This window comes from Schistocerca cancellata, chromosome 1, assembly GCF_023864275.1.
Source record: "Schistocerca cancellata isolate TAMUIC-IGC-003103 chromosome 1, iqSchCanc2.1, whole genome shotgun sequence".
NCBI classification, from domain to species: Eukaryota; Metazoa; Arthropoda; class Insecta; order Orthoptera; family Acrididae; genus Schistocerca; species Schistocerca cancellata.
Window position 1 is genome coordinate 546,951,006 of NC_064626.1, and position 576,716 is coordinate 547,527,721.

Below are 576,716 nucleotides of genomic sequence, written 5' to 3' on the forward strand. Positions count from 1 at the left end.
TTCTGAACTGTAGCCCCTTCCCTAAACCTCTTTAGTCCTTTTACTTCACCCCACTTCCTTGGCCTTAAACTCTTCTGCCAGAAGAAAGAGCCACTGGCTCCAAAAGCTTGTTAAAAGTTAAACACCTTTGTGTCAGTGTTACATGCCAACCGCCAATACATCTAAAAATCAACTTCTGATGTAAGACACTGCCCCACCAGCTGAAAGGCCTGTTAACAACTAAATGGTGATACTTTACAAAAAGAGAGACAAATTGTAAGCCACGTTTTACATAAATTTTACAAATAGCCCTACATTTTAATCAATGAGGTAAAATAAAAGGATGTATCTGTGAGATGTACAGTAGGCAGATTAACAGTTAAGACAACAATGAAAGACATCAGTGAATGCCAGAATCTGAATATAATATAATATAATTTACATCACTGTATTCCATTGCCACCCTAATTTTGTAAGCAGACAGAATTGTAAACATGTGTAGCAGAATTGCCATTGGGGCAATTCTGATCATTTGTCCATACTTTTTTGTTATGATCACAGGCCCCCACCTCCCCCCCCCCTTTTTTTAACGTTTATCACTTAAAATCCAGAAAATTTCTTGGCACAGGAAAGAAAAGAGGCGTTTGGGTTAACATTGTTCAAAATTCATGTCAGTTTTTGATCATTTCAACTAACGAATCCTTAAAAAATTATGAACTCTTGGGTAGATGTGGAAAGCTTGTCAGTTTCCCACCCAGAGGTTATTTAGAAGCTTTAAGTGCACTTTTAACACCACTTATCCCATCCAGGAATTCAGTACCCGTAACCATTCCACCTCCTTTTTTCAGTCTGTAAGAACTATGGTAGTAAGCACTGAAATGGACAGACAACGAAGATAGGTTTCAGAAGTGCCCAGCAAAAAGTTTTTTTTTCTTTAACTGAAACAATGGGACCTTCATGATATAAGATATGGGAGATTACATTTGATAACTAACCCTATATGAGAAATTGACTTGGCACGAAATGGAGCTCTAAGTAACAATTAACATCTTCATCATACCAACCACATCAAGAATCAAGGTAATTCATGAAAATTCTAGGGTGAATGGCTTCTGGAGCAGGTCTTAAAAAGCATGCAAGTATTGAAAATTTTGAAGTATCATTTCTTTTCACAAACACTTATTTTCCATTTCTTGTTTTAATTTATATAATCATCGTCATAATAATTGTCATCACTTAGACTTCTAAAATCTGAAGACTTAAAAAGGTGGCATTTTAATAAATTATCTTGACAAATGACATGAGTACTTGTACCAATTTGCGCTTAGAACTAGTCCTATTGTAAGTGTGTTTAAATTAGCATAACAACAAAATGGTCATTATGAAAACACTTTTAGTTTATTTCAAATTTAATTTTGCACATAATTCACTTCCAATTTTAATACCTCAAAACATCAAACTGTTGTATAATCATCAGATAGGATTCTGTTTATTGTACTTCCATCAGCACAAATGTAAATAAATGGTAAAATATGCAGTTACCATTGTGTGTAGTTGGATTAGATCAACTATATCTTAATGCATGCCTACATTCAACATACATTTATTAAACACACTGGAGTGCTTTGCCATTTTCAAATACTGAATTATTTCTTCATTTTTACATATAAATAACGCAATGGTAAAAGTTATTTTCTGTTTGGCAGAAGTGTTTAAATTAGAACATGCTGAAAATGAAAATATTCCGCACATGTATGTCCTTGTTGCACAGAGAAACAGAACATCCTAATTTCAATGCAGTAGTTTTAAGTAGCAAAGCATACATTAAAAGTGTCCTAATAATTCAGTATGACTTGCTTGTCAGAAATTCAATGACAACACAGTTTTGCTCTTCTGCATGTGGATGGCACAATATTTTGCCTCTCTCATTCATTTACATTAAGCATGGAGAAAAAATAGCTAAACATAACATTTACAGACATAACAGATGCATTAATTACAATTTACAGCTTCCATTGAGATACAATCTTTCACTTATCTGATTGATGCAACAGTATTAAAACTTCTGTTTTGCCTTTGAAAGAGATAGATACAAAATTGTTAATTTCAATGCTTTCTTTAAACACCTAAAGGAAAATATTTTTATATTACAAACCTGTAAAATGTTTGCTACGAGCCAAGAAAAAAATGACTGAAATTGGCATGTAGTTGTAAGACACCATTTTCTCTCAGATAGAACTGGGCAAGAAAGCTGGCACTTTGAAGTTGTCATGTGCCCACTTAAAAACATTAACAACAACCAGAGAAAAAATAGTTTATTTGATTATTGGAATTTTAAGGTGAAACCAGATAAATTAATACAAATAATATATTTAGATTTGTTATTTGTTTTAAGAAAGGGTACAAGATCTTTCTTGTTACAAAATTGTACTGTTTCACATACATATATATATATTGCACTTTACACAAATGCATTAGTCACGAGCTGTACAAGAAAGAAAATTTACAATTTTCTTTGCGCAATTCCTTCCATCAAATAGTTATTGGTAGGGTATATTCTCCAGGCCACATAACAGATCTTTAAACACATTTTCACTGTTATGTACACGAGTCACATTAATTTGATTCAGGCCCACAATGTCATAAAATTTACATTAACACTTTTTCACCTAAAACTATCAAGTAATTAGCACAGTATACAGAACATCTTTTGGTGGTTGCATATTTTCCCCCGATTTCTCATTTTCTGTATCCGTTAACATTACCAGGTGATGTTTTCCGTGGCCCATTGCGAAGAGCTTCTGCATACGACATGTCCAGTTGCTTCAGTTTAACAACACCTTCATACGCTGGGCTTGGAAACTGTTGCTGTGGTTCCCATGACTTATCATATGCTGCGTATCGACTGCTGTTATTGCTGTGATTTCTGGGGCTATCACTGCGATACCACGTACGTGTCTGCTGCTGCTGCCTGTTCCTACCAGAGTTTGACGCTCGGCCACTGTAGTTCAGACCACTAGCCCCAACTGGTGAAGTCTCCACTGCAACATTCATGCGTTTCATTGGTGAATTTTTTCTCTTTCCCTTCTTTTTCACTGCAATACCTACTGATAAGTATTCTATTTGTTCTGACTTTGGTGGAAGCGGTCTCAGAACAAGTCCACTGTTAGAACTTTCAGCACTTGTGCCAGGATTCTCTGAAGAGCTAGCTTTCTCTGGTTCACTTGGTTGAGATTCCATCCTCTTATTGTTAGGCTGTCTCTGTCTGGGCATAGTTTTAGTTTCTTTCTTACACTCCTCTTTGGTGGCAAACTCTAGAGGTGCTTCTTCCTTAGCTGGAGTTGCAGGTGGCACTTTGGGAAGAGCCTCGCGAGTTGGTGTTGCATCGTCCAGACGTGGCAGCTGTTCACCTTCTCCTTTTTCTTCAGCTGCACGCTTTAACACTGCAAATATTTCTCTGAACAGTTGGCGATATTCTGGAGTTTTCCTAAAGCGACTCTCAACAGGACTAGCGTCGTCATAAATACTAAATCGACAGTCTTCGCCATCAGCAATTGAACACAAATAAGAACCTGCTGGTAACCCAGAAAGTTCTGTTTGTGTTGACTTATTGCTAGTTTCATCAGAAAATCCAGATGATGAAGTTTCAGCTTCTGAAAAGTCTGTAGGTGTTGCAGATGATGTCTTCCCTGCTCTCCGACGATTGGGCTGCTGTTTCTCTCCAGACACTTGGTTGCCATTCTGCTGCGGTACTTCTGGCAATGCCTCTTGGTCACTTTCTGTATCTTTTATGTGGTGGAAGCTGTTGAAATCTCCTGACATCTGCAATTCCTCTTGTAGCGATAACTGGTTGCTCGGAGGTGATGGTGGTGCATGACGACGAGGCTGGCGTTGCATTTCCAGAAGAGCTGCATACCTTGCTTCCAACTCCTTGTACGGGTTGTCATCCTGTAATAATATTTCCAGAATAAGTGGAAGTCCTGCCAACTGAAGGAGTTTTGAGTCACATTCAACTTGAAATATAATTTGAAGACTTGCATCATAACTCATTTCTAATACAATAAAAAAACTGAAAGGGATTTAAAATTAATGTCAATGGAAGATGTAAGTACATTACTGATTTCACTCTAAAAATTGTGTCAGGCAGTTACTAAAAAATCACACAAATGAAGCAGGCCACATACAGTTGCACGAACACTTTTTAAATTTTTAGTGGCTTATGTGTTAGTCACTTTTAGTAAAACAAAATTCTTACAGAAATTACACAACTTAAGTCAACATGGCTAGCAATCATTAACAAGCAACTACTGAACATGCAGTCTTCTGTTAGCTGTTTAATAATACATACCAGTACAGTGTACTCCTAAAATTGATGAATCTTAAAATAACAGAAGGAGTTTGTTTCTTTCTGACTGGTTTAACCAAAGCAGGAGAAAAAGTTTCAATAAATAATTCTAAGTTGATCACATAGGTAGTGAGCAGGAGATGTTTCTAACATCCAGCCCTTACTAAGGAAGTAGTTAAAAATAGGTAATGTGGAGACCAAGCACAAATTTGAACTGTGAAAGACATGATGAGCCAAACAACTGCAGTCACTATTTGACTGCATAGATAATTAATGAGCTAGTAAATTTGGTAGGCAAATTTGCTCCATAAACTAATTTTTCCCACTGTTTGTAACCAAGCAATTTTTTGGCAAGAAAATGACTGCAGGATGAGAAAGTCCATATAATTTTCAGATTTCTGCAGATCAGTTTAGTGAAATAGTTCCAAGATAGTGAGTTCGCTCAAAAGGAAGTCCATGATCATTAAATTCAAAACTTCTCTGCTGCCACGCACCCACACAAAGACACAAAGACACCTTTTTCCTATGGGGTTGCTTGTCTGCCACCATCACAAAACGACAGCGTCAGCATCTGCCACTCTACACAAAAAGTCACAGTAGAGTCACTGTTGTCTGGTCAAATTGGCTTCAAGAAACTACTTTTTACCAGTAGAGTCTCTCTGCAATATGTCCATCAAGAAAATAAAACCTAGGAACACATGCTGCAGAGCCCACTCTGAAGCAGTAGCTAGTCACAGGCAGTCAGTTTTTGGTACTTCATGAAGTCTGACATAAATCTACCACCACCTTAGTTGAAACTTGAGCTAGAATTCATTGTCCTCAAAAGTAGTCAGACATGCACAGAAACCTCATGATAGGAATTTGGTTGCATCTCTAGAAGATAGATGATATGTCAGCACTCAACTGTAACCGACTTTGTTTATGTTTGATACTGCAAGCAGAGAACTGCCAGCTCATCAATTCTTTTGTGGTAAACAGTGTGCTCATGCAGCTATGCCCTGATTCTGCTCGCTGTTACTCTCATGGTTCAACAACTGCTTGCTTATTTCCTTTAGATTGGTTCTCTTGACAACTAGTAATTTTCTCTAAGGGCTGGGACAGCATTCACCATTATTTTCTTATGTGGCTCATACATTCTTTTCCTGGTGGCTAGCTTTTTTGTGCCAATGGTAGTTACATATTGTGAAGGCTTCCTCATGCTTTTTCATGTGGTTATTGTCAAAGCACGGATTTTAAATTCAATTTTAACACTTCTTATTCTTCTTTAGCCTTTCTATCTATCTCTAAGAAACCCAGACAAGCCATCATTGCAATACCTTCTGTAAGTTGTGAGCTCTGATCTGAAGCAGGCAATTTTTTGAGGTAAGCCATAATTTTTCTATAAAATTTTGATCATAGATAGGAGTTAACTTTCATTTTTCCATTTTAATTAAATTTATCCTACACAGTAACAGTAACTCCTTTTGCATATTAACTTTGTCAAGAGTGGTGAAGAATAAACACAATGTACATCTCTGGGGCTTTACGGGCCAGGTACGTATAATAGTTCAAGGTGTTTATACAAAAGCATATTTAACCAAGCATTTAAATCTATTGACTTCAAAAAGATTCAATAATAAATCACCTACATTGAGCCAATACATTTATGACTGAGGCACACTTTAAGGAGAAAAAGATGATCTCATCCATTACTGATCACAAATACACTTACTGAGGACACAAAATACTCGTGGATGGATTTCTTTCTTTAAAAATATTACAGGGATTAATTTTGACAAATACGAGTTATTTTAGCACATTATTTGCAATTAAGTACAAACTGATCATGTTAACTAACAAATTTCCAGATATCCAAATCATGTTGTGCGGTGCCAGAACTGCCCACACCACCTTCCCTGGATACCTGGAAATGTATATATCACACTGAGTAAAACACAAAATGTCAATGTGTATCACCAGGATACTTAAATTTGTTACCATTACTTTTAGCCCACTACCGTCAGCATGAAACCAAACCACACACATCCAAACACTTCAAGCTAAAGCTACTGCTGAACGTACCTACAACTGATGTAACTTTGTGGACAATTTACAATGTAGTAATGGAAATAGATAATGGTTCTTGAAATAGTACCAGAGCCCAAGTAAGGCAGAGAACAGTGTTTGATCAGACCACATGCAAGCCAAGAGACGCCACAGTAGTGCGGGTAACTTACACCCTTCCTGAGAACACAAGATACCAGTTTGCAGTAGTCTAAGTTCTAAGAACTAAATACAGCATGAAACTTTAAACAATTATTGATTACTTTATAATGCTTTTTTAAGTCCCTTGTTTCACAGGAAGTTTAATACTCACATCTGACATGTCACAATGGGTCATATGAATAAACATGAGAACATTCTCCAGAGTAGATACGCAGAGCAAAAGTACATTCTCAGATAAAGTTCTCAGTTTCCTATGTATAAAAACTATGAAGCATAATATCTGACCCGGGAGTATTTTCTCACTACCTCCCCTTCTTATTGAGTAAGTTCTCAGCAAAGACATTAAAATCTGACATCTTTGGGTCTCAGTTTTTTTTTTTTTGTGTGTGTGTGTGTGTGTGTGTGTGTGTGTGTGTGTGTGTGTGTGTGTGTGTTTTGTACCAAAAGTTTTTCTTATGTTATTTCTGTGCCGAAATGGAAGATTCCGAATTAGCCTTCATGATTATTATAGAAGATTATCCAGCTATCATCAGCAAATCACCAAATCTCAGGCTGCAAGAAGGGAGAAGGCAGATAGTATCAAGGAAATACAACACCATTACTGGGTTAGTTTTGGAAAAGAAATTTCAAACAGGCAGATTATGAAAAACTGCATAATATGAAGTCACGCATCGAGTCCAAGATGGATGTAAATAAGATGGGCAACATTAAGATTGGGAACAGATATTTTTGCAGTTTCTAGACAGAGATGACTGCAACCCAACTATCCATCAGAATTTGTGGTAAGTCCCATACTTACTTTCTTCTTCTTTTTTTTTGTATGTGCTTAATGTTTCCAAATTGTGAATCAGAAAAATACATATTTTTAACATACAAAAATGAAGCAATGTTTAGTCAAATTCATCTGATATTTGACCACTTCTCTGCAAATTGCACAAACCCCTCCCATTTCTGCATAAACCTGCTTGCTATGTATACTAACTTTTTTAACTGAATCATGACACACATTACTATTACTTCTTGTTTTTTTTAATTTTTTTAAAAATTTTTATTAGGAGCTTGTGCAATAGGTGCTGTCACCTCTGCTGTCATCTCCTTTCCAGGGAGTAGTTTGGAGGTAGTTGATACCGATTACACATTCTTCGAACCACAATCAGTTTTGCAGCAATCGCAAATTGTCAAAGCAGACGATACAGATCTAATGGCTCAACCAGTTGTTATACCCGCTCAATCGCATGTTTTGGAGCATGAGAGGGGGTCAAAACGGCGGAGTTTGAGCATGGAAACTGATGAGACAATGAATTTGTCCAACTGAGAGCTGCAAAGGCTGGTGTTATTATACTAACTAGATATCCTGAAGAGAAAGTAGCAGGAATTGATGCATCAAGAACAAGATTAACAATAGACTGAATTGTGTAATGCCATAGTACAGCAGTGATTTTTATTAATAAAAACAGGTTTTTTGAAGTGAATCTTTGTTTACATTTCTCATTTACCAATTTACCAAATTCCATATGCTCTTAAAGAAATAATTCAGTAAAATTTCTTTTCAATGAAACAATAAGAGTAACATAAACCAATTTGAAACATAATTTAAAAAAAATGTATGCACTTATTTACTGTTGTGTCATGCTAATAGGTTCACCACATCCTTGAAACAATTTTTGGTCAAGTGGAACAAAAGGAATAACTTGTTCCTATTTTAAATTTTGCAGGTTAGACAGTTTGTACAGTTATTTACTGTAGTATCTGAAAATTCTGTTCCAGTTAGAATTGTTACATTTTGAATAATTTTTGTTGAAAGTAAAATTAATGATAGAGAATGAAGAAAAACACTAAACTGCATTTTATTATGTAATACCAGAGCACTGATTATTTTCATCAGGAAAAAATTATTGCAATTAAAAAAGTACACAAATTAGGTTTAATTGTGCATTGTTTTGACAGACTCCCATACACTACAGTTGACGTATTACATTAAAAATTTCCCATCTCCTATTTGTTCCACGTACACATAGGTTTGCTGCTTCCTCTTCTCCCAATACTGGAAGATTATTATAATCACTAGGTGCTTCAAAATCCTCATCCCCTATCTGTTTTGCTACATTGTGCAAAAAAACAAAACAGGCTATTATTGTACTTGGGATTTTTGTTTGGGCAGGCCTTATTTTATTTTGCAGAATCGGGAAGAGTCTTTTTACCTGTCCAAAGCACCATTCAATCATCACCTTTTCCCTCGAGTGAAGTCCATTGTACACCCTCTCATTAGGTGCTTCAGGATTTTGAAATGATGTCATTAACCACAGTGCAATGCCATATCCTTCATCTCCTAAAATTAAGGCATTGCAGTGGTTCTCTCACAATATATGGCACACATCTAAGTTTCTGCATATCCTAGCATCATGTATAGACCCAGGCCATGAACCATCAACACTCAAACATTTCACTGTAATCTCACGTTGCCTGCACATTTATTGATGGAAAGCCCTTTCAATTAACGTATTCGTCTCCATGTGCAGGTTTCCATTTCAGGTATGTGCGTGCAGTCTAGGGCCCCTACCACACATGGAAACTTATATCTAGATTGCCATTTAACTTTAGCTGTTTCTAGTCTGTTAATGTTTCTTGGAAATCTGATCCACAACAGTGCTTTTCTGTTAACCTGTTAGTGATACTGTTGTCTGGTGTTTCCCAAGTCTTCTACACCAATCTGAAAGCTTGGATCTGCTAATAGCACAAAAATGTTTTCATTTTGCATTCATTGGAAAGGGCACCACCTCTTCTTTCATGATTTTCAGGAAGTAAGTGATTCGCCAGCCAAATAATGTTTCCACTGTTAAATCTATATGAACTTCTGTAGTTCCTTTGTACTATGTATATCTTTTTTTGCCTTTTGAGAAACATAAATTCGACCATTTTCAATAAAACACTTGGTAACGCTTAACCACTACACAATTCACTCAGCTGTAAGTATGCTGTGGAGCTCACTCACAAAAACAGAGAATGCTCTCTGCTTGTGAGAAACTTCTCTGGTTTTATTCATATGAAATCAGAGAATATTCTTTGTTTGAGCAACTTCCCCCACCCTTCAACCCACACTGAGAACATACTCGGGTGAAGTATGTTCTCAGACACTCTCTATTGATGCCAACCAAAGAACTTTCTCTGAACTTGTGAGTAAAAAGTGTATTCTCCATTTTATTCACACGACCCATTGCCTCTCAGAAAGCATTTAATGGATCTCTATGTAAATTCATCTTCCATATTTTCTTCTCCAGCACACATCCCAAAGGCAGAATTTCATAATATGAGAATCTGCATGTTTTTACATTAGGTCATAATTTTTAATAGTAGCACTGATGTACCCTTCACTGGCAGGTACTAGTGTTATTAAGTGCTTCCTGATGATTAAGTTTCTACAACAGCCTGCTCAAGAGAAATATTATTTCAAAGTCTTAATATTATCTTATATATTAATCCCTGCAGTTATTTTGAGCACTGCACATGATTAGGCCTTGGATGTGTTCATCTTAGGTTAAAATTAAACTTTTGATGTGTAGCTTGCACTACTTTAGAGAAAGCTACCATTTCTGGGTAGGTTTTATATTACCCCCAAGTAAAAATTCAAAGTTTAAAACTCTTCTATAATTTGGCTTACATTTAACTAGTATGTGGCAATTTTAACTAACTTACTATTAATATTGACAAACAATATTTATAAATTTACGTTACTCTATCAATCATACCTCAGTGTGAGGGAGAGCAGGAGAAAGAAAGAGAGAGAAAGAGAGAGAGAGAGAGAGAGAGAGAGAGAGAGAGAGAGGAGAGACCACCTGTGTTGAAATTAGATTTTTACCACTACAAACTGTAAGATACATTACCTGTTATCAAAGACACATTTTCAGTTACCAGTCTTAAAATTAAGCGAGGATCTTTGAACAACAATATAAATATTTGGAAATGAATAAATTACTTGCCTCTATGTGTAACATGACTGTGCTGCAGTAGGTTTCACTGGTTACAGAATTGCTGACACTTGTCACATCATCTTCCTCATTGTCCATGACTAGAGACAATTCATCCTGCCCACGTGTGTCAGTAAGACGAAGACACCTTCTGCAGAGCTGTCCCTGTCTGCTTGAAAAATATTGAAACATATATTTGTGGAATTAATAGTAGAATTACAGCATCACAGCATCATTGATAAGTTTAGAATCCTTGAAATCACTGTGCTTTATGAGGTTCCAGGTACCAAAAAACTTCTTGTCCATTTTTTATGATTTAGATGTTATTTGGAAGTGTACATTAAACAAGGCAGGATTTGGAATGCCAACTCTTGGCGGATATTTGTCACCAAATAATAATGGACTTTCTATATTCAAGACAATTTGTTTAACTAACAAAGGTTTCATAGAGTGTATATATATCATATTACTGAATAATATTAATAACTAAATCAGAAATAAAGTAGTCATTAACTGATGATAAAAATAAAATGAGAAAATAACTACAAAAGATGAACAGCTGAGTTCAATATTACAATCAGAGTGTATTGTATTTACAGAATACAAGAACTTGTGGCTTTATTATTTAAATCTTCAGTTCATCTCCTATTTCAAGAACATCTTCCCCAGTCTAAGAGGATCCGCAAGTGGCATTGTTCCTTTCACAAATTATTCTTTTTAATTAGTGCTCAGTGGGTAAATAGTGAACACATATTACACTGAAGAACCAAACAAACTGGTATATTGCTTGAGAGAATTGACACTGTAAATCCTGCAGGGATGTCCTTAAATCCATAAAAGTATGAGGGGGTGGAAATGTCTTCTGAACATAACATTGCAAGGTATCCCAGATATGCTCAATAATGTTTGTGTCTGGGGAGTTAGGTGGCCAGCAGAAGTGTTTTAAACTCTTAAAGTTATTCCTGGAGCCACTCTGTTGCAATTCTATATGTGTAGCATGTCACATTGTCCTGCTGGAATTGCCGAAGTCTGTTGGAATGCACCAATGGACATGAATGGATGTAGATGATCAAACCGGATGCTTATGTATGTGTCACCTGTCGGAGTCCTATCTAGATGTATCAGGGGTCCCATATCACTCCACGTGCACACCCTCCATTTCATTAGAGCCTCCACCAATTTTACATGTAGGGTCCATGGGTTGATGATGTTGTCTCCACACCCATACACATCCATCTGCCTGCTCAATACAATTTGAAACAGGACTTGTCCAACCAGGCAACACACTTGCAGTCATCAACAGCCCACTTTCTATGTTGATGGGCCCAGGCGAGGTGTAAAGTTTTGTGTAGTGCAGTCATCAAGGGCCTTCGGCTCCGAAAGGCCATGCCAATGATGTTTTGTTGAAAGGTTCACATGCTCACACTTTTTGATGGCCAAGCATTGAAATCTGTAGCAGCTTGTGGAAGGGTTGCACTTCTGTCATGTTGAATGATTCTCTTCAGTTGTCATTGGTCCTGTTCATGCAAAATCTTTTTCCAGCCACAGTGATGTCCGAGATTTCACGTTTTACCGGATTCCTGATATTCACAGCACACTCATGAAATGGTTGTATGGGAAAAGTCCCCACTTCATTGTTACCTTTGAGATGCTGTGTCCCATTGCTTGTGCGCTAACTGTAACATTATGTCCAAACTCACTTTTATCTTCATAACCTGTCATTGTAGCTGCAGTTAATTGGCCTAACAACTGTTTCAGACACTTCTTGTCTTATATATTGATGTTGCCGACTGCAGCACCGTATTCTGCCTGTTTATGTATTTCTGTAATTGAATACACATGCCTATAACGGTTTCTTTGTCACTTCAGTGTATAATGTTTAGATAATATTTGTTTGACATCCTGAAAATTTTCTGGTTCAACAGGTAGTCCACACAGCAATTCATCTGCCATGCAAGAATCCTTTTCCTTTTTTGATAGTTGATTGATACACTGAAATGTCAGGTACGTACAATACTACTACTCTTACTACAGCAGATGACCTGCTTTTTTTGATATGGTTACAATTTAATTTTCACTGCTTGTGTAAGCCCCCATGAGAAACTAGTAATTGTGGGAAAATGAAACTTTGTGGAAATATTTGCTGATGGCATGCCATGTTTACATTCCACGTTACAAATGTTACTCAATGTGGCAATCATCTGCTCCCACGACAGCCTGGAACCTCACTATAGGTACCATTTCATAATTTATCACAGCACTTTTCAAATGTGCACCACGGAATGCCCTGCTTTTATGGCAGCTCGTGCACTGCTTGAAGATTGCACATGGAAATTAACATTCTCAGCCATGACAACACTGACTTCAATAACTTGTAGCACAATTGGCCATGAGCCTCTTGCAGGAGCAATTTCCAAATTCCCAGTTAATCTGAGCTTCAAAATATTTCTATCCAGCTCTGGTGCAATAGGACGACTTATCTGGATCATCTTAATGCACCGATACACTCAAAAAACAGCAGCATTATTGCTGCTGTTTTGATAAAAAGCTTTACAAGCAAAGCCAGTTCATTTTATCCAGAAAATGTTGACTGACTGTAACTGTAATGCAAACTGATGCTTTAGTTTCAACCCTATGTCGCCATACCAGTACTAGTGCCTGAAGGCAAGTCATGACACCAACACAACTAGTAATGCAAATCCTGCACCACACCGTCTGGTCATCATCATTGGTATGATGTTTGGTACCCATACAGTAAATAGTTTTATAATTACATTGGCTCAAGTAGTGAAAGTTTAATTGTAACAACTGTTTAGATACGTTTGCACTCAAGATTTTAAAGTGCCAAAATTGATGGAGATTTCACTGTTGCATTAGCAAACCTTTTCTGGTCTCTTATTTTACACACATCACTTCCTAACTTGTTGGCAGCACCTTCATGTGAATTAAGTTTAAAGTACTCTTCTGGACAAACAATGACTTCTTTGTTGTGTACAGCTCCTACATACATCCCAACACGTAAGTTCACTGGAGCTTCATTGCACAACCAAAACCAAAGCATTCGAAGTAGTGCAGATTTTTCATTTTGTCTTTAACAATCAATGTAATTGATGATATTTTCAAATTTAAAAGTGATCAGACAATGTGCGTTGCAGATGAAATTTTGTTTGATCTTTTTTGGTGACCTGTTGAAAGCCAAATAAAGACTGTCATAGTTTCCTTGTTCTGAGGGGCCTTCGAGTCACCATTACATCCTGTAAAATTGTAAGCATAGAATTGGCTACTGTAATATGCCGCTTGTTCAGAAAGTTTTCTTAGTCTGACAGGATGATTTCTGAGAATTAGGATCCTCCTCATAAAGTACATATTCCACAATTCTTTGAGTATGGCAAATATTCACAAACTTTCAAACAGCACAAATTCTTATCATGAACTTGATGCTGATGGATAATGAGAATTACAGAACCATCATCTTTCAAATCAAATAAGGTTGTATGGTGATGATGCAATTTTTGGAAATAACATTGACGTGTAGGTTTTAGAACTGATAGGCTAGTGGATAGAATGTTGTTTGTAACAGTCAGATATTTCACACTTAAAATGAAGGAGAGAGATGACAGTCTGGGAATAGAGTAGCTGGTTAGGACTGTTTTTGGAACTTGGCACTTCATAAGCACTTTTCTGTATCTCTGAAAATTATTCTACATAAATCATACCATAGTGTGTGAAAGTAAAGGATGAAAGTAATGATCATGTTCCTAGGTGCATTCCATGATCCACCTCTAGCCATATGACAGCACATCCAGAATTGTTGAATATGACCATATTGGTGGTCCAGTTGTTAGAGCATGGAGACACACAAAGCTGCATGGATGCATGGACCACCGTACACTCACCAGTCAACGCTGTTGTGATACTATACTCCCCACCCACGTCCATCCCTTCAGAGGTGCATTGAGCCTCAACTTCATTGTTATGTATGACAATGCATGACATCTAAGAGCTAGGATGTGAAGATATTTTGTGAATGGACTGGCTTGCCCATTTTTTCCCCAACTTAAATCCCATTGAGTATGTGCAAGTTGCGTTGGGAAGATGTGTTGCAGTACACCACAGGCACCAAGGACCATCCAGCTGTTTTCAACTGTGCTGGTGGAGGAATGGAAAGCCCTACCGCAAATGTTACCTAACTTGTGGCCATTGTGTGTGCACATTGCAGAGCATGCATTACTATCTGGGTCGGTCACACACCTTATTAAAAATCCTGTGGTCTGGCTACAATTCCCTGCCAGGTCGGAGATTTTCTCTGGTTGGGGAGAGGTAGCTGTATATGCACTTCCTGAAAACCAATTAAACAGATAATGTCCTACCTCCGGTAACGTCCGGGGACCATTAAAAATCATGGGGATTACAGTGTAATTATTGTCTTAATGGAAGTGTCATTTTTGTTCATTTCATTGCATATTTCTTTCAGGCACCTTCTATTTATATTGTAGCAATTCTGTCTACGTATGAGCCAAGTTTCATCGAACTATGTTACTTTGTACTGGCACATTATGCGAAAGTTACTTTTGTCCTTAAGTTTTGCACACCAGTGTATGAACAACCTTATGAGCTTAGCACTACATATAGAATGTACAATTGAACTTTTGACAACTATGACTTTACCATTGCCATGAGTTTCCAATTCCCAATGTGTGAGACCACCATATTTACATATCACTGGCTGTGCTCATCCAGTGGAGCATACTTTGTTAAGAGCTTACTGAACTGAATGAACAGTAAGATCACAATGAAGTATTTTAGGAGAATGTGCTTACATTCTAGTACAGAGCACTATCATAACCTGTATTAACACACAACTTTGCATTAAGTGACTTCACACAAAAACATTTATAAAATTTCCTCATTTACGTAACTTATGTATTTATGTCAGCTTTTAAATCTTTCAAAAGATTAAAATAATATGTTCATATCAACAAGCAGGTCTGCTAGGATAAATGTTCTTGAGACACTAATCATTCACCTCAGAAACATTTTGTACCAAGCAGTTATCAAACACCCAACAAATATCTTAGCTTGCTAAGTAAGTTGCACTTCAGTGTAAGGTTGCCGAGACGCTCAGTTAGCAATAGTGTAACATCTGCAAATGCGTACAAGCATGGTCCTACAATTTAGAATGGTGGTCTAAGGAAGTGATTATTGGGGTGTATGAAAGACAGATGTGTAAAGAGTGAAATCATAGACGGCTCTCTAAGTGAAGTGAGTAAGGCTTTATGTACAATAGGCACACTGGATGGAGTATGTATATCATTTACGAATCATGAAGGTGATAAGAGTGGAAAAAAAAGAAAGAGAGAGAGAGAGAGAGAGAGAGAGAGAGAGAGAGAGAGGGGGGGGGGGGGGGCAAGGTGGAACATGCGCACCAGGTACAAGTAATTCTACATTAGACACTTCATTAGGATGTGAAAAATCTTATTTAGAAGGTCACAGGCAGAAATGAATAAGTAATGATTGAACTATGTGTGGTGCAGTGTATATTTTAATATAACAGCAAATTTTGAAGTTCAAACACAAAGCTTTGTAATAAATACAAACCTAACTTCCTCCAGAGTTGAAATTTCTTCTTGTATGGATTTCAAGTCCTTTTCTTTCATCTGTAAGGTTTCTAGCTGTTCTTGGAGCTGGACATTTTCCTATAAAAGTATCACAAACTGTACTTACACTGACCTAATAAACACACATCAAACTTTAAAAAATTTGAAACAGTTATTTTACCAATGTTTCATTATAAACAAGTTTTTTCAACATCAGATGCATTGATCAATATTTATTTCCAGGTTCAGATATACCTGTAGCACAACAGCCAGCTGTTCTTCAAGTTCCTTTGCTCTGACCTGCTCCTTCACCTTCGCAGTCCTCAAATCTTGTAGCTGACTCAACAGCTGAACTACCTCTTCGGTTGATGCATCTTTTGTTTTGGTTTCTCCTCCTGGTGAATGCTGTTTGGGAACATATGACAGTACTCTCATGATCCTGCTACTTAAGCACAACCGTTAACAAAAATCAAACATTTTCTAAAACATGAATACTATTTTAGTGAATTATTATAAAGATGCAAAGTAATGATTAAAGCAAACATGCACCTGCTAATTATGTGTAAAATGAATTTTGCTATTTATAACACTTACTGTTTCTGTTCTAACACTTCTAAAAAGAAATCCATCACAAACATGAAGTGCAATGATATTCTTGTATATTAAATGATGTGAACTGCATTTTAAGCCTACTAGGTTAGGGTATAAATATATATATGCATACACTTTTTCCGGGATGAAAATACATTCTCCTTGCAAAGACAATATACGTCCCCCCAGAACAATAAAACTTATCAATCCCCTGAACAGTAAGTGCTTTACACATTAGCGTAAAACTTCCTGGCAATTTAGAAAACCAAATACATTAAAAAAAAACAATGCATTTTGGAAAGAACTTTGTTGCACACAATGTATACATTGAAAGTTTTTGTATTAAGAAAGTATAAATATAAATTCCACCAAGCACAGCACAGCAACGTCCAGTGCACTGAAATCAAGATTGACAGACAGAAGTGCATCAAACAGGGCAATCATAGCTCATGTCACGTGATCTTGCCAGCCAATGATGGCTGATATTTAGAGCAAACGATATGTGATATAGTCAGTCAACAGCAACATCACTGTTAAATATCTGTAACACATGTAGGAAATGTTGGTGAGTTAATCCGCATACAGCAGAGCTACAAGGAAAGCTTGGCTTTCACATATAATATTAGTCTTTTTTAGCACATGTTACCCTTCAAGATGTATTAAATACAAATGTGCCAGAAATGTGGCATAAATGGCTGGTCTTCTGTGCCCAAAATTTTTCTAAGCAGCTTGTCCCCAAAGTGTTAAGTTTTGAAGGAGAGTAAAATGCTTCATGATGTAAGAAATTCATTGCACTTTCTCACATATAACATAATTCATTTTGCGTAACAGTAAATTTTCTTTGAAATTAGTGCTTCTAAAACTACCGTTCGCAAAAGTTTCCCGCCACCTGTTAATAAATTTACACAGTTCCGATGTCACGTTCATTGACAGTAATTTGTGCTATAAATTATTTTATTTGTCATAAAGCCTTTGATCCATTTTGCTGTCAGCTGCCACTTGTGTATACACTGTGTGTTTGTTGTTTACAATGGTGCATTTTCTTTGCAACTAAAGTCTTATTTTTGTGTTCTACAAATGTGGGGGTTTTTTCCAGCTGAAAAAATTCCTATGTTTTACCCAGATTTCCCAAGGCATGCACACCATGTAGCCAATTCATTAAGTGTTTTGTATGGCCACCCAGAATTTTAATATTTTAGTTACTACATATATCTGAAGTGACTCCACATACACAAACTCAGAAGACAAATAGTAAACATTTATCCGCGAACCTTGGAAGTAGGTGATTTACTATTAGCCACATCTGTGGGCTTGACTGCCGTGCAACCACTAGCAAGTGTTTCAATTGGTTTCTCATTCTGCTGTAGCAGCTGTTCTTGCCTCTTCCTCTGTGCTGTTACCTCATCCAGGGTCCGCTGAAGCTCCTCACATTTTGCATCTAGTGCTTCAATTTGGGCACAGAGGCTGAAATAACGAACATTCAAATTAAGTAATGGCAGTTTTTGGCTTAATATCAAATAATACAGTCCAAGTATTACTTATGAAGTTGCAACCTTAAAAAGGGAACACACACAGCAATCATGTGAGTCATCCAGTTGCACAACTCATTTTGTCCAAATAAGTAAAATTTTCAGAAATCATAAAAACTGTCCTTTACAGTGGAGAGACATGGAGATGCATTTCTTTGAAGAAGATAGTGAACTATATTCTCTATCTTGTCACAAAATTATTTGTAATTACAATAATTTTTCAACAGTTTTGTTATTGAAACTAGTTCATGCAACTAATTTTCAACAGTTTAACATACATAGAAAATTTTACAAAGTATCTGTCTATTAAGATAGAAACCAAGTTTAATGCTGTATTTCTATTCAGACATGCAATATTGAACAATATTTAGTACATTTCAAATGGAAGAATGTGAAAACCGCATGGTTATTTTGCTCTGAAACTAGGTTTCCTTTGTAAGCTTCCTCTTATTTTAACAATTCAAACTGAAGATTCTAATTATTTGCAACACTGCAAACTGTATTTTATTCACCACCATTATATGATTAGGTCAAAATCTCATCAAAATATACCAAATGAAACACTTAGTCAATAGGATATCTTGCTAAACATTTTCATTGGAGTTTTAATGGCATGAAGACTATTTCATCCAGTCTTTCTCGAGATGTTTGATGATAAACCATTTTTTGGAGTCTTCAAGTTTCAAAGTTATTCCCTCCCACATAGGTGCTGGTGAAATTATTGTAGCTAAGTGTTCATCGTTTTGAGTATGCTTTTACCTTCCATATACTCACAGTTTTAATTAACTTTGCTTCTCAACGTACATTCACAGGGTGTAATTTTTGCATAGCAGACACTTGAACCAAATGTATTATTTACCTTAAATTAGCTTACAGTAAACAAGTAAAGAATTGCTTGCATTATGATTCAGTTAATCTCATATTCATCTTTGAGCTCTTTGAAGAGCAGGCACTTTTGCCGTGAGTGGTGCTGTTGGTGGTGTCGTCTTCAGTCCAAAATTATTTTGAAGCAGCCCTCTTAGCTACTGTATTCTGTGAAAGTCTGTTCTATGGAACTATTATTTGATAGGTCGCGATTGCTAGAAGAAAGAGTTTGAATCTTTTACTAGCAAACAAATCATTTACAATTTTCACACACATTTACAGCAACTGATGGCTAAACACATTACTACATGACTTTTGAAATGATCTTGATGAACTAAATGTTTATCTTCTGTGTATTTACTATCATAAGAAACTTACTATGGAGAAAGGGAAGGGGAGGGGAGGGGGGAAAGAGAGAGAGAGAGAGAGAGAGAGAGAGAGAGAGAGAGAGAGAGAGAGAGAGAGAGAGAGGGAGGGAAAGAGAGAGGGAGGGAAAGAGAGAGGGGGGGAAGGGGGGGGGGAGAGAGAATCAACAAAAATTTCACTTATGGCTCAAATTGCAGAGGGTCTTAGTTATGTAATTTTTGAGAAGAGTATATCTCCATCCCTCAAATAGTTAAATATTTCTCGAAGTTGAAGGACATACTGTCTACAAGAAAATTCTCAACTTCTAGGACTGACTGGCCCTGTGCACTTTCATAGCAGCATATAATTTAATCCATTGTTATGAGTTGAAATAATGGGCAAGAGGTAAATGGTCCTACATACTCATAGTGAAGGTGTTCAATAGGTGTCAATGCCTCGAGTAACTAATCACAATATTTCTACTTTCATGACCACACAATGTTTCAATAATTCCAGAAAGAATCAATTTTCTGGATGTTTGTCACCTCTCAATTACATTGGCTACTATTTCCAAACCTGCTACAGGCCTCTTTATTAAGAAGGATACCATATTACACACAGATACATGATGTACACAGTTTACTAGGTTTTACTGCTGATTAAAACTGCCACACTGTTAAACACCTCATCTTAAATCATGATACTTTTTTAGTAAAGAGTGAGGAACAAGCAAGTAAAGGTGCATACTTTCCTTACTAATGAGACATTATTCAAATAACATCTTGAGGCATAAAATTATCCAGATACTGTCAGCTTCTCTAAAGAAGCTAACTGGAGAGATCAAAGTTAGAGCTATATAAAATCTTTCCCCACAACAACCATGTTCCATGTTACAGTGCAGCTAAAACTATTCTTTCATGAGAGGCCCAGAAATCAAAACTTTCTTTGTCCACCAGATACAGCCATCATACAATTACTTTCTTCTAGAAAAGACATTACTATGAGTCTCTGAAAATGATTTTATCTGCTCGTGAAACTTCCCAAAAGAACAATATCATAACAACTTTAGTTACTAACTGGAACTGAGGACCCCTACCATTTTAAACAAAAATTGGTAATTTCACATTTATCATTCTTCCCACAAATTATGAGATAGCCCAGATTCAAAAACTGAATTTTTTTTTAACTACATGGCAAGATTGGATGGTCATTGTAAAGCTTAGCAAGTAGTAGTGTATAGTAATCAGGTGTATATTAATACAGATACATTCTAATTCACTTGCTTAAATTAAGATGGCAGAAGCATGATTAATGTTGAGCAGTTTAGTAATGATAATAAATAGTAAACATTTCCTCATGTTCTGCAAATTTATATCTATTTGGTCACACACTGGCTTTTGGCTTCTTAAAATAAAACTTTTAAACTTAAGTTCAGCATCAAAAATTTGTAACTTACTAATAAAACTAAAGATAGATAAATCCCATCCAGTCATATACCAGTGTTGTCTGATGTTGCTAGCTTCTTTATAAAGGTTCCTACTGATAAGTATGTGAACATATTAGCAGATATTTTGCAAAAACCACAGGTAAATCTTTTGCAATTACATGACAATCATTGCTGCACAAACATGTGTAAAACAGAATAATTTCTCATTTCAGAATACTTATTATAAGTAGTCATTGGTCTAACTACAGGGGCTCCTCTTAGTGCTATACTGCTCGAGACATTCATGGACAATTTTGAATAAAATTTCTTACAGAAATAACTATTGAATTGCAAAATAAAGTATTGGTTCATATATGTGGACTAAGTGCTGTGTGTATTGACTGATACCACTATGCAATTAGAGTCATTACTACAACATTCCAACTCCCACATACAGAAATTCAGTTCACAATGGAGCTGGAAGGCTCTTCTATAAATTTCTTGTATCTTAATATAAGTATTAGCATAAAGAGACACTTATTTAGCATTAACAGAAAAATCACAGCTACAGGTAAAGAAATACTATAGCTATCGATACAGAAATCCCTGCAAGTTCCTTGCTGCCCCACAGGCACAAACATGCAGCTTTCCATTTGATGGAGCGTATATATTCTGCTATCTGACTGCCTACACTACAGAACTACAGACCTTCAAACATATCACTTCCAGTAATGTCTACAGCTCTGCACTGACTTTTAGTATCCTACTAAAAAAAGAAGATGCATAAAATTACTCCACTTCCGTATGCTGGCCAAAAGGAACCAGACAGTAATTACAGAAACTGGTGCCTCATCCCACATACTGGAAAAATTTCAGATAATCCCACAAAAAATTTACAGCCTTACACTGCATAACTGCATTTTGTAATACCAACAGTATGTCAGATCATTTTATTAAATAATAAAGATGAACTGCGAATCCTGGCACTAAATTGTGTGTATAAAATAACACACAACCTATGTGAAAAAGTAAATACTGTTCAGTCTCAGAGATTTGCATATTATGTTACTTGAATATGAGAGAAGCTGGAGATCAAGAAGGAAAAAGATCCAACCTCTGCTGATCGCTGTTCAACAGAAAACCACTCATATGATGTAGAATGCTAAGTTTTACATTCTGTAGAGAAAATAAAAACGTTGAATCTACAGGAAATCGACACACACAGAATGCCAGCTTCGTATTTAATGACCTCACACTTCTCTCTCCCCCCCCCCCCCTCTCCCCTCCCCTACCCCCATTAAAATTAAGTTTTAATTACACATGCTAGATCAAAATTTTAAATTCAGCTTTATATTTCACCAGCTGTCAAATTTATCTCCATGAATTTAAAAAAAGTGATATTTTTAGTGTGACTATTTCTGCTTGACAAAAACTAATACTTTCCTTTGTACACAAAATCATTTTTATATCACTTATATCTTCTGTTTAAACAATGTCTTTGTAAGATACACATTTGGTGTGTGTTTGTGACATTCAGTAGTCATGTAAAGGTGGTCTAAGAAGCCAAAAGAGGGTTTGTGACCACAAATAATATTTCTGACCATTTTTAATTGTTTCACCACCACCACCACCACCACCACCACCACCACCACCACGTTCTGCCATGCACTGAAAAATTCACTTAACACTATAGCAATAGTTTACTGTGAATACAGTACAAAATATGTATTGTTTTATTATCTGCTTGCCTTTTGCTGATGTATACTTCACCTAATTTCACAACCCTGAGGGATTGTCTTTAAGAGATCAATGGAACATGATTGAATTTTAACTAATTAATTCTTTAAGTTGAGATACACCACCAATACACAGAATTCTAATATAAAATTGTGGCACTAAGTTTTTGGAAATAAAGTCATACATTTCTTGAAAAGCTCTAGACTCAAGACACAACCACATGAACAATTCAGCAAAAATCACTAAATTTTCTTCTGTGTCAGTATGTGAGTATTTTGTTAGTAGTTTTCCCCTTGCTCACCTTCAATTTCTATTAAATTTAACATCTTTCAGCAACATTCTGTATGCTACCAATTTTTGTCACTGCTAATGTAAATTATTACACTCTTGAAAGTGAACTTCTTACCTCTTTATGTGCCTCTTGTCGTTGGTGTTATCTGCAGCAAGCTTTTGATTTGTCCGTTCTAAGTCTTGTATGCTAACTTCCAACTGCTCATAGATCCGTAAGCGAGAGTCGTTGACTTCTCTTAGGGCAGCTGTCTGTTTAGTGAGGTACTGAAAAATTGCAAATTGTATGCTTAGGAGGTGTGTCAATTTGACCATATAAAAACTGATATAAGCTCCATACTTCACCACATCACAAAACCATCATAAAAATTTTACCACCACCACCACCACCACCACAAGTAGTAGTAACTTAACTAGCTCAGAGTCAGTGCTATGTGCTTACATTGTCACTGTCGACGTTTGAAGAATTTTAATACTATGTGTCACATTAAAGTTATTATTTCTTCAGTAACCATGGCGTAAAAAAAGGAACTGTTGGTGTGAAACCCTGATCTGACGTAAGAGGGGGCCTGATGGCACACATCAGATCAGGTTAAATAAATAAATAAATAAATGAGAAATATACCTCTTCCCCTGTATGTAAGTGCAGGAAAGGGACACATACACAGAAGGGATGCTACAAAGCTACCACAATGATATGGCCAATAGCAAGTTCATGTTATTAATGAAGAGACTTAAAAAAATGATATGCAATGGAATAATAATGCAACTTCATTTGCAATAAAAAGCTATGTGCTAGATTGTTGTGCAAATACACATATTTGTCCTGTGTTGATTGTAACAGTAAGGTAAGTCTTTCCGAAGTATGATGGTATGGAAACACACATCTTGTGAAATTGCATGTGTGTCTGCCTTCCCCAAATGTAAACAGTCATTTGTTATTTTAATTTAATCCACTTTGGGTTCTTGGTGAAACATTGTAAATTTTCGAAACAAACAGTTTTTGGCCTTGTTTCAAAATTTTATTATTAATGTTACTGTACAACCTAGGTTTCCGGTTTTAACCCCACTTTAAAATACATTACTGATTACCAAAGATGATAATGCACAGATAAATGTGATGTCAAGGCAAAGATATCATCTCAATTTCTAATGTATCAATCCACAGTGTAATGTACAATTATGTCAATGAGCATTTTTTAACAAATTACATACATTATTACACATTCAGCAATTACTCTAAAATGACTGGACTAAGGTTATGCCTCAGCCAAGGGATTTTTAACTACCATGGACAGGTGCCTAAAGTTTTGATTCTATCCTGGGGTTGTGATCTCATTTAAAAAATGTGAGTAATTGAATTAGGTTTGCTCATTTAATAATAGGTGTGCAGATATTCACATATGTCTTAATTTGTAAAATTTCTCATAGGTTGAGTTTGGCTCCCTTTTCCTCTGTGTTTCAGGCATAGTTCTGCAAAGGCTGAATCAGGCTGCTTCAATCTCCAGCTTTTATGGCAGTATTCTTTAAGCCTGGTACAGATTGACCACCTCGTCTGTCCTCTGTCCCATGTAACAAGACTGACATTCCCAATGTGCGATTTTATAAACCCTACTTTTTGTAATAGCTGGTTGTTTGTCTTTTGCATTGAAGAAGAAACTACCTACTGTCTGAGGGAAATAGGAAACACAGAAACCCTTTGCCTTCAAGATGTTACTTATGCTATTTGATGTTTTCCCTATAAAAGGTAATCTGCACCATTTCTTTTCCAGTTCATCTGAGTTTTTCATTCAGGACAATAGGAACCTGGCTTGCTTCTGCATCTCTTTACCTAAAATTTTATCAATGGTGTCTTTTTTTTTGGGTCAAATTCATTATTTATGGCTATTGGTTTTATTGTGCTAGTTCCTGGTTAAAGTTTAAGTGCAGTTAACTTTTCTTAACAGTAACTGACCCATCAGGGAAGACAAACAAGTCGTGTTATACAACATGGTAGAAAAATCTATGACAACAGAATAAAAAAGGTCTTTGCAGAAATTGTTAAGATGGTTGAGAGTTTACTAAGTACTTCACAACACAGATACTTTTAAACAGCCATTTTGATTGGTTACCATAAATGAATGCTTCCTTGCAAAGGCAGATAGTTTTTGATCTCTTGGGTGAAACTGATATGATCAAGGAATGTACACTTTAGAAACTAAGCTAAATCTGTTCCACACATCCTTCTTAGCAATGTCACATATTACTAGAACAACTTGTTTATGGTTATGCCAGTTTTCTTCATCTCTAATTTAGCCTGACTGTTAAACTGCTCAAAATAATCTGTTTTGGAAATAACCAACTTTTGGTTTTTTATTGCTATTATTTTCAGTAATAAAAAGACTGAACAAATACTGAAACATTTTGAGACTCCCTCCAGTTTTCACATTCCACATTTCAAGACACATAGACACAAAGTATCAAATAAATTAGGTACATAACAGAATTAGTCAGTGCTAAAGGGTGGAAACTGAAGTTGGACAAATCTATAGTTTTCATATTAAGTTCTCCATTTCCAAGGGCTACAAGCAGCTGAAAGCATATTATAGAGACAGAAGTGGGAGCTCAGCTACGTTCTCTTTTCATAATAAACTATGAATGAATTGGAAAGTTTTTTTATTTTTACTGTTGCTGTAACTTTTTCACATACTATTATTATTTCACAGAAATAGCAGACAAATAAGCATTTGGGTAAAATCTGTAGCATTCTTTTCCTATAATTATTTCAAATTTTGTACTGAAATATGTTAATGCACTTTTAATCAGGTGTGGGCTCAGCCTTGCGAACTGCACGTGCACATGCGCTGTCTATTAGGCCATACTACATGGCAACAGGCACATTGTTATGCCAGTAATGCTGTACCGATTGTTATGTCTTGTTTGTTGCTAGTTTCTAGCTGTCTGTGTTGTTACTCAAATAGCACTGATCATGTTCCCCATTTACTGTAACACAATATTTCAAAACAACGAAAATTTTACAAATGTCACTCACTTTTTGAAAAACGTTTCATGTGCTAAAACTTCCAGATCTTACTTCTCCAATGGCAAATAGACTCTTACCCGTTAATACAAAAAATAAAAACCTGTTATAACAAAGACCAAACAAATACCAAACAAATACCGAAAAATGTCAATCTTTGGAACTAAAATACCAGTTCTGTTTAAACTAGTTGAATTTTCTCTGTTCCTATCTTGGATACCTGGATTCTTACCACTGTAACAGAATGCTTGCTTACCATGGACATCATCACAACAGTAAAACTGAACTAAGTGCGGGAATGTTCTTAAAAGACCCCATGCAAACAGTTCAGCAATGACAAATATACCAATGAGCACCCTCACATCAGTTCTCTGACACAGCCAAGTTAATCACTGAAGTGGCTTTTAACTGGATCACAGCAAACCATGTTCTTTTAAAATTAAGAATTATGTCACTTTTTACTACCCAAAGTACATTACTGGTTTCTGTAACTATCAGATTATTAATCACATGTTGTTGTCCATCTTCATTCTTAGATTGGATGCTGTTTGCTTTTATTACATTGCCAAAACATGTGGCATCCACTGTCAAAGAATTTTTCTTACTGGCAAACAACAGTAGTGAAAGATGGGTCTTTGATTTAGATCAGAAAAAGAAGAATTGTATTATTGCCAAGGCTGGGCATAATGTAAATTTTGATTCCATTCTGTTTTGCTTATGTAACAACATAATTTGTGTATACCCATCACAAATCAAAATTTTGTTACTCTTATGAATATAATAGAGGGAAACATTCCACGTGGGAAAAATATATTTAAAAAGAAAGATGATGAGACTTACCCAACAAAAGCGCTGGCAGGTCGATAGACACACAAATAAACACAAACATACACACAAAACTCTAGCTTTCGCAACCAACGGTTGCCTCGTCAGGAAAGAGGGAAGGAGAAGGAAAGACAAAAGGATATGGGTTTTAAGGGAGAGGGTAAGGAGTCATTCCAATCCCGGGAGCGGAAAGACTTACCTTAGGGGGAAAAAAGGATAGGTATACACTCGCACACACACACATATCCATCCATACACACAAGACACAAGCAGACATGTCTGCTTGTGTCTTGTGTGTATGGATGGATATGTGTGTGTGTGCGCGAGTGTATACCTATCCTTTTTTCCCCCTAAGGTAAGTCTTTCCGCTCCCGGGATTGGAATGACTCCTTACCCTCTCCCTTAAAACCCATATCCTTTTGTCTTTCCTTCTCCTTCCCTCTTTCCTGACGAGGCAACCGTTGGTTGCGAAAGCTAGAGTTTTGTGTGTATGTTTGTGTTTATTTGTGTGTCTATCGACCTGCCAGCGCTTTTGTTGGGTAAGTCTCATCATCTTTCTTTTTAAATATATTTTGTTACTCTTATATAGACTCATTTCCAAAGGATCAGCAAGAGACTGAAGTGTGCACAACATACCTCTATCTCCTGTGCCTGATCCTCTATAACTCCCTGGTGCTGTTTGAGGCTTGTCTCCAACTCCTTGTTCCTCTCTAGTAAAGTCTTTCCTAACTCTGCTGCCAACTGCAGATCTGAAACACAAAATTTCCTATCACTACAATTCCAATGATGCTGTAGTTCTACACTAAAGTAACCTGTGATGTGAGTGACAAAATAGAAGTTGATCACAGTGTGATCCAAGGTAGTTTTCTTTAGTGATGAATTGCTAGATATTTGCAAGAGAATTAAAGTAAGTTTTGAATCACATGCAATCTTCAGAACTCAAGCACATATAACTTTCAGTCATCCTTCTGCTTATCTGCCTATAATATGTGTAACTTGTGTGCAATCCTCCCTCAGTTTAACACAGGAAAGCCTTACGTAAACATCTGAAATATAAAGTTTCCTTAGATACATTATGTGTATATTTTAGTAAAACTCATTGATAATCTTTCAGCCCATAAATATTATGAGGAATAAAACTTTCAGGCAACCAGTTTGAAGTATTTCAAATGTAGCTACACTTCAGAATGCTAAGAGTCTACTACGTTCATTATAATTAAATACTTTAGTAGGTTTGCAAGGAAGACAACATATTTGAAGTGTGGCATTCAAATTAACTCAGGAGCATTGAGCTTAATATACTCTTAATTACCTTGCAAATACACAGTGAAGAACGAACACTAGAAAGTAATGTCATTCAAAGCCTGAAGGTTGATTCAACATTTACCATAATTTTATCTGCACAGTCCAGTTTTGTACATCCTAGTCTTCCCCTGAACCGTAAACTGAGTTAGCCATTACAGAAGTATCTACAGTTTTATGTGACTCAACCACAGTGCTTTTTTCTCACACTTATCGACAAGTGACACTAAAAGAATTAGGAAGGCCTAAATCTGAATTCCAATCATTTGGATTTCTGTTCAGAGTTGAGATGTAAGTGCTCCATTTTGTTGCAGATTGAGACAGGTTCATGTGCCCACTGTAAACACTACTTCAGACATCTTAGTACAATGTGAGACTGTTATAAAACAACATCAAAAGAGGATGTCACCTGGCCAGCTAAATACCATACCAAAGATTTTTTTTCTATTGCTAGCACTTAGGGGTATACAAATCTAGAGCAATCACTGAAGTGTGTACTTACAGCTGTTCTACAGAGGCAGGTGGTTGTACCAATAAGGCTGATGAATCGACTATTCCACAAAATGCTGAAGAACAATCTTCCTATAACATTATAGAAGAAGGACTTAACGAGCCTGCAGGTACATGATGCATTCACAGATGTGAGTGTTCTGGGAAAATTTTAAGTCGCCCACTTGTGTAGTTTAGTAGGCTGTGATGCTGAAGAAGGCAAGCAGTTAGCAATAAATGTACTCAAAACATTTAAAAACAGGAGATTACGACAATTCCCAAAACCACTTAGTCATGGAAATAATTGGCTTGGTAGTTTAGTAATGAACTGACCAACTTCCAAAGATGAAGGAAGGAAAGAAGGAAGATTAGCATTTAACATCCTGCTGATAACAAACAGTGAGGTCATTAGCTACCAGGCACGAGACCTGGTAAAAATGCAGTTAGGATGTACCTGTCTCTTCTGTTGTGCACTGCAGCTGGTAACTGGGCAGTGAATGATGGAAAGTGGACACAATGAATGGTGAGAGGAATTGGTTGGTTGGTCGATATGGGGGAGGGGATCAAACAGCAAGGTCAACGATCCCATCTGATTAGATAAGGAAGTTGGCTATACCCTTCAAAGGAACCATCTTGGCATTTGCCTCAAGCGATTTAGGAAAATCATGGAAAATATAAATCAGGATGGCCCAATGTGGATTTGAACCGTCATCCTCCTGAATGCAAGTTCAGTATATTAACTGCCTCACTGAATGAGAGGAATTGCCACATTCCAACATAATCTCAGCACCAGGCCTCGTGACAGGTCTTTATCACCATGTCTAGTTCTCTTCCCATTCTCAACAATAAAGAACAAATCATTGACTTCCCATCACTCATCACACTGGAACTTCCTGGCAGATTAAGACTGTGTGCTGGACCGAGACTAACTCTGACCTTGCATTTCGCGGGCAAGTGCTCTACCAACTGATCTACCCAAGCACGACTCATGACCCCTCCTCGCAACTGTACTTCCACCAGTACCTCGTCTCCTACCTTGTAAACTTCACAGAAGTTCTCCTGGGAAACTTGCAGGACTAGCACTACTGGAAGAAAGGATATTGCAGAGACATGGCTTAGCCACAGCCTGGGGGATGTTTCCAGAATGTTCACAGGAGACTTTCCGTGAAATTTGGAAGGTAGGAGACGAGGTACTAGAGGAAGTAAAGTTGCGGGGAGGGGTCGTGAGTCGTGCTTGGGTAGCTCAGTTGGTAGAGCAATTGCCTGCAAAAGGCGAAGGTCCAGAGTTCGAGTCTCGGTCCGGCACACAGTTTTAATCTGCCAGAAAGTTTTAAAATCGGCGCACACTCCACTGCAAAGTGAAAATTTCATTCTGGACTCATCACAATGTTACCTACTGCAGCAACCAAAGAGCTGCACACACCATAACTGCACTTAGCCCAAGATGGGACTGGGGAAGGATCAAAAAGAAAATCCATCAAAGAAACAAAACCTACAGCTGGACCATTGCACATTTATTTTAACTGTCGTCCTCCAGCATTCGGGTCCATAGTGTTAATCACTGCGCCCTCTCACTCTCAGTTTCAAGGTGACGCTCGTGAATTCGATATGTCACAGTAAATTTATATCCTATGATTCTGCATCAATGCAGTCTCAAATTACCCACAGGCAGGCAGCTGCTACGCCATCTCATGGAGTCTATATCCCACTGGTCACTGCCAGTCACCAATAGTGGTTTCTTCGTAACACACTGCAAGGGTTGATTTATTATGCGCTGTACTGATATCTTATCAAACCTTACATACTTGTTAGTAGATTTTAAACAGGATCTTAAGATGATTCTAATTTTAACATTAAGTTCACCTAATGAAGAGAGTAGGAATACGTATGCCACTCAGTCAACAAATTCATTATGAATGCAGTTTAAACCAAAACACACATCGAAACAATTCCTTAAAATATTCCACAAGTTGTCGATATTAACTTTATTAATACGGTATACCATGCAAATTATGCACTTCCTACATTTGGTAATTTTTGACTGACATTCCATTCAGTAAATGTAAATTGAGGCGCCTAGAAGCAAAGTCATCAATATCCGATTTTTATTGAAATTTATCTAATGACAAAAATGGATTTTGTTTGGTTTGTTTTAGGGCGCATAATCAACTAGGGTCATAAGTGTCCATGCAAAAGTACAGAACATGAAGACAGAAGTTAAAAAACAACTAAACGTCAATCCCAAGTGACATAAGAGAAGACAGCTAAAAACAGGGATGTGGAAAAAGGGCTATAAAATACACCATAAAAAAACGGATGTCGAGAACTAAAATTTAAATGGCCTTCGCCATATTGCTATGCCAGATAAAAAGTAAAAAGCGAAGGACAGCTCGCACGTCGTTTGCTAAAACGGCCTATTACTCAGACAACGGCCAACGACCTTGATGCAGTGGTAACATCGGTTCCCTTCAGATCACTGAAGTTAAGCGCTGTGGGGCAGAGTGGTGGGGGGGCATTAATGACGATGTCTAATAAGGCTGCGCCCAATACGCAATGTAGTTAAAATGACTACCTCGCGGCCATTCTCCTTGGTGCTTTCTAGTAACATCCACTGCTTTAAAGAAGCAAAAGCAGCTGTAAATGGGTTTTTTTCTCTATTGAAAACGGGTTAAAAGCGAATGCTTCAATATCCGTCACCATCTGTTCGAGTCTGAGAAGCAAAGCGTGCAATAACCTCATTGGCCAATCAACCGCCGCGTTTTCACCACAGGATTGCCGGCCTTCTACTTTCATTTATTAAACTAGACAAGATCTTACATTCTGGAAATTCGCTTCTAGTTGCCACCCAAGTTTTCCAATTACGCAATCGATTTTCGCTCCCATGTAAATGCATAACCGTTTTGAAACGTGCTTCGGTTGTCAGGTTACGTCTTGTTCTCAAATTATTATTCTAATATGGAAGGAGTGACTTACTGTGATGTGCAGGAGAAGCACAGGTATTAGACTGAGCATGGAGCTGTCTACCTGAAACAATTAAGTGAAGAGAGAGAACGATTGTGCTGACAAAATAGGAAACTGGGACAGCTGTTTTCCAGACGCCATGTTTAACTGGGCTACCAAATCCGCTTCAGCATAGGGCTGGTGGTAAAACACCGTCGTCGTCGTCTTCTTCTTCTTCTTCTGTCCCGAGAGAGGTTTGATGCTACTCTAGCCTGTGCAAGCTTCTCCATCTCCCCGTACCTACTGCAACCTACATCATCCTGAATCTGCTAAGTGTATTCATCTCTTGTTCTCCCTCTACGATTTTTGTCTTTCACGCTGCCCTGCAATACTAAATTGGTGGTCCCTTGATGCCTCAGAATATGTCCTACCAACCCATCTCTTCTTCTAGTCAAGTTGTCCCACAAATTTCTCTTCTCCCAATTATTTAATACCACCTCCTCATGTGATCTACCCATCTAATCATCAGCATTCTTCTGTAGCACCATATTTCGAAAGCTCCTATTCTCTTTTTGTCCAAATATTTATCGTCCACATTTCACTTCCATACGAGGCTACACTCGATATGAGTACTTTCAGAAACGTCTTCCTGATACTTTAATCTATATTCGATGTCAACAAATTTTTGCTTCTTCAGAAACGCTTTCCTTGCCATTGCCACTCTACATTTTATATCCTCTCTACTTTGACCATCATCAGTTATTTTGCTCCCCAAATAGCAAAACTCATCTACTACTTTAAGTGTCCCATTTCCTAATCTAATTCCCTCAGCATCACCCAATTTAATTCGACTACATTCCATTATCCTCGTTTCGCTTTTGTTGATGTACATCTTATGTCCTCCTTTCAAGACACTTTCCATTCCGTTTAACTGCTCTTTCAGGTCCTTTGCTGTCTCTGACAATTACAATGTCATCGGCGAACCTCAAAATGTTTTTATTTCTAATCCATGGATTTTAATTCTTCTCCAAATTTTTCTTTTGTTTGCTTTACTGCTTGCTCAATATGCAGACTGAATAACATCGGGGAGAGGCTACAACACTGTCTCACTCCCTTCCCAACCACTGCTTCTCTTTCATGTCCCTCGACTCTTATAACTGTACAAATTGTAAATAGCCCTTCGCTCCCTGTATTTTAACTCTGCCACCTTCAGAATTTGAAACGGAGTATTCCAGTCAACATTTTCAAAAGCTTTCTCGAAGTCTACAAATGCCAGAAACGTAGGTTTGCCTTTTCTTAATCTAGCTTCTAAGATAAGTCATTGGGTCAGTATTGCCCCACGTGTTCCAACATTTCTACGGAACCCAAACTGATCTTCCGAGGTTGGCTTCTACCAGTTTTTCCATTCGTCTGTAAAGAATTCGTGTTAGTATTTTGCAGCTGTGACTTATTAAACTGATAGTTTGGTAATTTTCACATGTCAACACCTGCTTTCTTTGGGATTGGAATTATTATATTCGTTTTGAAGTCAAGGGTATTTCTCCTGTCTCATACATCTTGCTCAACAGATGGTAGAGTTTTGTCAGGGCTGGCTCTCCCAAGGCTGTCAGTAATTCTAATGGAATGTTGTCTACTCCCGGGGCCCTGTTTCGAATTAAGTCTTTTACTGTTCTGTCAAACTCTTCACGCAGTATCATATCTCCCCTTTGATCATCTAAACCCTCTTCCATTTCCATAATATTGTCCTCAAGAACATCGCCCTTGTATAGACCCTCTATACACTCCTTCCACCTTTCTGCTTAGAACTGGTTTTCCGCCTGAGCTCATGATATTCATACAAGCGGACCTCTTTTCTCCAAAGGTCTCTTTAATTTTCCCGTAGGCAGTATATCTTACCTCTAGTGAGATATGTCTCTACATCCTTAGGTTTGTCCTCTAGCCATCCCTGGTTAGCCATTTTGCACTTCCTGTCTATCTCATTTGAGACGTTTGTGTTCCTTTTGCCTGCTTCATTTACTGCATTTTTATATTTTCTCCTTTCAACAATTAAATTCAATATCTCTTCTATTGCCCAAAGATTTCTACTAGACCTAATCTTTTTACCTACTTAATCCTCTGCTTCCTTCACTGTTTCATCTCTCAAAGCTAAATCTGTGCCTTACCATTATATAATCTATCTGAAATCTGTCAGTATCTCCAGGCCTCTTCCATGTGTACTACCTTCTTTGATGATTCTTGAACCAAGTGTTAAGTTATGATTAAGTTATGCTCTGTGCAAAATTCTACCAGGGGGGCTTCCTCTTTCATTTCTTACCCCTATGCCATATTCACCTACTACGTTTCCTTCTCTTCCTTATCCTGCTATCGAATTCCAGTCATCGATGACTATTAAATTTTCGTCTCCCTTCACTAACTGAATAATTTCTTTTATCATGCATTTCATGAATCTCTTCGTCAGCTGCGGAGCTAGTTGGCATATAAACTTTTGCTACTGTGGTAGGCGTGGGCTTCGTGTCTATCTTGGCCACAATAATGCGTTCACTATACTACACTCCTGGAAATGGAAAAAAGAACACATTGACACCGGTGTGTCAGACCCACCATACTTGCTCCGGACACTGCGAGAGGGCTGTACAAGCAATGATCACACGCACGGCACAGCGGACACACCAGGAACCGCGGTGTTGGCCGTCGAATGGCGCTAGCTGCGCAGCATTTGTGCACCGCCGCCGTCAGTGTCAGCCAGTTTGCCGTGGCATACGGAGCTCCATCGCAGTCTTTAACACTGGTAGCATGCCGCGACAGCGTGGACGTGAACCGTATGTGCAGTTGACGGACTTTGAGCGAGGGCGTATAGTGGGCATGCGGGAGGCCGGGTGGACGTACCGCCGAATTGCTCAACATGTGGGGCGTGAGGTCTCCACAGTACATCGATGTTGTCGACAGTGGTCGGCGGAAGGTGCACGTGCCCGTCTACCTGGGACCGGACCGCAGCGACGCACGGATGCACGCCAAGACCGTAGGATCCTACGCAGTGCCGTAGGGGACCGCACCGCCACTTCCCAATAAATTAGGGACACTGTTGCTCCTGGGGTATCGGCGAGGACCATTCGCAACCGTCTCCATGAAGCTGGGCTACGGTCCCGCACACCGTTAGGCCGTCTTCCGCTCACGCCCCAACATCGTGCAGCCCGCCTCCAGTGGTGTCGCGACAGGCGTGAATGGAGGGACGAATGGAGACGTGTCGTCTTCAGCGATGAGAGTCGCTTCTGCCTTGGTGCCAATGATGGTCGTATGCGTGTTTGGCGCCGTGCAGGTGAGCGCCACAATCAGGACTGCATACGACCGAGGCACACAGGGCCAACACCCGGCATCATGGTGTGGGGAGCGATCTCCTACACTGGCCGTACACCACTGGTGATCGTCGAGGGGACACTGAATAGTGCACGGTACATCCAAACCGTCATCGAACCCATCGTTCTACCATTCCTAGACCGGCAAGGGAACTTGCTGTTCCAACAGGACAATGCACGTCCGCATGTATCCCGTGCCACCCAACGTGCTCTAGAAGGTGTAAGTCAACTACCCTGGCCAGCAAGATCTCCGGATCTGTCCCCCATTGAGCATGTTTGGGACTAGATGAAGCGTCGTCTCACGCGGTCTGCACGTCCAGCACGAACGCTGGTCCAACTGAGGCGCCAGGTGGAAATGGCATGGCAAGCCGTTCCACATGACTACATCCAGCATCTCTACGATCGTCTCCATGAGAGAATAGCAGCCTGAATTGCTGCGAAAGGTGGATATACACTGTACTAGTGCCGACATTGTGCATGCTCTGTTGCCTGTGTCTATGTGCCTGTGGTTCTTTCAGTGTGATCATGTGATGTATCTGACCCCAGGAATGTGTCAATAAAGTTTCCCCTTCCTGGGACAATGAATTCACGGTGTTCTTATTTCAATTTCCAGGAGTGTATTTGTAGTAGCGTTGCAGCCGAAAACTGGAAACCGTGACTGCGCCTTGTGGATAGCTCTCTGTAGGCGCCGCTCAGCAACACCAGCTCTGGTAGAGCAGTACAGAATGCAGAAGTCGTCTGCATACTGAGAAGGTGAGACGGACGGCCCTACAGCTGCTGCTAGACCATTAATGGCCACTAAAAATGGACGGACAGTGAATACAGAGCCCTGCAGGACCCCATTCTCCTGAATGTCGGGAGAGGGAGGGAGGGAGGAGGGGGGGGGGGGACTATGGGAGGCACCATCTTTGACACAGGAAGTACGAAGTGACAGGAAATTTTGGATAAATATCTGGAGCGGGCCTCTGAGACCCCACTCGTATAATGTGGCAAGGATATGATGCCGCCAGGTCGTTGCATATGGTTTTCATAAATCAAAAATAATTGCAACCAGGTGTTGGCGTTTGGAAAAGGTTGTTCGGATGGCACACTCGAGGGATACAAGATTATCAGTGGTAGAGCGACCCTGGCGGAAGCTACCCTGACATGGAGCCAATGACTCCACAGCCGGCACACCATACATTCCAGCAGCCTACAAAAAACGTTGGTGAGGCTGATAGGCCGATAGCTATCCACATCACGTGGGTTTTTACCGGGATTGAGCACCGGAATGATGGTGCTCTCCCGCCACTGCGATGGAAAGACGCAATCACACCAGATCCAGTTGAAGATGACAAGGAGATGTCCTTGTAGTCAGACGAGAGATGTGTCATCATATGACTGTGGATCCGATCTGGCCCAGGAGCTGTGTCGGGGCAATGTGCAAGGGCACTGAGCAGCTCCCACTCTGTAAATGGGGCGTTACAGGATTCAGTGTGGCGTGTAGTGAACGAGGTGACCACCTCTCAGCAGCCGTTTAAGAGTGCGAAAGGCTTTTTGAGGGGGGGGGGGGTAATTCTCCGACGCAGCGGCTCGAGCATAGTGCTCAGCAAAGTGCTCGGCAATTGCGTTTGCGTCGATAGATAACACGCCATTAATGTTGACACCGGAAACGCCTGTTGAGATGTGGTACCCGGAAACACGTTTTATCTTTGCCCAGACTTGGGAAGGTGATGTATGGCATCCAATGGTCGAGACATATCTCTCCCGTGGTACTGCCTTTCGCCGGTGGCAAGCTGAAGTGCGATGGATCATGTTTTGTGTCACAGAAACGATTGTTGTAGACATCTGCTCAACCATCACATCGATGTTACTGTGTGGGGAAGATTCAACGGTGACAGCAGAGGTGAAAGTTTCCCAGTCCTTGTTTAAAGCCCATCCGGGCATGCGTCCATGGGCCTGATCTGATGCCGGGGAAGTGACAGGAAGATGGGGAAGTGGTCACTACCACACAGGTTGTGATGTGCTCTCAAGTGGATTGATGGGGGAAGTTCTGGGCTGCAAACTGATAAATCAATGGCGGAGTAACTACTATGAGCCACACTGAAATGCGTATTGCCCCAGTATTTAAGGGGCAGGGGTCGAGTTAGGACGGTGAAGTTTCGACATTTCTGCCTCGGCCAGTAAGCACGGTGCCACCTCACAAATGGTTATGGGCGTTAAAATCTCTCTAAAGTAGGAAAGGTTTAAGGAGTTGATCAATCAGTGCAGTTAATACATACAGGGATACTGCACCATCTGAGGGAAGATATACATTGCAGACAGTTATTTCCCGTGACGTCCTTATTCTGACAGCCACAGCTTCAAGAAACTGAGTTTAGTACATAAACGTAAACTCCACCCCACACTCTATTTTAGTCGCTGCGGTTCCTGTAATATCCCTTATAGCCGCGGAGGGCAGGGGCCCATATTTCTGGGAACCAGGTTTCCTGGAGGACAATACAGAAAGCAAGTCTAAAGCTTAACAGTTGCCGTAGATCAGCCAGGCGGTGGAAAAAACCGCCGCAATTCCACAGGAGGATGACATCGTGAGACTCTGAAGCCATGGAATATTCAATGAGGCTGTTTACGCCTCAGGGACACCTGCTGCCACCGACTTTGTCTGAGCAGTCCATATCCATGGAGTCTGAGGGTCTGGCGAGACCGATGTCCTCAGCGGACGCCAGAATGTCCGTATCATCCGCAGATGCAGAGCTTGTAGGTAGCGGCTGTGTGGGTACCACCACAATTCTCTTGGTCTTGAGGACCTCCTCTGTGGATTTCTCTCGCAGCAGCTCCTTGGGTTTCCCTGGCTGGGAGGACTTCACTGATTCAGTCTCTGGGGCTGAAGATGAGCGTGAAGCCCTACGACCAGCTGCTTTGGAGCCGAAGAGGACTTACGCTTCTCTGGCTCAAAAGTGGGGACTAATATCCCTGATGGTTGTGGAGGGGGGGGGGGGGGTTGATCCTGAAGTAGGTGGTGCGCGAGCAACAGGGAGGGAAGTGGCCCCCACCATCAATGGGGGCAGGTGTAGTCTCCTGGTTCTGAGAGGCGATAGGAATGCGAGGAACTGATGGGGCGACAACTGTTCTCGTAGTGGCGGCCTAAGAGGTGATCACAGCCATAGGACATAGGCGCTCAAATTTTCTCTTAGCCTCAGTGTAGGTCAGTCGGTCCAGGGTCTTGTATCCCATGGTTTTTCTCTCTTTCTGTAAAATCCCGCAATCTGGCGAGCAAGGTGAATGATGCTCTCCGCAGTTGACACAGATAGGAGGTAGGGCACATGGAGTATTGGGATGTGATGGACGTCCACAATCTCGAGATGATGTGGCTTCCTTTGATGAACTCGGCTCTTGCAAGTTAATACGTTTTGAATGGACAGAGAATGTTCATAAAAAAACAGTAATGGAATTGCTTTTTGTCTAATCCAGTTTCTGAAGAAACTAAACCTGGTGGGTAATAATAATAAACGTTGATTTGCTGATGGACCTGATGGCCAGAATAGGATTAAATCTCTGTTTCCCATCTTCAGAACTATCGACTCATCCTGCAAATTCAGAAACAAGTAACAGTCTATATCCACTTCTCGTTTGTAGCATACTGATTGAAACTGAATATTGTCATACGTTTATCATCATGCACATTCCGTTTGTTCTACCAGATCTGAAGTGCTGTTACCGAGCTTAACATTGTCCTTACGATGCATTGCTCCCCGTAAGGCGTCTGCACGTTTTAAGTTTGTCAAGATGTGGGACAAGCTGTGAAATTTTCTATGATACCGTGGTGTTTAGACATTTCATTTTTCACATTTCTTACGAAACGGCTGCAGCTACAAGAGAAAACGTCGCCTGATCGTTTCTATGGCAATGAGCCAGCCGAATTCAAGGCGTATAACGGCGAAGTCACATGTCAAGAATGCCAATAGCTCGCGCCGTCGACTGGAATTCTGTACTTGCGGTGGGACATCTTTGACCTGCAACGCTCGGAATCGCGCGAATCCTTGGTTAAACGAACACTGTATCATACAGAACAACAACGGACTGTGTCATTTACATGGCAAACTCCGCATTTGTCTGCTAGCACCAACAGACGGTGGCATGTTGTAGCTGCAGCAACAGGTGCTCGGATTGTGTGAATGGTATAGCTGCAGTACGAACGTGTGTGTGTGTGTGTGTGTGTGTGTGTGTGTGTGTGTGTGTGTGTGTGTGTGTGTGTGTGTGTGTGTGTTTTTCTTTTTTTTTTTTTGTGGTTTTAGGGCGCACAACTTCAATGGTCATTAGCGCCCTGACTACTCTAAAAATGCACCGCGAGCCACAAGTTGACAACAACAACTAAAAGGAAAAACAATAAAAGACAGACTGACAGGCATAGGATTAAAAAACTTCATCAAATGTCCTTAGCGAGGTGTGTCAAATTGATAAAACAAAGAACACGAGCAGCTGCTCGTGGGTCATCCGCTAAAATGTCATCGAAAGTATTAGGCAGGTTAAGATCGAGGCGCAGTTGGTTAAGATCGGGACAGGACATTAAAATGTGTCTAACCGTCAGCAAGTGCCCACATGGGCAGAACGGCGCCGGCGCAGCCGTCAGCAGATGGCGATGGCTGAACCGGCAGTGTCCAATCCTTAACCTTGCTAAAACGACCTCCTCCCGCCGAGAAGGGCGTGAGGAGGACGTCCAAGCCACGGGAAGAGGTTTTAAGGCCCGAAGCTTGTTGTCGGTAAGTGCAGCCCAATCGGCATGCCACAGCGACACAACGCGCCGACAAATGACCCTGCTAAAATCGGACGAAGGGACACAACAAGAAGCTGTCCGAGGCTGGAGGACCGCAGCCTTGGCCGCGACATCTGCAGCTTCGTTCCCAGGGATACCGACATGGCCAGGAACCCACATAAAGCTAACCGGCGGACCGACGTCCACCAGCCGCTGAAGAGAGCATTGGATCCGGTGTACGAAAGGGTGAACCGGGTACGGATCACTGAGGCTCTGGATGGCGCTCAGGGAATCTGAGCAGATGACATAAGCAGAATGTCGGTGGCGGCAGATGTAAAGAACAGCCTGGTAGAGGGCAAAGAGCTCAGCTGTGAAGACCGAACAATGGTCATGGAGCCGGTATTGGAAACTTTGTGCCCCGTCTATAAAGGAACACCCGACCCCGTCATTGGTCTTAGAGCCATCTGTATAAATGAAAGTCATGGTGATGAACTTCGAACGAAGTTCCAAAAAACGGGAGTGGTAGACCGAACTGGGGGTGACCTCTTTTGGGAGCGAGCTGAGGTCAAGGTGAACGCGGACCTGAGCCTGGAGCCAAGGTGGCGTGTGGCTCACGCCCACTCGAAAGGTTGCAGGGAGTGAAAAATTAAGGTGTTGAAGGAGGCGACGAAAGCGAACTCCAGGGGGTAGCAGGGCAGAGACATACAACCTATATTGACGGTCAAGAGAGTCGTCAAAAAAGAAACGATAAGACGGATGGTCGGGCATTGACAGTAGCCGACAGGCATACCGACAAAGCAGTATATCGCGCCGGTAAGTGAGTGGCAATTCGCCAGCGTCAGCATGAAGACTCTCTACGGGACTGGTATAAAATGCTCCGATCGCAAGTCGTAAACCCCGATGTTGTATGGAGTTGAGGCGGCGTAAGATGGATGGCCGTGCAGAGGAGTATACGAAGCTCCCATAATCCAGCTTGGAGCGGACGATCGACCGATATAGACGAAGTAGGACGGTTCGATCCGCTCCCCACGACATACCACTGAGAACACGGAGGACATTTAAAGAACGGGTACAACGGGCGGCCAAATATGACATGTGGAGACCAGCTAAGTTTCCTGTCAAAGGTAAGGCCTAAAAATTTGGTTGTCTCCACGATTGGGAGAGCAACGGGACCAAGTCGTAAGGACGGTGGGAGAAACTCTTTGTAGCGCCAGAAGTTAATACAGACCGTCTTCTCGGCAGAAAAACGGAAGCCATTGGCGACACTCCAGGAGTAAAGACGGTCAAGAGAACGCTGAAGACAGCGCTCCAGGACACGTGTACGCTGCGCGCTGCAATAGATGGTAAAATCGTCCACAAAAAGAGAGCCTGATACATCAGCTGGGAGGCAATCCATTATTGGATTGATCGCGATGGCGAACAGAGCGACGCTCAAAACTGAGCCCTGTGGCACCCCATTCTCCTGGCGAAAGGTGTCGGACAGGACAGAACCCACACGTACCCTGAACTGTCGATCCATTAAAAAGGAACGAATAAAAAGAGGGAGGCGACCGCGAAGGCCCCATGTATGCATGGTGCGGAGAATGCCCGCCCTCCAACAGGTGTCGTAAGCCTTCTCTAAATCAAAGAACACAGCCGCGGTCGGGCGCTTCCGCAAGAAGTTATTCATAATGAAGGTCGACAAGGTAACCAGATGGTCAACAGCAGAGCGGCGCCTACGAAATCCACATTGGACATTGGTAAGTAGGCGTCGAGACTCAAGCAGCCAAACCAATCGAGAGTTAACCATTCGCTCCATCACTTTACAGACACAGCTGGTAAGTGAGATAGGTCGATAACTGGAAGGCAAGTGCTTGTCCTTCCCCGGCTTAGGAATCGGGACAACAATAGACTCGCGCCAGCATGCGGGAACATGTCCCTCAATCCAGATGCGATTGTATGTACGAAGAAGAAAACCTTTACCCGCAGGAGAAAGGTTCTTCAGCATCTGAATATGAATAGAATCAGGCCCTGGAGCAGAGGACCGTGATCGGCCAAGTGCGGTTTCGAGTTCCCGCATGGTGAATGGGGCATTATAACTTTCACAATTCGAGGAGCAAAAGTCAGGTGGCCTAGCCTCCTCTGCCTGTTTGCGGGGGAGGAAGGCAGGGTGGTAATGAGCGGAGCTCGAAACCTCGGCGAAAAAGCGGCCGAAGGCATTGGAGACAGCCTCAGGGGCCACAAGGACTTCATTCGCGACCTTCAAACCAGAAACTGGGGAGTGGACCTTAGTGCCAGATAGCCGGCGCAGGCTACCCCAGACAACAGAAGAAGGAGTAAAACTGTTGAAGGTGCTTGTGAAAGCAGCCCAGCTGGCTTTCTTGCTTTCGTTAATAATACGACGACACTGAGCACGTAATCGTTTATAATTAATACAATTCGCCACTGTAGGGTGGCGTTTAAAGGTGCGTAAAGCACGTCGACGAGCACGTAAAGCGTCTCTACATGCTGCGGTCCACCAGGGGACCGGTACGCGACGTGGAGAAGAAGTAGGGTGAGGGATGGAATATTCAGCAGCAGCGAGAATGACTTCCGTGAGGTGTGCGACCTGACGATCGCAGCTTGTGAAGGTTTGATCCTGAAAGGTCGCCCTGGAAGAAAAGTGCCCCCAGTCTGCCTTGGAGATGGTCCAACTAGAGGAGCACGGAGAGGGAGTATGCTGCAGGAGATGGATAACACACGGGAAGTGGTCGCTCGAATAAGTATCAGCAAGTGCATACCACTCAAACCGGCGTGCAAGTTGGGGAGTACATATAGAGAGGTCTAAATGGGAATAGGTATGAGATGTGTCCGAAAGAAAAGTAGGGGCGCCAGTATTAAGGCAGACAAGATTGAGCTGGTTGAAAAGGTCTGCTAACAAGGAGCCCCTCGGGCAGGAGGCTGGAGAACCCCAAAGGGGATGGTGGGCATTGAAGTCTCCAGTTAACAAAAACGGTGCAGGTAGCTGAGCAATAAGTTGCATCATGTCTGCCCTGGTAACGGCAGATGACGAGGGAGCGTAAACGGTACAAAAGGAAAACGTAAAAGTGGGGAGAGTAATGCGGATGGCGACTGCCTGCAGGCCGGTGTGCAGTGTGTGTGTGTGTGTGTGTGTGTGTGTGTGTGTGTGTGTGTTCGCATGTGGGTTACTGTATAAACTACGTAAAGCGTTGTCGTGAAGATAATTAATCCTAAGAATGTGGTCCAAATATTAGGGACAAAGTTGCGACGTGCTGAATGTGGAAATGAAATCAGGGTGGAGGATAGAATGTTCGCGGATACATAACATAATAATTCAGAACCATAATGGGTATGACACAGAAATACATGACGTTACGCTGGATCGATATACTAATTTTGGACAGGAAGAACCTCAACCAGAAGATAGGCTGACGACATCCATCTTCTGAGTAATAAGAACAGTCCACTCGAAGTGAATACGAACTATCTCCCCCAAACAGTCGAGTGCCAGGCCAGTGTATTAGAAAATATGGATGACAGTGTATCAAAGAACATTTATGGAGGCTGTAACAACCGCGCCTTGAATTCTTATAGCAAACTAATGAGGAGCTACAAGTGTATGAACAGTAAATCAAATGGCAGATCAATTTTAAGTTATGCATCTAGAAAAAGGCGAGCAGGAGCTCGTTTCATAGGAAACAAACTGTCGCAATTACAATACTAACTATAAAAGAACATGTAATATCCCAATTTGAAAGAGCCACATTATGTGGATCTACAGTTCACTATTGGCATTTGCAAATCTGGGCACTAGAAGCGTCTAAAATAGTTAGCTCTTAGAATTGCAGAGTTTCCATTTCTCTTATCGACAATCTTGAAGCTGAATACCGGATGTCATCTAGGCATGTTACTATATTTGTCACATCTAAGGACACAGAAGACGATAATAGTATACGTCAGAAGGCAAAACAATTTTTGGAAGAAGTGAACATGTTTATGGCAGAACAGGGTGTGAAGAAAGTAAATGTTTTGAACAATGACCAGAGTCAACTCTAGTATGAAATGTCTTTACCAACGTTGTGTCAGAGGAAAGAAAACCACAGCTAGAGTGTTGCAGTCCGTACACAGCCATATCAATTACAGGCAGAATAGTAAACAAATTGTATATTCGTCCTCATGAGGCACGAGGCACTTTCGACCCAAATATTTCGACGAGTCTTGCAACGATCTGCCCACGAAACATTCATTCATGTGGAGGCAAGCAAGGGCGGAAAAGTTAGTAAATACAAGAAACATTTTCTAACTTCAGTCCTTGGAGAGCACACAAGTCAAAAGAGCCTATTGCTGTGTGATTTCTGGTCAGGCTACTCAGACCGTACCCTGATGGATGCAAGTTTTCCGTAAAAAGATGTTATGATAAATATACTGCCGCCAGAAACAAAATACTGCCAGCTCTTTTATGTTTACTTCTTTCGGCAATATAAGTTCTGTATTAGAAGGATTGTTGATTTTGTAAGACTACAATGTTCCAAACCGCAAATGAAGATACATGAATGTTATTTCATCGTCAGACTCCACTCCATGACTTACAATCACCGAGGTATACGCCTATGTTGGAATATGCCTGGAGAAAGTCAGTCTGTGACATCGACATACCCAGATAACCATTTGAAACAGTATTTAGTATGGCTTTTGATATATAACAGCTTGAATGCTCAAGCGAGTTTGAATGTAAAAACGTGGCTTTAGTGAGGTGCGCGCTTTATTCTCTTCTACTTTGTTGTAACCACTTCATCGCTGGTTGGTTGGCTGACTGATTCCTCCCCGTCCCCCCTCTCCTCCTCCAAACAGCCAGATCATCGGTCCCATTACCTAAGATGGCAGAAATCGAGGGAGGAACAACACAGAAAGCACAGCCCAGTCAAGGGGAAGGGGTAACTGGCAAGCAAAGAGAAAAATGGGACGTCATGGCAGCAGAAAGGGGATGGAAGGGGAAGGAAGGGGAACGAAGAGAAGGGGGAGATGGAAACGTGGAGAGCAGGGGTGCCCCAGAATTGCTACGCGCGGTTGGGCACCAGCACCGCCACTGACCCGTCCCGACACCCGTACCGTACCGTGCCATAATCACGATACAACGAAGACAACACCAGGGGGAAGAAGACACAGGGAAAACTGCACAACAGACCAGACAAAATGTACGGAAAAGGCGGGGAAAACCAGGCCGGTGTTGTGGCATAGCCAACGCCTACACTGAGAAACTCAAATTTCAGACCAAAATTCAAGGACTTAAACCTGAATAAAGCACTTTCACGAAGAAAACCGAGGACAGGCGTAACCATGCGAGGGTAGTACGTTAACACCCGAGACAAAGAAGGTGGTGGTGGGGATATTTAATGCAAAGTGGCAAAAGGTGGGGCAGTCTAGCGAAGTATCTATCACCGTGAGCGGAGCCCCGCAGTTACAAAAGGAGGGGGCGGCTCACTGCGGCGCAAAAAAAAAAAAAAAGAAAAAGAAAAACCCATGGGTCAACCTAGTATGGCCAATACGATGAAGGTAGAGGAAAGAACGCCAAATGGTGAAAAAGTTTCCTTGAATGCGCGTAGTTTATTAGACAGTGGGGTAATCTTCTTGATATCTTCTTGCTTTATTTCTATCCTTAAAATGTCACTTGTGGTAGAATGCAGCGTTTTGCATGGAAATGACACAGATCATTGCTTTTCTTTTTATGACAGAGTGTTATTCTAAGCATTGTGTCGGGCACCTTTGACCGCGAACAATCGAAACCGCACTTGTTACTACGGCCTCTATCCGTTCTGAGAGCGAGCAAGCGGAGCGTCAAAAACCGGTTTAATTTATTTTAATTGGGAAAAGCGTTATTAAATGTTTGTCACATTTTTCCGTTACTATTCTGTAACTTTACAGAGGAAATGCATTAACCTGTCTTGTTTACATGATACGCTATTGGAGTCCACATTTCAAGAGGAACCTTCAAGATCTTTACAACAACAATCTGTTGCTAACGCAGTGATTTTCGTCTGAATAGCTACTTTAACCTTTCATTGAACTTTCTAGATGTAATTAGGGGGAGGGGGGTAGAAACACGCTGATACAGTTTTGAGTCCTCAGTCTTCTGAGTGGTTTGGTACGGCCCGTCACGAATTATTCTCCTGTGCCAACCTTCTCATATCTGATCTGGAAACTATGTCCTCAGTTATTTGCTGAGTGTATTCCAATCTCTTTCTTGTTCTACAATTTTTACCCTCTAGAGCTTCCTTTAATACCATGGAAGTTGTTCCCTGATGTCCTGTCATCCTGCCCCCGCCCTCTTTGTCAGTGTTTCCATGTATTCCTTCCCTTGCCGATTCTGCGCAGAACCACCTCATTTCTTACCTTATCAGTCCATCCAATTTTCAACATTCGTCCATAGCTTAGATTCTCTTCTGTTCCGGTTTTCCCGCAGTCCGTGTCTCACTACCCCACAATGCTGTGCTTCAATCGCACTACCTCAGAAATTTCTTCCTGAAATTGAACTCCATGTTTGATTCTAGCAGACATCTCTTTGCCAGGAATGACCTTTTTGCCAGTGCTACTCTGCATTTTATGTCCTCCTCGCTCCGTCCGTCAAGGATTCTTTTGCTGCCTTGGTAGCAGAATTCTGTAACTTCATCTATTTCGTGATCCACAATTACGGTAAATTTCTCGCTTTTCTCATTTATGTTACTTTCCATTACTTTCGTCTTTCTTCGATTTACTCTTAGCCCGTATTCTGTGCTCGTTAGACTGTACCATTTAGCAGATTCTATAATAATTCTTCACTCTCGCTGACGATAGCAATGTAATCAGCGAATTTGAACAGTTCTCGGGTATCCGATCGGGTAGCGTCGTAATTTCTCCACAATATTTCGGCAGACGTGCACGTTGCCATCTTTAGGTGAACCACCTGAAGATGGCAGCGTGTACGTCTGCCGAAATATTGTGGAGAAATTACGACGCTACCCGATCGGATACCCGAGAACTGTTCAAATTGGAAATACGCCAGGGAAACTTCAGATCGTAGTCAGCGAATCTTATCATTGATATCCTTTCATCCCCAATTTTAATCTCACTCCTGAACCTTCCTTTTATTTCCCTCATTGCTTCTTCGATGTATAGATTGAACAGTAGGCCCTGTATTAGGCCCTTTTTAATCCGAGCACTTCGTTTTTGGCTTTGGACTCTTCTTTTTCCCTCTTGATTCTTGGCACATATTGTGTATTACCCGTCTCTTCCTATAGCTTACCCCTATTTTTCTCAGAATTTCGAACATCTTTGACCATTTTACATCGTCGAAAGCTTTTTTTACAGTTCGACAAAGCCAATGAACGTGTCTCAATTTTTTTTGAGTCTTGCTTCCATTATCAATCACAGCATCAAAACTCTGGTAGGTCTGACCACTTCCTTGTATCGTGAGTCAGCTCGGAGGCAGCATCAGTGAAAAAGGAGTCCCGCTAAGGAGCGCTGCTCTCCCGAGCTCCGCGCCAGACGAAGCGGGAACTTCTTGTCGACTGGACGCTACCGGGAACTAGGTGAAAGCCTGGCTTGCTACGTCACGCTCACCTCGCTGCAGACGTAACAGCTGCACCCAGGGGGCGGAGGGCAGGCCAACTCCGGCGAGGCACAGGTTTGTTAGCAGTGGCTGGATCTTCCGCGTGTTAGATCAGCCGTGGTCTGACGATGGACGGTGTAGATACGACAAATTTATCTGTAGAGGGGTTCCTAAATATGTCTAGACACCCTAATGAAGTAGCTTCCACAGTTGAGAATCTATGTGATTACCGAGTGGCTTGATCAGCGTTCACTACGGTTGAAGACAAACCATGTTATATCGTGAAACAATTCTTTGTTAATTTTTGGGGGAAGTGAACATGTTTATGACAGAACAGGGTGTGAAAGAAGTAAATGTTTTGAACAATGACCAGAGTCAGCTCTAGTATGAAATGTCTTTATCAACATTGTGTCAGAGGAAAGAAAACTACAGCAAGAGTGTTGCAGTCCGTACACAGCCATATCAATGACATGCAGAATAGTAAACAAATTGTAGAGGCGCGCACTTTATTATTCTCTTCTACTTTGTTGTAACCACTTCATCGCTGGCTGGTTCAACTGACTCATTTTCGGCTGTGTTCCTGGGACAGGGAATGTGAAGGCAAGTGAGTATTGTGAAGTTGCAGAAGGTGAAAGGGGAGGATGGGCAAGGCGAAATTATTCCACACAAACTCAACGTTAAGGTATAACGAAATGTATACATACCACCACTAAGCCCAAAATTTTTTGAAATTTGTAATTCGTTAGGACGAAAATGAGAAGAGCGTTCATTGTTTTGATGGACGAGTTTGTACCGTTATCTGAAGGATGTTAAGGCTCAAATGGCTCTGAGCACTATGGGACTTAACTTCTGAGGTCATCAGTCCCCTAGAACTTAGAACTACTTAAACCTAACGAACCTAAGGAACCTAAGGACATCACACACATCCACGCCCGAGGCAGGATTCGAACCTGCGACCGTAGCGGCCACGCGGTTCCAAACTGAAGCGCTTAGAACCGCACGGCCACACCGGCCGGCGGATGTTAAGGGCACTGGTTCGTAAACACGAGGGGAAATTCTGAGAAAATGTTAATTTTCTGAACAGCGTAGCTCAAAGAATGCGAGTTGCAAGCCCATGTAACGCTTACCACATTTTAGCAGATCTTTTAGGAATGTCTTTATGTATGAACCACAGCTTCTGGTGTCTTACTTTTTTCTGAATTGTATTTTGCGCCTGAAGTGAAATAAAGCACCTTAATTATGTACAGCATAGGTACACATACCTCCCAAAAAAACCGCATAAGCTTGATTTTTCCTGGAAGTTCTTTACACCATTTTCTTTAAAACAGACTCTTAAAAAGTTGTTGCTGCCGTAAATTAGCGATCAAAAAGTTTTGCTAGTAATGACTGTCAAAAATTTCAGTAATTAACTCAGTTTTTCTTTAATAAGTTTTTAATTTTCAAATTTAAGTCATAAGAAGTTACTTTTCAGTTAAGTATGTTGTAAGGCAGTATACAAAATTTTGCCCTCTATCTTTAGAACGGAAAGTGAATTAGGTAATTCGGGTTAGAATTAAAACTCACTCTACATACCCTGCATAATACTAACGCATCCCACATCCGTATTCATCTTGTTTCTGCTGTTTTTCACACTTTTTTTCTTTTTTTCTTTTTTTACGGACTAATACTTCCTCTTGCTTCTAAGGTGGCTCCCTACACTTATTTCTCTGCTTCGAAGAGTCTCCTGCGGCCAGTGGCAATTGAAGTTCTTTTCATATTTGGTCCAGCAGGCGCACTCATTTCCGTAACGGTAAACTTTGACAGTTAACGGTAAACTGTGACAGTGTATTATCACTGAACCATAGGAGATCATCCAGCACATTTTCGAAGTTTTCATTACTACCAGAACAGTTTTTGCCATCAGTTTCCATATACAGTTGTTAAGACTCTCATTTAGATTGTGATTCCTACGTACTATTTCTTCAATAATCTTAGTTCATTAAGACAGGTTAAAAAGTCATAAAAAAGCGAGGACAAAACTCTTAACTGTCCGTGACATGGTGGCATCATATGTGCGGAGACTTTTAAAGTCTTCTATTTTTGGGGCTTTCTTAGGTACAATTTCATCGGAGTACAATTTTTCTTGTTCAGAAAATTTGAGAGTTTAGAAGATAAAAATTAAAAATCCATTTTTTGGCACTAGTCCCCTTAACTCGCATGATGATTCCAGAAATTCACATTTACTACTGCGAGGCTTCCTAACTAATATGTAAAATAAAGCACCATTAAATTGCCTTCACACTGTACTATCCACACTGCGTACTATCCACCCTTCATCATACGTCCTGTGCTACGCCTGGCTATTCTGCACACCGTGAATGTTTGCCAATTATCACCAAACGACTTGAGGAATCTAAAATTTTGCTGTTGACACATTACCAATATTGACAAGTAGCAATGGTATTCGTGACAAGAAGTAAACTTGGGTTGCATGACATTTAGTAAAACCTCCGAAAGAGCTCCTCATATTACGAAATACCTGAAACGGTCTCCCAGACGAATTCTCGAGGTATAACAAAAATTTAACTTTCTGTATTTCATACAATTACTCACTGAATTTAAAATTCTAAAATGCTGTTGTAATATACTTACTGAGAGTTATAATTTTACCTTAAAAACTTAACACTATAATGGAACTACTGAATTTAGAGAGTTTACATGCGTCTTGAAGCGTTTTAACTCGCAGCGCGCAAATTACGCCTACTATACTCACCCGGTATGTAATAATCGGAGTACTTAGAGACTTCCAAGAAACTTTGCACAAAATTTTAAACCTTTCGGAAACTTATCTCGCTGACACTCCGCACAAAATAATGAAAGGAACGACGTTTATATCTTACATTTTCGCTGTTTATGCTGCAAAATTTCAGCAGCTACGCTGCGACGATTTGGCTGAGAAACATTACAACATCTTCCGTACAGCTTGGATCTTTCACCGTGCGATTTTCACGTCTTTGGCGACCTGAAGAAGCATATGAGTGGGCTTAGTTCTCAGTCCGACGAGGAAATGCAAGAGCTGGCGTGGTTGTGGATCCGTCAGCGGCCGGCCGCGTTCTACAAAACAGGAGTTGACCGCCTCTTCTCCCAGGGGAATAAATGTCTTAGCGCGTGTGGTAATTACTTTTGAATGGAACAATTCCTTGGTCGCTTTTTGGCGGGTGTTGGGTTTTCATTTCGCTGCCCTTTATACCAGGTGTTTAGGAAGCACGTTTTCGGTGGCTAATTGTAGCGTCGGGTCAGCAAACGCAAAGTAGAAGAATCCTACAATTTCCCTTCCTAAAAAAAAATTTAAAAAAAGACACTAAATTTAGCAAGACGAATCTGTGACACTGAAAATTTACCACAAATTTCTGTTTTAACTTACGCATAATACCAACAAGCTTTTACTCAGTTTAAAAATAACAATCCTATTTTAGAACATCGGATCATTTACATGCACGGGTATACCACTTTCAAGTACTTTTTACACTTACGACCAGGGTCGAAGTATTTATTTACCTTTCACTAATGTTGAATGTGCCCTGCATCGGGCGCACGACAAGCTTCCAGACGGTAGTCAGCTCCTCCCTATGGGCTCGGGATGTAACGTCGCAGTTCACCGAAAGTGGAGGTACACATTCGGAGACTTCGACAAATCCTCACGTATCGTGATGTATGGACCTTCGACGCCAAACGCGCACGCAACTTACGCTGTAGGAGATTCAGGGCTGTATTATTGACCAAAATCACACCACGCAGGTCAAACACAACTGCACCTGTTCAAACGGAGAACGCACCGTCTTTTGTTGCTACGTTGTGGCACATTGGCTTATGGGCAAACGGCGAGGCAGCTACACCAGAGAGACTCCCTACTGTCAACTTGTAAGTGGCACCGAGGTTAACTTTCAGCTTTGATGCTTAAGTTAAAATTCACCCCATGTTTCTATCTTCTACCTAAGTGGAAGATAGAATCTTGTTAAATTTAGCGAATCTCTTTGGAGACTGTTGCTATGGGTAACACGGTTCAATCAACTGTCTGAAATTTTGTTGTTTGTGTGTGGATACAAAATGTTATTTTAGGTGCAGTTATGCAACTGAAATTGATAACATGCTGTACATACGAACAGCAAAAACAAACACCTGACTGGTTCTATATGGAATTGAACTAGCATATAAGGGTTGTGGAAGAGAAGGCGAATGGAGGACTTCGGTTTGGGAAAGTGCGGCACATCTGTAAAGGAGACCGCATGTAGGACTCTAGTGCGACATGTTTTCGTGTACTTCTCGAGTGTTTGGGACCCGCACCAGGTTGGATTAAATGAACACATCGAAGACGTTCAGAGCCGGGCTGCTGTATTTGTTATACGTAGGTTCAAAGACAAGTGTTACGGAGATGCTTCAGGAACTGGAATGAGAATTCCTAGAGGGAAGACGACGTTCTTTTCGTGTAACACTATTGAGGAAATTTAGAGAACCGGCATTTGAAACTGAGTACAAAACCACTGTACTGTCCCCAACTTACATTTCGTCTAAGGTCCACGAAAATGTGAAAAAGTAAGGCTCATACAGAGGCGTATTGGCAGTTTTTTCCCTAGCTCTAGGAGCGAGTGTAACAGGAAAGGAAATAATCATCATCATCATCATCATCATCATCATCATCATCATCATCATCATCATCATTAGTAGTAGTAGTACATCAACGGAATACCACCCGCCTCACTTCTGGAGTACGTATGTAGCTTTAAAATGTGTCCTACATTTAACACCCAACATTTCCATTTGGCAAATGAAGAGAGAGCCTTTTAAGTAGCAGCCATCACGAACAAATAAAGCAGCTACAAAAATTCTGCGTGTGACTCTCTTCGCACCTGAGCAAAGGTTAAAATACCAGGCGATGGCACTTTACGTACATTTGAGGACAACTGACGAACGTAGCTTCCCGGCTTCCATTCTTAGGCCGTCGTTGGCCGTGCACAGGGACAGACGAGGCCAGGCGACCTCGCTGCCGCCACACTCCAGCGGCTGCCGAGTTCGTTATCCCCTGAAGGCAGCCGTAAGCAGACACCGTCGGCCACGGCGGTTCGGCACAGACTAACCAGGGGGCAAGGCCGAGTCCGTAAACAACTACACGCACTCTCCGACAACTCTACGTACACTACCGGCCATTAAAATTGCTACACCAAGAAGAAATGCAGATGATGAACGGGTATTCATTGGACAAATATATTATACTAGAACTGACACGTGATTACATTTTCACGCAATTTGGGTGAATAGATCATGAGAAATCAGTACCCAGAAGAACCACCTCTGGCCGTAATAACGACCTTAATAAGCCTGAGCATTGAGGCTAACAGAGCTAGGATGGCGTGTACACGTACAGCTCCCCAAGGAGCTTCAGCACGATACTGCAGTTCATCGAGAGTAGTGACTGGCGTATTGTGACGAGCCAGTTGCTCGGCCACCATTGACCAGACGTTTTCAATTGATGAGTGATCTGGAGAATGTGCTGGCCAGGGCAGCAGTCTAACATTTTCTGTATCCAGAAAGGCCCGTACAGGACCTGCAACATGCGGTCGTGCATTACCCTGCTGAAATGTTGGGTTTCGCAGGGATCGAATGAAGGGTAGAGCCACGGGTCGTAACACATCTGAATGTAACGTCCACTGTTCAAAGTGCCGTCAATGCGAACAAAAAGTGACTGAGACGTGTAACCAATGGCACCCCGTACCATCACGCCGGGTGATACGCCAGTATGGTGACGACGAATACACGCTTCCAATGTGCATTCACCGCGATGTCGGCATACACGGATGCGACCATCATGATGCTGTAAACAGAACCTGGATTCATCCGAAAAAATGACGTTTTGCCACTCGCGCACCCAGGTTCGTCGTTGAGTACACCATCGCAGGCGCTCCTGTCTGACGCAGCGTTAAGGGTAACCGCAGCCATGGTCTCCTAGCTGATAGTCCATGCTGCTGCAAAGTGCAAACAACGTCGAACTGTTCGTGCAGATGGTTGTTGTCTTACAAACGTCCCCATCTGTTAACTCAGGGATCGAGACGTGGCTGCACGATCCGTTACAGACACGCGGGTAAGATGCCTGTCATTTCGACTGCTAGTGATAAGAGGCCGTCGGCATCGAGCACGGCGTTCCGTATCACCCTCCTGAAGCCACCGATTCCATATTCTGCTGACAGTCATTGAATGTCGACCAACGCGAGCACCAATGTCGCGATAAACCGCAGTCGCGATAGGCTACAATCCGACTTTATCAAAGTCGGAAACGTCATTGTACGCATTTCTCCGCCTTACACGAGGCATCACAACAGCGTTTCACCAGGCAACGCCGGTCAACTGCTGTTTGTGTATGAGAAATCGGTTGGAAACTTTCCTCATGTCAGCACGTTTTGGATGTCGCCACCGGCGCCAACCTTGTGTGAATGCTCTGAAAAGCTAATCCTTTGCATATCACAGCATCATCTTGCTGTCGGTTAAATTTCGCGTCTGTAGCACGTCATCTTCGTGGTGTAGCAATTTTAATGGCCAGTAGTGTATTTACTTGTTAAGAGACATAATTGAAAAACCTAACATGAATGCTTTTCCAAGTAAAAGACTAGAATTCCGATGTCTGTAACGTTGACCGACAGTGTAGAAATGCGCAAACGTTTTGAGAATCTGCTGAGCAAGCTACATTCCTCATTAATCACTTCCGTTTTGTGTATCTGACGGATTAATTCCGGCCCGTTTATCCGAAGTGGAACGTGGGACATTTATAACGTGTTATTTTGTTGATTCTAGCGTCTGGAAACGGACTGTCATCATATTCTACACGTACAAGCTTCGCCTGCAGTTCGTCATACACAGCCAACTTCGGTATTTCAAATTTCTAAACACATTGATACACTAACGAGGCATGGGAGGCTTTCCTGATAGTTTTTGTCGAGTAGTCTTCCTACTGCTTTGATGCAGCCCGCTACCAGCAGCACTCCTACCAACTGGCAACCTCAGTATCTCAGAGTGTAACTTACACCCTACAGGGGTGGACGAAAATATAGAAACACGGCGAGAAATGCATGCTTGAAGATAAACGCAGATGCTGGCAACGCCTAAACGTTATGTTGCTGTATTAGACCTCTAACAGCACCTGTGCAATGACTTCGATACGTTTCAAATGTCAGTCGCGGTCTGAACAGGCTTCTGAACAGCTGTGACTACATTACGTCGGAGCTAAGTGAATTACAACGTGGCCAAATTGCTGGAGCTGAAGCTGGTTTGGTGGATGCTTCCGTAACCAAGATACCCGAAGTGTTAAATGTTTCAAGAGATACCGCATCGAACATTTATACCGCATACAGGGGAAGCCGAAAAATAATATCCGCTAAGTCACAACGCGGACGAAAGAGTGTGTTGAGTGATCGCGACGGAAGGCCACTGAGAAGGATTAAGATGAAAAGTAAGACGACTACAGCTGCAAATGTCACCTCGGAACTGAATGACGGGCTCGCGAATCTTGTGAGCACGAACACAACACGAAGGGAGCTCCATAAGCAGGGAATTACAGGGCGAGCTCTAATTCCGAAACTAATCTTAAGTGATGCAAATGCTTTGAAAGGAAAATGTGGTATCTATAACAAAAACCGGGGAACTGGAACAAAAGGAGAAAATCATATGTCAGAGACTCTCATTGCTTAATGTTCCAAATCATGGCCAAGATACGTCCCAAATGTGGAAATGATGGTGTTTCGGTGGTGATTTGGGCAGCTTTATCGTGGTATTTCTTGGGATCCATAGATAACATGTAGGATCAGATTACTGCCAATGCGTGTGTGACCATTTTGGCTGATCAGACCCATCCCATGGTCAAATGTATGTTAACAAATGGTGATGCTGTGTTCCACAAGAGGGCCCCTGTCCACACAGCACACACCATCTAGGACCGGTTTCGTGTGCAGGAAGATAAATCGAACGGATCTCCCAGGGTCACCGCCGTCAACAGATCTCATCAATGTTACTGAGCCTTTGTGGTGTACTTTGTGGAGAAAGGTGTGTAACCGTAATCCACCATCATCGTTACCTAAGCGTGCCACTATTTTGCAGGAACAATGGTTTAAGGTTCCCTTGAAACCACACAGGATCTGTATCTATTCAGAGACGACATGAAGTTGTTTCGAATGCTATAGGTTTTCCTCGACCGTACTAGGCATGGAAATGGTTTGCGTTTTGGTTTTTCCGTATCTATGCCCTCCTCCTGTATGTCTTCAGTTAAATGTTGGACATACACCTAGTTCTGTATTCCCCTACAGTTTATACCCTCTACAGCTCTCTGAAGTATCATGGAAGCTCTTACTTGATGTCTTAACCCGTTCTCGTACTCTCCCTTCCTCCATGTTTTCCACATGTTTCTGTCCTGGCCGCCGTATTTCTCCATTTTTAGTATTCTTCCGTAAAACCACGTCTCGAAGTCTTCGATTCTGTTCTTTTTCAGTTTTCTCACAGTCCACGATTTGCTATCATACAATGCTGCGCTCCAACGAAGTCTCTCGCAAATTTCTTCCTTGAATTAAGGCCGATGTTTGATACTAGTAGAATTCTTTTGGCAAGGAATGCCCCTCTGATTGTGCTGGTTTTCTATTACGTCCTTGCTTCGTCCTTCCTTCGAAGGTAGTGGAGTTCCTCACCTTCGCCTCACGTCTGCTGGACTTCATTAGCAGAGTCTTTCTTCGGTTTGCTCTCAATCAATGTTCTGTACTCATTAGTCTTCATTCCAGTCAAAACGTCCTGTAACGCTTCACTTTCACCGAAGACAGCAGGTTTGTCAGTGCATGACGTCACCGACAGCCTTTCACACTTAATTTTCGCCCAAATCTTGACGCTTTTTATTCTCATCACTGCTTCTTCGATGAACAAACCAAATAGAAAGAAGCTAAACAGTACATGATCTCGTTTGTCCATTCCAAACTCTTTGCATTTATTTTTCCTTTCTTGGTTTTTGTACATACTACGTATTACCAATCTTTCCCTACAGCGAAAGCTACTTAGGCCTTCCCCAGATTGTCTAACGTCTTTAACCATTTAACGTTATCAAACGCTTTTTCTAGATCGAAAAATACTATTAACGCCTCTTGCTTCCGTTATTAACTGCAACGTCAGAACATCCTCTCGTGTTCTCTCTTTTCTAAAGCCATTCTGATTGTTATCTAATAGCTCCTCGTTGTCTTTTCTGGTCTTCCGTTTATTATTCTTTTTACTAGTATTCCTTTTACCTTTATGCGGTAGCCGCCTGTTGTTACTTTATTGCACCTAGCATAATCTTCGTTATGGAGGAAGGAAAATCGCAGGCTGGAGGGGAGAGTGGAGGGGCGGGGGAGGGGTTTGCAGCCTGGTTTTCTCAACACAGTACTGAACTGGTCTTGGTCGTGTTGAAGATGGTATGTCATCCACCTTCTCCTGGACTGACTTACGCAGCCAGTTATAGGCGGACCACAGTTCATCGTTGACTCACCACAATACAATTCTGCATTTTTCGACATTTGGAGATCATTGTAACAGAAGAGATAACCGAAACAAAAATCCACAGGGTTGACGGAGAACCGAGTCTTTGAACTTTTAGTCTGACTTATCCACCAAGCAACTGCAATCTTCATTCACACGTGAACAAATGTGTCTTCAGAGCCGCGTGTAACTGCGTCTATTCCTCGCCCATGGCTTCTACAAGGCCGCCGCCAGGTGGTGGTGGTGGTGGTCGTCGTCGTCGTCGTCGTCGTCGTCGTCGTCGTGGTCAGTTGTAGGCCGCCAGGGGGGCGCCTGTGGGACAACGGCTTGGCGCTCGCTACCCGTTCCGCTTTCTTCCCCCGCCACCGCCGGACAGCAGTGACAACTGACGGCGCAGCACGGCGGTAACAGAGCAGCGAGCTGCTACCGACAACTCTGGCTCGCCACCCAAGACGAGGCAATCAGTACGCCATCTGCGATGTGTTTTTGCGCGTGTATATTTCTGTACTAGTCTGAATTAACTTGACTAAACCCTACAAACAGCGAATCATCCTTGTTAAGGAAATTCCTCTAGTGTACTGATCCAGTGTTCTTACAGGGTCGCAATTATTGAACTACTATATACGGAAAAAAGGTTACAAACTACGGCATGCACACACTTTATTCAAAATGTATAACGTCACTACAGATACACGTATTTAGGTTATGACATGTACGGCTATCTGCCATCATTGTCGACGATGTGGCGCAGACAAATAGTGAAATTCTGCATGACCCGCTGAAGTTTAGGAACATCGATGCTGTCGATGACCTCCTGAATGGCTGTCTTCAGCTCAGCAATGGTTTTGGGGTTATTGCTGTACACCTTATGTTTAATAAAACCTCACTGAAAGAAGTCGCATGTGTTCAGATCCGGAGTAAATGGCAGCCTATCGAGGCCCATGCTGGTGGTCTCTGGGTACCCCGGAGCCAGAATGATCCTCCAGGAAATCTAACACACTCCTGCTTCGATGGGGTCAAACTCTGTCTTTCATGAACCCAATCTTGTCGAAATATGGGTAACTTTTGATGATGGGGATGAAATCATCTCCCAAAACCTTCACATACCGTTCATGCCATCAACGAATATCGCACCGAGTATTCCGTAATTTGACATTGCACACCGCACACTCACTCGTTGAGGGTGAAGAGACTTCTCGATGGCGAAATGTGGATTCTCAGTCCCCAAAATGTGCCGATTTTACTTATTGACGAACCCATCCACATGAAAGTGGGCTTCGTCACTAAACGAAACCCTACAGCGCATACAAATTCCATCATGCCCCTGCGGCCAACGTCCTTACGCAACCGTTCCGAATTTATGACTCTTTTATTTGATGTAGTTCAGTAACTGTCACCCTGTACCAACATGGCACATCGGAAGGTGGTAATCAACGTTGGCTCTATCCATCTGAAACTCCTAAGCACCCCGTTGCAATAACTTTCAGATTAACCGAATTATTCTAGCATATTTTTGTTTCGAGAGTACAGTTTTTCATTTCAGATTGTCTCTCTTTGAACATATTTACTTCCCCCTCAGTAAGTTTGTCTACAAGTTTTTACCGCTTGGAAGTGCAAAGCCGGCCGGAATGGCCGTGCGGTTATAGGCGCTACAGTCTGGAACCGCGTGACCGCTACGGTCGCAGGTTCGAATCCTGCCTCGGGCATGGATGTGTGTGATGTCCTTAGGTTGGTTAGGTTTAAGTAGTTCTAAGTTCTAGGGGACTGATGACCACAGATGTTAAGTCCCATAGTGCTCAGAGCCATTTGAACCATTTTTTCTAAGTGCAAGGGACACTTTCCATTCATACCTAGTACTTATTTATTATTTTCGAATCTGACGCACAATGCAATTGAATTGAGTAACACTTATGAAACTTGCGTCACTGCTTGGTCTGAAACTTGCGTCACTGCTTGGTCATAGTTATCAGTTAGCACTAGTTATAAAAAAATCCATCTTCCGCCGTTTCCTCAGCTTATGACATCTGTATGTATGGCACTTTTTTTGACAGGGGGTTTTAATCAGTTTATGCTGCTCCCAGTGTTTGTACATTTGGCGCCAACCATTAAAATTACAAGCTCCTCCACTCTTCCTGCTGGTTCCTTCCTCGAAGGAGTGAGTTATCCTGCTGTTTTTGTTGCCTTTGGCTGAATATTAATGAAACAATACGCCACATACCGTTTTGTACACACTGCTATAATTCCACGAACATTATATCAACGTCAAGAGAAGGTTAGGACCCACCACATAATTTATTCATGTGCATTCTGCAAACACTAGTCCATTTTTAGCGCACTCATATTCCAAGAGTAATCGCTCAAATTACCTACGTTGCGCTGCTTAACACAGTAAATGAGGACTTTCATGCGGAAGAACAGTAATTGGTATTTACAAGATATGAAAAGAGCTAAACATCGTAACAACTTCGTAAATGAATGATTTAAATACAAAAAAAAAAAATCAGCGTTATCAGTAACGAACGGTGCCGTGTCCCCACCTTTCACATTGGCAGCGGCTCAATGACAACAGGTGCTGAGGCTGCTTGCAGAACGGATTAATCTCGTTGCGCGTGCTGTGTAAGGCGAGGCAGTCCGTTAGGTTCGCCACTGTCACAGTTCATACCACGACATCGATGAAATGACCGCTTTCATAACTAAGCATTCAGTATTGCTGGGCAGTGGTAATTTCAAGCATTCTATGACTAATGAGTTGCTTTCAATACGCAGTCTGGTTATACATACTGTGCTTGTAAACGGTCACAGAAAAACCTGATGGAATAACGCACTTGACATTTCACCACCATCTGATGTGTCAGTCCATGTTAAGCAGTTATGGTAATTGATGTCGATCCACTTTCCTATTAATGGTATTTCACCTGCGAAGAGAGTATCGTACACCATTACAAGGTCTTTGAAATAACTAATGTCTGAGTACAACGTGAAACATAGGCGAGAAGGAAATATATAGTGGAATAGCTAGAAGTAACTGAAGTTTTATTGTTTCATATTAACAGAATCTTCCGTTGGTTCTTGGTAGAACAACATTATAATAAATGAAAAGCACCAGTTTGCTTTTGTCCTACAATATATTGTAGAACAAAAAGCAAACTGATGCTTTTCACTTATTTTATTGTTTCTTTCAATTAATAAGTTCATCTTCTCATTATCTTTGTTTTACTTGGCAAATATAAACTAATGTCATTTTCCAGTTCCAAGCATTTACGTTAAAAACCGAGTTGAACTTTGACGCACTGTATACAAAAATATTGATACGATGGGTAGGCAAAGTTTTAATCATCAACCCCAAAACCCAAAATTGCGTAATAAATTTCTCCTACCATGAACAAATGAACTTGTCGAGATGGGGCTGCTCCTGTGCCTCAACGATACCGACAGCCGTACTTTAGCTGCAGCCACAACGGAGGGTTATGTGTGGAGAGACCAGACTTACTCGTGGTTCCTGAGTATGGGCTGCTGCCTTTGCAGTAACTGCAAGATGCAGGATTCTGGATGATTTATCTGGCCTTGGGACGTTAGCCAACATGGCCTTGCTGTGCTGTACTGCTAGCAGCTGAAAAGAAGGGGTAACTACAGCCGTTTTTAATTTTTTAGATCATACAGCTCTGCTTTATGAGAATGGTGGTATTCTCTTTGGTAAAATATTCCGAAGGTAAATAGTCTCTTCCTCCTATCTCCCCCCCCCCCCCCCCCAACTTTGTCTCAGGGCAGAGACTATTCAGGATGATTTATCACCGTCAGGAAAAACATAACTGCCATTCCACTGATCGGAACGCAGAATATTAGATTACTTAATCCGACAGGTAGATTAGAAAATTTAAGGGAAATGAAAAGATTGAAGTTATGGTGTGGATTAGTGAAGTTTGATGGGAGCAGAACACGGCTTGCTGTCAGATCAGAACAGAATTATTAACGCAAATCAGACAGGGTAATGCAAGAGTAGGTTTAACAATTAATAAGAAAATAGGAATGTAGTGAGCTACTGTGAACAGTACAGTGAACGTATTATCGTTGCTACGAGACAATACCAAGACCCACGACAGCATTACAAGCTTACATGCCGACTAGCTCAACAGATGAAGAAATCGGAAGAACGTATGACGATGTATAAGAACTCCAGTTAGTCAAGAGCTTAGAATATTTAATTAGAAGAAGGGACTCAGATTAGGTAGTAGGAAACTAAAGAGGTCAAAATGTTAGAACAACGAACTGGGGGGAAGGAATGAAAGTGGAAGTTGCCTGGTAAAATTTTGTACATAGCGTAATTTAATAATTACAGACCAATTGCATGAGAATCAGGTACCTTGTTGCCGACAAGTGCGTTTACTATTTGAGGGCTGTTTCGCAGCATTACTTTTATGATGTGTGGAAGGTAGGGGGGTACTGACGGAAGTTAAGCTGTGAGTCGTGCCTGAGTAGTTCAGAGGGTAGAGCACTTGCCTGCGAAAGGCAAAGGTCGAGAGTTCGGTCCGACAGTTTTTAATGTGCCAGGATGTTTCATGTTTCAGACTGAGTATAGAATAGCAAGACAGATTTCGGAATCACGTTTTACTGAAACTGTGACATTTCCACAGGTAGATATTGTCTAAGTTATTGCTTGCGAATTGTAGAGTAAAACTTAGGAAATTGCAAAAATGTTGGCACATTAAGAAGATGAGACTGGGATAAACTGAAAGAGTCATAGATTGTTGGGAATTTCGGAGGGAGCATTAGGCAACGATAACAACAGAAGACAAATGGGTAGCTTTGAGAGATTAAATACAAAAGGAAGCAGGGGATCGCGCAGGTAAAAAGGCAAGGCCTATCAGGAATCGCTAGGTAACCGAGGATATACTGAATTTAATTTATGAATGCCGCTTATAGGAAAATTAAGTATAAAATTTGAGACAAGAGCACCAGCTGTATATTAAGAGCATAGATGGTAAGTCAGTACAAAGGAAAGAAGGGCAAGTACAAAGTCTGTATGAAGGCAACACAAAGAAAATGAACAAAGGCAATATTACAGAGAGGGAAGAGGAAGTGAATGAACGTGATATGGAAGATATGACTCTGCGAGAAGAATTCGACAGTGCGCTGAAAGACCTGAGTGGGAACAATGCCCTTTGAGAAGACAATATTCCCTTATAATTATTGATATCCTTGGGAGAGCCAAGCATTTCAAAATCATTCCATTTGTTGTGCAAGATGTGTGTGTGTCAGGTGAAATACTCTCACTCATCAGAACGAATGTACTAATTCCAATTCTGAAGAGTGCTGGGGGCCGACAGGTGTGAATACCAACGAACCATCGGTTTGATTAACCATGCTTCTGTAACATTGACGCGAATTTTTTATGTAATAAAGTAAAGAGTGCTAGAGGCCGGCCTCGGGTAAAATCAGTTTGCGTTCAAGGGAAATGTAATAACGCGAGGCAATACTGATCCTACCACTTGTCTTAGAACATTTATTGTCAACTTGGTAAAGGAGAGGAATGTGAGGGGTACAAACAGCAGAGGCAGACCAAGGCTCGCATACAGTAAAATGACTCAAATGGTCGTCGTTTGCGGTAGTTGCGGAGAGGTGAAGACGATGCCCAGATAGAGTAGCATGGAGAGCTGCATCAAAGCGTTCTTGGGACTGAGGACCACTACAACAAAAAACAATTTGTTTATTTGGAAATAGATACTTGCAGACCTGTCACACACTGAAAAAGGGACGATTGCAGGGATTGATTTGGGAAAGGGTGGCAGAAGTGGGTCATCTATCCCCCATTCCTCCACGTAATGCAAATTGTCGTGCGCCACTTTTCTTGTGCCACAGATACCCACAATTTTAGAAATAACCTATACAGAATGATTATTTTAATATGATGATGATGACCACCACCACCACCACCACCACCACCACCACCACCTAGTGTATCGCTTTAGAATAAATTGCAATAAACTGATGGAAAAAAATCGATCACAAGCGAAGCGATACTAGAGAAAGTGAACATCAGTAATAGATCGGTTTTCAACTTCTTGCAAGACTTTTGAAAGGCATAGGTTTCGAGACACTGCTAGTTAACAACCGCTGAAGATGTCCGTCGAACGTGGGAGCAGCGAAAATGTTACAACTGCGTCAGGCAAGCACAGATGACAATTTCTGCCTCTAGTCACCATGGAAGTATGCTAGGATGATCACTTCGACCCGGAAAAAGAAGTGGGTATCAACCATGTCGATTCACCACTGCCAAAAATGGCTAATGCCATACCTTCATCGGGGATGTGAGGATGAGTTTCTGGACTGCCAAATTGTGCTAAGAGACTGTGCTTGTAACTTGCAAACAGTTACAGGTACTGTACTATCGGAATCTCCCGCCTGGATTACGGAAGGCTGTCAAGACGAAGTGTCACAGAAAGCTGTCCCAGGGGAGCGTTTTTGCTCCACAACATACCAGCTTATTCTGTGCTCGACAGTCATCAGTTCTGCTTCCCTCTTCATTCAGAATTTGCCTCAGTCCTTGGTATTCTCCTGAAATGGCGCCCGGTGCTACTTCCTAGCTGGGGTCATCAGTCCCTTAGACCTTAGAACTACTTAAACCTAACTAACCTAAGGATGTCACACACATCCATGCCCGAGGCAGGATTCGAACCTGAAGCAGCGGCGGTGTTCCAGACTGAAGCGCCTAGAACCGCTCGGACACTTCGGCCGGCCACAACCAAGATCTCCGGCAAGGTATCCATCTGGAAAAGCGCGTCGCATTGAAGTGTAGGTACAGGAAGGGTAATACCATCGCTACGTTACGAGCTCGAAGCTCATCATTTTTCGAGAGGGTGATAAAAACTTTTGACTTCCCGCCGTATACTGTAGCCAATTGAAAACTGACTGCTCTAAATCTGTAATGGCAATAATACATAAAAATTAATTATTTGATAAATTCAGTGGCCGGTAATTTATCTTGGTGTACAGTCAGTGAATCGCTCAACGTGGCTTACGTCACGGAGAGAAACTGCCTACCTTCGTGATGCTCGGGGCAGAGGGGCCAGTTGCAGGTGGCGATGCCGCACCTAGCGCTGTGTGAGGCGCATTACGCAAGCTGGCGCTTGCGCAACTCGGTGCGGTCCTTGCCACTGCCACCTTACAGCCGGGAAGGTTGGCCGCCTCACGGCTTACTGCTTACGCTTTCTGCGCCTGGCGAAACTGCAGCCGGCCTGCCAGCCAAGTGGCGAGGCGTTGCGAAGACGACTGCTAACTAAGCGGGCCTCCTGCCTCTCGCACCTCTGAGTTGTGTCGCGCCAATCCACACGTCACATTCACAGAGCTCAGACATCGAGCCTATCGACGATAAATGTCAACACCACACTACAGTTTTCCAGAACATTCCGTTTATGGCCACGATCTGACTGAAAATTATTCAAGGCCTCATGCGTGGTCCTCAATCCGGATGCACGAGTTGTTATTAAATTTTCCATTTAAGTTTCTCTGCCATCTCTTGCGGTCAGAGAATAATAATCGCCGTTTCCGCAACATTCACCGGCGCTACCATTAAACCAGCGTGGTTCTTCGGCGTCGTTGAACACTTTTCTTGGAACATACTTATCCAGACCGCTGTTTATAATGTTCCACAAAATTTCGGGCGTGCAGTCGCATAAATTTTACTTTTAATATTTGGACTGTATATCGTCCAGCCATCTTCAGAGTAATCCGAGGTGACTAACGCTCCAGCACTTGCTTCGTCCTTTTAAGCCCGCGGACAACACTACTGCGCGCAGACTGCCACTGATACACAAGGCGCCAGAGACAATCAGCGGCATTGAGGTTTAACATATGCGTGGAATTAGATCTATGACTGCGAGGTCGATCCACACGCTATCTACACTCCTGGAAATTGAAATAAGAACACCGTGAATTCATTGTCCCAGGAAGGGGAAACTTTATTGACACATTCCTGGGGTCAGATACATCACATGATCACACTGACAGAACCACAGGCACGTAGACACAGGCAACAGAGCATGCACAATGTCGGCACTAGTACAGTGTATATCCACCTTTCGCAGCAATGCAGGCTGCTATTCTCCTATGGAGACGATCGTAGAGATGCTGGATGTAGTCCTGTGGAACGGCTTGTCATGCCATTTCCACCTGGCGCCTCAGTTGGACCAGCGTTCGTGCTGGACGTGCAGACCGCGTGAGACGACGCTTCATCCAGTCCCAAACATGCTCAATGGGGGACAGATCCGGAGATCTTGCTGGCCAGGGTAGTTGACTTACACCTTCTAGAGCACGTTGGGTGGCACGGGATACATGCGGACGTGCATTGTCCTGTTGGAACAGCAAGTTCCCTTGCCGGTCTAGGAATGGTAGAACGATGGGTTCGATGACGGTTTGGATGTACCGTGCACTATTCAGTGTCCCCTCGACGATCACCAGTGGTGTACGGCCAGTGTAGGAGATCGCTCCCCACACCATGATGCCGGGTGTTGGCCCTGTGTGCCTCGGTCGTATGCAGTCCTGATTGTGGCGCTCACCTGCACGGCGCCAAACACGCATACGACCATCATTGGCACCAAGGCAGAAGCGACTCTCATCGCTGAAGACGACACGTCTCCATTCGTCCCTCCATTCACGCCTGTCGCGACACCACTGGAGGCGGGCTGCACGATGTTGGGGCGTGAGCGGAAGACGGCCTAACGGTGTGCGGGACCGTAGCCCAGCTTCATGGAGACGGTTGCGAATGGTCCTCGCCGATACCCCAGGAGCAACAGTGTCCCTAATTTGCTGGGAAGTGGCGGTGCGGTCCCCTACGGCACTGCGTAGGATCCTACGGTCTTGGCGTGCATCCGTGCGTCGCTGCGGTCCGGTCCCAGGTCGACGGGCACGTGCACCTTCCGCCGACCACTGGCGACAACATCGATGTACTGTGGAGACCTCACGCCCCACGTGTTGAGCAATTCGGCGGTACGTCCACCCGGCCTCCCGCATGCCCACTATACGCCCTCGCTCAAAGTCCGTCAACTGCACATACGGTTCACGTCCACGCTGTCGCGGCATGCTACCAGTGTTAAAGACTGCGATGGAGCTCCGTATGCCACGGCAAACTGGCTGACACTGACGGCGGCGGTGCACAAATGCTGCGCAGCTAGCGCCATTCGACGGCCAACACCGCGGTTCCTGGTGTGTCCGCTGTGCCGTGCGTGTGATCATTGCTTGTACAGCCCTCTCGCAGTGTCCGGAGCAAGTTTGGTGGGTCTGACACACCGGTATCAACGTGTTCTTTTTTCCATTTCCAGGAGTGTATGTATTACTGCGAGCTGCTCGTCGCAAGGTTTATTGCAGAAAGTGCCGAATTCCATGATCCGTCCAAGCTGAAGGCGCTATCTCAAATTCGTCGCCAACCGAATTTCAAATGCTTCTTTCACTACTGAGTCCCAGAAAGATGAAGTTGAGGCTAAAATTTCGACGTTATCGTACACCATGAAGTACCCCGTGACAATACAGTGCTCTGCTACCGCCGACTTATTAGGTTGTAAGAGCCGGGTGCACCTATGACGCTCTGCGCATCTCCTCATGGAGTGTATCTGTCGTCTGTCCGATGCATGAGCGGCCACACTCTCGGGGGATCTTGTAAACCTCAGTCTTCCGATGCACTAAATCGTCTTTAACGGAACCCAGTAGTGCTGCTGTCTTTGGTGGAGGGCGAGAAATAGCTGACACTTTTTGTTTGTTGAGGATTCGTCCAATTTTTGGCGATAGGTTTCCCACGTACGGCAGAAAAGCCATGGATTTAAAACTTTCCGTGACTTCTCCTTTCCTTATGCCCACTGTTGGTTTAATTTGCAGTCCCGTAAATATCTGCTGTAGAGAGTACACGTTGGATTCAAAAACTCTTCAAGCTTAGAAGCTCGTCCTCCAAACTGTCCTCGTCGGCAGTTACGTGTTCTGAGTACACTCCTCGTCTGCGAAGGATGGTGGCAGCTATTTGCACGTCAATATAAATCCGTATGGGTCGGTTTTCGATGTACTGCATGTCCCAAAGTGACATCTTTACGTCGTACCAAAACTTCCAAGAATGGAGGGCACCCATCTCTTTCAATTTCCATCGAACTGAATTTGACTCTGGATGTAATTCAGATTATTTAAAAATTCTTTTCATTTATCTTCACCATCACAAGCGTGTCATCAACATACCTCCAAAACACTGTGGGCTTCAAGGTTGCAGATTCCAGCGCTTTCTCCTCGAAGTCCTCCATAAGTCCTGGAAAATCAGTCACCTCGGCTCCCTCTGAAGATGGCTGGACGGTATGCAGCAGAAATATGAGAAGTGAAATTTATGCGTCTGCACTCCCGAAATTTTATGGAACAATCATTGCGCCGCGAAAATATGAAGATGCACGCTGTTTATAATGTCTTCATGACATGGATTTTCTGCGTTTGCCACATCACAACTAAATGTTCTCATTTCGTCCTTTAAATAAATTAGTGGCTTTCTGTTCGCCCAGACAAATATTCACCTAGCTTCTTTGGTGACCACCCTGCCTGTGGTGATAGCATCGTAGTCTAAAAATGTAAATATTTACTCACAATCCCTTCCCTTACGGAAGGCCATTGGCTTGATAGGGGAAACAGACAACTTCAGTACTCGAGTCACTGCCCTCAACGTTGCAGATTACAACCCGGCGGTACTTTCACTGCTATGCTTTGTTAACACAGCGTGGACATGACAAAGTGCTAATGAAGTGAAAGGAGATGACCCTACGCAGATCTCACGAGCTGATCTGTCAAGGACGGGTTGAACATGCATTGTGCGGAGCGGTGGCATAAGACACCCTATTATGAAATGGAATGTTTTACATCCTTATCCATATAATCCTCTATTTTCGCGATACTGCATCATAACAGCTAACTATGGTGACTTCATTAAACCGCATGTGCGGAATGTTATCGCTAAGTTTCTGTATCCAAGTTCATAGCGACAGGAATATCCTGTCCGTTGACAAACATAAAAAATGATCACCTCTGCTGCTAAGCTAAAAGACTTACGTAATGCCAAATATTGACCAAATTCGAGAAACGAATTTGAACATTATCTGACTGATTTGTTACGAGTCACTTCTTTCAAGCTGTATTATTTTTCTTTGTGGTTTGTGTATGGACTAAAGGGCATAATACGCTACAATGCACGTATGTGTTAGACACTAATGATCACTGTTAATCAAATACTACAGAGAAATTTGTGTTCATTCGTGCTAAAGAAAATGACACCACTTTTGTCATCTGCAAAATAAAACGTCTACGATTCTCTATATCGTTGAACTGCCCAAGTGACGCAGAATTATTTACGAAATCCATCATGGTTATTAGTACCATACTCTTTTGTGAAAGCCTGGGGTCCTGGTTCACGATCTCCGGAGCTTTAAGTAGCAAATTATTACGATCTACAAGGCGACATAATAACCTATATAAAAACAAAATATGGTTATTTACTCTTATCTGAACGAAACGGAAGGCAGTACGAGAACCAACTAGTACAATGTTATTTCATATCCAGCTATTTTATCGTTGCAGGGGCTTCAAAACGCAGAATGTTTCCGCGTCACATTCTGCTTCGTCCCTCCCCGCGCGTTCTGAATTATCACGAAGAAGTGGAGCAATTCAGAGGGCAATGACTAGTGCAGTTCTATAAAAAGCTTTAAACTTCCTTAAACACTCAAGAACTTTTGCGAGTGGGTCTATGAAAACACTGCCCATGCATATCTCTCCAGTGAGGTCCGCTAAGATAAATGTCACCTAGATACACCCATCCATCCCTCCCTGGTTTTCTTCCGTAAACTGAGCGCAATGAACCGTAGCTGATGCAATAGAACGTAACTAGGAGAAAACAGAAAAAATTAAGAACGTATCACGTACTTTTTTCTAAAAAAGATTAAACTAGAGAACCGGAACGATTAACTCCAAGAGTAACAACAAAAAACAAACTAGAAGATCCATATAAACGTAGCAACAAAACCGCACAACTGACAACTACCTTCGAAAACTTTAGAAAATGTCAGAAGACTTTAATCGGTTCCTCATTATGGTATTTACTATGGTAGGGTTATTTTTAAATACCATCTACTTTTAAAGTTTTCGTCTGTTGGCAATATCACGACAAAATTAACCAAGACGACATTGAGTACCTTAACTTTAAACTGAGAACTCAATGTACAATGAATGTTAATTTTACAAAGCTGGTAGCAGACCCAAAGCTACGGACAGTCAATGGTATCTTTAATTTAATAACAAGATTAAAATGTCGCTCCGATGTTCTAGCATCTGCTGACCGTCAGACGGCCACGTATTCTGAGTGGGGAACTCTCCACCCACTGGTAAATGACTAAAACAAATATACGTTGGGAAAGTACGCAAAAGCCGCCCTGGTAGTTTTGTAGAAGTAAAACACACCCAGTTAACAATGGTAACCCCACTTTTTTTCTTCAGCTATCACGTCGCAAAAACTGAGGCATACAGCTTACATAAAACAGTCACATTCCCCGTTCTCCGCAGGCAGTACTCAGACCAAGATAAGAAACATGCACCTACGAACAAAGAACATTATATAATCTACTGCAGTTTAATCACACAGGGGCAGCACATAAATTACGATAGCGTAACAGCTACACAGTTTATTCCACGGGAAAGCAGCTTAATATTTTCCTGGAAGCTACGTCCTCTTTTCGTGGTTAATTCCCAGCATGCTACATCAATAACATTCTACAGCCTCTTACTGAACCGTTCCATCCTCTAATAGCTCGAGAAAAATTAACATCTAATTTTTTTGCCGAGCTCTGATTTCCCTTATTACCCGCACTTTTGGCAATTTCTCCCTATGTAGGTGGGAGTCAAAAGTACATTGCATTAGGAGGAGAAAATTGATTAAAATTTTGTAAAAATATTTAGTCGAACAGAAAAATGCCTTTGATTTAACGATTACCACACAATTCGCTTATATTCCTGACAGTCTTCCCTATTTCGCGATAATACAAAGAGAGCTGCCTTTTTTTTAACTTTTTCGAAGTCTTTCTTCAATAGGATTCCATACCGCGCAGCATTAGTCTACTCTAGAAGGTGGAGAAGCTTTTGCTGTGCAGTATATTTAGTAGATTTGCAGCACCTGTGTGTTTTGTCAATAAAAAGCACTTTGGTTCGCTTTCTTTACATTATTTTCTATGTGGCGGCTCGTTTTGTAAGTTTAGTGTCATTCTAATCCCTGAGTATTTGGTTGAATCGACAACCTGAAATTTATCTGACTTATCGCGTAACCGGAATTTAACGGAATTTTTTAGTACTCCTGTGGAGGACCTCACTTCTTACTGTTTAGGATTAATTACCACTTTTCGCACCGTAGGATATCTAGTTAATTCCTCGTGCAATACGTTTTGATCTTTAGTGACTGGTACTCGACAGCATCATCTGCCAACAATCTAAGAGGGCTGCTCAAATCTGTATTTCTAAACTGAAACGGACACCCGATCCCAGTTGTAAAGTTTAACACGATACAAGTATTAAAGTCAGAAACGTTGTTAGGCATTGTAGCAGTGTAACTCACGCCGCGGCAAATTACGTGGAATATATTCATCATCAGCATTCAAGCATGGGAGCACTTAGCTATTTCCAAAAAACTTTACACAATTTCAAACCTTTTCGAAAATCACTCTCGGTGACATCCCTCACGAAATACTGAAAGGAAAGAAGTTCATAGCTTACTGCATTTCCGCTGTTCTGGCAGTAGAACTTCAGGGCGTGAAGTTTTAATTTATACATTATTTACAATTAACTATTCGCAACACATATCGTAAGCAGTATCTACATATGCCACTGTATGATTCCCGCCTTCAGCTGTAAATGTTTTTCGTGCTTAACGTCAAATATGTAACACATCAACCGAATAACGATGTAATATGTTTCAACTTGTTTTATACATGGGAGTTCGATTCTTTGGAGTATCGTCGTTACCACTCGTCTCCTGAAATGGATATATCGCTTCTGTTTTGCTCGATGACTTTCCGTCAATTACTGCGAACTGTAACCTTCCCGACCGGAGATCACGAATCCAGTGGCACAACTGAGACAACAGTTCACAGGGCACGCAATTCCATTGAGAGTCGCTTGTGAGCAACAGTGTCAAAATCGCGCCGGAAATCTAGGGATATAACTTCAGCTTCCTGTCGATAGCATTCATTTCTGTGTGTGAATAAGGAGCACAGTATAAGGCACCGTTATCTGGAAAACGGTAACACGAATATCGATTTCTTGACAAGATTACACGGTAGTGAAAAGCTTAGCAAGTGATCATTCGGAAGAGGTAAGAGTTGTGTCCACTGCCTACAGGATAAATTATTTAACTAAAGTTAGTAATGTCATAAGAATTTCTGAAAGTGAAGATGCGAGAGAGTATAAAACAAGGAAACTGCGATGGTATACAAACAAGACCAGCTGGAACAGCCAAATACGAGCATTGGAACTTTAATAGTGGCAACTGTATTTACAGCTCGTACGAAGTAGATACTTATTTCAAAGTTTTCCTGACCTTCAAAGTAGTCACCAGAACTGTGTATAACCCTTTGCCAGCGATGTGGAAGTCGTAGGATCCTCTTAGCAGTGCCGGTTGTATTGACGGTTCGAGCGGCGCGCTCTATTTGCCCGACGAATTTGTAGCAGTTCTGAAGCGAATGCCGTGAAGTGTTTCCTTCAGTTCAGAAATCGCGTTTAACTCACGAGTACTTGAGTCACGGGGGTGCAGTAGGTGGTATAGCACTTAGAAGCCCCATCAGTCAAACAAATCAGTAACAGCTTGCACTGTACGTGGTTGAGCATTGTCCTGCAAAATGGTCAGGTCCTGCAGAAAGTGTCTTCAGTTCTGTCTCTGAGCTGTTTATTTTTGGAACACAAACTACGGCCAGCTGAGAGAGATATGTGATGACGCTTTCTGCAGGACCTGACCACCATTTTGAACGACAGTGCTCAAGCACGTACCATGCAAGCTGTTTCCGATTTGTTTGACTGACGGGGCTGCTAAGTCCTATACCACCTACTGCACTCCCCTGACTTAAGCCCTCTTGAGTTCAACTCGATTTCTAAACTGAAGGGAACACTGCACGGCATTCGCTTCAGAACTGCTATAAATTCGTCGGGCAATAGACCGCGCCGCTCGAACTGTCAACGCAACTGGCACTGTTAAGAGAATCCTACGACTTCCACATCGCTGGTAACGGGTTATACACAATGCTGATGACTACTTTGAAGGTCAGTAAAACTTTGAAACACGTATCTATTTTGTGCGAGCTGTAAATAAACAGTTGCCACTATTAAAGTTCCAACACTCGTATTTGGTTTACCAGAGCGTCTCAGACGTGTTTCAATATCGGAACTGTTACGCTTTACGAAGTCGTGTAAGATCTCCAGAAGAACTACCAACTCATTGACCATTTCTTCTTCCATGTTCATTGAAGGTATAGGAAAATTATCTGCCTGTGGTAGGTAAAAATAGTGATTTGTCTTTCAATTGCAATGTAGGTAGATTGCATGAAATTTTTACGTCAGGAAGTGCAGCTTAAAGAAGTGCTTTATTTTAGTTGGAAGAAAAGTGTTTCAAGAAATCTTCCTAGATTCTTTTGCCTTCTCACCCCAAGTTAGGAAGCTTTGGCCAGTCGAACCCGATCTCTGGCAGGAGCAGATACGTCCTCACAGTGCTCCGTCTGTGATGGAGTGGGAAACACCTTCAAAAACAACGGTACGAGAAGAATTTTGCACCAATAAATTGACTTATTCTGCTTGAAAATGACGTACATTATTAACACCGATATGGTAATAGTCGACCTTAAGGTTTTTGACCCTAAGTTTCTGTTTGATCTGTTGTTCACCATGTTTGTGCAGAATCCTCATATATATTCTCAGTTCGAATATAATAACTTTTGTTGTGTACGAATCAGCATGGTTTTAGGAAGAATCGCTCGTGGAAACTAAATCTGCAATTTTCTCAAATGATGTACTAGGAACTATGGATGAATGACAACACGCAGATTCCATACTTCTTGACTTCCGGAAAGCGTTTGACATGGTGCCCCATTGCACGCTGTTGAATGTACGAGTCTATATGGAACAGGTTCACAGATATGTGAGTGGCTTGAAGAGTAATAGTACCCAGTATGTTGTCCTCAATGGCGAGTGTTCATCAGAGACTCTCATCAGGAATTTTTCTGGGAAGTGTGATAGGACGACTGTTGTTCTTTATACACAAAATGATCTGGCGGACAAGATGGGCAGCAATCTCTTGTCGTCTGCTGATGGTGCTGTGGTGTACGGTAAGTTGTCCAAGTTGAGTGACTGTAGCAGAATACAAGACGACTTCGACAAAATTTCTAGTTGGTTGTGATGAATGGCAGCTAGCTCTAGATGTAGAAAAATTTGAGACTATGAGGATGAGTAGGAAATAACAAACCCAAAATGATATGAAATGGAACGAGCTTGTGAGGACTGTAAGAGGAAAGGCGAATAGTCGACTTCGGTTTATTGGAAGAATTCTACGAAAGAGTGTTCACCTGCTGCGACCAACTGTTGAGTACTGCTCGAATGTTTGTTGTCTGTACCAGGTCGGATTAAAGGAAGACATCGAAGCAATTCACAGGCGGACTGCTAGATTTGTTACCGGTAGGTAACACGCAAGTGTCACGAAGATGCTTCTGGAATTCAATTGGAAATCGCTGGATGGAAGGCGTCATTCTTTTCGGGGTAGAGAACCGGCATTTGAAGCTGACTACAGAACGTGTCTGTTGTCTTCGTAAGGAGCACGAAGTTAACGTACCTCATACTGAGGCATATAGGCAGCCGTTTTTCCTCTTTCTAAATGCGAGTGGAACAGGAAAGGAAATGACTAGTTTTCGTACGAGATGCCCTCCACTGTGCGCCGTAAGGTGGATTGTAGACTATCTATGTAAATGTAGTGTGAACATACGATGCTACTATGAAGAACCCTATTGGTGTCTAGGTGGTGATTTATTTCAAACCAGACGTCTTCCAGAATTTGTCCTGTTAACGTACTTCATGTTTCATCCACATTTTATAATATTTTAAACGCAATTAGTATGTGAATATGTAAGTACAGTGCTTCAAATTACTTCTTTGAAGGCAAATATGTAATTACCATTTGGAAACTACCTCTACTGAACTCCAGCATTTAATGTGTAAAGACGAAACAACGTAATCAGCTGGAGAAGAGCGCAAGCCCGAAACCGGTGGGGTTTTTAAAAAACCTCTTCACACGTGACTGGTAGTGGATTTTCTTGAAGAGTATTCTTTAGTGTGAGACGTTTCCTATTTGTTGAATATGCCTATGTTAGGAATTTTGCAATTCGTAGCGCGCGCTCCAGTCAAAATATTGAGTAATTATTTGACGACCTTCTGACTGGGACAGTATAACTCGTTTTTAGAGGGCTGGTGACCGTATTATTAATTACACAGTTTCTGATGAACGAAACAGAGCGTCGGCACCGGAAAGAATTTCTGTCCTAACATGATTCGCATAAGTAACATTAACCAGGGGAACCGTACGAAGCTTTCGCACTTTCATGGTTTCAAATAATTACTATATTTGCAATAAGTGTAGTTGTTGATATAAGGTTAGTTGTGGGAACGCCACCTTTTTCTGTGAGGTGGTGGTTGCGTTTCAGCCACCCGGTTCGAGGGACGCTTCTTGGTGGCAACTAACGTTTTCCTTGGCATCGGAAACACTTCATTTATTGTTTATGACCGTAGTATTTACACTGTGAAAGTGAATAATTAATGAGCAAATACAAACACAAAATAAAAGTAAAGAAATGTAATTTATGTAAATTGAAGGGGGATTACTGCTTTCAGCTGTAGCGTGACATTAAGAGAAATCAGCGGCGACGAGCAAAAATATATACCGGACCGGGATTCGAACCCGGCATCTTCTGCTTATCAGGTACGCGCGGTAACCACTGCGCCATCCGGGACAGCTTTATCACAACTGCACGAACTATCTTGTAACGCCTCACGGCCGATCCACACTCCTATAGATCGCCAGCTACCCGCAGCCCCTGTTCATCATACTCCCTCCCGTTCGCTACTTAATGTCCCGCTGCAGCTGCTAGTGATCCCCCTTGAATTTACATATAGTGTCTCGCAACTGTTGCATCTGCACGGAGCCTGTTGTTTTGAAGGAATAGACACTGCGCAGTAAAATAAATGTAATTTACTCCTCATGACAGTCATACTGTCACCAATGGCTTGTAAATTTCAACTTTCGGCCGTAATATTTACATTTGAAGAGAAGTTTAATGACAAATACGAATATCAAACACAAAGAAGTAAATAGAAGCGAAATGTATGGGTTAGAATGTATTGTTTGCTTCTTACCCAATGTATTACTAAGGCCACAATAATCTGTGAACTGTATTTTGAGATTTTAATAGTACGTCGTGTTTTATGTAAGCACATTAGGCCGTAGCAGCAACAGGTCACTCACAATTCAAGCCGACACTGACAAATATTTGTCGTTTCGGGAAGTATATTCGTTTAGGAAAGTCAAATTGTACGACGGACAGAGAGAATAGTCTACCGCAGTTACTACCGCATACAAACCACCCACTTAAGTACTTTAAAAGATACCAAATGGTATTTGTAACAAGGTAATATAAAAAAGGAGTCTTACTAGTGATTAATAATTTAGCTATGTATAATGTAGGTTAGAAGCCGGGCATCCATGATGTTTTGCCTATGATATGTCTCTGGTGTTAAATTTTTCACAGATAGTTTTAGCGCAAAATCGATATGTAATGTCAGAAGCTGGTTAAAAATCTTCCTAACGATACTCCACATTCATGCATGTACGACTGGTACGTGTTGAGAAAAAATGGTGTTAACTTGAGAAATTACATATAGAATTATTAAAATTGCAATGAACGTTTGAGAGATGGAGGAACGTTTACGGTAATTTACAACAGTAAGCAGTTGAAGTTCCCCATTTCCATTCTGCCTGTTTCGAAAACTATGCCGTCTTTCCGACCCTTTCAGGCGCCCTATTAAGACGGTCTCTTCATTAACCGATATGAGCTAAAAAGAGGGCGCGTTACGAATTGTGTAACAGATTTTACTTCCTGCGAAATATACTGGATATCCCAGGAGAAAAGGTCAATATTCAGGGATATGACAGGGACGATCATTCGAAGCGGAAAGGTCTTGTAACCATGGTCTCTGAAATGCATACCTTAAGAGCTATGAGCACTTGTTCGCCTTCGCTGCAGTGAAGCATCTCTTCTTCTCAAGAAGTGCTCATAGCACTTAAGGCACGCATTTTACAACTAAAGTTTACATTTTTGCTTCGAATGATCGTTTCTGACATATTCCTGAATGTTGACCATTCTTCCTGGGGCTGTATATATAATCTCACGGAACGCAAGAGGTTCGTCAATGATTCGCGAGCGAGAACAGTGCACCAGCGGGTTGTCATGGACACGCAGCGGGCGTTCCCTGAACTGCCCTGCAAGCGCGGGCGTGCCGGGCTTCCCACAGGAAGCGCCGTGCACACCAACCTGCTGCCTCAGCTTGGGAGCCGTGGGAAACGGACGCGCCCGACCAAGTAAGCGGGTGCGGCGCTAACTGTACCGCCAAACCTAGGCCGTGGCCTGGCACGCCAGACTCACGACTTTCGCGACTGCACAGTGCTTTCCTGTGGCAACCGCATCAATGAGTCTGCTAAACCACTAAAAATCTAGCATCATTTGAGACTGAGCTAGTCATGCTTGTAACCTTCCCATTCCACTCGTCACAAAGACATTCCTGCAATCCGCTTGAAATAATGTAGAGTAGAGCAAAGGAAACTTAGTAAAGGGTTCCACACACACGACCGTCGGATAGCAGCGATCGAAGTGATATCGCTGTAATCGGTCGATCGCCTCCACCCGCAAACGGCACAGGGTGATTTGCCAAGCAATTTCAACAAGTACTACATTACTAATGCCACGGTGTCGAGAAATTCTGCCATAGAACATGAACTAGGTTTAACAGCAGTGACAATTTATCTCTGTACTTCCAGTTACACTCAGAAAAATAAAAGAACGGCAATTTTAATATTTTGTATCAAATTTGTTTTGAAACTTTCTTGGGAACTATACGTTGGTTTAGGAATTTTACATTGAAGAGCGAAAGGAACTGGTACACCTGTCTAATATCGAGTAAATCCGCCGTGAGGACGCAGAACTGCCGTAACACGACGTGGCATGGACTCTACTAATGCATGAAGTACTTCTGGAGGGAACTGACACCGTGAACCCTGCAGGACTGTCCATAAATCCGTAAGAGTACGAGGGGGTGGAGATCTCTTCCGAACAGCACATGGCAAGGCATACCAGATACGCTCAATGATTTTCATGTCTAGAGAGATTGGTGGCCAGCGGAAGTGTTTAAACTCTGAAGAGTATTCCTGGAGTCACTCTGTACCAATTCTGGACGTGTGGGGTGTAGCATTGTCCTGCTGAAATTGCCCAAGTTCCTCGGAATGCGCAATGGACATGAATGGATGAAGGTGATCTGACAGGATGCTTACGTACGTGTTACCTGTCAGTCGTATCTAGACGTATCAGGGGTCCAGAATTACTCCAACTGCAGACGCCCCACACCATTTTAGAGCCTCTACCAGCTTGAATAGTCCGCTGCTGGCATGCAGGATCCATGGATTCATGAGGTCTCCATACTCGTATACGTCCATCCGCTCGATACAATTTGAAACGATACCTGTCTAACCAGGCAACATGTTTCCAGTCATCAACAGTACAATGTCGGTGTTGATGGGCCCAGGCGAGGCGTAAAGCTTGTCTTGCAGTCATCAAGGGTACACTAGTGGGTCGTCGGCTTCAAAAGCCCATATAGATGGTGTTTGGTTGAATGGTTCGCATGCTGACACTTGTTGATGGCCCAGCATTGAAATCTGCAGCAGTTTCCGGAATCGTTGCACTTCTGTCACGCTCAATGATTCTCTTCAGTTGACGTTGGTCTCTTTCTTGCATGATCGTTTTCCGGCCGATATTTGATGTTTTACCGGTTTCCTGGCATTCACAGTATACTGGTGAAATGATTGTACGGGAAAATTCCCACTTCATCGCTACCTCGGAAATGCTGTGTCCCACCCCTCGTGCTCAGAGTGTAACACCACGTTCAAACTCACTTAAATCTTCATAACCTGCAATTTTAGCGCCAGTAACCGATCTAACAACTGCGACAGGCACTTTGTCATATAGGCGTTGCCGACTTCAGCGCCGTATACGGCCTGTTTACATATCTGTGTATGAATACACATGCCCATACCAGTTTCTTTGGCATTTCAGTGTATTTTTCCACTGATAGCCAGTAGGTTGCTCCAATGAAAATGTGCCCCTCAGTATTACGGTACATCATTTTCTTTAGAATTATAAACTTTAATAATGGATGTAACTTTTTGATAACTCAAATCTGATTGAGACAAGTGCGTCTTCACTATTACTACGACCTTCCCAGCAGTTCTACTTCTGTAGCACAAGATTCAGAATGCTGATCAGTGCAACGTTGACATTTTCCAATGTTTTTAATATGTGCATTGCTTCTTAATACAACAGCAACTAGCTTTGACTTCACTTCTCAGATTGGTTCGTGGTCCCTGAATAACAATAAATTCTACCGTGAAGTTCTGGCGCAGCGTGGGGGAATCTAAATGAAACAAAATAAACAAAATACTTGACAACTACGTATACGAGTTGCAGTCATGTTGCCACCCTGCCACACGTCGCATGTGATTCGTTAGATTGCACGAGGATTCCAAGCAATCAGCGATCGATTTCTGCGATTTGCTTTCACACGTATGATATCTCGACAGAACGCACGACCTTCGTAAGATCGCTGCGATCCGTTGTCTATGTGGCCGCCAGGGCGGTTGCTGTTCGGTGTAAACCGCGTCACTCAACTGACTACCAGAGACAAGACCAGTACCGTGCCATGGTGCTTTATTCCTACATCGAAACTAGTCTGTTTCAAGTGGTCATTTTCGTTTACAAGTCAGCGCCAAAATTGCGTGTTTTGTGAGAACTGTTTGTCCTGCAGTCTGGCATCTGAACGGTGTAGGTGAGTTTATGAGGGACTATCTTTTTTACGAAAAATCAAAATATAGCACAATTTACTGCCAACATTTCTAAGTACATGACTAATTCATAATATATAGGTGACTAATTTATTATTTTCTCTCCGGAGTTCGCGCCAAATGTAATAGCCTAGCTTCAAGGTACTTGATAATGAGTGCACATGAACAGTAGTGTGAGTGACACCACATTGGACAGGAAGTGTTTAGAGCAAATCAATAAAATGTTCACGATAAATGTAAATATATGTTATTCATAAATCTAAATTATATATGTCCCTCCCCCCAGTCACATTTAGCTCCAGGTGGTCGTAAAAACATTGAACAGACACAGTGGCTACAGACAGGCGTACAGTTAGGAACTTTTTGCAATTGTAGAACGTGCGATCGACAGATACGAAACCACCTCAGATAGGTAGTCTGATTTCGTAAGTAGAGCAGAGGTCTGAATCAGAATGATCAGGTGGGAATCGAGTCCAGGTAGTCCTCCACACGATGTCTGCCTCGTAAGCGCTGTACTAACTCAGCCAACTTTAGACGGTCGACGCTTTCTGACAAAATTCTACAATGAATGTACGACTGTAGGGCCTGATCATCTGTTCTTCATATAAAACTTTAAATTTCCTATACAATTATTTGTTGATTTCTCTCTCTTAATGGCTCCGCATACTTCGCGTTCGAGAGACTCCTCGAAGCAAAAGTTGTAAACTTTTTCACATAATGCCGCACTTTATTACCTTGCATCTGCTAGTAGTAACTACTGCTCGGAATTTTTTATTCAGCGACTCTTACTTCTTTAATTCTTATATTCGTTAACCTACAGACATTGATTGTACACAGATTCAAAGTTACACATATAAATGACCTTGATGGGTGTTAGGACAAGTCTCCTCATGTTACGATCATTTTTATTCGATTTAAAAATTACATGGCATCCTCGCGTCACTGATTCGATGGTGGTCTACCGTGCTGCTTTCTGCTCAGATTGCACACGTTAAAATCTTTGTCCCATCACTGAAGAAATCATCCTAAACAATACAGGCAACAACTGTTTTAATAAGTTATTAGTTCGTCCAGCTGAAATGAAGAAAAATACATACCCTATGCTCAAGAAATGCTCCCAGGTGATCACTGTACTAACCTGTTTTCACATCTAACGATGGCTGCGCTGTAGATGGAGATATTGTAATGACAATATTTTTACTTCGCAAATTTGTGTCCACAGTACAACTGCTTTGACACACAATCGACAGAAGGTACAAAGCACGGTTTTCTAGTCAGCGGCAGGTGAAACAAGGCTTTGTCTTTAGAAGAGGCGTCGACATAATACTACGAAGTGTTCCCGCACAAGATCACTGTCTTCGGGGGAATGTCTGCCGCCTTCGATTCATCAGAATGTAAATAATTAAAGGGAAAGCCTAGGAGAAAATAGTGCGTAGTAGCAGGTTTTCCATGTTGACTCCCTTTACGTTGTTTCAAGTAATTTCTTCTTAAATCTGTATATTCATTCTTTTTGCGGGAGACGACTGAAGTAGAAATTAAGTTTATAAAGGCTGGAGCATCCAAAGTGAAATCGATTGTTCACACTCAAAGCTTAACATAGCATTCCAGGAACATGGGTTTCAGGGAGGAAAAGTAAACTGAAGTATAATGGCTGTGCTCCTTAACGGGCTCCGAAAAGGCTCAAAAATCATGAAAAGTTCAATTTTTACTTTTTTGCGTTTTCTGGATCTGCAGACTATTGCCTTTTAATAGATATATAATTTATTCAATTCCGAAGACTACAACTATTTTTAATTTTTTTTTTAAAATGTGTTCTACATGGGCGTGACCCACTGTGGCGCTGTTAAACTGCTGTCAAATGGTATTATTAACGTCCGTGTTCATCAGGTACATTTTAGTGATGTGAGATAAAGTATGTGTTGTGGCTACCCTGTGATGGTTCAATATATATCGCTGGTGTGATTGTCGATTGTTTCATGTTTATTTACTCTGTCGTTATCTCGAAAATATTCGTAATTAATTCTGTTTCTTGAGTCTCTGTTTTGTTGAAGTATAATAATGAGTAAAAGTAAAATCCTCTGAAGGCTTTTAAGAAAAGGAGAAATGTTGGAAAGCCAAAGGTATGTGTCATTACTGTAAACAATAAAGACGATAACCAAGTGAGTGAACCTAACCTCTCAAGTACACCTGCCCATAGCAGTCAAAGTGGGAAAGAAAATACTTCACAGAAGAAGCTTGGTTCAATGAGTGAAAACTATGAATGTTTTATGGGCGAATCGGATGTGAATGAAATATTTGATATGTCGGTTCTCAAAGGAATTTTTTCAAACTGTGTAAGATATATTCATTGTAGTGAAGTTGGTCTGGAACTCTCCATAATCCCCAAGACTGTATTTGTTGGAATAGAAACACTTCACTTTGGTGTGTATGATGCTGTTGCGACTTTCAATGATGGCAACATTGTAAGGTGCAAGGTATTTAGAAATATGGGAATGAAGATAGGTTCTAACATGGTGCGAGCGATGCTTGCTTTAGACAAGGAGCGCCTTCGGGCTGCAGACAGGGCTGTAAAGAGTCTAGAAATACAAGCAAGAGTAAACAGGAGGAGGAACAAGAGGAAGCTGGAGGAGGAGTTTGCAGAGGATGAAGATAATCCATCCTATGGACCTGGAATGCACTAAAAAGTTAATCCAATCTTTGTCGCTCGATTCCCAAAACTTTTATTTTCTCATACTAATTACATGTTTTCTAAGGATCTTCCAAACATATTTGTTTCAAACTTTCAGTAAATGTTACACAGTACCTTCTGCATAATTTAACACAGCCTTTTTCCAAAAAAACTGTATATTTTTGAATATATAAATAAATTGCAAAAAAATGTTGTGAATTTTCATTACAATTGAAAAAAATCATCTTTTATAACTGAACTAAAATTTTGTAAAATCCCTGTGTTAAGTTTTAGCCCATATTCCAATAAATAATCTGTAAAAAATTCAACTTCCTACCTCAAATACTTTGTGAGGAAAGATGTAATTTATAAGCGTTATTTTAACATTGCAAGTATAGGGCGTTCCGGAGCCCCTTAAGTGCCTTCAATGACATTTCCGTGTCCAGTTTTACATTCCAGATTTTAGTTCAATGAGTACCAAACTGAATGCTGGGCTTAATTTTACAATTCCGAGATAATTAATGTCTTTGGAATCCAGGGAGGCACTAAATTCAGAAAATCTGTGTAAAAATATAGTTACACAAACTACGACTTTTAGTAACATGTTTTTTTTTTTCTTCGTGAACTTTTTTATCTGAAGATCGAAATGGTTCCAAAATAAAGTACGGTGGGAAAATCAAAGGTCCTCTTTCATTACTAAATCGGCCTAAAGCAGATGCTTTAGGTCTGTTTTCAATTATAGCCTTAAATCTATTTTATTAGAATTTAGAAGCCAAACTTTGTTTCCGTCTTTATGTATAGCCTTTTAACTTCAGCAAAATTTATGAAAAGCAGACATTTTCTGGAGGTCCTAGGAAAATTACTTTAAGATAGGTGTTGTGATCGTCGTGGACGGAATTCATTATACTTCTGTACATTTCGAAGTTTCTAAACTTAGAGAAACTAAATTTAAGTGTATATGTGTGTATTAGTTTTGCCGGTGGTGAACCAGGACAGTTTCCGTAAATCTTCAGGAGCTCATTTCTTGAGAAAAGTAGCAATTTTTTTTATAGCTGGGTTTTACGTAGCTTCGTAGTAGTATAGTTCCATAATTACAAATGAAAAGCACAGTGTTGTTTTCTATTTATAATTTTTTATTACGATACTTCTGCTACACTACACTACCGTAACACAAAGCAGGCTCCTCGCGTTGCCGAAGAACTATTTGTTTTCTTTTAGTGTGATATTTTAGTTCGTCCTCGAAATGGATACCTACGATGTAACACGCTTGATCAGAATCAATTCTGGCAGTACGTAAGTTTTCTTTCGCTCCAGTATAAAATGTGTAGGAAGGGTGTCACTCGACAGAAACCTTCATGCTGCGCATTTATGTATTTCCAAACATGTACAGGTGGCTAAACTGACTGACAGATGGAAACTGTGTACAGGACCGAGATTCGAGTCCAGAACTTGCTCTCTGTGAACAGTCTTTACAAAAAAATTTACAGGTACGACTTACAACCCGTTCTCAAAGCTACGGTTCTGTATATTTCACCTACATTCCCTTTTTGCAAGAGTTCCAGTCTAGCAACGTTTGCTCGGGGTTTGGGAAGTAGGAGAGATGCACTTACCATATTAAGGCTCCTTGTCGCGTTAAGAACTACTTCCGGTGATTGTCTATGAAGTAACTCAATAAACAGCACTGATGACGCAGTTAAGTTTGAAGCACTGCGTAGTTCATGAAGTATTTTGAATGCTACTTAATATATCCCGTAGAGTGCCACGAAATCTTAGCGGTTTAGACAAGGATGAACATTATATCCTAATGGCGTTATGAGAAATCGCTTGACAGCCACATACCAGGTGCATTCAAGTTCTAAGGCCTCCGATTTTTTTTCTAATTAACTACTCACCCGAAATCGATGAAACTGGCGTTACTTCTCGACGTAATCGCCCTGCAGACGTACACATTTTTCACAACGCTGACGCCATGATTACATGGCAGCGGCGAAGGCTTCTTTAGGAGTCTGTTTTGCCCACTGGTAAATCGCCGAGGCAATAGCAGCACGGCTGGTGAATGTGCGGCCACGGAGAGTGTCTTTCATTGTTGGAAAAAGCCAAAAGTCACTAGGAACCAGGCCAGGTGAGTAGGGAGCATGAGGAATAACTTCAAAGTTGTTATCACGAAGAAACTGTTGCGTAACATTAGCTCGATGTGCGGGTGCGTTGTCTTGGTGAAACAGCACACGTGCAGCCCTTCCCGGACGTTTTTGTTGGAGTGCAGGAAGGAATTTGTTCTTCAAAACATTTTCGTAGGATGCACCTGTTACCGTAGTGCCCTTTGGAACACAATGGGTAAGGATTACGCCCTCGCTGTCCCAGAACATGGACACCATTTTTTCAGCACTGGCGGTTACCCGAAATTTTTTTGGTGGCGGTGAATCTGTGTGCTTCCATTGAGCTGACTGGCGCTTTGTTTCTGGATTGAAAAATGGCATCCACGTCTCATCCATTGTCACAACCGACAAAAAGAAAGTCCCATTCATGCTGTCGTTGCGCGTCAACATTGCTTGGCAACATGCCACATGGGCAGCCATGTGGTCGTCCGTCAGCATTTGTGGCACCCACCTGGATGACACTTTTCGCATTTTCAGGTCGTCATGCACGATTGTGTGCACAGAACCCACAGAAATGCCAACTCTGGAGGCGATCTGTTCAACAGTCATTCAGCGATCCCCAAAACAATTCTCTCCACTTTCTCGATCATGTCGTCAGACCGGCTTGTGTGAGCCCGAGGTTGTTTCGGTTTGTTGTCACACGATGTTCTGCCTTCATTAAACTGTCGCACCCATGAACGCACTTTCGACACATCCATAACTCCATCACCACATGTCTCCAACTGTCGATGAATTTCAATAGGCTGCACACCGCGCAAATTTAGAAAACGAATAATTGCACGCTGTTCAAGTAAGGAAAACGTCGCCATTTTAAGTATTTAAAACAGTTCTCATTCTCGCCGCTGGCGGTAAAATTCCATCTGCCGTACGGTGCTGCCATCTCTGGGACGTATTGACAATGAACGCGGCCTCATTTTAAAACAATTCGCATGTTTTTTTTAGGCCTTAGAACTTGAATGCACCTCATATATCGCTGTCTGCATACCTTCCCATAGTTATTTACATTGCAGTGAAGTTACAGATGTAATTGCTGTAGTGATTAGAAAGATACCGTATTTTAGGAGCCTATGCGAACTCCATAGTCAAGAGTATGTTTTTTTACGTTTGACAATACGTCAGTTGTTGGGGGCGACCTGAGAATTTCATTATTCTTGTAGACTCAAGAATGCCAAGATCGCTAGCAATTCCTTTTATTATTATTATGGCCGGTTTCGACAGATTTACGCTATTATCCGATATTGTAACAGTATCAAATGCAGGTGCTTGTCACTACGTGACTCATTAGTGTAACAAGCATGTGCATCTAATATTGTTGCATGATCCAATGATGACAGCATAGATCTGTCGAAACCCGTCATAGTAATGAAAAAATTTCTAGCGACCTTGGAGAACTTGGTTCTTCAAGAATAATGTGACAGTATGTACGGCTTAGAACTTTACCGAGTCAAGTATCACGCCTCGCTGACAGCGTAATCTATCCAGGAGATACACCGGTGTAGGGGGCAATGTACAGTATTAACGCATTCGTACACATGTCGTGCCTCTTACTTCCACGGCTGGTATCACGTCCTCGCAACCCTGTGCTTGGATAACGAATACTGGCCTGAAAGGAAAACGACTCCTTAGGGACAAGCAGGCTATTATACCACACATTTGCCATCTGCCTGGCACTTTATTTATTGTTGTACAGTACTTCTTTCGCAGCTCTGAGAATAATCAACGGAATTTCTCAAATCTCATCAATATTCTTTATTATTGTTGAAGCTGATTAGTTAAGATTTCGACGTACAGCGATTTTCATTTCCGTCTATGAGCACTTCGGACACGCTATCTTCGATCTCCAAGAGTGGCTAAGTAGGTGGCGACACCGCTAAGATAAGAACAGACTGCCGGTGACGAACACACATTTATCTCCAACCACTTCGTTTATCGACCGCTACATAGCCGAAAGCCAAATCAGTATCTACTAAAAAACAATTGATAAAAGTGAGAGATCATTATCAGTTGATCGATATTAAGTGCGGAGAATAAAGCGCCACTTTTATCCTTTGAATGAATCAAACTGATATTTGGTTCGCATACGTCACAGTAGAAACTCCCAGAAAACTATCTTGCTGTGGTCTCTCTTCCTCTGTAAGAGAATGGCGCCAGTATAGTAAATTAAGTGCGGAAGGTGAGGTAAAGGACTTCTTAAAACAAAATTAGAAATAGTGAACTTTAGATACGCATCGTCGGGACACAGGACTGAAATTTCAGTTACTGTAATCCATTCTTGATGAACGGATGTTCCACCTGAAGTAGTAGAATTTACATAGGTTGTTCTGACAGTACTTTCTTCTTACTGGCTTCATTTCTGTTTCTACTCTCAAATATATCTCTACCATGTTAGATACACTACTGGTTTAGTTTTCCTTTCTTTTGTATACTGATGAGGCTTTAAGTATATCGCAGTAAATACGACTTTTCGTAGAAGACACAGACCCTGTAACAAATTGTATCGTTTTGTAAGAAAGAGTAAGATAGTAAACAGACTTTGCGAAGGAGGTCGTTAGCGATGCAGCGCCATCCGTGAGGAATCTGTAGTAGTGTCGTCGGAGACGAAGTTCGTCGATGACGTTCAGGAAAAAACTGGCATTGTTACCGTAATAAGGATTTAAGAAACGCTTTTCGAAAGTAACAACCTTAATCGCTGTGCCTCTTTGCTCAGTGGCTGAAATAGGATTGCAAAACCTATTTTAATGAAATCCTGAACTACTGGAAGTCCACTGCAGCAGTCAAAATTTTATGTTACTGCACCAACGGTTCTGAATCTTAATTAGAACACTACAAAAGACATCACAAATTTACTGTGAGTATGGTATGAGTATGGTATCTACCACATATTGTATGTAAAAGACGACGGAAGTACTTTCGAAATCCTGTGGAACACTCCCTTGAGGGTCACGATATTTTCCCAACATTTCCGCGTGGGAAATGCAGTAAGGCGCCAGTTAATGGCAACCTAGAGAATTGCGATAATTCAATATTTATTAGTTTTTATGTGTCTGCTGCTGTGAATGTTATAGCTTGCTGCAGTCTACACACTAATATTTGCTGGTGCAATGTATTATGAACACCAAAGTTCATAAACACACCTCTTGCAGTGGAGAGCGAGAATTCTGTTCGAGATCACAGACCTACCTTGTGTTAACACTTTTTGGATCGAAGTTTAACAAAAATATTGTCCTAAGCAGTTGGTTTTCCGTTTTAGTTAGTCCAACAACCCATTCACAACGAGGAAAAAAAATGTTCTGTTTACATTTAGCAAACATGACAGCACATGCTTACTACTTACAAGCTACTTGTTTACGAAATTACAATTCATTATGACTTTGCCTGCGTTGATCAAAACGATCTTCCACATGAAATGAAAACTAAGGAAACATCAGAGGAACGATAAAAGAGAACTTGGATTCTCTGAAATCATGATATCTAAGAAGGATCAACTCAGAGAGAGAGAGAGAGAGAGAGAGAGAGAGAGAGAGAGAGAGAGAGAGAGAGAGAGAGATCCCACAACACTTGCAGACTGCTACAGAAGGATAGTCAATCGCCGCGTGACGTATCAAAAGTACACACATTTATGAAAAGCTACAGTGCTTGTGACAACAATTGCCTCTTTATGTGACAATTATAGTCGTACGGCATTACGTGAAATCGACCGTACACCAGCCACATGAAAGTATATTAAAGAAACAGAGATCGGAAAAGGGCTGAAGAAAATAGCGTCCTGATAACCTCGCTTCAGCAGTGTCAAATCAATTCTCGCTTGTATTCAGCTCAAGGTAAACAAGGGCGGTGCGGTACTTCGGTACGGCGCTTCTTACCCCGTGGAGGTCGTGGGAAGGCATTCTTCTCATTCATACTTAGTGCTCAGAGACTCCGCTATTTTATCTGTTCCGTTAGACTGAAATTTTATCGATACTGATGTTTAACTGTGCACAATTCCGCGAACATCCGACTGAAACAATTATGATTGCAGATAATTTAAATTTCTAAACAGTCTAAAATGTTAAGTAAGGACATTGAAACAAGTAATTCACTTCCTGTGGCGGTACGAGCCGCGACCTTTGTAATATCACTGAATCCTGCAGATAAATTCAGACTCCGAAAGCTCCTGCAAACATGGGGCCGTTTGTCAGACGAGTCATAGCTGTCTGAATATTATGTACAGCAAATTATTTCCATCGATAACACTATCGTCTCACCTTGGAAGAAGGGCAGGTAAATGACTCCGTGTGCTTTTGTGACGTTACAATTTATAAGAAAGTTGCAGAGTCTTATCTTTATGTCACTAGTCTCAGCTTTCCATTCATCCTGTAGTCAAAACAGTTTAAATAAAACGTGGCGATCTTAATGGCCTATCAAGCTGAAGCATGCGGCTGATACATGGTTCCGGGAGTTTTACCTTAACCCTTTCAGACCGGAATTCTTTTCTGGAGGAAAGAAATTTTTGTATTTACGTGGCAATGCACTTAGGTGATTTTTTAAAAATGATATTAGAGGCAAGATTTATACAAAAATATGTACCCGTTTTCAAAACATACTTTGTTCACTTGCCTTCATTTTGCCGACTAAAATGACCAATTACTAAATCTTCTCTATTGTAACAAATAGTAAAATGGACAATAATAACCATGCAAAAAAACAATATTCAGTTATACACTGGACTATAGCGAACCAACCAAATCACTGTATTCTGGCGATCACTAGCTGCTGCGCAGTGCTACATTGACTTTCTGATGTACCCAACAGCACTTGCGCGTGATGAAAAGGCTGCACATTCAGAAATGTGTACTTCAAGGTTTCCATTGGGAAGAAGTAACTTCTGTTGCAGCTAAGACACGGTAAAAGTTAATGTATACAATTGTAGCTAGAGAGTCAAATTATTAATGTTTTGTATTACCTGACGCATTGAGAGCTGAAGAGCACAACCAGGCTTATAGCAGAAGAATTATTTTTCAATAACTTTGACACCGGTAATCATTGTCCTGTAATTTCATTCATGAAGTTGGCAGCCCTAGTTAATCATTTTAAGGTAACACCGCACCACATATTTACAGAACGGACTATATTCCAGAAATATAACTTTTGTGTTACGGCTCAATCAGTGGTGGTGGTGGTGGTGGTGGTGACGAGGATACAGACAATGTTAAAGTAATGATCGCCGTATTTATGTTTACAGAATAGTAATACCTGCTTCAGTTCTTATACCTGTCCTATTTTCCAACAGGAATTGTAGACTCAGAAAGACCAGACGGCAGTTATAAGAGTCGTGCGGCATGAAACGGAAGCAGTGGCTGAGAAGGGAGTGCGACAGCATTGTAGCCTATCCTCTATGTTATTCATACTGTACTCTGAGCAAGCAGTAAAGGAAACCAAAGAAAAATTTGGAGTACGATTGAAGTCCGAAATCTGCGACTTGCGATGACATGTCACAAACAGCAAAGCACAGGGAAGGGCAATAGAAGCAGAACAAGGTAATGGAATGTAGTCCAGTTAAATCATGTGATGCTAAGGGAAGTATATTATTAAACTGCACTTAAAGTGGATAAGTTTTGCTATTTGGGCAGCAAAATAACTGATGTGGCCGAAGTAGAGGGGATATGAAATGTTGACGCAATGGCACGAAAAGCGTTTCTGAAGACTGTTTGTTAACATGGAACATAGATTTAAGATTTTCTGAAAGTATTTGCCTTGTGCTGAAGTGAGACGTGGACGATGAACAACTTAGGCAAGGCGAGAATGTAAACTTTTTAATGTTGTGCTGCAGAACAATGCTGAAGTTTAGATAGGTAGATCATATAACCAATGTGGAGGTACTTACTACAACTGGGAAGACATGAAATCTGTGGCACTAAGTCATCATGGGAACACACATTTAACTCTGGAAGGAAGTGTGGGGGGGTAAAAATTTCAGACGGAGACTAAGAGATTAATGCGAAGGGAGATTCAGGAGGATGTAAGTTGCACTAGTTATTGATTGAAAAGAGCAGCAGCAGCAGCAGCAGCAGCAGCAGCAGCGACGACGACGACGACGACGACGACGACGACGACGACGACGACGTTCCAATAACTGAAAACTTAAATTCTCTTCATCTATACTTTAATTCTGTGGTCAGAAAATGTGTTCTGGAAACTGGAACAATCTCCTGAATCGTTGAAAACACAAGAAATTACACTATTTTATCGCGTGATTAGGAGATACTAATTTGTTAACAAGCTGCTGCGGTATTTGTATCACAGAAGCCGTGTACAAATACTAAGAACTTCTAACACACAGCCAGTTAATTACTAGGCATCAGGTACTCTGCCCTAGCTACTAGTTAAAGTGGCGCAGCGTTACCGTATAACGCACGAGACAACTGCCCAATACAGTAGAGGTAGCCCCGTGTCCTCAACTACAGAATCTGTATGGATTTGTTTCTATGAAATACGCACTACCCCAGTAAACCCATCTTAGAAGCTTAGTTTTTAAAAGGTTTTCATTTTAAATGGTCCTCTTGATATATCAAATCATCTCTTGAATGATTAAATATGAAATTCCTTAGCAAACCCCATCTCGCGACTTCTTATGGACACAATTCCTCAACCGATGGCGCACGTTCATGTAGTATACGTAGCGCCTGTTACGAACCGGACATTCGACTTTAACCGCTTCGCCGAAGATTATGTAGACAGAATCTTGAAATTACAACTAAGGGACAAACTATTTCATGGACCATTAATAAAGAGAAACAATGGTGCTTTTATTGTAAGCAATGGAGCCGCGCACGAGTTATATGGCTTTTCTGCGGACAACATGTGTAGTCATTCGAGACGTTCGGGCTCGACTGCTGCAGCGGACCAAGTACCTGTCTGTTCGAAAACCTCTCCGGCGTGACTCATCGCAACTGGAACGCTGCAGGCGCCACTGTTCCGTGAAGCTACCAACGGCCCACTCCCCACCAGGATACGACCGGATCAAAGCACCGTGAAGCAGAACCACAGCTCTAGCACTCGAGAAAACCAAATTTCAAACAAAAATTTCTTGCACAGCATCTCGCAAATTAAAATACTTTCTTTAGCTTTCATTATATTTTACTATTAATAAGTTCGGAAGTACCAAATCAAAAATTTATGCGAGACTAGCTTTTTCTCGCAGCGAGGACTACACTTTATGCGGGAAGAGGAGGGGTTGCTTCGATTGCTTAGTGGAAAGGTTCCCGCCCGCGGAAAACGCGAAATTTACGTTTCAGACGTGTCCAGGTACAAATTTTCAGCGTCGATTCAGACATTCACAGTTTGAACTATGTCGAATTTCGAAAGCTACTTAAGATACCTTCTTCCTGTTACAGTAGATGGTAAGTTCTATACGAAACACACACACACACACACACACACACACACACACACACACACACACACACACACACACAACACACACACACACACTTGTGAACCGATATTGCAAAGTTGACTAACAATACGTAAACTTATCTCGTGATGCCACGAATTATTGAGATATTTGACTTCAATGTAAGATACTTTCGTTTTTGGGGCTAAAAGGAGTCATACAGCAAGTAAAAAGCAACCTGTGCAATGGTTTGTCTTTACATTAATTACAAAGTCACTTAGGTCAATCTGTAACGTACTGTTGGCGAGGAAGACAAGGTAAAATGAAGGTTTGAGTAGTTGCGAATTTAGTACTTGGTGCCCGTAGTACCGCTGGAGTACTTACGGAGGGAAAATACGAAGGGGAAGTAGCTTATGATATCAGGGATTTTACTCTGCGGTAATGGGACGACGACGTCTTGGAACTAGGGCAACCTACAGTAGCTAAGTCATAGGTGACTATTAGAGGCAAGAAGTGCTTTAATATAGTTTAGCTGTCTTGTGGAAAGAAGGACGACATGAAATTGGGAAAATAAAAGTTTGACTTCCAATTCTCTCTCTAAGAGCAGCCAGTTTCTTCCTACCTTTAAGGCTTTCATCTGCAAGACACTGCACCTCCAGGCTATAGTCCCAGGCCTCCAAGGAGCACAGGCTTTCAGGACTGCTGAAGTCCTCGTTGTCCATCATTGCGCACAGTCTGCCGCACTTCCTGTCTCAACTACGTAACGATGCCGTCCATGACTCGACACACAGTCCCGGCAAACTCTTCTACAGTTGCTGAGCGAGTGCGACAACGCAAGTCGAGCAACTACCATCCATCCGTCCACGGCGACATAATTCCACGCATCCCACGGCCGAGGAACACTCTAGTTCCTCGACACTGCGCCTCTACATGAGTGCGAAGCTCACGCTCAGCGGAACTACGAAACACGGTGAGCACACTCGGGCATACCTGTTGCGGGCACGGCAGCTACTGGTGAACGGCTGGCTTTCGTTAACCGTCCAAAGGTCCTCCAGCCCGGCCGCCTCGCAGCTCGCTTCCCCCACCCACTCCACAGCTCCCCTCCCACTACTCCTACTCCGTCGGTGCCACCTGGCGCCGGCGAGGCCTGCGGCAGATACGAGCAGAGCAGAGCAGAGCATTCCATCTAGCCCGCCAGGTATTTTACGCACGAGGCAAAGGCGGACAGTTGGCTCTTACAGATTGTTTACGTATCACTTTGTACAGTTCTGGTTTCATAAATACCGATTACATTAGATTAGTACTTGTTCCATAGATCATGAATACGACACTTCGTAATGATGTGGAACGTGTCAGGTTAATAAAAGGTGTGTCTACAAGATATTACATTACACAAAATATTACATGACTTTTTAATTTTTTTGTGAGGGTTGGGGAAATGACCCACTTACCATATCCAAAAATTTATCTAGTGAGTAGGAGGAGTTGCCATTAAGAAATTCTTTTAATTTCCTTTTAAATGCTATATGGCTATCTGTCAGACTTTTGATGCTACTAGGTAGGTGACCAAACACTTTTGTGGCAGCATAATTTACCCCCTTCTGAGCCAAAGTTAGATTTAACCTTGAGTAGTGAAGATCATCGTTTATCATAGTGTTGTAGCCATGTACACTGCTATTACTTTTGAATTCGTTCGGATTGTTAGTAACAAAGATATCTAGCTCTAAATAAGTGTCTGCAGGATGATCTTGGATGAGCTCCAGCAATTATTCTGATTACACACTTTTGTGCAATGAACACTCTTTTACTCAATGATGAGTTACCCCAGAATATGATGCCATACAAAAGCAGAGAAAGAAAATAGGTGTGGCAAGCTAATTTACTCAGATGTATATCGCCAAAATTTGCATTGGCCCTAATAGCATAAGTAGCTGAACTCAAACGTTTCAGCAGATCCTCAGTGTGTTTTTTCCAGTTCGACCCCTCATCAATGCATACACCTAGAAATTTTGAGTATCATACCTTAGCTACCGATTTCTGATCAAAGTCTACATTTATTAATGGTGTCATTCCATTTACTGCGTGGAACTGTATATACTGTGTTTTGTCAAAGTTTAATGAGAGCCCATTTGCAGAGAACCACTTAATGATTTTCTGAAAAACATCGTTTACAATTTCACCAGTTAATTCTTGTCTGTTGGGTGCAATAGCTATACTTGTATCATCGGCAAAGAGTACCAGCTTTGCATCTTCCTGAATATAGAATGGCAAGTCATTAATACATATTAAGAACAGCAGAGGACCCAAGACCGAACCTTGCGTCACCCCATTCTTGATTGTTCCTCAGTTTGAGAAATCACCAGTTTTTTGTATATTATGTGAACTGCTTATTTCAACTTGTGAGCGGCATTTGGTGTGTCTTATATTGGAATGCAAAGCTGAATACAAATTGAAAAAAATTCTGTAGGTTCTTAAAAATTGATATTATCCAGTTAGGTAACCTTGTGTTGTGCTACATTTTGTAACTTCCCCACTATGTATTTCTGTATGACATGTAGCCCGAAATTATCTCCTGCTCTATAAACGGCTACATATTACCAAAACTACGTATCCACAAACTGTCATCCGACTTAAACTCTTTTGCTAACCTTTGACTAAACAGAACCTAATTTGTATTAAGCTTTAACTGGTCTCAATACAACTCTTTTTTTATCAAATGCGCACCAGAAGTATATTACTTGGCGCTAATCAAGATTTACACTTACTTCCCGTCTTAACAACATCGTTGCTAATTTCTGGAAAGCACAAGAGCAAGCAGGCAGCGACTAAGCCAGATTATTATTATTATTATTGACTTTTTTTTTCTCAGACTTAAGTCTGGTTAAAAATGGAACGTGACGCGGACCTCGGTCAAGTGTGACTTCCTTGTAACTGTATGGTATATGTTATATTGCATTTAGGAACTTTCGGGTAATTGAACATGTATCAATAATTACAGACTTTTGTAGTTGTATATATATATGTTTGGATGTAGCTGTATTGCATTGATGTACTGGTGAATATTGTGAGGTATGACTCCTGTAGTTGATAGTATAATTGGGATAATGTCGACTTTATCCTGATGCCACATGTCCTTGACTTCCTCAGCCAGTTGGATGTATTTTTCAATTTTTTCTCCTGTTTTCTTCTGTATATTTGTTGTGTTGGGTATGGATATTTCAATTAGTTGCGTTAATTTCTTCTTTTTATTGGTGAGTATGATGTCAGGTTTGTTATGTGGTGTTGTTTTATCTGTTATAATCGTTCTGTTCCAGTATAATTTGTATTCATCATTCTCCAGTACATTTTGTGGTGTGTACTTGTATGTGGGAACGTGTTGTTTTATTAGTTTATGTTTTATGGCAAGTTGTTGATGTATTATTTTTGCTACATTGTCATGTCTTCTGGGGTATTCTGTATTTGCTAGTATTGTACATCCGCTTGTGATGTGATCTACTGTTTCTATTTGTTGTTTGCAAAGTCTGCATTTATCTGTTGTGGTGTTGGGATCTTTAATAATATGCTTGCTGTAATATCTGGTGTTTATTGTTTGATCCTGTATTGCAATCATGAATCCTTCCGTCTCACTGTATATATTGCCTTTTCTTAGCCATGTGTTGGATGCGTCTTGATCTATGTGTGGCTGTGTTAGATGATACGGGTGCTTGCCGTGTAGTGTTTTCTTTTTCCAATTTACTTTCTTTGTATCTGTTGATGTTATGTGATCTAAAGGGTTGTAGAAGTGGTTATGAAATTGCAATGGTGTAGCTGATGTATTTATATGAGTGATTGCTTTGTGTATTTTGCTAGTTTCTGCTCGTTCTAGAAAGAATTTTCTTAAATTGTCTACCTGTCCATAATGTAGGTTTTTTATATCTATAAATCCCCTTCCACCTTCCTTTCTGCTTAATGTGAATCTTTCTGTTGCTGAATGTATGTGATGTATTCTATATTTGTGGCATTGTGATCGTGTAAGTGTATTGAGTGCTTCTAGGTCTGTGTCACTCCATTTCACTACTCCAAATGAGTAGGTCAATACTGGTATAGCATAAGTATTTATAGCTTTTGTCTTGTTTCTTGCTGTCAGTTCTGTTTTCAGTATTTTTGTTAGTCTTTGTCTATATTTTTCTTTTAGTTCTTCTTTAATATTTGTATTATCTATTCCTATTTTTTGTCTGTATCCTAGGTATTTATAGGCATCTGTTTTTTCCATCGCTTCTATGCAGTCGCTGTGGTTATCCAATATGTAATCTTCTTGTTTAGTGTGTTTGCCCTTGACTATGCTATTTTTCTTACATTTGTCTGTTCCAAAAGCCATATTTATATCATTGCTGAATACTTCTGTTATCTTTAGTAATTGGTTGAGTTGTTGATTTGTTGCTGCCAGTAGTTTTAGATCATCCATGTATAGCAAATGTGTGATTTTGTGTGGGTATGTTCCAGTAATATTGTATCCATAATTTGTATTATTTAGCATGTTGGATAGTGGGTTCAGAGCAAGACAGAACCAGAAAGGACTTAATGAGTCTCCTTGGTATATTCCACGCTTAATCTGTATTGGCTGTGATGTGATGTTATCTGAATTTGTTTGGATATTAAGTGTGGTTTTCCAGTTTTTCATTACTGTGTTTAGAAACTGTATCAATTTAGGATCTACTTTGTATATTTCCAAAATCTGTAGTAACCATGAGTGGGGTACACTATCAAAGGCTTTTTGGTAATCAATGTATGCGTAGTGTAGGGACCTTTGTTTAGTTTTCGCTTGATATGTCACCTCTGTATCTATTATCAGTTGCTCTTTACATCCTCGTGCTCCTTTGCAGCAGCCTTTTTGTTCTTCATTTATAATTTTGTTCTGTGTTGTATGTGTCATTAATTTCTGTGTGATGACTGAAGTTAATATTTTGTATATTGTTGGTAGGCATGTTATGGGGCGATATTTAGCTGGGTTTGCTGTGTCTGCTTGATCTTTAGGTTTCAGATATTATTATATTATATTATATTATATTATATTATATTATATTATATTATATTATATTATATTATATTATATTATATTATATTATATTATATTATATTATATTATATTATATTATATTATATTATATTATATTATATTATATTATATTATATTATATTATATTATATTATATTATATTATATTATATTATTATTATTATATTATATTATTATTATTATTATTATTATTATTATTATGAAATAAAGTTTCCAGACAGTATTCAAACTGCTGCATACCATATGGTGATAATGTGTAATGTGTAATGACAATCCACCTTTGAACAGTAGGATGGGGAGAGGAACTATTCTATGTAATGATATTGCAAGACAAAGATTTTTGAATCAAATACGTATTTAAAAAGATAGTAAAACTATGCATGCCCCCCTCTCTCTCTCCCCCCCTCTCTCACCCTCCCCCCCTCCCACTCCCCACCCGCGCACAGACGCGCGCGCCTGAAAAATACTATGCTTATCTAAGTTAACAATGATTTAACAAGGGCATACTGTTAACATAGAACCATACAAACCAATCAGCTTAATCAGTTGATGTGTTAATGCATGACTCAAGGAAGTCGTGTTGTCTTTCTATCAGCTCTGACCAAGTTCACAAAGTTAACTAGCTGACAATCATTCCGACAAACTAGTTGAGCAGTGCTGCAAACTCGCCTCGGACCAATTCTCTTTAAAAATTGTTCAAAATTTATGTTCTTCTCGCCTTTCAGTGTATGTATATGCTCATCCTTGCTGTTCTTTCCAATAAATATTTCTTCCTGTAACAGATACAACAGTAAGTCAACAGAGTAAAACTGAATACGTCTCTCTCTCGCGCGCACATCGATAACTTACGAAAATCAAAATGGCATGCCCACCTTACAATTTCAATTAGTTTAACGCCCATATTCGGCTATGGCATATTTCGCGATAACTTATCTCTAAAAAAAAGTTCACGTTGTACAATGAGTGTGAAGTGAGAATGTTATGCAATATTCACCCACAAGCACCTTTAAGAGGTGATTGAAGAGTTAAAATGCTTCCCCGCACGATCAGAACAAATTCTCTCATAAAATCTGATGTAATTACGAGTATCTGTAACCCGCCTCCTAACACAGGTCGCTAACGCACGCGTATGCGGTGGCACTCGGCCCGGAGGTAAACCGATTCGAATCATGGTGGATGAAATTTTCACTGCCAGTATTTGGCCGACCAGGGAAGGGAGAGGTACCGGGTACAGTTTGTGATCACCAGTCTTTGCGCCGATGTCTTTGATCAAACTCCAAGACCTCTCCGCAGTGTCTCATGAGGAGAGGGCATGTGGCACTGCTAATGGTGATCCGTCGGTTCAGCTCTGCGGCCCCCTTCGCGTTTTTCGAGAGAAATAGGTTAGATGCCGGCACCAGGTTTCATCTTCTCCCTTCCCTTCACCCATAACACGAATCCAAACGTAAAAGCACCCCTCCTAGTCTTTCACACGACACACCCACTTCATAAGAGGTTTAAATCACCTCCACTAGGACCTTGCCAGGATTTCTGCGTCTGCTGTCCCTACGCTCACCTCTTGAGTATGGTTCTGTTCTGATCACGAGTTTCGTATTCCTTTAGACTGTAATTGTTCATTTACAGAATTACAAGAAGAAACAGTGTTCTATTACAGTTTCCGAGCAGAGAAAGGAGTGAATAATATCGCCAGATCTCATCTCTTTTCTTCCGACAATCGGAAAACTAGATAAAACGTTTATAAACATTTCCAGAAATTACTGCAACCAACCGCCTTTAGTGGGGGTGAAGTTTTTATTTTCGCATTACCACTTTGAAGTCACCTATCGGCTTATCAGACGGTACGGTTGTTATGTATTCGATGGCATTCCATGCGATGAGGCATTTTGCGAGAATGTAAATTTATTTGTTCGTATGTGATGATGTGGCTGGAATGCAACCTGGAAACCACCCAGGCATAGCTGTACCATCGGATGAGTTTCTACGTAACTTTTAACTGGTAATGGGGGAAATAAAGTGTACTATCACAAAGATAACTGACTGCAGTCACTTCTGAGAACTTTTGCCCATCACAGTCACAGGATTCCATATCCTACCGAGATAAAAGCTTTAAAAGCCTTTATTCTGGGCAAATCTTTTTCCACCGGTAAATTATTTACAGGCTTGTAGCATTTAAACTTTTTTGTATTTGGTAGTGAATTACATGTTATCCACTGGTTACATGAACAATTTTATATGGTTAGCACGCAGCTATAATCAAGTACAGTATGTGCTATGTTGAATAGCCTGTAAATTGACTCAGCACGTCGTTGTCACTGTAATGACCTATGGAATGTGAAACTAACTGAAATTCATGTTCCTAACTGTTTCTTATTTAAAGTGTAACCATGATTTACGTTGCTCGTGACTGATTGTGTATTATAATTCGCAACCAGCTATACACTCCACATAATACTTTTACGTTGTAGCTCATTAATGCTAAAAGAAAAGCCGAAAGGGAGGAAAGCTTTGACACTGCCGTCCCCTCTTCGAGTTCATTAACGATAGCCCCCAGGAAATCGACTGTTGTCCCGTCGAAATACGGTGCTAGAATTCGTTAGGACGTCAGGAAATAATGTGAAACTCCGGACGGGATTTCCAACATCTCATTTCAAGTGCTAGTCTTGTCAGCTTGTATTTCATAAATTTGTCCCACTGTGTTCCTAGTTTTACAGCAGTCCTTCATTACGAAAACTGTAGCATACTGACAACGTAGAAAAGACTTAATTCACTTAAGAGAAGCATTCTTGTAGACGTAGCTGTTAACTCTCCGCTTTTACAGAGATCTTCCGGCTAGAATACTGGTTAATAACGGTACGGATAAACGAAATGCAGTAAGAAACCACCTCGCAGACACTAAATGGTATTTGGGAGGACGATGCAACGCTGTAACATGTCTCCCGAGTGTTGGTGTAACACGCAGGATGGAATTTTAAGGGCCATACGGGAAGTAGGACGGTATGACGCAACATGGGCCAGCTGTTGGGAACTCGTTGGTCGGCGCCTCGGGCGTAGCGCTTCTTCTCAAGACCTGTCTGTGGAGGCAGCCGTGTTGTGAGGCGTCCTTGCTGCCGCTGGACAACCTTCCAGCTGAGGCCAGCGTCTGTCCAGCAAGTCAGCAGGAATGTCGGCAACAGCCTCACGCGCATTCCTGCCTCTATAGTTCCGGGTGACCTTCCGCCACAAGCAGTGGCAGTACAGTAGATTCAGTAACTGCTATTTTATTTGCAAAACAGTAATACCTGCTTTACTTTTTTACTTTATGTTCCAATAAGCGAACACTTACTTTCATCCGCCTATACTTTAATTCCGTCAGAACGCCCTTTTTGTTTTGTTTGTCGATGTCGTCGTCGGTTTAGTCCTAAGACTTGTTTGTTGCAGCTTTCCATGTTAACCTAATCTGTTCAAGTCTCTTCATCTGAGTAACTACTGCAAGCTACATTAATTCGAAACTGCTTACCATATTTATCCCTGGGTATCCCTCTAGAATTTTTAGCCTTCAGATGTCACTCCAATACTAAATAGATGATTTTTTATGTCTCAGCATGTGTGTTATCAACAGAGACCACCTATTAGTCACGTTGTGCCACAAATTTATTTTATCCCCACTTTTATTCAATTTTTTCCATTAGTTATTCTTTTATACCATCACATCAAAAACTTCTCTTTTTCTCTTGTCCTCATTGCTTACCGTCTCGATTCATTTCTATAGAAGGCTACTCTCCAGACACGTATCTTCTGAAATGACTTCATAACCTTAAATCTATATTCGATGTTACAAAATTCTCTCCAGAAACGCTGTCTGCATTTTATCAGTTATTTTGCTGCCTACATTGCTCAACTCTTCTACCTTTAAGGTCTCATTTCATGATTAATTTCGTCAGCATCGCCTGATTTAATCCGACTACGTTTCATTACCCTTGTTTTGCTTTTATTATTGATGTTCACCTCATATCCTCTTTTCAAGACATCGTCCATTCTGCTTATCTGCTATTCGAGCCCTTTCTTGTTTCTGACAGATTTACAGTATCAGAGGCAAACCTCGAAGTTACTGTTATTTTTCCCAACACTGACTCTTTTTTCCAAATTTCTCCTTATATCTTCACTGCTTGCTCGGTGTACACATCGGGAAACATCGGAGATAGGCTATATCTCTGTCCCACTCCCTTCTCAGTTATTGCTTCCTTACATTCGTCCAGTTCTTGGAATTTCAGAATCGCTTCTGAACAAGCTGTAAGTAACGTTTCGCTCTCTGGATTTTTCCCCTTGCTACCTTCAAAATTTCGAATAGCATTTCCTAGTCAACACTGTCAAAGGCATTCTCTAAGTCTATAAATGCTGTAATCGAAGGCTTGCCTTGTAACTTGGGCATTTAGGATATAGTCAGGTGCTTCTGCAAAATAGCCAGAATTGTTAAATATTTCATTAAATTTAACACAAGTAACATTTTATGTAATGCTCGAACTAGCGTAGAAGTACCTGCAAAACAATGCCTTTAACTCAAAAATATGCGGCCATCATAGAAAAAAATCGAGGTATTCTAGGCCATTGTGAAGGAAGCTTGGGTGTCATTTATGAAATACACACACACACACACACACACACACACAACAATAATACGGGAACACACACAACCATTTCATGTGGCTCAACGGCCTGGTGCAAGTTTTCTATTGGACGCCACATCGGCAACTTTCGTGCCCCTAATCTACCCCACTTATCCAACCAGTTAAAGAGGAGCTATAGTTGAACGTGGAATTCGAACCACCTACCGTTTCTGGTGACTCCTCACACCGTTGAGAGGAGAAGGCTAGGTTAGAAAGCGAACTAAAAATTCTGTCGTCTAAACGGGTTTCGATACCGCGACCTGTCCGTTTCCAGCCCAGAACTTGACTGTTAGACCACCAGGCGCGACACGGGTATACTCTTTGTTGGTAGTTAATGAATAAGTTGGAAGTCCTTCATTATCGTAATCTGATTACAGCTCACTGATAAAGTAGGGAACAACACTGCACCAATCCACCCCGAATTGGTGGAAGTGCTTGGCCACAATGCCCCATCATATGAGACAGTTGCCGTGTGACGCAGACGCTCCCAGTATCATAAAAAAAGGCTGCACTGCCGAAAATGAAGTGGCAGACCAACACACCGAGAAGAGCCGCGAATCCCAAGACGAATAGGGACCGGCGCGCAGTGACCGGCACATCACGATCTAGGCTGCAGTGGAGTCACAGCTCAGGTTCAACATCTTTGACTACATTTTGACCATGACAAAGCGCGCCGTCCGCTGGAATCCATGTCTGCTCAATCCACGCGAAGTTCGCCGCACCGAGGCGGTAGCGTAAATGTTACAACCGGGTCAGGCAAATGCAGAGGACTTCCTCAGTCCGTTTATCACCGTGGACCAGTGCTGATGACGTCACGCTTTGTTGTGATCTCCTCCTCATACAAGTCACACATACGACTAAGATTTTAATTATAATAATGATGACGAAAATCACACACACACATATATATATATGTGTGTGTGTGTGTTTTTTAGTATTAATTTGTTTGCGTCAGTGCTTAATACATCACTTCAGCATATCTTCAATAAACCGCGACGGAAATCATGTTGGCAGCGAGTACCTATAGTCAACTTGCCAACAGGAGCCTTTCGCTAGCTGTAACATTTTCTGCAACTGATCAGGCCGCAAACCCAAACCCAACCAAGCGGGCTAGCTCCTGGGAAGCCACTTAAAAACTTTCCTGTATTAAATGACATCTTTGATCTTTAAGACCTGATTTAACCTGTCAAGTGTGTTTTCTCAAATACTTTGGCACGTACTTGTGATTTCGTTTTTGCAGTGTGTATGTGGAGTCAGCCCACACAAATACAGATCGTCACGTCTTTCATGCGAAGCCTAGTGGAAATTTAATTCCTTTGTCCTTCCCGTTACAACAAAAAAAAAAGTTTAAAGCAGGATTTTACGTGCTTAATCGATAGATCGGTCTGAATTACAGGAGTCGATATTAGTTTTAATAATATGTATTAACAAGGGCTGTAAAACAAGTGCTCCAGCATCAACAGAACCGCCCTCGCCCGATTGACTGCACCGCCATGCAGCAGCGCTTATGATTCGCTGCTGGAGTATTGGTTATTCGTGATTCTCTGTCGCTGGTAACACATATCGACTAAACTAACATTGTAATGGACTAATTTGTGACCGCTCTACCAAATGAGCAAATAAAATTCCGCTTTAAAATATTTTGTTTGTAGCGGGAATCGAACCGACTTCTTTCGTTTACACTGGGCGTCGCATGAAACATGTGATATGCTGTATTTGTTTAGGCCCACTCCATGTACGCACTGAAAACACTGCTACTCTTAATTCCTTGTGATTAATAGCAGGTTTCATTTTATTCACCTTTTACGAACGGTACGATTTTATGGATGTTTAGCGCAATTTTGCGCTACATTTGCAGTAAATGTCATCTAATGGTAGAGTTTAATCCGGCTTGAAAGCTAACTGTACAAGCGCTTCACGAAAAGGTAATGGAATTATTCGTGTTCCTCATAAAATTATCATTAATATTTCAGTTATTCTTACGCTCAAGTACGTGACTCATGGCTGTAAGCAAGCAATGCGTTTGACTGCAATATCAGATCTATTACCTTCATTGCCTGATACATACCAGAAATTATTTACAGTTCACAATGGCTGTCTCCATCTATCAGGCAATATTTTTCCTTGCGTTAATTGCCTTACCAAAAAAGTTACGGAGGTTAATAAGAACGTATCTAATGAGGCATACAGATTTCAGCGACCGAAGATGTAACGGTTACCGAGAGACTACACGGTACAACCATTTTGCACAATTAGCAGATCTATCAATTTATGCAGTGTATTGTTGCACAACCTTCAAATATTTTTCCTAGACGGTCAGTAATATAGCACAATATTATCGGCAGCCTTGCGGCTGCTTCACATATGACAAGTTAACATAATAAATACTAGGGAAGTGCAGGAAGTAAGTTGCGAATGTCACCCCACAACAGGACTGGCGCACTGTCGGAAGAGTACTGTACCAAAGAAGACTAAGTAAATATTCCCAAATTCCAATCAAGAACTACTGCCAATATGAGATAGATAGAAGTAGGTATCCTCGGTGTAGCAAAGCAGTTTAAATCTCTTAATACAGGCAAGGCCTCCGGTCCAGATGTATACCAGTCAGGTTCCTCTCCGAGTATGCTGATACAATAGCTACATATCTAACAACTATATACAACCACTCGCCCACAGAAAGTTCCGTACCTTAAGACAGGAAAACCGCTCAAGTCACACCAATACACAAAACGGTAAATAGGAGTAATCCGCTGAATTACAGGCCCATATCACTAACGTCGATTTACAGTAGGGTTTTGGAACATGTACTGTATTCGAATATTATGAATTACCGCGAAGAAAACGATTTATTGACACATAGTCATCACGGATTCAGAAAATATCGCTCTTGTGAAACAACTAGCTCTTTACACTCGAAGTAAAGAGTGCTGTCGACAGGGGATGTCAAATTTATTCCATATTTTTAAATTTCCAGAAGGTTTTCGACACAGTTCCACATAAGCGTCTTCCAACCAATCTGAGTGCCTATGGAATATCGCCTCAGTTGTGCGACTGGATTCGTGATATCGTGTCATAAAGGTCACAGTTCGTAATAATAGACGGAAAGTCATCGAGTGAAACAGAGGTAATATCCGGCGTTCCCAAGGAAGTGTTATAGGCCCTCTATTGTTCCCGATCTATATTAACGACATAGGAGCAAATCTCAGCAGCAGTCTTAGATTGTTCGCAGATGATGCTGTCATTTACGTCTTGTAAAGTCATCAGATGACAAACGATTTGCAAAATGATTTAGATAAACTATCTGTATGGTGCGAAAAGTGGCAATTGATCGTGAATAAAGAAAACTGTGAAGTTATTCACATGAGTATTAAAAGAAATCCGCTAAATTTCGATTACGCGATAAGACACACAAATGTGAAGGCTGTAAATTCAACTAATTACTCAGGGATTACAATTACAAATAACCTAAACTGGAACGATCACACAATGTTGTGGGTAAAGCAAACCAAAGACCCAGATTTATTGGCAGAACACTTAGAAGGTGAACAGGTCTACTAAGGAGACTGCTCACACCACGCTTGTCCGCCCTATTCTGTAGTAATGCTGTGCAGTGTGGGATGCGCATCAGGTGGAACTGACAGATGACATCGAAAAAGTTCCAAGAAGGGCAGCTCGTTCTGTATTACAGCGAAATAGGGGAGATAGTGCCACAGACATGATACGTGAACTGGAGTGGCAATCATTAAAACAAAGGCGTTTTTCGTTGCGACGGAAATTCTCGTGAAATTTCAATCACGTTTTCTCCTCCTATTGCGAGAACATTCTGCTGGCACCCACCTACATAGGGAGAAATGATCATCACGATAAAATAAGAGAAATCAGGGCTGGCACAGAAAATTTTAAGTGCTCGTTCTTCCCGCGCGCCGTCTGGTTGCAGCCATCACCTGATAACCAGGGGCAAGATCTCGAAAAATTGAGTCTGAATCTTGTGATTACGAAAGTTGTGTTCCAGCTGACACGTAGAACTGGCGTGTGCGTGTGCTGGGCAGTGGCTCGCCCGCGACAGGAACACCGGAAGCGACCTTCAGCCGCTGACAGAGAGAACTGGAGACGGCTGCCACGCAAGCCGCGCCGACGACTTCCAACTGAAATCCGAACCGCGCGGAGGCGCCTCAGCACAGCGCCGTCAACAACTCTAGGCGAACTGCGGGCGCTGCAGTCAGTTTTCCAGCAGGAAAAAATCGCAAATGCTGCTCTTACAGAGCTGCGTTCCTGCGACAACTAGCCTTTGAAAGCAGGAGGGGTGGGCGAAGCGGGAAGGTTGGTGGGGGGGGGGGGGGGGAAGTAAAAACTTGTCCCTTAAGCCAGTCTTTCCAGCACCGTGCTCCTTAGGCTTCAAGTGGTGGAAGCTGTTGGTCAAGTGCCAGAATCGAGCTACCACCATGCATGTTATCTAAATAGGAGCTTTATTAATACGTTCTTGCTTAATTCACCATTACTTTTAGTGAAAGAAATCTAGTATAAGAAAGTACAGCTTAAGATCCTAGTATACAAATCATTTTGCCTGCTTGGCTGGGTGGTAACGTGTTTGCCTACCATGCAGCGGGCACTAGTTTGATTCCCGGCTGTGTTGGAGGTATACTCCGCTCGCCGACTGGGTGTTGTGTTTTGTCATCCTTTCATCGTCACCGACACGCAAGTCGCCCAATGTGGCGTCACCTGAAATAATACTTGCAAACCGACAGCCGAACTTCCCCGGAGGCGCCTCCCGGCCAACAAAACCACACGATCATTTTCATTTCGGGAGTCACTGCGGAACGTTCATAAGAACGCTTAACTGCGGCCAAAATTTCTTGCTACTACACGAGTCGAAACTATTGTCATCATAAATCATTTTACCTCTTTTTTGTTCCTGCAGTAATTTGAGGAGGAACACACAGCATCATGCTATTCTAAATATACTAACATTGCACTTCTTCCCCAATCTTTAGACGTTTTTTATGTAACCCTTACTACATGAAGTCATGGTAACGGCCGTCGTCCCACGGTGAATGAGATGGATGTAAGAAGGTTCAGAGTTTTGGGCGACAGGGTAAATGTGCTTGGGGCTACATTTTTACTGACCACACAGAGCGAATTCACATGTTGGCTAGGAGTTTGTACTTCCATTCAGCAGTAACTGTACACTCTCAAGGTATTCTGGTGTGGAGCTGTGACATCTGGCAGGTAGGGAAGAAGTACTTGCACGGAGATAAGCTGCGAGGGCAGCTCGTGAATCGTGCTCTGTACTGCACTTCTCCGCGAACGGCATACGCCCCATGCTGAGAGTACCGGTCCGGCGCAAAGTTTTGGTACGTCGGAATGTTTAAAGATGACTGCTGTTCTAACATCCGTTCGGCAATCTTTGTGTTTCGTATTTTCCGTAGTTTCCCCTATACCATCGCAAGCAAACGGCGGGAAGGTTTCTTTCATATCCATAATTTTTACGGTTCCGTACCTCGGTCGGTAAATACGAAATCCTTGTAGCACCACTTTGGCGTCCGTCCATCAAGACCATTTTTTCCTAAAGAACGGGTAGAGGAGGGAAGTTGAAATTTGTGTCACACACTAAGATCTACAGTCCCTTGGCGGCGTGAAGAATTTGCTAAGTCAATACAGTCAAAAAGATACGGACACTCATGTCAAATGTCAAAACCTATGGGGTACTTCTCATTGACCTAGAATTATGAAATATGACCTTGTCAAGGTTTCACAATGCATGTGAAGGAAAAGTATCCGAAAACTGTTAGATAATAGGCCTAATAACATCACAATTTTTTTTCCATTTGTTGTCCTTCGGCCTGCCTGTATATTTGTTAAAACTCCGTTTTATCAGGAACGGTTGGCGATATGAAAGTGAAATTTACGTTTTGCACTAAGGTCTACAGTCCATGGGGGCGAAAATTGAAAGTTCTATGGTAGTGAAGGCAGCAGAGGAACAAGTAGGTAAAAAGACGAGGGCTGGTAGAAATCCTTGGGTAACAGAAAAAATATTGAATTTAATTGATGAAAGGAGAAAATATAAAAATGCAGTAAATGAAGCAGGCAAAAAGGAATACAAACGTCTCAAAAATGAGATCGACAGGAAGTGCAAAATGGCTAAGGAGGCATGGCAAGAGGACAAATGTAAGGATGTAGAGGCTTATCTCACTAGGGCTAAGATAGATACTACCTACAGGAAAATTAAAGAGACCTTTGGAGAAAAGAGAACCACTTGTATGAATATCAAGAGCTCAGATGGAAACCCAGTTCTAAGCAAAGAGGGGAAAGCAGAAAGGTGGAAGGAGTATATAGAAGGTCTATACAAGGGCGATGTACATGAGGACAATATTATGGAAATGGAAGAGGATGTAGATGAAATGGGAGATAGGTCTTTCAGTGCTCTGTCAAACACTTCACGCATAAGTCGAAACAAGGCTCCGGGAGTAGACAACATTCCATTAGAACTACTGACAGCCTTGGGAGAGCCAGTCCTGACAAAACTACCATCTGGTGAGCAAGATGTACGAGACAAGCTAAATACCGTCAGACTTCAAGAACAATATAATAATTCCAATCCCAAAGAAAGCAGGTGTTGACAGATGTGAAAATTACCGAACTATCAGTTTAATAAGTCACAGCTACAAAATACTAACGCGAATTATTTACAGACGAATGGAAAAATTGGTAGAAGCAGACCTCAGGTAAGATCAGTTTGGATTCCGTAGAAATGTTGGAACACGTGAGGCAATACTGACCCTACGACTTATCTTAGAAGCTAGATTAGGAAATGGTAAACCTACGTTTCTAGCATATGTAGACTTAGAGAAAGCTTTTGACAATGTTGACTGGAATACTCTTTTTCAAATTCTGAAGGTGGCAGGGGTAAAATACACTGAGCGAAAGGCTATTTACAATTTGTACAGAAAGCAGATGGCAATTATTAGAGTCGAGGGGGCACGAAAGGGAAGCAGCGGTTGTGATGAGAGAGAGGTTTGTAGCCTATCCCCGATGCTATTCAGTCTGTATATTGAGCAAGCAATAAAGGAAACGAAAGAAAAGTTCGGAGTAGGTATTAAAATCCATGGAGAATAAATAAAAACTTTGAGGTTCGCCGATGACATTGTATTTCTGTCAGAGACAGCAAAGGACTTTTGAAGAGCAGTTGAACGGAATGGAAAGTATCTTGAAAGGAGGATATAAGATGAACAACTACAAACGCAAAACGAGGATAATGGAATGTAGTCGAGTTAACTCGGGTGATGCTGAGGGTATTAGATTAGGAAATGAGGCACTTAAAGTAGTAAAGGAGTTTTGCTATTTGGGGAGCAAAATAGCTGATAATGGTCGAAGTAGAGAGCATATAAAATGTAGACTGGCAATGGCAAGGAAAGCGTTTCTGAAGAGGAGAAATTTGTTAACATTGAGTATAGATTTAAGTGTCAGGAAATCGTTTCGGAAAGTATTTGTATGGAGCGTAGCCATGTATGGAAGTGAGACATGGACGGTAACTAGTTTGGACAGGAAGAGAATAGAAGCTTTCGAAATGTGGTGCTACAGAAGAATACTGAAGATTATATGGGTAGATCATATAACTAATGAGGAGGTATTGAATAGGATTGGGGAGAATAGAAGTTTGTGGCCCAACTTGACTAGAAGAAGCAATCGGTTGGTAGGACATGTTCTGAGGCATCAAGGGATCACCAATTTAGTATTGGAGGGCAGCGTGGAGGGTAAAAATCGTAGAGGGAGACCAAGAGATGAATACACTAAGCAGCTTCAGAAGGATGTAGGCTGCAGTAGGTACTGGGAGATGAAGAAGCTTGCACAGGATAGAGTAGCATGGAGAGGAGCATCAAACCAGTCTCAGGACAACAAGTTAGTGCAAGCGAAAGATGCGGCGAGATATGTCACATACTTTTGATACTCGCAAACTTACTCACCAAAACCTACAGAACAACCATCTACATACACTCCTGGAAATGGAAAAAAGAACACATTGACACCGGTGTGTCAGACCCACCATACTTGCTCCGGACACTGCGAGAGGGCTGTACAAGCAATGATCACACGCACGGCACAGCGGACACACCAGGAACCGCGGTGTTGGCCGTCGAATGGCGCTAGCTGTGCAGCATTTGTGCACTGCCGCCGTCAGTGTCAGCCAGTTTGCCGTGGCATACGGAGCTCCATCGCAGTCTTTAACACTGGTAGCATGCCGCGACAGCGTGGACGTGAACCGTATGTGCAGTTGACGGACTTTGAGCGAGGGCGTATAGTGTGCATGCGGGAGGCCGGGTGGACGTACCGCCGAATTGCTCAACACGTGGGGCGTGAGGTCTCCACAGTACATCGATGTTGTCGCCAGTGGTCGGCGGAAGGTGCACGTGCCCGTCGACCTGGGACCGGACCGCAGCGACGCACGGATGCACGCCAAGACCGTAGGATCCTACGCAGTGCCGTAGGGGACCGCACCGCCACTTCCCAGCAAATTAGGGACACTGTTGCTCCTGGGGTATCGGCGAGGACCATTCGCAACCGTCTCCATGAAGCTGGGCTACGGTCCCGCACACCGTTAGGCCGTCTTCCGCTCACGCCCCAACATCGTGCAGCCCGCCTCCAGTGGTGTCGCGACAGGCGTGAATGGAGGGACGAATGGAGACGTGTCGTCTTCAGCGATGAGAGTCGCTTCTGCCTTGGTGCCAATGATGGTCGTATGCGTGTTTGGCGCCGTGCAGGTGAGCCGTGCAAGACTGCATACGACCGAGGCACACAGGGCTAACACCCGGCATCATGGTGTGGGGAGCGATCTCCTACACTGGCCGTACACCACTGGTGATCGTCGAGGGGACACTGAATAGTGCACGGTACATCCAAACCGTCATCGAACCCATCGTTCTACCATTCCTAGACCGGCGAGGGAACTTGCTGTTCCAACAGGACAATGCACGTCCGCATGTATCCCGTGCCACCCAACGTGCTCTAGAAGGTGTAAGTCAACTACCCTGGCCAGCAAGATCTCCGGATCTGTCCCCCATTGAGCATGTTTGGGACTGGATGAAGCGTCGTCTCACGCGGTCTGCACGTCCAGCACGAACGCTGGTCCAGCTGAGGCGCCAGGTGGAAATGGCATGGCAAGCCGTTCCACAGGACTACATCCAGCATCTCTACGATCGTCTCCATGGGAGAATAGCAGCCTGCATTGCTGCGAAAGGTGGATATACACTGTACTAGTGCCGACATTGTGCATGCTCTGTTGCTTGTGTCTATGTGCCTGGGGTTCTGTCAGTGTGATCATGAGATGTATCTGACCCCAGGAATGTGTCAAAGTTTCCCCTTCCTGGGACAATGAATTCACGGTGTTCTTATTTCAATTTCCAGGAGTGTATATGTCGCACCTTGGTGGTCTAGCGGCAAAGCACGTGCCTGGAATCAGACAGGTAGCGGTATCTGATCTCTGTCGGACCACGGGTTCTTCAGTCTCAGTTTTAACCTAGCCTTCACGTCTCAGCGACGTGAGGAATAGACAGAAACAAGATGTGGTTAGTATTCCACGTTAAGCTGCAGGTTCCCTTTCCTCGGTTGGATACCGGGTGTAGGTTAGGCTCAAATCAAGCGCCGAAGTGGCGTCTAAAAGACTTACACCAGGCCATTGATCCACGCATAATTAAGTTTGGCCGAAATTTTCCCTTCATAGCCTTTCTTCTTTTCCTCCTCCTCCTCATCCTCATCATCATCATGCAACGTCATTTCGTCGACCAGAAACCGTTTTTTAACCACACCAAGGGATCGACCATATTAACGTTTCAGTTAGCCTTTAAAGACTGTCTTATTTCTTCAAGTAAGGTTTTTTGTATTAATATTTTCCTCCCTTCTCGTCGCTCCATCTGTCGCACACAAACGGAAACACGATTCACATACAAGAAAGGACGACAAGGAAGACGAAAAGATACCCGCGAGTATACTACCAGACATGTAAAAACAATGTGTACTTTTATTTACTATGAGAAACTCTTACAGAAAAGAAAAATTGCAGTACCGGGAATATCAACTTAGAGTAGAAAACTTTAATTTTATCCATCATGCTGCAGAATGGAGCATACTCATTAATATCTTGTACGTGCGCAGTATTAACGCAATTTCTTCATCGTTTACGTCCTGTGTCTACTCGGTGAAAGCTATTTCTTTTGAATGAGAGTATTCTGTTGCGGACAAATCCCACGGGTGAGTGTACGTAGGAATGACTAAATTCCAAGATTGCAGAGCCCTGGTCCGAACGAAGTTCGCCATCTAATGATGCTAGTTTTCCTGATGGTCTTTTTCAGAGTAAAACAGCTCTTGTGAACGTACAACCAACCTCAAATGGCGGTATTCTGTAACAAGAGTGTGAAAGCGAACAAGGTTTCGCGTTTCATTGTAACTGGAAAGTCATTTTTATGATGAAGTAATAGGTACTGAGGACGGACTATGACAAGGTTTGCTGACAGTAACAATCTGAGAATTTTGTTGATACGAAGAACTTTAAACTTTCTGCTGCCGTGTTCTCTCGTAATTGAAAAATTACGAATGTTCTGTTCAGAACTGTGTGTACATTTGTACGCAGTTACACCACACCTTATAGTAGCTATTGTCTTATTAAGCTGTTCGTTCCATTGACGTATTGGCCATAAATTTATTTTGTTTGCAGTAATGACTAACTTTTGTACTAACATGCGTTCCATGGCCATGCCGATCTAACAGGAGGAATACAATCAGGGCGGGATCCTCACATTTCTGTGTGTTGCTTTATTTTTTACAATGAGTTGTGCAAACAGCACCTACTTCGTTCTCTCCGGTGTTCATGCAAAGTTTATCGTTAAAAAGATTTCTGCTCTTATTATTTTCGCTTTTCTTCGGTTTCCTCTCAATTCATACTGTGTGCGCTCATCTAACAGTTCATTCTATTCAACGGTCCCGCAAAACTTCTCACACTGAAGATAGAAATGTCATCAGCGAGTGTTATCGCATATATTCTTTTTCACCACGAATTTTTATTCTACTCCTGAACCCCTCTTATTTCCATCTTTACCTATTGCCTACACCTGTTTTCCTGAGCATTTCGAACAAATTTAAACATTTACAGTGTGTAACGCTATACCTAGGTCGAGAAATTCTACGAACATATCTTCATTTTTTTTTTTTATAGCCTTGTTTCCATTATCATTCGCAATGTGAAATCTGCCCTCTGGTGCTCTCCTCTCCTAAATTCAAATTGATCATCATCTAACAGATCCTTACTATACACCTGCCATATCGTTGCTAATTATGTCGCGCCTCCATTTTCGCGACATTTCGTAACTGTGACGGCACCCTGATAAGGAGGAATGCTGCGTTCTTTAGGAAAGACGACCATTTGTGCGCCGATCTCATTCTTTTACCTATCAGCCTCGGAAGGCTATCAATGTTCATGTTAATTCATATCGTCTCTATCTTCACCCGTTGATTTTTTATGTAGATACACCTCTAGCCACTTCGCCTTAAGCGCCGTGTGCCTTGTGACAAAGTCGATATGGCATGGCGGATGGTGTGGGAGGAGGAACCACGGAAGGGCGTGGGTGTCTGCACATGGAACGCGCCGCAATGCAGGCTGGGAGGTAACGGGCAGGGCAGGGCAGGGCGCGAGATGCCGAGCACGTTCCGCGCCGGTATTTCGCAACTGTTCGCTCTCCAGCCTGCCGCCGGGCGAATCCGCGCTCACCGTAATCCCGCCGCAGCGCTGGCTACATCGCGTACCCCCACTGGTAAGACATTTCACTTCACCCATCGAGTCTCCAGTTCTTCCCATCTGACGAATAAGGTTTGTCAAACTTCTTAAAATACTAGCCCCGCTGAATTTTCGATACGACCATTTCGTATTTCGATGAAATTCTGTTTTCCATGAAACTGCAATTTTCAACTTACGAAATACGAACACAGCATTTCGTGATAAATTACGAACGAGCACATACCGTCCAACGTTGTTCGTTTCCATCCGCAAAGAATTTACTGACGCTGTTAGGTCTTGAGAGAAAAGACAGGAAACAAGCTTCCGACCACCCAGCTTGCGGATTATCCGTGCGTAGTTCGGCGAATTTTGAGGAAGTAAAAGAGACTAACGCTGGTGAGTTTTGTTGTAATTAGAACGAATATTTTCGTATTGAAGAGGTGTGTGACGGAAATATCTGAGTTGTTTAATAGCGATGACTATGAAGCGGCATTTGAGTAGCTAAGTGACGCAGACAAAGAGAACATCTACAGAATCTGATCAGAAGTATCCGGACAGCTCTATGCAATGCGGAACTGATCACTAGATGTCACGCCAGTCTAAGAGGAGGCAGGGAGGATTGTTGTATCACTAGGAAACAGTAACTGGAGAATGGGTCACCCAAGAAAGCTCTGCAACTTCGAAAGTGGGATAATCGTTGGATGTCACCTCAGTAACAAACGCGTCAGGGATATTTCAGCCCTTCTAAAGCTGCCGAAGTCCACAGCTGCTTACGTTATCGCGAGGTGGAAACCCGAAGGAACAGTGACGGCTAAACCAGCTAGACCACGCAGACCTCATCTACCGACGGACAGGAACAACTGAGCATTGCTGAAGGTGGTTGTAAAAATCATACCACATGTAATCGGCGGAGGGTATCATTCTTTAGTTCGGAACTGCTAGAAGCAGCCCACATAGCGCAATGACCGTGCGCAAGGAGTTAGAATGGGCTACAGCCGTCCAGCAGCTGCTCCTGAGCCACAAATTTCCGTAATCAGCGCTAAGCGATGCTTGAGGTTGTGTGAAGAGACACGCCTCTGATCTGTGAGTGACTAGGAACTAGTGATTTGGAGTGATCAATCACGCTATACCCCGTGGCAATCCGATGGAAGGGTTTGGATTTGGCGAATGCTTGGAGATAGTTACCTGCCATCACGTGAAATTTCGCTGAAATACGAAGATGGTGGGCTGTATTGGACTATTTTTTGTGCTTAGTGTGTGGTCCCCTTGTTGTGCTTAAGAGAGTGGTAAATACAAACGTGTACGAAAGCATTTGCAGCGTTGTGCACCGAGCACAGTAGAGAAGGACTTCGGATACGAAGATTTATCAACATGAAAATGTGCCAGTCAGAGCAGCATCTGTGAGGCTATGGTTCGTGGACAATGAGGATTCTGAAAGGGAACAGAATGGTATGGCATGTACGTAGTCCCGACCCAAACCTACTGGAAAGTATTAGGGTGAATTAGAACGTCGACTTCGCTTCAAACCCCAGTGTCTGACCTTAGTACACAAACGCACAAAGTATCCGGGTAGTTTTGATCAGATAGCACGAGGACCGAGGACGGCCGACCTCACCTTTGCTCAGTCCATACTCGCCACTTTCAGGAATGATGATGATGAAGACAACACAAACTACAACGAGTCACTGAAATGTTTTGATCTGTCGAGTACGAAGGACAAAATTCCACAGCCTATACAAACGCTCTTACTGTAAGAAAAATTAGAACCGTTGCCAGGGAGAAAAGCGAATGAAAAATAAAAACGGAAAAAATCTGGGCAATTTTTCCCCGAAAGTGGTACGTAATACGTGCTTCTGTGTAACTTTCTAAATAAGTTGGTTTCCGGCGAGTAGTACGTAGACCTTGCAGTGAGCTTTAATATGTGATTTGTATCATGTTTGTACGTACAATGAATAGCAGCTTCAGGTTATCCGTGCTGTCTCAGGGCCGGACGCTCGCTGTACAAGCCAAGCTGTCGCCTACACAGTCCTAAGTAAGGCTCTGAGCACTATGGGACTTAACATCTATGGTCATCAGTCCCCTAGAACTTAGAACTACTTAAACCTAACTAACCTAAGGAGAGCACACAACACCCAGCCATCACGAGGCAGAGAAAATCCCTGACCCCGCCGGGAATCGAACCCGGGAACCCGGGCGTTGGAAGCGAGAACGCTACCGCACGACCACGAGATACGGGCCCTAAGTAAGGGCGCGTCGTGTAACCAGTACCACCCTTTTTATTTCGTGAAGTGTTCAGAATATGTAAGAGATGTTTCCGGCAAATAATAGTACTACGCATAGACACACCTAATTCTGTTTATTTCTCTTAACTATTAACAACCGAGATACTGAAGCAAGCGGGTTTCTTTTTACGGAACGCTTATACGTTTGACGGCATTCGTACGCTCTTGTGACGAGTACAATGACAAAGCTTCTCGACATTTGTGTTTAACCTTTTTCTCAAAAAATATCTTATAAATGTGCTAAGATTTAAAGGCAAGGCGACCAGAATCTGCTTATTCGGTGTCAACGCTGTTGGCTCCGCTGCAGCATTAAACCTTTCGACTGTCCACATGGACCTGAGGACGTACACACATTTGATCTAGTTTTCCTAAGCCCCAACCTTGAAGTTAGAAATTAGCATATAATTCCATTTACAACTATCTTACCGGCTCTTATTTACGTCGTTGAAAATAGGGCCAAGAGGAAGTACATTTTATCTTCGTAACGTAGCCTTATCTTCTTCCTGCTTGTAACGTCGGAGCCTAATTTAAGTGCCAGGCTCGGTGGCGTTTACACCGCATTAAGCGACTCCAGCAGGCCTTCACTTTTTTGTTTAGAATGTGTGCGATTTTTTCCGACGATCTTAAACGCCGACAATAACAAGCATCATGTCTCTGTACTCCAGTTTTCAAGGGCGTTTCGAACATTGCGAAAATTTATGTTCCATTTCAAAAATAACCGTGTAAGTAACTTTATTCTTACAGGGGTTCTGAGAGTATTAACCATAAAACAAAATTACATGCCTTCTCGGTGTACTATCGTTTGCTGGTAACCTCATTCCCCTGTCTTGAACCGTTCACGAAGGAGTCGTGTCTTACACAATTCACGTATTATATAAGTATCTGTATTAAAGCAACTGTCTCACGCTCCAGGCATTCGACTGGTTTGAGTGCGTCCCGCCAGCCATTCCGAAATGCGCCAAAGACGAGCGACGGATCGCTGCCACCATCGATATCGCTTGCAATCGGTCGGTCACTCCAACTCTTCTGCCCACGAGCCAGTTGCCAGGCGGATTCAGGCAAAATTACAGGGCACCACTGTGTCGACAAGTTTTGCCGTAAAAAATAATACTATTTTTACCAGTAGTGGCAGTTGGTGTCTGTATCTCCACGAATATTTGCAAGAATAAACTAATACTGCAATTTATTTTTTTGAAACGCTTTTCTTTGGAATTTTAGTTTACTTTGCAGAGTAACGCCAAGTGGGTTGTGTACATCCTTCTAGGGCGCCGATACAATTCCTTGCTCACTTGTTAGTACTGAATTCCTTCTTCGTTTATTACTTATAGTTTTATCTACAAGAATGTGCACAGTTTCGTTTGAAGTCTCCATACTTCGCCATCTCTTGTCACAAACTAGAGCAGGGACAGTTGGGGTACGTGAAAGGGCAAGGGACATTGGTATAAATGCATACATTTGACCTAAACATATAAATGAAACGTCCCCTCAATATTACGGTACATCATTCTGGTTGGAAGTTAGGAACTGTAATAATGTGTATAGTTATTTCACAAGTAACACATGGGGCCCAGTGTATCTTAACTACTGCTATGAATTTCCCATCAATTCTATTTCTACAGTACAAACTTCAAAATGTTTTACTGCAAAATAGGAGGCTGTCTATACTTTTATTACAGACACTTCTGAACATAAGTGTCAATCCCGGTCTCAGCTTCTTAGATTCGTGGTCCACAAGCAACTAAATTCTAACGTATAGTTCTTACTCAACGTGGGCAAAACGAAACGAAATTTTCCTACACAACCACGCTTAATACCCAGAAAACTGAGTCGCAGCCATTCTGTCAAATGTCAGACCCGATTCATCAGACTACATGAGAAATACGAGCAATCTGCGATCGATCGCTGGCACCTGCCTACATACGTGCAGTCAGACCTGGGCCACCAGCAAGGGGCTGGCCGGTATGACCGCACTGCGAAACAGTTATGTATACGAAGCTGAGAACAACGTTAGATAGCGGATGAGATCGTATTCCGTTTATTGCGGCTCAAATTTTAGCAGTTTCAGTGGGATTTTGGATACGCGGACTGTTGTCCGTCAATGACTGAAAATTAGCACAATACGATTGATGATACAGCTATGGTAGCTGAAAATGAACATGAACTGCGTATTGTGCTAAACGTAATGGAACATGTGCTAGCTGTAGTTTACGATATGAACAAAAATAAGAGAGCGTCACAGGTCGATAGCTGGAGGCCTGACAGTCAGGGAACTGAATACTTGTGTTATGAATAAATTTGGATACCTGCGAAGCAGAATAGATTAACATGGCACGTACACACAAAGCATAACAGGAAGAACAATGCCGAAAGGGCGTTTGTAAGCAGCAGCGGCCAGTCTCTAAAAACGTAAATGTTGTGCGTTGTTTCGAACGTATTAAAATGAGACTGAAATCCCCAGTGAAACTCATGAAGAGAACTACAGTCGGCGCAAATCACCAGAAAATACGTTCCAAACATGCGGATGTATTAATTATAAGTTCCTTTTGAACTTAAAGTTCGAATAAAACAAGAAGTTAACCGATAACACCTCATATTACAATATATCTTGAATCGTATATACACTCCCGGAAATTGAAATAAGAACACCGTGAATTCATTGTCCCAGGAAGGGGAAACTTTATTGACACATTCCTGGGGTCAGATACATCACATGATCACACTGACAGAACCACAGGCACATAGACACAGGCAACAGAGCATGCACAATGTCGGCACTAGTGCAGTGTATATCCACCTTTCGCAGCAATGCAGGCTGCTATTCTCCCATGGAGACGATCGTAGAGATGCTGGATGTAGTCCTGTGGAATGGCTTGCCATGCCATTTCCACCTGGCGCCTCAGTTGGACCAGCGTTCGTGCTGGACGTGCAGACCGCGTGAGACGACGCTTCATCCAGTCCCAAACATGCTCAATGGGGGACAGATCCGGAGATCTTGCTGGCCAGGGTAGTTGACTTACACCTTCTAGAGCACGTTAGGTGGCACGGGATACATGCGGACGTGCATTGTCCTGTTGGAACAGCAAGTTCCCTTGCCGGTCTAGGAATGGTAGAACGATGGGTTCGATGACGGTTTGGATGTACGGTGCACTATTCAGTGTCCCCTCGACGATCACCAGTGGTGTACGGCCAGTGTAGGAGATCGCTCCCCACACCATGATGCCGGGTGTTGGCCCTGTGTTCCTCGGTCGTATGCAGTCCTGATTGTGGCGCTCACCTGCACGGCGCCAAACACGCATACGACCATCATTGGCACCAAGGCAGAAGCGACTCTCATCGCTGAAGACGACACGTCTCCATTCGTCCCTCCATTCACGCCTGTCGCGACACCACTGGAGGCGGGCTGCACGATGTTGGGGCGTGAGCGGAAGACGGCCTAACGGTGTGCGGGACCGTAGCCCAGCTTCATGGAGACGGTTGCGAATGGTCCTCGCCGATACCCCAGGAGCAACAGTGTCCCTAATTTGCTGGGAAGTGGCGGTGCGGTCCCCTACGGCACTGCGTAGGATCCTACGGTCTTGGCGTGCATCCGTGCGTCGCTGCGGTCCGGTCCCAGGTCGACGGGCACGTGCACCTTCCGCCGACCACTGGCGACAACATCGATGTACTGTGGGGACCTCACGCCCCACGTGTTGAGCAATTCGGCGGTACGTCCACCCGGCCTCCCGCATGCCCGCTATACGCCCTCGCTCAAAGTCCGTCAACTGCACATACGGTTCACGTCCACGCTGTCGCGGCATGCTACCAGTGTTAAAGACTGCGATGGAGCTCCGTATGCCACGGCAAACTGGCTGACACTGACGGCGGCGGTGCACAAATGCTGCGCAGCTAGCGCCATTCGACGGCCAACACCGCGGTTCCTGGTGTGTCCGCTGTGCCGTGCGTGTGATCATTGCTTGTACAGCCCTCTCGCAGTGTCCGGAGCAAGTATGGTGGGTCTGACACACCGGTGTCAATGTGTTCTTTTTTCCATTTCCAGGAGTGTATTACACTGCACTAAGGTTGTTATTATTATATGTTGACATTAACAGGAGAGGAAATCTTACTTTAATTACATTTTCTAATTCGTATTAGAAAATTCTTTGCCACGGTTGGTGACTGGTGAATGGGGAAGTAACAACATTTAAAATTGGACGCTCTCATTTTGTACCACGCCACTCTTCTGTTAGTACATACTAGCCGCTTGGAACGCTAACGTAACTTGAGCTATCAAACGGTTGCATATTCTTTTGCTTTATAGAATTTTGTGACTGTGTCGTAGACTAGGAGGGGGGGGGGCTTAGTTATTTCCCGAGCCCCACGTGTCCGCCGTGTTTTCTAAAAAAAAAAACGTTCAAATGTGTGTGAAATCTTATGGGACGTAACTTCTGAGGTCATCAGTCCCTAAGCTTACACACGACTTAACCTAAATTATCCTAATGACAAACACATACACCCATGCCCGAGGGAGGACTCTAACCTCCGCCGGGATCAGCCGCACAGTCCATGACTGCAGCACCTAGGCCGCACGGCTAATCCCGCGCGGCCGTGTTTTCTATTCTGTAGGGATCGGCAGAGCCTTGTTAAGCGTGGCTGGCTGCACACTGACCGTCGCCACTGCAATCTGTCAATGACGAAGTTATTTGTTCGAGCTACAATGCCTGGAGTCCGCACACAGATCAGTCTCTTCGCAGACTTATGAACACAGAAGCTCATATCTGCGCTCGTAGCAGAGATCGCGGCGGCGAACACAAAGGGAGCGATTAAAAATACCCTCCAGGTGAGAAGCCGATGCTATCAGCGGCTGTCACGTGGCGGCCCGCTATCGCGCTTTTACTACAGCGGCCTGCCAGTCGTAGCCCGAGATTACGGCCGAGCACCGGTTTCATATTTAGAGCGCCAGGGGTCGCACAGTGAAAGCCACGCCATTCAAGTGGTTCTGTTTAGCAGAACCGTGCCGCCGTTAACGTCGTCAATCGAAATAACTTTCTAATCATCTTCATTAGCTTACTAGCTGCTGCCATGTCTTCACACCACCCCACCCGCATACTCACCATTTCAGTACCACTTCCCAGCATAAAGAAAACATTTTGAGCCTTGGAACGGAAAAGCGGGTAGCGGTGGCTAACTGAAAATAGTTTGTGTTATTTCTGCAAGCTGAACGGATGAAGTGTACGACTTAAGACGTACCGCTATGTTATTTTTTAAAACTGACTGCGGAATTTAAAATCATTTCCAAACATGCTTCCTACACTGGTTTGTTACTGAATTTAAAGTTCGGGACCTTTATGACCAGTCCGATTAGTGTTTCAAATACACTGGCGGCAAAAATAAATAAATAAATCGCAACACCAAGAAGGCGTTATGCGACAAACGAAACTTGGTAGGCGCGTTTCTACTTCTGAAAGGTAACGTCTATTCAAATTTCGCGCCACTCTAAAGAGTGCCAATAGTAGCGTCACTACGAGGATGCAAATCAGATCTCTAAATACACGCTCTAACAGTCTAACATAATCTTTGAGATTGGACGTGATGAGTTGATGTTGCTCAACAATGCCGTTACCGCGACGAAAGACGCCATTATCAACAGCTGAATCAGTGAATGAGCTCGTGTGACGGGGCCACGAGAAGCAAGACGTTTTCTGCGACATTTTTCTTTGACATTTGCTTGTATAAATTATATTGTCGTCAGCTAGGCACAAACAAATTGTGTAGAACCATTTTAACAACTGCTAAGCACTCAATTCGCTGTAACCTTAGAGAAATTTTTGTATTATGTTCTTTATATTATAAAAAAAGCATTAACAACTGTATCCCAATAACATGATAGCAGGGGTAAAATACAGGGAGCGAAAGGCTATTAACAATTTGTACAGAAACCAGATGGCAGTTATAAGAGTCGAGGGGCATGAAAGGGAAGCAGCGGTTGGGAAGGGAGTGAGACAGGGTTGTAGCCTATCCTCGATGTTATTCAATCTGTAAATTGAGCAATCAGTAAAGGAAACAAAAGAAAAGTTTGGAGTAGGTATTAAAATCCATGGAGAAGAAATAAAAACTTTGAGGTTCGCCGATGATATTGTAATTCTGTCAGAGACAGCACAGGACTTGGAAGAGCAGTTGAATGGAATGGACAGTGTCTTGAAAGGAGGATATAAGATGAAGATCAACAAAAGCAAAACAAGGATAATGAAATGTAGCCGAATTAAGTCGGGTGATGCTGAGGGAATTAGATTAGGAAATGAGACACAAAGTAGTAAAGGAATTTTGCTATTTGGGGAGCAAAATAACTGATGATGGTCGAAGTAGAGAGGATATAAAATGTAAACTGGCAATGGCAAGGAAAGCGTTTCTGAAGAAGAGAAATTTGTTAACATCGAGTATAGATTTAAGTGTCAGGAAGTCGTTTCTGAAAGTATTTGTATGGAGCGTAGCCATGTATGGAAGTGAAACATGGACGATAAATAGTTTGGACAAGAAGAGATGATGATGATGATGATGTTTGGTTTGTGGGGGCTCAACTGCGTGGTTATCAGCGCCCGTACAATTTCCCAACCTTTGCTCAGTCCAATTTCGCCACTTTCCTGGATGATGATGAAATGATGCGGACAACACAAACACCCAGTCATCTCGAGGCAGGTGAAAATCCCTGACCCCGCCGGGAATCGAACCCGGGACCCCGTGCTCGGGAAGCGAGAACGCTGCCGCGAGACCACGAGCGGCGGACGAAACAAGAAGAGAATAGAAGCTTTTGAAATGTGGTGCTACAGAAGGATGCTGAAGATTAGATGGGTAGATCACATAACTAATGAGGTGGTTTTGAATAGGATTGGGGAGAAGAGGAGTTTGTGGCACAACATGACTAGAAGAGGGGATCGGTTGGTAGGACATGTTCTGAGGCATCAAGGGATCACAAATTTAGCATTGGAGGACAGCGTGGAGGGTAAAAGTCGTAGAGGGAGACCAAGAGATGAATACACTAAGCAGATTGAGAAGGATGTAGGCTGCAGTAGGTCTGGGAGATGAAGAAGCTTGCACAGGATAGTGTAGCATGGAGAGCTGCATCAAACCAGTCTCAGGACTGACGACGACGACGACGACGACGACGACGACAACCAATAACATTGTAATACTGAGAAATGTTTGCTGCTGGATTCAGAAGCATCCGACCCACCTTACATTTCAAGGCGGTGGGTTACTCTGTACTGTTAATGAAAAAAAAATGCGGAAATATTACGCAGGAATGTAGGCACTGTACATGATCGCTGGCAACAGTGATGACGAGAACGTACGATCGCAAGACGACCGGGTGACGTGGCACTACCCAGAGGGAAAACCATCGTGTTCGGCCTGTGGCTCTGGCGCATCGTACTGCACCTACAGTAGCAATTTGAGCAGCAGTTGGCACCACAGTGACAACAACCGTTTACAAACCTGTTACTTCAAGGACAGCTCCGAGCCAGGCGCCCAGTAGTGGGAAATCCATTGATCGAACTACCGTCACTTGCGACTTTCGTGGTGTCAGGCGAAGAGTTCATTGGAGGGCTGGATGGAGATCTGTTGTGTTTTATGATGAAACCTGGTTCTGCCTCAGTACCAGTGACGGTCATGTCTTGGTTAGGAGGAGGCCAATTGAGGGCTCAGAGCTACCCTATGTGTGTCCTAGACCCACTCAACCTACACCTGCAGCTACTGTCTGTGGTGTGATTTAATACGACAGCAGGAGCACTCTCATGGTTATTCCACGCACCCTGATTGCAAACTGGTACGTTTGTCTGGTAATGCGACCTGCTGTGCTACCATTCATAAACAGCATTCCAAGGGGGTGTTTTCTAACAGTATAACGCTCGCCCACATACCGCTGTTGTAACCCAACTTGCTCTACGGAGCGTCGACCATGTTACCTTGGCCTGCTCGATCATCAGATCTGTCTCCAATCGAGCACATATGGGACATCGTCGGACGGAAACTAAAACGTCATCCACAAACAGCATTAACTGTCCCCGTATTGACGAACAGCAACAAGCACGGAACTCCATCCCACGACCTGACATCCGGCACCTGGACAACACAATCCGTTCACGTTTTCTTGCTTCCATTTAACATTCTGGGGCTTACAGTGATTACTGATGTACCAGCGTTTCACATTTGCAATGGCCTATCTCGCTCGTACATCAGCCTGTGACTTTGCAGTATTAATTGCTTGCACATGCTACGTAGACAAATGTATTCCCGAAATTTCATTACTCTACTTTTTTAGCTGAATTTTTTTCCATCGGTGTAGTTCGTAATATAATTTTGAAGGTGTGTTACGTCAGTTTAACACAACACATGAAAACAGTACTCAGCGATCCGACGCGAACAGCCGAACCACAAATAGAAATAACCAACTCCTGCAACGTTGCTCTGTGAAAGCTTTGTCGGAGCATCAGACTGTGTGTCCGCGTGTGGTGGCCTGCTCACCCAACTCGAGTAAAACATATTGTACATCACTTTAGACTTATTACACACGGTAGTGCTTTATATTATTAGTTCATTTTGGATCTCCCTCCAGGCCTGTATCTCTGGAGAATATGTAGTTCTTTGACGTAATATTTCCTTCAATTAACGTCAGGTTACTATACACGCTTCACAATTTGCTCTTACTTCTGTTCTTATCGAATGACAACGCCATGCAGTAAATGTTTTTGCTGCACATTGCACTAGTTTCAGTGTATCTACATTGTCAGGCTGACCATGGTCATTCTTTGTAACACGAGTGAGTGCCGGCCGCTGTGGCCGAGCGGTTCTAGGCGCTTCAGTCTGGAACGGCGCGACCGCTACGGTCGCAGGTTCGAATCCTGCCTCGGGCATGGATGTGTGTGATGTCCTTAGGTTACTTAGGTTTAAATAGTTCTAAGTTCTAGGGGACTGATGACCTCAGATGTTGAGTCCCATAGTGCTCAGAGCCGCTTGAATCACTTTGAACACCAGTGACTCAGCAGAAGATTCCATCCAGCAACGGTTTTCTCTCTTCGAGCGTCGACAGTTTTCAGGCATTGCTTCCTACCATTTCTGTAGATGAATTTTAGTTTCCTCTCAGTAAATTATAGTCTCGTTAGATTTAGGATAACTGGCGACATTGTAAGAGGTCCGAGCAGATGTAATTTCGATGTATTGCTCATGCGCTGCCTGCGATATGCAAGGTATAAGAGAATCGCTGACCAGAGAGCAGTGTTGACTGAGTAGGAACTGTGTAGCTGTAGCAGTAAGTTGTTGCTAGTGGCTAGTCTGCAGTCTGCTCTGGTATAGTGTATCGTGTTGGCTGGGCCGGTCGCGGTGCAGCGATGCCGGAGCCTGAGTATTATTGTATAAGGTAAAAAGCAGCCTCGCGCATATCTAGTAATGTTATCTGAACTCCCATGTAAATGTTTTAAAAATGTCCTAAGAATAATCTTTCTCATATAAAGTAATTTTTAACAAGAATTTTTTTCAATTTAAAGAATTTACTAATTTCTCCAATCCATGATCATTCCGATTGTTACAAAAGAAAAATCAGTTGCTTCCTTTCATAAATGACAAATCTATCGGCCAGCATTGCACAGGGCTGTGCTAAAAAAAGAAAAAAAAATATTGTAAGAGCAGATATACATGCGTTATCCGGCGACAGAATCATCTTTCAGGGCCATGACGCAGCACTGCTGACGTCCAAAATTTACCAGGTTAAATTCACAGTCAAATTGTTGAATTGTTATAAGTGAGCGACAATTTAATTGAGAGGTTTAGGAATTTTTCTGTTTTGAGGTTACACTAAAATGGTAACGAAATTTTGTAGGGATGTTACAAATGTGAAAGAAAGAATGAATTTTGTGGGGAGGTTACAACATGGCAACAAAATCCTTTAGAAGACACTTAAGCGTCGTCAGCAAACGAACCTATTTTAAACAAATTCTCAGCCGTTAAGTTTCATTACTATTTTCAACCCTCAAAATACTTGCAATTATATTTCTTTAGCGACACCACTTACACTTTTGCGAAGCACCTGATCATAGCGGTCTGCGTACACGGTATTTCGATATCCTGGTAACACTGTCAACGTACACTTATGAGCCAAAACATTATGACTTCCTGCTTAATGCCTTGTTTGTGCGCCTGCGGAAGCAAGTAATTCTGCGTAGTAGCGAACCGGTAATTTGTTGGTAGGTTTGTGGAGTTATGTGCCGTTAGATGTCTACGCACAGGCCATGTAATTCGCATAAATAATGGGCCAATGTCTTCTGTCTCTCTGAGATGTTCATTTTTGGAACGACCTACGACCAGCTAAGACGTCGTGGCAGGAGAAGAGGACGTCCTTATATAATGAATTCCTCAGACAGTGAAGACGTAGATGCTGTAGAAAATGTGAGTAAAAAGTCAAGAGAAGCTGTGTTGCAACCAATATCAGAAGTTAGGTTTTACTATGTTGGCTAACTAACAAGATTTGTTGAGGCAAGGAGTTCCTCAAAACGCTGGAAAACTGGCTGCAATTCCAAAATTAGAGGCGTGCGACAAATGTGGAATGTATCTGGATACATCTACTGTGAAAAAAAATTAAGCTGATCATAAAACGTATCTTAAAGATTTATTTAATGTCAGTGGCAAATTATTTCTTCCCAGAAGTAATTATACGATTATTATTTTCTTCCATTTTTGTAGTCTTACGGCATCCACAAAAACCTGTATTGTAAACCGTATTTCAAAAACGTTAACATAAAGAATCATTTTCTGTGTGGCTTAACATATACAGTTTATTGTTTCAAATAATTTGATATTGAAGTCAGGGAAAAAATTGTAAGAGAAGCCCGATTTCAGAAATTCTTCAACATGGTACCACGGCAACAGTCAACCAACCGCTACCATGTGAAAAAGTTTCAGCTTTATTAATACTGAAATTTAGTACTTTTCCTACGAAAAACACACTGTCCATCCACAGCAGTAAATGATCCAACACCTTTCAACTATATTCTTCTGAAGCATAGTTCCTGTGGCAAGTGTAACATTATCAATAGCTTTATATACAGCAGCTGTCAGTGCGGATTGGGCTGCTGCAGAGGCAACTGCTTTGAACGATTCACGAGATGCTTCGTTATGGGAGGAGCCGACGCTCACGCACTACTATACATAAAGCTTTTGATAATGTTACATTCGCAACAGGAAGTATGCTTACAAAGAACAAAGTTAATGTGAAAGGTATTGGGTCATTATTGCTGTGGATGGACCGTGTGTTTTCGTACAAGCAGTATCGAATTTTAGTATTAATAAAGCCGAGGATTTTCCTAACGGTAGTGGGTAGTTGACTGTTGCCATATTATACTATCTATTTCTGAAATAGGCTTTGAAGCTGATGACCGTATATTTTCATAAATGAAACGTCACTTTGAGAAAAAGTACACATTGATCTTGTCAAAAGCAAAAGAGCGATTCTTGGTGTTTTAGCTCTCAGGGACACTCTGGAATGCTGTGTGTGAGGCACCCCAGTGCATCTCTGAGCCGCACCTCGATTACAGTCATGCAACTCGGAGGTGTATTGTGTGGCGGGCGTCACTGCGGGTTGCCTATGTAGGAGGGTGCCCTTGAGATCCATGTGTGTATCTCCATTCAAACCTTACTGAATGATCAAAACCAAATATTTAATCTGCATTTGGTCATGCTTGTTTATTAGTTTTCTGGAAAGTATGACAAGAAATTTCTTAAGACTTTATATATCAGGAGTGAAGAGATGATCTGTTCCTGTTGTGTTTGAATCGATGTGTTTGAGGAACTGGGAGGAATGGAATAAGAACAGCATAGCCTCTGTCCCGCTGTATGCTATAGACACAGAGACGAGTAACGCCGGCTACCACGCGTGTGGCGCCGTCCCCCGCTGATTCATTTCGAGGGCCTGCCAATTAGCGTGCGTGCGTGCGTGTGTGTGTGTGTGTGTGTGTGTGTGTGTGTGTGTGTACGTCACGAGGCCACGCGCTGAAGAGCGGGGCGCGGGCGCCGGCGCCAGCCCGTCGCCAGCGGCGCTGGTCTTTCCTCGCAGTGGAGCAGCCAGCAGCTCGTAACGGCTGCATACCTTCATGCTTGCGCGTCCGGTTACCTGCCTGCCGCCTTTCCTTTCCGCCTAGTTGGCGAGTGCGCTTTTCCGCACCTACAATCGCGAATGGCACGCACAGCGCTAGCTTCGTACGAAACAATGCCGGTCACTATGGTGCTTCAAATCGAATTGGAGGGCGGGGGGGATTTAGGAGGTGAAGCTTGCCATAAGCACCAGGTACTTTACGTAAAAATCCACGTGTCTAGACAATTCATTAATTGTGCTTTTATTGTTTAAAGTATTCAACTTGTGACTACACCCCTCCAGTTAATTACCTTCAAGGAGACAATAGTCCTAAGTCTACAATTCATTGTCCAAAAGCGAACATTATTTACGGAATGCGTCAAACCTTTGGGGTCAAATTTAAACTGGTGATGGAGGAGCCACAAGCGATTATATTGGGACAGGGAACAATGGACAGAAATGCATCTTTATTATGTTATGGACACAGGAGCGTACACTGCATAACAGTAACGCAGCTCATATTAACTGTTCATAGTTACGACATCCCGTTAGCCTGTTACACCAGGAAACAGGCAGCTTGCACCCTAGCAAGTAGGGGTTTATTACGTGAACGTTTCGACTTCAGACGATAATCTCCAAAGCTGAGAGATCCGGCGGATCGCGCTGCCCATGGGACAGGACCTTCCTTTCCAACCCCTCGATGAGGGTACCTGCTGTTCACGTGCTCGCAGACGTCGTGTTCACAGCATATGCTGTCGCGGATAACAAGGGGCACCGTCTCCAAGAACTGTGGCGCACCTCTCTGGAACATGGACCAGTCAAACGGGGACAGAGCAAAGAAGGTCCTTTTAGGAGAGTTTGGCAATGCCCAACCATACTTTGACGGAGAATCGCTGCTGGTGGCCACCAGTGTGAGTGGCGTGGTTGTCCTCATTCCACTCATGGCTTTTGTGGCTGTTAGGAACATCACGGGTGAATGAGGCCTCACCCATGAGAAATACAAACTGTATGTCGTTCGACATTACACCACAGCGACTCATAATACATTGAAAAATGTGACTAAGACCCAAAATCTGCTCGTAGCAATGCTTCCACACACATTCTATATGATATGTGTGTAACACTACTTCTACGAGTACTTTTCACACTGTTTCCTTCAAAATGTGCGTTTCACTGGCAAGGTGATGGGTGTTTATTTCTGGGTGGTTCGCCACGCGATCGAACACCATTTCCTCAATATCTAGCGTTCAGACATGTCTTTGGAGGAAACCTTGGGTGGTCTCTGTGGCGTGAACGTCCCAGGTCTTCTAAGGTAGTACCCACGGATATAAACCCAATTAGGATGTCGCCTGCTGGAAAAGCGTGCTCTCTACATTCGTGCTGCTTTACGAGCACACTACATGCTGCCGCACAGTACATTAAATCTGTCTGCTAATAGTCGTAACGAGTAACGTTTCATCTTTTTTTATTTTGTAACTGTAACTGTGTACACGCACACAGTAAAACAACTCACCATTGACACATCAGAAGCTGTCCGATGCAATGGACAATTGACGAGGGATACGGCGCCGGTGCGATGCATGTCTCACAGGACACACGTGCTATATGAGCTAAGTTGTGTACAGCATGTCTGGTGGTCAGCGGTGTTGGCTGTGTATCACCGGCTGCCTGTTCCAGTGTACAGCAGACACCCGGAATCTCTGCAAGGGTGCGTGCGCATGCGCCGTTGCAATACATGTATTGAGACTAGCGGTCGTCACTTTCAATAATTACTATGAGCTATGTTGTTACGCGGTGTATGATGTGTATGTCCACATAATATGTATTTGCGATCATTGGTTCCCCTTCTCAATGTATTCTGTTATAGACCCATTACCATGTTTCAATTTGACCCATAATGTTTGGATTCCCTGTGTAAAAGAAAGTGGGGGATGAAGGTTTAAAACATACGGAAGATGACTGTCGCAGACTCGGACTGATGAAACATAGGGATGGAAATAATCCATGTCCTTTTCATGGGAGCCATCCCGACGTTTGTTTTAAGTCATTTCGAAAAATCACATAACCCAACTACAGCTAGTCTCTGGGTAGAAGTAAATTTTCAGAAGGCGGCATACTTATCTTTTACAAATTACGATATTATGAGTTGGCATCGGGGTTTGAGGCACCGTGTCACGGATTGTGCAGGCCCTCCCGCCGGAGATTCTAGCGTCCGTGCGCATGCGCGTTCTTAGCGTAAGTTATAGTAGTGTGTAAGTCTACGGACCGATGACCTCAGCATTTGGTCCCTTAGGAATTCAAACGCATTTGAACATTTGATATTACGAGATGCTTTCTCTGTATTGCGAACGACCTATGGTACTACATAATTATATTATGTTTATCAGAGAAACTGCATGTGAAATGTGTGTTTGTGCGAATACTGCCTTACACCCAAACTCAATCTTGGCCAAATACATTACCCGCTAGTGGAAACACACCTCGTCCCCCACCCCTCAGCTATAATCCTAAATGTAATCTTAGGCCCATTTCACACTAGTCAGCCACCAGTCTTTGTGGTCCAAATGGCACAACGCAGCCCTGGAGCTTCCGAGCACTCACAAAGCAGTGGACGACGACGTGTGGGGTTGTGGCGGCTCTGTAAACTGTGGCGCCTTCACGTCTTTCAGGCACGGGACAGCAGTTTTCGTGACAACAACATCCTGTTTATCTGATCACCCTACTGTTATTTGCCTTTCTGTTTTACTAACTTCTCGTAGCAGACAAGAGAACAGAGAGGAACTTAACATCGTCTACTTCATGATCCGAGTTCTAATGTTATGTTCTGCTACCTAGGCAGCCAAATAACCAATGATGGACGACATAAAAAGCAGACGAGCACTGACAAAAAAGGCATTCCTGGCCAAAAGAAGTCTGCTAGTATCTTAATTTGAGAAAGAAGTTTCTAAGAATGTATGTACGTATGTATGTACGTATGTACGTATGTATGTATGTATGTATGTATGTACGTATGTACGTATGTATGTATGGAGTACAGTATTGTATGATAGTGAGACATGTGCCGTAGGAAAACCGGAACAGGAGAGAATCGAGGCCTTTGAGATGAGGAAAATTAGACGAACTGATAAGGTAAGTAATGAGGTGGTTCTCCGCAGAATCGGCAAGGAAAGAAACATTTTAAGAACACTGACAAGAAGAGGGGACATGATGGCAGGACTTCTGGTTTTTGTTAAGTCTTCAGGGAATAACTTAGATGGTACTAGAGGGAGCTGTAGGGGGTTAAAACTATAAAAGACAGAGACTGGATTACATTTAGCAAATAAATGACGACGTAAGTTGCAGGTGCCACTCTTGAGATGAAAAGGCTGGCACAGGGGAGAAACTCGTGGCGGGCCGCATCAAACTAGTCAGAAGACTGATGACAAACAATAATAAGAAAGGAACTTCTCGTAGGCCTACACGTCTTGTGACACACACTCCTGGAAATGGAAAAAAGAACACATTGACACCGGTGTCAGACCCACCATACTTGCTCCGGACACTGCGAGGGGGCTGTACAAGCAATGATCACACGCACGGCACAGCGGACACACCAGGAACCGCGGTGTTGGCCGTCGAATGGCGCTAGCTGCGCAGCATTTGTGCACCGCCGCCGTCAGTGTCAGCCAGTTTGCCGTGGCATACGGAGCTCCATCGCAGTCTTTAACACTGGTAGCATGCCGCGACAGCGTGGACGTGAACCGTATGTGCAGTTGACGGACTTTGAGCGAGGGCGTATAGTGGGCATGCGGGAGGCCGGGTGGACGTACCGCCGAATTGCTCAACACGTGGGGCGTGAGGTCTCCACAGTACATCGATGTTGTCGCCAGTGGTCGGCGGAAGGTGCACGTGCCCGTCGACCTGGGACCGGACCGCAGCGACGCACGGATGCACGCCAAGACCGTAGGATCCTACGTAGTGCCGTAGGGGACCGCACCGCCACTTCCCAGCAAATTAGGGACACTGTTGCTCCTGGGGTATCGGCGAGGACCATTCGCAACCGTCTCCATGAAGCTGGGCTACGGTCCCGCACACCGTTAGGCCGTCTTCCGCTCACGCCCCAACATCGTGCAGCCCGCCTCCAGTGGTGTCGCGACAGGCGTGAATGGAGGGACGAATGGAGACGTGTCGTCTTCAGCGATGAGAGTCGCTTCTGCCTTGGTGCCAATGATGGTCGTATGCGTGTTTGGCGCCGTGCAGGTGAGCGCCACAATCAGGACTGCATACGACCGAGGCACACAGGGCCAACACCCGGCATCATGGTGTGGGGAGCGATCTCCTACACTGGCCGTACACCACTGGTGATCGTCGAGGGGACACTGAATAGTGCACGGTACATCCAAACCGTCATCGAACCCATCGTTCTACCATTCCTAGACCGGCAAGGGAACTTGCTGTTCCAACAGGACAATGCACGTCCGCATGTATCCCGTGCCACCCAACGTGCTCTAGAAGGTGTAAGTCAACTACCCTGGCCAGCAAGATCTCCGGATCTGTCCCCCATTGAGCATGTTTGGGACTGGATGAAGCGTCGTCTCACGCGGTCTGCACGTCCAGCACGAACGCTGGTCCAACTGAGGCGCCAGGTGGAAATGGCATGGCAAGCCGTTCCACAGGACTACATCCAGCATCTCTACGATCGTCTCCATGGGAGAATAGCAGCCTGCATTGCTGCGAAAGGTGGATATACACTGTACTAGTGCCGACATTGTGCATGCTCTGTTTCCTGTGTCTATGTGCCTGTGGTTCTGTCAGTGTGATCATGTGATGTATCTGACCCCAAGAATGTGTCAATAAAGTTTCCCCTTCCTGGGCAATGAATTCACGGTGTTCTTATTTCAATTTCCAGGAGTGTAGATAATGTGCAGTTAATTTCGTTAGTTGAGGAAAGTCCAATTTTGTGGAACAAAATGCAAAATTACGAGGATACATTAATACAAAAACGCGTGGATCTGTGTGTTCAAGGAATCCTCTGTTCCTGCAATAGTTATCCAGTGAATTATGATGAGCCGAGTATAAATTGTTAATACCTTGACATAGTTTGCAACGACCTTTATAGTTCCTTTAACTGACGGCAACTGGTAACATTTTTATGGGCTGAGGAAGATTTCCTTCAGAACATACTCTTGCGCCGTAACAAATGCTTTATTTGCCCATGTAGTTCCTAGACTTTTGCTACTCATTCGAAATACTGGGAGAATTTTTCAGTCTCACTAAGCAGTTCTTAAAACAAGACGTGATACGCCTCACAATTATTCCTTTTTGAATTCATTCGATTAATTAGTTGTGTTTTGTTTTTCCTCTTTAAACGACGGTAAAACGTAACCCTTACTAGCATTCCTCATTTTCCATTTCGCTGAAAAGAAACGAAGCGAAAGGAGCTGCCGCGTCGTGCACTACGGAAGCCGGATAAATGTTTGACCGCCGTGGCTGCATGTCGGCTACACGGCTGCCGGCTACGTCCGAAATTGGCCGTAGTACGTCGTCAGCTGTCACGGATAATACCATGTTGTGAGATTTATCAACTGGAAATCGGCAAAATAAGAGCTAATGCTGCAGTTACTAGCCAGCATTTACTTTATGTCTTCTGATCCGCCCTACCAATTATTGGATAAGCATTTTCTTTTTCCATTTTCTATCAATTGCATTAAAAGCAACTAATAGTATGCGTGCGCAGTCCTTTTCCTTCAAACTTTAAAAACTAATTGCTACAGATTTCAACATTACATCGCAGCGTGAAGAAAGTCAATATTTTAAACCACACTTAATGAACAAGTGGTTTACAAACTTCGTGCAAATAATGAACTGTTGATATTCTGTCAGGTCTGAGAATCAGTAGAGACTCATCCACCGACACTTTCGTTCCACTTGTACCCGCTCACAGAAGACATCGTTGTTACTTTAGAAAGCAACAAGGGCACTTTTACATTGCCTGACCAAAAAAATGATGCATACGGAAGGGGAGGAGGAAACCAAACATTACGGGCTGGACTGTACGTGATGATTCAGCGATTACAATATCGAATCAAATGTACAAAGAACTTGGCAGTATGTGCCCACTGGTCAATACGACGTTCCATCTTCTGTGGCCTGGATGCATGCTGTGATTGAATTGGAAAGGGTGACGATGCCGTTGCGTTCTTTCTTCAGGTAATCTAACCGAAAAACGTTTTAACTGGTCCTCGATATCTTGGATAATGGCACTGGGACGTAGTTTACTTCCGAGCTGGTCCGACACATGCTTTATTGGTGACAATTCTGTGGTCTTGCTGGCCAACGACGGACTCTCTCTCTCCCCCCCCCCCCCCCACACACACACACACACACACACACACACACACACACACACACACACACACACACACACACACACACACACACACACCATTCCACAATCTGATCCCGATTTAACTCATTAATTCACGGCCTTTACAGTTGTGCAATGAAGTATCCAACAGGTTTCTCTGTATTCTGGAAAAACTCCCAAGCCGACTGTAAGGAATGTCAAGACTAGTTGTTGCAGTGCATACTTCCCAGATATTACGCAAGCTCGCTCTATTGAGCCTTAAGTAGTAAGAAAAAAGTAAATGAATAACGTTATAGCCAGGCAAATTCTCAGTTAATACAGAACAGTCAATGAGGCAGAGTAGGGTGAGACAGATTACAGTTTATAAGGCGGATCGTAGACGTAGGAAATAGTACGGAATGAGGAAAATTTAGAGAAGAAAGAAGTGATTGAAATCAACAAACATGTAGGTTTCGTCAAAATTTAATTCAACTGCGCTTCCACATAATATGTGGTAGTAATTTAAGACACTATGAGAGTTATGGACTACGTGAACATTATTGTGGACCACCTGCATCCCTTCAATGCTTGATGGCCTCCCGCGTCACCATCACACCTTTCTGCAGGGCAACGGTCGTTTCAGGAGCAGAACCATACCACCGTGGATTGACAAGCACGGTATTGAGATTATGATTAAGTGTTGAGCACTAAATTAACCTAATCTGAATCCTGCAGTGAACTTCTACGCCTAATTATTTTTTTGCGAGACTTGCGCGGACACACCTGGTGTCACACACCTCTGCCAACCATCCAAGTAGTTCTGGACTCGTAGCCACGGAGTACTGCGTTTTGAAGGTGGGCGAAGACGTTATTAAGCATATGTGATACTGCGAAGAAACTGCTGGCAACTTAGTGTGATGGAAGGAAAGATTGCGGGAGAGAGCGGCAGAAGACTTGGAATGTCGGATGACCAGCAGATTACGCTGTAGAGGCACAGGATGCGGAAAACTGGAGTGCGTCTAGCCGCTACTGACTTTCGGGGGTGAAGGGGGGGGGGAGGGCGGGGGGAGAAGACAGAGGCTCGCGAGTGGCCGGTAGCTTACCAGTGCCGTAACGAGTTTGTTTTGTTTACGGACAGCTGCTTTGTGTTTTGAGGCGAGCAGCCAGGTGCTATTTCTGGTGGCGGTGTGCGCCCTCCAGCCTCCGCAACACGGGAGAACCTAGCCGGCCGGCCAGACCTGAGGACAAAGAGAAACCCGAGCGCCGGAAACTGCACCGCACACACCTGGCTCCCAACAAGTGCCAGCGGTCTGACTTTCCCACACGCTACTGCTCCGTCTCCCAAGGCCTTGGAATTGTCTGACACTTGTCACCTACCCCTATTTACACTCTCTCTCTCTCTCTCTCTCTCTCTCACACACACACACACACACACACACACACACACACACACACACACACACACAATAAATGTGTACTACGTACTCCAATGTGTGTGTACATCTAATCTTACAAGTTCATTTTAGCCTGCATGTGGTTCACAGTGCCTATTACAGGCTTCGTTATAGAGGGGGCTTGGTCCTCCTCAAATTTTCATCTATTATGTCCGGAATGGTGTCGTTTGGATGTAAAAAACTTTGAAATCAAATAACTTTTGTATCTCCCGCTTCACGTTTGCGAGACAACAACCATCTGCACCAACAGTACGACGACGTTTGCAGCAGCATGGACTATCAGCTCTGAGACATGGCTGCGGTTATCCTTGACGCTGCATCACGGACAGGAGCGCCTGCGATGGTGTACTCAACGACGAACCTGGGTGCACGAATGGCAAAACGTCAATTTTCGGATGAATCCAGGTTCTGTTTACAGCATCATGATGGTCGCATCCGTGTTTGGCGACATCGCTGTGAACGCACATTGGAAGCGTGTATTCGTCATCGCCATACTGGCGTATCACCCGGCGTGAACGTATGGGGTGCCATTGGTTACACGTCTGTCACCTCTTGTTCGCAGTGACGGCACTTTGACCAGTGGACGTTACATTTCAGATGTGTTACGTCCCGTGGCTCTACTCTTCATTCGATCCCTGCGAAACCCTACATTTCAGCAAGATAATGCACGACCGCATGTTGCAGGTCATGTACGGGCCTTTCTGGATACTGAAAATGTTCGACTGCTGCCCTGGCCAGCTCATTCTCCAGATCTCACACCAATTGAAAATGTCTGGTCAATGTTGGCCGAGCAATTGGCTCGTCACAATACGTCAGTCACTACTCTTGAACTGTGGTATCGTGTTGAAGCTGTATGGGCAGCTTTACCTCTACGCGCCATCCAAGCTCTGTTTGACTCAATGCCCAGGCGTATCAGGGCCGTTATTACGGCCAGAGGTGGTTGTTCTGGGTACTGATTTCTCAGGATCTATGCACCCAAATTGCGTGAAAACGTCATCACAGGTCAGTTCTAGTATAATATATTTGTCCAATGAATACTCATTTATCATCTGCATTTCTTCTTGGTGTAGCAGTTTTAATGGCCAGTAGTGTAACTTTTACATCTCCCGCTTCACGGCAGCGGAGAACATGAGCTCTGCATGAGCCCATGGCATGGGCAGCGTTCTGAATACTCTTCTTCGGTTTCTCTTCTACGTGATGGAGGACGACCTTTTCGAAGTGGATAGTGCGACATGTCCATGGAGTACCACATTCAACCCTCTTACTTGTGAACATACCAACCGTCCTAGTCCTAACGAAAGTAGTCTGTCATGTAACTAGAACAGGGACTAACGACGGCTCCCATTTCATGGTTTGTTTGCCAACCGTAAAGCGGGAGATTTGAAAATGAGTTTCCTGACCTTCGAACTTATTTCATATCCACCTCATCAAAACTTAGTAGATGAGGTTCCCTTTACAACCTCGGGAGCCTGTAATAGGAATTGTGAAATATCCAGAATAATTTGCTCTTTGCCGTTCTGTCAAGTAACGAGGCTGGAGAATCGTGGCTGTTTCGTGATACAGAATGTTTATAGAAACAGCAGGAACCGGCCGCAATCTAACTTTGGTTTACTGATAAAGGACTGGTGATAGCTTCGAATTTACGGGATGGTGTCCCATAGACTGACAAGCAAAGAGGGCGTTCCTGGACAAAAGAACTCGACTGGTATTAAACATCGGCCTTAATTTGAGAAAGAAATTTGTGACTTAGAATGATTATTTGGAGCGTAACACTATGTGGAAAATCAATCAAAATATTCGAAGTTCTACTTTCGCAGCGACGTTTTGTACGAACGACCCTGGAATGTTGCCATTGAAGACCAAGCAACGATTTAACTCCTGACCCCATGGTGTAGCGCGCGCCCCTCCCCCACAAACGTTTGGCGGAGTGAAATTTTATCCACATTGTGAAGTTCCTATCATGCAAGTGTTTTCTGCGAAAGCTGGAAATAACGATTGGCTTTCCCCGTTACCCTTATCTCTTAGCGCTTCACATCCTCGAAAGGCCTAGTTCCCGTCTCTTTTTTTTTAGCGCACGAGTTCAGTGCCAACGTGGACAAACATTATACTAGCACTGGAGTGTCATCTATTTACTGTGTAACGAACTCTGAAACGGATGTTTGTTGACAAATTAACAGACGGCATTCCGCTTTGATGGAAGCGCCGTAATGATCTGTTGTAATTGTCTGAACAACAGTCAAGATCAGTTTTATTTATTTTCGATAAACGGCTGCATCTTTAAGACTAAAACCTCGTCGCAGTAACAGTTGCGCGTCGTCGTTGACCTGAAAACTATGTTGGCTGAAACCTGTTATCGAGAATATAATAAACTGATTTAGGCAATGGTATTGAGACAGTAGGTCCATATTTAAATTTAGATCATTAGTCCGCGCTTCTCCGCGCGAAGTGTTTTCCCGCCTGAGGCAGCTTGTTATGCCTAATGAAATGGCACGCCCTGTGGAAAGTGACTCATCCACTGCCACCCGACCGCAGAAGACAGCTGCCACCGCTAGGAGCGAACGCTGCTCTGCGGTTGGCAGTGTCTCATTCCTCTCGCGTTTTTGTTCATCTGCCCCGGCCTGTGGAGGCCTAGGTTAGGGTACGCACGGCTACGGAGAAGACATCACCGCGTCGGTGATCTTTATACGGGTTTTTCTTGTTCGATGGAATTATGCTTTGTTTCATTCCTAATAACGCATTTTTTATGTTAAAGTATTCAAGGAAATCAAAATCTACAACGATTCGTCGTCGAATCTCATTTCCCAAGAAAAATTACTACTTCCAACTACTTACGTGACAGTGGATCGACAGTGAAATGCACGAGTCAGTCAACGAAGGAAACTTAGGGGGACAACTGATATAGTCAAATTTTTGTATAGTGGTAACGGAGAACGTCATGAACAACGCACTAAAAAATCAAACGATGAGGAGTGAGCGTTTGGGTTGGGTGGTGTTCGAGTGTCACTTTTTTACGTTTTCTTGATAACTTCAAAAACGGCTGCTTCCCGTGAAAATGTTTCCCGGTACATAATTAAGCTACATTACATTTCCTATAAAAATGTCCTATTGATTTTTCTCTAAGAATAATAGTGATCACTTTGCAAGGGACGGAAAAATCGCTATTATTAAAAATATTTTTTCTGTTCAAATTAAGTGGGATAAAAAATATTTAATATGTATACCACGCCCAACAATAAGCGCAGCACATCCACATTAAGAGAGAAACTGTGTTCTGGAGGTGTAACATGGTGGAGGGAGTGGTAATACGTAGGGTAGAAGCGCGAGAAGACAATAGATAACAGGATTCTTGTCATGCACTTCCCCCTTATGAGGTCTGGAAACTGTAGGATAAGCAGGTGATGCCCCACTGTGTACCCCAGTAAGTCATAAGGAGGGACTACAGCGTGTTCACAAAGCTACACCGACCCTTCCCCAGCGCGCCTAATGAATCACTTGCGATGCTGTGCGCAGACATGTCTAGGGGCGTGTTTGTTCTCCATGAAGTGCCTTAGCACTACGTGCAATACAGATATGAGCTGATAATACTAAAGCAAGAACCGCATATGCACTGAATCTCTGCACATCGTTCTAGGTTGCTAGAGGAGAAATTTAGTCATTCTGTACGGCTGTCTTCCGAAAAACCGACTTCCTTCACGAGCGCTCCTTTATTTTCAGTTTACATACTGTTCCATCATTTCCTGTCCAGTTCTCGTACGTGGAGAGAGAGAGAATAACTGAGAACATGCTTATATAGTGGAGTTCTTTTCATTTTATTAAACGAGTACTAATTTGCTTTTAGTGAGATTTTATCTGAAGTACATTCCTGTAGACAATGGGTGAGAAGCGTTTCATTTCTGTTATGTTGTCTGTGGCCAATATAGTGTTGGTGGGAAAGGTATTAGAATGGTAAATGTGGCACCTTGCTGTTGCCTATCGTTGGCAGCGTAAGGTAAAATCGTGTAATTATGTTGTGAATTGGTGGTAAATTAATGAATAACCAGGAAGTTACTGCACTTCTCTCACTGTTAATAATTACTTGTAGACAGCGTAAATGTCCTCAATTCAGGAATTGCTGGCACTTTTAGAGTGGGCTGCACTGAGTGGAGCCACTTACCACATATCCACAGTGTATCTTCCAAGGTGGGTGTGAATGTCTGATGAAATGGGACTGATCGTGTTGAGGCCTAGAGCATTAACCTGCTGTTATGCATTGCTGCATTAATGTTGAAATACCTGATGTTCTATAACGCCTATGTGACCACCTCCTGTTCTTCGGGCATCTTCAGATGTTGGGAGAGCTGAGACTGGGGTGATACATTTGACATCCCCCATGACGGAAAGTATTTAAGCTATCGTTACTGTAGATATGAAATCGGTGTTGGCTAATAAATATTGACAGCATATTGCACTTGGGACAGGCACTTTAGTATGGTAGGCAGTTGATGGCTCAGTTGTTGAGCTTTTTTTTTTAGTAGGATGGAACTTAAATAGTGGCAACACTGCTGTGGACACACTATTCAATGGGATCTACTACTGTCGCTGATAGCAGACGTTGTTGACATACCTACCTTACCTCCGAGCAAATAGACTCGCCCGTCCACGTCACTGGCGTGCGCACATTCGAGGGAGACATTTCGAAATAGGAACAACGGAGTTGGATCAAGATTGAATGTGCCAAAGGTAGTGTCATCAAGGTCTTTAAAGAGGCGTGCGGGGAATCGACATTGCCGTATAGAACAGTGGCACGTTAGGTAAAAGCCTTCAACGAAGGTCGGCAAACTGTGGCAGACATGCATCGGGCAGATCGTCCTAGCGTCTCTGAAGTAGTAGTGCATGCTGTTGCCGCGTTATTGGACCGTGATTGAATTGACACCATACGATTCGTGAGCTCGCCAACGAAACCGGCTTAGCACATACGACTGCTTCGCATCCTAAAGGAACGCCTGGGCATGCGAAAAATTGCATCACAACGGGTTCCGCATGACTTTACGGAAATGCAGAAATCGATGCGTTACGACGCTGCTCAGACGCACTTGGAGCGCTATGAGTGCGAAGGAGAGGCTTTCTTACGCCGTATCTGAACACTGGATGAGACATGGGCACATCGGACGAGCCAAAACTGAAACGCCATTGCAACGAATGGCGCCATTATGGGTCGCCGCGAAAGTCTAAAGTGCGTCAGAGCCCCAGTATGGTGAAAGTTATGGTGATTCTTGTGTACGACTGTGATGGTGTTATCCTAACGCATTACGTTCCACCATGGCAGACCGTCAATGCACAGTATTACTGTTCGTTTCTGGAGCATCACCTGCGACCAGCTTTGCGAAAGAAGCTGCGGCACTTTCTGCGCAAGCCACCCATCATTTTGCACGACAATGCGCGGGTGCATACAGCGCAAGCTGTGGCTACTCCCTTCGGTCGATGGGACTGGGAAGTACTGTACCATCCACCATACTCCCCGGAATCAAGTCCTTGTGCCTTTGATTTGATTCCGAAGAGGAAGGAACCACTTCGTGGCATTCGCTTCAGAACTGTTCCAGAGATTCGACAGGCAGTAGACCGCTCCATTCGCACCATCAAAAGAACCGGCTCCGCTAACGGTATACTACGCCTTCCACATCGCTAGCAAAGGGTTCTACACAACGCTGGTGACTACTTCGAAGGACAGTAACACGTGCAAATATGCAACTCTTTTGTATCTGTTGCGAGTAAATAGTTGCTACTAAGTTCCAATCTTCGTACAGAAGAGCTCACCTAATTTTAAATATGCACTAGATAAATTGAAAGTAACTTCACTATATAAACACGATCTCAGTGAAATTTTGTCTATTTACGTGAGAGAACTGGACAGGACATGCCGGTAGGTATAATCAGTCTGTAAACTGAAAAGCAAGCAGAGCTATTGGTGAGGGAGGTTGCCTTTCCCTGCCGTACAGAATAAGGATCAGTTTTCCTTCTAGCAGTATAGAACAGCATACAGAGATTTACATAGGGTCTGTCCACATGCGTTTCTTGCGTTGATGTTATTTGTAATTTTTATCTGCCGTCCCTATTGTATTAACGCACTTTATCGAAAATAAATTACACAATTTAGTGTATTAGATTGGGAAGCTACTACCTAGCCGCACCGAATGGAGATAGGAAGTGCATTCTGTAACTTCCGTTTTACATCCAGTATTTTACCTTATGTAGGAGCTCAATTCTCAGCACCTTCTCTAAAACGCTTCCAAGTTTACAAAAGACTACAATAACGCACATTTTCCACGGAACGCTGAAAGTGAAGAGAGTTTCGTTTTTTCCACACAGATAAGCAGGCACAGAGTAAGCCTAGAGTAATTGAGTAGTTACCTCGCTTTCACCAAGGTTAATTCCGTAACACATTAGCCGCAGAGTTAATCGTTTTAGTAACTGCGGTTCTGCCTGGAGCTACTCACTTCGGTGGAACTAATTTACGGGCTCTATGAAACGTCAGCGGTACTTGGTGTAAAAAGCTTTCTTCTCTACAGGGAATGATACTTGAAACTAAATCTGCAGATGGAAGTGCACGTTATTTTACATTCACCTCATCGAAAACTTATGCGCCCGTTGCCATATTTTTCGAGAGCATTTACGACCGTTATGAACATTATCTGTCTATACAGAAGTAGTTTAATTCCCTGTGTGTTTTACGTTATACAGCCACACTCTTGACTAAACGTGTTTCAGTATGTGACAATTAATTGCCTTCCGAAATGTGATTCACACTACAGCCTTTGTATCTTACTATCGAGAACAACGTTTTGTATTTAGCGATGTGCCACTATCGCGCGACACAAAAAAAAAAAAATTTCAGACCCAAGTGAGTTTCACATAAGCAACAAAAGGGTAAGACTATCTTAACTAATATAGACTTGAAATAAACGAAATGAGCTCTTTATGACACAGGCGTTGCCACTGTTAGATCTGAAAAACCAGTGGAGATAACGCGCTTCGTGCTTTCTTATTAAGACATTACGACTCAAATTACATAGTCATAGGATTTGCAGACCAAGAAAAGGCGTTTGACGATGTAAAATGGTACAAGGTGTTTGAATTTCTCAGGAAAATACGTGTAAGCCATAAGGAAAGACGCGTAATGTACAGTAAGTTCACGAAAAAAGAGAATAAAAATAAGAATGTACGATAAAGAACGAAGTCCTCTAATTAGAAAGGTGTACGACGGGGCTGTAGTCTTCAGCCCCTACTGTTCAATTTATACACGGAATAAGCAGTGATAAAAACAATATAAAGGTTTAGGAATGAGATTAAAATTCAAGGTGAAAGGATACCAATGGTAAGATTCGCTGTTGACATTGTCATCCTCAGTGAAAGTGAAAAATTACAGGGTCTATAGAACTGAATCAACAGTAATGAGTGCAGAATATGGACAGAGTAAATCTAATGCATCTAAAGTAGTAAGCAGCAGCAGCAGCAATGAGGCTAGCGATAAACTTTGAGTACGAAGTAAAGGAATTCTGCTACCTTGGACGCAAAATAACCCATAACGGACGAAGCAAGGATATAAAAAGCAGACTAGCACGGCAAAAAGAGCATTCCTGGCCGAGAGAAGTCTGCTGGTATCAAACATTGACCTCAAGTTGAGGAAGAAATTTCTGAGGAAAGTACTTTGGAGCACAGCTTTCATTGTACAATAGCGAATCACAGACAGAGTGAAAACCTGAAAAGAAGAGAAATCGTTTGAGAGGTTGTGCTACAGGAGAATGGTGAATCTGTTAAGATTGGGAATGAGGTCGTTCTTTGTATAATTCTTGAAAAGGAACTGTATGATTGGCTGTGTACTGTGTCGTTGAGGAATAATTTACACGGCTGTTGAAGCTATGGAGGGAAAAATTGTGGGGAATAAAGAGATCGGAATGTATCCAATAAATATTTGATCAAGTTGGGTGGAAGTGCTACTCTGATATGAAGAGATTGTCATAGGAGAGGAATTTGTGATGGGTCGCACCAAACCAGTCAATAGAATGACGATCCAAATAAAAGAAAAATAAATCAAGCTATAGGTTTCCCTACACTTTTCAATGTGAAGTATTAGACACGTATTTCATATTTAGTAGGAATTTTACTTGATTATTTCAGTATAGAGCGTTATTAATTCTGAGGATTTACAGTAAGTGCAGTCGTCGACCCCATCTGCTTTTTGGTAAGACCGACGAGAACGTGCGAAGCAAGTTTACAGCAGCTTGATGTGTATCACCACTGCTTTCCGCATGAACATGTCTGCACGAAAGGGCAGTGATCGGAGTATCTTCCCCACAGTGTACAGGAAATCCAGTAGATAACTTTTTAATAGAAAAGCCGTCGGAAGATTTGCATTGTATAGCAAGGGGAGAGAGGCCTGTTACAGGCCCCTCACCTCATGTGAAGTGCCGTATCGGGAAAGCAATCACTTGCGCTGTCGTGCTGCGGACACGACAAACCCGGCGTGCTCTGGAAAAGCTCCGGCCGTACATGGAACTCGAAAGCCGGCCGGCACACGCCCAGACCGGTCTGCATCGCTACCTGAGAAAGTCCAGCTCCCTGTCATGGAATCACAATTTAAACGGCCACCCGCACCGGAAACTGGTCTGTATTATTACACTATATAGCCATCGGTGACGGAGAGATTAAACTACTCAAACTAGTTACACTGTTTTGTAAAGTAAAATGCGAGACTGCCGACAAGGGGGGGGGGAGGGGGGGTGGAAGGGGGGGAAGGAGGGGAAGGGGGGAGGAAGGGGGGAAGGGGGGGGGCACCCGGAATCTGCTTTGTTTTCTCCAACACTCCTTGCAGTTAACTTCAATAGCCCACATAGAAGGCAAGTAAACCGAAACTTAGTTTCACTGCTCTTTTGTTAAGAAGAAAGTTAATAATTTGACACCCCACCGACGACGTGGTCTTATGTTAAAATATTGCGTAAAAGTTTGATTTTAGGTTTGTTTCTAGAAACTTCGCTGCGCCAGTGGACTAGCAAAATGCAGGAACACTTTCGGACGATTGACTATTGGTCCGTGGATTGGCAGTTGATCCTTAATATAAATGTAAGGTGTTGCGCAAGTAGAGGCGAATTTATCCATTACTAGACTAGATTTCGCGATCGATTGCTGTCCTTTCCTCCACTGTCTATTTTCCACAATCGCTGCGCACTACGTGATCCTAGAGCGCAGCGATTCTTGAATATAGACAGTGGAGGAAAGGACAGCAATCGATCGCGAAATCTATCGTTTTACTACAGCATATTTGGATTTCAACTATTACACAATCATCTTCAGAGCATATAGAAACAGATGAAGTTAGTCCGAAATGTAACGTGGCAAACAATTTTGGTTTACATAGACCATACAGGGGTCCAACATCAGACTAATGTATGTTCTGCATCAACCAATGTTGATAACTACCTGAATCTTTGGACAAATGTCACCTTTTATACGGACCGAAGATGACTGTGTCATAGTTGAAATCCAGATCTGCTGTATTAAAAGAACTGATGTCGCGATCGATTGCCGTCCATTTCTCCACAGTCTGCACCCATCACTGTTCGAATACATTTGGCGGCGAACTACTGGGAACAGTAAATACAATAAAACACCTAGGTGTGAATGTCCAGAGCCATCTTATGTAGCGTAACCACATAGACGAAGTAGTAGCAAAAGCAGATCACACAGACGAGAGCATTGTGAAGATGCTTAACGAGCTCTACCGGCAGACATTACAAGAGGGGCGTCGTTCATCGCGGAGGGTTTACTGTTAAATTTCCAGAGCGTACGTCCCAAGAAGAGTCGAGCAATGTATTACTTCATAACGTTCGTACCGCAAACTGATCAACACGCCAAATCATAAGTCAGATGTCATACCGCGCTTTATCGGCAATCCTCCTTTACGTGTGCCATTTGTAAATGGACTGGAACATACACTACTGGCCATTAAAATTGCTACAACACGAAGATGACGTGCTACAGACGCGAAATTTAACCGACAGGAAGATGATGCTGTGATATGCAAATGATTAGCTTTTCGGAGCATTCACACAAGGTTGGCGCCGGTGCCGACACCTACAACGTGATGACACGAGGAAAGTTTCCAACCGATTTCTCATACACAAACAGCAGTTGAGCGGCGTTGCCTGGCGAAACGTTGTTCCTCGTGTAAGGAGGAGAAATGCGTACCATCACGTTTTCGACTTCGATAAAGGTCGGATTCTAGCCTATCGCGATTGCGGTTTACCGTATCGCGACATTGCTGCTCGCGTTGGTCGAGATCCAGTGACTGTTAGCAGAATATGGAACCGGTGGGTTCAGGAGGGTAATACGGAACGCCGTGCTGGATCCCAACGGCCTCGTATCACTAGCAGTCGAGATGACAGGCATCTTATCCGCATGGACTATCACGGCGGAGACCATGGCTGCGGTTACCCTTCACGCTGGATCACAGACAGGAGCGCCTGCGATAATGTACTGAACAACGAACCTGGGTGCACGAATGGCAAAACTTAATTTTTTCTGATGAATTCAGGTTCTGTTTACACTATCATGATGGTCGCATCCGTGTTTGGCGACATCGCGGTGAACGCACATTGGAAGCGTGTATTCGTCATCGCCATACTGGCTTATCACCCGGCGAGATGGTATGCGGAACCATTGGTTACACGTCTCTGTCATCTCTTGTTCGCATTGACGGCGCTTTGAACAGTGGACGTTACATTTCAGACCTGTTACGACCCGTGGCTCTACCCTTCATTCGAACCCTGCGAAACCCTACATTTCAGCAGGATAACGCACGACCGCACGTTGCAGGTCCTGTACGGGCCTTTCTCGATACAGAAAATGTTTGACTGCTGCCCTGGCCAGCACATTCTCCAGATCTCTCACCAAATGAAAACGTCTGGTCAATGGTGGCCGAATAACTGGCTCGTCGCAATACGCCAGTCACTACTCTTGATGAACTGTGGTATCGTGTTGAAGCTGTATGGGCAGCTGTACCTGCACACGCCATCCAAGCTGTGACTCAATGCCCAGGCGTATCAAGGCCGTTATTACGGCCAGAGGTGGTTGTTCTGGGTACTGAGTTCTCGTGATCTATCAAAATTGCGTGAAAATGTAATCACATGTCAGTTCTAGTATAATATATTTGTCCAATGAATACCCGTGTATCATCTGCGTTTCTTCTTTGTGTAGCAATTTTAATGACCAGTAGTGTATATGTAGAATTTCACCTTTACTAAACAATGTATGTGATGCTTCTTACAGAAGAAGATATATTACCACTGGTCTTTTCCGTGAGTGCTCCGGAGATTGTCACTAACTGTTATTGCCACACACAATTACGATGCAACTGTGCAAACTGTGGTAACAGTTCACAGGAAGAAACTTTGATATAAACCTGAATGTATTACCACCATTTAATGAAATTAGACGAAGACCGTTGAATTAACTTACAACGAGCACGAAACTTCCTAAACCATCCCTAAAATATAGGCTTCTAGCACAGCTGCAGTTCCTAAGTGTTACATTCAAGTGGTCTTAATTTAAAGTAAGACAATCAGAAGACAATGTACACTTAACACAACTGGCGTAGCAATTTGCAAAGTTGTGTCCATATTGTTCATAATTTTTCTGAAATATGAGTTTTAGTTTTACATAATTACGTAGTGCAAATCATTCTTGTTCGTTCTATTTTCGAAACTGATCTGACACAACATGCCACAATTTTATTGTTTACAGTCCCCCTTTGGAGACAATCTCAAAATATTTTGCCAGAACGGCATATGGAATGAAAAGTATACATATTAGCGTTTGTCATTTATTTGTTACACTCTGCCTTACACGTTCCGATGATTCATTGAAATGATTGAATGCTCATGCAAATGCCATTTCATCGTAACGCAGTATTACACATACTGCAGAAACCTGGGTAAGTGTTTAGTCGACAGCTCTTACCTGGTGCCGGATGTATTTAGTACATACGAACGTATGAGGGGCCAACGGCAGGAAGTATTCTCACCTGTAAAATAGAAACTTACGTGAGCACGCTGTTAGGTACCGTTTTCAGTACAATTGACAAAATAAAAATTAACAGTCAGACTTGAGTACTGCAACAGTCTAATTGTCTGTAAAACCATTACACTGAAAAGAACAACAAAACAAATCCGCACCTGCGAACCCAGGATTTCAGGAATCATTTCATTCTAGTATTCTTTATTCAATTCTTGGTCTATTTGAAAGCAAACAATATAGTCGTAGATGTACTTCGATATTTGATATGCTCAGCGAGTTCAATATCACGAATGTGTCCTCAATGGAGTAAGAACGTATGCTAAATGTCTACGTTCATAGCACCGATATTGTGGCTCCATTGTCAAGTTGTGTGTCTGAACGTCGGATTTCAAAAGCAATTTATTTAGACTGGAGATACCTTCGCAGAGGTCTGAAGGTTTGAACCACCAACCCCGCGGGTGACTTTCCAAAGTGAAAATGTACAATAAAGCAGAGAAGATAACTAGTTTTGTATCAATTTGCTGCGCTGGATGTAGTCATCTTGATTAAAATTTATTCTTCACTTCTACGATCTTCAGACTGTACAGCGTAGCATTTTCAAAGGGTAGGTAAATTGCAACAGAGTGGATGGACATTAAAATAAGCATAATGACTAGTAACGTTTGTTCAGCAGCTGAGACATAACATACCGACTTGTCAGTTTAAGAGCGTACTTAGCCGAGTTCGCTACGTTACGTCACTCGACATTACGAACATATTTTGTGGAACTCCATTACTATTGTGATTGATGTCAATGTGATTACTTAAGAAACTGAGCATGATATACACTATCTAATCAAAATCACCCCGACAACTATTAGTGGACATGAACATGGGGTATGTCAACCTTTTGTCTTTCTGGCGGCTTTAACTCTGCTGGGAGCTAGATGCAATGAGGTGCCTGAAAGTCTGGAGCAGCCATTTGTTCCTCAAGAGCCGAAACCAGAGAAGATCGTGATGCTGGACGCTGGGTGCTGGAGCCAACTATCTACAACTCATCCCAAAGAGCTCAGATTGGGACACTGTGCAGGCCAGTCCATTACGGGAATAATGCTGTTCACAAATCATTGCATCACAGATACTGCTTCATGACGGAGTGCGTTGTCATCGTCTCCGAACCGTACTTCTGCAAGCAGTACACAATACAGTTTAGTGTGTTCATATACTCGCAATTCCGCAATTAGAGTTTTGTTCAGCGCAATAACGGGACGACACAACCACGGAAACAGCCGCCCCCCCCCCCCCCCCCCCCACCATACAGTAATACTATCTCCTTCGTATTTCACTGTTGGTGCTACACATGACAGGTAAGGTCTTCCATGTATTTTCCACACCCACGCCCACACCCTTCCGTCTGTTCGTCACATAGTATAGCGTGATTGTTCACGCTAATTCACTCATTCCCAGTCGCTCGCTGACCAATGGTGTCGCTCTCTACACTACCTGAAACATAGCTTTGCATTCACTATCAAAATATGTGGCTTAGGAGCACATGCTCGACTATTTTACTCCATTCTTTTCAACTCCATACGCACAGCCGTCATCACGTTGGAGCTCTCGAATGATTCCTTCTGCTTACTTCACCCAATTCGTCCGCCCTCCACAATGCTCGACGTTCCCCTTCTGTCAGTGTACGAGGTCCTCCTGGTCTTTCGTTTAGTTGCTGGTGTTCCTTTGCCACTTCAGAGCCACATCAACAGTCAACTTGGGCAGCTGTAGAAGGGTTGAATGTTTCTCCAATGACTAGCCCACGTTCTTCGTCACTGAGCTCTCCTGAGCGACCAATTCTCCTATTAATGCTTCTCTACTGACAACACAACACCCCCGCCCCCCCTTTTCCTTTTTATACTGGCGGGTCCGCCTCTCTTGATATCTAGTCCACATACTTTTCATCACATACTGTATTTCAGCTGCAGTGTTCAACATCTAAACTTATAACTTATTGATCGCTCCGATTACAACCACTGTTAGGGGGGGGGGGGGGGTGTCCTAACACACAAATGATGGGAATGTATCCAAATGCTGGCATCACAATTCAGCATTTACAGAGCAAAACTGAACTGTTTCATACAATGATAAAAAGAAACACTGTAACCTTGATTTTTATGTACTACGTTTTTGTTGACGCGAACTTTAAGACGTAAAATACTTAAACGATCTCTGTGAACTGAAGAGATTAACAGACTGACATGAACTGCAGGTTAGCTGGTAACTCCAAGCTTTGTTCTAACTGTGACGGGTTTTGTCCGCTTTTTTATTGTGTTGTATTCCTTTCTTCTGATGGCAAATTTTTCTTGGGTAGCCACACAGCTAAGTTTGGTTAGGGGAGTTCTGTGCAGTATAGGCATGTATTTGTCAATGGTTTGTTCGTATGGTTTGTTCGTATGGTTGTCGAAACTCTACTTGTTGGTTTCTGTATATTTTATTATTTTTGTCAATGAAAAATACATTTTGGGTTTTGAAAATAGGAGTTCTACTGCTGCACTTCGTTAATGAAGATTTAATGTCTGCGCTTAGTTTAGCGGTCGCAAACCCTGCCACAAGCGCTCATTCATGTATCCAGCCAGGCTGCTGAGCCGGAATCACTTTGGCAGAGCGAAACAGACACCTGCTAGCGGCGTCTGCAGTGACGTCAGAGCTACGTGTAGCCCGCTAAAAGGTAACGCAGGATGTTACGAGTAGGTTCAGTACGTACAGATCATACCGCACGCCAATCGTTGCGCTTGGAAAACTGAACTGCAGCTTTCGGCCAGTTGCTGGGGCAGTCACGTTAGAAGGTTTGCTGCCAAATTACGTTTCACACGTTTCTTTGTAAATAGTGCTTATTAGTGTGTGTGTGTGTGTGTGTGTGTGTGTGTGTGTGTGTGTGTGATTTATCAGCGTTACTCAACTACTAAGCAGATGTCATTCAGAATAGGGGGGAGGAAAAATAAATAACACTGCCAAGCCTTTTTATCGAACACCCATACGAACATTTCAACGGCTGTCCAATGTTCTAACAGCTGAAGCTGCAGACCAGCGAAAGCCTCTTTATTTCACCCTTGACAGGCTTGAACAGTGATCCACAGAAATCACAAACTGAGGCTGTAATCGTCCTGGTACCATTTCAATCAGAAACCACCACCACATCTGACAACGCACATGCTGGGCTTCAAGCATTAGCTCATGATCTAGGGGGTAACGATGCACCAACGGTGCCTTGCAGTATATACATTACTTCCCAAGCTCAAATATAACCGGCGCTGCTATTTTATTGAACCTTTCTGCTTGTCTCACTTGCGGAATATTTTCTGATGGTTGGACACACTTCTGATTGTTCTAACGATGTTTTTGCCGCTTGCATTCCAGTGTAGAAAAGAATTCTGAAAAACTAGTTACATTCTGGCCGCCCTGTATATCACTCACACATCAAAAAAATTCTTTTATTGTCATAGTACAAATCGTCCAAGATATCTGCAGAAGTTTCCGCAAGAATGTATTTCCAGGGCACAAAAGAAAATTCCACCACCACTTACAGGTATTACACGTTACAACGTACAGTGTCTGTCTGTATCGAAATCTGTGCCTAATGGGGCTCTCAGATGCTCAATATTTATTGCCAAACAATATTGTGTCAAAATATTGCGCCGAAGTGCGAAACCAAGATGGGCACAATATTATTGCACAATATTTGTACCTGGTTAGCCTCAGAGCTCTGCTTTCTTTGGAAACGTGTCGGCCCTCGATGTGGTACACTAAATATTGCGAGTTAGTTGCTAGCCTTGTGAAACATGACCAGAAATTACGGAGAGCAGATGGAACAAGTTTGAGAAGTTGGCAGCATAGCATCGTAAACCATAACGGCAATTGATTACAAATTAAGTAAATAAACCCTGCGTAATTTGTGCTGTCCATGTACTGTTTTCTATGTATTTGTGTGCTGTAACAACAAATATTGCAAACGAAATGAAGTGATTGCTTACTCAGACTGGAGTTCCTCCCGGCGTATACAATGTTCAAGTAACATACGAGAATGCAGCCTGGCGACGTCGTCGACAACCGCCGATATTTCGACTGGAACACATCGTGTCATTTTCAAGGCGTAACTGTCTTGCATTGAAAATGAGACTGTGTGCTCCAGTCGAAATATCGGCGGTTGTCGACGTCGTGACCTGGCTGCATTCCTGTCAGTCAATTAAATGTTATTGATCACCGATTGAAAGCTGACGTAACTGCATGCCTGCGCTATGACAACTGTTGCAGGGGGAGGGGGGGAGGGAGGAAAGCATTTTAAAGCATTTATGCTGACTGGACAGCTGGCCTGACCTTATATGCTAATTCTAAAAATCGCTACAAATAAAAATTTGTGCTCGCTATCACGATACCAGGATTTTAAGAGTCTTCTGCTATTGCGGGTAACGAGGTATTTGGTGAGCCTCAGTTCCCGATCATACTGTTTAAATCTTATTTTAAAGCACAGAGTTTGTGATTCTGAAGAATCACATCTTGAGTAAAAAAGCGAAATGAAGATAATGTTGCCCACAGCTGTACCATATCTCGGCTAGCTGTTACCTTTAACAAAAGAAAAAGATAAGATGAGTTGACAATTTACGTTCTGCTTAGGTCGTTGAGCAGAAATTATTTATTTCATTAGTGCAATTTCGGCCTTTGGGCCACTTGCAAGTCATACTGCACAACATATTTCTTCAGCACATGTCAGAATGAAATCCTCCTACGTGTATATAGTAACGTGTGTGAAGTAACTTGAGACGAATGCGTGCGTCGTGAAATGTTTTAAATTACGTCGAATGTTCCTAGCGTTACTATCATTCACGTAAATCGGTACAGATCGATGTTGTAGCATGGTGTTTACATGTGAACTAAGGCCGTTGGCGTGAAAATACAGAATTTCTCGCCAACGGCCTTTAGTTTACGTGTGAGCAGCCTGCTAGAACATCGATCTGGACCGATTTACGTGAATGGTGTCAACATTAGGAACATTTCACGTAATTTATATAATTTCACGACGTACAGAGCTTCGCACTCTGCTAGTGTTACCGTATTTCTACAACGAAAAGACCTGATTCTGTCTATGACAGGAGTTTAAAGTCTGACATGCGCTGAAGAAAGATCTTTTGCAGTACGACTTGAAAATGTCGTAAAGGCCGAAATTGCAGTACTGAAATAAATGATTTCTCCAGTCAGTAACGAATATGATGTCCTTTAAAAATTGTAAATGACAATGCCGACCACGAGAAGTTTTTCAAATTTAACTTCGACTTTTCATCTTTTGTAGTTTGATAATGCAACAAACGCCTGTCACTGTTCTCTAAATCTTAATTACAGGGCTTATGATGGGCGTAGCTGAAACGACGTTATAAATAAATGTTTTAAACGAGCTATATTGTTTTATTCACGAAGTTTCCACACTGACCGCATTTCATACACTGAATTTATTTCCATCTTTAGTATGTAGTGGTGGATTTGGCGATTACAGAGGTGGCGACTGCAACTTTTCATTGGACATGGGACAACATTTTAGTTTAAAAAAAAATTGTATCTACGAACCATATTGAAGTAATTGATGTGTGTGTTTTTGTTTGTACAGGAAATTACATCCTGTAAAGTGTGTGTTATTTAAACCGTAGTACCACCTCTGCCATCAAGTAAAGCCGTCAACCCGGACGTCTGGACGAAATAAAACCCACGAATGTGCCGTATTTACGAGGGGGGGGGGATGTGTATTTTGGTATGGGGTCTCAAAATCCAGAAAACTGACTTCAGAGTCAGGCAGAAATTGGCACGAAGCATCGAGATGGCTGCGGCTTGTAAAACCGAGCTCCTGCACTGGTGATTGGACGCTGCGGCGTCCCAAATTGGGCGCGTCGCAGGGAAAGGCCTCTGAATGAAGGGAGAGGCCTGCCACGATGCCGACGAAAGCCGCGGTGGCTCACTTTCCGCGATCCCCGGCATCGATCAGCAGCCGTGCAAACTGCCGCCGCAGCAGGCCGGCAGGTGCCGCGCGGCGAAAGCGCCAGCGCCACCACCGGCACCAGCACCGACACACGACGGTCAAGCCGCAAGACACTGACACTTCGCTGCGTCCGCCCCTTCACCGCCAATCTCCCATCAAATGACGTCGGCTGGCGTCCATCTGCTGGACCAATATATTTAGGGATGCAGTCTTAGAGCGTTTCACTGTCTTTGTGATATCCAGTCGAAGATAGCAGCTCATAGTTACTGAAGAGAAGTCAGCCAGTGAAGCCAAAGTGGTACCTGCGACCCCCCAAGAAAGTGCTATACGCCCTCTGCTGTACATCTGTATCCAGGGTTGACGACACAATCTCAGCAGCCTCCTGAGACTGACTGCAGACGAGGCTGCCGTCCAGTAAAATTATCATGAGATTAACTTCGATAGTCCTGTGTGATGAAAAAGTGGCAACTGACCTTAAACTATGCTAAGTTAGAGGCATCCACGTAAGTACTAAAAGAAGAGTCTTAAATTTCGGTTAAACAAGACATCATACAAATAATTTAAAGGTTGTCGATTCAACTAACCACCTAGGAATTAAAATTCTGAAGTACTACTATCATACAGAAGATGTGGGGAAGGCGAACCAAAGACTGTTTTAGTGGCACAACACATGCAAAAAATGCAACAAATCTACTGAAGAGACTGCCTACACTACGCTTGTCCGTCCGCATCTGGAGTACTGCTACGCGGCATGGGATCTTTACCAGATAAGTTTGATGAAGGGTGTAGGAAAAATTTCATAAGGGCTGCTCGTTTCGTATTACCACGAAATAGATGATGGAGTTCCACCGATGTTTTAAGTCATTTGGGGTGGAAAGCAGTACTAGAGAAGGCTTTCTCCTTTCCAGCGAGATATTGCCACTAACTTTTACTTCGAATACACTGCCGTTGTTGACTCCCACCTACACAGGAAAATATAACCATCGTGATAAAATGAGAAACTTGACCTCGCACTGAAATATTTCGGCGTTCGCTTTGGCCAGGTGCTATTCAACATCGTCGGTTCTCTTAAAATTCTACCGAACATTGAAGTGTGAAATATTTTGTGCAGACGATGGACAGTCTTGACGACTTGTTTAACAAACGAAAGATTTCGGTCATGAATCTGACAGACGTCGGGTTGCAAAATACATCGATGCGAAGTCCGATTCCTTAATCGTCTTTATTCATCAAGTACAGCGGCGCATTACACGACGGAAACCTTAACACTGACGTGTCCGAGAGCAGTCGAGTAAATATCGTTTCCACAGATTCACCGGTCATGAAGCAACGTGTGGTGAAACAAGCGCGGTATCGTTGAGAGAGATACGGAGGAGAACGAATGTACCGGGACTTAACCCAGTTCACTGCTACCAGTCCCACGTTGTCTTAACGCGCCTGTGCGTAGGGTAGGAAGTATTGTGCCATAATGTAAGAGTGAAATTAAAAATGCTTGTAGTTTTTCCAAACTTTCTCAATATATGCTTCTGTATATTAATGTTAAAATTGTTAAACCTCAAATGATCAGATGAATGTTTGTCTAAGTACATCTTTTTTTGGAAAAAATGAGTGGCGCTAAATAATGAAGCTAAATGTTAAAAAGATAAAAATTGTTGAGAATGTATAAACGCATGTCACAAACAAAAGTTACAAGTCTCGAACTGATCTGTGCAATATTTTGGTCAAAACTTTTTGTGAAAATTTCAAGGCGCTAAATATTAGAAAGATTAAAATTGCGTATGTTCACTCAGTTTGATATAAAAACATTAACAATGTGACTCCGTTAAGCAACCTCTAATAGTTTTCAAATAATTTACTGCAAACTAAATTTGGAACAAAATCGTCCCTATTCCTAATAGATTAACTATCATTTGTAATTGTTATAGACAGTTCTCATTACAGCACTGTTACATTAAGGAAATAATACATCTGCACCAAGTTTCAAAGCTAGTGTAAATAATCAATACAAGGACTCTTAAAGAGATAGTTCAGAAGTTATGTTCTACTGTCAGTTCGGCTCTAAAACTTCTAGCCAGCAAAGTTTAAATGCATTCGAGCTAAAACCTCTTTCAGTAACTAAATCTAACTGAACTTTAATTATATAAAAAATATGAAGACTGTAAATTGTCACACAACAGAGTTATTAAATAATACGTGTCCGAGAAAGCGGCCATTTAGATGCTGCTACCTTTGCCTACAGCCGTTGATACCAGATGTTCCGTTGGGCGGTCCGCTGCGCCCATATATAAATATGGCCTAAGAGGAAGTAAGAAGAGAGACTTCGCACCGAGCTATCAATCTGCCCGCGTCACTGAAACGCCGGAATACGCTCTGCCTCGGATGACTCCAAAACGGCACTTACCAAACGCACATTTTCGGTACACCGCCCCGCATCACTTAGATTTCACGAAAGTAACTTGCGTGTCGCCCGTTCTCTCGAAAAACCTAGTGGCAATTGACTTTGATGATTAGAAGTCAGGACGATAGACCGTTTTACATGGAACTTACAGTAGATGTCGCCTCAAATGCTAATAGCGCTGTTTACGATAGGATTATTATTATTATTATATTTGTGCGTGCCAACTTTTACTCATTACTCATTATATTAATCAGTAAGAACTCAAAACTTTTCCTTTATGTCAGCACAAGAAGAATTAGGAGTTGCAGATTGGAAATTATGGCCAGGATGTTCTCAATCGCTTTGTGGCTGAATGCAGAAGTCGTTTTCAGGTTCTTTGTAAGAACGGCGAAGGTAGCCGAAATCCACAAGCCGCCCCACAAACAGTACACGGTCGAAGCATTATACTGGAATGATTTACAGGAACTGAAGTATCATCGACTGCGACCAAGGAGGCGTAACAGGACATCTGATGTTCTGACTATACGTAAATACTTTATCGTACGGTATCGGTAGCACTGCAAGGTTGTTTACTGTGAAGCAGTTTCAGCGGGGTAGTACCTACTCTGACGACTCTGAGGAAATGGGAAGGACCTGAAAAATTCACGTTGAGTAAACAAATTTGCGTAAATGCACGAAAGTACCATTACGAAGAAAAAGAGCACGACGAAATTCAGTTTTAAGACTACTGGTGGACATCTTGAGCACATTAGACATGTGGCGGTGACACTATCAAGCAACGCGAAAAACACTGAAGCGAGAAAGAAACTTGTATAGATATGCGTATTCAAATACACAGAGATGTAAACAAGCACAATACGGGGCTGCGGTTGGCAACGCCTATATAAACCAAGTGTTTGGCACACTTGTTACATCTGTTACTGTTGCTACAATAGCAAGTTACCAAGATTTAAGCTAATTTGAATGTGGAATTACAGTCGGCTCACGAGCTGATGTGGGGATTATCCCGTATGACCATTTCAGGAGAGCAACGTGAATATCAGGAATCCGCTAACAACATCAAATCTCCGTCGTCGCTGCGGCCGGACGAAGATCCTGCAAGAACGGGACCAACGACGACTGAAGAGAATCGTTCAACGTCACAGAAGCGCAACCCTTGCGCAATTCGCTGCAGGTTTCAGTGCTGGGTCACCAACAAGTTTCAGCGTGAGAACCATTCACCGAAACATCATCGTTATGGGCTTTCGGAGCCGAAGGCCCACTCATGTGCCCTTGATGACTGCACGACACAAAGCTTTACGCCTCGCCTGGGCCCGTCAACATCGACACTGGACTGTTGATAACTGGAAACATGTTACCTGGTCGGACGAGTCTCGTTTCACACCGCATCGAGCGGATGTATGTGTACAGGTATGGAGACTACCTCATGAATCCATGGACCCTGCATGTCAGCAGGGGACTGTCATGCTAATGGAGGCTCTAATGGAATACGGCGTGTGCAGTTGGAGTGATATGGGACTCCTGATACGTCTACATACGACTCTGTATAGGTGACACATACGTAAGCATCCTTGCTCTCGGGGGGCCCTACATGATATTAGGCAGGTGTATCCTTTTCTTTGGTTCTTCAGTATAGAAAGAGCACGTAAAATTAGTGCTGACGAAAGTGAATTACAAGTTTTCAGCAGGTGATGGGCTATTTTTCATATCTCTCACACAAACAAAACCCGAGCGAGTTTTCCAGCTCCTTGGATTTACAGGCGCGATAAAACTGTAACGACGTCTGTAAGTGCGTACCATTACTCCTAGCATTTTAGTAGTTAATACCTTCAAACATTTGTTTTAGTATTTTTTGTGTTTTACACGTCACATCTTTATAGTTTTATGCTAAGTCAAAATAACTTACCGAATCAATGTTTTACGCTATTGATAACGTGCTAAGAAACGCAACCAGTCTTAGCTTTCGGACGCCACTTGTTTAACTCAACCGTCACCAAACTTTTTCGTTCGAGAGAAAATACTAACAATGTGTCGCGGCACCTACGGCCGCACATGTATCGATATTATGATGAATTTGTTAACTATATAAATTAGTATGCTATGAGCCTTCTTTAGACTAGATATACTAATGCCGCAGTACGTTTGCCATCGGGCTCTAAGTACCGATCGATAAAAGTCGTTCCCATTCGGAATACTTATTGTTAGTGTGGACAGTTCTGTTTCAGATCGCTGCCGTTGTCAGCGTCTCCGTTGTTGTGACACTTAATTGCCTGACGAAGAGGTGTGGTACTGCCTGTGTGAGCAGAGGATTGATTGATAAATAACAGCAATTATATTTAACCGCATTATGCAATTTGACAGACGATCATACATGTTTACCAAGTCTTTTGAATGTCATTTTTCTGCTGCTCATTGCGTTGTATTCCAACAGGCTTAATTTCATATTTCTTGCTACCAATACGTGCCGCGTTTGAAGATGAGCGTTTGTATTACGTGCGGTCACGAATCCGTTTTACTTTCAGCGAAATTTGGACTATACCAGCTGATGCACGGAAGCCCGTGAGTTGACAATGGAAAAAGGACACGAAAGCATTCGCCCTATCAAGTTCCCTTACCCTGCTTCGCCTCCGAGGTGACCGGCTAACTTTCCGCATGCTTGCCACAATTTCTGCAGAATATTTTTGATCCGACTAAGGGGTCAAGTACAGCCAACGCTTGCAAATCTTGAAGATTTATTCTTTACTGGTTCATAAGTTACCGTTTTTCAGAAGCTATTAAACATCAGAACGTGTTACAAATGGAAATGTATATTCGTTACCAGTAAAGAGTACGTACGTTTCATATCAGCGCAACTCCGCTGCAGAGTGTAAATCTCATTCTGGAAACATCCCCCAGGCTGTGGCTAAGCCATGTCTCCGCTATATCCTTTCTTTCAGGAGTGCTAGTTCTGCAAGTTTCGCAGGAGAGCTTCTGTAAAGTTTGGAAGGTAGGAGACGAGATACTGGCAGAAGCAAAGCTGTGAGTACCGGGCGTGAGTCGTGCTTCGGTAGCTCAGATGGTAGAGCACTTGCCCGCGAAAGGCAAAGGTCCCGAGTTCGAGTCTCGGTCGGGCACACAGTTTTAATCTGCCAGGAAGTTTCATATAAGCGCACACTCCGCTGCAGAGTGAAAATCTCATTCTGGAGTACGTACATACTTACCATCCGCAGCTATTGCCTGCACCTGCTCACAGTGATAAGCCGTGTGTATATTAAAATCCTTCAATGTAGGGAACAATCTTAAATTGCTGTGTGCCGGTTTGACAGCAACTGGCTTTCGCGGGGTGAAGTGACAGGAGTCGAGTGTTGATCCTTAGTAAATTGAAGGGGGTTGGGGAAGAAAGAAAACTCACTAATACGAGGGCTATCCACAAAGTACATTACGTTTTGGAATTAAAAATAAATAAAGTATTGGAATTTTTTTTATTATATACAGATGAAAGCCACACTTAAATAATACTTTTCTACATAGTTGCCATTTAAATTGAGGCACTTATCGCAGCGATGGACGAGCTTGGAAATTCCTTCGTCGTAAAATTCGGCCGCCTGCGCCTTCAACCACGTGGTTACCTCTTGTTGAAGCTGTGCGTCGTCATCAAAACGCTGCATAGCCAACCACTTCTTCATTGCTGGGAATAAGTGGAAATCGCTCGGTGCCAGGTCGGGACTGTACGGCGGATGAGGAAACAACTCCCACTTAAAAGATTCAAGAACTTCACGATTGGCATTTGCCGTGTGGGCCCGGCCGTTGTCGTGAATCAGCAAGATCTTAGAGTCCAACTTTCCCCTGCGCTTGTTTTGTATTGCTCTTCTGAGGTTGTGCAGAGTTTGGCAATACCTTTGAGAGTTTATTGTAGTGCCTCTTTCCAGGAAATCCACAAAAATCACACCTTTTCTGTCCCAAAAGACAGTCGCCATCACCTTCCTTGCCGACATTGTCTGTATGCATTTCTTGGATTTTTGGGGGGAATGTGTGTGCCTCCACTGCATTGACTACAATTTTGTCTCGCAGTTCACATGCTTAACCCATTTTCGTCACCAGTAACGATGCGATCAAGTAATGAGTCGCCATCTTTCTCGTAAGCGTCCAAAAACGTTAACGCTGCAGCCATTCGCCGATTTTTGTGAATCTCTCAAGATTTTTGGTATCCATCATGCACAAAACTTGTGGTAACCAAGCTTTCCGGTAATGATTTCGTGCAACAAACTTCGTGAAATTTGTGGAAACTCGGAGTTCTGTTATTGTGAAATTACGGTTTTCACGGACCGCGGCATCGACTTTTTCGACAAGTTCGGCAGTCACTATGCTGGGTCTTCCACTTCGCTCTTCGTCGTGAACGTTAGTTCGGCCATTTTTAAATTTTATGGCCCATTGACGCACTCCACCTTCAGTGATTATGTTGTCCCCATACACTTCACACACTGCCGATAGATTTCTATCGGTGTACAGTTTTTTGCGGTCAGAAACCTTATTACAGCACGCACTTCACACATAGCGGCATTTTCAATTAACGCTGACATTTCAAACTGTCACAGTGACTCAACGGAGTACAACACGAACCTCTCACTAGCACGGCAGGATGCAGACTGAGCGGCGGAATGCCATGACATCAAGATGGCCGCGCTAGCCCCGCCCCTAACGGACACAAACGAAAACGTAATGTACTTTGTGGATAGCCCTCGTATCAGCTGAATCGGGACTTTCAAATGGTTCAAATGGCTCTTAGCACTATGGGACTTACCTGCTGAGGTCATCAGTCCCCTAGAACTTAGAACTACTTAAACCTTACTAACGTAAGGACATCACACACATCCATGCCTGAGGCAGGATTCGAACCTGCGACCGTAGCGGTCGCGCTGTTCCAGGCTGAAGCGCCTAGAACCACTCGGCCACACCGGCCGGCATCGGGACTTTATGCGAGTCAGCGGCGACGATCGAAAATATGTGCCGGGCTGGGACTCGAACCAGAGTTGCTTACTAGGCAGTTGCGGTAACCACTGCACCAGCCGGAACAGTGTTTGTCGCAAATGCGCGGACCATGTCTGCACGCCCCACGGCCGACCCACACTCGCACCCAGCGGCACCTATCCACAATCTCCTTCCATGCCCTCCACTCTCGCTAGTTTGAGATTCCCACAGCAGGTCGAACGTTAATGTTGATCCGCACCGAAGGTTGTGGATTCATTGCTCATCGAGGCGAATCAATTATATGAATGCGTGGGGTGTGTTATTTCGGACGTGTCCGAAAGAATAGTCGCCACGCATCCATGCAATACATCGTCAGTGACGAGCAGATTCTAAACGTTATCAGAAGTGAATAAAATTTTATTACTATCGCCTTATGCATTTTTGTTCATTACTGGGAAAGAAAATAGATGAAGATGCTTTTAACGTTGGTTGACTTTAGGATTCGGCTGTTGGTAGCTAGATTCATATTGAACACAGATGAGAACAGCGGGCCGCAGGAATACTTCATACGGGCCGCAGTTTGACGTCCACTGGCTTAATCTGTTGGCCGCTTCATGCAGTCTACCACAAACGGCAACGCATTACAGTCAACCGTGAGTTGCAAGATCTCTCGCGGGTTCCCTGTCTCAGCGGGCAGCGGCAGCGGCGGCTAGGTCTCGTCTAGACAATGAGCGCCTAATGGAGGCGTGCGAACGCCCCGACATTTGCGAGGTCGGCGTGTAGCCGTGCCTTGCTGTGGCGCGGCCAGTGAAAGCCGATCAGACAGCGAAAGCACGGCGCAGCAGAGTTCGGGCGAACCGGACCGCCGTGCCACGCCACGCCACCGCCAGCATCTGCGGACGCACGCGCAGATTTCTCCCCCGATTATCTGTGCACCTTATCTGCACCGCACGGCTCCACGTCCGACACTTGTTCGACGACCTGCGTTACCTGCGCTTACCGCTCCGTGTTCCACAAGCAAACCTCACAACTGCGTCGGCCTGCACACAGACACAATGAAAGAGGTTGTGGCGTTTATGCCACATCGCGGTCCACGGTATATTATGTCGTATGTAACTGCATATACTGGTGTAGCTATGCGAGCTGGTAGTAAAGATAGGTTACAAGTGACAGATGGTCGTAATATGTTGACCGAGAGTATGGGAAAGCGATGATAATAGGCTGAGTTGTTCTTCGGCGACGACAGATGGCAGGGAATATCACATTTGGAGCCAATATGCGTAACTTCTGACATTATTATTTAAACTAAACAAAAAAAAAAACACCACCACGAAAGGGTTATGCAAATTGCTCACATATTTATATTCACTCAGGTATCGATGAAAATTGGGAAATTTTAAGTTTTTGCAGCCCTTGCATGAATGTGCAATGCTGCAGCGCTATTGTACCACGCAGCTGGAAAGCATAGAGGATAGAGGACAGGTCGATATCAGGGCATAACATTTTCGCCAATTTCATTACGTGTACTCAGTTGGACAGAAACTCTGCCTCTTAGAGAAGTGCGTGAACAATGTACGTAAATGTCAGCATTTGAGGGAGGACGGCTAGTTTGATTCCAAAGAAACCGATTGTAATAATCGTCGAATCGGTCGACATTTGGGCAGGAGCGATGCTACTATTAGACGATGTTTGCAGGAATTGGTAAACCGTGGCCAAACACTTGGTCAAGGAGGAAGCGGCGGACCTAGAGAAACGACAGAACGAAAGGACAGAGCAATCATCGGAGAGGCACTCAGAGCCAGGCAATCATCATCATCTATCCGAAAATGCAACTGGTGGTTCAGTGACCACAAGGACCATGAACAGGCGGCTCACAAAAAGGGACTGAGCTCACAGCGCCCCATCCGCCGACAACCGTTGACCGCTGTGCAGCAACAAGCCCGTTTGCAGTATTGTATAGCACAGTCGTCCAGGAATCTCATTGAATGGATAGTACTGTCTTCAGTGATGAGTCCCACTGTGAGCTGAGCACCTCTAACCATGAAGGCCATACAGTGTGACAAGCAGGTGTAATGGCCTGCGGTGTAATTTCATTATCCCTTTGGTTGTAATCCGCGGCACACTTTTAGTGCAGTGGTGTGCCGACGATATTCTACGTTCCAGTTTCTTGCCCTCCATGGCAAGCCACCCTGGCCTTACTTTTCAGCAAGATAATGCCCTCCCGCACACAGCGAGAGGGTCTTCTGCTTGCCTCCAACCTTGCCGAACCCTACCTTGACCAGCGATGTCGCAGGATCTCTCCTCAATTGAGAAATTTTGTAGCATTAAGGGCAGGACTTTTCAACTAGCTCAGGATTGACGATCTTACGCGCCAGTTGGACAGAATTCGGCACGCTATCCCTCTGAGAACATCCAGCAATTACCAGCCAATGCCAAGCCGAATAACGGCGGTTGACCGACACACATTGACAGACACACATTATTGACTTGCTCGATTTGTAAAGCTCTCTCTACTGAATAAATCTATTCTTTCTGAAATTTTAATCATTTGTTTACCTATACATGTAGATCACATCTATCGATTTCCGTCCCATTCGGACAATTCCTTCGTGGAGGATCTTTCTTACCGCAGTGTATTTAAGAACCCTATCTGGCAATGCTCAAGACTATCCTCTCTGGTTCCTATATAATCAATTTCTGTTATTAAAATTGTATCTTAAAAATTCACAATATTTTTAATGTAATGTTACAGGTGATTAGTCGACGTAAACGACCAATCGGGAAAGTACGCTGTGTGCGGGTACGCGGGGAACAGGATGTCTAATACTGTGTCAAATTAGCCTTCGTGCAAGCAACGTGAGTCCATTATAGTGGTTATTTTGTTTCATTACAAATTAGTTTAGCTTTTGCTCAGGAAACGTTTGTACGAAGTCTAGGGCTACCATCCAGGTTGTGAACACGACTACTACATTTTACTCAAGAAAGTACCCCAAATTTTTTTGAATGGTGCGATGATTTGAACTGAAGATACATGGGGACAGACACACAGCACATAACTTCGTGAATATTATGCTGCTCGAAAGGCTTTAATCTAATAGTGCAGTCGTTACAACAAGTAATGAGTTCAGACTTGCTCCAATATCAGATTGACTGCGAAGATGTATTTTATTCATTTTGGTTTGAATTAGTACATAAGGTAGTATCCTATGTATCGAGGCTCTATCGTAGCATCGTCGTAGAACTCCCTAGATGCACTCAAAAATCAAGTGTCCGTAAATCGCATGTTGGGAGCCGCGGCCTAAGGAAAAGAAACTCTGTAGAGACACTGAAGCAGCTTTAGAAGAGATGAGGTAAGCTAGCTTGCCACCTGGTTATCTAGGAAAGGATGTATTGCAATATAAAACTTACTTTTTCGGGTCATTCAACTTAGCCCTCCACGCGCAACCTTACGTAAATTACTACTTGCGCAATTAGAGTATTAGAGTGCCTGTCGTACTGAAGTGTCTCTCCAGGAATTTGTTTCTTTTTGAGTGGAAACGCTCCTGTAATACTACCTATTCACCCACAAGGGCAATGACCTCAGTAAGAAATGGTTGGAGGCTGTATCCTCACATGGTGTGAGCCTGCCACTAGGTTAGGCAGGGTGGTGCCATCTGACGACGGGAGTCTATGGTTCAAATGGCTTTTAGCACTTATGGGACTTTACATCTGAGGTCATCAGTCCCCTAGAACTTAGAACGACTTAAACCTGACTAACCTAACGACATGACACACATCCATGCCCGAGGCAGGATTCGAACCTGCGACCGTAGCGGTCGCGCGGTTCCAGACTGAAGCGCCTAGAACCGCTCGGCCACACCGGCCGGCCTGGAGTCTATGTATCACATTTAAATGCGAAGTACCTTGCCCATATTAGTGATACATTCCCCAAGTTACAACTTCACGTGGTAATTAACGGAACAGATGTGTACAATTTTCTGTACAACTTATCCGCCATTGGAAGTCGCGTTGCCGTTTGTCACAAGCCCTATCTAGGAACAACCCATAGACGATTGCAAAAGGAATCTTGAAACTTACTTTCGGCGCCATAATAAAACCAAAAAATTCAGCTTTAACTGTTCGAGTTCTTAACTCTTTCAGAACCTCTGGTCACAATATTGTACAGTAACATTTGCTGTGTATTAGCTGCAGCAGGTATGTTTCCTCAATGGAATCCTTATGTCCACATTTGTTGATGTGGAACCCGTCCACAATGCCCAAGCGCTGCCACCTATTGGGCATAACTATAAAAATATCAACAAGTGAACGTAGCAGAACGCAGCAGCGTGTGCCCATTAGAATACATGGAAGTGGATGGTTGGTTATATTCAATGTTAAACTGAACTTTGTTATTTTGCATGTTTATCATTGAATGGTCAGTTTATTTATTACACCAGTGAATGTTTCAAAATTAGTTATCTTAGTCCATATAAAGGAGCCAAGTGTCCAAAGTTTATTTTGAACACAGGTACATGTGTATCAATCTTGCATCTAAAAATCACGGAAAAATTTAAGGGCATTAGACCATAAAGAAAAATTATTTCTTCTTCCAGAAAAATAATTCAGTTCTGCAAGGGTTAAAACAATACAAAGAGTCGTTCAACGTTTTGGTACAAAAACCGCAGTAAGCACTGAAGCCAGTAACATACAATTTTTCGAGATACATGTGTACCTTCCGTATCAAGAATATAGAAATCCGTGACTGCAGTTATCAAGCAATGTACCGCGATGTGTGTGAGGAGGAAACAAGAGACGACGACCGACTCGTGTTGCACACCACCATTGCAGACGGGAGTGTGACCGCCTGCTGCTGGATTATTCAACAGTTGGGACTGGGAGCCGCAAAGGCCAGTGAGCCAGGTGGAGCACATACCACCCGGAACCAACAACATGGTCTGCATTGGGAAAAGCTGGCCACCTCACCCGTCCCTTCAGTATGTGGCTGTGAGCACGGTGGTGGCCTGTAAGCTGTACTCTTGCTTTCTAAAACACTCGCCATCTTCATACGCTGTAAGTGGCTGAATGAATGTCATCGAAAACTAATTTCAACTCTAGTGACTCTTTTTACTTTTAGCTACCAAATGGCAGTAGATAAGGTGTTGGTGGTAATATCCCTGCACAAGAATGTTATATGGACTGCACATCAGAGATAAGGAGAATTATTGAACATTGCTGCTCATTTTGGTATTTAACCATTTGGTAAGAGTCTAGGTGTTAAAAGTTGATGGTAATAACGATGGATTAGCTGCTTAAGTCTATGCTCACTCTCAGATAAGTATGTGAGAAAGAGGCAAGAACGCAGCTGGCCAATAAAATTGTTTATTTGGAACGCTAGGCGGAAAAAACTTTGGCCGAACTAATGCAAGCGAAATGCCCACGTGACTGTGCAGCATCCGAACATCATACGCATCTGGTTCCAAAAAAATATATTCCAGTGAATGAAACTCTTCAATATCTGCTCAAAATGTAACTGAAAGTATGTAATTTGTTTAGGTGAACATCAATGTAGCGTGTGTATTGCATTTCAATCATGTCACAATTTTTTCTGAATTTCCCGATTTTCCATTATTCGGATGACCTCCTACAGTCGTCTTTAGGGCACATGAATGGAAAATAAACGGTCTAATGTGATCTGATCGTGCCACAGAGCGCTTAAGCAATTATCTTGTGACAGTCCGCAGATTTTGTTACACCAGTTGTACCACCACCTCACAATAGTCTGACGTTAGTGGTACTTATATAACTTAATAAATCGCGACGTAATCGACAGGAAAGTGGAGAGTTGGTTAACTATTATAAAATCCTATTTCAATTTAACACATTCTTGCTACAGACGGCTCTAACAAATTGCGTGCTCAGTATTACCGTACCTTTTTGTTGTTTCTCACTTCGAACTCTGAGTTCATCATCTGGTTACTTTTAAAAATGAAACTACTTTCCTTTTTTCACCAACTTTTGAACCACAACGAATTTTGAACGATGTATGTTGCGTGTAAATACATGAAACAAAGGAAAGAGCCTTGCATACTTGAGCGTATAAACTGCACTAAGAAATGCTCGTCTACAGTCTATAAACTACGAAGCTTTATTTCGGTTCCATCATTTAGCGAAACTCTGACAACTATTTTTTCTTATGGTTAACACTATGTATTTGTTACATTATACTTTTTAATCAACAGCAATCAGTTGATAAGTAGCGTGACTAACCCTATCATAGCAGCGTTGTGTATCAGCTAGTGTAACCTTTCACTAACCTTTTACAGTTCCACGTTTTGCATATTTGTAGTTTACTCTAAAGGCTGCTTTCGTGTAAATGAAGAGAGCAAGTTTCTCGCAGGTTTTCTTTGTGCTGTTTGACCAGTTTGTTCGGTATGAATAAGCTTGTGTGTTTCTCTCGTCTGCACGAATCCAATTATTCCGCGAAGATATCATTGTGCTACAAAAAAGTAAAGCCGTTTCCCATCATACGAAAGTAATTAAAATTTTTAAGTTGGTGTTCACACTGCTTGAAATACCAAAAGCTAAAATACTCTTGTGTGACATTGCGTCAGTCGTTGCGGGCCATCTAAAGTTTTTATTGTTCTTTAAGAGTCAAGTCTGCTAAGACCGCCAGCAATTTTTTATCACTATTACCGGCTTTGACAGATCAGATGATGACAGCGTAAATCTGTCTAAACAGGCCATAGTAATAATAAGATTTGCTAGCGATCTTGGTAGGATTGATTCTTCAAGAATATCTCTCAGATTGGCTGCAGAGTCTAGTATTGTAATGCAGTGGTTCTAAACACACGAGAAAACAATGTGAAACAAGTAATTCGGCACTTAGCATAAACTTCGATTTAGATCAAATTGCATCGTGAGCTAAGACTCCCTGATCATTTGGTGCTGATACAAAGACCTGTGTTACGAAGCCATTGTTGGAGGGTTTTTACTAAAATGTGAACCTTAACGCTGTATAACATCTGACGAACTCTTACAAAGAAAATTCTGATCTAGAAGTTAACTGTATGGTTTAATCCGGAAATATTACTCGAAACTCACTTTGCTCTGAGTTTCACTATTCCACGGAAGGTAGAAAGGAATAGCTACTGTTAAATGCTGGTTACGAAGAACATACGAGGCAGTGGATTCCTGAGGCAGCTACTGCGTCACTGGGAAGGGAGGCACATTTGTCTTACACATGACACGAAATCGTTTGACATCTACATTAAAAAGTAAAATTGTTTACATACTGTTTTCGTAAAAGGCACCTCATGAAGGAAGAACGCTCCTAATGCGATATGCGACATTTTTAATTCGCAAGCTTACTATGATTTTCTGGTATTTGGTACTACGCAGTGCTTAGGCATTAAGAAATCTTTTGGAGTATATCTGCGTGTCCTTTAGAAGCGCGTAGGTAGGTGTGTGTGTGTGTGTGTGTGTGTGTGTGTGTGTGTGTGTGTGTTTTCACGGACACACGGACACGACAGTCCAGGTTTGACGATGACGCCAGGTTTGACGGTGACGCAATGTAAGGTGCAGTAGACCAGAGAGAGAGAGAGAGAGAGAGAGAGAGAGAGAGAGAGAGAGAGAGAGAGAATGTTCGCGGAGAGTTGCGAATTGTTCGCGCCCAACTCAGCCCAGACGCAGCCTCACGTCATCAACTTTTGTACTGCTTCGCTCTGCGTTCAGGATTATCAACACTCGCCACAATCACTTTCTGTGAAGCACAGCGCTGGAAAATTTAGGGTAAGTTATTTCTATAACGTGATTTTTTCCTCTTTATTTTCTGTTTACAGTACAGTACCAGTATTTCACAATTCTTAGGAACATACGTGTTGTTCCCCTTGTCTCGTATATCCTATTATCGCTTCATTGGCAGAAATCGGGGAATCGCTATTTAACTAGTCGACACTGTTCTCCCTGTTACGAGTGATTAATTTGCAAAAGAACAACGTTTCAATGGTGACTTATCATTCACGCTAACAATACGGGAAGAATAATCATAAATTCATTAACATTTGAAAGAAAACTTTCGCTACAGTATACTAAGATTATTCCTCCGTAGGGAAAACAGAATTACCTGTAACATTGAGAAACTGGGACCAATTGGACTACTTCGTACTTATCTACAAGGTGGGACATCTAGTTCAACAAAGTGACTATGACTTCAGTTAATGAAGTTGAATTGTATCCAGCGCATATTATTTCGATAATTTTCAGTATGACTTTGGAATTGCACACTGATATCAAAGTTTCGTCCTAACTTTCTATGCATTTCTACAAAAATTTAGTTCATGTTTTTCCTGATAATGGCTTAAAGCTGAAATGTAAGGAATATAAAATGACGTTTGCACAGTCTAATGGTGATAATATTCAATTAGTAGGAAGTTCGATATTTCGCCTGAGTGACGGGACAACATTTTAACGCAAACTTAGTCCCGTCTATCTAGCCTGCAAGCTGTTCCAGTCTTCTTTTTTTTTTTGTGGTTTTAGGGCGCACAACTTCAATGGTCATTAGCGCCCTGACTACGCTAAGAGTGCACCGCGAGGCACAAGTTGACAACAACAACTAAAAGGGAAAACACGATAAAAGTCAGACTGACAGGCATAGGATTAAAAAACAGCATCATCAAATGTCCTTAGAGAGGTTTGTCAAATTGATAAAACGAAGAACACGAGCAGCTGCTCGTGGGTCATCCGCTAAAATGGCATCGAAAGTACTTGGCAGGTTAAGATCTAGACGCAGTGTGTTAAAATCTGGACAGGACAGGACAGTAAAATGTGTCGAACCGTCAGCAAGTGCCCACATGGGCAGAACACAGCCGCGGTCGGGCGCTTCCGCAAGAAGTTATTCATAATGAAGGTCGACAAGGTAACCAGATGGTCAACAGCAGAGCGGCGCCTACGAAATCCACATTGTACATTGGTAAGTAGGCGTCGAGACTCGAGCAGCCAAACCAATCGAGAGTTAACCATTCGCTCCATCACTTTACAGACACAGCTGGTAAGCGAGATAGGTCGATAACTGGAAGGCAAGTGCTTGTCCTTCCCCGGCTTAGGAATCGGGACAACAATAGACTCGCGCCAGCATGCGGGAACATGTCCCTCAATCCAGATGCGATTGTATGTACGAAGAAGAAAACCTTTACCCGCAGGAGAAAGGTTCTTCAGCATCTGAATATGAATAGAATCAGGCCCTGGAGCGGAGGACCGTGATCGGCCAAGTGCGGTTTCGAGTTCCCGCATGGTGAATGGGGCATTATAACTTTCACAATTCGAGGAGCAAAAGTCAGGTGGCCTAGCCTCCTCTGCCTGTTTGCGGGGGAGGAAGGCAGGGCGGTAATGAGCGGAGCTCGAAACCTCTGCGAAAAAGCGGCCGAAGGCATTGGAGACAGCCTCAGGGGCCACAAGGACGTCATTCGCGACCTTCAAGCCAGAAACTGGTGAGTGGACCTTAGTGCCAGATAGCCGGCGCAGGCTACCCCAGGCAACAGAAGGAGGAGTAAAACTGTTGAAGGTGCTTGTGAAAGCAGCCCAGCTGGCTTTCTTGCTTTCTTTGATAATACGACGACACTGAGCACGTAATCGTTTATAATTGATACAATTCGCCACTGTAGGGTGGCGTTTAAATGTGCGTAAAGCACGTCGACGAGCACGTAAAGCGTCTCTACATGCTGCAGTCCACCAGGGGACCGGTACGCGACGTGGAGAAGAAGTAGGGTGAGGGATGGAATATTCAGCAGCAGCGAGAATGACTTCCATGAGGTGTGCGACCTGACGATCGCAGCTTGTGAAGGTTTGATCCTGAAAGGTCGCCCTGGAAGAGAAGAGCCCCCAGTCTGCCTTGGAGATGGTCCAACTAGAGGAGCACGGAGAGGGGGTATGCTGCAGGAGATGGATAACACACGGGAAGTGGTCGCTCGAATATGTATCAGAAAGTGCATCCCACTCAAACCGGCGTGCAAGTTGGGGAGTACATATAGAGAGGTCTAAATGGGAATAGGTGTGAGATGTGTCCGAAAGAAAAGTAGGGGCGCCAGTATTGAGGCAGACAAGATTGAGCTGGTTGAAAAGGTCTGCTAACAAGGAGCCCCTCGGGCAGGATGCTGGAGAGCCCCAAAGGGGATGGTGGGCATTGAAGTCTCCAGTTAACAAAAATGGTGCAGGTAGCTGAGCAATAAGTTGCATCATGTCTGCCCTGGTAACGGCAGATGACGATGGAGTGTAAACGGTACAAAAGGAAAACGTAAAAGTGGGGAGAGTAATGCGGATGGCAACTGCCTGCAGGCCGGTGTGCAACGTGATGGGATCGTAGTAAACATCATCCCGGACCAGCAACATAACCCCTCCATGAGCTGGGATACCTACCACAGGGGGTAGGTCAAAACACACAGAGGTGTAGTGTGCCAAGGCAATTTGATCGCATGGGCGTAGCTTCGTTTCCTGGAGGGCTACGACGAGCGGACGATGCAAGCGGAGCAGCAACTTCAAGTCCTATCGGTTGGAGCGAATGCTGCGAATATTCCAGTGAATAAGTGCCATCGTAAGAAAAGGAAGATGAGACAAGGGGTCACCTCGAAGGCCGCTTAGGGCCTGGCTTCGAGCGAGCACTGCCGCCGCTATCAGTAGGCGGACAGTCATCGTCCATGGGGTATATAGGGTCATCGGCCATCTCGGGAGGATGGCCGGGAGGGGGAGCTTCCTCCGCCGGTGAACGGCCAGATGTACGGCTACCAGCGGTGCGGCCAGGCGAAACGGATGACGGCCTGGGGCGGCAACCGCTGGGTGGCGCAGGAGAAGAAATGCGCCGTGGCGGAGAAGGAGAACTGTGCTTCCTATGTGCCTTTTTGGAAGGACGTTTGGTGGAAGTACCGGTCGAAGGCTGGGAGGTCGAGGGACGGAGGAAGTCTGCACGGGATGGTTCCTTCTTGAAGGCCCGTGCATCTGACTTCGGGGTCTTCGACTTAGCAGAAGCTGAGGAAGGGGCTGGTGTCTGTGGGGTGATGGGAGGAAGAGGAGACGTCGACCGCGCGATCTTAGCACTGGCCGAACGGACGACCGTGGTGCTGAAGGTCAGATCGCATGTCTGGGTTGCTACCTCCCGGGTAGTCCGAGGAGAGGCGAGGACAGTACTGCATTTCCCCGCTGGGAACAGCGTGGGCTTCCTACTAGCCAATAGCTTGCGAGCAGCCGAGGTGGACACCTTCTCTTTGACCCGAATTTCTTGGATACAGCGTTCTTCCTTATAGACAGGACAGTCGCGGGAGGATGCGGCATGGTCACCCTGACAGTTCACACAACGAGGAGACGGAGGTGGACAGTCACCCTCATGGGCATCCCTGCCAGAAGTGACACATTTAGCCGCATTGGAACAAGACTGTCGAGTGTGATTGAAACGCTGACACTGGTAGCAGCGCGTAGGTGTCGGGACATAGGGGCGAACAGAAATAACCTCGTAGCCCGCCTTGATGCGCGATGGCAGCTTAACACTATCGAAGGTCAAGAAAAGTGTCCGGGTCGGTACAAGGTCATTGTTGACCTTTTTCATGACCCGATGGACAGCCGTCACGCCCTGCTCAGCGAGGAAAGATTGAAGCTCCTCGTCAGTCAATCCGTCGAGGGAGCTAGTATAGACTACACCACGAGACGAATTCAAAGTTCGGTGGGCCTCCACCCGGACAGGGAACGTGTACAGGAGGGTGGCCCGAAGCAGTTTTTGAGCCTGAAAGGCACTTTCAGTTTCTAGTAATAAGGTGCCGTTACGCAACCTGGTACAAGATTTGACAGATCCGGCTATGGCATCTACGCCCTTCTGAATAACGAAAGGGTTGACAGAGGAAAAATCCTTTCCGTCCTCAGATCGAGAAACTACGAGGAACTGTGGGGCAGGCGGTAGTACTTTTGTCACTGTTGGCTGGTCACGTTTCCGTTTTTGGGTCGAAGTCGAGAGAGATGGAGTAGAATCCATGGCGGAGGAATCCCCCATGATTGCCAGCGTCTCCGATGGCGCGCTCCTTCCTTGTGGGGACCCTCTCAGAGGGCACTCCCGCCTTAGGTGAATGTTTACACCTCAGGTCACACCTCCCGAGAAACAGACGGAGGGACCAATTGGCATGGTCAGAAGGTATCAGCTCAGGCAATCACCCCTCCCCGGGCCTGGCCTTTACCAGGGGGTACGCGCGTGCCTTACATGTCTACCCAGGGCGGGGACTTACGCGTTACCCCGTCACCGGCTACGCGTGCGAACGCGTGGGTCGGCCTTCAGGCACGCACAGGGAGGAAGGAAGAAGAGGAAAAAGAAGAGAGAGGGAGAAAGAGGACAGACTGTCTGAAACGCCAAGGCGGAGACCAGAGAAGGCAAGGAGAAGAAGGCAATGAGAAGGCAAGGAGAAGAAGGCAATGAGAAGGCAAGGAGAAGAAGGCAATGAGAAGGCAAGGAGAAAAGGGCAATGAGAAGGCAAGGAGAAGTCAAGGGAAAGAGTAAGGAAGACAGTGAGGTGGAGAAGAGCAAAGAAAGGAACCAACAAAAGGAAGGAAGAAACGAGAAGTGAAAAACCAAAAAGACCACGATTATAGGTCGTGGAACCGTCCGTCTCCGGACGCAGGCGCTAACTACCCCCGTGAGGGGGATGGACTCCTTTTAGTCGCCTCTTACGACAGGCAGGAATACCTCGGGCCTATTCTAATCCCCGGACCCGCAGGGGGGTGTTCCAGTCTGTTTCATGTTGCAGTATTACGTTCGTTACCAGCGGGTCTCCTCTCACAGGCAACTGCAAACTAGAACACTTCAGTCTTGATCTCACCGAGTCTGATGTCAATGTGAACTCTAAATGAGTAATACACATTTGTATACTGAAGACTTGACCGGTCAACAGTTTTAACGACGCAGGTGGAGTCAGAAATAGTTAGCGTAGTAGCCGCTTGAGTAGTCTTACGTCACAACTACAGTCACAGATAACGTCTTTAGTCATTTATATTTTTAACATGAAGATATCGGGAGGCTTCACAATGGTTTGTTTCGAGAGGCCTTCCGCTAATTGTGTAATTTATCACGCTGTGGTCAATATTCTGTCCCTGGAAACTGCACAACTAAGGTAATTGTTGATGATGTGCGTTTAACCTTACGGGGTATTTGCCGAATTCGATTCTAGGGATTTGAATCTGTGTCCGGACACGAATTTGCTATCGCAGCGCAATGCCATTCTAAAAAACCAAAAACTGCCTTGACGAGAAGAAGATTTCCGAGCGCTTGTAAATATAAAACATTTTCAGTTACATGTTTATTGGAAGATGAATGCACAGCGCAATAGCATTAAAGATCAAGATTGTTAATTCGAAGGCCTATTCTGACCCCGGACCAGCAGTGGGAGAAAGGAAAACGTGTAGAATTTTAAAAACAAGGGAATGGATGACAGAACTGCCTTAGGACACATGTCCACATAACATTTTCTTTCTTTGTGTGTGAGGAATGTTTCCTGAAAGTTTGGCCGTACCTTTTTGTAACACCCTGTATATTCAAGGAATGTATTTTTGTTTCTTTGATAAAACCTGTAGACTAGAATAAAGAAGAAATTAGAAGTACAGTACACTGAGGGCAGAATCAACTTCAAAAATTTACTTTTGCATTCAAGTAGTGTGAGTGGTACTTAAATTTACTCTTATTCATTATATTAATATATTATATACAATATCTGATCATTTAAATACTTTAAAACGGAGCAAAGTTTTTCCTTTAAGTAACTATTAAGCAATAACTTTATTTTTTTTTCAAAACTCTTATTGTGACTTAATTCCATTGTCCGCTGAACGCCTCGTATTGGTGAGGACGCTTGTTGCCAGTGTTACTCTGGTATGAAGTGCGTCGCATAGGAGATGGATACGTGGTGGCCTGCAGCAAATTAGTGTGAAGACTGATCCTCAAAATAAACAAAACAAGCGATATACTTTATTTTAAAATGAATTCCTTTTGCAGTAAATAAAAGGAATCGTCTGATGATCGTTTAACAGCTTTGAAACAAAAGTATTTTCCCCCAGGCAGCGTCTTGCAAGGAAAAGCCAAGGTTGTCCCTTTTAAGTGTGTACTGACCGTGACGTGTGTACAGTGTGGTCGGAATGACTGGTGTTTTGTACCGAATGTTCGTAGTCGAAATGACTGAGCACTATGGGACTTAACATCTGAGATAATCAGTTCCCTAGAACTTAGAACTACTTAAACTTAATTAACCTAAGGACATCGCACACATCCATGCCCGAGGCAGGATTCGAACCTGCGACCGTATCAGCAGCGTGGTTCAACACTGAAGCGCCTAGAACCGCTCGGCCACAGCAGCCGACTGTTCGTAGTCTGACACGTGTTTTCTCCGCTGCGCAGTGCCAGTCAGCCTCCAGCAGTGATTGCCGAGGCAGCGGCTGATTCCGCAGTCTAAGGCCACAGTCTACTGCAGTGCAGTCCAGTCCACCTGTTGCCCAGCCCAGGCAGCTCGCCCCCGAGGACACCTGGCCGCGGCGCTACCAGCTTTCCTCCTGTTTGGAGGACGCAGCACACCGCTGGCCCAGATACACCACCGATGCAGACTACATCACAGTGCTACACCATTATTCCATCCCTTCTTCCTGTCGCGAATGGTGCGCGGGAAGAACGACTCTTTATTTAGTTCCGTGTGAGGTCTAATTCCTTTTAGTACATGGCCTTTTTCTCAAAAATCTTATGACGATGCTTTACGTTAGTTGACTGTTGTATGAACGTGAATTTAACCCTAAAACGGAGCTGTCACTTCTTTGCATCATAAATGGTGTTGAGGGGCCCGAAAGGATATCCTTTTGTTTTAGCAACGGAAAGTAATTTTCCTTTTATTACTTTTATTTACTCATACTGTATTAGAATACAAAATATCAGTTTAAAACAAATAATTCAAAATAAATCACAGAAGGTGAGTTTTTACGTTTCGTTTCACTTCACTGTTATTCGGGGTCATGTAAACTTTAACTAATATATTGTATCAGAAATAACTTTGAAACAGTAATCAATTGCTGTAAGGAGAACATACTAGGTGTAAAAAAATTAGCATGTAATGAATTTTACATATTGATATACAAGTTCTCACAAATGTTCAATATTCTCTTAAGTTCTCTAGCCCCCTCTACACCTCACAGAATGTCAGGTATGACAAACTGGACGAGTTCAGATACACAATACTCTTTGGCCTTTTTCTCATTGGCATGGGAAGAACTTTAATGTTCATTTTTGTGAGAAGGGTCGCTTTCATCTTTAAGTTCATCTGCATCACTACATTCGTCTTCTAGCATTTTTCTCCCAATGTCCGGAAAATCTGGATCAAGCACTGAAATGTGTGAATGAGAATGCAAAGCATAGTGACCTGAAAATAAATGAAAACACTAAGCTTTTTAGTAAAATATTTAATTGATAAGTAAATTTTGATCACATAGGGAACGAACACTGTGTCTGGCGGTCAATAATGGCACCACCCAAACTGCCCGGCAGCGCATTGAGAAAGTGGACGACTCGACAAGGCTCCTAGTTTGTCTGGAGGTCGGTTACCGGCTGGTGGAAAAGTGGAACCGCCAGCAACAGAATGACCCAGAGAGGAAATTGCAGGCATGTACTGTTTCACTCGTATCAAAAAGGACGCCACAACTGCATTTGAGGGTTAACGGTAAACCACGCAGAACGACTCATAGCGTCAGCCACTGCAGTTTGGTTTGTACTCCGTGACAGTTTCGCGCTTACTGAATTAACCTGCGACGAATTGCACGGCTCTTTCCACTTTCTCTACCTGCACTCTATTCCACACTTCCTGAGGATTCGTCCAGTGGATGTTTGGTATCTCCCTTTGCTGCGATAAATTTTGCGTGGTTGTTCCATTCTGAAACGCTGCCGTACGCACTACGCCAGAAATTACGGGTGTAATTTCAATGTTATGGTGACTATTGCGAATAATACTGACTTCGCATCTGCCTCACTTTTACCATAATCTCTCCGTCTGCTACCACAGCCTGCAGCGCCAGACGGGGGATCAACGTTTTCGTAAACAGTTTGTGGAAGAACTATGCTACGAAGTTCACCTGAGACGTAAAACGTATTTGCTCTGCGTAATTTCATGAATACATACACAAATGAATGAGAAGATCCCCGTTGTCTGAGGTTCCCTTGAACTCGGTCGAAAGTAAAGGACTGCATTACGCATGTGTGAGGGAAGCTGCTGCCCGTGGCGGCTAACGACTGGGTTCTTTATGCAGCTCAGTGCGTCAATGAGCCGCCAAGAAAACCAACGTGACGGCTGTCTCCGGTCACTGGCCCCAGTCCCAGTCTGTGTCGCTGCCTTCGCGGCTCTACTCTAAGGCGTCTCCCTTAGCATTAGACGAAAGCCTTCTAGTCCACAGCGTATTTCAGATTGTCCCCAATCCCATATCCACCTAAAGGAGCTTCGCTTCCTCTTATGTTCTTCACGAAGGACCATAACTTTATTTGGCATCGCCACGATTGTCTTAGTTCATGACCTCTGGCCCGCCATTACACCGAGAGCGTCTCTCCCTCTACGTTCTCATTTCCCTTATTAATTTTCCCTATGGTCTGTGTCAGCGTAAGTGCCGTAGGAGAACATCTTCCGTACGCTTCAAAGACAGCATTTCTTCCCACCGTTTCCAGTCGCCGGCGTAACGAATTCTGCAGGCGCCAGTTAGTCACAAGCTGTATGTCGCACAATGGCATTTACTTGTAACTGCGAGTGACAGAGGAACGTAGCACCCTATGACGCGACAGATAGAAAGTAGCTGAGCTTTTGGTTTGAGTCCACGGCCAAGTGTCCGTTGTCACACTAACGATTCACACGGGCGGGTGGAGGGGGTGAGGGAGCTCATGGCCATAGCCGCAGAACCACTCACTGCCTCACGTGCTTCTGTCAGATTCGCCCACGTCCGGACGTGACGTCACGGGTGTCTAAGTCGTTAACAGTTCACACACAGTCATCGTAACAAACATTTACGTACATCGAGTGTTAACCAATAAATGTGCAGCGAAGCCCATGAGTCAAATTAAGAAGCTTAACGAGTTGCTTATTTTGTTCTACACTGACTATGGAAGAGAACTGTAACTGAGGAGTTGGAAAGGGATCTACTTCTTGCAGAAGCTGTAACATTCACGTTAATTAAGCCACCTTGCAAATGGAATCAGTCTTCGAGACGAATCTGATGACAAGTTCACATGTTTATTCATGCTATTAATTAGCGGTTTATAAGCATCTGAACTGATTATAATCGGCGTACGTAATTATAGAAACGCACACGAATAGCGTTACACTAATAGCATTGCAGCATTTGTTGGAAAACAACCATATACAATTATAAGCATTATTTAGACTTTCTTCAGTGTTGAATTCCCGTTTCTCTCAGATTTTTGCTTGCTTTTGCCCTTATTTTAAATTCCATCAGAGCTACGTATATAAATTTGGGTGACAACGGCAAGATGAGAAACTCATTTCCACTGTCCTTGTGCCACTGGTGTATGCAATGAATATTCACGTTAGAGTTCACTACAATTAAGAGTGAGAAAATTGCTTTCACTTTAATTACGATTAAGGGCGAACAATCCATCCCAAAATTTAGGACATTTTAATCTGCGTCTCCGCTTGCAGCTCCTTGTGTTGAGGTTTAAATAGCACATACGAGTAAAAAGTTTTGATTCGGACAGGTGAACAACAATATGAGTTGCTTGTCGCAAGTAATGGGAAACCAAGGTGTCATTCACAAAGGGTGGCAGCCGTATTGAGCTTATGGTAGTGTGCTAGAAGCGTCTGAAAAGACAAGATGTGTGTTACTCTGGACGGTGACTCAGGCACTTGGGGTTTCGGACTGAGTTTTCCGTGTCTGTGGGCAATTCAGATTAGTCGTGAATGCTGCGAGTCGTGAGTAACTCTGGAAGGACAGTGCGTACCACGTAGTCGGTTGCACTTTTCCTTTTTCGCATGGGTCAGCAGAACTTTGAATTCTAAACCCTGATACAAATCGTGGGTTTGTGCGTATATTCGTAGCGTTTTTCCTCGAGTGTAGTAAACAGAGATACATAACAGTGTTTAGCCAACAATAATATATTCTCTTCCACCATTTATAACCGCCTCCAACGCTGGGGCTACTTTACGTTTCCGTGACTGTAGAAATCCCATGCTTTTGAGGCGAAGAACTCGTCGAGCCATGTTCGGAGCGCACTTTTACCAGAAAGGAATTTCCTCGACGGAGAGCGGGATATGTCAAAATCTGTTGGTGCATTATCAGATGAATTCAGTAGGTGCGGAATGAATTCTTAACCCAACCCATGTCTACTTTATGACTGTCTAGGAGAAGGCGGGCGGGCGTTATTGTGTATCATTTCATGCACTCATCCTGGTCATTGTTCTTTGACTGCGCCTGCGAGACATCTCAGCTGCTGACAAACGATAGCAGTGATAGTAACATCTCGGGGAAGCAATTTGTAGTACACTATACAGTTGCTGTTCCACCAGGTGCATAACATCTTTTGCGGATGCGCGCATGCCTTTGTATGGGAAGTTGCTGCTTTGCTTGGGCTCGACCATTCCTTTCTTTTCCTTGTGTTAGGGTAAGGACACCATTTTTCGTCGGCGGTAAAGAGACAGGATGGAAGTGGTCGGTGTTGTTCTCGAGCCAAACGACGACGAGCAAGCGGAGATGTGCAATGGCCACCCGCTGATTTTTTGAGATTTTGGCTTAGTGCATGCGGTACCCCTATCCCCGCTGTTTGAATCTTCCTCACAGCTTATAAATGTCGCCCGATTTTGGGATCATAACAGTTATCACATTTGCCAGTTCTCGAGTAAACTAAGTGCATGCGTTTCAACGATCGTCATCAAACCCCTAAGGTCTACCTGGACGAGAGAGTCGCTAGTGATCCTCCTCAAAACGAGAAAACCATTTTCTTCGCGTGCTCTGTCCAATGGCGCATTCCCCAACACAGGACAAGTGTTTCTGGCTGCCTCCGCTGCTGTCACCCCTCTACTGAACTCAAACAGAAGAATATTCGGTAATGTTCCGATTTCTCCACTTGGCAGTCCATTTTCTACTATCCACAGTTCTACAAACTACCTCCAAATGGCAAAACGACGTTATGTAAACTCAAACAGCGATAGTAGGCTACAAATAAATTGGAGTCGATAAATAAACCCGCAGCAATTGAAATAACAACATGCTAAACAAACACGCTACGAACTTCTGCGCCAACCTAAATTGTTTTATTTAAATTTATAGCTGTCTTGGAACGCCATAAGCACGCTCAAATTATCTTTAGGTCGGAAATACGACAGAAATGATGTCACTCTTCACCCGTCAGCTCTTAAATGTGTGGAATTTAACAGTGGTAATTTTAATTGCTAATCGCGTTGCTGGGTGACTATACGCTATATATCCATTTCGGAAAACTTTCCTGATTACGCATCTGGGAGATTTAATTTTTATTGAGAGGGACTGCAACCACGATTCCTATGACGTGTGCGAACCAGATACTTTAGTCAGTGGTGCATTTAAAGTAACCCGCCGGCAGGAGTATCACTTAGAATTTATTACCACCGCTTCGTAATCCGTCTCTAAATGTGTGACACTGTACGCTGCTATTGGAAATTTATGGTAAGTTCTATGGGACCAAACAGCTCAGGTCATCGGTCCCTAGGCTTACGCACTACTTAAAACTTACACAAGGACAACACACACACACACACACACACACACACACACACACACACACACACACACACACACGCTAGTAGAGTAGCGTAACGAGTTTAGTCCCGTCACCTTCATAGGGGACACTTGTGAGTGCAGATGCAGATGCCGATGCCGATGCCGCTGAATAGGGCCACCGAAACAGAATAAAAGTTTTACCTTCCAGGACTATAATAATACGTACGGGTTGATAAGCGAGTATCACTTCAGGGCACTTACCCTGCTCCTTGTATTCAATCACCAGAAAATAGTTCTGAAGAACTATTTTTTCTGTCACATCGCCTGAATCTCATTTTTAATCAATAGTTCAGCTAATTGACCACACTCGTGCGGTATAAACGTTTTGTATCACGGAAGCATTGCCGAAGCGCTTTTCCGACCTGTGATCTCACTATATTCCGAGTGATTTACGCAGGGGTTTACAGGTACTACCAACTCTTTAGACATAATTTCAGTCAGTGCGAACAGTTTAGAACATACACCTTGTTCGATATTACACGGTTCAAATACCGATTAGTTAAGGGAAGTACTCTAAGACAGTCGACAACACGGGTAACGCACTTATATCTTGACCCTATTTCAGATTCTATGTTAACTTGCTGGTTTTTGCATATATTTTGTGAATTCTAAGCTTACTTGGTGGTGTAGGTTATTAGGTATCTTCCCCCGACAGCTATTCATATTGTCCCCAGTTCAATATCTTTTCGAAAAAATAGCCTCTTAGGCGCTACTGACGTGGAATGGTTTCGCGCAATAAAGGAAAACTTAACGCAAGAACCCCTGTCTCTCTCGACCAAGTATTGGTTGGTTCGTTGGGTGGGGGTAAGGAACCCAACAGTGAGGTCATCAGTCCCTCCATCGAAGAAAGGTGTAGCCGGAAGTACACACATCCTGAACAGCAAAAGAGAGAAGGTGAAAAATGTAGTGGGCATCTTTTGTACTGGCAATAATAGAAGCTAGATGGGGATAGGGAAGTCAGCGGGTGGGCTCTGCATGCGACCGGAAACGACCCACCCACAGAGCTGCCCCGGCCCTGGTGCATTGGTCAAGAGAGCCCACCATTCAACGAAGTGCGACACTCAGAACAGAAAACTGGGCGCGGCAAAAATGAGGCAAACCGAATATGAAAGCGATTAAAACAGAGTGAAAGAGGGGGCAGAGCCGATCCAGTATCAACTGGATCTCTCTCCCCGTCCCTCCCTCCCCCCGCCCCCCACTTATGTTTTTATTGCTTATGATGAAGTGATGAATGAAAATTGATTGAAGGTTGAATAACAAGTGCACTCTTTTGGTCGTACTGATTTGTGTTTATTTCAGGCTAGTTTTCGGCTTATTAGGCCATCTTAGAAAGCAACTGACTAGCGTGTGGAAGGAACACTATTTATTAGTTAACAAAGTATTGCAGGCAAAGATACAATCACTTGGATAGAATGTTGTTCATCAAACTTGTTTCTTACCGTTGAAATTATACTTCACACAATAGACCATGTTAAGCACAATATCTATTATGCAAGTGATTATTTCTTTCCTATAAGGTTTGGTTACTGAAGATCAAGTGTTCTTTCCAGACGCTAGTCAATCGGTTCCTGAAGATGACCTAATAAGCCGAAAACTAGTTTGAAATAAAAATCAATAGAACAGAAACAGTGTACTTGTTCAACGTTAAATATGGAACTGTTCTACGAAGTAGTAAGGGAAGAATTCAAAAATAAGATAACTTCATTCTAAAGCCTATTACCACTAGCTCCAAACCTGTAGTATAACTATAGTTACCGCGAACACGCACTGATTGCCTTCCGAATATGGTACATAGTCGGACATTCAGTGAAATAATGATAACCAGGTATCTCCCAAGCATGGCGCAATCTAGAACTACATTACTCAGTCACATTAGGCAGGACACTCCGAAGCTGTGGAGCGCCCGCGCTGTGACCAGCGGAAGTGGGAAGGCGTACGTCCACTGCTTTTGACGGCAAACTAAGACGGGGCAGTGGCTGTTGGCCCCAATACGGACTTTCGCGCCGCACGCTTACGGCGCTCAAGGCTAGATTTCGTAAGCGCCCACTCCCACGGCGAGCCGCCATTGACAATCACACTGCACCATCAATACTACCTGCTTCCTAGTACGAACTACCCAGTGTGCCGCATACAGTCTGCGTAGCTTCAACATTTGCAGACCATGAAGAACGTCTGTTTGTAACGAATAACAGTCAGTATAAATACTGCCATAGAATACAAGAAGCGAGCGGTCCGCCCCGATAGCCGAGTGGTCACCGCGACGGACTGCCTTCCAAGGAGCCCGGGTTCGATTCCCGGTTGGGTCGGATACTTTGTCCTTCCAGGGACTGGGTGTTGTGTTGTCCTAATCATCATCCCCATCGACACGCCAGTCGCCGAAGTGGCGTCAACTCAAAAGACTTGCACAAGGCGACCGGCCTACCCGACGGTAGCCCCTACCCCCACGATATTTCATTTCATTGCAAGAAGCCAGGTACAAAATCAAAATACTGCCCCTCCTCCCTCGTGCCGAGCTGCCTTGTCCAGATTCCCCCTCCCTGCCCTCCCCACCGAAGCCGTGAGCTGGCCGAGATGTGAGCGCGAGGCAGACAGGTGAACAGCCTGCTAGAGACATATCTTTTCAGGAGACATTCCAAAGGTGAACATATTAGACATTTATTTTTCTCAAAAAACCTTTCTTGTTGTTTCGCATTTTATATCCTCTCTACTAACGCACCCTGTCTACTAATTGCAGTATCATTTCTCTATCTGCTTCCTTTAGCAACCACTGATTGTTTTCGACTTTATGTGTAATGTTGTCCGTTTTCTGGTTTACATTTATTCATGTTCGTCTTATAACTATTTTTCCATACGCTATCCTTTCGGTTAAACTGATTTTTCAAGTCCTTTGTCGTTCCTAACCATTACAACGTCATTAGAGCCGGCCGTGGTGGCCGAGCGGTTCTAGGCGCTACAGTTTGGCACCGCGCGACCGTTACGGTCGCAGGTTCGAATCCCGCCTCGGGCATGGATGTGTGTGATGACCTTAGGTTAGTTAGGTTTAAGTAGTTCTAAGTTATAGGGGACTGATGATCTCAGAAGTGAAGTCCCACAGTGCTCAGAGCCATTTGAACGTCATTAGAAAACAGATTTTATTACTTCTCACTGAACTTTAACTAACATCCCCTAAACTTTTATTAGTTCCGCAATCAACAGCTTTAATAAAGGAGGTAGGCTTCAACCCTGCTTCACGCTTTACTCAGTTGCTGTTTCTATTGCAGCCACTCAACTCTTGATACTTGCAATCTAGATTTTGAGACAAGATATAGATACCTTTTCAATTTCCAGCATTGTCTACAGCTTTTTTCTGAATTTAATAATGCTATGAACGTTGGTTTTGCTGCCTTCAGTCTAAGGTAAATCGCGGAGTCAGTATCACCTTGAACATTACACATTTGTAGCATGTAACCTGACCTTGCCCAGGTCGGCTTCTACTATTTATTCCATTCTTACGTAGATAAATTCTTTTAATATTTTGATATTGTGACTTATGACAGTCTATGTACGAAGGATGTTCCATAAGCTATCAAACATTTTTTCTTGTCCTCTTTCGGCTGAAAAATGCAGAATTTGCTGTGGGACATAATATTCCTGCTTCAGCTTCTATAGTTCCACGAAATTCAATAGGTGGCGGCATTATACATATCCTTCACAATGGCGTCTGTAACGGAGGTGTGTTCCGAGCAGAGAGCTGTCATTGAGTTTCTTTCGAAGAAAAACCTGAGCATCGCAGATATTCGTAGGCACTTTCAGAATGTCTACGGAGAACTGGCAATGAACAGACGTACAGTGAGTCGTCAGCCGATCTGTCATCAAAACAAGGTCGCGCAAACCTGTCCCATCTCACGCGTGCCGGCCAGCAGCACAAAATTGTGACTCCTGCAATGTTGAAACGAGAGCACATATTCGAAGTGATGGACCATCACAATCAAACATCTAGCTGCACAGCTGGATAATGGGGAAGTTACTGATGCAGCAAGACGTTAGCATCTACTTCCACCAGTAGAATGGTACCATGCGAACTTGGCCCTCCCAATAAAATGGCAGAAGGCGGTCGCATTTCACGACGATTATGTCGAAACATAGGGTTTTGTAGCCAAAAGAGTGGGTAATATGTTTACTGGAATCTCTAATAAAACCAATTTGCTTTCAGAAAAGAATGTGTTGCATTACTAATTGACTGCCCCCTCGTATTATCCGCATAAGGCAATTCATCGTTATCCAACAGGAAAGTTAATATTTGAGAATTGTCAGTTACACTAGTTTTCGAGTAAAATGATCCGTACGGCATTTTATTAATTTTCTCTCCTAACATTCAGCACAACTACTACTCAGACCACTAGCGTTGCTCATCTATTAGTGACGACAGTTCGCCGTTATTCTTTAGCTCGCAAATACCCGTGAACGCTTTAACTACCGTACCAGATGCTATAATGGCAGGAAAGCCATTACGGCCCACGAGAACAGTATCCTGTTCACAACATCTCTTAGTTTTAGTGTACTTCTCTCCAATGCTGCCACACATTTTCAGGTTTTATACGGCCTTCGCTACACCAGACGGCGTTTAACACATTACCTGCAGTCAAGGGCGACACCGCTCCCGGTAAACTTGCAGTGCTCAGCAATTCATTTACTGTTCATACAAATACTGCTTTTAGCAAGAGTAATTGAATGAAATTTACACAATGTCACGTTTCAGTCTCTCTCTCTCTCGTTCGGAAAGTTTTCTCTTAAAACTTTCTGGAATTAATTGATTTAGATCCAAACATTATGTTACCTGTCACAAATTACATAATTTATGTATGAGTGATTTAAGAGCATTTTTATAAAAGTTGGCTTCAATATGAGTGGTTCTATAACTTTTCTGTCGTATGAGCAGGTGCACAATCGTTCACAATGAACTTTTGAAGCTAAAATGGACACATCTAAGATTAATTCGGCTACAGGCTGCTGCCTATTTTTTTATCAATCACCACACTAATTACACTTAGTATCCACAAAATTAATTTTAGGATATCCATTACAACACTTCCTTAATCGTTGTGATGAAACGTGTACACTAATCTGCATTTTGCTTTGCTTTTCAAAATTAAACACAGAACTTAACACTAGTGAAACTTCACATTTAGAAGTCAAAGACTAGAATCATCCCTGTGGCAAGCCCCCGTAATTCTGTATCTTCCTTTAAGTTTTATTAGGAAACCTTGTGTTTTTTCCATTCGTAATTTGTTATTCTGATAGTTTAATTCACTGAGTAAGCATTAACCAGTACACCACAAGAGAAATCAATCTTTTGGAAAATTAATGTCTGCTTGTTTTTTAGGTGGAGACTGCTTAGTGACCAGTTTGACGTTGAAGTTCACTTTTGATAGTGATAACTGAACTGTGATAGAAATGTAAATAATACCCACAAACGTGTTTTGTGAGGCATCTGCTTAACTGAGTACCGATGGAAAGCCAAGATCGTTTTCACTGATGGCGCAATAATCGAAGTATCCACTAAAGACGCTACCACAGTGAACTAAATAGAAGTAGGTTTTACGTTTATTATAGAAACTTTATACTTTCATTTCTTTGCATTATCTTTACTGGAGGAACGTAACTTCTTTTGCATCTTAATATCACTGACTTAAGTGCCTTTCAACATGGCTCTCCTGAAGCTGCTAAATGGTAGGGAAGCTTTGGCGTTAGTCGCTAACTGCCGCATCCTTTCACCCATTTTATACACTATGGGTCTCGAACCACCTGCAGTTTTCGTGGTTGCGTGTAGTGACTGTCCTTCAGTTTCGTAACTGAGTTACGGTAGCTTCACGGCAGTTAATTCCTACTTCCTACCTTCACTACTTATTAGAGCGGCGGCTATGAAATCGCAACTTACACCGGCGTCAGTAACTAGTATGAAAGTGGCCGAAGAGAAAGGCCCATTGTAAGACATTTAAAGTTGTTGATTTCGTTCTCCGGTTATTGTGTAGTCTAGCATACTGCGCAATCTGGGGTCCTCAAATATTCAACTGAAATTGAAATATTGGGGCTGATGTGTGAACTGTCGCAGTTTTAATACACAGTCTACAGTAGTTTAGGAACAATGCATCTTGTTCGTTGGGTACGTTAAAGGCACTGAAAACAAAAATTGGACTCATTTTCTCATTTAGTTAATTTCACTTCTCTTGCACTGGAAGACGTACGAATTCAAGAATAACTGGTTTCTCTCTCTGCTAACCTCATATGTGCTACCAGGGATTCTATCTAAACTGAAATACTGAAAACGGACTTTGGATAGCTGTCTGTCTCAGTGCACTCTTAGCATCCACAGACTTCCCTTGCTCACTGCGTGTAATGTCAGACGAATAGGCCTAATATGAATAATTTTTTTTATTATTGTTTACAGCGTGTATTCTGGATGGTCGTGGAAATGTAAAGCATGTAGACGATGGAATGTCATACTGGTAATAAGAACTACTGCTTGCTGAACAACTGCCGCGTTCGGCCCAATCCAAGGATTTGGTCAGAAACTGGACAACAAGAAGACATCTGGTACCAACAACTGGATATCTCACCACTTCAGTTATTCATTCTTTCCGCTACTGAACTACTTTATCAGCGTTTAGTATTGGAATCGCTTACCCATTAGTTAACTAATTTCAATTTAATAATTGCCGATGTCAGAATTATTGTTAGTCATTGACCAGGCACGTACGTCAGAGTGAAAATTATTATTTAACACGTTTATTCCTGAACACAGTGACTTACTTTGTTAATGGGACAAGAGTTTCCATTCTGAACTAACTACCGGCTAAAATCGCTCCACGTGAGAACGGTAAATTTAGGAAACCATCCATATTTCACATAAAATATGAAATTTGGATTTCTTAATTTTATCTCAGATACCTTGTCTTAGTAAATAATTCTATTAGAGCTATCTTCCCTTTAAGTGTCTCCCAGTGCGCACTACTTCTGGATCTACTGTTTTAGTTTTAACTCTGTATTCACATTCCAGGCGAATCATGAATTTCGAAAATGTTTCACTCCGCCTTCCACGCTTCTCATACAGCGGATTATATTTTTCACAGGATCCTCACAATCTGTTTAATGCGCCTTGAATAACAAGGCGATCATTGAGTCACATGAGGCGGCAGTCGATAAAATTCAACCGTTCGTTACGAAAATGTTTAAAAGGGATTTTCATGTTATGGTATTTTAACACCAATGTCGAGACGGAGAACAAGTTTTAAGTTATCAGGTTTGAAGACTGTCCCAATATTCGCCAACATCGATTTAGGACAGTCGCGGAGAACTCTCTAGTCAATTAAACTAAGTGGTTACCCCCTTTGGTTCAAATGGCTCTGAGCACTATGGGACTTAACTACTGTGGACATCAGTCCCCTAGAACTTAGAACTACTTAAACCTAACTGACCTAGGACATCACACACATCCACGCCCGAGGCAGGATTCGAACCTGCGACCGTAGCGGTCGCGCGATTCCAGACTGTAGCGCCTAGAACCGCTCGGCCACTCCGGCCGGCGGTTACCCTTTTCTAACTATTTTTTTTAAATGCGAGGCATCTGAATTAATTTTATCGCCAGCGTCTTAAAAAAATATGTATATTCACCTGTAACAGCCCTCTAAAGGGAGCCCACGGCAATTTATCTTATTTCAGCTCTCACTGAAGGTAAAATATTCCTCTTCAAACAACTACTTTTCACTCTTCTGTTGGTATCTTCCTAACGAATCTTCTGGTATCCCAGGGACGTGTGAGTACTGTGGGAGATTCCCGCAAGGATATCGGAGCGCCGAGTTTTGAAGCTTCAGTAGACATCTGACGCGGCCTAATACACTAAAAGATATTGTCTCCTCGGGAACGTATTTTGCATTAAACGTAGAAATTTTAGCTTACAAATAACACAGTAGAACTAATCCCAGCACCGACAAAAACAAAGTAAATTAATTTCTGTGGCTAAGTGTCCAACTAAAAACTTGAAATTCTAGGGACCAATTCTCTAGATGTTTTAGGATCTTGCCACAGCTTCGTTCCTCCTCTGGCAATGATATCTGAACGTAAGAAAATGCCATGTTGCATCACTGTAAGTTCCCTTTTAACTGGTTAGGTAAGTTTTCAGAGGTCTGATGTAAACCAATAATAGGAGCATGCCTAGTGAAACAGACCTTCGTGTTAATGAAAGTTTTATTATTGTCGATATCGATGTGATGTTTGCTCCAAATTGAGTTCAACAATTCTAAGTCGGTATGTTTAAGCGAAGTGATCCCCATATCGTAAAAGGAAGTTATTCACTAAAATAAAATTATTTGGAGGACTGTACTGAACTATTTATTTACTCCCGCTGTATTGGAAATATTTTATGTCTTTCCTCTTGGTCTGTGATGCACCGACAGACATACGGATTTCATATGCGTTTCGTCTATCAGGGCAATAAACAAAAATATTTCAGTGTTGCGCTAAGACTGTATTCTAGAGGCCAAATGTTTGCTTTCAGTGCAACGATTGTAAGCTATATTAAGTCTGCAACGACAGAATAGTAGCGAGCATCTGAAAATAATTTTCAGGTCCCTGAGCTATGCTTTAACAAGAAATATAGCTGAATGTAACTGCTACTTGCGCCAAGTCCTGGTGGGATAACTGTTCCTTTTATTCCTTCATGCTGCGAGCTTTCCTTGTATCGCGGCCAAGCCCAATTGGCGGCAGCGTTCACACGGGGCAAGGACGCGAAATCCGATCTCAATACAGCGCCGTCACACACGGGGCGAGCTGGCTAACGTGATTTGCGTTCTCAACGCTCTCCAGCGGCCGTTGTCGGCTTTATTTGGCTCGCAAACCACACATTTTGTTTACGAAGGTTCACGCGGGGAAATTAGCTGCGTTAACTCAGCGACTGTCGGAGACCGGAGACAGTCGGGAAGAAGATTCTGAATTCATCGATAGCTTGAACAGCGAATTGCTGGCAGAGGAACACTGCATAATGATGTCCGACGATCGGAGATACGCACTAACATATTTTATTCGTTACCTCAGCCGAATTTTATTTCCACTTTCGGTTTTAAATTGAATGTGGTTGAAGTATGGAGTCTCGTGTCAGTCTGCGCATGGATAATACACACATTCCCGATGTTGCACTGACTGCAAACACACTCAAATAACTTCATTAAATAGATTTCAAGATTGAGATTCGATTCGCATTTTTATTCGAATGGAAGGGGAGATCTTTTCGAAGCTGCTCACCATCATTGAAAAAGCTATTTACCGGCAAGATACAAACATAATCCTAACCATTATCCTAGGGAGAGGTGTGTACATTATACAGAAAGTTTCGTAACAGCAAAAACCACAGCGTGTAAGTTGCTTTTACTTTCTGACACATGACACACTGGCAGTCACGATGTTTCTGGTCACTGCAGAAGCATTCCATTCGTTGGCATTTGCAACGAGAACTGCAGCAGATACATGATTTAAATAAAGACCAGATTTCTGAGCTAGTACTTCTATACACGAATAAAAAAAGACCCATATTTTGGAAACAAACGGTGAAAAAACATTTTGGAAAGATGTGGACGCTAACCTGTTATCTGTATCTTCACAGTTCACAGCGCTATCAACTGCGCTACCGTTTCGACGTAACTGCCAGGTCTCCGTATATGACAAACTTTCTACAGATTGTATCTACAAATACGTTGATATTTAATACGCAAATTCCGCGTAAAGGGACACTTTTGGCAGACATAATCTGTGGCATAGGAGTCGAACACTGCACTTTCATAACACAGAAATAATAACACTAAGAAGATCAACAACAGGAAGCCGTTACCTAGCGATATGTAGTTTCCTCTGTTTTATTATATTAAATCATAGCTAAAACGACGCGTTTGAGAGATCCTAAATTTGCTGATGTTTTGAAACAGCTGATGTTCGTATGATGTGCTCTATGAAACGGAGAACACACCGAATACGACGTTTAACGTCATATAATATGGCGGCTTGTGTGTGCTCCTTGTGACGCAAAACGTTGACCACGTTCCCCTCCACGCGGCAAAAATCTAGCACGCCAGATTACTTCACGCTCAGCGGTGTATTGGGCCGTGGAATTCCACGCTGTGACGTCACCAGGCCTCGTCCACGTGCGTATTCACGTCCCGTGAGAGGACGGCTTAAGGATCTGACCATGCGATGAATTGCTCCTCAGATTTACCAAAACACGGTAAGTGGCGGACCCCGATTACTTCTCTGCACTGTTACACTATCAAAATCAGTTAATTAACCGCGGAACAATTTTAAACTTGTGACTATTCCAAAACCAGTAACTGATGCTGTCTATGTTACGGCTTTCAGGAAGCCTCCTGCTACTACTAGACTGAATAAAACCGCAGTAACTGTACCACCCGCTAGTTTCCAGTAGCCGTCGCCGATGAACTTCTGCAGAACAAAACTTGACTATATTTCGAAACGAAACCCGAAATATATGTGTGTGTGTGTGTGTGTGTGTGTGTGTGTGTGTGTGTGTGTGTGTGTGTGTTTCAAATTCCTACATAAACGGAATTTAATGTCTTTAATTGAACTTCGCCAAACCCGTCTCGTTTATTAAACTCTACCTTCTCGCTAGCTGGTTGCTACATGTTTACCTAAGCGATCTCAAGATGCTATGCAAATGCGTGTACACTAAAATACAACAGGCTGCAATACCGGCACGTAAGCATAATTATATGCCAATGCACGAAAACACAGTTGCGGACTCTTTCCAGGCTTTCTGTCCTGGCGAAATAACTCTTCTCATCACCGGGTGTCCCTCAGAAAAGGATTCAACCACTCACCGCTATTATCTTCTCCGCCCCCGTAGGATTTACCATTAGTTTCCTGCACCCGTGCGGCAGCCGGTCGATTCCTTAGTTTCTCAATGTACCAACGGCTCCACCAAATAGTTTTAACATGCCTTCCCATCAGCCAACCAACATGAAGAGCAGTATGTGGGCATTTTCATTAGCTATCTCCTGCTACTAGCACTAATCTACGAAGTGCTGCTTCCTGTCTGCAATTTTGGAAAAAATATTTCCAACAAGCACAAGAAAACTTTTGTGAGGAACTCAACACTCCTACATCTAAATACTTCTCTGGAAACCACTGAACTACGTAGCGCAGGGTACTTAAAAGTTTCCACATGTTCAAATCTCGTGTTGAGTGCATGAAGAATGACGGTTTCAATTTGACTGTTCGTGCTGCAGTTAGTCTAATGATGTCGTCTTTGTTCCCACAAGAGTGATGGTTTGCGGGCTGAAATCGATTTCTAGATTATCCACGACACACCTGATGATGGCAACGAGGTCGATTGCCCAAATAGTGTATCCTTTGTACACTCACACCAGGTTGTTCAGCCGAGATTTATTTCATCACGACTTTTACTGGGTTTCCCTATGACGTAGGTTCTTGTCTGTCTCACTCGTACACTACAGCGCTTAGGCCTCAATAGACAATAGACGCCTGTGAGTTTCCCCATCTCCTGGTGAATCTGCGCTCTTTGTGGCACGCGGTTCTGGACGACAGGGTTCGTTTCACAATTCCTCAGGGCTAACTCTTTCAGCCATATACTTAAATGAGAGCGAAATGCTCGTTAACTCCCAGATTTCATGGTCGAGCGGCTGGTCGTAAGCCACACATCACGCCGGTAAATGCCAAACTACGCCTAGCTTGGTGTAATAATCGTAAACATTGGACGATTGAACAGTGGAGAAATGTTGTGTGAAGTGACTAATCACGGTACCCAATTTGGCGATCCGATGATGGGGTGCGGGTATGGCGAATGCCTGGTGAACGTCATCTGCCAGCGTATGTAGTGCCGACAGTAAAATTCTGAGGCGGTTGTGTTATGGTGTCGTCGTGTTTTTCATGGAGGGGGCTTGCACCCCTTGTTTTGCGTGGCACTATCACGGCACAGGCCTACATTGAGGTTTTAAGTACCTTCTTGCTTCCCACTGTTGAAGAGCGATTCGGGGATGGCGATTGCATCTTTCAACACGATCGAGCACCTGCTCATAATGCAAGGCCTGTGGCGGAGTGGTTACACGACAATAACATCCCTGTAATGGACTGGCCTGCACAGAGACCTGACCTGAATCCTATAGAACACCTTTGGCATGTTTTAGAATGCAGACTTCGTGCCAGGTGTCACCGACCGACATCAATACATCTCATCAGTGCAGCACTCCGTGAAGAATGGGCTGCCATTCCCCAAGGAACCTTCAAGCACCTGATTGAACGTACGCCTGCGAGACTGGAAGCTATCACCAAGGCTAAGTGTGGTCCAACACCATGTTGAATTCCAGCATTAACGAGCTTTTAAGTCCTTTTTAGCCAGGTGTCCGGTTACTTTTGATCGCATAGTGTATGAAATCAATTTGATATCCCCTGCCGATAGCACTCGCTCATTACTTCATGAGTAATAAGAGTTAGTTGTGTTCCACAAGAACGGTATTTTCTGAATCCGTACTAACTTTTTTTCCGAGGTACTTCATAGCGTTCGAATATAGTATATGTTCCAAAACCCTGCTGCAAATCGACGTTAGTGATGCAGGCCTGCAACTCAACGGATTACTCCCACTTCCTTTTTGGGTATTGGTGTGACACGAGCAATTTTCCAGTCTTTAGGTACGGATCTTTCGGGGAGCAAGCGGTTGTACGTAATTGCTAAATATGGAGCTATTGTATCGGCATGCTCTGAAAGGAACCTCACCGGTATACAATCTGGACCAGACGCCTTGTATTTATAATGTGATTACTTTGGTTCTTCATTATATCTATGACGCGCTCCCGTGAATCAAACAAACCTTTGACCATTCGTGCCTGTGTTCTTTGTGTATGTTCAGTATCGCCTGTTCTATCTGGTATTGGTCCCACAAAAATAAGCAGTATTCTAAGACAGCTCGCAGAAGTAAGTTCAGAATATGCTGCCAATTAAAGAAAGTTTGCCACTGGCCTTAGACGTGGCCGAGTGTCCCTACGGAACCACCACCCAGGTACTTTTAAGTATTAGAAGCGTTAAGCTAGCAAATTAGAGCCCGGCTACAGTCAACTTAGTATTATCTTAAGCCCGACGGACCACCTCCAGGCTGGACAAAGCCCCCCTTTGCCTAGGATACCAGAAACTGGGTTTGGTGTCCATAATAAAAGCTGCGGTTGAGTCCACGAGCGCGATTTAGAATGATACGTAGCATCAACCAGCACTAAAGCCATCTCCCCCCTCCCCCCGCCGCCCAACACGAGCGACGGATCGCAGCGACCCGTCCCATGCGATATCGCTGCAATCGGTCGCTCGCATCGACACCGCCACGTGCGAGGGATTTGCTAAGCAATTTGAACCAGTATTACCAAGGCCACTGTTTCAAATTCTGCTACGGGAAATTAACTATATGTAGCAGCAGTCGCTGTTTATCTCAATATCCACACGAATACTTGCAAGAAACGAGAATTTTAAGTTATTAAGCTTTATTTGAAGGACATTTCTTGGTAACAGAATATATTACAGTTTTCACTGACGCAAAGTGGATTATGTAAGCCTACAGATTAAAACTGTGTACCGGACCGACACTGGAACTCGAGACCTTTGCCTTTCGCGGCCAAGAGCTCGACCATCCGTGCTACCCAAGCACGACACACGACTCGTCCTCACAGCTTCAATTCTGCCAGTACCTCGTCTCCTACCTTCCGAACTTCACAGAAGCTCATCTGCGAACCTTGCAGAACTAGCACTCCTGGAAGAAAGGAGATGGCCTAGCCACAGTCTGGAGGATGTTTCCAGAAAGAGATTTTCACTCTGCAGCGGAGTGTGCGCTGATACGAAACTTCCTGGCAGATTAAAACTGTGTGCTAATTGTATCTGTTTCTTCCTCCCTGACGGATTTCGTCAGTTTGTATTTGTTCTTTTACTAAGAAGGGATTGACATGAAAAGAGCCCAATGATTTTTATCCGACGATCCCGTGGTAGGTTTAGTAGTTGGGTATTACAATTCGGAATTAGTGATTGTAATAAAAATTTAGCTCAAATGGGACAATCAGATAAAGAAGCACCTTACTTACGCAAAGGCGTGAGTACGTGTGACTGGTTGGAAGACGTGCAATATTATTAGAAAGTATTAGCAGTTGCGCCATTGCCTCTTTAACAAAGGTTGCCGTGACCGTGTTATTTGAAACTGAAATAATGATTGAGTAATTTGAAGGTATGTTGCATTGAAGTCCCCGAACTAAACGTTCGAGGAGACTATGTTCTTTGATACTTTGACCACGCAATTTGCACGAACAGCATTTACAATATCTGCTGGTCGAATGCATATTTTTGTTATCGGCATATGGTGACAGTCCCACAGACAATCCAAAGCTGTTCTAATAATTAACACTCATCATCACTATATTGAATAACTATCCATCTTTCTCAATACAACTGAATTAAATATATTTTACTTACTTAAAATGTTACACATACAAAATGTGTTACCGCACCTATAATGGAGAAAGGTGTCTCCTGGTGACTAGACGTAAATATCATTCATTTATTTATTCAAACAAAATGTATGAAAGAGAGTACTTTAAAGTTCTTAAACGTAGTTCATCGCTGCTTTATCGAAATGGAAGTGTTACATAACACTAAGTTTTTCGTGTATTAGCTCTGGATTCCTCTGTCATTCATTAACATTTAACAACAAATATTTACACAGTTGTGTTGCACTCTTGATATGTGCATAAAATTATTATGCACCCGACTGCAAATTGTTGCTCATGTCGGCACCAATGACTCCTGCCGTCTGGGTTCAGAGGTCATCCTCAGTTCGTACAGGCGGTTGGCGGAATTGGTGAAGGCGGAAAGCCTCGCTCGCGGAGTGAAATCAGAGCTAACTATTTGTAGTATCGTTCCCAGAACCGATCGCGGTCCTCTGGTTTGGAGCCGAGTGGAAGGCTTAAACCAGAGGCTCAGACGATTCTGCGGAGATCTGGGTTGCAAATTTCTCGACCTCCGCTATCGGGTGGAGAAATGTAGGGGCCCCCTGAATAGGTCAGGCGTGCACTACACGCCGGAAGCGGCTGCAAGGGTAGCGGAGTACGTGTGGAGTGCACATGTTTTTTTAGGTTAGATAATCCCCTCCCTAGGCCCGACAAGACGCCTCCTGAGACGCGGCAAGGTAGGAGCAGGCAAAATGCAACAGGGAATAACAATATTAATGTGCTAATAGTAAACTGCAGGAGTGTCTACAGAAAGGTCCCAGAACTGCTCTCATTAATAAACGGTCACAACGCCCGTATAGTACTAGGGACGGAAAGTTGGCTGAAACCAGACGTAAACAGTAATGAAATCCTAAACTCAGATTGGAACGTATACCGCAGAGACAGGCTGGACAGTGAAGGGGGAGGCGTGTTTATAGCGATAAGAAGTGCAGTAGTATCGAAGGAAATTGACGGAGATCCGAAATGTGAAATGATTTGGGTGAAGGTCACGGTTAAAGCAGGCTCAGACATGGTAATTGGATGTCTCTATAGGCCGCCTGGCTCAGCAGCTGTTGTGGCAGTGCACCTGAAGGAAAATTTGGAAAATATTTCGAGTAGATTTCCCGACCATGGGTGGAGATTTTAATTTGCCGGATATAGACTGGGAGACTCAAACGTTCATAACGGGTGGCAGGGACAAAGAATCCAGTGAAATTTTTTAAAGTGCTTTATCTGAAAACTACCTTGAGCAGTTAAACAGAGAACCGACCCGTGGCGATAACATATTAGACCTTCTGGTGACAAACAGACCCGAACTATTTGAAACAGTTGACGCAGAACAGGGAATCAGCGATCATAAAGCGGTTACGGCATCGATGATTTCAGCCGTAAATAGGAATATTAAAAAGGCTAGGAAGATTTTTCTGTTTAGCAAAAGTGACAAAAAGCAGATTTCAGAGTACCTGTTGGCTCAACACAAAAGTTTTGTCTTAAGTACAGATAGTGTTGAGGATCAGTGGACAAAGTTCAAAACCGTCGTACATAATGCGTTAGATGAGTATGTGCCAAGCAAGATCGTAAGAGATAGAAAAGAGCCACCGTGGTACAACAACGGAGTTAGGAAACTGCTGCGGAAGCAAAGGGAACTTCACAGCAAACATAAACATAGCCAAAGCCTTGCAGACAAACAAAAATTACGCGAAGCGAAATGTAGTGTGAGGAGGGCTATGCGAGAGGCGTTCAATGAATTCGAAAGTAAAGTTCTATGTACTGACTTTGCAGAAAACCCTAAGAAATTTTGGTCTTATGTCAAAGCGGTAGGTGGATCAAAACAAAATGTCCAGACACTCTGTGACCAAAATGGTACTGAAACAGAGGATGACAGACTAAAGGCCGAAATACTAAATGTCTTTTTCCAAAGTTGTTTCACAGAGGAAGATTGCACTGTAGTTCCTTCTCTACATTGTCGCACAGATGACAAAATGGTAGATACCGAAATAGACGACTGAGGGATAGAGAAATAATTAAAATCGCTCAAACGAGGAAAGGCCTTTGGACCTGATGGGATACAAGTTCAATTTTACACAGAGTACGCGAAGGAACTTGCCCCCCTTCTTGCAGCGGTGTACCGTGGGTCTCTAGAGGAGTGTAGCGTTCCAGAGGATTAGAAAAGGGCACAGGTCATCCCCGTTTTCAAGAAGGGACGTCGAACAGATGTGCAGAACTATAGACCTATATCTCTAACGTCGATCAGTTGTAGAATTTTGGAACACGTATTGTGTTCGAGTATAATGACTTTTCTGGAGACTAGAAATCTACTCTGTAGGAATCAGCATGGGTTTCGAAAAAGACGGTCATGTGAAACCCAGCTCGCGCTATTCGTCCACGAGACTCAGAGGGCCATAGACACAGGTTCACAGGTAGATGCCGTGTTTCTTGACTTCCGCAAGGCGTTCGATACAGTTCCCCACAGTCGTTTGATGAACAAAGCAAGAGCATATGGACTATCAGACCAATTGTGTGATTGGATTGAGGAGTTCCTAGATAACAGGACGCAGCATGTCATTCTCAATGGAGAGAAGTCCTCCGAAGTAAGAGTGATTTCAGGTGAGCCGCAGGGGAGTGTCATAGGACCGTTGCTATTCGCAGTATACATAAATGACCTGGTGGATGACATCGGAAGTTCACTGAGGCTTTTTGCAGATGATGCTGTGGTGTATCGAGAGGTTGTAACCAAGGAAAATTGTACTGAAATGCAGGAGGATCTGCAGCGAATTGACGCATGGTGCAGGGAATGGCAATTGAATCTCAATGTAGACAAGTGTAATGTGCTGCGAATACACAGAAAGATAGATCCTTTATCATTTAGCTACAAAATAGCAGGTCAGCAACTGGAAGCAGTTAATACCATAAATTATCTGGGAGTACGCATTAGGAGTGATTTAAAATGGAATGATCATATAATGTTGATCGTCGGTACAGCAGATGCCAGACTGAGATTCATTGGAAGAATCCTAAGGAAATGCAATCCGAAAACAAAGGAAGTAGGTTACAGTACGCTTGTTCGCCCACTGCTTGAATACTGCTCAGCAGTGTGGGATCCGTACCAGATAGGGTTGATAGAAGATATAGAGAACGGAGAGCAGCGCGCTTCGTTACAGGATCATTTAGTCATCGCGAAAGCGTTACGGAGATGATAGATAAACTCCAGTGGAAGACTGTAGGAGAGACGCTCAGTAGCTCGGTACGGGCTTTTGTCAAAGTTTCGAGAACATACCTTCACCGAAGAGTCAAGCAGTATATTGCTCCCTCCTACGTATATCTCGCGAAGAGACCATGAGGATAAAATCAGAGAGATTAGAGCCCACACAGAGGCATACCGACAATCCTCCTTTCCACGAACAATACGAGACTGGAATAGAAGGGAGAACCGATAGAGGTACTCAAGGTACCCTCCGCCACACACCGTCGGGTGGCTTGCGGAGTATGGATGTAGATGTAGATTACAGTAACTTCCCTAAGGGGGGTAGTACGTCAAACTAGCCGACTTTGAGCAGTAGAGGCACCACAGGACATTTTAATTTCCACTATCTATACTTTTACAAGTAAATTCATAAAACTGTCAGCATGACCAGGAAGGATTCAGGGTTCACACCCGTAGCAGCGGAAGTTCAAAAACAAATTTTTTTATATGTGAAATTTCATCATTTTTTCACGTACTATTGGCTGCATTTGTTGCTATAGGTACATTTTTCTTCGTAAGTAAGAGAGATTGTTCGATGAATTTTGCACAGCATACAAACCATACTTACAGGTGTCTGAAACTCTAGAATCTATTTAATTTATGAAAAAAATGAATGAGCTGTTACGTTTTAATCTATGTTTAGAAAAAAATCTAATTTTGTAGTTAATTATCTCTATTTTTATCAGTTTTTAATAGATTTGGAAAATTCTAGAGTTTCATACACCTGTAAGTATGGTTTGTATGCTGTGCAAAATTCGTCAAAGAAACTTGTGAAGAAAAATGTACCTATAGCAACAAATGCAGCCAACAGTAAGTGAAAAAATGATGAAATTTGATATCTGAACTAAATTTATTTTGTTTTGTTTTTGCACTTCCATTGCCGTGAGTGTGAATCCTGAATCCTCCCTGGTCATGCTGACAAAGTTTTATGAATTTATTCGTAAAAGTATGGACAGTGGGAACTACAATGGCCTGTGGTGCCTCTCCTGCTCCAAGTCGGCCCGTTTGACTTCCTACCCCCCCCCCTTTAATATAAAATGACCCGTGACTGACTATGAAGTCTAACGTAAAGTTGTTACTCTACTGTAAATTTCTTACTAAAAGTGAGCAAAGCGAAACGAACGGAACTACAGAACCACGCTTTGTAACTAGACGGACGAGTCGCAGACACTTTGAGACACATCGCTGTTAACCAGCCAGGCAGTCGTATTACACGTACGAACCGCATGTTCGAGCTATCAGATGGCCTCTGATTTCCATGCGATCAATAACCGCTATTTGCCAACTAACATGCAACGTACGAATCGCTGCGATGCGTCGTTATTAAAAAACATCATCGGCAGCCAGAGCTCTGTGTGTGCTTGTTCGGGACTGCAGTGTTGGCAACAGTGGTGGAGCACTTGTCGGCGCGGTGCAGCGTGCGGGTGCGCGGCCTCCGCGGATAGCGTCCGGTAGCCGCTGCCAACTGCGGCTGGAGACCCGGGCTGTCCGGTCCGGGCGCCGAGTATTTACGTACGGCACGGCTACACAGCTGGCGGCGTGCCTCTAGCCACGGTGTCGCCTTACTTCGCCAGCCTGGGTTTCGCGGCGCTCAGGCACGCAAGGCGACGTAACGGACGCTTCACCTCACAACCGCAGTGTAACTTCCGTCTAACGAATGGGAGATGTACCAGCCACGGTTGTTAAAAACGTAAGCACACCGGAAGAAAAATTTGTCTTTCCCAGGAGACTGTCACGCTAATATCGCGTAACAAGGTGTCTAACCTTCATAACGGCCCCAAATCGACGACAAGGGCGTGTCGTTCCGCTTATTAATGGCTCCATTTATTTGGCATATTTTAATGCCACGTGTAAGATGTGTAAGTTACTATCGTGAACGGTAATACAGAGGGCTACTATAAGGCACCATTAGGCAATTCCCGTGATTGGTGGGTAGAACCCTAGTGTGGTACACTGGTGGTGTGAGGAACCCAACGGGTAGTGGTAGTATCTATCGTAGCAATCTTACACGCTCGGGATCACACTATACACGAGGAGGAGGAGGAGGAGGAGGAGGTTGTGACGAACCGAACGAGGCATGAGAGTATCAGTCGCAGACATCGAGGAGAGCCCGGTACATTTTTATATCGTTTTATATATAAATTCAAACAACTCGACCGAACGCTCGTAAGCACTCTATTAATCCCGCTACTGAAATCTGAGTGTTTTCGTTTCTTTTTAGAATCCACTTAACATAAATACTAGGGGCAGTCTAAGTAATTGAAGTTAGATTTAATAAGAAATGTTGATGAATACGTTACCAACCAAGTTCTGATCCTTCCGCTATCTTACGAAGTTTGCTAGTGGTTCTTGTTGGGCGCGAAGTCAATATACGTTAGGATGTAATTCTACTCTCGTGGTCTAAACCATGTCAGCCGTGCAATGCTTTCAGCAGTCTCTAAAATTAATTTTATCAGACTGAGTAATGTGTAGTATTTTACACTATTTACCACTGAACTTACTGTAAGGGTGTCCCCAGCTATTATTTGAAGTAGATTGTTTACCCTCAAATTCAGTCACGGTCAACGATCAGAATTTTGCAGCTGAGAAAATTTCCAGTGCGCTACAATATCTGCTGCGAGGAACGACATCAATTAGACTGTCGTAGAGAGCAAGTAGCAGGAAGTCTTACACGTCGATTCGCGAAGGTAATCTAAGAAATATCTTTTCATTGCAGTTTCGCGTGGAAAGGCAGGTTCAGTGTATTTGTACAGGTGCCAGGTGCAGAGGCAGCGTGAACATACAATTCTGTTTCTATTAATGTGAGCGTCTAACCCTTCAAAAGAAAAGATGTAACAGCACCAAGTTCGTGGTTTCTCCATTTTCAAATCGCAGTATACACACTAACCGATGTAAGTAGCTGTCAGTAATGAAACGTTCGCCAGTTACGGTTTTCAATATTTCCATGGCGCTCTGCTGTACAACTTAACCAACCTGGCTGCTCTTCTTTCTATATGATCAACATCCTTTGTCAGTCATACTTCGTATGGTTCCCACACCCCTTGACGTTCTGAGAAACGACACACAGGTGGTATTGCAAACCATCTTTGTAAACTGACTCCATTTTCCTATTATCTTACCGATTAATTACGTGTGCCACCTACCTTACTCACAACAGCCTATCCATTTCATATCCCTTCACATTGTTACACTCAGCTATCTGTACGATGATACTATTGTGTGGTTTTTGAAGTGCACAATTTTCGATTTATGAACCTTTAAAACCAGTTGTGAAACGTACTAATTTGAAATCTGATCAAGATCTGAATGAATTTTCATGCACCTTTTCCCAGACTGTACTTAATTTCGGTAACTGGATCATCTGCGGTGAGTGAGTTTATTACTTCTGCTTGCCAAGCCATTGAAAGAAAGCAAGGACCCCTACACTTTCGTGGGACACCCTTTAGTTAACTTCTACTTCAAAGGTAACATGGTACGTCCTCCCTGCCAAGGAATCAGCAATCCAGTAAAATTTTATTTCATACCCCATAGAACACTACTATCGTTAATCAACCTTTGTTTGATACAGAATCATTCTATGGCGTTATGATCGGCTGATTAAGTGGGATAATCGAATTGAAGTGGGGTGCCAGAGTGTTGGTGAAACCGAGAATGTAAGGGTGTTGCTCTGAACGGGAGTGTCTACACCTTATTGGAAATCAGTGTAAAGGGAAAGGCAACGCTCAGTAACAACGTTTAAACAGCATCCAGTCCGTATGCTACACAGTTTCTGTGTTTAAACAACAAATCGGCAACCTCATTCACTGTGTGGTCGTTGGCATGTGCAAATACAGCAACTTTTATCACTATCCCGTCTCCACGTCGATCCACCTTTCCGCGCTAATTCCATACAACAGACTGACACGCACACGCGCACTACACTTCATTACCACGACTTACGTCATTCTTAGAGTGTCACTTGTCCGTGTAACACCAGCTAGGCGGAGTGCATTCAATAACTAATATTCACGCAAACAAATCTGACACTCGGCACGGTGGCAGATGGGAGTTACTGTAAACGGGAAATGCCTTTACGGTCGCTCCCATCGGCTACCGTGCCAAGTGTCAAATTTCTTCGCGCGTATAGTAACGCAACATTACTTTGTTCGAATAACTAGGTTTTATTCACGAGTCCATTGCACCATATTATTATCCATTCTTTTGGCTACAAAACTATTTTTCAACATTAACTCCGTTCACTATGACGGCCTTACGCCACCTTACTGAGAGGGCCTGTATGCCCGCATGGTACCAGTGTTGTGGGCATCTTCACTGGGCCAAACTGATGAAGGACGGGAAGTGTGAGACCAGGGCTGTCGGGTGGATGAAGAACAGTTCGATGAAGCTTTGTGATCTGCTCTCATGTGCGCAGGTTTGTGAGGCCTTGCGTTGACATGGAGAAATAATTCGTTTGCCTGACACTCTACGGTCTTCTGTTACGCGGCGAGGAACGCAGCGGGCACACATCTCTGAGTACACCAACTGCTGAACAAGTGTTGTCCGCACTACCAGCAGCTATGTCCAGCTGAGCAGCAAGGTGATTGTGACATGTCGATCACGTCGAATGGGAGTGTCCATATGTTCCAATGTTGCAGGAGTCACAGCTGTCCGTGGTCGGCCAGCACCCGGGGGATCCCCGGACAGCTATGCGCGACCTTGTTGCGATAATGACAGACTGCTCGCCCAACAACTCAACTTGCTTTTTTTTCACTGCCTCGTCTCTATAGACATTCCTGCAAGTGCCTATGAATATCTGCTACTGTCCGGTTTTTAGCCATAAGAAACACTCTGCTTTGAACTCACTTTCGTTACAGACGGCATTTTGGTGTCTACATATAGCAGCGCGGCCTATCGGAACTTCACGAAATTATAAGGGCTGAAACGGGAATATTATACGATGTCCCGTAACAAATTTTGCATTTTTTGAACGCAAACTGGTGCAGGAAAGAATGTGTTGGATAACGTATTGCGCGCCTCTCGTACAACATCTAGAATGTGCGAAACGTACTGTAAGATATTGGTCAATATTTTTATCCGTTGACAGTACGCTCCCTAGCAGTTTATCAAAGAAATCAGGCGTTTAAGAATAAACCTTACAGCCTTACCGTTTTAGTGTTATCGTCTGCTGAAACCGAGGGCACATCAACAGGTAAACTTATTTCATTCTTCTTGATAAATGTGTTAAAATGTGCCTTACCGAAATGTGTACGCCATCAGCTCTCTTCATTGATGAGTCATTTCGCCGAAACAGAACATTGGACCATGTCCCATTCGTAGGCGTTCTACAAACATTTCGTTTTGCGTGGGAGAACGTACAATACGTGTTACAGGTGAAAGCTAAATGCACATGAAAGAATTAATAATCCAAAATTTTAAGGCCAATGAGTACGAAAAGCATGAGTCAGGTTCTCTACTACGCGTAGCTTAGCTGCAGAGGTTCCTTGTTGCGCAGCACAGCAGTAAGAATTTTTTCGATTTTATGTCTCAACATGATGGTACAAATACAGTGATGTTGTCAGAACACTTTCTGAACCAAAGTCATTAACGCTTCGTTGCTTTTGATTGTTGGTCGCTTCCCAAAATGTACTGCTTTCAGCAGAGACAGACCAGAATGAACTACACGCACGAATTAACTAAGCAGCTGTTTCTTACAGAATTTAGCACAAATTTCTGTATTGCCTCACGCTGGCTGCATTTTCCATGGTGAAGTTCCGTTCCTCTCATGTTAATTTCACAACAATGTTAACTGTCGCACTAATCAGAATAATAAACGCTGGGAGATCGTAAAAACGACTAATTTGTTCAAATGGCTCTGAGCAGTATGGAACTTAACATCTGAGGTAATCAGCCCCCTAGAACTTAGAACTAATTAAACCTAACTAACCTAAGGATATCACACACATCCATGCACGAGGCATGATTCGAACCTGCGACCGTAGCGGTCGCGCTGTTCCAGGCTGTAGCGCCTAGAACCGCTCGGCCACTGCGGCCGATGACTAATCTGTAAACATTCTTACCTATTTTACTTGTTATTACCATAAATCTTCCACTGAACTGTACTATCACAAACTGATCTTTCAAAATTTACTGTGAGATGATTAATAGTGGAACAATCCCGTATCACGGAAAGTGTTATGCTCTGAAACTGACATTAACGCTTATTTATGCGACTGCCCTCTACTTTATAATTTTTATGAAGAAATAATTTAATGGTCTCTCTTCCGAAACACGTCACGGGTATGACCATTCATAATCGTCAACCTCCCAGTAGATGATCAACTCACGAAATGCGTTTTACCCACTCCGTGTAAATAAGTTTGGGGAATATTTTAGCTTAACCGTACTCCCAGTTAATGAAAATATTGTACCAGGCTTTTCTTAAGTAGTTCTTGCAAGTGATGGATACAATAATCAGTCGAACCATCATTTGTCAAAGGACTTCAGTGCGATCTGGATTTTAATCAATGTCCACGCGCAATATACCTTTCGATCCATCACAGATTTTACCTGATAATCGAGAATCTCTAGGGTTTTAGCTTATTTTCGATATAGATACTGGCAAGATACTGGTCAAGGGAATTCCAAGACGGTATCAATATTTCTGCAGTAAGTAGTTCCTCTGACTAGCCCAGACATACGAAAAGAAACGAGCAGGGAACTGCATTTTTTGGATGTAGATACAGGCGATTTAATAAAATATTTTTGTTTACTTGCATGACTACAACATAAATTTTATGTTTGCGTCTGTAATGTTCACCTGTTATGCTTTTGACGGATGATGACTGCAGTGTATGTTCTAATGGCTTATGAGATACAATTACAATTTAACAGTTTTCAGATTTTTCACTATACATGTAGTGTGAAACCTTGCTTTAGTGTAGTGACTGCAAGCTTAGAAGTTTTGCACTGCCAAGGGATCATAGTGTGTGACGTCTGAACTTGATAGACCTACACGCCCCAGAGAAAAGTTCTTAACAGACAGACAGACAGGGAGGGAGGGAGGGAGGGACCTTCAAAGCGTTCAGTTTTTACAAATTGAGCCACGGAACGTGAAAAAGGAAGGAAGACTAGAATTTAACTACCTGTCGACAGTGCTGTCAATAGATACGGTTGGAGAAAGCGAAAAGCTGGTTCGTCACGTGAAATGGATAGTAACGAAGCTTTCCTCTTAATTAGCGGTTACTGTCCAATAGCCGCTTTTTGTTTCAAAAGAAACAATTTGTCTAAAGAAGATCCTGTAGACCCATTAATTTCTCAGTATATGGGGCCTTCGGAGTGGGTTCTCCAGAATTTACTTCTCCACCTGGAACTGGCACCATGTAAAAAGACATCTCTGCCGCTTCTAACAGCATAACATTGGCTCGTGTTTAACACACACTTTCGAGTTGACACAGATTATGGTACGTATTTGTACGTTCTATAAGAGAAGGCAGGACGACAGTGAGATTTATGTGGAGTCAGTTAGGGCGAAAACTGAACGGAAAGTATGATGGCAGATTAAGTCGATGTCTCTTGTTATGAACTTTATATTTTTGTAGGACCTGCAACCGCAATCGTGTCCACGATTTGTTTCAGTAACGACACTGAACGGCAGATTAGCACGTGGAAACATTTTTTGATTCTCTGCTGGCCGATCGCTATCTTAAGGGAACGCCTGGTGCCGCAGTCCCGAAAGGAGTCCACCATTGTAGAAAGGGACCACCCTGGTTGGGTACACAAAAACTGCATGTTGACTATAGCCCATTTCAAAGCGTCGCCGTTGGCAGTGAACGCCACATTCGTCGCGTTTCGGTCTGCGCGGGAGAAAAGCGAACATTGTGCTGGCGTGGACAGCGTGGCGTCGGCAGGGGGCGCATTGTGGAGAGCTGTCACTGCGTGCAGACCACCTGACGAGAGCGAACCAGAAAAAGGGAACGGTCGCCGTACTACTGCGCCCTAGTGACGGGCGTTCGTAGCAGGTTTGACAGCTTTTCCTCCTGCGGTCTTTAAATGCGAATTGAGTATATGTGGGGAGTATCTAAAATCCGAAGTTCATTTGCATTTATCCTCTGGAATACGACAGTGTATTTTGAGAGTTCTATTAAGATAATTCCACCCTCTCTCCCACCCCCAAACAATTCAAAAACGAAGCGTGGGACCAACTTTTGGGATGCAAGTCCATAAGCTCGAATTCATCCAAGTTGACGTTTTATTTGTGAGACAACCCCGCGACGAGTCATCTTTTCGTTAATCTACCTTTGCTAGCGTCTAAAAGTGACGTGTAATGTAATACGCAAGTGGCAGTCTAACTAGAGTTACACATCTTTAATAGATTTCCGAAGAAAACCTATGCATCGTTTATCTTCCCGAACTAGAGTTACGTAGTCCAACCATTGCACTCTGCACCGATTAATGATTTCGTTGATTAATCGATGATAATGCGATCGACGCATAGTTTTGGGTATTTAATTGCATTTGGGATTATTCGAGCAATGTTTTATCTGTGTTGCAAAAATATTCTCCATTTATTTATTTAAACTTTGTTTAGATTCCCAAATTGCAATTCATCAAGTTTCCTCCTCTGTGTAGAAGGTAAGGTCTTTTGACGTACTCTGAATGTAAATCTAGTGGGTAAAGTGTCAGCCGTGAGGTTTAATCGATGATGCCGTCATACAGGAAAGAACTACTGACCACGAATAATTGGAGGGACTGAGTTTATCCCAACAAATATTACGGATTATGCGCACGAAAACGTAAATAGTATGTTTTCAGGCATTTGTGTAAAATGAGCTACGGAAACCACATGATATCAAAGCAGTGGATGAGATCTGAAGTGCTCTCCGCCGAACAACGAATCCAGGGTCGAACCTATTTATATTTTTAATATTTTTGGCATTGTGCAATGTAATACATCATGAAGTATGATTCTGTATATAGTCTGTCACATACTGTACTATAGTCAGATTAAAATTACGTGATAGTTGGGTTGCCATATCCGCTGCCGGCTACCGGCAGACGACTGGTATTGCAGCGCTGAATTTAAACTCAGATCCTAACCTAACCACTACTTCGTCATGAGCAATATATCCGGGAAAACGGCGATCAACAATTTATTCATGGCAGTTTAAAGCTAACCTTTCCCAACATACTCAAGACAGAAAAAAAATTGGTATGTTCCGCAGAAAAATTTCAGTTTTTGCGGTAAAAGCAACTGTAACCTCTTGCCGTCATTGGATACCTGACATTATCCTCACACTGGTCACAGGGATTGCACGTTACCAACCGAGGAGCAGTCCTTGCAAATTACACACACACACACACACACACACACACACACACACACACACACACACACACACACACACAAACACGTGATCTCTGGGCAGTTTCCTCTACCGCAACTTCCCACTTGCTATCCTGAAAAACTGGGTGAACATCCCTCTTCCCTCTATGATGAGTGACATGTTGAGCTCAGAAAGAGGTAGAGGCGTTAGTATTGTGCTATGCATGGCTTGGGGATAAGTATTTCTAAAAAAAAAAGGAAAAAACAATGAAGATGTTATCTGGAATGCTGGATTTTATAATCATTATTTCTATAAGACTTTTTATAAACCCTTACTCTGTTTTATCTCAGTAATCCTTCAATGTATAAAACGTATTGCATAACATTTAATTCTTAGCTGCCTTTTTAAATAAGTGTATTTTTACGGTTTCTTATTTTTACGGTTTCTTTAATCTCTTTTGGTAATTTATTGTAAAGCTTTATTCCTTGGTAAGAAATACTGTTTTGAGTTTCATGTTTATTTTGTCTTGGTAAATATAAGTTGAGTCTAACTCTTGTTGCAATGTCATGGACAGAGCTGTTTTTGCAGTAATTACAAATGTTATTTTTAATTTGTACAACTGACTGGTATATGTATTCACATGGAGCAGTTAAAATTCCCAGTGTTTTGAACAGTTCTTTACAATGAGCTCGACTAGTATTTTTGGTTATTCTTATGGCTCTTTTCTGGGGTTTGAAAACTGTCTTCATATTTTGTGCATTTGTTCCCCAAAAAGGAATGCCACAGCTAAGAACTGAGTGTACACACGAATAGTATGTAACTAAAAGACACTGCATGTTCTAAGGGCATAACATGCTTATGACAGTTTGCAAGTGCCTTTCTGTGTTCACACCACTTCAACTGAGAATCAATATTCATTCCTAGAAATTTTGCATTTGTTACACAGTCTATAGAGGTGCCATCTACATTTGATTTAACATTGTCCTTTTCCCTCTTCAAACTGAAATTCATGGCTTTAAGTTTTCTTTATGTTCAATTTCACTTTATTGCTTATTGACCAATCATGAACTTCCTTGAGAGTTCAATTTACTTTCTCTGCAAGTAGTTCTCTTGTTTTCTCAGTGACTATAATATTGCTGTCATCAGTAAAGAGAATTTTTTCACCATTAGTAACACTACTGGGAAAGTCATTGTGCATATCATGAATAGTACGGGTCCTAATATGCTACCTTGCGGAACCTCTATATTAATGTATTTTGGTTCTGATAACTGTTTTACTGAATGTTTGGATCTATTTGAAGTATGTGTTATCTCTATTCTTTGTACCCTATCTGTTAGGTATGATCGAAACCAGTCATTAGCTAGCCCACTTATTCCTACTGCTTCTCATTTATTTAATAGAATCTTGTGATCGACTGTATCAAAGGCCTTACAAAGATTGAAAAATACGCCTGTGACACACTCATCTTTGTCAAGAGCATCAAGTACAACTTTTGTGAATTCTACTATGGCGCACTCCGTATTTTTGCCACTTTGGAAACAAAACTGTGATTCGCTTCAAAGATTGCATTTATTCAGGTAATTGATTAATCTGTCTCTCATAATGGCTTCTATTATTTTTGAGAATGGTGACAGCAGGGAAATGGACCAGTAATTTTCGGTGTGTTCTGCATTACCTTTCTTCAGCAAAGGTACAACTCTTGCCTGTTTTAACTGCTCTGGAATGTCCCTGACGTGAAGGACTCATTGATTGTATTTGTTAAGGGGCCTTGTATAATCTCTATACATTGTTTCAATACCCACACTGGCACTTCATCTAAGCCTAATGACTTTTTTATCTTTTAGTTCTGAACAGTTTCATTGACTTCATTCTCTATTGTTGGAAGTAATATAGGGACATGCCGAACCATTGAAGGATATTTTTGAGGAAGAATAATAAGAGCAAATAAAGTCCCAACAATGATGAAAATGACGTGGCAAAGAATTAGAAGTAATATAATTACATTTAAACCGAAGAAGTGATTAAAAATAAAATCATACTTTTTCGATTAAACTTAGAAAAAAATTGCTTCGTTTGACGAGATTTGAACCTTCGATCTTCTGCAAGTGAAATTTGTACGTTAACTGCTACGCTAGGGCGTTACATTCTAAGACACTCTAAACGCTCTTGTATTTATGGCTCTGGTGTCCTAATCACAGCGATTAATTGGCAGCCTTCAAAAATTCGGCTTTACATAATGTCTTGCGAAGCTTATCTAATGTAAGCCAACCTCTGGTTATAATAGCTGTATAAATGACGCCGAATCGCATCTTGTGCGGAAAGATCCAGCAATACTTGGTTAGTGTGTATTTCGTCAGCATCGTGTGTGCGTGTGTCTTTTATAAGATTAGGGACCAAACCACATGGTCATCAATCCCTTTTTCCTGAGGCAAGCAAGGCTCAAGGTACAAAGCATCCCAAGTACATCTGAGAAAGTAAAAGGGGGAAAAGGAATGGCAACCACACCTACAAAGAAAACGAATAAACAACGGAGAAACATACATCAAGGAAAAGTAGAAGAAAGTATTAAAACCATAGAGCGGATGATCTGGGCTGACTAATCACAATAATAAAAAGATGAGCCAGCCACTCTGCACAACACATTAAAATGTCCACCCCGACAAGACAAGGCGAGATGAACACATGCAGGGGAAAGACGTCAACCAAGACAAACAAATGCAAAGAAAGTGCGACAGTGTTAAAATGGTGGGAGGGTGGCGGCGTCGGAGAGAAGGCTAATTGCCCACCCTTAGATGGTACGATAAAGTCCGCCGCAGAGGAACTAAACGTGGGCAGTCCAGCAAGATGTGGACGACAGTCATATGTAAGCCACAGGGACACCGAGGTGGGTCTTCGAGACGCAGGAGGTAGCCATGTGTTAGCCACGTATAGCCAACGCGCAGCCGGCAGAGAACCACAGAATCCGTGCGAGAGGCCCGCACGGACGTCTTCCACAGATTCATAGTCTCCTTAATGGCGCGCAGTTTGTTGTGCGTACTGAGATTGTGCCATTCTGTCTCCCAAATCTGAAAAACCTTGTGGCGTAATAATAATCGTAGGTCAGTTACGGGAATGCCGATCTCCAGAAACGTTTTCCGTGCAGCCTGTCGGCAAGTTCATTTCCTGCGATTCTGACGTGGCCTGGGGCCAGACAAACACCATGGAACGACTGGATCGTTCCACGGCATAGATGGACTCCTAGATGGTTGCTACCAAATGATAGCGGGGCTAGCACTGGTCAATAGTTTGTAGGCTGCTCAAGGAGTCAGTAAAGAGAAGAAAAGACTTACCAGAGCATGAGCAGATGTGCTCAAGAGCACGAGAAATGGCCGCCAGCTCTGCAGAGAAAACACTGTAGCCATCCGGCAAGGAGTGCTGTTCAATATGTCCTCCAAGAACATACGTGACCATCAGCCATCGAGCCGTCAGTGTAAGCCACTTCATGGTCCCAGTAAATGTCAAGAATCTAGAGGAAGTGACAGTGGAGAGCTGCAGGGTTAACTGAGTCCTTAGGACCATGTGAAAGGTCCAGTCGAAGCTTCGGCGTAGGTGTACACCATGGAGGTGTATGTGAATGTACCTCTAATATAGGTGGTAAAGGCAAGGACTCCAGACAATACATCGGACGCAAACCACAATCTTAGGCGCTGACCTGAGCCTCCAATACGGGAGATGAACCGCCATGGGTGGGAAAAGGAGACGGTAATTCGGATGTCCAGGAGAACTATGCATGTGTGCATCGTAACTGGTGAGCAATTGTGCACACCTAACGTTCAGTGGAGGCACTCCAGCCTCCATCAGTATGCTGGTCACCGGACTCATACTAAAAGCTTCTGTCACTAGTCTAACGCCGCAGTGGTGCACGGGGTCGAGTAAATGCAACGCTGAGGACGCTGCCGAACCATAAACCAGACACTCATAGTCAAGGCGGGATTGAACAAGGGCTCTGTAGAGCTGCAGCAGCATAGAGCTATCTGCACCCCAGTCGGTGCTGCTCAGGCAGCCGAGGGCATTGAGGTGCTGCCAGCACTTCCGCTTCAGCCGACGAAGGTGAGGAAGTCACGTCAATAGGGCATCGAAAACCAGTCCTAAGAATCAATGTGTCTCCACTAGAGTGAGTGGATCGTCATTAAGGTAAAGTTCTGGTTCCGGATGAACGGTATGACGCCGACAGGTGTGTATGACACACGACTTTGCGGCTGAAAAATGGAAGTTGTGGGCCAGAGCCCATGACTGCGCCTTGTGGATGGCTCCCTTAGGTGCCACTCAACATAATCGGTACTGGACGAGCAGTACGAAGTATAGAAGTTGTCTGCATATAGAGAAGGTGAGATGGACGGCCCGACAGCTGCTGCTAGACCTTTAATGGCCACTAAAGAGAGAGAAACTCAATACAGGACCCCATTCTCCTGGATATTGGGTGGGGGGAGGGGGAGGAGCTATGGGAGGCACCAACTTGGACACGGAAAGCACGGAGAGATAGGAAATTTCGGATGAAAGTCAGGAATGGGCCCCAGAGACCCCACACATACACTGTGCCAAGGACATGATGTCACCAGGTCTTTGGCATCTGGAAAAGGCTGTTAGGATGGCAGACTCAAGGGAAACTACATTATTAGTGGTAGAGTGACCCTGGCGGAAACCTGCCCTGGCATGGAGCCAGTAGGCCACGTGGCTCCAGGACCCAACGCAACCGCCGACTTACCGTATGTTCCAAACAGCTTACAAAGAACGTTGGTGAGGCTGATGGGCCGATAGTTACCCACATCAAGCGGGTATTTACCGGGTTTGAGCACTGGAATGATGGTACTCTCTCGTCATTGCAATGGAAAGATGCCATCGCACTAGTTCTGGCTGAAGATGACGAGGAGATAGCGCTTATAGTCGGACGAGAGGTGTTTGATCATCTGAGTGTGGATCCGATCTGGCCCAGGAGCTGTGTCAGGGCAATGTACAAGGACGCTGAGGAGCTCCCACTCCATAAATGGGGCGTTATAGGATTCACTGTGACACTCAGTGAACTAGAGGGCCAGTGACACCTGTCGGGATCTGTTACCCACAAACACGTCTGATCTTCGTCCAGACTTCGGGAGGTGACGTGTGGCACCCAATGGTTGAAACGTACCTCTCCCATCATCCTTGTTTCCGTCTTTTTATAAGCTAGTGAACGCGGGTACAGAGCCGCTTAAAAGTTATTAGATGCTCTAGGGAAGTGTGCAGCTTATGTCGCTGTATAGCTCGCCTACGCTCTTTAATAGCCTCAGCGATTTCTGGCTACCGTAAGGTACTGACTTTCGCCGGGGGCACCCTAAAGAAACAGGAATCGTGTTTTCCGCCGCAGACACTTTCGTTCTAGTTACCTGCTCAACTACCACAGCGATGGTATCATGTGGGGGAGATTCAATGGTGACAGAAGAGGTGAAAGCTACCCAGTCTGCCTTGTTTAATGCCCATCTTGGTAGACGTCCGGAGGAATGGCGCTGGGGGAGTTACAGGAAGATGGAAAAGTGGTCACTACAACACAAGTCATCGTTGGCTCTCCAGTGGACTGGTGGGAGGAGTCCTTGGCTGCAGAGGGATAAATCAATGGCTGAATAAGTGCCATGAGCCACACTGAAATGTGTGAGGGTCCCAGTTTTTAAGGGACAGAGGTCGAGTTGAGACATGAAAGTTTCGACACCTCTACCTTGGCCAGTAAGCACAGTGCCACCCCACAAGGTGTTAAGGGCATTAAAATGTCCAGAAAGGCTTAGGGACTTGATTAAGTGCAGCCAATCCGTTCAGGGGTACTGCACCATATGGAGGAAGATATACGTTGCAGAGAGTTCTTTCCGAAGTCGTCGTTCCGACAGCCACAGCTTCAAGAGGGGTCTGAAGGGGCACAGGTTGACTGCACACCGAGTTCAGGACAGACACAAACTCCACCCGACACTATTATAGTCGCTACGGTTCTTTTATATACCCTATAGCCGTGAAGAGCAGGGGTCCGCATTGCTGGAAAGCACGTTTCCTGGAGGACAATGCAGAAAGCAGATGTAAAGCTTAACAGTTTCCGAGGCTCAGCAAGATGGTGGAAAAAACCGCAGCAATTCCACTGGAGGATGTTATCGTGAGACTGGGAAGGCATAAAGCACGGAAGGCGGCAGGTTACACCTCAAGGTCACCTGCTGCCACCAATTGAGTATTTGTATAAATTCCTATTGTGGATGACATCAGTGAGATCCAAGTCCTCAGTGGACGCTGTGATCTCCACCTCATCCAGAAGTGCAGAATTGGTCTTTAGTGGTGGTGTTGGGCCACCAGAGGCCCGTTTTCTTAGCAAACTACTTTGTTTGCTTCTCCTCTCGCTTCTCTTTATGGGCTTTCTGTGAGGACTTCTCCAAAGTAGCTATAGGAAAGGAGGAAGACCGTGAAACTCTTTGTCCAGCAGCTTTTGGCTCCTTTAGCCACTGGCGAGTGCCCACTGTGGCATTAGTGGAGACCTTGGGAAAGAGAGTCCCAAGGAATCCCTTCCGCACTAGGAGCTGGAGGAGACCGTTGCTCCTCTGGCTTGGGAAGGGTACCAAGGTCCCCTGCGTTTGTGGGGGCCTTGCTCCTGAAGTAGGTACTTTTGGAGCAACAGAAGATTTTCCCTCCACCACCTATGGGGCGGATGTATTCTGGAGGCCTGTAGGGCCCGCTGTTCGTGGCACAGAGTGAGGCACTTGAGACGACGATGGTAATGTACAGCCTATGTCGATGTCAACCGAATAGGGTGTAATCGTTCATATTTTGGTAAGTCAACCGATCCAGAGTCTTGTACTCCTTTTGGAGTACTGTGCAGTCTGGCGAGCAGGGGGACTGTTGCTCTCCACAGTTGATACAAGTGGGAGGATGCGCACATTGAGTATCTGGATGCAGTGGACGTCTGCAGTCTCTAAATGTGGCGCTGGAAGTGAGCGGAAAGACATGTGCCCGAATTTCCAGCACTTAAAGCACCGCCTAGGTGCAGGGATTTATGGTTTAACGCCACAGCCATAAACCATCACCTTGACCTTTTCAGGCAATGACTCACCCTCAAAGGCCAATATGAAGGCACCAGTAGCAACCCTGCTGTCTTTGGGTCCCCTGTAAACGCGCAGGATGAAATTAACACCCCGTCGTTCTTGATTGGCACGGAGCTCGTCGTCTGACTGCAAGAGGTGGTCGGGATGGAAAATAATCCCCTGGACCATGGGGAGGCTTTTATGGGGAGTGACGGAAACAGGATTATCATCCAGCCCGTCACAAGCTAGTAAGCTCAGGATTGGGCTGGAGATGTCTGAAGACTGCACTGCTTTTCATCTTGGACAGCGCTATGATTTCCCCAAACTTACGCTCAAGATGTTCGACAAAAAATTGAGGCTTCGTAGGTGGAAAGGAGTCCCCGTTCATTTTGCTACAGACCAAATACAGAGGCGAATATGGCTCTTTTCTTTCCGTAGTCCTAAGTTCTTCCCATGGTGTAGCGATGGAGGGAAACGATTTAGGGTCATATCTGTCAACATTGTACTCAATCTTTCCCTTCTTAGAGACTGCTGGCGCCATACAGTCACCAACAAGAGACGACAGTCCACTTCATTGCGGATCATCCACCCTGATGCCAGCCACTCCGATCAGGGGTTCTCCCCACAGTCGCTACCCAACCATAAAAAAGGCCACCTGGCATGATGGCCGTTGCCAGAAGCCCTGATGCCCCAAGAAGATGGGCGTGTGCTCCTTGGTTCCTGGGGAGTTTACAGCCCAGGCATCAGCAGTGTGATCCCTGTGTTGTCAGGGTGCTACCACGAAATGGGTACATGACGGCCCCCACTACAACGGACTGGCAACGGTGAATAGTTCGGGCGTGACGTTGAACGCTCTAAGCGTGAAGCGTCTATTAAATTATTTTAATCGAACTTGAAGTGTCGTGTTGTATGTATTGATTTAATAATATCGTTTTATCTTCTTGGTATAATGTTTATAACTAAATTGCACCTATGTATGAAAATTTAAGAAGCAATTTTGTTAGTATTCTCTAAGGGAGAGCTTAATATTGAACAGATAAGTAGCAGTGTGAATAGCTAACAGTTTGAATACGGAAGTAGATACACGTTGGAGTAAGTGACAGCGCAAATTAAGTCTCTTTCTAAAAAAGAAAACCGGTACGACTACATCAGTCTCTGGCACCTGTCACGCGGTGCCAAACAATTCCACAGCCGTCGCCAGTTGATTACGAGCCTAAAAAGATGAGCGCGCCGTCAAGGCACTTAGCCGCGTAGCTGACCGAGAAACAGCAGACGTCAGCGGCGTCCGCTCAGGCGGTATACGGATGAGAAAAACCGACCGGTTAAAACAGATACCGGTATTTCAGCTACGAACAACCGGCATTTTTCGGTATTTGTCTCTTCTCGGCCATAACAGATTTGATTTTTTTACTAATAACCAGGTAAAAAACTGACATCTATTAGCAGCAGCAGTGCTAAAATTTTTGCGTTTTTAAATAAAACTTTAAACCCGACTAATGTTCGTCCGTAAAATTTCCATTGCTTTTAAATATTGGGTTCTTATAGAAATTGGGAAAACCAATCAGCACTGCAGAGAGAATGTACTTGTTGCTATGTGGTGTGGTCTATTTGACGGTATACGCATACGCGCGGTGTGCAAGACTAATCTAGTAATTTCTTGTTGTCATCCTCCGACGTCAGTTGTATTGCAGAATGATACCATCCCTGGATTGGAAGTGTTTCAGAAAGTGTGGTAGCAGTGAAGTACAATGCTCTATTTGCTTTAAGGTTTGGAAACGGGAAGAAGTAAAATTTGCGGTAACACGTAAGGAGAAAACAACCACAATGTTCCTTGGAAGAGAAGCTAGATTTTGTTGATGTATCTGTTATCTAATTGACGTGCTATAAATATGGGATGAAAACTAATTTTGTGGTTACTTCAGGGTGAAAAATTGATACCACCCGTAAGTGACGATGTGGGGAATCATCAGATTGTGAACTTTCGCTGGCTCACGTTGCCATGCCGGACTCCTTCAAATTCACTACCTTTGCTGGAGACAATGAGATCGACTTCTGGCACAACCTAAACCCCACGTCGATAATCGTCTCTTACTACTCCACCTTTATCAGAATTTTTCAGTCTGTTTGAAATCTACGTTTATTACTGGAAGTAATAGTAATAAAAACCTGAATTTTATTTCAGAAACGGTTATATTGAGAAGTTTTAACAGGTTAGACTGGAGGCGAAAAGAACCGTTGTAACAGAAAACCGGTTGTTCCAGTGGTACCTGCCGTTCCTACGACAGTGTTGAAGGGACGCTAAGCCAAGCAGGCCAGAGAAACACCACTCGTGTCGTGTCTCCTGCAGCAGTAATAAATATTCCTGGGCACGTACACGTTCAATTTGTCCTTACATAATGTGGACACTTGGCTCTTATCTCTATTGACAATCTATCATTCCGAATCACACCGTTTTATTTTTATGTTTTTGAATGGTGCGTATTCAGTACATTACTTGACGTTACTGCGTGTACTGATGTCTTATTCCGTTGCACTAATGGCCGCTTAACGGTACAGTGAAAGTATATCAGACGACGACGTCTTCGTTTATAGTTTGAAAACTACCATGCATATCACTGATAGCCGTTTCCCGTAGAAACATGAGCTCAAATTTAATGAGGTATCCTTAACAGAATGACGACCCCTACGCTAGTCATCACGGATTCTGAAAATACTGGTCATGTGAAACCAAACACTCACTTTCTTCACTTGGCATACTTTAAAAAAATGGCTCTGAGCACTATGGGACTCAACATCTGAGGTCATAGTCCCCTAGAACTTAGAACTACTTAAACCTAACTAACCTAAGGACATCACACACATCCATGCCCGGGGCAGGATTCGAACCTGCGACTGTAGCAATCGCGCGGCTCCGGACTGAGCGCCTAGAACCGCTAGACCACCACGGCCGGCTGGCATACTGAAACCCGTGGATCAAGGCAGTCGGGTAAATGCAGTATTTCGATTCCTGAGTAGTATTTAACTCAGTATTACACCTATGCTTGTTATAAGTAGTATGATCGTAAGGGTATCAAAAGAAATGCTATTACGTTGGATGCAGAGTCGTCCACAGATGCAGAAGTAACTCAAGTACCTTCAGGTATACCGCAGAAAATGTGTTGAGACTCTTGCTGTTTATGTTCTATGTTAACAACCGTGCAGAGTGTAATATCAACCACAAACTTTTCGCAAATGATAAAGCTGCACGGATATTCACTGAGGTCTTGACGAAATTTCGTAGCGGTACAGAGCCGGACAACTTGCTTCAAACGTTCAAAAACTTAGTATCCTCTGACTACAATAAGTCACATTTGGATTTTTTTTTTGTGGTTTTAGGGCGCACAACTTCAATGGTCATTAGCGCCCTGACTACTCTAAGAATGCACCGCGAGGCACAAGTTTAAAACAACAACTAAAAGGGAAAACACGATGAAAGACAGACTGACAGGCATAGGATTAAAAAACAGCATCATCAAATGTCCTTAGAGAGGTTTGTCAAATTGATAAAACGAAGAACACGAGCAACTGCTCGTGGGTCATCCGCTAAAATGGCATCGAAAGTACTTGGCAGGTTAAGATCTAGACGCAGTGTGTTAAAATCTGGACAGGACATTAAAATGTGTCGAACCGTCAGCAAGTGCCCACATGGGCAGAACGGCGCCGGCGCAGCCGTCAGCAGATGGCGATGGCTGAACCGGCAGTGTCCAATTCTTAACCGGGCCAAAACTACCTCCTCCCGCCGAGAAGGGCGTGAGGAGGACGTCCAAGTCACGGGAAGAGGTTTTAAGGCCCGAAGCTTGTTGTCTGTAAGTGCAGCCCAATCGGCATGCCACAGTGATAAAATGCGCCGACAAATGACCCTGCTAAAATCGGACGAAGGGACACAACAAGAAGCTGTCCGAGGCTGGAGGACCGCAGCCTTGGCCGTGGCATCTGCAGCTTCGTTCCCAGGGATACCGACATGGCCAGGAACCCACATAAAGCTAACCGGAGAACCGACGTCCACCAGCTGCTGAAGAGAGCGTTGGATCCGGTGTACGAAAGGGTGAACCGGGTACGGATCACTGAGGCTCTGGATGGCGCTCAAGGAGTCGGAGCAGATGACATAAGCAGAATGTCGGTGGCGGCAGATGTAAAGAACAGCCTGGTAGAGGGCAAAGAGCTCAGCTGTGAAGACCGAACAATGGCCATGGAGCCGGTATTTGAAACTTTGTGCCCCGACAATAAAGGAACACCCGACCCCGTCATTGGTCTTAGAGCCATCTGTATATATGAAAGTCATATTGACGAACTTCGAACGAAGTTCCAAAAAAACGGGAGTGGTAGACCGAACCGGGGGTAACCTCTTTTGGGAGCGAGCTGAGGTCAAGGTGAACGCGGACCTGAGCCTGGAGCCAAGGTGGCGTGTGGCTCTCGCCCACTCGAAAGGTTGCAGGGAGTGAAAAATTAAGGTGTTGAAGGAGGCGACGAAAGCGAACTCCAGGGGGTAGCAGGGCAGAGACATACAACCCGTATTGACGGTCGAGAGAGTCATCCAAAAAGGAACGATAAGACGGATGGTCGGGCATTGACAGTAGCCGACAGGCATACCGACAAAGCAGTATATCGCGCCGGTAGGTGAGTGGCAATTCGCCAGCGTCAGCATGAAGACTCTCTACGGGACTAGTATAAAATGCTCCGATCGCAAGTCGTAAACCCCGATGTTGTATGGAGTTGAGGCGGCGTAAGATGGATGGCCGTGCAGAGTATACGAAGCTCCCATAATCCAGCTTGGAGCGGACGATCGACCGATATAGACGAAGTAGGACGGTTCGATCCGCTCCCCACGACATACCACTGAGAACACGGAGGACATTTAAAGAACGGGTACAACGGGCGGCCAAATATGACACATGTGGAGACCAGCTAAGTTTCCTGTCAAATGTAAGGCCTAAAAATTTGGTTGTCTCCACGATTGGGAGAGCAACGGGACCGAGTCGTAAGGACGCTGGGAGAAACTCTTTGTAGCGCCAGAAGTTAATACAGATCGTCTTCTCGGCAGAAAAACGGAAGCCATTGGCGACACTCCAGGAGTAAAGACGGTCAAGAGAACGCTGAAGACAGCGCTCCAGGACACGTGTACACTGCGCGCTGCAATAGATGGTAAAATCGTCCACGAAAAGGGAGCCTGATACATCAGCTGGGAGGCAATCCATTACTGGATTGATCGCGATGGCGAAGAGAGCGACGCTCAAAACTGAGCCCTGTGGCACCCCATTCTCCTGGCGAAAGGTGTCGGACAGGACAGAACCCACACGTACCCTGAACTGTCGATCCATTAAAAAGGAACGAATAAAAAGAGGGAGGCGACTGCGAAGGCCCCATGTATGCATGGTGCGGAGAATGCCCGACCTCCAACAGGTGTCGTAAGCCTTCTCCAAATCAAAGAACACAGCCGCGGTCGGGCGCTTCCGCAAGACGTTATTCATAATGAAGGTCGACAAGGTAACCAGATGGTCAACAGCAGAGCGGCGCCTACGAAATATACATTGTACATTGGTAAGTAGGCGTCGAGACTCGAGCAGCCAAACCAATCGAGAGTTAACCATTCGCTCCATCACTTTACAGACACAGCTGGTAAGCGAGATAGGTCGATAACTGGAAGGCAAGTGCTTGTCCTTCCCCGGCTTAGGAATCGGGACAACAATAGACTCGCGCCAGCATGCGGGAACATGTCCCTCAATCCAGATGCGATTGTATGTACGAAGAAGAAAACCTTTACCCGCAGGAGAAAGGTTCTTCAGCATCTGAATATGAATAGAATCAGGCCCTGGAGCGGAGGACCGTGATCGGCCAAGTGCGTTTTCGAGTTCCCGCATGGTGAATGGGGCATTATAACTTTCACAATTCGAGGAGCGGAAGTTAGGTGGCCTAGCCTCCTCTGCCTGTTTGCCGGGGAGGAAGGCAGGGTGGTAATGAGCGGAGCTCGAAACCTCTGCGAAAAAGCGGCCGAAAGCATTGGAGACAGCCTCAGGGGCCACAAGGTCGTCATTCGCGAACTTCAAGTCAGAAACTGGTGAGTGGACCTTAGTGCCAGATAGCCGGCGCAGGCTACCCCAGACAACAGAAGGAGTAAAACTGTTGAAGGTGCTTGTGAAAGCAGCCCAGCTGGCTTTCTTGCTTTCTTTAATAATACGACGACACTGAGCACGCAATCGTTTATAATTGATACAATTCGCCACTGTAGGGTGGCGTTTAAATGTGCGTAAATCACGTCGACGAGCTCGTAGAGCGTCTCTACATGCTGCGGTCCACCAGGGGACCGGTACGCGACGTGGAGAAGAAGTAGGGTGAGGGATGGAATATTCAGCAGCAGCGAGAATGACTTCCGTGAGGTGTGCGACCTGACGATCGCAGCTTGTGAAGGTTTGATCCTGAAAGGTCGCCCTGGAAGAGAAGAGCCCCCAGTCTGCCTTGGAGATGGTCCAACTAGAGGAGCACGGAGAGGGGGTATGCTTCAGGAGATGGATAACACACGGGAAGTGGTCGCTGGAATATGTATCAGAAAGTGCATACCACTCAAACCGGCGTGCAAGTTGGGGAGTACATATAGAGAGGTCTAAATGGGAATAGGTGTGAGATGTGTCCGAAAGAAAAGTAGGGGCGCCAGTATTGAGGCAGACAAGATTGAGCTGGTTGAAAAGGTCTGCTAACAAGGAGCCCCTCGGGCAGGATGCTGGAGAGCCCCAAAGGGGATGGTGGGCATTGAAGTCTCCAGTTAACAAAAATGGTGCAGGTAGCTGAGCAATAAGTTGCATCATGTCTGCCCTGGTAACGGCAGATGACGATGGAGTGTAAACGGTACAAAAGGAAAGCGTAAAAGTGGGGAGAGTAATGCGGATGGCAACTGCCTGCAGGCCGGTGTGCAACGTGATGGGATCGTAGTAAATATCATCCCGGACCAGCAACATAACCCCTCCATGAGCTGGGATACCTACCACAGGGGGTAGGTCAAAACGCACAGAGGTGTAGTGTGCCAAGGCAATTTGATCGCATGGGCGTAGCTTCTTTTCCTGGAGGGCTACGACGAGCGGACGGTGCAAGCTGAGCAGCAACTTCAAGTCCTCTCGGTTGGAGCGAATGCTGCGAATATTCCAGTGAATAAGTGCCATCGTAAGAAAAGGAACATGAAAGAAGGGGTCACCTCGAAGGCCGCTGAGGGCCTGGCTATCAGTAGGACAGTCATCGTCCATTGGGTCTATAGGTTCATCGGCCATCTCGGGAGGATGGCCGGGAGGGGGAGCTTCCTCCGCCGGTGAACGGCCAGATGTACGGCTACCAGCGGTGCGGCCAGGCGAAACGGATGACGGCCTGGGGCGGCAACCGCTGGGTGGCGCAGGAGAAGAAATGCGCCGTGGCGGAGAAGGAGAACTGTGCTTCCTATGAGCCTTTTTGGAAGGACGTTTGGTGGAAGTACCGGTCGAAGGCTGGGAGGTCGAGGTACGTAGGAAGTCTGCACGGGATGGTTCCTTCTTGAAGGCCCGTGCATCTGACTTCGGGGTCTTCGTCTTAGCAGAAGCTGATGAAGGGGCTGGTGTCTGCGGGGTGATTGGAGGAAGAGGAGACGTCGACCGCGCGATCTTAGCACTGGCCGAACGGACGACCGTGGTGCTGAAGGTCAGATCGCATGTCTGGGTTGCTACCTCCCTGGTAGTCCGAGGAGAGGCGAGGACAGTACTGTATTTCCCCGCTGGGAGCAGCGCGGGCTTCCTACTAGTCAATAGCTTGCGAGCAGCCGAGGTGGACACTTTCTCTTTGACCCGAATTTCTTGGATACAGCGTTCTTCCTTATAGACAAGACAGTCGCGGGAGGATGCGGCATGGTCACCCTGACAGTTCACACAACGAGGAGACGGAGGTGGACAGTCACCCTCATGGGCATCCCTGCCACAAGTGACACATTAAGCCGCATTGGAACAAGACTGTCGAGTGTGATTGAAACGCCGACACTGGTAGCAGCGCGTAGGTGTCGGGACATAGGGGCGAACAGAAATAACCTCGTAGCCCGCCTTGATGCGCGATGGCAGCTTAACACTATCGAAGGTCAAGAAAAGTGTCCGGGTCGGTACAAGGTCATCGTTGACCTTTTTCATGACCCTATGGACAGCCGTCACGCCCTGCTCAGCGAGGAAAGATTGAATCTCCCCGTCAGTCAATCCGTCGAGGGAGCTAGTATAGACTACACCACGAGACGAATTCAAAGTTCGGTGGGCCTCCACCCGGACAGGGAACGTGTACAGGAGTGTGGCCCGAAGCAGTTTTGTGCCTGAAAGGCACTCTCAGTTTCTAGTAATAAGGTACCGTTACGCAACCTGGTACAAGATTTGACAGATCCGGCTATGGCATCTACGCCCTTCTGGATAACGAAAGGGTTGATTGAGGAAAAATCCTTTCCGTCCTCAGATCGAGAAACGACGAGGAATTGTGGGGCAGGCGGTAGTACTTTTGTCACTGGTGGCTGGTCACGTTTCCGTTTTTGGGCAGAAGTCGAGAGAGATGGAGTAGAATCCATTGCGGAGGAATCCCCCATGATTGCCAGCGTCTCCGATGGCGCGCTCCTTCCTTGTGGGGACCCTCTCAGAGGGCACTCCCGCCTTAGGTGAATGTTTACACCTCAGGTCACACCTCCCGAGAAACAGACGGAGGGACCAATCGGCATGGTCAGAAGGTATCAGCTCAGGCTATCACCCCTCCCCGGGCCTGGCCTTTACCAGGGGGTACGCGCGTGCCTTACATGTCTACCCAGGGCGGGGAATTACGCGTTACCCCGTCACCGGCTACGCATGCGAACGCGTGGGTCGGCCTTCAGGCACGCACAGGGAGGAAGGAAGAAGAGGAAAAAGAAGAGAGAGGGAGAAAGAGGACAGACTGTCTCAAACGCCGACGCGGAGACCAGAGAAGGCAAGGAGAAGGAGGCAATGAGAAGGCAAGGAGAAGAAGGCAATGAGAAGGCAAGGAGAAGTCAAGGGAAAGAGTAAGGAAGACAGTGAGGTGGGGAAGAGCAAAGAAAGGAACCAACAAAAGGAAGGAAGAAACGAGAAGTGAAAAACCAAAAAGACCACAATTATAGGTCGTGGAACCGTTCGTCTCCGGACGCAGGCGCTAACTACCCCCGTGAGGGGGATCGACTCCTTTTAGTCGCCTCTTACGACAGGCAGGAATACCTCGGGCCTATTCTAATCCCCGGACCCGCAGGGGGTGTCACATTTGGATGTTTCAATCACACGAAGACCTGAGTGTACAATTGGGATTAAAAATGGATCGGTCACAACGTGTCAGTCTTAGACAGAGCACTTAGCAGACTGCAGTTCATTGGTATAAACACTACGAAAGCGCACTCAGTTCACAAAGGAGATTACTTAACGAGTCACTCCTGTGACCTATCTTAGAATATTGTGCAAGACCCATACCAAACGGGACTAACGGGAGGTGGATATAAAGAAGAACAACACGAATTGTCTTAGGTATGTTTGACTCATGGGAGAAGATTTGCGGAGTGTGACTAAATTCAGATGTAGATGCAACTCTCCACAAATGTTCTTCAGGGCTCTTCAACCCCGGGTAGATAGTGCAACGTACATCCATTCGAAGCTGTTCCACTGCTATCAAACCTTTGTCTCCCTAATTTTCACACTTCCTCCATTACCAATTTCACAATTTGATCATTTCATAGGCGATAATTTCATGACATGCAAACATTATGTATACGATGGTGTATCAGCTGAAACGTTTGTTATATGCATCTTACTGAATACGATGTCTTGGTTGCATTATGTACTGTGATATGAGTCAGCTGTAGCTGCTATGTTTATTACTAGTATTCACACTATAAAACTAAACTATACACTTCGGGAGGTCATTGATTCTCCATAGAAAAAATTCCAATGTGAACCTGTGAGGAGTCTCCCTAAAACTTACACCACCCATATTTCGGGAGTGGGAAGTACTATTAATGTGCGGTTTTCAATGAGTTGATTGGTAGTCAGGGGCTCTTATTGCTTGCCAGTAAACAGACTGCAGCAATACTTTGCGTATTTCTTGCGCAAACTCGCACTTTTTAAATGGAACAATGCCTATTTACATTAAGAAACTGAAAGTAGGGTCAATTAAAGTGTCAGTGGTGTTTGCTGCCGCATTCTGGTGAGAGTCGTTTACGAGACATCGTATTTTGATAATTTCCCCACACCTACACTTTTACAGTACCCGGTGGTGGTACACACTGAACAACAACCCAATGGCATACGCTAATTATGTGGATTCCGATCAGTAGCTAGACAACTGACCATGTTTGGTCGCGTTCAGACTGACCACCGGCAGCGGAAATACACGCTTACAGTCTGGTGTGGAACGACTGCTGCACACGTGTTAGCATTTCAGCGGAGATGTCCGAGCAGGCCGGGGTAATATCCTCGGGTGTAGTTGGTTTGTCATTTTAGACAGCGTCCTTCAGCTTTCCCCACAGAAAGAAGTCTACAGGCGTAATGTCCGGGGAACAAGCCGGCCAAGGTACAGGTCCTCTGCGTTCAGTTCAACGATTTGGAAACAATTCGTGAAGACATGCTGTAGTACTTCATGCACTATGGGATGGACAGCCATCATCTTGGTACCACAGGTTCCTCCTAGTCTGCGGATAAACACATTCTAGCATCCGTGGGAGGTGGTCTGTTAGGAGGCTGCGATACTTGTGCGCGTTCAGTGTTCCGTCTATGAAAAACGGGCCTGTGAGCTGATTGTTCACTCTGCCACACCACACTATTACACTCAATGGACGTTCCACTAGACAAAGCCAACGAGGATTGTCAACAGACGAATAGTGCATGTTTCGGCGGTTTACTTGGCCATAATTGCTAGATGTGTATCACCGAACTAGATACATGATAACGGAATAGTCTGTCTTAATCCTCGTACAGAACACGATTCACGTAATCTTTCTCACACCCCAAGAGTGTGAGTGAGTGAGTGAGTGAGTGAGTGAGTGAGTGAGTGAGTGAGTGAGTGAGTGAGTGAGTGAGTGAGTGAGTGAGTGAGTGAGTGAGTGAGTGAGTGAGTGAGTGAGTGAGTGAGTGAGTGAGTGAGTGAGTGAGTGAGTGAGTGAGTGAGTGAGTGAGTGAGTGAGTGAGTGAGTGAGTGAGTGAGTGAGTGAGTGAGTGAGTGAGTGAGTGAGTGAGTGAGTGAGTGAGTGAGTGAGTGAGTGAGTGAGTGAGTGAGTGAGTGAGTGAGTGAGTGAGTGAGTGAGTTAGTTTTAGATGAATCACCCTGTCTATATGGTAGCATCCTTCACCCGACAATGTAACGTACATTGATAGTTTTAGGGTCAGTATTTTCAACTAGATCATCGAAAAGAAATATATAGAGAGTTTAAAATTATAGTTTGCAAATAAATGGGCCACAATAATGCACCAAATGGAAATTACCTTTGCTACGCGGTACCCCGCCTCCCTACCGTGTCAATTAATAGACGCGTTGAAGTTTGCCGTACCTTCATCGTCGCTGGGACGTACTGATTAAGCTCGTTATTACTCAGGTTGTGAGTAGCATGTCACTTTCCCGTCCTGAAGAACTGAACGAAGTTCTCCGAGTGGCTGGAATCCCTCTCAAATCCTAACATGCACAATTAGTCTTTCCCTAGGATAAGGACACGAGTTTCGTTCAACGTATGGGGTACGATCGCCAGCGAGATACGCCACTTTTGCACGTAATTAGAGTTTCATACACTGTATCTTCACTGGACATAAGATTAGTCACCTCCACGAGACCTGATGCTAGTACCGTGCAACACAGCATCTAGCCTTTAAACTGACTAAGTCCGCCGAAGAACAGAGCACGTACGTCTCTTCCGGTACGCAGTAGAGTCCGAGATATTTATATAGGATTAATATTGCTTGATTTAGCTCAATAGGGCTGCGATAGGGCGCCCGGCTGATCGCCAAGTCAGGAGCGTATGCTTTCTTCTCTGAATACGAATGCCACTTTGAAGACTGAAGTGTCCACAGTAAAGAATATACTTCACCACCGCACAATGTCTGAGTAGACTGGTCCGTGTTCGTGGTAACTTTAAAAAATAGGCCAAGACCATGCACGATAGACATCCCGAAACAACACAGGCCCACCTCCAGCCTCAACTGCACCCTCAACACACTGGAGGTTTTAACGCCCCATTGGGCCACTTGTGCACCCGACTGCTTTCATTATTTGACAGACAGAAATAACAACTCGTCTGAAGACACTGCACCTCCAGTGTTTTACACTTTCTGCGTTGTTCGTCCCCACTGAATAGGTGCTGGTTTAAGTGCCACTGTGAGCAGTGGCATTTTCCAAGTTATCCGAATACAGTTGTCCATTATCCGCAATTTTCTTCGCTAAGTTCTGTGGCAAATTGCTCGAGATGGACCTGCACTCACTAAGAACAGCATTTCCTGACCGTTTTGAAACCGGAGGTCTGTGCCAAAGTGCGACACTCTTCTCCGGTCCCCGCCTGTTATGTTTTTACGGCCACTGTTCTTACGCCTTGTTACTTAGCTGCGGGTGGTACGCCATTCTTTGTGGGCACGTTGAGAAGTCCACGTTCATATAAAAACCGCACAGCTTCATCCAGTGTGTTATCATGGGTACACGATAAATCAGTCTAATCTAAAAGCCGTGAATTCAACTAAATACCTAGGTATTACAATTACGAACAACTTAAATTGGAAGGAACACACAGAAAATGTTGTGAAGAAGGCAAACCAAAGACTGCGTTTTATTGGCAGGACACTTAGAAAATGCAACAGACCTACTAAGGAGACTGCCTACACTACGCTTGTCCGACCACTTTTAGAATACTGTTGCGCGGTGTGAGATCCTTACAAGATAGGACTGACTGAGTACATCGAAAAAGTTCAAAGAAAGGCAGCACGTTTTGTATTATCGCGAAACATGCGAGAGAGTGTCACAGAAATGATACAGGATTTGGGATGGACATCATTAAAAGAAAGGCGTTTTTCGTTGCGACAGAATCTTCTCACGAAATTCCAATCGCCAACTTTCTCCTCCGAATTCGAAAATATTTTGTTGACACCGACTTACATAGGGACGATCGATCACCAAGATAAAATAAGTCAGAGCTCTCTATAGTTACATACCGGTATAAAAAACATGGTCTTTATGTCATGGCTTTGTAATATAACACACTTTATAGTCCGCGTTAACAATCTGAACGATATTGAAGAGAGACTATTGACAGCAGAATTACTACTGAATGTATTAAACGTCTGGCGTGTGTTTCTTTACGATAAATGTACTCTTAAAAGTTAAATTGTTTTCAGTGGGAAAAAATGCTTTGTCAGATGTAGTGACATTTGAGACAGACTTGTTTTCTAATCGCTTCTGCTGGTTTATCTACTTGCATGTGACTGCACTGCTGTGAAGATAAAATGATAGAAATAACGTAAAAAGATTAACAATGAATCGATGCCGACGGTATTGGAAACGTTAGATTCCAGTACTAGTCGATTGCTAGAGAATCGGTGAGTCTTGGACGCATGGAATCTGAATCGGTGCGTGACTTATCGCTAATTACAATCATCATGTATAAACATATTTACTTCAAAATTTTTGCAGTAGTGCAGTAGAAGTAAAAATATTGCATACAGGCTACCTACTTAATATTAACTATATTTTATCAAGAATTAATTTTGAGTCGTTTTTTATGTACTACCTAAAGCCGTGACCTCAGTAAAAATGTATAGTTACATTTATAGTAAAATTTATTTCCCCAAATAATTCTTTCCTAACTCTCAAGCAGCTTTTTCAACTTGGTTATCCAACCACTACACAAGCAGTGTTACAAAACACTTTTCCCATACAAAATATTTGTTCAGTTTTTGTATAAGTGTTGCTTATCAATTAATCCCTGAAATGCATAAATGCCCAGACATTTTACATCACCACAAACACCTAATGTCTAACATTAATTGACTGGACAAAATGTTAATCACTTACCTTAAGAGGTGTGTGTGGTGTGTGTGTGTGTGTGTGTGTGTGTGTGTGTGTGTGTGTGTGTGTGTTTATACCGGTATGTAACTATAGAGCTGCAGGTGTCAACAAAACAACCTTTCTTGATATAGCAAATTGAATAAAAGCGGTGAACAACATGCGCGTGTTAAAATGTAAACATTTACTAACTTTTAATATCGCTGGTTTCGTCCATTCCCTTATTTTAATTGATAAATTGTACGTTAGTTCTTGCAGTAAAACTTTAAAAATACTTTTCTTTTATAATGAGAATTCCCGGAAAAATGTTTATTTATAATGTCCTGTCCACTGGGGATTTGCTCGGCCCACCTCTCTACACCTGGCCCTTTGCCTTTCCACTTTACATCAACAGTCGACGTGTGCAGCTTTAGAAGCATTGTACGTCCCTGACTGATTTGTTAGTCAGGTGACATCAAATGAGTGGTCCACGTTCGACATCACTGAGCTCTCTTGACCGACCCATACTGCGGTCACTGCTTCTCTACCACCAACACAGTACTCGCCGCCCCCTTTTATACCAGCGGGTGCGCCTATTATGAGATCTGGCGGTCATTTCCGCACTTCAACGGGTTTGTCAGGGTAATATTGACCAGATGGAGTGTATTTGCCGGTACGTGTTAACGGAAGAGGTAGTGATTATCTCAAGCAAAAGACTACGAGTCGTCAAGGGTTTCATTAGTCTGAGCGAGAGTGATGCCGAACTATCGAACGGTCTGCAGTGGGACAAATTACAACAACGATGTTACTAGAATTTCTTTCATTTCCGTCGTCGCAAAATTTTTTGGTTCTTAGACTACCGGTTTCAGTCAGCAAAGGCCATCTTCAGTTCTGTCAGTTTGCCCTGAAATGTTAAAATACAATACAACTTTTGCAATGCAATACAGTATTCCCAGAAACTTTACTCTCGGAATGCTGATACGGGAAATAATCGAGCTCGAGCGGCTAAAACCAAATAAAAATTGTTTTAAAATAATGAGGTGTCTGCTCTGTCGCCCGGCACAGTCCGTTACGTTTAAAACTCTGCATTTCTGTGCAATGTATGTATGTATGGAGGCTACAGAAGCCTAAGTCGCTGAAGAAGCAGCACTGTGCAACACGCGTAACGGCTAGCAGCTTTGCAAGGGCCATGAACGGGATATTTGCTTGAAACATACGTTAACACAAGTTTAAGACATTCAGTATTACTTTTGTCATCAGTAACCATTTTTTAGTAATATTCGGAGATTTGACATCGATTATTAAGTGTGTTACACTTCCTTGGTACATCAACTTGGAAGGCTAGTAAAACAAAGAGACATGCTTCTCTCCTTTCCTCTGGTTGTTAGTAGTAAATGTAATGAATGACATAGGTATGTTTACATTTAAACATTAACTTCTAATATCGAGAGTATCGTTCCACCCCTTATTTAAATTCGTGAATCATATATTCTAGCAGAAGCAGTGCTTCTTTTGATAAATGCCCAGGTTTTTGCCATTTAAAACTGCTTTGGGCGAAGTGTCGGGCAAATACCCATTTATAGATGTCCTGCCCACTTCACTTCACTAGGTGTTCGTATCTTGAATCTTCTTGTTGAGGTGATTTTTCGACAGATGTCTCTACAATAGCTGCTAACAACACTTCGTTAACGCCGTTGTTACCGGAGACTACAGCTGTTAGGTTACCAGCTGAAAATTTGCCCTGCAGTCTTATCCGCCCAGTAGGTAGTTTGATTAAAGGTTGGAAGTTTCGAAACATGGTATCTACGGGTCGTAACCCAGGGGTCCACGAAGCCGAGAGAGAAAGTCCCCGCGATGAAGGGCGGCACCAGAGGAACTGGAGCCTCAGACGGGGCTGACGCACCCTGCTGCACTTTCGCCGCCATCGCTGCCCGACATGCACAGCACAGCACGGAGCGGAGCGGAGCGGTAACCTGCTGGCGCCGCGCCCTCGCGGAAGTCGTGCAATGTGACTGGGTAACAGCTTCCGGGGCGTTCACCACGTCCACCCATGTGTCCTCCCAGAACCCGCCGCTCGCTCCGCTGTGCGTCTGTTGTTCCGCTCACTCGAAAACACACGAGTCTGATTCGATTGCCATCTGACCGTGAGTGTCCGCGGAAAATTATCCTATACGAGGCAAAATTCTAAAACTGCATTTTATGATACAGACGGTTTGATGAGAAGACGTATCGTGCCCAAAAAACAAAATTTTACAGGGGTTACACAAAACTTACTGTGCCTCAAACGCGTGACACTTTTTGTAGACATTTTTAGAAGATACGCACATTTAAATTATTTTGAGGCGGCGATGATTTACAGCTTCTAGAAATTATTACGAACTCACTCCTTGCATACAGCTGTATTGGCACTTCATTAAGCACTTTCGGTCAGAAAGTGATCATCCGCAGATATGAAATGATATCATTAATCAAATCCGCTACAAATCCTAACTAGCGTGGCAGATGGAAGAAGTAAATTTCATTATTTCTAAAATAGTCGCCATAACTTAATACATTTACCCCACTGTCAGACATGTCAACACAGGACCACCTCCAGCCTCAACTGCACCCTCAACACACTGGAGGTTTTAACGCCCCATTGGGCCACTTGTGCACCCGACAGCTTTCATTATTTAATAGAAATAACAACTCGTCTGAAGACACTGCACCTCCAGTGTTTTACACTTTCTGCGTTGTTCGTCCCCACTGAATAGGTGCTGGTTTAAGTGCCACTGTGAGCAGTGGCATTTTCCAAGTTATCCGAATACAGTTGTCCATTATCCGCAATTTTCTTCGCTAAGTTCTGTGGCAAATTGCTCGAGATGGACCTGCACTCACTAAGAACAGCATTTCCTGACCGTTTTGAAACTGGAGGTCTGTGCCGAAGTGTGACACTCTTCTCCGGTCCCCGCCTGTTATGTTTTTACGGCCACTGTTCTTACGCCTTGTTACTTAGCTGTGGGTGGTACGCCATTTTTTGTGGGCACACTACGCTTGTCCGACCACTCACCTTCGAGGTGAAACGTTTGCGATTGCCTACGGAACCATGATTGCACCCTCACGTGCTACTCTTCGCCCGAAGCAAATAGACGGCCACGAGTGTCTATTCAGGGCTAAAAAAAATTAAAATCGCGTGGAACGATTTGGACTGCATGAATAGTATGTAACAACGTAACAGCGAAGCTTCTGCAGAATGGTCCAAACAACCTTTGCTACATGTCGGCTCGCCCACGTAACCACCATGCCATAAACAAACATGTTAAGTCCAACTTTAATACTAGAGTACATACAGCACATCATATACAGTATAATGCGGTGGAGCAGATGGAAAAATTGAAGTGGCATTATGTTTGTTGAAAGATACGATTGTCACGCATCTCAATTTCAGTCAGATCTTTCAATGTGGTGCGAACATTGTCAATTTGCTCTAAATAATCATAAATATAAAATTTTGCACTTCACAAAACGAAAAAACTTTGTATGATTGACAGGTTCCAAATGTGAATTAATGATGTTGTTGTCATACGATACGAACACCTGGGTTTAACAGTTTAAAAGGATATGAAACGGAATGATCGCATGGATTCAGTCGTGGGTAAAGCAGGTGGTAGACTTCGGTTTCTTGGTAGAAAACTGGGCAAGTGCAATCAGTCTACAGAAGAGATTGTTTTCAAATCACTCGTGTGATCCATCCTAGAATATTACTGAAGAGTGTGGGACTCTACCAGATAGGACTAACAGTGGATATTGAATGTATACAGAGAAAGGCAGCGCCAATGGTCACAGGTTTGTTTAATCCGTGGGAGTGTCACAGAGATACTGAAGGAACTAAACTGAGAGACTCGAAGACGACGTAAACTATCTCGAGAAAGTCTACTTACAAAGTTTCAAGAACCGTCTCTAAATGATAACTCCTAGGATATACTACATCCCTACATATCGCTCACATAGGGATCGTGAGGGTAAGGTTGTAGTAATTACTGCACACGCAGAGGCATTCAAATAATCATTCTTCCCGCGCTCCAGACGTGAATAAAACAGGAAGAAACCCTAGTAACTGGTACAATAGGACGTACCCTCTGCCATGCACCTCACGGTGGTTTACAGAGTAAGAATGTAGATGTATAATTGAAGTCACATTATGCTTGAGGATAGTCCGTTTGTGACAGAAACTGGTTGCTTAATGCAGTGACAGTACATTAGTGTGCAAAACACGATTTCACAAAAAAGAATTAGCTAAGCATGTTTCATTAGGATAAGCTGGACTCATCTTTCAATAAAAAGCATGTTTCATGAGGATAAGACAGTCATATTTTTATAAATATTATGATTTTTCTCAGTAAATGATCCTAAATTACCTATCTATATTTCATAACAACCTTATCCGTTGTCACATCTGTATACGATTAAATCGAACGTACCTAGCTAGCTAGGAAATGAAGCTGTAAAGAATGGAGACTTTTCTGCAAATATTCGCCTTATTATTTACTGCAGAGCAGCTCCAGAAACTTCGCTGCACAGTGCAAGCTATATATTTTCTGCTATCAACCAATGAACTTTAGTTGTGAAGCGACTGATATATCCACAGCATACGTCTTTCAGCTGGGCACATCAAATTTGTGTCTTTTTAGAGTCACCGACAATTTCGAGAAATGCGTTTGAATGCTAAAATTAATGAAAGTCTGTAGCCCAGATTGATGAAGAGTGTGAAACCTGATGCCACTATTTTGTTACTATGGTCCAAATGTCGAGTAATCAATACAGAAGGAAAGTTCGCTGTATGGACTAAAAAGCAAACGTTATAATCCGAGGCAAAAGTAACATTTTAGTACATGGCCATGGGTTGTGTCAGTGGAGGACTTCGCAGACGGAGCGTAGCTGTGTCTTTCGCTAGCAGAACAACGTTTGTTTCGGGTTTTACATATTTGTACAAGAATTCGTTAGTAGTTTACCAACACAAAGTACTTACGACGGTCTGGTACGATACTTCGTGAACTTTTTATCATCGAAGAAAATTTTACACTTATTGTGACACTTTGTGCATTCAGACAGCGAAATACAGGCTTAATCTCGCTGTGGCGTTTAGGGAAAACTTTATTTGTAATTGTAATTCTGCATCGCCTGTATTGGAAAGTAGAAGAGACACGAGCATTATAAAATTGGCTGAACCGATACAGAAGTAAAATGCTTAAGTTTTGATTTCAGATTCATTTGACAGGAATGCAGAAATGCATTTATCAGAGTTTTTCTTAGAATGCAGCAATGGGTACTCTACAGGAATTGAGATCATTTAACAGGAAGTTATTGATGCCGCAGTGCTGTGGCCCACTTGCCCCTACATTCTTTCGTCTCGGCCGAACGACTATCTGGTCTGTAGAGCGGGTGTGCCTAAACGCAAGGCTTCTACAGTCACGAATGTTACGTACACAGCTGGGCGCTCCGCTACGTGTCGTGTAGCGGTAACCGACCTGCCGTGCGTGCTGGGCCACTTCGGAAGTGATGACTAAGGCGTTTGGACGTCTGTTTGCGGAGGGGAGATCGAGGGGCGATGACGGAGGGCTGAGCTTACGTCATCACGCTGACCAGAGGACGCAGACGGGCTTTCGTTATAAAACACGCTGTGTTTCCATCGTGTCCTATGTGGCTGCTTATTTAAATAAGCAACAATAGAAGTGAACTTTCATTGTGTGAGAAATACGAGAGAAGTTGCGGTATGTAATCTTCGCAGGAACAACGTAAAATATATAGTTTTCTATTAGTAACTGTCGTTTCTTTCACTACTATCGCCAACAGGAATACATAGTGTGTCACGTAATTTAGACTAAACACCCCTTACACTTCACAAACTTGCTATAGCGACAGAAGCTAACTGATGAATGTCCGCGCAGATGCACTGATTTCGCTGATTGCCATCTCTGTAATACTACATTATGCCGAACCAGCTTTCATTTGTCAGGAGCTATTCGTCGTGGCGTATTACTTTGCAAATGTTTCAAGTTACACGAGAGTTATGGGTTTTCAACAGACAAATGATTTCAAGGTCAGTGTCCAGACAACACTTTCCTATTGCAGTATTTACGAAATATTTTGGGGAAAAAAATAATCGCCTTTGAAGATTAGATTTCCGGGCACTGTGAAGTGCAAACCACGTCCATCCTAGTGATGTATTCGTCAGTAACAGTCCCTAGTAGCGAAATATGTAATTGAAAGTGTCTAATTCTAAGGTCATCAGTAAGAACTCTCACTTCTACTCGTATTTAAGCTAGTATCGCCTGTGGTCGAAATTCGACCAATTCTGCTCATATCATAAAAATGTAACTTCAAATAACGAACGACGGTGCGTAATAGTCATTGGACCTGATCTATGATACGAACTGTGTATCAAACTGACACACTGCACGTAAAACTGGGACTGAAATTTTAGCCTCAAAACTGACCACAGCGAATGCTGCGTTGTAGCTACGAATATTACTGAAATAATTCTTCGAGTTCTATTTAATTGATCGATCATTTGAAGATTACTATTGATGCAATGCGTTAAAAACTAAATTTTGTAGTAACGGCAGCAGGTAAGCTTTTCCCTTATGACAACACAATGTGAATGCTGTTGCATCGCGTAAATTAACCGCAGACGCAAGTGTTTTGCATTGCGAACTCTGCACTGTAAATTCATCAAACAGCAATTATGAATCAAATTTGGGATTGCGTTCACTGAACATTTAAATGTATCAAAACAATAACATTTATCGTTGTAAGCGTTCATATTATTCTATTACTTTGTCTGTGTGGAAGCTGTATCTTCCTAATTTTAGTCTCAGTACTAACCGATACCGTTTTTCTTCGAGGTATAGCCTAAAACAAATATAATTCCCGTATAATAAGGAAGTCGTGGCTATGCGAAATGAAGAAACTGAAAATTACGAAATTACTGCAGATTTTGTGGTGACTGCGGTAAACGAACACAATGACAGTTCCTCTTACACAAAAGTAACAGAAAGAAGGACGTAAAAAAACAATGTTATGTACAATCTATGTAGCCCCCGAAGCATATGCCCCGAAGGCTTCATTACGATGTTTTGTTTTCCACTGCTCAGAACAATAACCTAGTAGCTGTCGGACTGTAATTGTTCGGTATGTGTATGTCACTGCACATTAACTGTCTACAGTATTTAAACTTGAACGTTCCTAGAATGCCACTACAGGACATTACTTTTGCGTCATTTCTACGGCAGCACCTGATTGGTGCGCGTAGTGGAAGTTGGTAGAAGTGCGAGACACAGAAAAACTTCATGTGTGGGTGTGTGCTTCCTTTTATCTCTTAATGATTACGTACACACGATTTATTTTTGTTTGTGCACTTCAATAACAAAGAACCTTTCGAAATATGTAAGTTTTATTTGCCTCCTAGTACAATTGATGTTAAAAATCGAGACGTCAAATTTCGATGTACACGTATTAATATTACTGTTCTATATTTACTTGAGAATGGAAATATTCAACATTGAATCAATTTGTTAGTAGAAATAACGTTATTATGTTTAATTTCTGGCCTATGAAAATAAAACTCGATACAGGCATGCGAAATGCCTTTTGCTTAATGAGTAGTCCTCTGAAAATCAAGTTACCAGGAGATTTCTGAAGGAAAGTACGTCGCGACCAGTGTGACGCACGCATTTTCAACGACAGCCGAATAGGGATTATGGATTTATGAATGTACTTTAGCTTGAGGTCTGACTAGCCTGTTACAACACGTGCACGAAAGCGAACATAAAGCGTATCGAGCGAGCAGAGAAGCTAGTGACAGAAGCTGCCATCGTGGACCACAAGATCGCCATGGCCACGAGAAAGTGGAGGAGGACATCCTTTTGGCTCTGGAGGGATCGCTGTGCGGTCCAGGGATCGCTGTGCGGTCCAGGGATCGCTGTGCGGTCCAGGGATCGCTGTGCGGTCCAGGGATCGCTGTGCGGTCCAGGGATCGCTGTGCGGTCCAGGGATCGCTGTGCGGTCCAGGGATCGCTGTGCGGTCCAGGGATCGCTGTGCGGTCCAGGGATCGCTGTGCGGTCCAGGGATCGCTGTGCGGTCCAGGGATCGCTGTGCGGTCCAGGGATCGCTGTGCGGTCCAGGGATCGCTGTGCGGTCCAGGGATCGCTGTGCGGTCCAGGGATCGCTGTGCGGTCCAGGGATCGCTGTGCGGTCCAGGGATCGCTGTGCGGTCCAGGGATCGCTGTGCGGTCCAGGGATCGCTGTGCGGTCCAGGGATCGCTGTGCGGTCCAGGGATCGCTGTGCGGTCCAGGGATCGCTGTGCGGTCCAGGGATCGCTGTGCGGTCCAGGGATCGCTGTGCGGTCCAGGGATCGCTGTGCGGTCCAGGGATCGCTGTGCGGTCCAGGGATCGCTGTGCGGTCCAGGGATCGCTGACTGGAGTTAAACACGAGAAGTGTAACCCAAACTTTAATCGCATTTTTCAAATTAGCAGGCAACAACTCGCGAATGGTGCTTACGATTTTGATTGGAATTTGATGCCGAAATTCTAAACTGAATTCTCTATTAACGTAAGTAGTTGTTTTGCAATATCGTCAGAAGTATATTTTCGGGGCACGACTGCCTATTCTCGGGTTAAAAACATGACGTTTGTTTTCGTTAGAATTTTCTTTTTCAGTTATCGTGTATATACAAATGAATACCTTCGATGCTGAGGTGCTAGTCCAGAACATGTCGGAGAGCCTCGGCAATTCCGTTTGTTTGTAAGGGGGAACTTAGAGTAGACTGGGACAGCAGTGAGAATTTGGATCGAGGGGGGCGGCATGTCAGGATCTCCGTGCAGCTGCGTGAACCGCTGTGCTAAGGTGGCTTGAAACGTCCCCTTAGAAAAATTATTGAATTACTGTGCTGATAAATCTCTTACATTATTTGATTTTCAAACAGCTGAGCAAAACTGAACGTACTCAGACATTATTCTCTTTTCTTATTCTGATCAACACTAAACTGACACACACTATTTTTTTAGCGCAACGCAATCTGACTTTCAATAATCCCTACAAAAGAATGGCCTGACTAACATTAACCTATACCTTTCACAAATCATTTACCTCACAAAAATCTTCGTTACTCGAACTACTGCAATACAGCGAGCGCCACTACTGCCAGCTAAATAAAAGATTCAAACTACTGAAGGCACTAACTACCGATGGGCATAATTAGCAAATGAAAGATTTTGATAGAGAACAAACAATGTATTTACCTTAATAGTGTTCAAAAGTCGTAATATATATAGCAGTTCATGACATCCATTCTTACAAATGTACTGTTTCTGATGGACACACGACCAGATCATCCGCTCTCAAAAATCCGCTATCTCTCTTCCCCACATCCACCACTGCTGGCGGCTCGTCTCCAACTGCGCAACGCTACGCGCTGTTAACAGCCAACTGCCCAACACTACAGTAGCGACTATTGCAACAATGCCGACCAGCCTCAGACTGCACACAGCACAGTCAGTGATTTTCATATAGAGCGCTACGTGGCGTTACCAATAAGAAAACCTAAACAGCCTACTTACAGCCTTAGGGGCTCAGGCACCTGCCTCATAAGCAGGGCCTTCGTACAAACTGACTCGTCGTTTCAGTATACATAATATCCCGTACAGGACGATAAAAAATATACTGAAAGTGAATTTTACAGAATTAGTTGCAAACAGATCCATCTGCAGGGGTTGGGGGATTTCTCCGCCGATGACCTATGAGCCGACTGCAAGGGGTCCTTTCACCTTGTGCAAAGGTTACAGTGAACGTCCGTCTTAAAGACGGAAGTGTAAGGAATGAAACTGCATGAGATTTAGCATAACTTTTTACTTTACCTGAAGAAAATCACAAAAATCACCTATTTTTCATGCGCTCAACGAGGGCTCGCCCCTTAATGAAAAGAATTACGTACTGCAATAAAATTCCTCAATCGCTAGAAACAGAAATTATTTAATTTTCTACTAGTTTTCCGTTTTTGTACCAAATTTTAATTTATTGCGAGAACTCAGTTGTTCAGAAAACGAGCAATTAAAAATATTGTTAAAAATAATTGTTCAATATTTATTAAGTGACATTTCTATTTGATAGTAAACATGGAATTCACATAAAAAATCGCTGCTATTGAGATTCAAACTCTGCTTCAGGGTTAGGTTCGTGTTACTACCGAGGAAGTGACAAAATCAAATGTTTTCGATATTGCAGTGCTCGAAATCTCCAAACGCGATTTTTTTGAAACTTCGAGAAGTGTGTCTTACTGGTTTAGAAAAAAGGTGTCTGGCCTTCAAATCCTCCGAGTTCGAAGAAAACTGAAGTTGGCAGAGCAGTCCCTTTTTAGTCATCAACTCGTGGCAAGGCGCGGGTTGCATTTATTATTTTTTTAACAGTGGGAGGAAAGATTGCATATTTGTATGGAGAGAAACTGATCACCTTTGTAGGGGTACAGATATAGATTCTATACTTGGAGGATCGAACCTACCCTTAGTCTCCTTTACAAGCGCAGCGGCATCGCCGACGGGTGTACTCGTGCTAGGAGGGAGGGAGGGAGGGGGGGGGAGAGAGAGAGAGAGAGAGAGAGAGAGAGAGAGAGAGAGAGAGAGAGAGAGAGAGGCGGCTGGAGATCTTTTGGCGCGAAGGAGTGAGTTTAGTCGAGCCTCAGCAAGCCTGCAGGGCAGCTCCCAGGAGCTGTGCTCTAAGAATCGCGCTTAGAGAGGGGAAATAGTTTAGCGATATTGCGGAATATTGTCAGTAGAGACGGAGAAAGCTTTCAGAGCAGATCCCGGGTATATAGAAGCGAAATATTTGGCGTAAAGAATATTGAACGTCGCTTCAGAATTAAAAAGAGAGGAGGTTCGTTGGTTGATTCGTGGGGAGGGGACCAAACGAGCGAGGTCATCGGTCCCATTGGATTAGGGAAGGATGCGGAAGAAAGTCGGTCGCGCTCTTTTAAAGGAACCGTTCCGGCATTTGCCTCTATTTAGGGAAATCACGGAAAACCTAAATCAGGGTGGCCGGTGGCGGGTTTAGATGGTCGTCCTCCCGAATGAGATTCGAGAGTACTAACCACTGCGCCACCTCGCTCACTAAGCAAAGGGGAAAGAGAGAATTTTCAAGCTCAGATTTAAATTTTGTATCGGATTAATTGTTATGTAATGAGAAGGCGAACGTAGAGTAATGAATATGTAATGGTAAACTCACACTAGATGGTGATAAGCGTGACTGCAGTTGGAGAGTGAACGCTATCTGAACTATTGGGGACGTGTTGCTTGAATCTGAAGTGGAATAAAATACTGTACTGAAGTGTTCACATATTAAAACCTCTTCATTATTAAGAGATTTTGGAAGGAACCATCGTAGAACAGTGTGTAGTTGGCTCAGAGTCTGATGTAACTTGAGGGGAAGTTCGCGCTCAATTCTCATTCAAATCCGATTGCCTAATTTTTTGATCCTGTCAAACTAAAGCAATTATTAACTACATTCACTGATAAAAGCAATGAAATAGTTGGGTCGGCTTACAAGTTGCTCCAAATTTGTGTCTGAAAAGAATGTTCAGTGAGACTGGATGCTCTCTGTCTCGCTATCAGATCTTACACTGCTTGTGTACAGTTTTAATGAAAATCTATACAACGTAAGCACACATTCGAAGCGAAAATAAAGACGCACACAAATAGGCTACGACCAGATGTTCCTTACAAACTGAAGAAATGTTTTTTTCATTTGTGTTTAAGTGTAACTTAATTGTTTCATATAATTATGGCATAGAAAAATAGAGACTTTTTATTTTAAAACTCTCTTCCTGTGAAAATTTCACAGCTTACAAGTTGTTAATATCCACATCTGTAAAATTTACACGATAAGTTTAGCTAGGAGTGATTTGGTGCCAGCTTGGTACAATTCGTCATTGCTGCTTCAAAATAAAATAGTTCCTTTAAGATGTCCAGTAGCGGAAGAGAATCTAGAAATTAGTCTGTTTATACAGACAGTGTAGCATTCTCTGCCGAGACCGGAAGTTGAGAAGTCCTGCTTTCGAACGACGTAGCACGCAAATTCCTTTTAGACATTTATGGTTACTCCTTAGCAGACACTCAGATCTCAAGTTAGTTGGACAGAAGTGAACTCTGCTTAACATTAAAAAAAAAAAAAAAAAAAAAAAAAAAGAGAGAGAGAATTGCAGTGTCAAAACATATGGTCATTTCTGGAAAGCAATACAACACCCATACTTGATGTCATTAAATCGATGAGTCCTCGGTAAGTTTCCAGACTTAAGTGGCACGAATTTTGCGCACAGATAATTTGTTTCCCATAAATCACGGAGCAGTCCTCTGTGAGGCAGGAGCTCAGCCTACTGGCGTCCCATGTGTTTTCAAACGGGTTCATATCAGATGATCCTGGTGGACAAAACATAAACGTCAGTTCATTATCACAGACCATTACGGCACGATTCTGCCACTGTGACACGGATAGCTGACCTGCTGGAAGATGCAACTACTGTCGGGGATACAGATAATCCGCAATGTTCACGTAGTCGACGGCTGGCATGGCGTCTTTGAATACTATTACAGGTTCCGTGGAAGCTAAGGTGAATGCCTCACATGCCAAGAATCTGCTGTCTACCCCCCCCCCCCTACCCCCCCCCCCTCTCTCTCTCTCTCTCTCTCTCTCTCTCTCTCTCTCTCTCTCTCTCTCTCTCTCTCTCTCTCTCTCTCTCCCCAGCCTGTGCCCGCGGCGCGGTAAATATTCGTTTAAGTCACCAGCTGACAACTTCGTGTAACAAGAAACGTTATTAATTCGATGAGGTGACATTTTCATTGACCGAAGGTCTAGTATCGCTGATCTCGTGCCAAATTCAATCTTAATTCTAACTGATGTCGCTGGTCAACACAGGTACAAGAACAGGTCGTCTACTGTGGAGCTCCATGCTCAACAATGTACGCTGAACTGTTTCCTCCGAAACATTTATACCTTCACTACCACTGTGCTCTGTCTCCAAGATCAGCCACAGACCGCCGCCCTTTGTGCTTTAAGAGCTGGGAAAGCTCCGACCACCACTTATTAGGCGTGAACTTCACCGCCTAGTATATTCCTGATTTCACTGTCCCAGAACCGCTTTCCACAGATGCTTACGATTGTGGCATGCGAACAACCGACCACCTTTACCCATTCCCAAACGCCGAGGCGTAACAATATGTCCTTAGTCAAAGTCGCTCAAGTCTGTATTTCAGCATTTGGTTAATCAGAGTGGTGAGCAGTTTGGAGGCGTATAAAATGATTTGTCGGAGTGCGGCAAAGCCATTAAGGGAAAAACGGAAAAATTTCACATTTTCGGATTTTTATTTCATTACAAAATTTGCGATTTTCCGAATAAAAAAATAATTCCCATGTGAATTTATACGTGAGATTTAATTATAATCTATACCGGTTGAAAATGTTAAAATTTTTACGTGTGTTACTTCAAGGTCTAATAAAATCGGTAATTTTTTATATATAGAAGGCCGTGGAATGCTATGTTATACAGGTTAAATTACGTGTTTGTAATGGCAGCACTGCCAAAACTAGTATCTTATCGTTTCATAGCATAAACACGCGTTTTTCCGAGGGAAAGTGACGAAAAGATTGGGAAATCTCTCAAAAAGTAAAGTATGACGCCAAAACGAAATGTTTTTAAGAAGCATGGGTTTCATGGTAACATGATTTTCGAATGAAGGGAAACATTGTGTTCAACATGTGACGTGTGAAGTTACTGACGAACTTGTCTGTATTTCACTGTATCTAGAGAAAAGCCCATTAGTGCTTCGAGGATTAAAATAAAACGTTGTGAAACAAAATTTTCTCAAAACGAAAGTGATATAAATGGTAGATCAGGTTATATTCCGATAGATTTACACATCCTAACAAGGGTGTTAGGTGAATGTGTGTGTTGTACAATATGTGGACGGCCAGTTAGTTTACATGAAGACAGTGAGATATCAAATAGACTAGCCAGGAAACTTACCATTAACTGTGCCAGTTGTAAATATGGTCAGTCATTTCGGAATTCTGATAAGTGTAAAGATAATTATTTTGAAGTAAATGTTAGGTGGTTTTATGGATTGAGAGCTATTGGCAAAGGACACACTGCAGCAGAAACAATGTGTGCCATGATGAATATGCCATGCCCACCTTGTAAAATCGTCAAGCTGCAGGATTTATTGGAGCTTCTGTGGAATCTGTTGCATGTGAATCAATGAAGGATGCTGCAAACGAAGCTGTTGAAATAAATGATGGTATGACTGACATACCAGTAGCTTTTGATGGCACTTGGCAGAAGTACGGCTACAGTTCTAAGAATTCTGTTACTATGGAGACCAGTGTGGATACTGGAAAGTTAATAGATTTCTAGATTTTAACCAAACATTGTTAAAAGTGTTAATCAGGGAATGAGGAAGGGCGTATCTGTGGCAAATTATGAAGGAACAAGTGGTGGTATGGAGGCCTCTGCAGCTATTGAATTTTTAGTCAATCTGTGAACGAAAGGGGAGTGTTTTACAGTAACTACTTGAGTGATGGAGACTCAAAAGCGCGTAACATAGTAGTATCCGCTCAGCCTTATGATGAGAAGATTATCACAAAACTGGAATCCGTGTCATGTACAGAAGAGGATGGGTACCAAGTTGAGGAAGTTTAAACAAAGTTTGAGACACAAATTTCTGATGGTAAAACAACAAGAGGAAGGCTGACAGACAAAATGATTGATGAATTACAGCAGTATTATGGGATGGCCATTAAAAATAATACTAAGGATTTGTTGAAAATGAAGCAGGCAGTATGGGCTACCTTCTCCACAGACTGTCAACTGATGAAAAACCAGTACACCACCTTTGCCCTACTGGACGTGATTCATGATGCAATTACCACAATGCCCAGTACTCAAACAGTTCATACAGCCATAAACATTCCATCCCAGGAGCAGTCATGGATATCATAAAACCTATTTACAGACAACTGGCAAATTTTGAATTACTGAAGAAGTGTGTGCATGGTCAGACTCAGAATCCCAATGACTCGTTCAATAATCTTACATGGAATCGCTTACCAAAAAATGTTTTTGTTGAGGGGGGTCAGTGATGCTGTTATTGCTTTTAATGATGGCAACATTGGTAGGGTGAAAGTGCTACAGAATATGGGAATTAATCCCGGAGCAAACTGTATCAGAGAACTTTAACAGATGGACAAGGTTCGCACTGATAAAGCAGAGTATGCAGCACAGTTGGCCACTAAAGAGTTCAGAAAGAAGAAAAAGAAGAAAAAACTTGGAAAAAGATCAAGAGGATGACATACAGCATGGTGCAGGATGCTTCCAAGTGACTAAAAATAAAAAAATTAAGCATATATTAAGGTGAGTTAGACTTTTGAAACTTTAGAAGCCGTTCCTGAAAATTTAGATTTTCTGTTGCATTTTCCCCCTAAATCTCTGAAACCACTTCGAGTATTCAAATTTTTAGGGAGTAATAATATACATGAAACTTCCTGGCAGATTAAAACTGTGTGCCGGACCGAGACTCGAACTCGGGACCTTTGCCTTTCGCGGGCAAGTGCTCTACCAACTCAGCTATCCAAGCACGACTCACCTCCCGTCCTCACAGCTTTACTTCTGCCAGTACCTCGTCTCCTACCTTCCAAACTCCATTCTGGAATAACATACATATCCTGATATACTGAACTAAAAGAAAAATTATAATAAAATAATAAAAATTATCTAGGATAACGTAGAAAAAGTACACAAAATTATAACCGTGTAATTAAAAAAATTATTTCCGAAAGCAGTGGCTGATATGCAATTATTTTAGTTCAGTACTCAGAACATACATTTTAATGTCCTGTAGAAGTTTCATGTCGTTGGCTACAGTCGTTCCTGAAATACAGAGAAGCCAAGTCACTAAATTTAAATTGCCGGTACAGTACGTTCAAACTCCCCTTAACAAGAGTTAATGCTTCCCTAACTGTGCCACTTGCACGCAGCGCCACAATGCGGCATTCAACATCACGTTGAGTAATTTTCTTTTTGCTGATGGGAGTCTGTGCGATCTAGACAAACACTAAAACGTGTCATACTTTGTACCACAAGTATGCGTATCACCCAAAGTACAATCGTGGTGGGTAAGAAGCGAAATTTCTGATCGGTTTGAGGATTTATTGGTAGGGAGGACGCAGAGCGTTTCCTAGGACGATAAGTCACCGACAGATGTTTAAACAACTCAGGGTGTGACCCAGGGAAGTATTTGGTCATATGCTGTTTTCGTATATTAATTACCATGCCGACAATCTTGATAGTAACTCCAGACTTTTAGCAGCATAGTGGTGCGAAGGCTAGGAACTTACTTTCAATTTTCAGAAATGTGAAATTGTGCATTTCACAAAACGAAAAAAACATATCCTATGACTACAATATCAACGTGTCAATTTGACTACTAGCTCGCAGAAATACTTTGATGTAATATCTTGTCAATAAACCTATGACTGTTCGATTTCATATTCCTGTAGAGTAGGAGGGAATTGCTAAATCTACAAAGCACACTGCTTACAGATCACTGGCGTGGCGATAGTAGAATTTTGCTGAAGCCTGTAGGACTCATACCAAATAGGATTGATGTGGGATATTCGACGTATATAGAAAAGGGCAGCGCAAGTGGTCACATGTTTGAGTCACAGGAGGAAGTCAGAGATGCGAAACAAACTTAACTGGTAAACACTTTTAGATGGAAACTAAGCACACCTTCTTCCATTGCTTCAAATATCAGCTTTAAATGATTATTATACAAATACAGGAAAGATCGTGAGGAAAGATCGTGAGGAAAGATCGTGAGGAAAGATCGTGAGGAAAGATCGTGAGGAAAGATCGTGAGGAAAGATCGTGAGGAAAGATCGTGAGGAAAGATCGTGAGGAAAGATCGTGAGGAAAGATCGTGAGGAAAGATCGTGAGGAAAGATCGTGAGGAAAGATCGTGAGGAAAGATCGTGAGGAAAGATCGTGAGGAAAGATCGTGAGGAAAGATCGTGAGGAAAGATCGTGAGGAAAGATCGTGAGGAAACGTCAACCACGACCTGCAACCAAACGATGATGCGCAAGTAGGTGTTTTAGCTGCTGTCACAGCTAATCCGCACATCAGTAGCAGACAAATTGCGCGAGAATCGGGAATCTCAAAAACGTCGGTGTTGAGAATGCTGCATCAACATCGATTGCACCCGTACCATATTTCTATGCACCAGGAATTGCATGGCGACGCACTTTCACCGGATTTGACGTCCCCGGATTTCTTTCTGTCGGGAAAGTTGAACGATATTTGCTATCGTGATCCACCGACAACGCCTGATAACATGCGTCAGCTTATTGTCAATGCATCTGCAAACATTACGGAAGGCGAAATACTCGCTGTTGAGAAGAATGTCGTTACACGTATTACCAAACGCATTGAGGTTGACGGACATAATTTTGAGCATTTATTGCATTAATGTGGTATTTACAGGTAATCACGCTGTAACAGCATGCGTCCTCAGAAATGTTAAGTTCACAAAGGTACATGCATCACATTGGAACAAACAAAACAAAATGTTCAAACGTACCTACGTTCTGTATTTTGATTTAAAATCTACCTGTTAGCAACTGTTCGTCTAAAATTGTGAGCCATATGTACGATTATGCAATAAAAAATGGGGGTTCCTATTTTAAAAAACGCAGTTGATATCCGTTTGACCTATGGCAGCGAGAGATATTTCGGCCAATCACGATGAATGGACCTATCTATATATATATATATATATATATATATATATATAGTGTGTCACGTGAATTCAACTGGATGGTTAAACGCGCTGGAGGGCTGCTAGCTTCAATTGGCTGCTACCCAGTCGCACCCTAGACGGCGGATAGGAACAAGAGCAACGCCTTTGTCGGCGGTGTCCGCTTTCACCGCCACCCTCCGTTCCCCGGGGTCGATACGCTGGAAGCAACGACCGATAGAGATCGCGCGGCGTGTCGACTCGGCTTTGCTTTCCCCGACCTTGCGCTCGGCGGAGTGCGTGGAGCGCCTGGCGGTCGATAGCGGCGGCCGTTGGACGCCGCAATGCGGCCGGCCTGGGCCCGCACCTGCCTGCGGCTGCCCCACGTCCTACGCCTACGTCTGCACTGCGTCTCTCCAGCCACCACCCCATACCACACCACACGCTATGTATGACCAACAGCGCCAGACGCAACTAAAGGATCAGAGGAGTCTTGCTGCGCTGTACACAGCTTTCTGCCGATGGTTTTAGGCAGTGTCTAGGAACGCACAGATTTGTCTTTGCAATTGTGACATCTTCAATGAGACGTAGCTATCGGAATACTGTTAGTGTAATATAAATTTTTTTGTCTAGATGTACAATATTTTTAATAACACACTGGCGCACCCGGCCACATATTGCTGTGGCTCTGTCTGATTAAATGGAAAAGAAAACAGAAAGCAGATCCTAACCTCCCCCTCTGTTCTGTCCATCTTCTTCCACCCTTTTCTCTATGTCCTCCTGCCCGTCTCTCCACTTCCTCCTTTCCACTTTCTCGATTTCCTCGCGTCCCTCTGGCTGTATTCATCCCAACGTTTATTAGAGTACTGTGCAAAAATGAAGTAGATCGATCAAGTGCTTTCCAAGATTTTGGTAACAATGTTTGCCCTTTTATACATATACACTCCTGGAAATTGAAATCAGAACACCGCGAATTCGTTGTTCCAGGAAGGGGAAACTTTATTGACACATTCCTGGGGTCAGATACATCACATGATCACACTGACAGAACCACAGGCACATAGACACAGGCAACAGAGCATGCACAATGTCAGCACTAGTACAGTGTATATCCACCTTTCGCAGCAATGCAGGCTGCTATTCTCCCATGGAGACGATCGTAGAGATGCTGGATGTAGTCCTGTGGAACGGCTTGCCATGCCATTTCCACCTGGCACCTCAGTTGGACCAGCGTTCGTGCTGGACGTGCAGACCGCGTGAGACGACGCTTCATCCAGTCCCAAACATGCTCAATGGGGGACAGATCCGGAGATCTTGCTGGCCAGGGTAGTTGACTTACACCTTCTAGAGCACGTTGGGTGGCACGGGATACATGCGGACGTGCATTGTCCTGTTGGAACAGCAAGTTCCCTTGCCAGTCTTGGAATGGTAGAACGATGGGTTCGATGACGGTTTGGATGTACCGTGCACTATTCAGTGTCCCCTCGACGATCACCAGTAGTGTACGGCCAGTGTAGGAGATCGCTCCCCACACCATGATGCCGGGTGTTGGCCCTGTGTGCCTCGGTCGTATGCAGTCCTGATTGTGGCGCTCACCTGCACGGCGCCAAACACGCATACTACCATCATTGGCACCAAGGCAGAAGCGACTCTCATCGCTGAAGACGACACGTCTCCATTCGTCCCTCCATTCACGCCTGTCGCGACACCACTGGAGGCGGGCTGCACGATGTTGGGGCGTGAGCGGAAGACGGCCTAACGGTGTGCGGGACCGTAGCCCAGCTTCATGGAGACGGTTGCGAATGGTCCTCGCCGATACCCCAGGAGCAACAGTGTCCCTAATTTGCTGGGAAGTGGCGGTGCGGTCCCCTACGGCACTGCGTAGGATCCTACGGTCTTGGCGTGCATCCGTGCGTCGCTGCGGTCCGGTCCCAGGTCGACGGGCACGTGCACCTTCCGCCGACCACTGGCGACAACATCGATGTACTGTGGAGACCTCACGCCCCAAGTGTTGAGCAATTCGGCGGTACGTCCACCCGGCCTCCCGCATGCCCATTATACGCCCTCGCTCAAAGTCCGTCAACTGCACATACGGTTCACGTCCACGCTGTCGCGGCATGCTACCAGTGTTAAAGACTGCGATGGAGCTCCGTATGCCACGGCAAACTGGCTGACACTGACGGCGGCGGTGCACAAATGCTGCGCAGCTAGCGCCATTCGACGGCCAACACCGCGGTTCCTGGTGTGTCCGCTGTGCCGTGCGTGTGATCATGGCTTGTACAGCCCTCTCGCAGTGTCCGGAGCAAGTATGGTGGGTCTGACTCACCGGTGTCAATGTGTTCTTTTTTCCATTTCCAGGAGTGTATATATTAAAAGTATGCACATAAAAAACGCGCGTATTCGAACGCAACGCGTCAAGACGAATTTTTTTGTATATATGAAAATGAGTGGTTTCCATATCTTATGTGCCATCAGATATAAAATACTTGGCTACGAATGGCATGTCGATATGAAATAAGCGTCTCTTGACACTGCACTTCATATTGGCGATCTTTCCGTACCTCTCTCATCAACCCTTATGGGGTACTTCCCGTTGCCCTAGAATCATGAAGTTTGGCGAACAAGGTTTCAAAGTTCAAATAAAGGAAGAAAGCCGATAACTGTAAATTTGTAATTATATCACACGAAAAAATTTTTTTGTGTGATTTGTTATCCGGCGTCAACCCTGGTATCAAAACAGTAATGCTGCATTTAAGCTGACTCGTCGCAATGGTAGAAGTTAAACATTAGGCAATGTACGACTTTTTATTGCTCATTTACTCGTTTCGGAATGTATCTATCAGGTATACTTCACGTAGAGATGGAGTTTTAAGTTGTGTGTGAAATGAATATTCTTCGACTAGTCTGCGACCCATACAGCCTGCATGGAGAACTACTGTTCATTATAATAGTGGTCGCCTGCCTCCTGCACGACTGTCACATTTATATTATTGGAATTAAAAATCACCGAAAATCTTCCAATCCCTGGGACTGATATGTTACCACTATCAATGTCGATAGCAGGCAAAAATGGTAGAGATTCTGTAATCACGGAATGGATGAAATGTCTATACATATATTTAAGTTGGCACGCAACTTTCAGAGAGCGAGTCCTATTCGCACTTTGCCAATTTTTAGTTTATTTTCACGCTATTGCACATTTTGGTCTTAGCATCTAGATAGTAGAAAATAGCCTAATACTCTGCCACCAGACACCAATTATAAGAAGGCTCCGCTTCGACTGCACTTCAGGCTGCTTCTGTAGCCACGCAAGTTCAGCTGCAGTGTTTGCTTCGCTCAGAATGGGTTGTCCTATCTAAAAACAGACGGATCGCATAAGGGCCACTGTCAAGCTGTAAAACACCTACTGACATTAAGCAAAGCACAGGTATTCCCATCAGAAACAAGAGCGTTTGCTTTTTGGTTTGCTGCTTTACTGTCAAACCTCTAACGCCGACAAGCAATTCAAGAAATTCCTAGCCATGTACACAAGAAAATCCGACATGTACTCCGCTGGTGAGCTCACAGTCCATGTTTAGAGATGCCAATGAAAGAAGGCAGCTGGAGAAAAAGGCGGAAGTCTATGTGACACGCCAGGTGCCGGCCAGGGACTTTCAGACTCGCAAGAACGGATACTTTATCACGCTCTACGCAACTGCCGGGTGGGTGGAGGGGGTGGCGAGAATTGTTACCCAGTGTATCATTCGTTGGACGCGGTGACTGAAAATTGGGCCGCCAATTCAGTGTCCTGCAGGAGGGCAGAAAATGGACAAACATGCTTAACAAGAGCAGCCACGAAATTAGGTGGAAAGAGGGGATGATACACCCAGCTATGTTGAGACTGTAAATGCGACGTCAGATGGGCAATGAGTGGTCTATGAGAGTAAGGCTCAGATGCCTGAGACGGGGGGGGGGGGGGGGATTAGCATGTTTGGAAAAGCGTTTAACTGTATTCTGGAGGCATGTCAGCCTATTGTCAACTCAGTTTGTCGGCATCAGATCAGCTAGCAAAGCCTTTCAGTGGCACGATGTGGTGATTAAATCCCCTCCTCCTCGTCCTATTACGTGTCGTGTCGTGTCTATGCCCCCTCACATCAGCGCTGAAGTATTTATATCGTGACGACAATAACGATACATATAAATGTCTTCGTGCATTAGTTTTTCAACTAAATTAATTCTGACATTATCAATTCAAATTCTGAATTTTAATACATTTTGGCGCCCAGCGTTGGGTGACTTTCTGCAGTGTATCAGTCTTATTCAATTTACTACCAGAGACGGCGATGGCAAATATTAGTGGTTTCTTGTGCTATATGTGAGACATACCATTAGACCTTTTGAGTTCAAATGTCATCTGTATAATTAAGATCGGTACGATCAGCACAAGTGATGCGTCATCACGTCACGAGATTATAATCACAATACTGAAACAACGATCATACCCGAGGTACAAGCAATGACAACCTACTCGCATATACAAGAAACTAGTATGGGAACGATATAGTCTAACGACATTCAAAATCTCTGGAAGCCCCTAGTACTGTGGTGAAATAACGCTTGTTAATCTTCTACTTTATACTTTTCTCAAAAGCATCCGAGGTGTGTGCTCAAACTCTGAGCAATGAGCCAGGAATCTGCTATTGCGCTGTTAACTGTGCCAAACGAGGTTGTCATACCAGGCTCCACGGTTATTGCGTGAAGAAGATAGGGCTAAGCTGCCAAAGTAGAATGGATTTCCTATTAGCCCTACTTTACGTGACATACGCAAGAACTAGCTTTTTGTTTATCAGAAGAGGCTTAGGGAAGTTACTTCAGACGGGCGTATGTACTCATGTTTAAGTCGAAAGCTTTTGCAAAAACAATCTGAAGGCTTCTGAATGGTGGAACTGGTACAAGGGCTCCACTTAGTTTTGTTTACACCGCAATAACTGTTTTCGTTGCCTTGTCTTTGAAATTAACTTCTTTCTCAGACACTTTAGCAAGAAATTTCATCCTCAGCGTCACGAGGCCTTTTATCACTGCACTCCTATTCTCAAGGGGGTTTCGAATGCCGCTAAAATCTATGTCGTATCATGGAAGAAACCACACTTCCTTCAGTAACCTAGTACAAGTGTTCACCATGGAAAATAGTACGTGTTCCTCTGTGTGTTATCATTTTCCGAAAACCTTTTGGTAACTTTAAACGTTCATGAAACGTAAGAGACGACACGTCTTACACAATTCAACAAATTGAAGGTGCAATGCAAGACTCACGTATACGTTTAAACGAACGACTAGTGAAGTTCAGCATGCTAAACGGCCTTATTTTCTGGAAGGGAGGTGTCCGCAAAAGACTTTTCTTCTAGGGCGCAGTTTATGTTTTGAGCCTTTTATCTCACCAGAAACCAGTTCTCAACCTATTCGACAGTGTACCTTGGCGCTCTGAATTGGAAGCTAACGAGCTATTTATATTTATGTTTACTGGCCTTTTTCGTTTCGGTCCCTGCCATTCCTTCCAGTACATACATTCAGAGAACTCAGTGAAAATGTCCTCAGCAGAGTTCAAGTTGTCATGAAGACGACGGGTGGGCTTCCGATATTTATTTCCACTAATAGGTGTTCGAATACTTTCCATAAAATAATTTATATTAAAATTCGCGATAGGATTCGAACTGTGTCCGGAGGTAGATTTATTACTGTACAGATTCTAATTATTCATTTCGACAGACTCGGTGCAATGAATATCCAAGCAGATGTGCTTTACAGTGAATAGCACATGGTGATAATTCGGTATTTCGTATTGGTTTGTGGAAACCCTTTGAAACAGACCCGAGTTACTCAAGCAGTTCTCATTTTACAGGTGCTGTTGACAGCAGCTCGATTCGTATGAGCATTTTACTTGAAAACCACCTTGCTAATTTTTACATACCTCTGCATGTCAATTTTCGCGGTTACTACTTTTGTTTGTGGAGAATAGTTGATCGAAATTGAATGGGTCATCAAAAACAAGAGTGTTCTACAAATTGAATAAGTAATAATATGAAATTTAATAATAAATTTGCTTGTGAATTCCAGCCTACACCAGCTATACGAAATTTGTGGATTAAAAGCTGCGATTCCATAAAAAGAAGACCATCATTCGCAACGTTGATTTCTCCCTGTTGCTTGCTTTAATATGTATGAAAAGCGTACCTGAGAATTTTGCTGCCCATCTCTGCGTTGGCTGACTAGAATTTCCTTCGTGTGTCAACGTACCTGAAAGAAAGAGAAGTAAGCTTTTAGGAAAAAAAAAAGCAATTTGTTTTGTTTTGGGCGCAAAAAACAAGTGGTCATACGCACCCAAGCCAAAACTGTAGGACACAAAGACAGGAGTTGAAAAATGGCTGTACGTCAGTTTCAAGAGACAGAAGAGGGCTAAAATCAGGGACGTGGAGAAACGGATAAAGACCATACAGAAACGAAGGTCCAAAACAAACTTAAATGGCCTTCGCCAGCAATCTCTTGTGAATTCAATAAAATCTGAAGTGCAGACCACGGGGAACTGTGGTGAATTGCAGCAGTAATTCATATATATTGGCATCAATTGACAATTTAAAGTCGCTTATTTAAATGCTTGCCGGCTCTGGAATAGCGCTCGCAGTGTAAGCGACAGGGGTTCAAAATAAAAGGCAGGCTATTGTTCACATGGGAGAACTGGATGGAAGTCCGCTGAGGGTCTGTAAGCAGACGTATGGGCGGCCACTGTTTAATCTAGCACGAGCTACGATGAACCATGTTCTAATTACAGGCCGCCGCCAAATACGGTTTTTCGTGGAAACTACGTGAAAATTCTAATTAGATTATAAGCAGAATCAAATTTGTGTGTAGGTTACAGGAAACCAATGTTAAAGGTACAGCTTACACTATGAAGTTTAACAATAATTTAAAAGGTTTAACGAAGCTCACACGTTAAGCGAGTCTCGCCTCCGAGATTACACAGTTCCAGAGGAAATACACTCCTGGAAATTGAAATAAGAACACCGTGAATTCATTGTCCCAGGAAGGGGAAACTTTGACACATTCCTGGGGTCAGATACATCACATGATCACACTGACAGAACCACAGGCACATAGACACAGGCAACAGAGCATGCACAATGTCGGCACTAGTACAGTGTATATCCACCTTTCGCAGCAATGCAGGCTGCTATTCTCCCATGGAGACGATCGTAGAGATGCTGGATGTAGTCCTGTGGAACGGCTGGCCATGCCATTTCCACCTGGCGCCTCAGTTGGACCAGCGTTCGTGCTGGACGTGCAGACCGCGTGAGACGACGCTTCATGCAGTCCCAAACATGCTCAATGGGGGACAGATCCGGAGATCTTGCTGGCCAGGGTAGTTTACTTACACCTTCTAGAGCACGTTGGGTGGCACGGGATACATGCGGACGTGCATTGTCCTGTTGGAACAGCAAGTTCCCTTGCCGGTCTAGGAATGGTAGAACGATGGGTTCGATGACGGTTTGGATGTACCGTGCACTATTCAGTGTCCCCTCGACGATCGCCAGTGGTGTACGGCCAGTGTAGGAGATCGCTCCCCACACCATGAGGCCGGGTGTTGGCCCTGTGTGCCTCGGTCGTATGCAGTCCTGATTGTGGCGCTCACCTGCACGGCGCCAAACACGCATACGACCATCATTGGCACCAAGGCAGAAGCGACTCTCATCCCTGAAGACGACACGTCTCCATTCGTCCCTCCATTCACGCCTGTCGCGACACCACTGGAGGCGGGCTGCACGATGTTGGGGCGTGAGCGGAAGACGGCCTAACGGTGTGCGGGACCGTAGCCCAGCTTCATGGAGACTGTTGCGAATGGTCCTCGCCGATACCCCAGGAGCAACAGTGTCCCTAATTTGCTGGGAAGTGGCGGTGCGGTCCCCTACGGCACTGCGTAGTATCCTACGGTCTTGGCATGCATCCGTGCGTCGCTGCGGTCCGGTCCCAGGTCGACGGGCACGTGCACCTTCCGCCGACCACTGGCGACAACATCGATGTACTGTGGAGACCCACGCCCCACGTATTGAGCAATTCGGTGGTACGTCCACCCGGCCTCCCGCATGCCCACTATACGCCCTCGCTCAAAGTCCGTCAACTGCACATACGGTTCACGTCCACGCTGTCGCGGCATGCTACCAGTGTTAAAGACTGCGATGGAGCTCCGTATGCCACGGCAAACTGGCTGACACCGACAGCGGTGGTGCACAAATGCTGCGCAGCTAGCGCCATTCGACGGCCAACACCGCGGTTCCTGGTGTGTCCGCTGTGCCGTGCGTGTGATCATTGCTTGTACAGCCCTCTCGCAGTGTCCGGAGCAAGTATGGTGGGTCTGACACACCGGTGTCAATGTGTTCTTTTTTCCATTTCCAGGAGTGTATGATTTAACTAACTTCACACTGATAACGCACGTTCCAATTTCACACACAATTTCATTTTTTTCAATTCAAGTATCTACAGCACGTGAGCTTAAGACAATACAGGCAGGGGCACTGTAAATTTAGTAACTAACTACAAAACAATCATGGCTGTTACCAATTCCAACAGATGTGCATTGTTCATGGTGAACAAAATCTGGTGTAGTCCAGAGTGAATAAGCGTTATTTACTCACTTAGAGATAAATTACTTAAGCTGATACGAGAAAGTATTTTAGCGAAAACTTCACTGTGCCTTCCACGCAGCGAAGTACAAATCGACACTGCAGTAACCAGTAAATCCTGGCTGACTACCATTAGTTCGAACGTCATAGCTCATGAAAAACGTACTTTCACGATCCCTGCCATCGCCGTCGCTTCTGTCCCAGCACAAGAAACGTTACGTATGTCGACAGTCAGCGCGCATTAGCAGCTGATCATATGACGAAGCAATTACGGGCTGTGAAGCTTCCCTCCGTTAATACATCTCCATAACAAAACAATACAAGCGAGTACTGCGGCCTCTGCGTCCAAAAGACGCCATGTATCAGCGCACCTGATGAGGGCGTCAGGATCGATTAACTACGTATTGTGCGCTTTTGACGCCGACAGCCGGTAGTACAGAAGTGAATTGCGTTAGGTCGAGAGAAAGTGAAAAATCGAAACTGTTGTGGTCTTCAGTCGGAACATTGGTTTGATGTAGCCCTCCATCTCTTCCTAAGTACTGTAACCGACATCCACTTCAACTTATTTATCGTATTCATCCTCCGATCTCTGACTTACTTCTCCCACCCCGTCCCTGGATCATCAAACTGTAGGCTCTTCATGCCTAAGGATGTATCCTATCAACTGATTCCTTGTTTCAGTCCAATTGTGTCAAATTTTACTCCAGTTGTTATTTGAAGTACGCTTTTAATATTCAAGTTTCTGCACACCCAGATTTCAGAAGATCGTCTGTCTGAACTGTCAATCGTCAACGTTTCACTCCCATACAACGCTACCCTCCAAATACCGCTAGCTAAGAGTTCTTTACAATGAAATGTGTGTTCGATAACGAACTGCTCTTTCACAGACACTTTCCTTGCTACAGCTAATCTGCATTTTATATCCTCTTTTTATACCATGTCCTTGATCTTTAATTCCCTTTCCAAATTTCTCCTTCGTCCCTTAGGAGCTTGCTAATTTTTGAGTCGTCAGTCTTCTGACCTGTTTGCTGCGGCTCGCCACGAAGCTACAAGGTATTACAAATTAGCTAGATAGACAATTTAAATAACGGAGGATAAGCTACAACCCTGTCACATTCCCATCTCAATCAGTGCTTCCATTTTATATCCGACATTTAACAGCAGTCTACTCTATGTGCAAGTTTTAAGTAACCTTTCGTGCTCGGTATTTAAATTATGTGGGTAAAAACGGTAATTCTTCAAGCTTTACCATTTCAGATTGCAAAGGGAAGGTGCGCACAGATCAGGAATGCTTCTTCGATGACCCAGATTTATTTTAACGAAAGCTACTGACCATTAAAAATTAACTAGTTTGTATGAACGGAACTGCTGCTTACAGCTGTGGGACTAAGTGTTCTTGTAAACTCAGGCTATTCTAAGTGTGGCCGCTCTGCAGACTGGGCTCTTGCGTGACCCAGTAAGCGAGCACGAAACGCCAGGTGCGTGGAGCATGCAGTCACAACCGAATCCTAGGTAACGTTGTACTCCAAAGACAGTAACTGTGTGTAGAAGTGTGTGCAAGTTTTTATGTACAAGATGCAACCATGAACTAACCTTTTCTGAACAGTTTGTGAATGTTGTCACAACCACAGAGATGCATTTTAAGTCCTGTAATATTTCATAAATTTCCGGGTAGGCCATCGTGATTTCCAGGTAACTTCTGTATTACATCTCTCATGCAGTAACACAGGAACTTAAGGTATCATCATCATCATCATCATCATCATCATCATCATCATCATCATCATCATCATCATCATCATCATCATCATCATCATCAGAGTTCAAACTAAGTGATCTACTGGTAACCAACAGTAAATGTAAATTTTCCCCTATTGCAAACAACTGAAAGGTGTGGAAAGTTATGGCTGTAAATACATAATGATTTTCGTATATCTTCTGTATGAACACATTTCTATCCAACATTTCAGAGAGAGTACTTATTTGATGCTTATATTGTTGTCAATCACTGGCAAGAAGAATAGATTATCTGCTTCGCAACAAGTATCTTTGTCCTGTGATTTTACTGAAATACCAAATCATTTTACAGATGCTGAATGTAGTTAATTGTGCAACGAAAGTATGCTTGGTAACTGCGTCTTTTTGAAGAATGACAACTTTCAGGTCTGCCATAGGCTGCAAGCTCTGTTCTTGCTGAGGGAAATGAGACACGGTCTAATGACCGACACGTAGTGTTACCATTTTATAGTTCACAACACTACCAGTGTGCTACGTTTGCCAGGTGAAATGTGATGTAATTTCAAACTTTCTTCGGCTGGTGGCAACTTATGTTCGAGACAGTATCGAAGTGATGCATGCCTAACGATGGAACTATGCTTCTAGTAAGAAAATGTATTTAAAAGCAGTGCCTTCTCTTCCCTCTTCAACTGTCAGCCTTTCCTGTTGCATACATGAAGTAACAGTCTATGGTGCTTGATTCCTCAATACAAGAAACATACCTACTACTGACTTAAATATTGCCTTACCGACTACTAGGCGGACTTTGCGTTCCGCTGAAAGTATGTCAGGTACTAGTGAACAGTGACCAAAATACTTCTCTAGCTGCTTCGTGACAGTCTCATCGTGACGTGGAGACAAGGTATTGGGAGCACTGAACGTGTAATATTGTAGTTACTTTTATTTTACATAATGCTTTTCAGACAACAGCGCGTAGTCATCGGAGGCTTCCTTCTTGTTTGGTACGAGACATGAAGTATGCTTACAAATACGGATATATGCGATTGAGTCCAATAAATTTACATTAGTTTTGTGAACACTTCAGATTATGCAAACTTTTGTAAAGGCTGCACACACCACTAGCGGTGACAGATTTTGTAGTGTGGCTGCAGTAAAATACATCACACTTACGTCGTCCATTGCACTATTATCAGTCGTTCTAATTTGCAACTAGCACACGAAATTTCTTACTTTGTTTTATTAACACTGATGTATGTACAGTATTACTGGTTGTCCAGTGAAACTTGATACGACGTTATTGTTTGCGTTGTTTGATCGAGTCGAGACCTTTAATGTCCACTGATTAATCTATCACGTGTTAGGCGACAGAATATCCTGCTCAAACATTCAATCCGGTTTTAACGTGACTTAACTGGTCAAGATATTAGTGACGTTGTACTCCTCCCATACCCAGAAAGAAGTAGCCACTGGCAGCAGTATTAAAGATAAGTGTGAAGTGCTGCTTCAGAAGTACCTGAAGCAACAGTGCAATGAAGTATGACAGTTATGCTTGGTGGAAGCAAGCGCCAGGGTTTTGTCTGTTAGGAAACTACGTAAGTGAAATTTTTCTAGGTGAACTGCTTACTAAACAACTTCAAACAACGCTGACAGACTGCTAGACTGTGATATTCGTCTCATGCGAACTACACCACTGCTTGTTCGTTGCTGCCTAGACACATTTACACTGTTTTGTCGTGGTAAGGTCGGAAATTCCGACCAAGTTCGCACTCAAATAAAAAAAAAAAAAAACAATTTCGCGATACTTTGTACAACTTTTTCAGTAAGAAATTTAAGGACATCTTACATTATACTGAATGAATAGTAACGGTTAATAAGAGTTTGTACTGAAGTCCACAGAAAAACCATGAAGACCAGAGTGTCATGTGCTCTTTGCGTTCGATGTTACATTTTTACGTACGCTCGTGCAAACCACGTATTCATGACGATCATGCGTAATAGACTTAAGGTGGATAGTGAGATATTGCTCCCACCATGGAAATAAAATACTAGTCGCTGCTTACAAGGAAACTCTTTGGTGTTAAAAAATTGACCTTCAAGCACACCCGTCAATGTTTTTCAGTTCCTTCTAAGAGTATACTAATCTGTGACAAGGTGAATCAGCAGAAACTTTAAAATCTCGTTGAAGTTACTAATCACATAGAAGTATATTCTCTTGTAGCAGGAATTGGAAGAGCATGTGCTTGATCAGCGTCTCTAAACATTTCTAATGGTTCACATAGGAACGTAGTATTCCAGTCAGATCCGTAACTTCCAAAAACATCTTTCACGTGTAGTATGCCAGTCCCAGAGCGGTCACACTGTATAGTGTAACAAGACACCCATGCCGCTTTGTTGGGAATTACATATATTGATAAGAATGGTGTTGTACACTGATTATGAGGGGCATGAATTAGTCATACCCAAAATAGCAGTAAGTACAACATAGTTATGCTATGTTGAAAACGGCATTGTCTTACGTTAGAACATGCAAACAAATTGTTAATCAGCAAACTTTAATTCTACAGTCAATATTTTCCAGATGTCTTTTCTGAGCAACAAAGTCTTCCTTCTATTTTTTCAAAGTGCAAAGCGTAATACGTATCACAGCCTGAAGTAACTGCCTGTAACACACAATGGCTAGTTCAGTTCCAGGGAATTGTGCTTGCTCGTATACGAACCAGATTGCATTTATAGGAATATGAGGACATGAAATTTAAGCAGCATTTAGCCGAAGAAGGGAATGAGATGGAGTTGTAGCCTATGCCCAACGTTGTATGATCTTACTTTGGGCAAGTTGTGAAGAAAGCATAGAGTAATTTAGAAATGCAGTTAAGGTTCCGAGAAAAATAAAAACGTAGGACTGACAATGAGATTCTGCCAGAAGGCACAGGACTTTGAGGAAGAGTTGAACGGCATCAGTAATTTCATGGAAGACGATATACACCGTCGATCGAGAAAGTTCCGGGACGGTTTGTTCGTGGCAGCGCATTGACTGCGGTCCAGATTTAACTAACAACTCAGAGCAACAGCTGTGTATTCCACCAGCCAGTTGTGAGCAGTGTTAAATGTGGACGTACAGCCGCGGCTTATCAACCTTATCGCAAATCGCAGTGGAGCAACATGTCGAAATTGAGTGCTGAAGACATTCCCCAGAATGTGTTGAAAAGTGTATGCAAAGTTTGTCGCATACACCTAGACTCCCAAACAAAAACGACCTACAGACGCTTGTCTTGATTTGATGGAAATGCAAAATTCAGAAAATTCTTTTCTGAAGAAAATCGTCGTTGGCGAGGAGACTACTTAGGACGAACCTACCACCAAATGACGGTGCAGAAATTCGCTTGAAAGCTCAACGCTTTGACCGCGTAACAGACATTCAAGCCAACGTGTCTAGTGAGTTGAATAACATCCCTAAGGAGCACTTCTATGACAGTTTCAGATGGTTGTACGAACGGTCTGTGCTCTGTACTTTAGTGGTGGGTGGGCACTGTGAACTGAAGCATTACGACAAGCATCTTAACGTTTCTCTCTGTTTAATTAATGCGGTCTCCGAACTCTTTGGACTGACGAAGTATGACAAAAACGAAAGCAAAACGAGAGAAATTGAACGCCGTGTAATTAAATCAGGCGATACTGTTTTAATTAGATTATAAAACAAGGCACCAAATGCAAATGAGTTTTGCTATTTGAGTAGCAAAATAATTCTTGGTGGCCGAGGTAGAAAAGAACATAAGGCGCAACTGGCAGTGAGAGGGAAAGCATTCCTGCAAAAGAGGAATTTGTGAACATCGAATATAAATTTCATTGTTAGGATTTTTTTGCGAAGGTGTATCTGGTTAGTCTTATATTGAAGTGAAGCAGTGGACATGAAGAGAACAGAAGCTTTTGAAATGTGGTGCTGCAGAAGAATACTGAAGATTAGGTGAGTATACAGAGTGTTTCCGTAAGAGCGTGCAAGAACTTAACAGGACATAGAGGATGCTCCACTAAATAATTTGACGTAAGGAACCTGGGGTCGGAGAAGCCAGCTTAAGGAGGGAAGAATAAAAACACAGTACTGCGTAATTATTTACAGTTGACTGCAAATACCATCACAGACACAATGAACGTACCATTTGTAATATATTTTACACAATGTGCTGCAACTGAAGGCCCTCAATCTTAGTGCAAGCATGACATCGGCAAGCAAGATTCTGACGCACCCTGAAAAATATCTCTGGCGTGTTTCGAATCATCATAGGCAGCTGCAATTCTGTCCACAAATTCCATCTACATATACCCCATAGGAAATATCGGGACTCAGGCCATGGAACACGACCTCCACTTCCAATCCAGCGACCAGGAAATATTGTACTGTACGTCTCTGAATAGCACTGAGAAATGAATGGGACTGTCATTGATTCACGGCACTTTCTGGCATGGGACAATGCAAATACGATACAACAGAGCCACCTTACGGACAAGTAAACAAAATCTGGATGATGACTTCCTTGTAATCAGACTCTTAGTCCTTGTTTTCCTGGAAGAAATGAACGCACATGTAAATTAACAGCACGATACGTGTAAACTTGTACGCGTGTTAGTTGTAAATAAGCTGGAAATCAGTAACGCTAGATAAAGTGGTAGCCAAATTTACTTGGCTTCTCCGACCACAGGTTCCTAACAAATTTTTCAATTGAGAATTATCTTTGTCCTATTGCATTTTTGCACGCTCTTACGGAAACTCCCTGCATTGCGTAACTAATGAGGTGGTGAACCGAATTACAGGAATAAGTACGGCAGAACTTGACTGAAAAGAAGGTATCTGTTGACAGGACACATCTTGTGGCATCAAAAAATCAATTTGGATCAATTTGGCAACGGAGGGAAATGGTTTGACCGGGGGGGGGGGGAGGGGGGGCGGACAGTAACAATTTCAGATGCGAACTAGTCAGATGGTTCAAATGGACGTAGGTTGAGTTGTTATGCAGATATGAAAAGGCTTGTGCACTATGGACTATATGGAGAGATGCAGCTCCAGACATCGAAGTTTTACAGTGTCCAATGAATGGTACATGCATCAGCAGCCGTTGGGAGCACGGCAGTTCCCTCTGCGGTATCAGATCAGAGTTCTCTGGGTAGCCGGTGTGAGAGACCGTGTGCAGGCGCCGCGCTGCACCAGAGGTGAAGGTGGAGGTTGTCGGGCGACACCAGCCAGCGTTGGCCTGCCTCCCTACCTGCCTGCGGCGCGCACCAAGGCCGAACCGCAGCGGTTTGTCGCCAGCTCCTGGCTGCGGGCCTAGCCGGCTAGCCGCTATCCGCTATCCGGTTTCACGGGCTCCCACCCACGCCCGTCGCCATGCCACCTGCTGCTGGTGTATCGCATCTGGCTACCTGTATCGCGTCCCTCCCAACCGCGCGCAAAAATTTACTGTTTTTGAATGACATGCCCACCATCGACTGAACTATTTGCTGTAATTTCGACCTTGAAGTCATTGCTGAGTGGGTAAGCTACGATCAATACTGTTAGTACAATGTGAAGAGTGTCCAGGCAGAAAGCGTACATGTTTGGCAACTACTACCATGAAAAATATGTATTGGTAACTGACAAAAATTACGTGCTGTAAACAAATCAGAAAAATAAAGAGCTCTTAACCCTTAGCTACTATGGACGTTGACAGGAAGGCAATTACTATGGAGGTGTGTCTCGGATCGCCTTTTTATTTTTATGTATAAAACTACTGTTCTGGTGAATATATATTTTCACGAGTTCTTCCTGTACGTTACACTTCTTGGAAATAGACTTTATGGAAATCTACAAAATGTTGTAAATACTGCATTGTTTAAAAATGCAAACTAAGACACAGCAAAATTTGCAGTTTATTTTAATTTTACGTATTATTAAAATAATAGCAAATAGTTACCTCTACTCACTCACAGATCATCATCAGCGAGATATTACAGAAGCGCAACGTAACAGTATGGAGAAACATTTCAGTTACGATAAACTGTATTAGGAATCAGCTTTGACTTTACTACTCATCATTTCAGCCTCAAAGTGATTACTCCAACCCATAATTCTATCAAGGGAGAAATTATGCCAAATTTTTATTTTAAAAATAAAGAAAAAAGTAATTATGGTACGTATTCTTCCGAGGTTCTGAATCAATTTTTTATTGTTTTCAGTCTGCATGCATTTCACGCAGATCCTTCTCCAACCAAATCCGAACACCACGCTGTTCACAGCTATTTTGTTTCCACTTCAAAAAAGAACAAGAGGTGATGTTTTACGTTTTGCAAAAAATTACTTGTGTATTTGATGCTCATATCTCCAAAACAGCAAGTTTTCTCAGAGAATTTTAGGAATCTGAGTCCAGTCAGCTGCAAGACAATGTTGACTTGCTTTGATCTTACGTTAATTAGCGGTTTCGATTATCGCTATCTAAAAAAAAATTGTTATCGAAGAAGTACGCTTCTCCATGGTCATCACCTGCCACCTATACGTCCCTTTCAGTTTCCTTTTACGAATTAGTGTTGTGATAACTAAGTACTCGAAATTTGGGTCACTACCACTCATCAAAGTAGTCTTCTGAAAATAACACCCACATCTGTGTCGCGTAAAAGCGTTCCACGGTTGGTCTAGCTTTCGGCACCACGGACAAACGGCAACGTTCAACAAAAATACGGCACGCCAACACTATGGTACGTCCAACACCTCTCAAGGCCCAAAAGTAAGGTACAAATTGCAACAATAATGCCAGATTTCTGGCACTTTCAGCTTGCCATCCAAAAGGAAGGTACACAGAGGAGTCTTTCACCTCACAGGGCTGCGTCAAAATCATAAGACAAAACTGTTGCGGCTGAGAGACCATAGTAGTTAATGGTGAGCATCACCGTTCTATAACGTATTGAAACATGCCAAGCTGGTTTGACAGACGACGCGGCTGGTTTGACAGACGACGCGGCCCGAGTCCCGACACAGGCGATCATGCCTAATATTAACGTTAGCAGGCAGCGTGTGTACGACCAGCAGGCGACGCCTGAGCGCTGCTACTGACGGAAGATGCGGGGGCACGAAGTAAACCGGCTTTCGTGGGGTGCAACAGGTAGCTTGCAGGGTTACTACGACCGGCTTTCCCCGAGTGAGAGGAGTGCGCGTGGCGAGAGGGTGTCGCCATGGCGCAAACTCAGAGGCCACGAACTGTTTCACGGCTGCTGCGGAAGTAGAATCCGTACTAACGAAGATACAGAATATGCAATGGCACCACATGAGAGAGAAATGAGACTACGAAGCACGTCAGAAGGTCAGCTCCGTAGATGTAATAGTACTTCTTTGTATTAACGAAGAGAAACACGGCCGATACACCATCTCGTTCCATCAGTTACCAAAGAAGATCACGTATTTGATAGGATGGCATGACTTTCTCCTCTTCAGTATATTCTGTGGCACAGTGCCCAGTCTTTCGAAACTGTGGGAAGACTTAACTATCTGTCCGGCCGCCAGAATTTTACTTCTCTGTATTTCTTTATACCACTTACAGGAATGGAAGCAACTTTTTTTATGAAAGTAGGAGTATTTTATACGCCAGAGAAACCAGATACCAAGTCTTCAACCTAGACGAGCTGGTCCTCGCGTCTATACCTGCGTAAAAAAGTGACTCCAGCCACGAAACTACCTTGAGTGAGGATATTCCGTACGTCGTTTTTGCTCCCTCTCATATCCCATTGGTATTTTGAGCGCATGAAAAGCTCACTGCCTCTGCATGTACGAGTATTTATCGCTAATATACGGAGAAAGTAGGAATGTTTTATAAGAGTATCTCATTTTATTGGAGGTCACGACCATAGCCTTTCACAAATATTAACACTGCAGGTGGAAAATGCACCTTGTTACACTTTTAACGCAGCGTGATGCTGCCCAAAAATACAATTCTCATGAATCAAGTCTAGCGTAATGGTGGTGCGAAGGAACATAAAGAATACAATGCAATTGTGCTTAAATATAATAATTGAGACTTTATCCAACAGTGTCGTTGACTTAACGGTAAAATCTTTGAAGACTGCTGCTAAGAAGACCGTAGCTTTTCTTTCCTCCCGTCCATCTCTCAACTAATGTGTACGTTCCACTTCATGATACTTCCAAGTGCGTGGAACAAAGAATCCAGAATGATTTTACCACCTGCCTGCTACATGAAGTTTAATCGTTTACACTGTTCTGCTAAGAGAACATACCAAACACACAACTCCCACGGAGGACGCTACCAGGAGTTTGTGTGTCATCTGAGTAATAGCCCTTTCAATATTTTATTGCTCTTTTAACAGACTATGAGCACTCTACAGAAGTTGGTCGTACCAGGAGACGTCACGCTAATACCTCTTATCACCGCCTCTAGCTTTGGTAATGAGAGCCTGCAGATCTAACAAATTGTGGTGGTAATAGCTGCGGTTCACATTTTCTATGGGATTAAGATAGGATGATTTACAAAGTCACTAGGGGAGATAAAAGTGGGGGGTGGGGAGAGGGAGGGGGGGGCTGAGTGTGCGTCGAACTGAAAAAAGTGTAACGGCTGTTCTCTTTGAAGGCAAGTGTGCCCAGAGTGTACTAATCATGAACATGTAGCAGGAACGTCTGCACTTTGTCACCGAGAAGGCTAAAATAACGTCCTGGTACATTTTCACAGTGGCCTCAATCAGTGGACTCTTAACGTGGTAAGAAAATTACTCTAGAAACATCAGAAAACCACCTCTGGCCTGAATTACACCATTCACACACAGCGGTTTATACGCCTCATTGACCCACCGTTACATACGACGCCTAATCATTTGGCATAGGGGGCAAAATCGCGACTCATCTGACTGAACTATACGCTTCCTAGCAACTGATGTCCAGTTTGTGCGTTGTTTGACCTATTAAAGACTTACAGCTTGCTGTGCTGCTGTAAGTAATGGCCTTCTGCTAGGTATGTGACTCCAAAGAAAGATCTGGATTCACTGAAATTAGCAATTTTGGTTTGACTTTAAAACCTCTGACATTTGCCAAGGTGTGAAACTCCTCTGTGCCCTGTTCGCTGTTAGGGTTTCTTTACAGACGTTGTTCTTACACAGTGTTACGTGGCCGGTACACTATTTCTTGATACACGTCGACAGCCTTCGTTGCAATACCAACACACACACACACACACACACACACACACACACACACACACACACACACACACCGCTATCATAAATTACGTCGGTGGTGGACGGTAACTTGACCGCCTGGTACCATTTATACACCATATGAAGTGCTCCAAAGCTATCAATTTCTTTTCTAAGAGTGTGACTGTATTTTGTTTGGTGAGATTACTCGGCTACCTTCCTTTTGTTTGTTGCAGAAGGTGGTTCTCTCCCCAGGAAGATGTACGTTGCACCAAAGTTCCCCAAATTTCTTGTGTTACCGTTTAACATTTTCATTATGACAGTATTCATTTTCCTTTATTTCTTTCCCTAGTCACACGTTTCATTTTCAGATGGTTTCATTAGTTACCGGAAAGGATCAAATTTTAAATGTTACAATAAGCAAATAGCTATTTTCACTGAACAGTTAACAACGACCACCAACTCGGTCGTATTCCTGCAGATGAGTGAAGACACTTGCATGGAGCCAAATGCCATTAGAGAACTTAGCTCCGACACTTATCGGGGCCCCAGTAACCCAGAGCGCGCGCCCAGCATCTGGTGGCGAGGTTTTTGCCCACCTACGTCACTGCAGAAGGCTCGCTGCAGCTGAAAGCAACACGGCCCCTCGCCTGTCCCTGGCTGCCTCTGCACACCACGCCACAGCGCAGCGCTTGACTGGGAAATACCGCACACCTCGCGCAAAACAGGCTTCGACTAGCTTCTGAGCGGACATTAGGTTACACTTCCAGTGGCTGCTGTGCAAATGGATGCCTTTAGCTTCCTGATTTATAGTAACATTCCCACTTTCTCGTGTATGTATGTATTTTTGTATTGATTAGGAGATTGCTGCAGCGTTTATGTCTAATGCCGCCTCAGTTTCATTCTCATCAAAAAATATCAGGAGGAGGACAAGGCCAGGAGAGAATTCAACAACTCTCGGGTTCCCGTCCATACTGGCAGGAAGTTAGGCCCTATTTTAAGCAGTTGTCAGATTTATACCGACAGCAAAACTTAAGGACGAGATGGATGAAGTAGCAACATTAATTGCTCGGTGGATATGAAAATCTGTGAAACAATGTTGCCAGACGTCTTCCAGTGCTACACTAAGCTGACGTTTTGAGACTAACTTGTCGAGGTGTGGGACCCTTTCAAGTCAAAAATTCGTTTTCTGCTCTTGTACTGATTAGTTACAGTAACGGCTTACAAAGAGTTGCACTATGCATAAAAGCTGTTCCTTTGAGGTCCATGCTCGCTGAGGAAGATTTTTAACAGACCGTTAGCACACGGCAACTAATAGAGTGAAAAGAATCGTTTATAATCCTCGCAAACTTTACGACCATTAGAAAGCTTAGTCTTCATACCGTCAGTATACCCCTTTAATTGTACAGCCGATATTGGCACTTTTCTTGACGTTTAACATGTATTTTGGATAAACATGTGGCACGCTAAATGCACTAAAGTACATCACGTAGTCATATTAATGTGAAACAGAAGTTACTCAGAACCTTGTACATCGTGTTGTGGATGGCATCAAACACGACGAAAGGTGTTTCAAATCTGTCAGCTACACTTCATTGAGAGAGCGATGGGAAATTGGTAGGCAGCTACATTTAAGAACCATATAATGCACGTCAGCATAGTTTTATCTCTAAAGCACTACCGTTTACTATAGACCTTTCATATCCAGTTGTGAATAACTAAAGAGCTTTGTTACAAAGAGAAATTAGTGCTCACAGAGCAAGGACTCTAAGAAGCAGCACAGCGATCTAAAATAAGACAAAATGTGTTCTAGTTTGTGGGACTCTTCCTAATGCTACTCTGAACATTTTTCGAAGCGCACAGAGCTCTTAAATTCACATTGACTTTCATGAGTAAGGTGAATCCGTTATAGTATCGAGGTAATTACCACGCATTCTGCAACCTGCACAAAATATGTATGTATCCTTTTGATAACAGCCGTAACAGAGGAACGCAAATCGTCTTCAGCTTCATGAGAACTTTTAGGCATGAGAACTGAGATTCCATTGTCTCCCATGTGAGATTTTACAGCATAGTTACGTGATCTACGGGAGTTTCTCGGCTTTGGCAAAGTACTTTACTGTATTTTCCGTCTTACAGCCGAACAGAAAAACTAATCGCAGCATGCAACGTGATACCAACACGGGGTGTTCATGCTACATAGCGCGTCATGACCATGTCCATGTCCTTATGCATATTATACATTCACTGCTATACCTGTGCTTGTCGGAGGAGAGAGGTGTTACCCACTCCACTTTCACACATGGTCGAGACACCTGGACTGAGTGTTGGTAAGTTTAGTCGATGGGAGATAAACCTAACTACGGCAGAAACTCCCATACAAAATTAACGGCAATATGCACAACATAATGCTTATAGTACAGGAATAACTTACTAAATACTTTACCCATGCTTATATTTCGTATTTGCATCTATTTATTAAAAAATAACTTTCAGAAGATAGCGAAAGAATCCGATTAACATAATAATGGCCTACAGACGAATGTACCCAGCGCACGCAAATGAGAAACCATTAGGCGCTGGCATCAAGTAGATTAGCTCGGTGGTCGGTCATGTGAACACGTAACTGGTTATCGAGCTGATCAGTTCTGGTTATGTAGTGGAGTCACTTGACAACAAATGAAATGACTTAATAACAAATGAAATGTTGCCCGAAGCCCTTTCAACAGTTACTCCAAGAGAGAACAGTGATTTGCTTACAGTAGTTGCGGTCCTCGACACTACTATCAGACATCGCGTTCGTTACTACTTGCGGATTTTTTGTGGCTCACGCGACACTAATTTTAGTATATCGATAGATTGAAGAGTTCCTTATTTCATTTGGACAACTAAACAAGATGGCGGTGGTGTGAAGTTCTTTGGGACCAAACTGCTGAGGTCATCGGTCCCTAAGCTTACGCGCTACTTAATCTAACTTTACCAACTTACACTACGGACATCACACGCACCCATGTCCGACGGAGGATTCGACGGTCCGACGTGGTAGCCGCGCGATCCGTGGCAAGGCACCATAGACCGCGTGGCTACCCCGCGCAGCAAAAACAAGTTGGCAACCCTAGTTGATAAAATGAAGACTTCGAACAACACAGTAGTAATACTATTGATCCCATATTCAGTTTCACTTTTGACAATACCAATGTTAGATTCCAGTGCTGACGACGAAGCACCTGCTTACGTCACGTCTTCGCAACCATCAGCGAATCACTAACGGCAGAAAGTTAAGATTTTCTCTCGCAGCTTATTCTATGTAGACCATCATAGGGAACTTCACAGAAGAGATCAGTTACCGTGTCTGCGTACTGAGATAGGAGTAAACCTGAAAGGCATCGTGGCGAACTAGTGGCAAGCGTATTCTATTGTTTATGACAGTATTTGACACTTAAAAGAACTACATAGAATGTGACCGGTGGCGCAGCAAGGGTAATTGCCAGCTCAGCTGGGAGCATTCCTGGACTGAAGTCTCCAGCACTTCATGTGTCCTTTCGAAGTTTACAAGTTTTCTGTCCGTCTAACGTAACACCAAAAACCGAGCCAGCACAAAATCTCATACTCAAGTGGCAAATGAACGCAATTCTTACAGCGAGTGCGAGTTGGAGGCGCCTGCGTCAGAGCGGCGGCATTCTTGTGGCTTCCATCCACGCGAACGCTGCCTGAATCCCGACAAATCGCGCAGTGAACAGCCTTCTGGCAGCTTAAACCTCTGGCGTCCACTGAGATCTGATATCGCTCTAGTCAGGGTAACAACTATCAAAAATTCTTTCATTGGTTATTCAAAATAGCTTAGGTATTGGGCTATGTGGGGGGTCTATTCTTACACGGGAGGAACAGGAGCCCGAGACTTCCACTTTCAGGAGTGAGGTTTATTTTCTGTCTTCGGTAATAGCTTCGGCTGACTGCTACGATAGCTCTGTCAACGAGGCCGTGACAGTCTCCGACATCCGTCCGTACGATGTGCACCGTGAATGATGACAACATTCACAACGCAAACTTTACTGAACATGTGAACTGTCTTTGCTCTCGAGTTTTCTATTGGCTAGACCGATTTCTACATTAATAGCCGTATGACATACAAAAACACTTGTCAACATTACGTGAAATAAACACGTAAATGCAATACACAAAAGTGACACTATTAGTTCCTAGCTGGTGGTATTTGATAATCTCTACAATTTTTTTAATAGTCAAAAGCACTTGCGTATCATGCCACGTCACTTTTCTTTTAATCACCCATACAAATAACTGTATTGGCTAACACGGACACGTTTGCTTATATTCGCGACCAGTCACCCGCCAGCCAAAATCAAGTCTTCCAGCGGGAGACTTGAGAGCAAGCATCCTCCCACTATACACTGACTCAGCCTCTTTTACATCATGTATTGCAGTGAAGTTTTTATTTAATGGAATGTTCACAAACGTGATTTGTACATTTCTACATTTTTTGCTTCATAGGGCTATTCGGAATGACAAATGTTTAACCCGGTCTAGCAAATCAACATCGTATGCGAGGCACCAACTTTGGCCTCTGCAGTCTTACACTCCTGGAAATGGAAAAAAAACACATTGACACCGGTGTGTCAGACCCACCATACTTGCTCCGGACACTGCGAGAGGGCTGTACAAGCAATGATCACACGCACGGCACAGCGGACACACCAGGAACCGCGGTGTTGGCCGTCGAATGGCGCTAGCTGCGCAGCATTTGTGCACCGCCGCCGTCAGTGTCAGCCAGTTTGCCGTGGCATACGGAGCTCCATCGCAGTCTTTAACACTGGTAGCATGCCGCGACAGCGTGGACGTGAACCGTATGTGCAGTTGACGGACTTTGAGCGAGGGCGTATAGTGGGCATGCGGGAGGCCGGGTGGACGTACCGCCGAATTGCTCAACACGTGGGGCGTGAGGTCTCCACAGTACATCGATGTTGTCGCCAGTGGTCGGCGGAAGGTGCACGTGCCCGTCGACCTGGGACCGGACCGCAGCGACGCACGGATGCACGCCAAGACCGTAGGATCCTACGCAGTGCCGTAGGGGACCGCACCGCCACTTCCCAGCAAATTAGGGACACTGTTGCTCCTGGGGTATCGGCGAGGACCATTCGCAACCGTCTCCATGAAGCTGGGCTACGGTCCCGCACACCGTTAGGCCGTCTTCCGCTCACGCCCCAACATCGTGCAGCCCGCCTCCAGTGGTGTCGCGACAGGCGTGAATGGAGGGACGAATGGAGACGTGTCGTCTTCAGCGATGAGAGTCGCTTCTGCCTTGGTGCCAATAATGGTCGTATGCGTGTTTGGCGCCGTGCAGGTGAGCGCCACAATCAGGACTGCATACGACCGAGGCACACAGGGCCAACACCCGGCATCATGGTGTGGGGAGCGATCTCCTACACTGGCCGTACACCACTGGTGATCGTCGAGGGGACACTGAATAGTGCACGGTACATCCAAACCGTCATCGAACCCATCGTTCTACCATTCCTAGACCGGCAAGGGAACTTGCTGTTCCAACAGGACAATGCACGTCCGCATGTATCCCGTGCCACCCAACGTGCTCTAGAAGGTGTAAGTCAACTACCCTGGCAAGCAAGATCTCCGGATCTGTCCCTCATTGAGCATGTTTGGGACTGGATGAAGCGTCGTCTCACGCGGTCTGCATGTCCAGCACGAACGCTGGTCCAACTGAGGCGCCAGGTGGAAATGGCATGGCAAGCCGTTCCACAGGACTACATCCAGCATCTCTACGATCGTCTCCATGGGAGAATAGCAGCCTGCATTGCTGCGAAAGGTGGATATACACTGTACTAGTGCCGACATTGTGCATGCTCTGTTGCCTGTGTCTATGTGCCTGTGGCTCTGTCAGTGTGATCATGTGATGTATCTGACCCCAGGAATGTGTCAATAAAGTTTCCCCTTCCTGGGACAATGAATTCACGGTGTTCTTATCTCAATTTCCAGGAGTGTATTTAGTGTGCTCACTGATGCTGCATACCAATAACATAGCAAACAGACATTTTCCTTTAACTAACACAGAAATAATTTCCGGCTGATTCATTGAGAATGTCGTCTTCGGCATGCTCAGAGACACTGCTTTCTTCTATTTATACGTATCTTTTTTGTGACATGTGCTGAGAGGAATGAAATTCCTTGTAATTTAAGTAATTTTACACGCAATCTAGAAATGGTTATTCAACGTGCTGACTGACAAGGTGGCTGAAAGCTGATATTTGGAGCACTAGTTGTGCAGTTTAGTTATCAACTTTACTGAAAAACTAGTCACAAAATCAGAATTTTGAATCTCCCAATTCTTCCTGCAGCGACCGTATTTATTACAGAAGTTAATCCACACAAATAACTGCAGTTAACGGCCAAATACTTTGAAGTTGTGACGAACAGCTACACTTACCTTTAATAGTTACACAATGCTAGGAAACTGTCTTCCTTGCTTCTAATCTGTTTGGATTTATTTAGCAGATACACCGTAGCACTCTAGATCACTGATGTAATGTCAAATGTTCAGGACAGTGGTATAAATTGCTTTATCTGTAACTTAATAAGTACCGAATCACGAAAGTAACAATCCACTTCCCGACATTCTGTAAATTTTTACTTCGAAAATAGTAAACATTAACGGCGTTTCGTATTTTCTGGCACTCCAATTGCAATTGTATAAACGTTTCTTACCTCAGAATGTGAAAGTATAATACGATATTTTATGTAGTATCTAATGAAACTATCAATATTTCGGAATTGACAAGTATATATGGCCGGCCGTTGTGACCGAGCGGTTCTAGGCGCTTCAGTCTGGAACCACGCTGCTGCTATGGTCGCAGGTTCGAATCCTGCCTCGGGAATGTATGTGTGTGATGTCCTTAGGTTAGTTAGGTTTAAGTAGTTTTAAGTCTAGGGGACTGATGACGTCAGATGTTAAGTCCCATAGTGCTTAGAGTCATTTGAACCATTTTTTTTGAACAAGTACGTATGGGAATTTGATATGCATCCTGAAACCCTTTCCCCGCCACTCTCTGACCATCCCCTCCTGCCTCTGTCTTTGTCCTCGACCACCACCCTCTATGCATCACCTGCCCCCTACTCCCTGTCAGTATCCCCTTCCCCCCTCCCTATGTCCATTTCCTTCCCACCACCTCAGTGGCCTCCTGCTCTTCTGATTTTGAGGCTTGTTTATTGTACAGCAAAGGGACATTTTGGAAATCTAAGTCGCTTAAAATGACTAGATACCTAAATCGGTTGGAATAATGTGGTTACAGTGTATGAGAAAGAGGTCTCTCCAGCTGCTGGATTTCTGAGGGTATTAGCGTCAATGGCAGTATTCCGTGTAGTTGCATTCTGCGAATAGGTAGGACTACACAGACAGCAAGAAGAAAATAAAAAAAACAGCGCATTAGTGTGCACACTAATTTTTTTTTTAAATTTACGGAGAACGAAACTGTGTGTGACAGAACTTGTTAACGGTTTACATACCTTGCTACAAATATGGTAGTGAGAGACAGCAAAATACAAGAGGAAAGCGCACGTTTTCACAGCACAATTTTTATCGTAGTAAATTTTCACAGGAAACCTGCACATTACATTTTAAGAGAAATTACGTTCTTCTGAATGTTGGTGTAACTTATTTAGTTGTCTATATTCGGTCTGGAATTTCCGCGCTTTCTCCTAAAAGCGTTTGCACTTTCTGAACTGAATATATATCTGATAGTATTTTAATGAACGCTAATATTACGACCGCCTGGGTCATAGCTTGTTTGTCCGTCTTTGGAACAAAATTATCAGAGATTCGACAGTTTGTTGGTAGCTGAGCTCTTTTGTCAGAGATGCCACAGAACATCCTCTAGCCTACTTTACGGAGCAGGCAAGCCTCCGTACCACACGTTCTATGTAGAGCCGTGGACGTCCAACCATTTAGCGCCTACTGATAGTTTCACTGTCCTACGTATTTCCGTAGACCCGCACGACAGTGGCACGTGAACATTCGACCAGCTTCACCGTTTTCGAGATACTGATTCACAGGCTCTATGTAATAACAATCTGCCCTTTGTCACAGTTGCTTATCTCGTGGATTTCCCTATTTGCAGCCCGTATCTCCGCTCACACACTTTTGTTACGGTGTCTGGCGCCCGCAACCTCACCAGACTGTATCCAACGTCGTGTTGGGCAGTGGTCATAATGTTTTGGCTTATTACTGTACATTAACGAACATTCGGGTGGACATTTTATACATACTGTATTTTTAGAGTATTTTGTAAAAATTTGAAGTAAATCGGACAAGTACATCCCTGATGTTTTGGTAATGGTAACAACGTGACGATATGTTCTAATATTTTTGCAGTAGCTTCCTGTAACATCTGAAGATGAGGATAAAAGCCTCGAAATCGTTAATGTTTCAGTGAAACTGAATATCATAATCGCTGTATGAGGCAAATAGTTACTTTAGTACACCTCTTAGTGTACGCTGGACAGCATAAAAATTTTAAGTCCGCCCATGAGACACTTCCGCACTCTACAATGTTGCCAATTCGTGCTGGAGGAAGTGCTGTCTTCCGCTCGAGTTATTACAATGCTGTATCAGTCCATGGCCTAGTGTGAACGTCGCACATTGTAGACGCAAAGTCCTGTGTTCGAGTCCACTCATTCCTTTTTCGAACCGCATGTCGGCTACCTGCTAAATATATCACTAATGGAATCTCAAAGATAATTTACTTCCCTCTGGAGCAGAGCAGTGACAGCAAAACCGCCCGCGAAGAGCTCATGGCTGCCTGAAGATAGGACAGTTTATGCTCGAAATTTTCCACGCGCTACAACGACTACAGGACACCAGCCACCTGCGCCGGCGCAACGTGGCCACGTTTCTGCTCTCGCATAAGAAAGCATAAAATTACTTCTTACAGTAGTTTGATTATCCGCGCGAAGTAACTCCAATAAGCTTAAGTTACCGAGCGAGGTGGCGCAGTAGTTAGCACACGGGACTCGCATTCGGAAGGACGACTGTTCAAAACCTGCGTCCGGCCATCATGATTTAGGTTTTCCGTGATTTCCCTAAATCGCTTCAGGCAAATTCGGAGATGGTTCCTTTGGAAGGTCACGGTAGAGTTCTTTCCCCTAATCTTATGGGACCGATGACCTCGCTGTCTGATCCGTCCTCCTAATCAACCAACCAACCAACCAAACAAACTCAAATTATCACCATGTTACATGTGTAAGCTAATATGAATTCATTTATTAGTTGTCAGCTTCATATAGGAAGTTCTAGTATTTGTCTTGCAGTTATGAATAGATTTTGCATACTTGAATCTTATGAACATCGTTTATGTTCCATAAAAGAGCCGCGACTGGAGAAAGATTAAACACCTTCATAGGTTTAATGGAGGGGTGAAGGCAGCAGATGCACGGCGAAACGTGTGGAAGAGTGAGTGAGTTATTAGACGAAACCGCACTACATGCCTATGTGTCACAGTACCGATGTTAAAATATACGCCATAAATCAGTAACGATTATACAGTTTGGGAAACTTTATATCTGCACACAATGTGAGTTGCGCTATTCTAGACTAGGAACAAGGAGTTACGGAGTGACACTCGCAGCAGTGACAATGGTGTAGCCTTGTTGAATGCTCTCGTTCCCGTCAGAAGAGCAACGTCGGGCGTGGTCAGTACAGAGGGGCGAGAGAGAGAGAGAGAGGGGGGGAGTGTGTGTGTTCGCGTTCCGTCCACTCCGTTCACCACAACCCAGCCAACATATATAGACACTCCTCTATTACACTCAAATGGTGTCATTTTGCGCGAAGTACAGAAAAACCTTTGCAAATTATGTGGCAGAATCTACCCTTTGTTGTCTACCAGCCAACAATGCAAAGTGACTACAGCAGTACAAAATTTATATCACCTCTCATATTTCACAATTTTTCTTTAAAAATGGTAATTCAAATATCCGCATGCAGCAACAAGAATGTCATGTCACTGATAACTTCAAACACCTTTTAACTTTCTTTAACGAACGTAATGAGTGGATGAAACAAAATGATTACGAAAGCCGAAGACAATCACAACAGGTGCTGAGCGTCAAAGTTTTACTGTCTCAGGATGGAAGAAATCCCGAAAGTCAAGGTCGTAAATTATGGGTTCCGGACACTAATTATGAAGGTGGCATTAACTGAAATCACCCTCAAGCAAGGTTACAATAATTCTGCTCCCGAGACCAGCTGTGAAACAATCTTGGAACACAATCTCTGAAAAAACTGTTCAAAAACGATTTTGCTTTGCTCTCATCATTCATTTTTTTTTTTAATTTGATACTTTCACTATACTCCTGACCCTGTGAAATAGCTATGGACGACAATCTGCGTAGTAAAGGAGATAAAAAATCTACTTCTCAGTTCAGCAGACCGCACTGCCTCTCGAATAGCGAACAGAAGAATGCATCTTGTTTACACTACTCTACATGTTTGAAGAGATAGTGCGCGCGAAAATGTCACCATGCGCAGGACGGGTTGTCGGTATGGGAAGTTTGTGTACACCATAGCAAAGTAATTCAGCGATGTCGTGAAGCACAGTATAGTGAAGACCTCTCCGTAGTGGTAGCCTTCGCGCAACAGCACCAGCTGGTAAACGCTTCCAGCAATTTATCGCTAACAGAGCCCCGAGGAGAATGCAACCGAACGGCTCCTGTCTGTGGAGACTAATGGGAAAGCTGTATCAACCAAGACAGCAGCAACAGTTCTCACACGATCCTCTGGGCCTCTGTGTCCATTGCGAACAGCTGTATGTCGTGCATCGTGGTGTTTGAAGACATGCAAGGGACCACCTGGAATGTAACCTGGACCACGAGTGTCGCGTTGTCGGTTGACTCTAGGAGCATATGGAAGTGGCCAGATACCAATGCACCCAACAGACATTTTCACATGTTCAGCAGTCAAGTGGGTGGGTCACTTGGGCCGATAACTCCTACAGATGTCAAAGGCCTCTAATCACCATCCAGCATTATGTGAGGGCTCTGCAGTATTGAGGCCAGATCCTGGAATCTTTTCTCCAGCCCTGAAGTCAATATTTCTGAGATCCGCTCGACTTCAAAGGCGACAATGCATCAACACTCTACGCCCGCCTCGTTAACGTCTACCTGAAGGTTATAATAGAAATGTGGGCCGTAATTATCGAATGGCACGAACAGTTTGTTAGATATGCTGATGCGTTAATGGGGAACCAGTTTACGCTGGACAATAGTTCCAATTTTGGCCACCAGTTGCAAATCTGACGAAGGCGAGGAAGACTTCAAGAAATTTTTCTTGTGTGATGGATTAGGATCTGCACGAGGGCAGAAAAAGACGAAGTGAGAAAGGCATAATGTTGATTTCATTAGTAACAGTTGCTTAACCAGCTCGTTCAATATGAGCACTGGAGACATCGACGAGGTGCTGCGTCCGTAAAACGATGTGACAATAGTTTATAGCAGCTGTTACAATGGAATCTGAGCAACATTTTTCCACATACTGGCCGTCAGATCAGGTAGAGACGTCCCCTACAATTTACAACTACTTAAACCTAACTAACCTAAGGACATCACACACATGCATGCCCGAGGCAGAATGCGAACCTGCGACCGTAGCAGTCACGCGGTTCCGGGCTGAAGCGTCTAGAACCGCTCGGACACCCTGGTAAACAGTTCTTATATGTAGATATCCCTACAGTCAGAAGTAACATGGAGTCAGATCAGGTCATCTTGCAGGCCATGCATCTGGAAATCCTGTCTAAACAACACATTCATGGAAGGTTGCGTTAAACCGATCTTTCGCTCGACGAGCAACATTAAGCGCTGTCCAGTCTTACCTGGAAACAACTCAGTTGCGCTCTTCCAAAGCAGGAATCTCACGCTGTACAAGGAGGTTCCGATAATGCGCAGAGACCACGGCACACCTGACACGCCGTCTGGGTGTATTCTCTTCAAAGAAGAACTGACTAAAAAATAAATGTACTTGTGAATCCACACCACACACGGACATACAGCAAGTGCCGTGGCTCTTCATGCACAACTCGCGGTTTAACAGTACCCCAAGTTCGACAGTTGTGTGTATTCACTGCACCCTGTAGTGTAAAATGAGGGCTGTCAATCCACAGAATGCTGCCCAGCCACATGTCAGCAACTTCGATCTGTGCCAGAAATTTAAGAGCAATTTCAGAACGATTCTGCAGATCATGGGTTTCAGTTGCTACACCATCTGAATCTTGTAAGGATACCAGTGTAAAATATATCACGAAGGTCTCCGTACTTACGAAGATGGGATAGACCATTTTTGTGACACTGCACGATCATTAGCACGGCACGTGCTGACCGTCAGTATCAACAACAGCAACCTCGACAGTAACTTCCACCGGGATAGGACGCCTTCCTGTGCCAGGTGGCACGCCAAGCTCATCTTTGTTTTCTAATTTCATTGTCTTTAAACCATTTGATGACATCGGGCCTCGTTTCAGAGCATTCCGTCAGTGATACTATCAATGCTGTGCTGTTTGCTGCCATTCACATAAAAGAGTTTCGCTCACAGTACACAGACTCTTGACAGTAATATTGTCCACTCATGTCTTGTCAAATGACATGTAGATATCATGCGGTGTGCAGCGCATTTTTTGCAGCGTAAATCGGTTCCGCATTAACACAGCGTATTTACCAAGATTCACTGCCATACGGTTATTACAGCGCACATAGGACCTCCGCGAGTAATTGCACTTCAATTGTAACCACGCGGTACATCCGAGAAGCTGAAATAATCTTGATGGACGTCTGCAGTTGCTGCCGACACGAACCCGATTTTTAACGGACTTTGAACCAGTTGAAATTTGAATTGCGCAATCTTAGGATCGCGCCTCACATACTGGACACGTCCCGAGTGCCACCATCGGAGAGTGGGACAAGCTCCAGCAACATCTCTGCCGTCTCGGGAGAACACACCGAGGAGGATCAGCAGCAGATTGTGTTTTGATATGTGTACTTTCGGACGTATTGTCTTCATTTTGGATATAGTTTAACTTTGTAATGGAGCTGTTCTTAAATTTCACAGGACTTGTCCTTTCACTTTCTGAACTTTTAAGTGATGGCAATGACGCAGGGTGGTTTATATTTGGCACCACAGTAAGCATGTTCTAATGCTGCTATGAATAACCGAATTCCGTTACCACCTATCTCCAACGTTTGGCGGTTCTAGAAACCGACTAAAGACGATAATTTTTTTCTCATGTGTTACCACCAGATGGAAGATTACTCGTCATGAAAACTTGTAAGCTGTTGAGTTCGCGTAACTTCAAAACATGCAGTCTATTTTGTGGAAGAAAGGAATATGTCGCAGCCGGGATGGACATTTTCTCTCATTATCAAGCAAGCAACTCAACAGATTGGGAAGCATACAGCAACCACAGACAGAAATTTCGTATGCTATACACGTTACAGTCTCGTAGAAAAGAGAGAGAGAGAGAGAGAGAGAGAGAGAGAGAGAGTTCACAACAGAAGAAAACGGGAGCACTTGTTGGAACGGGGAACCTATCTCAAGGTTTTGCTGCAATCGATGACATCTAACTTCTCGGACAACCTACTGTTTGAAATTCTTTGTTTATGGAAATAAAGCGTTGTGTTAAATCCTCTCCTGTACACTATTTTTTTAGCGAACAACTTTCGCAAATGGAACAGGTAACAGGGAAATGAGATTGGTATTTGAAGTACAGTCCACCACAATCCGTACGCTGGCTTTGGCATTACAGACACGCACGCCAGGTAAGGTTCGAACTTCAGTTTATCAAGATAACTCAAGTTATTTGTACGACAGCCATTAGTCTGTTTATCAAGCTGGGGACTCCTTTGCTCACTGCGGCCTACGCAGCACGTGTGGTGGACCATGACTGGACATTGATATCTGATACGACAGCGTCCTCTTCTCAGTCTCCCCCTCAGCAGCCCCCCCCCCCCCCCTCTCTCTCTCTCTCTCTCTCTCTCTCTCTCTCTCTCTCTCTCTCTCTCTCTCTCGTCAAGAGTCAGCTGATCGCTCCCCTGCTGAACTGTGTACTCGCTGCTGATAAGCCGCTGACGAAACAGAACCGATAAGCCAACGGAATGTAGAGGATCTGTACTGTCCACAACTGTGTGGTGCCGTCTTAAGTGGTGGCATTTCGGAACACTTGTGTTTTTATCGTTCAGACTGTCAGACAAGATATGCAGGAGATATTTTAACACCTGGCTTTTATTGTTGAGTCGGCGAAGGAAGATCACTGACATGGAAGCGCTGTTGTCAGCTTTCAAGTGCGTAGCTCCAACGGCTGCAGGCGAAACAATAGTCTTCTTTGACAGCAGCGGCAATACTGAGGTTCCCCTATAGATGCATATAAGATCTTACGCGACTAGTTGAGACAGACGCGCGAAGCAGCTGCACCAAGCCCACCGCAACTGTCAGAGGAGTAGCAGAGTCGAAGAAAGATGATCTCTATTTGCAGATTTTTCATTATAAGATGGTTTTGGGGAAACGGTGAAACGCGATGTTGGTCTCTCGTTGGGTAGTAGGCCACACGATACATAATCCAGTGCGTAGACACTATCTTTTTTAGCCGTTCCAGGAGACTCAATCTGCAAATCTATAATTCCTCTCACAGTTCGATTATTTTGGGCCATCGATCATTTTTGGGACAGTGATTCGATTCAGCTGCTGCAGCACACAGCTGTACACTCGCCAGGTATTTTTTCGTCTCCGTTTTGCGACGATACTACAATTTCTGCTGTTCTGCAAGTAATCAAGTACCAAAAAATCAAATCTTGCCAGGATTTCATAACTCAGGCGTTATCTTTCATTTTGTGTTGGGAGCCTAAAAATGGTTTAAATGGCTCTGAGTACTATGGGACTTAACATCTGAGGTCAACAGTCCCCTACAATTTACAACTACTTAAACCTAACTAACCTAAGGACATCACACACATGCATGCCCGAGGCAGAATGTGAACCTGCGACCGTAGCAGTCGCGCGGTTCCGGGCTGAAGCGTCTAGAACCGCTCGGCCACCGCGGCCGGCGTTGGGAGCCTCGAAATTTTTACTTTATGTAATGAATGGCTGACCTCAGTAAATATGAAGACACACATTTGGTCGATAATGGTTTCTGTATTTTAAATTAAAGTGATTTTAGAAGTAACTTTCGACTAACTAAACAGTCCTACGACCCACGGAATCAGACTCAATTTCCGTTGCACTACTCCCTGGATGCGAAAAATGTAGCGCAACTGTTCTACAAACTTTTATCCGACACACCATCACCATTATCCTTCATACAAACTGTTTTCCGGTACGTTTCGATGGAAAAAAAATTGCTGAAATTTGTCATGCAGGAGGTATCTTTGCGAACAAATATACAGCAAGACAGTGAAGATAACTGGACTACGTGAACTTATTGCTGCTGATTGATTCAACTAAGAATTTTACGAACGTTGCGTGACGAGCAAGACATGCAATACACCGATCGAATTTGACCGCTGGTAGTTCGTAGCTCTAAAAAAGAAACGACACAAAGGAATACCGGATTGCTTATACATATTTCATTAACAGCGGCCAAAAATAGCAGCACGAGTTCTAAGAACTGACTGTTACTATCACGCAAGAAGGTGCACAAGTTTGATCAATTCTACCTGTACATCCGTACTCAGTGCAATGGCATGTGTGCGCGCCTAGGGTACATGGTAGAGTATAATCATTTACTCGTTTCCTGTTCCTTCACGAAAGGATAATACTGCTTTCTCCTCGTACGCTCGAATTCGAGGGATCCGTATGAAAACACTAAGTGATGCAGTTAATAGGTTTTTACAGAAACTGGATTCACGAAATCCAGTTATATGTAAACGACGAACTACTGTTCTTCAAAAATAGTAACGTTGGAAAACGTCCATTGACTATAAACTTTCTTTGCCGGCAGTGCTCTGTCGTGCCCCCTAACAGAATAAAAATTACTGACAAATCTGTGACGAAGAATGCAGCTTCTGTCTGCTTCTTTCGTTAAATTGACAGCGTCCTAGATGAACAATATTCAAGAGTTTCTCAGTTCTTTTCTGAGTGGCTTCGTTTATCCAATAAATCTCGTGCCTTTCTTCCCGGCTCTAAAATTTGTAGTCTGGCCCCCTTAAATCGCTCCGGACACATTTCTACATAATCAATGTCGAATTCCCGAAGAATAATAGACAACAGACACATTCAAAAGATCTAGTTAATTCCTTGCAACTGTGTCACTATTGTAAAAAGAGATGTAGGACTGACTTCTTTTTACACACTAAAATACTCTAATCTGAACAGGACCTACACTGTCTACAGATAAGACGACATGCTTTAACTATGGTCTTTCATAACAGAGAGAGAGAGAGAGAGAGAGAGAGAGAGAGAGAGAGAGAGAGAGAGAGAGAGAGAATGTTTTACAATCCAAATGTGGTACTCTGAAACGGTAGCGGTAAAACTTTTACGCCTGTAAGCTACAAAAGCCCGTAGACAAAAAAATGTAATGTCGACCATCAATATATTTATGGTATCAGATTGCATTTTTACCACGTTTCGGAAAGTAGTAGTGACAGCTTTGAACACAAGATATGAGAAGCGATACAAAGACATGTTCGCACATGCAATAGGTAAAGACGCGCCACAATACGTGCATTTTCTACTGACCAAAGAAAAACCGCACCTTAACTGTAACCACATACTATTAACATCGCTAGTCTCCCACGACCACTGCCGCTCATCTCGAGGTCATTTTCAGGGATAGCGTCTTGCAGTCTTTTGCCGGTACGGACCAACATTGAAGGAAGGACACTGGACAAGGATAAAAAAGCAATCATTTTGGATAATGCCACACGAACCACTGGAGGAATTTGCCACTATACATGGATGCCTTCACATCTTCGTTGTCAGATTGTGATTTGAATTTTGATCCTCCATGAACATTCGCTCTAAGAAGTAGATCTTCTCATTTGAGGTAAGGATTGTGCGCTTATGATGACCCCTCGGCTTCAGGTAGTACCACACTAGATCTAAGACGTGCCCAGAAAGCAGAACTGCCTGCGAACACCATGGGGTTGACACTACATTGAACATTTACACACGATTCCACAGCGGTACAGTATTTCGAAAGCATGTGGGATAGTGTAAGAGCAACGTTAAGGAAAGGAACAGGAAACTACAATCAACAGTAAAAGTGGCATCCTATTGGGTACCCCACGATGCGCCAGATAGCTGATTCTACTTAAATTTGCTATACAGGTATTCCAGTCTTCACTGGATGAAAAGTAATATATCCATTACTACCTCCTGCAATGATGCTTTACTAAAGAGAGGTGGGCAATGTACAAACATACAAACGGTACAGCTAGCTGTGTCAGCATGGCAGTAGAGGTAGAACTGCTGTGTCCTTGCAGCCTGCTTTCCAGTTCTAAAAAAAAGGTGGTAAGAGGAATACATACTCAAAATTAATAAGTGTTATGTTGCTTTACTTGGCGGGGTCTATAAAATGGCACTCGACTGAAGAACAGTCGCTGCTTCACTATTTCGGTTGATAGTATTACCCATTCAGAATACCGATTCCAAACTATTGTTTGCTGATATCAAGGTATCAGGTGCTCACACATTACGTAGGGCAAATTTTACATGCAAATAATGTGAAGGTGAAATGGAAAAGAAATTAAACATTCAGTTAAACATACGACATTCCATCAGAAATGGTAACACCATAAGATGTTGCTTATAACGATCAAGTAAGGTCCTGTCAATGAATCCTTCGGGATCATGGAAAGGAACGAAACTCTTTCCTGTATCCATAGTCATAAAATCGAACCGAACTTTGAACGTACTGATTGCGTTCATGGAAGTGACAGCAAACACCCAGCGAATCATTCCTGAAGATAGGGCACCGCTAGCCCTTCAAGCTGTCAGGGGGGGAGGGGGGGGCAGCCGTTCATCAAGTCGATAGCACCTCGCAATGACAACAGGGTCGCTTGGCCGGAAGTCTAAGAACATGTCATCAGCAACACAAAAGAGCAGTAATAAGCACACCAACACCAACTTCTCGTACAGCAAGGTTGCGCGCGAACTTCTTGAGTAGTCGGCGTGATGCCGAGGTACTTGGACCGGCGGATCTTCAGCTGATAAGCGCCGGGACAGACGCTTGGGCAGACCCTCAAGCGCGCATGCATGCGAGTCGCGATGCGCGAGTACGCACACCCACCTGTCACGAGGTCGAAGTAGGCCATGGCGACTGCAGCTGCAGCTGGCGCACCTGCGACTGCCGGCCCAGCCCTCGGGACGCCGTGGTCCAGGATCGATCCCGGCCGCGGGGCTGCCAGGGGAGCGCAGGGAGGGGCTGGGAAACTTTACGCGACACTCCGGGACTTCCCCTGCCCCCACCCACCCGCTCGCTCTCACCCTTATATTGATCCGGACTACAGCGCCTGCGCGCCGCCACCCCGCCGGGGGTGTGACCTTCGTGCAGCGTCTGCAACCCCGGGCAGGCGCCAGTGACGTGCTCACTACGAATCGCGGTTGTAGCGCCCAAGAGGCAGACACTGCCGCAGGTTCGCCGCCATCAGCGTGAACTTAAAGGCTGTGGTGTGTTCAATATCAGGCTGACTACCTCTATCCTTCCGAACATATTCTCTGTTCATGACGGTTCAGTACGTTGTTGATCAAGACTGAAGTCGTGTGAGAAATGTGTTATCATGACTACAGTGTTGAAGAGGCCTACCTAGTGGAAGCAATTTGTTAGTTCAAGACTAAGTAGAATAATTGTAAAATTTTCCCAAATGTAACGAAGATGCTATTCCTGTGAGTCTTAAAAGACTGATCGCTGAATTAATGACTTAAGATTGTTCGGCTAACAACTGGAAGGCCTGAAACGCGGCCAATCGATTCAGTTCTTATTGGACAGGTCGTTTCTGTATAATCTAAAAAGTAACACAAACAGATTTTGGCTGGACGCCTCTCAACTTCCCCTGTTTTTGACAAAACGCCTCCTGAAGATCATGACGCGCAATCGACTCAGAATTATCTGGATCGATAGTTAACTGAAAACTGAACATTTTTTCATCATATGCAGTGTCCGCAAAAGCATATTTTCCTGTAAGTAGAGGAAAACTGTTACTACTGCTACTTACGGACTAAGGATGGACGCTGTCCGACGAAAGCGCCGCTATTGTAGCGACCAGAGCAGCTGACGGAGGAAATAATCTGCTTTCGAATCCACAGAGTGTGAATTTTTTTATTTGTATTTTTTCCTGTGTAAATTTGTAGGAACGAGACGGTTAAGATGGTAATCGATAAAGAACAACAAGGTAGGCAAATTTCTCACTTTTACAATCGCCCTTTCACTTTTTTGCGTGTCCTCACTTTCCTTCCAACAACTACATGGATGATACTTGACAATGACAGAAAGAAAATCGCAACACTAAAAAATAATGTAGAGCAATGTAATTTCGGAAAACACTCGCCTAGGAACATATGTTAATGTAAGCGCGAGATAAGCAATTGAACGTGTGAAATTCTGGTGCATTAATAACGCGCGTAGCTGCCAGAATGTTGAATGCAAGCATGCAGACGTGCAAGCGTTGTGTTGTACAGGTTCCGGAAGGCAGTTTTGTAGATGGAGTTCAATGCGTGTTGTCCTTGGTCGATCAACACACGGACGGTTAATAGTGTTTGTGGACGATGCTGCATTTCTCGTCCGATGATGTCCCATATGTGCTCGATTGAAGACAAATCTGGTGATCGAGCAGGCCAAGGCAGCATATCTACACACTGTAGAGCATGTTGGGTTGCAACAGATGTATGTGGGCAAGAGTTATCCTATAGAGAACACCCTCTGGAATGCTTTTCATCAATGGCAGCCCAACAGGCCGAACTGACGTACAAATTTGCAGTCAGGGTGTGTGGGATAACCACGAGAGTGCTCCTGCTGTCATAGGAAATGTCGCTTCCGACCGTAATTCAAGGTGTAGGCTCAGTGTGCATAGCACGCAGACACGTTGGTTGCAAGCCATCAACGGCCTTCTCCTGATCAACACACGGCCATCACTGGCACCAAGGCAGAACCAGATGTCAGAAAAAAAAACAACAGACCTGCACACTTCCCTTCAATGACCTCTCGCTTGATACCACCGAAGTCGCAAATGGCTGTCCTTGAAGGAACCGATTTTCAACAGTTCGCTTTGTCACTGCGGTGACAACTGCCGCAGATGCATTACGATGCGCCAGACATACATGCTGAACACTATTGTCTTCCCTCTCTGTAACCAACCATTTGCGCACTTCTTCCGTAACACTTACTTCGCCCCCAGATTCTCATACAAAACTTAGGACACATACCATCAGAAGCTTGTCACGAACTACCAAAATTAACCCATACGCGCCTCTTTAGACAGTGTGAAGTCAGACGGACACAGCCCAGTGGTACTTCATATACAACGTAAGATCTATAGCCTTCGAGCCCGACCTTCTTGCGACAGTACATTCTCGTGACCACACCATATGTACAGTTTGTTTTAGGGCGCAACAAACAACTGAGGTCATACGCGCCCAAGTCAAAACTATAGAATGCAAACACAGAGACAAGGGACACGACTGTGTGTCAATCACAATGGAAATAATAGACATCTAAACAAGGCACGTGGAAAAATGGCTAAGGAAACACCATACAGAACTAAAAATTAAATGGCCTTCACCATATTGCTTCGGCGGATAAAAAGCCCGCGCGTCATTTGCTAAAATAGCTGATAAATCAGCTGACAAACCCAAGATGGAACGTAAATTAGTAAAAAAAAAGGCATTCTAGCAGGTAGTGGCGGACAGTAAAAATTCGGGCGCAATGCGTACAAAGTGGTGGGGCAGCGCCATTGAGCAATTGACGATGGCTAAAAAGGCAGTGCCCAATACGCAGCCAAGTCTCGGAGGGCCGAGATGAGGTCGTCCAAGGCGCCAGGAGGGGCTTCAGAAGCCGAAGCTTATTCCCGTGAAGGGAGGACCATTGGCGATGCCAAAGGGACACCACCGCCTGACAGACGGCAACGCAGAGATCATCGGAGGTAAGGGGACTGCAGCCTTGGCAGCAGCGTCAGCAGCTGCGTTTCCTGGCAGACCAACATGACTAGGGACCCACAGAAACTTGACATTGGCTCCACCAAGAGGGAGCAAATGACAATTTTCCTGGACCCGCTGCACTAATTGATAGTGTACAGCGCATAGAGACCGGAGGGCGCCGAGTCTGAGAAGAGGACACATTTGGGAAGCCTGTGTCACCGGATTTACTCCGTGGCGTGATACAAGGCGAAAAGCTCGGCTGTAAATATTGAGCAGTGTGCCGAAAGACGATATCGAAAGACGCGGGTGCCAATGACGAATGCGCACCTGACCCCACGGTCAGTCCGAGCGCCATCAGTGTATGTAAAGGTACTATCGCTAAGTTTCATGTGAAGATCGTGAAACTGGAGGCGGTAGGACGAGGCTAGAGTCGTGTCTTTAGGAAGCGAATGAAGGCAAAGGTGAATATCGACCGCCACCCCATGTATAGTGGCTACTTTCCTTTGAAGTCTTTCTCCAGTTTCGCAGTAGGAACATCCAACTTCTAGTAGCCCTGTTACACGGCCTCGTTCACACCCTGTGAAGTGCTGATAATGGCATTTTTTTCGCCTTGGAGGCATTCTCGACTAACACAGAATTACCACGTCCAGTCTCATAGGTGATTAATGCTGACCAACGTTTAGAATGTATTTAAATCAAACTTTATTTGCGTCCTCACAGTGGCGCTAGTGGCGTGACTACACTGTCCTTTCCGAAGAGTTGGCGGAAAACTGGCTATTTACATTCGAAAACTTCTCGTTTTCAGGAATTAACTGTAACAAACCTCACGGTAACATCGCCTGAAAAATCACTGCTGTTGTGGTATGAATCGTCTTGCATCCTCGCGGTTGTCTAATTCCCACCGAGTTTCCTGAAGCACATTGCAATTTCGAAACCTCAAAATTAAGTTATATTCCGCGCCGCGCTGTAAACAAGCAGCGCGTGTTCCGCTGTAGCACCTCGTAACGACCTCTCAGCTATTTACCCGGAATTTTTTCTACATAACAAGACTTAGAATATAAATTCTATACTAATCGAAGCCTTTCTTACCAGCCTATAGTATTATTCATTATTGATTATCTCATTAACTCTCCTATTCCTACTAATTTCAACACTGAAAAATGCAAATAAAAGCAAGATTGCAGAATGCATTTGAAAACCTAAAAGGTTCTCTGCTCTCAAAAAGGATCACTTTATGTTACGCCGGCGGAGCTTTTGTTTAACGACATTTGCCTTACGGGTACATATGCGGCAGTCGTGAAAATTCCTTTCTTCAATGTCTACGAAAATATGCGTTCGCCCTTTCCATACAGAGTAATGAAAAATGCTCAGTTTTCAGTTATCTGTCGATCCTGTCAATTTAGTAGTGATTAATAGTTACGAACTTCAGAGGTGTTTTTTATGAAAAACGTAGGGGCTTTGAGCCAAAATATCCAAGTCAGTGCTGCACACAGGCGACTTGCCCGATTTGAGCGGAATCGGTTGGCCGTGACTTACGCCTTCCACTTTTAAGTTTTGCTCTGGTGTCAAATCACTGCAGTACAGAGTCTGAAAGGCAGTGGTACATGATGGGCTGAACTAGGCACGCTCATGGATATCTTAGCAATTTTGTGTGTGGTGTTGAAATCACGCTGTTTGCATTATAATAAATATCGTCTCTCAGTGCATGTACTGTTAATATTGGTTGAACCCCTAACTCCGAAGAATTTCGGGCGTTGTTTAGAAAATTTTCGCAGTATTGTGACCCATTGCAGGCTAATTGGGTTTCGTTTGGAAACTAAGATAAATAGGGATTAGGAAATAAACGAGACAACACATATGATTATTTGCACTGTTGCGCAGATACTTTCATTTTAATACATAAACAAACTTTGTCCATTCACTAACAGTAACTGCTACTCAGCGTGGTAATGCCGACTTAATTTTAAGTTTGAGGGCGTAGAATAAAGTACTTCTCGATTCTTTCCTTTGATAGACAGTAGTGTACATTCCGTTTTTTTGCACATGCCGAAGACATTTGCTGACAACCTTCGTATTTGTGTAACTTTTAATTAGCAAGTAAATAGTTATGTAGTGGAACTGACACGGACGATATATTTTTACATCTGTAGATTATGGGCTACTCAGGAAATACGCCCGTGTCACCTCCAGCTCAGTTGCTCCGCAGTTTTAGTGTCACAAAATACTCGGACAATCTAATTCAGGATTCTAGGATCGATGCCCAAGTTTAGTGTCTGAGGTCGGACCCTTCTTCCTGCGTGCTGAGCTACAGCGTACCAAGACCCACTAAGGGTATCACAGAAATTTTTTAGAGAAGGGCGTGCTCTCGTATAGTGTAAACATTCTAGTTGCACAGTTATTTGCGCTTATTTAGTATTAGTCGTCCTACTGCAGGAAATCAGATTCTCCTCTGAGCTGTCATTTCTCCCCAATTTGGTCCGTAAATCAGCCTTTATAGAAGGTGCCTCTAAGAAAGGAACCGCGCCTACACCTTCGCACCGATTTCGTCTAAACATATGGTACATTTAGGACTTGGGCAGAAGTGAAAGTGATAACTGGGAGCTCCAGATGGCCAAGCCTGGGAAAAAAAAGCATTTTTGGGTAGCGGCTGTCGCAGTATGAGCTCTTATGTTGGCGTAGTTACCAAGGAGCGTTTGGCGCAACGGGAAGAATTCAGAACGCTAATCCGAAGGAGGTGGGGAAATTTTTTCTTTGTTCTATTTTTAGTTTTTACGTTATTTATATTGCAAAGACAAGTTATTGAGCATTATTTCGGTTTATTAATAGTTTTCATTAAAGGCTTAAAAAGCAAACGCGAAGGAAATTTGAGGATTGCAAACATTTCCAGGAAGGGATTGTATGCAGCCCCACAACTATGATATTTCCGAACCGGGCGAAAACTTTATAGTGGTTCCCCCACCACTTCCCATCGAGCGTTTGAGATAGGATGTCAGAAATTTAAAAAAACCTGATTTTCCAAAAATGTTCATTTTGTAGCGCACTTCTTTCTCAAGAGTCTGATACATATTCGAAGGAATGTAAGATATGTTATCTGGTTTTAAGTGTGCCAAAGTGCAGTGCCCCATAGCATTCTTCTATCGCACATTACTGTATTTTGCTCGGTGGAATTCAAACCTGTATGTTTCTTAATGGAAGCCGTCACACCTACATTCAAGAAAGTGGAAATTAAAATGTCCTGTGGAGCCTCTCCCGCTCTCAGTCGGCCATTTTGACATCCCACCCCCCCTTAAAAAAAACACTACTGGATGGGATTATTTGCGACTGGGAGAATCAGAAGTACTCAGAAAATTTGCACTCTTTATTGCCTATTAGCTAATAACTACCTCTTTTGTGTGGCATAAAATTAAATACAGGAAACATAAAAGCAGTGAAGACAAGAGACTAGCAAGGCAGTACACATTTCTTCAGTCCTCAGGTTCCAGCACCTTTTTCCTCTGTCAGCTTGCAACAGCTTTACACGGCGTGCCTTTCTTTTTGCGAAAGTATCTATTACCTCAAAGTTCGTCAAACGTTTTGCTACATGAAAAAACATCGTTATCTAATACTGAAAAAGCTATTAATACGAATAGTACCCGAGACTAGTTTGGTTTCTCAATTTGATTGTCTATTTTGTCACTGTCTGCTACATAAAACGCCTTTCTAGTACTGAAGCAATTTTAACACGCCAAATAAGCGACAACGTTGTGGCACAAATCGTCATTTGTATGTACCTCATTTATATAAACAACACGACAGAATATGATTTACGAAACAGCAATGTCAAATGACTCTTAGGCCTACTACAAGCAGAAAGTTTTATGTTAGGAAATAGTTTTACATTTCACCGATTTGCTCCAGTTTCTCAAGCACCAGATCGAAAAGCAGTAATAGTCCGATATTTATACAATTTTGTAACAATATATTCTTCCATATAGTTTGTGCGATGTCCAGTTTTCTTCTCCTTCCTTCTTCTAACAATCAATCTTATCACTAATTCTTTAACTATTGCTGCCATTATCAAAACTTAGTCTTCACTAATCCTGCCAGAATCACCGGTTAGTTATCCCGCGGTTACTCTTCAGTTAGACGATATGAAGCGTTCGTACAACGCGTTTTCCGCGCTATTCCGACAATAGAACTTGGGCGGCTGCTAACCGGGGAGTGTACAACTGGCCCTTCATAGTATAGCGTTCCGGCAAAAATTTCATTCTTTGATATACCGGGAAGACAACACGTAATCGTTCTTCCGTGTTGCTCTTGTTTATTTCCGGTCTGGTAGTCCGAATCCAAGGATTTCTCTAATAATTATAACGCCGCTTATCATTCGCACACCCATCAACAACGTAAACAGCGATCGGCATTCACCCGTTCGTGTTTATTCGTCTCAGCTCGTATAGCCCCGTCCCTTTTCGTCTGTGGTAAAAGTTCTTTTATTTCTAGACGCCACGGGGATTTCCTTGGCAGAGATATGACGTACACTATGCACGCATTCAGAAATCAAGTTATTATTCGTTCAGATATCGACTTAAAATGTTTTCAGAAATGTTCACAAACCAATAAGATGCGTACCAAAATCATACGAACAATCTATAGGCCAATGTGCGGTGGATACTAGGCGCTTTCTGAAACAAGGTTTTTTTTTCTTCAAGAATATGAATTTGCGCCCCCCCCCCCCTGAAATTTCCACCCGGGATAAACACCCTAGTTTTCCACCCCTCCCCTCCCCCGGATCAGGGCCTGATCGTAAGGTGTACATGAGAACTTCGTATATAAAATTAGATTCTTTTATTATTTTACTGTTGACGATTTACGTGTGCTGACGTGAGATTCACAGTAAAAATGGGAGAACCAATTGTTCGTGCGCAGCTGCCGAGGGCTGCTCGTAAGTCAAAATAAAACTAACGGAATAAGATGTCCTGAACGCTGTAATTACTATCCCTTCTTTGAAATTTGCAGAGCTCTCTTAGACACTAATTACAATTATTTGCAAATCCCAGATCTTTTGCCTTTCCTTTTCACGGATTTGACGAATATATACAAGATTTTTAGCATTATTTCGGTTGATTTGCAGAGTAGATAACGTAAATTTGAAAGTTTCCGCACAGAGATTCGACCCACGCACTTCGAATTAGCGTTCTGAAGTAGTTCCGGTGCGTCAACCGCTGTTTGATTAACTGCGCTAAGAAATGGCTTATCTCTCAGCCGACCCGCGCGAAAAATTTTATTTCATCAAAATGCTTGTCCATTTAGAGCTCTCACTTCCGTCGCTTTCATTTCCGACTAGGCCCTACATATACCACGAACTTTGACGAAATTGCTGATCACCAGGCGCTGTCCCCTTGCGAGTAGCATGCAAATGTGTCACTAAACCCACAGCAACGAGCATTTGCATTGAGATATTCACAAATTGCACCTTTTAAGCAGTTTGCAGACGAGATCCGCCGTACACACGATTTCTGAAACTAGTAATAATGCCACGAACCAGTGGGTAGAGACAAACTTTGTTACAAACGGGGAAATAAAAAGCGACGGAGGTTCTTAGTTTTTTCTCCCACCAGTCGCCGTAACACACAACGAACAGAAAACGTGATGTGAACGGAACTCTGCAGTGGGCCGTTCGTTTCTTCGAAATTTCATGCCAGGTTGATATGTTTGCAAGCTCGGGTGATTAAAACGGGAACACTGAATTTCGTAATCAGTGCTCTTACCGACTGAGTTAGGCAGGTGACAGTGGTAATGTCAGAGATGGTGGTGACGAGCCGCGTCTTTAGCTTAGATGCTAGAACCTTTGCCCGCAAAGGCCAAGATTCCGCGTTCGTCTCCCAGGACAGTTTATCTGCCTCGAAGTTCAACCATGTTATGCTTTCCTGTACACTATTTTAAAGGGTGGAACATGTTGATGTAACTTTCTCCTGAGGGACTGAACACAGTCTCGATGACTGTCGCTTGTGCCCTCTACGCCACAGAAAGGACCCGAAAAACTGTCCGAGCAGAATTTCACGCGGCAGTTTTGAAAGTAGTCGCTACGCATCTTGTGTTCTGCCACAGTGTTACAAAATGGTTCAAATGGCTCTGAGCACTACGGGACTCAACCTCTGAGGTCATCAGTCCCCTAGAACTGGGAAGTACTTAAACTTAACTAACCTAAGGACATCACACACATCCATGCCGGAGGCAGGATTCGAACCTGCGACCGTAGCGGCCTCGCGGCTCCAGACTGTAGCGCCTAGAACCGCACGGCCACAGTGTTACAGGACTGCCAAGTTGTGTACACCAAGTCCGCCCTCAAACCGCCTGACGTTCTCAGACACTGTGCATCTTAGACGTGTCACCTGCAGAATTCTCGTTCAGCGGAATCTCAAACGCTAAGATTGTGTGACTAACCGACATGCAAAGACGTTTAACAACTGTGCTCTAATTTCGACAAACGTACGGTTACGGCTTCCGGGATTTTTATTGTCACTAATGGGGATTGAAAGCAGATAGGAATTTTCTTCGTATTTTCTGCTTTCATTGTTGCACGGTATCATACACAAATCTGCTGTACCTTGCCGACTACGTATGACAGTATGAAACACATCCCACTAAGCTCCCGGAGCTTCATTCCAGTACCAACGTAGGATGCTGCAGCTGGACGTTTGTGGAAAGTATTCTAAGGCTGTGCTTGGACCACCCCGCTTGGCGGCGATGGTAGCAGCAGGGGACAGGAAATTGCGAGGGGCCGCGGAAATGAACGGCCGGCCCGGCCCTGCCCTGCCCTGCCTTTTACTGCCGTCGCAGCCAGCACGTGCCACCTCCGCGACCCCACCGAGCGAGCGTGCAGGAAAAAATCGCCACGCCGCTTCTCACCTAACGTCCTTACCATTGTTAACTGACTAAGGGTATTAGTTCACTTTATGACAAAAGTTAAGCACACAGAATTCGTGGAGGAAAAACTTCAAGGGTTTGGAGAGTATATGATGCTATTTAAACGCCTACAAAATCGGGTCAAATTTAGAAAGAATTTGGCAATATGAGCCGGCTTATCAGTATGACGTTGTATCCCTTTGGCCTGCGTTCGTGCACCATTTCGGTTGGGAAGGATGTCAAAACCGTTATAACGTCTCCTGGCAAGCAGGCCCTCAATTGTTTTAATTAGTCCCCGATATCTTTGATACTGACTCTGGAACCGTTCTAGCTCATTTCATCCACGTTCTGTCGACGACAGATTTTGGGTCCTGCTGGCCGCGGGGAAACAAAATCGTGTACGCAGTTCGTTGTGATGTGTGGCGTGTGTGGACCAGTACTGTCCAGTTGAAAAACTGGTCCGACGATAGTCTCGCTTGTGAGGTAACGCATTAACGCATTAGGTGCGAGATTTCTAAGACATATATCGTTGTGGTGTCACTTTCCTCAATCACTACCGGCCGTGATCTGAACTCACGCCCGATGGCTCCCCTCACCATGGCACCAGGAACTAACTGCACTGTGCCTCTCCAAGAAACAGTGAGAATGGGCCTCTCCCCATGTTGCCACCATACTACCAGACGTTCGTTATTCAGCGTCGTGTGGAACCGCAATTCTTCGCCGTACACAATGCGTTGACATTCGTGGGCGGGCAGTCTGTACTTCCCTGTCACGGCACCGCTCCAAAAGCACCGTTTGTGTTGCGAGTGTGTAACGTTCCCTGGCAGCACACACACTATTAATAAAATGAAATGACGCACAGAATTGCTGAACTCGAGCGTGCACATTTGCAAATGCTTGACAACAACAACTGTGGCACGCCTGTTAGGAACGTGTACGGTAATGAGAACACTACGTACAGTTCATACCAACAAAAAAGCAATTCGTATGTACTGTAATTGTTTAACAAAAAATATTATTTAATTTTGTATAAAGGACGTTGGTTATTACTGTAATATTTTCTGTAATAATATTTTTCTTTTACAGCGATCCTGAGGCTGACGGAATTTATTACTGGTTTTACATTTGAGCATTCATAGGCGGATAATTAACGCTGAAGTTGTTAATCTGTTGGTTCTTTCAATTTCTAAAGCAAATAACAAACGTATAGTGAAGTGTGTTTTGTCAATGATAATTAAACGTTCCGGTCGGCTTGGCAATATTTAACCATTTTATGCTAACAGAGACAGTCTTGTGTTCCACAGCTAACGCCGGGAAAGAATTCAGTGAATATTTAAAAAACCACTGCATTTAGAAAATGTATACGTAAAAAATTTAATTTATACAAATTTCAGAGTCATAAATGTTATTAATCAGTTAGTATGAATTTGTCAGCATGAGAGGGTTGCTAAGGTTCACGTAATTTTAAATGTGCTTAATTCTGTCTAAATGAATTTTTATTACCACACGTAAGTAAGGGGTTCTACAACAAAGTTCGTACTGAAAGAGTAAATAACAAATATTTAAAGCCATTTCTTCCCCATTTTCATCCATTCATTTTTACTTAATATATCAATTTTTTTTCATTAAAAGTGGAATCACGGCCGTTAGTGACTGAAGAAACTGCCACCACAACGATGTAAGTCTTAGAAATCTCGGGCCTCATGCGTAACCTCACAAGCGAGAGTATCGTCGGACCAGTTTTTCAACTGGACAGTACTCGTCCACACACGCCACGCATCACTACGCGCGGACGGTCATTCCCTAGACTGATCGTTGCTCGTCCGCGACCGCTGGTGCGGGATGATGCGCTGTTGCTGAGAATCCACTACTTATTCTGGGATGACGGCGCAGATGCGAAGGGGCTACGATCCACGTGCGCAATACTCCCATCCTGTCTTCTTGTGATCGACCAGAACCGTGACTGGTACACCTTACCATACGTTCCCGTGCAGTCCAACATCGGGCCAGTGACACATTAGAACGCCTCAAAAATCTGGAGATTGCACGATTCGACCAGCCGCCAAACAGGCCCCCGATGAATCCCCTTTCAAACTGTCATGTGCTGATAACGCCGTATCACGAGTATGCAGCATCTTCGTGCCCTCGCACTGATCGGTCAACATCCGACGCTCTTCACGCCTCGTACCTGATCATACATCGTAACACGAATTCCGGTGACTATTCTGCTCGACACGCAATTGCAACTAATCATTTATACAGCCGCCGACGGTGTGTACGTTACGCTCACATCGGCCTACGTGTTCTGGATGCTTCACTTTTCTGAAGTAATACACTTCAAGCTTTGACAATGTCGAAGCTCATGAAAGTCTCACAATCTCAAGTTGTGGTTGTCACACTGAATTAGAACTAAGGCACATTGGCCAAATAAACTAGTCATATACCTACCTTAAACACGCTCTTACCTACAGAAGTAGTTTTCCTACATTCTGAGATGAAAGTAGTGTTATTTGTTTATACTACACAAACGCTGAACAAAATACTACATAAGGTCAATGGACAAAATGTCCATCCCCTGGTCGCTTTATAGCGCTGCTTATGGCGTTCAAGCGGTAACAGGCGAACATGTGACACTCTCAATCGGTTGTTTGGAACCGGCTCAGTGAGATAGGTCGACGTGGAAATCTCTCAATGGCGGGGTTATCCTGCCTTCTCGCAGTACTGCCTTCTCGCAGTACTGCCTTCTCGCAGTACTGCCTTCTCGCAGTACTGCCTTCTCGCAGTACTGCCTTCTCGCAGTACTGCCTTCTCGCAGTACTGCCTTCTCGCAGTACTGCCTTCTCGCAGTACTGCCTTCTCGCAGTACTGCCTTCTCGCAGTACTGCCTTCTCGCAGTACTGCCTTCTCGCAGTACTGCCTTCTCGCACCCAAGCTACCGAAGAGCTGGTACCGAACGAACACTTGCTGAACTCTGCATCGATGCCTCCTCTTGGGCGGGACGCAAGCACGTACTCGGCTGCAACGCTCCCCACCATTCGCGCGTAGTGCTCAAGAGACACTGGACACGTTCGCCTGACGCCCCCGCGCCGCGCCCTGTCGCCGGCACGCAGATCTGGCGCTGCGTTAACTCACGAGCGAGCGAGCTGGATTGCTGCGTGGGCGATGTGGGCCACCAGCCGCTTACAACACGGCCCCGGGCGCCCGCATGGCGTAGCAGACGCGCAGTGACAACACACGCAAAAACAGCCCAGTGGACTTCACATGTCGCATCAGCTGTCTAGCAGACTCACCTGCTAGTTGTACGCGGGCCGACGTTGGCGACTGACGACAAACAGTAACAACTCTATAGTTTACAACTATACATTCACAAGTTAGTTACTTGCACCCTTTCAGATGTTAGCGTTGTATTATTTGAGCCACAGAGTAGAATTCCGTTCATCAATGTTAGATTTAAATTCTGCCAGATGGTTCAGCTCAGAATTCAGAGAGATTATTTTGCTGATGTGGCACTGCTACATAGGTGCTATACGAGACAGTCCTGCACGAGCGAGGAACACACTGGAGCCCTGTCGTCTCAAGTTTGGAGCCATAGTCGATCCATTCTACGTTTCTTAGTGCCTAAAAGTTATGAAACAGGACGCGAAAGATTTAATATCAATGTAGAGTCAGGGTCCAGCATATTTTAATGTTTCGCACACAAATTTCTTTTTGAATCTGATGTTTCAGGGCAGCCGTGAATACGAATTACGCAGTTCCGCCATTTATGTTAAATGGAACTGGAGTTTGCGTGTGATCTCTCGTTATTTCTACTCCGTGTCATCGCATTTTCCGTGGCGTTAAGCAAGGCATACAGCCCATTGCCGACCCTCGCAGTTTTGTTAATTGGCCTATGTTACGACCTCCGCTGTGCATTTTTTTAGGCCCGAAAACGCAAAATAAGAAACCAAGGATTATAACAGTATCTCGCCCTCAATCGTACCGAAACTCAATCATTCAAACCAGTACTAGCTCAGCCAAGTTCCAAATCTCTTCCACGGATGCACGGATCACTCCGCTGGAGTCGGAGCTTCTGTTCAATAAACATTTTGAATTAAACTTCTTGACAGATTACAATCGTCTGTGCCGAACCCGGAAACTTCTTTCGCGAGCAATCCTTTCGGTGACCGAATTACCGCCGGCCGGAGTGGCCGTGCGGTTCTGGGCGCTACAGACTGGAGCCGAGCGACCGCTACGGTCGCAGGTTCGAATCCTGCCTCGGGCATAGGTTGTGTGTGTGTGTGTGTGTGTGTGTGTGTGTGTGTGTGTGTGTGTGTGTGTCTGTGTCTGTGTGTGTGTGTGTGTGTGTGTGTGTGTGTGTGTGTGTGTGTGTGTGTGTGTGATGTCCTTAGGTTGTTAGGTTTAATTAGTTCTAAGTTCTAGGCGACTGATGACCTCAGAAGTTAAGTCGCATAGTGTTCACAGCCATTTGAACCATTTTTTTGACCGAATTACCCAAGCACAAAACACAATGCGCCCTCACAGGAAATTTCGGCCAGTTTCTTTCTCCTACGCCTCCGAACTGTAAGTTGTTCTCCTGCGCGACTTGCGTAACTAGCACTCTTGTAAGAAAGCGGTACTGTGGAGAGCCACAGCATAGGGTACTATTTCTAGAATAAATGTTTCAGTCTGCAGCATATTCATGGTGTAAACAATCCCCTACGCTGTGGCTAAGTCCATTCTATTCAGTACCCTTTTTCTCCCGTCCAATGTATGCAAGGGAGTTCGTCAAAATCTGAAGCTAGGAAAACGGTATCTGCATACAAAATTACGAAGTTGCGTCTTGAGTCTTGTTTAGATGCTCAGCCGGCAAGGGTATTGTCCACGAAAGGCAAGGTTTTGGGTTAGAGTTCCAGTCCTGCACGCAGTTTTAATCTGCCACCAAGTCGTAGAACAACGCATACTTTGCTTCGAAGTGAGAGATTCACTTTGAAACCCTTTTAACGTCAAAGCCCCTTTTTATTTTACGGCAGCAGTCGCGCCCAATCCACTGCCTCTCAACACAATTTCAGATGAACTTACCTGGATTGGAATTAGCTGACCTTATGTGTCACTAACTTTACGATCGTGGAATTTCCATTTAACGACACTGGCAATTCGCCAGTTAGCGGGTGCTTTCTTTTGCTAGCAGTTCACAAAATGTACGTATCTGGACGATGGGAAATTAAGCTTCCATTCAGGCCACTATAGCCGCTCTAGATACAACCACCTATACACTCGTACCTTGTGACAGTAGGCATGGAACTGGCGTACTTTATAATGCACCCCTACCTGCACGTCTTGTAACAGTGCTTTCGGACACGTCGGATACCTGTAATAGTAACTATCAACAGGCTACTCCATGTCATCCTGCATTACAAACCAGTAGTGCATGTATCGTTCACAGCAGTTCCACATGGCTGCGGTGGTTTTACTCGCGTCAAGATTCTCCCCCAGACCCTCCACACAGTAGCCCGTTATCCTCACCCCTGTGTTACGACCGCGATCGAATGTCTTTCTCGTCCACAGCACTACTGGGAAAGTAACTTAACGCTCTTACGCATTGCATTCGCATTCTGGAAGGGCGAACCTCAAACCTATCCTGCTAGCCAGTTTTAGTGTACTCTCGTGTCCCTTCACTAGCTACAAATGACAGCTCTATTTGTTCCTTCAAGCAGGGCAGCCAATTTCCTTCCCGTCATTGTCCAACCGGAGCCAATGCTCTGCGTTTAGTGATTTAAATTAGTTGACTTCTGACGTTCAAGGCCCGACGTTGTGAGCGTCTACAAGCAGCCGCTACGGCTCTTCACTGCGCGTGGCGATACAAAATTGCTTTAAAGTTTGTCTCCATACAAAACGCTTAAAAGAATTGAAGTTTACTTTTGATATAGATGAAAGTATCCGAAACCTCTCCTTAAATTTAAGGCTAGTGCTAAGGTAATTCTTCTGAAACATACTTTCCTGTCAGAGGAAACTTCATACTTGCCAAGACCTCCTGATCTACTGACTTACTCAAATACAATAGTTTTCGTTTGTTACCCATAGCTCACTCGCCAACCAATCTTTCGCAATTACGCGTAACGTTTGGAATGTGTATCAAATTTATCAGTATTCTTAAGGCTTCAAATTTAATGTTCCTCTCATGCAATAATCAAGTAAATTTTTATAAATATCACGGGTTTTATCGATCTCTTACAGTGTATCAAATATCTGTTATTAGGTCCAGAGCATTTTTCTCTAATTATGCCAAGTTTCCTACTTGATAATGCAGGCTCATTGCTCTGCACAGTGGAAGTGGCAAGATAGCGGCAGCCGACTGACAGGCTGTCCTTGCGGCATGGAAAATTTAACCGCCCGTTAGAATAGTATAATTTCATTCAAACTGTAATGTCCTGTCGTTTAGATACGGTGAGGTATTTGTTATGGAAATCTGCCTTAGCATTATTTTTCTGTCAGTTATTCTTAATTCAAGGTCGGTCTGTCTGGGAATTTCACCTTCAAAGACAACTGTGTCAATAGCCATAACAAGGCTTCTGTATTGTTTCTGGAAAATCGATGTCCCCACGTTCTTACTCATTTGAAGATCTCTTCGGTTATAATTAACGGCCGAGATAACAAGTTACGGCGCCACATCCAATTACTTGCGCTTTGTGTTCGTAATACACCAGCAGCTCTAAGTTAGAGTCATGGAGCCAACTTGCGTTTTTACCCTGGGAAACGAGCACTTCTGTCAAACCGGAGAATTACTGTATTATTTTTACACAGTAAGGTTACAAGTTTTAATTAAAATATCACTGAGACAGCTCCATCAATGGGACGAGGGAAGCACTTGCGATATTCCCGTTTACAACAGTTCTTCTGGGGACCGTGAAGCACTTATTCTTTGTGTATAGATGACTTGGCACCCTATCTCTGAATCAATTGCAATACTCAGAATAGCAAACCAATGATGAATGCTCCAGTGCTTTAGGAATTTTAACTTCCTACCGAAACAATTTGCCGTTTCAGTTCTCATTAGCGTAACGTAATTTGTTACAAGAAATTCATTAGGCTATCTGTATCATTATGCTTTTTATTGTATAAGCGCAGTACCTTCCGCAAGGATTACATTTATTTACGAAAGCGACATTAGCTTCGCTGCACGTTGCTGTATTGTGGCTAGACTAGTTGAACGCGGGTGCCAGTGTATTAAATGTATTAAATGTATCCTGGATAAGCATTTTTCTAACAGCGATATCTGAGACATTGTTTAAAATGTAATATTCCTGACTATAACATACTGTAAGCAAGTTATGTCTGAGAGCCCAAGTCTTAATTGTGTTAATAGAAGCAATTCGCGAAAAAACTTCACAGAACACTACGTACCACTACGAATTTCAAATTACCTTTTTTACCCACACATTCAAATCTGTAGTACAACTATCAGCGATACCCAAAAATTAAGTACATGTCGGATCCAGGGATTTGAAGATGGTGTGCTATCCAAAGGCGTTGTATCAATTCGCTGATCAAGTATGATCGATACACCGCATATTCTACTTACAGCTTTGAGTATACTTATATTTTTACCCTGAGTATACTAGTTTTCAAAGAGGCACAATAAAAAATTCCTCGGAGTCTTACAAGAAAACTCTGAGTACAATGTATCAACAGGCTACGATCAACTATTCAGATTCGGTTTCGACTGTTTTGACCTGGGGTAGCCCAGTATGTTCAGAATCCAGCTCAGTAGAACCACCTGTTGACGGGAGTGTGAATTATAATTCATACCATTAGTACTGCCAGCCACTTCGTTTATGGAAAAGCGCACTAAATCTGGAAGGTATTGACTTATGAGTAAAATAGTTCATATCCATAATGTGTTCTCACTTCCTGAAGATGTTCGAACTTCATTGCCTTTGTTTGTAAGTACAACCTGCTTAAAATAACCAAGTATTTCATCTCTACATTACCCGCAAAAATATGAACGTAATTTTCCGTAGCCAGCAGCTAGTATCGACAGGCAATGGGACACCGAAATTTATTAATTTTCCATTCACACTTATGAAGTACTCTAAGATAATAAGGCGTGCATCCAAATCACGATTTCTTGGGTCTGTTTTTCGAACAATGTAGTCCGTTACAAATGAACTGTTGACTGATGTCTAAGTTAAATTTCCATTTATTTATTCCTTGAGATAACACCCCTAACAACGCATACATAAACAGGTACCAGAAAGTATGTCCCACTGCGGAAAGACCTTGCAGCGTTCTTCTGACAAGGAAACGGCGACTGTAACAGCTGTTCACGGCCGCATGATAATACGTAGCCAGAAACATGTGACTCAGTAAGTCAGTAACTGCATTGTAAGGCGGCCCGCAAAGTAGACTGTCCTACAGTTTCGTAGTTAGCAGCAAGCTATAAGCAAACTTTCGCCCTTTAGTCCTCAGAACATTTAAGCACGGGAGATGCACACAAATTTGTGTTCCTCTTACCGCTTTTCCATCTAACATTTCTATAAAATTCTGTGTTCCTACTAATGATTCATAATCAGAATACACTGCATTTGGTTAATTTACACGGTGTATGTCATGCTGGATGACAGCAAGTCTAATATCAGCATCTACGGACCCTTGTTTACATTATTGATCGACGCGGAAGTGCCTGTATCACTCCTCCCCCTCTTTTTCCTCTTCCCCTCCCTCCCTCCCTCCTCCCACCCCCTTCCACTTCATTTTTTTAAGTGTGTCCTCTCCTTTCGCTAACTGGTTGAACGGTCGTTAGTAAACTGTTTCTCACATAGGGAGACTCGCACGAAAATCGGCCTTTAAATGAACTGTTACAGCTCACCTTCGAGCATGCCCTGCTCATCCGTCTCGTCGTCGTCGTAATCCATGTCGTCAGGCGAAGCCGCTGCCACTGGGTACGGCGTTACTTCACAGAGTCTCGCGCCCACCACACACGCACCTCACACGTCGAGCACGCGCGTCGGCAGCTCCGATTGCCGACGCCCGCAGTTCTTCTGCTGAGGGAGGTCCGGCTTGCACTGTCGCGCGGGAACCTTGAAGCGTCGCGCGCCGGCCGCGTGCGCCAGTGCTGCCAACTCTCGCCTTGTTATGACGGCGGGAGCGAGTATTGATCGTGGCGCCGGCCACGTGGGAACCCGTGGTAAGTCTTGCAAAGAGGTGCAGAGCGTATGGGGCGGCGGGGGGGGGGGGGGGGGCGGAGGAGAGGATCCAGTGGCTAGCGTGTTATATGGAAGTGAATTAGTGATAACGAAAACTGTAGTGATTGTGCGCCTACCGCGAACGTAATTACATTATTAATTGCCACTAGGCTTACCATATTTGAGTGCAAACCAACACTTTTTATATTAGTTAGCACGTTTGAGTGTCATACTTGTCAAATGGCAGTTCTTTCCATCCTGGTACACGATGTAGTACTACGAGCACGATACCTAAAAGTGTTACAACAGTTTACTGAAGCATTAACTTTATTTATTCAGTTGTATTTATTCAGTTTTATTTCTCACTGGACATTACTTTCTTCAGAAATGGTGTTCGTGTCTAGCAGTGTTGGATGAAAATTTAGCCCCCCTTTAGCAGCACTCTGCAGATAACTATTATTTCCTCGTTTGGCTTTAAAATCTCATGTTTGGTGAAGCAGTAGCATCAATACCGCTCCCGCTTTTAGCTGTTCTCGCGTGGCCTTCGTATCACCCTTTCCTTTATGTGCAGCAGGCAATTCTTAGTACATAGTGTGCGATAAACACGCTCATTGTCACTGTAAGCACAATATTAAACATACTTTGTTCTGTCCACTGCTAAACTGTCACACAAACAAATATAGAGAAAACGATCCGTAATATGAGACGAGTTATACACGAAAACAGACACACAGCTCTCCCTGTACCGCCAAATGACAGTACTTGTGGAACCGAGGGCCATGCCTCCCCATTGACGTCGGCGAAAAGCAGCTCTTACAAGATCGACAGAGAGGCACGGCCGTAAGATAATGATTGAACACGCTCTGTCGAACTATTAGATTTAAGACGTTAAAAAATCCTCGGCAGTCTTTAAAATCTCAAACGCCGGACCAGGACTGTCCAGGCCAATCCTGGATACATGGCAAGCCTAAATATCGCCTACTAAGCTTAATAAATATGTTGTATAAACTGGCTATTTATTAGAACGCTTAGATGGTATAGGCTTCAGGATACATTCTTTAAGTTTTAAGCGGCCCTTAAACTGTCCGTATTACAGTATAATAATACTGTGCAATATTTTTGAAGTTCTCATTTGGCTACTCTATAAATGCAATATTTAGGCTGGTTCGAAATGTTGGATGATGATGACGTTCCTGCTGTAGTAATTGCTTTCCTTTGTTTAATTTAAAAAAATGAAACTGGTAACTGCGCGTGAAAAACTAACGAAGGTTGTTGAGGAAATGATTATCAGAACTTTTTACGCGCTGATGGTCCAACATTTGATATATAACTGGAAATCGGTGCCCTATGTTTGTTCTTTAAGTTTTGTTTTTAAATATCTTCCCTCGCAGCTGTACGGTGAGCAGTAGTGTAGTACTGAGCAACAACTCTCAAGAATAATTCTAATATTTCTCTTTTTATACTCCGTCTGTCCTAACGTTCAGCAATGCCGGCAGTGATTATTTTGTAATGTGACAAACCGTCCGCAGCCCGTAAAAAGCGTCACTTTTTTGTATCGCCTCAACTTATCGGTTTTTACAAGGTGTACAACTTTGCTTCCGCCGTTTGCCAATAGGAGGCAACAACAGTAAGTAGCAGTCGAAAGAAACAGATCGCAGCCGTCAGGTAGTTAGCTTTGACTTCGGTCAACATAACCTCATTCGAACATAAGTCGATTTGTGTCTGCATCATAAAGTTGTTCTTGATTGAAAATGTCAGTTTACGAGCCTAATTGTCATTTGCGGGAGGTGTTACTGTTTTGTTTCAATATGAAAAAAGTGGCCGAGCCTCATTGAATGCTCTGAAGTACGTATGGTAAGGGCGCTATTAATGAAAGAACGTGTCGTGAGTGGTTTCAGCGCTTGAAGAACGGCGATTTTAACGTCGTAGACCGGCATAGTGGTGGTAGAGAGAATGTTTTCGAAGATGCAGAATTGGAGACATTGCTGAGTGAAGACTCCGTCAAACTCGAGAAGAATTGGCACGACTAGTGGGAGTGACACAGCAAGCCATTTCAAAACGTCTCAAGGCTATGGGCATGATTCAGGAAGAAAAACTTTGATCCAGTGTAAGCTGAAACGAAAAGACGTGGCTGTGAACAGTTGCTTCAGAGGCAAAAACTGAAGGGATTTCTGCATCGCATTGTGACTGGGGACAAAAATGGGTTCATTACGATAACCCTAATGCAAAAAATCATGGGGATATCCCGGCCATGCTTCCATGTCGACGGCCAAACCAAATATTCACGGCTGCAAGATCATGCTCTGCATTTGGTGGGAGCAGGTCGGCGTCGTGTACTATGAGGTGTTAAAACCAAGTGAAACAATCACAGGTACTCGTTATCTAACGCAATTAATTCGTTTGAGCAGAGCATTAAAACATAAATGGCCGCAATACATCGAGAGGTACGGTAAAGTGATTTTGCAGCACGACAACGCTCGACACCTCGTTGCAGAAGAGATCGAAACGTACTTGGAAACGTTAAAAATGGGAAGTCCGACCCCACCCGCCGTATTCTCCAGACATTGCTCCCTCTGACTATCACCTGTTTAGATCAATGGCGCATGGCCTGGCTGACCAAAACTTCCGATCTCAAGAAGAAGTCACAAATTGGATCGATTCGTGGATCGCTTCAAAAGCTGAAAAATTTTTTCGATGCGAGATTCGTACACTGCCCGAAAGATGGGAGAACGTAGTGGCCAGCGATGGAAAATACTTTGAATGATACATGTGTAACCAATTTGTTTCATTGAAGCCTCAAATGTTGGAGAAAAAACGGCGGAAGCAAAGTTATACACTTTGTATGTGTTAGAAAAATGAAGAGAATAAGTTGTTTGTATAGTTATATTTTTGTGTTAAAATATTGCGGATATTTGACACCTGATGGTCGAGAAAAGCTGTGTCCTGTCAAGTCAGCAAGTCTGCAACTTCCAGCCGACTGGTGGATGTCTGCGTGCGGCAGAGACAACCACTATCATGCAGCTGGCCGCTAGGAACGTTTGCCAGCGACTGCTAAGAAGAAACACTTACTGTTAAAGAGAGGATTAGTTACGTATGATTGTTCGCAGAGAACTGTTCTTTGCTTGTCCTATTAGAATTTCAGGGGTGATATCTGAGTATTGGTCGAGTAGTGAGCCTCTAGAGGGATTATCTCAAGAGTGTGATGAGAACGGCTCTCACGATATGTGAATTAGTTTTTAATGGAGATAGATCTCAAGCATGTTCAAAGCAGTTTTAAGTCTTTTAGAAAGATATTTTGAGAGGACTATCGGCTTGCGTAGAAAATGATTAGCGCGTCTATTTCGATAGACATGCCCGGAATAGGGAAAGCTCCGACTTATTGAAGTGTGCGATTAGTTTCTCCTATTTGTGATTAATGGTGCGCTGTGTTGCTTAACAGCCACGCAATGGTAGGCGAACCGTGTTTCAATACTTTTCTTAGATTTTCCTATGGAAGGTGTATGTGAAGTGACATGTTGACGCGAAGTCCTTTCGTTATCTTGTGACTGAGGATTTGAGCACGCACTAAGGGATAGTAGCGTTGCATTGCATTGTGTCTGTACAGCGGTACGCAAGTACTGAGAAATAGTGACTTGGCGCTATTGAGTTAGGATTTATTGTGGCGTCGGCTTGAGTGTCCTAATACAGTAAATTCTGGAAATCTCGTTGGATGCACTGAATGTGAAGTCTACATTAAAGAGAACGAATGTCCTACATAATAATTATTTATTGATAAACAATCGGAAAGTTATTAAGAATGTGATAGCTTTTCCATTTGGCCCTGAAGGACAAAGCGCTAATTCTCTCTGAAAGAGATCGAGAGCTGTGTTTTGAGTTTTAAATATTAGTGTGTGGCTGATGTCAATGTCTGAAGTGGTTGAGTCTTGTCTGATCAACTGAAGTTCATATAGCTGAGAAGTGGCGGTGACGAGTTGGTTTTATTTTTTGTTACAATTCCGCTTAGTGGGGGTTATGAATAGAGCACCAGTACTCATGAAACAAAACGCTCATTTGTACCTGAAAATGATCGAATATCAGGAAATAAAGTGGTTTTAAAATGAAAAAGTCAGTACTCGACTTATCCTTTATCCCCAAACTACTTGAGGCGTAGCGCCGTATAACTAACGATCCTGCCTTGGAGGCGGTTAAGTGGGAGATGTGTCTCAGAGCTGGAGAGTGACAGATGGTGACGCGAGACTGGACGCGCACGCAGTTTATGTATCAGCCGATACAGGGCAGTATTGGATAGGGGAACTGATTTTAGTTTCCATTGTGCCCACTAGAGTGCACTAAAGTAATTGAATGTTTTTCATAAACCGTTCTAGCATTTTCATGTAGTGTTATGTCTTTTTGTGTAGGTAAAATGTTATAAATGTGTTTTAGCAGTATGAATGATGCGTGAGTGTGGTTTAAGGTTAATATGAAGATAATTGTTTAACGAGTTATGTAGTAGGATTTAGTGTGGAACATTTCAAAGTAGTATGGATATGGACAAAGGGGATTTTTGTAGAATAAATTTTTAAAGGAAGTTTATGGTAAAGGGAAAGTTAATTCAGGTATAAATAACAAAATTAAATAACTATGAATAAACAAAATTTCAGCATATTAAATAATTACGTCGGTAAAAAGTGCAGTCGTGAGGTTTACTATTTTGCGATTGGTTATTGATGAAAACCTACCCCCATGAACCATGGACCTTGCCGTTGGTGGGTAGGCTTGCGTGCCTCAGTGATACAGATGGCCGTAACGTAGGTGCAACCACAACGGAGGGGTATCTGTTGAGAGGCCAGACAAATGTGTGGTTCCTGAAGAGGGGCAGCAGCCTTTTCAGTAGTTGCAGGGGCAACAGTCTGGATGATTGACTGATCTGGCCTTTTAACACTAACCAAAATGGCCTTGCTGTTGTGGTACTGCGAACGGCTGAAAGCAAGGGGAAACTACAGCCGTAATTTTTCCCGAGGGCATGCAGCTTTACTGTATGGTTAAATGATGATTGCGTCCTCTTGGGTAAAATATTCCGGAGGTAAAATAGTCTCCCATTCGGATCTCCGGGCGGGGACTACTCAAGAGGACGTCGTTATCAGGAGAAAGAAAACTGATGTTCTACGGATCGGAGCGTGGAATGTCAGATCCCTTAATAGGGCAGGTAGGGTAGAAAATTTAAAAAGGGAAATGGATAGGTTAAAGTTAGATATAATGGGAATTAGTGAAGTTCGGTGGCAGGAGGATCAAGACTTCTGGTCAGGTGAATACAGGGTTATAAATACAAAATCAAATAGGGGTAATGCAGGAGTAGGTTTAATAATGAATAAAAAAATAGGAGTGTGGGTAAGCTACTACCAACAGCATAGTGAACGCATTATTGTGGCCAAGATAGACACGAAGCCCACTACTACAGTAGTACAAGTTTATATGCCAACTAGCTGTGCAGATGAAGAAATTGATTAAATGTATGATGAGATAAAAGAAATTATTCAGGTAGTGACGGGAGACGGAAATTTAATAGTCATGGGTGACTGGAATTCGAGAGTAGGAAAAGGGAGAGAAGGAAACATAGTGGGTGAATATGGATTGGGGGAGAGAAATGAAAGAGGAAGCCGTCTGGTAGAATTTTGGACAGAGCATAACTTAATCATAGCTAACACTTGGTTCAGGAATCATAAAAGAAGGTTGTATACATGGAAGAATCCTGGAGATATTAGGAGGTATCAGATAGATTATATAATGGTAAAACAGAGATTTAGGAACCAGGTTTTAAATTGTAAGACATTTCCAGGGGCAAATGTGGACTCTGACCACAATCTATTGGTTATGAACTGTAGATTAAAACTGAAGAAACTGCAAAAACGTGGGAATTTAAGGAGATGGGACCTGGATAAACTGAAAGAACCAGAGGTTGTACAGAGTTTCAGGGAGAGCATAAGGGAACAATTGACAGGAATGGGGGAAAGAAATACAGTAGAAGAAGAATGGGTAGCTTTGAGGGATGAAGTAGTGAAGGCAGCAGAGGATCAAGTAGGTAAAAAGACGAGGGCTAGTAGAAATCCTTGGGTAACAGAAGGAATATTGAATTTAATTGATGAAAGGAGTAAATTTAAAAACGCAGTAAATGAAGCAGGCAAAAGGGAATACAAACGTCTCAAAAATGAGATCGACAGGAAATGCAAAATGGCTAAGCAGGGATGGCTAGAGGAGAAATGTAAGGATGTAGAGGCTTATCTCACTAGGGGTAAGATAGATACTGCCTACAGGAATATTAAAGAGACCTTTGGAGAAAAGAGAGCCACTTGTATGAATATCAAGATCTCAGATGGAAACCCAGTTCTAAGCAAAGAAGGGAAAGCAGAAAGGTGGAAGGAGTATATAGAGGGTCTATACAAGGGCGATGTACTTGAGGACAATATTATGGAAATGGAAGAGGATGTAGATGAAGATGAAATGGGAGATACGATACTGCGTGAAGAATTTGACAGAGCACTGAAAGACTTGAGTCGGAACAAGACCCCGAGAGTAGACAACATTCCATTAGAACTACTGACAGCCTTGGGAGAGCCAGTCCTGACAAACCTCTACCATCTGGTGAGCAAGATGTACGAGACAGGCTAAATACCCTCAGACTTCAAGAAGACTATAATAATTCCAATCCCAAAGAAAGCAGGTGTTGACAGATGGGAAAATTACCGAACTATCAGTTTAATAAGTCACAGCTGCAAAATACTAACGCCAATTCTTTACAGAAGAATGGAAAAACTAGTAGAAGCCGATCTCGGGGAAGATCAGTTTGGATTCCGTAGAAATGTTGGAACATGTGAGGCAATACTGACCCTATGACTTATCTTAGAAAATAGATTAAGGAAAGGCAAACCTACGTTTCTAGCATTTGTAGACTTAGCGAAAGCTTTTGACAATGTTGACTGGAATACTCTCTTTCAAATTCTAAAGGTGACAGGGGTAAAATACAGGGAGCGAAAGGCTATTTACAATTTTTACAGAAACCAGATGGCAGTTATAAGGGTCGAGGGACATGAAAGGGAAGCAGTGGTTGGAAAGGGAGTGAGACAGGGTTGTAGCCTGTCCCCGATGTTATTCAATCTGTAAATTGAGCAAGCAGTAAAGGAAAGAAAAGAAAAGTTCGGAGTAGGTATTAAAATCCATGGAGAAGAAATAAAAACGTTGAGGTTCGACGATGACATTGTAATTCTGTCAGAGACAGCAAAGGACTTTGAAGAGCAGTTGAATGGCATGGACAGTGTCTTGAAAGGTGTATATAGGATGAACATCAACAAAAGCAAAACGAAGATAATGGAATAGAGTCGAATTAAGTCGGGTGATGCTGAGGGAATTAGATTAGGAAATGAGACAAAGAAGTAAAGGAGGTTTGCTATTTGGGGAGCAAAATAACTGATGATTGTCGGAGTAGAGCGGATATAAAATGTAGACTGGCAATGGTAAGGAAAGCGTTTCTGAAGAAGAGAAATTTGCTAACACCGAGTATAGATTTAAGTGTCAGGAAGTCATTTCTGAAAGTATTTGTATGGAGTGTAGCCATGTATGGAAGTGAAACATGGACGATAAATAGTTTGGACAAGAAGAGAATAGAAGCTTTCGAAATGTGGTGCTACAGATGAATGCTGAAGATTAGATGGGTAGATCGTATAACTAATGAGGAGGTATTGAATAGAATTGGGGAGAAGAGGAGTTTGTGGCACAACTTGACAAGAAGAAGGGACCGGTTGGTAGGACATGTTCTGAGGCATCAAGGGATCACCAATTTAGCATTGGAGGGCAGCGTGGAGGGTAAAAATCGTAGAGGGAGACCAAGAGTTGAATACACTAAGCAGATTCAGAAGGATGTAGGTTGCAGTAAGTACTGGGAGATGAAGCTTGCACAGGATAGAGTAGCATGGAGAGCTGCATCAAACTAGTCTCAGGACTGAAGACAACAACAAACAACAATTGATGTAAAGCGCGGACTGATGCGGGAAAAGGTTCTTTTGCTATTGGCTTTTGAGTAAACTGACTCATGGTAAAGCAATATTCTTCGCGCGCTTTTCTCGGCTGGTAGAGAAGACTTAGTGTTTTAGAGAGGAGTCGAAGGCTAGCCATGAAAGAGATCGGACGTGTGCAGTAGTGGTTCCGATGGAAATGATAAATTGCCGGATCCAGCAGTGTTTCATACATCAAAAGTGTTGGAAAGGTACGACATAATTATTCCGATGTGTGTGTGTGTGTGTGTGTGTGTGTGTGTGTGTGTGTGTGTGTGTGTGTGTGTGTAGAAATTTCGGAATTTTTAAGTGAATTTTGTGACGAGAAAAGACATATTCCGCGTGGCGTATTGAGCAGGTCGGTGGCTAAAAACAGACTGCATTAGGTACCGACAAATTTAATATTTGGCGAGCATTCTCAATCAAAAACAATACGTATTTTTGTAGCTATTACATTTTCGGGAAATGCAACACCATAAACTTGCTAACGTGAGTGAAAGGGATTGTGAGTGTGTTAAGACTAGCTCGGGCTTCGCAGTGATACTTGTTCACCCAAGTTTCAGAATATATTAATTGAGGACAAAATTTCCAACCTTTCATTTCGTGTGAAAACTTTCTCCCGAAACTTAGATTAGTGACTTCAATTGCAGCCTGGTTCAGGTCGAAGTACAGTAGGTTTCACTCGGCTTCCTTATTGATGATATGCTGAGACTATGTTCACAGGTTGGTGCAGGTCCATCGTAAAGGGACTGAAAGAACCGCGCCGCCGCATACTTCAAGAAAAAAATAAATAAATCAAAGGCTTATTTGAAAGACTAATATCCTGAATGTATCGTTTCGCAATAAAGTAAGTCCAAAGGCCAATGAAGTGAAGGACTGGAATACTGGTAAAAACAAAGTTCAGAGAAATAAAAGAGAAGGAACAGTATTTTTCGATGAACGACTTGCAACGAAAAGACTGGTAATCTTTAGACAGGGAAATCAAGTTCGCGTGTTACGGAAAGTGATTAAGAATAAAGTGGAGTAACTTTTCATTTATAATTAAAGTTTGAGACAAACGAGATAGTTAGAATTAAGGACATTGCTGTAGCAAGGCATTACTTATAGAAGTTATCGTTAATTGACAACGATAAGATTATATCTTTGTTTTGTGAATGTATCCTCCGACTTACGTAAAAATTTATAGCTTTCACACTGAGTGCACGTATGATTATTCGTTTACGCTTGAAAAGAGGAGCAGCTACAAGAGGCAACGGATCAATATGACGTATTCATCAGTTTTATGCGAAAGCTATAGTTTCTACTACCTACGTTGTTGAGAAAGTTTAGCTGTGTTATCAGAGTACACAGAATATGCTCCACTGTAGGTTGTTGTTATTGGTGACGTAAGTACATCATTCCTACTGCCCGTGGACGCTCACATTTAGTATTTTTCTGGTGATAATAGGTTTGGTGTCAGTTCATCTTACGAACGTAGTGAACCCTGATAGATGCGTTGTTGTAATCAATATCCACATAGCTACCACTGACCCCATTATACCACCAAGATTCTTATTGTGTTCATCCATTCGTAGATAATGATGTAGCGAGCTGTTGTGTGATTTATAGCGTGAGAAGCTGAATATAAAATACTATGTGACGTCGTCGTGCTAGTACAGACCATTATTTCAAGTTACACAGATTACGTCGTTGAATGTAGCAAGGTCTTGTCGGGACAATTAATTGTGGTCTTAGGAGGGAAAGTTACTTTGACGTTGCTTTTCACCTACGTATTGCTGTGCTGTTAGGGCCTGTTCATACAGTGTATCTCCTACGGGTTAGTAGTATATGAAAGGTGGCGCAGTACAATTTCTATGCAATTATATGGAGGATGTATAACAATTGATCCTACACATCTCCCGAGGCTGCAGAGGGAACTTATTTACTAAGTTTTTACACATGAACCCATGTCTTGAAACGTCGTCTAACGACCTGAAAGTCTAGTCGCCGTCCTCTGTAAATGTATGTATATACAGGTTGATTCCGTCATGATATTGTAAACTTTCAAGGATGGAAACGAACATCTTATGAGCGAAAATCATTGTGATACTTCTGACAGTGTGTGCATGCTGCTGCTGCTAAGAATGTAGAGTATGCAAATTTCAGATGTAGTATGGACCAAGACAAGAAAAAAATGTGAAACATGGGCTCTAAATCAAATAGCCTACCTAAGGACCTATGGGCAATTTTTCGTTTTCGCTAGTGCGAAACAGTTCTATTGAAAAGAGCTCAAGCTCTTCAGGTTGCATTTTAGAATCCACGTTTATTAGCCACCTTTATTTTGTTTTCGTCCATACTAACACCTATGAAAGTTGCCTGCCCTACAATCTTAGGAACAACAGTACTGGTAAATGTATTCCACTGTCAGAGATATCATAACGGTTTTCGCTTATAGCTATCGACTCGTTCGTTTGCAGTACAGCAACCTTCATCTGAAATTCATACATTTATCCTTCTCCATCATCCCTGAAAGTTTGTATTGTCATCGAATCACCTTGTATATACATACATTTACGGGTGCCGGCGCCTGTAACTTTGACGCTAAGTAGCGTAGTTGAATGATGTTTCGGGATATGGGTTTCTATGTAACACTTTACCTCCTAAGTTTCTCTAGAAGCCTGTAATATGAAGTGTTAAACACCTTATATGTCTCTTCTCGTTTCCAACTATTTGTTAATAGATGGAATAAGCCAGGCGATGTGAGCGGCTGGCGACGATATTGTGAATATTGTTCACAGATAGCACAATCTTTGTCAGGTAAAGCTATCTATTTCTTAAGTTTTTGATGCGCTCATTACTAATATTATTACACAATCGCTCAATGTAACCCATAAGCGGACAATATTTTTGCGCATCAAAAAATATTGATCAGTAATAGTGCTCGTGTAGGGGCATATTGAAACCTGTTGACTACTGAGAGGTCGCCGGCAGAGCCGGACGGCCAGGCGCTCCTCACTGTTATGAAGACGGTATCGAAAGATATGCGCTACCTAACAGCCACATTCGCTTGTACTGTGGATGAATGTGGCTGTAAATGCGATCTTAGTTTGGAGACCTTTTATACCAGTGTAGTTATCGCAGTCGTGGCTTCTTACAGTTCTAGCTGCTGTAGATTTCTTATAGCGCTTTGCATCAATTCGAATTTCTTGTCCGGGTCGAAGCCAATGTACTGCTAATTCGGGTACAATATCTCGTTTAGCGTCCTCCAAGGGCCAACAAGGGTTATCACACACTCATGCTCCATTATCAGGAAATGGAAAGGCCACTACCCCCGATACGCGAGGAAAAGAAATAACGGATATAGCAAAATGCGAAGGAGGAGTCAGGAGTGTTACTGGAATATACCAAACTCGTCTAAGATCTGCAGCATTGAAACGAGCGAGAAAGGTAGCCACATTCTGTGACACATCGTTATTCACAGATTCTCTGATTGCGATGTAACCTGCGTCCTCAGTTCTGCTCGCTTTCCCTAACTGCAGATTGTATGCATGATAGTTTCTTTTCATTTATTTTTTTCCAACTTGTTTTTGTTTCTAATTCTCGTTGTGAGGTAACTAACCTGCACCTGTCTGCGCTCTCAAGGCGCTCCGAGTTGACATGTTGCACTGAGACGTGACGTATTTGTAGTCTTTAGATTTTCAGTTTTTTACCTACAGAGGACCAACATTAATGATGAAATAGAATGACTCGTTTCAAATTTTGTTAACGTGAACGGGCGTTTACTGGCTTGGAGTGGCGTTGGGGCTGCTAAGGCATACTGCATCAGGTGAGATACTGCTGTGTCCGCTAGTGGGCTCTCCAGCCGTCAACGTATTGAGGTGAGCGAACCTTGACAGAGACGAACAGTCCGAAATGCCGATTGATAAACACAACAGCAGAACCGTAAAGACAAGCAGTAGATAGATTAATTATTGAAACATGATTACTGGTAGTCAATACAAATGGCATACTGGGAACAAGCGTACCATATGGAACTTTAGCCAAGAGTCCTGTTGTCTCCGCTATACTCCACGTTCTCCAACACAGAATATTTGCATCTGGAAATGCTTCAAGGCCACCATAATCACAGTGATTGCCCCACACTATTGGACGCCCACTGCTTGAATACTGCTCAGCAGTGTGGGATCCGTACCAGATAGGGTTGACAGAAGATATAGAGAAGATCCAATGGAGAGCAGCGCGCTTCGTTACAGGATCATTTAGTAATCGCGAAAGCGTTACGGAGATGATAGATAAACTGCAGTGGAAGACTTTGCAGGAGAGACGCTCAGAAGCTCGGTACGGGCTTTTGTTGAATTTTCGCGAACATACCTTCACCGACGAGTCAAGCAGTATATTGCTCCCTCCTACGTATATCTCGCGAAGAGACCATGAGGATAAAATCAGAGAGATTAGAGCCCACACAGAGGCATACCGACAATCCTTCTTTCCACGAACAATACGAGACTGGAATAGAAGGGAGAACCGATAGAGGTACTCAAGGTACCCTCCGCCACACACCGTCAGGTGCTTTGCGGAGTATGGATGTAGATGTAGATTCTAACTCCGACTTTTGCTGTTGCACATGGATTAAAAAGAAACGCGAACTGACTAATCGACCCTGCAAGTGGAGCAGAAAAGAGTTTGGCACCTGCAATAATTTAATTTGATAAATAAGTTAAATAAAGGAAAGTTTAATTAACGTAGTGAGAAATGATAGGGTTGCTCTACCGATTAACAGAATGAAAGTTCTGTCCAAAATAACAATATGATTTATTATAACTGAAAATAATAAAAAACATGAAACATTTACAATACATCAAATTGGCTCAAATTGGATACTCAAATAAATGCTATGAAGGTGAAGTTGTCCCTGAAGTCGATTGTGACCTTTATGACGAAGTGGTATGTGGAACCAATTCCTTGCAACTCAAGTCTTAAGAGAGACACACAGCCAACCCAGCATTAATTGCTGCTACATTAGTGAGAACTCAGACAATGAACACCCAAGATAGAACAAAGTTAGAAAAGACGAACAGGCGCGCTCTGCTGAGCTCGGATTATCACCTAGCAAAATTGTCTGCTTTGCTGGTGCTGCGGACGTACATTACCAAGCTGTCTTCTTAACTGCACGGACACGATCTGGCATACCGGAGGCGATGCCTCGTTGCTTCGACGTCCCGTCGTGGTGATGATAATGTCGCGAGTATAGCCCGAAACAAATTATCCTGGCCTGGTTGTTCCAGACTAAAGACTTCCTAGCAATACAAATGCGCCTCTGAGGGAGACGAAGAAGGCTCGCCACACAATCACTGACGGTACAGTGATTGATTTTAACAAGCGAAGTCACCCAGTAACTCCGATACAGTCAACTTTAGCCAAAACTGCTCAAGACAGACAACATAGGCCTCTTGTACGCAGAACGCTCGTTGAAGTCGAAACTTCAGCAACTTCGTCAAACAGTTACAATTAAATAAAAGCATATTAGACAGCCAACGGAAGGCAGGCTGACCAGAGCAGCGAGAGCTCAGTCTTGTAACCTACTCCGACCGAAAGGCAAGAGCCGACTCTCACCAGAGCAACCGTACAAATCGAACACACAACATTCCCGCCTCCACGACAGTGGCCGTGGTTAAACGTTCCAATCAGAAACTCGAAAACCGGCGGAAAATTCCACTCTATTGCCGAAGCACTACCATTCCACCAATGGAGATAATATATAGTAGATAGTTGACACTGTGGCAGAACAGTGATAAGAAAATAGACAGTCAGTGCCACTGGGAGAGGAATGAAGGGAAGGTGAAAGTGGAAGTGGGTGAGAGCCAGTGATAATGTGAGACTGACAGTAACGAGGAAGAGACGATGGTCGTGAGAAGAGAAGCAGTGAGGAGTAGTGAAAGAGATAGTAGCACTATTTCTAATGAACCGCCCACGTACTAATAGTGCCTCCATAAGCCTCTTAGGGCCCACCATAGACCAGATCAAATGCAGAAAGAAGCGATCAATTTGCCGCATTTGCCTAAGCAGGACGAAGTGTCTAATACTCATACTTTGACGCTGTATTGTTAGATAGTGACACTAAGATGATCCTGCTGGATATACATATGGTCCCTATCCCAAGGACTATCCGAAACACATGGCCCTATTTTTCTATTACCAATAAAACCCGAGATTGGAACGACGGAAGAACCCCCTTTTATGCGCGGCGGTTTGGAGCATTTGTCTGATGGAAGTAAATTGATCCCCACTCAATAATAAAGGAGTTAATTCCACTACGAAATTAAAGCAGCATTTGAATTAACTGTATTAGATTAAGTGCAAAAGAAACGGTTTAACAGCCATTGGAAACAATAAGTTAATGCCTTGGCAAAGCTAGAAAGAGAGCTCTACCGTGATTCAAATGAACGCGTATCTAGATAAAGTAAATACGATCGCAGAAGCCGGAAAGTGATTACCGAAAGTTAGTGCAAAAGGACAGAATACACTACAGAAAGGTATGCGTTTGCATCTATAGGCCGAGTTTAAAGTATGCTGAACTGACAGCAAACTAGTCTTCAGAATGAAGATGGAAATTATTGAATGCCGTTAAAAATTATTTGACACTCCCTACAATTCGCCGCGTCGTAGCGGCTTGGTCTCACCCTTTTCACAATTTGTAGGTGGCAGCTCAAGTGATTGCAGAATCAGTCACTAGCTCGGTACCAACAACTTGCGTCTGCGTCTTAAATTCAACTCAGTAGGACAAGACACACTCATCCAGTGGGGCAGTGTTGTGCTATGAGGGACATTCGCCTACGGTTCCGTCAGCACATGATACTGCGGTGCAGCAATGCTTTGGTTTGCCCCTTTGATTGTTCATGGTCTACCTGTTTTACGCTTTTCTTTTAGTTACAAAATTTTCGATTCCTACTATTCTCGAAATGAGTTTGCGAATCCCCGTGTCCTTTTCTTTAGTGAAACATGATTCTGAGGACCAACTGTGGGAGAACAGTCTGAATGTGACCCTACTTACACTCCTGGAAATGGAAAAAAGAACACATTGACACCGGTGTGTCAGACCCACCATACTTGCTCCGGACACTGCGAGAGGGCTGTACAAGCAATGATCACAAGCACGGCACAGCGGACACACCAGGAACCGCGGTGTTGGCCGTCGAATGGCGCTAGCTGCGCAGCATTTGTGCCCCGCCGCCGTCAGTGTCAGCCAGTTTGCCGTGGCATACGGAGCTCCATCGCAGTCTTTAACACTGGTAGCATGCCGCGACAGCGTGGACGTGAACCGTATGTGCAGTTGACGGACTTTGAGCGAGGGCGTATAGTGGGCATGCGGGAGGCCGGGTGGACGTACCGCCGAATTGCTCAACACGTGGGGCGTGAGGTCTCCACAGTACATCGATGTTGTCGCCAGTGGTCGGCGGAAGGTGCACGTGCCCGTCGACCTGGGACCGGACCGCAGCGACGCACGGATGCACGCCAAGACCGTAGGATCTTACGCAGTGCCGTAGGGGACCGCACCGCCACTTCCCAGCAAATTAGGGACACTGTTGCTCCTGGGGTATCGGCGAGGACCATTCGCAACCGTCTCCATGAAGCTGGGCTACGGTCCCGCACACCGTTAGGCCGTCTTCCGTTCACGCCCCAACATCGTGCAGCCCGCCTCCAGTGGTGTCGCGACAGGCGTGAATGGAGGGACGAATGGAGACGTGTCGTCTTCAGCGATGAGAGTCGCTTCTGCCTTGGTGCCAATGATAGTCGTATGCGTGTTTGGCGCCGTGCAGGTGAGCGCCACAATCAGGACTGCATACGATCGAGGCACACAGAGCCAACACCCGGCATCATGGTGTGGGGAGCGATCTCCTACACTGGCTGTACACCACTGGTGATCGTCGAGGCGACACTGAATAGTGCACGGTACATCCAAACCGTCATCGAACCCATCGTCCTACCATTCCTAGACCGGCAAGGGAACTTGCTGTTCCAACAGGACAATGCACGTCCGCATGTATCCCGTGCCACCCAACGTGCTCTAGAAGGTGTAAGTCAACTACCCTGGCCAGCAAGATCTCCGGATCTGTCCCCCATTGAGCATGTTTGGGACTGGATGAAGCGTCGTCTCACGCGGTCTGCACGTCCAGCACGAACGCTGGTCCAACTGAGGCGCCAGGTGGAAATGGCATGGCAAGCCGTTCCACAGGACTACATCCAGCATCTCTACGATCGTCTCCATGGGAGAATAGCAGCCTGCATTGCTGCGAAAGGTGGATATACACTGTACTAGTGCCGACATTGTGCATGCTCTGTTGCCTGTGTCTATGTGCCTGTGGTTCTGTCAGTGTGATCATGTGATGTATCTGACCCCAGGAATGTGTCAAAGTTTCCCCTTCCTGGGACAATGAATTCACGGTGTTCTTATTTCAATTTCCTGGAGTGTATTTTAAAAGACGGGATCTCTTCCCATAGTCACGAGAACTAAGGTGCGGAACTTACCGATGTTTTAAGTGCATTAGCGTGTACCGTCAGCTGTCAAGAGTCTAGCATGTTGTTTCCATGCATCAAAGCTTCTGTTTCTAGTGATTGTATGTATGTGTATACATAGAATTAATGCTGTAATTATTATGAACACTTCTTGTCCCTTTTATCTGCAACTCCCTATACATATGGTGAAATACGCTGGACATTTTTAACCGCTGATGGTTCACTAGGGTGTCCGGTTCACTGGATGATGTTTTAGCATTATTCATTGCTCGATTCAGGCAATGTTCTTGGTCTAGTATGAATACGTTTAATGACGAATAATAATAATAATAATAATAATAATAATAATAATAATAATAATAAACCGTTTCAATTAAATTCGTATTCAAGGGTTGGTCAGAAAGTAATTATTGTGGTGTCCGGGGAACGCTATGGATCTCATTAGCTGCAGCACCTTCCAGTCAGAGATGAGAATGATTGTGCGGTCTGGCAGCGGCAGATACCTGAGCAGGAGACTATCGAGGAAACGTGATTCACCGTCAGCAGCAGGAATACATTTCCCCGTGGCTAATTCTGTAAAAATATTGCAATGTGATTTTTCTAGGATGCCTGGTAAATCGTAAACTATTAAGACAAATCGTAAACGATGCTTCCGGACGTTTAATTTTGTTCAGTTTCACAGCTTGAGGCTGCAGTGGACGGCCAACACTGTTGGGGATCGGCCGTGGGGATCCAGCGGACGCCCAGCACGACCCACGAGACCATCCATCGGTTTGCACCAGTGATCAGCCCAGTTACTGCTCGCATTCAGGTTGACCTCTCGACCATGGTTGAGTGGGAGGTCGTCTCTGAGTTTGGCAGGCTGCGGAAGACTTCTCAGGCGTCCGAACACAAGGCCTTCCCAGTTAGTCTGAGGAACAGGTTCCAGGAGTCGTCTGTTGCCGACACTGTCCAGCCAAATGCAGTCACTTTTCCTGTTTCAGGGGAAACCTCCCAGCCTGCAAGATCAGAGCAGTCACAGAGCGTAGAGAGGGTAGGACTATTGGTAGGTGGAAACTCCAATGTCTTAGGCGATTTATGGGGCCCTTAGGAACATGGCTGCCATGGAGGGGAAGAAAGCCAGTGCGAAATCCATGAGCATACCACCTGGTGGAGTCATTCCAGACCTGGAGCTGATCCTTCCGGATGCCATGAAGAGTACAGGTGGTGGCTCATGTCTGTACCAATAATGTGTATTGCTTTGGTCTGGACGAGATTCTCCCTGGTTTCGTGAGGCAATCAAAAGATGTAAAGGTTACCACCCTTGCGAGATGAAAGCAGAGCTCACCATTTGTAGCATAGTTGACAGGGAGGATTGCGGACTGATTCAGACTCACCACTCGGCATCGTACCAGAGGCTCAGATAGTTCTCCGACCGTGTAGGCTGCAGATTTCTCGACTTGCGCCATAGGATGATGGGGTCTGGGTCAGGGGTCCATTCAAATGGTTCAAATGGCTCTGAGCACTATGGGACTTAACGTCCGAGGTCATCAGCCCCCTAGAACTACTTAAACCTAACCAGCCTAAAGACATCACACACATCCATGTCCGAGGCAGGATTCGAACATGCGACCGCAGCGGTCGCGCGGTTCCAGACTGAAGCGCCTAGAAGCGCTCAGCCACAACGGCCGGCGGTCCATTACACGCAGGAGATGATTGCAGGGATAGCGGTAGCTGTGTGGCACGGACCTGTCAGTTTTTTTTAGGTTAGAGGGTCTTGGGGAAACACAGAAAGGGCTTCGGTCACAAAGGGAGCAGGACGAATACAGGAAGAACTTAGTTCTAGGAACCATCTGTGTAACAGTTATAAACTATCGTAGCTGCGTTGCGGAAGTACCAGAGCTCCAAGCGGTAATAGAAAGCACTGAAGCACAGATTGTTATAGGCACTGAAAGCTGGTTGAAGTCAGAAAAGTTAAGCCGAAATTTTTGCGGAAGACCTAACGGCGTTCATACAGGATTGAGTAAATACAATTGGCGGTGGCGTGTTTGTTGCTGTTACAAGTAGTTTATCTTTTCGCGAAATTGAAGTAGAAAGTACCAGTTAGTTGGTATGGGCAGAGGTCATTTCCGGCAACCGGAATAATGTAGTAATTGGATACTTCTACCGACCTCCAAACTCGGATAATACAATTGCTGAGAGGTTCAAAGAAAACTTAAATAATTTCAAACACCCGACTCGTACAATTATAGCTGGTGGTTACTTAAATTTACCCTCGATATGTTGGCCAAAATAGTTGTTTGGCTCTGAGCACTATGCGACTTAACTGCTGAGGTCATCAGTCGCCTAGAACTTAGAACTAAGGACGTCACGCACATCCATGCCCAAGGCAGGATTCGAACCTGCGACCGTAACGGTCGCTCGGTTCCAGACTGTACCGCCCAGAACCGCACGGCCACTCCGGCCGGCAAAATAGTTGTTTAAATGCGGAGGTACGCATAAAATCATGAACGGATTTTCTGAAAATTTCGAGTAGTTAGTTCATGAGCCCACTCGAATAGTAAACGGTTGTGAAAACACACTTGACCTCTTAGCAACAAATAATAGTAAACTAATAACTAGCATAAAAACGGATACAGGGATTAGTAAACACAGTGTTGTCGCAACGAGACTGAATACCGTAACTCCCAAATCTACCAAAAATAAAAAATATACATATTAAAAAAAAATCAGATAAAAATTCACTTGACACCATCATGAGAGACATTCTGCACTCTTTTCAAATTAACATAGTAAGTGTGGACCAGATGTGGTTTGAATTCAAAGAAATAGTATCGGCAGCAATTCAGAGACTTATACCAAATAAATTACCAAACGGCGGAGCTGATTCCCATGGTACACGAAACAGGTGAGAACACTGTTGCAGAAACAAGGAAACAATACGTGCCAAGTTTAGAAGAACGCAGCACTCCCAAGATTCGCGATCTTTTACAGAACCTCGAAATTTAACGCGGGCTTCAATGCAAGACGACAATAATAGTTTCCACAACGAAACTGCCTCGAAACCTCGTAGAAAATCCAAAGAGATTTTGGTTTTATGTAAAGCACAGGATGATAGTTGTTAAACTACATGAAATAAAATCGTATCTTTTGAACGGTTTGCGTTGGAACGTTGAAACTACCGCGGGGCATAATGGGAATTAGTATGCGCATGCATGGTTTGCTTAGCGACTAATACCACTTTCATTTGGATGGGTTCAATAAGCAAAACGGGCGCATTTGGGAGACTGAATCCGCATTTCGCGATAGAGGAGTCTTCACCCTAAACAGGTGACTGTGTGGTGTGCAATGTCATATCACGGAGTAATCTGTGTGATATTCCTTGACGGTGCGGTGACTACCAAAACGTACATGAAGGTTTCTGATGATTATTTCATGCCCGTTATCCAAAGTGACCCTGATTTCGACAGGATGTGGTTCATGCAAGACTGGCTTCGATGGGATCGAGCCTAAGTGTTTGATATCCTGGAGGAGCACTTTGAGGGTCGCAGTCTGGCTCTAGGATACCTAAAGGCCACTGGCATGGGACTCGATTGGCCGCCATATTCTCCGGGTCTGATCACATGCACCTCCTTTGTGGCGGCTGTATTGAAGACAACGCATACAGCAATAACCCCAGCATTGCTGAGCTGAAAACCACCATTTAGGAGGTCATCGACAGCATCGATATTCCGACACTTCAGCAGGTCATGCAGAATTGCGCTATTGTTTGCGCCACATAATCGTCAATGATGGCCGCATATCGAACATGCCATAACCTAAATCCGAAAAACTGTGGTGAAGTTTACATGTTGAATAAAAATGTGCGTATCTAATTTACGTTTTTTTTCCATGTCGTTCAATAATTGTCACCCTGTGTGTTAGCAGCAGGACACAATGAATGCCTCCTCTCCGTAAAAGCAGTGGAAATACTATCGATGACAGTGCTGCTAAAACAGAGTTACTAAACACAGCCTTCCGAAATTCCTTTAAAGAAGAAGTAAATAATCCGGAATTCGAATTAAGAACAGCTGCCAACATAACTCAGAAGTAGATATCTTCTGAGTAGTGGAGGAACTTTAACCACTTTATATTATCAAGTCTTCAGTCCTGACTGTATACCAGTTAGGTTCCTTTTACAGTATTCTGATGCAACACTTTTTAAGAAATCATATACAACCGACAGGTCGAATAGAGATCCGCAACTAAAGACTAGAAAGTTGCATAGCTCACACCAATATTCAAGAAAGGCACTAGGAGTAATCCACCAAATTGCAGGCCCATATCATTAACGTATATGTGCAGCAGGATTCTAGAACATATTGTGTTCGAACATTATGAACTGCCTCTAAGAGAACGGTCTATTGACGTAGACGGAAAGTCAGAGTAAAATCGAAGTGATTTCTGGCATTCCCCAAGGTAGTGTTATAGGCCCTTTGCTGTTCCTTATCTATATAAACGATCTAGGAGACAATCTGAGCAGCCGTCTTCTGCTGTTTGCAGATGACTGTCGTTTATTGACTAATAAAATCAGAAGATCAAAACTAATTGAAAAACGATTTCGAAAAGATATTAGTACGGTCAGAAAACTACAATTTATCCTAAATAATGGAAAGTATGAGGTGATCCACGTGAGTGCTAAAAGAAGTCCGCTAAGCTTCAGTTACCCATAAAATCTAAAGGGCGTAAATTGAACTAAATAACTTAGAAATTGCAGCTACGAACAACTTAAGTTAGAAAGAATACTTAGAAAAGGTTGTGGAGAAGGCTAACCAAAGACTGCGTTTTATTGACAGAACACTTAGAAAATTCAACAGATCTACTAGAGAGACTGCCTACACTACCCTTGCCCGTCCTGTTTCGGATTACTCTTGCGGTGGTGTGGGATCCTTACTAGACAGGGTTAACGGAGTACATCGAGGAACTTTCAAGAAGGGCAGCCAGCACGGTTTATATTATCGAGAAATGGGGCAGAGTGTGACGGACATGATACAGGATATGAGGCGGACATGATTAAAACAAAGACATTTCTCGTTGCGGCGGGATGTTTAAGAAATCTGTCACCAACTCTCTTCTCCGAATGCGAAAACTTGACGCCTCCCTACATAGGGAGAAACGATCATCGTAACGAAATAAGGAAATCGAAGCTCGCACCGAAAGATACAAGTGTTCGTTCTTTCCTCGAGCTGTACGAGAGTGGAATAGTAGATAATTATCTTTAAGGTGGTTCGATGAACCCTCCGCCAGGCGCTGATGTGTTATTAGCAGAGTAACCATTTAGATGTAGATAAATTCCTCGTGGTATACCATGCAGTCGTAGTCCAGAAACTTCTTATCAGTGAATAACAGTGAACTGCGTGCTATTGAGCGAGGATTCTAAACTGATAAATCTCTTCTGAACTTTCCTACTGTTTGATTAGTTGAAACGCATTGTTTGGACAACACGTCGTGAGCTCAGTTGACATGCTGACTGCTGGTAATATTGTTTACTATGTGAGTGAATTGAATAGCACAAAATATTAGGTAATTTTATGTCAGTAACTGTTTATTATAGCAAACTGGCAGCAAGTGAGAATGCAGCAGAAATACTACTTTAAGCAAGAACTTTGTTTTTCTCTTATACAGGCCGATGTAGGCAAATACATTAACGAACTCCGGTCTTGAGGGTATCGGAGGAGTGAAGGCCGTACGAACAGGAACACATCGTTCGAGAAAAATGCTATAAAGGGACGTCTCAATACAGGCGCTGCAGTTAATTAGTCTTTCCCAGAAACCAAGTGGCACGAAATTCGAAGCGAGGACGCGCTGCTGCGTCATGATTGATGAGGACGGGGAGGGGGGGGGGGGGGGGGGCTTAAGACAATTCTAGAGAAGTGTCTCCCATCTGGGATCGTCGAATACTCTGTGTTACAGCCGTTGTAAATACGGTACCACACATTAAGACCGAGAAAATGCATCGACAGCACTGTCAGTTTGCTCCGATAGTACACAGCTCCTACAGAAGACTTAGGAACGCTATTGGTAGTAATGGACAAAGGTCGGAGGCCGGACGAGACAGCGCCTTGCAGAGTGGACCTTGAGGCCAGCCGGCGGTGAGTCACAGCAGACAGACGTCCCTGGATAACGAACGGCACGGCGCGCTGACCCCAAGAAATAACACGGCAGGCGAGACTGCGTATACACTGTCCGCGACACACCCAAACAGCATCCGTGCACTTTGCTTGCGGCGACGCTTTGAACTATGCAGTTTAGTGTCCTCATAGGTACCACAGCCACGGGTTGCACTAACACTTGCACACGGTCAATTAACCCGCTGCTTTCACAAACATCTGAACCGTAAACGCAATGCGAGAACTTTGACCTGAACCATGCCAGAAAGCGACTCCGCTCTGCACGCTCATGCACTTCTCGAACAGTCCCCAGCCGTAATGACTGTGCTCTGACGTGGTGGGACAGTAAGCAACGCATTTTTAACGTATCTTCTTCACCGAGGTTACCGCAGCTATATTATTATTGAATGAAAGCGGCATTTTTACCCACTCAGGCTGTTATTTGAACTTTTCTTTAATTTCGTTTCGTTTCCGATAATGATGTGCCACACCTAATGAGAGATGCTGCGAAATTTTCAAACATTTACACTGGCTAGAAATTCTGTTACCTCATTTCCATTTTGTTTGTGTCAGAGTGTTTCAAAAACTTTCTTCGATCTCACTAAACTATCGGCCATCTCGAGCATGAACGAAAACAAACTTTTAGTGAATCTCGTATGAGGAGAGGGCTATATAGCTCCTAATTTTGTAAGAGTAAGGAGTGTTTCTATTTCATTCATGCACATACAGTCTTTATCTTACAGCAGATTTTACAATTACGTTTAGGATCAGAGTTTTCATTTACCTTTCACACATGTTCAATGTGCCCTCATCGAGATGCACGATACATCCGGGCTATTGCCGAACTCGTTCCATGCTTTTGTGAGCATGTCTGTAGTCGCTGCATTCACTGCTGTTGGTCTGTGGTGTCGCGGTTGCTGGAAGGGCACGAACATGGACGGAGCCATGGATCTGCCGGTTTGGAGGTCAATCGTGTAGTACGAGATCTGTACGCCCCTTTATGGCTGATAATATAAAGTCAGGTCGCAAAGATAGAACCGAATTGCACGTTTCGTCACGTTAGGGGATACTGTATTGTAAGTACACGGCCCTTATGAAGGTCTGAATGAAGTACAGTGGTGTATAAGACATCGTAGATAAGGCATTTTCCATTTTATTTACGGCATATTTAGTGGCGCAGCCTTATTGTTTTCGAAATGGTTTTAGGTCCACAGTAAATTTTCAACACGAAAAATTGGTAATTTTCGAACTTACGGATAAAATGATTCAAATGGCTCTGAGCACTATGGGACTTAACGTCTGAGGCCATCAGTCCCCTAGAGTTAGAACTACTTAAACCTAACTAACCTAAGGAAATCACACACATCCATGCCCGAGGCAGGATACGAACCTGCGAACGTAGTGGTCACGCGGTTCCAGACTGAAGCGCCTAGAACCGCTCGGCCACACCGGCCGGCTTAACTTGTGGAGAATCCACGAAGGACAGTAAGAATATCTAACTTTTCATGTCCTATTCAACAAATACGCTTGGTGTCAACCATGAAAAGTGGCAGGGAGAGAACCCTCTACCACCGATAGTTGCTGTTATGATAGCTGGCTCGACGCGGCAACTATACGGCCTCGTGACAGTGCCAAAAAGACTTTGTCAACGGCTATGGCAATACGATGGCAACACAGATCAGCAACAATGTACAGTAACTTACTGATACTTTACACTACTCAGCTGTAGTGCGATGATGGTTCGTGGGAATACATCTGTGTTTACTTGCTCTGACTAGTCTTCAATTCTGGTCTAGTCCTGAAGCCAGCGATCGGTAACAACGATCGGTTGTAGAATGCCTAATTTGCCTCTCCTATGCGGCGACTGTTTATTCGGGCCTGATGCTGTCTTGAGGTACTATCGACACTGAACGATATTGTGTCTAAACTACCGGATATACTGATTTGAATGAAGCCTTGTGCCGGCTTATATCCACGTATAGCTGAAGAATGTCCGTGTTATGTAAGGCGGAAGCGTAAAATAGTCCTCGTGCGCCATCTGTTGGAGGCTAGCCTTAAAGGTACTGCGCCTACTCTTCGACACCAATTTAGTCCAAATAGCGCAAGCAGGTCTTCGCCAGAAACGGCAGTGATGCCTAACGTTTAGAAAACTTTGCATTTTTCGTTCGTGTCTGGCGAGGCAGAAGCCACTTAAGGTTTACGTAGTTTCCAGGCAGCTGTTGGAGCAGCCAAGTATAGGATTGTAATCTTCGGGTCGTGAGGCCGCGTCTTTGCCCAAGCTTTTGGAGTTCCAGCTTTTACTTTATTTACACTGCAAATACACCGAAATAATGCTCAGTCACTTTAATATGCACCACGAAAAATCTCGCCGCGTAATTGTGGTTTTGTTTCTTCTCCCCTGAGACAATTAACGGAGGAGATTTGTTCTCCAGAACGTAAGACTTCATCACGTCATCACAAAATTTTGTGAGGGTTGCTGATAGTTTCCCATATGTTTAAATACTGACGACATTCCTGAACTTTGCCCAACTCATTCACCAAATTTTCCTTTCCCTTTCACGCCTCTTATGAAAATATTAATGAACACAGACTCGACGAGCCTCTAATTACAATTACATACAACACCCCCCCTCCCGCTGTGCTACCCGCTGCCCGGAAACTACTGTTTTTTTTCAGTCCAGAGACTGGTTTAATGCAGCTCCCCATGATACTCTATCCCTCTACCCGTGCAAGCCTCTTCATCTGCGAGTAAGTCCTTCAACCTACATCCTTCTGAATCTACTTAGTGTATTCATCTCTTCGTCTCCCTCTACGATTTTTACCCTCCACACTTTCCTCCAATACTAAATTGGTGATTATTGATGCCTCAGAACGTGTCCTACCAACCGGTCCCTTCTAGTCAAGTTGTGCCACATATTCAGTACCACCTCGTTAGTTAAGTGATCTGCCCATCTAATACGCAGCATTGTTCATGTTTCACTTCCATACATAGCTACAATCTACATCTACATCCATACTCCGCAAGCCACCTGACAAATGCTCTCAGAAACTACTTCCTGACACGTTAATCTATACCTTATGTTAAAATATTTCTCTTCTTCAGAAACACTTTCCTTGCCACAACCAGTCTCCATTTTATATCCTCTCTACTTCGACAGTCATCAGTTATTTTGCTTCCCAAATAGCGAAACTTATATACTACTTGAAATATCTCATTTTCTAATCCAATTTCTCAGCATCATATGATTCCTCAGCATCATCTGATTTAGTTAGACTTCATTCCATTATCCTCTTTTTCCTGTTGTGGCTGTTCATCTTATATCCTCCTTTCCGTTCAACTGCTCTTCAAGGTCCTTTTCTGTCTCAGAGAATTACAATGTCATCGGCGAACCTCAAAGTTTTTATTTCTTCTCCCTGGATTTTAATACCTACTCCAAATTTTTCTTTTGTTTCCTTTACTGCTTGCTCAATATACATATTGAATAACATCTGGGACAGGCTACAAAACTGGCTCAGTCGTTTCTCAACCACTGCTCCCTTTCGTGCCCCTCGATTCTTGTAACTATAATCTTGTCCCTGTACAATTCGTAAATAGCCTTTCGCTGTCTGTATTTTACCCCTACCACCTTCAGAATTTTGAAGAGAGTATTCCAGCCAACAGTTTAAAAAGCTTTCTCTAAGTCTACAAATGCTAGAAACGTAGGTTTGCCTTTTCTTAAATTATCTTCTAAGTGCTTGGAAACTACATTAACATACACGAGTAATGCCTCGCCCGAAACACGCCAGATCTCCCCTCCCCTCCCCCCTCCATAAACGCTTGACATATGAAGTTCCCACTTCTGTCAATTTCATTTCTGGCCGAAGGCTACGAACACCAAAAAATGTACGAAATCGTTTGCGATGAGCAGGCGCAGTCCCCTCGTGAGATGCACCTGATTAATAGGCAGCTCGGCACTTTTCGTTTCATGGCTGTGTTCCGTATGTTCCAGAAAACGCAGCAGTGTAACTGTTACGGAAATAAGCCAACATACAGTTTTATTTAAAAAAAAAAACAATTTGATACCTGCAGCTCCGTGATTAATAGAGTTTTGCGCTGACAAGCCGTTTCCTATTTTTTAGCGGCCATGGTGATTGTTCCTCGAAGCGAAAATAGTTATTAATAAATCATTAGTGTATTTTACTTTTAGACATCTGCTTCCATTATTGCATCTAACCAACCCAATTTCATTTTCCGTTCATCGACGAGACTCGCAGCTATTTTCCTCGCGTACGCCGCTGCTCGTTGTGCAGTTGAGCTGAACAGCACTTAGAGCATTTTGCGGCAAGCCGCGATCGCGTAACACTTACGTCCGCTGCGCGCACGTTTCCCGCAACGCTAACTGCACCCACTTCCGTGTTTCGCACGCAGCGCAATACCGAATACCCCGTTCCTCTACGCCCACGTAGAGGGTATTACGTTGCACTAAAACCGGTTTCCAAGGTCTGTGCAATCTGAACTACATGCGAATTTAACAGCATTTAGGTATTACCAACGCAGATTACCATTTCAGACGAAACTGTAATCTAAATAAAGACACTAATTTCACTGTAAGTGTTAACATCTGTAGCACCACAACGAGTGCGACATTTAGCAGAAGCTCGTTTCTGCTAAATATCGGGGAACTTTCACATGACTGATTATGTCATTTTGAAGAAAGATGATACCAACGGCCGTAATTTTACTTAACTATTTTATTTAGCCACCAGTTTCGGTTCCTCGCCATCACTATCTGCAGGCCTTTATACACTGAAGCGCCGAAGACGCTGGTATAGGTATGCCTATTCAAATACACAGAGATGTGAACAGGCAAAATACGGCGCTACGGTCGGCAAAGCCTATATAAAACAGCTAGCGTCTGGAGCAGTTGTTGGATAGGTTACTGCTGATGCAATAGCAGGACATTAAGTGAGTTTAAACGTGGTGTCATAGTCGGCGCACGAGCGGTGGGTCACAGCCTCTCAGGGGTAGCGATGAAGTGGGGATTTTCCCGTACTACCATTCCAGGAGTGTATCGTGAATATCAGGAACGCGGTAAAACGTCAAATACGCGACATCGCTGCGGCTGGAAAAGCATCCTGCAAGAACGGGACCAACGGCGACTGGAGAGAATCATTCAGCTTGACAGAAGTGCAACCCTTCCGCAAATTGCTGCAGATTTCAATGCTGGGCCATCAACAAGTGTCAGCGTGCGAACCATTCAACGAAACACCATCGATATGAGCTTTCGGAGCCGAAGGCCCAATCTTCTATCGTTTACGACTTCAAGAGATAGCATTACGCCTCGCCTGGGCTCGTCAACACCGACACTGGACTGTTGATGACTGGAAACATGTTACCTGGTCGGACGAGTCTCTTTTCAAACTGCATAGAACGGATGGACATGTACGGGCGTGTAGACAACCTCATGAATCCATGTACCCTCCATATCAGCAGGGTAATGTTCAAACTGGTGGAGGCTATGTAACGGTGTGGGGCGTGTGCAGTTTGACTGATATGGGACCCCTTATACATCTAGATGCGACTGACAGGTGACACGCACGTAACCATCCTGTCTCTTCACCTGCATCCATTCACGACCGTTGTGCATTCCGACGGACAGTGGAACACCCTACACGTCCAGGATTGCTACAGAGTGGCTCCAGGTACACTCTTGAATTTAAATACTTCCGCTGGCCACCAAACTCCCCAGATATGAACATTATTGAGCGTATCTGGGATGCCTTACAACGTGCTTTTCAGAAGAGATCAACCCCTTCGCACTTACGGATTTATGGTAAGCCCTGCAGGATTCATGATGTCAGTTGTCTCCAGCACTACTTCAGACATTAGTCGAGTTCATGCCACGTCGTACTGCGACACTTGTGCGTGCTCGCGGGCGCCCTACACGATGTTAGCCAGGTGTACTACTTTCTTTGGCTCTTCATTGTAAATGAAACTGTATAAGTCACCAAGTGGTCTGTGATATTACACGGATCACTACAACTGGTTTCCACAGATTATTGCATGGTAGACATGGATCCTACACTTCCAGTCTACGGAAACCTGTTGGATACAGTGATCCCTATAACAGCACGAACGACTAGTTTGACTTACTGTTTCGTGTGTAAGGGCCCGAAGATGCTTTCAGTGAGGCACCGAAACTGGTAGATAAATAAAATTATTGAATAAAATTGCGGCTTTTGGTGTGTTTTATTCCTTCCTTCAACCAGCCGCAGTCCCACTGGATTTACGTGAAATTACGGAAACTTTGTCATTGATCCCACAGAACACATTCCACGCCTGAAGTAGAAAGTATAGGTATTAGCGTCTGTACAGCGAAGTAAGCACAGTGTGCCCTCAGGTATCTTAGGCTCAAAGCATGCCCTAAATAGTGTTTCTAGTGGAACTCTCCCAACGTATTAGGTGTGTGCTTCACTGTAACGGCATTAAACAGCAGGAGTGGTAATTGCTCGTCGGTAAACATAAAACCTTCCTTTGAATTACGAAAATTAGACACACAACCACTTCAGCAACACCACAGCATGCCTGATCTTTTCGCCGGAATGTTGGATACTTCTTTGGTATTACACACCCCAACAGCAAACCGCTTCGGCGACAGGGTCGCTTCCCAGAGATACATGATATTTATTCGTACAGTACCTGGATATCGTCAGGCTGGTTAATATGGCCAACATCTGCGCAATAGCACTTCTTTCACGTCAATGCTGTCTACACCAAAACAATAGATTACTCGGCTTATGAAATGTATCGTGAACAGTCCCTGACATCCTATACCAGAAAGTCTTCAGGACGCTGAACAAGTTACAAAGTAGGCGTCTTTCAAGACTACGTCGAAAGAGAGCGCCTGCATTTCTGTGAAGATAATGTGAAACATATGACCCTTTCGGGAATCTGCGATGTACATCATGTGCACTAGGAAAGTGTTTAATATACCAAGAAAGACATCAATTTAATGATGTGGCCACAATGCCTAATTTCATGTGAACTCACAGCAAAAACCAATTTCTTTTATCTTTGTATCAAAATTCATCCGCTTCAATTTCTGCTACTTTAAATTTTAAATAACTAGTATTTTTCGAAATTTTGGTAATTAGTAGTTAGAATTCCGATAAATTTTAATAAATTTTCACCGTTTGACAGTTACTGAATTAAATATTTCATTCGAAAATATGGTAAGTAATGGTCGTCTGATGTACACTTCTTATACAACACAAAACTAGAGTTTCCGGGAAAAATATGAATTTGATGGGATGAATTTGCAGTTTGATGATTCTTTCCCATTAGCAAAACCTAGTTTATATTTTAAGAGAAAATAGTTTGAGAACTATATAAAATGTATGCAGAGGAAATCTAGGAAGCTTAATGTGATCAAAGATAAGTAGAGAAATGTATGAAGATGAGCATAGGTACATTACCATGGATAAGCTGAAGAACAGCGATGAAAACCTGTTGAAAGTTAGTACCGAAAAACGCAGGTTGGGGTAAAGGGAGGAGGGGGGAGGGGGGGGAGGGAGAGAGAGAGAGAGAGAGAGAGAGAGAGAGAGAGAGAGAGAGAGAGAGAGAGAGAGAGAGCGCAGTCGTGCTCGCGGTGTGAACAGCTATCAATATCGAGTCTGTACAAGATGCAAAGTACACAGATAAGAGCACATTCCAGTAAGATTCGGTAATGCGCGATTCGCTTCCTACTGCACGTAGATCTGACAGTTTTTACCTATCTGTCCGACAAAGTGATTTTGCAAACCCGCTGTACCGTACACCAGAAAAAAAGCGATAAGCTCCTTGTCTGCAGGATATTATAACCAACCCAACTTCATAGTGTAGCGCTAAACATTTAAAATTTTATTCGCGTGATGGCTGTTTAAAAACTTTTTTCATCTTTTCACACAGTCTCAGAAGTTACTAGCTCTTCCAAAACAAAGACATTTGAATTTATTCACGTTTAACGTTCAATAGATATAGGGTTGAGTTTAGATTGGTGTAGTGGTGCATCTTTAGCCAATTTACACTAATTATGGTGCCCTTAACGAGCCTAGTCATTAAGAAATACAGAAGGAAATTAAGTGAAGGTATTTTGTGTTGAGAATATAGTTAATATGTTGTGGAACGTTAATTTACCTCCAAAATAATCCGCGTCGGTGGCAGGAGCAGCTGTTTGCGGGTTTAACGGAACAGCCACATTAGATCACCAGTCAAAGGCGGTGCGTAATCCGCAATGTCACGTGTGTCATAAACGCTGACAATTTTTTTACAATCATTTGAAATAGTTGAACCAAAAATATTTTCAATCATGGGTGTCTGTAAGGAAGTTTAGACAAATATTCAGTCCTTTCTAAAAATCATTTTTTATACTACGAATTTTTTGCTGCCTGTAAAAATGGCGATGAGGGCAGTGTTTTTAAAAGTTTACCTACGACTTCATGAATGCAGTTATGCAACGAAAACTTATTGGAAAACAGTTAAAAATTTCGTTGAGTTGCTATACTATGCCCGCATCTCGTGGTCGTGCGGTAGTGTTCTCGCTTCCCACGCCCGGGTGCCCGGGTTCCCGGGTTCGATTCCCGGCGGGGTCAGGGATTTTCTCTGCCTCGTGATGGCTGGGTGTTGTGTGCTGTCCTTAGGTTAGTTAGGTTTAAGTAGTTCTAAGTTCTAGGGGACTGATGACCATAGATGTTAAGTCCCATAGTGCTCAGAGTCATTTGCTATACTATTTTGTAGAGACCCTTTCAGTGAATGCTGTCAGACCCCATTTTGTGAAATTTTGATGTAAATGCTTCAGAAGTTTGATTTACTGCTACAGTATTGTGTACCCCGAATTTTAATGTGTCCCGGGATTGCCGTTACTTCCCTGTAAACGAGCCGAAAATAATAATGTTAAGTTTTGTTTTCAAGGCGATAATTGAAACTTTCTGACTACCCCTGACTACCCCTCGTAAATCGTTCTGATTTATTACTTTTCTTACAGGAAATATTACCTTGTTTCCTCTACTTATACTGAAAAACTCACCGTTACCAGCTTAAAAAGAAAAAATGCTGTTTTATAGCAGTTTACGCAAACTTATTTTTAGCTAGTCGAGTATACGGTAATGATGAAATTATTTTATATCGTTTCTATTTTCCCCATACATTAATCTACGGCTTATTTATCATAGCTTGAATATTGGTTGCAAAAGGCCTATTTTTTGTTTACTCTCAACACATATCTCTAACTGTCGACCGGAAAGTAAACTCTCGTTTAGGCTGGTAACCACCCCACATGTCCTTTTCCGGTACAGCATTACGTATTAACGTGCCACTCTCAGAGAAAAAGAAAACAAGAAAAAGAAAAAAGAAAAAAGAAAAAAGAAAAAAGAAAAAAGAAAAAAGAAAAAAGAAAAAAGAAAAAAGAAAAAAGAAAAAAGAAAAAAGAAAAAAGAAAAAAGAAAAAAGAAAAAAGAAAAAAGAAAAAAGAAAAAAGAAAAAAGAAAAAGGAAAAAGAAAAAGGAAAAAGAAGAAAAAGAAAAGAAAAAAGAAGAGAAAAAGAAGAAAGAGAAAAAAGAGAAAAAAGAGAAAAAAGAGAAAAAAGAGAAAAAAGAGAAAAAAGAGAAAAAAGAGAAAAAGAGAAAAAAGAGAAAAAAGAGAAAAAAGAGAAAAAAGAGAAAAAAGAGAAAAAAGAGAAAAAAGAGAAAAAAGAGAAAAAAGAGAAAAAAGAGAAAAAAGAGAAAAAGGAGAAAAAGGAGAAAAAGGAGAAAAAGGAGAAAAAGGAGAAAAAGGAGAAAAAGGAGAAAAAGGAGAAAAAGGAGAAAAAGGAGAAAAAGGAGAAAAAGGAGAAAAAGGAGAAAAAGGAGAAAAAGGAGAAAAAGGAGAAAAAAGAGAAAAAAGAGAAAAAGGAGAAAAAGGAGAAAAAGGAGAAAAAGGAGAAAAAGGAGAAAAAAGAGAAAAAAGAGAAAAAGGAGAAAAAGGAGAAAAAGGAGAAAAAGGAGAAAAAGGAGAAAAAGGAGAAAAAGGAGAAAAAGGAGAAAAAGGAGAAAAAGGAGAAAAAGGAGAAAAAGGAGAAAAAGGAGAAAAAGGAGAAAAAGGAGAAAAAGGAGAAAAAGGAGAAAAAGGAGAAAAAGGAGAAAAAGGAGAAAAAGGAGAAAAAGGAGAAAAAGGAGAAAAAGGAGAAAAAGGAGAAAAAGGAGAAAAAGGAGAAAAAGGAGAAAAAGGAGAAAAAGAAAAGAAAAAATCTGAACAAATGTTGAGGTAGCACTGAACCGTTCAAAAGTTTTCCAATATTACGATGTTTATTTAGAAGCACATTATAGGCTCTAAACAACGTTTAATGTGTGCAGAGGAAAGCTATCACTAACAACAGAGACTACTCCATGTGCTTGGAAATCTCATTTGCATTAGGAAATTTAACAACTGGGTAGTGATAGGTTATTTGTGCTGGGTCACTTATTTATCCTAAGAGTTTTCAAGATTTTCACGACGCAAAGTAAGAGACGTGCTTCCTTTGTTGCACTGTTATACCAGTAGATCTCCAAATTCACGATTATTTAAAGAATCTAAATACCACGAATAAAACGGCTTCAAAGGACTGATTACTTTACAAATGAGTCAATGTGTAAAATATTTAACGGGAAGCATGTAAGCAAGATAAGTATTTTAGATTTGAAATAGTGTTCACAGTTTGTTGTGAGCCTCTAAGTGTTAGATTAATGTAATCTAGGTAATTTGTGTTCCATTAAAAACAAAAGCTGGTTTTTTCACTCATCTCTGCGTTTAAGAGATGTCCCGAACTTGTCGTACAGGGGTGTAAGTTTTCAGATACATTCGTCAGTCTGTGTGGTTACTGCTTCAAAAATGTATTGTGAATACATTTAGTCAGTAAGAAGTAATAAATTAAAACGGTGTGGATAATGCTAAAGTTTTACTTCATGAACAGCAAAAATTTAGTAACCATACAAACTTTGTTCCTCTCATTATTTTGTTGGAAGTGCTAGCGATAAAGTTTCGTAAAGGTTTAAAATTATGTGTAAATTATGCTGAAAGTCAATAAGTACTTTTATTTTCAAATACTAGATCAATATAGCTAAGATATCTGCGCGCCGTGGCTTACGCAGCTTAAAGACACACAAAAAAGTTTTTAACTGTAATACTTTGTGTTTAACCTTTAACATAAGATCACCAATTAATGGGCAGATTGAGACAGCATTTTACATTTTTGATTTCGCTCAGTGATAATACGAAATACTGAAAATAAAATGTTTGTTGCCGACGGAAGCCGTCAGAGGGGCTGTGTGTAGCTGGGTCGGTGCTCCGTGAAACGGGTTAGTAACACAGATTGTTACACAATCTGAAAGCAACGGGCACACTGTTCTTTACGGCCTTCCTCTCTCGGCGGAGCGAGAGCAGGAAAGGTAGCTTCACACTGGAAGCATTTGGGCCCGTATCGCTCCTGGTACTTGCCAGTCCCAGTGGAAATGAAACGCGCCCCGCGGGCCTTCTGCCGACACGGGCCAATAACAGCACTCACCAAGGTTCCGTTACAACCTATCTGGCGCTTTTAAGTCGTTTGCCGCGAAGTGTGTAAAACGCAGAATGGCGCTAGCCCCTTCTTGGAACCTGAAACCGCCTGTGATTTTACCGCACCCTTTTTTGTGGGTTCTTAACCTCCTGTGGACAGATTTTTCTAGCGCTCTTCTTTGAGTTGTAACAGATCACATTTTGAAACTAAAATGTAAGGATATCTTCTCAGATTTAACTTTGTTGCAAATTACATCGTGCGATAAAAATATTCATGCAGCTCCGTAGCCGCTATGTCAAGTAACCGGTCCATATCCCGCTGGTGGAAAGTTTTCCATCGCTAGTATTTTACCGGCGAGTGGAGCAGAACCGGTTCGTGGCGGGAAGTTCCTTACCGTCAGACTTTGCGCTAATGACAGAATTCCAAACATTTCAGCAGTTTCTCATCCAGCGAGAGCATTTCGCACTGTTGACAGAAGTCCGTTGAAGTTAATCTCATCGGCTCCCTAGTGCTATGTGAGAGTATGCTATGTGCCGTGTTTTCTCACTTTTCTACATCCGTAACACAAACACTGTTCCCGACGATATTCAGTTCAATTCATAGTGTGGTATCCCGACACAGTATGAAAGAAAGTACACAAACTTAGCATATTATTGCGGGAAGTCAACTGAATATTGAGGTCTAGAAGTTCACCCGTCCAATAGATACTGATGTGTGTAGAGAAGACAGCAGGTCTGTAACTTTTGAAGAGAATTTAGTTTGAAGTGCACTCTTCCAGCAACGGAAATGAAAGTGCATAATGCACCAACAACTGGTTCACTTTTCTATATGGTGAAGGAATGAATACATTGTCATGTAGATTTTCTGATACTTCATTATGCACTTTCCACCAACCGTATTTTAAAAGCGTATCAGTAAAAAACTCTGGGACGGCAGAAACATGTCACTGAAGTAAGGATTCCGTAGAATCAATTACGTTTCATTACGTTGTTTTATGGCTAGTGAATCCGATTACCGGCGAAAACATATTTCGCTACGTAAATGCTACTATGAAATTATGGCGCCACTACATGAACTAACAAGTGAACAAAAAATGGAAGCGGCAGTGATATCATCTGCTCCGTCAGAATCGAAAATGTGATCATTTTTGTTCGTGATTCAACTTCATGCTACAGTTCCAGTTTCGAGAGTAAACAGTAGAGCCATCACATTTAAGCTAGTGTATTCAAACAGCAAAAATTCGAAGCCGATTTTCCGGGGAACTGAACGACATTCATTTCGGTTTACTAATAATTTGTCATTTTTTCGTCGAAAAATGCTACGAAAACAAAAGCATGCAAAAATTTCTAACTGTCAAGTGATGCCGACTCAGTACTATTCAGACACATTTTCGAAAATTCGGTGGCATTTGTTTCTGGAATCGGACCGCAAAACGCCAACATCTTTTCTACGCCCTACATTCTTCCACTAAGGTTTCAGAACGTTTGAAGAACATTTAATGTTACGATGGATTGCTTTTTGGGCTTTCCTTTTCTGTACCAACCTCCATCTCTGAGCAGCACTTATTCTGTCGACTACTTGTTGTGTTTATTCCAGTCTGTTTTTTCCTACAGTTTTTACAATCCACAGCTCTCTCTCGTACCATCGAAGATACTCTCTGGTGTCTTCAGTCATGTCCTATCATCCTGTTCCTTCTTAGCAGTCCACATAGCTTTCAACATTTTTGTATACCACCACATAGCAAACTCCTCGAGCCTAGTCCTTTCCATTTTCTCGATGTTTCAGGATTCATTTCGATACAATGCTGTGCTCCAGACGAACATTCTTAGAAATTTCTTCCTCAAATTAAGGTCTATGTTTGTACTTTTGGCCAAGCGTGTTCTCTTTACTGTAGTATGAATCTGGTCCTTCCAGGTTAAATGTAGATTAAGTTACTCGAAGACTGGAAATGTCAAAGTTTCTAAATACCGTATCTCACATTTGTCAGGAGAATCGGAAAACAATCTCTTTTTGTAGGTAACTTATTTGTACCCAAAAAAATTGGAAACTCATTCTGATAACTACAGAATTATTCTGCTCACATCACTGCAGAAAAGGAGAAATTAGGTAATTATTAAGAACGTTGTAGGTGTCCTATCAAGGAACTGACTGGTTCTAAACGCCAATAAAGTTTTTCTTTCATGGGTCATTAATACTGAGACAACGTTTTATTTGTGGCAATTCAAGTACAAAATACAGCAGCAGTGTTTTAACTATCAAAACTGCAGTCAACAGGAACCATTTCTCACACTTTCTTTTTACATTAGAGTAACAGAAATTCAAGAAAAATTCTTTGAGTACAGGGCTTCTGTTTCTTACTGTACACAACTGTGTTCTGACAGTCAGATGTTGCGAAGATTGCTGTAGGACTTCATGTGCTGTTGAGAAATATATGGGTTTCACCACAACTTCCTAACTTCTTGTCTGTTCACTTCAACTCCTTTTTACTATCTCCTATTACAAAGATGTTTTATTAATACAAATAAAATGAACGAGGCTGACACACGGAATTTTGAACTTCACTTGGGAGCACAGCTTGGCACAAAGACGATTCGCTGTCTAGTAAAGAATGTTTTTAACATTTTCTCTGTGGTTTGCCACTTGGAACAAGTCTAGCGACAAGAAACAGAGTACATAGAATACAATAGTATCGAAAACCAGTTTTGTGAAGTCACTTAAGACATTCCTATTCTTCATTTATTTTGAGAATCACTAGCAGTCCTATCTCTGGTCTAATAGTGCTTAGACGACCTGAATTTACGACAGAATGTGCGCGTTTCAAGGGAAGGAAAGAACAAATTGTGTCAATGAGAAGAACGCTGTCCAATTATCTGGAAATGAATCTTGTGGAAGAGAGGTTGAAAAATATTACTTTGTTTAGGAGTTACTTTTTTGAGTAAGAGTATTTTTATATATACATTTAGTCATAGATAATTGAAATGAAACAGTCTAGTATATCTCAAGATACGAATTCCACCTTCAATGGCAAAAGTAAACACAGTTGTTGACAGTGCTATCTCTCGCTTATTAAAACATCCAGATCTATTATGCTGCGATGGGATGATTTTCTTGTTGAAACCCGTCGTCTGACCCATGTCTGCGTAGGACAGCTTTAAGAGGGGGAGGAGGGAGTGACATTGTAGGTTTTATGAAGGGTGCACCCTGGCTCAATAGCGAGAACCAGACGTGCGTCGGAGCTCCGAAAAATCTACAAACCGCCTGATGATGTCCTCTGCAGACTGGTTTAATCAAGCAATTTATCCAATCGCGGTATAATAGATCGGAATGTTTTAATATCGTAAGGTGTCAGGCAAATCCAACACCTTCCATGAAAACCCTGACATAAGCAAATCCGGCAGTATGTCACATAGCTCCGAATAAATCCTGACATTAATTTAACCAAAGTAATACGATCAACGAGTGAGCAAATGGAATACCACATACTAACACAAGAACGCCTAAATGCATGTCATACCTCCCCACCGTGAAACAGACGCAGTTCCGAAGGAAGAAACGAGAACAGAAGCCGAGAGCAGAACCGTGTTTGGCTAGAAGGCCTTACGATAAGGGACGGACACCCACCTCTCCGGCTGACCGCCAGGACCACCCCCCCAGCCCATGTTAAAAGATAGAGCCCTCCAGAAGAACAGTATAGATCTTACGATAACACTAAAAGGGCCACACCAGCTGAAAGTTTTAGCGTGAGACTTTTTCGCGTCTGTTACGTTACAAACGTTAAAAACATTGCCCCACCACGAAAAGTATAACGTTTCTCATCGGATAGACAATTTTTTTAGGTGGAGCTTAAGATTAACTATGAGACCCTGATTGGTCAGTTGAAAACACAGCCAGATAGCCTTTTTTTAAGCTAACTTCGGTAAATTGTAGTAAGGAGAAGTTAGAAGGAGTTGTTTCCGAGACAGCGAGGTGTATAGAGCTGCGCCCCCCACCGCCCCCTGACACTGCCTAAACAACGACAAGGTAATGAACGCACGCGATGCGAGCGCATAAGGCTTCACTCAGAGCTGTCTCATCTGTTAGATCCCCTTTTTACGTAATACTAGTGTCGACCGTCAATTATCGTGGTATTCACATTTGCTGCTTGAAGTTAAAATCTGAAACGCGATGATTTTTCTGTTATAAAAATGGCTCTGAGCACTATGGGACTCAACTGCTGTGGTCATCAGTCCCCTAGAACTTAGAACTACTTAAACCTAACTAACCTAAGGACATCACACACACCCATGCCCGAGGCAGGATTCGAACCTGCGACCGTAGCAGCAGCGCGGCTCCGGACTGGAGCGCCTAGAACCGCACGGCCACCGCGGCCGGCCTTTTCTGTTATATAATTGAGAAGTCACATCAGCCACTGTAATTTACGACAAGTTAAATAAGTAATTAAAGATAATTGAGGGTCACTGTAGACCATTTTGATAGTTTTCTCTTCTATGAAACTTAGCTTAAACCTAGATTATAGATGTAATACGGCATAGGTCATCCTTCGATCCATTGTAGAACTTGGAAACCCATTCAGAGAATATTCGTTCACATTTTTGTTTAACGCAGTTGGTTTTTATCATCCTGTATTAAAATATTTCCTTTTATCAATAGTGCAATTTATAAACAATGTTTTGTGAGTAGAATAAAATTTCCAATGGTCTACTTAACTGCTTTTTCCACGTTATTTTACCAGTTAACTAAAAATAGGAAAGCCTTGAACCCCTTCCACTAAATTTAGTTAGTATTAAGATTCTTTTACAGGGAGTGCACTGGAGCTGACGCTGAAATCATTAAGTATTTGATTATATCATCGCTAGTCTCACTGAACTCTTCTGAACTCTACATGTCATGTGTGGTCTGGCGTCTCCTTACCAGCAACAGGTCCCAGGTTCAAACTAGTCAATTCCCTGAAAAAAACACGCTCAGAGCGTCGTTGCGCGAAAGTGATAGGGAGACACGACTTCGAACAGACAGACACCACGCAGAATATTAGAATGTGTGTGCAGCCGTTAAAGTTTACACCCAGAGGAACATAAGGTAATGGGAGCGATATGACCTGGTCTTGCACTGCCCTTGTCCATAGGGTCTGGCAACCTAGCTTTCAATTGAGCTGGTGTATCTGATTACTGTTAGCATATAAATGAATGAAAGGCTAAGTTTCCTTAGTTTTATTTACGCAGTTACCCGAAGACTTGAACGAATGATTTTACTGGGGCCTTGCTTACCAGAGGCAAAAGACCTCGCAAAAGTTGACGAGGTATTAATAATTAAGCTTTGGTGGGAGACAGGAAATTAATTTCCTTATGTTGGATTGCAGGTGCCTACGTGTCACCGTCCGGCACCTGAGCAATGGGACTGGCCGTTTTTTTTTTGTTGTGGTTTTAGGGCGCAAAACTGCTATGGTCATTAGCGCCCAGCCCGTGACTTAAGACAGTAAAAAACCGAAATTGAAAACCAGCAGCAATGGAAACAAACTCATAAAATTGGAGAAACTAAAAGTAGAAAGAATGCTTAAAAATCCAGTACAGACAGGGGGTGGTTGTCCCCAAAAAAAAAAAAACTTCAAATGACTGACGTCATTTCACTGTCACTAATAAACTGGAGAACGCGGTCGGCTGAGCGCGTGTCATCTGCTAAAATCGACGATAGATCAGGCGATAGCTGTAGACGGGAGCGTAACGGATTAAAATAGGGGCATTCAATTAAAAGGTGTCTGACCGTCCACGGCTGAGAGCAGTGGGGACAGAGTGGAGGAGGATCACCGCTTAAAAGATGTCTATGGCTAAAAAGACAGTGCCCTATCCGGAGTCGAGCTAAAATTACCTCCTCCCGACGACGCGTTCGGGAGGAAGAAGTCCAAGCGCAAGGAAGGGCTTTCACTTCCCGCAATTTATTACGGGGAAGTGTTGATAAATGCGCATGCCATAAATGAGCAACTTGGCGACATAAACCACTCCGTAGATCGGTGAAGGGAAGCGACTGAATAGCTGGCCGAGGAAGAGAGACTGCAGCCTTGGCCGCCATATCGGCCGCCTCATTCCCACAGATACCAGCGTGTCCTGGGAGCCAGAGGAACGCCACAGAGACGCCCCCCAGGTGGAGCAAGCGCAGACAGTCCTGAATCCGGTGGACCAGAGGGTGCACAGGGTAAAGAGCTTGGAGACTGAGGAGAGAGCTGAGAGAATCTGAGCAGATAACGTACTGTATCCGCTGATGGCGGCGGATGTAGTGGACAGCCTGGAGAACAGCGGGGGACTGGCCGTGTTTTGTGGCCCAGGTCCAGATACTGTGCCTTGTGGTACGTGAAAGTAGCTGGGCCACTGCAGCTGAGAAGATCGGCCGTGTGAGACGGTTCGCCTCTGTTCCTCCCAGTCGACCGCCAAGGCCGCCGAGGTCCCGCGAAACGAGCAATTGCCGACTTCCGGGCAAAAACCGGGTGAGCGGCAGCTGCTGGAGCGTCAACGAACTTCAGCACGCGCTCCAGTGACAGCCACGGCTGCGTCACAGGCGGCGCGCACTGGGCGCCCCCTCCCCGCCAAGACTGTTACTATCTGGCTCTATTACTTCTACTCTCCTCACGTTATCTCTTTCTCGTTAATCTTTTGTTCCGTTAAATTGGGGAAACTGTACCTAAAATGAATCTCCGTTTTCTTCTTACAGGAGTGTGGTTTCAATTTTCTCCAATAAGCTTCTCGTCTCGTGTCCTGACTTAATTGAGATCCCTTAAAAAAATCCGTTTACTCGCTAGTAATTTCTTAATTTATTCTGCGACCAGTCTGGAAGAGTAAAGCATCTTCAGGTGCCGCCAAATAATTATGGGAACATAAATGGGTGGCGCTCAGCGTCAGTCAGTCATAGGGGAACATACCTCACGTCAAACGCACGGAAGTGTAGGACTACCAACCACAGCGCCCTCCTGGACACCACGACACAGAAATGACAAGGCACTTGTTCACAGCTACCTGTGTAATGGGGGTAAAAATAAACTTGTCACTTCAGTGCTGTTCAGTAGTGAGCTGCGTGTCACTCGTAGATAATGCGGCATTGCGGTTTGCGTTCAATGTCCGGTCTGTCTAGGGAGATATTCCATTCTTGGGAGTGCATCCTGAATAGCGTTTCCGCTTACGATATTTCAGCTGATAACAATACACTCATCTTCAAGATCAGTCGCTGGTATAATTTAAAACGCTTGATCCAATACTACGAGGCGAGTGCATATGCAGCAAAGATAACCGTGTCGGCAACAAGACCGTCAATCATAGACGAAACAAAGCAAGCGCGTGTCAATAGATCCTGATCATGTATACGAGAGAGTACTATGCACTAAAACGCCGAAAATGTCTAGCAGTCATTTGGAAAAACTCTGTTATTCTTAAATGTGTCCTAAAATATCTTAGAAGATTATGTGCATGAATCTATCACTCCTTTGTCCTTTCTTCACATGAGACAGGAATATGTATACGCCGAGTCGAGAAGAAGGGTGTTCAGTAAACGAACACCGACAGTTATAGTCCACGCAGACTGCGGTGGTTGGTAGATTGGCAGACGTCAGGGCACACGTGGGGAGAGCGGTGGTGATGGGGAGTACAGGCAGGCGCTGTAGGGGAAATGCCGAGGGCTGGAGGGGAAGTGCCTTTCCAACTCTATTTCGATATCTGGAACCGTTTATGAAATATGAGGAATGTTGTGGATATTTCACTTTGTCTATACCGCTGGCACGGCGCGATCGCAAATGGGTGTGCTACGTCAGATCAATTTCCTCGACATTGATGACATATCTCTGCCCAAGTCTAAAGAAAAGTACGATATATTAACTAAATTTCATATCCAACAATATATTATGTAATAGGTACCAAACGCAAAATCATAGCGATCCCAGTTTTTCATTGCAATCTTTTCCAAATAATGTCTAAATTCCATGTAAATATCACATAACTATGACCATTAGTGAAATGATGGGCATGTCATCACGAAACACACACATAAAGCTGTAAGTGAAGTAAAAATGATTTTCTTTTAACAAATAGTTTCTGTAAAATTGTTTGAGAAATGTTTCAGGCTTGCACCTCGATTCTGTCATTGCTGACTGCCCAAAATGTAGAGCACGCTTGTCCGCCTCCCCTTCAGAACAAATGAATTAATTCTCCCAGCGCTTTTGACGTTAAACTTATCACTGCGCATTGGCCACCGTGTCCTTCGTAGGCTATACTGCCCCTGCCTGCTAACAGTATTCCCTTATAATCGCGACCTGCAGGGATAATTATTCACGGCCATTAATACCATTGTGTGTGTCACAGTGGACTTTGATACTAATACAATGCTGTCGAGAGAAAAGACTACGACCATTGTCCACTGCAACGCTTGTGAGAATGTGACATGGTAAGGGAAAGACATAAGCAGAGTAGGAGCAAATGGGAAATAGTTGTTCATCTACATCTGCACTCCGCAAGCCACCGTACGGTACGTGGCGGAGGGTACCATGCACCACTGCTAGTCACTTCCTTTCCTGTTCCACTTGCAAATACAGCGAGGGGAAAAATACTGTCTATATGCCTCCATACGAGCCCTAATTCTTATCTTCTTGGTCCTTACACGCAGTGTATGTTAGAGGTAGCAGAAACATGTAGCAGTCAGCTTCAAATGCCAGTTCTCTAAATTTTCTTTAAATTATGGTATGTTTGCATGACTGTCCTGAGTGAAAGATTTCTTGAACGTCAAATTTAAAACTTCGGCTTCCGTTTCGCTATGTTCAACTTCCATACCAGACTGGTTAACAAGGGGCTGAATGGAAGCCTTGGACCCACTTAGCGATTTTATATATGGGAGCGAAAAATGGGAAATCACTTAACAAGAGCTACTTTGATGATGGGCGGAGTGTTGTGGCCCGTCAGCCGAGAACGTCTCAGTAACGGCGGAGCCGATCAGGTTTTCATGTGGGCACCTATAGGGAGAGGTTTAAGGACGAGGAAACCACGAGTAGACGACTGTGTGATGGCCGCCCACACCGCACAACAGAACGTTGACTTCTGAGGCTTGTCCACTCTAATGGGGTGCTGGTGACGATATACAGACCTGATGAGAGATGACAGTGTTGGTGCAGGAACAAGTGTTTTATCACAGCTTTCACTGCACATTGATGAACATGGTATCTCACAGATTCGTATGCGTTTCCATGTTGATCCTACTATGTGGACATCATACCTTCATCATCAGACCGTCGATAAAGGAAAATGAGTCATCTGGTCGGATAAATCACGTCTAATCTTACACCAAGTCTATGGTGATGTCTCAGTATGCTGTCATTCAGAGGAATGGCTGTTAGAAACCTGCATTGCGCCACCGATCCAGACCGTTGGTGGCAGTATTATGACATTGGGGGACATTCACTTGATTTTCCGTAGGGCCTGTGATATTAATCAAAAGTACTAGGACAGCTGTGGGGTACTGCGGACCACCTGTATGGCTTAATGTTGTATGTCTTCCCCGACCGTGATGGTATCTTCGACCAGAATGATTGTCCCTGTCGAGTCCAAAACCGTGTTACGGAAACTTTATAGTGAGCTCGTGTTTATGTCTTTGCCACAAAATTCGCCGCCTCTGAAGCGAACAGAACACGCATATGGGATGTCATCAGCCATCGGGCGCCAGCTCTGCATCCACAAACCACTGCGTACACATCTGGGGCCGCACACCTCCGGAAGCCTACAAAGGACTTGGTAACGCATACTTTTCGTGTGCAGATTTAGCATATGGTGTAGCCACAAAGACTGTCTTCTCCAGGATCAGAAACGAAGATGAGAGGCAATTAGACTGAATAATTTCATTAGAGATTCACACTGCTGGCGAGATAACGAGTCGATTTATTTAGAGCAGGGACCTGTTAGCCGATCAATATAAAGTTCATTAATTAAAACGTGTTTTGTTTATTAAGGCTAATTTTCTACGACCATTCAAGCACACCGAAGTCATGCTTTCAGTGCGGACTATCAGATGTAAAAGGCTAAGTAACTTCCAGTTCTCCGATAATTAACATTACAATTCGTCAAGATGACACATTGCCTGAAGTTGCCATTAGGTTTAAACATATCTACATGTGCGCCAGAAGCCAGTACGTTACTTAAGACTCTGGAATCAACGACAATCCTAAAAGTAAAATACAAAGCACTGGAGTTTATCCCGCAAATACGGACGTCCTTTAAGTGAATGTAACGTGTGTACGTTTTTTCGTACCACTGACCAGATATACATAGATTGTGCACTGCGCACATGTCATGTTAAGCGTTGTACAGGTTGAGAGGTGCCAGCCGGCGCCGGACAGGCTGCAAATTCCTCAACTGCGGCAGCTCTCTCTGGAGGGACAATGGTTCTTAATTAAAGTCGGTGCCTGTAGCTAGCCAGCGCTGGCTGTGTCCACTCCTGGACGGGCGGCTGTACCGCCACTCTGCAAAGCAAGGCGTGCTGCCTTACTCTCAGGCGTTATTGTATCCTAGACTTGCACATTCCCTAGCCCGAAGACTGACAAGATCATTTGAAGCAAAGGCGTCTAGTAAACTTCATCCCTAAAACGCATACCTTATTAGCTGAGCACTAGTTAACGTTCACTACTGTGAAACATCTCTTCTACTAAACCAACACTCATAGCTCCTAAGGTATGCATTTTAGAGCCGACGTTTATTTTCTTCGAATAGTGGTACCTGCCACATTCCTGAACACTGAGAATTGCTCCTGGGAGACCCTGTTTGTCCTTGACTGACGACAGCAACTGTACAAACGCAACACACTGTGCAATTCATGTTCAGTTTATAAAGGGATTTCAAGTAACGCTTTAAAGGAAGCCCTGCAGTACTAATTTGTTAGCTTTACTTACCATCCAAACTATAATAGTCTTTCCTAAGCAACGAACTAACCTCTGGTAATATTGCCAAAGAGGTAAGATATTGCTTCTCCACGGGATTATTTAAGATATATGATAACTATTTTCAGAATTTTCTCCGTCGGAATATGGTAGCTCTTCTCATTGTCATGCTCTGCTGATAAGACATTCAAATGGTTCAAATGGCTCTGAGCACTATGGGACTCAACTGCCGAGGTTATTAGTCCCCTAGAACTTAGAACTAGTTAAACCTAACTAACCTAAGAACATCACAAACATCCATGCCCGAGGCAGGATTCGAACCTGCGACCGTAGCGGTCTTGCGGTTCCAGACTGCAGCGCCTTTAACCGCACGGCCACTTCGGCCGGCGATAAGACATTCAGTTTAGAAGTTTTTCGTCCAGTGAAGTAGGTGAATGTAAGGGAACATTTCGTGCCTTGTGATTTCATTGAATAATGTGAATATTTTTTCAATGCTACGCTTATAATACTGTGTTTTCCAGTGTTTTGTCTCCATAGTATACTTACTATTTTCCAGTTTTTATTTTATTCTTATGTCTAAGGATACAAAATTTATCATGACGAGATGCATTGAAGCTCTAGCAACATGTCTTCTGTGACCTCTTATTAAATAAAGTTGTCACGAAATTTAATTGTTTATATAACAAGCGAAGTCGTTTTAAAATCAGCTCTTTTTTAAATTTTGGATATTCAACTCCCTCAGGTAGACTTATGACACTTGCACTCTTCAATTTGAAACACTCTGTATGTTCCATATTGAATGTTAACTTCTGTGTGATGATCGATTCGGATGCCATCACACTAAAAGCGGTTAATCAAGCACGAAGATGACTGATTTCATGGAACATTGGCAGAAAGGTTGGCGTAACACGGGCTAAGAGTAAGAAAGAAATTAATATTTACATCGTTCTTGAAACCTCTCTTTCCCGATAGATCCGCTGATTATTAACTGGAACAATTTTATTTGTGGCGACTGGACATGGGTAAATGGTCGTCAACAAAGAGAATACGCATCGAACGAAACTTTGCTGTATTGTCTAAACGAACACTTCTCTCTTCTCTTTACGACATTACAGTCATCATTCCTCCAATTTAAGTGAAACCGTTGCCTCTAAAGGGTAACAGTTCGTATCATTTACTTCGTTTATTGAGTTCGTAAGTAGCACTCTAGCAATGACCTGAACCAAACATGCTTAACGTAACAATTGAACTCAGATCTTCACACTAATGTTTTCCATTGCTGTATTGCTTTACAAGTTGAACTATCACTATGGATGTTCACGGTATCCTTTATAACTTCTGAATTTATGCTACTGTCAGCCAACGAATGCTGCTAACTAAAAACAAGACTTCTATCGATTTCGTGTGTAATTATGAGCACCCTCCACGAATAAACCGATTGATCACTCAGTTGCAGCGTACCATTCGACGGAAAACACACGAACTCTCATTTTGCAAACAATCGTAAAGTCTACTTTATACGATCGTTCCACCCTAGACCTGCTCCACAACTCGCTCGCTTCGCATAAAAGGCCGCTAACTGTGCAACTTAATGTTTAACGAAACAGCAGTACAGTGCCTCCTCTGTCGGAAAAGGTAAATTTAGCTCCTAATGTTCCGAAGAACCAGTGCTGCGTAAGTGTGGACGATTGACTATGTAGCACCACTATCGAAAGTAGTACTCTTACACTGGTTTTAGAGTTATGGCCAAACCACTGTACATTGTGTAAGCGTCATTATTTACTCTGATCACTACGAAGCAAACCGCTTCGGTCACCCTACTTATGCAGCTAGTATCTGGTTGAGAACGCTTTAATATTGACTCTTCCTACTGACGATTTACCAGCAAAATAATCTGTCGTAATGAGCCAACTGCCACCTCTCGCAATCTGTCATATGTACCAAATCTTGATGTCGCGAACTTTAGAACTCAAAGCTAAGGTAGAACTCTTGCTGGTTTGCTTGTGGTATTTCCGTGATAGACATCCGAGACTGCCAAATGTATTCTAATTTGTGAGCGTCCCTTTGCAGTAACAGCGCCTTCCGACTATACCTCTCCGTGAAACCTACCTGCAGAGTGTGCAGCCTACACGCCAGGTTTCAGAAGTGCCACATCCCAGAGCCTTAGCAGCCGTGGGAGGCTGTTGCAGCTCCTCTGGGAACTAATTTGGCCACCCATCAAGGAGGAGAAACTCTGAGGGCGTGGTGCGGAGGCGCGCTGAATACCAAGCACACTGGTGGGTGTGGTCTGCTGCTGCCAGTAGCGGCAGGGCTACGGAGATTTGTTATTTTTTCACTTTCGCTGAGGGTTCTTAAGCTATTGATAGCCCGTATTCTTCATCTAAAGCGAAATTTTACTAAATTCGAGCGAATTGCTAAGATTCAGAGCTGTCAGACGTATCTGAAGGGTTACCTCAACCGTGAAAAAGATTTTTTTTTACTAGCTAAAGCCCAAGATACCTTGTCCTACCATTCTATAATTAAAAATGCGATGCGATTTCCGAGGTATTTGTGCAGCCAGTGCTGTTTTAGGTACTGTAATGGGCTAGCATCGCACTTTGATTACGTTAAAAACGTTCGGATTCAAACACACTTCGCTTGCAGATATTTTAGTAGTGATTATGCTCTGAAACTGAAGGAACGTTAGGGTTTAATGTCCCACTCAGCGACAAAGTACTAGCTTCGACATAAGCAATTTAGGGAAATGACAAAGTATTCGTCTGGGTGGTTGAACGGGGACTGAAGCGTCGTCCTCCCGCATACGAGTCCAATGTCTCAATAATGCACCACCTCACCTCACTCTACGATTGTGCCAGAGACGTGTTAATTCCAGTTTGGTTGACGAGAAAAAGTTGCTTTCCTGTATTTTGGATTAGAGGAAGCAGCATCATAAGTGGTGTAGTCTTACCGTGCTTTAATTCGTCAGATCCCCTGTATCTGCCAGCCTCAGTTCAGCAGTGAACGCGGCTGACTGCCATCCGGGAGACAGGGTTCGATTCTCGCTACTGCCGGGTATTTCTCCTTGGTAGGAGGACTTACACGGTGTGCATGAGCCTCGAGATGCCAACCGAGCAACTTCTCGACCAATTAGTAGAGATTCCAGCGTCAGTAAACCCGACGGTGATTGGCTGACCACACGCCCTCTCCGTACTCCGCCCGATGACGCCACTGGCGGAGGATCACAGGGCGATCGCTTGGGTCTGATTGGCATTAACTTTTATACTTCTTGCTTTATACAACTTTATACCAAGTTGAATGAATAAAAGCTTTTAGTTTGGCCGTTTTTAGTCAGACATTATATGGAAGTGCACCGTAGATTACTAATCGCGAAAAAAAACCCCAACCGTCACACAGCGACAAAAATAATCCTGAAATCGTCATCAGGTCAGTAATTTATATCAAGGTAAGTCAGAACCCGTTAATGAGGCTAGTTTTTTTGCAAGCTCTGTTTCAAAACCACTACCTGTTCATAATTTTAGAGTAACATTTTTGACACCAGAGTCCATTTTCAAAGTAGCTGCCATAATTATCTTTCCTATAGGTATGTTGTGACATGCAACCTATTAACTACGTACTTTAGTAAGTGAAACATGATTATCTTTCTATTGCGTTGTTGGTCCGTTCCTGTTTAGGTTGCTAATATTTTGCACACCTTTTCCACGTCCATTCAACAGCAACAGCTGATACGGCAATGCGTTACAGCATGCACAATTTTGTGAGGATTGAAGGCTATGGGGGACATCAAAGATGTAAAAATATAGGCTGAGCAGAGAAATAGGCTAATTCGCTTTGTCTTTTGTGGCCAAGACTGACATTTGCCTAAAATGATATTAGTTGTTTTGTTTATCACCATATCGACCCATTTCACACTGTAGGCCTGCGTATATCCATGAAGACACGTATATTCCTAGACAGCAAAGCAACAACAAAAATGTGAAGTTGCGTGAGCGTATTCTCTAAGTATCAACTATCATACGGCCGATTTTAGAATTATAAATACACCGATGATTGTTAGAACTGCAACAAACGTCAAATGAGAAGCATATCTACTTGTTCTTCGAAGGAATACATCATTCACATTCGCTTGAATCTATGATACTAGTCTTACCGTTCCTGTTAGCGTTGTATTGCGAAACCGTCGAATGGTTTTTATGTCAATGGCACGTTAGATCGATACGCCGTATTCGGCGAATATTTACTGTTTGCACGATATAGGAGAGAGAGAGAGAGAGAGAGAGAGAGAGAGAGAGAGAGAGAGAGAGAGAGAGAGTTGTCTGATCATGTGCTTCGATAAGTGCCGAAGTGATAGGGAATACCACTCAATCCATGATACGAAGATTGCAGCACTACATTGATACCAATGGTCATCACTTCGAACACCTTCCGTAAATGGACGTTCATGCCACCTTTGTGACCTTCGTTGGCCTTCAAAGATCTCACTCCTACATATCATTGGTTTCATCTCGATAACCGCTATCAGAAAAGAAGAACCTAACAATAGCATCCCATTAAAAAAAAGTTTACCTTCATATATCTGAAGCGACCCCACCTAGAAACAAAAAACCAACGTCATATTATGGCCCCAGTTGTCCCATCCAACATTTGTCGCACAAACTTTGCAGCGACTATCATACTTTCGCAGTTAATCTAAGAGGCAATAGTTAGTGACTCACCCTGTATAAGGATACTCATAGCAGGAGATTCCAGAGACTCAAGGGTGTGAATAACACTTATTGCATTGAATCTGAACTACTACACAGACTACTAGACATAAAAAAGGGAAACGATTAAACTGTTGGCACAACAGAAGTAAGCGACTGAGCTTGTGGGGGTTTGAACTAACAGAAGTAGCAATCACTAGCAGCATTGTAAAGTACAAACATTGAAAGCAGCACTCTAAGTGAGAGAACAGATTTAGTCGGAGTTTACCTGATGCTGGTGATAAGCGACATGGAGTTGGCGTCCCAGCCGTCTACCTGATGACACTCTGAATACAAAAGTCCTGGGTTTTCTAATGATTGTGCGGCGCACTATTTCTCCCTCCCTACCTATAGGAGGCCCACCAATCCAACACTTAACACGTACCTCCCTGGTACCGCTGGCTAAGCACGTTCAGTTACCTTCCTTTCTCCTACTCCGTAGGTGGGGATGTCCCCGGCCTTTATACTAACAAACTCCTTGTTTGGCAACAACAATGTCAGCTGAAAGCTGAATGTCACTGCCCTTCCTGTTACATATTGCTAATAACAGTGTTTTACGTCGCTTTCCTCCGTCTTACAAGTGGAGACTTCTCTCTAGGGAGTGGCTACAGTTGTTCCAACAGTTTTGCCCATTTCCCATCTCCGTCTAACCTGCAGACGTGGCGCTTCTCAGGGCCTAGTATGGTTGCTGCTTATGCTAAGACGGGCCCGTTTGCGACCACCATTTACTGTGGTAACTTACAACAGCGTCTAGACGGTGTATGAAGTTAGTTCTCTGAATTAGAGCCCCTACTCTGGGACAGCTGCCCACAGAGTCTACAAGTTTACTTCAGTTTACCTCCAGTAACAAACGCTATCATTATTGCCTGCTCTCCCCATCGTGTCTCTGGTTACCTTTCTCGGAGCGCCCTTGCCTGCTTCCGTAAGTTTAAAATACGTTAGTCGTCAATACAGGCTACTCACACCCAATTAACATTTGCAGGCTGATTCTTTTGCTTTGCGCGCCAACATGCTCATTGTGTGCGTGAATTACGATTCCAGATTTCTAGAAAGTGAAACACTGAAAAAACGCGACGCTTGTACAGTAGTTCCGCAAACCCGCGCTGCGTCGGCTGCTTTGGAAACCGACTGCGTCCGAGACGGCAACGGCAAACGAAAGCTGTCCATCATTAACCGCCGCTAGGGAACTCGCTTCCGATAGCTAATTGAGACTACGTACGTACTTGCGGGAAGGAGCGCCAGTTCCGGGAATTGCAGCGGGGAAAGTGGATGAGAAATGCGTGTGTTTTGGCTTATATGGCAAGTGCACGAGGTTTGACCGCTAGATGGTAACGAGCTGACCCCGCGTCTGTGAAAGCAGGCACGATTATTCACAGAACTATCATGGCGAATCTCTTACGTCTATACAGGAAGATGTTCGGCTGAACTTCCTGGTTCAGGAGAATTGTCATGACTCTGCATAATGACCACCTCGTACAATATGGAACAGTGAGGTGCTCTTCTGTTTCGCTTTCCGCAATCTTAACGTTGAAGAGGCTATTTCCAAAAATGATCTGGAGTATTAGATTTAGTGCAGTTACCAGGTTGCTTTCTAAATTTTGTGTGTATGAGGTATTTGTTAGGTGGTCGGTTAACAGATATTTGCATTTTCACATTTGAAGTATTCAGTTGAAGACAGCCCGAAGATGAGCCGACTGGCTCAGTTTTGTTAGTACCGGTTGTCTCTAAGAGTTGATAGCGGTATTTCCATTGGTGTTTCGGCACGTATTTGCGACGTGCAGATGCAGTCAGGCCAAACTAATTCTGCTCATTCCATGAACGAATCGATGCCTGGTGTTGTAGGAAAACGCCGGTCTGTTTCTGGTTACAAAAAGTTTTTGAAGGGAAATTTTGTGTGTTCGTGGATCATTCACACCTTAGTGCAGAGTGATAGTTTAACAATAGGAACATCCAAAACGCTGAGGATGACGCAGTTTTTGCAGCAACGACTGAGTAGCTCTTCTGCGTGCGACAACAGGCAGCCAATGCTGAGGTATTTATTATTCTTGATGTTTTGCTGTTGGTTCAAAATGGTTCAAATGGCTCTGAGCACTATGGGACTTAACATCTGTGGTCATCAGTCCCCTAGAACTTAGAACTACTTAAACCTAACCAACCTAAGGACATCACACACATCCATGCCCGAGGCAGGATTCAAACCTGCGACCGTAGCGGTCACGCGGTTCCAAACTGAAGCGCCTAAAACCGCACGGCTTGCTGTTGGTATTGATACTTTGCAAAACTGAATATCAGAATACGCTAAACGGGGAGCGACTCCATGAGCACAACAAATTCTTTGAAGCATTGTCTGTGACCCGACAACTACGTTTCCCCTTGACACGAGGCGTCACTTTAATCAAGTAGTGAGCAGTATTCGCCTCGACTGGATCTACCTGCACTCTACAAATGTCTGCCGAAACACCACTGTGAATACTCCTAACAAGTCTTAGGGAATGCACATGGCATTCAGGATGTAACAAAACGGAACAGACGAACTTAAATTTGGACAGGGTATTGTCAAGGAGCAAATTCTGGAAAAACTTCTTGTTTGGAAAAGTCATCCAGCGACGCTAAACGGTTTCTTAGTTAGATTCTAGGTGGGTAACGCCTGCTGCTAGGTAATTCCTTCGGTAGCAAGGTCAGATTGTACGCCGACGCCTCACAAGCAGTACTGCTGTTGGTGTGGAAACGGGCGACATCACTTTAAGTCCTGAGTCCTGTCAGAACCACTGTAGGAACATCCACTTGCTGTCTCTCACCGTACAAACTGACCTTAGATGGCGAAAGGGATGTTTTAGCAGCTGAGCTTTCCGACATCGGCGCTCTATAACTTTGTCCTTTGACGTTTCCTGAAGTAAGTTCATGCTCTTAATTTGTTCTGCAAGATTATACTGCCTGAAAGTGTGTAGGTGTCTTTGTTACATTATTTATAGTTACTACGCAATGAAAACTGCCTGTACTGAAGTGATTATGGCATGACTGTACCAGTAATTCTTGTACGTGGATGAATTCAATAACTGAGTTCGTACATTCCCTCAAACTTTATATTTGATCCTATTATTTACCATGTTGCAAAGTTAACGCCATTTAAATATAGCTAAAACTTGCTAAGTATAAGTTTCTACTCACGTATTTTAGACTTTTTCGACAGTTCTTTTGCCTTTCAGTCTGTTTCAGTGCAATATCTAGAAACTTAGGTAAACGTCAGGCTTGTGATGTAGTATTGGATGAAACAGTGAGCATCATTCAACATATATGCAGGAGAAATTCGAGGAGCCGGCAACAAGAACAACCTTATTCTACAATGCGACAACCTGCTGTACAATGTGGTCATTAAAGAGGTATTTGATATCGAGACAGCCAAAACACTGCTGAAAATCCTGGCTGGGGAGGCAATGCATCCAAAACCCTACACGAAGACGCCTTTGACAAAGTGAGATTCACGAAGGGTGTAAGACTGAAAACAGTCACTCATCAAGCACTGTTTTCTACAAATCTTTCAAAGAATATTTTCAACAATTCGTGGATCGCTGCCGTCTTCCCATGTCAGGGTGTCTTTGTCGGTTTTAAACAATAATTAAAGAATTAAACAGCACGTCCCAACGACCCGGCGTTTTTTAAATGAGAAAGCACTTTGAAAAACTGTTCCCCGCTTAGTATACGTACGTACGTGCACACGCACACAGCGTGGACGTGAACGTACCGGCGCGGAGTCGTGGGAAGGCGGCCGAGAGTTCGTTGACACGCACCTGCCTCCGCTCCGCGCCGCAGTTTTACTTTCGCTCCCTGAGGAACGCCAGCGGCGGCGGCGGCCTTGTACCCGAAACTGACGGACCGATCACCTGCCGCTTGCCTTCGTTCGCTTCTCTGTCAGGACTCACAGTTTTTAAAAATTGTCAATAGAAACGTCCATGGTTAGTATAACTGATATGTAGAACCTCTAACGCCCCGCTATATGTTAAGTAGCCGAGACAATGTCCAACACAGGTCTCAGCTGGATTGCACGAGTGACCTGAAACACGTCGCTGAAGGCCATTTCGTACACACAATTTATCGTCCTTGATAGTAACATTAGAGAATATAAATTTTGGGCACTATAACGGACCCACTACCTCTCACTCTAAGTTATTCATTGTGCCCTCCTACACGACTCACATGTTACTAGAAAGAGCGATTATTGAGCGTCGAGAGCGCCGATGGCTGCTACTGCTGTTGCTCAGTGAGTGTGGAGCTGTCGGTGCAAATTGGTAGCAGAAAGACCTCGATGGAGGAAGGAGCGGTTGTATCTCGCCCCTCGCCACGCGTATATCTTAATTATAATGACTACCGAGAAAAAGTTTTTGTTTGTAGAAAGTGAATTCCTAAGACATTGTGCCATTTACCAGCGTTCACGTCAAGCGCTCCGACCAAATGATTACCATGTGCAACCTCTGTGTGCGTTGTCCGAACCGCATGTGACAATATTTGGATGCCCTTAGCCCGTTCTGAGACTATAGGTAACTAATCTGTTAATACTAAGGTGGTGACTGTCTCCACCATGTTTTTTTTTTAAATTAAAAATCAAGGATATATCACTTTACATAGTGGAACTAACTACAAACTTAATTACCAGGAAAACTGTATTTAAAATCTAATGAAATGAAACGAGCGTTTGGCGTCATTGGCCAGGGGGCCCCTTACGGGGCAGGGTCGGCCGTCATGGTGACTGTCTTTTTACATTCGACGCCACATTGGGCGACCTGCGTGCCGGATGGGGATGAAATGATGAAGACAACACACAGTCCCTGAACGGAGAAAATCCCCGATCCAGCCGGGAATCGAACCCGAGCCCCTTAGGACGGCAGTCCGTCACGCTGACTGTTTTTTTTTTTGTTAGTTTCATTTTGTTCGTTTTCGTTCGATGCATATGATCCGGGCGGACGTCGTAAGACAAGTTCGTTGTTGATCCATTCACTCAGTTTTTTTTATTACAGAGGGCAGCTAACCCTCTGACCGAACACGCTGAGCTACCGTGCCGGCTTCCCGTTCAGCTATCGGGGCGGACTTAAAACCTAATAATATTATGCAGCCAAAGTTCCCATGTAACATCATCCGTGTCAAAACCAATCACACTTAAACGAGCCACGGCCACAAATCAGTTTTTAGTCTGCACCATTATTATGAAATACTTAATCAAAATAAAGCGTGAATGTTAGGTCACGATGCGAGATTGTGTAGATTACAGAAATATTTCTAGATGCATAGTTTAACAAGAAAACTTTCTTTACGCCGAACTACAATAGACTTTCATGGGAAAGATTACATACGGTTGAGAAAAAAATGCGCTACAAAGACATTAAACGTGCTGAAAATCAATGAGCAATATGTGCTCCTAACGGCATGTGCAAACTGGTTAGATTAAAATCTTTTAATTTGCCATCATCACTACTTGACAGTTTCGGCGATGTAGCCATTGTCAAGTTATTCTTTTGGTACAGCCCAACAAACTGACATACTTTGATTATAATCTAAGAGTTCAAGTCATATAATGCTAGGAACGCAGGACGTTGGCCTTGCTCTACAATTGCAAACATGGCATCAAATGCTCCAACAGCTGTTACGTGGCATGTCACATAGAAGCACGCTCTTAATCTTCTCAAGCAGGAATGTATAATATGTCAACAAAAATCCTCATTGGCTAAAATGGCCAAGTTCAAACCAGCTTCACCTGTTGCCGTAGGAGCAGAAATTCTAGTCAACCTCCACATTCAATTCACGGGTCTGGTGGAGGACAGGGGGAGATGGGGGGGGGGGACAAGTACCGCAGTACCTATAGCTTTTCGGCCGTATATTGGAGGTCAGAGTCGTGGTAAATAAAATCTACAAACCTACTAATCAATTGCGTACCATGCATGGAAATTAGCAATTCATTTAGATAATTGCCAGCCAGAAAGCGGTGATTTTAACGTAACATTGCATTAACGGATCTTATACCGCTGAGTATAAATAGTTTGGAGAAGTCATTGGTAGAAGGGTTAAGTAAAGTGAATAAACTGTTGCTTCTCTCTGAACTAATGTATTTACATTTGTGTTACAAGACTCATTCTGAGACAGTTTATCCGCAAATATTTAAAAATTCGAACCCAGAGAAGGAATACATGGAGACGGCAATTGGTGTTAACTCCCGGCCCAGGGATCGGACCTGGAAGATTCAAATGCAATCCGCCAGAATTAGGGTTTAAGCAAGAGGAAAAATTCAGCTATCGAACTAGGCTCTTGGGTCTCATGCCTGGAGAGTTCTATCGAAACACTTTAACCAAAGCAACTGTGGTAGAAGGTAGATCCGAGAAAATCTAATACTCGTGCAAGTTTTCTTTGCTGACTGAAGGTTAGTTATAAAGCGTAGCGAAATATCCCGAGTGTAGATGAAGGTCATTAGTGCTGCTTCGATCACACTAAATCTTACTGTACTGATAAGGAGTGGTAATGGGAAGTGGAGAGAGCTTGAAGAAGCAGAATCTGCAGTTTTCTTGCTCAGCAACGTTCACTGCACCAGTAAAATGTAGATTATAATTAGCTCCACTGGCATGATTCTATTTCCTTAGATCGTTTCTACTTGTCTCCTCCTACCGCGAGAACATAGTTTACACGAGTCAAGATTGCAGCCGGTGGCCGTCCACCAGTACATAGTATTTCTTCGGAGGTATTATACTTCGAATTGTCTAACCAAATTCGTCGTAATCCGCCTGACCATTTCGCTGTGGAAGACATGTCTTTTAACGTGGTCAGTAGCATTAGTGTTTTAAACCCCCGTGACGTTCCTAGCAGCTGTCATTGAATAACATTTGTGAAGCAGCGAGTGGGGCATTGATGTGTCCCCGTTCAGTGATTCGTTGAGAATAGCATTAATGGTAGGGGGCTAAACCGTCTTTCGTTGCGTGGTATCTCTAAAGAGTGACGGCCGTTAGTGTGTCTTATTTCCAGTAAGTCCTTAGCGAACTGTAGATAGGTGGCTCACTGTTGTCAAACAAGCGTAATGCAACAGGTCACAGATCTGAGCCACTGGACAGCGTCACAGAATCCCTGAAAAACCTGATCCGGCGCTAATTATAGCGTATTCAAGAGCCAGTACAAATAAGGCATGAACGATATACCTGTTCGCATCGTTTTCGAAGGGACCGGAAGATGAGATTAGAAGAATCACTGCATGCAGGTAGGCATTTAAGTAGTCATTCTTCCCTTGCTCCCTATAGTAGTGGAATGGGGAGAAATGGCAACGTGTGGTAAAATAAACATCATTTAGGTACGCACTTGATAGTTGTTTTCAGAGTGTAGACGTTTTGTACAAATTTCTACAGTTACTGAATCAGTCTACTAGGACCTGTCCCAGTAGCAATTCCTTCATCTTGATAGAGCTAAAGGCTTCACACAACATTTTTCATGGCAGTGCTTATACAGTTGCTGAAAACGAGCTCTATTTCCTGCCATAAGAATGAAATGCAATGGCTATGGCTGTTCCCGCGGATTGTTACGATTATGGCTTTCATTTTTCGATTGTATTTCAGAGATACGGACGGGCTCTACGATTTTACACAGCCATGAGATACGAGGAGAAAGTAATGTTGGCATGCATATGTTCAACCTAATTCACACACACACACACACACACACACACACACACACACACACACACACACACACACAGAGAGAGAGAGAGAGAGAGAGAGAGAGAGAGAGAGAGAGAGAGAGAGACGGGGGAGGAGGGGAGGTTGGAGGGTTGGCTGGGAAACAAATTAATACCTATCCATTAAGCTTTTGAAACTTCGCTCCCTCACTGCGAAGGGAATGATAGAGGCACTCTGGAGAAAGGGATACGGACGTAGTAACAAAATCTACTGCGGCTCATTAAGCCACCGTCTCTCTCTCTCTCTCTCTCTCTCTCTCTCTCTCTCTCTCTCTCGTCTACGGAACAAACTGCCGCTTCACTATGCTTTCACCTACAGATCCACCCTCTTTCTATCCAGCAGAGTCACTAACTAAGAATTTATGGATGACTTTGATGACGTTGGAGTTACTGTACTTTATGTTCTCCCGTCTTTTTCTGGGTCAATGCTTTGTAATCAAGTGGCAAAAATAATTGCACTGGAAGGGGGAACACTTGCTCGATCGTACTTAATGTTGTGTCTAGTACACAGCTCTGCCGCACGTGACCCTCGTGTGTCGAGGTGAGTCGTGGTATTCTGCCGAATACTGATGTAACTGATGGGGTGGAGAGGCCACTAGAAATTGCAAGAAGATACACTCTCCCTTCACGTTCCTGCACGTCTTCGCTGCACCTGTCATGCGAGTAAAATACTACGGCGCTGTGAAAGGGAATCCGAGCACCGTGGAAGCACTTTCGAAGCTGCAGTGGAGGGTCGGAAGCATCGAGCTACAGGTTCTGCACTTCTGTACCCAGGCGAGGCGCGCTCGGAAGAGCCCAATAAATAACCGGCCTCGGGTTCCGGCGGCGGCACGAGGCGCGGGGAAATCGGCCGCCTAATCGCCATCTCGCTGTGGAGGAGGGAGGGGCGGCCGGACCGCCGCACCGCTTGTGGATCAATGAGATGCCGGGCCAGGCCGAGCTTTCACTGCAGCCGCCGGCAGCGGCCGCACGCGTGCGCGGAGCGCGAAAGGAACGGCCGGCGCCGCGGACTGGCGAAAAAGACCAACGAGACGAGAGCGGCTCTCCCCCATCACTCATGTCGCGTCGCGAGCTGGCCAGGGGTGCAGGGGAGAGGGGGAAGGCTGGGCCTCGTCTCACGTCGCAGCTCTACCAAGCCTATAACTTACTAATGAAGGAAGTTAATTTCCTGTGTGACTCCGCGATCACTGAATATTTTGTGAACAAAGGCGTCTAGATCGCTTATTAAAATTCCTTTCTTTCTACGTTTCAGCTGCTTCCATCATATATCTGCAGTTAAAATGGAAGAAATAGAGCAGGCGCCTGTCACTGTATAACACAAGATAATTAAAAGGTTAAAAAATATTAAGGTAAGCTCACCAAAAAGTTTACAACTTACACTGAGATGACATAAGTCAGGGGATAGCGATATGCAAATATACAGATGGCGATAGTATCACGTGCCCAAGGTACGAAAGTGCAGTGCATTGGCGGAACTGTGATTTGTTCTCAGGTGATTCATGTGAAAACGTTTCTGACGTGATTACGGCCGCACGACGGTCATCAACAGACGTTTATCTCGGAATGGCAACTGGAGCGAGACGCACGGAACTATTTTTTTAATAATTCTTTATTAACAAAAACCATTATAAGAATACAAAATTAACCCACTTCCTTATCTCATTAGTGGGTCATAATAATTATGCATCTAATACTTAATTTGCAACTAGTTACAATTTTTTAAGTGAGATCCAGTTAGTTTTTTTCAAACAATGGCCATTTATTTTCTAATATCTACAGCTTATATCTATTTCTTATAACTAATTGCTATCGCCTGCAGCGTCACATGTGTGCCAGTGAAAGATATAAACCTGCTACTTTTAATAGCCTTGCTCTTCGAGCCAAACCCGAAGAGCGTGCCCCTGGCACTGGGCAGGCCACGATGTTTATTCGCTGCAGTTCCCTAGCATAGTTTTTCTTAAAATACTAAGTCCTACAAACTAACTTATCCTACGTCATATCCGGTGCGTGTCCTTATCGGTGGCATTGATCCCCAATCCCCCTAATCCTGCACGTGGCGGGTTCCAACTATGATTGAAAGTCTGCCAGTCCACGCACAGGCGGTATGGGAATAGGGCTCTGGACACAAACAGTGTTGGTTGCCTTTGTTATTTAGTTCGTGTCCCTCAAGTATTATGTTAAAACTTTTCGCAATGCCTCGTTGGCCAATGTGTTTAACATTTGGGAAGTGTCCTCACGTCTAAGTAGTTGATGTGTGTCGTGGTTTGGAAGTCTGTCTCGAAGTGTGCTCGCAACAACATTGAAGAGGTGGCACTCTTAAACCCCATGGTCGGACGTACCCTCCGAAACGCCACAGTCACACGCTGGTGTAGCCCTCTTCCCAAATCGACATAAGTATGTCGGGTAGGGTCCATGGCCAGTGAGAAAATGGATCAGTCCTCGTGTGGGCTCAAAGTATTTCATTCCCGTTCCCTCACATTAGGTATGAACTGGAAAGTTCTACGTCCAGCCTCTTCTACCTCCCAAGACTCCTGCCAAAGTTCCTCCCCTCTTTTCCTTATTTCCCTTTTATCCCCCACCCTTGCACCCATGATGTCTACAATCTTCTCATAATTTCCCTTTTTTGCCCAGTACCAAGCCGCTTGTCCCATTGTTTTGATGTCCAGACTAATAGGGGCCACCCTGGAGATGTTCAGTAGGCCCCCACAGATCTCAATATCATGCTTCTCTGGACCCTTCTCACTGTTATGGCGGGCGCAACCTTCGTGAGCCTGTGCGCCCAGACTCCCGAGCGGTAACCCACTGCTGAAGTTAGGATGCTATTATGGTAAACTTTACTAAGGTGTGGTGGGAGATGGAATATTTTATGACCTATTGAGATGAGGTTGTTTAATATCTGGAGAGCTCTCTGGGTTACGGTGTCAATGTGTTTCCCGAAGCTCCTCCCGAAGCTCCACCTCTCATCAATGACTACTCCCAGATAGCGTGTCTCACGTCGCCGGAGAACTGGTGAACCTTTAATTCTGACAGTCGGAACTATCATTTCGGAAATCTTCAGGGAATTCGATATTTCGAGATCCACAATGTCAAGAGTGTGCCGAGAATACCAACTTTCATGCACAACCTGTCACCGCGGACAACGCAGCGACGGAAGGCCTTCACTTAACGATAGAGAGCAGTATCGTTTTTATACAGTTGTCAGTGCTAACAGACAAGCAACACTTCGCGGAATAATCACAGAAATCAATGCTGGACGTACGACGAACGTATCCATCAAACAGAGCGGCGAAATGCGGTGTTTATGGGATATGGCAGCAGACGACCGACGCGAGTACCTTTGCTAACAGCACGACGTCGCCTGCAGCGCATTTTCTGGGATCGTGACCACATCCATTGGACCCTAGAAGATTGGAAAACCGTGGCTTGGTCAGGTAAGTCCCGATTTCAGTTGGTAAGAGCTGGTAATGCGATTCGAGTCTGGTGCAGACCCCACGAAGCCATGAACCAAAGTTGTCAACAAGACGCTGTGTAAGCTGCTGTGGCTCCATAATTGTGTACGCGGCACTTACATGGAATGCAGTGCGTTCTCTGGTCGAGCTGAACCGATCATTGACTGGAAATGGTTATTTTCGGCTGCTTGGAGACAATTTGCATCCAAACAAAGATGGAATTTTTAGGGATGACAATGTGTCAGCTCAGGGGCCACAATTTTTCTCGACTGGTTTGAAGAACAATGTGGACAATTCGAGCGAATGACATGGCCAAGCATATCGCCAACATAAATCCAATCTAACATTTATAGGACGTAATCGAGAGGTCATTCGAGCACAAAAACCTGCACTGGCAACACTATCGCAACTATGGAAGACTACTGATGCAGCATGGGTCAGCATTTCTGTAGAGGCCTTCCAACGACTTTTCGAGTCCATGCCACATCGAGATGACTTTTTTTAATCGTAAGTCTTCTGATTGGTTTGGTGCAGCCCGCCACGAATTCCTCTCCTGTGCCAACCTCTTCATCAGAAAGTAGCACTTGCAACTTACGTCGTCAATTATTTGATGAAGGCACTCCAATCTCTCTCTTCCTCAATAGTTTTCGGCCTCTGCAGATCCTAGCACCATGGAAGTTATTCCCTGATGTCTTAACAGATGTCCTATCACTAAGCGAGGGAAAGAGATCCGACACGATATTATGACTTATCACTTGACATGTGTCATCTCAGCTTGTAAGAGGTTCTCAGTCAGTGCTAAAACCTATGCCTAATCGGCGTGCCAACAAATAGCGTGGCTTAAAAACTTTTACAAAGATTTAAGTTTTAGTCGACAAGCGGCTATAGTATTGGGAGCGTTGCCTTCAACATTTGTTACGATTTATTATTTATATTTTTTGTACCTCCATATTTACAGAAAGAAACAGCGCATTTAAAACATATACGTTCAAAAACAAATTATAAAACAAGATTTAAAAGATTATCATTCCATATTTTTACTAGGTATTCAGACTGCGCCAATTATCCCGTGTGGAGGTGTGGAGCTCTCCAAATTAAGAAGTATCCACTAAATCTGCTATCTATGTAACAGCAACATGGACCTAAGTTATTTACGTAAGTATCATGTAGCTATAATGTAAGTAGTACTTGCTGTTGTACTTGCCGGTGTCTGATAAAATGCTGTGCCCTGTTAACTAATATGTAGTCAAAATATTAAAATATGTTAACTTATGAAACGTAGAGTAAAACTCCCTGGTCGATGAATTAAAACATTTCGGAAGGTATTTCCATCTTAAGGAAGTATTTTTTAACTTTTTAATTTGTTATCTTTTGTAAGCTTTTTGTATGACTAACGTCTGTGTATGTTCCTTTCCTCTTCATTGCAGACGTCTGATAGCAGTAGTCTAAATGTCGTAATAGTCTAACCATCGGTATAGGTTTTATTCACAACACACTTAAATGGAGGCCTGTCACATGTACGAGAAAATTTTACACACACACACACACACACACACACACACACACAACACACACACACACAGATCCTAAGTCGCCCGTCAAACTTTTGAGGATTGTTTGGAGATTATTTGGAGTATTTTGGTGGGAAAGGCACTCATCGCCTGTGATAGCTCATTACAGATTTTATCTGTTGATCTGTTTTCTAACCGCCAGGAGGGCGTTCAGAAGTGAGGTTAAAATTCATTGTGGAAGTATATCAATGAGAAGGTTCACTGATAGCATTGCTATCTGTGGAAGCGAGGAAGGATTGCAGGGCCTGTTTAGTGGAATCAAAAGCCTAACGAATTAAGTAAATACAATGGATTGACAGTAAACAGATGATAGGCGGAAATGGGATCAACGAGAAACTTTTTCGAAATTGAGGACCACGAAGAAGACAACATGAAGGTCTCTACTTGGAAGCAAAATAATCAATGACGGAGGAAGCAAGGAGGACAAAAGTAGTTTAGCACACGGAAAAAGGATTCCTGACAAAGAAGTCTACTGGCACCAAACATAGACCTTAACACGATGAAGAAATTTCTGAGACTGTTGGACTGGGGCACAGACTTTTATGAGAGTGAATCACGGACTGTGGAAAACCAGAAGAGAGAAACTAAGCATTGGAGATACGGGAGACAGTTTAAAATTATATGGAATGATATGAGAAGGAATGGGGTGGTTTCCCGCAGAATCTTTGAACAAAGGAACATATGGAAGACATGAAGAAGGATCAGGATGACAGGACGTGTGTTAAGATCCCAACGAATAGCTTCCACGGTACTATAGGAAGCTTGGAGGGTAAGACGTGTAAACGAAGACACAGATTGAGATACGACCAAAAAATGATTGAGGACTTGGGTTGTATGTACTACTTTGAGATGAAAAGGTTAACACACTGGAGGAATTCGTGCTCTACTGTATCACACCAAGAGGTTCTCGTGAAACCTGTATTCTAAGAAGATAATGCCACCACTATGCTGCCACCATAGTACAGGTATACCCGTGTAGGAGTGTTAAGGAGGAGAGAAGAGTGATAAGGGCACATGTAGAGGTATATAGACAAACATTTTTCCCATGGTCAAAATACGAATGGTATATGAAGGTAAAACGGTGATCTTGGTATGATGCACTATGTAGTGTTTTGTGAAGCATGTATGTGAAACCATGAAATGCATATAATGTGATATGGTAGGGGGTGTCTTGTGGTGACTGCGATATACCAATATTAAAAAAAAGCCTTTAACTGTTGTCAGAGTCCGTAAATTGTTGCTATCAACCTTACGAAATAAAATGAAGCAGGACGATGACTATAATATTTATTTTTAATCTGCGTATTAATTCCATCATTTTTCTCCACTACTTTTCGAACTGAACTGTTGTGGTTCCGCTGTAGTAATGTCTGCTTTAACTGTCTTCGAAAGTCATATCGTCTTGTTACCGTGCCCAGTTTGCTTGTTAACTTTCAGGAGAGCATCAGATTAATATTAGCTCTCACAGAAAAGAGGTGAAAAATATGAAATATATTATTTCGATTTGTTGTCTAGAGGACATCCTGGAGCATAAAGGGGAGGGGGAGAGAGAGAGAGAGAGAGAGAGAGAGAGAGAGAGAGAGAGAGAACGGGTCAGGTGATTCGAAAGATGGACTAAGTACAACGTAAGGAAATTTACAATAAATAGTTCCTTTGGGTCATCAGTCTCCAAATTTATTTGATGCGGTCGACCACGAATTCCTTTCCTGTGACCACGTATTTCTCTGGAGTAGCACTCGCACTCCACGTCGTCTTTATCTCCTCGATTTGTCTGTCACTTGTTATTTTACTCCCGAGGCAGTAGAATTCCTTAATTTCGTGATCAATTCTTGTAAGTTTCTCGCTGTTCTCATTTCTGCTGTTTCTCATTACTTCCGTCTTCCTTCGGTTTACTCTGTCCATATTCTGTACTTTTTACACTCTTCATTGCATGCAGCAGATGCTGCAAGTATTCTATACTTTCCCATGGTCAAAATACGAATGGTATATGAAGGTAAAACGGTGATCTTGGTATGATGCACTATGTAGTGTTTTGTGAAGCATGTATGTGAAACCATGAATTCGCCAGCGAATCTTGTCAATCATATCCTTCCTCTTTAATTTTAATTCCATTTCTAAACCTTTGTTTTAGTTCAGTCATTGCTTCTTGGATGTATAGATTGAACAGTACGGGCGAGAGGCTCCATCCATGTCTTATACCCTTTCTAATCTGACCACTGCGTTCTTGGTTCTCCTCTCTTAGTTTTCTTTCTTTAGTTTTCTTTCTCCGTTCTTTTACGTATTGTGTGCTATTCGTCTTTCCCTACAGATTACTTCTATTTTTTATGTAACTTAGAACATCTTGCACCATTTGACACTGTATAATGCTTTTTCTATGTTTGTAAAACCCATGAAAATGTCTTTCTTTGTATTATCAACCGCACGAAACATCACGACTGTCTCGCTAATTGCCATTAAACAGAGACTCAGCTCTTTCGATTTTCCTGTTTAATGTTCTCAGCACCTCGGATGCATTAGCTATTAAGGTGACACTGGAATAATTCTCAGTTATCCGTCATTGCTATCTTCAGGACAGTGAGGAAAAGAATATACCTTTGGTGTCACACCTCCAGTGCAATAGATTCTACAACGCAGTCTGCATAGGCTTTTGGTTGGCACTTTTAATGATTTTTAGAAATTCCAAAGAAATGCCCCCTTAGTGGATTGCAAGTATTCCTAAGCTCTGTTGAGCTCTGATGTTCGATATCCCCCATGTCCTCCACATCTACTTCCATTTCTTCCTGTATCACACCATATTTTTTACGCTTATCTGCTCTGTTCTTTGCATGCATCAGTAGAATTTCTCTTTCACACTTAGTGTTGTTGCCTTTGCTTTTAATTATACCTAAGGTTATTCCGACCTTTTTTATATACCAGTCCTTTGACCATTTCTTTGTTGATTTGCGTTTCTTTTGCAGGCCGTTGGCTTCTCATTCCCTGCACTTGCTGTTTGTATCATTCTTAAGTGACTTATATTGCAGCATTCCTGTCTTTTCCCGAATATTTTTGTACTTTCTTCGAACAATTGAAATATTGCTTCTGTTGCCCCAAGATTTCTTCGCAGCTACCTTTCTTGTACCTGTGCTTTTGTCTACAGCTTTAAGATTTGTCTGTTCCTCTCTAGCTGAACTGTGTATTGTGATATTCTTTATAACAGTCTATAGAATCCTTGAAAACTTCCAACGTAGCACATCTTTCCTCAGTGCTACTTGCCACACTGGTTCTTCCAGACTACTCTTCATAACTAGAGGCACGAGAGCATTTCCCTCGGGCAAAATGAACATGAAACTATGTTTGTGACGGTTAAAAATGCGGGACTCAAAGGAAGAAATGATGTTAGGTCCTTATCAGAAGAAAGGTTTAAATTAAGAATTAGTACAGAAGTTAAGAAACATGCTAAAAATGTGCCTTAGTAATGAGACAAAAATTTTGACGCACTCTGAAAATTTAGAACGTTACTGTAGATTGCAGCACATTCAAATCACGAAGATACCGCCGTAAATAACGGTATTACAGTGCCTGCGTTGTTAAGAGGAAGGATGCAGTGTTCCTTCGGACATGCAGGAGCAGGGAATGCGGCCACTACGGCTGTTATGAAACACAGGAAATGTAATCGGTATTGAGAATGCAGACAACCATCGGCTGTACAAAGGAATGCCGACCATCAAAATTTGCGTCGGATCCGGACTCTAACCCAGATTTCCCGCTTTAGGCGAGCAGTCGCCTTAATCGTTTCGGCTATCCGTGCACGATTCTTGTCAGACACAAACGACTTAATTTGTCGTTATAGCGTCACAACCTGTTCTCTTACACACATTATGTAATTCCCTTACAGGGAAGGACATTTTAATTGAAAGTCGCTGCTGGTACCGGCGGATCAATACATGCATGCCTGTCCGAAGGAACGTTCATCGTTCCTCTTAATAACACAGGTACTGCAATATCCCATTTATCCGCAGACATCGGGCAGCGATTCACAATTAAAATGTCCTCTCTCTACGGCAGTTACGTAATCTGTATACGAGTACAGGTTGTGAATCAGGAACGACGACATATAGAAGTTTGTCTATACGTGCACGACTCATTTCCAGATCCAAAGAGGTTAAGGCGACCGCCTGCATAAAGCGGGAAATCTGGGTTCGAGTCTAGATGCGGCACAAATTTTCAACTTCGTCATTTCCTCATACAGCTGATGGTTGGTTGTGTTCGCAACTGCGAATACGTTTATTGCATGTCGAAAATTACACGGAAAGTCAACGAATTGAAAGATGTCAATACAATATCTCAATATTTGCAAGAAAGAACGTAGTGCAGAAAAAGGACAGTGGAACACACACACACACACACACACACACACACACACACACACACACACAAAGCATATAAACCATGAAATACAAGAGAAAAGTTACTGAAAAGGATACGCATACCAACAGTCAGTGAATGAACGGTAGGTGGCATTGTCAGTGAATGAACGGTAGGTGGCAGGAGAGGAGAAGCACTTGCCTGAGAAATTCCAGAGAGAGAGAGAGAGAGAGAGAGAGAGAGAGAGAGCGCAAGAAGAGGGGAGGGGGTGTTAATGGAGGTGAGATAGTTTATGGCTGTTGCGCGCTGCGCTGAGAAGTGGAGGAGAAATCTCGATTTAAAATTACGGGAAGGCGGGCGAGGTAGCGCGGTGAAAGGGTCTAAGCAGAGATGCGCTCAGCACTCCCACACCACTAGCCGGGGCTCACGCTGTCGCCTCGGCACTGCCGACTGTGTTCTGTACGCACTTGTAGCCTGCAGGGAGTGCCGCAGCTTACGTGCAGACCCAGGACCACCGATACATGTGTGTGCGGTCAGGGAGCAGTGAGCTGCAGCCATTCTAGCTGACTAATTTAAGCACCAGCTCCGTGTATCTTCAGCTGGCACTTTCATTGCAACATGGAAGCTATTATTGTCTTTTTTGTTTGTAGCTGACAATCTGTCTTAGTTTTCATACTTTCGTATGTTTTTAGAAAAGTTACAATAAGCTCCCAATGATGACTAAGACGCTCCCTAAGCGGAGGATCGATGACTTTTGAGGCGACTGGAAGTTGGCCCTACAAATGGAACACACAGCACATAAATAGACGAAGAGGTCTATTACTGCTGGATCACGCTAATACTGAAAAACAGATGAAACCAGTAATATCCATAAAATATCTAGGGCTAACCAACTGGAGCGAACTAAAGTGGAAAGAACACAAATTTAACTGTTAGAAAAGCAGATGCCACCACGAGACCCTTCGAAAGAATCGTCAGCAAATTCTTCCACGAAATGAGTGGCTTGCAGAACATTTGTTGGACCGATTCTTGAATTTTGTTCGTTAGTCTAAGAAGCTTACCAGAAGCATTAGAGAGAGAGGGAGAGAGAGAGAGAGAGAGAGAGAGAGAGAGAGATCCAACAAAGTGCAGCGAGTTACGTGGGGTCGTTTAGTTGGCGCGACAGCTGTTACGGAGATGCTCAAGAAATTCCAGTGGCAGGCGCTACAGGAGTGGCTTTGCGTATCAAGGAGTGTGTTATTGATTGAATTGCGAGAGCGTACTGTCGAAGATGAGTCAAGCAATTTACTGCTACCTTCTTGATACGGATCGCGAAAGTACCACAAGCAGATAACCAGAAAAATTAGAGCTCATTCGGAAGTATGTTCCCAAGCAGTATTCGCGAATCGTACAGCAGGGAGCGGGGAGTGCCTCAGGGATGACGTCCGCCATACACCGAAGATGATTGTGAGTATAGATGTGGATTTAGATTATCTTAAAACGACTTTACCGAACGTAGGTCATGTAAGGAATTGCACCGTGATAAGGAATCCACATGAAGCTTTTTTTTGTATGCATCAGCCATCTGAATGGTTTGATACGGCACGCCAAGAGTTCATCTACTGTGCCAACTTCATTTCAAATTAGCACTTGCACCCTGCGTCATCATTTATTTTTTGGATTTATTTCCCCATTTCTCTACAGATTTTAGTCTCTAATTCCCTCTAATACGACGCATAGAAACCGTTTTAAGTCAGTTCTCAATTCGGGCGATGGCCACCGCGTACCAGAGGCAACAGCACCAGTTCAGCGGCAGCAGTACTTTTATCACGGTACATTCTACAAGTACACTCCTGGAAATTGAAATAAGAACACCGTGAATTCATTGTCCCAGGAAGGGGAAACTTTGACACATTCCTGGGGTCAGATACATCACATGATCACACTGACAGAACCACAGGCACATAGACACAGGCAACAGATCATGCACAATGTCGGCACTAGTACAGTGTATATCCACCTTTCGCAGCAATGCAGGCTGCTATTCTCCCATGGAGACGATCGTAGAGATGCTGGATGTAGTCCTGTGGAACGGCTTGCCATGCCATTTCCACCTGGCGCCTCAGTTGGACCAGCGTTCGTGCTGGACGTGCAGACCGCGTGAGACGACGCTTCATCCAGTCCCAAACATGCTCAATGGGGGACAGATCCGGAGATCTTGCTGGCCAGGGTAGTTGACTTACACCTTCTAGAGCACGTTGGGTGGCACGGGATACATGCGGACGTGCATTGTCCTGTTGGAACAGCAAGTTCCCTTGCCGGTCTAGGAATGGTAGAACGATGGTTGGTTGGTTTGGGAGGGATTAAAGGGACCAGACTGCGACGGTCATCGGTCCCTTTTTCCAAAAAAAAAGTAAAACGACCCAAAGAGAATAAAAAACGAACAGGAAAGACGTCAGACGACACAGGACAAGAAATACTCCTACAGAGATCAGACGAAACAAATTAAAATCACACAGAGTGTGACAGTGGTTGGCCGACCATAGAGATAAAAAGGAAAAGCCAACCACCGAGAACACATTAAAAACTCAGCGTAAAATCGTAGGCCAATGGCCAGAATCAACACAAAAGAACAGAACAAACACTCAGAGTAAATAATAAAAACCCCCTGCCCGAATAAAACGGAAAACTGTCAGCCATACCAGGGTCATCACATAAGAGGGCAGGGAGCGTATCAGGCAGCGCAAATGTCTGCCTGACCACAGCTAAAAGGGGGCAGGCCAACAAAATGTGGGCCACTGTCAAAGCCGCCCCGCAGCGACATACAGGAGGGTCCCCCCGGCGCAGTAAATAACTGTGTGTCAGGTGGGAGTGGCCAATGCGGAGCCGACTAAGGACGACAGAGTCCCTGCGGTTGGCTCGCAGGGATGACCGCCACACAGTCGTCGTCTCCTTGATGGCACGGAGTTTATTGGGCATGATCCGATTGCGCCATTCAGCGTCCCAAAGCGCAAAAACTTTTCGGCGGAGGACTGCCCGCAAATCAGTCTCTGGGAGGCCAACGTCCAGAGACTGTTTACTCGTGGCCTCTTTCGCCAGGCGGTCAACATGTTCATTGCCCGGGATACCGACATGACCGGGGGTCCACACAAAGACCACAGAGCGGCCGCAACGCGCAAGAGTATGCAGGGACTCATGGATAGCCATCACCAGACGAGAACGAGGAAAACACTGGTCGAGAGCTCGTAAACCGCTCAGGGAATCGCTACAGATAACGAAGGACTCACCTGAGCAGGAGCGGATATACTCTAGGGCACGAAAGATGGCGACTAGCTCAGCAGTGTAAACGCGGTAGAACGATGGGTTCGATGACGGTTTGGATGTACCGTGCACTATTCAGTGTCCCCTCGACGATCACCAGTGGTGTACGGCCAGTGTAGGAGATCGCTCCCCACACCATGATGCCGGGTGTTGGCCCTGTGTGCCTCGGTCGTATGCAGTCCTGATTGTGGCGCTCACCTGCACGGCGCCAAACACGCATACGACCATCATTGGCACCAAGGCAGAAGCGACTCTCATCGCTGAAGACGACACGTCTCCATTCGTCCCTCCATTCACGCCTGTCGCGACACCACTGGAGGCGGGCTGCACGATGTTGGGGCGTGAGAGGAAGACGGCCTAACGGTGTGCGGGACCGTAGCCCAGCTTCATGGAGACGGTTGCGAATGGTCCTCGCCGATACCCCAGGAGTAACAGTGTCCCTAATTTGCTGGGAAGTGGCGGTGCGGTCCCCTACGGCACTGCGTAGGATCCTACGGTCTTGGCGTGCATCCGTGCGTCGCTGCGGTCCGGTCCCAGGTCGACGGGCACGTGCACCTTCCGCCGACCACTGGCGACAACATCGATGTACTGTGGAGACCTCACGCCCCACGTGTTGAGCAATTCGGCGGCACGTCCACCCTGCCTCCCGCATGCCCACTATACGCCCTCGCTCAAAGTCCGTCAACTGCACATACGGTTCACGTCCACGCTGTCGCGGCATGCTACCAGTGTTAAAGACTGCGATGGAGCTCCGTATGCCACGGCAAACTGGCTGACACTGACGGCGGCGGTGCACAAATGCTGCGCAGCTAGCGCCATTCGACGGCCAACACCGCGGTTCCTGGTGTGTCCGCTGTGCCGTGCGTGTGATCATTGCTTGTACAGCCCTCTCGCAGTGTCCGGAGCAAGTATGCTGGGTCTGACACACCGGTGTCAATGTGTTCTTTTTTCCATTTCCAGGAGTGTATATCCATATTCTGCCAACGACTGCAGTGGACGGCACAGGGCGCTTTACATTATACGACCTTTTTGTCTGTCTTTCCGTTTCATCCACCTGTTTAGCATGGGAACGATGACTGCTTCAACGCTTCATGGGCGATGTAGCTAGCAAAATCTTATTTGTGGCCGCTAAGGATGCGATACGTAGAGCGAGTAGTGCATTCCTCAGTTCCTCACGTAATGCTGGTTGGCGATGTTTTACAGTATGAATTTGTTTTGCTAACAATTTTGCTGGTACCAAGGCTATCACACGACTAGTAAAGTAAACTGAATAAGCTATTGAAAATGGCGAATGGCGAGTGAGGTGCAAATATAGAGCATGTTTCCACCTCACTCTCCATTTGTAATGAAATGATCGTCCGGCATGGCTGGCCGAGAGGTCCATCCGGGGAAGTTCGGCCGCTGAGTGAGTCTTATTGCAGTCGACGCCACGTTGGGCGACACGCGCGCTGCTGATAAGGACGAAATGGTGAGTACAACACAACACGCAGTCCACGAGCAGAGAAAATATCCTACCCGGCCAGGAATCGAACCCAGGCCTGCCGCTTTGGAGGCAAGCACGTTACCATCCAGCTAAGCAGCCGGATAACAACATTTTCAAGTTTTTTTACCCAATATTTTGTCGTTTTTACCGAGGATGCCTTATACGCCGAAAATTGTTAGCAAAACAAGTTAATACTGTAGAAAATGCACAACTTTATGCTTTTCATTTATAATTACGAAGTTTTTAGATCGTGAAAGAACGGAAGAATCAGTTAAAGTCGGCTCTTGAAGTTTCGCAGGATAGTATGAGTATACAGGGTAGTCAGGAGAAAAGCTGCATGCTTTTAAGGGGACACTATTTGTGATTCTGGTGAAAAAACGACAGATCAACGTATTTTCTCTTCTTAAGTTTCCGAGGAAACTAATGAAAACATTGGGGAACGGGACAAATGCAGGTGATAGTAAATGAAACACAGTTGTCTAATGTTTCAAACAGCTCTATGTCGTATACGGTTAAGAAAAGTGTACAACTTCAAATTAAGTTCACGATGTTCAACACTATGACCTCTCAACGGGTGTACCTTTCCTCCTGCCCGACCGTTTATTTAAGCATCTGCCAGTTCAGTTATTCAAACATTTTCGCGATGCTCTTGAATGGGCCGAAGAATTATTCTTTTAGAGTGGTGTTATCATAAAATTTCTATGCACAAGTCGGATGTAATTTAATTCTTCACGGGCATGGTCCTGTCCATGCATAGAAAAAGTAAGACACTTTAAATAAAATTCATCAAAAACTTTCGCCACAATCTGTGTTCCCGCAGAAACGAGAAGTTTCGTGGTGCCTATTAATACACGGAGCACGTGCTTCAAAAATGCAAAATTCTTTCAACATTTCCTTCAATTACTAAGGAAATCCATTTATCTTATTTTACCGCTACATGGGATCACAGCAACGTGAGCAGAATGCGACGATATTCACGGATCAGTGCCTGCCTGCCTGTCTCAGAGAATTCTATCTGTTCGTTCGGTAGTCCAGGTATGCTGCAGCTAGGATGCCTGTCCTGCAGCCATGGAGAGGCAGGAGGGTGCTGGCGCACGAGAGGTATCTGCTCAGGGTCAGGAGAACGGCGAGTGAACTTCAACGGCACACTTATACCAATCAACAACCCGTCCAGGACTAATAAAATTCGGGACACCACATTTATTTACAGAAGTGTTCGATATGAAACATCACCGCAACATAAAAGCAAGTGACCATGTTTGGAACTAATTTCTACTTCTCTACTACTCCAGTTGAAAATAGCACGGCAAAATAAATTTGTCATGCTAAACAACGTAGCTGCCACACGCTGCAAACTGAAATGTACCTTTCCGTAATAGATAATGTAAACAGTGAGGTATCTATGACTTCCAGAATGAACTAGTGGTCAAATCCAATACTTCAACTTTGGTTTAGGATAATTTCTAAAACATAGATGGCTATGTCAAACAAAAAATCTTCTTAGTGTAAATACCGCATATATCTTCAAGCGTTCTACTTTATCTATCTTTTAATTGGAAAGGTCGGACCTTGATGGAAAAATACGGAACATGGACGCTAAGTGATTATTAGAATGCTTCCCTAACTCACAAACAAGCTAAATGTTTTAACTGCTTAGCTTCCTTTTTCATGCTTTAGAACAACTCGTTATGAGTTTAAAATGATACCTTTAGCCTGCTTTACTAACGGGTACTTGGCAAAATTACTATGTCTCTTGCGACAGAGTTTTTTTCTGTATTATTCTTTGTGCGGTACCCTTATTTTGAAAATAGTACCACAGCTATATTCTAGTGACAGTGCACTGACACCGACAATATACTGCAGCGGAATTACAGTGAACGATGCTCAGAAGATCGGATAAAGTACAACATATCTCTGATTGCAGAATGTGTCAAAAATAACAGAATCAGTATTCAGCTTTGCAGAATTAATGAGGATCAATCATGAAATGAACGTGAGACTGTTTCATTTTTAATAAGGAGCTGTTGAAGAAAACAGCTGTCGGTACGCTGACTTTTACAGACCACCATGGAAGGACGATATCGCAACAAATACCAATTTCATTTACACTGGAGGGCATGTATCTGGGCATTTACAATTTCATCATAGATTTCGAACGTGATTATCGAAGGGGTTATCCTACTTAGTCCACAGACGACCATAGCCTACGTGAAAAAATTAAGTCTTATGTAAGTTACATATTTAGGATTCTAAGCAGTGATCCCGAGTCAACCAATCAGACCTTAACTTCACTCTACTGTGAAGAAGCAAGTGTCTAAATGTAGATATACTGTACGTAGAGCTGGTCACGTAAAGAAAATTTTCAGCTTTTATAAACACGAATAATGTCACCAGTCACAATTATCAGGATACATTAAACTAATATCGTTAACTTCGGTACAATAAGCTGCAGGGTTCGACTGTGTTAGGATTGTGAGACATTGCTGTTAGTCCACCAAAACACCCAGATGGACGAACGACCTACACCAGTACACTGTTCGAATATACACGAACAATTTTAAATTCGCTACCAAGGGTGACCCAGCAGACAGGAAGTCAAACTTTGACTCAGGCCACAAAAAATTTTCAAATGATATTATCATCAATTTCCTACAAATTATTCAGTTTCCCGTGCTCCATCCGTTGCTAGAATTTAACAATGACAAATCTCCTGAAGAATTTTAGAAGGGCTGACACGATAAAAATACCCTGTAGAAACCAGTGAGATATTTGAGCGCGAAAATGTATGGAGACAGCTGACCGTTAAAAGGCAGAGAAATTGTATTGGAAAAATTTCGATTCATTAGTTTATTAATTTACGTCCTAAACTTTATTTTACTTCAGTAGCTACACTGAATTCACAGCACACGAGAATCATTCATATTACAGTACGACACTTGCGAAATTTTGCAACAAATGTCAGGTTCTCATGACAACACCGAAATAAATATATAGGCTGTCCTGTTAATTTCTACTGCGAATTTGCTTCTGAATATGTAATTTTGTTTTGATATGTAGGAGAAGGAAGTCTCTGAACACCGTGGTTCGTATTATGTAGGCATGACTGCTTTTTTCGCTTTTGCTGTTGATACATTTAGATGCCTATGGAGAGGCTTTCTTGATTGTACGTCAATATATGCTGTAATTATTAGTGATGCTCTGGGACAACAAACTGGACTGAATGAAACAGCTTTTCTGAAAAGCACGAATAAATTTGAGGCTGTATTTGAATATCCAGGTGGAACCAATATTTTAGATTTACCTCCAATAGCTCAAATTAATCAAATTTTATCGCAATGTCTAACATATCATTCAATGTAGGGGCGTGATCCTTTGTTAAACAAAGGACGCACGAAGCAATTCGATGTGCTGTGCCTTCAAAAAATTTATTGTTTAGTAATCAATTATTCTTCACTGCGTTGATTAAAACGCCACATTCTTCCGTTATTTATAGCTGACATCAGCTCCTCTGTGCTCATAAATTGTGTACGGAATCTCAACTTTTATCCCTTGGAATCACGTTCTTTATTCCCTTTTCATTCACCTTTTTTCGAAGTATCATTTCTAGAGTCGTTCAAATCCTCATTTTTAAACATTCGATTTCAGCAAAATTTTACTCTAGATAACCTCTTTCTTTCCTCTTCTTTGCACCATACTTCAACTGTCCGTTCTCATTTTACACGGATATTTATCTGTATTAATCTGAGCAATGAGCGTTGCACGCAACGGAAAATATTCATAAACAGCAATGAGCGTCGTACCCAACAAAAAATATACATGAACAACATTTACAAACAATTTTACAGGTTTCTGCCAACCGACACTACTTTAAAATAAAGAAAAATATATATAAAGTCAGAAAAATTCCTTCACAGCAGCCCGTTCAGTGTTCTGTCGTGAACACGTACATTTGGGTAACATACTTTTAACGACCCCACGCCTCCCTATTTCTTCAATCAAGAGAGGTGGGGCATAGGATTGGATAATTAGAATTGTAACCTCCGCTGCACTGTCCACCTGTATTGATCTGAACAATAACCACTACCTGTCCAGGTCTGAAGACGAAAGTCTACTTTCATCTTTCGTTGGAAGAAAGCAAATGAAGACTGGCGTCCCAAAGTTTTGCATCGAAAGCGTTGAGGGAAGGCGCTTCAGAGTAACGGGAGTTCTCCAGCTGATGACCATGCAAGGCGCAGCAGGGAGTGCCAGACTGGCTCTCTCACGCCTCTGGCCACGGCGGCTGTCGTCGGGACTCCCTAATAACGTGCCTTTATTTTATGAAGACAATAGTCTTCATTTCAACGCTCCTTTGTAGAAGCCGTCGACAAGAATCGATTTAATGACTTGCAGAAACACTGCTGTCCATGTATGACTATGGCTTTTGCACTTCGTTTCGCACTGTGTCACGTTGCAAACACGTTAGAAAGTCCTCAACCCTATAAGGGATAATAAATACTGCTTGCTAACTTATAGCTAACGTCGGACCCCAGGTATAGTGCGAGGAAAGTTAAACACTTTCCTTCACATCTATTGTTCTGTGCAAGATCCGTTCACTCGCTAGATCAAGACTTTCCTGCTGTCAGCTGTATCGGACCAGACACAGACATCAAGTACTTGGCTCCATATCTCATCTCTAGCAGCAGATTTTTATTTGAAATTTAGCATATACCAGTGAACCTTTGAACAGCACCACCTTCGCGAACATGAACAGCTTAATCTTAACATAAGAACATCACTACCCGCTACACGTTTCTCGCTATTTTCTAATACATTAAAGGTACTTTCTCCAAGCAAAAACTCTACAAAGCAAATTGAACATTACTTCATAAGTGAAATTTTTTCCAGTCAAAGTGCTCCAAATCTCTGACAGAACAGTACTGTTTTGGCGAGATGCATGGAGGGCGTTGTTAGCGAAATAGCTACATAGCTCAAGTTTTACGCTGAATTCCCACTCGAGTTTCACGTTCTTGTGAAGCCTTAAAATCATTTTTCCATTTTCTCCTAAGTTCCACTCTTACAATGCTATCTGCGTCATGCTACATCATTGTACTACAGCCTGCTACGCCCTAAAGACTAGGGAAACACTTGAGACTCTAAAGTTTCCGCGTCTCACGCGAACATTTGCAAACTTGTGCCCGTGGACCACACGCAAGTTTGGGACAAACAGCACCGTCTGAACCAATTTCTATCCTAAAATCCCCATTGCAGTGTAAAGAAGCTGCTCAGTTTCTAGACATTTTTTAATATGGCCAGTTTTCTCTGAAACTGTCCACTAACGTATCAGAGCATAATATGAGAATTCCCTTACTCAAGTAGTCTTTCAGTTACAATGCTCTGTAATTGCAGATCTGGATTAGCATTGTTTCAGTTTCACTGCTCGTTTTCTTTTCTTTCCTACGTAGTACGGTGGAGGGTTCCAAGAGCTGAAGGCTTACAAGCCAGCTGCACGAGATAGGAATACTTTTAAAGAGGGGATTTGCCGACATAAAACTATTGAGCCCTGGGGCAGAGACGAAGTCTCAGGAACACAGACTGGCACTCTGAGCAACCCTCATCCTCCAGCTCACTGTTCAGGTAGGGCACGGGGAACACGCTTTTTCTGTCCAAAGAAAGACAGCATTCTTCACAGAAGGCTTTTGGCAAAATAAGATATCTCTAGGCAGGTGTGGATTCCGACAGGGCGTGTGAATTTTCGTTACGCCGCCTCTGAACAACTTTCAGTTTACACTTTTAGAATCCAGCTTTCTGATTGAGTCATGCTGTTAATTTTTCGAGAAGTCGTGGGAGAAATTTTCTGTCTTCCTCCACACCTAAGAGCCCCACTGTTTCAACATAGAGAAAATCTACGAGTAGGGGATTAACATCTTTACTCGAGTTTTACTGGTCGGTGCCCAGAATCTTTGCCTCCGCTGGCTAGAGCGTTCCTGCTCCGACGAAAAACAGAAGTTCCAGGACGACCAGAAGGAAAACTCTTTGGTCTCGGCCTCTGCAGAGTAGTGACTTCACTGCAGGCTTTTTCAGAGAAATGATCTTACTTTCAGATTTTCGGAGAGTGAAGACTTGATAGGTTAGAACAGTTGATATGACTGATGAGCCTTGTACCTGAGCATTATGTACAACGAGAGGACTCGAATTCTCCGACTGGTGCTACCGCCACTGGCTACCTTACGTTACACATGGTTGGCAGCACGGCCCATCGTCGCATCCATCGATGTCGTTCCGATGTAAAGCTAATTCACTGCCTGCAGAAGCCGAATATGAGACTTTAAAGTCACGCATCAAGCTTGTTGCTCTCAATGCGCATTTCGGAAATCTCATGTTATTCGCGCCTGTCTTTCCGCGTGTTTACTACTTTAAGAACTTAGTGCTGTTACTGGTTGTGTTCATGAATTATTAACGAACTGTGTTTCATCTTCCCCACCCACTTGTGCGAAGATCATACGTTAATGTTATAATCTCTTGTCTGTTTGTTGATGGTTTATGTCACTGCGCAATAGCTATGTTTGAAGACAAATCTAATTGTTATAGTGACCATGTTTCATAGGAGACCAAAGATTTATATCCCAAGCTTCGTACTACACTTCGTGTTGGAAGCCTTCCTTCACTTCGTCAGGGGATGTTCCTCTGACGGCTTTCTCTTATGAGAATACTATGTCAGCACAACACCACGACAGTTCCAAAAAATCGTTCAGCTTCTCTTTGCACAATGGTGTTTGAGTCTTCGCCTTTTAAGACGGTGGTGAATCTGCATATTTCCACGAACTGGATTGAACTGAGGGTTTAAAGGGACCAAACTACGTTATCAGTCCCTCCATCGTGTGTGTGTGTGTGTGGGGTAAGAGGGTAAATGTGGGAGAGTTGCTCCGCCCAGAAATCAGCTGGAGGCCCCGGGACACGTCATGCGATGTGAAACTCAACTTCTGCATGCGACCAGTGTTTCCTGACCATTACCGCAAGGAAACAAGCAACTCTTCCAAGATTATAAAATATCAGGAAAGAGAACAACGACAAGTAAAACAACGACAGATGTAAAAGAATAAGAATAAACACGGTGGGAATGGTAGGACCACTGCCGTGGGCCCTCTGGGTCGGAGCAGCGGGGAGGGGCAAGCCTCCCATCGCTCAAGTGGCCGACGAGGCCAGTGTGCTCTACCTGACAGAGTAAAATCCGCCTTCACGGGTAAAAGTTAACACCAGCTTTGACGTCGTCCGCTAGAACCACAGGCAGCGTGTCAGCAAGTCTAAGGTTTTGCCGTAAAGTGCCCAAATTAGGGTAGTCCAGCAGGATGTGGGCCACTGTCAGACGGACACCGACAGTGGAGTGGATACTCACGTCGTAGGATGTAACCATGGGTCAGTCAAGTGTAGCCAACGAGGCGGAAAGCGGTCGATTCCCCGCAAGAAGCGCAAAGGGAAGAGTGTCACATGGTCGTGGTCTTCTTTATTGCTCGCAGTCTATTAGAAGAAACCGGGCACACCATCCAGCAATTGCTCTGCTCCTTAGTACCGGGGGTTAGTATGCGCCCATCACTCGACCATAATGATAAGGCGGCTGAAAAACTCACCTAGACTGATCTGATATAGCTGCCACATTTCCGCTGCGGCCTCCGCTCGGCGGCCATTTTGAATGGATGTGAGGAAACATGGAACCATCGGGGCGGGGGGGATCTTATTCTTGCTCAAAATGTCGTGCAAGAGGTTTAATGGTGTTCTATGAGATTTTCATTTTTTCACTATCATCTGTACCTGGCTCCTAGTGACTTTTGGCTTCTTCCAACAATGAAAGACACTCTCCGTGGCCACACATTCACCAGCCGTGCTGCTATTGCCTCAGCGATTTCACAGTGGTCAAAACAGCCTCCTAAAGAAGCCTTCGCCGCTGGAATCATGGCGTCAGCGTAGTGAAAAATGTGTACGTCTGCAGGGCGATTACGTCGAGAAGTAACGCCAGATTCAACGATTTCGGGTGAGTAGTTAATTAGAAAAAAAATCAGAGGCCTTAGAACTTGAATGCACCTCGTATCATAAGTGGAGGATTATCTCGTGATTCGCGGTTCTTCATAGAGAGATGGCCTGCCACTACATCATTCAGACGACTTAAGTGGAAGCGTCTGCGAGAACTAAGCAGCGAATCATAATGGTGCATCGTTTTTGTTCACTTACACCATCGCAATATGGGTTGTTCCAGTGTTGGCCCCATTCAAATGCAGAAAATTAATTAATCCGCAGTATACTAGTTCTGTAGGAATGTGAAATTGTTTTGGCTCCTTTAGTGAGGTGCTAAGGGACCACAGCTTGAGGATTTCATTATGGACCAGAATTAGAGACACATATGCACGCAAATACATTACCAAATAACAGAGGTGACGGAAGCCATGGGGTAGCGATATGCATTTGTACAAGGTGCAAAAGAGCAGTGCATTGCTGGAGATGTCATTTATACTCTGGTGGTCGTGTGAAAAGTTTTCCGACGTCTTTATGGCCGCACGGCGCGCATTAATGTCTTTGAACGCAAAATAGTAGTTGTAGCTAGGCGCATCGGAGATTCACTTTAGAAATAGTTATGGAATTCAATATTCCGAGATCCACAGTGTCAGGAGTGTCCCGAGGATACCAAATTCAGGCATTGTCTCTCACCACGGACAACGCAGGGGCCGACGGTCTTTACGTAACGACCGAGAACAGCGGTGTTTGGAGAGTTGTCGGTGCTAACAAACAACGCTGCACGAAATAACTGCAGAAATCAGTGTGGGACGCACACGAACACATCCGTTAGGACAGCACGGCGAAATCTGTCGTTAATTAGCTAAGGCAGCAGACGACCGACTCTAATGCCTTTGCTAACACGACGTCTGCAAGGCCTCTCCTGGGCTCGTAACCGTATCGATTGGACACTAGACGACTGAAGAACCGTGGCCTGGTCAAATGAGTCCCGATTCCATTTGCTAATAGCTGACTGTAAGACTGGAGTGTGGCGCAGACTGCAAGAAGCTATGGACCCAAGTTGTCAAAAAGGCACTGTGCAAGCTGGTGGTGGATCTATCATGGTGTGAACTGTGTTTACATGGAATGGACTGGGTCCTCTTACAGGAAATGGTAATGTTCGGCTACTTCGAGAGTCTGCAGCCGTTCACGGACTTCACGTTTGCAAACAACGATGAAATTTTTATAGATGACAATGTGCTATGTCACCAGAGCTCATTTGCTGGCGATTGGTTTGAAAAACATTCTGAACAATTCGAGAGAACGATTTGGCCACCCAGATCGCCCGTCGTGAATTCCACCGTACATTTATGGGACATTATCCGGAGGACAGTTCGAGCACAACACTTTTGTAGTTATGTACAGCTATATACACTCCTGGAAATGGAAAACAGAACACATTGACACCGGTGTGTCAGACCCACCATACTTGCTCCGGACACTGCGAGAGGGCTGTACAAGCAATGATCACACGCACGGCACAGCGGACACACCAGGAACCGCGGTGTTGGCCGTCGAATGGCGCTAGCTGCGCAGCATTTGTGCACCGCCGCCGTCAGTGTCAGCCAGTTTGCCGTGGCATACGGAGCTCCATCGCAGTCTTTAACACTGGTAGCATGCCGCGACAGCGTGGACGTGAACCGTATGTGCATTTGACGGACTTTGAGCGAGGGCGTATAGTGGGCATGCGGGAGGCCGGGTGGACGTACCGCCGAATTGCTCAACACGTGGGGCGTGAGGTCTCCACAGTACATCGATGTTGTCGCCAGTGGTCGGCGGAAGGTGCTCGTGCCCGTCGACCTGGGACCGGACCGCAGCGACGCACGGATGCACGCCAAGACCGTAGGATCCTACGCAGTGCCGTAGGGGACCGCACCGCCACTTCCCAGCAAATTAGGGACACTGTTGCTCCTGGGGTATCGACGAGGACCATTCGCAACCGTCTCCATGAAGCTGGGCTACGGTCCCGCACACCGTTAGGCCGTCTTCCGCTCACGCCCCAACATCGTGCAGCCCGCCTCCAGTGGTGTCGCGACAGGCGTGAATGGAGGGACGAATGGAGACGTGTCGTCTTCAGCGATGAGAGTCGCTTCTGCCTTGGTGCCAATGATGGTCGTATGCGTGTTTGGCGCCGTGCAGGTGAGCGCCACAATCAGGACTGCATACGACCGAGGCACACAGGGCCAACACCCGGCATCATGGTGTGGGGAGCGATCTCCTACACTGGCCGTACACCACTGGTGATCGTCGAGGGGACACTGAATAGTGCACGGTACATCCAAACCGTCATCGAACCCATCGTTCTACCATTCCTAGACCGGCAAGGGAACTTGCTGTTCAAACAGGACAATGCACGTCCGCATGTATCCCGTGCCACCCAACGTGCTCTAGAAGGTGTAAGTCAACTACCCTGGCCAGCAAGATCTCCGGATCTGTCCCCCATTGAGCATGTTTGGGACTGGATGAAGCGTCGTCTCACGCGGTCTGCACGTCCAGCACGAACGCTGGTCCAACTGAGGCGCCAGGTGGAAATGGCATGGCAAGCCGTTCCACAGGACTACATCCAGCATCTCTACGATCGTCTCCATGGGAGAATAGCAGCCTGCATTGCTGCGAAAGGTGGATATACACTGTACTAGTGCCGACATTGTGCATGCTCTGTTGCCTGTGTCTATGTGCCTGTGGTTCTGTCAGTGTGATCATGTGATGTATCTGACCCAGGAATGTGTCAATAAAGTTTCCCCTCCCTGGGACAATGAATTCACGGTGTTCTTATTTCAATTTCCAGGAGTGTAGATAGCATGCTCAATATTTCTGCAGGGGGCTTCCGAAGATTTCAGTCCCTGCTGCAATTCGTTGGGCAACAGGAGGTCCGATATTAGGAGGTATCCCATGATTTGTCAGTTCACTTCAGTGTACTTTTTCGATGTGAGCGAACTGCTCCTCCCAATAGCGAGTGGTTGATTTGGGTGGGGGTGGGAAAGAGGACGGCCTACATGTGGGGAGCAGCGGTGGCTGTACTGGCAGCATCTCGGCCGCAACGGTGCCGGAGCGGCTCGCCTGCTGTACTGCACAGTGGACGCCAGCTGCGACGGCGTCGCCGGGAGACGCCTCGCCGGCAGGGCCGCCCCGCACGCAGCATCTCAACGAGGCCGCCCGGCCCCCATATGGGGATCGCCCCGCTAGCCTGCTCTGGTTCACCACACAGCGCACGGGACAAAGAGTTACCCGTGTCGCAAGCCGGGAAACAAGGCCTCGCAAGCACTTATTTATCCAGCCACTTCTGACAAATACGAGGGGAGTTCAAATAACCAATGCAACACATTTTCTGAAAGCAGGTTGTATTTCATTATTTTTTAACATAATTCCTTTCAACGCGATGGCCTTACATCACTTTATTCGCAGTACGTGTATGCCCGCATGGTACCTCGGTACTGGTCGACGTGGTAAACGCATGGAGAGAGATCAAGAGTATAGGGCGGGTGCTCGAGTGTGTCAACCGAGTTAGCGTAACAGGTCAGGCTGGCCTCTTAGGTCGACCGACGTCTTGTGTAGAATCGCGACCAGCACGGAATATGGCGCACCAATCCGCAATGGTGGTTTTCGAGAGACATACTGCCCCCTACAGATTCTTCATTATCCAATGGATGTTTACCTGTGTTTGTCGTTCGACAGCCAAGGAAAGAATAACAGCACGTTGGTCCTGTTTGGAGGTATTTTGTAATAACGTCGCTGCAGGTCGCGTTTCTGCATTTACCGAACGCATGTCAAAAGACATTACACAAATCGATTGCTTACATGTCGTTGCTTATGTATCCGCATCGGAGTCGCGCTACGTTGCATACACGCTGCTGCAACACCCTCAAACAAACATTTTGATCGTCCCTTATAAGGTTTACATACACACATCAAAAAGGTTTTTCATCACCCCGGTTCCCACAACTCCTGAAGACAGGCGTTGACTTGTGGATATTTTATCAAAGACACATCCCCTTTGACTGTTCAGGGATGTCACTAAACCTGCCCGAAGATGTAAACAACCATGCATGAGCAGCGCCTATTAGATGGAGCGTGTCCGAAGGTTCCATTCATTCCAACAGGAAGAAGGTACACGGCTAGTGTTGTCTGCAGTTCAACTATGTCAAGATGGTCAATACCGCCGATCGATCGCACCCGCATTGTTACTTACTGCCAGGAAAGGCTTTCAATAAGGCAAGAGTGCAAGCGTCTCTGAGTGAACCAAAGCGATATTGTTCAGACATGGAGGAGATACACAGACACGAAATTTCTATGACATGCCTAGCTCAGGCCGTCCAAGGGCTACTACTGCAGTGGATGACTGCTGCCTACGGATTATGGCTTTGAGGAACACTGGCAGCAACGCCACCATGTTGAATAATGCTTTTCGTGCAGCCAGAGGACGTCGTGTTACGACTCAAACTGTGTGCAATAGGCTGCATGATGCACAACTTCACTCCCGACGTCCATGGCGTGGTCTATCTGTGCAACCACGACACCATGCAGCTCGATACATATGGGCCCAACAACATGCCGAATGGACCGCTCAGGATTGGTATCGCGTTCTCTTCACTGATGAGTGTCGCAGATGTCTTCAACCAGACAGTCGTCGGTAACGTGTGTGGAGGCAACCCGGTCAGGCCGAACGCCTTAGACACACTGTCCAGAGAGTGCACCAAGGTGGAGGTTCCCTGCTGTTTTAGGGTGGCATTATGTGTTACCGACGTACGCCGCTGGTGGTCATGGAAGGCGCCGTCACGGCTGTACGATACGTGAATGCTATCCTCCGACCGATAGGGCAACCATATCGGCAGCATATTGGCGACGCATTCGTATTCATGGACGACAATTCGCGCCCACATCGTGCATATCTTGTGAATGATATTCTTCAGGATAACGACATCGCTCGACTAGTGTGGCCAGCATGTTCTCTAGACATGAACCCTATCGACAATGCCTGGGATAGACTGAAAAGGGCTGATTATGAACAACGTCAACCACTCTGAGGGATCTACGCCGAATCGCCGTTGAGGAGCGAGACAATCTCGATCAACAGTGCCTTGAATGAACTTGTGGATAGTATGAGACGAGGAATACAGGCATGCATCAATGCAAGAGGACGTGGTACTGGGTATTAGAGGTACCGGAGCACCACCTCTGTAGGTCTCGCTGTATGATGGTACAACACGCAGGGCGGAAATGCTATTTATGTTGATCTATTCCAATTTTCTGTACATGTTTCGGAACTCTCGGAACCGAGATGATGCAAAACTTTTTTTGATGTGTGTATTAGCCATATTTCCCTGTGCTTTAGAACTATTTTCCTGCGAATTTTAAGTACCTTACATCATTTGACACTGTCAGATTCTCTTTCTAGCTCGGCGATCCTATGAATGTGTGTTGATTTTTCTCAAGCTTTGCTTCCGTTATCAAGGGCAACTTCAGAACGGCTTCTGGTGCCTTTAACTTTCCTAAATTAAACTGATCGTCATGTTAACACATTCTCAGTTTTCATTTCCATTCTTCTACATATTTTCGTCAACTTGACGGGATGAATTGTTAGTCTGAGTTTGGTAATTCTTGCATTTGCTATCTTAGTGATTATGTGGATGCTATTTTTCCCTAAAGTCTGGGGCTATGTCTCCAGTATTGTAGATTCTACACACGAATAGTATTCTGTTGCTATTTCCCCTGATCATTTTAGATACTACGAAGGAATACTATGACGTCTGCCTCATATGCTCTGTCAAACTGTCCGTCATATTGGCTGTCCTGTGTCAAGTCTATTTCCATTTTTTGTTGTTCCTTGTCAGCTGACACTTCCTACCCGTCGGGGAGACCAATGTATTCTTTCGACCTACCCGTTCTCCTGTACTTTTAACAGCGGAATTTTTCCTGCAATGAAAGTTATTAAGTTAAGGCTCTAAGACGTAGCTTTTTGTTTCGCATGTTGGTATTCCAGTAGCTATGGATTTGTTTATCGACTGTCATTTCTTTGTTTGTAGTCCACTGTTGCTATTTGAGTTTGTGAGTCGTATTTTTGTCATTTGGCGATAGTGAGTGAAGCTGTGGACGTTAATAACTGACGTCGTCTTGTACAAATTAATACAAGTGTTTAAAAAGGAACAAGCTTTATCACAGTGTTATTTCTGTAGATGTTTAGTGTGTCCTTTTCAGATACTGTGATATTTAATCAGCAACATTTTCAGATCATAAGCTGGATGTACGTAAGCCTGTACACAATGCTTAAACTTTATGAGCAATCTATTAGGTGGTGTACAAACTACCAGCTATTTTATTACATTGACAAGCATAATAAAAGCCGTTGCAGAAGAAGACAAAAGGTTATTTTCCGCCGTTTTGTTACTACCTAAAAAGATTATTACTGTGGTGTTCAGAACATACGTTTTTACTGCCTCATGGTGTGTTGCAAACTATGTTTGAACAAAAGTGCAGGAAAGCGTTTTTGTTAAGTTGCACTGAAGTACTATCGGTACAAGAATTCTTCGCATTCATTTTCAGACAGTGGTAAATTCTGTGTAAAGATAGTGTTAAACAGAGATGTTTGTTAGTTACAAAAATTACTAATAATGCCACCGCAGTAGCTATGCATCTTTAATACTTAGCAGGGCATTTCCACTCAACATTTCAGTGTTAAGTTACATAAAAGCGTATCAAGTTTGGAATACATTTATTGTGTACTGACGAAAGTGTGTCTTGTTGCGGTAACGAGAGTAATGCATGTGTAGGATCCATATTATCCAAAAATTTATTGTGTCTCGCTATTTCGAAGTGGTTATGACATATTGTGTGCACTCCTCTCTTGTTTGCTTTTCGAGTTCTATATCGGTTCCACTTATTCAAAATTAAAGATCGTGTGCTAAGAGCTTAGCTGTGCAGTGCTTAGAGCGATTAGTGAAATCAACGCTGAGGTCTTACTGCAGACAAGTGTCCAATTATAACTGCGGGTCCCATGGCCAGCCACGGTCATTTATAGGCGGAAAGTGATCGAAGTAAGTATAGTAATGTGTGGGACATCGCAAGCTCTTCGCCTCAAAACCATTTGACTTCTACACTCGTGTAATCGAAAAATTGCCCCAGCCTTGGCAGACTGCTCTAAATAATGAAGGAGACTGTTATTAGTGACTAGAATCTGTTATGTGAATCTGTTGTGTTCAGTAAGCTCGTGGCAAAACTTTAAGAACTTGTGCAACAATCCAATGTTTAACAGCAAGATGTCGTCCTTAAGGAGAAAGAGTTTCCAGGAAGGAGCAATACCATTCAGTGTGGTTGATCTGCAATGGAACGGCAACAGGAAGCCGTGTACTACTTCTGATCATGCCTAGAGACAACACGCAGGTCTATGATCCACCACCGACACACTGTAGGAGAGACGAAGTGCCGCGTGTTTTCCCCGCCTGTGGTGGTGAAGCGACCACGTCCACAGAGGGGCCCTGCGAGGGGCAGCACGAGAGCTGTGGCTGGCAGCGCCGCAGCAGGTGTCCCTGCGGCCGCGACGCCGCTGGAACGCGGGACACGCACGCCTGCAGCGTGCCGCCTGCCGCAAGCAGTCGCCACACGGGACGAGGTAGCTAGCGTTGAGGTGGCGCTCTGTTTTGTGACGTCACTTCGTGCTGTTTTCAGGTTCAGTTTCCTCTCGTGCACATAAAATAAGTTCCGCGATAATTTCGGTGACGTGTGACGTAAAGTAGAACCGGCAGGAAGCAAGAACGCTTCCTACGTCACAGGTATAAAGCTTGAGGCCAGCAGTAAGCAAGACGCCATACTGTATTTGTCATGTTCAGTAGCCCATATTCGGTGGGTTGTGGGTTCTGCCTTATACCCAGTGAATATATGCTGTTTCCTAGGCACCAACACATTAAACGCCTCGAGAACGAATCGTTAGTGGTACGATCTGCTGCAATAAAAGGACGGAAAACGTATTGCCGTTTAAACATCTTTCATATTTAGTTACTTTCACTATATGACTCGCGTGTTATGAGAGCAAGCCGAACATTGAAGTCGCATGAAAAGCATGTTTTGTTAGGAATTGTAATTAAACGCTAATTCGTAACATTTCGTGTTTACGGCCTATAAAACATTATAATATTAAATTCGGAGCCGCTTGTCACGAAGCAGCAGTATAGCTTAGTGTGCTGAGGCACATTAGGTAGGCAGAGGTTTCGGGTCCTGCTGTATCTACATTTTTTCCCCGTCTTCTTTCTTTCTAAAATAGCGTGGGACTTTCTTACGAAATTAACAAATAATTTATGAGGTTTTTCAATTTGGTAAAGTCATCTAAGCTGACATCCTAAATGACCGCATATGTATCTTCCCTTTTTGTCTGGTCTTGGATATTCAAGCTTTTATTTATGCATACCAGATACAGAACATGACTAGAATATGTGCATTTTAATAGGGCTAACACGAATTTTATGCACATCCATTTTAGTGGATTAGTTGTATGGTGTCCGAGCCAAATAAAGCCGTCAACTGCCGCTGAGGAGCACAGAGAGCGCAAAATCAGGTTAACCAGCTCGTCCTGTGTGCCTATGGCGCAGTGTGTCATGACGTCTGACATCCCATATGCGCGCATGTTAACGTTAGCTGCCTCGACACGTGTATCTTCGGCTTTACAGCACAATTTCATGTTTTATTACTGTCGAGATTATCGTTCAGATGCTTCCTCCCTGAAACTGCACTTTTGTGTAGCCTTTTTATAATCTAAATACCCAGCTACGTACGCAACAGCATGTACGGGACCAGATTCCCTGATAACTGGGTTATTTTTAGATGAACATAATGATCACACAGCGAATAAAAGCTATTTTTAGCACGAAGTGCATTATTAACTTTCTTCTTTGTTCATACACTGAAATGTTGTCTCAAATTGCAGGGGACTACTAGAAAGCTGTCCTTTTTCCTAAAGTCGAAACGACTTTTGCAGCCATCTCATATTTGGGGATTCGATGCACCTTTAGTAACAATTTTGTATTGTGTCGACCGTTTCTCCGGAATTGTTCTGCAATGATGAGCAGACAGAATGCAGAACGGCTTGTGGGCGTGCTTATTGTTGTATATTGTTGTAATGTATCCTAGCAGTATACATGTTAATTATATTCATTTATTGAGCCTCTTTAACTTTTGTTTCTGGTGGCGCATAGTCATTTAACTGCTGCCTATCTGTAGGTGTACTTTCTTGGTTTGGAGACGGAGGAGGAGGAGGAAAGAGAGAGAGAGAGAGAGAGAGAGAGAGAGAGAGAGAGAGAGAGAGAGAGAGAGAGAACTCCGTAGGTATGTTACAATTATACGGAAAAATGAAAGTGTAAGTAGCGTCATCCTCAGGCGTATTTCTTATCATATGGGGCGACGAAGGGGAAGTTATGGATGTGGATATTTTAGTAGTATCGATATACATTGTATCGATCTTTATGAAAGGTAACGATCTCATCGATAAAGAATGGTCGTTATTTGGAAATATCTATATATTTTGTCCACCCACACCCGTGAGAAGTTTCCAGAGCGAAAATCCCGATGTGTGTTCTGCGCATGAAATATTTTACTTACCATACACATTTCAGACAAGAGTTCATTTGCCATTAAATACCAGTGCAATAATTTGTGTGAATTGAGCCGTGTCTACGTTACATCTTTTCTTGGTCCAGGTACTCAGGGGTAAGGAGAGCCTACATTTTGCCTAATAGCTGGGAGCAGGGAGTGGTAATTTCTGCCATTCTCATACACTGCTGTGGCAACGGCCTTGCCGCAGTGGATACACCGATTCCCGTGAGATCACCGAAGTTAAGCGCTGTCGGGCGTGGTCGGCACTTGGATAGGTGACCACCCAGCCGCCATGCGCTTGTTGCCATTTTTCGGGGTGCACTCAGCCTCGTGATGCCAATTGAGGAGCTACTCGACCGAATAGTAGCGGCTCCGGTCAAAGAAAACCATCATAACGACCGGGAGAGCGGTGTGCTGACCACACGCCCTCCTATCCGCATCCTCGACTGAGGATGACTCGGCGGTCGGATGGTCCCGATGGGCCACTTATGGCCTGAAGTCTGAGTGCTTCATACACTGCTGTCACCAAACGTGTTCCTTTTGGATCTAGTACCTATCATTTGCAACGATAGGAACAACACACACGGAAGTAACAAACTTTCATTAACATGCAGTACAGATACATTCACGTTGAAATCTGGTGATCATTTGTAGTACTGAATATGAAATTAAATTAAGCCCATTTTAAAACATTTACCGTTAGATTATAAGGATTGGTAGTAGCTCGAATTGGCAAGAAATCTTCCGATGACAACTGTAGTGCTTGTGAGTCAAGAAAAGACAATAAGGAAATACCACTTTCGATACTCTGTATTTAATATTATTTAAGATTTTAAGATATAGGCGATACACATCGACCTCATTAAAAAAAATCAATATTTTGACATACTGATATTAATGTCCATCCCGTGGGGAAGTGGGCGTGGGGATATAATGTGGGTGCGACCCTCTATAGCATTGATACACAATTATTTACTGCTCTCAGGAGCCAATAAATTGTTCTGTTTTAATGCCATAAGGCCGCACTGCGTAGAACCCGCAGGTAGTCTAAAGCTGATAATCGTATGCTTCACCAAGAAAATCCAACGAAAAGCCAGTTTTATGAAAGCGTCTTCTTCAACAGCGTTACCAAAGTATGTACGTCTGCGTTAGCGGAATGTTAACCGAGCAAATCAAGGTACAACCACTACATTTTTTCCCGTTTTTGAGAGTAGCCAAAGCCTAACATACAAAAGGGAACTTTAAGCAATACATTCTGGTGACTGGGTACTGCATACGGAGTTACTTTTCTGCAGTTGTGTTGCTCATGATACGCATATGGTCTAAACGTTTCTCTGCTCTCTACTGACGTGGAAGTGTGTTTTGTTTCTTGACAACTTCAAATTAGTCTATGGTGAGACGGTGATGGAGTCTCATTTCCACGACGCAAATTAGGCGTTGCTTGAATAAGAAAGTAGTGAATTTGGTAGGCAACCTGTCTAAGTGATCGCTGCCTAGTGGTGAAGGTCATCTGGTCCTATTGCCATGGTGTAACGGTAGAACCAAAGAGTTTGGGTGCAGTAGCAATGTTAGGGTGTATATTGGTTACAGTTGCTGGAGTCTTATCGGTTTGTAGGCAGGAAGCAGAGTTGGTGGTTTAAGGGAGTGGTTGAGGAGGAAGGGGGTTTCATCGCGACGAAATTTCCCACTCGACGGAGGAATTAAGCAATGATGTAATAAGCATCACTCCTCTAGACTGGTGGAATGAAGGACATTACAAGTACAAGGACAAAGGACTAAAATCACATCAAGGTTTGAAAAGGCGCAGGTAAGAGACGAAGTATTTACAGAACAGTGAAAAAACTGCTGTGAACAGTTTGGGTTCCCGAGAAATATTGGGGGCACACGAGGCTATACTAACCCCACAACTGACTTTAAAATCGGTTGAATGAAGGCATACCTATATTTATATCGTTTGGAGATTTAGAGAAAGTTTTTGACTATTTACTGGAATACGCTCTTTGGAATGTTGAAAGGGACAAAGATAAAATACAGGGAGCAGAAGCGTGTCTACAACTTTTACAGAAATCATGCTGCAGTTAGAAGAATCGGGAACATCAAAAGAAACAAGTACTTGAGAAGTTCGAGAGACAGCGTTGTAGCCTATCCTCAATTGAACTTAATCTGCGTAACGGATCAACCGTGAAGGCAATCAAGGAGAAATTTGGGAACGGGTTAATGTTCATAGAGAAGAAATAAAAACTATTAAGTCTGCTGATGACATAGTAATTCTGTCAGAGAAGCCAGAGAACTTGGAATGCAATTAAACAGTATGGATAGTGTCTTGGAAAAAAGTAATAAAATGAGCAACACTAATAGTAACAGAAGGGTCATGGAATGAAGCGCAATTAAATGAGGTGACGCTGAGGAAATTAGACTAAGAAAGTGTAAACGAGTTTTGCTATCTGACCAACAAAATAACTGATAACGGCCGAAGTAGGTTGGTTAGTTTGTTTAAAAGAGGGGGGGGGGGGAGGGGCCAAACTGCTAGATCATCGATCCCTCGTTCCGATTAAAATAATTCCACAAGGGTGGGAATAAAATATTCGAGACATACAGAACACGGTTCGGAGAAACTAGAAAACCACAATTACGACAGAAGGGTAACAAACACTAAAATGGACAAAATCTGACAAGAAAACCACAGAGACGCAAGAAACATGAAGAGATCGAAACAAGAGAGCAGGTTACCATCGCTGTCTGACCACGAGAATAAAAAGGAGAAGCCAGCCACTCCGACACATTAAAACCTCCACCCTAAAAGCACTAGGGTGGAGGACACAGCGGGGCAAAGGACATGCGCAAAAACTTAGATTAAATGATAAAACACAACCACACGAATAAAACGTAAAGCTAAAGTTGCTGTTGAGGCACTGTCAACCAACACCGAAGGTAGGGTGCTGGGAAGGTTGAAAGTCCGCCGCAGAGCGGCGGAAAGCGAGCATTCCAGCAAGAGGTGGACGATCGTCATTGGTGAGTCACAGCGACACCGAGGTGGGTCCTCGCGGCGGACAAGGTAACCATGCGTTAGCCGTGTATAGCTAATGCGGGGAGCTGGCAGAGGACAACTGATTTCCTGCGAGAGGACCGCATGGAAGACTTCCACACATTCGTAGCCTCGTTAATGACAGGCAGTTTGTTCTGCGTACTGCTATGCCATTCCGTCTCCCAAAGCCGGAACACCCTGCGGCGTAAGACAGAACGCAGGTCAGTTTCGGAGATGCTCATCTCCAGAAGCGGTTTCCGCGTAGCCTGTTTTTCCAGCCTGTGAACAGTTCGTTGCTGGGGATTCCGACAGGTCCTGAGGTCCACACAAACACCACTGAACGACGGGATCGTTCCAGGGCATAGATGGACTCCTGAATGTACGCTGCGGATGGAGAAATGACTCTTCAGGGTGTGAGCAAATGTGCTCTAGAGCACGAGATGTGGCAGACAGCTCTGCAGTGAAAACACTGCAGCCATCTGGCGAAGAGTGCTGTTCAGTATGTTCTCCATGAACATAGGCAAAGCCTACCTGACCATCAGCCATAGAGTCGTCGGTGTAAAGTACTTTATGGCCCCGGTACACGTCGAGAATCGAGAGGAAGTGATAGCGGAGAGCCCCATGGTTAACGGAGTTCTTAGGGTCATACGGGAGGTCCAGAAGAATCTGCGGCCTAAGTGTGCACCATGGAGGTGTACGTGAAACGGCCGAAGTAGAGAAGACATGAAATGGACTGGTAATAGCAAGAAAAACTTCTCTGAAATAGGTAAGTTTGGGAATATCCAATGTAAATTTAAATGCTAAGAAATATTTTCTGAAGGCATTTGTCTTGAGTATAACATTGTGAGGAAGTGAAAATCGTTAAACAGTGAAGAGAATAGCTTTGGAAAAGTGGTGATAAAAAGGGAACACTGGAGCTTATGCGGGTAAATCTAACATCCAATGAGGTACAGACTCTAATTTCGGAAAAAATTTAAAGCACAGCTTAACGAATGGGTCGGTTTGTAAGACATCCCGGCGCCTCAAGGAATAGTCAATTCGTTACATGAGGGAAGTGTGTGAGGCAATAATGAATTGTAAAAGGGACCAAGAAATGAATAATGGAAGCAGATTGAAATGTATGTACGAGGGCAGTTCAATAAATAATGCAACACATTTTTTTTCTCGGCCAATTTTGGTTGAAAAAACCGGAAATTTCTTGTGGAATATTTTCAAACATTCCCGCTTCGTCTCTTATAGTTTCATTGACTTCCGACAGGTGGCAGCGCTGTACGGAGCTGTTAAAATGGCTTCTGTAACGGATGTGCGTTGCAAACAACGGGCAGTGATCGAGTTTCTTTTGGCGGAAAACCAGGGCATCTCAGATATTCATAGGCGCTTTCAGAATGTCTACGGTGATCTGGCAGTGGACAAAAGCACGGTGAGTCGTTGGGCAATGCGGGTGTCGTCATCGCATTAGGTCAAGCAAGACTGTCTGATCTCCAGCGTGCGGGCCGGCCGTGCACAGCTGTGACTCCTGCAATGGCGGAGCGTGCGAACACACTCGTTCGAGATGATCGACGGATCACCATCAAACAACTCAGTGCTCAACTTGACATCTCTGGTGGTAGTGCTGTCACAATTGTTCACCAGTTGGGATATTCAAAGGTTTGTTCCCGCTGGGTCCCTCGTTGTCTAACCGAACACCATAAAGAGTAAAGGAGAACCATCTGTGCGGAATTGCTTGCTCGTCATGTGGTTGAGGGTGACAATTTCTTGTCAAAGATTGTTACAGGCGATGAAACATGGGTTCATCACTTCGAACCTGAAACAAAACGGCAATCAATGGAGTGGCGCCACACCCACTCCCCTACCAAGAAAAAGTTTAAAGCCATACCCTCAGCCGGTAAAGTCATGGTTACAGTCTTCTAGGACGCTGAAGGGGTTATTCTGTTCGATGTCCTTCCCCATGGTCAAACGATCAACTTTGAAGTGTATTGTGCTACTCTTCAGAAATTGAAGAAACGACTTCAGCGTGTTCGTAGGCACAAAAATCTGAACGAACTTCTTCTTCATGACAACGCAAGACCTCACACAAGTCTTCGCACCCAAGAGGAGCTCACAAAACTTCAGTGGGCTGTTCTTCCTCATGCACCCTACAGCCCCGATCTCGCACCGTCGGATTTCCATATGTTTGGCCCAATGAAGGACGCAATCCGTGGGAGGCACTACGCGGATGATGAAGTTATTGATGCAGTACGACGTTGGCTCCGACATCGACCAGTGGAATGGTACCGTGCAGGCATACAGACCCTCATTTCAAGGTGGCGTAAGGCCGTAGCATTGAATGGAGATTACGTTGAAAAATAGTGTTGTGTAGCTAAAAGATTGGGGAATAACCTGGTGTATTTCAATGCTGAATAAAAACCCCTGTTTCAGAAAAAAAATGTGTTGCATTACTTATTGAACTGCCCTCGTAAGATGCAGTAGTTACTGGGAAGTGGAATGGCTTTCATAGGATGGACTAGCGTGGAGAACTGCATCGGACCAATCTTCGGACTGAGCAACAGCAACATAAAAGAATGAAGATCGATATGCGGGGTAGACACGAAGTGTGGGTGGGAATGTTAAGGTGATACTGTCGTCTTAAGATACGGTCGTAGGGTAGGAGAGAGGTTGCGAGGTTCATGCGTTGCGCAGCGTGTGCACCGGAAAGTCTGTGTCGAGGTCCGGGCGCTTTCACGTGGCGGCGCCCAGCCGAAGCACCGCCCGGGGAGTGCATCGCCATGTAGGCGGCCGCCCAGCCACCAGCCTTTCCCGTTTGCCGCCAATCGGCCAGATAGCAGGGGCGCCGGCCCGCCCTTTCACTCTCGTCCCAGTTGGACCGCCGGTCGCGCGGTTTCCGTCCATTGTTTACGGGAAACGGCGGACTCTTCTGCCGCTCGCAACCGCCCATTTGCGTGGAAGCGAACGGACTGCCAATGTGGGAGAAACCGGCACGCGGCCTCCGCGGCACCGCGGACCGACCAACGCCTGCGCCCCGTATTGCCAGTCCTAGGAGCAAGGGAGAACACGCGGAGGAAGGCAGTCATTTTCAGCCCTTTATGGCAGAGCGACACTAGAGTTGCCTGCTGAAGTTTGCTACATGTTTTAACTCCCCATGGCGTGTTCCTGGCAAACCAACGTACAGTCAACAACCACACCGCGTAGCACTAATCCTATCTGACTTAACCAGAGTCCTATTTATAGAAAACCATAGTCCAGAGAGCTGAAAACTTTCTTTCGTGTGGAAACACCTTACATTTTAATGTATGGGAAAGTGAATTAATATTCGTAAAGGGCAAATTAATGAGATTATAGCTGACTAACTGTACAGAAACTACACTCAATAGTGTAATTGTCGGTACCTGACGTGAAATTTATGCAGGAATCAAATTGTAGGGTTTAGCGGCCACCAGACTCCCTGAACACGTACGGTCTCAACAGACTCGTCCGACGTGCTGGGTGGTTGTAACTGAAGGGAAACTGCTCACGGAGATCGAGTGTGGGCTGCAATTACAGTATGGAGAGAAACTTGGTAGATACGCTAATGCAGATCCGATTTCCGTTGAAAAAAAAATAGTTACAATATTTCCAACAGTGTGCAAATGTGGCGCTGTATACTGTTTGACGTTATGACATCTACTCTGTCATTTGACAAGCCACAACGCGAGTTAACAGTATGGTTATAGAGAAACTGTTTTATGTGAACGGCAGCAATTACAGTGCCGCACTGAGCGGGTGTCGCCGATTGAAAGATCTAAAGAGAGGCCCGATGTCGTTAAATGCTTTAAAGATGATGAAAACGAAGTTCGAAAACCCGAGTGAGCTTTGTGTGGCATCTGGAAGAGCAACGCATTCTATCCCGGTGGAAGTCATTGTCGAGGTTGCTGTAACTGGTCGCTTGCACCTGTCCCTTGTAGCGTTCGTGCAATGTCAAGAGAACCGTTCGTCCCATGGTCAACAGTACGGAAAGTTATGCGCTCTATTTTACACTGGGTGCGGTACAAGATCCAGACACTGCACCAACTCAAACCCCGTGATCTGCAGCAACGTTCCGAATTTGCTCTTCGGTTTCTGGCGCGGATCGAAGCTGATGACAAGTGGCCGGCAATATTCTTTGCAGTTATGAGGTACATTTTACACCATGCGGTTCATTCTCGGTCCGTTCTTTGAGGAGAATCCACCCAGAGGGACTGTCAGGTGTACCGTGACTTCCGAACGTTATCGAGACTATCTTCTGCGTCACGTGATTCCAGCTCCGGAAAAGTGAAGCTGTGTGGAAACCATTGTTTTCATGCAAGATGGGGGCAACTCCTCATGTAGCTCGCTCAGTGAAAGATGTGCTTCATACAACCTTCCACGAAAGTGTTATCTCCGGGTTTTCTAGATGCATTGCCTTCAAGATCATCTGACCTGAATCCATGTGACTTCACAGTTCACCAGGGACACGTTCGATCTCTAACTCGTCTAAAGCAACTCTTGCTCAAGGATTTTTTACGAATGCCCGCATCTCATCGGCGTCTCCAGTGCTCATCATGAACAAATTGTGTAAGCGGTGGTTAATAATAAAATCAACTTTATGCCTTTCTCACTTTACTGACTTTTCTGCCCACGTCCCGTTTCTAATCCATTATACATGGAAAATCTTATGTACTTCTTTCTTGCATTTATAGCGCTAGATTTGCACGTGGACGTCAAAAGTGGTACTAATTTTTTTCCAGCGCAAATTGGTTTGGAATTCAGACATTAGAATATCTACCAAGTTTTCCTGCCATACGATAATTACAGCCCACACTGGACCTCTAAATAGCTGCTCTTTAATTAATATCATCCAGTATCAATGTTTAACTATGTTTGGATTAAATACAAAAGCATTTTGCCCATCTTCCACTGTCTCAACTGCTATAAACTACTTTTATAAGCAGCTCAGCTCACAAAATATGAACGAATCATTACTAAGCTAAGTCTATCTAGCAAAGATATGAATTATATACTTTAAAAATAAAAAGTTGACATCACGCTTTAAGGAAATTCTCGGGTAACGAAAAATTTAAGTTTTCATTTCAGTAGAAACAACACTGCTGCCTCAAATACGAAAGTCTAACAACACAATTCTCCCCTCATACCTGTTCCTTAGATAACCACTTGAGGTAACGAAGTAGTGACAAAACAACGTTGAACTGCTACTTGTAATTACAGCTTCGAATGGCTGTTTGCCATATTCGTGATTAGTGTATCAAAGAAGTGTCTTCAGAGAATCGATCGCTGATGTGATGATTTGTTAGTGGGGCACTCAACTTCGCAGTCATCAGCGCCTGTACAAAGTCCCAATTTTTGCACAGTCCAATATTTTTCACATTACAATCTAGCCACTGTCCCGGATGATAACACTAACACCCAGTCCCAGGGCAGAGAAAATCCGCGACCCGGCCGGGAATCGAACGCGGAACCCCGTGAAGCAGAGGCACCAACGGTAGTCTCTAGACCACGAACTGTGGACTATCGTTGGCGTCTGCACTGACTGTTGCAATAGCATCTGCGCTATGTAAGAAGTGCAAGGGGACTAGATCAATCTATTGGCGTATCTGTATGACGATTCTCTCAGGCAAGATGAATACTTACAAAATGCAGTAAATGAAGTGAAAAGGTAGGTTTTCATGCAAAAAGAAAAAAAGCGTACCATTAAGGTTGAAACAACAGAAAATGTGATCGAAGAAAACCTGTCTGCTCTATAAAGCAGGCAAGATTGCGAAGTGCGGCAGGTGTGGTGGTAGAACAGAATGCTGGTGCAACTGCTTCCGAGGACACTGTTAAGCGCGTATTTTGAACATGGGGCTCAGCAGCAGACGTCACTACGTGTCCTCATGTTGACCCAATGACATCGTCAATTATTGCTGCGCTGGACACGATATCACCGAGATTGGACGTAGATCAGTGGTCGGACGAATCCCGTTTCTTGTTGCACCAAGTTGATTGTCTTGTTAGGTTAACCATCACCCAAATGCACGGCTGCTCAGAACATGCACCGTGCCATGGACGTGAACTGGTGGGGACAGTACTGTGCTATGTGGTACTTTCATCAGGGATTCCATAGGACACGTACTGGTAGTAAAAGGCACCCTGACAGTTGTGTACGACTCGAGTCACGACTCGAGTCACTACATTTTCCATGATGGTGACAGCATCTTCCAGCAGGATAACTGTTGTTGTAAGAAGGCCAGAATTGCGGTACAGTGATGTGAGGATGTTGGTAACTAACTCACGTTCAAGTCTTGTCCACCAGATTCGTCTGATCCGTACCTGATGGAAGACATCTGGGACGCCATCTGGTGCAGCTCCTCGCCCACAAACCACTTGTCCGTAATTTATTGTGATTGTACGACTTCTCCACAAGTTTGTAATCTGCTGTTGAAAGTGTTCATGCAGGAATGCGTAAATCCTGTAGATTTTATGTTTGTACCAGTTTACCACAGTGAAAGAACCGAGAGGCTGTTAGAGAACGGATGTCAATATCTATATTCAGGGTGACCGAAACTCCTTTAACATTCGAAAATTCAATAATTAACGGTATAATGTAGGTAAAGGGGTAGAACATTGACCTACATGCTTCAAATGGCATGAGGTTCTACTGGGGAAAAATGCACAAAATGACCAACAGTTGGCGCCTCCTACGCTACATCGCAATAATTAGCATAATTTATTTATAGCAAAGACAATGTTCTTTATAACTAATGCTCAACATTCCGGCCGTCATTCATCAACAGCTGTACTCAAGGGACAATGATGCGAACAGCACTGTACAGTATATCAGTAGGTATGGTGAGAAATTGCAGTCTGATGTTATCTTTTAGCATCTCTAATGAGGTCTGAAGATTGTGGCAGAACTGCGACTTCAGGTAAGCCCACAACCAGTAATCCCAAGGATTGAGGTTTCTGGATCTGGCACGCGATCCTCACCGAACGATGTGTGCAAGGTATCTTCCACATGTGTTGCAGTATAGGGTGGAGCGCCATCCCACATGAAAGTCTTACCTCACAGCAGGCGTTCACCAGCCAGGCTAGTGATGCTTCGATTCTGTAACGTATCTGCGTCCCCCGAACCCGTCCCTCGGACTTTTTAGACACGATTCTCTTGCGACGTTACTGACATGTTGCTGTCCAGCACCATCTGCTGGCTGGTTTTTAACTCTTTGGTTGCAGTAAAATCCCATGTGATTTCAGACACGATTGGTAAGTTTTACTCCTCTACCTACATTTTCTGTGAAGTGGTAATGATGTGGAAATGACTGAGTTGCCAGAAAAGCAAATTACTGAGAAACTATGAGTAGAAGGGAATGGGTATTAAGACGTATTTGGTATCTATTTGAACTTGAAAGTATTCTTTGTAGGGGGCCACATTATGTTGTCTACTTCGTACACAGAAGGCCACTGTACCGAAATGGTAACCTCTCTTTCGTTCAGTTCTTTTACAAAATTACGCGGCGCCATACCTCTAAAACGTTTATGTTAACAGATTGGTCGCATAGTTAAAATATGTATTTTCAGAGGAGAAATTATGCAAAGTAGATGAGAAAGATTTGGATGCGTAGCAAGGAAGCTGCAGCAGATAAGCAGAGATGAAATCGTGCAAAATGTAAAGAAATCTACGACAGCACGGATAGTCTAAGTGCGTAATGAGAAAAAATTCTCATATTCCAACCTCACGTTGTTAATATGTGATAGCACGAGACGAATCGCGCTCTTCCTTCGCCTTCACGATGAATGGCCGCGACAAAACGGGACGAATCAATTTACGTTAGCAGTTACGGGCAACAGAGTCTCCACAGCGCCTGCTGTTACGACACGGGGAAACTGCTTCCAGCACGAACGCACTTCATCTCGTGAAAGGTGTCTTTCCTATCAACCTGTCTGTCCAAATTACTGGTGTCGGTTAACGACTGCGGCAACAGTTTTGTACCACCGACCATAGCATTTGGGAGTTTCGCAATCGTGGCGGCATGGTTGATTCGGGCCACTTTCTACTGTAGCATTATGTCTTTCTGGGACAAGCTCTGCAGATTTTGTCGCGTGTCCAAGGCAAAAGCGTTCATTGACTACACGGTGTTTATTAAATCTAGAGGAAACAGCTGCATTACCTGTAGCATTAGTACACTAGTGGCCATTAAAATTGCTACACCGCGAAGATGGCGTGCCACAGACGCGAAATTTAACCGACAGGAAGAAGATGCTGTGATATGCAAATGATTAGCTTTTCAGAGCTATCACACAAGGTTGGCGCCGGTGTCAACGCCTACAACGTGCTTACATGAGGGAAGTTTCCAACCGCATTCTCATACACAAACAGCAGTCGACGGCGTTGCCTGGTGAAACGTTGTTGTGATGCCTCGTGTAAGGAGGAGAAATGCGTTCCATCACGTACCCAACTATGATAACTGTCGTATTGTAGCCTATCGCGGTTGCGGTTTATCGTATCGCTACATTGCTGCTCGCGTGGGTCGAGATCCAACGACTGTTAGCAGAATATGGAATCGGTGGGTTCAGGAGGGTAATACGGAACGCCGTGCTAGATCCCAACGGCCTCGTACCACTAGCAGTCGAGGTGACAGGCATCTTATCTGCATGGCTGTAACGGATCGTGCAACCACGTCTCATTCCCTGAGTCAACAGATGGGGACGTTTGCAAGACGACAACCATCTGCACGAATAGTTAGACGACGTTTGCAGCAGCATAGACAACCAGCTCTGAGACCATGGCTGCAGTTACCCTTGACGCTGCATCACAGACAGGGGCGCCTGCGATGGTGTACTCAACGACGAACCTGGGTGCACGAATGGCAAAACGTCATTTTCGGATGAATCCAGGTTCTGTTTACAGCATCATGATGGTCGCATCCGTGTTTGGCGACATCGCGGTGAACGCACATTGGAAGCGTGTATTCGTCATCGCCACACTGGCGTATCACCCGGCGTGATGGAATGGGGTGCCATTGGTTACACGTCTCTGTCACCTCTTGTTCGCATTGACGGCGCTCTGAACAGTGGACGTTACATTTAAGATGTGTTACGATCCGTGGCTCTACCCTTCATTCGATCCCTGCGAAATCCTACATTTCAGCAGGATAATGCACGACCGCATGTTGCAGGTCCTGTACGGCCTTTCTGGATACAGATAATGTTCGACTGCTGCCCTGGCCAGCACATTCTCCGTATCTCTCACCAACTGAAAACGTCTGGTCAGTGGTGGCCGAGCAACTGGCTTGTCACAATACGGCAGTCACTAATCTTGATGAGCTGTGGTATCGTGTTGAAGCTGCATGGTCAGCTGTACCTCTACATACCATCCAAGCTCTGTGACTAGGCACAGGCGCATCAAGGCCGTTATTACGGCCAGAGGTGGTTGTTCTGGGTGCTGATTTCTCAGGATCTATGGACCCAAATCGCGTGAAAATGTAATCACATGTCAGTTCTAGTATAATATATTTGTCCAATGAATACCCGTTTATGATCTGCATTTCTTCTTGGTGTAGTAACTTTAACGGCCAGTAGTGTACATCTACATACAAGCATGCCACCTTACACCGTGTGACGGAGATCGATTTCTGTAGGACTGTCAATACCCCCTTTCCTTACCAGTCGCGAACGGTTCGCGGGGAGAGTTAATGCCAGTAACTACGTGTGGTCTCATATCTCTAATCTTGCCTTCATGGTCTTCTCACGAGACATACGAACGAGGAAGCAATATATTGGTTGACTCTTCTAGGAATATACGATCTCGGAAATTTAATACTGAAGTATTCCGTCATGCAGAACGTCTGTCGTGCAGCGTCTGCCACTGAAGTTGGCTGAGCATCTCTGTGACGCTTTCCCGCTTACTAAATGAACGTGCAACGAACCGAGCTGCCCTTCTTTGGCTCTTTTCTAATCGCTGAATCAGTCTTGTCTGGTACGGAACCCAAGTTGACGAGCAGTACTCGAGCATTGGACTAACGAGTCTTCTTTTGTTTGAATTACTTCCGTTGCAGGTGAACAGCACTTCCTGTGAATTCTTCCAAATAAGCTGTCTGGCATGTTCCTTATCTACGGTTAGTTTCATGTGATCGTTCCACTTTAAATAGTTTCGTACGCATGCTCCTAGATATTTAATAGTTGTTACTGCTTACAGTGTCCGTCGTGAAGTCGTCCCATCATACAGCAATGGGTCTATCTGCCTATTTGTGTGCAATACTCTGCATTTCTTTGTATTGAGGGTCAATTGCCAATCCCGGCATCAAGTGTGTGTCCTCTGCAGGTTTTCCTACATTTCGCTGCAATTTTCTAGCAATGCAACTTCTTTGTATACAATAGCATCATTCATGGAAAGCACGAATCGCGACAAGCAAAGGTTACTAGACGTTCGTGTGCCCGTGAAGAGATCTGTGCGGGAAACATGCAACTACCACCGTCACACCTTAGCAAAATTCTGGCAGAGATCCCGAGAAGATTCTGGTCCTAAGCGGGTCTAACGCTTCCACATTCAGTCCCCTGTTAACCAGACTGGTTTCGTTCATAATAGAAAACTGGCAAAATTGATTCCCGGGGAATGGAGGGTTTGTCCGCTAGTCTCTCAAAGTAGGCCATTCGCTTACTACTGGCTGTATGATAACATAGTACAGGCTGTTTAATGACATTTAATAGTTTTCAGATACTGATTGACGAAAACAACGCTCTGAAAGTCTCCAGACGGACAAGATTTGATCTGTCTAGCAGCATATGGCAAATGTTTATTAGCGCCAACGGCCTTGCCACAATGGATATACCGGTTCTGCCCCGCTCATTCAAGTTATGCAACGTCGAGCCCAGTTAGTACTTGAATGGGTGACCGCCTGGGTGCGCGGGTTGCCGTTGATTCAGGAACACCCAAGTAGCCGAAGTAGCGTCCAATTGAAAGACTTGCACCAGGCTGCTAAGCCGTACCACTTCTACCAGCAGGTAATAAGGGATGTACAGGCGCAACACTCCTGCCTGCGGTGTACGCACCTTCTTCGTCACCGCTGCCATTAGGAGACATACTGACGCTACTTAGCTAAGGCTAACGACACGACAATGTCGCCACATGGGGATAAGACTATCCCCACGAAGGAATGCAAGGACGACAAATTAATATCTATCGAGGGACTATACACACTACCGCATAATTTATCTAAATAGAAAGTAGTGCTGCAAGTGGACCAGTTCTTCTGTGCGAACTTAATATTCGTATCAATCAGACCACCAGATGATGCGAAGCGAAATATTAAGTGACTCGTAAACAGTAACAGTGGAACAAGAATGGGAAGACGCGGGCAAAGTGTTTTTGGGGCACGCCAAATACTGTGGCTGGAGATACAATAGTGGTTCGCATATAAATTAACCAATGGGTTTCGCCCTTTTGAAATGCGACAGCAGTAAAGCGACACAAATACCTGGGGAGATCGTAGAATGGCCGCGAAGGGTGGAGTGTTCTCGATCCTGCAGGAACAAGAACCAACACTTAAGCAGAGCATAGGTGCCTGTAATTTGCTCGCCTTGTACTAGTTCGTGGGTGACAAACGCTACCATGCAATACAGTTTTGCAACCTACAACATATACGTGCTTAACATTTTTTGATTTTTTTTTTGGTTGGGTTTAAGGGCGCTCAACTGCTGAGGTCATTAGCGCCCAGTCACTGTTGTTTGAGCACATGGAATCTGGTAAAACTCAAGGGGATGGAGGGGACACCAGAAGGACCCGACAAAGATGCAGACAAAATAAGTAAAAAGATTAAATGTCCTTGGACAAGCCAGTTAAAGTTATAAAACGCAGAATACGAGCAGCTGCTCGAGCGTCATCAGCTAAAACATCCGGTAAAGTAGATGGCAGGGACAGGACAACACGAAATTGACTAAAACGGGGACACGACAATAAAACATGGCGCACTGTTAATGCCTGACCACAAGGGCACTGCGGGGCTGGGTCACCGGAGAGCAGGTAGCGGTGGCTAAACCGGCAATGCCCAATCCGCAACCTGGTCAGAAGGACCTCCTCGCGCCGAGATGGTCGGGAGGATGTTGTCCAAGCAGTTGGTAGCGGTTTTACTGCCCGGAGCTTGTTTCCTTGGAGGGATGACCAAGCATCCCACCACAACGACACAAGCCTCTTACAGACATCCCCACGAACGTCGGATGACGGGACACAATGGGAGGCTGGCCGAGGCAGGAGGACTGCAGCCTTGGCTGCAGCATCCGCAGCCTCATTCCCAGGCACTCCCACATGTCCGGGAACCCACAGAAAGCTGACAGAACCACCGTTATCAGCCAAAGAATGGAGGGACTGCTGTATCCGTTGTATCAAGGGATGGACCAGATAGGGAGCTCCAAGGCTCTGAAGAGCACTGAGTGAGTCAGAGCAGAGTACATATGAAGAATGGTGGTGGCGGCGGGCATACTGAACGGCCTGATGGAGAGCAAAAAGCTCGGCCGTAAAGCTGGAACATTGGTCGAGGAGCCTGTATTTAAATGTGGCGGCCCCGACGACAAAGGCACAGCCGACACCATCGTCAGTTTTGGAGCCATCGGTGTAAATAAAGGTGTGACCGGCAAGTCGAGCACGAAGTTCGGCAAACCGTGAGCAATACATTGCAGCTGGAGTACCATCCTTCGGGAGTGAGCTGAGGTCGAGATAAATATGAACCGGAGCCTGGAGCCAAGGTGGTGTCGGGCTCTCACCCTCTCTGAAGGTGGTAGGGAGGGCAAAATCCAATTGTCGAAGCAGGCGACGGAAGCGGACTCCGGGGGGCAGCAGGGCAGACACATACAACCCGTACTGATGGTCGAGAGAATCGGCGAAGAAGGACTTGTAAGAGGGGTGGTCGGGCATAGACGACAGCCGGCAGGCATACCGACACAGTAGTACGTCGCGCCGGTAGGTCAACGGTAACTCGGCAGCCTCAGCATAAAGACTCTCGACAGGACTAGTGTAGAAGGCTCCGGTCGCAAGACGTAACCCCCGATGGTGGATGGAGTTGAGCCGGCGTAAGAGGGACGGCCGAGCGGACGAGTAGACGAAGCTCCCACAATCCAGCTTCGATCGGACTATGGACCGATACAAGCGAAGCAGGACAGTGCGATCCGCTCCCCAAGATGAACCGCTAAGAACTCTGAGGACATTAAGGGAACGTGTACAACGGGCCGCCAAATAAGAGACGTGTGGAGACCAACACAGTTTCCTATCCAACGTGAGCCCTAGAAACTTAGTTGTGTCCACGAATGGGAGAACAACGGGACCGAGATGTAAGGATGGCGGAAGGAACGCTTTATATCGCCAAAAGTTGATACAAACCGTCTTTTCTTCAGAGAACCGGAAGCCATTTGCCACGCTCCATGAGTAGAGGCTGTCTAGACAACGCTGAAGGCAGCGCTCCAGGAGGCATGTTCTCTGGGCACTGCAGTAGATCGCGAAGTCATCGACAAAGAGAGAGCCTGAGACATTAGGTGGAATGCAATCCATAATTGGATTGATCGCGATGGCAAAAAGGGCTACGCTCAAGACGGAGCCCTGAGGCACTCCGTTCTCCTGGAGGAAGACGTCGGACAATACGGAGCCCACACGTACCCTAAACTTTCGATCCGTTAAAAAGGAATCAATAAAAAGGGGCAGGCGACCGCGTAGGCCCCACCTGTGCATAGTGCGGAGGATACCTCCTCTCCAACAGGTGTCGTAAGCCTTCTCCAAGTCGAAGAACACGGCTACCGTTTGGCGCCTTCGCAAAAAGTTGTTCATGATGAATGTCGACAAGGTCACGAGGTGGTCAACAGCGGAGCGGCGGCGACGAAAGCCGCATTGGACATTAGTAAGTAGCCGTCGAGATTCAAGAATCCAGACTAACCGAGCATTAACCATGCGCTCAATCACCTTACAGACACAGCTTGTAAGAGAAATGGGGCGGTAACTAGAAGGAAGGTGTCTATCCTTCCCGGGTTTGGGTATAGGAACAACAACGGCGTCACGCCAACGCATGGGGACTTTACCTTCGGTCCAGACGCGATTGTAGGTACGGAGAAGGAAGCTTTTGCCCGCCGGAGAAAGGTGTGCCAGCATCTGAACGTGAATGGCATCCGGCCCCGGAGCAGAGGACCGGGACAGTGCAAGCGCACGTTCGAGTTCCCGCATAGTAAAGGGGGCATTATAGGTTTCCAGATTCAGCGAGTGGAAGGAAGGTCGCCGAGCCTCTTCTGCCTCTTTCCTGGGAAGGAAGGCAGGATGGTAATGGGCGGAGCTTGAAACCTCCTCGAAAAAGCGGCCAAAGGCGTTGGCGACAGCCACCGGATCAACAAGGACCGCATTACCTGAGGTCAGGCCAGGTACCGAGGAGTGGGCCTTAATACCCGACAGCCGGCGCAGGCTACCCCAAACGACGGAAGATGGAGTAAAACTGTTAAAGGAGCCGGTGAAAGAGGCCAAACAAGCTTTTTTGCTGTCTTTGATGACTCTACGGCATTGCGCTCGGAGTCGTTTGTATTCAATACAATTCGCCAACGTAGGATGGTGGCGAAAGGTGCGTAAAGCACGTCGTCGAGCACGGATAGCGTCTCTACAAGCCTCGTTCCACCAGGGGACGGAAACGCGACGTGAAGAAGTAGTACGAGGAATGGAACGTTCGGCAGCATGGATGATAACAGCCGTGAGGTATTCGACCTGACTGTCACAACTGGTAAAATCGTGGTCCGGAAAGGTCGCCAGGGATGAGTAAAGTCCCCAGTCAGCTTTCAGTATGTTCCAGCTCGAAGGACGTGGGGATGGGGTGTGGTGTGGTGCAGGAGACGAACGACACAGGGGAAGTGGTCGCTCGAATAGGTGTCAGAAAGGGCATACCACTCGAACCGACGGGCAAGAGTGGTAGAACATATCGAGAGGTCCAAGTGGGAGAAGGTATGAGTGGAGTCCGAGAGGAAAGTCGGGGTGCCCGTATTGAGGCAGACAAGATTGAGATGGTTGAAGACATCTGCCAAGAGTGAGCCTCTTTGACAGGATGCAGGAGAGCCCCAAAGGGGATGATGGGCATTGAAGTCGCCAAACAATAAAAACGGCGGGGGAAGCTGAACGATCAGGTGCATCATGTCAGCCCGACTAACGGCAGACGACGGTGGAGTGTAGATGGTACAAACTGAAAAAGTAAAAGCAGAAAGAGTAATGCGGACAGCTATTGCTTGGAGTGGAGTGGTCAATGGGATGGGATGGTAATAGACGTCGTCCCGAATGAGCAACATGACCCCACCATGAGCTGGGACACCGTCCACAGGGGTAAGGTCATACCGCTCTGAGGTATAGTGGGTAAAGGCAATACGGTCAGTCGGGCGCAACTTGGTTTCCTGGAGTCCAAGGACGAGCGGACAGTGCAGGCGGAGGAGCAGTTGTAATTCCTCCCGATGAGATCGAATACCTCTTATGTTCCAATGAAACAACGCCATCGCTAGTCAAAAAGTTGGGGGAACGAGACGGGGGAAGAGCTGGTCACCTCGACGGCCGCGGAGGGCCAGGTTGCGAGGGAACAACGCTACAACCGACGGGAGGCGGATCCGGTTCCATCGACTGGTCGCCAGCTGCGGCCGCTGTCCCTGGTTGTGTAGGAGGGGCAGCATCATTTGCCGACGATAGGCCAGCTGAGCGCCTGGCAGCAGAGCGTCCCGGCGAAACTGAGGACGGCCGGGAGCGGCGACTCACGGATGGAGCGTCAGTCGAAACGCGCCGGGGTGGAGAGGGGGATAGAGACTTCTTCTTGGAGGCCTTCTTGGAAGGCCGAGGAGGCACAGGGATGGTGGGCTGGACCCGAAGAAGGTCCTCACGCGCGGGGTCCGTTTTGGAACGCCGGACCTCGGAAGCCGGGGTCCGGAACGTGTCCCCGATGGACGCCTGAGAAGAGGATCGCTTCTCAGGTGGCGTGTGGGGAGAAGGAGGAGGAAGGATGGCCCCTGGGGCAGAGGGGGTGGGGGCCACGGGGGAGGAGGATTTGGAAGGGAGGGATTTGGGAGGCGGAGGCAGAGCCCCCTGATGGGCGGAGGAGGCGGAGGGGGGACAGGAGAGGGGTGAGGATACCGCGGAAGGAGTGGACACAACTGAGGCAAATGAAGTGGTCAATGGCACGGGATGGAGGCGGTCGTACTTCTTCCTGGCCTCAGAATAAGACAGCCGATCTAAAGTTTTGATTTCTTGAATCTTCTTCTCCTTCTGATATGCGGGGCAGTCTGAGGATCTAGGCGAGTGGACGCCAGGACAATTAACGCACCGAGGTGGTGGGGTGCATGTATGTTCCTCACGAAGAGGACGGCCACAATCGCCACAGAGGGGCTCAGCCTCGCACCGTGACGACATGTGCCCAAAGCGCAAACACCTAAAACAGCGCATAGGAGGCGGAACGTAGGGTCGCACGTCACACCGGTAGCACATTACCTTTACCTTCTCCGGGAGAACGTCCCCCTCGAAGGCGAGGATAAAGGCCCCAGTGTCGATGCGACTGTCTTTGGGGCCGCGCTGGACTCGCCGGACGAAATGCACGCCTCGGCGCTCCAGGTTGGCCCTGAGCTCCTCATCAGATTGTAGCAGGAGGTCACGATGAAAAATAACCCCCTGCGTCCTATTGAGTGCCAGATGTGGGACAATGGAGACTGGGATGTCACCTAGGCGGTCGCACGCCTGGAGCGCCGCCGACTGTGTGGCGGACATGGTCTTGATAAGTACGGACCCTGAACGCATCTTGCTGAGAGCCTCGATTTCCCCGAAGATGTCCTCAATGTGCTGAACAAAGAAAATGGGCTTGGAGGTGGCGAATGTCCCCCCATCGGTTCGAGAACAGACCAAATAGCGGGGGAAGTACTTCGCTCCAAGCCGGCGGGCCTGTCCCTCCTCCCATGGAGTGGCCAAGGAGGAAGGGGCAGGAGAACCAGAACCAGAAACGGTACTTTTTCTTTTGAAAGACTCGGCCGCAGAGCGACCCGATACGTGGTGACGTTTCATCTGCGAAACGTCCGCCCCGATACCACCCACTCCGACCAGGGGCTCTCCCCACGGGCGCCACCCAGCCGCAGCAAGGGCCACCTGGCAGGATGACCATTGCCGGGAGTCCTGATGCCCCAAGGGGACGGGCATCTACTCCTTGGCCGACGTGGGGAGGGTGCAGCTCAGGTATCGGCAGTACGATCCCTGTGTTGTCAGGGGGCTACAACCTAGAGGGTACATGACGACCCCACCACAACGGGCTGGCTACCGTGCTAGATTTCTGGTGCCATGGAAAGTCCATCATGATCGCTGGTGCAGATGGAGACGCACTATGGGCGTAACTGGGACAATCCAAAAGGCGTTTAGGCCCAATTTGAGTAATAGTGGGTATGGTTACAACGCCGGTGCAATGCTGAGTGCCAAGGTCTGAGTGCACTTAGGACCAGTGGTACACCACGTAAGGTGTCCTTCCCCAAAAGGCTCGTACTTCTGTAGAAATTTAGAAAAATGGAGGTCAAACCCCAAGGGGGACCATCACATGGAAGGCCGAAACAGTTGAAACTCCTTTTAGTCGCCTCGTACGACAGGCAGGAATACCTCGGGCCTATTCTTACCCCGGACCCGCAGGGGGATTAACATTTTTTGAATTCAAAGAAATTCTTCGTGCATCTTTCGGTATCCATCCATCATGAGATGAGACTGGCTTTATTAGTAATCTTGAGTTACGGAAGAATTTAGTATCAGATCGTAGGTTCTGTTTCCCATTTCTCTGCTCGGTTCTCGTAAACCCAGAGAAAACACAGCTTCATGTGACGTCAATGCGCGATACTTACAGTGTTGTGCAATCTGTGTGGATCGCACCTGCTTACGAACGCCTGCTAAACCATCTGTGCTGATACGGTGTATGCTTACGGCAGAAGGTCGTCTGAATTTCAGTAGCGTAAATGTCTGGTACACACTCATTTCTAACATACATCCTACCAGCTTGTCAAACACTTGCTGTTGTGCCTGCAGTCTGTTTTGAGCCTTAACCTAAGAACCGGTAGTGCAATCTTTGGAATCTGGGCCGTTTACCGGAGACTTTTCTCAGTCAGCGCATTGTGGGAACTGTTTCTGGATAGTATCAGAGTAAGACTTCCTGGTGTTTCAGAAGCTTCTCACACGATGCACAGAGCGATAGGCCTAGTGCTACAGACGTATTCGGCATTGTGTGCTGAATCAGTCTCCCATGAGAGACTTTGCTACTACTGATATGAAACGTGACTTGTGTCAGGAAGTTTAAAGGAATGGTTCCGCAACGTTTATGTACGGACTGAAAGCACTCACAGACTGTCAGAGGACTGAAATCAGTAAGATTTTGTGATCGGTTACATTCGTGGTAATTTTTGAATAATAGACTTCATTAAATAGGAATGACTACTGCAAGCCTTTCTTCAGTTACAAATTGCGACTACAAGGTCAGTTGCCTGTCCGTAACTTACTTTCTCCTCGTTCTGTGTTGTGAGCCAGCGGAGGAGTAGGTTGCACCAGTAGCAGTTTCACCCCGATCAAACGGGGCTACAGTTCACACGTCTGTTGATGCATAGGCAGCTGTAATAAATAGTCGTGAAATACTACAGACCATACTTAACACATAAACGTGAAGTCAATACAGTGATTAACGTCCGCACAATGGCATCAAGGTGGATGTTAGTTTTGGTCAAAAGCTATTAATCAGTCTTCAACGTCAAAAATGTGTTGGCAGCAATGATTTCATCAGATACCATAAATCTGTGCACTGGTTAACAGTTTCTAATCTTTGTTTATCCCTCAGTTGCCTGAACAGAGTTAGTGCAAACGACAGTTTTACATAGTGTTATTACATAAGTAACTACATATTTCGTTGCTAACCTTTCATCCATGGCATCGCCCACATACGCATATGGCACCCTCACTTTCTTACCTTCTACTCCTAGCCCCTCTATCTCCTCACCTCTCCATCCGTCTCATCCTCCCCTCCCCACCACCTCACCTCACTGCTCAGCTGTGCCCATCTGCACGAATACCCCAGGAACACATGCAGTGAAAATTTTAATTTTTTATTTTCAGAGAATTATGTGACGTATAGAATATATCAGACGTGTTTTCCTGTGGAGGAATCGGTTGACTTATGACCTTGCTATCAAATGGTATCGGTTCCCATTGGAGAGGCACGTCCTTTCGTCTACTAATCGCACGGTTTTGCGGTGCGGTTGCAAAACACAGACACTAAACTTATTACAGTGAACAGAGACGTCAATGAACGAACGGACAGATCATAACTTTGCGAAAAAAAAGTAAATTTTTCACTCGAGGGAAGACTTGAACCTAGGACCTCTCATTCCGCAGCTGCTCACGCTAAGCACGGGACCACGGCGCTCCTGAGCCTACGCTGTCCATGAAGTTGCCTATCATGCGCATGGCCTACTCAGTTTGTATATTTTGCTTATTTTTTTCATAGTTCCACACAACTTCTTCCTGTTTTCTCGATTGATCTGTGTTCAGTTTTTCAAGGCCTATCCACTGTGCCAACTTATAACTAAATCTGAGGGACTTGCGATGGGGAGGTTCCCTTGTTAGTACCATTATGATGGACGTAGACTATTTCTGGCCAAAGTTTAAACAGACTCCGGACAATCATGTGTCTAGTAAGGGGATTACGGACGGAAAAGACCCACCGTCGTTCAGCAAGGAAATTAGGAAAATGCTAAGCAAGCAGAGGCTGTTGCACTCTCGGTTCAAAAGAGAACGCACAAACGACGTCATGCAGAAGTTAAAGATGCATGCGTTTGTGAAAAGGTCTATGTTCGAAGCATAGACTAACTACCACGATCACACGTCTGGCCGAGAGCCCGAGAAAATTCTGCTCTTATCTGAAATCGCTAAGCATATCCAAGGTGTCATTCCAGTCACTCGTTGCCAAGTCTGGTGTGGCAGTTGAAGACAGCAAACCGGAAGTCAAAGTTTTAAATGACGTTTAAGAAAGCGTTCGTGCAGGAGAATTTAAGAAACTTACCGCCGTTTGACGATCATACAGACTCCCGTATCGACGACATAGTGATAAGCATTCCTGGCGCAGAGAAACAACTGAAAGACTTGCAAACAATGTCGCCAGGTCAGAATAGATTCCCAATTCGGTGTTACAAAGAGTACTGTACTAAATCATTGGCTCCTTACATAGCTTTCGTTTGTAGCGAATCTCTCGCCCAGTGCGAAGACCCAAGCTACTGGAAAAAAGCTCAGGCGGCTCCTGTATGTAAGAAGGCTAAAAGAACGGACCCACAAAATTACCGATCAATATTATTAACATCGATTTGCTGTAGAATCCTTCAACATTTTCTCACTTCGAATATAATAAATTTCCTGGAGATCGAAAAGCGTAAGTCCACGATTGAACAAGGCTTTAGAAAACATCGCTCGTGTGAAACTCAGCTTGCCCTTTTCTCACGTGATATACTGCGAGCTATGGATGAAGAACAGGCAGATTCCATAGTCCTAGATTTCTGAAAAGCGTTTGACACAGTACCCAACTGAGGACTTAAGGAAGGTACAAGCATACTGGACAGGTTCGCAGATATGTGATTGGCTTGAAGACTTTGGAAGTAATAGAACTTAGTGCGTTATTCTCTACGACTAGTGTTCAGAGACAAGGGTACCGTCATGGTGTCCCAGGCAAGTGTGATAGGACGGCTATTGTTCCCTATATACATAAATGATTCGGCGGATAGGGTGTGTAGCGACCTACGGTTGTTTGTTGATATGCTGTGGTGCACGGGAAGGTGTCTATGTTGACTGACTGTAGGAGGATACAAGATGACAGACAAAATTACTAATTTGTGTGATGACTGGCAGATGGCTCTAAATGTAGGAAAATTTACGATGAAGTGTATGAGTAGAAGAAAAACTCGTAATGTTAGGATACAGCGTTAGTAATGTGCTGCTTGATAGCCACGTCTGTTAAATATCCAGGCGTAAAGATGCAGAGCTATATGAAATGGAATAAGCATGTAAGGATTGTAGTAGGGAATGCGAATGGTCGATTTATTCAGAGAATTTTAGGGAAGTGTGTGTCATCCGTAACGGAGACCGCAGTATATAGGACACCTGTGTGACTTAAGTACTCTTAGTGTTTGGGATCCGTACTAGGTCTGATTGAAGCGAGACATCAAAGCAATTCATAGACGACCTATTACACTTGCTGTCGGTAGGTTCGAACGACTCGCAAGTGTTACGGAGATGCTTCTGCAACTCAAAAGGGAATCCCTGGAGGGAAGGATACGTTCTTTTCGAGGAACTTTGAGAAAATTTAGAGAATCGGCAACCGAAGGTTACTGCAAAACGATCCTACTGTGCCACCGTACATTTCGCGTGAGGACTACGAAGGTAACATATGAGAAATCAGAGCTCATACGTTTTTCCCTTGCTCTATCTGCGGTTGTAGCATGGAAGGAAATGACAAGTGGTGGTATAGGGTACCCTCCACCACGCACCTAGTGATGACTTGCTGAGTATGTAGATGTGGATTTAGGAGTTGTCTTCCCTCGAGAAAAAAGTGAGGGTGGCGAGGTGCAGTGTCGACCTTTCGCCTCTGCTTTCGCGAGGCGCCACTGCGTCTCATTGCGTAACTTAACTGCGAGTGCTGTACTCTGACTGCCGTAGACGGCTTACTAGGCTGCAGCTGCCACTGACACACTGCTCTTTTACCGGCATCTCCCAGACGCACTGCTCTGGTTTACTAAGAACCTTACATGACGCTTTATTATTATCTATGTAGTAGTAGGGAGGGAGAGACGTACCCATGGTGTCGTCCGGAGAACATCGTCCCAAGGGGCAAGGTCGGTACCTGCGGACGGAACCACAAGTCAAGTAAGCACAGTCGCTGGCAGAAGCAAAGACGAATGAGCGGAGTCGCAGTAGACGCACCCAAGAGTATCTCCCATAGCCACCGCATAAGCTCACTCGCTCGCTCGCGTCTGAGCCCAGTGTCACTCTCCTGTCTGCAGTTAACGCCGAAGGCGAAAGGATAGTCTATCGAGCCAGCAGTGCGGTAGTTGTATTAAACATAACTTGGCATATACGTATATCGTCAATTGTCCTCTGTGAGAAGAGACTAGTATCTTGTTCTGTAGCAAGCCATTCGTTAATACTAGAGGACGGTAGTAAATACTCTTGATAGCTCTGCGGAAGTGGATTGTTAGGAAGTGAAGTATTTCATCTTGTTCAAGTTGTAATAAAGTGATTGTATGTTTTAGAATCACTCAATCTCTTCCATCAGTAAGGCCAATAACCCACCACTGTGCCGTCTAGTGTTATTTCGTCCGGTACAACAGTATCCCTATGTTGTCTAGCGATGTGTACCTCATCGATTTTAAGGGAAATGAAAAAAAAGTTTTCACGTTGACACTTTAATTTTGTCAGACGGTAGATGACTTTGAAGATCAAGTGAACGGAATTTGTAGTGTCTTGGAAAGAGATTATATGATGATCAGTAGATGAGTTTTGCTATTGAGCAAGTTCCTAAATACAAAGGATGTAAATTGAAGACTGCTAACAGAATGGAAAGCATTAAAAAAAAAAAAGAAGAAGTCTAATATAAATGTAGGTGCTATAAAGTCTTTCCTGAAGATATTTGAAGCACAGAAGCGAAACTGAAGATAAACAGTTCAGACAAGAGGACAGATCACTTTGAAATCCGGGGCTACAGAAGAAAACTTAACATGCAGACAGAAAGAAAGCAGAGCTTGACAGGAAATACTGAGCTCTCAGCAAAGCGTCAATTTGGCGAGAGTGGAAAGAGTAGCAGATAAAAATTGTGGAGAGAGGCCCAGAAGTGAGTATAGTGAGCAGGTTCAAATACGTGTTAACTGTAGTAGCTATGCAACGATGAAGCAGCTTGGTGGTGATAGACTAGCGTGGAGAGGTGCATCAAAAGTCTTCATAATAAAACTGGAAATAGCTTTACTCAGTCAGGTGGCCTAATGAATCCCGTTCGGAAGGAGTGGGTTCGGATCATCATCTGACCATCCACGTATGTCTTGCGGTTTCTCTGAACTACTTCATGCGAATTTGTGAATAGTTCCATCGGAAAGTCAGCAACGGAATTTGTGTCGTACCTTTGTCCTGTCTGAACTTTTAAAACATCTAGTAACTTAATTAACGAAATGGTAAACCAAACATGCACCTACCTACCTACCATACAGACTTGTTATGCCAGGTACTTGCTGCAACTCTGTCTTGTCTATCGAAGTGAAGTAACAATGGGCCATGTACGCTGAAAATTCTGCCCCGACTGCGATAGGAGCAACAGCTCCGCATGGTGTGGAATTCAAGTCATGTTAACTAATATTTTGAATCAGACTTATCTGAACAACATTTCTTTCCAAACCGCAAAATATTCTGTAACTATTGCTGTTCTCGAGGAAACAGGAAGACTGAAGAGGAAATTACGATTTAATAGCTCGTCTACAAGACATCACGAACTTGGCAGAAGTCCGAATTGAAGGATGTGAGTGGCGAACGGCGGTGTCGTTGTACCATTGATCACCCCGGCATTTTCCTTCATAAATTTAGGGAACTCAAAAGAAATTACATCCGATTTGGTGTAAAGGGAATTTGAACACCGGCTCTGTATTTCACAACAACTTTCAAATGGCCACACATAGCATTCTCTTATGTAAAAACAGCATGTCTAGAAATATAAAGCCTGTCAAATTCTTGCGGAACATCTTCTGCATGTAGTATTTGTACAGATGCAATTTATAATTAAAGTACAGCTACTGACAGGTCAAGTGTGGGCTGTAATTATTCTATAGCAGTAACGCTTTCTAGATATACTAATGTGTTATTGCGAAACCGATTTACGCTGGAAAAGTTAGTTCCAGTTTTGGCCACCACGTGCAAATCTGGCGCTGTGAATGCAAGAAAGACGTATAGAAATGTTTCCATCTGTAGTGAATTAGGAACGGGACGTGTGCGGGAAAGGTCAAAGAAGGGAGAACGGTATAATGTTGATTTTATTATTAACTGCAGCTTACAAAATTTGTTCAATATGAGCAGCGGAGACGTCGACAATATGATGTCCAGAGCCATATTTGCACCCTGTGGCCAAAATTGTACCTTTTTTCAGCGTAAATCCGTTTCGCATTAAGGCATTAACATATTTACCACGTCTTGCTGCTGAACGATAATTACAGCCCATACCGGACCTCCGTGAGTACCTGCACTTAAATTGTAAGCATCCGGTAAAGTTCTCTCTTCAACTGTCGCAAGATCTAGAGTTAGATCGGCCCATTCGCTGAAGTTATAAATATTTGTCACATTTCCGTGCACCTTCGTAAGTCGAAAATGGTAGGTGCTCGGAACGTCTCAAATAACATTCTAGCAGCTTAAGAGATGAGATCTTCCAGATCTGCAGACAATTCTCGGCCAACGTCACGAGTCTGTAATAAATTATCCCTTGACGAGTTCACCCAAGCGTAGCTATCCGCGCCTCGTTGACCGTCTGCGGCGCAGCGTTCGCCATTGTTCCGCCAAATAGATCGCAGACCAGACTGCAGTCTCACAGCCGAGCTACCACAGCACAGGCTAACGTCAAAGCTGTGTGCATCGCTGGAAAAAATGTGCGCTGTTTCCATTGCTGATGCAGCTCCAACGTTCCGTTGACAGCTTACCGATCAAAGCGGATTCACGGGATATTAACTTCTTTATGCATCCGAAACGACGGTGCCTCTGTTCTTGTACTGCAACCGTCATCACGACTTTCTGTCAAACATTAGTCACGCTCTGGAACACCTAAACCTCCTCAGCCAATGTCTGAACTACGATTTAAAATTGATGAATCGTGACTGCACTCAGTTTTATGCCAAAAACTTTTCATAGTTAATCATTAATAAACATAAGCGTTTAATGAAACTTTAAGTATCTGAGTTAAAATTCATCTTTCTGTTAAGTCCAGACAGTAAGTATATTTTTGTCAGATTTTATACATCTTCAGGGGCTTCCATATTAGTTGCCAGTGCTACGACTATAATTTCATTGAAATAGAAACTAAAGCAACAGGGAATCAGTGAAATCGAGCGATAAATTGTAACAATGAAATTCGTTCAGAAATGCGGCCTGTACATTGCAATGACTATGTTGTGACAAATGGAAATTCGTGCTAGACGGACTGCAACCCAGTTTTTCTGCTTAACATTAGCCGTATCAGCCAATTAGACAAGCATAACGCCTCTTTACGATCGATCTAAATACCAAGTGAGGCTGCTCGAAAAATGGGATGAAAATGTCGGACAAACTAATCATATCCGCTGATTAAAATCGAAGAAGCGCCTTTCGTTCCATACATACGGTACGGACCAGATCTGTGAATGGCTACGAATTAGTTTCCCCGAAGCACGCTGGTTCCCATATCGTTTCACTACAGAGCGGAACTTACGGCCCATGTAAATATTTCACTTCTGCTTCATGATTCTGATTAATCAACAAGAGCAGCAGTGTCATCAAATTGGTCAGATGGACGCCTATTGCCTTTGCAAAAGAAATGAAAATCTGAGAGATATAAAATTTTATCACGTCAACGTGACCTCCAGTATCATAAGCAGCAGTCTTTTACTCCTGTTCACACTAACGTGCTATTCGTAGCCAAGCATTTTATGTCTTATGATTGTTCATAGAACATTGAAGCAGCCATACGTTAATACAAGTAGGCCACACTACAATGGAGACAGACCAATTTTATATTACAGTCAGCATTGCAATCTCGACATCTCGTATCCGCGCGGTTTGAGGCGCCATGTCACGGACTACGAGGCCCAGCAAGTGAACAGAATGGGAACAGGGTTGAACGGATCAGATAGTGATACCGAATGAACCCTCCGTCACGCACCATTAGGTGGCTTGCGGAGTATGATGCACATGTAGAAGATGGAATGATTAGAGTTCACCAAATTTACCAGTTCTTGAGTACACTGACGTGGATCATTGTGGATTAATGCGTTTAAACGAACTTCAAACCCCGAAGGTCTCCCAGAACGTAGTGAGACACTGACCTGCCTCCTTAAAACAAGAAAAACCATTTTCTTGCCGTGCTCTGTCCAATGGCATTAGCCTCTTACACAGCGCAAATGTTTCTGGCTGCCTCCGCTGTTACCGCTCTACTTAACACATACGGAAAAATACGTCGGAAATGTTCCAGTTGGCAATTTCTAGCGTCCACAGCTCCGCTCACTATCTCCAAATGACAAAATTTCAACTCAGATAGCATCAGTGCACTACAAGTAAAAATTACAATCGATAAACAAACAGATACCAACCGCAGGGCCAACATGCAAAATAAAAATGCTAGGAATTTATGCACCAACCTAATATAAAGCCTGTAGTTTTCCCTTTGCCTTGAGCCGTTCGCAGTACGAACATATTAACGTTATTTGGCTATTGGCTAATGTAACAAGGTCACATTCTTCAATCATGCAGATGCATCTGCACCTACTGGGAAGACTGCTGCTTTTCTTGTGTACCCATATGTTAGTCTGGCTGCTAGACGACAAATGTCGTTGCACATGCTGTTCGCTATTTGTATATTTGAGGCACCCAAGCCATCACATCACGTCAAGGTCAATGGTTTGTGCGGGCTCAGCTGTTTCATATTTTATCTGACATTTCGGTTGGTTGGTTGGTTTGTTTAAAAGCGGTGGGGGGGGGGGGGGAGGGAGGGAGGGAGGGAGGGACGAAACTGCTATGTCATGGGTACCTCGTGCCGATTAAAATAATTCCACAAGGGTGGGAGTAAAATAATCGAGACATACAAAACACAGCTGGAAGAAAGGAGAAAACCACAAGAATGACAGAAGGGCAACAAACACCGAAATGGACAAAATCGGACAAGAAAAACGGAGGTACGCAAGAAACATGTAGGAGAGATCAAAACAAAAAAGCAGATTACAGTGGCTGGCCGACCGCGAGTAAAAAGGAGAAGCCAGCCACTCTGCAACACATTAAAACCTCCACCCCAAAAGCGCTAGGGTGGTGGAAACAGAGGGGCAAAGGACATGCGCTAAAACAGATAAAATAATAAAACCCACCCTCGTTAATAAAATGTAAAACTCAATCTGTTGTTGAGGCACTGTCGCCCAACACCGAAGGTAGGGTGCTGGGAAAGTTGAAAGTCCGCCGCAGAGCGGCTAAAAGTGGGCAGTACAACAAGAGGTGGACGACTGTCATTTGAGAGCCACAGAAACACCGAGGTGGGTCCTCACGACGGAGGAGGTAACCATGCGTTAGCCACGTATGGCCAATGCGGAGCCGGTAGAGGACAACTGATTCCCCGCGAGAAGACCGCATGGAAGACTTCCACACATTCGTAGTCTCCCTAATGACACACAGTGTTGTGCGTACTGTTTTGCCATTCTGTCTCCCAAATACGAAAAACCCTGCACTGTAAGACAGAACGCAGGTCAGTTTCGGAGATACCCATCTCCACAAGCGGTCTCCGTGTATCCTGTTTGGGCAGACTGTCGGCAAGTTCGTTGCCTTGGAATCTTACGCGTTCTGAGGTCCCCACAAACACCATTGAAGGATGGGACCGTTCCAGGGCATAGATGGCCTCCTGAATGTACGCTACCAAAGGATGGCGAGGGTAGCACTGGACAATAGCTTGTAGGCTGCTTAAGGAGTCAGTATACAAGAGAAATGACTCGCCAAGGCATGAACAGATGTGCTCAACAGCGCGAGATACGGCCGCCACCTTTGTAGTGAAAACACTGCAGCTGTCTGCCGAAGAGAGCTATTCAATATGTCCTTCATGAACATACGCAAAGTCTACGCCTCCATCAGCCATCGAGCCGTCGGTGTAAACCATTTCCTGGCTCCAGTACATGTCGAGAATCGAGAGGAAGTGATAGCGGAGAGCCACAAGGTTAACGGAGTCCTTAGGGCCATGCGAAAGGTCCAGAAGAATCTGCGGCCCAGATGTAAATGAATGGACCTCGAAGAGAGGTGGTAACGGGAAGGACTCCAGACAGAAGGGACCGGATGCGAACCACATCTTAAGCCCTGACCTGGGCCGCCAATGTGGAAGATGAAACGCCGTGGTTGGGAAAAGTAGACGGTAATTTGGATGCGCAGGGAACTACGAACGTGTCCAATGTAACTAGCGGCCAGTTGTGCACGCCTAAAATTCAATGAAGGGACACCGGCCTCCACCAGGACACTGGTCACTAGGCGAACGACGCAGTGGTGCACTGTGTGGAGTAAACGCAACGCCGAGGGCGCCACCGAACCATAAACCACACTCCCATAGTCAAGGCGGGGTTGAACAAGGGCTCTTTAGAGCTGTAGCAGCGTAGAGCTATCTCCACCCCAGTTGATGTTGCTCCGGCAGCGGAGGGCATTGAGGTGCTGCCAACACTTCCGCTTAAACTGAAGAAGAGGAGATAGCCAAGTCAATCGGGCGTCGAAAACCAGTCCTAAGAAGCGATACGTCTCCACTACAGTGAGTGGATCGTCATAAAGGTAAAGTTCTGGTTCTCTAAGAATGGTGCGACAGAAATGCATGACACGACTTCACATCTGAAAACTGGAAGCCGTGGGCTAGAGCCCATGACTGCACCTTGTGAATGGCTCCCTGTAGGCGCCTCTCAGCAGCACCAGTACTTGGGGAGCAGTACGCAATGCTGATGTCATCCGCATACAGAGAAGGTGAGACCGACAGCCCTACAGCTGCTGCTAGACCGTTAATGTCCACTAAAAAAGAGACACTCAATACGGAACCCTGCAGAATGCCATTTTCCTGAATACAGGTGGAGCTATGGGAGGCACCGGCGGACACTGAAAGTATGGAGCAAGAGGAAGTTTTAAATAAAAATCGGGAGCTGGCCCCAGAGACTCCACTCACACAATGTGGTAAGGATATGATGTCGCCAGGTCGTGTCGTATGCTTTGCGTAGATAAAAAAAGACGGCAATCATTGTTGGCGTCGGGAAAAGGCTGTTTTGATGGCAGACTCTAGGGACGCAAGGTTATCAGCAGTAGAACGACCATGGCCGCCTTGACACGGAGCCAGTAGGCCACGTGACTCGAGGACCCAACCCTACCCAACCCAACCGACACACCATACGTTCCAGCAGCTTACAAAGAATGGTGGTGAGGCTTATGGGCCCGTAGCTATCCACATCAAGCGGGTTTTGATCGGTTTGAGCACCGGAATGATGGTGCTCTCGCGCCATTGCGATGGAAAGACGCCATCACACCAGATCCAGTTGACGATGACAAGGAGATATCGTTTGTAGTCAGACGAGAGATGTTTAATCACCTGACTGTGGGTCCGGTCCGGCACAGAAGCTGTGTCGGGGCAATGTGCAAGACCACAGAGGAACTCCCACTGTGTAAATGGGGTGTTATAGGGTTCACTGTAGCGAACAGGAGGACTTTCCATCCTCCATTTGATGGTGCAAAAGGCTGGGGGAGGGGGAGGGGTAGTTCTCAGACGCAGATGCTTGAGCATAGTGCTCGGCAATCGCGTTTTCATCGGTTGATAACACGACACTCATTTTAATGCCGAGGACACCTGTTGGGGTCTGGTACCAAACAAGACGTCTGATCTTCGTCCAGACTTGGGAAGGTGACGCTATGAGGTGCTCTAGGGAAGGGTGCCACTTATGTCTCTGTAGAGCTCGGGGACGCTCTTTAATTGCCTCAGCGACTTCCTGCGACCACCAAGGGACTGACGTTCGCTGGGGCACTCTAAACCGAAAGATCAATGGTCAAACATTTGCGATGTACCACACTGAAATGTGTGGGGCACCTGTACTTAAGAAGCAGAGGTCGAGTTTTTACTCGAAATTTTCGACCTCCCTATCTCAGCCGTAAGCATGGCGCACAGGTGACACTGGAAGTGCAGCAGAAAGACATGTGGTTGAACTTCCAGCACTTAAAGCACCGCATCGGGGCAGGGATATACGGCTTTACGTCACAGTGGTAGACCATCACCTTGATCTTCTCGGGTAATGTGTCACTCTTTAAGGCGAAGATGAAGGCACCGCTGGCAACCTGATTATTCCTCAGACCCCGGTGGACGCGCCGGACGAAATGGAAACCTCGCCGCTCTAAATTGGCGCGCGGCTCATCTCAGGCTGCAAAAGAAGGCCTCTGTGATATATGATATCCTGAACCATATTTAAGCTCTTATGAGGCATGATGGAAACAGAAGCATCACCCAGCTTGTCACCAGCAAGTAGTGCCCGTAACTGGGCAGAGAATGCTGTTTTGATCGAGACCAACCCTGACTTCATTTTAGACAAGTCCTCCACATCCCCAAACTTTTCCTCTAAATGATCCACAAAGTACTGAGGTTTCATTAATAAGGAAGATTCCCCATCAACTCTCGAACATACAAGGTACTGGGGTGAATAAGCTTCACTGCCATCCTTAGCTTGGCGTTCCTCCCATGGTGTGGCCGCCCTGATACTACCCAATCCGATCAGGGGCCTTCCCCATGGGCGCCACACAGCCGCAGCAAAGGCCACCTGGCAGGCTGGCCATTGCTGGGAGCCCCAATGCCCTAGGGTGTGGGCATCTACTCCTTGGCATACATGGGGAGTTAGTAGCAGTCATCAGCAGAGCAATCCCTGTGTCTTCAGAGGGCTATAAGCAACAGGGTACATGGTGGCCCCACCACAACGGACTGGCTACCGTGTTGGATATCAGGCGCAAACGAGATAGAAAGTCCATTATCGTCGACAGCGCGAGAGCGATACCGCAAAGAGGATGGAGGATAATTCACCCAGGAGGGTGACCTCGCCCTACAGCTGGAGATTGAGTGGAAGTGCAGATCCACGTCTACGAAGGATGCGAGAGGTTTCAGGCACATGATGGGCACGATGCACCTTGTAAGGCGCGCTTCCCCAATTGCCTCGCTATTCGGGAAAATTTTGAAAAAATGGAGGTCAAACCCTACAGGGGACCATTACATAAAGGCCAAAACGTGTGAGACTCTCCTGGTCGCCTCTTACGACAGACAGAAATACCTCGGACCTATTCTAACCCCCAGACCCGCAGGGGGGTGACTTTTGGTATCCCTGCTGGACACACCAAATTTTGAAAATGATTTCTCGTTGTATTCGTCTTTACCTGTGTCTAGCGTTTCTTTATGCAACAGTTACGAGAAGCGTACGTCTACACGGAGACAGTTAACTGGGCAGCACACGTGTGGTCGCTGCTACCTGCGCTCCTACGCAGACACCTCGCCGGCCGGCGTCGCATTCCAGACACGTCCCTCTCGCTGGCAGCTCGCAGCGCCGCAGTGTGTCGTGGCAGGGCGCCACCCGCCCGCTTCCGGGAGCATCCAGGCCACAGCCTGCCGCTGACCGCGGGCACAGAGTCTGGTGTCTCCAAAGCGAGGCGCTTCCTGCACTTCCGTCACAACGAACCACCTGTTTTCCTGCAGTAACTTCATATGCAAAAATTATTCCCGAGAGGAGGGGCAAGATTCCGAAATTGTCACTTCTAATGTAATTGAACCATCGAGTTGAAAGACGTGTCATGACCCGACAACTGGATGACTATCTACACGAAGTATATTTTATATCGGAAGGTTATTAGTTATTCACGGCTGGTTCTGCTTCTCTCTGCAGTGTCATTAAAATATAACAAACGAGTTCAGCTAAATACATCATGAATGAAATAACAATGAATAGATGACTTAAAACACTTTTTTGGGCTTTGTGTAAGTTTTAAGACAGGCACAACATTCGACTGCATGAATGTGGGAATCGTATGAAACCGCACAAATTGGCAGGTCGAACAGATAATTAAGAGTTTAAGACAGAACCAAGACTCTCCCCAACACCCAAATTATTGTGCAGCCATGCCAACTGGCAACAGAATTGCAGAACTCAAATCTTTGCAAGTTTCGCTATGTTGCACCGCACGAAGATCGAGAGTGTGCCGATTTTTGCAGATATAAATTTGACCATTGAATTTCAGGTATTTTCCACTGTTCTAGAGAATTCAATGACTTTTCTTTAGCCATAGATCAAGCATAGATGAGCACAGCTACGGTATAAAACGTATGTACTCTTCAGGGTCTACTAAAATAATTACTCTGTGTGTAAAACAATATAATCTCCGGAAGCCACTATATCTTTTGCTTGCACACTGACAAAAGTAAACTACTTTAGTGATGGCGCTATGCAGTAGGAAGGGGGCATTTCCTTGAGGAAATTAGGGATGGAAGTCATCAAGTCATCCAGCTATCCAACAGCTACATTTATGTTTTTGTACAGAGGTAGGGGAAGAGAGCCTATCCCGAAGACTATCAACTGCACCTACCAAAATGTTAGATCAGTCCTTTCCGCAGTTCGGTAGTGGCTGTATGGGGAACTGACAGGAACTTTTTTTTGAGGGGCAGACTAATTCGGCAATGTTCTCTAGAGACTAGAAACTTGAGGGCATAACAGCGCCAAAATCATGACAGCGTAAAGAACGTGATATAATTTCCGTGAAGTCTGACAAAAATTATGAAGCGATTGGGAAAGTAATAGGTTTTCTATGTCTTACTCTGAAATACTAAATCTGCCGTTTGGTAGAATTACAGACCACTATTTTTAGAAATGACTCTGGATTCTATGGTTAACACAAAATCAGTACTGCAGATTTCAGGAGGAGCAAGTGACCGTCTAGCCTTCCCTCCCTCCTCCTCCTCCTCGACTCCTATGGTCACTGTAAAACCCATCCCCATTGAATGTACAGACTGTTTTTCTCTCCGAGGTTGGCGTCGCAGTACTATCTGAAAACTGACTACATGACGTACTTGGAATGGGGACAACGATATGTACACTATAATGTTTTAGATTTTATTGAAACCTTTATTTGGCGGAGACACAGTGTGTATAAAATATTGATTACCATGACAGTTTAAGCGGTTTAAATAAGTAATCACTATTGTCTACATTGCGGTCTTTACCTAACGGAAGTTTTAATGGAACCTACGACGTTCAGTCTGGAAAGTCCAAGGTCACTGCCTTTTGCTGAGTAAGTGCCGAGTTCGTTTAAGGAGAAATTCCAGAAGCGGGATTTACTGCACTGGAAGAACTAGAGGACGAACAGCTGTGTTTGCTAGAAGGTTCTAAACCAAGTCCTGTGACCCTGTACTGAGGCTACCAGATCCGTAAAATACGACATTGCGTTATACAGTTCGACGTCTGTTGATTAGCGAGCTTCAGCTGTCTCCTTTGTCACCAACTGAAAATCTTTTAGTCTGCTCAAATCCAGAACGCTGCAGAGCTTGTGGTTTTGTTGACACTACACAAAATATCTACACACGCGTCATCTTTCACTTCCATGTATTCAGGTTTTTTGCATGTAGAGTCGCACCAGCAGAAAAACAGTAAATGGATAACTACAGGGTGTTTCGAAAATGACCGGTATATTTGAAACGGCAATAAAAACTAAACGAGCAGCGATAGAAATACACCGTTTGTTGCAATATGCATGGGACAACAGTACATTTTGAGGCAGACAAACTTTCGAAATTACAGTAGTTACAATTTTCAACAACAGATGGCGCTGCGGTCTGGGAAACTATAGTACGATATTTTCCACATATCCACCATGCGTAGCAATAATATGGCGTAGTCTCTGAATCAAATTACCCGAAACCTTTGACAACCTGTCTGGCGGAATGGCTTCACATGCAGATGAGATGTACAGCTTCAGCTGTTCAATTGTTTCTGGATTCTGGCGGTACACCAGGTCTTTCAAGTGTCCCCACAGAAAGAAGTCACAGGGGTTCATGTCTGGCGAATAGGGAGGCCAATCCACGCCGCCTCCTGTATGTTTCGGATAGCCCAAAGCAATCACACGATCATCGAAATATTCATTCAGGAAATTAAATACGTCGGCCGTGCGATGTGGCCGGGCACCATCTTGCATAAACCACGAGGTGTTCGCAGTGTCGTCTAAGGCAGTTTGTACCGCCACAAATTCACGAAGAATGTCCAGATAGCGTGATGCAGTAATCGTTTCGGATCTGAAAAATGGGCCAATGATTTCTTTGGAAGAAATGGCGGCCCAGACCAGTACTTTGAGGATGCAGGGACGATGGGACTGCAACATGGGGCTTTTCAGTTCCCCATATGCACCAGTTCTGTTTATTGACGAAGCCGTCCAGGTAAAAATAAGCTTTGTCAGTAAACCAAATGCTGCCCACATGCATATCGCCGTCATCAATCCTGTGCACTATATCGTTAGCGAATGTCTCTCGTGCAGCAATGGTTTGAATTTTGTATGGATAGAGGTGTAAACTCTGGCGCATGAGACGATACGTGGACGTTGGCGTCATTTGGACCGCAGCTGCAACACGGCGAACGGAAACCCAAGGCCACTGTTGGATCACCTGCTGCACTAGCTGCGCGTTGCCCTCTGTGGTTGCCGTACGCGGTCGCCCTACCTTTCCAGCACGTTCATCCGTCACGTTCCCAGTCCGTTGAAATTTTTCAAATAGATCCTTTATTGTATCGCTTTTCGGACCTTTGGTTACATTAAACCTCCGTTGAAAACTTCGTCTTGTTGCAACAACACTGTGTTCTAGGCGGTGGAATTCCAACACCAGAAAAATCCTCTGTTCTAAGGAATAAACCATGTTTTCTACAGCACACTTGCACGTTGTGAACAGCACACGCTTACAGCAGGAAGACGACGTACAGAATGGCGCACCCACAGACTGCGTTGTCTTCTATATCTTTCACATCACTTGCAGCGCCATCTGTTGTTGAAAATTGTAACTACTGTAATTTCGAAAGTTTGTCCGCCTGAAAATGTACTGTTGTCCCAAGCATATTGCAACAAACGGTGTATTTCTGTCGCTGCTCGTTTAGTTTTTATTGCCGTTTCAAATATACCGGTCATTTTTGAAACACCCTGTACTTCGGAATAGCTTTAGTTTTGTGTAGTAGATTACATTCTGAACTGTGATAAAAGAAAAGCCACTCTTGTACAAATGACCAATCCTCCTGTGAGACTCGGTAGCTGAGTGGATATCTGTTTACAAATTCAGTGCTCTGGGTCTGAACCACCTGTCTCCCTAGGATTCTTCTCTTCCACGTGCCACTTCTTTCACCTCTGGCAATTAATGTGCAAAATGCCAGGTGGCATCCTGATGCCGAGTCTACGATAAACTGTTGCTTCCCCTGCAACTGGCTGGGCAAATCAGATCAAACGTTAGAGGAAGGTAAGGGCACACCACCTTTAGTAATCCGATACCTAGAAAAGCAGTCTGCTGTTGAAACGAAGTTTCGGACTGGTATCAGTTTTACGTATATTCTGCTGTATAATCTACACACAGCTTCATCGCTCAACTGTCGAGCGATAATCAGCAATTGGGTATCAAGAGGAATAAACACAGTTGTAGAAACCGAGCACCAGGCGTCAGAAGATGGAAAGCTGAAGGGAGTCTGCAGGACAAGTTCCATCGACGTCATTAGCAACTGTGCTCTCGTTAAAACCCACAACTAAGGAGTCGGGAGTAGCCTCTACTAAGGAACCATCCTGGCATTCACCTGAAACGATTTAAGAAACCTACATGTGGCTGGCTGAGTGGCGATATAATACCTGCTTATCGCTAACACGAGTCGTATATCGTAACCACCTCGCCACACCGCTCAGCTGGAATTCCGGTTGCGCAACTGAGTACCGTTCGGTCGCACGAGATGCCAACCAAGACTAACTTTAAGAGCGTACAAAGTGGAGGGGCTTGGAACGTGTATCTCAGACTGCTGAGTGTGTCGCTGGAAATACTCATTGACGCCAAGTGGGTAAGTAGCACTGGCGAGTGATTCCTTTCACAGACATTTAAATAGTCTTTATTTATGCCGTCGCCATCTGAAGATTGACTTCACTTTAACAATCTTGTGCTCGTGACTGCTCAGGTAAGCTAAGTCGAACAGACGATTCGCTGGAAATACTCCGACCACAGAATGAAGATATAGCCTGAATACACTGGCAAGGACTTCATTTCCAATATTTGTGTACCGTGCTAGAAGACTAGCACTGGAATGTAAAGGCGCGCGGCGGGAGTACCTTTGACTGTCAGACAACTTTCTCAGCCATAACTAATGTGTCTGCTTTTCGAAAGACGAGAACTAAGTGTATTTTTTTAAATCTATCGTTTATTTGGCCCTATCAGTTGCACATTTTTTCTGTGACTAGTTACGATAGAAGTTGGTCACCTCCAGATCTGTGTAGTTGCATAAGCAACCAGGTGTATCGATATAGAACTACATGGAAGCATTCTTACGTGTAGCCCATGTGGTTACGACCCATAGCTTACCCAACTCTGAGTCATCATTCCGCTGTCTGATGACTAGTTTGATGCAATCCCTCACGATTTCCTCTTCCGTGCTAATCTGTTCATCTCAGAGAACCAACTGTAACCTCTGTCTTCAGTTATTTACTGGACGTCTTCCCGTCTCTGTCTTCCACTACAGTTTTTATCCTCTACAGATCACTGTTTGTACGATGGATATTCCCTGATGTGGTAACACTTCCTGCCATCCTTTCCCTTCTCGTCAGTGTTTTCCATGTCCTTTTCTTCACCGATTCCTCAGAGAACCTAATTCCTTACCTTCTCAGTCCACCTAACTTTCAACATTCTCCTGTAGCACCACACCTTAAAGGCTTCTATTCTCTTCTGTTCCGATTTTACCATCGCCCATGATTCACTCACTACCCTACAATGCTGTGCTCCAAACTTACATTTTCAGAAATTTCTTCCTCAAATTAAGACCTACGTTTGGTGGCAGTAGACTTCCCTTTGCCAGGAACGCCCTCTTTGCCTGTGCTACTCTGCTTTCTTATGTCCTCTCTTCGTTCATTATGGATTCTTTTTTTCCCAAGGTAGCTGAATTCCTTAACTTCGTCTACTCGTGATCAATTTTGATGTGAAGCTTCTCTCTCTTCTTATTTCTACTACTTCATTACTTTTGTCTTTCTTCTGTTTACTCTAAATCCATATTCTGTATTCATTCAACTGATCCTGTAATTCTTCAGTTTCACTGAGGATAGCGTTGACATTACCGAATCTTACATTCATATTCTTTCACGTTTAATTTTAATCCAACTAACCTTTTAGATATCCGTTATCTATTGTTCGATGATAGATTAAAGATGGGGGGGGGGGGCGAAAGACTGCATCCTTATCTTGCATCCTCTTTACTCCGAGCATTTTGTACTTGGTCTTCCAATTTTGTAATTCGCTTTCAGCCCTAGAATACATATTTGTTTATTACTCGTCATTCCCAACAGTTTCGTCTTTTTCTCAGAATTTTTGACATCTTGTACCATTTTACACCGTCGAACACTTTTTAGACAAATTATGTGAGTTTTCTTCAATGATGCTTCGATTATAAGCCGCAACGTCAGAACTGCCTTTCTTGTGCCTTCACCTTTCCTAAAATCAAACTGATCGTCACGTGATAGAGGAATGGAAGAGAAAACTGAGGAACTATTTTTCTTGTCAGCAGCTTGGATGCAGGGGCTCAGGAGATAAGATGATTGTGCTATAGTTCTCGCACTTATCTTCCCTTTCTGTCTTCAGAATTGTGTGGACGATATTGTTCCGGGAGTCTGATTGTACGTCGCCAGTCTCAGAGTCTACACACCAAGTTGAGTACTCGTTTGGTTGCCACTTTCCTACGGATTTTAGAAATTTCGATGGAATGTTATTTATCCCTTTTGCTTTATTTTATCTCAGGTCTTCCAGAGCTCTTAATTTCTGATTAACACTGGATTCCAAATTATTCTTTTATCATGTCATCGGACAAGTCTTCCCCTCAGATCTCCAATATACTCTTCTCACATATGCGCTCTAGATTGAAAATAGTCATACCAGAAAGTAAATGTGCAACTGAGATGAGAAAATAAGCGTCAAATTTTCAATATCAAAACGGTTGCTCAGTCTATTGTGACGAGTATGTCGACAACAAAGAAATTTCACGCTCCTTTAACGTTAATGCGGTCACACAGCGGTAGCAATAGTGGTTTATTATTAACGCAGATACTTAATGCAAAGGCATAAGGTCACATAGCTACAAGGCCATCACAGACGGGAGACAGGTCGTGTACTGAAGTATTACGACCCCTTAGAATGACATTCCTTCTGATCGCCATGGTCTACCACTGCGATCGTACGGAGCTGATCGACTCACGAGGCGCTGCGAACCTCTCAGAGACCGTTGTATGGATAGGTTTGAAGGATCTGCGCATAATTGGAAAACGGAGGTGTTAAAAATACCTACCCAAAATCATTTAAATAATAGCCTGAAGATGCCCACGAACGTACACGCCGTTAACTTTAAGGTCAATAGCAACATACAATCCAAATTTTTACGAGTTTAGCACAGCGCAGTGCTTGTTCGCTTCCGGTGAAATATTTATACTGCATGCATTTTTATTTTTGTTCAGGGAAAGTGAAGTTGTTCTCGTACACAAACTTAAAGAACTCTGAAATTCGGTGAGTTAAAATCTGTTAACTTACCGCAATGCAGGAAAAAATGAGGACGTACATGGTGGAGTAAGCATACAATATAAAATATCGTAGACGCCAAGTGGTTCTGGGCCCAGACGCTGCCGGGCTTACAATGGACGATGTCTTTCTGACCGTCAAGCAGCAGCTATCTTGTCCGAGCTGAGTACGGAATTCCCAAAATGAACTTTATATTGCGTATTATTAGACTTTTACACTGAACTATTGTCGACAGAAAACTAATTGATAATTGGTGTTATGGTTTTCAGAGTGGAGACTGATTACACCAGAAAGCAAATGCTTATATCATAGTCTGCTCATTTTCTAGCCGTTGTATTGGTAAATGGCCTTCCATTATATCTAGATGTCAAGTTATATTTCAAAGTTTGCAATAGTCATCTGTATAGCCAATTAACTTTTTACGATTTTTCTCGAACATCCTCTTTAGAGTTCTCAATATTTTTTATTAAGCATTCCTTTATTGAGAAATTAGCTTCATAACAGGAATTCTTCAGGCTTTTCTTCGCCAACGGTCTGCCTGATAGTGGGCGCCGGATCCACTATTAATTGTTTTAATAATGACCTTACGCCTATTTTAAGTTATTTCATAAGCTAATTAAAATCAATAGAAAAAATTGCTTCTATCGTGTATTTATGAGGAGTATCGCCCGCATCACTGATGCGAGTGTATATTTTGCGAACTTGTCACTCTTTTTTCATTCAAAAATAGAACGAAAGTTATACGTTATTTCGTATATCCTTGTTTTCATTGGCGTCTATAGACCGCAAGCCACCATAAGGTGTGAGGCAGAGTGTACTTTCGGGACCATAATCTTTCTTCCTCCTCCCTTTTCTATTGGCGGATGGTATATGCCAAGAATGACGTCTATGAAGCGTATTAACTCTAGTTTCTCTGATTATCGTTTTTGGTCACTTCAAGAGACGTATGCAGGAGGCAGGAGGATGTGCGACTCTTCACAGAAATTACACTCTCTGGAATTTAACAGTAAACCTCTGTGACACACACACCGTATCTTGTGGCGTCTGCCATGGGAGTTTGCTGAGCATTTCCACAACGCTTCTCACCGAAAAAAAGATCCGTAGCGAAACACGCCGCTGTTTGTTGGCTCTTTTCTATTCTATTAATCTAGCCTGTTAAGATTCCCAGATTGATGAGCAATATTCAAGAGTCTGTCTTACTAAGGTCTCTTAAGCCACTCCTTCCGTCGTAGAATTTAATTTCCTCAAACAAATTTCCTTTAAGTCTCACTGCGACATCTGATTTTCACATATTTTATCTGAAGCGATTATTCCATTTTATATCACTCCGGATTCTTGCTCTCTGATATTGTACGGTAGCAACTGTTTCCAGTGATTTGTCGTCAGTAGTGGAATCTAATATCAGGGGATTCCTTCACACACTCTTGCGCAGTGCACTACCGTACGTATTTACGTTCACCGTCAGCTGCCGGTCCCTGCACCAGCCATCGGTTCTTCGCTGCTTCTGAGATACACTACCGTCTTCTGACGTTGCTACTTTCTATAGACAACAGTGCGGTCTGTAGGAAACCTCAACCTTCAATATAATCCTCTAGATCATTCATACAGGGCAAATCAACTAAAACTTGTACAGCAAATATTGTGGAAATGGAAAGTGCTATTCATGTGTGGTTTTGATAGCATTTGTAGTCAAGGGGCTCGTACTGTTAGCAAATTAATAGTGTAATAATACTTAAGTATTTTTGAGCAAACATACTTTGTAAATGGAGCACTGTATTGACACTAAAAAACAAAGTAGCGTAAATTAAAATGTCACTGGTGTTTGTTGCAGGAGTCTAGTGTGGGTCATTTACGAGATACCTTATTCTGAACAATTTCCCCACACCGACACATGCTTATGGTGTATGGAGAGTGTAGGAAGAACGCAGTTCGTTATTGTACGGTGTATGCGTCAAGGTCAACAGACGTCAACCATCTCAGCAGTTATTTATCAACCCCTCCAACCAGTTGTGGGGCGGCGGGTGGAATAATTGTTATTAAATATTTTGTATTATTTATTTATTTATTGCTGTTTGCCGTTTTCAACACTGGCTCTCTAACTACAATATTGGCAAACAGAAAGTGACTAGCAAAACGTGAAGCCTGTAATTAGGATTCCTAGTGCCCACTTCATCTGAGAAATACATTTATAGCTACAGCTTACAGCTCTGAGGAATTAGGAGATTGTCTGGGATTCATAATCAAAAACCATCCTCCCTAAAATATTCACTATATTCTGAAAGTCACAGACCAAAAAGAATCCACACAATCCAACTACCAGAGCAGTTCAGAGTCTAATGCGCTGATGCAACTATAACTGCTCAAATTAAATGTTTAAGTGAATGCTCGCCATAATTTGATGATAATGTTCATCAAACGCCACGCTAAATAATGGTAGAATGTCTGTCCCGCGGCGGCACGTGAAAATACGACATACGCAAACTGAAGATAGATCATTAAAGTCATCCCAGAATTAACACTTCACTCGAAAAAGATTTCATGGTTACGCGTATCCCGAGTAACTTATTACGGCATACGAGGCTGTTTATAGCAATAATACCGACGCGACTCCCGGCACAGGTTGTGTGGTAATCAGCGTCTGGAGAGAACTGGGACCTTTCTTTCTCGCGCAGCGTTCTTACATACACTCCTGGAAATTGAAATAAGAACACCGTGAATTCATTGTCCCAGGAAGGGGAAACTTTATTGACACATTCCTGGGGTCAGATACATCACGCGATTGGGCGGTACGTCCACCCGGCCTCCCGCATGCCCACTATACGCCCTCGCTCAAAGTCCGTCAACTGCACATACGGTTCACGTCCACGCTGTCGCGGCATGCTACCAGTGTTAAAGACTGCGATGGAGCTCCGTATGCCACGGCAAACTGGCTGACACTGACGGCGGCGGTGCACAAATGCTGCGCAGCTAGCGCCATTCGACGGCCAACACCGCGGTTCCTCGTGTGTCTGCTGTGCCGTGCGTGTGATCATTGCTTGTACAGACCTCTCGCAGTGTCCGGAGCAAGAATGGTGGGTCTGACACACCGGTGTCAATGTGTTCTTTTTTCCATTTCCAGGAGTGTATAAAGCCGCGGTGCGGACGGCTAAGGGAACGCCTGATCAAATCCGCTCTCCCGACTAGCCGCTGGGCTAGAATGCACCACTTTAAGTTATCGAATAAATCATTGCTTCCTTTGCTGATGGCCGATGAAGCTCTCAACTTAAATGTGCCATCAGCACACAGGTAAGTAATCATAATAAAAGTCTGACGTGGCTAAGTCAAATATTTTAGGCGAGAGAATTAATTTAATTACACTACACGCAGTAGACGAGCTCTGAACTTGCCCTTTGGAGATACGCTATCGCTATAGTTTTACAGTTATTCTGTTTAAACTTCTCACATCTTTATGATTATAGCGGATCTCCCTTATACTTAAATTTAAACATCCTAGCCTTATTTATTCGCTACTTAATCTATCTTGCTTCCTTAATTTCTAAGACAAAAACCAGAAAATCATGAATTTCAACTAAAATTCTAATTTGTGAGATCCGGAATACTGTTTCTACTAACTTACTATGCAAAAGGAATCTAAATATAAATTTTGAAGTTTCTAGCTCTCTTCTGTTGCGCCAATTATTTTTACAGAGAAACATCCAAATTTCGAAAATGGTTAAAGTTATTGAACTGATATTCAACACATTGATTTAGTATTACTCCTGACATGCTAGAAACGTTTCAGGTTATTTACTTGATTTTTAAAGTATTGCGCAACATTTATGACGTCAGAGCTAGTTACAGCGGACTAGGCTGGCACACAATGGGAAGACTGATGTGAATTTTATACGGCGTGAGTAGGCTGCTTCCCTACACAGTTACGTGAAAATGGTAGCTTAATATCTTGACAACGTAACAAAAAGAAAAAAGTGACGACAGAAGAGGAGGAAATTAATGCTCCTGCTGCTGTTGCAGTTGATCCGCACGTTAGCTCCCAAGCAGTCTCACAATGAAGTGTCATGAGTCAGGCAAGTGCCCTACGCATTCTCCATTGACATAGGTTCAATCCCTAACACCTCTCTCTCGATCAAGAGCTGCATGGAAACGATGATTGTGTTAAATTCTGTACGTGGGCATTACGACAGGATACTCCAGATGTATAACGTACCTTTTTTAGTGATGAAACCACATTTACCAATCACGGTCAGGTAAACTGCTGAAACATGTACTATTGGTCAGTTGACAGTCTCCGTTGGGTTAGTCAGGTGGAACGTCAGCGTCTATGGAATGTAAACGTGTGGTGTGGAATAGTGAACCATCAGCTCACAGGCCGGTTTTTCACGGACGGAACATTTAACGTGCACAAGTATCGCTGTCTCCCACGGACGCTACAAGACGTTCCTCTGCAGACTAGGAGGAACTTCTGGTACCAACATGATGGCTGTCCAGCCCATAGCGCACGGAGTACAAGTTTTCACGAATTGTTTCCAAATCGTTGAATTGGACTCAGTAGATCTGTACCTTCACCAGTCCGTTCTCCGGATCTGACGCCTGTAGATTTTTTCTGTGGGGAAAGCTGAAAGACGCTGTGTACGGGGACGTAACAACTACACCCGATGATATACGTAGACTTAATATTGCAGTCTGTTCTGATATCTGCGCTGAAATGTTAGCAGGTGCGCAGCAGTCGTTCCATACCAGACCGTAAACGTGTACTGCCGCTGCCGGTGGTCATTTTGAACACAGCCTTTGACATTCAATCGTCTTATTACTGGTCAGAATCCGCATAACTAGTATATTCCCTTGTGTTTTTCTTTATTGTGTGCTACCAGACGTATTGTACAAGTATCGGCGTGGGAACTTCTCTAAATGTGATATCCCGCAACAAGTACCATTGTCATTCTAATTTACCCCACTTTTCCTGGGTTAATGTCAATAGGCGTTGTCCCATTTAAAAATAGTACGTTTGCACAATAAATACACTTTCCAAGTATTATTACAATCTTTTATTGGCTAACAGAACGAGCCCCTGACTACTGATCTGTTCTGTGTAAACCAAACAACAGCACTTTCCATTTCAGCGATATCTGTGGTGCAAGTTTTAGGTGATTCACCACGTATTCCTTATAAGTAGTAATGGCCGTATCACATTTACTGGGGATTGTTCTAAAAATTATGTCTGCAAGGAAGTTCTGAAAACAGTACACAAATCTGGTAAGATGCACTGGAAGCTCTCATTTTGATCACTCAACAACAGTTCGGAAATTTATCGAATGCATCACATTCTATTGTAGATAGTGTAAGCTCGCTCTTAGTTCAACGTCCAGGGAAATTGTGGGTGTTATCGGAGACAACGCCGAGGAAGGACCGTTTGTAGCCCTCAGCTAAGGTCATCTACCCACCGACGAAGGAACTTCTCAGCTGAACCTGATACCGCCTGATTCGGAGCTAGTCAGCAACCAAAGTGCTTCGGAGGAAATAACTTCAGACGTGCAACCGTCAGCGTCTTGAAGAAAATCAACCAGCGCTTTCTCGCACTTCCACAGTGCTTCGTACGAGAAAATCCTGCGATTTCGCCGCTACAGTGTTTAAACAGTAGGGTTTTAATATTAAATGACCCGCATACAGACTTTTTGCGACAGTGTTTTTCTGGTAGTTGTATATTTACGCGATAGATGTGAGCCACACAAATATATAATCAGTGCGCCTCATTAACGACCATTGTTGTTCTGCAGCGGCTAGTCTGGGTGGTTTGTAGACTATTTTTATAAAATTTTCTAGGCAAACACTAGGGTTGGTTCCATACCTCAGCCTCAGAAGCCATGTTTTAACTAAGTTTGCAATGCACGCAGTTAACACCATTGCCGAATCATGGACAAACGATTTTTAATCATTAGAAAATCCTACCATAGGTGGGATGAACGGTGAAGGAAAAATGAAGAAATATTTCAACTTCGCATTACGGACATTACCGTATTTCAGGAGGAGATTTAATTAGTCTGAATTTTTCTTTTTCTTAGCAGATAATAGGACGCCAAACAAGAATATGTTCGATGTAGAGCACAGTCAAACTCAACGGAAGATCCCTACAGCTGTGTTCAGTAATTTAATAATAAGAAATTGAGGTATTCAAATTCGTAAAATGATCACTGTGGTGACACCGCCAGACACCACACTTGCTAGGTGGTAGCCTTTAAATCGGCCGCGGTCCGTTAGTATACGTCGGACCCGCGTGTCGCCACTGTCAGTGATTGCAGACCGAGCGCCGCCACACGGCAGGTCTAGTCTAGAGACACTCCCTAGCACTCGCCGACTTTGCTAGCGATGGTTCGCTGTCTATATACGCTCTCATTGGCAGAGACGACAGTTTAGCATAGCCTTCAGCTACGTCATTTGCTACGACCTAGCAAGGCGCCATATTCTTCAAGAATGTATTCTGAACAGATAATATTGTTAATCATGTACCGTCAAGAGCGACGTTCATCATTAATGGATTAAAGTTAAGCATCAAACTAATTACGTCCGCTTTCTGAATTCCAATTCCTTGTCATGTTCCAGACCTCACGTCAGTATAATCTTTCTCTCCTCACGCCAGCCTGCGTGAGCTAAAACGCGTGCATTTCGGCCTCCATTCGTAACACTGTGTTAGCTCTTCTGCCAACACAACGATCACTAGACATATTCGGATTTAATGAACAAATTAAGCGAACTATTAGGTTTGGGAACAAACACGTGGCATAAACAAAGCTTATACAACCCATGCCGTCAGTTGTTTACTGTCGACACTAAAGCAGGCGGTATCTTGTTAGCGAGCGCCACGTTCGACTAGAACTTTAGAAATGCTAGGAAAGTAGACAGCAAAGGGAAACTTCACGGCTAATTTTCTGCAGCAGTACAGTATTTTTACAGAGACGAAGGTATTCGCGGTGGTGTGCACCCTCCTTCCCCGCAGACAAAGCGGTGAGTTAGCAGAAGATAATCGTCCTTTACTCTTTCGGTAACAGCTTCTCTTCCAGCTGCTTCCAAAAAAGATGAGCCGGCTGCCTCGGCCCTTTCTCCTCCGTCGTGAGCGGTACGCCCCATTCACGGCAGCTAATGGAACAAGCGCTTTCTCGCACCGGACCCAAAGAATCTTCCCCCAGAACACCTGTGCGCCGTGGGGCTGTCTAGCATTTCCGTCCTTGCCTATTGTCGGTGACTGCTTTCTTCAACAATTACTACGCCCCGACACGTACAGGGGAGAGTAATAGTTCCAGTGTACATCTGTGATTCTAGTTAAACGAAGACAACTAGCAAACGAATGACTGCACTGCTTAATCCATTTCTCCCAGTGTTGCGAACATGCAACACGAAATTTTTAGTAATTCACTAGGTGTGATACTAAATGTAAAATATAAAAAGGACAGAGAACCGGAGAACGCCTTTTAACACAGGCACGATGAGTTTGCTATAGTACGTTCTTTTTTATTGCATTTCGTTAAGTTAAAATTCGTGTTGCGCGTAAGAAAAGCTGGTAAGGAATGGGTTCATAACGCATTTTAAGATAATTTTTTGAAAAAAACGAAACAAGGAAAAACATTACTTTCAACCAAAGACGAAAACACCAAATAGAGGCTTTTTCATAAACTAATCTGTACCACAGAACTTTCACAAAAGCTACAGAGGAACAGATTTTAAAAACAAGGCAAACCGTCCATACCCCGATCTGAATGAAGTGTGACAGCTAGTAATTTACGGAAGAGCTACCATAGCAGCAACAAACCAGAGTGCGAACTTTATCACGCTTTCTGTCGTATTCGCCGCTGTATCGCTCTTCGAACGACAATTAACGGCTGTTTATACAGATGCATTGTTCCTTTCTCCTGAGTTTTTTTAAAAGAAAACGCAAAAGAATGATTGCAGCTAATAGCGAAAGTTAGCAGAAGAGAGAAACTCAGTAGTGCAGTTTTACAGGAAACACGCGAAGGACTTCAGCACTGTATTGTGCAGCTGTTGTTGCAGCGGCCTATGGGGCGTGAACACCACGACAAACTGACAACGATGCAGGTGTATCTGCTTTAAAATTTTACTGTCGCATTGAATCTTCCATAGTTGAGTATATTTTCGAGTCCAGTCACACATTTATCAACAAACACACTTATTTGAAATGTCGTAAGTAATGAATAAAGGGCATATAAAGAAAACATACAGATCTCTATTAGCATGTTAATTGACAGAATGCTTAACAAAATTTGTTCTCAGGATGTCTGCAACTTCTGAACACAGGGGTACCAAAAGGAATACGTTAAACTTCGGTTACACGACCAATTGTCAAAATCCAAAGGCTAAAATTCAGCTAAATAAATAAATACGGATTACAGTTACGAATAACCTCTATTGGAACGATCGCATAGATAATATGAAGAAAGCGAACCGAAGACTGCGTTTTAGTGACAACACTTAGAAGATGCAACAAGTCTACTAAAGAGATTAACGTGTACTGCGTTTGTCCTCATTTTCTGGAGTAGTGCTGTGCTGTGTGGGATCCGCATCAACTAGAACTGACGGAGGACATCGAGAAAGTTTAAATAACAGATGGTTTTGTTCAGTTTCTGACCGGGGCAGAGGGTGTCACAGACGTGATAAGCGAGCTGGGGTGCCAATCATTAAAACTAAGGCGATTTTCGTTACGGCGTGACCTTCTTACGAAATTGCAATCCCAAACTTTCTCCTCAGAATGCGAAAATATTTTGTTTGCGCCTACATACTTAGGGAGAAATTACCATCGTAATAAAATAAGAGAAATCAGAGCTCACATGGAAAGATGTAAGTGCTCGTTTGTCCAACGCGCAGTTCGAGAGGAAAACGGTAGAGAAACAGTCTGAAGGTGGTTCGATGAACCCTCTGCCAGGCACTTTAGTCATGTAGGTGTACATAGAGACGAATTTCAAGATATTCTCTACATTAAGATCTATACTAAAACAACGCAGACTTTTGTGTAACTTGATTCATAGCAAGCGACGGAGAAATTATCTTTGGTTTAATGTGCTAAACATGTAAATTTTATTCGTGCTCCGTACCGATCTGACACAGCTGTTTGTCTTTTAAAGGATGCGTAGAACACCTCAGATGCTATTGAGGAAATACTCATTTTCATTGCCAGTTATATGTATTAAACATCTTTAGGTGATAGGCGGCTAGGACCTTGCGCTGAGGTTTGGTAAACATCAAGAGTTTTCACATATACCAAACTGCAAGATCCTAGTCACCTGAAGATGTTTAATGAACGTAACCGATAATGGCAATTAAAGCACTTCTTAGCAGCAGCTGAGGTGGTGGTTTGAACATATCTGAAACTACATGGATATCAACTGATCTCAAAAACGACGACGTGCGGACAAAGGACGTCAATACATAACTTGTAGAAAAAACACGAGAACAGTGACAATCAACAAAACTAAAAATTAAATTTCAAGTTACGCAGGCATAGATTACAGTGATGCCACAGGCTCGTGCTACGTAGATTCCCCGATTTCACAACTACATAACACGTGAATTAACAGTAGGGTGACATACTCTTTAAATTTCGTATTTTGATGCTTATACGAAAAGATAATAGCTTCAGATCTTGCTACTAGGAATAACATTACAATTAAACACAGACTCAGCTTATTTAGCTTCATAAAATACACTTACGTATTTATCGCGTTCATTTGCACATCACGTATGCTCCTCGAATGTTTCACTGACATCAGACTTACTGTACATGAAGTAAGCGTTGGAAATCCAATTTTCTGTTAGTTTGAGACTTGCCGTAATTCTCCATCGCCTTATGATCTCACACTGAAATAAACTGCCCATTATGGGTGCTTAGTGCAGTGAGTTGTGTCTCAGGTTCACTTTGCGCGTTAAGTTTCAGACGTTTCTTGTTCAAGATGAAAGCATGTTCACTTCAAAAACCAAACCCTACAGCTCAACTTAAGTTTCTAATTTTTGTGGTGACTAAAATGTGAAGAATCCACTGCATTTTACGTTTATGGTTTGACGATTGTACCCCTATCAGATGGTTTGAAGTACGTACACTCTCACTAATTTCAGAGCTAAAAACACTGCAAGAACAAGAAGCACTTCCAGAAACATTGGAAAGTGATCAAGAGAAACACTTTTCAACCTGCAACCTCATCCACCTACCAAGCAATCCATCACGATCCACGAACACAATACAGAAAAAAGGAGCGCTTTGTTGCAATTCCGATCCAAAAGAAGTGAAAGCTGCGTGCTCCGGGAAAAGCGGGAGCATCGCCGGGCGCTGGGGGAGGGGGAGGGAGGCATCCACGGGGCCGATAGACTGAAAACATGAGAGATTCTCACAGTTCACTCTTTCGAGAAGCTCCGCAGCTTCCATACTATCTTGCTTAGTCCTGTTAAAGCTTTGTTTTCTGAGTTATTCTAAATTCCTCCGTTACTGTAAATGTACATGTTTTGACGAGCTTCAATGGTTACAGAATTTTTAAGAGCTTGCTCCTGGAAAGAGAGGATTTTGAAGCTAACTGATACTGGTTAGTGTTAATCATACCAAGCCTTCTTAACAGCTGACCGTTGCTGTCAAACTATGACACGTGGGCAGACTGATCCAAAACGAAACTGAGGTGCCACCGTAAGTACTGGAATAAAAATAATCGTTGACAGTACGACTGTGACAGCGAACGAAGACATAATCAAGTGAAACAGAGTAACGAAGGCAAATGAGTTAGGTTACAGATTAAAATCTGTACAGAACAAAAAAAAAAAAACTTTACAGTCTGGGCTGTTAATGTGTCTTATACCTATACATCACTGCCTACTTTTTATTTTTTATTTATAATGAGTGCTGTATCCTCAAAGATAGCTTCTTCGCTGTAGGCTACATCAAGCTACCACATCTGTACAAATAATATTGTCTCCATCTCATTGTCTCAGATAACATTCGCTATTTAAGATCATGTTATCTCAGAACAACAGATACGAATATTGTATTCAGTTCTTTTCCATTACTGAATACGGATTGTCCTAAAATGGGGCACCGAAAGGATTGACATGCGTATGAGATTAAAATATTTTCGGAGTGCTCCCGTGAAGCTAGTTACCATCAAATGTGTTTCGTATCTTTAGTCCGTGGCCTGACATTGTAGGTTTGAGTAATGGTTTTGGGTGGAATTGTTTCGCTACAACAATCCATTTTTGCCCTTTCGATTGGGATCTTAGTAGCTATAGGAATATTTCGAACATTCGCAAATGATTATTAATTTCCCAACGTTGAGATGAAACCGAAGGTTACCAGTTTAACTATAAAATGATCGTTGCACGACATCTATTTATTCATCCAAGGATCGTCTGATATACGACGTCACAATGATCAGTAAATAGCTTAAATATTTAGACACACAGAATATATTAAGGGTATTTTCAAGAGGATACCGCATGTGGTTGCCAGTAGCCTTTCAGCAGTAACCATCCCGTAGTTTGCCCAAAATGATTTACGAGTATCACAGAAAACCGAAATTAGTCTGACCAGACAGCTCCTCTCGAGTATGTCTGTCTGAAAAAACAACATTATAAAAAAGAATTATTCCTACAGTATCGCCGCACACATCACGAACACCCGCTGGTGGCTCAATGACCAATCAGACTGTTCCTTTCAGTGTTCCCCTCCTGTATAGTCTTCGATTTTCAAACATTAGCCAGTCCTGCGAAGAAATGTACCCCATCGAAACGCTGTAATATATCTATTTTAAGATTAGCTGACCACCGAGCCACAGTCTTTTCGACCAAAAAATTCAGTTTCATCTCTTCGACACGAAACTCCGTTACAGAGCAGTACTTTTTCCTCAAGACGATACGTCGCCTAAGGTTTTCCTACTGATCTGCATACAAAGGAAAATTATGTTTACACTGTCACAGACCCCCTAGCAATCATATTATGGAATGTTGCCTCTAATTCTTTGTTGGTTTATTTGCATTAGGGTGTTGTCCGATACACCAACCCGCGCCCGGGTTCCCGGGTTCGATTCCCGGCGGGGTCAGGGATTTTCTCTGCCTCGTGATGACTGGGTGTTGTGCTGTCCTTAGGTTAGTTAGGTTTAAGTAGTTCTAAGTTCTAGGGGACTGATGACCATAGATGTTAAGTCCCATAGTGCTCAGAGCCATTTGAACCATTCGATACACCAAAACAATTTCCCACTTACAGTTGAATTACGTATTGTGTAACTTGCAAAACTAAGCATTATACAGGGCCTTTCGTGTATTACGCAAATTTTTAAATCGAGTGGTAAAATTGTTTTGAATATTGCAGTACTGCGTTTATTACTTTTAATATCGATTGTCATTCCGATCACTTTATCAATCGTCGTCTGTGTATTTCAGGATCTCAGTCGCCATGGAGCGGTTCACGAAGAAGGAACGCGTTATTGTTAAGACCCATTAGAGTTTGGGCGATTGCTATGCAGAAACTGACCGTTCAATTCGGCCGTAATAATGGTCGTAATGCACGAACAGTATTGCAGTTGATAAATTCGAAGAAATTGGGTTCGTTACAACCATAAAAGCTCCGGGACGAAACCATACGATTCGTACGGAATGAAACATTGCATTGGTGCAGGATGGTGTGGCTGTGAACCCTCGCAAGTTGTTTCAACGTCGTTCTCAACAACTGGGAATTTCGAGAGCCTCTTTGCAATGAATTTTGAGAAAGGATCTTCGTATGCACCCATACAAGTGCCAGTTGACGCAATATCTTAAACCCGTAGATAATTTGAAACGGAGAAATTTCGCCATACAACAAGTTAGCAAAAAAATTATCTTCAGTGATAAGTTTTCAACTATGTGGGTTCGTTAACCTAGCGTGATCCAAGGGCCACATGCATCCACTGCACACCACAGTTTGGTGTGGCTTCTGGGCAGGTGGTGTGTTTGGTCCCGTCTTTTTTTAAGATTTCGACGTTAATGCAATAACAGTTAACGGCGAGCGTTAAAGTGAAATGGTCAGAAACAACTTCTGGCTTCCTCTGGACCAAGTAGATAAAGCCAATGTGGTTTCAGCGGAACGGGGCTACGTGTCACACATCCCGCAAGACAACAACCCTACTCTATGGGAAAGTCCCTCAGTATGTGATCTAACTCCCTGGCGACTATGGAATGGCCTCTTAGATACTTGTGACATTACTCCACGTGACTTCTTTTAATGGCGTTATGTGAAGTCCAAGGCCTACGAGAGCAATCCACAAACAGTTCTGCAACTCAAGGAAGAAATTCGATGTGTCATCAACGACATCAAAAGAGGTAAGTGTGAAAGAGTTGTCACGAACTTCATAGACCGAGTAACTGCCTGTCGAGACACTCCAGGTGGACTTTTTAAGATGTAACTTTTCCTCACTTAGATGGGAGCGAATGTAGATGGGAATTAAAAAATATTTCGACCTATTTCGTTCTCAAAAATGGAGCATGGAAGACCCTATATCTACGCTTTCGTAATTTTTATGGTTACTCTAATTGTATTACTCTGTCGAAAACAGACACCAGTAACGGAGTCAGATGGTAATGCAGAAAAGGACTAATAAATCCCATCTCATTCTTCCTGACGAGAAATACGTAATTATATTCAAGTATTAGATGTCACTGAAGTATAATGGCGGGTGGATTTCAATTGGCTTGTCATTACGCGGTTGGATTTAGGAACCGTTCAGAAGTATCTGTATCAAGAATACCTCTTACAACTAGCCCTGTATGTTACGTATATTTTACTTTCAAACGTGGCCTGAACGATTTTTCATATTTCTCTGCCAATCATCTGCGACGAAAGCCTAATTTCACGTAAGGTTACGACAACATGGTCCGTTTTACACTGCCAAATAATATGCAGTCTAATGAGCTCCTTTAAATGGAAGCGTATTACAACATCAGGTTATAAATATTTTAATGACTGGGTCACGTTGCTCGTTGTGAATATTAACAGGCGTTTTTGGGGACGACGACCTGCTGCTCCCTACGGCCCACACACTTTCAGGAGACTCTGGTAACAAATCACAGTTTGTAACCAGGCCATCCGTAGCACGCGCGTCAGACATGCTGCGCAGAGACGCGACTGCCGGAACTTCATTCAGTTTCGTTAAGAAGTATATTTTACGATAGTTTTCAGGATGGACACGAACAAGAACAGCAAAATTCTCTAATGTCGAAATAATTTGCACTGAAAGAGCTTAAGGCTATTTAAGAACAGTTTATGTCATAGGCACACAAACTTTAGTATTTTATCCACCTTCAGCAATTGCAATTTTATGTAACGAAATAATAAGTAACTATTTGCATGTAAGAAATTTAATTTCTTTGGCGGTTTTGGCCACTTAGTGCCCTTCTTCTGAACGTTATACCTATCGCATTATTTTGAGAGTGTCAACAGTAAGACGCTTACAGTAAAATGCCGTGGTCATGTGGTTCATGGTGTGAACAAAAATATATTTATGGTTAATACTAGTCTATAGATAACTGTAAATTTTCATGAAACCAAATACAGTAAGGCATACCACTAAACACAATGTCTTGTCACTCAACTACTTCGCATGGCGCTTCGTATCAAAGACTGAAAATACACCAAACACGAATATTCCTTTCATGCAAATTCTACACGCACAGAATATTCCCTAGCTTACTCTCATCAGGGTAAATACTCAATGCATACTGTGTTGCAAACCTTTCCTGAGCGTAGGTTGTCCCGCACTGTACTGTTAAAGGTAGCTTATGTCACTAGCGGAACGGGCTTTTTCGAGAAATGTTCAAGAGACCTAAAAAAAAGTTGTTACAGAAGTTACTGATGATGCCACAGCAGAGCGTTCTCAATGCAGCCTATTGTATTAATTTATGAGACAAAAAGGTACTGGTAATATGTTATACCGACAACTTCGTGTCATTTGGTACGGATGTTGGCTGCATGTTAATCACTAAAACTAATTTCTTACACCATACTTACAAAAGTTAACGTTTAGATTACCTTATTTCGCCCGTGGTTAGACTTATTAGAAGACTACGACTGTCGATGGTACAAATTTCTAGTTATCCCATCACCCGTGTTAGTCGGATAGATCAGCGGTTTACACCAGTTACTTCTCCTGTGTGTTGCCAATTGTCTGCCATGCTTATTCAAGCTTAAGGCAGACTGCAAATCGTTGTTTGCACACGTTGAACCATGGTTCATGTGTGATGTTCAGATGTGTGATCTCGTACGTAACTACCTTCAGAGTGTTTTGGTGGAATATCTTGGAAACGCCGGCCGGTGTGGCCGAGCGGTTCTAGGCGCTTCAGTCTGGAACCGCGCGACCGCTACGGTCGCAGGTTCTAATCCTGCCTCGAGCATGGATGTGTGTGATGTCCTTAGGTTAGTTAGCTTTTAGTTGTTCTAAGTTCTAGGGGACTGATGACCTCAGATATTAAGTCCCATAGTGCTCAGAGCCATTTGAACATCATTTATCTTGGAAACAAATCATAAGACTGACAACTGGTTACACCCAGCAAAAGAAACGCTCATGAAAACTACTGATCCGCCTGAAGATGGTGTAATCCCTCGAATCGTGTCGTCTAAGAAAAAAAAAAAAATTGACTGCCATAGTTGTTTTTATTTACTTTTCATAAAATTTGGATTCATATCTCGTGTCGTTTGGAAGCAGTGGTTTGTTAGGCTCACCACTACTGCTTAAGACAAAACTAAGATCTTATGGTGCGCTCTAACCATTCACCACTTGATAATTTCAAGAACAGTGTTTCGGAGGCCTGTACCTCATCTTCATTTACAACTACTCAGATTCGACGTTTGTCGATGATATGATTACGCGCTGTTTCCAATGGAGAACGATGACTTACTGAAAATGACCTGCAGTTGTTTAGGTGCTACTAGACCAGTTGCTAAGTTTTTGAAAATTCACTACCAATTCGAGAAGCGCGTCTCGGGAAGTTTGACTGCATTTTCATTTGCTATGGCGTACACTTTATTGGAGTGGCAGCTCTCCTGTCATTTGAGTGACCGATCTCAGTCCTAGGCAGGCGTTCTGAGCTGCAGGTGGCGCCGGCCACGTTCTGGCGCCTGGAGCAGGCAGGCATCCAGTCTCAAGGCCGCCGCTGGAACTGGTGCTCGCAGGCTCAGGATCACGCGCATGCGCACGGCGACCGGCGGCCAGCGGCCAGCGCGCTGGACTGGTCACGCCCGGCACTCCACGACACACACACACACACACACACACACACGTGCTGCTGCGCTCTTTAAAGGCCCGCCCTACCTGCGCTGGCCTCCAAAAGCTCCTCAACAAATGCTGCTACTTTTGCGAGGCGTTGAAGTTCTGACTGATTTGATGCGGCCCGCCACGAATTACTTTCCTTTGCCAACCTCTTCGTCTGTGCGTAGCACTTGCTCCCCGCGTATTTAATTACTTGCTGAGTGTATTGCAGCATTTCCCTACAATTTTTACCCTCTGTAGCTCCCTTAGTGCTATAAAAGTTATTCCCTTAACAATAGTAGCCTACAATCAAACTACACTTTCCACAAAACAATCGGAAATGAGGTTTTACCTTGTTTCAGTGCTTTTTCTTTAAAAAACGTGATTCATGATTCATTTCCCCTTCGGATAACGTGCAAAATGACTCCAAGGCATCGCCAACCAATGGCAAAGCCCAGCTGTTTCCATAGAAAATTATTTTTAATATTAATAGTGGTAAGTTGCAATTATTAACCGATTTTATTATTATATGTAGAATCTTTCTATAAAAAAATGGATCTTGGTACTACTTCAGAAAGTAAAAGTGCAGGAAAGTTAGTCCACGACTTGAAACAGGGAGAAAGTGTTCTGAAAGAGGTTAGTGTTTTAATACCGTTATTGAACCTCAGCTAAAGCTATCTAGAATGTGGTGTTAACAGACCAAAAATGTATTAGAGAAAATTATACAAACGCAGAAAAATAATGCGCATCCGAATTACATTAGGCCTACGAAGCTTCTTATTGATCATATAATTGTACACAAGGATTGTGGAGCTTAGGAAGGTGTATGCCTTTCGCACGATGTGAACTTAAAGGCCATAAACTGTACAAATGTTAAACACTAAAAATGCATGATGTTTAACATTTCCACGTAATGTTCTATCAAGAGCCTCGAAAAGATGTTCAAGACCATTTCATTGTGAAACATACTCAAATGACCAACGTAAAACGAAGAAGAACAATAAAAGAAACTTGTTCAGGAAAGATGCGACACCCAAGTACTTTATTTGAGCCAAAAACAGAGTGACGTTCGAGCGTTCAGAGCAGCATTCTCTCCGTTCTCGGTGCAACTGCCAGGCGAGTTAATACCTTGCTACAGAAATATTACCACAGTGGAAATATCAGCTAGATGAAGGTCGGTTTTCGAAGGAAGGATGAATTTGAAGATAAAGTCTGATTCAGTTAAGCTTTCCTATTACACAAGACAAATTATCTGGATTCATCGAGAGAAAAAAAAAAAACAGGAAACTTGAAGTCATACAAATTTGTGAAGAACTGAAAAACAGTATTATCACGGCACTCAACTGTCATGGTTGTTGGTAGAGACACCAACGCTTATGATTTTAAAGATTCTATGAAATGTGTTGTAAAAAACGTGCATATTGACTTTCAGATTTAAAGATAAAAAGAATTATTTTCACGAAATTCAGAACCAGTAATATTTTGGTATGCGGGAACCTCATTTCAAAACCATGTATGTTCCTAACTTCCTAAATTTCAACCCTTAAAAATTTCAAAGACAAAGTGACGCAAGAAAATGACGTGGAGAACTTGCTAAAGAAACATTATGGAGACGAATTAACAGCACCGAGTTACTAAAATTCTATAGGAATGTTACTGATGGAAGTGAGAAAGAAGAAGAATCCGTACGTGCGGAACTGGTTAACATCGCAGCCCCGAGAATTTTATGAGACTGCCATTCACCGCCTTGTGTCACAGTGGGACATTCGTCTCAACATCCAGGGTCAATACTTCTACCATACAGGTACTGGTTTCTGTAATTATGCCTCCGGCTCGTTTCTTTTTGAACGCCCCCTATAATTCTGTCAGACGGTAAAGGACTTAGAAGAGTAGTTGAACAGTACGTATAGTCTCTTGAAAAGAGATAAGATTAACAATAGATGTAAACCAATGAGGAGGGAATGCAGTTGTATGAAATCAGGCGATGCTGAGGAAATCTGATAAATGAGTTGAAAGTAGACGAGTCTTGGCATCTGGGCAGCAGATAACTGACGGCCGAGGTAGACAGGCTACAAAATGCAGACTGACAATAGCAAGAAAAGCATCTCTGAAAAGGAGAAGTTTGTCAACAACTAGTAACAATTCAACTGTTAGACTCTTCTGGAGGTATTTGTCTCTAGTGTAACCTTGTAAGGAAGTTAAATGCAGACAAACAGTTGAGACAAGACGAGAAGAAACGATTTCTAAATGTGGTGCCACAGAAAAATGCTAAAGACTAGAAGGGTAACTAATAATGTACTGAATCTAACTGCGGAGAAATTTGTGGCACAAGTTGGCTAAAAGAAGGCATCAGTTGGTGAGAGAACCTGAAGCGCGGAGGAGGAAACATCTGTTTGGTAATGAAGGGAAGTTTATTGTGAAAGGGGAAGGAGGTTGCAGGGAGAGCAAGGGAGGAATATAGTAAGCAGACTCATATGGATGTTACGCGGAGATGCTTTCACAGGTTCGATAGCGTGTTGGGCTGTACCAGACCAGTCCTCGGACTAAAGACCACGGGAAACATACGTTTCACTTCGATCCTAAAGGTTTCAAAGGTACTGTAGGAAAATGAAAGGCATATAGTGTCATCATGGGCTCAGCTGGTAGATGGTAATTAATAGTTACTACTGTGTCAGCATAGTGTGCTAACCAGGCAGTTTTGACAGATTACTGTTTTACAAAAACAGTGTAACTAATAACTGGTAAACAGGTTTTTTTAGCAGTTCTTAGCAACAATACGTATCTGTCCAGGAAACAGATTACATATCATCGAAATTATGACTGTCCATGTCGGCGCTGCATCACTATCTCTTTCTCAAACCCGTCCTTCACCATCTGGCAGTCTGTTTTACACCCAGTATAACTTTCTGTACACTGTCGAAGTTCGACCATCTGTGAATGGTCTGCTAATATTATATTTAAGGAATCTGGAAGACTACTTAGTACGAAGGGCCAAAAGAAGGGGACACTGCACCAATATATGGGAGACCCTTAGTCTGGCTCCACAACCACGTTGTGGGGGTGGTTATTACGCAAGAGGAAAAAATGAGTGAGCCTGGTATGACCAATGCGAAGACGACATAATACAGTGGACCTCTTCAGTGGAGCAGAAGGAAGAGCGCCAAACCGCTGTGGACTCCTCAATTGCGCCGAGTTTATTGCTGAGAGCAGTGGCGCACCAGATGTCATTCCACTTTTGGGCAAAGGGAGATCTGACATAGATCCGCATTCCGCAGCGAGGGTAAGTATCTGTATCTGATTCTCCACCCAAACTGTCGATCAATTCATTCCCTGGGGACCCACATGGCTTGGGACAGATTATATATATATGAGAGAGAGAGAGAGAGAGAGAGAGAGAGAGAGAGAGAGAGAGAGAGAGAGAGAGAGAACTGAACAGGCGGCATGGCCAAGGGTACAGAGAAGGTCATGGATAGCAGAGCCCAAAGAGTGACGAAAATAGCATCGGTCTATAGCCCGTAGGCTGCTCATTGAGCCGGTACATAATTAAAGCACTGAAGGAAGGCCTCAGAAACAAGATGGAGGGCCCTGTTTGCTAGTATCTCCGCTGTGAACACACTACGTTATGGCAATAAATTTTGTTCGAAGCCAGTAGGAGACGTGAAAGCATATTCCGCCTTAGAACCATCAGTGTAGAAGATGGCGCCAGCCTGGAACTCTGGAAGGATGGAACGTACAAGACACCTGAAAACCATAGGAGCGACAGTAACCTTAGGACCCGGGAACAGGTCGGTCGTAATCCGTGGTCTAGGAACCATCCAAGGGGTGGGGGTGTGAGGAAGTACACGGGGCGCATTCCAGTGAATATCCGACAGGTGGATTTGAGACGCATTCCAACCGGCAATCCCATCCGTGGGCGGTTGTCAGGAGCGAGACATACCTCGTTTACAAAGAAGACAGGGTACACGGGATGGCGAGGGAATCGGTGAATGGCGATTGCGTAAGAAAACAGGAGTTGGTTCCGACGTGTTTGCAGACGCGGAATCGGCGCTTCTGCAAGGAGACTCAACGGGGCTAGTGTGAAAGGCACAAATAACGAGACGCACCCCACAATGGTGAACAGGGTCAAATATTTTCAGAGCGGAATGAGCCCTGAGTCATAAACCTGACTGCCATAATCTAGTCTGGACAAGACCAGAGCACGGAAAAGATAGAGAAGAGAAATACGGTCTCCACACTAAGATATGTGGGTCAGGAGGCTTACAGCATTAAGTTTCTGCGTGCATGTAGTCTGCAGGTGGCAAATACGGGGCAGCCACGTCACCTTTTTATCAAAAATAATGTCCAAGAAACGGGACTGTGCTACAACATCGAGGAGCTGGTTGCCTAAATAAAGTTCTGGATCGGGGACGACAAAAATGCATAGCCCGCGTTTTGAAAGGAAAAAACTTGAAGCCATGGGAGACGGCCCACGATGAGGTCCGTCCGATGGCGCCTTTGAGCTGGCGCTCAGCAGATGCTATCTAGTGGGAGCCACACCAGATGCAAAAATCTTCCACATACAACGCTGGGGTAACCACAGGCCCAATAGACATTACAAGCCCATTGATGGCCATGAGAGAGTGGGACACGTAACACAGAACCCTGCGGGATAGCGTTCTCCTGAATCCGATATGCCAAATTCAAACAGACGCAAAATCCCTAAGATTGGCGAACTTATACAGAAGCTCGAAATTTGGCGCGGTCTTCAATACAAGAAACTTTGTCTTGAAACCTGGAAGAAAATCCAAACAGATTCCGGTCTTACGTGAAGTATGTTAGCGCCAAGAAACAATTCCTTCTCTACGCAATAGCAATGGAGATACCATCGAAGACAGTGCTGCCAAAGCAGAGTTACTAAACACAGCCTTCCGAAATGCCCTCACAAAAGAGGAAGTAAATAGTCCAGAACTGTAAACAAGAACAGCTGCCAAAATGAGTAACGTAGAAGTAAATATCCTCGAACTAGTGAAGCAACTTAAATCAATAAAAGCTTGTCTTCTGGTCCAGACTGTATACCAGTTACGTTCCTTTAGAGTATACTGATGCGTTAGCTTCATACTTAATCATATACAGCCGTTCGCTGAACGAAAGATACGTACCCAAAGATTAGAAAGTTGCACAGCTCACACCAATATTTCAAGAAAGGTAGTGGGAGTAATCCATTAAATTACAGGCCCATATCATTAACGTCGATATGTAGCAGAATTCTGGAACACATATTGTGTTCGAACATTATGAATTACCTCTAAGAAAACTGTCTATTGACACACAGTCAACATGGATTTAGAAAACATCGTTCTTGTTAAACAACTATCTCTATTCGCATTAAGTGTTGAGTGCTATTGACAAGGGATTTCAGATTGATTCGGTATTCCTGGATGGCTTCTGACACTGTACCACACAATCGGCTTGTAGTGAAATTGCGTGCTTGTGTAATATCATCTCAGTTATGTGACTGGATTTGTGACTTCCTGTCAGAGAAGTCACTGTTCGTAGTAATTGACGGAAAGTCATCGAGTAAAACAGAACTGATTCCGGCGTTCCGCAAGGTAGTGTTATAGGCCCTTTGCTGTTACTTATCTACATAAACGATTTGGGAGACAATCTGAGCAGCCGTCTTAGGTGGTTTGCAGATGACACTGTCGTTTATCGACTACCAAAGTCATCAAACGATCAAACCAAATTGCAAAACGATTTAGAAACGATATTTGAATGGTGCGAAAATTGGCAGTTGGCCCTAAATAACGAAAAGTGAGAGGTCATCCACATCAGTGCTAAAAGGTATTCGTTAAACTTCGGTTACACGATAAATCAGTCTAGTCGAAAAGCCATAAATTCAACTAAATGCCTAGGTATTACAATTATGAACAACTTATACTGGAAGGAACACAACAGATGTTGGGGGAAGGCTAACCAAAGACTGCGTTTTATTGGCAGGACACTTAGAAAATGCAACAGACCTACTAAGGAGACTGCCTACACTACGCTTGTCCGTCCTCTTTTTAGAAAACTGCTGCGCAGTGTGGGATCCTTACCAGATAGGACTGACTGAGTACATCGAAAAAGTTCAAAGAAGGGCAGCACGTGTTGTATTATCGCGAAATATGGGAGCGTGTCACTGAAATGATGCAGGATTTGGGCTGGACATCATTAAAACAAATGCGTTTTTCGTTGCCACGGAATCTAGCGAAATACCAATCAACTTTCTCCTCCGAATGCGAAAATATTTTATTGACACCGATCTACAGTGGGAGAAACGATCACCAGGTTAAAATAGGGGAAATCAGAGCTCGTTCTTTCCGGGCGCTATACGAGAGCGGAATAATAGAGAATTGTGAAGGTGGTTCGAGGAACCCTCTGCCATGCACTTTAATGTGATTTGCAGAGTATCCATGTAGATGAGTTGAGCGCCAAATCGAAACTGGAAGAGCCAGTGGGATAAAAACTCAGATAAAAGTCGGAAGGGGGGCCATAAAAGCTCCAGTCATGGAGTGTAATTAAAATGTGATGGCGCCAAGCCGCTTCGTATGTCATATAGATTGAACAAGAGATCTGAACTTTACCAAACCTCTCGAAATTTTGTAGGAGGCGGAAACTCCCTGCAGCGTAGCGCAAGGTTTACGCTAATCTGGAACAGGGCAATCCAGTTACGAGTTGCCGTAGCAAACTAATATGAACCCGTAATAAACGTTGTGATAACATTCATGTATATTTCGTCCGAGATCTGCGTTTGCCCCATATTTAACGTACTTTATTTTTGTAAATAAAGTTACAAGGTTGAGTCAGAAAAGCTACATTACCTAACAGATAAACCTCTGGCGGGTATTTTGCTGCTTATCATGTGTGTCAACTATGAACGTTCAAAGGGGGGGGGGGGGAGACTGCCTACCTCTCACCCCTTTGTGTTGACATAGGAACAGCAACAGTCACCGTCATTATAAGTTTGCCTCTGTCGGTTGTTTGCCGAACCAACCAAAGTCTCTACATTTACAAATATGTTACTGTTATGGAGTTCGGCACACAGATCTACGATGACTAACGCAAACCGAAACTGATTCTTCTTCTTCTTCTTAGTCACTTCATTTGTGCGAGAACAACAATTTAAGGCTAAGCATCTACCCGTTATCTCCAAGGAATGGAAAGTTCAGAAACCAGTACAACTCAAGTCCTATGCCTTTACTTGCGTACACAGACCTTGCTGATAAAGCATGAGAGAATAAAGAATTTCTGTTGAGAGAGCTTTTTATTTCGGAATGCAGTGTGTCCCACGTAATGTGCATAGTAAAAATAATTTAAGTACGCAAACAAGCGCCTCTGCACACCAGTCTAGGGGGGAGAGGGGCGGCGGCGCCGCTCCAACAACACCGAAAACTTACTGCAACCTTTCATGTCCGTATTTTTAGCGGGCTTACGAAGTTGTGAGGTAAGTATACTAAACGTGAGAGGGAGGCTGATATCTCTGCCACCGCAGTAGTTGGAACGTTACGCTCAGGAAGAAATTAGCCACATGTTTAACACACAGGGCTACTACGCCCTCAGTAGCCTGACAAGCACAATCGGTTGGTGCTTTCGCTAAATCAGAACAAGGTGTTACAATCATTTACGTCTTATTTTGGCGTTCACTGTTCCCACTACCGAGCGAGCTGTTTGACGGAAGAAACCTCCCTGGTGTAGCGGTTAGAGCCGCTAGCAACTCACCGACCTATCGGTTTTGATCCCCTATGACTGGTCCCCTTCCGCATATATAAGGACAAATAATCTTCGTAGAAGCTACGAACTGAATCCGCGTGAATTTTTCTTAGTTTATTTACGACTTGTGTTCAGCATCAGAAGGCTGGATAAACAGGAATATTCGGTGCGAGCCGTGGACTTTGACCAGTGACTTATGAAACATGCAACGAACGGTGTAAAACACATGGCAGCTGTAACGTGACATCAGTGACGATTTTTTTTTTTTCAAACTTGCTAAGCTACGTTTTAGTCTCATCACAACAAGATCATTTTTAATTTCACGTTAGTTGGCCTTGCCAACACAACCAGAGTAGCACCTCCCGACGTAACCTAGACGTCGGGCTAGGCTCCATATCTACGTGTCATCACAAACAGATATTTGTTGCTCTCTCATTGTCGGCATCGTCAACTAACAAGAAAACTGAATACACGCACCAAAAGGTGACGTCACGGTAGCAATCAACATTACGTGACTGGTCAAAGCAGATGATTTGACCGAAAATACTTATCAAAAATAGTGTTTTCAGAATTCAACTCACAGCTGCGTCTATTAAGATACGTAGATTAAATATGGTGCGAACGTAAACATCAGTCAGTCCGTCACCACAACCTTTACTTGGTGTTCACATACGCAGCTAACCGAGGCTCTGACAACGTTTCAATTCAATCAGAACTGAAATTTCATGAGTAGGGGGGGAGGGGCATTGTGATACCATACTACACCTAACAGACTTCGAACTACGTCACAGCGAATTTTTTGTCATGGGGATTCACGAATATACTCTAACCAGAATGTGCACAAGGGAGTAACTTTGACTCTAAAATCACCGACACGGGGCCAGGCCGGAAACACACTTTCAACTGACAACAGACATACGGAAAGCACAGGAGTGCAGACGGGCGCCATTCAGTGTCAGCACAGCAGACAGAAGGGATACGCATGGCGGCGCGTTGCGGCACTCACCTTCGTGGGTCCAGCAGCCGACGCATTCCTGGCAGAGCATTGACCAGTCGAACAGCAGGTCCCGGTAGGAGGCCATGGCTGGCCCGTCGTCACTGGCGCGCGGCGTCCTCCGCTGCCTCGCCTCGCTTCTGCTGCTGCTGCTCCCCTCCCTCGGCACGCAGCGACCACACGCGCCCGCTCACCTGGACGCACTGCCCTGACTCGACCGGCCGCGCTAACCCAGCAGCACTGGCTGACTGGCTGGCTACTGTGCCAAAGGCTGCGCCGCTACGCCGGGGCCTTCGACGTCACTGCTGCTTACAACCGCCGTCTCCACAACACTCCGATAAGTCACGTATCACCGGCAAAACAACGAATGACGGATCGACTACCCTCGCAACCGCAAGTAGGCGTGCGTCAACGGAAGTGTTCGACGTACTTGTCAAGTTCTTGCACACCTTTGCACTCCTCACTCGCGTGGTCGCAACTGGTCTGTCCACAATTAGCAGCAAAGGAAAGACCAAGCTAAAACCTTTTGGTAATCCATGCCGTTGTACCAGTACAGAATATTGGTTGCAGAAAAGTAGCTACTCATTCGCGTGTTCTCGGTAGCACACCCTCACACTCTCTGCAACTTCACTCGTGGAATAGTTTGCCTCTGCGCTTGCCTGCTGTGACGACGTACCGGCTCGCCGGGCAGCTGATTGGCCAGTCACCCCGATTGGTCAATACCCGTTGTTTGCCTCCCCTCTCTGGCCAAAGCAGGAAATGTTTACCAAACAAGATGTGCACGCCGATAGTTCCTTCCTCTCGGAGAAGCGAAGTTTACTCTTCGCGCCGAGAAGGGCGCGAACTTTGATCCCTCTCGATTTGTCCAGTTCTCGGTATAGCTGCTGTTGGTGGATGGGTCGGTCGACGAACGCAGAAAGTTTCCCAGGTGGCGCGTCGGCCGAGATCCGCGTCGGCAGTGCCTGCGGTGAATGAGCGAGCGTGCTTGTGCACTCTGCCTCCCCCCCCCCCACCCCCACCGCAGCGGACGCACTTCTGCCCCTCTTCGCCGGCGGCGGCTTCTGTTTACGTTCCCAGACAGGCCACCTGCGGCCTACTCGCGGTTTCTGTGCAGCCCGTCTCCCCACGCCTGTACTTCTCGCGGCTACCTGTTTTTACAGTTAATTAAATTGCCGCCGGCACCTCTTTTTCTCACGCCTGATCCGCTACACACTGTTAACTCCTTGCGCCACACCCGTGTACGCTACGTGTAACGCCAGCGGTTGCAAACTGCAGAAAAACTTTTCTCGTTTAATTATCTTCTTCGAAACCGAAAGCCCTGTCGTACACGTGGCTCGCTCGTCCGTATGACGACAAGAGGCATTCGGTATCCACTTTCGAATAAAGGATTCCTTAAAACTTTTCCACAAATTACGGCCTTTAGATAAAATCATTCACGTTGCTTCTGTCATCGTCGTCGTCATCTTACTTACATACAAGGCTTAGTCATCTGCCTGTGGCGTATTGACATAACTTAAGTAGATTCTCTCCTTTGTTGTATTATGCCCCCTCCCCTCTCCGCTTCCTTTCTGTTTTTAGTTCCGGATTTTTTTCAATAGCCTTTCACCTCCACTTTTACTCACACATCGTTTCCATCTCTCTTTGTATCGGCTCAAATGGCTCTGAGCACTATGGGACTTAACATCTGAGGTCATCAGGTCAACTTAAACCTAACTAAGGACATTACACACATCCATGCCCGAGGCAGGATTCGAAACTGCGACCGTAGCGGTCGCGCGGTTCCAGACTGAAGCGCCTAGAACCGCTCGGTCACTCCGACCGGCTCTCTTTGTATTCCGGTACCTCCTCATCAAAAGCACTTACATTCAATCACTTCGAATGTCTTCATTGATTATTAAATCTCTTCTTGTACATCGTTCACTGTCCTCAAAAATCTCATCTCTGCTACTTGTGTTCTGTTAACATCTCTCTCCCTGTTTCTCTAAATCTTGCGTCTATAAAGCAGTAATGCTATCGCCATAATTACTGGACGTCAGGTCGGCCTGTTATGCAAACTGTTTTTAATAACATAAAACTTCCGAGAAAGAGAGATAGAAGGATATTTAAAAAATACCTCAATTTGCAATGAAATTGCAGAACTTGTAGTGTGATGCGGTAACTTACATTTTGCAGTTGTGTCTCGTACCTTAGAAGCCCTAAATTGCCCTCTGGCTGACACACACACTAATATATACATACAGTTTGATTTGCTCGCTCCTAACATTTCGTATTATGTTGGTGCAGAAGTTCGTAGCGTTTTTCCACAAGTTTAATAAACACAACACATACAAAAAAACATATACTTTAGTCATCAATTACATATTCCCCTGCACTGTTTACGACAGTCTGCCAGTTCTGAGGTACCTTTTAGATCCCTTGATTGTAGAAATAACGTGATTTTGAGGCGAAGAAGTCGTTGAGCCATGATCAGAGCGCACTTTCATTTGGAAACCAAAGTCCTTGAAGGTTCTTCGATAGAGAGCAGAAAAGATGAAAATCTGGGGGCGCAAGATCAGGTGTATGCGGAATGATTTCCCAACCAAATTCCGGTATAGTTTAGCAGAAGGCGGACGGCCGTTATCGAGGAGTAGCGTCACTTCACGCAGTCTTCCTGGTCGCTGTTTTTGGACTGCGTCTGCAAGACGTCTTAATTGTTGAGAATAAATGTCGGCAGTGGTCGTTTCACCTCAGGGAAGAAACTCGCAGTACACCACACCGCCGCTGTTCCACTAGCAGCGTAACATTATCTTCCGTGGATGCGCACGAATCTTTGTATGGGGAGTGAAAGGTCTCTGTTGGATTCCTTTCATGTTTAATTTCTTAAATCTATTGTCATTTACGGCATAAATTCCTCTTCTAAATTTACTGTGGCGTTTCTGACTATCTGGGAGGAGACTGAGTAGTGGAACGTGTTACTTTTACACATAAACAAGAACGATCTGTCACACTACTACACTTTAAAACACAGTTTATATGTAATTCATGTCACACAGTCTCATACGGAACCTACATCCGCTTTCTTTTATACACTGTGTATGATAAGATACTGTCATCCCCCTTCCCTTCTGTGTGAGAGGATGAATGAGCAAATGTATTTGTAGTTGCATGCTTGAGGGTAGCAGACAAGCCTGTCTGCTAGAGAACAGTAGGACCAACGTCGGAACAGGTAGCTACGCTTTCTAAAAGCAAAGAGGTTTCTATCCTTAGTATGGTCCTGTCCGTCCGTTGTCATGTTGGTATAGGAAGCTGCCCCTCTGGTCACTTCCGTTTGTATTGGGGAAGCACGCTCGGTAGGAGCGCAGGTCAGTCGGTCCGTGGCGAGCGTCTGAAGTGGTAAGATCTCCGGCTAAGCGCGTGTCTGCTAAGTCCGTAGGACAATGGATTTCTTAAGTTCAGCCTAACTGAAAATTTAATCACCTTTATTTCCGGTTTAGCTCTAAAATATCTAATGTTATCTTAAATTGCAGCGCAGTGTAATTCTCGTGTGAAGTTCAGATTATTTTCCGGTAGTTGCTTTGTCACTACTTTGTGAGTAAAGTGGAACCACGTGTTGATTAGTAACTCTAACTAAGATCAATCTTAAATGCGAATACTTGTGTGATTATAACGTCTCGTCTTGACAATAATTTTCAATATAGCAACTTTTCTTTATGTTCAATCCACGTGGGGTTTACTTTGCGAGACCAGTACCACGTGCTTATATAACTGTTTGACCCGTCAGGTTAACAGTAATACGTTAGTAACCAGTTCGAGGTTTTTCTTTTGTAAATTGCTTTTCGATCTAATTTATTTTAATTATCAAAATTATTGTGGAGTTACACTCTTTGTGTAAACCAAGTTGACCACGTGAAGCAAGTGGTGTAATCATCAAAGTAGCTTTTAACCCGCTATTATTGTCTATCAGTTCCGCTTTCATAGCAAATTAAAGTAACAAACTTACACAAAGCTCGTACAACTCACCCTTGCTTGTCGTGCCAAAACGAATAGCTGAGGGCTACTATGATGATTACACCACTTGCTTCACGTGGTCAACTTGGTTTACACAAAGAGTGTAACTCCACAATAATTTTGATAATTAAAATAAATTAGATCGAAAAGCAATTTACAAAAGAAAAACCTCGAACTGGTTACTAACGTATTACTGTTAACCTGACGGGTCAAACAGTTATATAAGCACGTGGTACTGGTCTCGCAAAGTACACCCCACGTGGGTTGAACATAAAGAAAAGTTGCTATATTGAAAATTATTGTCAAGACGAGACGTTATAATCTCACGCACATTCGCATTGAAGATTGATGATGCTAGTTAGAGTTACTGATCAACACGTGGTTCCACTTTACTCACAAAGTAGTGACAAAGCAACTACCGGAAAATAATCTGAACTTCACACGAGAATTACACTGCGCTGCAATTTAAGATAACATTAGATATTTTAGAGCTAAACCGGAAATAAAGGTGATTAAATTTTCAGTTAGGCTGAACTTAAGAAATCCATTGTCCTACGGACTTAGCAGACACGCGCTTAGCCGGAGATCTTACCACTTCAGACGCTCGCCACGGACCGACTGACCTGCGCTCCTACCGAGCGTGCTTCCCCAATACAAACGGAAGTGACCAGAGGGGCAGCTTCCTATACCAACATGACAACGGACGGACAGGACCATACTAAGGATAGAAACCTCTTTGCTTTTAGAAAGCGTAGCTACCTGTTCCGACGTTGGTCCTACTGTTCTCTAGCAGACAGGCTTGTCTGCTACCCTCAAGCATGCAACTACAAATACATTTGCTCATTCATCCTCTCACACAGAAGGGAAGGGGGATGACAGTATCTTATCATACACAGTGTATAAAAGAAAGCGGATGTAGGTTCCGTATGAGACTGTGTGACATGAATTACATATAAACTGTGTTTTAAAGTGTAGTAGTGTGACAGATCGTTCTTGTTTATGTGTAAAAGTAACACGTTCCACTACTCAGTCTCCTCCCAGATAGTCAGAAACGCCACAGTAAATTTAGAAGAGGAATTTATGCCGTAAATGACAATAGATTTAAGAAATTAAACATGAAAGGAATCCAACAGAGACCTTTCAGGAGTTGCTGCTTTGTTTGGGCTCGATGATTTCTTTCTTTTCCTTATGTTAGCGTAAAGACACCATTTCCTGTCACCAATAACAAATCAGCATGGGGATGACCAGTGTTGTTCACGAGCCAATTGATGACGAGCAAGCAGAGATGCGTATGCAGCAACCCGTTGGTTTTTGTGATTTTGGATGAGAGCATGCGGTACCCATACACCAGATTTTTTAACGTTTCCCGCTGCATTCAAATGTTGCACGATGGTGGAACGATCACAGTTCATCACATTTGTTGCCGGCCGCTGTGGCCGAGCGGTTGTAATCGCTTCAGTCCGGAACCACGCGGCTGCTAGGGTCGCAGGTTCGAATCCTACCTCGGGCATGGATGTGTGTGATATCCTTAGGCTACTTAGGTTTAAGTAGTTCTAGGTCTAGGAGACTGATGACTTCAGATGTTAAGTCCCATAGTGCTCAGAGCCATTTGAACCATCATCACATTTGAAAGTTCTGTAGACGTAGATAGTTGTGGATTATTGAGTTTAAACGATATTCTTCCAACCTCGAAGGTCTTCCTGAACGTGAAGAGTCAAAAAGATCCTACTGAAAACGAAAAAAAAAAAAAAAAATTCTTGCCGTGCTCTGTCCAATGGCGTTAACCCCATACACGGCGCAAATGTTTCTGGCAATCACAGCTGCCTTCACCGCCCTACTGAAGTCAGACAGCAGCATATGTCGAAATGTTCCAGAATTTGAAACACGAACAGCTGCCAACATGAGTTTCTTAGAAGTAGATACCTTAGGGGTTGCGAAGCGACTCAAATCGCTTGACACGGGCAAGTCTTCAGGTCCAGATTGTATACCGATTAGGTTCCTTTCAGATTACGCTGATACAATAGCTCCCTACTTAGCAATCATATACAACCGCTCGCTCACCGATAGATCTGTACCTACAGATTGGGAAATTGCGCAGGTCGCACCAGTGTTTAAGAACGGTAGTAGGAGTAATCCATCGAACTACAGACCTAAATCATTGACGTCGGTTTGCAGTAGGGTTTTGGAGCTATACTGTATTCAAACATTATGAATCACCTCGAAGGGAACGATCTATTGATACGTAATCAGCATGGTTTCAGAAAACATCGTTCTTGTGCAACGCAGCTGGCTCTTTATTCGCATGAAGTAATGGCCGCTATCGACAGGGGATCTAGATTTCCGGAAAGCTTTTGACACTGTTCCTCACAAGCGACTTCTAATCAAGCTGCGGGCCTATGGGGTATCGTCTCAGTTGTGCGACTGGATTCGTGATTTCCTGTCATGAAGGTCGCAGTTCATAGTAATAGACGGCAAATCATCGAGTAAAACTGAAGTGATATCAGGTGTTCCCCAGGGAAGCGTCCTGGGACCTTTGCTGTTCCTGATCTATATAAATGAACTGGGTGACAATCTGAGCAGGTCTCTTAGGTTGTTCGCAGATGATGCTGTAATTTACCGTCTAGTAAGGTCATCCGAAGACCAGTATCAGTTGCAAAGCGATTTAGATAAGATTGCTGTATGGTGTGGCAGGTGGCAGTTGACGCTAAATAACGAAAAGTGTGAGGTGATCCACATGAGTTCCAAAAGAAATCCGTTGGAATTCGATTACTCGATAAATAGTACAATTCTCAAGGCTGTCAATTCAACTAAGTACCTGGGTGTTAAAATTACGAACAACTTCAGTTGGAAAGACCACATATATAATATTGTCGGGAAGGCGAGCCAAAGGTTGCGTTTCATTGGCAGGACACTTAGAACATGCAACAAGTCCACTAAAGAGACAGCTTACACTACACTCCTTCGTCCTCTGTTAGAATATTGCTGCGCGGTGTGGGATCCTTACCAGGTGGGATTGACGGAGGACATCGAAAGGATGCAAAAAAAGGGCAGCCTCGTTTTGTATTATCACGTAATAGGGGAGAGAGTGTGGTAGATATGATACGCGAGTTGGGATGGAAGTCATTAAAGCAAAGACGTTTTTCTTCGCGGCGAGATCTATTTACGAAATTTCAGTCACCAACCTTCTCTTCCGAATGCGAAAATATTTTGTTGAGCCCAACCTACATAGGTAGTAATGATCATCAAAATAAAATAAGAGAAATCAGAGCTCGAACAGAAAGGTTTAGGTGTTCGTTTTTCCCGCGCGCTGTTCGGGAGTGGAATGGTAGAGAGATAGTATGATTGTGGTTCGATGAACCCTCTGCCAAGCACTTAAATGTGAATTGCAGAGTAATCATGTAGATGTAGATGTAGAAGTAGAAGTTCCGGTGTCTCCATTGACAGTCCCATTTTCAAACGTCAACAGCTCCACACCCTATCTCAAAATGGCAAAATGATAATGTGTAAAGTCAGAGCAGTAAATAGCAGTGAACTATAAATAAAAATACAATCGATAAATAAATCCAAAGCAAGTGTAATACCAACAAGTAAGACAAAAACGATAGCAACTTATGCACCAACCTTTTATATTTTATAAATGGACATGACCAGTTGCTGAAGAAGATCTTTGTGAAATATACTTGCCACGCGGTGTAGCCGCACGGTCCAAGGCGCCTTGTCACGGTTCGCGCGGGTCCCCCCTGTCGGAGGTTCGAGTCCTCCATTGGGTATGGGTGTGTGTGTTGTCATTAGCGTAAGTTAGTTTCAGTTAGATTAAGTAGTGTGTAAATTTCCGAAAATGTACTTGGAATTTTTTTGGAGTGTTGAGAGTTCTCGCAAATTGATAAGATGAAGGTTTTTCCCGTGTATTAAGGTCACTGCTTCATCCTGTTTTCGGCTTGATCAACAAGCCGCATCTGTGTGAAGTATTATCAGCCACACTTGTATCAACTATTTGTTCCAGTATGCTTCAAAGAGTATAAATTTTCAGATGTCAGTCGTGTTGGAATGAGACTTCAAAATGTGGAATTCGTATGCGAAAACTAGTTGAAAGCTTTTGTTATAACTGTGTCCGAACGGATTATAAGTACTTTAATTTACATAAATCTCATTACACACACACTCTAACCCTGATAAACTGACTGCTGGGTGCGAAGTCCAAAATCACTAGTATCGTAGTAACTGTGGGTCATCGATGGTCCTCTATCCCAGGAAAGGAAGGCAATGGTTAAACGTCACTTCGCAACGTGGTCAGTAGAGTCAGAGCGCAGGCTCAGTTAGAGAGTGGAACGGAATCCGACAGTAGTCTGTTCGAAAGAGGTATCCCAAGATCCATCTGAAATAATGTGTGAAACATAAGAAAAGCTGACCAGGACGGTCAGAAGGAGATTTAGAACTTTTTTCTCTTCAATCTAGGCCCAGCGTCTGTTTATACCGTTGTCTTTCCCAGGAGGTTGGATCGTCTCAAGATAAATAACTGTGCCGCCACGTTAAACGGTATCTTATTTGAAAAGTGTGTCAATTCGCTGGTTATGTTGCTAAATGCAAGCACGTGGAGGTATGGCTAAGCTGTTTAATCGTGTTGTAGCAATTTACATGGTAATGAAATACTTGACTGCAGACTGCAGTTTGCATGAATTTAGTGCTATGAACCGAGTTCTCCACGACAGCGTGAGATTCTCAGAAACGTATCTTCTAAATGTGCAAAGTAGTTGAGCTACAGTTTTTTATTTTATTTTACCATGACTACATCAGAACATAGTAGTTATGAAGCTATTGTTGGGGTAGAAATAAATATATCCTGGTTTCGGATATTACAAAGATCTTAAATTAAGCCCATTATTTCCCCTCTTATGTTCTTAGCACATTCGCTGGTGCCTTGCGATAAGCGCGTACAACAGTGTGGTTTCAGTGACTCAAAAATAAGTACACTAGGACAATCCGAACATCATGTTCGCCTTACACATCTTAGTGGAGCGATACGTGACACCGAGCGAGGTGGCGCAGTGGTTAGCACACTGGACTCGCATTCGGGAGGACGACGGTTCAATCCCGTCTCCGGCCATCCTGATTTAGGTTTTCCGTGATTTCCCTAAAATCGCTTCAGGCAAATGCCGGGATGGTTCCTTTGAAAGGGCACGGCCGATTTCCTTCCACATCCTTCCCTCACCCGAGCTTGCGCTCCGTCTCTAATGACCTCGTTGTCGACGGGACGTTAAACACTAATCTCCTCCTCCTCCTCCTCCGATACGTGACGTAGTATTCAAAAGACGAATTGAACAGTGACAGCAAATTGCCGCCAACCTGCCAGAAACTGAGGGTCTCTATATGATGAAATGGAATACGATAAGGTTAGTATCGTTGAAAAAAGTCTTAACTGAACTATGTAAAGGACCTTCATAAAGACCTCCCGTATTACAAAAAGATAGTTACAAATAAACAAAGAAAGATACAGAGAAAATACTATGATTTGTGAGCAACAAATGCAATGCCATTTTACATTAACTGGTTTTAAAAGGCGTTCTCCACTGTTGACAGTTTGACAAAGCCTTCCCAGAAGTTGTCCATAGTTCTTTGTGTCACTTCCGGTGCAATGGCAGCCACTTCCTGGGTGCTTCAGGGTTGTGGGGCGATGTCTGTTCACTTGAGCCTTTAAGTGCATTCAGAAAAAAATCGCAAGGTGATAAATCGGATGACCTTGGGGGGCCAAGCGACGTCTGCCCGCGGAGAGAGAAGACGGCCAGGAAACGGCTGGCTCGAGATTTCTAGAGAACGCCGAGAATTGTGAGCTTTGGCTCCGCCGTGTTGGAAGAAGACTTCTCGTTCTTTGTGGTCTCCAACAAACTTGTTTATCTTAGGTCGAAGGAATGTTTTTATCATGTGACAGTAGCGATTTCAATTAACCGTTACCATTACGCAATCTTATTCGAAAAAATACGGACCCAACACACCAAATTCAGCAGTGGCACACCAAACGGTGACAGACGGTTGTGAAGTGGTCGTTGGTGAAGTTCCTAAGGTTTTTCTGCTGTCTAGTAGCAGAAATTTTGTTTATTTACGGTAGCTGATAAGCACATGTGGGCCTCACCAGAAGAAGTCAAAACAGCGTCAGGGGGAACGTTCTCAAGAATTTCCTCAAGCAAAGCCCTGCGAGTTTCAATGCTCTTTGGTAGTTATAATTTTGGGTGGCTTCATGTGAAGAGCTCCGTGCGTGATTCTTCTTACGTCGTACTAGACAATAACAGCACACAGACAATAACATTTAAGTACTGAATTCTTTGGAGACTCCTGGACGGACGCTTTCACACGCGCCACGTTTTCCGGCATTATTACAGTCTGAGGTCGGCCAGTAGATTTTCTTTTTAGTGCAGAACCTGATGCTCGATGCTCTCAACTCTGGTAGCAACACTCGAATAATTTTTCTCTCAGGAACAGAATCTTGTCGGCGAAGTTAGAATAGAATGCGAAATGCTCACTGAATAGTAATCAGAACCACCATTATGAATATACTCATCCACAAAAATCGCACGACGCTCACGTAGCCAAGCCATTGCGCTCACTGAAAATGGCACGAACATTGCTATAGACCGATACCCCCCCCCCCCCCCCCTGTATCCCCATCGCGGCTCACACAGCGGCCTCTCTAAATACGGGAGTTCTTTTTGCCGAACCTTGGGTCTGATATGTTGTTTCGATTCCTCGCGTTGACAGGTTTAAGGGGAGTTGGAACGCCCTAACGCCGGCCTTTGTGACCAAGCGGTTCTAGGCGCTTCAGTCCAGAACCGCGCTGCTGCTACGGTCGCAGGCTCGAATCCTGCCTCGGGCATACATGTGTGTGATGTCCTTAGGTTGGTTAGGTTTAAGTAGTTGTAAGTCTAGGGGACTGATAACCTCAGATGTTAAGTCTCATAGTGCTCAGAGCCTTTTGAACCATTTGAACGCCCTATCCCGACAATGTTAAATTTAGTGACTTGGCTTCCCTGCATTTCAGGGATCGCTGTAGCCACTGACATGAAACTTTCACAGGACATTAAACTGTATATTCTGAATCTACTGAATACAGTAATTGTATTTCAGCCACTGCTTTCGGAAATTCAATTTTTTAATTACATGGTTAACATTTTGTGTACTTTTTGTACGTTATCCTAAATAATATTAATTATATATAACATTATGTTCTTCTTTCAGTTCAGTATACTCATGATATGTATGTTATTACTTCCTAAAAATTTGAATACTCTACTCGAAGTGGTTTCTGAGATTTAGAATATGTATGTTATTACTCCCTGAAAAACTAGGAGAGGTTTCTGAGATTTAGGGAAAAATGCAACAGAAAACCTAAATTTTCTGGAACAGTTTCTAAAGTTTCAAAAGACTGTGACTCTCTTAATATATGCTTAATTTCTTAATTTTATTCACTCAGAAGCACCCTGCAGCATACTGTACATCCTCCTCTTGATCTTTTTCCAAGTTTGTTTCTTCTTTTCTTCTTCATGGACTCCTTAGTGGCCGACTGTCCTGCATACTCTGCTTTATCAATGCGAACCTTGTCCATTTGTTCAAGTTCTCTGATGCAGTTTGCTCCAGGATTAATTCCCATATGCTGTTGCACTTTCACCCTATCAATGTTGCTCTCATTAAAAGCAATAACAGCATCACTGACTCGCCACTTCAGTGTCTTCATTCCAACAAAAACATTTTTTGGTAAGCGAGTCCATATAAGATTATTAAACGGCTCATTGGGATTTTGAGTCTGACCATGCAAACACTTCTTCAGTAATTCAGGATTTGCCAGGTCTCTGTAAATAGGTTATATGATATCCATGACTGCTGCTGGGATGGACTGTATATGGCTGTATGAATTGTTTGTATACTGGGCATTGCGTTAACTGCACCATGAATCAGGTCCAGGAGGGCAAAGATGGTGTACAGGTCCGGCCGGTGTGCCCGAGCGGTTCTAGGCGCTTCACTCTGGAACCGCGCGACCGCTACGGTCGCAGATTCGAATTCTGCCTCGGACTTGGATGTGTGTGATGCCCTTAGGTTAGTTAGGTTTAAGTAGTTCTAAGTTCTAGGGGACTAATGACCTCAGATGTTGAGTCCCATAGTGCTCAGAGCCGTTTGAACCATTTTTTTTTTTTTTTTTTGGTGTACTGGTTTTTCATCAGTTGACAGTCTGTGGAAGAAAGTAGCCCATACTGCCTGCTTCATTTTCAACAAATCCTCAGTATTATTTCTAGTGGCCATTCCATAATACTGCTGTAGTTCATCAATCATTTTGTCTGGCAGCCTGCATCTTATTGTTTTACCATCAGAAAGCTTCTTGTCTCTCAAACTGTTTCAGCTTCCTCGACCTGGGGCCGATCCTCTTCTCGACATGACCTTTATAACACAGCAATACACAGCCTTCTATATAGAAAATGACCGATTACATTAGATCTTGAAGCAACGCAAGTAAAAATTTTAACATTTTCAACTGGTGTAGATTATACACTACTGGCCATTAAAATTGCTACACCAAGAAGGAATGCAGGTGATAAACGTGTATTCACTGGACAAATATATTATACTTGAAATGACATGTGATTACATTTTCAAACAATTTGGGTGCATAGATTCTGGGAAATCAGTACCCAGAACAACCACCTCTGGTCGTAATAACGGCCTTGATACGCCTGGGCATTGCGTCAAACGGAGCTTGGATGGCGTGTACAGGTATTGCTGCCCATGCAGCTTCAACACGATACCACAGTTCCTCAAGAGTTGTGACTGACGTATTGTGACGAACCAGTTGCTCGGACACCATTGACCAGACGTTTTCAATTGGTGAGAGATCTGGAGAATGTGCTGGCCAGGGCAGCAGTCGAACATTTTCTGTATCCAGAAAGGCCCGTACAGGACCTACAACATGCGATCGTGCATTATCCTGCTGAAATGTAGGGTTTCGCAGAGATCGAATGAAGGGTAGAGACACGGGTCGTAACACATCTGAAATGTAACGTCCACTGTTCAATGTGCCGTCATTGCGAACAAGAGGTTACCGAGACGTGTAACCAATGGCACCCCATACCATCACGCTGGGTGATACGCCAGTATGTCGAAGACGAATACACGCTTCCAATGTGCGTTCACCGCGATGTCGCCAAACACGGATGCGACCATCATGATGCTGTGTAGAGAACCTGGATTCATCCGAAAAAACGACGTTTTGCCATTCGTGCACCCAGGTTCGTTGTTGAGTACACCATCGCAGGCGCTCCTGTCTGTGATGCAGCGTCAAGGGTAACCATATCCACGGTCTCCGAGTTCATAGTCCATGCTGCTGAAAACGTCGTCGAACTGTTCGTGCAGATGGTTGTTGTCTTGCAAACGTTCCCATCTGTTGACTCAAGGATCTAGGCGTGGCTGCACGATCCGTTACAGCCATACGGATAAGATGCCTGTCATCTCGACTGCTAGTGACACGAGGCCGTTGGGCTCCAGCACCACGTTCCGTATTACGCTCCTGTACCCACCGATTACATATTCTGCTAACAGTCATTGGATCTCGACCAACGCGAGCAGCTTTGTCGCGATACGATAAACCGCAATCGCGATAGGCTACAGCCCGACGTTTATCAAAGTCGAAAACGTGATGGTACGCATTTCTCCTCCTTACTCGAGGCATCACAATAACATTTCACCAGGCAACGCGGGTCAGCTGCTGTTTGTGTATGAGAAATCGGTTGGAAACTTTCCTCATGTCAGCACGTTGTAGATGTCGCCTCCGGCGCCAACCTTGTGTAAATGGTCTGAAAAGCTAATCATTTGCATATCACAGCATCTTCTTCCTGTGGGTTAAATTTCGCGTCTGTAGCACGTCATCTTCGTGGTGTAGCAATTTTAATGGCCAAAAGTGTATTTTAAAAAATAAAATAAAATAGTTGCCCTGTTAGTATATATATATATATATATATATATATATATATATATATATATATATATATATATATATATCACTTTATTCGGAAAATTGCAAATTTTATAATGAGATAAAAATCCTAAAATGTGAAAAAAATTTTTCGTTCTAACTCCCCTTAAAAAGAGTCGAGGGAAACAATGTAAGCTTTTTTTGTTATGTATTTCAGCTCACGTCTGACGAGTGGTGTCTTTCCCGACTTCGATTTATTACTGATCGAGATACAATGATGAGTAAAACATTATAACCACCTCGTCAATAACGCGTTGGTCCGACTTTGGTAAGCAAGACAGCAGCGATAGTAATAGTGGTGGTAGTAATTTCTGTGGGACCAAACTGCTAAGGTCATCGGTGCCTAGGCTTACGCACTACTTAATCTATCTTAAACTAACTTACTCTAAGGACAACACACATTCCTATGCCCGAGGGGGGACTCGAACCTCTGACGGGGGGAGAAGCGCCAACTGTGGCAAGGCGCCTCAAACCGCGTGACTACCGCGCGCGGCTGTAATTGGACAAGTCCTTTGTAGGTACCCGAAGATTTCTATCGCCAGATATCTACGTACATATCAAGAAAATCCCTCAAATTATGGGCCGGAGGTTTGTGGACTCGGAGTTGTGCCCGATAAAGTACCAGATATATCCCATCGAGTTGCACATCAGTCGAATACGGCGACTGAAACATCAACGCAAGTTCCCTATCACGCTCCTCAAACCACTGTGGCACATTTCTGGCCTTGTGAAAGTTTTGTTAGAAGACGCCTTCGCCGACTGCGAAAACTCGGACATGGAGGGCTGCTGGTGATCGACAGCGTGTGTTTCAAGCAGCCGTCCCAATAGTTTCAGCGCTCTTCAACCACTTTCCACAAGTTCGCATGATAGTACCACGCGAAAAGCCGACCGCGTTAGGCGTTTCCGAGATATTCGTTCCCAATCCACCCTTAGTCAAAATGTCGTATGTCAGCTGATTCTCCATCTATGGACGGTCGCTAGAATTCCTCTCGGCGTCGCTTATTTGCTTTGCCTACCGCTTCACCAGGTGACAATAAGTCTCGTGGACGAGAGTGGTCATAGTGTTTTGGATCATCAATCTATCCATCCACCGTGATGGATAATGAAGATATGTTTACACTGCTAGCGCCTCACTAGACCTCTTCAGTTGACGAACTACATCTACATGGTTGTTCTGCAATTCACACTTAAGTGCCTGGCAGAGGGTTCATCGAACCATTTTCATACTACTTCTCTACCATTCCACTCTCGAATGGCGCGTGGGAAAAAGGAACACCTAAATATTTCCGTTCGAGCTCTGATTTTTCTTATTTTATTATGATAATCATTTCTCCCTATATAGATGGGTGTCAACAAAATATTTTCGCATTTGGAAGAGAAAGTTGGTGATTGAAATTTCGTAAATAGATCTCGCCGCAAATGAAACCGCCTTTGTTTCAGTGACTGCCATCCCAACTCGCGTATCATATCAGTGACACTCTCACCCCTATTGCGCGATAACACGTAACGAGTGCCCTTCTTTGCACCTTTTCGATGTCCTCTGTCAATCCTACCTGGTAAGGATCCCATACCGCGCACCAATATTCCAGCAGAGGACGGACAAGTGTAATGTAGGCTGTCTCTTTAGTGGGTTTGTCGCATCCTCTAAGTGTTCTGCCAACAAAGCGCAGTCTTTGTTTCGCCTTCCCCACAATATTGTCTATGTGGTCTTTCCAATTTAACTTGCTCGTAATTGTAATTTCTAGGTATTTAGTCGAATTGACAGCCCTTAGATTTGTGCTATTTATCGTATACCCAAAATTTATCGGATTTCTTTTAGTAACCATGTGGATGACCTCGCACTTTTCTTTGTTTAGTGCCAATTGCCACTTCTAGCACCATACAGAAAGCCTCTCTAGATAATTTTGTAATTGGAACTGATCGTATGATGATTTTAGTAGGCAGTAAATTACAGCATCATCTGCAAACAATCTAAGGGGGCTGCTCAGATTATCACCTAGATCATTTATATAGATCAGGAACACCAGAGGACCTATGACACTACCTTGCGGAACGCCAGATATCACTTCTGTTCTAGTCGATGATTTACCGTCTATCACTACGAACTGTGGCCTCTCTGAGAGGAAATCACGAATCCAGCAACACAACTGACACGATACTCCATACGCAAGCAATTTGAATAATAGTCGCTTGTGAGGAACGGTATCAAAAGCCTTCTGGTACTCTAGGAATATAGAATCGACCTGCTACTGTGTGTCGTACTCAAATCATCTTATGATGGCTTCGGTATTTTTAAGTCGAAACCAGTAATGCTGCCAAGTGTGTGACCTGATGCTAAAATAACTAATAAAAATATTTCTATTGTTTCCTTCAACCTCTTTCGAACAGATGTGAGCTGAGGCTGGAACATGTAATTAAAAAAGAGTTACAAGAAGGACACTGCGCTTCCCTAATATAGTATGCCTCGTCTGCGTGCTTAGAAATATTGTGGGATTGTGGGATAAGATACGTGAATAACAAATACCTTCTAAACATCATATAAAGGAACAGCTTCTTTTTACGCCAATAACTGTAATAAAAGCAGTCTTTGCTCTGTTAACAGTATAAAAGGTTGATGTCCCATCTTAAGAGTCCATTTTACTCATTCGTCCTAAAAAATAAGCAAATTTTACGTTTTGTGTGTGTGTGGGGGGGGGGGGGGGGGAGGAGGGAGGGGAACTAGTCAAACAATTAACGTAAATCTTTTCGCACATTATTTACTGATTCTTGGACAACATTTTCTGAGATTTTGTGAGAAATTCAATCATCATTAAACCCTCCAACCGAAGAGCTGAAGTTGCTCCGTCCAAAATGAGATATGTCCATGAAGGAAGTCTTGCAACAAATCTCACCTGAAATCAGAAAATGAATACTTTTCTTGATCTACAGGATCTTGCACACGGTGTAATAGCACAGTTTCTGAAATTCGAAAAATAATAATACGGCGGACGTCTGAAACAAAGATGTAGTTTTGTCGTGCGTGAGATGAGCTCTATATCAAGCTGACGGAATGGATTGCTGGCACACTGACAAAGATATCTTTCTAAAATTTGGCTGAATTATTCTTCGGTCTTGTTCGCAGGAAGTTAACAGGCTAATTTTTTATTTTAATTTATTCATTAGTCACTGCAAAAAAATCGTGACCGAAATACGCGACAAAACTACATCTTCATTCAAATTTACTGTGCTATTATTCCATGAGGCAGATAAGATTTGTAGTCTGCATTACTTCCGTCTCGGACACATTCCACTTTAGACAGAGCGGCTTTAACTCTTCGGACGACTGAATTTCTTACAAAAAATAAAAAAATGTCGTCCAATAATCAATAAATAATGTGCAAGAAGCTTTACATTGAGTGTTTGTAAAAATAAGTCGCTTATTTTATAGGCTGACTGCGGAGAATGGACCCTTATGTTACTTGGAAGTTCCTGCTCAGAATAATAATGTTATTAATATAAATAATCAGTATCCTCAGTGCTAAATTCATACACCACTACTCTACAGTATTTCGCCCAGAAGCAGTTTATGTAGAAGAATGTTTAATTCTAAAAAAAAAATGGCGATGATGGAAACACTGGTAACTACAGAAACAAAAATATGAATTAAAAATTTGGGACCAGCTAAAGAGCAAATATAATACAGACGACGTTATAGTAGTCAACTTTATACACATGTTGAAAAAAATACTGATATGGTTGGGAAAATAAAAAAAGCACTCTACGGCCACGTCCAAAGGATAAATTCCAACAAACTGACAAAAAGACATATTTCGGTAAATTAAAAATGAATAATACATGGTGAAAAGAAGTTGGAAGGGACATAAGCGAACTGCAAATAATTACAAAAGATATTGAGGAACGATTGCCAGTCAGAAAAAAATTACAAGACTCCAGATGTTTCCATGAAAAATCCAAGAAGAAGACTGGAGACACTTGGACAGACAAAACTAGGAATGGAACATCGATATATGATGAGAGAAATATGGAAGAGAAGAAAGGAAAAACAGTTGAGATAAACGTAGTATATAGTGGCTCATAGGTAAAAGAAGAAGAATAACAATAATGATGAAATCTCGCTATGAATGTTAGTTTACAACAATGACGGAGAAGAAATTGGGACGTCGACTATCAGGAAATATTGTCAGAATCCATTTCAGTATCGATTTCGAATGATTTGAGAAGAACGTAGTTAACGTAAATTAAGACGACTCGACCACACAACAATCCGGAGCTTTCACTGAAGAAACGACGCTTTTGAAATCCCATTTATTTTATTAAGTTACATTAACAACAATCACGGCTGAGTGAGTATTAGGCATTTATGCACAGCGTAGAAGGAATATGAAAAGCCTTCGACAAAATGTGCCGTTCGTCACTGATCGACTTCAGGTGTTGCAGAGGTCTGTCGAAATGTGAGCAGCAGGGGAACACCAACTTCTCTGAATGAGAGACAAGCTTGTGCTTCCCTCGTCGAAATCGTTTTTATATGTTGTCACTGATTGGTTGCTTCTCTTTCTGTCGAATAAGGACACTTATCAACAACAGATGTTATAAGAAAGTAAATATACTGAGATTTCAGTGAAAACGATAGTCTATTACATATTGGTATATCGGAGGTTCATGTATTAACCTCACTTATGGCCCAAATATCACGCTTTTAGTTGAAATATTTTCCAGCTTGACATCAAGGAATGAAAGTTTGCAAAATAAACCTTACTAACATTATTTTAGTTTTTCTTATGATACCTTATATTACTGATGAGCTGGATACTCAACGCCATTCACATATCTTGGGAGATGGCCCAAAATTTTCTGAACAACTATGTAAAAAAAATTCCTTTTTATGAGCAACGTGAAAGCAATGACTTCGTATTGTCGTCGATGGTTATAACATAGTAACAGTATCATTTTTCTGTTTGCTTTATTTATCTGGCACTTACATTACGGAAGATAAAACATATTGTTCATTCTGCGGAACGAAGATCCAGGGTGTACCAAAAAAAGGAAAAAAAAATATTGGTTTGCATTTCGGAGCTTACGATGTGATATACAGTAGGGTTTATATTAAAGTAAATACCTGGTTGGTTTTATAAAACTGTACGGATTGCCTTACTGTAAGGGACAGTCCAATGGAAACAAGACAGCTGGAAAAGAAGTTGGGTAGTTAGTTGGCTGGTTCGGGGAATGGGACCAGACAGTGAGGTCATCGATCCCATCGGATAAGGGAAGGAAGTCGGCTGTCCATTTTCAAAGGAACCATTGTGGCATTTGCCTAAAGCGATTTAGGGAAAGCACGGAAAACCTAAATCAGGATGGCCGGACGTGGGTTTGAACTGTCGTCCTCTCGAGTGCGAGTCCATTGTGCTAACCACTGCGCCGCCTCTGTCGGTTGGAAAGAAAGTAAGTAAACTGTTCAGTACTTCAAAAGTAATTGCCATTACTGTTAATATATTTATCCCGCTGTGACACAAGACGGTCAGTCTTTTCATGGAAACATGTTTGTGGTTGCCTATGGACCCACGATTTCACCAGGAGTGCACCTCTTCGTCCGAAGCAAATTGACGGCCACGAATGTCTTGCTTCATGGCTCCAAAAATATTTAAATCACATGGGGGGAGACCTTGACTGATGAAGTTTGTGCAAGGGCTTCCCAGTGAAACTTCTACAGAGGGCCAACATGTTGCCAAGGTTACTTCGACTATACTGCAAAAGTTTCGCTGGGAAGCACAGTCACAATCTCTCACCTCGTGCAATTTCCATATTTTTGGAGCCCTGAAGAAAGACGTTTGTGGCCGTGGATTTGCTTCGGACGAAGAGGTGCACTGCAGGACACAGTCATGGTTCTATAGACAATCGTAAAACGTCTTCCATGAAGACCACACTGTCTCACAGTGGGGTAAATCTATGAAATAGTTATCGTGTTTACTTTGAAGACAATAAACAGTTTACTTACCGTTTTTTAATCTGTCTCGTTTTTATTTGACTGCCCCCAATATAGTCCAATGACATAAAGAAAACAGATGTCTTCTCACATTATGGTTATTGATCACGAAACCTTTCCTTACTACTCTATAGAAATGATCAACAGATACACACGGCCCTGGAACGTTCAATGAGCCGTACCTTCAAATTAATAGCGTTAACATTCGATCAGCTATGCTGGACTGCACTGGCAGCTTTCAAATATAAAACTTACTTTAATTTTTGAGATGCTTTCAGTTTAATTCTTATTCTACGGAACGGGTAAATAAAAATCGAATTTTAGTTCATTTTCTAGTCTTTCGTTCCTTTTCATCTAGTAGCAAAGTTTCAGTCAATGAAATCATTGGCTAGTTTGCTAAACATCACGTCAGCGAGGGAAACTATCATTATCTTCAGTTTTCTGTCAGAATATTACAGTTTCGCAACCAGTGTGACGAATGTTCCAGCAGAATAGCCCCAGATGAGTCATCAGTACTGGGTTATGTCCTCAGCAGTGGACTCCCCATGCTTTCTGGGTCTTATCTTCGACGGAGTTAATCTCTGTTTACTCTAGCGCTGACTCATCCGAGTAATTTGTAATACTGCTGATTTTCGTAACGTGATATCCTAACACTGAAATAAATAATATCTAATACTATCGAGACGAGTCGCTCAGTTGTAATGCTATGTCTATGGAACTCTCGACGATTTCGCTAATGTCAAGGCAAACGCCAGAAACTAAAATGTAATCATATCAAGAAGCTACGCTACATTGAATCGCCAGAATTGGGAGTCTGAGCTTTTCACTTTTACGATATAACGATGCAACCCTCTGCGAGCCGATAAATATGCTGCTACTTTGTTCAAATCGGACAAGATAAGGATAGCTTAATATGCCAGCAACGCAAATGTGGTGCTTAGAGGTTCTTTTTTATCTCCGAGTGGAAAACTAGCTACTTACATAAATTTTATAGCACCTTCGACATATAAACAAGACTCGCAGAGAGCCTTAAGTTTTCTGCATAAGTTATGTCAAACTCGCCCTAATTTGTGAGGCACGAGAAACAGATAGAGAAATATTATTCGGAAAAATCAAATTCAGATATGGAGGTCAAGCCAAGAAGCATATTAATAAAAAAAAGTATGAAATATATAAGTTTAAATGTAGTTTCCTCAACTCTGAATTCATTAAAAAGGTACTTATTAGAAAGCGGAACCATTAAATGTTATATTGCCTTCCATTTTGTTTGGAAAGATGCTTTCGTAGGCTTTCATTCATAATGGGTGCGAAGGATATCGTAATAGGTGATAAGTAACCACTTGGTATATTTCAGAAGCATAACAGTGTTTCAGAGGTCCAAGATCTGCTGATAAATCAGGCGAGCGTACCTGTAGTCAGTCATTCACTGAAAAATCTCGTGGATAATTTAGCACGCGCCGAGTGAGGTGGCGCATTGTTTAGCACACCGGACGCGCATTCGGGAGGACGACGTTTCAAATCCCCGTCCGGCCATCCAGATTTTTGCAAATTTAGGTTTCTCTTGATTTCATTCCCTCTCACAAGGCAAACGCCGCTATGGTTCCTCTGAAAAGGGCGGGCTGATTTCCTTCCACATCCTAATTTGAGTTTGTACTCCTGCTCTAACGACCTCGTTATCGAAGAGATGTTAAACTGGAATCTTCCGTTTATAAATGCACGACAGTGGAAGTAAGTCTACTTAGCTTACAACCACATTGGAAAGCTTAAGTTGTTTCTTTCGTTTCAGCATTTCTATGGCACAAAAAGTGAATGCAATCCTCCGCTGTCGTCAAGTGACAAGAAGGAAAATTTTTATCACCAGCATGGCATATTTGCACAAATGGATCTGGTTTGTGAAACGTTCTTACTTTAAAAACAAAAGTGAGGTGAATGGAATAGTTTGTGTTTATCGCAAGTAGTTGATACACGAGGACTGTTATCTTTCAACCTAATACCTCATACAACATTCATTCATATTTTGAAACCCAAGATCATCATGGGGTAGGTCATCAGAGGCGGAATTCGTCATGCTAAATAATGGTACCTTTTTCCATTGACTTTTGAAATTAGTTGTAATGAAGTTCAAGTATGCTTCGCCATCGAGTGATGTTTTACTTGGCTATACAGGGCGTCTCACAAGAATGGTCAATATTCAGGGATATGACAGAAACGACCATTTGAAGCGAAAAATTTCATATGGTCATACGTCATATTCCTAATGGTTTCCCAGAGAGAACATAGTTAGCGTATATAGTTGTTTATTTTCTGTATTATTCAACGCATTGTTAGATTTACACATGTATAACAATTTGTAAACGTTACAACATTCATTTCCCAAAGGATCAATTGAAAAATGTGTATTTTAACACATTTATTTCTAAGCATAATCTTACCGTCACATGACAGCTGTTCCACAGTTCACAATAAACGTTTTGATATCACACTATCAGCTTCAGTGCATTTGTGTATTCTTGAAAAAATTGTTGTGTTGCTTGTCTGAGTGCCTCCGCACGTTCCCTAATGAGGGCAGCAACGACCATGGTCGTTCCAAGCAACTTGGAAATTTGTTTCCACTGTAGTGTATGGATTTTCCTGCGACCACCGATGATCACTCGTGTGTTGTTGTTGATGATGATGATGTTTGGTTTGTCAGGCGCTTAACTGCGCGGTCATCAGCGCCCATACAAAGTCCCAATTTTCACACAGTCCAATTTCCACACAAAACAATGTAGCCACTATCACGAATGATGATGATGATGAAACGATGAGGACAACACAAACACCCAGTCCTCGGGCACAGCAAATCCCCAAGCTAACCGGGAATCGAATCCGGGACCCCGTGATCCAGAGGCAGAAACGCTATCCACTAGACCACGAGCTGCCCACTGTGTTGTTGATTCCATTCCCTGTAAACGTGGATTCATCAGTGAATAGTCTTAATGGGAGCAAATAAAGTTTCTAATTTAACCATATACAATTCACGTCGTGTGGCATTGTCGCTAATGTGAAGATAGTGGACACGCTTTATGTGGAATGGGTACAAATTGTCCGCTTGTAATGTTCGCCATGCACGTGTTCGCGGGACATTGATACGTGCAGAAAGGTAGTAGGGACTACGTTGCATCACACCAACAATGTGTTGCTGTCACTGCACAGATTGAACTACACGTTCAGAAGAAAAATTGGAACTTAGAAAGTATCTGTTTCACGAAATGTGCTGAAAACTCTGGTAAGCACTCTACGATCATGAATTCAAAAAAAAATGGTTCAAATGGCTCTGAGCACTATGGGACTTAACATCTGTGGTCATCAGTCCCCTAGAACTTAGAACTACTTAAACCTAACTAACCTAAGGACATCACACACATCCACGCCCGGTGCAGGATTCGAACCTGCGACCGTAGCAGTCGCGTGGCTCCGGACTGAGCGCCTAGAACCGCGAGACCACCGCAGCCGGCATCATGAATTCGACGTGTCGGAAAGTGCCGTCGGCGTTCTTCGATAGCAACAGGAGCACTTCCATAGTAGAATCCAGTAACATACATCCTGACTGCATATTCTTCATTACTGTGGATGTATGACATTTTAGCCTGCATGTGTACATGCACAGTGAAACGACGCTTATCTCGTATGTACTCTCAGTCCCTGCACTACTTCGCTCATCACATACCATGACAAACGCGCCTTCAAAGGGCTAGTTAACGGCAGAAAGACGTGAGCAAAGAGCTTGAAAGCAACGAGTTAGGGTGTGCTAGAATAAAACGTCAAATAGGGTGGGTGGGTAAGCCACATATGTGCGCGCCACTAGCCCAGATACAAATGTATTGTACTGTATTGAACTGGGGACCTAGAAACGACGGAAAGGCTTCGTCACCGCCGTAGCCCCCCGGGAACGTCTCACACCAGACAAGTGTAACGCCAGATGTTTGCGTGGTAGAGTAATTATGATGTACGCGTACGTGGAGACAGTGTTCTGGCAGCAATCGCCGACATAATGTAACTGAGGCGGAATAAGGGGAACCAGCCCGCATTCGCCGAGGCAGGTGGGAAACCGCCTTAAAAACCATCCACAGACTGGCCGGCACACCGGACCTCGTCACTAATCCGCTGGGAGGATTCATCCAAACGCCGCCCTTACGCCATGCTTGGACAGGTCGCATGGAAATCAGTGCGTTAGACCGCACGGCTAACCGAGCAGGCGATAAAATGCGCATTAAAAGTGTCCTATCTCGGAAATAATTCGCAATAGGGTATACGAGTATGTTCATCTGAAGTTTTTTGATTCAGACGAATGCTGCTACCACATCTCTGAATATTGACGAGTCTTCTTGGGGCTCTCTGTATAGTTGGGACGCTACGTCTCCTGCTTGGGGTTTCCAGAATGAAATTCATGAAAATGTAGTAGAGAATTATTTTTTATTAGCTGCAGCTATGGAACCACTAGCTGTATTATAAACCTCAGACGATCAATAATTCAGTCTCAACTACACTCCTGGAAATGGAAAAAAGAACACATTGACACCGGTGTGTCAGACCCACCATACTTGCTCCGGACACTGCGAGAGGGCTGTACAAGCAATGATCACACGCACGGCACAGCGGACACACCAGGAACCGCGGTGTTGGCCGTCGAATGGCGCTAGCTGCGCAGCATTTGTGCACCGCCGCCGTCAGTGTCAGCCAGTTTGCCGTGGCATACGGAGCTCCATCGCAGTCTTTAACACTGGTAGCATGCCGCGACAGCGTGGACGTGAACCGTATGTGCAGTTGACGGACTTTGAGCGAGGGTGTATAGTGGGCATGCGGGAGGCCGGGTGGACGTACCGCCGAATTGCTCAACACGTGGGGCGTGAGGTCTCCACAGTACATCGATGTTGTCGCCAGTGGTCGGCGGAAGGTGCACGTGCCCGTCGACCTGGGACCGGACCGCAGCGACGCACGGATGCACGCCAAGACCGTAGGATCCTACGCAGTGCCATAGGGGACCGCACCGCCACTTCCCAGCAAATTAGGGACACTGTTGCTCCTGGGGTATCGGCGAGGACCATTCGCAACCGTCTCCATGAAGCTGGGCTACGGTCCCGCACACCGTTAGGCCGTCTTCCGCTCACGCCCCAACATCGTGCAGCCCGCCTCCAGTGGAGTCGCGACAGGCGTGAGTGGAGGGACGAATGGAGACGTGTCGTCTTCAGGGATGAGAGTCGCTTCTGCCTCGGTGCCAATGATGGTCGTATGCGTGTTTGGCGCCGTGCAGGTGAGCGCCACAATCAGGACTGCATACGACCGAGGCACACCGGGCCAACACCCGGCATCATGGTGTGGGGAGCGATCTCCTACACTGGCCGTACACCACTGGTGATCGTCGAGGGGACACTGAATAGTGCACGGTACATCCAAACCGTCATCGAACCCATTGTTCTACCATTCCTAGACCGGCAAGGGAACTTGCTGTTCCAACAGGACAATGCACGTCCGCATGTATCCCGTGCCACCCAACGTGCTCTAGAAGGTGTTAGTCAACTACCCTGGCCAGCAAGATCTCCGGATCTGTCCCCCATTGAGCGTGTTTGGGACTGGATGAAGCGTCGTCTCACGCGGTCTGCACGTCCAGCACGAACGCTGGTCCAACTGAGGCGCCAGGTGGAAATGGCACGGCAAGCCGTTCCACAGGACTACATCCAGCATCTCTACGATCGTCTCCATGGGAGAATAGCAGCCTGCATTGCTGCGAAAGGTGGATATACACTGTACTAGTGCCGACATTGTGCATGCTCTGTTGCCTGTGTCTATGTGCCTGTGGTTCTGTCAGTGTGATCATGTGATGTATCTGACCCCAGGAATGTGTCAATAAAGTTTCCCCTTCCTGGGACAATGAATTCACGGTGTTCTTATTTCAATTTGCAGGAGTATATATCTTTAACTTGCCATTTTTGCAAACTGAATATCTTCATTCTTTCATTATAAAACGCGACTAGTGTGAACAACATAAAACCCACCACGCCATTTTTCGTCCAAATTTCGCCCTTACGCCATGCTTGGACAGGTCGCACGGTTTCAGACGGCCGGGTTTTTTCATTCCTCAGCCAGTAACAGCCCGTCTCCTGGAGTGATGTGGCGTACACCCTACCACGGCGCGATCCGTGTATCTTCAACTCGCCGCTTGTAAACAATCTACCATTCAGCTGCTAGATATTCTGCTGACATACTCCGGGTACATCTCATACTGAACGAACAATCGTACGTAAATAGGGTTGTGCAGTAACATCTGCGATGCACCACTGTACAAATGTAACGAAAGTAGGAAGGAAGAAATGATCGTCCGTAGATACGAAGATCATTATAGATACTACAGAGAGCTCAAATCACGCTGTCCGTGTTTGGATTTGAACCCTATGTCTATCGAACAGCGCTCTAGTAATTTACTACGGCTACGCCTCGCTTGATACCACCATTATGGAGAATAAAAGCTCACGAGTTTCCAAATTTTACATACTTTCAGATATCAACCACTACGCGTTTATAAAATTCTGTTTACATTAGGTCACCACAAAATTAAAACATTAAAAGTAATTCCACATGCAAATTCGTTGATTGCGGCGATTTATTGTCCTTTTTACCGTTAATTGTCCCGAGTAACATTATTTCATCGTAATTGTTAACTGGAACAGTGGGAGAGGGTAACACGAGAATATAACAATGAAACACTGGAATCATAATAAAAATTCTGAATGGACTTTAGTCAAGACGTATTGTCTTGCACTGCTGAGTCAAAAGCTGATCGAAGATGCACTTTTAAAAAATAAGGAATCAGTATTCTGAGCGATTCGGACTTAAATAGCGGTCGTGGTTTTTAGTTGTTTTTATTTTACTAACGTCTATAGACCAAAGCCGAGCTGGTTACTGTTAACTGCTCAGCTGCTTCCCGTGAAAACTGGAGGAGTGGACTGTCTCTGATTAACTCCCTGCCGTCGTCTCGTTGTCTCTTGTATATTTTACAAACTACGTACACTACAAGTTTCAGACATTCGGTCTTTAGTAAGGTGGCACCCCAATTCTGCTGGAGGATTTACTCTCTGAAACTAGATCTCACAGATTCTGCCTTCCTTTCTGTTATATGTTTTATTCATGGTAAAGGATGATTCTCAGTTCTACCGTGTGTGGTTCTAACGCACGCCAGAGAGCATCGCTGCCACTGTTTACTGTGGATGCCTGCTGTCGAGCGAAGAACCTCCTCAGCCGTCTCTTGCTCAGCAAAGACGCTTGACCCCCCCTACTGCGTCAGTGGCAGCCGGCAGCCGCATAGAAAACGGAGTCTTCAAACCCGGCGCATGGTGGTCTCACACAGTGACAGACGAAACATCTCAGGTATTTGATCATCGCGGTATTTGCAGGATACGATCGTTCTATTATTGTAACTATTATTGTAACTTGTATTTAGACAAAGTAACTGGCTTTCAAAATCAGCCCCTTCTCCGAAAATAACAATATTCACGTGCGCTAAAAATTACTGTAACTGTCCCTTCAAGTGAAAACGCAGAATGAGTTATTTTCGATTTTCGAATGGTTACTGATACCCTTCTCCAACACAAACTGACGAGAACAAAACTTCGCTGTGAGTTCACACGAAGACATGAAGCTATTTTACGTCACTTAATACAACTCATTTTAGTGAGACATTGGATTCCGAGTAAAGCTAACATCTTACTTAGTGTAACAATGGAGATACGTAGATCCGGAGAAGATGTGGAAATTGTTCCTCTTTGAGTGAAGTATTGCTGCACCACACTCGTTACGAAAATCAAGATGATTAATTCACCTCCTGCGTGAGGGGTAACTTAAGTACTATGTTAGCCCTACAGCTCTCGTAAATATCAATTACATATGTTGTAGGAAGCATATGAAATAAAGCTAGAAGCCAGTTGACTGTCTTATCAAGGATACCGAGTAGATTTTATGTTTACACATTTGCTCAAATAATACATTCCTGATTGCTCTTCCAACTTACGATATAAAGTCACATGAAATCATGAAATGACCCTTTCGTATTGGGTGCGAAGATTTTGTCTGGAGACAAAGGAAACACACTATGAAACGTCCCCTTTCAACAATTATACAAGACTGTGCTTAAACTGACACACAATATTTTTAGCGCAACGCAATCTGACTTTCAAAATTCCCTACAAAAGAATGGCCCTGACTAACATTAATCTATACCTTTCACAAATCACTTACCTAACAAAAATCTTCATTACTTGAATTACTGCAATACAGCGAGCGCCACTACCGCCAGCTAAATAAAAGATTCAAACTACGGAAGGCACTAACTACTGATAGGGATAGTTAGGAAATGAAAGATTTTAATAGAGAACAAACAATGTATTTACCTTAATAGTCATAATATATGATATCCAGTATTACAAATTTCAAAACTCCGCCATCTCTCTCCCCACATCCACCACTGCTGGCGGCTCACCTCCAACTGCGCAACGCTACGCGCTGTTCACATCCAGCTGCCGCTGCCCAACGCTACAGTGGCAGACAACAATGCAAACTAGCCACAGACTGCACACAGCACAGCCAGTGATTTTCGTACAGAGCGCTACGTAACGTTGCCAATAAGAAAACGTAAACAGCCTACTTACATAAAGAAAACATAAACAGCCTACTTACAACACTTCGCAAAAAAGAACTTCGAAGTCTCACATAGTCGAAATCAACAGAAATATTGTCGTTTCCTGCTTGTGCACATACAATATGTGAGGCGACTAAAACAATCTTACTAGAGAAATAACACCATGAAGACATTCATTATTTCCGCAGGTCCATTAGTGAAAAGAACAGGAACGAATGAAAGGGGAACAGCATTTACTTCCCACTGTCTCACGTAGAGCATCTACTCTAGGTTTATAAAGACGTTGAAGCACAGCCAACAGCGTGACCTTCAGCGATGAGTTGCGTTAGTGGTGATGAATTTGTGGGAAGAATGGTCGAGAGCAAAAGGAAACACAAACTTTAAGTGAGAACATACCTTGTAAAGGATTCTGCGGCTGGTACCAACTGTCAAGCTGATGACTGCTTTAAGCCCAAAGTACATGAGAAACAAACTAGTAAAGGGACAGCTATTAATCGTCATTGCGTATAATACCTGAAGTGTAACCGACCTGCATGGGGCAAATTTCCTATTTGGCAGTTTACACTCAAAGTCGGTATGATGCGCCAAAGTCTAGTGGGTCGTTCATTCGTTTGTTCATGGCATATTTCGGCCTTTACATTATTGATAATAGCAATATTCTTCATGTCACCTCTTAAAAGATATCCAAATAAGCTATATCGTTAGAAGGGTAAATACTGTCCTGAATATCAGCACGATGTGCGATAGGAGCGTTGCTGTTGACGATATAGAGGGTGTTAAACAAGTATTCCATATTTTGAGAGGTGCATGGACGGAATAAAACAAAGATATAAATGGCCAGTAAACACGGATTCTAAAAAAGCATATCCTAAGAACTATGAAGCGCTTCCTCATCTTCGCTACTTTGAAACACAGCTCTTCCACAGCAATATCTTTGCTTATTATATTTTTAGAGATTGTAGAATGGACGAAAACAAGAAAAATATTTCCGGTAAACGAGGACTCTGAAATGCATACCTTAAGCGCTATAAGCATTCGTTCAGTAGAAGAGACGTGTTCCACGATAGCAAAGATAACCAAGTGCTCATAGCTCGTAAGTTATGCATTTTAGAGCCTATGTTTACTGGACGTTTTAGTCTTGTTTTGGTCCATAGTACCATCTTTCAAAATATGGATGATGGCTGCCATCTTGGATTATGTCACGGAACAGACGACAGTGACCTCTGGTGGTGGTCTGTGTACTAGGTCAGTTGGAGTCCGGACCTCAAGGCAAACATACTGGATGGTGGTGCTGCCTCTAATTGTTTAAATAAAGACTGGTGCATGATTTCAACAGTTGACGATTAGCAAGCATGTTTGCAGAGTCTTTTAGTGGTCGGCATGTCTGTAGGTTGTGTGGCGTGACCCCAAGCATGTCAGAGCATGTGTTTTGTATCAGTGTAATAAATATACTCCATCCGTAAATAAATTGTTCCAAAATAGATAAAGTACACTCCTTCCTCTCTCCAGCAGCCCAGCACTGGTCGAGTCCTTTTCCCACCAATCCCTACGAGGAGGTGGCGGTCAGGTGACTTAGGTTAGTGGGGATAGCCCAAGTGACCTATCTTCCCGCGATTTTCTTATGATAGTAGAGGTGACCATGGTGTGATGCATTATCCTGTTGGAATTTGAGCTTTCCACCATTTTTCTGCGGGAGGTGGTGGTCGGGTGACTTAGATTAGTGGAGGTAGCCCAAGTGACTTATCTTCCCGTGATTTTCTCGCGTTAGTAGAGATAACTGTGGTGTGATGCATTATCCTGTTGCAATTTGAAATTCCCGCCATTTTTCTGGGGTAGGGTACGGGAGGAGGGGTTAGGTTAGTGGAGATGCCCAGTTGACCTATGTTCCTGCCAAAATACAAACTTCCCACCAAAATCGGTCATCTTGGATGATGTCACGTACGGCATCTTGGATGAATCGCCGTCATCTTGTATGACGTCATCATCGCCATCTTGGGTAACGGTACTTTGTGGTAGAGCATAGGTTGTCCCAATACTCATGAATGTCTTCCTTCAGGGCTCTAAAACATATAAATAGCATGGGGAGTGATCGGCATTGTGTGGAGGATTTGAAAGGGCTTCCGAGCAAAACTTCTGCAGCAGAGGCGAAACAATTTTGGCAGCACTCGGGCCCTCCGACGCTGCAGAAGTTCTGCAGGCAAGTCATTTCACATTGTCCATACACTACCGGTTTGTCCCTTTGCAATTACCATATTTTTGGAGTCCTAAAGAAAGACATTCGAGGCTGACGATTTTGTTTGGACGAAGGAGCGCACCCCTGGGTACAGTCATGGTTCCTTAGGCAATTGCAAACGTTTTTGCATGAGAGCGTTCACCATCTTGTGTCACAGTGGCAGAACAAATGTACTAAGACTTAAGGTGATTAATTTTGAATTAATGAATAGTTTACTTACCTTTTCCGGTGTGTTCCATTTTCATTTGACTGCTCCTTATACACTATGTGATCAAAAGCATCCGGAGACCGGTCTGAAAATGACTTGCAAGTTCGCGACGCCCTCCATCAGTAATGCTGAAATTCCATATGCTGTTGGTAAAACCTTAGCCTTGATGGCAGCTTCCACTCTCGAAGGCATACATTCCAACAGGTGCCTGAAGGTTTCTTGGGGAATGGTAGAGCATTCTTGACGCAGTACCGCACTGAGGTACTGATGTCGGTCGGTGATGCCTGGCACGAAGTCGGTGTTCCAAAACACACCAAAGCTGTTCTATAAAATGGTTCAAATGGCTCTGAGCACTATGGGGCTTAACATCTGAGGTCATCAGTCCCATAGACTTAGAAACACTTGAACCTAACTAACCTAAGGACATCACACACATCCATTCCCGAGGCAGGATTCGAACCTGCGACCGTTGCAGTAGCGTGGTTCTAGACTGAAGCGATTAGAACTGCTCGGCCACAGAGGCCAGCGCTGTTCTATAGGATTCAGGTCAGGGCTCTGGGCAGGCCAGTCCATTGCAAGGATGTTATTTTCGTGTAACCACTCAGCCACAGGCCGTGCATTATGAATAGGTGCTCGATAGTGTTGAGTTAGTCAGTTAGTTGGTTGCGTGTTCCATTGATCAATCACACGGTACGGTAGCTGTTATGATGTGGAATGTGTCAAGTGCACAAGAAATGCACGTATGAAACAAAATTTTTAATATATATACTTTACAGTACAGAGTTAAAGATTAATATTTCTATTATTTACCCTATTCCCTTAAATGGCACAAAATTCATATAGTATATTTATAGATTTAGTGATTCTTATTCAATAATTCATCTATGGTATAGAAGGAGTGCTCAAGGAGATATGATTTCAATTTATTTTTGAAACTATTATTGCTGTCTGTCAGACACCTTATTTCATCTGCTAATTTGTCGAAAATTTTTATAGCACCATAGTTTACCCCTCTCTGTGCCAAAGATAGGTTGAGCAAAGGATAGTGTAAGTATTTCTTTTTTCTGGTATTATAATCATGAATGTCACTGTTGTTTTTAAACTTGTCCATGTTGTTGAGAACAAATTTCATTAGTGAGTAGATGTATTGTGAGGCTGTTGTAAGAATTCCCAATCTTTTAAAAAGATGCCTACAAGATGTGCGCCTATGAACCCCAGTTATTCTAACCACTTCCTTTTGAGCAGTGAATACTTTTTGTATAAATGTTGAGTTACCCCAAAATATTATTCCGTATGACATCAGAGAGTGAAAGTATGCAAAGTATGTTAGCTTACTCATTTCTGTATCCTCAAAATTGGCAATTATTCTGATCGCAAAAGTTGCTGAACCTAGTCGCTTCAGGAGATCGGAAATGTGAATTTTCCAATTAAGATTCTCATCCATATGTACACCCAAAAACTTAGTATGCTCTGCCCCGGCTACTGACTTCTGTTGATGTGTTATATTTATTGAAGGAACTGTACTTTTTGCAACAGAAAATTTGATGTACTGTGTTTTTTCAAAGTTTGGAGCAAGCCCATTTGCAGAAAACCAATTAATGATTTTTCCAGAGGCCTTATTTGTATCATTTTACTGGATTAACAATGATACTTGTATCATCAGCAAACAGTGTCAGTTTAGCTTCCTGTTTCAGATAGGAAGGCAAGTCGTTCACATATATCAAGAACAGAAGGGGACCATGAATGAATCCTGTGGAACACCTAATGTAATTTCACCCCAGTTATCACTTGATCCATATACGGAAACTGTTTGCTTCTTGTTCTATGACTTAACTAACCACTCATATGCTATTCCATTTATACCATAGAATAGTAATTTCTGTAACATAATGTCATGGTTCACACAATCAAATGCTTTAGACAAGTCACAGAAAATTCCTGTTGGTGACATTTTGCTATTTAAAGACTCTATTATGTGGACAGTGAAATTGTATATTGGCGTCTCAGTAGAAATCCAGACTGTGATTTACTAAGTATCCCATTACTGTTGAGACGGCTAACCACTCTTGAGTACATTACTTTGTTGAAGATTTTTGAGAATGCTGTAAGCAAGGATACTGGCTGATAATTATTGACATCTGTGGTGTCCCCCTTTTTGTAGAGAGGCCTGGCAATGGCATATTTTAACCTGTCTGGGAAGATACCTTGAGTTAGCGATGCATTACATATGTGACTCAGAACATCAGCTGTAATTGCTCCACATTGTTTTAATATCTTATTAGAGATGCCATCTACTCCAACAGAACATTTATTTTTCAGAGATTTAATAATTTTACTTATTTCACAAGAGGTTGTTAGGTGAAACTTAATCTGATTAAATTTTTTCAAAACTGACTCTTCCATGTACTGCCTAGCTTTTTCTTTTGAACTGTTCTGACCAATTTTTTCTCCTACACTTAAGAAATGATTGTTAAATACATTAGCTACTTTTGTACTGTTGGTTTGTTCTCTTTAACAGTAATACTACCTACCCCAGTGGTTACTTTTCCTGTCTCCCTTCTAACAACATTCCATACTCATTTGATTGTATTGCCAGAATTGTTAATTTCTTCTGTAAGATACATATTTCTTGATTTCCTTACAACTTTTCTCAGTATGTTACAATAATTTTTATAGTGTAAAACTACTTCTGGATCTTTACTAGTTCTTGCTGTCTCATACAGTTTTCTTTTTCTTTTTGAAGACACTTTAATACCTGTAGTAAAACAAGGTTTCTTTGAAAAGTGTGTGGTGTTACACTTAGCAATTTTCTTTGGGGAACAATATTCAAAGAGGGATATAAATTTATCAAGAAATATGTTGCACTTATCATTAGCATTTGGTTCATTATATACATCTCCCCAATTAACATTTCCTAAGCTTTCTGTGAAGTGCTGTATAGATACCGGGTTGAGCGACCTCACACTTTTACTTAATGGTTTCTGAACTGTACACCCTGTCAGGTTTTGTAAGTTAATCAGTTGTGCATCATGGTCTGACAATCCATTTACCGCAGGGAAAGCACGTGTTTGTTTTACATCCTCTTTCTGTACAAATACATTATCTATTAGTGTGCTACTGTCCTGAGCTATACGTGTAGGGAAACGAATCACTGATTCTAAGTTATATGTTGTTAATAACACTTCTAGTTCACTTTTCCTATCAGAATTAATTAGGAAGTTTACATTGAAATCACCACAGATTAATAACTTCTTCTTTTTTTCTGACACACTGCATAATAGGAAATCAAACTTTTTTATGAACAGTTCCCAGTCTCCTAATTGGGACCTGTACACTGTTGCTAATATCAGTACTACATTATATAGCTGCAGTTCACATGCACAAACCTCAAAGTGCTGATCAACACAAAATTTACTTACTTCTACAGTTTTGCATTTATACCCTTGTTTTATGAAAATGTCAACTACTCCTTTATCCATCCTAGATCTACAAGTGTAAGATGCTAAATTATACCCACTTATACTGACACTATCCATGCCCACAGTTACATGGTGTTCAGACAGGTAGATTATATCAATCTCATTCTTATTTTTGAGACCATCTAAACACACTGATAGCTCATCTACTTTATTTTTTATTCCCCTGATATTTTGATGAAGTATGTTGATACTGCCCTTAGCTTTACCCAAATTAACTGTACGTGAAGTTTCTTTTATTCTATTTATCTTGATTGTCATGTGTCAGGACTTTGGCTTTAACCTAAAAAACCTGTCTGCCTGGACCCACCCCTTGTGTAACTGTGGACCTCCTTACAGTTTCTGCTAATAGAGAAGCTAACTTACTTTTCCCCATCCTATTCAGGTGCAGGCCACGTGTAGTGTATCCCGACCTACCAATAGCATTTACTGGAACAACACTTATGTGAGATTTTGCCGGTGTCTGGAGCATCCTGTTCAGCAGTGTTTACCCAGGGCTGATCATGGCGCTGAAAGACCTCCACAAACCCCACATTCGTGTGCCCAGTTTCTGCTCCTATTTTATCCAGGTCACTCCTAAAACTGTATCTTGGATTCATAGCCAGGCTGTTTGCTGCTCTCCCAACTATAATTACCTGATCTTCCTTCTCAAAGTCCCTGCATAGCTGATCTAAGTTTTCTGTCACCTGGCTAAGGCTAACATTTGGTTTCACAAAACTTGTGACCTGATAACCTGCACCTAATTTTTCCTGAAGCTGCTGGCCCACACCCCTCACATGACTGCTGCCTATAAGCAGAATTCCTCTTTTCCTATTCTGGTTTGATCCCGACCTGTCTTGAAAGATGAAGCCGCCATCCCCGAATTACTCTTCAACAATGGGAAGCAAGAAAGTGCTTGAAACGTCAATGTAGGCTTGTACCATGATAGTGCCTCGCAAAACAACAAGGGGTACAAGCCCCCTCCATGACACCACTGCCTCCGAATTTTACTGTTGGCATTAGACACTCTTGCAGATTTCGTTCACCGGGCATTCGCCATACCCACACCTGCCATCGGATCACCACATTGTGTACCGTGATTCATCACTCCACACAACGTTTTTCCACAGGTCAATCGTCCAATGTTACTTTCCATACACCAAGCGAGGCGTCGTTTGGCATTTACCGGCGTGATGTGTGGCTTATGAGCAGCCTATCGACCATGAATTCCAAGTTTTCTCACCTCCCACCTAACTGTCATAGTACTTGCAGTGGATCCTGATGCAGTTTGGAATTGCTGTGTGATGGTCTGGATGGATGTCTGCCAATTACACATTACGACCCTCGTCAACAATCAGCGGTCTCTGTCAGTCAACAGACGAAGTCTGCGTCTACGCTTTTGTGCTGTACGTGTCCCTTCACGTTTCCACATCACATCGGAAAAAGTGGACCTAGGGATGTTTAGGAGTGTGTAAATCTCGCGTACAAACGTATGACACAAGTGACATCCAATCGCCTGACCACGTTCGAAGTCTGTGAGTTCGAAACTTCCTGGCAGATTAAAACTGTGTGCCCGACCGAGACTCGAACTCGGGACCTTTGCCTTTCGTGGGCCAGTGCTCTACCATCTGAGCTACCGAAGCACGACTCACGCCTGGCAATCACAGCTTTACTTCTGCCAGTACCTCGTCTCCTACTTTCCAAACTTTACAGAAGTTCTCCTGCGAACCTCGCAGAACTAGCACTCCTGAAAGAAAGGATATTGCGGAGACATGGCTTAGCCACAGCCTGGGGGATGTTTCCAGAATGAGATTTTCACTCTGCAGCGGAGTGTGCGCTGATATGAAACTTCCTGGCAGATTAAAACTGTGTGCCCGACCGAGACTCCAACTCGGGACCTTTGCCTTTCGCGGGCAAGTGCTGTGAGTTCCGCAGAGCACCCCATTCAGCTCTCTCACGGTGTCTGACTACTGAGGTCGCTGATATCGAGTACCTGGCCGTAGGTGGCAGCACAATGCACCTAATATGAAAAACGTGTGTTTTTCGGGGTGTCCGGATACTTTTGATCATATAGTGTACATTTATAACTTAAAGCATCGACTGTACACAATGTTTTATAAATAAATAACCTTGGTAGACAGTAGAATAACACGCCTCCGATATTTTAAAATCATTTTTATCGTGATTTAGTCCTCTGAGTCGGGTAAATTCTTTGTGAGAACTCGTGTGCAAATATCTTATACTTATTAAATGATACTGGAACACAAGTTCTCAGTATATTTTCCAACAAACATTTTCCGTAACGACCACGAAGGTAAATTTAGAGTAATTCAGACCTCTGCAGACAATCATTGTTTCCACTTACCGTCCGTGAGTAGAATAGAACGGAACGGGGTATAAGAGGGTACGGGATCGGATGGTGAAACACTGAGTACGTAGGGATTTAGCGAGGTAAGGTCCTCACGTTGTCCCACGCTAAGTTCATTGCCCGACAAGAGCGACGCGTTGTCAGCAGAGAGTACATGTCCTCAGTTCTCTGCAGACACAGTTCTGCTGCAGTACGGATAGTAGGTGTACCACAGTATTGGAGTGAAATAGGTGTACCACAATATGGGAGTGAAACAGCACAGTAAATGGAAATGTACGCGGGTTAGTGCAATTCTTATGGGCAGAAACGTGTGAACTGCACACAAATTCACAGTGAAATTTTGGCGATGTATGGACCAAATGCAACGGGCGTCCAGCCGCAATAAATGGTGCCCAGAATTCTACCAAGGCCGCAGATACGTTGGTGATGCTGATCAGGAAGGAACGCCATTGACCTCGACTGCAGACGACAGTGTCCAACCAATAGAGGAAAACTAGGTTCAAGTTTTCTTTTAATGGGTTGTACGTAATACGAGTACATTGTTCCTCAGTTTAAGACTTAATATGTAACGCTGCAGCTATGTATATGTTTCTTATTTTCAAGTTTCCTTTAAGTGGGCTGCACGTAATATATTGTTTCTCAGCTTAGTACCTAATGTGTAACTCTGGCGCTATGTATATACTTTGTATTTTTTTGGAGTTTATTGATGCTGGATTCTCCGTTTCTGGAGATTTTACGCACTATGATTATGGAGGTTACCCGATACGTGGTATAGCTCTATCTTTATCCACATCCTTGCATTCTTAGTATGACGTACTCACTATACTGACATATCTTTCGCTATTGTGTTTCATTTATGGCATGTCGGTTTGGCCCCTTTTATAGCTGGTACTATGGTTTTATTAACTTTATATTTTGTGCTATTGTTTTATTAATTTCATTTCTTGACAAATTTATTATAATTTTTTATTATTTTTATGTCTTGACACCTGTTCCATTATACCTTGCATGTCTTGCTTTTATTCTTTGTTCTGTACTAGGCCTATCTTAGCTACTGCCATGCATTAGTAGGCGGTATTAGCGCTATTAGTAGCGGATAGCGTTCGGGAGGAAACATGAGGGCGCGGCCATGTTCAAATGGTTCAAATGGCTCTGAGTACTATGGGACTCAACTGCTGAGGTCATTAGTCCCCTAGAACTTAGAACTAGTTAAACCTAACTAACCTAAGGACATCACACACATCCATGTCCGAGGCAGGATTCGAACCTGCGACCGTAGCGGTCTCGCGGTTCCAGACTGCAGCGCCTAGAACCGCACGGGGCCGTGTTACTAACTACGATTTCTCCGATGGTCCCTCCCGGCACCGGTATTAGTTCCGTTCTCTGATGTGTATGTGTACACAGGAGTCTCATTGCGGTTAGTGTGACAGTCTGTTGACGTCTTGCTGGACTTCCACGATATGCGGCTGGCTGGCGCTTCTATGGTAAGCTACTGTTGACGTTCATAAACTGGCATTCTACGACTTATATGCCTTGATTATCGTACGCAGTTGGTTCATATGTTACATTAGGCTGGCAAGATGTGCCTATTCACGTTTTTTCGGTTAGGCCCCGTGTATCTGACGTCGTACTGTTTGACTCGGAGAACCCTTTCTTGCGTCAATCGCAAGGAATCGCGCACGCTACTTGTTAAATTTTCTAGATTTTTTTCCGTGACTGGTACAAACTTCCTCGTGCGCAATCATGTTATAACCTGATGTTCACATTTTTATCGGCTCTTTTAATGTTACTTATCTTTATGAAGAATCACTCTTAGTTCTCCTTGTTCAATGTACCGCCTGAAGATGGAATTTTCATCCTGAAAACCTGGTCGAGTATAGGATATTATCCAAATAAAGGATTAGGCAAGTACAACCTACCGGGCTTGCACATAATCAAGAATTTTAACGATATTTGGAATGTACCGAAGAAAAAGAGAAGTGAGAAATAAAGCAAAGACATTGCTCTCCTGCACGGCAAAGCAACTCCTCACATGGCGCGTGCAATATTAGCTTAGTTTCAGCGTTTTCGATGGGAGGTTTGGAAGCATCCGCCATATTGTCCAGATCTTGCACGAATTTACGAGGGCAGGTTAACTTCACGTTACCTGTCACGTTCCCGATGGGTGTGAACCCTTCACTATCTTGGCTTCGTGTGGCGGCCTGTGTTCATCTTGGCCTTCATTCGCTTCCTAAGGAAACTCGATCTATGGTAGAAAGTTTCTGGACCTTCGCACATAACTTAGTGACAGCACGTTCATGTACACTGATGGCTCTAAGACCGGTCGTGGTGTCGGGTGTACCTTCGTCATTGGCGCCGACCATTCTCGGTATAGACTTCCAGAACACTGCTCAATATTTACAGCAGTATAGCTCGTCGCCATCTATCGGAACACCCAATACATTCGGCAACACAAGCTTTTTAATTGTCATATGCTCTCTTTCAAATTCTAAAGGTGGCAGGGGTAAAATAGAGGGAGTGAAAAGCTATTTACAAAATGGTTCAAATGGCTCTGAGCACTATGGGACTTAACATCTGAGGTCATCAGTCCCCTAGAACTTAGAACTACTTAAACCTAACTAACCTAAGGACATCACACACATCCATGCCCGAGGCAAGATTCGAACCTGCGACCGTAGCAGTCGCGCGGTTCCGGACTGCGCGCCTAGAACCGCTAGACCACCGCGGCCGGCAGGAATTTACAATTTGTACAGAAACCAGATGGCAGTTATAGGAGTCGAGGGGCATGAAAGGGAAGCAGTGGTTGGGAAGGGAGTGAGACAGGGATGTAGCCTCACCCCGATGTTATCCAATCTGTATATTGAGCAAGCAGTAAAGGAAACAAAAGAAAAATTCCGAGTAGGTATTAAAATCCACGGAGAAGAAATAAAAACTTTGAAGTTCGCCGATGACATTGTAATTCTGTCAGAAACAGCAAAGGACTTGGAAGAGCAGTTGAATGGAATGGACAGTGTCTTGAAAGGAGGGTATAAGATGAAAATCAACAAAAGCAAAACGAGGATAATGGAATGTTGTCGAATTAAGTCGGGTGTTGCTGAGGGAATTAGATTAGGAAATGAGACACTTAAAGTAGTAAAGGAGTTTTGTTATTTGGGGAGCAAAATAAATGATGATGGTCGAAGTAGAGAAGACATAAAATGTAGACTGGCAATGGCAAGGAAAGCGTTTCTGAAGAAGAGAAATTTGTTAACATCGAGTGTAGATTTAAGTGTCAGGAAGTCGTTTCTGAAAGCATTTGTATGGAGTGTAGCCATGTATGGAAGTGAAACATGGACGATAAATAGTTTGGACAAGAAGAGAATAGAAGCTTTCGAAATGTGGTTCTACAGAAGAATGCTGAAGATTAGATGGGTGGATCACATAACTAATGAGGAGGTATTGAATATAATTGGGGAGAAGAGGAGTTTGTGGCACAACTTGCCAAAAAGAAGGGACCGGTTGGCAGGACATGTTCTGAGTCATCAAGGGATCACCAATTTAGCATTGGAGGGCAGCAAGGAGGGTAAAAATCGTAGAGGGAGACCAAGAGATGAATACACTAAGCACATTCAAAAGAATGTAGGTTGCAGTAAGTATTGGGAGATGAAGAAGCTTGCACAGGATAGGGCAGCATGGAGGGCTGCATCAAACCAGTCTCAGGACTGAAGACCACAAGAACAACAACAACATGCTCCGATATTCTCAATGCCCTTCAAAGCCTCTATGTGCTGTACACAGTCCACCCCTTAGTGCAACTGGTTTAAGAAAGCTTCCATTTGCTCGCTGTTGCGCGAGCCACTGTTATGTTCATATGGCTTCTTGTTCACGTCTATCTGACGGGAAATGTGGTTGCTGACACCGGTGCCAAGGCTGCAGTCCTCCTATTTCAGTCCGCTAGCTCTCCCATACCTTCAGATGATCCCTGTGTTGCCGTCTGTCGGCAGGTGGTGTCACTTCGGCAACATCACTGGTCTTCTCTTTACGGGAACAAGCTCCGGGGAATTAAACTTCTCCCAACGACTTGACCAACCTCATCTCGGCCCTCTCGCCGCGAGAAGATCATCTTGGCTAGGTTTTGTATTGGACATTGATGTTTTAGCCATCGCCATTTGTTAAGGGGGACACCCCCCCCCTCCCCCCCCCCCCCCCAACCCCCACTTTGCGCTCATTGTCGTCAACCTTTTACGTTCCACCATTTCGTGACCGAATGCCCCTTTTTTAACCATTTACGCTATCATGTATGTTTGACGTCTGATTTATCGGTTATTTTAGCGAACGACGCGCGGGCTGTCGACCACGTTATACTCTTCATCCGTCGTGGCAATATGGTGAAGGACATTTAATCTTTGCATCGTGACGTCCTCTGTCGCTACACTCTATTGTATTTTGTGGATCTTTCTACACGAAGAAGTCATTGTTCTTAGCTCGCTTTCCTTCCCTCGATTGGGCTAAACGTATACTCGCTTTTAAGTTCTCTTACTTCTTGATGTTCTAAGGTTATGACACGGACGCTTATGACGTTAGTTGTTCTTTCGCCCAAAAGCAAAGAAAACAAAACAAAACGAGAAGCTTTGCACGGATTTGTTGTGCAGTGTCTTTAGCATGCCCATAGAATGTCGGAATGCATAGGAGGCTGCCTTCTATGATGAGTGTATGTCTAAATCGGAGCTGTGACTGTGTAGAGAAGTCTCTGAAAGGGTTGGCTAACTGTTCCAAGTAAAACAGTTTAAATTTCACTGTGGTTTCCATTTCGCGACCAATCGTTCCCCCGTATTTCTATGTTTCTGACAATCTGAAAGTACAGCTGCGGGGAAAGAGATTTTGCAGCGACGATGACGTTCAGACAGCGGTTCTCAAATGGTTCACTGACCTGGAAGCGGATTTCTTTGTCGAGGAATTGAATAATTGGTACAACGTTACGACCGTTGTTTACAGAGACTAGTGTAATGTATCTGTATCTCTTTGAAGTGTAGTGCATTAAATAAAAGTTAGTTCACCTGCCATAATAACGTGTAACTTGGTCTTTGAAGACCTCAGTGGGGTAACTTGCGAAGTATGGGCGTATACTATATCAGCAGCAGACGGCTCCAAATAATACGAGTATTCATTGAAAAAGAGCTGTTGAGTCCCTCGGGGGACATTATGAAGAATGCACTGGCGTTTTGCATGGTGTAACTATGAACTGCTGTGTGGGACGGCAGGGGATCACTCACTCCAGGCCTGCGGTGGAATCCTTCGGCGCGCCGGAATCCTTCCTTCCCATGCGCGACAAAACCGGTCCCGAGGCATCTGCTGCCCACCTGCACGTTGCATTCACTCCTGTGCAGACAGGACGCGCTTCACTCCCTTTGTCTGCTGCGATGGAGTACCCGCGTGCCTCTCGCCTCTCGCCTCTTGTGCCGCGCTGTGTGGGGGCGGAGGCTGCGGTCGCAAGTACCAGTGGTACAGCAGGGCGGTCCCGTCACTGCCGACTGGCCGGTTGTTCTTTGCAAACGGAAGCTCCACACTTACACTTCGTTTCTATTTTATTTATTTATTTTAGTTTTCTGTAGCGTTCGAAGCCGCTCACCATTCTCAAGCTATAAATCCTACTTTCGGCCTAGTACAGTGCTGGAATGACTGTTTCAGAATGGGACTTCGAACCCGAAACTAGCCACAGAGAACGCAAAAATGCATATGAAAATAAAAAATAAACACATTTCCTGGCAAAAAAGTGAAACACCCAGAAGACATACTCGGATCTCAATGTAATTTCGTACACGTACACACCGTCGGCGGGTATGTAAATAACTACATTTGCAGTAGTCTGTGACAGGTAGAACGCCCACTAAAGTGCTTTAGTGTTGTTCGTGTTCAGTGTTGTTGCCAAACCTGCTATAACATATAATGGACGTCAACAGAGTCGTATGTGGAGTCAGCACTGTGGAGGACACATAGACGGCGTGTACACGTGCGAGACAGCGTTATCAGCAGCTGACAAAGTCTCGAGCACTGTCCCATACACTGGCGACACAAAATATTGGCGTTTACATTACACTACCCCTTGGGCTGGAAAAAAAATTATATTTGTTTATAGATAAGTTTCTTTTTTTTCGTTCAATTTTCACTTTAGATAAAGTTTTTGTTTGCAAAGTTTAGATGGTGGTTAGAGAAAACATCAAGTAGCTTACCATATGTCTAGTGTGGACGTGGTAGTTTTAAATGGCTACAACATCTGTACAGTTTTGGAAAATATTGCGGAGACTTCCCGGAATTGCTTATCCCACCCCATTCGGGTTTACTGGATCCGGAAAACCGGGAACAAACTGTCCAACGGGCTTACAGTTACCTAATCTAAGTGTCAGGCTTGACATGTTCATCATAGAAAATATTGAGTCTGTTGATGAGGTCAAAAGAGGTCAATAAATGTTTAAAAGCTTATTTCAATTGAAATAAAATTTGAAGAGAGACTGAATTGGCCTCGTTGTGAGTCTCCATTTGGCCGGCTGGTCGGCTAGTGCGATATTGAGACTAGTGGGGCACTAGTATGGGATTGTGACCTACTGTTGGACTGCACGGCAACGTGAAGACAGACGTACTCCTTGTTAGGGTACCGGTCGACCACGTCTCGCCACCAGATGGGAGGATCGATATTTTGTGTACAAAGCACATCGAGATCGCTTCACATCTTCGCCCGCCGCCAGAGAACAAATAAGCATCCCTGCAACATTCTGTGTCATCCAGCACCATTGATCGGAGACTAGCAGCAACCGGACGTGGGAATTAACGTCCCACGAATAGGCTGCTGTTAACACGGCGACACAAGCGGCTTCGTTTAGAGTGGTGCTGAGACCAGAAAGCGTGGACTGTTGATGAATGAATCGCGGTTCTGCAGTGCCCTGTATGACCAACCCCGTGGTGGCGATCGACGGAGAGATCCCAGATTTCAAACGTCTTGTAGAGCCACAACGGTTTTATTCCTGGCGTCATGCCGCGCGGCATAGCCGCGCGGTCTACGGGCGTCTTGTCACGGTCCGCGCTGCTCCCCCCGTCGGAGGTTTCGAGTCCTCCTTCGGGCATGGGTTTGTGTGTTGTCCTTAGCGATAGTCAGTTTAAATTAGATTAAGTAGTGAGTAAGCATAGGGAGCGATGACCTCAGCAGTTTGGTCCCATAAGATCTTACCACAAATTTCCAATTTGCTGACGTCATGGTGTGGCGAGCCATGGTGTTTGGCTTCAGATCACGGCTGGTAGTTGTGATAGGACTCTGATGGCACAACGGAACGTAACGGTCATCCTGCGTCCACATGAGTTACATCTCAAGCGATAGTATCATGCTACACTTTTTCAACAGGGCAATGCTCGCCCACACATGGCATGTGTCTTCATGAACTGTCTGTGTAATGTCGAACTACTCCCGTAGACAGTGAGATTCCCAGATCCGTCCTCGATAGGACATGTATGGGAACAGTTGGGACGTCAACACCGTCCCAGTGCAAGTAGCATGGACATCAAAAACCTGCTAAAACAGTTGTGGGCCAGCTTGCCTCAGGACAGGGTGCACCGGCCTTATGATACCTTTCCCAGCCGAATCCGTATATTCGTTCAGGCCAGAGGAACTGCAACGTCGAGCTTATAAATGGACTCATACTGCCGAGTTCTTTATAAATTTGACTGGATTTTGCCATCAAGCCTGTGACCCCGTGAAGTTTCATTTCGCACTGAAAACTGAAATACCGTTTTTTCCCCTTCATTTATTGGTTGGCTGTAACGAGGCATTCAGGATAATGGAGACACTGTTGTACTTCGGCAGGCTAGTAAGTCAGCTGTATTTCCATGAATGCCCATAATTTTGTTAACCCGCATCAGTCATGCTTAGTACAGTCGTCGTAACGTTTTTGTTCAAAGTTTCAAACGAATGACACGTGCAGTTATTTGTTGAAAGGCAGATGACGTTTTCAGGATGGCGTAGAAGATGAAGGAAAAGAGTTTCAAGTTGTTATTTAACATTTTGTTTTGAAGAATTCGAAAGCTACACGGATACAAGCAGTTTTTTTTTTTTTTTGCGAATTAAGATCGTATAGATCCTTGAAAATATTCCTTTATTTAGTAAGACGTTTTGGCTATCGTCATTATCAGATCAAAGCTTTTCGTTCATGGTCAGCGTTATTTGCTCCACTTGGCCGTAAGATTTATTGCCATTCAAGCTGAACTTTGTTTTACAACTTCTAAGCTTTGATATGATCATGGCAGTAGCCGAAACGTCGTAATAAATAAATGTATTACCCGATCCAGACAGATTTTTTCGCAAAAATTCGCATTGAACGCATGAACTTTAGATAATGTATTGTTCTTATTAAGAAAAATCAAATTCATAAAACTTGTATGGATTCCTCAACTACATTGAAAAACTATTTATTATGGTTTTGAACAATGGGTGACACATGCTTGCGTCTGGTCCACTCAGGTTATCAAATAAGAAATCACTGTAAAAGTACAGGAACTGATAATGAAAGATAAAAGAAACCAAGTACCATTAATAATGTGGGCATCTCAAGTGAACGAGCACAATATATTTAGCACGAGAACATGACGTGAAAAGGTAGGTACGTGCTGGGTGACTAACTGAACAATAATGAGCCCTTCCACCAATTTATACATAGTATCTTACATTTATTTATCTATGTTGAGGGTCTGCACCTTGCTTAGTTACTCTAGTCACACGCATTTCGGTACTCTTTTCTGGCGTTACGACTTTCCAATGTACAATAGCTCTACCCGCGAATAGCGTAAGAAAGATAAAGATGTTGTCCTACTGTTCATTTATATAAATCGTGAACATTAACGATCCTGTAAAGCACCCTCTGAGTATGCACGAAGTTAAAGGTTATCTTCCCCTTCGTCCCGTTAAGAAGGTTGTTTGGAGTTTTCTCTGTTAGGAAGTCGTGAATTCAGCCACAAATAGTCGGATATCATACACACTTTTTTTTAGGAGATAGTGTGGAACGGTACCAGGTTGGTCAAGATGTTGCGGATAGCACAAAGAGCGAGTTCATAAACTTTATTTCATGGCAGGATCCTGTTCTGCCATATTCTGAAACTGTCTGATACGGACAGAGACTAAGACAGAAGTCTTCGAATTCGGAACAAAGACTAAGTTTATTTTAACGGTTCAGTCGAATTGCCACAAAATGCCCATGGGGAGTTATTAATTTCTTAAAGGACTTTCAGCCCAGGGACGATAACTAGGCTGGTGGACCCGTAGCACTGCCACAGGTTCCCAGAATATGAGGGGCCTCTTGTACCCGAAAGAAAGAAGCAAAAAGAAAGGAAGAATTGAGATGGAAAATTAATGAAATCTACGAGTCAAGTGAAGTATTTCCTTATATTTAAATAATAAAAGTTGAGTTCGAAAGTCGTTCTGGTGTAAAGACATGCGAATCATTTAGTAAATTTTAGTTTCAGAAGATGTGACCAGTGGACCTCTGTACTCGTAAACTAAAGCAGACGTAACACGTGGAGTTAAAGATTATAACGGTGCAGCCTCCCCCAAGAATCATATGAAATGTCTGATACCACCTTTATTTTTTTTTTAATGTATCCGGATAGTTATCGGACGAGTCAGTGCTTCCTAGGGTCTTGTATGTGTGTCTTTATATATATCATTCTGTCCAATTTGCTAAAACAATTGATATTCGTTGTGAAATCATATAAAATGTTCTGCAAGGACGTATATTATTATGATTGTCAGGGGATTGTAGTCATTAACAGAATTATGTACAGGTGCTGAGTTAGATGTTTAATCAAGAAACTGAAGTGTTAAATATCTGGCGGCAAATATTAAGAGGCTGTGGAAATGTTGGCATAAGTGTTTGGCGCCTCTTATTACCTTAATCGCAGTTGATTGGTGGGTTGACACAGAGAACATCATTATCTTGAGAAACGGCTTAAAAGTTTTTATCAAGCATTGCATTTTCATTTGTTATCTATTTTTGTGTCCTCCTCTGTAATTAATATCCTTTGTAATTACATTTCAAATTAAATCTCCAATTGTGTACATCACACAAATTTCCTATTTTCAGAATTTGAGGCATGAGATTCGTACTGTCAATTAATGTTAGTAACCAAATCCAAACTGTAATTAATTACGTAACTAAAATAATACAAAAGACATTATTGTAATTAAAGTTCAGATCGATTTTCATATTTAAATCTAGTGATGATACTATAAAAATTATGTCAGTTAATATTGTATTTTATACCTTATTCGGCTGTAAAGTCAGTTTCTTTACGCTTTGTTAATTTTAATTGAAGAGTCAAAATTGTACAAAATTAATAATGGGTTATTTTGAAATTTATTGTTAAAATTCTATATAAAGCAAAGCAGCGATGCTGCGAGAGAGTCAATTAGTTGTTGAGCTGTTGTTTTGTCAGTAGGTCAAAGAGATCTGTGAAGTATGTCAGTCAGTGTTTTGTTAACGTGACGAGTATGCAGTTCAGTTGTCAATAAATTTTGTGAAGTTGGAAACTGTTATATTCTTTCATCAAATGAACTCCAGGCAATAGAAAGTTAAGTTAAATGTAACGATCCGAGAGGAACGTTATAAGATCACAGAAATGATATATGTAACTGAATCTGTAATGGTTAAATTTTATTGATGCGTTCAATGAAAATATACCCTGGGCAAAATAATAAAAGCTAAGACGGGTACCGACAGGATACAAGTGAATGTTAGTCGGAAACCATACACAGTTTTGCGACATCTATGGAAACAGCTACTCCCGTCCGTCACTGTTGTGAGTCTTCTCAGAGTGAATGGTTAATAGTTTTTGTGCCAGATCAGGCGAAAGAGGTCATGTCAGAGAATGATACTGCTACCGATTACTTTCCACCGAAATAAAACATAGCAGTTGACAGTGACGGCTATATTGTCGGGAGTGCTGCGGACAAAGTCATTTAATAAGGAAAGATTCAGAGAAAATAGTCAACATATTAGAGTCTCGAATACCAGTGACCTCTACCGATTGAATACAAGGGAAAAGAGAAGCCAAGAAAATATGGGCACTGTACTGAGAGTGAAAATACGAACTGCACTAACACGAAAGAAAGCTGGACCATATTATTTAATGATCGTAAGCAGAGACAAAAATTTCAAATCGAATTTCATCCCGTTTAAAAGACAGCTTTGATTTTATGACAAAATTACAGCTTAATGTTTGAAATTCATCTACAGTCGTTAGAATTTTTATAAAAATGTATTGCTTCTTATGTGCATGGAAACGTGTATTTTAAAACAACCCAGTGACATACACGACTTGTCCAACGATGTCTGTGCTAGCGAATACAGAAATCATTTGGCACGGAAACATCGTTGGAGGATGTGTAATTAGAAACACTCCGATTTTCCTATAGTTATAAGATCGCGCTCCTCCAACACAAAGTGCCTCAGATAAATCTTCAAAAACAGTCTGGATGCCTGGTTTGCAAAATTAAACTACACTGAACTGCGGAGCCGAAGATCTCCGTTTTCATTAATCATACATAACTGTGAGAATTTGTTATGCGTGTGCGGAACAGTGCACTCGATTAGACGCCTGAGTTTTGCGTGCGCGGATTCCCGGAACTCAGATGTTTGTGGGTGGCTTACCTTCTGACTGCTACCGCTGCTCCGTGCTCTTGCTGTATTTCGCGGTTTTCTTAAGATTTTGCTGACTGGGGTCGGACGCACTCACGTTGCTCGCTAGTCGCCCCGTCTCAGACTGATGCTAAGCACCGGCGCGAGCCGCTGCAGAAAAACGTGTATTGTTGATAACTGCGTCACGTCGTGACATGCTGTTTACTCTACGAGGAAATGCGGAAAATAATCACTGCACAGTTAACACTATCCAGCGATAATAGTTGGTGATGTAGTAGGTCGGGCGATCTGGGGAATGCCCCTGCGGCTTCCGGAATTGGCTATTGGCTCTGAGCACTATGGGACTTAACATCTATGGTCATCAGTCCCCTAGAACTTAGAACTACTTAAACCTAACTAACCTAAGGACAGCACACAACACCCAGTCATCACGAGGCAGAGAAAATCCCTGACCCCGCCGGGAATCGAACCCGGGAACCCGGGCGTGGGAAGCGAGAACGCTACCGCACGACCACGAGCTGCGGACATCCGGAATTACAAAAAAGGAATGCAAAGGGAAGATTAAAATGGGAATGAGAAGTGAAAATTTTAGTAAAACAGATCATTCAAGACAAGCCTTCCGCTATGTTCCAATAATCAAAAATAGTTTTGAGATTTATTCTGACGTAAAGACATGCTAACATTTACATCTTTTACCCAGGTTAAAGATCAAGCTGCATAGGATCCGACCATCACTTAATTGAATACATTGATCAAAATGGGCTACATGTGAGCAAGGGTTTCGAGGGTGACTAGGACGTACCATCCGTCATTAGTGGCGCGTGCAATGGTGTGCAAAAATGTATCAAATCACAGTTTAAATTTAGACCTTAAACGCGCTGTAGCAGTTACGAGGCTAATCAACAAACAACCACATATTCAGAAACAGTTGAGAACAACCACAAAATTTTTGGTCCTACGGTCGTATGATTTAAAAAATTGTCCGTAGGTACTTCCAAAGCAAAGCTAAAGACAGTAAATCTAACGAGATGGGCTGGCAATAAAAGACACCTTCTATACACTTAGAGATTGAGTGACTTTCATAAGGCTCCGACCAAACATAATTAGTAAGTGTAAGAAATGTAACGAGTGAAGTGTAGAGATAGGTCTTAAAATATATATGCTTGTCCTTTCCCGATTCAGTAAGAACCACTGGAAAGAATTAATACAGCGTTTAAGGTCTTGCACGCTGGGAAATACGGACCGTGTAGGTGCATGTGGCTTCTTAGGAGCAACGCTACTAGAACTAAGGACGTGAGGCTTAGGTGTAACGTACCGTCGACAACGAGGTCGTTAGGAACGGTGCGCAAATTGGTGTACAGGATGGATGGATAAGAAGACCGGCCGTATCCTTCTCAGAAGCACCATCTTGACATTTGTCTCAAGAGATTCCACAGAAACTACGGAAAACCTCAACATCGTTGGTCGGACGGGGATCTGGATCACCGTCCTCCCGAATACGAGTCCAGCGTCGCACCCCTGCCGAAAAACGCTCGATTGCTCTCAGAAATGTGTAGCATCAAAGGATCGTACGACAAGCTACCCTCACGCTCATAAATTCAGGATAATGCTGATACATGGTGAAACAACGCTTTGGTGGGCGGTTTGCGGGTTTAAATCACCTCGAGGTATAACCATGCGGTGCATTTGACCTGCGGTCGTAGCTCGGTGGCGCTGGCAGCAGTCCACATACGCAGAGGTGTGTTGGTGCATGTCAGAGTACGGTGCAGCGAGTAAGTGTGCAGACGTTTTCAGACGTGCTAGTGGTGACTGTGTGTTGAAAATGGCTCAAAGAACACATATTGATGACGTTATGAGCGGTAGAATACTAGGGCGACTGGAGGCTGGTCAAACACAGCAGGTCGTAGCACGGGCCCTCCGTGTACCACAAAGTGTGATCTCAAGATTATGGCAACGATTACAGCAGACAGGAAACGTGTCCTGGCGCTACAGTACGGAACGTCCACAGTGTACAACACCACAAGAAGACCGATATCTCACACTCAGTGGCTGCAGACGGCCACGGAGTACTGCAGGTAGCTTTGCTCGGGACCTTACCGCACTCACTGGAACGGTTGTCTCCAGACACACGGTCTACAGACGACTGAACAGACATGGTTTATTCACCCGGAACCCTCCAATGTGCATTCTACTGACCCCTGGTCACAGCAGAGCCCGTAAAACCTAGTGTCGAGAATACAGTACATCGTCATTGGAACAGTGGTCACAGGTTATATTCACGGACGAGTCCAGGTATAGTCTGAACAGTGACTCTCGCCGTGTTTTCATCTGGCGTGAATCAGTAACCACATACCAACCCCTTAATGTCCCTGAAAGGGACCTGTATGGAGGTCGTGGTTTGATGATGTGGGGTGGGATTATAGTAGGGGCACGTACACCCCTGCATGTCTTTGACAGAGGAACTGTAACAGGTCAGGTGTATCGGTAAGTCATTTTGCAACAGTAATGCCCGCCTTTTCAGGAGTGCAGTGGGTCCCACCTCCCTCCTGATGGATGATAACGCACGGCCCCACCGAGCTGCCATCGTGGAGGAACGCCTTGAAACAGAAGGTATCAGGCGAATGGAGTGGCCTGCCTATTCTCCAGACCTAAACCCCATCGAGCACGTCTGGGATGCTCTTGTTCGACGCATCGCTGCACGTCTTCAAACCCCTACGACACTTCAGGAGCTCCGACAGGCACTGGTGCAAGAATGGGAGGCTATACCCCAGCAGCTGCTCGACCACCTGATCCAGAGTATGCCAACCCGTTGTGCGGTCTGTGTACGCGTGCATGGTGATCATACCCCATATTGATGTCGGGGTACATGCGCAGGAAACAGTGGCGTTTTGTAGCACATGTGTTTCGGGACGGTTTTCTCAACATATCACCAATACTGTGGACTTACAGATCATTGTCGTATGTATTCTCTATGTACCTATGCTATTAGCGCCAGTTTTGTGTAGTGCTGCGTTGTGTGGCACCACATTCTGCAATTATCCTTAATTTATGAGCATGAGTGTACTTCACGAAACTGCCAATGTCTATGAAAGGTGGGTCATTGAGTGTAAAATACCTAAGAAACCAATTAATGCAGCACTTTGCGAGGACGAGAGGCTGAGAGAAAGCACTCGGTCTTCAGGCCACAAGTGGCCCATCGGGACCATCCGACCGCCGTGTCATCCTCAGTTGAGGATGCGGATAGGAGGGGCGTGTGGTCAGCACACCGCTCTCGCGGTCGTTATTATGGATTTCTTTGACCGGAGCCGCTACTATTCGGTCGAATAGCTCCTCAACTGGCATCACCTGAGTGCACCCCGAAAAATGGCAACAGCGCATGGCGGCTGGATGGTCACCCATCCAAGTGCCGGCCACGCCCGACAGCGCTTAACTTCGGTGATCTCACGGGAACCGGTGTAATCACTGCGGCAAGGCCGTTGCCACAGAGGCTGAGAGAGACCGTAAAATATTTTTATCCAATGATTTACAACATATATTCAAAACTAACTACGTGGTTTTAAGAAATTTAGTATGTTGTGGACGTATACGTAGCAATATAACCTATTTTCTATCTGCAGCCTGTGACGAAGATCTTAAAAATACAGCATTTAACTTTTTCAGTGGCTTTTTCTTATTACAGTTCTCTTCTATTTCCTGTACAGATAATGTTAGTAAGAACTATATTTACAGCAATCCAGATGTACAGGATGATAATACCAAACTTTTGTTACTTGAGAGGGCCCCGACTAGAAAGAAATAATGAATAAACCATTGAAAGAAACAGACTTTCATTCCCACACGAAGCGGTAACATTTGTTAATTGCGTACCATGTTTACTTTCCATGTTACAAATGTTGTTCAATGTGACGACCATCTGCATCCACGACAGCCTGAAATCGTACTAAATATACCATTTCGGAACTGTCCGGAGCACCTTTAGAACGGTGGACCATGGAATGGACGTCTTTCGTGACGGTTGTGTACTGTTTGACGATCGCACATCGAGTCCTGCATTTTCAGCCACGCCAACAGTAACTTCTACAATAATATTTGACACAATTTACAACTGGCCTCTCACAAGAGTAATTTCCAAATAGCCAATTAATTCTAACTTCCGAATCGTGTTCTTCAACCTCGGTGTGGACAGATGACATCTCCCTATTCCTATGACGCGTCGATACTCGTGAAGAGCAGTAGCACTATTGCTGTTGTTTCGACAACACACCTTTCCGAGTTAAGCCCGCCTCACTTTCTCCCCAAACCACATTGACTGTCTGCAACTGTAATATACACGTTGACTGCCTGCAGCTGTAATATAAACGGACGCTTGTGTTCCAACCCCACGTCGCCGTACCAGTACCGGCGCCGGACTGCAAGTCATGACACTAACGCCACTAACAACGCAAATCCTGCATTCCTATAAAACTTTTTTTCCATACGACAAATATTTTTCCTCCTACTCTGGCTCAAGCAGCGAAAATTTAATTATAACCACTTTTATCTAACAGAATCCACAGCCGTTGCAAAAGCTGAGGGTTCATTTTCCTAGCTAATATATTTTTGAGAAATGTTTACGTTCTGCAGTGAGTCAGGAATGGTTACCCGGTTTGGAAATGCGATCGAGAGGAGAAAGGCGGTGGGTCACAGGCCCGTTTGACTGGTGAGAGAGTGGGAAGGAAATGAAAAATCTTACCTAGCAGAATTCGAAGTCACGCCGTATATCTCTCAAAAACGGGCTTGGGAAGTTTAAGAATAATCTTTCGGCGCAGAAAGGACGAATGTTCTTCAGCACCCTACGTGTCTGTCCTCTAGTGATCGTGCAGATAAGTTTATGGAAATAAGGAATAGGCGCAGAAGCATTCATTTCTACCACGCTCTTTTCACGAGTGAAGAGAAGCAGACTTTAATGTATTTTTCTCTCAAAAGTATACTCTGCTACGCAGTGTACAGCGATTCGTGAGGTACTGGTAAACATGTAGGCTAGGTGAATAAGTTACATATAAAATGAAAGAACACGAGGCACTGGTTCTTTAAAGTAATGCGCCATTTTAGGCAGACAACGACGAAAGACTTGACACAGTAAAACAAGAATTTAGCTCACTAAGCAAATACATTTCATTATCTGTTTACCTTTTTACTTGCATATTCAGTGTTATGTACTTTTATGAGATTATCCCTACCTTTTTTGCTCTCTTGGAGAACAGTATTAGATATTTTTTCATTTTTATGACATTATTCAGTTTTTTAATTAATTAGTTTTTTATGTTTTTGTCCTCAACGTAACTCGATTGTCTTACTAGTTAAATAAAGATTCTCATACGAAACGGTCTGGCTTTGCATTTAATTAAAATGTACCTTGGGTAGTGAGTAGTATTTGTTATGTACAACAATGCATGGACAAATAGGTGTTTAGTGTACGAATAAATAAGGGTAAATTGTTAATATTATATTTCGCTTTAGCTGCGTACATAGACGGAAAAAAATCGCAACACGAAGTAGAAGACGTACTAAATAAACGAAAGTTGGTAGGCGTGTTTTGTACAGTACATCTGAAAGATGATGTCCCCAGTCGCATAAGAGTGGCGCTAGAAGGGTCGCTACGAGGATGCAAATTCTTTAAATACACGCTGTAACGGTTGTGAGTGTTAGCTACCTTTGGGGTTGGATGTGGTGAATGGCTCTGAGCACTATGGGATTGAACATCTGAGGTCATCAGTCGCCTAGAACTTAGAACTACTTAAACCTAACTAACCTAAGGACAACACACACATCCATGCCCGAGGGAGGATTCGAACGTGCGACCGTAGCGATCGCGCGGTTGCAGACTGAAGGGCCTAGAACCGCTCGGCCACCACGGCCGCCGGATGTGGTGAGTAGATGTTCAAAAATGGCTTGAAGGCGACAAACAACATCTCACTCAGTTTGAACGAGGGCGTGTAAAGAGCTACGAGAAGCTGGATGTTCCTTCTGCGATACTGCAGAAAACTTTACAGGAATACAGGCACTGTACATGATTGCCGGCAGCGGTGGTCACAAGGCGACCGCGCTCCGGACGGCTACGTGGCACCACCGTCTTGTTCTTGGTATGGATGTGTGGCATCGGACTGCATCTGGAACAGCACTTTGAACGGTAGTTGCCACCACAGTGACATACCGAACTGTTACAAACCGGTTACATCAAGGACAAACCCGAGCCAGACTCTCTATAGCCTGCATTCCACTGAACCAAAACCACAGCCATTTGCAACTTCAGCGATGTCAGTCGAGAGCTCATGGGAGGGTAGTATGACAGTCTGTTGTGTTTTCTGATGAAACCGGTTCTGCCTCGGTGCCAGTGATGGCTGTGTGTTCAGGAGGCCAGTTGAGGACCTGCGACCAACATGTCTCCGTGCTGGACATACTGGACCTACACCCAGAGTTGTGGTCTGGGGTACGATTTCGTATGACAACAGGAGCACTCTTGTGGTTATCACACCACCCTGACTGCAAAACTGTCCGTCAGCCTGGTAATTCGACCTGTTGTGCTGCATTAACACTCTACCGTCCGGCGACACCACAGTGCTGTCGTGGGCGAAATAGCGGTCAACGGCCGGCGACACAAAATGGTAGATATCGAAATAGACGACAGAGGGATAGAGAAACAATTAAAATCGCTCAAAAGAGGAGAGGCCTCTGGACCTGATGGCATATCAGTTCAATTTTACACAGAGTACGCGAAGGAACTTGCCCCCTTCTTGCAGCGGTGTACCGTAGGTCTCTAGAAGAGCGTAGCGTTCCAAAGGATTGGAAAAGGGCACAGGTCATCCCCGTTTTCAAGAAGGGACGTCGAACAGATGTGCAGAACTATAGACCTATATTTCTAACGTCGATCAGTTGTAGAATTTTGGAACACGTATTGTGTTCGAGTATAATGACTTTTCTGGAGACTAGAAATCTACTCTGTAGGAATCAGCATGGGTTTCGAAAAAGACGGTCATGTGAAACCCAGCTCGCGCTATTCGTCCACGAGACTCAGAGGGCCATAGACACGGGTTCACAGGTAGATGCCGTGTTTCTTGACTTCCGCAAGGCGTTCGATACAGTTCCCCACAATCGTTTAATGAACGAAGTAAGAGCATATGGACTATCAAACCAATTGTGTGATTGGGTTGAGGAGTTCCTAGATAACTAGACGCAGCATGTCATTCTCAATGGAGAGTAGTCTTTCGAAGTAAGAGTGATTTCAGGTGTGCCGCAGCGGAGTGTCGTAGGACCGTTGCTATTCACAATATACATAAATGACCTGGTGGATGACATCGGAAGTTCACTGAGGCTTTTTGCAGATGATGCTGTGGTGTATCGAGAGGTTGTAACAATGGAAAATTGTACTGAAATGCAGGAGGATCTGCAGCGAATTGAGGCATGGTGCAGGGAATGGCAATTGCATCTCAATGTAGACAAGTGTAATGTGCTGCGAATATACAGAAAGATAGATCCTTTATCATTTAGCTACAAAATAGCAGGTCAGCAACTGGAAGCAGTTAATACCATAAATTATCTGGGAGTACGCATTAGGAGTGATTTAAAATGGAATGATCATATAATGTTGATCGTCGGTAAAGCAGATGCCAGACTGAGATTCATTGGAAGAATCCTAAGGAAATGCAATCCGAAAACAAAGGAAGTAGGTTACAGTACGCTTGTTCGCCCACTGCTTGAATACTGTTCAGCAGTGTGGGATCCGTACCAGATAGGGTTGATAGAAGAGATAGAGAAGACCCAACGGAGAGCAGCGCGCTTCGTTACAGGATCATTTAGTAATCGCGAAAGCGTTACGGAGATGATAGATAAACTCCAGTGGAAGACTCTGCAGGAGAGACGCTCAGTAGCTCGGTACGGGCTTTTGTCAAAGTTTCGAGAACATACCTTCACCGAAGAGTCAAGTAGTATATTGCTCCCTCCTACGTATATCTCGCGAAGAGACCATGAGGATAAAATCAGAGAGATTAGAGCCCAAACAGAGGCATACCGACAATCCTTCTTTCCACGAACAATACGAGACTGGAATAGAAGGGAGAACCGATAGAGGTACTCAAGGTACCCTCCGCCACACACCGTCAAGTGGCTTGCGGAGTATGGATGTAGATGTAGATGTAGATGTAGACACCACAGTGGTGTCGTGAGCATAGTATCGCGCAGTAGCCGGCGACAGTTTATTATCTTTTGCATTCTGTTGGCGTTTTGTTTAGGTAACAATAAATTACACACGTCAACAAGTTTTTGTTTTTATAAGTATTTATGCCCTTTCATCATGGCAGACGAAGGAGACGATAGGATTATTTACGATGAATGCGCGGACGACTTGGCCGATTGGGAAGACACTGGATATCAAAAAAATGTAAGTGAAGCACACCTTGGGAAGATATTGAAATACGTCCAAGAAGAATTCGGCGAACGCTACGGTTGCCAACCGATCCGGATGAATCATACAAAGAAGACAGTGCACAGTGGTCAGACTCTGATTAACCGAGGACCAATAATAAATTTGAAGGATATTTCCCAAAGATACACAGAGGGTCGAGGATATCGTAGAATTATATATTGGGTGCGATCTATTTGAATATATTAGCAACGGAAACAGCAAGTTCTACAGTCAAAATTGCAATAGAAGGAAACTGGATAAAAAAAAATTCCAAATCTGTCGACGTTGCGCGACCCGATCTTAGAAAATGGTTTTGGCTTGCTATCTTTGTGGGAATTGTAAAAAAAAAGCAAGGATCGATTATTATTGGACCACGAATTCGTTGATAGACACACCGATATTTCGCAAAACGATGTCCCGCAACCGATTAAGACGAATATTATAGTTTTTACATTTTTCCGACAGCAACAATAAACCGGATAATGCCGACCGGCTTTTCAAAATGCAATTCGTAGCTGATTATTTTTCCAAAAAGTTTAAAGAAACGTTTAATCTAAGGCAAAACATCTCAACTGGTGAAGGAATGATACCGTGGCGTGGAGGGCTAAATTTTAATGTTTACAGTCCGTCGAAAATTACGAAATATGGCATACTCATTTGGATTCTATGTGATTCGAGTACGGGATACATTTCCTCATTCAAGACGTATATTTCATCACTGGACAGCCTTTAGCAAAGACAGTGATGGAACTATTGACACCTTTAGCATCACCTTTACGTAGATAATTATTATAACAGGGTAGAACTTGCAGAGAAGTTACTTGAAAAGAAAATTAGAGTTTGTGGAACGATACGGCAAAATGGAGGATCTCCGGAAAAATTAAAGTGCGCAAAAGTCAATGTGTTTGAAGCTTGTCATCAACGGAAAGGTGACAAGCGGTCGACGACAAGCCAAGTAATTCGAATTAGCGCTGCCGGCGCCACGCAAATAAATTTGTACGAGACGTGCGGACGGCAAAGTGTTAATAAGGACGTATACAGGTGGTGTTTTCCAATATGATAACGCTCTCCAACATACCGCTGTTGTAACTCAGCGAGCTCTGCAGATTGTCGATTAGATTAGATTAGTACTTGTTCCATAGATCATGAATACGACACTTTGTAATGATGTGGAACGTGTCAGGTTAATAACAGCTGTCTATACAAGATATTACATTACACAAAATATTATATGATACTCAATATTTTTAATTTTTTTAATTTTTGTTTTTTATTTTGCATTGACCTGCTCCATCACCAGATCTGTCTCCAATCGAGCACATATGGGACATCATCGAACGACAACTCCAGCGTTATCTACATACAGCATTAACCGTCCCTGTATTAACCGTCCATGTTCAACAGATGTAGATCTCCATCACACAAAACTGACATCCGGCACTTTTACAACACAATGCGTGCACATTTACATGCTTGCAATCAACGTTCTGGAGGTTACACCGGTTATTAATGTACCAGCATTTCACGTTTGCAATGGCTCATCTCACGTCTACATTAGTCTGTGATTTTTCTATGTTTATCACTTAAATATTTACCTAGAAAAATTCGCGAAAGCTCATTACTCTACATTAAATATTTTTTGGTATTGTGCTTTCGCATCCGTCAGTGTGTTTCAAATAAAAAAGACTCTGTTAAAGTTTCTGCTACTGTGAGATATGTGTGGCCGAGGTAATGGTTTATAATGGTTTAATATAGTGTACGTATATATATATATATATATATATATATATATATATATATATATATATATATATATATACTGACAGACCTACGCAAATCACTCTAGAACATCCTACACATGAAACGGACAAAGGCAATGTAACCTGCTACTAAACGTGAATAACATCTCAGACACACGGCCATACAGCGACTCCCTCTCAAGCACACTCCAAGACTCCAGCACAACACTCGCCGCACGCCCGTGCGCGCCAAACCAGGTCCATCGCAGTCGCCAGAAAGAAACAGTAATGTGCTCCTACAGTTACATAAGACACATAATTCAGAAAACTGATCGAAATGCCACTTACTATTATTATTATATAGTTACACGCCAACTAAGGACCACCTCAAGATAACTGTATATTTCTCTTTCCCTTTACCTTCTTCCAAAATTCCTTCATTTTGTCAGAATGAGCTCTTTCCTACCTAAACATCTGACATCATTTGTTTTCCTGCTTGTTTTTATGACGCTTAGCGTCGGCGCCAAACGATATGTGCGCGAGTGGTAGACATGCGTTCAAAATACAGATCTGTTCAGAAAGGTGCATGGGAACTGCAGCATAAATCAAACATGAAATTAATAAACAAATATCACTGTAAAATAGATACATTGTAAATACACAACTTATACTTTGAAGACTTGCATGAGGTTCAGTACAAAGTCTTTTGCCTACGGATGGCGTTGACAAGCACAACTGTAAGTCTCTGTACAATAGTTCTGTTAAGCCTGACTGAAGTCAAAGTTCCACAAAGGTAATTGTCGTAGCCATGAGCTGATGTCTCTGAGGCTAGGTAAACTATGAATGAAGATGTACGTCACTATAGTGCGAAGTGACCAAACTGGCGTCGTCGTGACGTAGGGCTATGACTCGAAGAGAGACTGGCCGACCCACCGAAGAGTAACTGAGCCTGCCGCTGCAGACGGTGCAGACGACCCCTCTATACACGGTCGAGTCTCGCGCCCTGGTGGCGCTGCCACACAGAGGGCGTGGGCGTGGCGCCGCGCAGGGTTGAACGCGCCCACTGCAGTAGTTACCGCTGGTGGACGGCCGCTGCACTTGTGCTGACAGGTGCGGAGTCTTCGACGATGAAGGTACACTGTGTGGTATAGATTGTGCAACGGTACCACAGTTTTAGCTTCATGAAAACCTTTGAAGTTCTTCACTTCTAGTTTGAATTTATCTCTATGTGGAAGGTCTCCTGTTCAATATGCATTTCTTCTAAGTACTTTTTAGTCATGCCTCTCCACCCATTTTCTTTGTCTGTTTTCCTGTTTGTGTGGATCTTCTCTCTTAATCTGTCTTCCATCATTCTCTCTAGATGTCCATAGATTGTAACACGTCTTTTCCTCATCTCATCTGTTACCTTATGGCAGAATGAGTATTTCCTTATTTGATCTCAAAACCCAATTGCCATCTTTGTTCTTGGTTGCACCTAATATTTTTCGCAGGATTCTTCCTTCTATCTTCTATCTACTCTTTCCAAATCTTCTAAAGCCCTTTTGCATCTGGATAAAAGTAGTGTTTCTGACCCATAGATACTTCTGGTTTTACAACTATGTTATAATGCCTTACTCAACATCTTTAGAAAAACAGTTTTTATTGTACAGATTTAACACTTTCATGTATGCTCTTTTCATCCTTTCAGCACTTATTTTAATTGCGTCTTTTTCACTTTTTATGCTAATATTATCACCTAGGTTGCTTTTTAAAATACTTGGCGAGTCACTTTCATTGCCACTTGTATATTATCTAATAAATTAATATAAAAATGACACTGTGACATACGTATGTATATATCTCACGTACCTTTCACGATTACCGTGGCACAGATATGTCACATTAAAAACTGTAATAACCTCAAGAGACACTACCGATTTCTAGACGATAAGGACACCGCCACCCATGATATCCACCTACATTGAACCAAAATTCCGTCTTCTAGTTGCATGGCCAGTTCCTGATTAGCCATTGACATTTATCCATTATTCTCTGCGTTGGGATACGCACTTCCTTTTCCATCTAGTTTTACAGGTCATTTTTGTCCATTAGGAAGCATCCCCCGCTTTTACGCAGAAATTCTCTCTGCCTGTCTCCCTCCTTGCCCTTCATTATTATAACATTACTGCAATATCAACGTGGGAGGTGATAACCATGAAGCAAAAAAGCAAGAACAAAATTAATTACGTGGCTTTAGAAGTTTCGATATTTGATTTCATTATTTATTTTGTTGCTTTTTACGTTTTATGGTACTGTTTTTCATTGCACAATCATTCCAGATCCTGAAATTTGGTTTATTGTGTTCTCTTGTTAGCAGCGTGAGTTTTAACGTCGACAGTAACTCTGACGGATGAGCCAGGTGTAGAATAAGATCGTAAATGAAAACCTGTATATTAGGTACCTGAGTGGGTATTCCCGTTTCTTTGAGAATCTGTCTTTAGCATGGCATATCCCACAGTTCGAAAATGCAGAAACTGTAAAAGAAAAGTTGAGGGTATAAATGAGAGTTCTGTGCATCCCATTAGGCTTTCGCTGTGAGAACGGCGTCGTTCACGGAGCTATTCTTGTACACTGATTGGCCAGAAGATTATGAGCACCGACCTGTGTCGATATAATCCCTCCAGGCAACAGCAGCGTCACCTGGCGAAGAATGACTGCTAATCAGACACACGCACTTTGCTGTGGTATCGGTGAGCGTGCTGTCTGTGTGCACAGTGGGGAAGGCGAGCGATCTATCTGAGTTTGACTTAGGGCAGATTGTGAAGGGCCGCAGTCTCTGCACGAGCATTACGGAAACTGCACGACTTGTCAGGTGTTCGAGGAGTGCTTTGGTGGGTGTCTTCAGTACGCGGCGAAACCAAGATGAAACCACGTCCAGGTGTCGTGGGGTTGGGCGTTCACCCCTCGTTATAGACGTCGGACGTCGTAGGCTGAGCAAACCGCTAAAACAGGACAGGCGGCAAACTGTGGCGGAAATAGAATCAGACTTTAATACTGGGCAGAGTACAAGTGTGTCTTTCCACATAGTGCACCGAATACTCCTAAAAATGGACACTCACAGTCGACGACCCATGCATGTGCCAATGTCAACATGACGACATCGGCAACTACGACTGAAATGAGCACGTGACTACCGCCACTGGACGTTGGCACAGTGGCAGAGCGTTTCAAGGTCTGATGAGTCTCGACGCCTTCATCATCACGCCCTTGGGAGGGCGCGAATCCGTCGTCTTCCAGGGGAACAGCTTATTGACATCTGTACTGCGGGACGAAGACAAGCTCTCGGCGGCTCCACTATGCTCGAGGAACATTCACGTGGCCATCCATGGTTCCAGTCGAGCCCGTGCAGGGCACCACGACGGATGACGATCACGTTTCCCGATTATAGTGACATTTTTCAGCAAGAGAATGCTCCAATGTCACAAGGCTAGGGGTGTGATGGAGTGGTTCGAGAAAAACAATGGCGAGTTCCAGTGAATGTACCGGCCTCCCAACTCACCAGATCTGAACCCGAACAACACGCCTGGGACGTGATTGAACGTGGCGCCAGAGCCCATCGCTCTCTCCCTGCAATTTATGGGAATAAGGTGACTTGTGTGTGCAGATGGCGTGCCAACTCCATCCAGCGACCTAGCAAGGCTTCACTGCTTCTATGCCACTACGTGTCACCGCTGTTATCCGTTCCAAAGATGGACGTGCCGGTTATTATGTAGTCATGCATATAAATGTACAACTACATGGATACTCTGCAAATCACACTTAAGTGCCAGGCAGAGGATTCATCGAATCACCTTTACAATAGTTCCCTATTATTCCAATCTCGATCAGCACGTTGAGACAGCGAACTGTGCGAGCTATGATTTCCCTTATTTTATTATGATGATCGTTTCTTATCATGTAGATCGGCATCAACAAAAAAACTTTCGCATTCGAAGGAGAAAGCTGGTGATTGAAATTTAGTGAGAAGATTCCGCCTCAACGAAAAAAGCCTTTGTTTTAATGATGTCCACCCCAATTCCCGTATCATATTACTGACTCTCTCTCTCTCTCTCTCTCTCTCTCTCTATCTCTCTCTATCTCTCTCTCCTCTTCTCTCTTTCTCTATCTCTCTCTCCTCTATTTCGTGACAATACAAAACGTGCTGCTATTCTTTGCGCTTTCTCTATGTGCTTCGTTAATCGTATCTGTTAAGGATCGCGGACCGCGCAGCAGTACTCCAAAAGAGGACCGACAACCATAGTACAGGCAGTCTCTTTAGCAGATCTGTTACATTTTTTTGCGAATAAATCAAATCTTTGGTTTGCCTGCCCCACAACATTTTCTGTTTTCTTTCCGGTTTAAGATGTTGGTAATTGTAATTCCTAGGTATTTAGTTGAATTTACGGCCTTATTTACTGATTTGTCATGTAACCGAAGTTTAACGGATTCTTTTTAGTCCGCAGCTCGTAGTCGTGCGGTAGCGTTCTCGCTTCCCGCGCCCGTTTCTCGGGTTCGATACCCGGCGGGGTCAGGGATTTTCTCTGCCTGGTGATGACAGGGTGTTGTATGATGTCCTTAGGTTAGTTAGATTTAAGTAGTTCTATCTTCTAGGGGACTGATGACCATCGATGTTAAGTCCCATAGTGCTCAGAGCCATTTGAACCATTTTTTTAAATTCTTTTTAGCACTCATGTATATGACCTCATACTTTTCATTATTTAAGGTTAACTGCCAATTTTAGCACCATACAGATATCTTTTCTAAATCGTTTTGCAATTGGTTTTGATCTTCTTCTGATGACTTTAGTAGACGACAAACAACAGCATCATCTGCAAACAGTCTAAGGCGACTGCTTAGATTGTCTCCTAAATCATTTATATAAATAAAGAACAGCAGAGAGCCTGTAAGACTACCCAGGGGAACGCCAAAAATCACTTCTGTTTTATTGGGTGACTTCCCGTCAATTCCTAAGAACTGTGATCTCTCTGAGAGGAGATCACGATTCCCGTCACAGAACCGAGACGGTAGTCCATTAGAATGCAATTTCACTTCGAGCCGCTTGTGTGGTACAGGGTTACAAGCCTTCTGGAAACCTGAAAACACAGAATTAATTTGAAATCCCTTGTCAATAGCACACAACACTTCTTGTGAATAAGGAGCTAGTTGTGTTTCCCCCAGAACGATGTTTTCTAAAGCCGTGTTGACCATACCTCCATAAACCCTTCTTTTCGAGGCAATTCATAATGTTCGAACTCAATAGATGTTCCAAAACCCTCCTGCATATTGACTTTAATAGTACGGGCCTGTGGATTACTCCATCTACGTTTCTAGAATATTGGTGTGGCCCATGCAACTTTCCAGTCTATGGGTACAGTTCTTTCGTCGAGCGAGCGTTTGTATATGACTGTTAACTAAGGAGCTATTGCATCAGCGTACTCTGAGAAACCTAACTGGTATACAGATTGGACTGGGACACTTGCTTTCATTAAGTGATTTAAGTTACTTCACTACTCCGAGGATCTCTACTTCGAAGTCACTCATGTTTTCAGCACTTCTTGATTCGAATCCTGAAATATTTAGTTCGTCTTCTTTGGTTAAGAAATTTTGGAAGCCTGTGTTTAGCAACTCTGCTTAACTGTCGTTTACAGTGTTTCCATTGCTATCGCGCAGAGAAGGCATTGATTGTTTCTTGCCGCTAGCATACGATCGGAATCTCTTTGGATTTTCTGTCGGGTTTCGAGACAAAGTTTCGTTGTGGAAACGATTACAAGCATCTCACAATGAAGTTCGCGCTAAATTTCGAGCTTCGGTAAAAGGTAGCCAATCTAGGAGATTATGCGTTCTTTTAAATTTCGCATGCTGTTTTCGTTGTTTCCACAACAGTGTTTTGACTCCTTTTCTGTACCAAGGGAGATCAGCTCCGTCGTTTTGTTAATTTATTTGGTATGAATCTCTCAATTGCAGTCGCTACTATTTCTTTGAATTAAAGCCACACCTGATCTACACTTACCAGTACACTGTTAATTTGGAATGAGTGGAGAGTGTCTCTCGGGAAGGCGTCAAGTGAATTTTTATCAGCTTTTTTGAATAGGTACAGTTTTCGTATATTTTTGGAGGATTTGGGGGTTACAATATTCAGTCTCCCTACGACAACCCTGTCTTCAATAATCTGTGTATCCGTTTTGCTGCATGTTATTAGCTCAGGATTATTTGTTGCTAAGAGGTCATGTGTGTTTTCACAACAGTTTACTATTCGTGTGGGCTCATGAACCAACTGCTCGAAGTAATTTTCAGACAATACGTTCAGTACAATTTGGAGGATGTGTTATGCGTCCGTCCGGATTGAAACATGTGTTTTCGCGAACACATCGATGGCAAATTAAAGAAACCACGGACTGTAATTTTATGAGTCGGGTACGTGTCTGAAATGAAGCTTCAGTTTTCTTTAAATCTTTCAGCATTTGCATTATCTGAATTGGGAGGCCGGTAAAAGCATCCAATTATTATTTTATTTCGATTGCCAAGAATGACTCTGGTCGTACTGACTCACAGAAACTATCTTCTTCAATTTCGCTACGAGATAAACTACTTCTAACAGCAACAAACACGCCACCGCCAACTGTATTTACCCTAACCTTTCACCGTTAGGTGCATAATGTTTTTGCTGATCAGTGTATATTTTCAGTATAAAAAAGTAGGAAATATCTTTAGTTTTAATGCTTAACAACGATTTTTCGCATCCTGTGAGACCTTCTTCAGTTGATTTTGTTCATGTCTGTGATGTCAACGCAATCTATCACATGGTTTTCTGCAATGAAGTCAGTAAAACAGTGTTATATGCCTCATGTAAGTATTTATGTATTGTAAAAACATGAGAAGCTAATTAAATAATATTTGCTTACTAATAGATCTATGTAACTATACATATGTGGGTACAACGCACTGGTGTGCAAACTTAAGAACGAAAGTAGCTTTTGCATGATATGCCACTGCCAAGTAGCTCAGCTCGATGAAACTGGTGCCATACATAGAAAGAACTGCTGTAGTGTAGTGTAGAAGGTAACTGAAAAAATAACGCAATGTGACAAAGAGATCAGACAATTTTATTCAAAGACAATAATTACACTGAAGCCATCGAGTTCTTGATGGTCCTCTGGACTCTTCAAAAGGCGGGACGTGGTCCTTAAAAGGGTATGTGACGACCACGGAAGACAGTGCACGCTCTGCAACATGTATCCATCCTGGCTATTCTCTTGGTAAGGAGTTCCTGTGGCAGTGCGTTCCATTCCTCCATCAGTGCAGTTGACAACTGCTGGACTGTCATTGGTGCATGTGGTCGTGCTGCGGTACGTCTCCAAAATGCAGCCCACATCTCTCGATTGGATTTACCTTTCAGACCTTCTGGCTGTTATTGTTGTAAGACGTCATGGTCTCCTGACCGTTGCTTACATATTCCGCCCTCACAATCATATTCCGCACATCAAGACGCTTCATTCGAACCCAAACTCGATAAGATAAAGTCAGTGTTGTATGAATTCATGTAAACGATATGCAAATAACTAGTAAATCGCAAATATGCACTGAGATTGAAATACTCGAGGTTGGCGTACACACACACATTCCAGACACGATGGTCGCAGGGGCTTTTAGCTCGGGAGACGCAAACCGCACGCTGGGGCGTCGGTCCCTTCAGAGGACGAGACAACCTATTTACATCGGCTGATCAGCTGGTGACCACCTGTAGAGCAGACAGCGTTTGCCCGAGTGAAAGGAAGAACAACCCCGTGTCTGGCTTAAAAGCAAATTCCGCTACATTGTGTGGGAGCGCCCAGCCTATGTATTCTTTACAAACATAGCACGCAGTTTCAGAGGTCTTCACAGGGCGACAGCAAAAGCCAAACGCCGATGCTACAGATTTCCAGATTGGTCGCCTTAAACGAAACGTCATTCTCCCGTTTTAGAAGAGCAATGCTGATTGGCAGACGATATTCCTGACACCTTGAGCTGAAGGAGTAATGGAAGAGACTGAAAGATATACCCCTTCACGTCTGGCATGGAGAGGGGCCGTTCCGTTGTCGCTCTTAGAGCGAGAACACATAACAAGAACGTGTGCGCTCATACATGTACTTGAAGAGCGAGGAACAAGTCTCTCCTCAGTACTTCACTGGGAGAGCACCTCTGTCGAGAGCGAATCGGAGTGTGACTCTATATTGAGTCTTTGCAATTAAGCATTGTTCACTGTGTTGGCCGCCACACTTATTGTGCAGTGTGAACGGACAGAGTTATAGTTAAACACCTGCGTGCGAATTTTTTAATGGCATCACAGTGGACTGGTTATCTGGCCGGTGTACCATGCCAATAGTTAGACTAGGGGCGAATAGGAGTCCTTGACTTCATCAAGGCGTAGGGAGAGTTTGACTGGCGAAGGTCAATCCATATAGAACGACAGTTATCTTATTTGTCAGCAGCGAGCGGCGCAGACAGCAGTCATCACAGCTTACAGTATTGTGCGCTACGGCTCTTGCGAGCCCCATATTTCCTCCACAACAGTACACTTCATTGCATTTCAAACACGACAGCCTCGACCGTACCTAGCAACATTCTAATGGATAATTATTCAAGTTGAGTAGGTGCAGCTCTCAGCCATTCTGCCAAGTCAATAACAATCTTAAATTTTGTATAGAAATTTCATTAGCGAATCCTATCCTTAAGAGGTAACTTCACATTCCGAAAAGAGCCCGGAAATAACTTGTGCAGTTCATAACTAAAAGTGCCATTGTGATTTCTCAGAATTTTTGCAAAATAAGTAATAATTTTCGTTAGTTTCATGTTTTTCTTACACTAACTAGCACTACTCCCGTACCCAAGTATCCTACTAGTTACATAAGAAATTTTGTGAATTTTTGTGTCATTTCCTTACAGCGGATGGCTCCAGAAGATATTTATTGCTGAAAGTTTTTCAGGAATTTCTCTTTAGAACGTTAGGAGCGTCTGTCTGACTTCTGTAGTAGTGTGGAGGTGGAAATTGCATCTTGCAGGAGCCACAGGGTAAAGGGTACATCTCAGATTAATCCGTTGCGCAGAATGACCGAGTAGCACCCACACGCTCACATTGTGTACATTAACTTTTACTGTGTTTTAGCTGCAACAGAAGTATTTTTTCCAACGGAAACCTGAAGCACACATTTGTCAATGTTCAACATTTCCATCACGCACAAGTGCTGCCAACGGTTGGGCATCATTATAAAAATATCAACAATTCAGTGTAGCAGTGCGCATCAGCTCTGGACCACCAGAAGAGACGGATGTGGCTGATTCGCTATATTCCACTGTCTAACTGAGTATTGTTATTGTTATTTTGCATTATAATAATTGAATGGTCATTTTATTGTTTATTACAACAGAGATTTTTTCGTAATTATTTATTGCAGTCTATGAAATGAATCTAACAAGAGGACCCTCCATACGGTAAATGACGAATTTTGATGCGCTTGAGATATGTTGTAGAGGCACTTACTCTGAGTACCTGGCTATCCGGTTTTTTAGCGACAGGCCTTGGTTTTCGAGAAAATCGATTTTGAAGTTCATTGCCTGCTTTGTATACCTGTAGCAAAACATACATTCCGAGCAAGTCAGCGTAGGGCAGCGGTAAAGGTTCATGGCTACCGCGCTGGAGGTACCGTGTTCGAAACCTGCTCGTGGAGTAGATTTTCGGCGTATTTAATGGCATTTGTAATTTCGATTTTTTATTCCTCGTTCAACTCCTCTACGTGAGGATCTTCTTCTAGCTGCAATACTGCAGAAACACTTCGTTCTTCGATTTCACAGAATTTTCCTAACAAACTGCACTAGAGACGCTTTACGCGCAACTGACGCCGTAGTTAGATGCCAACATAAAGGAATGCAACTCGCATCCTAATTGACCGCAACTAGGAGCTAGGGTTCTCGTTACGGCTAACGTAGCGGGACGATAATGGGCGGAGATCGATTTCACGTAGTACAAGAAGCGACCGTTGTACGAACGTTTGGAACTCCAACTGCGAACCACAAACGGAATGAATATTTGAAAAAATTAATAATTGAATGTATCCTTATAATTTAGCACACCTTACACTGTTTGTTGATATTCTTTGAAATAAAATTGAAAAATTCGGTCGATTTAAATAAAAAATGACCCGGAGGGAATTCGAACAGGGTTCCGCCAGTGCGGTAGCCGTGAACCTTTACCGCTGCGCTCCACTGACTTGCTTGGAATATATGTTTTGCTACAGGTATACAAAGTAGGCAATGAACTTCAAAATCGATTTTTTCAAAAACCAAGGCCCGTCGCTAAAAAACCGGATAGCCAGGCATTCAGGGTAAGTGTCTCCACATCTTTGAAGCGCATCAAAATACGTGATTTACGGTATGGAGAGTCCCCTTGTAAGTGTACGAAGTATGTTTTAAAAACGGGTACATATTTTTGTATAAATCTTGCACCTATAATCATTAGGAAGTCACCTAAGGGTATCACAAAAAAAAAAAATTGCTTTCTCCAAAAAAGATTCAGGACTGGAAGGGTTAAAGTCGGAGAAACCGGTAGGCCAGACTATTCGCCGAATATCCGCTCTTTCCAAGAGCTTCTCCACCTGCTCTATTCGATTCGGACGCGCTACGTCATCCATAAAAATGAAGTCAGAGCCGAATGCACCACTGAGAAGACGCACATGGGGAAGGGAATACAGTGTTACGATAAAGTTGGGAGGTGAATGTACCGCGCCCAACGATCTGGAAGTCAGAACGCCCATACAGCATTATGCTTCCCAATACCGTAACACCTGGACAACCAATAAGATCATATTCGACAGTGCTGAACGTACTCTTATGTGGCGAGAGATGGGAACACGTAATGCACCCAGGAAGATTGTCGAACATGGTTGTTTTTATTGTCTAGGTGTTACAGTGTGGGGAGGCATAATTTTGCGTTGGGGTACTGACCTCGAAATCTTTGAACACAGTACACTCACCGGTCAGTGTTATTGTGATACTGTACTCCTTCCCCATGTGGGCCTTTCCAGGAGTAGATTCGACAGTGACTTCATTTTTATGGATGACAATGCGCGACAGCATCGAACAGCGCATGTGGAGGACCTGTTGGAACGACAGGATATTCGGTGAAATTGACTGGCCTGCCCGTTCTCCCAACTTAAATCCCATTGAGCACGAGTGGGATGCCTTGGGGAGATGTGTTGCAACACGTCGAAATACACCGACGACTGTCCAGCAATTACTGAGCGCGCTAGAGGGGGAAAGGAATGCACCACCAGAAGAACATCTTGCCAAATTTTTGGCCAGCGTGGGAGCAAGTTGCAGAGCATGAACTGGCAAGAACCATGTCCTGCCTTTTGAAATGCCCTGGCGACCTTCATGAATCGGGCTGACTTCATTGTAATAATTGTCTCTGAATGAAAGTGTCATTTCCCTTCGTCTCGCCGACCAATGTGGCCGAGCGGTTCTAGGCGCTTCAGTCCGAAACCGCGCGACCGCTACGGTCTTAGGTTCGAATCCTGCCTCGGCCATGAATGTGTGTGATGTCCATAGATTAGTTAGGTTTAAGTAGTTCTAAGTTCTAGGGGACTGATGACCTTAGATGTTAAGTCCCATAGTGCTCAGAGCCATTTGAACCATTTTTTGTTCGTCTCCTTTCGTGATTCTGTCAGTTACCTTCCGTGGTGTATTGTAGCATTTCTTTCCATGTATGGTCCAAGTTTCATTGAGCTATGTTACTTGGTAGTGACACATCGTGCCAAAGTTGCTTTCAGCCTTAAGCATTGCACACCAGTTTACATATTCTGCATATTTCAGGTCCTGAGAGCAAGTATTTGCGGATACAGCGTTGTCATCTGTGCTCACGATTCGAAATTAGTAAGAAAATCGAGAACTATTTATACAGGAAGTTGTACAGTTATAAAGTAAGTTTAGAATCGGCACACACTCTGCTGTAGAATGAATATACTTTTAGGAAATAATTCCTTAGTCTGTGACTAACCAGTTCTCCGCAATATCCTTTCATCCAGGAGTGAAGGTCTCAGTTGCGCAAGGTATACAGGAGTAGTTCTGTGAAGTTTGGAGCGTACGTGAGCGGTATTGGTGGATGTGAAGCTGTGAGAGCTGTCTGTGAGTCATGCTTCTGCAGCTTACCCCCATAGAGCACTTGTTCACGAATGGCATACGTCCCAGGTTCGAGTCCCAGTCCGACGCACAGCTCTACGCTGCCATTTATAACAGCGTTCAGTGTGAGTTGGCAGATGGCGACAGGCAGTGCCAGGTCGCTGACGCAGAACGCTCTCACAGAATCAACCCTCTGTCACGGCCTTTCTACATGTGCAGTCACTTCTCTACGACCAGACTGCAGCCAAGTTTCCGCTTGCTAGGACTCTCTCTCCCTCTCTCTATCTGTCAAACTTGTCCCCCCGCCAGTCTCCTCTCCCTCACCGCACAGATCGCTTTTGCTATTTCTTGCTCTTCCCTGTTTTTACAGTTGCTCCCTTTAGCGCAGTGTCTTTAGAACTCATCCAATTACTAGTCGTAACCTTGCATCTGTTTGATGACTTCTACCTTCAACACAATTATTCCCCAACCGCAAATTCTGTTAGTCGCTGTGTAATGTCCCCACAGAAAATACCCTCTACCACGCACCAATTAATCATTTTCAATCAAACCATCCACATTCACTCACTTTGGAAAAGTTGTCTGATCTGATTTTCTAGTAATATATGCGGCGACAGCTCGACAACGCCAAAGTATTTTCTAGTGCGTTTATTCTTTGAAATAACAGAGATGCATATATGCATTCTCCATGGTTGTTAGAGTGGTAACTAGGACAGCTTCTGGAGTATCTGTTGAGGGATTGACGTGTTTATGAGAGATACATATTCTGCTTTTCTTCTCGCTAAAGCGAGCCAATTAACATTTGTGCCACTAGCGGTTTGTTTGAAGAGAAAGAGACTGTAAATGGAAAATAATTAAGGTGTGGAATCACCGGAGATCTGAACATGTAATGGAGATGGATTTAATACACAATTTCCTCCATAAATAAGGTTTGTGACTTTTTTGTTCTGGCGTGAATGAACGAATGAGTTTTTTCTGAATCATTTGATGATCACGTTAGCCCTGTAATTAGTGGGGAAGTTTCAGCTGTGTCGAAGAGAGCCTGCAATCACTGAGTCTGTGTTAAATCGTCCAAAAAGGCTTCGTACACATCTGGAATTCGCAATCTTTCGTAAAAGGAACAAATTGTCCAAACGATTGATTCTCCCGACTGACTGCAGTGTTTAACAGTAATAATAAATGTAAAGATCTCTTACAGCAAGCCAGCCGCTGATTACCAAGACGAAGGACTCCACCAAAGATCCTATTTGGCTGATTTCACGTAATGAAATATTATATTAAAAACTGTACATAGATAAAGGAGAGAAGGAGAGAGAGAGAATGAAAATAGAGATAATACTAATAATCCTCTATTAGTCTAATTTTTCGCCTGTCTTATCCCGGATCAGCCAAGAACGGGAAGGGTCTTACTATACTGTATAGATTTGTGTGTGAAGGTGAAGGGATCTTAAAGGCAACAGATACACGTCTATACAGACAAGACATTACACAGAGATAGCGGCTAGCTGCATTCATCATCTATTCTTAGATAAAGAGACGGCAACTTATTATCCGAACATTTAAAAATGTTAAAGCTGTTAAGTACACTAATCATTTTTGTTCTTATTTATTCCTAAAACTGTATATGAACCCACTCTAGGGTACCACAGGTCGTCAGGTCTGATCATGAAGTGTTTCAGTAATATAGTTGAGTAATATAGTTCTGTTTCATTTACGTGGTATGTTAGAACCATACTATGCACTGCGGAGCAATTATTTTACTACACGAATAATTCTATACTAGTATCCGAACGTCAATCAGAGTCTAGCAAAGGAGGATATATCTTTGATCAATGCACGGAAGGGTTTACAGAATAAGTAGGATAGATATAGAGCAGGTCTAAAAAACTCGTAATTAGTAACCTGTAGATAGATATGTTTTCAAAAAGTTACAAAAATGAAATCATAATCTATAACAACACAAGTAACAGGGGTTACTCTCAAAAAGACATTTCAAAAGCTCTATTGATAATCGATTGCATTTCTGAACGAGTTGTGCGAAGATCTGGAAGAGTCTTCGGTGATTGCTGACGCTTACAATACCATCAAAGCCTAACACATACTGCCCTATAGGGTCCAGACCGGAAAATCCACTAGCCAGTCCAAGTGGTTGATGTATACAAGGTGTTCGAAAAGTCCCGTTACAAACTTCTAGGACCGGAAGAGAGGAGTGAGCACATAATATTTCGAATTGGAACCCACGTCTGCAATCGTACCGTTTATGTACTACAACCGTTTAAAAACATGTTGGTAATGCAAACACTTTTACAAATAATTGATTAGGCGTGGCCTAGTACATCATTTACTTTACAGTTCCACTCATTAACAACCAAAGAAACAAGCGCAGTGGCCGGCGAAGGTACCCTTTCTCTAAGCCACTGAGTAATTGTGGCGAAATGGGTATGCTACGGAGTCGCACGTTGTGCAAAACTATCTTGATAAAGGCGACGAGCAGCTCTAACGCTACCGTGACCCTCGGCATACGGATGGATCATGTCGGTGTATTTTGCAAACTCGTACCCAAGCATATTGCTCTAGCACTCGCAGACACGTGAATGGGCTCGAAGCAGGCCAGAGAGGTAGGACAGACGTTGAGCCGTGCTCACTCCCAACTATGCGGTTTCGTGAACTTGCCTGTCTATCTTTGTTTGGTTTCCTGCCCTTGTTGCAGTTACGCCATGGTTCTTCCTCCTTCTACGAGTGGCAGCTGCGATGTTTATCAATATTTGCACATTGTACCATCTTTGGTTTTGTGCATACAGTTTCCGGCTAGGGGGTCTGCGGGCAGTCGGTCGGTTGCTGCGGACCAGGGAAGTTATCTCCGTGTGGTGCAGTCGGCTGGGTCCTCTGGCGGTCCCTGAGCAGTGTTGGAGCGTGTGTGGAGCTGTCCGTTCGCTACGAGCATCGTGGTTCACCGACCCAGGACGTCAAAGTTGAGTAGTGATTTCAAGTACCCAAGTCACGTCCATTCATGTTGTGTGGTTCGGTTCGGTGGTTCGCTGTTGGGGAGGTTTTCCTGTGAGCAACACCGAGTGTTTGTATTGCTAAAATTTAGCCCCCATGCTGTGGAATTAAATATATTGGTTGACTACAATTCAAGTGTACCAGCGGAATTTTCTGCCTTGTGGCCGTTAGTGTTCCGGTTACCTGCCCTGGCCACTAACGTAATTTCAGGCAGTGTCCTTTCCTCACCTGTTGTTGCTGTCCGACACAGTGTGTAGTTTTGGCAGCTTAATACATATACATATTTGAATGTGGATAATCAAGCCCATAACATTTTGTGTTTGAATTCTCATGTACCAATTGGTGGTGAGCAAGTCGTCGGTCTGTGGCTGTCCCTTGGCTGGCTTCCGACGGATCAGGTGTAGTTGGGCTCACCATCTGTCTCACCTAAGTGAACGAGGGCAGACCGATCCCCTGAAGGCTTCTGAGTGCTGTTGTCTTTACGTCTTTCTCACCGGTGTTTAATTGTCTGTTTATAATCTATCATAGCCAATGATAAAAGAAAATTTCTTAGTTTTATTGTGTTTTATGTACGTAATTTGAATTCTGGCAAGTGGATATTTGCTGAAAGGTTATTGCCATTGTGTTGTCTTTCCTTTTAGTTCGCTTTCAGCTACTTAAAACTTAAGGCTTATGGTTATATTTTTTTAAAATTCTGGAAAATTAGTTGTGGGTCTTCAGCCTTCGAACTTTATTCTTAAGATTACCTTTCAAGCTTAAACATTGCGGCTTGGAACCTTATTCTTAAAATTACCATCCAAGTTTAAACATTGCGGCCTTCTGCCTTTGAAAAGTTATGGCAATTTATTTTAAAATCTTGAAAACTTTATTGTAGGCCTTCAGCCGTTTGTATTGTATCTTGTTTATGTTTGTCTATCCACCCCTGCCTTGAGGCTTTCAGCCTAGCTGATATATATATATATATATATATATATATATATATATATATATATATATATATATATATATATATAATTATAACTGCCAGTTTTTAGTCACTTGAAATTTACCTTGTTGATTATTAAGATTTTTTTGTTTGGAGGCCTTCAGCCGTGAAAGATTTGGAGTTTGAAACTCGTAGTTGTAAAAGTTCATTTATGTGCCGCTTTGGTTGTAAATGTGTTATTAAATTACAATAAACTACAATGTTAAGGTGAAACTGACCCCAACTTTATTTGGCCCTTTCCACAGTGCTATTCACCTGTTCTGCCCAAAGGGTTTAGCGGGCGTTTCAGACGTCAAATGTCATCAGCCGATCCGACATAAGGACTCTCCACCATGGCTACACTGTTGCATATCTACCTAGCAAACATAGTTTCAAACGACTGTAGCACGAAAGCGGTACGTTTCCGAACACAGATTCCAATTCAAAATATCGTGTACTCATTCCGCTCTACAAGTACTGAAAGTCTGTAACGGAATGGGGGGACGGGCGACGAACAGTGTATATCCGCGAGGCATTCACCTGTCGGAGTAGTTCGTCGCGGACGCCCATTATCTTGCATGAAAAATAACTGTGAATTAAGTGCGCTTATGAAAATTGCAGTAAACTATCGCGATATTGTACAAGAACTACTGAGGTTATGCCATCTTATGAGATGTAACATGTCACTTAAATTACTTCTTTAATGATAGTGTGGATTTCTTTCCGGATCACCTAGGCGCCGTCAGTGAAGAACGTGGAGAACGGTTCAACCAAGACATTTCTTAAAAAAAAAAAAGCCTTATCGAAGCAAATGGAGTGCTGTATAATTGTCTTATTATTGTTGGTCCTTTTAAAGAGGCGTTCGTGAGACAAAACACCGGAGGAAATTGTGTAGGTAACATTTTAAAGTATAATTCTTCTCGTTTTTGTCATGATGCCTATGTGTATTGCCGGATTTCTCTCTTTTTACTTACCGGTTTCCGTTTGGAACTCTTGTTGTAAGAGCGCATCATTATTCCAGAAACATATAATACATAGGCTGCCGTAAGCATTTACAAACGATTTTATTGCATGAAAACAAGAGTCCGGTAGAGAAATTATGAAGTTAGATCTGATCTGTATTCAGGGGCACATTATCTCCAGAAACAATCATATTGATGCTGCAAATGGAAAATTTTTATAAGTACAGATATTTTGATTTAAATTGCGCATAGTTTCCCTTAATGGATTCAATTAAATGCCGGGACGATTCTTTTTGCGGATCCCCTATTTTCGATATAGACATTTTGCCAGGTTTCTGTCGTACATGATCTACGCATCGCTTGTCGCAATTCTTAAGCATAGTCTTTTTCTTGCATAGTTCCTCTGATGGTAGGTTTCAGTTTCTCTTTCCTCCTTCATATCTGCGGATGGAGTATGATTTGTTTGGAGGACCAATATAGCATCGAATGGGAAAGTTTTTAAATTACAGTAACCCCCCGTGCATTCTCGAGGCAGCTTTTGTAAAGCTTCCTTGCCTTAGTTTGAGGGTTCACTTGCAGGCACTGAGGGATCTGCTGGTCTCTAGACACCTCCTTCTTCTATCATATTGTATCCAGAAGCAGTTCAAGCATTACATCAGCAAGACTGACAGTCTCGTGTGCGAGTATTACATACTCAGGAAATTTCTGTTTACAGCTTTATTCAAAGTAAAGCCTCAAATAGCATCTTCGTCTTAAAAGGTGTGTACGCTAATTTTCGTAGGATTTTTTCTTGAGGTGCCTGTCTGGAGTCGCGGTCGTAAGGTCTGAATTACTTGGACATGCGCGCAGCCTCGGCAGGGAATCTGTGGTGCACAGAGGTGATAGGACGTGATCTTTACTCGGCGAAGATGCGCCCCAGGTTTATCTGTTGATCACGAGAAGAGGAGACAGACAGTTGAGCTTTTGGGTTAGATGTGAGCAATCAAGTTTTGGTTTCAAAAAATGGTTCAAATGGCTCTGAGCACTATGGGACTCAACATCTTAGGTCATAAGTCCCCTAGAACTTAGAACTACTTAAACCTAACTAACCTAAGGACATCACACACACCCATGCCCGAGGCAGGATTCGAATCTGCGACCGTAGCAGTCCCGCGGTTCCGGACTGCAGCGCCAGAACCGCTAGACCACCGCGGCCGGCGTTTTGGTTTAGTCGCAGTAAACAGCAAACAGTGGAAGATTTGTTGTGGATAGAAAAAGAACTGATTTCTGTATTGGTAGAATTACACTCTTTGCGAAGAACGCATTACAGGTAATGATTAAGTTTGTTTTATTTGCGTCAGCGGTTTGATGATGCAGCATTCTTGGTTCGTTAGACATCTATATCAGGAATCTTTTGTTAGGATGTATCGATCATTGGGCGAGATATGGATTTAAGAATAAGATTTTCGAATTTTTTAAAGGAAAAATTATGCATGAGAAGTTTAATTTTTGTAATTCTTGGATTATACAAACGTGATTTCAGATAAAGTTTAACTGTTGTGAAAGTTTCATTAAATGTTATTAAGTCAAATGATGTGAGATTGCTGTTGAGTTCATTTAATCCAGACTCATTGTCCACATCCCAAGAGTCAATTAATTTTTAATTTATTTAAATCATCATCAAAAATTATAAACCAAGAAGGACAAAAATATTTTTAGAGAACGAATTGTACCTTTACGTATGTCAGTAGTTAGATTTTGAAGCCCTGTAAACGAGAAGCGCTGTAGCTATGAGAACAGTTTGAACAGCGTTATCCAGTGGGACCCAGGTAAGTCGAATAGGGTAGAAAACAGATTTTTTTCTTTCATTAAATTTCACAGGGACCAGCTTTAGCTTCAAAGTAATCAGTTTTTCATAAAAGTACGTAGTCAGAGTTTGTGATAACAATAAGCTTCAGACAGGGCATTATTTTTTAGAATTCTAGCAGCTATTTTGCTCTACGCATTATCGCAGTTGAATCAACAGCATTACGCAGACTATCAGCAAGGTTCTGGTATGTGCACCATTCAGAACAGAAAGCCCAGAGTTCAGCATCTAACGATTTGCCATTAAAAGCACAATCAACATTACAGATCCACTTTCACTAAAGTAAAATTTAAACAGATAACTTTCACTCTGTCCATCGCGCTGGAGACTGAGTTCGTTCTGATGACTAAATTCCGGCTTCCGGAATACCAACTCTACAGCAGGAAGTAGTTGGTTCTGTTAACTGCTATCAGTAGGCAACTGCGCAAGCATCTTTCTTGTACGATTTGGTGTGCGCTGTTAAGCCAAGCAGTTCTAATTTGGACACTCTGTATCTCTTACCAAACTGTTATCCGTACATGACTTAGGTGTATTCAAGTAACATTCACAACAGAATTAACGAGACTGAAAGGAGCAACTCTTGTTATCTAACGATGCTGTGTTTAGCGTTATAACCAAGAATTCGAGGAATTGCTTCCAGTACCAGGTATCCACGTTCCCGTAGCGCGAAAACAGGTTCAGATAGTTAACATCTATTTAAGCAGTGCCCAGATGATGTACATTTTGATTCCAACACATTTTCTTTTGCGCAATAGGTGCTGTTTCCCTAAGTGTGGATTTACCCCAAAATATTATCGTACATAAAACCAATTAATGAAAACTCTCCTTTTTCTATTCTCCTAAAACTTTCAGTTATTGTTGTAACAAGATTTACGGTAGGGTTTTTCCGCCCAGCAATTTATTTGTCCAGTACAGTGATCGTAGGAATGGTATACACTGATGAACCAAAACATTATGACCACGTGCTTAATAACTTGTTTGTCCGTCTTTGGAACGAAGTACGTCACTGATTCTGCGTATCAGGGATCCGACAATTTGTTGGTAGATATGTGGAGGTATGTGGCATTAGATGCCTACGCACAGGTCACGTAAGTCAAGTAAATAACTGGCTGCTGAACTGCGTAGCAGCCAAGCATGAAGAGGTGCAGAGGTTCGCAGCTGTCAGCTTGTCTTCGATTACTACCACGAGTCCCACGCAAGTTCAGGAGAATGTCTCCCACACTGCTCCATTAAGCCTGTATTACTAGTGTACTGCATATTTCGAGCCGCCGTTCACCTCGATGATGGCGTTTGTGGAGCGACCAGTGACATAGTGTAGCAAAAATGCTGTTCACTCGAAGAGCCGACACTTTTCCATTGATCGACGGTTGAATCCCAATGGTCCCGTATCCACTGCAGTCGTAATTGAAGACGTCGGTGGGTGAACATGTGAACACGTAGGGATGGTCTGCTGCGGATCTCCATGTTCAACAATGTATGATGAATAGGTGCTCCGAAACACTTGCGCGTGCACCAGCGTTGTGATCTTTCGCCAGAAGTGCCACAGATCACCATCTATCCTACTTTACAGAGCAGACAAGACTCCGAAACCACGTTCTATGAGGGGTCGTGGACGTCCAACCATTTAGTGCCTAGCGGTAATTTCAGTGCTCTTCTACCTCTTTCCGTAGTTGCTCACGATAGTAGCACGTGAGCAACCGACCAGTTTCGCCGTTTTCGAGATACTCGTTCACAGGCTCTGCGTAATAATAATCCGCCCTTCGTCAAAGACGCTTATCTCAGTGGATTTCCCCATTTGCAGCCCATATCTTCCGTATGGTGATCCCTCGTCCGTGTCTTCTCTGCTTACACACTTTCGTTAACGCGTCACGTGACCGCAACGCCACCAGGCATCGCCTAGTATCATGGTGGGCAATGGTCAAATGGTTCAAATGGCTCTGAGCACTATGGGACTCAACTGCAGAGGTCATCAGTCCCCTAGAACTTAGAACTACTTAAACCTAACTAACATAAGGACATTACTCACATCCATGCCCGAGGCAGGATTCGAACCTGCGACCGTAGCGATCTCGCGGTTCCAGACTGTACTAGAACCGCACGGCCATTCCGGCCGGCGGCAATGGTCATAACGTTGTGGCTTATCAGTGTATTTGATATTACAAAGCCGGATAAGATGTGTTTTATCTGACTTCAAAGCTAACCTCTTTCTACAAATTCAGTTAACTATGTCAAAGACATAATTTACTAATTTGTCTCTGGATACACCTCTAGAAGACAAATGAACAGTACTTATATAATGTGCAGGATGGAGTGATGTTGTTTCTTGATTGAAAAAATTGGTTCATTATCAACATAGAGAAGAACATGTGTGGATCGTTAATCGATCCTTGCAGAAGGGTTGTTGTAATTTTCTGCAGGAGGACGATGTGATGTCTCTGATATTTATTGGGGCAGCCTAGTATAGCCGTCTGCAGGCTGTCGAACTAAACCAGGCATGTAACGAACCACCTGTTCTATAAATGTGAAACATCCTAAACACGACTAGAACATCGGAGTATGAAGGACAGGCTTAGTCTATATTCCAAAGGCCATGACATGCAGTAGTTTTGTAGCGTTAGTTGGATGCACTTGACAATTTCGAGTTTGGTTCTGGAGGGTGTGGGTGTGGTGGGCGAAAGATTGAGGGGTGGGGGGGGAGTGGGGGGGTGGGGGGAAGGGCACAGTTTGTTACTCTCTCTTGCCCAATCTCCACCGCGACCCCTAAACATACACCGTTACCCACACTATTAACGTTGCACTGAAGTGTTTTCTTTTTTTGATGGGTCGTCAGTCTGCTGACCATGGAAGTATTTCCCTGATGTCTTAAAACATATCCTATCATCCTGTCCCTTCTTTTTAACAGTGTTTTTCATGTATTGCTTTCCTCGGCGATTCTGTGGAGAACGTCCTCATTTCTTACCTTCTTAGTCCACCAGATTTTCAACATTCTTCTGTAGCTCCACAACTCAGGCGCTTCGATTCTCCTCTGTTCCGGTTTTCCCACAGTCCATTCCAAACAATTCTGTGCTCCAAATGTACATTCTCGGAAATTCGTCCTCAAATTAAAGCCTATGTTTGATACCAGTACACTTCTATTGGCTAGGAATGCCCTTTTTGTTAGTGCTACTCTGTTTTTTATATCCTCCTTGCTCCGTCCACATGGGTTATTTTGCTGCCTAGGTAGCAGAATTCCTTGACTTCGTCTACTTTGTGAACACCAGCTCTGATGTTAAGTTTCTCCCTGTTCTCCTTTCTGCTAATTCTCATTACTGTCGTCTCTTTTCGATTGGCTCTCAGTCCATATTCTGTACTCATTAGAGTGTTCATTCTAGTCAACAGACTGTATAATCCTTCTTCACTTTCACTGAGGATAGTAATGTCATCAGCTAGTCTTAACATTGATACTCTTTGACCTTGAATTTTAATCGCTTTCCTGAACCTTTCTTGCATTTCTGTCATTGCTTCTTCGACGCACATCCCTGTCTTAGACCCATTTTAATTGGAGCACTTCATTTTTTATATTCCAGTCTTGTTGTTCCCTCTTGGTTCTTGTACATATTGTATATTACCCGAGTTTCCCTACAGCTAATTTATATTCTCTCAGATCTTCGAACATCTTGCACCACTTTACAATGCCGAACTCTTTTTTTCAGCCCGACAAATCCAATGATTTTTCTTCATTTTCGCTTCCATTATCAACTGCAACGCCAGAACTGCCTCTCTGGTGCCTTTACTTTTCCTAAAGCCAAAGCACTTATCATCTAACAGATCCTCAATTTCTTTTTCATTCTTCTCTATATTATTCTTGTCAGCAGCTTTGAAGCATGAGCCGTTAAGCCGATTGTGCGAAAATTCTCTCATTTATCAGCTCTTGCTGTCTTCGAAATTGTGTAGATGATGTTTTTTCTGAAGTCTGATGATATAGGCCGCGGTGGTCTAGCGGTTCTGGCGCTGCAGTCCGGAACCGCGGGACTGCTACGGTCGCAGGTTCGAATCCTGCCTCGGGCATGGGTGTGTGCGATGTCCTTAGGTTAGTTAGGTTCAAATGGTTCAAATGGCTCTGAGCACTATGGGACTCAACATCTTAGGTCATAAGTCCCCTAGAACTTAGAACTACTTAAACCTAACTAACCTAAGGACATCACACACACCCATGCCCGAGGCAGGATTCGAACCTGCGACCGTAACAGTTAGTTGGGTTTAAGTAGTTCTAAGTTCTTGGGGGACTTATGACCTAAGATGTTGAGTCCCATAGTGCTCAGAGCCATTTGAACCATTTTTGAACCAACGTGAATGGTCGTTTTGCTGCCACTCCTCCCAGTGTCTAGAATTTTAATAATAACAACAATAAAATATATATATAAAAAATAAAGCCAGAGGCGCAGCTCGTGACCGGGCTATTGGCCTGACTTATGGAGGGTATAGTCTGCCGTAGCGCTAGGAGGGGGAGGGTGGCGGACCCGTCCCTCCGGCCGCCCTTTATCCTCGGGAGAGGTCTCTGGAATTCGTTTGATAGCAGGCTGAGTGGACGTGTGGCCTTCCTGGAGGCACTGGAGCGAGGAAAATTCCTTGCTTCCTATGCGGGACTGAACATGGGACCCTCTGGGCCGCAGTCTCGTGCTCTACCCGGTAGACAACAATGGCCACAATAAAATTTATCAAATATCTTAATGTAATAATAATAATTGTAACAATAATAATAATAATAATCTGCTCAGAAAAAACATAAGCAATCATCATAAAGTAATTCAAGTTCAAACGCTCTCTTAAATGGGAATAATCGAAAATAATAATAATCTGCATACATCAGTGATTAGTACAGTTCTTTAACGTAACTTCCAAAAGGTGGAATTCTGAGAAATAGAGAGTCCGAAAACAATTCTTCTGGAAACCTAAGACGTACATTTGTCATGCAATTGATGTACATTTACATCAACATCATAGTATGAACACGAAGTTTCTCGCGACGGAGTCCTTGAATAAGTATTTCTCGTTTTATTTGTTGCGTCAAATTCGGATAAAATTCCAAGCTTTAGATGACTGCCTCCATCATCATTGTCAGGGGCTACAGCTGACTGTCGTGCACTTGATAAAGAAAAAGAACGAGGAAGACTTCTCTCGAGGGATGGCGCTGCGAGCAACGCTGGAGAGCGCAAAGAAAATCAATAGACCTAGAGGACGCCCCATTTCCGTGTTGTCATCATGACGTAATAAGCCATTCGTTTGGCGTCCTGTGGGTACAAAAATGATAGCCTCACCAGTGCACGACAGTCACTTTTAGTCCCTGGTGATGAAGATGGAGACAATGGTCGAAAGCTTGGAATTTCATCCGAATCTGATGCGGCAAGTAACCGAAAACTATTTGAGAGTCTACATCAGTACTCTGCAATTCACACCCAAGTGCTTGCTAAAAGGTTCACAGAACCACTTTCACACTATTTCTCGACTCTTCCACTCCCAAATAGAACGTGGGAAAAATGAACACTGAATCTCTGCGTGCGAGCTCTGATTTTATCACGCTGGTCATTTCCCCTTATGGAGCGGGAGTCAACAACATATTTTTGCATTTGGCGGAGAAAGACTGTGATTGAAATTTTCTGAAAAGGTCTCGCCGTAACGAAAAATGCGTTTTGTTTTAACGATTGCCACCCCAGTTCTCATATCATATCCGTGACGCTCTCTCCCCTGTTTCGCGATAATGTAAAGCGAGCTGCCCTTCTTTGGACTTTGTCGGTGTCCTCCATCAATCCTATGTGGTAAGGATCCATTCCGTGCAGCAGTAGTCTATCAGAAGACGAAAAACAGAGACAGTCTCCTCAGTACATTTGTTTTATGTTCTAAGTCGTCTGGCAATGAAATGTGGTCTTCAGCTGGCCTTACCCGCAACATTTTGTGTTTGTGAACAATAATAGCAACAAACGTCGCAAAATGTTTAACGTCATAATTTACACAACACAAAATAATAGCGTGCAGTCACTATGGTGAGCATTTCACTGGGCACTACGATTGTGAGCACAGGTGTGCAGGTTATGGCTATGCGAGCGCAGAGCTGTACTGGAGTGATCCTGGACCCCTGACGGAGATGCCTAGGCTGTGTTCCCCTCCTCTGCTGCCATCCTACTCCCCTCATCACACGCTAATCCGCTCCCGGGAGGGAAATTGTTTGCTTAAACTATCTGCGTCTGCATCTAGTGTTATCTCATGTGGAGGTATGAGACTGGTTTCGATATGTTTGCGAATAGTGTAACTGAGACCACTCAGTATTCACCTAGTCGGATGTGCGGAACGGCCTAAAGAAACCACATCCAGGCTTGCCGGCGCAACGGTCCTCGTCGTTAATCCGCCGTGCGGACTTGACCTATGACCCCCCTCCGCCCCCCCGCCCCTTCCCCTCGAATCCCGGAACGACGGGTTAACGCTTGCGGTTATCTGTGTGGGTCTTATTCGGTATTCATCATACAAGCTGTCCAAAAGGACACCGAAAACGGTCAGTATGTTCTGTAGGAAAGCACACTGATCGGTTTTCAAGAAGGAACACATACATGGAAATGCGCGACTTCGGCGCCGGAGAGCGTCGAAGTCTCAGATGATTGCGCGATTCGCGTTAGGTCAATAAATACAGCGCGAGGAGCATATCACGCTGTCTACATTACAAATGGATTTCGAACTGCATACCTATTACGTCAGTGCAGAGCCTACATCGGCAGTACTGAACCTCACGCACATGAGCCGATATGTGCGGTGGCCTCTAAGGTATTTCTATCGCTCCGTGGACTCGAGCAATAAGGTGCTCTACTGACGTTACAGGTGTGCCACACACCATACCCTTCATAGCACCCGCACGAAACAGTCGAGAGGTGTCATAACTGGTAGCTGTGCTAGCCATGGAACTGATCCACCTTTACAAATCCATCAATTTGGATAGGTGACGTTGACGTGATTCCACATATCGACATCAAAGTGTGCTGGAGTTCCGTCGTGTTGTAGCCACTTGCCCATCCGAATAGTTAGTGGCACTACATCCAATGGGGTAGGCAAAGGATCTCTCGTACATGTGAGGCAGATCAGTCCTGTTAATCTGTTTGGCAGTATGTGTGGTCCAATAATATGGTCACCAATTATCCCAGCTCAACCCTCGGTTGGCGATTTTGAATTGCCTGCGGACGCTGATTTTCGCCCACCCAAACATGCATGTTGCGCAGAATTGCAGAATTATTGTGTTTTCGTAAACGTCCATTCATCTGACAATAGCATCAAGCTCGGGAACTGTGGCTGGAGTATGCATTGCTGCACTGCGCAAACTGTATCTGTCGCGGGTAGTCCTCCTCCTGTACTACCTGGAATTTCTGCGGATGCTATGAATGGAGTTAGTGTTCATGACAACGCGCTACACGGCACCTTTAACGCGGGTGCAGCGTCTGTGCCACTTGCCGAGTGCTGATAGCTGCGTTCTCTTCGAACATTATCAGCACTTCCTCCTCCAGCGGTAGTCTTCGAGCATAGCGTGAACCACCTGCATCACGTTTCAGCCCCTATCAGAGGACAAACAGAAAATTGGGGATAGTATGTGCGAGTACCAAGTACAAAGTGCTACTACTCTACAGTACAATGGACACTCCCCCCGTCGGAGGTTCGAGTCCTCCCTCGGGCATGGGTGTGTGTATCGTCCAGAGTTTAAGTTAGTTTAAGTTAGATTAAGTAGTGTGTAGGCTTAGGGACCGATGACCTCTGCAGTTTGGTCCCATAAGACCTTACCACAAATTTCCAAATTTTACAGTGGACGCGCCTCAGCCAGAAATAACCTACGCACAAGTTTTCCGGCTTCTCTGAGGCGACTCCCGATGCCCGGGAACGTGGAAAGATGTGGGGTACGTATGTTTGGGAAACGTTTCGCGTAGAATCTTGCAGCAGCTCTCCCACTGCGATGCGCTTCGCCGTGTTCAAGTACCATGTCGGTGATCTTCGCAGCTGAGTTCTGGTCGTGCTGTTGTCAACAACGTTACTGCACTGGCAGACCACACGAGGACCAAAGTAGGATGTGTGGAGGAAAGTAGCGCATGAACAGGAATGTTGTTAAGTTCAAGTCGTCCATCCGCAGTACACAGGCGGCTAGAAGATTGCAAACCTTCCATATTTAGAAACCAAAACGATTCGGAACAAACGGTCATAACCATTCATTCTTAGATTTCAACGCTCTCCAGAGCCCAAGCTGTGCGTTTCAGGATGTGGGTTCCTTCTTGAAAACCCATCAGTTTACTTTTCCCACACAACATACTAAGGATTGTCGGTGGTATTTTCTTTTTGGGACAGCCTGTATATGTAAAAACACAAACACACTTATTAAAATGTTTTTTAGGTGGTCTATGACCCTCCTCGCCTTCTCCTTGTATTGCTCGGCTGGTTAGCCGCGCAGTGTTTGTCTGTACGCCAGCTTACGGAGAAGTAAGCGAGGCCCGCCGGCGTGGTTCGGAGGCAGACCATTCCCGCTGCCGCTGCCGGCCCCTCTGCACCGTTATCCCAGGCGGCGAGGCGCTGCGAGATAGCTGCGCAAACACCTTCCTCATGCCGCCCGCGCCCATTCTCCTCTTCCCGTTACTACGACGACGTACGCGCCGACCCGTGCACTTTGACCCAGCTGATGAGCAGTACTTCGCAACTGCAATGGGTGCCACAAGCATCAACTAAATGTTTTTCAATCATGTCGCGCAATAACAACCTACTTCCTCGTTCCTTTCATTGCAGTCCAGAAGTACGCTAGTTACTGAAGCTACACAGAGGTGACAAAAGTCATGGGACAGCGATATGCATATATACAGATGGCGGCAGTATTGCGCACACAAGGAATAAAAGGGCATTACGTTGGTGGAACTGTCATTTGTACTCAGGTGCTTCGTGTGAAAAGGTATCCAAAATGATTATGGCCGTACGACAGGAAATACGAGCTTTGAACTCGGAATGGTAGTTAGAGCTAGACACATGGAACATTCGATTTTGGAAATCGTTAGGGAATACAATGGCCGGCCGGTGTGGCCGAGCGGTTCTAGGCGCTACAACCTGGAACCGCGCGACCGCTACGGTCGCAGGTTCGAATCCTGCCTCAGGCATGGATGCGTGTGATGTCCTTAGGTTAGTTAGGTTTAAGTAGTTCTAAGTTCTAGGAGACTGATGACCACAGAAGTTAAGTCCCATAGTGCTCAGAGCCATTTGAACCATTTTTGGAATACAATGCTCCGGGATCCACAGTGTCAAGATTGAGCCGAGAACACCACATTTCTGGCAATATCTCCCACTACGGACTGCGCGGTGGCCGACAGCCTTCACTTAACGACCGAGTGCTGTGGTCTTTGCATAGAGTTATCAGTAAATTTGTGGTAAGGACTATCGGACCAAACTACTGATGTCATCGGTCCCTAGGCTTACACACTAAACTGACTTAATCTAACTTACGCTAAGTACAACACGCACACCCATGCCCGAGGGAGGACTCGAACCTCCGACGGTGGGAGTCGCACGAACCGTGACAAGACGCCTCAAACCACACGGCTACCCCGCGCGGGAAAGTTATCAGCGCTAACAGACAAGCAACGCTGCGTGAAATAACCGCAGAAATCAATTTGGGACGTACGACGAACGTATCCGTTACGACAGTGCGGCGAAATGTGGCGTTAATGGGCAATGACAGCTGGAGACCGACGCGAGTGTCTTTGCTAACAGCACATCACCTGCAGCGCCTCCCCTGGGCTCGTGACCGTACCGACTGAACCCTAGATGACTGGATAAGCGTTTCCTGGTCAGATTATTCCCGATGTCACTCGGTAAGAGGTGTGATAGTACGGTTCGAGTGAGGCGCATACCTCGGGAGACACAGACCCAAATTGTGAACAAGGCACTTTGCAGGGTGGTAGTTTCTCCACAATGGTGTGATCTGCGTTTACATGGAATAGAATGGGTCCTCTGAACCAATCACTGACTAGAAATGGTTATGTTCGGCTACTTGGAGACCATTTCCAGCCATTGAAGTCACGGGGCCACAACTTTCCCGATTTGTTTGAAGAACATTCTGGACAATTCGAGCGAATTATTTGTCCACACAGATCGCCCGACTTGAATCGCACTGAACATTTATGGGGCTGGACCGAGATATCAGTTTGTGCTGCGGCGGCAACACTATCGGAATTATGGACGGCTGTAGAGGCAGCACGGCTCAGTATTTCAGCAGAGGGCTTCTGATGACTTGTTGAGTCCATGCCACGTCCAGTTGCTGCACTACGTCGCTCAGAAGGTGATCCGACACGATATTAGGAGCTTGTCCCCGTCTTTTATCACCTCAGAGTAAGATACGATTAAAACGGCCACCAGTAACTCAGTTGACGTGATATTCAAACCATTTCACTGCTCAAGTGTTCTCTGCAGTTACCTGTTTCGAACACTTGCAGTTGATCTTCCAGTGGATCTATGAACATTGAAACTGATGGCTGCTGGAATCGTGCAGGATGTTCTCTGTAGATGTGCAGCTGGTTATAAAAGTTTCAGTTTCCTTCTCTATAGTCTTAATAAGGTCTTTCATGTACTTAGTGGAGGAGCCCTAGGTTGGCAGTATTTCTTTGGAATATTGTGCTTCATCTAGCTCCAGATTATAGCGTACTGTTAGGCTAACGTCTACGGTTGCAGATGAATAGATGATGATGAGGAGAACGGCGAAATACTAATACCTTTTTCCAAAATTGTTACACTGGCGAAGATGGTGATGTGGCTTCCGTTAATGTAAAAATGTAAAAAACTTTTATTCCCAATTCGTGAGAGCACAACGGGCTGTTGTAGGTAGAACTTCCTTCTTTTCTTTCCAGTCGGAGCCGGCGTGCCTCCACGAACCACGGGAACGTCGTATTAATGCAAGCGACCACCCATTTGGGTCTTATTCTATACTCATTATAAATGAAATAACACAAACATAGTTATTAAAACGCTTTTTAGAGGATTCATGATCCCCATGGCCCTTCAGTGGTTCGGAGTGGAGCAGAGGGAATCCCAGTAGGAATATTTGGAAGGGGATTTCCAGTTCTGGAGTTTGCCTGATGACCGAGCGAAAACTCCCAAAAATCCTAGTCGGACTGGTGAATTGGAATTATCTTATTTCTGAGACGATGTTGACCATTGTCGCAGGAAAAACTAGAATATTATCTTTTGTATGTGTACGAATGCTCGTGGCAGTTTGAGATCTGTCCCATTACAGCGTAGCGGTTCTTTGCATCCAAATGTTCCAGAAGACTGGTATTGGGCGACAGTGTATCCCAACTGGAAATATTTGTGAGGGGACCTATAGTTCCGACATTCAATATTTGGGAAGGGACCTATAGTTCCGACATTCGCCTGATAACCAACGGAAACCTCTCGGAAATCTTGGTCGGAAGCGGGAGATTGGAACTATTTTGTTCCTGGGACAATATTGTCAGCTGTCCCAGACAAAAATGAAATTTTAGTGTATGTGTTCATGTGTGTGTGTGTGACCTTGTGAGTCAGAATGCACGTGGAGTATGCAGAACTGAATGTCGCACTCCTGAACCTCGTCAGTAGGAAAGCAATACGAAGGGAACTCCATAAGCACGAAATCACAATGCGGCCTGGAATTTCAGTATCACTCATCAGTCATGAAAACCCCCCAGAACCGGAAAAAGTGGTGCTAAAGCCATAAAACTAGGACTATGGAACAATGGAAGAAAGTCATTTGTTCGAAGGAGTCTTCTTTCATGCTGTTAACAACAGCTATAAGAGTTTACATCCCAAGAGTGAAACATGGCCGGGGTTCGGCGATGATTTAAGCAGCCATGCCATGGTATTCTATAGGCCTGGAGTTACTGTGCAAGATGGCGTTACTATCAAGAATTATGTGACCAGCTCGGCTGATCAGGCAGTGTTTGTTCCCCAACGGTGACGCTGTGTTCCGCCGGCCGGTGTGGCCGTGCGGTTCTAGGCGCTACAGTCTGGAACCGAGCGACCGCTACGGTCGCAGGTTCGAATCCTGCCTCGGGCATGGATGTGTGTGATGTCCTTAGGTTAGTTAGGTTTAAGTAGTTCTAAGTTCTAGGGGACTGATGACCACAGCAGTTGAGTCCCATAGTGCTCAGAGCCATTTTGAACGCTGTGTTCCAAGACGCCACGGCTCCCTTCCCCACAGCTCGCATCGTTCAGGACTGATTTTGTGAGCACAGTCACCAGACATCAGTATTATTGAGCCTTTGCAGTTTACTTTGGAGAGAACGGTGCGCGATTGCCATCCACCTCCATCATCTTTCCTGAACTTGCCACAGGAAGAAGGGTGTAAAATTCCCTTGAAAATATTACAGAACCTATATTTACCCGTTCCGAGACGACTGAAAGCTGTTTTCATTGCCTGTGCTTTTCCCACCCTGTATTAAGCTGCTAATTTGTCGTCTTTTTGGGATGTACTTATTTCTGTCCATCTCCTGTATACGATCCTACGTACAGTGTGTGAAAGAACTTGCTGTCTTCTAGTAAAAGTCTACGCTAAGAATATGGCAGTGATTGCAAAAATATGAAGATCGTTCCCATTTTCAAGGAGGACCCCACGCAAGTATAGAACTACATCGCTGAGCTCAATCTCTTGCAGAATTTTGAAACAAAATTAATGCGTTATTACATTTCTGGAAACCGAAAATCTTCTATGTTTGAATCAACATGGATTCTCCAAACGACGGTCCTGTGAGACCCAGCTCGGTTTGAGAAAGCTCTAAACACCGGCGCAAACGTTCGTGCCGCGTTCCTTGACTCCCGGGAGGCATTGGACGCAGTTACGCACTGCCGCCTAACGAAAAAAATACGAGCGTACGGAGTATCAGACCAGCTGTACTACTGCATTGAATAGTTCATAGCAAACAGAAAACCAGATTGTTATTCTTAAAGAAGAGAAATTTTCAGACGTAAATGTAACTTCGGGCGTACTTCAAGGAAGTGTTATTGGACCAATATTGTTGATATTTTATATAAATGTCCTAATGGATAATGTAGGAATCTCCACGAAGACTTTCTCGGGAAATGCTGTTGTGTACATGGAAGTCCCAACGCTAGAAAATTGTAGCGAAGGAAGAACTAAGACCTGCGAGAGATCGACGCTTGGTGAAGGAGTTGACAGTTGACTTTCAATACAAACATATGTAATGTATTGCGCATAATTTGCGGAAATGGCCTACTACTGTGTGATTACATAATTGCCGTGAATCGAACTCCAAAACGGAGGAAGGAAGGAAGGAATTTAACATTCTGTGACTATAAGGTTGTTAGGGACGGATTACTAGTTCGGTTTGTACAAGAATGAGTTAGGAATTTTCTGTCATTGTCAGAGGAATCATCCAGGCATTTGGTGTAAGTGATATAAGGAAACCACGGAGTACTAAAACGCGATTCAAGAGAAGCAGAAAATGACGCAATGGGACTAAATTTCGTTATGAGTAGGATGGTAGGTCAGAAAGTGAGCTACTGTGAACAGTTCAGTAATGAGACGGTTCTCATCAGAGTCGGAAACAGACCACTGCCAACAACAATAGTTGTGGTATAGATGCCGACGTCACAAGCAGAAGATGAAGAGATAGGGAACGGATAGTTCAGTATGTGAAGGGAAATGACAGTCTAATAATCGTGGTGAATTGAAACGCGGTGGTAGGGAATTAGAATAGAAGATAGTTACAGGAAAATATTGTGTCGGTGGCGGGAATGAAAGACGAGAAAGTCTAATCGAGATTTTCAATAAATTTCAACTAGTTAAAGCGAATACACTGTTCAAAAATAACAAGAGGAGGATAAATACTTGGAAAAGATCAGGGAACACAGGAAGATTCCAGCTGGATTATACCTTACGCAGACAGAGAATCCGAGATGAGATATTGAATTGTAACGTTTAACTAGGAGCACATACAAACTCGTATCACAATTTAGTACAGCAGCAGTGACGAAGAGTATATAGAAGGTAAAGGGAATCGTCTGGAAACATGTCAGCTTCTGACTCTTTCAATTGCAATCAAGACTTTAATAAAAATGGCAAAGGTAATGTAAATCAGAACACTGGCAGGAGTTGTGGTCTTCGTCAATGACGTTGGTTGGTCTCCGAATCTCAATTCCTCGGCCTGACCTCCATTTCCGTTTTCACCGTTGTTCATTCCCGCACATCTTGTATTGTCATTGAAACCGCATCCATGGTTTCTCCATCCGTTGTTTTGTGGTCCATAGCCTTCATTCCGCCTTCCATTCCAGCCTCTGTTGCGTAGTACATAATCATTGCGGTTCCCATTCCAGTCTCTTCGTTGTTCCACTTCATTACTCCCGAAATTTCGTGACCGTGAATGGTTTCCGTAAGGCGCTCCATTTCGTACATATTATTGTTATAATTGTTGTGTTGTGGACGCGACCTGGCACGTATCTGTCAGTTTCTTCTGTGTTCTCTGATATTCTCTGCTCGAAATGCGTACTCTAATTCGTAAAGAGTGTTACGGAAAGTACTGAGCTCGATGTTAAACCTTCCAGCTAATACTTGTTGATATGCTGACGTAAGTTTGGTGTAACAATGACGTATGATTTCACCGGTAGAGCATGGTACGCCAAAATACTGGTTCTTGTCAATAATTGCATCAAGGAACTTGACTGGGCTTTTGTAGCCTGAACTCTCGAAATCTTTGCCAACAACCATCTCGTACTTTATGCGCTCTTGCGTCTCCTTGGACAAGTAGATATTCAGGGAGTTGTCCTTGAACTCCTGGTAACTCCTACACGTCGCTGATATCCCGCGCATTTTCTCCGCAACTGACCCTCGCAAGTGTGCGCAAATAAAGTCTAATTTGTATTTTAAAGGCCAATTTGGAGGTAAAGAGAAGTTAAATTGCGATATCCAAGTGGGTGGGTGAGTAAAATTACCCTCATCTCGGAAGATTTATAGTTTTCGGCTTTTAAGAAATGTTGGGAATCGAATGGCGTTTCGTCGACAACTTCCCAGTCCTACGGAAAATATCAGTCCTTTGGATGTCCTCGTTCGACATCCGTGCTGCCTCCACGGCTTCGAGGAAATGCAACGTTCATCTCACCATGTCTTCTGTTCGCTGCTAATGGTATGCAGTTACCCGTGCCGTCCGAAGTTGTTTCTGGTCCTGCTACGTTCGCGCTTGGCCGTATTTGAAATTGTTTCCTTAGCGCCTCATCCAATTTCTTCTCCATAAGCGTGTTGATAGCTTCCTGTTGAGATTGAACCAAAGAAGAGTCCAGACCTCTTCAGTCTCACTGAGTTGCAGTTATCACCTCCGAACCAGATCAAAAAAATTTGCGCAGCTCAGACTCTAATTTGCCCATGGCCGCTGTCCCATGAAGATCCGTGGCGTCACATATCTTCGTGTCGATGAGCTATTCCGCCTCATTTTGCCGCTTTTCCACGCTTTCGACCTTGTTGTTCCAATTGATCACTGCATCTCGTCCTTGCTGTTCCGTGCGTTTACTCGTCTTGCGAAACTTGCTACTGTCTTGGCGCTCTCTGCCGTCTTCTTAGCATCATGTGCAATCTTTAAACTTTTGATTGCTTTGGTGTTTGTATGTTATATGTTAACCGGGGACCTAGAAACGATGGAGAGGCTCTGTCCCCGCCACAGCGGTAGTGGTCCACAACCCCGCGACGACTACCGCAGTCCACTTCACCCCTCCGCCGCCCCACAGCGAACCACTCTTTCAGGGTTACTGTGCTGTTCGGCCCACGGTGGACGCCCCCAGGGAACGTCTCACACCAGACGAGTGTAGCCGCTATGTTTGTGTGTTAGAGTAATGGTGGTGTACGCGTACGTGGAGAACTTGTTTGCGCAGCAATCGCCAACATAGTGTAGCTGAGGCGGAATAAGGGGAACCAGCGCGCATTCGCCGAGGCAGATGGAAAACCGCCTAAAAACCATCCACAGACTGGTCGGCTTACCGGACTTCGACACAAGTCCGCCAGGCGGATTCATGCCGGGGACCAGGCGCTGCTTCCCACTCCAGAAAGCCGTGCGTTAGACCGATCGGCTAACCGGGCGAGCTGCTTTGGTTTTTACTTTACATAGGTTTTCCTGCAGTTGATTTGGCCATGACTTGTGTTCCTTTCGCATGTGATTTAGCTGAGCACCGATATTTTTCATGCTCGTCCTCGTCTCATTAATCTTCTCTTCCATTCCTTTTAGTCCATCAATTTACTTCTCCAGTCCCATTAAAAGTGCCACCAGATCGAAGTCCTCTTCATTATCCTCAGTATAGTGATCGACCGAACTCATACTTGATTTTTGTGGTGTTGTTTCCGCATCATTGCGTTCTGATACCTCCCTCTCTTCTCTGTCAGGATTCCTAATAATCACCTCTGCTTCGACATGTTGTGGTACGCTCACATCTTCTATCACACACGATCTGACACTGTCTGTCCCCCCAAGATAAACCATATCGCTTTCATCTCCCTCACTTCCTTGCTGCAGGACATCGTTGTTGCTAACACCGTTCAACAGCAACCTCTCCCTACGTTCAAACTGTGCCTCCACCGCTTCATTGCGCTCTTCCTTCATGACGTACGCTTTATTTTCTCGCTCCTAGTCTATTTGTCTGTGACCTACTTCTCGTTATCATTCGAATTCTCTACCAACAATAAACTTTAATTATGCATGCAACACGTGGACAACTGTATTATATAACTCACTAGATATACGCAGTACAATACAATGACGTCAAAAAAAAAAATTAGCATGCAGTTTGCAGTCCGAGACAACGACAATAGTAGTCGAGATTCAGAATCAAAAACAACCAAATACAAAACAAAGACAATAGTAAAACACCACAAAAATAATACGACAATGCCGTTGGCAACGACGGGAAACGGTCGAGAAGTGACACAGAAGTCACTGACACAAATGCACTGTACGAAAAACAAATAAATACATAAACAACACAATCAGAGAAATAAGTATCTACAACGTACTAATGGACCATGTTTTTCTTTTTTCATTTCAACATAATGTCGACCTGTTTGGCAAGGACGCTAAATGACAGCATTACACAAGTGCCGAGGGCCTAGATCCTGGCAGCGGTTCGCCAATTGCAAGCTTCAAACTCTTTCAGTTGCAATTAAGACTTTAATAAAAATTGCAAAGGTAATGTAACTCATAATACGGGCAGGAGTTATGGTCTAAATAACAATTGATTTGTACATGCCGGCCGCTGTTGTCGAGCGGTTCTAGGCCCTTCAGTTCGGAACCACGCGGCTGCTATGGTCGCAGGTTCGAATCCTGCATCGAGCATGGATGTGTGTGATGTCCTTACGTTAGTTAGGTTTAAGGGGACTGATGACCTCAGATGTTAAGTCCCATAGTGCTTGGAGCCATTTGACCATTTTTGATTTGTTCATTCTTAATATCACATGGCCAAATTTGGTAAAGAAACGCCAAACAAACATTTTTATCTGACAAATGCTTTCAATAATATGCAGTCTATGGTTAACAGAATGATCAGTTGGGGATCAACACACCACACTAACGAGAAACAATCGCTTTATTTGACTTAATAAATGTGAATTCGCGGTACGGGCCAAAAACTACGCTATTATCAAGCATCAGTACTCTATTAACTCATAAAGAAAAATATGGTTCTAAAGAACATGGTGCTGAGAAGCATGCATTGGAGCCCTACACGTAGGAGCGAATACTTTACCCTTCTGCAGGTGAGCCGACCGGAGTGGCCGAGCGGTTCTAGGCGCTACCGTCTGGAACCGCGCGACCGCTACGGTCGCAGGTTCGAATCCTACACTCGGGCATGGATGTATGTGATGTCCTTAGGTTAGTCAGGTTTAAGTAGTTCTACGTTCTGGGGGACTGATGACCAAAGAAGTTAAGTCCCATAGTGCTCAGAGCCATTTGAACCACTTTTCTGCAGGTGAGGGCGGCACAGCACGACACTCGTCGACTGCAGTCACAGACACCGACAATCTGTTATTAACGGCGTGCGCCCGGAAGTATGCAAGTACGCGGACTTGCGTTCAGCTGATTCGGAATTCAGAATCTTCCTTATGAGCCTCTGAAACCCCGGTGGACTCCATTGTGACAGTGGACCCATTTGCTGGTCTGTCAAACAAATTTGAATCCGTGACACGACTATGCATGACGGAATATATCAAACATTTAGACGGCTGACTCAAAACAAATAAGTACACCCACATATAACTCATTCTGTGTGTGATGCAAGAAGTAGTGCCTCTGACGGTTCAGATGGTGACTGGCACAGGCTCTGAGTGGCACACTAGCAAAGGACACAAGTCTCGCCATTTGGGTAAAGAGCTGCCATTCTTTTCCAGCGAAGCAGCAGTACAAGAGTGAGCTTCTCTTACTCTACAGCTTTCCTCCGATGCTTGGTAGCATAGCACATTTACATGCTTAGACTACACCCACTTTAGCAGAAGCCAATCACGAGCTGGAGCTTGGCACTCAAAGCTGGGAGACCGCTTTTTGCTCTGTACACACAGATTTGACCAATCACCGAAAAAACTTGATTGGGAGTAAAGGAAAAAGATTCAGCTTGGTGGCCTCTTTCCCATGCAGTTACACCGTGTTTTTGCTACAAGCATGACTTGGATGGAACCACAGCCCTCCATAAAAGGATCGTTATCTCTCCTGTTGCATCCATTTGGGACTCTCCAACGAACGGCCATAAACTCGCTAAAAGCCTTGTGCCTTCACAAATATGTTTTGTAGCAGAGTCTGGATGCCTGGGTGCCACTGCCCTGTCCCATGGAAATTCGCAGAGACTCTCAGCCGTCTCATCCGCTTTCTACCTAACAAGAGCCTGTCCTCTGCTTTATTGCCGGGCATCATATCTTACAATGCTGTGCTCATAGCTACAGTGACTGCCCAGCACTAGTCAGCATACCTAGATGCACCTGCTGACCAACCGGCACCACGCAATGTGTGTGCACAATGAGACCAAGGGACTTGAATGTCAGCAAACATTTTCACTAGGTTCCGCAGAAAAAAAGTTCCCCTCGGCCCTCTGCTACCACACACTTTTACTGCAGTCAATTAACTTGGCACCGTCTTCCTTCAAATGCAGGTAAAGCCTACCAATGTGCCTTCACTAGAACACACAAGCAAGAGCGTTAACTACTGCCAACCATTTCATCGTATAAATGAAGTCAGATCATTTCAAATATATCAACCAAGTAATAAAGATTATCTTCCCTATGAACATTAAGCAGCATGACACCATATCAAAAGTAAGAAGAGGTGGGATACTGAAGTGTAATAAGATATGTTTCAAGTTCTCAGAGCAGGTAGACACTGCAATAATGAATACAACAGCAAATGGTTCAGATGAAGAGAAATGAATGTCACCAATCACAGAAATTGAACAGACAAATGTAGCTGCAGGGATGTGAGTGAGAAGAATCAATGAATAATGGAAGAACGTTCTAATTGGTCTATGGAAGAAGAAAGCAGGAAAATGTTGAGGGAACAATAGGAATACAGCAATACAATTAACTCAGGAATGAAATAAATAGAAAAAGCAGGGAAACGAAGGTAAAATTGTTCCAGTTAAAGGCACCATAGACAGAGTTCTGAAGTTTTATTTGATGATAGAAGCAAGACTTACGTAAAACCAGGAAATGTTCTATGAATTGTCGGCTTAGATAAAACGTTTGACAGCGTAAAATGTGCAAAATATTCGAAATTCTGAGAAACATTAAAGGAAGCTCTAAAGAAAGACGGCCAATGCACAATATATACAACAACCGAGAGGGAACAGTAAGAGTGGTCGACCAAGAACGAAGTGCCCAGATCGAAAAGGGTGTAAGACAGGACTGTAGTCTTTTCTCATTGCTCTTCTCCCCTCATGAACCATGGACCTTGCGTTGGTGGGGAGACTTGCATGCTTCAACGATACAGATGGCCGTACCGTAGGTGCAACCACAACGGAGGGGTATCTGTTGAGAGGCCAGACAAACGAGTGGTTCCTGAAGAGGGACAGCAGCCTTTTCAGTAGTTGCAGGGGCAACAGTCTGGATCATTCACTGATCTGGCCTCGTAACACTAATCAAAACGGCCTTGCTGTTGTGGTACTGCGAACGGCTGAAAGCAAAGGGAAACTACAGCAGTAATTTTTCCCGAGGGCATGCAGCTTTAATGTATGGTTTAATGATGATGGCGTCCTCTTGGGTAAAATATTCCGGAGGTAAAATAGTTCCCCATTCGGATCTCCGGGCGGGGACTACTCAAGAGGACGTCGTTATCAGGAGAAAGAAAACTGGCATTCTACGGATCGGAGCGTGGAATGTCAGATCCCTTAATCGGGAAGGTAGGTTAGAAAATTTAAAAAGGGAAATGGATAGGTTAAAGTTAGATATAGTGGGAATTAGTGAAGTTCGGTGGCAGGAGGAACAAGACTTCTAGTCAGGCGAATACAGGGTTATAAATAAAAATCAAATAGGGGTAATGCAGGAGTAGGTTTAATAATGAATAAAAAAATAGGAGTGCGGGTAAGCTACTACAAACAGCATAGTGAACGCATTATTGTGGCCAAGATAGATACGAAGCCCATGCCAACTACAGTAGTACAAGTTTATATGCCAACTAGCTCTGCAGATGACGAAGAAATTGAAGAAATGTATCATGACATAAAATAAATTATTCAGTTAGTGAAGGGAGATGAAATTTAATAGTCATGGGTGACTGGAATTCAACAGTAGGAAAAGGAAGAGAAGGAAACATAGTAGGTGAATATGGATTGGGGCTAAGAAATGAAAGAGGATGCCGTCTGGTAGAATTATGCACAGAGCATAACTTAATGATAGCTAACACATGGTTCAAGAATCATAAAAGAAGGTTGTATACATGGCAGAATCCTGGAGATACTAAAAGGTATCAGACAGATTATATAACTCAGAGATTTAGGAACCAGGTTTTAAATTGTAGGACATTTCCAGGGGCAGATATGGACTCTGACCACAATCTATTGGTTATGAACTGTAGATTAAAACTGAAGAAATTACAAAAATGTGGGAATTTAAGGAGATGAGACCAGGATAAACTGACTAAACCAGAGGTTGTACAGAGTTTCAGGGACAGCATAAGGGAACAATTGACAGGAATGGGGGAAAGAAATACAGTAGAAGACGAATGGGTAGCTCTGAGGGATGAAGTAGTGAAGGCAGCAGAGGATCAAGTAGGTAAAAAGTCGAGGGCTAGTAGAAATTCTTGGGTAACAGAAGAAATATTGAATTTAATTGATGAAAGGAGAAAATATAAAAATGCAGTAAATGAAGCAGGCAAAAAGGAATACAAACGTCTCAAAAATGATATCGACAGGAAGTGCAAAATGGCTAAGCAGGCATGGCTAGAGGACAAATGTAAGGATGTAGAGGCTTATCTCACTAGGGGTAAGATAGATACAGCCTACAGGAAAATTAAAGAGATCTTTGGAGAAAAGACAGCCACTTGTATGAATATCAAGAGCTCAGATGGAAACCCAGTTCTAAGCAAAGAGGGGAAAGCAGAAAGGTGGAAGGAGTATATAGAGGGTCTATACAAGGGCGATGTACTTGAGGACAATATTATGGAAATGAAAGAGGATGTAGATGAAGATGAAATGGGAGATACGATACTGCGTGAAGAGTTTGACAGAGCACTGAAAGACATGAGTCGAAACAAGGCCCCAGGAGTGGACAACATTCCCTTAGAACTACTGACGGCCTTGGGAGAGCCGGTCCTGACAAAACTCTACCATCTGGTGAGCAAGATGTACGAGACAGGCGAAATGCCCTCAGACTGCAAGAAGAATATAATAATTCCAATCCCAAAGAAAGCAGGTGTTGACAGATGTGAAAATTATCGAACTATCAGTTTAATAAGTCACAGCTGCAAAATACTAACGCGAATTATTTACAGACGAATGGAAAAACTGGTAGAAGCCGACCTCGGGGAAGATCAGTTTGGATTCCGTAGAAATGTTGGAACACGTGAGGCAATACTGCCCTTACGACTATTCTTAGAAGAAAGATTAAGGAAAGGCAAACCTACGTTTCTAGCATTTGTAGACTTAGAGGAAGCTTTTGGCAATGTTGACTGGAATACTGTCTTTCAAATTCTGAAGGTGGCAGGGGTAAAATATAGGGAACGAAAGGCTATGTAAAATTTGTACAGAAACCAGATGGCAGTTATAAGAGTCGAGGGGCGTGGTTGGGAAGGGAGTAAGACAGGGTTGTAGCCTCTCCCCGATGTTATTCAATCTGCATATTGAGCAAGCAGTAAAAGAAACAAAAGAAAAATTTGGAGTAGGTATTAAAATCCAGGGAGAAGAAATAAAAACTTTGAGATTCGCAGATGACATTGTAATTCTGTCAGAGACAGCAAAGGAGTTGGAAGAGCAGTTGAACGGAATGGACAGTGTCTTGAAATGAGGATATCAGATGAACATCAACAAAAGCAAAACGAGGATAATGGAATGTAGTTGAATTAAGTGAGGTGGTGCTGTGGGAATTAGATTAGGAAATGAGACACTTAAAGTAGTAAAGGAGTTTTGCTATTTGGGGAGCAAAATAACTGCTGATGGTCGAAGTAGAGAGGACATAAAATGTAGACTGGTAATGGCAAGGAAAGCGTTTCTGAAGAAGAGAAATTTGTTAACACTGAGTATAGATTAAGTGTCAGGAAGTCGTTTCTGAAAGTATTTGTTTGGAGCGTAGCCATGTATGGAAGTGAAACATGGACAATAAATAGTTTGAACAAGAAGAGAATAGAAGCTTTCGAAATGTGGTGCTACAGAAGAATGTTGAAGATTAGGTGGGTAGATCACGTAACTAATGAGGAGGTATTGAATAGGATTGGGGAGAAGAGAAGTTTGTGGCACAGCTTGACTAGAAGAAGGGATCGGTTGGTAGGACATGTCCTGAGGCATCAAGGGATCACCAATTTAGCTTTGGAGGGCAGCGTGGAGGGTAAAAATCGTAGAGGGAGACCAAGAGATGAATACACTAAGCAGATTCAGAAGGATGTAGGTTGCAGTAGATACTGGGAGATGAAGGAGCTTGCGCAGGATAGATTAGCATGGAGAGCTGCATCAAACCATTCTCAGGACTGAAGACCACAACAACAACAACAACTACTACTACTACTACTACTACATATCTAAAAATTCATCTTTTTGAATAGAAGGAGCTGTCATTCAGAATTTTTTTTATTTTTTTTAAAAGTTGGTTGGCTATCTGTCAGACTTTTAATGCTATTTGGCAAATAAACAAAGATTTTTGTGACAGCATAGCTCACCCCTTTCTGTGCACAAAGTCAAATGCTTTTTTCTAGTGTTGTAGCTATGCATTTCGCTGTTATTTTTCAATTGGGATGGGTTATTAATAACAAATGTCATAAGTGAATATATACACTCCTGGAAATTGAAATAAGAACACCGTGAATTCATTGTCCCAGGAAGGGGAAACTTTATTGACACATTCCTGGGGTCAGATACATCACATGATCACACTGACAGAACCACAGGCACATAGACACAGGCAACAGAGCATGCACGATGTCGGCACTAGTACAGTGTATATCCACCTTTCGCAGCAATGCAGGCTGCTATTCTCCCATGGAGACGATCGTAGAGATGCTGGATGTAGTCCTGTGGAACGGCTTGCCATGCCATTTCCACCTGGCGCCTCAGTTGGACCAGCGTTCGTGCTGGACGTGCAGACCGCGTGAGACGACGCTTCATCCAGTCCCAAACATGCTCAATGGGGGACAGATCCGGAGATCTTGCTGGCCAGGGTAGTTGACTTACACCTTCTAGAGCACGTTGGGTGGCACGGGATACATGCGGACGTACATTGTCCTGTTGGAACAGCAAGTTCCCTTGCCGATCTAGGAATGGTAGAACGATGGGTTCGATGACGGTTTGGATGTAACGTGCACTATTCAGTGTCCCCTCGACGATCACCAGTGGTGAACGGCCAGTGTAGGAGATCGCTCCCCACACCATGATGCCGGGTGTTGGCCCTGTGTGCCTCGGTCGTATGCAGTCCTGATTGTGGCGCTCACCTGCACGGCACCAAACACGCATACGACCATCATTGGCACCAAGGCTGAAGCGACTCTCATCGCTGAAGACGACACGTCTCCATTCGTCCCTCCATTCACGCCTGTCGCGACACCACTGGAGGCGGGCTGCACGATGTTGGGGCGTGAGCGGAAGACGGCCTAACGGTGTGCGGGACCGTAGCCCAGCTTCATGGAGACGGTTGCGAATGGTCCTCGCCGATACCCCAGGAGCAACAGTGTCCCTAATTTGCTGGGAAGTGGCGGTGCGGTCCCCTACGGCACTGCGTAGGATCCTACGGTCTTGGCGTGCATCCGTGCGTCGCTGCGGTCCGGTCCCAGGTCGACGGGCACGTGCACCTTCCGCCGACCACTGGCGACAACATCGATGTACTGTGGAGACCTCACGCCCCACGTGTTGAGCAATTCGGCGGTACGTCCACCCGGCCTCCCGCATGCCCACTATACGCCCTCGCTCAAAGTCCGTCAACTGCACATACGGTTCACGTCCACGCTGTCGCGGCATGCTACCAGTGTTAAAGACTGCGATGGAGCTCCGTATGCCACGGCAAACTGGCTGACACTGACGGCGGCGGTGCACAAATGCTGCGCAGCTTAGCGCCATTCGACGGCCAACACCGCGGTTCCTGGTGTGTCCGCTGTGCCGTGCGTGTGATCATTGCTTGTACAGCCCTCTCGCAGTGTCCGGAGCAAGTATGGTGGGTCTGACACATCGGTGTCAATGTGTTCTTTTTTCCATTTCCAGGAGTGTATATTGCAAAGGTACTGTGAACATCCAGAGTTCCTTAAATAAATGTGTGCGAGGTGATCTTGGGTGGGTTCCAGCTATTATTCTGATTACACACTTTATGTAATAAATTATTTTTTTAATGATGAATTACCCCAAAATATGATACCATATGAAAGCAGTGGACGAAAATAGGCCCAGAAGGCTAATTTACTGATACATTTATCAGCAAAATTTGCAATAACCGTAATAGCACGAGTAGCTGAAACTAACTTTTGCAGAAGATCATCAATGCCTTTCTTCCAATTCAATTTCTCATCAATGCAAACACATAGAAATTTTGAATAGTCTGCCTTAGCAACAGACTTCTGTCCATAGTCTATATTTATCAATGGTGTTATGCCATTTACTGTGCAGAACTGTATATACTGTGTTTTCTCAAAATATAGTGAGACTCCATTTGCTGAGAATCACTTAATAATTTTCTGAAAGACATTATTCAAGTTTCCTCAGCTAATTCCCGTTGGTTTGGTGTGATTACTATACCTGTACATCAGCAAAAAGACCTAGCTTTGCATCTTCATGAATACAGAGTGGCAAGTCATTAATATATTTTAAGAACAATAAAGGACCGAAGAATGAACCCTGTGGGACACCATTCTTGATCCCTCCTCAGTTAGAGGACTCTGCTGATTTTGCAGACTATCTGTACTGTTAATTTCAACTGTCTGCATTCTTCCAGTTAAATATGAATTAAAGCATTTGTGCACTGTCCCGCTCATACCACAATATCTAAGCTTATCTAGAAGGCTTTCAAGATTCACACAGTCAAAAGCTCTTGAGAGATCACAAAATATCCCAATGGGTGATGTTCGGTTATTCAAAGCATTTAATATTTGATCAGTGAAAGCATGTATAGCATTTTCCGTTGAAAAGCCTTTCTGAAAACCAAATTGACATTTTGTTTTAGTACTTCATTTTTACACATATATGATGCTACTCTTTAATACATTACTTTTTCAAAAAATTTGGATCAAGCTGTCAGAAGTGAGACTGGATAGTAGTTGTTAGCATGAGACCTATCCCCATTTTTATGCAATGGTTTAACAATAGTGTATTTTAGTCTATCTGGCAAAATGCCCTGTTTTAGTGACCTACTATATATATGGCTGAGAATCCTAGTTATCTGTTGAGAACAATCTTTTACTACTCTTTTGGAAATGCCATTTATTCCATGTGAGCTTTTACTTTTGAGTGAATTTATTATTTTCCTAATTTCAGTTGGAGAGGTTTGTTGAACTTCAGTTTTATCAAAAATCATAGGTATTGCCTCTTCCATATACTGCATTGCATTTTCTGATGAATAGCTACATCCTATTTTCTTCATAACACTTAAAAATAGTTATTAAAAATATTCTACTTCTGACTTTTTGTTATCAAACTATTAATTGAATGTGATAGTCTTCCTGTGCTCTAAGTTGCCTTATTTGCCTTTTAATGATATTCCAGATTGTTTTAATTTTATTACCAGATGTGCTAATCTCAGACATAATGCACATACTTATGGATGTTTTAATAACTTTTCTTAACACAGTGCAGTAGTTTTTACAATGTTTCACTTTTTCTGGATCATTACTCCATCTAGCTACAAGATACATTTCCCTTTTCTGCTGATTCTAGGAATCGATGAAGCCACGACAGAGCTAAAAGAAAGGTTCCAGAGTGGGATTAAAATTTAGTGTGAAATATCAGCGATAATACTCGGTGATGACATCACTGTCTTCAATGAAAGTGAACAAGTATTACAAGGAATGCACAGTCTTATGAGTATAGAACATGGATTGAAAATAAATCGTTGGAAGACGAAAGTAATGAGCAGTAGCGGAAGAGAGATAAACGATAAACGTAACATGCAATTTGTGATCAGGAAGTAGAGGGTGTTAAGGAATTCTCTGGGCCGGTTTAAGGCTCCGCTTGGGGAGCCAGTGGCGTGAGAAAAGATACCATTTCTGTGCAGGACGTATCATAGTTTGCAGTAGCCACTTGGAGCGACAAGCTGAAGGGAACGCCAGGGGTGCTCAGGGGCAGGATTTGCATAGTTTGCGTATCACAGCTGGCAGGGAAAACTGACGCGAGTGAAAACGTAGGAGAAAAAAAAATGGTTCAAATGGCTCTGAGCACTATGGGACTTAACATCTGAGGTCATCAGTCCCCTAGAACTTAGAACTACTTAAACCTAACTAACCTAAGGACATCACACACATCCATGCCCGAGGCAGGATTCGAACCTGCGGGCGTAGCGGTCGCGCGGTTCCAGACTGAAGCACCTAGAACCGCTCGCCAACACCGGCCGGCCGTAGGAGAAAAAGGCGGGGGAGGGAGGGGGGCAAACGCTACGTTCTCGAAACGACCTTGGGAATTCTGCTACTTTGGAGGCAAAATAAAACATGAGGAAGAAAGCAAATTAGACATAAAAATCATACTAGCATAGATAAAGCGCAATTCATGGCTAACAAAAGTTGGCATTAAACTGAGGAAGAAACTTCTGAGAATATATCTGGAAAACATCATTTTATAGTAGTGGATCATGGACTGTGGGATACCCTGAAAAGAAGAGAATCGAAGCGTTTGAGATGTGGTGCTACATAAGGATATTAAAAATTAGATGGACTGATAAGATAAGGAATGAAGAGGTTCTCTTTGCAGAATCAAAGAAGAATGCAACCTATGGGAACACTAACAAGGAGAAGGGACAGGATGACAGGACCCGTGTGAAGCTATCAGAGCATAACTTCCTTGGTACTAGAGAGAGCCGTAGGGGAGAAAAAAACTGTAAGGATTGGAATACGTCCAACAAATAATTGAGGGCACGGGTTGCAAATGCTACTCTCAGATGAAGAGGTGGGTACAAGAGAGGAATTCGTGGTGGGCCGCAGCAAACCAGTCACACGATTGATGAGGTAAAAAGAAGGAAAAAAACTCGCTTACTCTCTGTGTCCCGCTGGCAACCATTTCGTTCCTGGCGATGGTTTTACTTCCAACTTTAGTCATTCACGTCGTGTTTGGCTATATCCCACGCGTGTTGTATGGTGCCGATTCATGAAATTCCACGTTGTTTGCACCTTACCAACTTTGAACTTTTCTGTGACAGTCTAGTTTCACGGGTCGTTTGCTGTGGTAGCCCACTGATAAATCTCATAAGTCATTACCATTTACACTGAGCCATGGAATAGCTTTAAATATCGTGTCGGACTTTATTTTGCCTGGCGCAGTGCAGCAACTCGATGTGGCATAGACTCAACAAGTCGTTGGAAGTCCCCTGCAGAAATATTGAGCCGTGCTCCCTCTATAGCCGATTATGCCCCACAAGTTCAAATGGTTCAAATGGCTCTGAGCACTATGGGACTTAACATCTATGGTCATCAGTCCCCTAGAACTTAGAACTACTTAAACCTAACGAACCTAAGGACAGCACACAACACCCAGTCATCACGAGGTGTCCCACAAGTGTTTGATGGGATTCACGCCGGGCGATCTGTATAGCCAATCCTTTGGTAAGAACTCTCCAGAATGTTCATCAAACCAATCACGAAAAACTGCGAGACAGTGACATTATTGTGATCCATAAATATTCTATCATTGTTTGGGAACCTGACGACCATGAATGGCCACAAGTAGTCTCATAGTAGCCGAAAATAACCATTTTCTGTTAATGATGAGTTCAGTTGGATCAGAGGCCATGTTTGCACAGCCCACACCATTACGGAGCCACCACCAGCTTGCACAGCGTCTTGTTGACAACTTGGGTCCATGGAAATTTGTGGTAAGGTCTCATGGGATCAAACTGCTAAGGTCATCGGTCACTAGGCTTGCACAGTACTTAATCTAACTTAAACTAACCTACGCTAAGGACAACACACACAAACACACACAAACACACACACACACACACAAACACACACACACACACACACACACACACACACACACACACAGGACTCGAACCTCCTACGGGGGAGGGGGTAGCCGCGCGAACCGTGACAAGACGCCTGAGACCGCGCGGCTGTCATTCGCGGCCTGGGTCCATGGGTTCGTGGGGTCTGCGCCACATTCTAACCCTACCACATCAGCTCTTACCAACTGAAATCGGGACTCTTATGACAAATCCACGGTTTTCCAGTAGTCTACATTCCAACCGATATGGTCAGGAGCCCAGGAGAGACGCTGCAGGTGAAGTCGTGCTGTTAGCAAAGGCACTCACGTCGGTCGCCTGCTGCCATAGCCCATTAACGCCAAATTTCGACACACTGTTAACGGATACGTTCGACGTAGTCCGACATTGATTTGTGCGGTTATTTCACTCAGTGTTGTTTATGTGTTATCACTGACAACTGTACGCAAATACTGCTGCTCTCGGTCGATAAGTGAAGGCCGACGGACACTGCGTTGTCCATGGTGAGAGATACTGCCTGAAATTTGCTATTTTCGGCACGCTCTTCATACTGTAGACCTTGGAATATTGAATTCTCCGACGATTATCGATTCGTCTAGCTACAACTACCATTCCGCGTTCAAAGTCTGTTAATTCCCGTTGTGCTGACTTAATCACGTCTGACAACATTTCGCACGAATCACCTGAATATAAATGACAGCTGTACCAAAGCACTGTTCTTTTATACCTTCTGCACACGCTACTCCCGCCATCTGCGTATGTGCATATCGCTATCCCATGACTTTAATCAGCTGAGTGTATTTCTTAACGTATTTCCTGACTCCGCCTCAGTAGTTGATGTCGCGACCGCGCGCTATGTGGGGGCGCTCGACCCAGCGCAGCTCATCTCTAACCATTCAGTGTATCCCTAGTTGCTTCTCTGACGATAGTTTTCATTATTTAATCTTCATAGTCTGGGAAATTTTATATTGGTTTCATCGACGAACTGCGCAGTTGTTAAGAGATTGGTCACATATTTGGAAATAGAAAAACCTCAGGAACACTGCCCACCACGATATTGGAAACCTTCTGGAGGCGTTGCAGTAATGGAGGAATATAAAGGGAAGCAGACAGGACTGAGGAATCATTTTACCGACGATACGAGCGACGAATGGGGAAATCCATTGACATATGGGGATTTGACAAAGGGGCAAATAGTTAAGGTCTTCTGCCTGGGAATGAGTGCCTCAGAAGCGAAACTCGCTGGCTGTTCGGATACTGCTGTCGTGAGCATCTACTGAATGTGGTTGGTGAAATCACGAGTAGGCGACAAAGTGTTGCTTGCCAAAGCCTTATCAACAGAACATGGAAATCGGAGGCTTTCCTGCTACGTTAAGCAGGATAGGCGACGATCTGTGGCAGAACTGACGAATGACAAGGAACTCCTTGAGTGCGAGGTCCCAAAAGCACAAAGATGTTTACGACGTTTGACGCTCCACATATTGCCTGCCATGCAAACACAATATTGGCTGCTAATCGCATAAGGGGGCGGGGCAGGAAGTACCCAGTGATGAGAACAGGAAGAGGCTCCCGAGCGTAGCTGAACTGCATAGTCGACGAGTAACTCACAACAGTGCTACGGTGCTAGTGGTGTTGATACGAACAAAGCCATGGAGACGACAAAGAAAGCCAATGTTACATTATACTTACGAATAGCTACCAAAATTGATATTTCGTCAGTAAGGAACCCAAGGAATTTCGCAGAGCGAGAAAGAAGTGACAGACGAAATGCTAGCGTTTCTGCAAGATGAGTCAGTGGAATGTGTGGTGTCGCATACGCTCGATTGTGTGGGTAACGTACATGAGGAGTACAATGATGACGATACGTACTTAGCAAGTGAAAGTGATATTGAAACAGGTGTCGAACCACGTCCTTGTCCAAGGAGCACCTACTAAAGATAATTCGTACATGGAAGGTCATCCGCAGCATAGTAAGAATACAGTTATGGAAAGATTTCCAATAAGTCTGCAGCAATATGATCTCGTAGTGATTAGAAAAACTACGAATATTCAAAGGAGGACAAAGCGCACCTGTTAAAAAAAATTGATGTTTGCTCGTTTCAAGGATGCGCGAGGTACAATTTACAAGATGTGCACGATAGTGATCAACTACGTTATGCACATCAAATCGCGCAATATATTACAATGATTTCAAGAGAACCTGTAGATGCATAACATCAAATAGTGCTACAGAATCGGAAGACGTAAGACAACGAAATTTCAAACAAAATGTCAACTTGTCGATGCACAGCAAACTACGGAATCGGTTCGAAAATTTGAAGGTGAGATAAACAAAGTTATCCTATCGTTCAGTAAGGAATCTGTTTTTAACTCCGACAAATCGGAATTTGAAGAGGAAATGCATGTGAAAGGAGTCCTGCAAATTAGAGGTACTGAGAGAATTGTATAAAGATCAACTAACATCACTGCCTTAACGCATTCGTATACATTAATTCCGACTGTTAAACGGGCAAGTTCGATGGCAAGTTGTTCATTGTGCTGCGAGAAGTTGGAGATGCTCTAACCCCTACGATTCTTTCTCATGTGAGTGTTCTTGCAAGAGCAGAAGGCAATATTGACGTCACAGTAAGGAAGAGCGGTAAAATGGGCGTGCTACGAGCACTGTTTATGGCCAATTGCTGGTCAGTATAACTTGCTTTTGATTGATTACTGGTCGGTGTGTAAAAATCATATCACTTTAGACCAAACTATACCTTCTGAAAAATGTCTGACATAGTAATTCATACCACCTGGACCACTGGACAATTCAGCCACTGAATTTGTTTTTTCCGTGTCTATGAAATACACTGAATCGTGGAGAAACTGTATAGGAATCCGTATTCCAATACAAAGATATGTAAACAGGCAGAGTACGGCGCTGCGGTCAGAAAAGCCAATGTAAGACAACAAGTGTCTGGCACAGTTGTTAGATCGGTTACAGTGGCAGGTTAGCAAGATGTGAGTTTAAACGTGGTGTTTTAGTCGGCGCACGAGCGATGGGACACAGCATCTCCGAGGTAGCGATGAAGTGGGGATTTTCCCGTACGACCATTTCACGAGTGTACCGTGAATATCAGGAATCCGGTAAAACATCAACTCTCTGGCATCACAGCGGCCGGAGAAAAAGATCCTGCAATAACGGGACCAACGACGACTGAAGAGAATCTTTCATCGTGACAGAAGTGCAACCCTTCCGCTAATTGCTGCAGATTTCAATGCTGGGCTGTCAAAAAGTGTCAGCATGCAAACCATTCAACGAAACATCATCGATATGGGCTTTCGGTGCTGAAGGCCCACTCGTGTACCCTTGATGACTGCACGACACAAATCTTTACGCCTCACTTCCGTGCGTATACTCCTAAATATTCTATTGTTGTGATTGCATTCAGTGATAGTTCTGCAGTCGTGCAATCACAGGATAATGGGTATGATAGTTCTGCAGTCGTGCAATCACAGGATAATGGGTATTTCTCCGCAACCGTAATACGGTACGTTTGTTTATTCTGAGGGTTTGTTGACACTCTCTGCACGATTATCCGCAGATCTTCCTGTATTTCACTACAATTTTCTAGCGTCACGCCTTCTCTATATACAACAGCGTCATCCGCAAAAAGCCTCATGGAACTTCCGAGGTTGTTTGCTTTGTCGTTTATTTAATTTGTAAAGAATAATTGCCCTGTAACACTCCATTGGAGTAGACACGAAGTTACTTATGCGCCTGAATACTTCTCTTCGTTGACAGTGACAGGGTATGTTCAGATTGCTAGAAACTTCCCAGTACAGTCACACAGTTGTTCTGATATTCAGTAAGACCGTATTTTGCTCAATAGGCGGCAATGTGGAGCTGTATCGAATGCCTTACGGAAGCCAAGTAATACGGCATCTAACTGGGCGCCGGTACCTACCGCCTTCTGGGTCCCTTGAACGAATAGAGCGTGCTGGCTTTCACTCGATAGCTTGTTTTCGGAACCAATGTTCTTTTATTCAGAGGAGATTTCGTTCTCGATAAATGTCATAGTATGCGACCATAGAACATGTTCCAAAATTCTACAACAGAGTGACGTTAGAGACATAAGCCTATAGTTTTGTAAGTCTGTTCGACGACATTTTTTGAAAAGAGGAGTGATCTGTGCTTTCATTCCAATCATTAGGGAGGCTTCGTTACTCTAGAGACCTACTATACAATGCTGCTGAGAAGAGGAGCAAGTTCTTTCGCAGACCCTGTGTAGACCTGGTATCCCGTCAGATTCAGTGGCCTTCCCTCTGTCGAGTGATTTCAGTTGCTTTTCTATTCCTCAGTCACTTATTTCAATATCTGTCATTTTGTCTTTCGTGCAACGATTTAAAAGAGAAACTACAGTACTATCTTCTTCTGTGTAAAAACTTTCTATGTCGTCCACCGTTTTAATACCATTATAGTCACGGAGTGTGTGGGCGGAGGGCTTCGATCCGTTTACTGATTTAACGCAAGACCAAAATGTCTTATGATTTGCCGTCAAGTCGGTAGACATAACTTTACTTTTCTTCAACGATGTCGGAAAACCACGGAAAACAATCTCAAAACCTGAGAATGTGAGCCGCCTTCCTCCCGAAGACTGGTCCTGTCTTACAGCGCATGCCACTCGGTCCAGGTTCACTTTCATTCAGCTTTCCAACGATCGTGCAACAAATATATCTTCCGCAGGAGTCCACGGACTTATCTACAAGAGGGACTCCTCGCTCCGTTGTCCCTCAGGACAGCTCACGTTTCTTGGACAGGAAGAGCAAATCAGTACAGAATATAGATACAGATTAGAGCCAAATGTGCCTTAATAGCGCTCTATAAATCGTACACGGATGATGCTGGCACAATTGCCTACTGGTAGAACAGAACTGATTGTGTCCTGCTAAGAGATTGGTGGTCCAGAAGGCGAAATTCAGTCATCGGACAGAACTGTTTCTAGGAAGATGCGGAGGTGAAGATGCTGTTTGAGGCTTTCCTCGAACAAAATTCTATGTGAAAATTGCCAGAATTTGTAATACTCACCCACGAGTCTGTCAGTCTTCCTGACGTATTACGTGAACCTCTTCCGGATGCAACATGATAGCAAGTGTGGCTCATGTGACTGCTGGGACGAATGATGAAGAAAAGGTGAAGAGTTTTAACAATTTTTGATAATAGAAGACAATATCTCGTTATAGAGGTCAGCTACCATGATGAAGCACTTGAACAAAACTGTCTTATACATAGGGTATATTTAAAAAAGCAATTAAGAGCAGCGATGGTGACATTAAGAATACTATGGAAATTCCACTGTTAAACGCAGAGGAAGGAGCGGATAGGTGGAAAGAGTTCATTGATGGCGTCTACGAGGAGCAGAACGTGTCTGATGACGCGATTGAAGAAGAAACTGGAGACGATAAAGAATCTGAAAGAGCTCTAGGAGAGTTGAGATCAAATAACGCAGAAGGTATAGATAATACACCATCGGAATTTCTAAAATCATTGACCAAACGACTATTCGAACTAGTGTGTACAATCTATGAGGTAGCGATGTAGCGTCAGACCTTCGGAAAAATACCATCCACACAATCCGAAGGTAGCAAGGGCAGATAGGTGCGTGACAAGAATACTATATCTAGAAGAATGGAAAAGAAGACTGAGGTTATGTTTGATGACGATCAGTTTGGCTTCAGAAGAGGTAAGGCACGAGAATTGCAGCTCTAACTTTGCGCTTGATAGTAGAAGCAAACCTGAAGGAAAATCGGGATACTCTCATAGGATGTGTCGACCAGTGAAAAGCGTTGGTAATGTGCAATGGTGCAAGACGTTTGAAATTTTGAGAAAAATAAAAGTAATTTACAGGGAAAGACGAGTATGTACAATATGTACAAGAACCAAAAATGATTCAAATGACTCTAAGCACTATGGGACTTAACATCTGAGGTCATCAGTCAAATGGCTCTGAGCACCATAGGACTTAAATCTGAGGTCAACAGTGCCCTAGAACTTAGAACTACTTAAACCTAACTAACTTAAGGACATCACAAACATCCATGCCCGAGGCAGGATTCGAATCTGCGACCGTAGCGGTCGCGCGGTTCCGGACTGAAGCACCTAGAACCGCTCGGCCATCGTGGCCGGCTGAGGTCATCAGTCCCCTGGACTTAGAACTACTTAAACCTAACTAACCTAGGGACATCACACACATCCATGCTCGAGGCAGGATTCGAACCTGCGACCGTAGCAGCAGTTCGGTTCCGGACTGAAGCGCCTAGAACAGCTCGTTACAAGAACCGAGAGGAAACAATAAGATTGGAAGACCAACAACGACGTGCGCGCATTAGAAAGGGTGGCAGGCAGGAATGTATTTTTTTACAACTTTTCGATCTATACATCGAAGAAGCAATTTCTTGGTGAAAGGATCTCAATTATACGGGTTTGCTGATCACATTCCCATCATCGGTGAGAGTGAAGAAGAGTTATTGGATGTGCTGAATGGGATGAATAGTCTAATGAGTACAGAATATGGACTGAGAGTAAATCGAAGAAAGACAGAAACAATGAGAAGTAGCAGTAAGAAGTGTAGCTACAAGCTTAACATCGAAATTGAGGGTCACGAAGTAGACGAAGTTAAGGAATTCTGCTACATTGTAAGCAAAATAACCCAAGACAGGTGAAGCAAGGAGGACACAAAAAGCAGCGTAGCAGAGGCAGTGAGGGCGTTCCTAGGCAGGAGAAGTCTGCTAGTATCAAACAAAGGCCTTAATCTAAGGAAAAACTTTCTGAGAATGTAATTTTGGAGCACGACATTATTTAGTAGTTAATCATGGACTGTGGACAACCATAGAGACAGCATAGAGAATCGAGGCATTTGACATGTGGTGCTATAGACGAAATGGGAATGAGTTACACAGTACTAGTAGGGACTGTAAGGGTACAAAATTGTAGGGGAAGACAGAAATTGGAATACATCCAGCAAGTAATTGAGAACGTATGGTGCAAGTGCTATTCTGAATGTTTCGATCGTATAATGGCCGTCTACAGAAACGCAAAATCTATGAGAATATATAAAGAGCCATCCAGATGGTTCATACTGAGTAAGAGCCTTTCTTTTCGCGTTAATAACGATTTCCTTTCTATTTTTCATATTTTATTTCCGTACTTTGATAAAACTGGCAACAAGAAAAACTTGTTCTGTATAAAATTATCTGTATTTGCCAGTGCACTAACCATTTCTATTTTCTATGTTTAGTCATCAGTCATGTAGCTCACACGACTAGTTTAACGGGTTTGCTGTCTTATTTGCTGAATTCTGATGATAATGTACATATTTCAGGAAAATATTACTTCAAGGAGTGACTTTGTTTCTTAAGTAATGCATTTTTGCTTGAAAATCATACTTTTTTTACTATTTCAACAACTACGACTACATCCTTTAAGTCGTTAGGACCTTTGGTATGGATGATACTGTTGTTGCTAAGATTGTGGGCTATGCAACTTTCAAAGGTGGTAGTATGAACTGAGACAAGAAACGACGTCTACGAAACATGAGCTCTAAAATGCATTCCTGAGGAGGTATGAACACTTGTTCACCTTCGCTAGCGTGAAACACATCACCTCCATTGAACAAGTGCTCATAGCTATTGTTTTGGACCATACTATCACCTCTGAAAGTTGTACACCCTGTAATCTTAGCAACAACAGTACCAGTATATGTATTCCACTGTCATAGGATCCAGAACGGCTTTTGCCTATAACTTTTTACTCGATCGTTTCCGAACCAGGATTCTTACCTCAAATTGATACATTTAGCCTTCTCGGTCGTCCTTGAAAGTTTACAACATCATCACGGAATCACCCTATATATATATTCTCCATCATCCCTGAAAGAGTTTGTAATATCATCACGGAATCACCTATAACTTTGACGCTCTGTAGAGTCGTTGGATGGCGTTTCCAGACTTGGGTTCCGATGTAAAACTTGATATACTAAGTCCCGAAGTCCCTTATATAACTTCTAGAAGTGTGTAACATGAATTGTGAAACACCGTCTGCATATATGTGTGTGTGTTTCTCATCTGCTCATGAACCATTGGGCCGATTGAAGTCATACTTGGTACAAATATCGCTAATTGTCCGAAAAGAATCGCTGTGTGGGTAAGAACTACCTACGTATCAAATGGGTTGGATGGGGATGAAAAAGCAGCGTATCCTACGACGCCGGATAGCCTTAGTCTATTTTGAAAGTCCAGTATTTGAGAATAAGAGCACTTAGTGACTTGCAACAAACTTTACACGAAATCTAAAACCTTTACGACACTTTTTCTCGCTGGAAACCGCCACAAAATGATGAAAAAAGTTTATTGCTTACTGCATTTTCACTGTTCATACAGTAAAACTGCCGCATGAAGCATGACGCTTTTATTGATTACTTCTTCTCGAGACACATTTTTCAGATATTATCCACACGTACCACTGAATGTGCCAGCATAATGTCGTTACTGTACCACATGTAGTTCAGAAGATATGACGCCATAAAGACTGAAATGCGTGCAGAAACTTAAGCGTCGTGCAACACTTTAAATTTATTACTTCTTTGTTACTAATTCCATGCATAAAAAAAATCTCAGGCGGTAGCATATATACCACTGGATGTACCTGCAAAATTATATCATTGTACAACACGTATTTTAGGAGATACGACATCATAAACTTTAAGCTGCGCGAAAGTGAAACTATATGACGAAATTCGCTGGGTGAAATATGTGAAATATACGCGACATGCACGTGCGCGGGCAAAGCGACCGATAAAAAGCTCTTCCTAAACTTCTGGAACGGTTTCAAACAGATTTGATACATATATTAGTTACGATCTGGAAAGAAATACTGTAGGATGAGAACTACCACCTCTTACAGAGGTGCAGATGATAACGTGGAGAGAGAAGGGGGAAGCAAGAACTACCAGCCTCCCAATGGGGGTGGGGGTGACGACATGGAAAGAGAAGGGGGGAGGAGATGGACAGAGGGAGAAAGAGGAGATCGGCAAAGAGAGGAGGAGGGGGAAATGGACAGAGACAGGGGACAGCAGTAGATGGAAAGAGAAAGGAAAGAGGAATAGATGGACACAGTCAGCGAAAGGAAGAGATGAACAGAAAGAGGGGGTGGAGGAAATGGACAGAGATAGGGGAGAGGAGGAGATTTCTGAGTAGTTGTCCTTCGTAGCAGCATCCCATACGAGAAGACCAGTTGTGACTTTGCCTGATATCGTTCTTACTTCAAGTACTGTGGCTATGCACGGCTCTGTTTGGAAAGAACAGCTCGATGTAGTCATAGGATCGAGCCGTGCACGTCTGCTTTCACTAAGTCCATTTCTTAATCACAGTACACGAAATATTCAGCAGCTCAAAACTGTTCAGAGTCCAACACGAGGATTCGCAATTTACACACGCAATGCGAGGAATAGCAACTCACACTCTGTCTATCCTCAGCTCCATAAGTCAAAAAGGGAAAGTTAATCCTACGCTGGAATACAGTCAGTCCTCTCGAAGTATAAAGCCCCTTTAGAAGATAAGGTATGGTAGCGGCCGTTCACCACCTAGAATGAGACATCTTCCAGATCAAATACCACTCGTTACTACAGGCAGGTCGGCCTCTTCCAGAACTGGTCACAAAGTCCCTAAACCGCTCCCTTGAGCTCTTCACTCTGGAAGTCCCTGCCTCTACTTGACTCCCGTAGAGTTCCACTACTATCTATTTTTCCATTGGTTGAAAGACATCCGCAACAAAAACACATCGTCCTTCAGCTCTAAAAACATGATTTGATTTAATTGCCCACTTCCCGCATCAAACTAATATATTACAACAATATTTAAATAAAGAAACATCGTAAACGGTCAATTACACTCAGATCACTTGCAATAAATATAAGTGAATCAACCAGCATTCTTGCGCAAGTGTCCTCACGATAAATGACAACATATTGTCCGTAAATATGAAAATATGAAGTACTGATGTAATATTCATTAGTTGAGTAATTGTGGTGAATACTATCTTCTGAACAACATTTTGATAGTGAAAAAGATGTAAAACACGGCGTAAATCAATAAATAAAATAGAGACAGATACGTAGCTTTCAGCGATGACAGCTTCAGTGCAATACTATCATCTGAGATATTGTTTGTCGAAATTAAATAAAGCAATGCAAAGTTGTTAATTCAGAGGTTCACTGATTAAATATTTATTTACTGTGTAATATTAACTTCTGTTGTTTTAAAGATACTGAAGTGTTGTTATGTCATTGGACGTGCCTTATTTTTCTGAGGTCGCAGATGTAGGCAGATTCGCTTTAATATGCAACTTTGACTCCTTGTCAAAGTTCAGAGAGCTTTAACTTAGCCATCTTTAAGATTGTCTGACACTCCGCCATTTCCTAGAGCATTATCTGTTGCGCAAAGCCTGCGAGAGACAGCGCTCCAAATTCCCAGCGTCGGGATTCACCCGTTTCCGGTAACGCTGCTCGTCTTTCCACATGGGTGGCCAGACACCGTCAGCCAGCCACGCTGGCTGTGGCGCGCCCTGTGCCCTGGACACGCTAAAGTTCAGCCGTACAACAAATTCATCTCACTTCGGTACCAGCTCCAGGTAGACAAATAAGTCGCCCATATACTCGTAATGTTACAAGACGGACACAGAGGGGAGGAAGAGATGGATAAAGAGAAGAGGAGGAGGAGATGGAATTAGAGGGGAGAGGAGAAGATGGACAGAGTTGGAGGAGAAGATGGACAGAGAGAGTAGGGAGGAGCAGATCAACAGAGAGAGGTGTAGGAGCAGATGTGCAAAGGGTAGGGCAGGAGGAGGTGGAAAGAGATGGGGATGTTGAGGAAGTGGGCAGAGAGAGAGAGTGGAGGAGATGGACAAAGAGGAGATAAAGGAAGAGGTGACCAGAGAGATGGGGAAGGAGGAGATAGGCTGATAGAAGGGTTGAATGTATACAAACACTGGAAATGCCGGGTTCTCAGCTATTCTTTATGATTATGTGCTCGGACAGGTGCTGATTCCAGAACTTAGTCAACGTAAAATGTAATAGGATTGTCGCCAGAGCCAGGTGCCTTATTCTTTTTTTTTTCAGTACTGAGAATGGCTGCTTTGGATTCATCTATTTGTGAGTTTGTATGCTTATCAAACGATTGTACGGTAATAGGATTCTCATGCATGAATGCATGTCTAAATACAAAATTAATAAATACACAATTTATAACTTCAGGCTTTCGGTCTGTTGTCTTCAGTTTCAATGCAAGGCTGATCCACGAAAGAGTGGGTGAAACATACGAGTTTCCATGGGTCAAGCACATTTAAAAGCTTGTGATGGCGATACATACACTCCGAAAATTAAAATACATGCAAGAAATCACTACACTTTTATTTTTAATCTTTGAGTGTAACGTCTCTCGTATGGGCCGTCACGTTCACAAGGGAAGCATACACCCAACGGGTCACCCATCTTGCTCACATTTCGCACTATTGTAAGATAGACTTAAATGTAACATATGTTGCTCGAGAACGATGCACTTCCCAAATAACGTTATTCTAATACGGGTGGCTAGAAGTCTGCCCATACTGCGATCGCCATTTTTTCCTTTACCTTCCATAAAATACTTCTATCGTTACAATTAATCATGTTTCTTGGGAAAGGGAAATAATAATAATAATAATAATAGTAATAGTAATAATAGGGGCACATTCGTGAACAGGTATCATCCAGGTGTAATAGGAAGTTGTGATGAAATGATTTATTTATCGATACAGGCAGGCGAGTATTAAAAAGTTATCTAGCTGTGAATCCATTATTACTGTAAATTTTCGTCATCGCTGACTGACCAACGGCATTGAGTGTGGTATCGATCATAAAAAAGTGTGAAAATTATT

At 43.6% G+C, this 576,716-nt stretch overlaps 1 protein-coding gene and 1 pseudogene across 4 annotated transcripts; both read right to left on the minus strand.

Annotated features, from left to right (window-relative positions):
• Positions 1-1,355: 1,355 nt before the first annotated feature.
• Positions 1,356-458,408, minus strand: LOC126180007 (cerebellar degeneration-related protein 2). Of its 4 annotated transcripts, none has more exons than XM_049924659.1 (8): positions 458,279-458,408; positions 27,352-27,464; positions 22,990-23,138; positions 17,954-18,146; positions 16,347-16,496; positions 16,093-16,190; positions 10,507-10,663; positions 1,356-3,927 (listed from the first exon to the last, which is right to left on the minus strand). In XM_049924659.1, exons 1-8 carry the CDS (start codon positions 458,352-458,354, stop codon positions 2,719-2,721), a joined length of 2,145 nt encoding a protein of 714 aa, XP_049780616.1. In that variant the 5' UTR covers positions 458,355-458,408; the 3' UTR covers positions 1,356-2,718. The 4 variants fall into 4 exon arrangements, with proteins under 4 accessions (XP_049780616.1, XP_049780617.1, XP_049780619.1 ...); XM_049924660.1 differs by lacking the exon at positions 458,279-458,408 and adding an exon at positions 302,155-302,346; XM_049924662.1 differs by lacking the exon at positions 458,279-458,408 and adding an exon at positions 283,582-283,621.
• A 51,787-nt stretch (positions 458,409-510,195) lies between these two features.
• On the minus strand, positions 510,196-510,312 carry LOC126100313 (5S ribosomal RNA; annotated as a pseudogene).
• Positions 510,313-576,716: the final 66,404 nt, after the last annotated feature.

Coding starts and splice junctions, on each gene's coding strand:
- LOC126180007 (XM_049924658.1), bottom strand. CDS start 91,721: ATGATGGACAACGAGGACTTCAGCAGTCCTGAAAGCCTGTGCTCCTTG. Junction 18,147..22,989: donor GACAAGAGGCACATAAAGAG/GTAAGAAGTTCA, acceptor TCGTTATTTCAG/CCTCTGTGCCCAAATTGAAG. Junction 3,928..10,506: donor CAGTCATGTTACACATAGAG/GCAAGTAATTTA, acceptor ATATTATTACAG/GATGACAACCCGTACAAGGA.